The sequence below is a fragment of the Chrysemys picta genome, chromosome 4 (genome assembly GCF_011386835.1).
Source record: "Chrysemys picta bellii isolate R12L10 chromosome 4, ASM1138683v2, whole genome shotgun sequence".
Classification (NCBI taxonomy): domain Eukaryota; kingdom Metazoa; phylum Chordata; order Testudines; family Emydidae; genus Chrysemys; species Chrysemys picta.
The window spans coordinates 42630966-43207681 of NC_088794.1; the positions used below are offsets into that span (position 1 = coordinate 42630966).

At 42.4% G+C, this 576716-nt stretch overlaps 5 protein-coding genes, 4 long non-coding RNA genes and 1 pseudogene across 79 annotated transcripts in view; 4 read left to right on the plus strand and 6 right to left on the minus strand.

Annotated features, from left to right (window-relative positions):
• Positions 1-25439: 25439 nt before the first annotated feature.
• Positions 25440-80405, minus strand: LOC135983004 (uncharacterized). Its single transcript, XR_010600502.1, has 2 exons — positions 79645-80405; positions 25440-26046 (listed from the first exon to the last, which is right to left on the minus strand). It is a non-coding gene; the product is annotated as an uncharacterized LOC135983004 (long non-coding RNA).
• Positions 79540-378727, plus strand: PLEKHA7 (pleckstrin homology domain containing A7). Of its 31 annotated transcripts, XM_065592110.1 has the most exons (33): positions 79596-79696; positions 79783-79859; positions 80028-80085; positions 183062-183111; positions 184237-184320; positions 194411-194577; positions 249229-249312; positions 268461-268572; positions 274121-274225; positions 276045-276117; positions 278978-279078; positions 290757-290935; positions 299072-299563; positions 308906-309428; positions 318152-318238; positions 320720-320773; positions 321202-321225; positions 326984-327064; positions 329125-329193; positions 329372-329452; positions 330966-331115; positions 332977-333078; positions 344695-344803; positions 345729-345967; positions 348811-348999; positions 349135-349252; positions 350085-350164; positions 350891-351091; positions 354324-354476; positions 359141-359274; positions 361171-361313; positions 365083-365191; positions 366942-378727. In XM_065592110.1, the coding sequence occupies exons 6-32, from the start codon at positions 194507-194509 to the stop codon at positions 365178-365180; spliced, it is 3852 nt and encodes a 1283-aa protein (XP_065448182.1). In that variant the 5' UTR covers positions 79596-79696; positions 79783-79859; positions 80028-80085; positions 183062-183111; positions 184237-184320; positions 194411-194506; the 3' UTR covers positions 365181-365191; positions 366942-378727. The 31 variants fall into 31 exon arrangements, with proteins under 31 accessions (XP_042714746.2, XP_005308758.2, XP_005308762.2 ...); XM_065592115.1 differs by lacking the exons at positions 184237-184320; positions 194411-194577; XM_065592112.1 differs by lacking the exons at positions 79596-79696; positions 79783-79859; positions 80028-80085 and adding an exon at positions 178292-178386.
• LOC135982730 (uncharacterized) lies at positions 167240-169122 on the plus strand. The gene is made up of 2 exons (XR_010600277.1): positions 167240-168680; positions 168821-169122. It is a non-coding gene; the product is annotated as an uncharacterized LOC135982730 (long non-coding RNA).
• C4H11orf58 (chromosome 4 C11orf58 homolog) lies at positions 377997-388216 on the minus strand. Of its 2 annotated transcripts, none has more exons than XM_005308714.4 (5): positions 387614-388216; positions 386460-386543; positions 384600-384660; positions 382322-382431; positions 377997-380055 (listed from the first exon to the last, which is right to left on the minus strand). In XM_005308714.4, the coding sequence occupies exons 1-5, from the start codon at positions 387671-387673 to the stop codon at positions 379843-379845; spliced, it is 528 nt and encodes a 175-aa protein (XP_005308771.1). In that variant the 5' UTR covers positions 387674-388216; the 3' UTR covers positions 377997-379842. The 2 variants fall into 2 exon arrangements, with proteins under 2 accessions (XP_005308771.1, XP_005308772.1); XM_005308715.4 differs by having other exon boundaries at positions 386460-386540; positions 387614-388214.
• LOC135983005 (uncharacterized) lies at positions 385141-385965 on the minus strand. Its single transcript, XR_010600503.1, has 2 exons — positions 385711-385965; positions 385141-385331 (listed from the first exon to the last, which is right to left on the minus strand). It is a non-coding gene; the product is annotated as an uncharacterized LOC135983005 (long non-coding RNA).
• Positions 388217-399301: 11085 nt separating the features above from the next.
• Positions 399302-471200, minus strand: LOC112061273 (adenylate cyclase type 10-like). Its single transcript, XM_065594061.1, is given in 28 exon segments — positions 399302-399490; positions 404089-404364; positions 406115-406310; positions 407296-407471; positions 412144-412280; positions 414901-414981; positions 416837-417293; positions 418078-418174; positions 418612-418786; positions 430212-430337; positions 432011-432147; positions 434218-434413; positions 434416-434500; positions 436334-436420; positions 437205-437347; positions 439057-439112; positions 442882-443012; positions 443014-443072; positions 443264-443340; positions 445318-445439; positions 445798-445989; positions 446688-446776; positions 447825-447921; positions 449563-449768; positions 453724-453867; positions 459889-459927; positions 461534-461638; positions 463925-471200. Coding segments are annotated over 28 exon segments (4215 nt in total). The 5' UTR covers positions 464265-471200.
• Positions 467007-470301, plus strand: LOC135983255 (epidermal growth factor receptor kinase substrate 8-like protein 3). Its single transcript, XM_065594062.1, has 4 exons — positions 467007-467036; positions 468234-468330; positions 469738-469857; positions 470212-470301. The coding sequence occupies exons 2-4, from the start codon at positions 468259-468261 to the stop codon at positions 470299-470301; spliced, it is 282 nt and encodes a 93-aa protein (XP_065450134.1). The 5' UTR covers positions 467007-467036; positions 468234-468258.
• A 67-nt stretch (positions 471201-471267) lies between the features above and the next one.
• On the minus strand, positions 471268-483847 carry LOC135983372 (glutathione S-transferase Mu 1-like; annotated as a pseudogene).
• A 20095-nt stretch (positions 483848-503942) lies between these two features.
• Positions 503943-539361, minus strand: LOC101932719 (uncharacterized). Its single transcript, XR_002888359.3, has 3 exons — positions 539254-539361; positions 508514-508595; positions 503943-506634 (listed from the first exon to the last, which is right to left on the minus strand). It is a non-coding gene; the product is annotated as an uncharacterized LOC101932719 (long non-coding RNA).
• SOX6 (SRY-box transcription factor 6) overlaps positions 533984-576716 on the plus strand; it is a 456705-nt gene continuing 413972 nt past the window's right edge. For 5 of the 40 annotated variants that reach the window (XM_065594763.1, XM_065594780.1, XM_065594788.1 and 2 more), the window contains exons 1-2: positions 533984-534121; positions 534610-534789. Coding sequence is in view for 16 of the 40 variants with exons in the window: in XM_065594783.1 (XP_065450855.1) it covers positions 562429-562465 (37 nt within the window). In the remaining 24 variants the exon portion in view is untranslated. The other 35 variants (XM_065594764.1, XM_065594798.1, XM_065594769.1 and 32 more) reach the window with 16 other exon arrangements.

The window sequence follows — 576716 nt, forward strand, 5'->3', positions numbered from 1 at the left end:
TTGTTCTACGTTTGTACAGTGTGCCTAGCACAGTGGGGACCGGGTCTGTGATTGGGCAGGAGCAGCTGGCCGGTGGTCGGCCCTGGGGCTGGAGCAGCACGCCCCCCTCCAGCAGCATTCCCACTGTTAGTCCCCCCCACACGCCTCCGGGTATTTTTAGTAAAAGTTAGGGGCAGGTCATGGGCTTACATGAATTTTTGTTTATTGCCTGTGACCTGTCCATGACTTTTACTAAAAAAAATACGTGTGACAGAATCTTAACCACCATTGAGAAAGGAGGGGTGTCCCCATTACATAGCAGCTGTAGTGCATTGGCCTGGGAGTGCTCTCCTCTTCTGTCACACACAGGGATTGTCTTCACTGCAGAGTTAACCTAGCTCCCATTCATACAAAAACCTCTCACCAAGTATGGGGGTGCTTTACATCTTGTAAAGCTGACTTGTCTGGAGTTATAGGCTAAAACCCATTTTCAACTGGGATGGTAACCTGCCAACTTTGCAGTGAAGACACAGACTAATCCACTTGGGGACTTCATAATCCAACACCTTCCCACAATTTCCATGATATAGCCAGAAACAGTTTCTCTCACAATTCACTTGGAAAGAATCATAGAACGGTGCAACCTAGTGCAGTGCAAAGCACCATGGGATAGAACCCCAGAAGTCCTACTGACACACCAGGGTAAGAGCAGCACCCATGTGGATACTGATCCCTTAATGTGGCTATGGGGAAAGGATTGTTCCTTTCCTCTAAAGCATCAAGCATCCACCTCTGCTGAGCATGTAACAGTCATCCTGGAGCAATAGTGTGCAGTGAAGTCATTAAGCAATGCTTACCCTGATTTATCATGCTGTAAAAGCTGAGTCTCTGAACATAATTTCACATGTTAGTACCACCTCTGCCCACTTTTGAGACATCACTTTGCAGCTGCTGACAGTTTTACTTGGAATGGTAAGTCCTACATCCCTAGGAATAAATCCATATGTACTCGATATGCATGCATAATTCCTACAATCATTAAGAGAGAGCTAGAGAAAAGGTGTGGGTATGGGAGATAATATAAAGAGGGGAGAGATTAGCAACACCACAAACCCCTGCCCTGCATAAAGGGCTGGAAGGAAAGGAAGCCTCGGGTTAGTTAATGTTTGCAGGGTACTCTAAAGATTTAAAGTGCTGTTTGAATGCTAAGTATATATTATTATCCTGAAGTATTCTGCGGTATGTGACTGTTTATTTTATGATGCCTCCCCTGTGAAATATAAATAATGGGGAACCATTCCTCAGATTGTGAGAACCACCTTTAATATTTGCAAAATTTTATAACTGTCCAGAGCTCCATTTTCAAGGCCTTCTATGAAAAATAGATGACTTTTCCTCAGGTAATTTATTTCAAGTAAGGAAACACAAACAAAGATTATCTCAGTGATAAATCATTGCTGCCTCTAGACTGCTGAAAATATTAAGTGAAAAACAAAACACCACCTCTCAGCACATCTATGACTGTAACAAGCGGACAGGGCAGGAGTAGATTAATGGTGTTTAGAAATGTAAGGCTGCAAGTTATGCTGTTCTGCTTTCTCTGGAAAAAATACAGAACTTGAAGAATGTGTTCTCAGTCAACATTTTGCTACCTTTTCGAAGACTTCAAATCACTGTATGTAAATTAATCCGAAATAACAAAATGTGTGTATAAAATCGATCTTCCTGATTCTCTGGGGAGAGGAAAAGAGGTATCTAGTCTTGTTCTTCCTGGCTAATAAACTGGAGAATAAATATGCCCATCCGCAGATCTTTTTGAGCATTATCAGAGCTGTGAATGTCCCTGCACTCAAAACAGATCTGTGTTTTGGCTCCTCCCATCATTAGTACTTTCAGACTGGAGGGTATCTGATCAGTCAGTTTCTTCACTGTTAATGCCACCCTTACAGCAAGCAGTGTAGTTAAAAAACATTGCACGCGTTTCCTGGAGTTCAAGGGCCTCCTGCTCTCACTCCTATTGAAGTAAATAGAAAAATTCCCACTAAATTCACTGAAAGCAGGATTGGGCTCCCAAGTTTTCAGGGTTGCTGGTGGGTTTGGTTTGGGCCAATGCAGCTGTGCATTCATGCAGCTGTTTTGTTTCCTTTTCAATGCTGGAATCAATCGAGTGAAAAATTTGCTCTGTTGCTGGGCAGTTCCTTGCAATAACTCTGCATAATCTGCATGATAATACATTGCCTTACCCTAGTAACCTGCAGTCACTGCATGCCTTGGCAACAAGAAATAGTTCAACAATATTCACTGTACAAATGGGATGTCTGCAAACTGTGCTCATTGCCCTTTTATTCTTCTGGAGGATTTTTTTAAATTCTTTTGAGTTTGATGGGCTAAGGCTTTTTTTCCTCCCTCTCCATTGTGTGACAACTTTCTCCTCCGATGCAAGTTGGAAGGCTATAACACTGTAATGAACAGTGTGGTGACTAGTGCAACCTCTTCCCTTTCACGGGCAGCATTTATTAAAAACATTAACCAGCATAGGTCAAGTATCTGGAATTACATAAATATAAAAGGTTAATGCTAATGGCAATGCAAAACACATACCCGAGGCAACTGTAAATGGTCTCACTGGCATAGAATTATTGGGAGATTGCTGAGTAGTACTAACTAATTTAGCTTTTAGGACAAAAGGAAGTGAAGCATGCCTTGTTACATCTACCTGTCAGCCTGAGATATAGTGCGGCAACTAATTACTGCTAGCTTTGCTTCGAGCAAGTGTAGTACCTATATTAAAATACATTGCCTGGGTTTTCTAGCAAGGGCCTTTGGGCTGGTTTTATGAGCTAATATTTTATTCTCTTTGATGCTGCTTACTTAGGACCCTTGTCTGGGTCAGAATTTTCATTCTTCAGAGCCCAGAAGGGAGTTTGAGCAGGGCTGTTGGGGACTAGTCTCTCTTATGGTTCCTGCAAGTTCTTTGTGATGGAGATTAGTAATTTGCATAGATCCCTTAACCCCATGTTACTTTGGAGTAGGTAGTGGGCAACTCCTATCTTGTGCTGGAGAAACTGTCACCGAATCAGCTGTGGTGGGAAGTACGATAGCCATAAAAAAAAAAAGTTCAGGTTAACTGAACAGTCAAGTTGAGCCAAATTCCAAAGAACCAGTTCCAATGTGGATGATATTGGCAGTTTGGGATTTGGATAAGCATTTACAAATTTTGGGAAAAGGGGTGGAAAAGCATGAAGACTTTATGTAAGTGGGTCTGTTAAAGATGGCCAGTTGGGATATATCCAGCGTTTGGGCAGGTAAAATTCAGATAAGAGAAACCCTGACTTTCCCCTCTCCCCCACAATGAAAAATGTAATGCTCTATCCAAAACAAAATTCCACCCCCATCCTTGCTAACCTCTATGAAACAGCATAAACAAATTAGGACTGAATATTTATTATTAACCATTTATAAACTGCAGCTATAATAATACTTAGGAGTAGTATAGGGCATTTCATTCATAGAGCTCAAAACACTTTGCAAAAGAAACTAAGTATGGTTATCTCCAATTTACAGATTGTAGGAGGGAGGCAAATGAGGCACAGAGACCTGCATAAGCAGAGCCAGGAATATCCAGCGCTGCTTTTTTAAGCTCTCTCATACTGATTTTATATCATTGCATTTTACAGTATATCATTTATATCCTCTCATTTAATAGGAATGACTCCTGATTTTTACAGGTGTAAGTGAGAGTAGAATCAGACTTCAGGTCTCCTGGCTTTCAGGCCAGTACCCCAAACCCTGCCTCCTTAGCACTACGTCTATATTACATTATTGGCTAACAACAATACTTCTGTAGTGTCAACCAAGGATCTTAAAAGGCTTTACAAGCATTAACTAATAAAGCTTCCTGGCGTGCCTGTGAGATAGGTAGAGGGGATTTAAATGTTACTCTAGCCATGACTGTAATGCAGCCACTTGTGGTTTGGAATGCAGCAGCTGTTAACACCGTGCTCAGGAGTAAATATTTGCTGGATCTAGTCCTTTGTGCTCAGAGTACTACCTTTGAATTTTTCATCCTTACCCTTGCAGTGTTTTCTCTCTCTCTCTCTCTCTCTTTTTTTTTTCTTTGCATATAAAATATACAGTCTTTTCCCCTTGCTTCATTTGGCTGGATGCTAAGGGTACACAAATGTTAGCCCTATACCAAAGCAGACAGTATGTCAGTTAGCAAGATACACTCAATTGTGTACAGGTCCCTCCAACCTTTCCCGTTCCATGTGCAACACAGAGCAGGGAGCCATCATGGCAATGCCAATGGCTTGTCACGTGTGCACTGTCTGGTGTCCCAAGCTGCCCAACCCCTTGGCGTTGAGCAGGGGGGAGGGATATGTGACAGACCCAGACCAGTGGGGTACAGGAGTCTGGTAGAGGGCAAATATACTGATCACTGGATGAGTAGTTTTCTGTTCCCTGAGTGACCAGAGCAGGGGCTGTACTAGAGTAATCAGGAACCTGCTAGAACCAGTTAAGGCAGGCAGGCTAATTAGGACACCTGGAGCCAATTAAGAACTTCTCCATTTAAGAAGAAGCTTCTAGAATCAATTAAGGCAGGCTAATCAGGGCACCTGGGTTTTAAAAGGAGCTCACTTCAGTTTGTGGTGGGAGTGTGAGGAGCTGGGAGCAAGAGGTGCAAGGAGCTGAGAGGGTGTGCTGCTGGAGGACTGAGGAGCACAAGCGTTATCGGACATCAGGCGGAAGGTCCTGTGGTGAGAATAAGGAAGGTGTTTGGAGGAGGCCATGGGGAAGTAGCCCAGGGAGTTGTAGCTGTCATGCAGCTGTTACAGGAGGCACTATAGACAGTTGCAGTCCACAGGGCCCTGGGCTGGAACCTGGAGTAGAGGGCGGGCCTGGGTTTCCCCCCCCCCAAACCTCCCAACTGACCTGGACTGTGGGCTCTTCCAGAGGGGAAGGTCGCTGGGCTGTTCCCCCAACCCACATGGTGAATGTCTAAGGCAAGAAAATCTACCAATAAGCACAGGACCCACCAAGATAGAGGAGGAAATTTGTCACAATAGGTTCCTGTTACCCTCCACCCCCATCCTGATTTTTCACACTTGCTGTCTGGTCACCCTAACAGTTAATAAAAGGCAAATAAACTATAAATACAAAATGCAAAAGGGTAATAAGATATGTCTGTTCAAATTAGTCTGTTAAATGTAGCACAGAACTACTTTTTAATTTTACAACCAGAGGAGTAGCAGGGCAGTTATCTGGAAGCACTAAGGGCCTCTTACTAAAAAGAAGTTAGTCCTAAACTCTGTCATCATCATAGGAAAATTTTATTTATTTAATTTTTGCATCTGTGTGAACATTGTGATATGCTTCCCATAAATTAATCCTATTACCTTTTTTTAGTAAATGGATTATTTTGCCTCTGAGATATTAGCCCAGTTTTACAAAAAATAAAATTCTGTAGCATGGGTTCTGTGTGAGTCTCATTGCTTCCAATGCTAGAAAAACCTCATAACTGTTTCCCCTTGGCCCAGTACCTATGCGGGTAACTCCCACTGATGTTCCTAGGAGCATTGTCTGTATCAGGCCTGCAAGGTCAGATCCTTAATAGATTTTAATTCCCTGCTGAGGGAGTTTTTTTGTTAAAACTGTTTTTGGGTAGGCAGGGTGGCTACCTAAAGGTAGATCACTGCACTGGGATTTAGGAGACTTGGGTTTAGTTCCTAGCTTTGTCATTGACTTGCTGACTGACCTTAGGCAAGTCACTTCACTTCCTTGTCTGTTTCCCCCCCCCCCCCTTGTAAAATGGGGATAATGATATTGATCTTTGTAAACCACTGTGAAATCTACAGATGAAAAGTGCTATGTAAGAGCTAGGTGCTGCTATTATTCAGTTTAGTAGATGAAAGCATTAAATAATCCTTTAGTGATGTTTATGTGTAGGGGGAAAATGTATGAAGTTGGATAACACAACAACACACCCACAAATGAGAGTAGCAGGCATGAGATGCTTTCCTTATTCCCCTGTGTGGGTTACCCATGTTGCAGGTCACACTATGGGCAACAGCAGCCACTGTTTCCCACTCCCCCTCCTGTACTTGTGGGCTTGCAGTGGCAAGGAGTGGACAGAGCCACAGCCCCCCCTCCAAAACACAGCATCACTACAGTGCTGTGGAGAGGCGAATTGGTGTACTAGGAATAGGGCAGGCACAAGTAACTTCCTCCATAGAGTAACCAGGAAGCAGGGATCAAACTGAGTCACAATTCCTGGGGCCTTTCAGCTACCCACTGCCCCTTACTCAGGATAAACTGCCAGGTGCCTATCTAATCCACTAATCTCATCCTTACATATACTGCTATGAGGGAAGTTACAAATCAGGCCACTTAAAACAGAGAAGTTGGGAGCCTTGGATGTGCTGTATTTCTGAGTCACTTCAGTTGTTAATGTTGTAACCTCTTGACTGATACAATATCCTTTGAAATGCTTAAATTATAAATACTACACAATAGAACCCCAAGTTATCAGCCTTATATGGATAGTTCCTCTGAGAACCTATGCAGAGCCTGTGGTTGCTTCAGGAATCTTTAGGAATGCTCAGCTTATCTGCCTTCCATTTCTAGAAAACAGCAATTGCATCACCAACTGCAGCTGTATGATAAGTTTCTAAGGGTCACAAGCTTGTACAAAAGATTCTGTTTCAGACAGAAGAGATTTGGTTGCCCTTCAGCCTGTTTCTGATCTAATCCACAGATCAGCTTAATAGGGCTGATTATGACGTGAGAAGCATTCATCCCTTGCAGCAGCCTGGGGCACTTTAATGAACCAATGATATCATTTGAGCAACACAATCACGTCCTACTGCAGTGTTGCTTTCGACTTAAGGAGCAATTAGATTTTTTTCTTATCCCCCACCAAAACTGCAGCCATTTCTTGTCTGCAAGTGACTGTAATCAGAAATCAGAGGGGTAGCCGTGTTAGTCTGAATCTGTAAAAAGCAACAGAGGGTCCTGTGGCACCTTTGAGACTAACAGAAGTATTGGGAGCATAAGCTTTCGTGGGTAAGAACATCACTTCTTGCATCTGAAGAAGTGAGGTTCTTACCCACGAAAGCTTATGCTCCCAATACTTCTGTTAGTCTCAAAGGTGCCACAGGACCCTCTGTTGCTGTAATCAGAAATGTCAGACCACAGATATTGAGACTATATAAAATGTAATAAAAGAGATGTGAGTCCAGAGTGACACATAATCCTACAATATACAGAAGTGGAGTGCTGTTTATGTAGACAGGAGTTTGACTTGAGTGGCAAGTTTCTCTTTTTGGGAAAACAAAAACATAAGTTTCATTCTCTGGAACTACATTCAGTTGCTCTGTTTACTCATGTTGTTTAGTCTTTATCAGAGTTGTATGAAGGGATTGTGACATTCCCCTTTGGTGTTGTCTGGACCGGTGATCTGCTAGGCCACTCCACTCCTTGACTCTGGGAACAAGCCTTATCCTGCTGTGCTGTGAGAACCCCCACTCCTCGGCTGTTCACGCACAGCCTCTGGCATGTAAGCTGCTCCCAGCTACTTGCTAGCGAATGACACTAGCCAATATCTCCGGTCCCAGAAACAACCCTATGAATCTCTGTCTTGCAGTGTCCAGTTATGCCCACTGGACGCTGCAAGCTTATAAATTTGTCAGTTTAACAAAGAAATTGATATGTACCAGGCTTGGTTTCCAGAGACTCCCCTTGGGAGAACAAGCGCACTGCTTCAGGTACAATAAACAAACAGGTTTACTAACTATAAAGATAGATTTAAGTGATTTTTAAGTCAAGGCATAACAAGTCAGATTTGGTTAAATGAAATAAAAGCAAAATGCACTCTAAGCTGCTCTTAACACTTTCAATATCCTTACAAACTTATAGATGCTTCTCACCCCAGGCTGGCTCTTCAGTCAGGCTCTCCCCTTTGATCAGTGGCTTGATGGTAGTGTCTGCAGATATAGGTGGAAGAGAGAGAGCATGGCAAAATGTCTCCCTTTTATCATGTCCTTTCTTTCCTCTTGGCTTTGCCCCCCCTTCTCTCTTTCAGTCCCAAACTGCCCAAAGGAAGGGGGTGACTCCCTCGAGGGTCTAACAGATTCTTTTGTTGCTGCCTAATTCAGTGTCCATTGTTCCTGTGAGGCTGGGCTGGGTTGTCCCATCCATGCCCTGACGAGGTGTGAACTGCCTCTCTGTTCTTGGCTTGCTTTAAGCCATGAGGAGACATTTTCAGCCTCATAACTATATACACATGAAATTATAAACTTACTGTAACAATTACTATAACATGTACATACCACTTTTAATTTGAGGTACTCAGATTGCTTTCCCATGGCCCTGATTCAGCAAAGCACTTAAGCATATGCTTAAAATTAAGCATATGAGCTAGTCCCATTGAAGACAACTCTTTGCACTAAAGTCAGACCCAAAAGGTAGCTACATAATTTTATCCCAGTTTTACACATGGTAAAACAGAGGCACAGGGAGATTGTGACTTGCCTGAGATTGCACGGTGAGCCAGTCTCATTCTTCCTAGACCTTTGCTTTAACCACTATCCATGGTGCTTGCAGAGTCTGACAGTGCAGACCCCTAATGCCAAGAGGCTTCACAGCAGAAACCCTGCTTTAGATTAGCATAGTCTTTATTAAGGTGCAGAGAGTACAACAGTCCAGTTGATGTTTTTCATGGGACTCATGGATCCTAAGGCTATTCCTGTCTGCCACTTCTGTTGTATCTGTTGTAGGGCAGCCCCTAGCCTTTATGGGGCTCTATGCAAAGTTACAAATGCAAGGCCCCACCCAAGACTGCTCCCTCATTATCTATAGCTGGGTTCCTCAACCACAGCTACCTCCTGCCTGTCTGCACCCCCATCTTCAGTCAGCTTCACCTGTTTGAGTTTCTATGGGTATGTCTACACTATGGGATTACTCCGAATTTACAGAATTCAATTTTTGGCAACCGATTGTATAAAGTCGAGTGTATGCGGCCACACTAAGCACATTAATTCGGTGGTGCGCATCCATGTACCAAGGCTAGCGTTGACGTCCGGAACGTTGCACTCTGGGTAGCTATCCCATAGTTCCCACAGCCTCCCCACCCATTGGAATTCTGGGTTGAGATCCCAATGCCTGATGGGGCCAAAAACATTGTCGTGGGTGGTTCTGGGTACATCCTCCCCCTCCCTCCGGGAAAGCAACTGCAGACAACTGTTTTGTGCCTTTTTCCTGGGTGAACTGTGCAGATGCCATCCCACGGCAAGCATGGAGCTCGCTCAGCTCAAGACAGCAGTCATGAACATTGTAAACACCTCATGCATTATTGTGCAGTTTATGCTGAACCAGAACCTGCAAAACCAGGCGAGGAGGAGGTGGTGACTGCAGCGCGGTGACGAGAGTGATGAGGACATGGACACAGAATTCTCTCAAACCGCGGGTCCCAGCGCTTTGGAGATCATGTTGTTAATGGGGCAGGTTCTAGCCGTGGAACGCCAATTCTGGGTCTGGGAAACAAGCACAGAGTGGTGAGACTGCATAGTGTTGCACATGTGGGATGAGTCCCAGTGGCTACGAAACTTTCGCATGCGTAAGGGCACTTCCATGGAACTTTGTGACTTGCTTTCCCTTTCCCTGAAGCGCCAGAATACCAAGATGAGAGCAGCCCTCACAGTTGAGAAGCGAGTGGCAATAGTCCTCTGGAAGCTTGCAATGCCAGACAGCTACCGGTCAGTCGGGAATCAATTTGGAGTGGGCAAATCTACTGTGGGGGATGCTGTGATGCAAGTAGCCAAAGCAATCACTGAGCTGCTGCTACCAAAGGTAGTGACTCTGGGAAATGTGCAGGTCATAGTGGATGGCTTTGCTGCAATGGGATTCCCTAACTGTGGTGGGACGATAGATGGAACCCATATCCCTATCTTGGCACCGGAGCACCAGCGTAGCCAGTACATAAACTGCAAGGGGTATTTTTCAATGGTGCTGCAAGCACTGGTGGATCACAAGGGACGTTTCACCAACATCAACGTGGGATGGCCGGGAAGGGTTCATGATGCTCACGTCTTCAGGAACACTACTCTGTTTAAATGGCTGCAGCAAGGGATTTACTTCCCAGACTAGAAAATAACCGTTGGGGATGTTGAGATGCCTATAGTTATCCTTGGGGACCCAGCCTACCCCTTAATGCCATGGCTCATGAAGCCATACAAAGACAGCCTGGACAGTAGTCAGGAGCTGCTCAACTACAGACTGAGTGTAGAATGGTGGTAGAATGTACCTTTGGACGTTTAAAGGGTCGCTGGTGCATGTTACTGACTCACTCAGACCTCAGCCAAACCAATATTCCCCTTGTTATTGTGCTTGCTGTGTGCTCCACAGTCTCTGTGAAAGTAAGGCGGAGATGTTTATGGTGGGGTGGGAGGTTGAAGCAAATCGCCTGGCCGCTGATTACGCGCAGTCAGACACCAGGGCGATTAGATGAGCACACCAGGAAATGCTGCACATCAGAGAAGCTTTGAAAACCAGTTTCATGATTGGCCAGGCTATGGTGTGAAAGTTCTGTGTTTCTCCTTGATGAAAACCCGCCCCCTTGATTGATTCATTCCCTGTAAGCAAACCACCCTCCTCACTTCGATTATCATTTGCTTTCAAAGGAAATAAAGTCACTATCGTTTATAAACATAGGGAGAGAACTGACAGGGTAGCCCGGGTGGGGTTTGGGAGGAGGATAGGAGGGAAGGAAAAGGCCACTTCAAAAGTTCAAAATAATGACAGCCTTTTGCTTGGGCTGTCCACTGGGGTGGAGTGGGAGGGTGAACGGAGCCTCACCCCACCCCTCCTGTGTTCTTGGGCATCTGGGTGAGGAGGCTATGGAACGTGGTGAGGGGGGAGGGTGGTTATACAGGGGCTGCAGCAGCACTCTGTGATCCTGCTGCCGTGCCTGAAGCTCCACCAGACGCTGGAGCATGTCTGTTTGATCACGCAGCAGCCCCAGCGTTGCAGCCTGCCACCTCTCATCTTGAGTGTCCCTCATGGCCTCACGTTCACTGGCATCTTTGATACCGTGTCCTTCCACTCATTCAGATGAGCTCTTTCATTGCAGCTCGATTGCATGATTTATGAGAACATGTCATCTTGCGTGCGTTTTTTTTTTTTTTTTTTTTTTGCTGCCTTTGGGACAGAGGAGGGAGGCATGAAAAATTTGCAGCTGTAGGAGGGAGGAAAAAAGGGAGAGAAGTATTTAAAAAGATACATTTTACAGAACAATGCTTATATTCTTTCACGGTGAACAACACTATTCACATTACATAGTATATGTGGTTTCGGTACAAGGTCGAATTTTGCATCCTATATTGAGTGCCTGCGGCTTTGGTGTTTGGTGTTAGATCACAGACGCAGGGCTGGGCAACAGAATTCGGCTTGCATGCAGCCATGGTAAGCCATTGTCTTTCGGCTTCTGCAACCTTCATAAAAGCAGCGCCCTCCTTTCCCATACCAAGCAAAGCCCATTAAGTGCTGCGGTTTTCCTGTTAACGTGCAGTAGCAGAAACAAAACTAAACCCCACTACCTCCCATCCAATTCTGTGGGATGATCGCTTTACCCTTCCCCCCCCACTCCCTATTAGCCAAACACGAAAAGCTCAGCGCCAATGCCTGCCCCGCTTGGCTAACTGAAGGGAAGGATTTCTTTTCAGCCACAGGCAAACGGCCCAGTAGGATTGGCCACCTCTGTGCCCTTCACTAAATTCCCATATTTCAACCAGGTTACCATGAACGATATCACTCTCCTGAGGTGATACACAGCGAGATAAAGAACAGATGTTGCTTGAATGCCAGCAAACACTGGGATCATATGCTGCCAGGCTTTGTCATGCAATGATACCAGATTACTTGCTACTAGCATGGCGTGGTCAAGTGTCCTACCACGGAGGACAGAATAAGGCTGCGCTGCCCAGAAACCTTCTGCAAAGGCTTTTGGAGTACCTCTAGGAGAGCTTCATGGAGATGTCCCTGGAGGATTTCTGCTCCGTCCCCAGACACGTTAACAGACCTTTCCAGTAGCTGTACTGGCCGCGAATGCATCCCAAGTCCTCAGGGCAAATTAATCATTACAAAACGCTTGCTTTTAAACCAGGTTTTATATTTACAAAGGTACACTCACCAGAGATCCCTTCCATGGCCTCATTATCTGGGATACCGCCTTGGGAGGGTACTTCAGTCAGGCTGAGAAAAAGATCGGAGAACAAAGTGCTGTGTGCTCTCCGCAAGCTCGTCGTCCTCCTCATCTTCCCCGTCCGCAGAATCCTCAGGCATGGCTGAGATTACCCCCTCCTTGGAATCCACGGTCAGAGGTGGGGTAGTGGTGGCAGCCCCACCTAGAATTGCATGCAGCTCAACATAGAAGCGGCATGTCTGTGGCTCTGACCCGGAGCGACCGTTTGCTTCCTTTGTTTTTTGATAGGCTTGTCTGAGCTCCTTAACTTTCACACGGCACTGATATGAGTCCCTATTGTGGCCTCTCTCCATCATCCCCTTGGAGATTTTTTTCAAATGTTTTGGCATTTTGTCTTTTGGAATGTAGTTCTGCTAGCACGGAATCCTCTCCCCATATAGCGGTCAGATCCAGTATCTCCCGTACGGTCCATGCTGGTGCTCTTTTTCGATTCTCGGACTGCATAGTTACCTGTGCTGATGAGCTCTCGGTGGTCACCTGTGCTCTCCATGCTGGGCAAAAAGGAAATTAAATTCAAAAGTTCGCGGGGCTTTTCCTGTCTACCTGGCCAATGCATCCGAGTTCAGATTGCTGTCCAGGGTGGTCACAATGGTGCACTGTGGGATAGCTCCTGGAGGCCAATACTGTTGAATTTCGTCCACACTAACCCTAATTCGAACCAGCAATGTCAATTTCGGCGCTACTCCCCTCGTCAGCGAGGAGTACAGAAATCGATTTTAAGAGCCCTTTATGTCGAAGTAAATGGCTTCGTTGTGTGGACGGGTGCAGGGTTAATTGGATTTAACGCTGCTAAATTTGACCTAAATTCATAGTGTAGACCAAGCATAAGAGCTCTTGAGGCACACTGTATGGGCTGAGTAGCCAAGCAGTGGACCTGCTCCACAGCTTTCCAAGTGGGGATGGCAGTCAAGGCATGAGATGTACAGGAAATGGCCATGGTTGCAGATAGGTAATCAGAGGACACTCTCTTTCTGGCAGGCCATGTGTGTATTGAAGGCAAAACGGTATATACCTGCAGCTCCCATAGCCCTTCAATAAGATCAGTGGGTGCTCATCTCCTATGAAAAGCAGGCAATCGGATATTACCTTTGTGTTACTCAAAGGCTGAGCATAACACAATGCTATCATTCCACAGATTTCCTGAGACAGCATGATCTCACAGTATTTAATGTTCACAGGAGCCATACTGTAGCCTCATGACAAGTCACAGACCCCATTTATCATGTAGAGTTCAGAGGTTCTGTCTCAGTGGTCAGGAAACAGTATTTCCCTTTTAATCCTTCTCTCTCATGGACTAAATTATTAACACTCTAGGGGGAAAAAGTTATTTAAGGGGGTTGGGAGCAAAGCTACTTTCATGAGTGATATCTTTATTATGAGCTAGTTATTTTATCACGGCCAGATACTACAGCCTGTCACAGGGTGGCTGGCTCTTTAAGGGGATTCAGGCCCAGCCTCACCTGTGATGGACCAGCTACCTCCTAGCTGAGACCAGCTACAGATCATGTGATTATAAAAGCCAGCAGGTGTCTCAGTCGAATGTAGAGAGTTGGTAGGGAGGTTTTTATGTAAGGCCCTGAAGTAGTGCATGATGGAGGTATGTACTCAGTAGACTGGAAACCTATAGCATGTAGAAGACCCTGGATTAGGAGGAAGGGATGATTGTTTTGATGTATTGTACTGGTTTTATGGGGGAAGAAAATAAAGCTGAAGCCCTGAAAAAAGAGACTGAATAAGACTTTGGGTACAGTATCACTCCTTCCTAGGCTGAAGAGACAGATTAGTAGCATAGACCAGGCATAGAACACATCAGGAAGGGAAAATATAAAGGTGCTCCTTCCGCCCCCCCCCCCATCCAAAAAAACAACAAGCAAACAAAAAACACACACACAATGTAGTTATTCCTGCATTTTAGTAATCTGGCATCAGTTTCCAGTACATGAAAGGCAAACAGAAATATTTAAGAATCTGAAAGGAAGGGTCAACAGCCATGGATTGGATAACTCAATATGTATTAATGAGCCCTGCTTGTAGTTACATTTATATAGTGCTTTGGGATCCTTCAGGGTGAAAGGAGCTATATGCTTGCTTTGCCTTCTCCTTGTCCTCCTGTAAGCAAGGTTGGTGATGCAGACACATAGAGCACGTGTGATTGGGAAAGGTGCTATATAAAGGTAAGATGCTCTTATTTATTAATGTCAGTGATTAATCATATTCCTAATTCTCTAGCTGGCTTCTCCACATCAGGTTTTCTTGTCCTCTAATACAACCCAGATGCTAAATGAGGCAAAAGTAGTTATTGTGACGTTTGTATCCTCACTATTGGATTTGAAGAAATAACAGAATAATTAGTGTTCAGAGATGGGAAAGACCTATTAGCTGATCCAGTGCAAGGTAACATTCTTGAAGAGTCCCTGTGCCTGACCATCAAGGAATGTGTCTGAGTGCTATAGATATTGGGTGCCACACTGGCCTCAGCTATCCTTGTTGCAAGCTGAGCTGGACCTTTAAGGAGAGTGGAATACTGAGTTTCTGCCCTTATGGTATTTGGGAAGGATCACGTGGCCAAGAGCCAGGCCTGCTGGGACACTTAAGAGCTCTGTTTGGGAGATCAGAATTGAGGTAAGACTTAAGAGATTCTCCTCTTTCCTCTGCTAGTGGCCAAGGATGTGGCTAGTAGCTTAGCCTGAGGAGAGGGTAACAGAACCCTGAAGTGGGGACTGGGATCCAGCCCTGTTCAAAGGGGTGAAGGTTGGGGAGCCTTGAGAGGGGTATGAAGGATAATCCAGCCCTGGGTTAAGAGTGGATGTAAAGAGCTGTGCAAAGGAAGCAATTTGCAGCACAACAGCAACAAATGTTTTACTGGTCCCACAAAACTCAAGAACTGTTGTGTATATATATTCTTAACTATTTACATATATACAAACAGAGCACTCTCATAATGCCTGGAAACTGACATTGTGGTTTGAACCCCGATAGAAGGGGAGAAGAAATCCCTTTGCACAGAGTGGTAAAGGACTGTGAAGCCCTGCCCTGGGGAAGGGCTGGAGGACATCTGTTAGAGCTGAACTGTAAGTTGTATATTTTATCTGACAGCATGCTGTGTATGTGACTGTTAGAAAGAGAAAACTGAGGCAGGTTGAAGCACCCATACAGAGGGTATGGTAACCATAGGAGGATTCTCAGAGTGGGCTGTGGAGGTGGGAGTCCCCCAGTGGTGCTGGAACTAGAGGTGCTGGGAATACTGCTGCACCCTCTGGCTTGAAGTAGTAATAACAAACACCGAATACATGTTTTCCATCATGTAAACCCATGGATTCCCCAGCAGATGTAGAGCTGATATACTGGCTTCTATACTCTCTCCTCCTGGGGCAGGAATGGGAAGAGCTAGAACACAAGGCACTCTGGCTAATCTGAGCTAGCAGATGGCCCTTTAGGGACCATTGTCAGCTGGCATAGGTTAGAGTAGCCAAATTCTGTTAATTGGATCCAGGGCAGGGTAGAGTGCTCCCTGATGGCCATTCCTCTCTGTTGCACCAAGTGGAGCTCAGGAATGGGAGAGAATATGAACTACTGCCTTTAAATGGCCACAGCAGGAATGATTTCAACGTTTGCCACATTTTTACTGATAGGAACAAAAAGCTGTTTATGGAAAACTCGCAGCCCTCCAGGACTAGAATGTATGTCACACGAAAGCAATGTCTTGTCCAAACTGGCCTTTATTTCCCATCACAATACACAATATCTTGCCCACGTAACTTCCAGGAGGGAATAGCATGAGGAGATAGTTCTTCATTCAGTAGTTCCAGCGGGCAATCTCTTACATGAGATTCATAACCAGTAGTAAACAACACAAATGGTTACCTCAGTGCTAGTACCAGTGCATCCATACCTGCTAATAGTAACGGTTAATAAATTTGCACCCAAAGAAACCTTCACTTCAGTGTTGCCAGTCCCAGTGTTCAAAAATCATACGTCAAGCCCCCAATGGCTTATTGAAAATAAGATATTGGGGTTCTTATTTACCTTTTGGATTTTGAACCTTTGGAGTGCACTCTGGTCATGTTTCCAATCTTTTTTTCTGCAAACATGAGGGCTAGAAATGTACTTGCATTAAAAAATAAAATTTGAACTGCTTATGTAGTTACCTGAGACCAGGAGCAGTGGCTTTTTGAAACACACCAAGTATCATCTGACTTGCAGTAACATCATGAGAACTGACAACACTGAGTTCAGAGTCAAAGCCAAAAGCAGGCCTGTAGCTATGAAGTTTATCAGAGTAGCAGCCGTGTTAGTCTGTATCCGCAAAAAAGAACAGGAGTACTTGTGGCACCTTAGAGACTAACAAATTTATTAGAGCATAAGCTTTCGTGGACTACAGCCCACTTCTTCGGATATATGCATCCGAAGAAGTGGGCTGTAGTCCACGAAAGCTTATGCTCTAATAAATTTGTTAGTCTCTAAGGTGCCACAAGTACTCCTGTTCTTCTTTTTATGAAGTTTATGTAATTGCTCTAATCAGTATTCTAGAGCATCTGCTTTACTGGCAGTATTGATGCTTGAATGAATCTTATTGCCAACCTTTGTAACCTAACACTGAAAGAGATGCTTGGGGTTTTGCGACTGCCTGGAGTAAATCAGTGTAAAAGTTTCAGTCTGGAGTTCAATGTGTGATATGAATGGTCAGCTCTGTATGAGTGTAAGTGTTGTCATCCTAAATGAGCCTTTCACTTTACTAATTTCTTCCCTACACAGGTTTCAGAGGGGTAGCCGTGTTAGTCTGTATCAGCAAAAACAACGAGGAGTCCTTGTGGCACCTTAGAGACTAACAAATTTATTTGGGCATAAGCTTTCATGGGCTAGAACCCTGCATCTGATAAAGTGGGTTCTAGCCCATGAAAGCTTATGCCCAAATAAATTTTAGTCTCTAAGGTGCCACAAGGACTCCTCATTGTCTCCCCTACACAGTAATTGACTTTAACTGGATACTCTGATTTATCAGGGTTTCTGATAATGGTGGTATAGCAACATGACCAAAAAGGAAAAGAGATTTTTGTGTGTGTAAAGGGGGTAGGGAGAGAGAGAGAGATAATATGATACCACATGTATATATGGGTGTTATCAATTTCCAATGCTATTGTGCAGACAGGGACACTGGAATCAGAAAGGAGATGGCTGGTTAAAATCTTAGTTTCTTAATGGCACCATAAAGCCAGCTCACTAGGGCTTGATACAAAGCTCATTGAAGTTAATGGAAAGTTTCCCATTGACTTCAATGGACTTTTGCATCAGGCCTTAATGACTTAACTCTGGAGGCCTTACCCAGATAAATCTCCCATAGATTTCAATTAGGGGTAGGGAGCAGTTGCCTGAGTGGGGACTACAGAATCTAGTCACAAATAACTAGTGGAGTGTCCAGACTCTTCCAGCAGGAGGAACAGATCCCTCCAGCCTTTGCAAAATAATTGATGAAAACTTTCTGGTAAATTTTGCTGACTGATTTCATTGTTGTTGAAGTCTCAACTGAACCTCAGAAGTCATCTCTACATGCTAAATGCTTTCATTATCTTTTACCTTCTTAGGGCCATAGTTTCCAAAGAAATCTCTACATCTGTACTATCCAGCTGTGACTCTGCACAAGCAAATGACATCTTCATGAACAGTGTCACTTTAACTTCCCAAAATGAGTGCACATGCTGTTTCCATGTAGAATCCTGTATATTTGGGTACCCAAACTCCTCCTCTCCCCAAAAATGTTGGGTGCACAAATAAAGGCATAAAAAAGTAGAAGCCCTTCTGGCCCTTACTGTTTAGTTTGACCTTGGGCCGGTCTATTCTTCATTACTGCCACTGTTACTATTGCTATTATTCTTGTTTAATGAAATAATCCAAATCTCATTTGATTCACAGAGCACTGGATACAACACACTTTATTAAGGCATTTCTGAGTTCTGCATGTCAACTCAGCTGTCTGCAGTTCTATCTTCTATGAAGGAAAGAGACCCGCTAATGCATTTTACAGTTGACTGTTTCTCAGAAGCATTAGCTTTTGTCAGTGTGTATATTTGAACAGCAGATTTTTTTGTTAAAGTAATAAATTTATTGTACATTTTGGTTAGAGGTGTTAACTGAGTATATTTAATAGTGATTCTCAGAAGGAGAAAACTACAGCAGTTTCTCTTCTGCCAAAAAGGTCACCTTTCTTGTGAAAGCAGTAACACAACAACTGTGGGGCTACTTTTCTTGACTAATGGCAGGATGCCAGAGATCCATTGAAGAGAACTCCACTCTCAGAGGTTCATCATTCCTTTAAGTATTTTACAGTGACGCTGGAGAGCCTTGCCGCTGTCTTCTGCTTGCACTTCCTCTTTCAAATCTTCATTGCACCTTGATGCTGCGCACCCTTTCCTTAGACGTTAATGTTTACACATTATCACTAATACCATGTTGAAGTTTTCCATATTCTGTCTTTTGTTTGGAACTAGTCAAGAGCTGCTTAGTTATTAATGTATATGATGGTGTGGTGGTGATTGAAACAATGAAAAATGGCACAGACAATTTAAATGGAAACTGTCCCTCAGTTCTTAAACAGGTACTTAGAGTTGTGCTGTTTGTGCCAGCGTTTTCTCTATTTACCTTGGATTTTGTCAGTGTAATATGCAGGGCTCCATGTGCCCTGCAATTTTGAAGCCACAAAGTTTACCAGACTATTTGCCCTTTGCTGAAAAATCGTGATCCAAGGACTAAGCTACCATTTAAAAAAAAAAAAACCAACCTAGCCCTCATGCTTGTAGAGAAAACATGGCATTTGCTACTCTACACATATATATTTTATCACTTGAGTCTTCAGACAGAGTGAAACCATAGTTCTGGGAGGTGTGAATTGCCCAGGATTGCTAACTCTGGAAGTGTAAAATATTGACATTTAAATGGTCACCCTTAATTTTGCATTAACTAGATGTTTCTGATACATCATCAAAGTTCTTATCCTGCTTTCCCAAACTGCCTTCCTTGCCTCTCCACTGGCATCTTAAAGACTAACAGATTTATTTGGTCATAAGCTTTCGTGGGCAAAAAACTGTTAATCTTTAAGGCCTGGTCTACACTGGAGGGGGGGAAATCAATCTAAGTTACGCAAGTTGACGTACTTAGATCAACTTACCGTGGTGTCTTCACTGCGGTAGGTCGACTGCTGAAGCTCCCCGTCGACTCCGCCTATGCTTCTCGCTCTGGTGGAGTACCGGAGTCGACGGGAGAGCACTCGGTGGTCGATTTATTGCGTCTTCACTAGATGCAATAAATCAACCTCCGCTGGATTGATCGCTCTGCAGGTAAGTGTAGACATGCCCTAAGGTGCCACCGGCCTCCTCGTTGTTTTTGTGGATACAGACTAACACTGCTATGTTATGCTATACAAAGCACATGAGATTAGCTAACAAAATATTTAAATTATACATTAATTTTTATAATATAAATATAAAATCCTACTCCTACAGCTACCCCTCTGATACTTGATACCCCAACTGTCTTTCACCAGCAGCCAGGCTTCCCCGACACAATCTTCAATGCGGTGTAAAATAAATTGAATTAAGTTCCATAGCCCCTTTCAGGACTGGGGCCATTGTTTGTATAAAGTAACTGCAATCCACTAGTCTAGTTGTAAGCAGTTTCCTCTGGGGACCCGCTCTTGTAAAGGAGAATTACATCAGTGATTATTGGCATCTGTATGGAAAGAAGGAATAATCCCTTCTCACTTAAAGATTTGGTATAATGATTCAAGTTTCCTTTCTTAATTCACTTCTTCCTTCAACTATATTAGGATGCAGGATAATTAAATGCTTCAGCTTCCTGTAATAAAAAGTCACTTTTTCAGAATTGCCCAGGTGTGATTTTTTTTTTTTTTTTTTAAATAGCTGAGGCTCATTAATGGTCCTGTGTATATTTTTAGAGTTTGGCATCAATCAGGAAAGGTCATTAGATCGTTATGTAAGTAACTGAATCAGCAAAATGGTATCTTAACTTTGATATCTTTTCAAAGTGATAAAGTTAAAGTGATTCAAAGACATTCATTTGCCTTGGATCTAAGTTAAATTTGTCCCTTTAGAGAGACACAATACAAAGCGCTAAGGCTATGTCTACACTACAAACTCTGATTGATGCAAGTTATGTTGGCATGCGGACGCTTACATTTACATATCGCCAAATACAGGTCACACGATTCTCCTGTATTTGCTGTTCCACAGGAAGTACCACAACAACTGGAGATGTGAGGATTTCTTCTAGGACAGGTTCTTATGGGACATAGTGAAAAAACAATTCAAGGTTATTGGTGACATTCACAGAGCAGCTGCAAATAGTGGATCACTGCTTCTGGGCCAGAGAAAAAAGCACTGGCTAGTAGGATTGCATCGTAATGCAGGTTTGGGATGACAAGCAGTGGCTGCAGAACTTTTGGATGCAAAATGAGAGCTGCATTGACAAGTCTACAGGGCCATTAATCATCTCCTGATATGCAGGTCTGTGACTCCTGGCAATGTGCAAGACACAATGGTGGATCACAAGAACACTTCATCTATATCAGTGTGGGTTGGTTAAGGAAGGTGCATGATGACTGCATCTTTAAGAACACAGGCCTGTTCAGAAAGCTGCATGTAGGGACATTTTCCCCCAACTGGTGATAATGAAATGCCAACAGTGATTCGGGGGGGCCCACACTACTCTTTGCTCCTGAGCTCATAAAGCCGTACATTGGCCATCTTGACAGCACCAAGAAAAGATTCAGCTACTGGCTCAATAGGTGCAGACTGCCTGTTTTGAATGTGCTTTTCGTAGACCAAAGGAAACAGTATTTATTGGCAGTATTTATTCACTAGATTGGATCTCAGTCAGAAACACATCCCAATGGTGTTAGCTGCCTGTTGCATCCTGCATAATATCTGTAAAGTAAAGGGGGGAAAAGCTGCTGTCAGGATGGAGGTGGTGTGGCAGCTGACTTTAAACAGCCAGACACAAGGGCTATTGTAAGAGCCCAATGTGGACCTATATAGTTGATGGTGGCTTTGAAAGAGCACTTAAAGGATTAGCCGTAGTAGTGGCTTCGGAGTGCCTTGGCACAGCACTGCTCTCCAGCCGCAACCATGGTGAGTATGGCCTGCTCAGGGGTGGGATGGTTTTTTTTCTGTTGCATGAAGCTACAAAATTTTGGTCCCTATTCCATTGATATGAGCATAGGGCAATGGCATGGAATATTGACACTATTTTCCAAAGGTGGTTACGATTTTAGCTGATATCTCACTTCTGAGGATCACAAAGGCACAGAGAACACAGCTGCTATTGGCATTCTGAAGCTGTCCAGGCCCATATGCCATTAGCTTGTTTACTGCAATGGTACTAGCCAAACTATTGCAGGGTGGGGTGGGAAAGTGTTCTATTGGGGAGGAAGCAATCCCTAGAAACCTTCAGGAGAGGATTGCAGAGTACCTCTGTGAAAGTTTTATCAAGATCTCAGGAGGATAAATGGGACATGCCTAGGCACATAAAGTGTCCTGCATGGCCCCTCCTCCTGCTTAACCCTACAGGGGAATAAAAAAACGGATGCCAACTCTACCTCTGTTGTATTGCTTTTGTCTTAAATTGGGGATGGGATTATAAAGTCTCCAGGATTATAAATTAGCTTTCATGAACGCTGAACTCACTTTAAAAACCTGGAGAGATGAAGTACTGTGTGGATTGTCATTTATGTTCCGTACAAATAAACATCAGAGGTGGAAATGAGATGGATGACCTGTTTGGAAATTCTTCCTCTCTGTGGGGAAGCCCTAAAAATTCTTCTTGATGAACCAATAATCTCCTCAACCACCTCATTCAAACCAGACCTGTTGCAGCACTGTTGCTGCAGCAGAGAGACTGTACAGCTTTCTCTGGAGCTGGTCAATGCTGTTCTCAACATGAGTGGAGTGAACAATCCAATACATTGTGATGGGCCTCTTTCAGTCCTGTTCCTATACTGCCCCAGGCCCTACCGGTATAGGCTATGACCTGTAGATATGCTGGTGTAGTCCCCATAGTGTAGAGACAGTTCTCTGAAAGAAAAAAAGAATTTCTGTAATGATTCAACACCTCCCTTTCACTCACTCACTAATCTCTGGCAAGTAAATAGCCACTTTGTTTTAATACATAAACAAAATATTGCATTGAAGTGTGGGCCTAGCTGAGCTTCAGGAAGATAGAAAATTTGGCTCTAAACTTATGCTGGTATAAACTGGCACAGCTCCATTGACTTCTATTTGACCTTGAAATTGGTGATGTATTCTTGTCCCTTGTTTCTGTGCTGCCAAAGTGTCTCAAAATATTTAGTATGCTGCACTACATGAATGGCATGAGACTGTATCTCCGCTTCTGCACAAAAAGTTACATTATACATAACTGGCAGCTTTGACTCCTTCTGTGCGGGTGCAAATGAGGTTTGCCCTGTTAATGAATACTGTGAATTGTGTACAATTGCATACATTCCATTCACAACAGTTTGAAAAAACTCACCTATTTGTGGTTTTTAAATCTAAAGAAAACAGACCAATCTGTGGGATGTCCTCTGGGTAAATACCACCTATGCTTTTCCACTAGAAACTTACCACAACAGCTTTTTTACAGAAAGCAGGGCCAGATTTTTAAAAGATATATTTAGGTGCCTAGGGGGATTTTCAAAAGCTCCTATGTGCCTAACTCCTATTGAAATCACTGGGAGTTACTTAGGTGCTTCTGAAAATACCACAAGATGCCTAAATATCTTTAAAAATCTGTCCTTGGTTTCCTCAGCTTTTTCAGTTTGAACACTATTTTAGTGATAGGACATAAATGTCCTAAATTTCCAAGCTGAGGAGAAAATGTTACCAGTTGTTTGAACAAGGACAGAAATGAAAGCAACTTTTTAAATCACACTGATGACGATTGCCAAACTTAGGCCCTGATTCAGCAAGGTACTTGAGCATGCATGTAGCTTTAAGCATGGTAGTAACCCCATTGAAATCAGTGGGGCTACTCCTGAGCTTAACTGACAAATGTGTGTGAGGGTATGTCTACACTACGAAATTAGGTCGAATTTATAGAAGTCGATTTTTAGGAAGTGATTTTTATACAGTTGATTGTGTGTGTCCCCACTAAGCGCATTAAGTTGGCGGAGTGCATCCACAGTACCGTGGCTAGCGTTGACTTTCGGAGTGTTGCACTGTGGGTAGCTATCCCACAGTTCCCGCAGTCTCTGCTGCCCACTGGAATTCTGGGTTGAGCTCCCAATGCCTGATGGGGCAAAAACATTGTTGGGGGTGGTTTTGGGTACATGTCGTCAGTCGCCCCTCCCGCCATGAAAGCTACGGCAGACAATCGTTTCATGCCTTTTTTCTGTGCAGATGCCATACGATGGCAAGCGTGCAGCCCGCTCAGCTCAGCTCACCGACACCGCCGCTGTTGTGTCCTGGATGCTGCTGTCAGCAGACAGTGCAGTAGGACTGCTAACTGTCGTCATACACCGCTTCCACTGCGCTTCTGCTCTGCTGCTCTTGTCTCAATAGCGAATTTCTCCATGTTGTCTGTCATGTGCTCCTGGATACGTGTGTTCTTCCTCGGGGTAATGTGTGTGGTGCTAACCGTTGTCTTCCACCACTTCCGCTGAAACTCTGCTCTCCTGGTGCCATGAATCTACCTCACAGGTCCTCTTGTCTTTCTGTATAAATATCTGTTCTCGTGGCATCCATCATCATCCACAGCTTCCGCTGCAACTCTGCTCTCCTGCAGACGCCATACCACGGCAAGCATGGAGCCCGCTCAGCTCACCGCTGCTGTCGTGAGCATTGTAAACATCTTGTGCGTTATCCTGCAGTATATGCAGAACCCGCAAAAGCAGGCGAGGAGGCGACAACGGCGCGATCACGATAGTGATGAGGACATGGACACAGACTTTTCTCAAAGCACAGGCCCTGGCAATTTGGACATCATGGTGATAATGGGGCAAGTTCCTGCAGTGGAACGCCGATTCTGGGGCCGGGAAGCAAGCACAGACAGGTGGGACCGCTTAGTGTTGCAGGTATGGGATGATTCTCAGTGGCTGCGAAACTTCCGCATGCGTAAGGGCACTTTCATGGAACTTTGTGACTTGCTTTCCCCTGCCCTGAAGCACAAGAATACCAAGATGAGAGCAGCCCTCACAGTTGAGAAGTGAGTGGCGATAGCCTTCTGGAAGCTTGCAACACTAGATAGCTACCAATCAGTTGGGAATCAATTTGGAGTGGGTAAATCTACTGTGGGAGCTGCTGTGATCCAAGTAGCCAATGCAATCACTGAGCTGCTGCTACCAAAGGTAGTGACTCTGGGAAATGTGCAGGTCACAGTGGATGGCTTTGCTGCAATGGGGTTCCCTAACTGTGGTGGGGCGATAGATGGAACGCATATTGCTATCTTGGGACCAGACTACCTTGGCAGCTAGTACGTAAACCGCAAGGGGTACTTTTCAATGGTGCTGCAAGCACTAGTGGATCACAACGGACGTTTCACCAACATCAACGTGGGATGGCTGGGAAAGGTGCATGACGCTCGCATCTTCAGGAACTCTGGTCTGTTTGAACACCTGCAGGAAGGAACTTACTTCCCAGACCAGAAAATTACTGTTGGGGATGTTGAAATGCCAATAGTTATCCTTGGAGATCCAGCCTACCCTTTGCTCCCATGGCTCATGAACCCATACACAGGCAGCCTGGACAGTAGTAAGGAGCAGTTCAACTATAGGCTGAGCAAGTGCAGAATAGTGGTAGAATGTGCATTGGACGTTTAAAAGCTCGCTGGTGCAGTTTACTGACTAGGTGAGACCTCAGCAAAACCAATATTCCCATTGTTATTGCTGCTTGCTGTGTGCTCCACAATATCTGTGAGAGTAAGGGGGAGACATTTATGGCGGGGTGGGAGGTTAAGGCAAATCATATAGCGGCCGATTACACGCAGCCAGACACCAGAGCGATTAGAAGAGCACAGCTGGGTGCCCTGAGCATCAGAGAAGCTTTGAAAACCAGTTTCATGACTGGCCAGGCTATGATGTGACCATTCTCTTTGTTTCTCCTTGATGCAAACCCACCCCCTTGGTTGACTCTAGTTCCCTGTAAGCCAACCGACCTCTCCCCTTCAATCAGCGCTTTCAGAGGCAATAAAGTCATTATTGTTTCAAAATCATGCATTCTTTATTAATTCATCACACAAATAAGGAGAAAACTTGCAAGGTAGCCTGGGAGGGGGTGGGTGAGGAGGGAAGCACTGGGTGAGGTGCTAGATGAAGAGAGGAGGGAAGGACAAGGCCACACTACAGTTCAAAACTTATTGAATGCCAGCCTTCTGTTGCTTGGGCAATCCTCTGGGGTGGAGTGGCTGGGTGCCCGTAGCCTCCCCTCCTCCCCCGCGTTCTTGGGCATCTGGGTGAGGAAGATATGGAACTTGGGGAGGAGGGCAGGCAGTTATACAGGGCTGCAGCAGCGGTCTGTGCTCCTGCTGCCTTTCCTGAAGCTCCACCAGATGCCGGTTTTCTTCCCCATTAGCCTCAGCATTGCATCCTACTTCCTCTCAGTGTGCTCCTCCCTCCTCTCATCGCATTCATTTAACGCTTTCCTGGACTCTGACATTGTTTGCCTCCACGCATTCTGCATAGCTCTTTCCGTGCGGGAGGACTGCATGAACTCTGAGAACATGTCATCACGAGTGCGGTTTTTTTCACCTTCTAATCTGCGCTAGCCTCTGGGATGGAGATGATAGGGGGAGCGTAGAAACATTTGCAGCTGCAGGAGGAAAAAAAGAGAGAGTAAGATACATTTTAGAGAACAAAGGGAAGATTATTTCACACTGAATCAAGCAATTCAGATTACATAGCACATGTGCATTTGGTACAAGGTCGCATTTTGCCTCTTGTATTGAGTGCCTGCCAGTTTGGTGTGAGACATCACACACGCTCGGCTGCGCAACAGAATTCATCTTGCAGGCAGTCATGGTAAGGCAAAAGGTTTCGGCTTCTTCCACCTTCATAATATGTGGGAACGGTTTCAAACAGCAGCGCCCTCCTTTCCCATCCCAAGCAAAGCTCGTTGGGTTGGCCATTTAAAAGGAGGGGGCTGCGGTTTTAGGGTGAATGTGCAGCACAATCCAACCCCCCCCCCCAATTCTCTGGGATGATCGCTTCACACCCCCACCCCCACCCTGTGGCTAGTATCAGGGAAGATCCCTGTCAGCCAAACATGAACAGCTTAGCATGAACGGGCATCCCCTCACTGCATGGCTAACAGCGAGGATGATTTCTTTTCAGCCAAAGGCAAACAGCCCAGCAGGAACGGGCACCTCTGAATGCCCCCTTAAACAAATTTCCCGTATTTCAACCAGGTGACTATGAATGATATCACTCTCCTGAGGCTAACACAGAGAGATAAAGAATGGATGTTGCTTGAATGCCACCAAAGCCTGGGCCCATTCGCTGCAATGTTTTGTTCTGCAATGATTCCAGACTACCTGCTACTGGCTTGGCATGGTAAAGTGTCCTACCGTGGAGGACGAAATAAGGAAGCCCTCCCCAGAAACCTTCTGCAAAGACTTTTAGAGAACCTTCAGGAGAGCTTCATGGAGATGTCCCTGGAGGATTTCCGCTCCATCCCCAGACACATTAACAGACTTTTCCAGTAGCTATACTGGCTGCGAATGCATCCCAAGTCTTCCAGGCAAATTAATAATTAAACACGCTTGCTTTTAAACCCTGTATTATATTTACAAAGGTACACTCACCAGAGGTGCCTTCTCTGGCTTCATGGTCCGGGAGCCCGCCTTGGGACCATGGGAGGGTATTGGCTCCAGGGTGATAAACAGTTCCTGGCTGCCAGGGAGAAGATATTCTCCGCTTGCCTGCTGTGAGCTATACTCAACCACCTCCTCCTCCTCATCTTCCTCATCCACAAAATCCTCATCCCTGTTGTGTGAGATTCCCCTCTTGCAGGTGTCCACAGACAGTGGTGGGGTAGTGGTAGGGGCCCTCCCTAGAATTGCATGCAGCTCATCATAGAAGTGGCATGTATGGGGCTCTGACCTGGAGCGACCGTTTGCATCCTTTGTTTTTTGGTAGGCTTGCCTCAGCTCCTTAACTTTCACGTGGCACTACTGTGTGTCCCTGTTGTAGCCTCTGTCCATCATGCCCTTGGAGATTTTGGCAAATAGATTGGCATTTCGTCTTTTGGAATGGAGTTCTGCCTGCACGGATTCTTCTCCCCATACAGCAATCAGATCCAGTACCAGATCCGTTCAGTTCATGCTGGAGCTCTTTTACGATTCTGGGACTCCATGGTCACCTGTGCTGATGAGCTCTGCATGGTCACCTGTGCTGATCAGCTCGCCAGGCTGGCCAAACAGGAAATGAAATTCAAAAGTTTCCAGGGCTTTTCCTGTCTACCTGGCCAGTGCATCTGAGTTGAGAGTGCTGTCCAGAGCGGTCACAATGGAGCACTCTGGGATAGCTCCCGCAGGCCAATACCATCAAATTCCATCCACACTACCCCAAATTCAACCCAGCGAGGTCGATTTTAGCACTAAACCCCTCGGCGGGGAGGAGTACAGAAATCGATTTTTAGGAGCCCTTTAAGTAGACAAAACAGGCTTGGTCACGTGGACGGGTGCAGGGTTAAATTGACCTAACGCTGCTAAATTCGATCTAAATTCGTAGTGTAGACCAGGGCTAAGTAATTTGCTGAATCGAAGTCATGGCTTGTTACCATGAGAGAGTGAGCGTGTGTGTATATTTGTATCATTGCTTAGCCACTGAGACCAACCTTCCATATTCTACATATAGAGGCTGGAGGAGAAAAATGAGAAAGTGACTGAATTACAAGTGACTGAAATACAAGTGAAACTCTGATTCAAAATATCAAATGACTTGGAGCTCAACAGCTTAAGGGATAACAGCAATAGTCTTTCATTTCTGGCCAGGGCTGGCTCCAGGCATCAGCAGAGCAAGCTGGTGCTTGGGGCGGCAGATTGTTCGAGGCGGCATTCTGCCCAATCCTAGGGCGGCATGGCCGCTTTTTGTTTGTTGTCCTTGTTCTGCTCCGGCCGCCCTGTAGGGGGCGGCGGTGCGGAGAACCAGAGCGCCCTGCAGGGCAGTCCTCTTCCTTCCCTTCCCGCCGACCACAGCGGAGCACTCGCGGCAGGAGGCGGTGCAGCGGGAGGGGCCACGAGGCAGCGCCCCTGCTGTAGCCTTGGCCACCCCCTTCTCTCTCCCGCCTGTTCCCTTCCCCCTCCCCCCTCCCAGCCAGTCCCCCTGCACCCACGCTCCAGGTTTTTTTTTTTTTTTTCACTTGGGGCAGCCAAAAAGCCAGAGCCGGCCCTGTTTCTGGCACTGTGGTTGAATTTCCTGAAGGCATAAGTATTTGAAAATGAACAGACTGACTCTTAACTCTGCTCTGATAAAGTTGTCTCAAGAATTGGCTGGAAAAGATAATTCTGATTGCTGCTAGTAGTAGTGTTTTTTCCTGGAAAGCTTGGCATGAACACTGTAGTAAGAAAGATCAGCTGAATACTTCGCACCTGAGAAGTTAAGCCTAGTGATCTCTCTTGTTGCTTTTGCTCTTTATCTTATTTATGCCACACTTCAGCAGCCATATTTATTGGCAGGTGTTTGTTTTGTATTTCCCTCACCAATCAGGCTGTTTTATATCCTAGCATTGTGGTGCTTAGTGCAAAGCAGATCAATATTTCACTTTAAGTTTCTGCCACAAGAGAGCAGTGTTGATGTTATAAGCTGAGGCAGTGTGCCTTTCATAATCTTTTTTTCTTCCATCAAAACATGTTTGAACATTGCAAGTGAAATTCTGATTTAGTATAACAAATGTTCTGAGAGCTCAGCAGATTAGAGGTTAAACATAATCAATGATCTTTAATTTCTGATGCTGTTTCAGTCTCTTGGAGGCATAATGGAAATGAGTTTGGGGTTGTCTTTTTATTTTTTAATAGCTTATAAAATTCATGGTGTTTCACCCTCACACACAGCATCTACAATTTTTTGTTTTATATAGGCCAAATTCTGCTCTCACTGATACAACTTTGTTGAAGTTAATGGAATTTCATGGGTGTAAATGAGAGCATAATTTGAGAGGGGTGTGTTGTGATGTGACAAGATTTTCAAAGATGCTGAGCTTCACTGGGAGTTACGAATGCTCAGCTTTGAAAACCAGGCAAGTGCTGCTCATTTACATGAACAGGGTCAAATCTTGATTGTCTTGATTTGCAACATTATCACTGAAGAGCATCAGCAGTAGATCAAGTTAATGGGAGTTTTGCATGAATAAGCATGCAGAATTTGCACAAGTACATTGCATTAGTAAAGATGGCTTGTGTGTGTGTTTTGTTGGCAAGCTATTGGTGAGGATCACAAATACTGAACCAGTACAGATATTCATACAGCATTTGTATCTTGGGGATAGAAATTCAGTTCTCACAGATCAATTAGAACTGTGTAGGAAAAACACCCCCCTCCTCCCCCTCTAACCCCCCTCCCCACTTCCTCAACACTCTCCCACCAAGTTGGAAATCACAGATGTGGTATTACTTGAAAAGAGCATCCATTTAGTCTCTAAACTTTCAATATTTTCCACAAAAATGCTTAATGTGACTTCTTTACTGGTGTAAAAGCTATGGGTTTTGCTCTGATGTAATGAAGCTGATTTGTTCCCCAGTGGAATTTTGCCACTCAATACAATTAATGATGGTTACATTTGGGTCCTGATCAAATTTACCAATTCTCACAAATTCATGAAAATCTGTGTTCACAGGCAAAAGTTGATAATTCATTATTGCAAGAGTGAACAGAATGACTTATCAATAAAAGCAAATTATTCAATAAATTTATACTTGCTTATAAAACAGATATCGGACATGGTCCTTGCCTTGAAAGTGTAGGCAATGATTTTAAAGTTGCTGAGCACACACACTTCCCAATAACTTCACTTCGAATTATGAATGTTCAGCATCTATGTGAATCAAGACTAAATGAGACACACCCAAGCCAAGTCACAGGACAACAATTTCAGTGAGTGTGGATGAGGGGAAGATCAGAAGGATTACCTGAAGAGAAGGTGGGTTTGAAGGGGAGCTGTGAGAGATTGCTTGGCAGATAAAGTAGGGTTACCATACGTCCGGATTTTCCCGGACATGTCCGGCTTTTTGGGCCTCAAATCCCCGTCTGGGGAAATCCCAAAAAGCTGGACATGTCTGGGAAAATAGGGAGGGAGAGGTCGGGGGGCTTGGGTCCGGACTGGAGCCGCTGGGGCCGGCGGTGCTCGGCCAGGGCCGGTGCCGGGCCCGGAGCTGCTCGGTCAGAACCAGGGCCCGAGCCAAGCTGGGCCCAAGCCGCTGGGACTGGCGGTGCTCGGCCAGAGCCGCTCGGCTGGAACCGGAACCGTGGCCGGCAGTGGCCGGGCCGCTGGGGCCAGTGGTGCTCGGCCAGGGCCAGTGCTGGGCCAGAGCCGCCAGTGCTTGGCCGGTGGTGCTCGGCTGGTGCCGAGCCGGTACCGCCAGCCGGAACCGGGGCCTGAGCCGAGCTGGGCTGGAGCCGCAGGGGCCAGGGCGGGCCGGAGCCGCTCGGCCGGAACCAGGGCCGGCGCCCCAGGGCCCGAGCCGAGCCGGGCGGGAGACGCCGGGGCCAGAGCCTCTTGGCCGGGGGGGCCGGACTGGGCCACACCTCCTCGCGCCCCGCCACTGCCCCAGCCCCAGCCCCAGCCCCAGCCCCAGCCCCAGCCCCAGCCCCAGCTTCAGCTTACCTGCTGCCTCCCTGTTTCAGGCTTCCCGCGAACATTGGATTCACGGGAAGCAGGGGAGGGGGAGGAGCAAGGAGGCGGAGCGTTCGGGGGGGGAGTTGGGGCGGGGACTTTGGGGAAGGGGTGGGGGCGGGGCAGGGAAGGGAAGGGGTGGAGCTGGGGTGGGGTGGGGCCGGGGCCCCGTGGAGTGTCCTCCTTTTTTTTAAATTAAAATATGGTAACCCTAGATAAAGGTAAAGAGAATGTTCCAAGCATGACAGCAGCATTTTAGGTATGAAATCAAGAATGGAAAGAATTATGGGACAAATTTTCTGCGCTACTGAAGTCGGTGGAGTTATACCAACAGAGAATTTGCCTTAGTGGGGGCAGATCAACAGGCGCACTGGGAAGGGAACAGGGAGGGAGGGTCTATGGAAGGTGGAAAGGAGTAAACTACAGTGGAGAAGGGAGGTTAGGAAAGTGGGGGTGGGGGAGTCAACATTCTGCAAGGTCTTGTAAGTGAGGATGAGGATCCTGAATAAGGAGTAGTCTGAACTGGATTTGGATGTCTAACTAAAAATAGCTTTCTTCTCTTATTTAAATATGCATAATATCTACAAAGCATTCAACTTTCTATGTGCTGTTATGATTGGAATGACTTGCATCCTAAATTAAGAACTATTCGTATCTTCTGGATTTTCCTGTACAGTTTCCTGTACAGTTTTACTCTGTACCAGAGTATAAACTTTTTTTTTAAATCTGATAAGTAAGGATAGCATGATACACTTGTGCAAACCTGAAATGCCTATATTTAATCTCTAGTGGCTGTGTTTTGTCTTGAAGTTTAATTCTCAGTTTGAATAAATGTTGTACAAGGAAGATGTACAGGGATTTTATGCAAGGAAGAGGTATAGGGACTGTTAAACCACATTTTTAGAAGAGATTATTCTGTTTGTTCTAATATACCTATGAGCTTCCCCAAGGGTATATTGAACACAATTTCATATGCCAAAGTATTTAGTTTCTACATATGGAAATTACATGAGTGATGCAATGGCAGGAACTGTACCTTTCAACTATACCTCAAAATATAGATTGCTTTGAAATTAAGTCAGATTACATTGCTGATTATAGCTATAAGCAATAACCATATATTAAATTTAAATCTTAGGCCTATATCCAACATGTAGTAATGTGAGACTGATGGATTTGCTAGAGACTTGCAATCTTGTTTCCATTCCATTAATACTCAGGACAGGGAGAAATATTACATTGGTTTGACACATTAATGCAGAAACTAGTGCTCTGAATAAAATCTTATTTAGTATAGTGTTCTAACCATGACAACAGCAACCCCTATAGAATGCAGGTAGAAATAATGAACTTACAGCCACAGCTATCTGTGTAATGTTTGGATTTCACAGAATGCTTTTGGTTAAATTCAAGCTTAATTCTAAATGTCTTTTTTTTTTTTTTAATGCCCATTATAAAACATGGTCATGAACATTTCACATATTCTGTAAAGTCAGATTTAATTTTCTGGCTTTGAAAGACTTGTATGAGGCTATTAAACCTATTGGCACAACGTCTGAATAAAACATATGTTTTTAGATTAGTTGTTAGGCTGCTCACCCACTAATAAATCAAGCTGAGTTCTTGATTTATCCTGAAGTTTTGTCATAGGAGAACATCTTGTAGTTTTTGTGCACTAGCATATGAAATGTTGTTTAACTTAAGGTAATCAGTTCTTTCCCTTCCATCAGCTAACAAAAATTGGTATTGTCTGTGTGAAGTATGAGGTTACAGGACATTGGTTCTTTTTGTATTTGGCAATAGATGCAGAGTTCCTGATGGAATTTTTGTTTAAGAATAGAACTATCCAGTATTCCACACTCTTTACATCTTCCCTTCCTCTCCCGCCCCTCCAAACAGTAGAGATAGCAAAAGTCCAATTATCAAACATGGTAGCCTTAATAGGATTATAAATCCTGACTTGGTATAAAAAATTGTATTGATGGACTGATTTGGGGATCCAAATGCAACTCCGGGCAGTCTGACCCCACAGTGTGGAGTGAACAGTGCCAAGAGTTGATTTCATGCCTAGTATGTCCACCATTATAATTACTCCTGGGGGAATTCTGCGCCACTGTACAATGCAGAATTTTGCAGAAATTAACATGCACTCAGAATTTCCTTTCCCCCATAGAAATGGGCTGCAGTGCTCCTAGTCGCCACTGGACCCAGCAGAGCCCAGCTCACACATAAAAGACACTGCTAGGGAGAGGGAGCTAGAGGGTTTCTGGCAGCTGCAATTCCCAACATGTCCTGAGGGCAGGGGGTATTTTTGTGTGTGTCTGTATTGTTACAGGCATACTTGCTGACAAGTATTTTGAAATAAATGTACATAATCACTTTCAATTATTTTGGTGAGTTATTTTGACAAATAAAATTTGCAGAATTTTAAAATATTGTGTGCAGAACTTTTAATTTTTTGGTGCAGAATGCCCCCAGGAGTAATTTATATCTTTGAGAAGAGAGTGTTCTAACCAAAGCCCAGGCTACATGGCTAAGATTCCATTCACGAGGTGGGGTGGCACTGTTTGTCTCCGCTCTTTTGGCAGTGCTTGCTCTTTCAGACTACAGGCTTGTTGCCACCTCTGAGAATTTAGAATTTAGTTTTTAGGGTGTTGCAGAGACTTTGGGGGAAGAATAATGTAAGTAAAAATCAATTTTGTAGATAGTGATACACTCAGAATCAGCCATTTTATTTCTCCTACTATGTAACTGTGGTTTACTACTCCTTTTTAAAAATTCAAATACAAATTTTATTTTAAAATGTTTTCAAATGCGCTTACTATTTCCCTCCCAGCACATTTGAGATAGTGAAGGAGGAACTGGACCTAATCTTCCCTCCCTAATAAGCAGTGCAATCTAAACATAATGCTGAATTAGTCTGTCCAAAAGCAAGCTGATGGCATAGTGATGGAAAACCTCCCTGGGGCAAGACTTCAGATATTTATCCAAATTCTGGCATTGTCCTATGCCCTCCCAGACACACACTCTGACCCTCCCTTCACACCAATGTTCTTCCCCCACAAATCTGGACTCCTCAAGTTGTCCTACTGTGGCAAGGGCTACACTCCATGGTGAACAATTCACCTCTGGAGGCATTTGGCTCTAATTTCTCAGTTTTTGGGGGGCACAATATCAGCTAAATCCAAGGTGCTAGTATCTGCTGTGAATAGGTCACCCTAATTTTTTGGCAGTGAGATCCAGAAACTTTCAACCAGTCCCAATACTTCCTGTTTTATTAAAATTTCAGATAAACTTTAGAAAACATGTCAAGTAAAATAAAAAAGCAATTGAATTTCTTAAAACCGTTCTAAACAATCCTGTACCAGTGTCATGGTTGTTCTAATACCTAGGAGTGTTCTTTACTCGATTCCTTACTATACTCATGTTAATTCAGACATGAAATACACTTGTTTGCAGTGGTGTTGTATCTGTGTTGGTCCCAGGACATTAGAAAGACAAGGTAATATCTCTTATTAGACTAACTTCTGTTGGTGAAAGAGACAAGCTTTTGAGCTTCAGGTCAGACCTGAAGAAGAGCTCTATGTAAGCTCATAAGCTTCCCTCTTGCATCAACAAAAGTTGGTCCAATAAAATGTTACCTCACCCATCTTATGAAATATGCTTGGCTTTCTGAAAAACCTGTGCCATTCTCTTCTTGCACTAGATGACCCCATATGCAGCCCTTTAATTAAGCTGAGTAATTCTGTATCATAGAATCATAGACGTTAAGGTCAGAAGGGACCATTATGATCATCTAGTCTGACCTCCTGCACAACGCAGGCCACAGAATCTCACCCACCCGCTCCTGTATCAAACCTATGTCTGAACCATTGAAGTCCTCAAATCATGGTTTAAAGACTTCAAGGTGCAGAGAATCTTCCAGCAAGTCACCCGGGCCCCACGCTGCAGAGGAAGGCGAAAAACCCCAAGGGACTCTGCCAATCTGCCCTAGAGGAAAATTCCTTCCAGACCCCAAATATGGTGATCAGCTAAACCCTGAGCATGTGGGTAAGACTCATCAGCCAGACACCCAGGAAAGAATTCGCTGTAGTAACTCAGATCCCACCCCATCTAACATCCCATCACAGGCCATTGGGCATATGACTATTAGCAGTAAAAACACCAACTAATTGCCAAAATTAGGCTATCCCATTATGCCATCCCCTCCATAAACTTATCAAACTTAGTCTTGAAGCCAGATATGTCTTTTGCCCCCACTGCTCCCCTTAGAAGGCTGTTCCAGAACTTCAGTCCTCTGATGGTGAGAAACCTTCATCTAATTTCAAGTATAAACTTCCTGATGGCCAGTTTATATCCATTTGTTCTTGTGTCCACATTGGTACTGAACTTAAATAATTCCTCTCCCTCCCTGGTATTTATCCCTCTGATATATTTATAAAGAGCAATTATATCTTCCCTCCGCCTTCTTTTGGTTAGGCTAAATAAGCCGAGCTCCCTGAGTCTCCTTTCATAAGACAGGTTTTCCATTCCTCGGATCATCCTAGTAGCCCTTCTCTGTACCTGTTCCAGTTTGAATTCATCTTTCTTAAACATGGGAGACCAGAACTGCACACAGTATTCCAGATGAGGTCTCATCAGTGCCTTGTATAACGGTACTAACACCTCCTTATCTCTACTGGAAATACCTTGCCTGATGCATCCGAAGACCGCATTAGCTTTTTTCGTGGCCATATCACATTGGCGGCTCATAGTCATCCTGTGATCAACGAATACTCCGAGGTCCTTCTCCTCCTCTGTTACTTCCAACTGATGCATCCCCAGTTTAAATAATAATTCTTGTTATTAATCCCTAAATGCATGACCTTGCACTTTTCACTATTAAATTTCATCCTATTACTATTACTCCAGTTTACAAGGTCATCCAGTCTTCCTGTATGATATCCTTCTCTGTATTGGCAATACCTTCCAGCTTTGTGTCATCCGCAAACTTTATTAGCACATTCCCACTTTTTGTGCCAAGGTCAGTAATAAAAAGATTAAATAAGATTGGTCAAGAATAGGTGACCAATCTTTTTTCATGTGAGAGAGAGACACTCTGGAACAGAAATTAATAATTCCTCTACTTGCTGCTCTTGTCATTTTTATCCTTCAGGATGCAAGGTATGGGATTCAAAGGGAGGGAATGCAGAATTTTGAATTTTATGATTTACCTCTATAGTATTTTTAGATTTCTTCTAAGTAGCCCTAGTCAAAAAACTAGTGGTCACCAGAAATACCAATGCAGCAAATCTGTTTGCTCTGCTGGAGGATAGTCATCCTGGAAATGGAACTCAGTGCAAGTCCATTTACAGTAGAGGTGGGCCTGAGCTGTAAAGTTTTTATCCAGATCAGAACTCTTCCTAAGTTTTGAGGGTGTTTTGGGCCTCTAGGTATTACCATAATAATAATTAATTATAGATAAGGCTGAATCAAAGCCACCCGCTCCCTTCATGCTTGCACCGCCATGCTGCAAGCCTGGGAGGGAGAAGGAATGCTGCGTGGTTGGGGAAGAGGCGGGGCCAGGGCGGGGATTTGGGGAGGGAGCCAATGGGGGAAGGAGGGGGCAGAGCCGGGGGGGCCGCGAGCGCCAGAGCGGTGGGCAAAATTTCTTTTTTGTCCAGTGTCCCGACCAAACGTTGGTCAGTATGCGGGACAAAGAAGCAAATATCGGGACAGTCCCGATAAAATCGGGACGTCTGGTCACCCTAAGCTGCCCTCACTTCAGTCCTTGTGTCAGCCATGCTGCTGACATAGGAATGAAATCCCTCCTAAGCCCTCCCTTTGGAAGCAGTGAATGGGGACAGGAAATGATTAGTCAGGATCTGAGTGAGGAAGTAAAAAGGTTGAATGTCTCACCCAGATGTCCTTTTTCCTGCCACTTTGGGCAGAGATTAAACCCAACCTCAGGCAACTAGTTTCTTAAGAGAGTGATTTTTTTTTGAAGTCTCATTATTGTTGAATGTTTTACTGATTTTAATAATGTCTTTTTCATTGTTGCCTTAGTCTTCATCACCTCTTTGTCACTGAGAACGGTTTGCCAGGATTGTAGAAACAGGAGCATAGAGCACTAGTAATGTGAATTACACTTGCCCATCTAGGACAAAACTTAGAAATGTTAGACACAGAGATGCTTGATCCATGATCTGTAACAGACACATGACAGTTACTTTAAGAGGTCACCTCAGACTGTCCGGCTGCATTATTGGTAAGGGTGAATTCTTCTGTCTTTTACCAATGTAAATTTAGGGTAAATCCATTGAAATGGAGTAGAATTTGGCCTAGAATATCTGTTTAGTTTAGTGTCTCAAGTGGCAGATTGTATAAAAAGAACACTGTGTATTGTACCTGCAAGGTAACAGACTTAAATAATTTGAGCTCTGTATAGAAGAGCTTTAAAAAAGACTATTCATTTATCATGTTGTTGTTTATAACTTTTCCAGGAGCTAGTGTCAGGAATGTCAGGAAATACAGTGAATTCATATCATGTACACCAGCAGGTAAACTGACTTAATTTCAATAAATTGGCCTGGATAAGTAGGAACAGTAGGCAACCTTAGAACTGATTAACATGGAAGGTAAGTATCTACCTCAGAAGGTGACTGATACCCAAAATAAATTCACAGTAGTTCCATTAAATAGGCAGTGAGATCTTGGAGATGCCTTCTAGGATATTCACATGTAGGTTTACCCTACTTACAATTTAATATCCCTATAGTTTTGTACAAACACCCCTTCCTCTTCCTATGATTTAATTCTGAAATTATACGATCTCTTTAATCTACAGTAAAAATGACAGCAATGTCTTCTAAATCAGACAACTCTGCACCCTTACTCCTTTCCCTGGCAGTCTTCAGGGGAGAGGCCACAGCTCGCCCTGCCCTCTTCTGCTGTATAAGTACAGTAAGATGCAGTAGTATTCCAAGGCTCATTAATGTCCCTTTCAAATATCATGCTGCTGGATCTCATAAGGTATAGGATATCATTGTAAAGGCTGTCAGTGCAACCCTGTCCTCCTTAACCTAAGCTTGTAATAACTCATATGTTTCAGTGCTTGGCTTCTCCTATAGAGAATTACTAATTGTGCTGAACAGTGCTCATGTGAACAGAATACATTTCTAAAGGGATTACACTGAAATCACCCAACTTCTTCCCCTTGAGACCTAAGCAAGATTTAAAATGAGGTATCTGGAAATGGAAATAATTTAATTTATTTACGGCATATTGTATTATGCACAGGAAACAAACAAACAAGGTTGAACTCCCTGGGCATCCTCCTCCTCATGTCCAACAACTATCTGCACCTCACACACATCATGCCCTAGTTTTCTATGGATGTCCCAGTTTTACATTTCCAGCCTGTTATAGCTGAAACCAGTCCTATGTCCCAGTTTCAATAAAGTAATTCTTTGCACTTATATAGTATCTTTCAGCTGAGGTACTTACAGCATGTTACAAATGATAATAAAGCCTCTCTATGCCACTAGAAGATGGAAGTAAGGGTCAGTTCACTTGCTTCTGCACTGAAATGTAGCAGCTGTTTAATTACAGACGGTGATGTTTATGGTCAGGAAGGGTAGAATACTACACAGAGGGGACAATGTGGGAGGAATGTACGTGAGCAGAATGTAACTATTTGAGTTGGAATTTAGCCAGGTACCGAGAAATCTCTAATCAGCACAAGTGAACAGGACTTTGTCTCTACATCTTATCTGAAAGACAACACCTCTAGCAGTACAGTGTCGCCCCGCAAACATCAGGCTGGGCCACTGATCAAAAACTGACTTAGAGAGGAAAGTACCACCTACAAAATCAACTTCCTGCAGCACCTATTTGTTCCTTGGAGGTCTCTTTTCAAAGTACTGACCCAGTACAACCATCACCACTTCCCTCTCGAAGTGCAAGGTGTATTCCTTTGACCTTGCCTTCTCTAACAAACAGCAACCTGTCTGTGTGTGTGTATGATATAAAACCAAAAACTTCACTACACACACTTCTCCCCCTGGGCAAGGATGAGAGAACACAAACAAGCTAGATGTGAGGCAGGTTGCTTAATGCACTATTGGAAGACAGTCAGGTACTATGATGAAGAGCATGGTATAAGAACCTACATAGAATATGTTAGAGTTGACTGGTTCACAATTCAAGGTGGTTTGATTACAGGTAATCAGTGACTTCCCAGCGCTCTGCCATCCTTGTGGTATTGAGTTGAACTGGAAGCCTAGCTACAAAGGCTCCTCCCCAGTTAACTGTTGTGCAGTTTATTGTGCCACTGTGATGCTCAGTACCTCGGGGGAACACCCAGCACCCCAATGTTCATCCTTGTAAAACAATTGTATGGTATCCAATGCAAAGTTTATGTTGGGTGTCTTAGGAAGGTTCATGATGCACTGAGCATGGTTGTTATAGTGATGTTATAGTTATATTATAGGTTATAATTTCATGTATATAGTTATGAGGCTGAAAAATGTATCCTCATGGCTTAAAGCAGCCCATGCAGAAACTCTCCAAGAACAGAGCGGCAGTTCACACCTCATCAGGTCAGGTATGGGACAAACCAAGCCCAGCCTCACAGGAACAAAGGACGCTGGCCTAGGCAGCAACAAAAGAATCTGTTAGAGCATGGCTACACTTGCAGATGTAGAACGCTATGAGTTAAACCCGCCTTCGTAGAGCGCAGTAGGGAAAGCGCTGCAGTCTGTCTACACTGACAGCTTCAAGTGCACTGGCATGGCCACATTTGCGGCACTTGTAGCGGCATTGGGAGCAGTGCATTATGGGCAGCTATCCCAGCATGCAAGTGACTGCAACGTGCTTTTCAAATGGGGGGTGGGGTGGAGTGTGACAGGGAGTGTGTTGTGTGTATGTGGGGGGAGAGAGAGTGGGTTTTTGGGGTGCTGAGTGTGTCAGCATGCTGTCTTGTAAATTCAGACCCCTCGTTTCCCTCCCGCCTCTCTCTCATTCACTCAAAGCAAACAGTAAATGTTTGCTTTTTCTCAGAGATGATAAGCAGCCGGCTTCTCTGAAATGGAGCTTTGAAAGGGCATTTCCACATTCCTGCAGCTGATTTCACAATGACAAGAGTGGCCACTTGACTTAAGGGGATTATGGGATGTTTCTGGAGGCTGATCACAGCACAATAACGCAACACCTTGTTCACACTGGCGCCGCGGCTCTCCAGCAGGGGCACAGCAAACATTATTCCACTCACTGAGGTGGAGAACCAGCAGCACTGTAGCTGTGGAGTCAGAGCGTTCTACGTGCCTTGCCGGGGAGTGAGCTAGGGTGCCCAAGGCTGCTTTATTGTGCTGTAACTCGCAAGTGTAGCCAAGGCCTCTCGAGGGAGTCTCTTCCCTTCCTTTGGTCAGTTTGGAACTGTGATGAGGTAATGCTTACCTGACTCTGAAGTGGGGATGGCAAAACCAAGAGGGAAGAAAGGACATGATAAAAGGGAGAGAGATTTGCCACCTACATCTACAGACATCACACCAAGCAACTGAAGCGCTGATCAAAAGGGAGAGCCTGGCTGAAGAGCAACTAGCCAGCCTGTGGTGATAAGCATCTAAGTTTATAAGGGCATTGAAAGTGTTAAGATCAGCTCAGAATGCGTTTTGCTTTTATTTCATTTGACCAAATCTGACTTAGATTTTTAAGTGATTATAAGTCAAAACATATCTTTATAGTTAATATCTGTTTGTTTGTTATACCTGAAGCAGTGCGTTTGGTTTGAAGTGTGGCATAGACTCCCCTTGGGATAACAGGCCTGGTACATATCAATTTCTTTGTTAAATTGATGAACTCATATACACTTGCAGTGTCCAGCGGGCATAACTGGACACTGCAAGACAGAGGTTCCTAGGGTTGTGTCTGGGACCGGAGGTGTTGGCTAGTGTCATTCAGTTGCACAATCTAAGGAGCAGCTTATATGCCAGAGGCTGTGCGTGAACAGCCCAGGATTGGGGGTTCTCACAGCAGTGCAGGGTAAGGCTGGCTCCCAAAGTCAAGGATTGGAGTGACCTAGCAGATCAACGGTCCTGATAACATCAGAGGGGAACGTCACACCCACCAATATCTAAATCTCACATGAAATAATGTGCTGCAAGATTGAATGCTCACACCTCCATTGCTCTACAGCAGGGGTAGTCAGTAGACAGACCACAGGCCAATTCTGCCAGATGCTTTTGAATGGATTGCAAAATCTTTTTATATACTACTTACTGGTATTATTATTTTTTATTATTTTCTCTGGATTCTGGACATTGATTATATCTGGACCTTGACAAAAAATAATTGACTACTCCTGCTGTACAGCATGCAACAGTTCAAAGGGTAAGTTCAAACTGTAGTCACCTCTGGGTAGCAAGCTCATGTTTAAAGTTAAGCAGCAGAGCACAATAGGAAATGGAAGATAGGGACGTTACCTGTCAATTTTCCTACCCAACTTCTATCCTCTCTCAAACCCTGCTAGGAACAAATTCACCTAACCCATCAGTTTGTGCTGTAGTTGAAAAATCCACCTACCTAATGTCAGTGATAAATATCCCCAACTCCAAAGCTGTCAAAATCCACTTGCATCCCCTACCTCCTCTGACAATATTAGGTGACGGCCCCTTCTTTTCTCTTTTGTGCTCACTTCCACAGACTTTATGTATTGAAGATTTTTTTTTTGACAGTGTTTCAATAACAATCTTTCCCCCTCCCCTCCCTTATGAGTGAAATCCTGAAAGCATCCCCAAGTTCTCCCCATGCTCCTGGTCAGAGAGGTTTTGTTGGAAAGAACAGTGCAATAGACTCCTAGGAGGTTAGGGTCCCACTGCACTGCCATCTCTACTGTTGAGGAATTGTCTTGGCTGTCCTGACCACATAACTCAGTTTAGTCTTGATTATATAAACAGGACCAAATGGTTTATGACCACATTACCAAACTGTTGCAGCTCTGGGACTATATTCACCCACGATGGAGCAGGGATGGGTAAATGGCCCCTGATACCCTAGCTGGGATTCACTCTTAGGGTGATGTCACTGACTGCCCTCCTTTGGTTGGGGGAGGGATAGCTCAGTGGTTTGAGCATTGGCCTGCTATACCCAGGGTTGTGAGTTTAATCCTTGAGGGGGCCATTTAGGGATCTGAGGCAAAATCAGTACTTGGTCCTGCTAGTGAAGGCAGGGGGCTGGACTTGATGATCTTTCAAGGTCCCTTCCATTCTAGGAGATAGGATATCTCCATTAATTTATTTTAAAGCTGGGATGATTTAGTTGGGGATTGGTCCTGCTTTGAGCAGGGGGTTGGACTAGATGACCTCCTGAGGTCCCTTCCAACCCTGATATTCTATGATTCTATTGGGAAGTGGGCAGCTTGAAGTTGTGTCCTGCCCTGGCCATGCTCTCCCCTAGCCAGCACAAGGTATTTTTGGTCTGTGCTTGTGTGACGAAGTGGGAATTTTGGTAATATTTTTATGATTCCTATCTGTGCCTCAGTTTTCACTGCTGTTACAGACAATAATGAGCATAAAAGGTTGAAAAGCTGCTCTTGGGGCAAAGCAGGGGACATGAGGTGGTGTGTCACATAACTATCTGTTCTTAAAGGACTGGCTGAAGTCAACCCATATGAATGGAGGAACTGGAAAGACAATGGGAACCCCAATGGCCAGAACGTTCACAATTAGCAACCAGTAGCCAAGAGGAAGGAGATTTTTTCCCCACCTCTTGGCAGGAAAGCAGGGCAAAATCCCCAGCTGGAGAACAAAGGACAATGGTGTCATGTGGCTGGATTAAGCACTGGCCTTTGGAGAAAGGGACAGAGACAGTGAGAGAAGGCCAAGAGGGCTTCAACAGCAGCATGGCTCAAGGGAGCCCTGGATTGGCATTGGTCAGGCTAAACACTATCTTAATCTTTGCCTGCCTTTGTTAACATAAGGACTTTCCGAGTCTATATGCCAGGTGACTAATAAATTGTTGCATCATTTTGAAAAGACTGCCAGGTGTCTCTGCAAATACTCATCGAGAGCATTGTCCTGAAGGCATACAGTACAAGCCTCCCGCAGGGCTCTAGCTTGGCTGGACTAGCTGCAAAGATCCGCGGAGAGCGAGACAGGAATCGCTAATGCCTGAAGGCCCAGTTTCGGAGTCTTGGAGGCTATGAGTGGGCCGCTATGGAATTGTGTGAGTGCTTGGGGCTACGCACACTAAAGGGGTCACTCTCAAGGGACTGGTTATAGGCTGAGGCATAGACCAGAACCGTGGATTTGTGACAGCTTGGTCACTAAGTCTTTCTTTGTGGCAGAGCAGTGGCTCTGACCACTTACCACGACAACTTCCCTTGGTAGACTTTATGCTTCTGGGGACTGCTGCCAGAGTCTATGCCATGTGGAGTAAATCTGAATCCTGGTCTACAACAGGTTTTGATAATGGAGTTAGAACCTGGTTTGATGCCATCTACATAGGTAAGACCAAACAATGCTATAAAATAATATGATCCCTAACGTGGTAGACTTGTCTAAGATGATGGATCCTTTAGAACAGTTTGGCCAGTACAGTTCATGAGTGTGGGGGAATCTTCTGCCATGATATTCCAGGAACTGCGAAAGGGTGAGGGTGTTTGTGGGAAATCAGTTGAGAGAGATCAGTGCATGGGAGTGGGGTTGAAATAAGGACAAGGTGATAAGAATGAGCATCCTTGGTAGTCTGAGTTGATAAATATGTTTGAGCCTCCTTATTTCATACTGTATTTGGAATTAAAATATTAGATCAAAGTCTAATAGAATAAAAAATTAAGACACCTCCACCCCACCCCCAGCAAAAATGGCATTGATGTTTAGGTAAAAAGTCCCTAAAAATGGTGCTAAAATTTCCTTCATATTTCTACTGTGTCTGCTAGTCAATGTATTATTTTAGCTGTGGGATTTCTCCACTTGTTAGTTGATTTTATAAGCTTCATAAAAAAGCTACTGTTCTGTCTTTACTTGGCAGAGTGTTCCAGCTGAACCAAAGTCCTTTACAAATTAATCCAAGATTTTTTTTTGCCTTGTTATCCTTAGTAATAATGCCATTTTCCTCATAATTCATGCATGACCTTCTTTACAAAATTCTTTGGGGGTAAAAAACCAAAACACTTGTCATAAACGTATCTATGACTCAGTGCTATTCAACATGACACAGTTCCATTTCTTATTTTCTTTATTCATTGGTGAGACAGGATTATGCTTAATCCTTTCAACAGCCTCATGTTTGTGATGTGCTAGCGTCTTTTCTTTGTTTTGTTCATTATTACAGAGGCTATTAGAAAGATATGTATAAGACATTTCAAATTGTTGAGCTGGCATATGTTTATTCTAAGTGGCTTTTGATTCCAAGGGGAATGCCAAAGGGATTTTAACTGGTTCTTTGTTGTTTGCCTTGCAAGTTAATTTTGTTTGGTGGTGATTTGGCAGAGATATAGAAAATATTTATGTCAATTAAACTGTTTTATTAGATTAAAAATGTCACCAGATGCAAATCAAAATGTTTGGAAAAGCAACTTTATTAATGCACGAACATGATAAATAATCAACACTGTGACCACTCTTTAATCTAAATTTCTTTCCTGCCCACACAAAAATAGTGTTATTCCACTCCAGAGATACTGGCAAATGGTAGGTAGCCAGACTACAGCTATAGAAAGTTGCAATCAAACTTTTTATTACTTGAAATTTGAAAGACTGCTCTACAGAAATGGTTCACTTGGGTGCAGAATGCTACAGGGGAGGCTGTTTTCCCTTTCAAATTAGGCAGCAGAAATTTTGCTAATTCCATGACAGCTGTTCATGGACAGCAAAAAAGAACCAGAGATGATAAACACTATAATACTTCTCCCTAATTTGTAGAATGTCTCAAGTCTCTGGTCACAAGTTTTTAGGGTATGTAAACAGTTTTAATTGTATGTGGTGATGTGTGTTTGATTGTGGGTTTTGTGTTTTTTTTTTTTTTTAATTACTCAATTCCTCCCCCCCCCCCTTTAAGTTTATAAACATACTATTATAGTTTTCCAGCACAGGGCTATACAATATTTGGCTATCTGCCAGACTCCACTTCATACTGAGGCTATGTCTACACTACAAGTGCTGCAGCTTCATCGCGATAGCACTATAGTGTAGACATTTGCTACAGCAACAGAAGGGGTTTTTCCATCACTGTAGTAAATCCACCCCCTCAAGAGGTGGTAGCTAAGTTGACGAAAGAATTCTTCCATTGATCTAGTGGTGTCTGTAGCAGGGTTTAGGTCACTTCACACCCCTGAGTCATATAGGTTGACCTAAGTTTTAGGTGTAGGCCAGGCCTGACACTGGATTAATGCTCTGCCTTCTAGAAAACACTTCATATAGCTCCTTGGGCAGAGGAGACACTTTGGGCCTAATTCTTAGATACTCTCTTCCTGTATTTGGAGCTTGATCCGTAACCCATTGAGGTCAATGGAAATATTCCTACTGACTTTGGGTTTGGGGATAAACTTCAGGAAGGGGTAGTGAAGCAAGAGTGGCTTTAAAGTAGTGTGGTCTACTGGATATGGCACTAGCCTGGGACACAGGAGACGTGAGCTTATTTCTACCTCCATCACTGATATGCTGTGTGACCTTGGGTAACTTACTTCACCTGTATGTCTCTTTTTCTTCTCCTACCCTTTATCTTGTCTATTTAAATGGTAAGCTCTTCTGAACAGGAACTTTCTCTTACTACGTATTTGTACCTAGCACCATGGGTCCCTGATCTGGTTGGAGTCGCTAGCCACTACTGTAACACAAATAAGAACTCACTCAGTCTCCTGCTGCCAGAAACTTTTTCTGTGTTGTCATGGACTAGCCTGCTGATAGCAACATGTATTTGCCCACCTTGCAGAATGTTAAGCCTTATTATTTATTTGTATTAGCTAGCACCTAGTAAGAGCCTACTCATAGATCAGGATCCCATTGTACTGTACAAACACAGAACAAAAAGATGGTCCCTGCCCAAGGAGCTTACAAACGAAGTATAAGACAAGAGACAACAGATGGATATAGACAGAGAGGGGATTACGGAGAAACAATGAGACAGTATTGGTCAGCATGCTAGGCAGTGGTCTCTGCACACCAGTGGAGACCTTTATTTTATTTTATTATTTTTTTTTTTTAAATACGTCATGGCAAAGGAGAACTTTGAGGAGGGATTTTAAGGTGGATAATGAGGTAGCATTGTGGATTTTATGGGGAGTGTCTCCCAGTATGAAGCAGAGCATAGAATAAATCATGAAAATGCTTGTTTAAATAAGTGGTCAATGGAGGCTGGCATCATGTGCCATTTGGAGATGAGCATCAACAGCTTGATAGTAAATGAGAGATGATAGGTAGTATTGGAATTGACCATGAAGGAGCTTGAAAGTGACTATAAGCAGATTATGTTTGATGTGATAGAGAAATGAGAGCGGGGGGGGGGAGGGGGGGATGGAGTGACATGGTCAAAGTGATGGGCTAGAAAACTAATCTTTGCAGCAGCATTCTGAATAGTTGTGAGCACAGCTAGATTGCAATTGTAAAGGCCAGAGAGGATGATGATGCAGTAATTGAGATAGAAGATAATGAGAGTTTGGATGGGAGTTTTAGTTGTGTGGATTGATAAGAAAGGCAGTATCTTTTTGATCCTTTATGTCCTCGGAGAAGGAGACCTGACACATACAGTGGCTCCTCCATACCATAGTCAGACAATACCTCTTCGTTTCACACAGTAACTAAATCATAAAAGTGATATGGAGGGGTTCGGGTAAGCTAGGGGTGAGAAGGTAATGTGTATCTGCTGTTCTTTCTGAGGGTCCACTCCATTCTGTGCACCATTTCTTCTTTTTATTGGGGGGAACATCTAGCACTTGTGTATACTTGCACCTTGTCTATAAACAAAAATTGAACCAATTAAACTATATTGGTTTAGAAAATGATTTAGCTAAATTGGTGAAACTTTCTTGGTATAAATGTTCTTAAACCCATTGAGGGAGTTGCACTGATTTATACAAATCAGGTTCTAAACCAATTTTCTTAAAGTGATACAATGTTTTTGTGTAGACAAGGCCTTAGTAAACGTTTAAGAGGTAAATTCCCTTAAGCTTAAGGTTTCTAGTAAATTTTTGCTCGAGCTTTGAGGACCCTCTTTAGGCATCCGATTTTTGCTGGTTCCTTAAGTAGCTTGTGAAAATTTCAATGTGCATTGGAGGTGGGGGGGAAGGGAGAGAGCAGAGCATAAAAACAATTGAGACTGATGACCAGTACTGAATGATGATAGCTCTCTCTGGGAAACATTCACAGCTATGAACAGAGCAAAACAGAGTCTCAATTGTTTTTATGCTCTGCTCTCTCCCTTCCCCCCCACCTCCAAAGGAGGCTTTACAAATTGTTAGGTAAAATACATTTTTATAATTTTGATTAAATTATTAATACATTTAAAAGTAACATTCACTGTTCGCTTAAAATTCCTCTGCTATCCCATAGTTTCAGATGGAGTTGCATTCCTTGTCCTACTCTATCATGAAAGCTCCTTCCTCTTTGATTAAGTACCCTCTCTGTGCCCTCAGGGTCATAATTGTACCACAAACCTCATTAGATAAGATTACACTATTGCCACTTAATATTGTGCCAAAATATATTTCAGTGGTCGTTTAGAACTTCCAATCAGCTTGCATGTTAAATTGTAAAGGACACTTATAAGAAATACTGCACACAGAATCATGGCTTGCATGGATACCACAGGACCCTCTCAAGCACAATAGGTGCCAGGTGACAGAGCCTGAAACAGAAAGAGTTCTTCTCTCCATTTCCCTGCATCCTGTGTCGTATTTTACACCCATGAATAGTGGGTGTAAAATTATGCCATTCTGAGTGTTACTTCCTTCTCCACCCGGCTAAGTGCTGCTTGAGCCCAGTGCCCAGAGCAGCTACTGCAACTGGTCCTAGGATATGTCTACACTACAAAATTAGGTCGATTTTATAGAAGTTGATTTTTAGAAATCGATTTTACAGTCGATTGTGTATGTCCCCACTAAGCGCATTAAGTCGGCGGAGTTACCATGGCTAGCATCAACTCTCAGAGCCGTGCGCTGTGGGAAGCGATCCCACAGTCCCCACAGTCTCTGCTGCCCATTGGAATTATGGTTTAAGCTCCCAATGCCTGATGGGGCAAAAACATTGTCGTGGGTGGTTTTGGGTACATGTCGTTACTCTCCCCTCCCTCCCTCCCTTCCTCCCTCCATGAAAGCAACTGCAAGCAATCATTTTGCGCCTTTTTGCCTGGGTTACCCGTGCAGACGGCATAGCACCACAAACATGGAGCCCGCTCAGTTCACCGCTGCTGTTGCGAGCATTGTAAACACCTCGTGCATTATACTGCAGAATGTGCAGGACCTGGCTAAGAGACGGCAGCACGAGGACGAATGTGATGAGGACATGGACACAGACATTCCTGAAAGCATGGGCTGTGGCAATTGGGACATCATGGCAGCAATGGGGCTGGTTGATACAGTGGAACACTGATTCTGGGCCTGGCAAACAAGCACAGACTGGTGGGACCGCATAGTGTTGCAGGTATGGGATGATTCCCAGTGGCTGCGAAACTTTCGCATGTGTAAGGCCACTTTCCTAGAACTCTGTGAGTTACTTTCCCCCGCCCTGAAGCACAGGAATACCAAGATGAGAGCTGCCCTGACTGTTGAGAAGCGAGTGGCAATAGCCCTGTGGAAGCTTGCAACGCCTGACTGCTACTGGTCAGTCGGGAATCAATTTGGAGTGGGCAAATCTACTGTGAGGACTGCTGTGATTCAAGTAGCCAATGCAATCACTGACGTTCTGCTATCAAGGGTAGTGACTCTGGGAAATGTGCAGGTCATAGTGGATGGCTTTGCTGCAATGGGGTTCCCTTACTGTGGTGGGGCGATAGACGGAACGCATATCCCTATCTTGGCACCGGACCACCTTGCCAACTAGTACGTAAACCGCAAGGGGTACTTTTCAATGGTGCTGCAAGCACTGGTGGATCATAAGGGACGTTTCACCAACATCAACGTGAGATGGCCGGGAAAGATGCATGACACTTGCATCTTTAGGAACTCTGGGCTGTTTGAGCAGCTGCAAGAAGGGACTTACTTCCCAGACCAGAAAATTACTATTGGGGATGTTGAAATGCCAATAGTTATCCTTGGAGACCCGGCCTATCCCTTGCTCCCATGGCTCATGAAGCCATACACAGGCAGCCTGGACAGTAGTAAGGAGCAGTTCAACTATAGGCTGAGCAAGTGCAGAATGGTGGTAGAATGTGCCTTTGAGCATTTAAAAGCTCGCTGGCGCTGTTTGCTGACTAGGTTAGACCTCAGCGCAACCAATATTCCCATTGTTATTACTGCTTGCAGTGTGCCCCATAATATCTGTGAGAGTAAGGGGAAGACGTTTATGGCGGGGTGGGAGGTTGAGGCAAATCGCTTGGCTGCCAGTTTTGAACTGCCAGACATCAGGTAGATTAGAAGAGCACAGGTTGCCACGCAGTGCTTCAGAGAGGCTTTGAAAACCAGTTTAATGACTGGCCAGGCTACGGTGTGACAGTTGTGTGTGTTTCTCCTTGATGCAAACCCACCCCCTTTGTTGATTTTAACTCCCTGTAAGCCAACCACCCTCCCCACTTCGATCACAGCTGGCAAAGGAAATAAAGTCACTATTGTTTTGAAACCATGCATGCTTTCTTTATTAATTAAAAAAAAAAAAGGGGGAGATAACTGATAAGGTATCCCGGATAGGGTAGGGTGAGGTGCGGGAGGAGGGAAGGACAAGGCCACGTTGCTTATTGTAGCCACACTACAAATCAAAACCATTTGAATGACAGCCTTCTGTTGCTTGGGCCATCCTCTGGAGTGCAGTGGCTGGGTGCCCGGAGCCTCTTTCCTCTCCCCCGCACCCCTCCATGTTCTTGGGTGTCTGGGTGAGGAGGATATGGAACTTGGGGAGGAGGGTAGGCAGTTGTACAGTGGACGCAGTGGCGGTCTGTGCTCTTGTTGGCTTTCTTGCAGCTCCACCAGACACCTGAGCATGCCCGTTTGCTCCCCCATTAGCCTCAGCATTGCATCCTGCCTCTTCTCATCACACTCACTTAATGCTTTCCTGGACTCTGCCACTGAATGCCTCCATGCATTCCGCTGTGCCCTATCAGTGCGGGAGTACTGCATGAGCTCGGAAAACATGTCATCACGAGTGTGATTTTTTTCGCCTTCTAATCTGCAATAATCTCAGGGACGGAGATGATAGGGGGAGCATAGAAACATTTGCACCTGCGGAGGGATAAAAAGGGAGAGTAAAATTTAAGATGATACATTTCTGAGAACAAAAGGGAGACTTTCACAGTGAATCAAGCAATTCACAGCAGACAGTACACGTGCTTTAGGTACAAGGTTGCATTTTGCCTTTTATACTGAGTGCCCGCTGGTATGGTGACACATCACACATGGCTGGGCAACAGAATTCGGTTTCCAGGCAGCCATGGTAAGCCAAAGGGTACCTAGGTTTGGCTTCTAATGCCTTGATAACATGTGGGAATGTTTTCAAATAGCAGCGCACTCCTTTCCCATAGCAAGCAATGCTGGTTGGGTTTGCCATTTAAAAGGAGGGGCTGCAGTTTTCGGATGGATATGCAGCACACATCTCCCCCCACCCCTCCGCGTGGCTATTTGGGATGATCCCTTCCCCCTGCTGCGTGGCTATTCAAAGGGATGATCCCTTTTATCCAAGTGCAAACAGCCCAGCACAAACAGGGTCCTTTTTCTGTTCACTTACAAAAATCCCCCTATTTCAACCAGGTGACCATGAATGATAGCACTTTGCTGAGGCTCACACAAAAAGATATAGATAGAATGTGGCTTGAATACGACCAAAACCCAGGACCATTCGCTGCCATGCTTTGTGCTGCAGTGATTCCAGACTACTTGCTACTGGCTTGGCATGGTAAAGTGCCCTACCGTGGAGGACGAAATAAGGAAGCCCTCCCCAGAAACCTTCTGCAAAGGCTTTCAGAGTACCTCTAGGAGAGCTTCATGGAGATGTCCCTGGAGGATTCCTGCTCCAGCCCCAGACACATTAACAGACTTTTCCAGTAGCTGAACTGGCCGCCAGGGCCGGCTTTAGGAAGCGCGGGGCCCAATTCGAACATTTTCGGTGGGGCCCAGGCACGGATGACTAACAAAAAAAACAACCTTTCATTTCTTCCATGTATTATTTACTTTCCAAAACTATATAAATAATAAAATTATATATTATGTACATTGCGTCATATATGCTGTTAATTGGTTATTAATGAGTTCCGTTTCACATGTGTGGGTCCCTGCCAGTCCCTGGGGGTGTGCTAGGGTGACCAGATGTCCCGATTTTATAGGGACAGTCCTGATTTTTGGGTCTTTTTCTTATCTAGGATCCTATTAACCCCCACTCCCCATCTCGATTTTTCACGCTTGCTGTCTGGTCACCCTAGTGGTGTGCACATGTGTGGGTCCCAGCTGCTCCCTGCCCCCCTCATTGAAGCAGCTGTGCAGGGTTACTGCCCTGGGAACTGCAGGGCACCAGTGGACGTGGGGCTGGCTGGAGGCAGGGCAGGGGTTGACTGGAGGTAGGGTCTGGCTGCAGGCAGGGCAAGGGGTGTGGGGCTGGCTGGAGACAGGGGTGTGTGGGGCGGGCTGGCTGGCTTCAGGCAGGGCTGCAGGGGGGTGCAGCAGGGGTTGGCAGGGCTGGAGACAGAGGAGTGTGGGACTGGCTGGCTTCAGGCAGGGGGGTGCGGCAGGGGTTGACTGGAGACAGGGCAGGGGGTGCGGAACTGGCTACAGGCAGGGCAGGGGGTGCAGGGCTGGTGCGGGCAGGGCAGGGGGTGCAGGGATGGCTGGCTTTGGGCAGGGCCGCAGGGGGGTGCAGCAGGGGTTGACTGGAGACAGGGCAGAGGGTGCGGCAGGGGCTGGCTGTGGGCAGGGGGTGCGGGGCTGGAGGTAGGGTGGGGGTGCAGCAGGGGCTGGCTGCGGGCAGGGGGTGCAGGGCTGGCTGGAGACAGGGGCTGGCTGCGGGCAGGGCAGGGGTTGTGGGGCCGGTGCGGGCAGCGGGTGCAGCAGAGGCAGCTGGAGCCCCAGCCCTTTAAATAGCCCCTGAGTCCCCCACTATCCCAGGACTCTGGGGGCTATTTAAAGAGCCCGGGGCTCCCCTGCTTCTACCGCCCCGGCCCTTTAAATAGCCGCTGGAGCCCTGGGGAAGCGTCGGGGCTCCGGTGGCTATTTAAAGGGCCGGGGCGGTAGAGGCAGCGGGAGCCCTGGACTTTTTAAATATCCCCCAGAGCCCTGCAATCCTACCCCAGGGCTCCAGCAGTGGGGCTCTGGTGGCAATTTAAAGGGCCTACGCCCTTTAAATTGCCCCCTGGGGAAGCCGGGCCACCCCAGTATGGTGCACCAGCTCTTGCCGGTACACCGTACTGGGGCTTGGGCACGGGGCCCTCTTAGGCACAGGGCCTGATTCAGGGGAATTGGTTGAATTGGCCTAAAGCCGGCCCTGCTGGCCGCGAATGCATCCCAAGTCTTCAGGGCAAATCAAACATTAAACACTATTGCTTTTAAAGCCTGTACTGTAGTTACAAATGTGCACTCACCAGAGCAGCCTTCTCCGCCTTCAGGGTCGGGGATCCCGCTTTGGGAGGGTATTGGCTCCAGGGTGATGAAAAGGTCCTGGCTGCCGGGGAGAACAGATTCACCGCTTGCCTGCTGCGCATTCTCCTCTTCCTCCTGCTCCTCTTCCTTATCCACAAAATCCTCCTCCATGTTGCGTGAGACTCCCCCCTTGCCGGTGTCCACGGATAGTAGTGGGGTAGTGGTAGGGTCCCCCCCAGAATGCCATGCAGCTGATCATAGAGCGACATGTATGGGGCTCTGACCCAGAGCGACCGTTTGGCTCCTTTGTGTTTTGGTAGGCTTGCTCCCACACAGCACTGCTGTGTGTCCCTGTTGTAGCCTCTGTTCATCATGCCCTGTGCAATTTTGGCATATATATTAGCATTTCTTCTTTTTGATTGGAGTTCTGCCTGCACAGATTCTTCTCCCCATACAGCATTCAGATCCAGTGTCTCCCATTCGCTCCATGCTGGAGCTCGTTTCCGATTCTGGGGGGACTGCATGGTCACCTGTGCTGCTGAGCTCGCCATGCTGACCAAACAGGAAATGAAATTCAAAAGTTCCTGGGGCTTTTCCTGTGTACCTGGCTAGTGCATTGGAGTTCAAAGTGCTGTCCAGAGTGGTCACACTGGAGCACTCTGGGATAGCTCCCGGAGGCCAATAACGTCGATTTGCGTCCGCACTACCCCAAATTCGACCCAGCAAGGTTGATTTTAGCATTACTTCCCTCGCCGGGGAGGAGTACAGAAGTCGATTTAAGAGCCCTTTAGGTCGACAGAACGGGGTTGCTTGTGTAGACGCATTCATTATAAAATGGACCTAACGTGGCTAAATTCGACCTAACCCTGTAGTGTAGACCAGGGCCTAGAGTTGGTAGGGAAAGCAGAGGACAGGGATGGAGAGACATCGTCTGCTGCTGCCCCTCCAGGCAACTGGGGCCTTTTATAGGCTGCCCCTGGAGGAAGCTGCAAGGTGAAATGTGGATGCTGTTTGGATTTAGTGTCCTAGAGTGGTCTCCTGGCTGTAGTGGGGAAGAAAAGAGTGGTTGGCGGGCCCACTCTCTTTCCTTCCTGCTACCTTCCTCGGTACAGGGGCCTTCTGTATATATATTTACATCCACCATTTTGTCGTGTTTTATTTATTTATTTATTTATTTTGAAGTTCAGTATCCTACATTTTGTCTCTTAAGTTTGCAGGTAAGTAATAAATCATCCTACAATAGTACAAGGATGGCCAAGATGACCTAATAGGTCTATTCCATCTCTGTCCATAATTTAATGAATAAACCTAGCAACACATTGTACTAAGTGGCTAATCATAACAAATTGCTTTGGCATTCACTAGAATATACCATTAACCATGATAAAATATTTTGGAATCAATATAGTGTAAATAAACTTGCCAATTCGTAAGACAATGAAAATAAATTTGGGGCCCAATCCTGTTACCATTAGGATTTCAGCAGGAAAAAAATTGGGCCCCAATCCCACAAACACTTATGCATGTGCTTTCACCTTAACTTTACTACTGTGAATAATTTCATTGTAAGTAGTTCTGCTCATGACAGCAACTTAAGCACGTGTATAAGGATCAGGGCATTACTTTGAAGGTTCTGATAGGTAATTCAAAAGATCTAATCATCCTCTACATAGTACAAATGAGACAAAACATAGTACATACCTCAGTGAGACATCTTGGTTCAGGCAATACTGAGCATATAGGCACTGACTCTGTGGGTGTTCTGGGGCTGGAGCACCCCCGGGGGAAAAATGGTGGGTGCTGAGAATCCACCGGCAGCCCCCCTATCAGCCCCCTTTTTCCCCCAGCACCTCCCCCCTGCTAGCGGGCCCTGCACATCAGCACCTCTCCCTCCCTCCCGGTGCCTCCCGCGATCAGCTGTTTCGCGGCATGCAGGAGGCTCTGGGGGAAGTGGGGGAGGAGCGAGGATGTGGCGTGCTTGGGGGAGGGAAGAGGCGGGGTGGGGACTTGGGGAAGAGGTGGAGTGGGGGCGGGGTCTGGGGCAGAGCCAGGGTTGAGAACCCCCTGCACATTAGAAAGTCGGCACCTGTGCTACAGCAGGGGGCACAAGAACTGGGTTTTATTTTTGGTTGACACTGACCACTTGTGTAACTTTGGGCAAGTCACTTTATTTCTGTGCCAGTTTCTCCATCTGTAAGTGAGGCCAGTAATACTAGTCCACCTTTTTAAAGTGCTTTGAGATCTATGGTTGTAAAGTGCTAAGTATTATTTCTATGAGTACAAGTTAGATCCAGAAGTATTCCAAAGTCTTTCACACCAGATCATCCCTGTTCACAGAAGAATCTTAATTGCCATTTGTATCCATCTATCTAGGTTATCATATTGGTGTTCTTCACTGTAATATGTGAGCACTTTCCAAATATTTAAAAAGACATATTTATCTCTCTCCCTTTCCAGTGGGTAGAAAAAACACTAAATTAGAGTTAAGGTTATTATTAACTGCTGTCCAGAAAGTACTTATTGCAGGAAAATTAGTACAGCTCACCGTGTGTGTGTATGTGTGTGTGTGTATATGTATATATATGTGTGTGTGTGTGTGTGAATGAAAACATATATGAATGAATGATTTTGTGGAAACAAGTTATACTTACTTTAAAATGTACTTACTACATTATATAGGATAAATATTCAGAGGAAATTCTAAATAATTGCAACTGGGCTAGCTTGGAAGCAGTGCAACTGAGAACAGAAATTGGCTCTATTCTAGAGTAGTTAATTTATCCTGTGTATTTTGGAAACTGGTCATCTGGAAGCACACATTTATTTTAGTACGATGTAATTAATTAATTAATTACAATCAGTGAGACTCCCTATTGCACCTATTTTCCCCTCAAAGAAAGAGAATTGCTTTGGAACAACTTGGAAAATGAGCAATGAAAGATGTATCAAATTGTACCTTTTTAAAATCTATCTTTCTAAGGATCTAAAAACCTTTGCAAATAGGGCCAGCAAGCAAATGTTTAATCTTTGCAAATGCAAAAGCCTGTGGCTCCAGACAAAAGATCATTAGACATAACCTTCTTGCAAAGTTGTAATGTAAGATTAAATGTGATTAATAGGATACATTTAATTAACTGAATGCCTCTTTCTGACAGACAATGGCCTCTGTAAACATTATCTTCATAAACAGTACTGTCAATGATGTTGATATAATCTTGAGTCCCAACCATCTTTCTCATGCAACTCATTTTTTTCCCTCTCAGAGGAATACAACCTATACACTTATCTTTGTTAATTAGGCTGCATTATAGCCAATATATTTATCAAGCCTTCCTAATGAGGAAAAATAGTATTTAGATTTAAAGTTGGCAGTCTACAAAAATTTTTAAAAAATCACAGATTAACCATTTAAATCCTTAAATGGTTCTCTCCACATCATGTAGCCATGATGTACAGAAAGCTTTATCCTTCATCTAAACATTGTCATGGATACACTAAGGGACAGCTGCACTGAGGGGAGGGATGCTAAAATGGGGCTCAGCCAAAGCTATGCCTCCCACTGGACCTAGAACTGTGCCAGTGAGTTCCCAATACACTCTGGGGGCTCTAGGATCCATGGCTGCAGAAAGGAGCCAGCCAGAGACAACAGCTGGAAGGGGCAGATCCTGGCAAAGCAGGGACATTTGGACCTCTTCACATTCAGAGAACTTTCTACAGTTCTGACTGGACTTTCTCTGCTCTGTGCTAATTGGCTGTTTGCTTCAATGGTCCTCCTCCCTCTTTCTCACAGTCTCTTCACCACAGCTTCACTCCATGCCTGCCCCTCTAACCCTCTGCTCCCCTGCCCTGTGCCCCTCACCCATTTTACTTTCAGCTTAGCACAATGGGGCCCTACTCTTTGTTGGCTCTTAGGCACTGCCATAATAAACATGTTAAAATAATAATTATAAAATGTCAGTTCTCCCTAACGCCCCAATGTACAATAGAAGCCAAATACGGATGAAAGTCATAACACAGGCAGTATCATCCTGAATTAAATGTGGGAAGGATTAGCTAATAGACTGAAAAGTACATAACTTTTAAAGCCCTGGCTTTCCCCCTTTCTCTCACTTCTAATTAATTATGCATGGCAAGAACACAAACTGCCAAATCTTGCCCCAAGGAGCTATTGAGGCTGGTAAACCACTTCATCAATCCTGAATGCCTACAACTTGCAATGGAACTGAGTGCCAAGCATCGTGAAGAGCTATCATCCTACTTCACTGAAAATACCATGCACGTTTGGGTAGCCTTCTCAAATAGCATGGATCCACTCCATCTATAACCACAAACCAACAGCTCACCTGCATTCCCAGAGTTCAATATGTTCACTCATAAAGAAGTAATGGACACCCTAAAGGAGTCTCAACCCAAGACTTGTGAATCCAAACCATGCCCTTCCTGGCTTGTGAAAGAGCCATGAACAACTGGTTTCACTCTTGATTAAGCTAGCTAAAACATCATTCAGAAAAGAATTCTTCCCTTCTTCCTTCCAACACTCAATAATCCGACCAATGCTGAATATACCTGGATACCTCTGTTCTAACCAACTACCAGCCAGTGTCAAACTTCCCATTCCTGAGCAAGCTCACAGATAAACTAGCCAAAGGCAAGCTACAAGTATTGGCAGAAGCACCCTAAAAGTGGGGGTGCCACAGGCACCCAATTATGGCCCTGTTCTGCACTGCCTCTCCCACCCAATCCCTCGCTCGCTCCTCTCCACCCCCTCCCCCTGTCGCTCACCCTTACGGCTGGTAAAAAGTGGGAAGGATAGCCCTCCCATTTTTGAAAGTGGGTGGTCCTGGCCAAGAATTCATATCCATGGTGTAGTTTCTTCTGGTTGAAGGCCCACACCTACAATTGGTCAATTCAGTTTGCAGTTTAGGAGTACTCTTGGATTCCTCAATGCATAAGTTCTCACATAGAAAGCATTACTCGGTAATATTGCTATCATCTCCAGTTGGCTAGGAGACTCTATCCCATCCTGGTGGACGATGACCTGGCCTCAGTTATTCACATCTTTGTCACTTCTCAGCTGGACTACAGCAATGTTATATACGTGGGCAAAAAGCCTGCAGCCTTTAGGTCTTGTCTACATGGTGAGTAATGCAGTATGATTTCTAAAGCACACTAATGTGTTGAACATTAATTGATCCATGTAGATCCTGCTGGTGCACTTTAAGATAATTTTGTTTGAAACAGTACTAAGTCAAACAGCACTGGGGAACCTTTAGTGCACACCAGCAGGATCTACATGGACAAATTAATGAACAATATGTTAGTGTGTTTTAGAAATCACATCTCCATAGAGCCCACCATGTAGACAAGGAAACTCCAACTAATACAGAATCCAGCAGCACTTTTCCTCAGCAACGGAGGCTACTGCACGCACCTTAAACCTGTCCTCCGCTCTCTATGCTGGCTTTCCATAGAATTTCCAATCAAGGTTAAGATCTTGGTCCTTATCTTCAAGACATTCCATGGCCTGGACCCAGGGTATATAAAAGGCCACATAAAGCTCTGGGATGAAGATTATGGTTGACAACTCAATGGTACAGCTTGTTTGTGCAGGACACAGAACTTTCTCCATGGCCAGTACAAGACTGTAGAATGAACTCCCCGAGGAAGTAAGTACCATCACAAACCTTGCCACCTTCCTCTCCAAGTGCAAGGCATGTTTCTTTGAGCTTGCCTTCTCTCACATAAATACATAGGCAATGTAAGAACCCATGGGATCTGCAGGTTTTAAGGCAGGTGCCGCTTCCTTGTCACTATCAGGGGCCCAGGCAGGGTTGCCACCAAGCAGAACTGAGAGGCTAAATCCTGCAGGAAGTCCTGCCCTAAGAGGCATGAGGAACAGCAATCTGTGATTCCTTGATTGGCTGCCACTCCGCATATAAACCAAGAAGTCATTTCTGGGGGTTGTCTGAGCAATGCTGCAATTCACCTTGATCCCAGACTCCTGGCTCTTGACCTAGGTTTGACTTCCAACCCTGATCCTGGTTTACTGTCTCTGACTTAACCATTGCTGACACTGGGGAAAGACCCTGGCCTGGCCCCAATTCTTGCCTCACTCTCTCAATTTGGTAATGGACTGTGATTTTGCAGTTGTGATCTGGCCTGGCCCCAGACTGATCTGACCTTTGGTCCCGATACTGAGCAGCTCACTCCGTGCCCATAACCTGACCCTGACAGCAACATGTATATTAAGAAACAAAACGAAACAAAAACCCACATAACAAAACAACCCTACCAAAACAAAACACTCCACAGCATGTGATTCTTCCAGTGGGGAAAGGATGAGAGCAGCACCACCATGTGACATACATTAGTCATGTTGCTCAATGCACTACTTGAAGGCACTCATACTTTGGTGATGAACAGAGGATAAGACCATGAATAGAATAAATATGGGGTTCTCAAACTTTTGGGTCCCAAAGTGGGTCGCAACCCTGTTTTAATGGGGTCGCCAAGGCTGGTGTTAGATTTGCTGGGGGCCGGGACCGAAGCCCAAGCCCCACTGCCCAGAGCCAAAGCTCAATGGTTTCAGCTCTGGGTGGCAGGGCTCAGGTTACAGGCCCCCCTCCTGGCGTTGAAGCCCTTGGGTTTTGGCCCCCCCCACCCAGGGCGGTGGGGCTTGGACTTTGGCTCCCCTACGCTGGGGTGGCAGGTCTCAGGTGGGCTCAGGCTTTGGTCCCCGCACCTGGAGTTAAGTAGTCATTTTTGTTGTCAAAAGGGAGTTGCGGTGCAATGAAGTTTGAGAACTTCTGGAATAGATGTTCAGGATCGGTCACATAACCACACGAACAGCACAGTGAAATAATCAGGAAAAATGTAGAATTTCAGTTTAGACATAAGGTGACATTTTTAATTTCTTGAATACATTTTTCAGCTAGTTTTAAAATACTATGGCACATTTAATGATGAGAGTAGTAAGGGAAATGTGAAAAGAGAATCATGTCATTATAGAAGTTAGAGATGGAAAATACATATTAGATCATCCTGTCGCTCTCCATGAAGGTACCTTAGCTAACATCCTGGAAGGAAGAGTGATTCCACTTGATGAATTATACTATCTCATTATTATACCCACATTGGTGAAATTGGCCTGGAGGAGTTCTCCATAGCTCTCTTCCTCAGTGTTCTCTTGATGGTGCTAAAAGTACTAGAGCACTGACATGCCCTCTAAAATGAGTTAGCAGGTATTTGGACCACTCCAGCAAGACAACAGTATCATTTCAGAAAGGGATGGAAGGATGCTTCCAAGAAAAAGAAGGGAATGTGAGGGGAAGCAGGATAACAAAAGGAGTAATAGCCATATAATTCATTTAAGAAGAACATAAGAATGGCCAAAGTGGGTCAGACCAATAGTCCATCTAGCCCAGCAAACTGTCTTCCAACAGTGGCTGCTACCAGAAGCTTCAGACGGAATGAACAGCACAGTGCAATTACCATGTAATACATCCCATAATCCAGTCCCAGTATCTGGCAGTCAGAGCAGAGTATGGGGTTGCATTCCTGACTATTTTGGCTAACAGCCCTTAAGTTCACGGAGGATAGGTCAATTATCTAATTCTTTTCTTAACTCAGTTATAGTTTTGGCCCTCACAACATCCCCTGACAATGAGTTCCACAGGTTGACTATACATTGTTATTTAACCTTGCTTATTCACCTTTTGAAATGCATCAGGATAGAGAGGAATATACTCTGTTTAATTTAAACTCTAGGAAAGGAGAAAACAACAAAGGAAAGGAGAAAACAACAAAAGAAACAAAGTAAACTACAAGTCTTTCTATCACTCCCAACATTTTTTCCTAACATCCAACCTAAACCTTCCCTGCTGCAATTTAAGCCCATTGCTTCTTGTCCTATCCTCAGAGGTTAAGAAAAACAATTTTCCTTCCTCCTCCTTGTAACAACCTTTCACATACTTGAAAACTATGATGTCCCCTCTGTCTTCTCTTTTCCAGACTAAACAAACTCAATTTTTTTCAATCTTCCCTCATAGGTCATGTTTTCTCGACATTTGTTGCTCTTCTCTGGACTTTCTCCAATTTGTCCACATTCTTCCTGAAATGTGGCACCCAGAACTGGACATAATACTCCAGTTGAGGCCTAATCAGCGCGGAGTAGAGCGGAAGAATTACTTCTCGTGTCTTGCTTATAACAATCCTGCTAATACAGCCCAGAACTATGTTCGCTTTTTTTGCAACCACGTTACACTGTTGACTCATATTTAGCTTGTGGTCCACTATGACCCTCAGATCCCTTTCTGCAATACTTCTTCCTAGGCAGTCATTTCCAATTTTGTATGTGTGCAACTGATTCTTCCTTCCTAAATGGAGTACTTTGCATTTGTCCTTATTGAATTTCATCCTATTTACTTCAGACCATTTCTCCAGTTTGTCCAGATTATTTTGAATTTTAATCCTATCCTATAAAGCACTTGCAACCCCTCCCAGCTTGGTATCATCTGCAAACTTTAGAAGTGTACTCTCTATGCCATTATCTAAATCATTGATGAAGATATTGAACACACACACATATTGATCCATAGTGCTCCTTCATTATATGTGTCTTCTTGGTGTTTTCTTTTCCCCCCTGTTGTAAAGCTATGCTCCACTGCAGACTATTACAGTCTTACTTTTAGAAAGGACTGTCTTTATTCTTAAATCCTGACAGAAGGTGGAAACCAAGAGAATGGACACTTCAGGGAATTTGTGGTAGAATATAAAGATTTTTACTCCTAAATATCTAGACTGAATGTGATCCAGCTACTTAGGGCTAGTCCACACTGGCAACGCTAAAGCGCTGCTGTGGTAGCTATGACCCTCAGATCCCTTTCTAAAAGCTAAAGCGCTGCTGTGGTAGCGCTTTAACGTGGCTTGTGTGGTCGTGGCAGAGCGCTGGGAGAGAGCTCTTCCAGCTCTCTAAAAAACCCATCTCTGTGAGGAGCGCTGGTGCACTGTCTACACTGGCGCTTTACAGAGCTGCAACTTGCTGCGCTCAAACCTTAGTTACTGAAGGTTTTTTATTGGATGTTAATCACCTTAAGTGAAGTAAATTTGATGGTCTCAATCCACATTAAAAAATTATCACCAGAATTGGAACCCTTTTTGGCAGTCTTACACTGAGGCCAAAGTATGAATGAGTATGAAGAATGAATTACACACGCACCCCTATAATCTAGTCTAGGGTGACCCGATTTTGACGGAACAGTCCCGATCTTAGGGGACTTGTCCCACGTCCCGACCTTACATTGGTCGGGACGCACTTTGTCCCGAAATCCGGGGGACCGCGGCAAGCCAGCGCCACTGGCGCCACTCACTTGTTCTTCCGGGGCCTCTGGGGCAGCGCTGCACAGCTGAGCTCCCAGCTGGCATCCGAGAATGCAGCAGCGGCCCGAGGCGCACACACAGGTGAGGCAGACAGTGAGGAATTCTCCACAGCTTGGCTGCATACTGGGGGGGCGTGGCTTGTAGACACCGGCAGTGGGCAGAGAGACTGAGTCCCCCCTGTTCCCCCTCGACGTGACCCGACCCGCCAGTGATGCGACCCCCCTAGGCTAGGAGCCAGAGGGGACCTGCCTGCTGGATGCTTCCTGGGAGCTGCTCCAGGTAAGCACTGCTGGGCTCACCTGGTCCCCTGGCAGGTCCCTCTGGGGAGGGGCTCCCCTCAGACCCACTGCCCTCAGCCCCCACCCTGACCCTGTTCCCTCAGCCTCCCCCGCAGTCCCTCCCGTGCCCCCATCATCTCACCCGACCCACTGCCCTCAGCCCCCACCCTGACCCTGTTCTCTCAGCCTCCCCTGCAGTGTCCCCCTTGTGCCCCCCACCCTCAATCCACTGCCCTCAGTCCCTGCCCTACCCCAAATCTCTTCTTCAGCCTCTCCCGTCATCCCACCCCCTCAACTTCCCCCCATTCCAGTCCTGCTCCCCTCTGTCTCATCCCCTCCAGACCCTGTCCCTCTCCCCAACCCCCTGACCCTCCCCAGCCCCATTGTCTCCCCTGCCCCGCCCCACTCTACACAGCTCTCTACCCTGTCCCATTCATGCTCCCCTCAGCCCCTACCCTGCTCCCCACATCCCAGTCCTGTCCCCCTCAGTTCCTCCACCCTGCTTCCTCTGGTCCATCCCCACACACACCCCGACTTCCTCGACCTCTCTCCCCACAGTCCCACTGCCTGGACTCACCCCCGTCCCACTCAGGACATGCAGGAAAAAGAAGCAATGGGCTTAAATTCTAGCAAGGGAGATTTAGCTTAGACATTAGGAAAAACTTCCTAACTGTAAAGATAGTTAAGCACTGGACAAATTACTTAGAGAGGTTATGGAATAGCAGTCATTGGAGTTTTTTAAGAGGTTAGACAAACCTGTCAAGGATGTTCTAGTGTTGTTATTACTCAGTCCTGCCTCAGTGCAGGGTTTGACTATATGACCTGTTGATGTCCCTTCCAGTCCTACATTTCTGTGATTCACACTGAATTGCCTTGTGCCACTGTCTAGTAGTAGTGTCACACAGTTCTCTGACATGCAGGTTTATAAAATTGTAGTTAATATACAGTTTAGAGCATAGCAGTTTTAAAGCTCTGCATGTTCAGAACAACTGAGCTGAAAATTGTGATCTATAGTATTCAAAACTATTAAGATGTGGGCTGAAATAAAATCAGCATGAATTGCTCAACAATATCAATGGAATCAGCATTGCGCTGCTATATATTGTAAAACATTACAGTGAAATCTTGCAAGTATTACATAGCACACTGCCTTGCCCAAGTGGTAACTAAGCATAACATCTTCCTGTTTCAACATTCTTAACTTGTATCCCATAACTCCTAAAAGTTGTTTTTTTCCAAACACTGAATACTGCTAAGTTATGAGTTTTAACAGGTTTTTTTTCTTTTAAACCACAACACTGAATGTTATTCTAAAATTGTTTTCCAAATATTCTTAAACTCCCAGTTTATCCCCCGCTGATGTTCATTGTGAAAAGTTTTGCAGGTCTAATAATAATATTTGGCACTTTTGTAATTCACTGTCCAACATGTGTTTTGTGCCCTCCTCTGGTGGATTTTTAGAGGATAACTGTATAGCTACCAGCTAAAGGAGTTATATCTTGAACTCAAGTAGTAGAAGCTCATGCTTTTAAGTCTGGATGGCTCGGGTTCAATCTTTGGTGACTAGCTATGATGGAGGTTGCTACACTTATAATCCCTTTAATCAGAGGTTCTGAATATGCTTTGTTGTAGGCAGAGCTAGCCTATAGTTAAGCAACCGAAAATTTAGAATGGGAAGTGTTGAAATGTTGGGAAGCCTTATAATTTTGCCAGTCTGGAACGAACATCCCATCTGAGGGATGGGGGCGGGGAGAGAGGAGAGCGAGACAGGACTAGGAAACTGGGACAAGGAATCCAGAGCGGTAGTGGGGGGCAGTTGAAATCAGATGAGGAGCTGGGGTGTGTTAGACAGCAATAGGATAGACCTAGACTGGAGGGGACGGGGAAGAAGGGTCTTTGACTACTAGAGACCACTCCATTCAGGAGCCTGGAATAGACCCAGGATTCCTGAGTTTCACAGTTCCTCTTCTGTCAGCAGATATCTGTGAAACCCAGTGGCAAAAAAAGTGTCTCATCCCCCTATAGAGCTGATCTATCACATATAGGATGACAACCTACTGCCTCTGCCATCACTTCCTCCATTAGCTCAAGTGGCAGAAGTCTGTGCAGTGGATCTAAAGGTTCATCGGCAGGGTTGGAGCCATGCGAGTTTCACGATGATTCCACATGCCAGAATTTCTGGGGCAGTTCAGTTTTGATTTTTACAAAAAAACCTGGGGAAATGCATACAGAAATAGGGTGACCAGATGCCTAAATAGGGGAATCTCAAGCAGGAGTAGAGAGGTTATTTTATCTCTGTATTTGGCACTGGTGCAACCACTGCTGGAATACTGTGTCCAGTTCTGGTGTGCACAATTTAAGAAGGATATTAATAAATTGGAGAGTGTTCAGAGAAGAGTCACAAGACTGATTAAAGGATTATAAAACATGCCTTATAGTGATCGACTCAAGGACCTCAATCAATTTAGCTTAACAAAAAGAAGGTTAAGAAGTGACTTGGTTATAGACTGTAAGTATCTACATGGGGAACAAATAGTTAATAATGGGCACTTCAGTCTAGCAGAGAAAGGTAGAGCATGAGCCAATGGTTGGAAGTTGCAGCTAGACAAATTCAGACTGGATATAAGGCATACCTTTTCAATGGTGAGAGTAATTAACGATTAACAATATACTAAGGGTTATGGTGTTTTTCTAAAAGCTTTTTCTAAAAGCTATCCTCTAGGAATTATTTTGGGAAAGTTCTATGTCTGTGCTATACAGGCGGTGAGACCAGGTGATCACCGGATCCCTTCTGGCTTTATAATCGCAGAACTAGGTACATCAATTCACATGCAAAATTCTCATTGAATTCAATAGGTGTCCTTGCCCTGTGGCTTGTGGTGCGGGCTGCAGCAGGGGCCGTACAACCCCTCTCACAGCTTCCTAGGGCCCCCTCTCATGGCTCTGTGCACCTGTGTCTGTCATTGTTGTCCTCTCCCCCTCCTTCCCCCCGCTCACCCAATGTGTCCTGATATTTCACTCTTGTGATCTGGTCACCCTAATCTGGTCCCACATTGGTGGAGCAATCTGTGGGAGCCTGTACTGCCACGATCCATGGAGTAACTGTTCAGTATTTAGTGCCCAAAAGAACTGTACAGTCATTTTGCTTGAGAAACAAATAATGTAAAAGACATCTGCTGGACTATGATGATGTGGGAGTAATTATTGCCAAGTCTCTGAAGCACAATTAGAATTAGTTTTATTACATTTTTCACTTTATAATTAACATTGTAACTGAAAGAATCAAGATGTAAATCTGAATTAAAAGGAATTTTAAGAGATACTGAGAAATATAATACTTTACAAAGCCGTCTGTGGAAAGACTATACAATGCGGACTCAAAAAGACAAGTTTACCCTGGTACTATACAATACATTGCTTTGCTTTTGTTCTCTTCTGTATTCAGTCTGGTTAATTGTTAAAATTGGATTTCAGAGAACTGTGTAATTAAGAAGTAGTAATGAATGTATCATCAACCTAGATGATTATTACATTCATTAGATATCTCAGTTATAAAAATAGTTTACAACAAAACATTCTGGAGTCTTGTGAGAGTCTTAACTATTACGGAAAGCACCAATAAAGGGATATCAAAGGAGGGATGGAGATAATCTGAACAGGGTACAGCAATCTTCCAGTTTATCTGAAAAACACTGATATACCCTGTTAAACTATAAAGATCCCCAATATTATCACTCCTTAATTGCATAGTAACTTCATATGTAGATTTAAAAAATGCAAATTTGTATCACATGGATTCTGAATGGTGTGAACTGTGACGCTTCAGATATAACCAAAAGGTTATTATCCATCAGAGGCTAGAGTAGAAAATAAAAGAGCTCTGAAAGAGAAAGTAGTACTATTTTAATTGAAGGAAAATACTTAATTTTTATTTTAACTCACATAAAACAATACCAAATTTCATAGAGATCTTAGTTTTTTTGTACTGGCCCTAGTTATTAAGGTGTCAGCACTGTTGATCTGTTTCAAATGCCTGTATTTTAAAAGCAGGAATGAAAAGGTTTGACATATGTATAAGTGCATTAAATTATAGAACACTGTTTTGCACCCTGATGACCTATTCAATTATAAAGTAAGCTGAGACACAGAATCTATTTTTGACCTATTATATGAAAGGCCACCTACACAGACTCAAGAGGAGTGGAGAACCTATTAGAATGTTTCTCTCCACCCCTTCTGTAATAGTCTGATTCAATAGTCCAGTCATCGCCAACAATTTCAAGAGCTCTTCTATGCAATTTCAGAAAATATTCTTTTCCCCTTTTTTTTAAAGCATACCCACATTATTTAGCACTCTGGACAGAAATGGCCATCCAAGTTACTACCTAACATATCATTGGTATTTAATAGAATAATGGCATTTTATCTCTGTGGCTAGTGGCCAAGCAATAGAGCTATTTAGCCAAAATGAGTCTTGATGTAAGAAATGAACCTCACTGAAGTTAATGGAATTGCATCAATTTATATTAGGGCTGAATGTGGCCCCTGTGACGTTGCACTCTATATGATTTTATGAAAATATGCTAATGGGTGAATTTAATATAATATAACTGGAATATGCTTCATGCAAAAGGTCTCTTGTAAGGTATCATTACAAACCTTATAATCTACAGAGTGTGGTCATCATATATGTATAAATGTATCAGTCTTGTATCTGAAACTAGAAATATGAAATATAATTCTGAGGTCCGATTGTAATTATGCAAAGTGTGGGCCATTAATGGTGGTTTGGAATCTTGATGGCTCCCATCAGCTGGGACAATTGACTGTAGATGGCTCTGTTTACTTGTAAGTCTTTGTGTATACGTGTGTGCTGGCAAGTGGGTAATAAAGTCTTACAGTGACACATGATCATGTCCCCTGAACTGGAATCCATCTTTAACCTGGTGCTTTTCCATTTAGAAGAATGGGTGGGAACCCAGAGAGGGGCAAAGGATTCCTGCCTTGTGCAAAAGATGTATAAGGGGGTGGAACAGTCATGAGAAATCCCCTAGCTACCATAAGCTTTCGTAGGCTAAAACCCACTTCATCAGATGCATGCAATGGAAAATACAGTAGGAAGATATATACACAGAGAACAAGAAAAAAATGGGTGTTGCCATACCAACTATAAGGAGAGTGATCAATTAAGGTGGGCTATTAGCTGCAGGAGAAAAAAAACTTTTGTAGTGATAATCAGGATCGCCCATTTCCAACAGTTGACAAGAAGGTGTGAGTAACAGTAGGGAAAAAAATAGCATGGATGTAGAAGCTCTTTACACCAACATTCCACATGAGGATGGAATACAAGCTGTCAAGAACAGTATCCCTGATGAGGCCACAGCACACCTAGTGGCTGAGCTTTGTGACTTTGTCCTCACCCACAACCATTTCAGATTTGGGGACAACTTACACCTCAAGTCAGTGGCACTACTATGGGTACCCACATGGCCCCACAGTATGCCAACATTTTTATGGCTGACTTAGAACAACGCTTCCTCAGTTCTCATCCCCTAGTACCCCTCCTCTACTTGCGCTACATTGATGACATCTTCATCATATGGACCCACCTGGATTTCAACAATTTCCACCCCACCAGCAACCTCAGCCTGGACCAGTCCACACAAGAGATCCACTTCCTGGACATTACAGTGCAAATAACTGATGGTCACATAAACACCACCCTATACCGGAAACCTACTGACCGCTATTCTTACCTACATGCCTCCAGCTTCCATCCAGGACACATCACACAATCCATTGTCTACAACCAAGCCCTAAGATACAACCGAATTTGCTCCAATCCCTCAGAAAGAGACAAACACCTACAAGAACTTTATCAAGCATTCTTAAAACTACACTACCCACCTGGGGAAGCGAGGAACCAGATTTACAGAGCGAGAGGGGTACCCAGAAATCACCTACTAGACAGGCCCAACAAGGAAAATAACAGAACACAACTGGCCATCACGTACAGCCCCCAACTAAAACCGCTCCAGCACATTATAATGTAATTATCAATTATAATCAATAATTATCAATGATCTACAACCTATCCTGGAAAAGGATCCCTCACTCTCACAGACCTTGGGAGGCAGACCAGTCCTCGCTTAGAGACAGCCCCCCAACCTGAAGCAAATACTCACCAGCAAGTACACAACACACCACAGAAACACAATCCCTGTAGCAAACCTCGTTGCCTACTCTGTCCCCATATCTACTCTAGTGAGACCATCAGAGGAGCCAACCACATCAGCCACACCAACAGAGGCTCATTCACCTGCACTTCTACTAATGTTATATATGCCATCATGTGCCAGCAATGCCCCTCTGCCATGTACATTGGCCAAACCAGACAGACCCCATATACGCCCCCGCCCCCTGACCACCACCCCGAACACCCCTGCCCTCTATCCAACCCTCCCGCTCCCTACCCCCTTACCGCGCTGCCTGGAGCACCGGTGGCTGGCAGCACTACAGCCGTGCCGCCCGGCTGGAGCCAACCATGTCACCGCGCAGCACAGAGCACCGGGTCAGGCCCCAGCTCTGCAGCTGCGCTGCCCCAGGAGCTCGTAGCCTGCTGCCAAGAGCATTGCGCCGGCGGCGGGGCGAGCTGAGGCGGCGGGGGAGGGGGAACAGCCTGGGAGAGGCTGGGGGCTAGCCTCCCGGGGCAGGAGCTCAGGGGCCGGATATGGCCTGTGGTCCGTAGTTTGCCCACCTTTGCCCTACGTAAAAGAATAAATGGACACAAATCGGACATCAGGAATGGTAACATACAAAAGCCAGTAGGAGAACAACTTCAATCTTCCTGGACATTCTATAACAGATTTAAAAGTAGCTATACTTGAACAAAAAAACTTTAGAAACAGACTTCAAAGAGAAACAGCAGAGCTAAAATTCATTTGCAAATTTAACACCATTAATTTGGGCTTGAATAGAGACTGGGAGCGGCTGGCTCATTACAAAAGCAGCTTTGTCTCTCCTGGAATTGACACCTCCTCATCTATTATTGGGAGTGGACTACATCCACCCTGATCGAATTGGTCCTGTCAACACTGGTTCTCCACTTGTGAGGTAACTCCCTTCTCTTCATGTGTCATTATATAATGCCTGCATCTGTAATTTTCACTCCATGCAGAAGTGGTTTATTTTACCCATGAAAGTTTATGCCCAAATAAATCTGTTAGTCTTTAAGATGCCACCGGACTTGTTGTTGTTTTTGTGGATACAGACTAACACAGCTACCCTGATAGGTGAGGGTAGGTAGAAAGGATATTGATGGATGACATGGTGTCCTACTCCCTGGCCTTGTAATAGAGGGGTTATACGGCAAGCAGAAGAGAGGGAGAAGGGCAGAACAATGATGATTTTATAGTGGGGTATAGTAGTGGGGGAGATGGAAGTGAGGTGCATTGAATTGGAGAGGCACAGAAGGGGATGCAGGAAAAGGCAGAGTCTTCTCTATGCATAAAACTTAAAATGCTCAACATATTCTAGATTTAAAACTTTAAGTCTCTTAGGTTTAAATCTATATAAAAGCCTCTCAACACCCTTTCTGCTCCCCATATCTCTCTCAAAGATAATTTCCCTCAAACGCACATCACTTGTGGACTTGCAAAGTCTGCAGGAGGGCAGCCCTGCTTTGGAGAGCCTCATAAGTTCTGTTACAGCAGGGCTCTGCTCCTATAGTCTATATTCTTCAAGCTGATTTAAAGGTTAGTGTTCATTTCAAACAAACATATTCACAAACATCATTCTATTGAAAGTGTTAAGGGTGAAGTATGTTTCATTGCAGTTCAGCTAAAAATTTCCCTGACCAAAAAAACCCACACGAAAAACCTCACCACCACTCTCTTTACAAAAATCCAAACATTATAAAGTCTGAAAAATTAACAGTTAAAGGCTTTCTCCTGCTATACAATTGTTCAGCTCTATCCCCACATACACTTTAGCACAGACCCAGTCTTAATTGTGCTACCTTGTTTTATTTTGTAATGAAAATATTGTATGGATGTATACTGTTGCCTTTACATAAAGTTTATTAAATATGTAAATACAGATTTTGAAAGAAAAGTAGTCTTAGGATACTTTGGTATGTAATAGTTGCATAAATTCAGTGTGATGTGTAGTGAAGTAGAAAATAATTTTATTAACAGAATTGGAATGCTTAATCAATTTTTAGCTGTGGAATATGTTTGTGGTGTCACAATTGTATCTAAATAGACTATTTTCACTATATATATTATATTGTATAGCAACGAATACACCTAGGGTTTTTTTGTAGTCCATAATGTTAGAAAATTGGAACTGAATTACTTTACTAGGAAATCAACTAGAAATTCATTTTGATTTATGAATATAGTTTTGCAGATTTTAGAGAACAAAGTTAAAGTTGTGTGGGCAGTACAAGTGATAGTGAATGATGAAGAACAATATGGCAGTGGGGAACTTCCTGCATATCTTAAAAGTTAATTTCCAAATTTTAATATCCAATTTTTTTAAACGTGGAGGAGTTTTGTAAAGAAGGTATAATTATATAGATAACATTAGCTGAACTCCATTAAAAGATATGTTCGACATTAACACTTTCTAATCCTTTTTGTTGTGAATAATTTTTTTTTTTTAAATCTAAAAGAGTATTTAGCATTTTTCTTGACTCTAAGGAGACTTCACTGTTCTGGAAGGAGGAGTTTGAATTTGATTTGCACCACAAGCATTGCTTTCTCTGTGGCATTTTCCCATCTGCCTCTCTCAGTTGTTACAATCTCTCTGTTGACCTGAGTGTGAACTGTCAATCAGATCACACTGGGTGTTGATTTGGTGAGCATGAATAATAGCCTTAAGCAGTATTTGCTGTGCCCAGTGTCTTCCTCAGTGCCTTCCAGGAATTGTAGAAAGCAATTAAACGTATTCATATTCTTTCCAGCATCCAGAAAAATGAATAATTCTTTCTTCAGACGTTTGGATTCCCCTACGTATAAACTGATCTGGTTTACTTTATGAGCTATTGTCATAACTATAAAGGGAAGGGTATAACAGCTGTCCTGTGTACAGTACTATAAAATCCCTCCTGGCCAGAGACTCCAAAATCCTTTTCCCTGTAAAGGGTTAAGAAGCTCAGGTAACCTGGCTGGCATCTGACCCAAAGGACCAATAAGGGACAAGATACTTTCAAATCTTGGTGGGGGGAAGGTTTTTGTTTGTGCTCTTTGTTTGGGAGTCGTTCGCTCTTGGGACTGAGAGGGACCAGACATCAATCCAGGTTCTTCCCATCTTTCTAAACAAGTCTCTCATATTTCAAACTTGTAAGTAAAAAGCCAGGCAAGGCGTCTTAGTTTTACTTTGTTTTCTCAACTTGTAAATGTACCTTTTACTAAAGTGTTTATCTTTGTTTGCTATGCTTTGAACCTGAGGCTAGAGGGAGGTCCTCTGAGCTCTTTAAGTTTGATTACCCTGTAAAGTTATTTTTATACTGATTTTACAGAGATGATTTTTACCTTTTTTCTTTAATTAAAAGCCTTCTTTTTAAGAACCTGATTGATTTTTCCTTGTTTTTAGATCCAAGGGGGTTGGATCTGTATTCACCAGGAGTTGGTGAAAGGAAGGAGGGGAATGGTTAATTTCTCCTTATTTTAAGATCCAAGGGGTTTGGATCTGTATTCAAGGTCTCTCAAGGCTACCCAGGGAAGGGAATTAGCTTTGGGATGGTGGCAGCGGACCAGACCTAAGCTGGTAGATAAGCTTAGAAGTTTTCATGCAGGCCCCCACATTTGTACCCTAAAGTTCAAAGTGGGGAAGCAGCCTTGACATGGTGGCAGCAGTGGGATTAATTTTAAACCCAAAAGCCAGTAAGATTTTTTTTCTCCTTCTAGCTGCTTGGAAAGCAGAGCTGAAGGTAGATGCATATCTTATCTCTCCTTGCCTGAAGGCAGAGGTGTTAAGTTTTTTTAACAAGAGCCTTTGTTAAGAGAAAGGTTCAATTAATGAGCAAACGACTGGTAAAAGGAATTTACAAGCTGAATTTTTTTTTTCTTTTTACATCCTCGGGAGTAGCTAGTTAGAAAGTCTCTGTTAACTCAGCAGCAGCCAGAGCTGAGTACATCCCAGTTTCAGTCAACTGCAGAGGGGTGTGACCCAGCACAAGAAAACAGGAAAATGACTACCAAAGAAGTAGCTAACAAAATAGAACTGGCCAAACTAGAAGCAGAAGAAAATGAAAGAAAACATCAGAGACTGCTTCAATTAAAAAAACTCGAGACAGAGCAGAGAGAAAGAGAAGAGAAAGCCAAAGAAGAGGCCCACAAGAAAGAGATGGAGCTGGAAAAAGCCAAAGAGGAGGCGAGAGAAAAAGAAAGGAAGCATGAACTGGAAGTAGCAAGGGATAGGCTGGATGCAACAGCCACTCCTAACAACTCCTCTCCAGGTACCACTTCCCATCCCAAAAAATTCCCCACCTACAAGGCAGGTGATGATACTGAGGCCTTCTTAGAAAATTTTGAAAGGGCCTGCCTTGGATACAGTATCCCTATAGACCAGTACATGGTAGAGCTGAGGCCGCAGCTCAGTGGACTCTTAGCAGAGGTGGCGGCTGAAATGCCTAAGGAGCACATGAACAGTTATGAACTTTTTAAAAACAAGGCCAGACTCAGAATGGGGCTAACACCCGAGCATGCCCGTCGGCGGTTCAGAGCCCTAAGGTGGAAACCAGACGTGTCATCTACCCGGCATGCCTACCACATTGACAAAAATTGTGATGCCTGGGTATCAGGAGCAAATGTTAAATCTCTGGAAGATCTGGTTTCCCTATAAAAATGGAGCAGTTTTTAGAGGGTGTTCCTGAGGAAATAGAAAGGTACATCCTAGATAGGAAGCCCAAAACTGTAACTGAGGCGGGGGAGATTGGAGCCAAATGGGTGGAGGTGACAGAAAAGAAAAAAACTAGTAGCAGTTGGAGCGAATACCAGAAGGGACAAGCCGAAACAAAACCTTACCACCGGGGACAACCCAAGGCCCCACCCACATCCCAAGGAAAACCCCAGACGCCTTCTCACCCCACCACACCAGTCTCCACCAACCAACATCGCCCCGGTGATACCTTAGCAGGGCGATGTTTTAAATGTAATGAACTGGGACATATAAAGGCTCACTGCCCCAAGAACCCCAACCGATTACAGTTCATTACACCACAATCACACCAAAGATCCCCAGACCCAGATGCCTCTCTCATACCCTTGGAGCGAAGGGAAACCTTGAGAGTGGGCGGAAAGAAGGTTATCGCTTGGAGGGACACTGGGGCACAAGTGTCAACTATCCACCAATCCCTAGTGGACCCCAAACTCATCAACCGGAGGCTCCAGTGACAATTCAACCCTTCGTGTGACAGTCTGTAACCTTGCCTACAGCCAAGTTGCATGTCCAGTACAAGGGCTGGTCAGGAATGTGGACTTTTGCAGTCTATGACAATTATCCCATCCCCATGCTGCTGGGGGAAGACTTGGCCAACCATGTGAAGCTAGCCAAGAGGGTGGGAATAGTCACCCACAGCCAGGCTAAGCAAGCTTGCACCCCCATCCCTGTTCCTGAGCCGTCCACCAGGGCCCCGTCTGTGTTACCAGACACCCAACAAAGGTGGTGGAATCGGATCCCCTGCCAACGACTGCAACAGCCGTAGTGGATCCAATCCCAGAGACCCAGCCAAAGCCAGTCCCAGAACCGGAACTGGCAATGCAACCAGCACCAGAACCATTGCCAGCACTGAGTCCAGCGCTTGCAAACCTGTCTACAACTCCAATGCCAGAGGGCACCAGCGAGCATGAACTGGCGGAAGCAGCAGATAACCCTACCCAAGAGGCTCAGCCAGAGCCTGAAATACCACATAGTGCACCAGCGGTCAGCGGTTCACAGTCAATGGAAACAGCCCCAGCACCTGCATTGCTTCCAGAGGGGCCAAGCCCCAGTCCACAGTCCAAGGAGGAACTGATGTCTCCAGCATCAAGGGAACAGTTCCTGGCCGAGCAGGAAGCAGATGACAGCCTTCAGAAAGCTTGGGCGGCAGCATGGAGCACCCCACCGCCTCTCAGCTCTTCTAACCGATCCCGGTTTGTTGTAGAACAAGGACTTTTATACAAGGAAACTCTTTCTGGTGGGCACCAGGAAGACTGGCATCCTCAAAGACAGTTGGTAGTTCCCACTAAGTATCGGGTAAAGCTCTTGAGCTTAGCCCATGATCATCCCAGTGGCCATTCTGGGGTGAACAGAACCAAAGACCGGTTGGGGAAGTCCTTCCACTGGGAGGGAATGGGCAAGGACGTTGCTAATTATGTCCGGTCTTGTGAGGTGTGCCAACGAGTGGGAAAGCCCCAAGACCAGGTTAAAGCCCCTCTCCAGCCACTACCCATAATTGAGGTCCCATTTCAGCGAGTAGCTGTGGATATTCTGGGTCCTTTCCCAAAGAAGACACCCAGAGGAAAGCAGTACGTACTGACTTTCATGGATTTTGCTACCCGATGGCCGGAAGCAGTACCCTTAAGCAACACCAGGGCTAAAAGTGTGTGCCAGGCATTAACAGACATTTTTGTCAAGGTAGGGTGGCCCTCCGACATCCTTACAGATTCGGGAACTAATTTCTTGTCAGGGACCATAAAAAAACTGTGGGAAGCTCATGGGGTGAATCACTTGGTTGCCACCCCTTACCACCATGAAACCAATGGCCTGGTGGAGAGGTTTAATGGAACTTTGGGGGCCATGATACGTAAATTTGTAAGTGAACACTCCAGTGATTGGGACCTAGTGTTGCAGCAGTTGCTTTTCGCCTAAAGGGCTGTACCACATCCCAGTTTAGGGTTTTCACTCACAGTATGCCTGTTTTAAATACACAATAAAATTAAATGACTGTATGTTAAAGGTACAAAATGGCCTGTAAGAGAGAATATGCTCATGTTCAACCCTTATTTGGCATTACTGTTGATTGATTTATTATTAGCTGGTACTGAGTAACATTGTGGTGATTCCTTCAAATACTTTTTGATATATTATTTTATGCAACAGCAACATCAAAGTTAGAAATGGGTGACCAAACACTTCAGCAGAGTGAAATGTCAGAACAAACAGTTGTCTCTTTCCTTCTTTCTTGTAGTTGTCTCATCTAATTTTTTTACAGCTGTTGATAACTTTTTGCCACACTTATGTCTATTCCCACTGACTCCTGTGGTCCAATTGATAGAGCACCGTACTATGAGTCAGATATGGGTTTTATTTCCAGCTATGTCATTTACTGTGACATTGGACAAGCCATCCTTGCTGTATTTCACTTTTACTATCTGTAAAATGGGGCTAATTCTTATTCACCTTTTTAAATTACTTTGAATCCAAAGCTATCAAAGGGTTATACAAGTGCTACATATTACCGTTTGTGATACTGAGCCAGAAAGGGTTAAGAAAAAAAATCACCATTTATTTCCAGGAATTAAATCTCCCAATCTCACTTTTTTTGGAGCAATACCTTCAAAAAAGGATCTTGGAAAAAGAATTTACTTAATTTCCTCAATGACTTTTTCATATTTCTATCAGTCCTTAGCCTAACAGTAGCACAGTCTTTTCACATGAGGAGTCAGTGTCGGATTTCTGACTACTTGTAATGCTTGGGAATTTTCCCTTACTGAACTGAACTTTTTTTTTTTTTTTTTTTTGCATGGCCTTGGGGGAAGATGAGCAGGTTGCACCATCTAGAATTGGGTATACGTGATTTTGTACACATAGCATTTGTTAGGGGGGGCGTATCTCGGGAGGCTTTTGTTCAAATGATCCCAAATTTAGACCACTAACCCTGCTCTGCACCCCCATGAGGCACACAAAATTTCAAGACCAGCTGAGTCAGCACGTGGATTTTCAAGTACTTAGAAGGGTTGTCTTTTAATCAGTAAGTGACTTAACATTAACTACTGTTATTCTGCTGCAATACAATATTCTGCTTTTAAGTATTGTATATAAGGTCTGTAATAAATGAGTGCCAATGCAGCACTTTCTAATAATGCGAAAAAGTCATATATAAGGTATATGAACCTTTATGTTAAAATACAGATTATGCAACTGCAGACTAGACTCTTGATAAACAGTTCATTTAAGTCAATGGGAATCTCCACTGACACCAAAGGTCTTTCAATCAGGCCCTTGTAACTCAAAGGGAAACGTTTGCCTTCAAGTTAAGAAACTTCCTTATTTTATTATTTAACATATATGAAAACTAAGCTGTATATTTGTATGGTTTTATTAAGAAAGCCTGTTGCTGGTTAAAGGACAATAATTAAAAATATTGATATGAAACCAGCTGAGATTAAAGTATGTAAATGCATGTAACCGAAGTTAAGGTATATCAATTGAATCATGTAGAAGTCTTTCATCACCACCTGATGTTAAAGAGCAGTAGTAATTCAACATGTCAATATCAGTAAGAGAATTTAATATCTCTGTGGGATAAGAATGGGACTTTAATGTGCAGATTAAAGAGCTCAAATCAATAATGAGAAGTAATTATCTCTGGTAGGGAGAGAAGTATGCAACATCTTTTTCAAAAGTTTATAGTTGCTTACACAGTAAGCATCAGAAGCAGGTTTTAATGTTGAACAATGCTAGAATAGGTTCCTTTTGAATTATTTAAAATATTTTCCATTACGTTACTGAAGACAAGTCACAAGATCATTCCAAGTAGTGGTTTACACAATGAAGGGTTATTGTTAAACTCAGTTAGTGGTCATTATGAGTACAGAAGTCCACGCAATCATGCGGGTCTAGAGGCAATGCTATGGGAGGGAGCTATAGGCTAATTTAGTCCATGCAATTAATGGGTGTAAAAGGACTTGCCCTGGGAACTACAGTATATTAAGCTTGAGCCTTGTTTTATCTGCTTTTTACAGCTATATGCACATTGTTGACACTAAACAAGCAAATAGTTATAAAGGCAATAATAACAAATGCAGAGGACGGAGCTTATCGCAGTGCGAAGTATCTGCAAGAATATACTCCTTTCTGAGCACCACATCACTAGAAAGATATTGACACTGGTGGTAATTCAAAGAAAAGTAACAAAAATGTTCAGGAGTTTGTAATGCTGACTTAAGAGGAAAGGTTAGGAAAAGTTTGGTTTATTGATGATCTAGGAGTAGCGGTGCATAAGATTCTACCAATACTTGGAAAGTGTTAGCAGTGAGGGAGAGGAATTATATGATAGGTTTCAGAGTAGCAGGCGTGTTAGTCTGTATCCGCAAAAAAAAAAACACAGGAGTACTTGTGGCACCTTAGAGAATAATGCTCTAATAAATTTGTTTTATTGGACCACAAGTACTCCTGTTTTTTTTTTTTTTGCGAATTATATGATGTGGTACATGAAGACGTAACTAGGAAGAATGGGATAAAAGAAAAAAAATAATCTGTATAATTAATCTGTATAATCCTGCATGAGCAAAATGAATAGGAGTTTTTCACTTTCAGGATCTGTGAATCAAAGCATAGGAAAGACATTCACCCCTTAAGCTCTCAACAATTCATTAAAAATCCATCCTATGTTTTTCCTGTGTTTAGTAGAAACTAGCTTACTTTCCAATATCTTTCCCAATTTAAAAGTTCTTAAGGCCTGATTCTCCCTGGCTTTTATCTTTTGTGTAGTTATTTGCACCTCTGCAAAATCAGGATGCAAAAACTCTACCAAGGTAGAATGGTAGGGGTGTGTTTTACATCCACTTTGCACTGGTATATGTAGCTGTGCAAGGCAGTGGGGAATCAGAGTAGAAAAACAGGTTTCAATGAATGTCAAATTCATCTCAGCTCTACATCTTTCAGTAGAGGACTTAGTTTGCTGTATATAGGTCCTTGGAACCTAAATATCAAATGAGACCTTGGAAACAGAGGGCCTTTGTGTACTGTGTATACATTCAAGATCCCACAGTATTTTAGTAAAAGAAGGACTTTAGCTAAAATTTCCCGTTCCTCAATGCTGTGTAGGGTATGTACATTTTAACCGTAAAGCAACTGCATTTCAGCAGCACTGCATATAGGAGGTACTGTGCAATAAAAAGTGCCATGTAAATTTATTGCAAAATTCTGCTTCATTAACGATCTGGTGTTTCCATTCCCTTGGCTGAACAACCACAACCTACCCTCTCCCTACTTTTTCAGTATAGCCACAGGTTGCTGGCAAGATAGCAATTAATCTCCATCATCCTCTTGTCCTCTACATCAAAGGCTTAGACTGACTAATGTCTCAGCCTGGGAAACAAGTGGAGGAAGGAATAATAACTTTTTATATTCAGTCCCCACACTGAGACATTCCATCTGCCCTGGACTTGCTAGTTTCCTCGCAGAGCGTTCTCCATAGGAAAAACAACAACAAAAACCACCAGGCAAACAATTTTTTGCTAGGAAGTGAGCGACTTTATGAATTAGGAGAAAACAGAGAATCATAGGTGCTGAAACAAGGGGTACTGCTGCACCTCCTTTCTTGAAGGGGTTTCCATCATATACAGGGTTTACAGTTTGGTTCAATGGCTCTCAGCACCCCTGCAGAGAACGGAGGCTTGGGTCAGACTAACGGGGGGACCAGACACATGGCTGTATACCGTATATGTAGGCGAGATGGAGTTCGAGGGGCAGAGGAGGGCAGGAATGGGGGAACAAACAGCAATCGCTGATCAGCAGGAGTTACTCCGCTGCAGTCAGTGGAGTTGCACCAGCTAAGGTAAGAGGAGAATTCAGCCTGTTGTGCTCTGTTTGTGTGGGGGCATTTCAGGCGCGTTGTAATTTGGGGGGAGCGTATGTGGAACAGGCACCGTGAGCCCAGCTCTGTGCGGGGAAGGGCTGAGCAGTGGGACGCCCGCACTGTAACCAGTGAGCTGAGAGAGGACCGGAGCGGGTCTGTCTCGTTCCCTCTGCAGCCAGTTTCCCAGGGACAGGGATTCTCTCGCGGCTGTACAGCCAGGGACCCGCCACCCCTGCCCCGCTCCCTTCTCCTCCTCCTCTCCCAAGGGAGCGGGCAGAGTTCTGCCTGCGCCTTTACCAGCCGGTGGCGGTGGCGCTGCTGAGCAGAGCCGGGCACTGGGCGCCGGCCGCCCGCCCGCGCTCACCCTGGCACCCCCTCCCCGGCCGGCCGGCTGGCTGTGCGCACGGCGAACATGGCGGCGGAGGCGGTGGGGCGGGACGCTCTACCTGAGCACTGGTCCTATGGCGTCTGCAGGGACGGCCGGGTGTTCTTCATCGAGTAAGGCGCGGGGAGGCGGGTGTGTGGGGGTCCGCCCGGGGCTGCCCGTCACTAACAGGTGCATGTTTTCCGCTTCTCCCGCCTAGTGACCTGACCCGCTCTACTACTTGGCTGCATCCTCGCACCGAGGAGCCCGTCAACTCCGGCCACATGATCCGCTCAGGTGGGTGCCCGCCCGGGGGTGGGGGTGTGTCGCGTGGCGGGGGAGGAGCGGGTAATGACCGTGATGTGGCGGGGGTCTCGCGCCCTCCCCAGCCTCCCCCGGACAGGGCGGCACCTTCAGGGCACCAAGTTCTCACTCACTCCCCCTCCCTTTGTTCTGCCTCCCCAGATCTGCCCCGCGGCTGGGAGGAGGGGTTCTCCGAGGAGGGAGCCAGCTACTTCATTGAGTGAGTACCCGGCCCCCGCCGGCCGGCGGGGCGTCCCGCGTTGGTCGGAGGGAGGGAGCCGCTTGTTTTACGGCTCGCAGGGGGGATGGTCGGTTTCTGCGTGTGTGAAATGGTTCCCGCAGCCTGCGCTTGGCTCCTGTTTAATGATTAGCGCCAGGGAAAGCGAAAATAAAGGCGGCGGGGAGCTGGCCGCTTGGAAAGCGGGGAAGGACCCGGACGGGAGATGGAAATCCAGGGTCTCTGGCTTTGTCCTGGGCCGGCTCTTGCCTTCCCCCGTCTCCTTGGAGCGTTCTCTGTTTATTTTTTCCTCACTGAGAAGCAACAAGTTGCACCGGGGGGACGTCTACTCTTGGCGGTGTTTACATTGCAGGTTGGGGCAGCTGGGGCTCTCCCTGGCTGCGCCGGAGTAGCGAGCGGCGGCTGAAACTTGGCGGAGTGTTTTGCTCACGCTGAATGGAACGTGTTGGGAGCCGCACCGCAGCAACCAAGTGTGTTTTAAAAACAATGCTGCGTGAATGAATGAGCGCTGCGGCGGCTTTTCTTAAATCCGAGTGGATTTTATTCATTGGTTTAAAAAAAAAACGGAGGTGTATTCTCAGGATGTTTCTGCGAGGAGGCTTTAAATGATAAATGACAGTACAGTAGGATGGGAGGTAATTGAGAAGTGTAACTTTATTCAAAAGAAGAACAGGAGGACTTGTGGCTACTCTGAAATTTATTCAAAAGCAAATTAACAGGAGCTGGAGGACACCCATGCTATCCTAAAGAGGGGGTGTGATCACAATTAGGGTATTTGGAAAGCTGCAGAAAATGTGGGTTAAATTGTGGAAGTGTCGGTTTTTGGGTTTTGATGCTCCTACAGTATAAATAAACTCTTGTTGCTTTACACTAGTGGTAATTATATAGATACGTATTGCAAAAGGGAGAAAGTGGCCTGATGTTTGGGCGTATATTGAACTACTGGGATAACTTTGTCTATATTTCCATGTACGTTATGCCAGACTCCTTGCCACCCTGAATCAAATGATGAAGGTGCTATAATGAATCTATATTTAATACCTTCTGGAGGGTTTGCATTGCTTTTCGTTCTGCCCCGTAACCCTATTAATTCCTCCACGTTTTTAATCTACTTTTTAAAATTTCTGTTTGGGAGGGAACATGTTAAAATGAACAATAAACTAGAACAGTTGTGGCAGTGCAATAAAATGGAGGATCATTATATCCTAAAAGAAACAAACCCTCTGCCCCTTTATACCTGAAGGAAAGATACTTGCCTAGGGGAAATGTCAATTCTGCAAAACTTGATCCTCTTTCAAAGCTGTGGTGCAGCATTACCAGTCACTTCCTGCAAATATTCAGGATGTAGGATGATTTAAAAATAAATGATCAAATTCCCATATGTTGGCCTACACAGGTGAAATAGTTCAGGGATGTTCCAAAGTTAAGAAGATCCCATGGATACTATACACTGAGTATTAGAGCATGCAGCAGAAGTGAAATACTGAGAGATTAACAACCCAAGGACACAATATGCCTTCAAACTCCTGGGAGGTAAATGAAGATCTCAACCCATAAATGGAGTCATTTGGAAACTTCTGAGGTTGTGTGCCTGAGGACAGGTGGAGTGGCTTCTGTCTCCTGTCATATAATAGCTTGTTTTTTTTAAAGATATGTTTCTGGGCTCTTGTTTCAGTTGAATAGCTTGTAATGGGAGTTGTCTACTGAAAAAGTTTGCCTCTTGGGCTAGGAAATTTCAAGAAGATGGCTGTCATTTTGCATATCCTATGGCTTTCATGGATGATGTAGTGTTTTTGGGGTGTTCCCAGAAAACCAGTTGTCATTTTACTTGTGCAGCATATGACCTTTGAGATCATGTACTTGGATTTGATATTTTCGAGATGCCTTAGTCATTTTGCATCCTACAAAATGTTTTGGATAATTGAGTACTTTGTGTGTTGGCATTCCTTGAAAAACTTCTGCTACATAGGAATTTATTTTCTGTCCTTCTATGTGTGTAATGATATATGGTGCCTAATAAGCTTCAGAGAGATTTGTAGGAGCGGGTACCATTCTGAATCTGCTATGGATGGTTTAGGGGGAGAGAAGTAATCAGTGTTTGTAGCTTGTCATTCCATGAAGAGAGGTTTTTTTCACTTTGCCTGTGCAGACTGCCATGGGACCTAGAAAGTTGTAAAACTTACTTTGGGTTTCTATTCCAGGAAACTTCTCCCAAACTTCACGGTGTATTCATATTCCTTTTTTAGTTTATTTTAGTATAATATGTTTTACTTTTATCCTTTGCTCTCCTTCATACACATTATTTCTCTCCTTGTAGTTTAGTTTCCCATGCTGACTTTCTTGAATACTTGATTGCTAATTTTAAGTGTTGATTTTATAAAGGAACACATTTAAAACTTTCCCAAGTCCCTTTATTAGTGACTCATCTCTGAAAGTTTGATTTATTCTGGATGTTGTTAATTTCCATTGTCACTTGAAATAATTTAGGAGAAGAATATATACTTTACACTTTATATTTGCGTATTAACATACATGATGATTAGATGCACCTCACAACCATTCAAACACTTTTAAGTTAATCCACTGCATTATACATTAGATGCCATACAACCTGGTGGTAACTAGTAATACCTGAATGTGTACCAGAAAATATCTCATTGTAAAATTAATTCAAGATTAAAAAGGAAACATGATCATGGTAGTAAGAAGGCAATATTTTGATTCAAAAGTAAGGAAGAATTTATTACTGTTTAACTCTGTTTATGGTCTGTTTACCATGAAAAAAATGCACTGACTCTAAAGGCTTCACTCGGTGATGGTGACTTTTAAAAAGGACTCCAATTTGCTTCTTCCTTATTTAGAAGCTTTGACAATTCTGCATTGTATTACAGAGGTGTAACTGATGTATTTTTTCCCCCCCAAAAGGCAAGTCTGTTTCAAGATGTGGCAATTCTATAATTACCTGCTTCCTACTATTACTTTTAAGACAGGATCATCTGGTTTTAGAATTGTCATTTTTTTCTTGTGTAATCAACTAAAATTATTATATTAAGTGGAAATAAACACTAGCAAATGATAGAATAGATTTTTTTTCTTGAAAAGTGAATTCTTTATGCAATATTTATTTTGACTCTTGAAATTAGAATATCAGCTGAACACTCCAGTTTTTTTGTTGGACAATTATTGAAATATGTGGAAACACTTTAATTTTTGTTGTCTTTCTACTGTACTGTCGTTTAAATGAACACATCTTAATTAACAGTCACACTAAGTAGTTTTTCAATTATTTCTCATTTTAAATGTAAAGGATCTTTTCTTCTAGTACCTGTTTTAAAACATTTTATTTGATACCATCTTTCAAGCCTTGTTAACCTAGTTCCTTAAAATGTCAATCTATTCAAGTTTCAAGGAATACAAATATTGTTAACATTAAACAGGCTCCTTTTAAAGAAGAAAAAACACCCCAAAGTAAGCAACCAAACTCTCCAGCCTATTTTTAGCATTTATATAAACTAAGTAGCAATAATAATGTGTCTAACCTAATGTGAAGCAAAATTGGTTTTACTTTCTAGGGTAAAGCCTTTCTTGAGTTCAATTTTTGATTAATGAAGGAAGAAATCTATATCTGTAAGCCTGACTAACATTTTTCATCTCATGGGATCATTGAATGCTGATTTGTGACATAAAAATTAATCAAACCAGTTAAGGAGATGCCTTTCCAAAATGCTGAAAAGACTTGATATGTTGTTAGAGTATGGCCCACCTACATCAATATCAGATAAAGGAAACACATTGATTCTTTTAAATTCTGCCTGATTAAAATGTATTAAACACACAAGCTTTGTGGAGAACAGTTGAAACATAATTATTTAACCTGTTGAATTTGATTTTGTTTGAAGACTGAACACACAGAGAATACAGTGATTACGGTCACAGAGCAGCGTGCTACGTTTAGAGAAGCATTGATTGAGAAGTGATACTAGAATTTGTGTTTTCTGCCTGGGAGTATCATGGTAGGTGGACCTGTGAGAGCAGAGTACAGCGTAAATTGGCATTATTTTCTATTCTCTAATGATTGGTTGTAGCCTCAGGGACAGTTGCTTTCCATCTAGTCATTATAGGATGAGCACAGCATTGATGAATGAGTGCAGCTGTAGTAGAAGTGAATGAAAGCCCTATTAGACTTGTTCCAGACTGGTTTCAGAAACTTGAGTTACGGGCATGTGCAGGTGAATTGGCTTGGTACACTCCCTGCTTGGGGTAAAGATAAGGTGAATGCAGGGAAAATACTGAAACAGTTGATCAAAGTAGATACACACATACTTAAGCCTTAACATGTGTTCATTAGGTTAGTGCCTCCACTAAACATCCAAAGGACTTTAAAGCTGAACAAGAACTGGAAGTTCTGTAAATTCTGTTCTTATGTTGCCTTTTTATAGTTTATTAAAAGAACTGAGAGGTATATCTATGTAAAATGCTTTGACCTCCAAAATAATCTGTTCAGATAATTGTAACCGGGCTTTATCTGCCCGTGGTAATATAGAAATATGTATTTAACATACCAGAAGAAATTGTGTACTACACTATTAAGATCTTCGACAGGTGTAGTGAATAGAACTGTCTCTAATGGCACCAGTATGTTCAAATGGCAGCTTTGGTATTGAGAAAACTAAGCAATTATAACTGGAAATCAGCACTTAAAATAACTCAAGATATTTCATCATTGATTTGTTTTTAAGCAATGTCTTTGATCTATGGCTTATGTACCAACTCTGACTCTTCTTCAGGGAAGATTGATCAGAACAGAGGTGTGTTTGTGTTCAGCTAAAGAGTCATTGTTTATAACAACTATGGTATTATTCTTTAATGAGTATTCAGTGTTTTCCTGTGTGCTGAAAATATGCATAGCACATCTTTCAAGTGTTTTAGAAACACATGGCTCTTACTAAATATTACACACACAAAATTAGTTTAGTTTAAAAAAACATTGTTAGGGTTGCAAAGATAAGCACTCAAAAGTGAGGAAATGCTAGAATTCTGGTTGCCTGTGCAGCCTAAATTCAACCTCCATATGCTTATGCCTTTATTTACATGATGACATACTATTTTATTTTTTTCCCCACAGGTCCCCTGATATATTTAGTGCTCAATTAATGAGCAGCTATTCAACATTTTATTCTCTCCTCCTTGTTTAGTGTGCGGCTGTAGGTCTTAGTACCACCCTGTGAGGAGATGGGAGAGTGTGTGGTGGTGGGGGCACTAGGGATATGTATTGATAAACTGTCAGATCTGTGGGCTGTCACAGAGGACTTGTTGAATCTGATGGTTGTCCAAGATGCTCTCCATTCAGGCTAACTGAGGGAACAATTAAATGTCCCTTTGTTTAGTGAGAGCTGAAACAATAGAAGTTACCACGCAATCACAGGGACATGAGTTGTCCTTCTTCATTTCATAGGTTCTTTATTTTAAGAAAGAAAATTGTATTTAATTAAAATAAAAATAATTTAAAAGTTGGATTTTTAATTATTTATTATTATTTATTGTGACTTCTAGAAATCAGACTCATTGTCAGGCACCCAGAAAATAAGGAACTGACAGTTAATGACTACCTGTGTCAAAAGTTGTGATTTAAGTGACAGGGCTAGCATCACATAGAAACTTGGTGGCAAAGGCAGGGAGAGATTCTGCTTCCCCATTGCAGCATTCATTTGCCTTAACCAAAATCATCCTTTCTCTTCCTTCCTGCAATTTCCTGTCTTATTTACTACACACCTTCCAGCTTCTGCAACAAATGAAGTGACAGCCTCCTTCACACACAACCCTGATTCATCCCCAGAGCTGGTCTATCCTGTGGAAAAAATAGTCTGTGGTCATGTAATCAGACTGTATCATAATGTGTATGCACAAGGGGGATGAATTATTAAGGTTACACGGGCCACTTTAATCTGAGGATTTCCTAGGTTTTGAGCATTTGACTTTGCAACCTTAATGTTGTTTTTGTGTGTGTGTGTGTAAAATACATGTATAGAGTATAGCATTAGGTTGTAAGCTCCCAGGGTAAGAGACCTGTTTTCCTATTTTGCTGTAAAGTACACCTCTACCCCGATATAACGCTGTCCTCGGGAGCCAAAAAATCTTACTGCGTTATAGGTGAAACCACGTTCTATCGAACTTGCTTTGATCCACCGGAGAGCGCAGCTTTACCGCGTTATATCAGAATTCGTCTTATATCAGGTCATGTTATATTGGGGTAGAGGTGTACTTTTATTGGGGAGATGTGTATTCATGGGAGCTTTTTATTAGTTTCAGATATTCTGATCTAAAAGCCTCTCTAAAATGTGAAGATTTTAAAAATGCAGTTCTTAAATCATTTTTTATTTGTAAAACAAAGTCCATCCATAATCTTTCTGTCTGTCATGTAATTCTTTGTTAGAATTTTTTCTTGTGATCATTAAAGAGAACTAGAATCTTGGCTACAAACACTGATGTTAAATCCCCAGACCACATGATTCACAAATTATGTCTCTCTGTAAGCAAAAGGGTGAGTACTACTGTGTGTTTTAGAAATGCTAATCTTAATTACACTTCATTTTGAAATACAAAGTTTACATGTCTCATAATATGCTTCCTAACTAGGGTTGCCGGGTGTCCTGCTGGAGTAGTCCGGTTTTTAAATATTACAAAGTTGGCAACCCTATACACTGTTCTAATTATAATGGCTGCAGTTTTTTAAGGGTGACCCAAACTCATAAAAGGGAGAAGAATTTTTAGGTTGAGACTGGTGCTCTGTTTCAGGTATCTCCTTGTACTGTAGGTGTTAGTGCAGTTATCAAGTTCTGCTGCCTATAGGAATAAATGCTATGATTTTTGTCTGGAGAAAAATTGTTTAAATGAGGCTATTTCTTCCATATGATGAATAATGGAGTACAATAAAACCAATTAAAATAATAGACTTTCTTCAGGTTTTAAGGTTTGAATGCTAGTGAATGTGTATGTACTGTAATAGTTTGCTTGGAAATAAAATAATCTGAAGTTTTGTGGGGAAAAGAATCTAAATCTTGTTTTTGAATTTAGCTTTTTCTCTGAGCAGAGAACAAATAGGCTACATCATCTTGATCCTTAGGACTTTAAAAAATTTTTATCTGAAATTAAATACATAGTCATTTATAGTAATACATAAATTTACATAATGCAGTTTTGTTTACATAATTTTACTGCTGTGTAGTTTGAGATGTGGTGAATATATATTATTGATCTTTCACAGTGAAGCATAATGTGTTTCAGATTGCATAGTGTTAAATGTGATATTACATTCCTTGAGTGGTTCTTTACACGAATGCAGTAGAACAGTGCTAAAACGATACACACTTAATATAGCCAATGAAATACATCAATTTCTAGTGAGGCATTCTAGTGTAAAGTATTATAACACTCTCCTTTGGAACATAAAATGTTCTATGGTAAAGTAAAGCAATATATTCTTCTTAACTCAAATTTTTTATTGGTTTTCTCCCCTTATTATTTTATAGAATATGCTTCTGTGTTTATAATATTTTTGCCTGCAGCTATGCAATTCTCTTAACTTAGCTGTAGTTCTGAGAGAATTGAGTGGCTAGCTAATTAAGAAAAAAATTCTTGAGACCTACAATATACGGTACAACAATAAGGATTTTTTGTTGTTCCTTTCAGAGTCAGATGATTTGATGCTTTTTTTTTTTTTTTTTGTGATGTGGTATTAGTTTAAAATATTGTATACGGAATATCTGTAGTATTTTCTCTCAAAGTTATTGTTTGGTTAGAGCCGTTTAGAAAAGTGGTGGAAAAATTTTAATTAAAAGCTTGCCAAATTTAAAAAAAAATTCAGTAAGCTGTATTAGCTAGTATGCAATCTGTTTTACTGGTAAAACCACACTTCCTGTCTCTTGGAGGCCAAAATATTTGCGATGTGATTTTTATTATGATGCAGCAAGTAGTATCCACAATGTATTGGTTGCTATACAAAAACAAAAGGTATAGTTCCTACCTTCAATAATAGAAGAGTCATGGCTTTTAATACAGCCTGTTGCTTTAATATCGCTTTTTGTTGTTGTCAGACTGCTTTTTTTCCTACGTTGTTATGACTGACAGTTTTACAAGACTGCCCTGGGATATTGCATTCAGAAGCAGAACTTACATTTTCTACTCTAAAGTTTTATCATTTAAAAAAGAAAAAAACTTTTGATTCCCTAGAAGTATCTGGCTAGTCTCCCAACTCTTCTCTTTTTGATTGTCTGCCATATATAAGGACATTTTATGTACTGTAATACTTAGCAAAACCATCACTCTAACTTGTTTAGACAGATGCAAAAACTAGTTACTACGACAGAATATGGTAGGGATGAGCTTTTCTGCCTTTTACATCTAATTCCTCCTTCCCCCATTGCTTATATTAGTTTTATCTTTAATTTTAAAGCCTTATAAAATGAATTACAAATACATCCATGAGATAAATGCACTTGAATAGTACAGAATTTTCTGATTTATGTGTGGTTTATTTAAATTGATCTGGTCAAGGAGATTTCTATTATGTTATTTATGGTAACTCCCAGAGGCCCAGTGCTGTGTAAACAGGTGAGCACTCTGTGTTTTGCCTCCTTGGCTAAAGTGGTAATTTTGAGTAACTCTGCCTAAATTATTCAAATCTGACTAAGAGCAAAGTGAGCTGCTAATTTTTTACTATTTTTTAAAATATGGTAGAACTATAAAACTACACAACGGAGTTATTGGCTTTTGCAAACCCACAGATTTGTTTCAAAATGGAATATGTTGTACGCATTGTGAAATTGACATTTGCCTCTCAAGTGTTCTGCCAATGTTTGTGGTATCAGGTGACAATTGTAACAGTAATAGGCAACACACAAATTCAGACAAATGTAATTTTTTTAAGTTGGTGTCCTGTTAAGCTGCTTTTTTTGTAGTTAAGTATGTACTATGCAGATTTAACCTCTGAACACCTGAGTTCAAAGGGAAAAAGGGGTTGGTCTTATCCAAATGCCTATACTAATAAATCCTATTGCACCTAATTTCCCAGAATGGTCAGTCATGTTTGAGAGTTGGGCTATATCATGAGAGATGCTTCATGAATTTCCTTTTGGCTGATTAGTAAAGCAACATTTTTTTCATACTTGCCTGTAGATGAAGTGCCATAATACTAGCTGTTTGGATGGGGAAATGGGATTGACAAAGGTCAGAAGAAAACAGTTACTGCAGAATGAAAGGACATTTTGGTCAGAGCCATGTTCAGATGCCTGGAAAGCTACATCAACAATAAATACCTAGCTACAAAATTACTCTTAATAATGTGATTAGAGAGTGACTTTCTTAAACATTTACTAACAGTCATTTGCTGTGTACTGATGATTTTCCAGACCTGTTTGCAGCACCGATTATTAAGTCTGGTGTCCGGTTACCTGGATCATTAAGAAGAAAAGAAAAGTTAATGGTTTAAATCAGCAAATGATATCCAATAAATGAACAAATGTTCCTGGCTCACTTTGTATCTATCCATTCCCATGTCTCTTTAGGTAGGGATTTTTTTTAGACTCAATGGGCACTGTTTCAGTTGCTTCCTAATATGAAGATTTGCTGCTTATTTTAGGATCCAAGGTAATGATCTTGTTAAATAGGGCAGTAAAATGTCTTTACTTTCTTTCTCACAGAGAACATTTTGTGTCTAGCAGAGATATGCCAGTGGTTTTCAAACTGCGGGTCACGACCCAGTACTGGGTCATGGCGGCTCTGGTCAGCACCGCCGTCTGGGCCGTTAAAAGTCCCATCGGTGGTGCTGCCCTGCTAAGGCAGGCTAATCCCTACCTGTTCTGACACCGTGCTGTGCCCCGGAAGTGGCCAGTAGCAGGTTCAGCTCCTAGGCTACACAGGGCTCCGTGTGATGCCCGAGTACTGGGGAGCTGGGGGGTGGGGGATGCCTGTGGGTGAGAGGCGCACAAACGGTTCCGAGCAGCTACACTTAGGAGTTGGACCTGCTGCTGGCCGCTTCCGGGGTGCAGCGCGGTCCACGGTGCCAGGACAGGCCCGAAGCCTGCCTTAGCACCCCCACTGTGCCACTGACTGGTAAGCCCCCATGCCTCAATCCCCTACCCCAGTCCTGAGCCCCCCCCAAAACCAGAGCCCCCTGTTACACCCCAGACCCCTCATTCCTGGTCCCACCCTGCACCCCAACCCTCTGCCCCACCCTTGAGCCCCTCCGACACCCCAAACCCCTCATCCCCAGCTCCGTTGGGTCGCGGGCATCAACAATTTTCTTCAACTGGGCCACCAGAAAAAAAGTTTGAAAACCACTACCTTATGCTATTTGTGTACCTGAAGTTTGGTTAAACCTTGGGCATATAAAGATCTGTGTTCCATAAATATTTTGTTCGTACTTTGTCTTGGCACTTTGACTGCTGCTTTTGCCCAAATATACTTGCTAGTCAGTTTATTTTCAGATATCTACAGAACTCAGTCTGATCTAATCTACCTTTTTCAGTACTGTATATATTGACTGTCTGTATTTTAAAATGGTGGCTATTTTAAAAAAATATAATTATATATTAAAAAATATAAAATAGTGGCTTTGAATAGGCTATCATGTTGCCAATAACAAATAAAGTCAAACCAACCTAATTTCATACTTTGACAGGGTTACTGGCCTACCGGATGGGGGGGGGAAGCAGTAGACATGATGTCTTGATTTTAGTAAGGCTTTTGAAACAGTCCCACATGACAGTCTCATAAGCACACTAGGGAAAAGTGGTCTAGATGATTTTACTATAAGGTGGGTGCATAACTGGTTGAAAAGTGGTACTCAAAGAGTAGTTATTACCAGTTTGTCAAACTGGGATGGCATGTCTAGTGGTGTCCCACAGGGGTCAGTCCTCGATCTGGTAATATTCAATATTTTCATTAACAACTCGGAGTGGAAAGTACGCCTATAAAACTTGCAGATAGCAGCAAGATGGGGGGGGGGGGGGGTTGCAGACACTTTGGGAGGTCAAGATTAGAATGGAAAAGGACTGCTGAGAATTTTTCTGAAATCAACTATATGAAATCCAGTTTAAAAAAGTGCAAAGTACTCTGCTTAGGAAGGAAGAATCAGATGCAGAACTACAAAATGAGGAATAGCTGGCTAGGTGGTGGTACTGTTGAGAAGGATCTGAGAGTTGTTATAATGGATCACAAATTGAATTTGAGCCAGCAATGTGATGCAGTGGTGAAAAAAGCTAATATCATTCTTGGGTATGTTAACAGGAATGTTGTATGTTGGACACGAGGTAATTGTTCCGCTTTGCTTTGCACTGGGGAGGCCTTAGCTTGAATAATGTGTCCAATTCTGGGTCCAACACTTTAGGAAAGATGTGGACAAATTGAAGAGAATCCAGAGAAGAGTAACAGAAATGATAAAAGGTTTAGAAAACCTGACCTGTGAGGAAAGGCTAAACAAACTGGGTATGTTTTTAGTCTTGAGAAAAGTAGATGGGGGGCGGCCTGGTAACAGTCTTCAAGTATAAGGGCTGGTATAAAAGGGTCTCTGATCAATTTTTTTCCTTATGTACTGAAGGTGGGACAAGAAGTAATGGGCTTAATCTGCACAAGGGGGACTTAAATTAGATATTAGCAAAAACTTTCTAACTGTAAGGGTAGTTCGGCTATGGAATCCCTGTCATTGGAGGTTTTTAAGAACAGGTTGGAGAAATACCTGTCAGGGATGGTCTACTTGGTCCTGCCCTAGGGCAGGGGACTGGACTTGATGACTTTTCAAGGTCCCTTCTAGCCCTCCATTATATGATTCTGTGTTATTCTCCCAAACAGCTATGGGTAAAATGTAATTTGGGAATTATTGATTAATCCAACTAATTGTTAAATTGCTGACTGCAAATTAGCATCAAACAGATTATACTGTTGCTTGATGTGTAGTTCTATAGTAAATAAACTGCAGAAGTTGAACTAGACACTTTGACATACTAGTGTAACAGTGGATAAATATTAAGTTCTTCAATTGAAGAGTCATGGTGGTAGATCCCTAATTTCATTTTGTTTAATACTGATGTAATCTGTTAGAGAATGTCCTTTTCCGGGGGGTGGGGGAGAAGTAGAGTATGTATGTAAAATAAATAAGTTTTTATACTTTTTAAAAATGGCCACCTTTTTAAAATCACAGTTTCCAACTGAACTGCACTTGTTGGCTATGCAGAAAATGTTGCATCCCTATACTCCTTGAATAGGATATAGAGCTGGTTGTAAAGAAATATTTAAACAGTTGAAAGTGGAGGAGGGGGAGCTACAACTATTGAAGTACTTGGCAGTGTCCTTTAACCCAGGATTAAAGAAACTTACTTTCTATAACTAGTGTCAGCATGTTCCAATCTACCAGCTTTTCTTCAGCATGTGGTTCATGGACTTGAACAGTTATCTACAGGATCCATAGGATTCCATGCACCTTAATGCCCATTTCGGTGACAAGCGTTCTTGAATTCTGCAAAGGAACGTTTTCTATAGCAAAGTTCCTTTATTTTGTCAGAAAAAATATTTATAGTTTGGAAAATATTTTATCACTAGAACCAAAAAGATATAAGATTCAATATCAGTTCTTATAAATTTATTGTACTTAAAATAAATCCAGACACTAAGTTTTGGAGGAACCCAAACAACCTTAACTCTGTTTTGTAGTGATGCCATGAAATAAGTATAAAATTATGCTCAATAGCGTTTGTAGTCCTAGATTAGGTTAAACTGAATTTTAAATATCTATTTTTCTGTTACACCCAGCTTCACTCCCACACTGCGCAGAACAATGCAGTTAAAGCAAGTACTGGCTAGTTTCTCCCAGCTCCTAACCTCCATTTTCTCCTGTATGTGTGCATGCATTAGTTGTCGGAGAAAAACACAGTTCTCACTCTTTTTTGGTTGGGTACAGCAAAGTTTCTCCTTCTCTCTTGCCCCCCAAATCTCCTGCACAGTGCTCCATGAATTTCCATCTGCAGCTCTTTCTGAGTAGATCTGGTGCAACAGGTGGCGTTTGAAAAAAAAAAAAAAACTTTTAGATTAATGGTAATATTTTCTGTTGAAAAATGGAAGCTTCTTCTACAGAGTTCCAAAAACTACTATCTTTCAGAAGGGCTGCCATCTCTTTTTATCAATGGAAGTAAGACCAGATGAGGCTGCCCTTAGAAAAATGTTGTCTTTCAAAAGACCTGACATCTCTCCTTGTTCCTAGTGGGAGCAAAGCCAGCCTGCTCTTGGGGAAAATAGTAACCTCATGTACCATAGATAACCACCATCTTCCGTGAGAACAGTGTGGCTTTTCTTCAGAAAGAGAACAATTATGTACAAGTCTGAGATAACACAACCAGATCAGTAGTTTTGTCATGTGACCCAGTGAATTGCTGCTGAAGTATCTTTTTAGGTGGTTCTATGGTCCCTGTAACTAGAGTGTCTGAGTACTGGTGGGTGGCTACTTTACAAATATCTTTTCTAATTGAAATATTCAGGCTTTGGAATTTAATGAATTTTTTAAAAATTTCCTATTCTGTGGTTGTGGAAGTAATTCTATTGTTATTGAATTGCAGAGAACAAAGACTCTTGAACAGATCAGAATATGAGAAAAATAACATATAGATGGTAATTTTAATGGAAATTATGGTGCCTCTTCACCCAGAAGAACCTTACTGACATAGAAAAATATTTTGCATATGTTAAGTATTTGGTGTCGTTTCTATTTACAGTTACAAAGTTTTGAACACATCATGAAGTACTTATGGCCTGCAGGGTGACTCTCAAGCTACTTTCCACAGATAAATTAACTAGTTACTATGTGCACGTTAAAATCTTATTCACAAATCTACCACAGATGCACGTGTAAAGGCAGGTTCTAATCTCAGACATAAAAAACATTGTAGTGTATCTTCATGGTATTACTATAAAAATAATGTGCATCTGAGAAAAAAATGGCTATTAAATTGGACCATGGCTGTAGCTTTCAGATGTTGATTGGGTCTCCTCATTTTACCTAAACCCAATGTAAGTTAACTTCTCACTTATGGTGTATGTGTTATATATTGCATTATAATGGTAATTCACACAACATACAAGCGTTTCAGTAATGGGTAATGGAAAATGTTGGAATATCTGTGGCCAGTGGACTATGAGAGCCATGAAAGGATGGTGGTAGAAGTACTGTCAGAGGGGGAACTAGTTTACATTTTACTGGCTTCAGGCAGCATCTATTCGTTTGGGGCTGTGACTTTCAAAAAGGATGATTGCAGTCAATCAGACCCTCCAAATAGATTGTGTAAACTAACTTTATCCAGAGCAAAGTTTGAGTGGTGATCAAAAATGGCAGAGCAGTGGGAGGGAAAGGTAAGAACATGTAGGACAGGGATAGTCAATTATTTTTTGTCAAGGTCCAGATTTCTTCATCAAGATATAATCAAGGCCCAGACTCCAGAGAAAATAATATAAAAAATAACAATAACCCTAACAATAAGTAAATAAAAAGATTTCAGTCTCCATTCAAAAGCATCCGGCAGTCTGGATTTGGCCTGTGGTCCATCTGTTGACTTCCCCTGAAGTAGGATGATCTTGAAGGCACAGATAGAAAGCAAATGAGGGGATTGTTTTAAGAAATGGTGGATGTGGTCATATTCTCATTTATAGCATTTTGCTGCATTTTGAACAGACAGAAGTTTGAATGTGAGTAGGACTGAAGTGGCAGTTACAATATCCGTAGAATAGGTCACAATATAATACGTTGCAGGAGAGTCGGGCCTCTTTTAGGGAATCCTAAGATATTGTTCCCAGGGAATTAAAAAAAGTGTGTGTGTGGGGGGGAAGCAAACCTATATGTTATTTTCTGCAATCATTTCACTTGCTATTAGTGATATTTACAAAGATACTGAGGTTGATGGCTGTTCTGATATTGCTAAGTGGGATGAAAGTAGAGAGAGGAACAAAAAGAGCTAGGGATTTTTATAGAGGAGTGAACTCCCCCAGAGTAAAAAATGGTGGTTTAAAGAAAGAAGAGAGCCATAGACCCTGGGACCATTATGATTGTCTAGTCTGACTTCCTGCAAAACGCAGGCCACAGAATGTCACCTACCTGTAACAAACCCCTAACCTATGTCTGAGTTATTGAAGTCCTCAAATTGTGGTTTAAAGACCTCAGGGTGCAGAGAATCCTCCAGCAAGTGACCCATGCCCCACGCTGCAGAGGAAGGCAAGAAACCTCCAGGGCCTCTGCCAATCTGCCATGGAGGAAAATTCATTCCCGACCCCAACTATGGTGATCAGCTAAACCCTGAGCACCTGGGCAAGACTCACCAGCCAGCACCCTGGAAAAAATTCTCTGTAGTAACTCAGATCCCACCCCATCTAACATCCCATCACAGGCCATTGGGCATATTTACTGCTAATAATCAAAGAGCCTAATTTTGGCAATTAATAGATATCCCATCATACCATCCCCTCCATAAACTTATCAAGCTTAGTCTTGAAGCCAGATATGTCTTTTGCCCCCACTACTCCCCTTGGAAGGCTGTTCCAGAACTTCACTCCTTTAATGGTTAGAAACCTTTGTCTTAATTTCAAGTCTAAACTTCCTAATGTCCAGTTTATATCCATTTGTTCTTGTGTCCACATTGTACAGAGCTTAAAAAATTCCTCTCCCTCCCTGATATTTATCCCTCTGATATATTTATAAAGAGCCATCATATCTCCCCCCAGCCTTCTTTTGGTTAGGCTAAACAAGCCAAGCTCTTTGAGTCTCCTTTCATAAGACAGGTTTTCCATTCCTCGGATCATCCTAGTAGCCCTTCTCTGTACCTGTTCCAGTTTGAATTCATCCTTCTTAAACGTGGGAGACCAGAACTGCACACAATATTCCAGATGAGGTCTCACCAGTGCCTTGTATAACGGTACTAACACCTCCTTATCTTTACTGGAAATACCTTGCCTGATGCATCCCAAGACCGCATTAGCTTTTTTCGTGGCCATATCACATTGGCGGCTCATAGTCATCCTGTGATCAACCAATATTCCGAAGTCCTTCTCCTCCTCTGTTACTTCCAACTGATGCGTCCCCAGTTTAAACAATAATGCTTGTTATTAATCCCTAAATGCATGACCTTGCACTTTTCACTATTAAATTTCATCCTGTTACTATTACTCCAGTTTACAAGGTCATCCAGATCTTCCTGTATGATATCCCGGTCCTTCTCTGTATTGGCAATACCTCTCAGCTTTGTGTCATCTGCAAACTTTATTAGCACATTCCCACTTTTTGTGCCAAGGTCAGTAATAAAAAGATTAAATAAGATTAGTCCCAAAACCGGTCCCTGAGTATCTAGTATCCTCCCTCCAGCCTGACAGTTCACCTTTCAGTATGACCTGTTGTAGTCTCCCCTTCAACCAGTTCCTTATCCACCTTTCAATTTTCATATTGGTCCCCATCTTTTCCAATGTAGCTAATAATTCCCCATGTGGAACCATATCAAATGCCTTACTGAAATTGAGGTAAATTGGATCCACTGCATTTCCTTTGTCTAAAAAATCTGTTACCTTCTCAAAGGAGGAGATCAGGTTGGTTTGGCACAATGTACCTTTTGTAAAACCATGTTGTATTTTGTCCCAATTACCATTGACCTCAATGTCCTTAACTATTTTCTCTTCAAATTTTTTTCCGAGACCGAACATACTACAGATGTCAGACTAATAGGCCTATAGTTACTCGGATCACTTTTTTCCCCTTTCTTAAAAATAGGAACTATGTTAGCAATTCTCCAGTCATATGGTACAACCCCTGAGTTTACAGATTAATTAAAAAATTTTGTCTAATGGGCTTGCAATTTCATGTACCAGTTCCTTTAATATTCTTGGATGAAGATTATCTGGGCCCCCCGATTTAGTCCCATTAAGGTGTTCGAGTTTGGCTTCTACCTTGGATGTGGTAATATCTACCTCCATATCCTCATTCCCAATTGTCATCCTACCATTATCCCTAAGCTCCTCATTAAAGACTGAGGCAAAGTATTTATTCAGATAGTGGGCCATGCCTAGATTATCCTTAATCTCAGTGTTTAGCGGTCCCACTTCTTCTTTCTTTGTTTTCTTCTTATTTATATGGCTATAAGAACCTTTTACTATTGGTTTTAATTCTCTTTGCAAGGTCCAACTCTACATGGCTTTTGGCCTTTCTCACTTTATCCCTACATGTTCTGACCTCAATAAGGTAGCTTTCCTTGCTGATCACTCCCATATTCCACTCCTTGTAGGCTTTTTGCTTTTTCTTAATCACTTCTCTGAGATGTTTGCTAATCCAGCTTGGTCTACAACTACTGCCTATGATTCCCCCCCCCCTTTCTTGGGATGCAAGCTTCTGATAGTTTCTGCAACTTTGACTTGAAGTAATTCCAGGCCTCCTCTTGCCTTTAGATCCACGAGTTCTTCAGTCCAATTCACTTCCCTAACTAATTTCCTTAATTCTTTAAAGTTAGCCCTTTTGAAATCAAAAACCCTAGTCCCAGATCTAATTTTGTTTATCCTTCCATCTAGTTTGAACTGAATTAGCTCATGATCACTCGAACCAAGGTTGTCCCCTACAACCATTTCTTCTATGAGGTCCTCACTACTCACCAAAACCAAATCTAAAATGTAATCCCCTCTTGTTGGTTCTTCAACTACTTGGGGAAGGAATCAATCAGCTATTGCGTCCAGGAAAATCTGAGCCCTATTATTATTACTAGCACTTGTCCTCCAGTCTATATCTGGGAAGTTAAAGTCTCCCATGATCACACAATTCCCATTAGTGTTTACTTCATTAAAAACATTAAAGAGGTCTCTATCCATATCCAAATCAGATTCCGGTGGTCTGTAGCACACCCCAAGCACTATCCCAGGGGAGGCTCCAGTAGCTTTCTTTCCCAATGTGATTTTTGCCCAGACAGACTCTCTTATCCATTCCATCCCTTCTTATTTCTTTACAGTCTACCTCATCATTGATATACAATGCTACTCCACCACCTTTGCCTTTATTTCTGTCTTTCCTAAACAACACATACACTTAGGTACCTGTACTTCCAGTAATGACTACTATTCCACCATGTTTCTGTTATCCCTATAATATCTGGTTTCACTTTCTGCACCAGTAGCTCTAATTCCTCCATTTTGTTACCTAGGCTCCTCGCATTAGTGTACAAACATCTTAATTTTTGCCGTTTGGCTTCACTGACATTCTTTACCTGATTAGGCCCAGACATTCTACCACCAGTATCACCTATTAGACTGGTATCTACACTACCCTTCCTCCTTATGTCCATTCTCCTACCCACGGCTGTATCCTTTCTTAGTTAGTTTTCTTCCCTCTCAATGTTAAAATGCGGCGTGGAGATTACCTGTACATCTCCCAACCATCTCCCCCAAATTCCTAGTTTAAAGCTCTCTTAATCAGTTGTGCCAGCCTCCATCCTAGAAGTCTATTTCCCTCCTTACTCAGGTGAAGTCCATCCCGAGAGAACAGTCCTCTGGCCATGAATGCTTCCCAGTGGCCATACATCCCAAAGCCCTCCTTATAGCACCACTGCCTGAGCCATCTGTTGATCGTCGTAATCTTGTCACACCTTTGTTGCCCTTCTCTAGGAACAGGCAGAATCTCACTGAAGATCATCTGAGCCTCGATTTCCTTAAGCATCTTCCCCAGCCTGGCATAGTCTCCCTTGATACGTTCCAGCGAGAATCTAGCTGTATCATTTGTTCCCACATGAAGGGCAATCAGTGGATTCTTTCCCACTCCCGTTAGGATCCTCTTCAGCCTCAGGTCCACATCCCATATCTTATCACCCAGCAGACAGCACACCCTTCTGTTCTCCGGATCAGCTCTGTTTACAGGCCTGTCTATTCTTCTCAGTAAGGAAACCCCAATCACGTAGACCTGCCTTTTCCTGGTGATGGTGCGATTCTCCAGTCTATCCCTTGTTCCCTCTGGCTGCAAGTCCTCTCGATTCCTATTGTCCCTTGCAATCCTCTGCAACCCATCCGATATCCTCCTGAGCTTCATATTTGGTGGTGTTTATTTCCATTGACTCTTCCCTTCTTCCTATAGGACTAGCTGCTCTTCTCTTCTTCCTTGCCCTCTCACCTTCAGCGACCACCTGCTGTGCCCCTTTTTCATTTTCCAACTCCGCAAACCTGTTCCTGAGCTCTATTTCTCCTTCACTAGCCCATCTTTTCCTCTGCCTGGTTCTCTTAGTCACATGCTTCCACTGTCCACTTTCCTCACCCAGCAGTCTCCCCTCAGCGTTCTTTGGGCCTGCTTCCATCTTCAAATCTGAGCTTTTCCCTTCAGCTTCCTCATGTCTTTGCTCCATCATCTGCTCGAACCGCCTTCTAAACTCAACCACAGTTTCCACCTGCGTCTCCAATCCTCGGATCTTTTCGTCCATCAGCTCTATCAGGCGGCACTTCATGCAGATGAAACTCTTTTCAGGTACCCCCTCCAGGATCATCTACATGCTGCAGCTTCCACATCCAGTCATCTTATTGTGTCTTCCACTGCTGCCTCTATATCTGTCATAGCCTTCCCACCTAAAACCTGAAACACAAACCAAACCAAACCACCACCACCACTCATAGCAAAACAAACCCCCAACAGGTACCAGAATACTGGCAGGGCACCCCACCCACTCCCTTCACTAGCCTGTCTATTCCTCCACCTAGCTTTCTTAGGCTAGGTCTACACTAGGGGTGGGGGGCGATTTAAGATACACAAATTCAGCTATGCGAATAGCGTAGCTGAATTCGGCGTATCCTATTCGACTTACCCCGCTGTGAGGACGGTGGCAAATTGACCGCCGCGGCTCCCCCGTCGACGGCGCTTAATCCTCCTGACGAGGTGGGAGTAAGCGTGTCGATTCGGGGATCGATTTATCCATCTAGATGAGATGCGATAAATCGATCCCCGAGAGATCGATTTCTACCCACCGATGTGGGCGGGTAGTGTAGACTGGCCCTTAGTCTTCCCCGCAAACTCCCACTGAAACTCCCCTGTTTACAGCTCTATTTGCTGGCTCCTGTGCTGCTGCAGCTGCCTACAATGTTAAGCTCTATCAAGAAGGATAGGAGTATGAGAGAAGCATAGCTAGCAATGTGGAAGATGTTTCTGGGTACACCGAGAGTGCTATTTCAGTGCAATGGAAGCAGGTAGTAACAGATCAAATGTACTGTAGCTGAGGGGGCGTGCACATTGGCTCAAATGTCTTGCTCAGAAATGGTAAGATAGATGTGAGGGACTAGCTGAGTGTTGTGGATTTAAGTGGTATGATGGTTGTGGAGAGAGTAATAATGAGAGTATTAGGCTGTTGATGCATAGTGGTGAAAATTTTTGCTAACAGAGGGAGGCATAATGACTGACACCTTTTGTGGTCCAGGGTTTGAGATAGCTGCAGAGTGGTTAAGTCAAATGTGATGAAGGTGTAGATGTTGGAGATATGCCTGTTAAATTTATCAGATGGAAATAGACTATTGTGTTTCTTGTTAGCTATCATGCAGATTATTCCAATGTTTTTTGCGTGTTTTATTTCTGAGAATGTGAAAAAGTAAGCATTACACGTTCGAAGTGTGATATGAAGAACGTCAGTCAAATGAATAACTTACTGCAGACCCAAATCAAATAATGCATGGTTCATATGATACCATAATTTGAAGTTTTTCCTAATTTTAAAGACTGCTCTGGAGGTCCTTTTCTCTCATGTCTTGCTCTTCTATGCACTTTTTTTATAAATCGTGTTAATAACAACCAGCTAGTTATTTCCAAGCACTGTATCTGTCCAATTTATTAGATTTCTGTTAAATCTTATTGAACTGAGGATTCTGATTGCACTTTAAAGCTGTAATTACCAATGAGTTTCTGCATTTCATAAGACAGATGCAATATAAAACAGCATCTTATGTGTTCATAGTCTTAATCAAGGTCCTGTATAATGTGTGTTAGGCCTGACCTAAATGCTATGGCAAGACTTCTAAATGCTGCAGCACTGTTGTATGGTAGCTTGGAAGATCAGAGATATCTTCAAGTAAATTAAGAAATTGAGACTTGAATTGCATTAATTTTTGTATTTTATTCAGTCAGTACAGCAGCCTCTGAGCCAGTTAACTTGATATTCAATTTATGTTAACCTTCAGTTTTCAGTGTGCTACAGATATTTGTACTGACAATGCTTAACTGCACTGTAAGAATTTTCAGGGGGAAGACTGGGGTTTTGGCACCTGGGAATCAATTTGAGATTGTGGGTTAATTGTATTAGCTGGATGTGTCTGCTAGAACAATGAAACCATTAGAATTTAAATGGACATTTAGAGTTTCTGAGTTAACATCCTGTTGAGATGAATGGGACAACTCACACTTAAAGCTATTGTTTCAGAGTATTGGATATTTAAAAGGTACAGCACTACTCCAGTTTTCTCTTTTCATGTTTCTTTGCAAACATAAGGGCTAGAAACCTCATTTCTCTTAATGCATCTGACGAAGTGGGTATTCACCCACGAAAGCTTATTCTCCAATACTTTTGTTAGTCTATAAGGTGCCACAGGACACTTTGTTGCATTTCTCTTAATGAAAGTTTAGGCCTGTTTACATATACAAGTGTAACCATTATGCCAATTTAGTTAAAGCAGTGCAACTTGTTTGTAGCCAAGACCGTAGAGTCTAATGCACCTTAGAATTCTGTGCCAAATTCTTTTGGGTGCAGAATTCTTGAGATCCTGATAATGTGTACAACATTTTGTATTTAAAATGCTGTACAAACATTAATTAAGCTCCACAAATGTCTTTGATTTCCAATTAACTCAAGGTAGTCAGTGTTTCTAAAGCATCATCTGGATTAGGGTTACCATACGTCCGGATTTTCCCGGACATGTCCGGCTTTTGGGGGCTCAAATCCCCGTCTGGGGGGAAATCCCCAAAAGCCGGGCATGTCCGGGAAAATCGGGAGGGCTCGGTGGTGCTCGGCCGGGGCTGGCGGTGCGGGGCCGGAGGCATGGTGCCGGGCGGGAACCAGGGGCGCAGTGCCGGGCCAGGGTCACAGTGCCGGGCCGGCGCGCCGGGCCGGACGGGGAGCCGGGCCGGACGGGAGCCGGGCCGGACGGGGAGCCGGGCCGGACGGGCCCGCGGGGAGCCGGGGAGCCGGTCAGCCGGGGGGTGCGCCGGGCCGCCGGGGGCCGGCAGTGCTGGGCGGGCCGGGGGTGGTCGGCGGGGAGCACCCCAGGGCCCGAGCCGATCCAGGCTGGAAACGCCGGGGGGCCAGCCTGGGCCGCGCCTCCTCCCCCCCCCACACCCTCCTTACCTGCTTCAGGCTTCCCGCGAATCAAATATTCGCGGGAAGCAGGGGAGGGGGCGGAGACTTTGGGGAGGGGGCGGGGTTGGGCGGGGGTGTGGGCGGGGCTGGGGGCGGGGCCGGGGGCCGTGGAGTGTCCTCCATTTGGAGGCACAAAATATGGTAACCCTAATCTGGATACTCCCCAAACATTTTGTTCCAGAATAAAAAAATATTTGTGGTTTACTTTAGGGTGATCTTTGGTGCAAACAATGAACATTTTGTAACCTGGAACAAACATTTGGGTAGTATCCAGACTACTATATACAAATGTGTTAATGTGTTCTTAAAAACACAACAAACCAAAAAATTAATATAAACAAGCTTTGTAAGGGAGAGAAGTAGTATTATCTCCATCTGAAAGGTAATATCAGTGGGAACAGCTACGTGTTCACATAAATAAAAAGAGGGATAGCTCAGTGGTTTGATCATTGGCCTGCTAAACCCAGGGTTGTGAGTTCAATCCTTGAGGGGGCCACTTAGGGATCTGGGGCAAAATCAGTACTTGGTCCTGCTAGTGAAGGCAGGGGGCTGGACTCGATGACCTTTCAAGGCCCTTTCCAGTTCTAGGAGATGGGATATCTCCATTAATTTTATTTATTTATTTATTTGAATTGATGAAAGTGTCTCTGACTTATAACTGAAACAACTCTGTTGATCGGAGATAAATCTGTTTAGTTGAAGTGGGGAGATGGTTTTGATTTAACTAAATTGGTGCAAGAAGATATTCCACTAAGGGCAAAGGAGCTAACAGACCTTTAGACCACACACCTCTGTGAACGTCCACAGGACTACTCCTTTTAATGAAGATCTTGTTGGGATCTTGTCCAAGGAACCCTTCCTTCAGCCTAGGCTAATAATGGACAATGATGATTTGGTCTGGGAGATCCATGGCTACAATGAAGAAGAGAAGGAACATGAGATGGAGGAGGATAATACTGACCCATCCCAGTTATGTTAGAGACAAGAGGTTGCAGCCTCTGGAGAGGAGTAGACCTTCTATTGTTCTATTGTTGATTTTTATTGCAATATATAAATCATTATGTGGTTTGTTTTTTCATGCTTGTTTCAGAGGCTTTGGAGACCTTTAATCCAGGTGTGGCTGACTGCTGCCATTAGCATTTGTAAATGAGTGTACATAGCTACAGACTAAGACAGAGGTGTCTGTTTTATGGGTATTTACCACTTGCCCTATTATACTTTTTTTTAGAACTGATTAGAGTTAGGAGCATCATGAATGAATATTCTGTCACTTCTCACTTAAGGTTTGGTAAATAGCCTTAGTTGATACTCAGTAAGGAAATGTCTATGTAAAATAGATAGGCTTAAGTTTCATGGCCAGATTTTCAACCCTGAATATATGGGTTGATAATGGAAATAGACACAAGTTTAAATAGGTTAATCACAGACTTGTCACGATAGTTATTTGGCATGAAATACGGTACTACAGGGGAGAAATGCACTGTAAACCTTTCTACCTTTGTAAGCTTATGTCTGCATTTTAAAAAGTTAGAAGATTAAATTAACAAAGGGGGAACCATTTAGTTTATAGGCTCATCAGTGATCTTGGGAAACCTTAAGGACCTTGTGTAGATGTTTTTCATTAAATGCTGTTTATCCCAATAACTCCACTGGCATGTTTTCAGAGGTGCAGGGAGCCTACAGCTCCTTTTGTCTTCAAAGTGAGATGCACCTGCTCAGCATCTTGGAAAATCAGGCCACATGTCCATTATAGATAAGTATTTCCAAAGAAAAAGATTATGATTACAGAAAAACATTATTTTTTAGACTATAATGTGCTGCTCAGGTATGAAAAGAGAGAAATTACCTGTCTGCCTATATAAATACTTGCTTGGAGGAGGGCAAACTATCCCACCTCAGTGAGATTACTGTTTAGTCTATGTATACATTAGTAATTCTAGTTTCCATTTTGTGTACACACCCACAATGCTTTCTCAGGGCATTCAGAACTGTAAAGTATCAGAGGGGTAGCCGTGTTAGTCTGGATCTGTAAAAGCAGCCAAGAGTCCCGTGGCACCTTATAAACTAACAGACATATTGGAGTATGAGCTTTCGTGGGTGAATACCCACTTCGTCGGATCATCTGACGAAGTGGATATACATCCATGAAAGCTCATGCTCCAATACGTCTGTTAGCCTATAAGGTGCCACAGGATTCAGAACTGTAAGTTTCCCTGTTATTCCTCTGCCTTATCAAAAGAGGGATTTGTTGGTGCTATACTGTGTGGTAGCTCCCTGCCACCCCAATCTGTTAGGCAGCCAAATAAACTCCTTAACAGTCTTCCAGTCCTAACTTTGCCTTGCAGGTTAAGCCTTGGTGTACTTTTGAATTTTCCAGAAGCGTCTTCCTGCAGCATCTAGCTCCTGTCACTGGATGACTGCAGAAATATCAAGTCCGCTGCCTCCATAGAGACAGAATACACACCTGCCTGTTGGCTTAGCTGTGTATTCTGTGACATACCAGGGTACAATCCAGCTGTGTCACCCCTGTAATTTGGGGTGCCCTTTATAATCCTTTTTGCTGTAGCCTCCAGCCCGGACTGCTTGCAAACAGCCTCTGGCATGCAAGTCACTCCCAGCTATGTCTGTGTGTGTGCGCTGCAGCCAGCCAACCAGCCACACATTGGCTCTTACCAGCCTTGGTTATGTTGCAGGGTGACCCCCTACACACCCCCAGGCCCTGGATTTTCCTCCAGAAATGCATGTCCTGTACTGCCCAGCCTCATCTAGGCGGTACAAATGTATTGAATCCGTTATTCCTTGAAGGGAATAATATGCACACAACTTGTTACCCTAAATGGTGTTACCCAAACACTTTAGCTTGAATACATTGGATTAGGTAAAACAATAAAACAAAACAAGTTTATTAACTACAAAGAGAGAGATTTTAAGTTAGTACAAGAAATGAGGCATAAAATCAGAAATAGTCACAGGAAAAAATAACGATTAAATAATTACTGGTGCCTAATAACAAACTATATTAGCTTCAAAGCAAAGTTTTCTCACCACATGCTTTCAGCAGTCTTACTGACCAAATTCTTTAGGTCAGGACCCCTCCCCGAGAGTACAGTGGTTGCTTCCATTGTATTTTCAGGTACAGTGAATATGATGGGCAAGGGGAGAGAGAGGTGTCCCATGGGGGTGTTTGTCCCTCCTTTTCATAGTTTCAGTCCCCCACTTGAAAAACATTTCCATCTGAGACCCAGGAGATAGAGAGTCTATGGAAGGATATTCCCTGATGGTTTTTTCATTTGTTTGAACTTCTTTTGTCTTCCCTTCCTGCTTTATGACTCTGTTTACTGCTTCAATGCAAATTAAGGCAAGCACACATTCCTTTGTTTAGGACAGACCTATTTGCCAACTTCTGTTTGGGAAGGCTGAGGGGTTTACAACATGTGTTAATAACCGCATACAGGGGAATCTTATAACTTGACATACAGTGTTGCCACACATTTTATCAGGACAATACTGACCAGTAAATTGAGTTTTTAAACGATACCTCACAAAGCATACCTTGTACAAACATTTATTGTCGTGGTGTGTAAGGTGTGAACTTGGGTATATTCTGTCACAGATGCATACCTCACTTTAATAAAACAGCAATGAGATGAATTTATAATAAAACAAAAATAAGTTTATTAATAAAGAACAGAGATTTAAGTGATACTAAGTAAAGATAGTAGAAACAGGAAATGGTAGAAATAAAAAAAAAAAGTATAACATGCTTCAAAAACACTGCATGTAACTTAGGCAGGCTCCAAACAAAGCTTTATTTAAAGCAGTTTTCTCACATACAGCTACTTCTCAGCATCCCTGACCCACATTGTTGGGGATCCATTGTTAATGGATGCAAAGAGTGCTGTCCTCCTTGTTCCCTCAGTGATGAATAACCAGAATGTATTTTTGCTTCTCCTTCTATTACCCAAAGTTTGTCTTTATCACCAGAGCCTGGATGAACCCCTGGGGCTAAGACTCCAGTATCTTCCCATGCTGAGTTCACATCCTCATGTTAATTTGTTTCTCCTGTTCACCTCTGATGCAAATGAACTGCTTCTGCCATCACCATGCTCAATTTATATTAGAGACAGGGAGATAACTGTCCTCCCTCTTGTCTGGAAGAAAACCTGTTTCTCCCTTTGTTTGGTTACAGACTTTAAAGCATAGTGTCAGTAACCACATTTCCTAATATAGTGTTAATACATAAATTTCACAATATTAATGACTGATGTGTTACCAGCTTTCATTTGATCTTTCACAACATTCTTTATAGATAAATATTATGACGGCAGTGTGTTAGGTGTAGTGAGTTTGTCAGGCCTGATGAGTTACTAACAGAGCAGTGAACCAGCAGTGGTTCATAGTGTCCATTTTTCAGTATTGGTGGTGCTTGGAATGGTTGAAACAGTACTATAGGTAGCGCAGGGCATTTTTACCAGTGTCACAAAAATGTATGAGACACAATAGTAAGCCACCACTCCACCCACTCCCGCAAAAAATTCCCCCCAAAAAACAAACAAAAACCCAGACCCCGCCTCCCCTGGTGTCTTGTCTGTGCTAGCACTTACTATTGCTACCCTATGATCCTAGGAACTGTGTAAGCCGAAAGGATTTAGGAGCACAAGTGCCATTGACTTTTAGATTCGTCAGGAGTCTTTGAAAATCTCGTGCCCCTCCCCTCCCCCCCCCCAAAAAAAGTCTGGAAATGGACATATGGACAACTGCAGTTTAATACATATACATTAGAAAGTACATACAAAATTAATCTTTAATTGAACATTCTGTTTTTCAAATATTATACTTTTCTACACACACTTCTTGTGAACTTAGACCTAGCATTATTGTAGCAGAATGAGCTGGGCCCTTTAAAGGTTTGTCTTTGCTTCAGAGCTAACTTGAGTGTGGATAACTTCTCTGCAGATGTGCCACTATAGCTTGGTGGCTCAGACAGTACAGTGATGGAAGGGTTTTTTCTGTTGCTGTAGTTAATCTCCTGAGAGGCGCTAGTGGTGTCTACACTGGGGCTTAGGTCACCTTAACCACATCTCACAGGGGTATGAATTTTTCACACCACTGAATGATGTAGCTAGGTTGACCAATGTTCTAGATGTAGACCAGGCCTTAGTCCAACATGATGAGAATAGCCACACTGCAATACACTTGCTACTGTACTACAGTGCAATGCTATGTGATGCTAAGACTTCTGGGGGTACATCCTTCATTTCTTAGTGCTGAAGTAAACTGAGACACACTCTAAATTCTTTTGCAGTGAATTGAGGGAGAACTTATCTATCCTTTCTGAGGATGAGAGCCAAAGTGGCGTTTGTCTGAGTGAAATGACTGAGTTCTGTGCAGTTACTGCTTGTGAATATGGAGTTTGAATGCCGAACCCGCCTGCATGAATTGATAAGTGACTAGTGAAGACTAGTACTAGGAGTGGATGCTGACACCCTGGGTTGGTACTGAGGGTGTGACCCTGTAAGCACAGACATAATGGTGTACAGCAGAACCTCGGAATTATAAACACCAGAGATATGAACTGACCAGTCAACCACACACCTCATTTGGAACTGGAAGTACATAATTAGGTAGTAGCAGAGACCCCACACTCCCCCACCCCCCGCCAAAAAAAAAGGCAAATAGAGTACAGTCCTGTGTTAAATGTAAACTACTTTTTAAAAAACAGGGAAAGCAGCATTTTTCTTCTGCATAGTAAAGTTTCAAAGTCAATGTTCGGTTGTAAATTTTTTAAAGAACAGCCATAACGTTTTGTTCAGAGTTACTGACAACCTCTATTCCCAAGATGTTCGTAACTTGGAGCTACATACAGTAGAACCTTGCTCAGTGATCTGAGAATTATAGTTCCTGTTGGGGGTCATGTGATGGTCACATGACCAGGCACAGTATTATAAGGGAAGCCTATGGCTCAATACAGGGAGACTCATGGGAGCGCAAAATGGCTGAGTGAGTTGCTTCACAGTAGCTCTCCAGGGACAACAGATTTGAGAATGAGCTCCTAGTCACCAACTTCATGAATAATCTGTGTTTCTGCCAAGTTATTTGAACTGGCATCAGTTGCATGAAAATGCACTCAAGAATGATCAGTTAATGAATGCGCTCATAGTGGTTTAGCATTGTAGGTGCAAAGCTTCCCCCTCTAATGAAGGCACAGATATTTGGTGCCTAAAAATGAATGCAATCGTTCAGACCTGACCTCTTCTCAGAGGCTTTGTATTACTGCAATACTTACAAATGAACTGCTGCATTGTTAGTCTTTTGCAGATTAATGCTTAAATAGTGGCATATTTGCTAAAACCTAAGTAAAGCAACATTCTGCCTTCAAAATAGATGAAATGTAAAAATGCCATAGCCAAAGACCTTTGACACAGTGTTACTGGAAAGATTTGTGGCGTGCTTGTGTTATACCAATAAAAACTAGCAGGATCTTATTAAGAGGGATAAGGCAAAGATGCCACATTTATTGTAAATATACTGATAAAGCAAAAGATAAAAGTAAACAACGTTGTTTGACTACTTATTTCTTATACACACACACATACATACATATCTATATATATCTATAGATATATAGATATATATAGATATATATATAGAGAGATTCATTCACACAATCATTCAAGTTCTGTATAGGTGTTATAGTTACCAGCCTAGAAGTTGCTCATGCCAAGTTACTGGCCAGGTATCTTGGTCATGAGGATGGAGCCGAGTCTGTGTCAGGTGCACCTGATGCTCCTGGAGGCTGGCAGCAGAACCAGAGACTCAAAGTCATCAGTCTTTAGAGTCCATTCTTATAGGAATTAATTCCTATGTTAGTCTATGGGAACTGTTTCATCCTGCTGTTGCTGACTCAATCAGCAGATGGCACATTCCTGTCCAAAGTGGCACATTCGTGGTGGCTCCACACTGTCCAAAGTTTGTGTTTCTCATCCTTCCAGGTGATGGGGTGGATCCCAGTTTACCCTCAGGGGGTTGTCTGGTGGTCCTACTTGACACATTCTTCGGCCGATGGATACTCCCTTTCTAGGCTGTCACCTCCCTAACCATTTATGTACATCAAGCATTCATTAACATACATTCCATATCTTAACCATATTTTAATTTACTATCTCCACCACTTTCGGGGTGTGTGCTAATTCATTTGAGACTCCTGGCCCTTTAATCACAGAGGGTGGGGGTCTGTCCTAGGAGCCGTTGAATGAAGTGAAAGTCACTTAACAGCTTATAGTGTTTGTTTACATTGTATCAATTACTTCAAGAACAAAGTCAATTAACTTGTTTGTAAGTTTTACATAGTAATAAAGTATCTTTCACAGGATAGATATAATCAATGGTTTCTACAGATAGTAGCTTACAAGTTTTAACAGAAGACCCAAGAGATTTTTGTACTTGGTGAAACTGTTGGATTTTAAAGTGTGGGGGACAAATTATGAGGGGGTCATTGTCACTTGGGGGAATCACTGTTAGTACCTTCTTTTATATCCCTACACTTGATGTAGAAAAGTAAAACAGTTGAAAGTGTAAAATTTAATAGTTCTTCTGGAAACTGACTTCTTGATATTCTTCTGACACCATTGTCCCTTCTCTGCTGAGTGTTAGCATATATTGGGAGGTCAGCGGATAGGTGGTTGCTTGCAGATTGATTTCTTGTTGGAGGAGATTTCAGCGATGTGAAGTCTTCAGTCTGGGTATTTTCTTAGTGTAACTTATTTTATTTATGCTATATACACAAGGCCTTGAACGGAGGAGGTCAAACAGTGCGCAGGAAATCCCTTGGTAGGGTGACCAGATGTCCCGATTTTATAGGGACAGTCCCGATTTCTGGGTCTCTCTCTTATATAGGTTCCTATTACCCCCTACCCCCTGTCCTGATTTTTCACACTTGCTGTCTGGTCACCCTATCCCTTGGCCAAAACACCAGTGCCCAGTCCCCACGAAGCAACTCTCCCCAAGAACTGATTGTAGTTAGAGAGATTAAGGCTGAAAGCAAACTCTCCTGCTGCTTGCAAGTTACCCAAAAGGAAACCACATCACAAAATTAATAATGGAGCATTTTTTCAAAGCCTGAACAATACACCTCTACTCCGATATAACGCTGTCCTCGAGAGCCAAAAAATCTTACCGTGTTATAGGTGAAACTGCGTTATATCGAACTTGTTTTGATCTGCTGGCGCACGGAGCCCCGCCCCCTGGAGTGCTGCTTTACCACGTTATATCTGAATTCGTGTTATATCGGGTCGCGTTATATCGGGGTAGAGGTGTATTTGCTTCCTAAGAAAAATAACTTGTAAAACTGTGTGCCATTTAGTGTCTCCCCCATAATAATATTTTGTTTAGAGTTCTGTTATGAATAGGAAAATAAATGAGTGTGCTATTAAATATTTCACTTTGGATAATTGAGAAGTTTTCACCGTTGAAAGTGGAGTGAACTATTTAAATTAATGGAGATATCCTATCTCCTAGAACTGGAAGGGACCTTGAAAGGTCATCGAGTCCAGCCCCTTGCCTTCACTAGTAGGACCAAGTACTGATTTTGCCCCAGCTGCTGAAGCGGCCCCCTCAAGGATTGAACTCACAACCCTGGGTTCAGCAGGCCAATGCTCAAACCACTGAGCTCTCCCTCCCCCCCAAAGTAATATTTATATACTGAAAACTACAAAAATATAGCTAATGTGCATAAATATTCAGTTATGCAATTTTACTTTAATGATTGTCTACTTTTTATTTTTTGGCTGACATATTGGACTGTTTAGACATTTTCTAAATTACATAAAATTATAACAGTATTCTGAAACAATTGAAATTATTTCTGTTGAATTCAAAATTTTGTTTAAATGTTTATCAGATACAAACTTTTTCATTACATAGGACTCCATCTTGTCAGTACTGACAACGAAGAATAAAGTCACATGCAGTGACAAAATAAGATTGTAGATCAGCTTTATTTTTTAGGTCCAGTAATATTGTAAAACTTTGTTGTAATTAACACTTTGAAAGGCTATGATTAAAACTATGAGTGCAAAATAGGCTATTATTTTATTCGAATGGCTCTTAATAGACTTTAATAAAAATAGAGGAAATATCTCTGGAACTGCTAGATTAATGCTAGATTAATATATATATACACTAAAATTTTGATTAGATTTTACGTTTCTTATATGGTATGTAGTTAATATTGTAGATAATGATTGTGACAATGTCTATGAAGAACAGAAATCCAGTTATAAATCCTGTTGTGAGCCTGATTAGTCTTTAGAGGCTTTCTGATCACTTTGAATGTTTATAATTTTTCTTCTTTTTTATTTAAAGAATAGATTATACTATGGGGACTGCTGCTTTTTTATGCTGGGATTATCAGTAGTTTTGAGAGAGGAACTGTGACTGAAATATATTTAAATTAAGTGCTCATCGATACTTTTGAGTGTGTTCTTAAGGTGGTGGGATAAATTAATATAAACATACCTGTAAATGTTAAAACTAAGAATTTGGAAACTTGAAGTGATTACATATTCTATTTGTAGCACTGTTCTGCTGGATGAAGTCAATCTTTTAATATAGTCTTCTCCACATTGTACTTTTTTTTATACAAATAGTTTTATTGCTGTAATTGTAAAGCTCTGCATTAATTGCTGCAAAATTATACTAATTTTAAAACAAAATTGTTTTATTAAAAACAAACAGCAGCAATCTGGCACTTGTTCATTACGTAATTAACAATTTAGCAAAATGTCTTTAGCTTCATTCTCTCAATTTTCCTGTTTTTGTACTAGGAAGAGTGGGCTCCTATAGTCTTCTCTCTAATAATTCACTTATGAGTTTTCTTGATGTCACCCTAGTTTAATGTTTTGAAATATATACTTAAATGTCTTTCTAGTTTATGAACTGAGGTGGTACTAAATTTGTACCTTAAATTAATAGTTTTCTCTAAGTTACAGAAATAAACAATTGTGCTACTGTAATCTGGATTCCACAACGTCATCTCTGCATGTTCTCTCCTAGGATGTCCTAAGCCTATTGAATGTTGCATGCAGAGAGCCAGTGTGGCACTAATGATTTTCTTACATAGTTAAGTAATCTGAATGCTTGTTTTTAATAATGCTGTTCAGTCAGATTTGGCATGGTTCATTGTGGAATACATTCTTTCTGCTGTTGGTGTATTGAGAAGCAAATTTCTGTTTTTTATTGTGCTGTCTCTTTCAGAATAATGCCCTTTTGTACCATGATCTACCAGTTTTTATGATCTGTTCGCTGTTTATTATCTTGACAGCTCTGTTTTTTAAAAAAAGTCTAGGCAACAATCTATTTAATTGATTATGAAAAATGTTCAAAAATACACAACTGTAATGAATATATTTTCAAAGAAGAAATGACAGATGAATGGATGCTGAAAAGAGGATTTTCTGAACAAATTCTCTAGATGGATACTTTCAGCATACTTTCCTTAATACATTTGCTATTTCACTTTAAGGCTGTTGCTGAATTCACAAACCTTATTGCAGTAGATCTGTTAAAATACATCTGCTGTTATATAATTCAGCTATAATTTGCTTTTCTCATTCACTGGTAAGAACAGCTTTTCATTCATTAGGAAGGACTTTTTATCTCTAGGTAGCACTTTAAAGTGCAATGAGGAACTACTCCCACGTTTACTCAAGACTGTCTTTAAAAGAATAGATTGTTGCCTAGACTTTTTTTAAAAAACAGAGCTGTCAAGATAATAAACAGCGAACAGATCATAAAAACTGGTAGATCATGGTACAAAAGGGCATTATTCTGAAAGAGACCTTGACTTTTAACTCGGGTTAGCAGCTTGAATTAAAGCCTATAGGAGACCATGGGCAGAACTTGAGCTGCTAACCCAAGTTTAAAACCAAGATGTCTTCACTGCTGTTTTAATCTGTTAGTTAACTTGGGTTAGATAACCCAAGTGAAGAATACACATTTTTTTTAAGTAAAGTTATACTTAGAGTTAAAAAGTTGAGGAAAACTGCCAGACCTCCGAATTCAGTTTTTTACAAGGAAACGGTTTCACAAAGAAAACAAATGTGCAGGCAAAGTATTTGTAGTCCATGGTTGACTTTTTCAGGTCAGATTGGTGAAGATATGTTCATATAAAAATTATTAACACAGTTGGCATTTATTAAGCCTAAATTTTGGAAGCCATGATAGAAACTCAGTTTGGACTGTGCCATGGAGACAGAATTACTCTCACCATAAACGTTCCTCTTGGTCAGTGCTGAGTAACATTTGCAGGTCAGTATAAAGATGCTTGCACTTTTGTTGCTTATATTGTACATGTATGTGGGTAAATACAGAACTTAAGTCTCTTACTGCCAATCCAGCACCTTATACATGTTAAGACCTGAAATTGTTTAAAATATTTTTTTAGGAAAGCTGAAAAGCCATTCCATCTCTGTGTTTTAAAAAAAAAAATCACAAATGAGGGGGCTGCATGTTGATGAATCGTTTGTTTCAAAATATAACAATAGACCCTATATCAGCAAAAGAAATTATGGGGACTTCATACTTTACACAAATCCTTGGAAATTACAAAGAGATAAGTCTGGGCATTGCTAAATCTAAAACTCCTCAACAAGTACACCAGACAAACCTTGTTCAGTATGAAGACTTTATCGGCTCTTTTGACCATATCATGGGATCTGATTATATTAGTAGATGGTCTATCAGTAGACATGGAATATATGTCACTAGACATCAGACTTGTGGAATCGATATACCAAATATGACCTGTTCTCAATTTGTCAAATGTATACAGAGATACTGTTAGTAATAATTCACCTCAATCAAGGCATATCTAGACAATAGAAAAGCAAATTCTACAAAAGTTTTATAAAGAAACTCCTATCTTGCGTTGACTCTTTTTTTAAACTTTTATAAGCCCTTGGATATCACAGTGACAGTCATTATTCTTATTCATTATTCTAGTTATTCTTACTGCAGAAGAGTCTACCTTCATTCAAGCGAAAAGCTGCTGAATGCTACGTTCAGGTGGTACTTGTAAAATTGTGATGTATTAAATGACTTTTCCATAAAAAGGTGGGGTGGGGACAAATTTTAAACTTTTTATATATAATGTATTGTATCCTATCAAGTAACATTATTTATGGCTTCGACTAACATGACTCACAGTGTCAGTTCTTTATATAATAAATCTTTTTCCATTGTTGTTTCTGTCTCGTAATTTAGACCATAACTTCTCCTTGGAAAGGCATTTACTTCACCAAAGTGATAACTCTATGTATGGATTGGAATATGTCTATGTCTTGTTAAACCTTATCACGTGGCCAAGTGACTCTTCCTATGCAACAGTGTGAGACCTTGCTGTAACCTTTTGTATTTTATAAAAGGGTAGGAGGTTCATGAGTGGTTGGGTACAAGAGATCTCAGTACATGACTTTCCCAAACCTTTCATTTGTTCTTATATTATACACATGATTCTCTTGAAATAACTAGGAGCTGGAAGAGCCTTCTGGACATTGCACTGCATATGAACACTCCATATGCTGAGATTTCCATATCTGTTGCTGTGGCAGGAAACATAGTAACTTTAAAAAACAAACACCAAAGCACAGCAAGAGTTAACTAGACCAGATGTGCGCTCGTGGAGTTGTTTGATCATTTTACAGCCAATGAGGATGGTATTTATCCATGGCCTATTATAGGAAAAGCTAACCTTGGCAATGACACGCGTGTCCACAGTTGCAGTGGTTTGACAGTAAGTCACATTTATTTGCGGAGAAGTGTATGTACATTTCTGTTCGGAGTATAGAATGGTTGCCTCAGAGAATACAGCAGTGTATTTTATTTTTGTGAGACCTTCTACATGTGGTGATCTGGGTGGGAAAAAGTTTCATTTTAACATTACAACTGTCCTTTTTAGAGGAGACAGTGCTTAATTTTGTATAAATATTGTCTGAGCAATAGTTCTTGGAAATACACTTGGATTTCCCTTATACTCCGTTTCTAATTTTTGCATCTCAGAGAGTTAGTAGATTGTTAAATATTTGTATTTATTTTGAACTATCTGATTTGTTTGTCAGGTATCTCATCTACATTTCTAATTTAGAAATTAAAAAGATAGTAAGGTAGTATAGCCAATAAAATCTGACTTTGATAGTGATCCCAAGAATATGTTAATTTTTTTCTCCTCTACCTCTTTAAATCCTCTTTAAACTTGGCACAAAACCATGACAGTTACTCCTGGGAGAATTCTGTGCCACTGCGCAGAATTCATGTACCCCCACAGATTTTTGTTTTCCCAGCAGAAAATAGATTCTACTGGGGATGCACAGCAATTACACTTTTGCCCACCAGGGGCTGCTGTGGTGCCAGAAGAGAGGGCAGCTGGCTCAGGGCTGGAACAGCCAGACATGGAGAGGGCGTGAACAGTGGCTGCCTTCCTCACAGCACATTGCCCATGGGGCCAAGTGAGGAGGCACAAGATATGGTGAGGACAAGACAGAGGAGGACACATGGGGTTGCTGGGGGGGGGGGGTCCAGATAGACCGGGATTCAAAAGGGCTAGTGGGGGGGGGGAATACACTGGGGTGGGGCACAGGAGCTAGTGGAGTGACAGCATTGAGCCAGGGGCTGAGTGGGGTGGGAGTGGGGGTACAAGGACACATAGGGACATGGGTAAATGTGTCTAACTGACTGGGAGAGGCTACGGGTCAGCCAGGGTTTGCATGTGGGAGGCTCCCCAACTTCCTAAGAATCCTCTGCCCAAAAAACTTTCATATTCCTCCCACCCACACCCAACAACCCTTCAGGTTCACTCGCCAGCTCCTTCCCAGCAATCACTTCCCTCTCCCTCAGCTCCTCCATTACCCCTGACTCCCCCCAAGTCTTTGCATTGCATCTGAGGGGTGCGGGAAATACATTTAAATACAGTTGAAACACATTTTTACTCAAAGTGCTGTTTTAATATGCCTAGTAAGGAATCTATTTGTCAAGAAACATTTTTTGTTGTCTGTATTGTTACAGACATACTTGCTGAAAGGTATTTTGAAATAAATTACCAAAATAATTGAAATTAGCACGATTATATTCCGTTATTTTGACAAAATTTGCAGAATTTTAAAATATTGTGTGCAGAATTTTTAATTTTTTGGTGTAGAATTCCCCCAAGAGTAGACTGCTAGCCGAAGAAACAAGTGCAAACACAGTATGATAGATGGTTCCATTGCACTGACAAGGTTATTCTTTCTCTGACAGTCACATTTGTGGGTTTTTTTTAAAATGGGTGATGAGTTGTTTGGTGTAAAATAAATGTATCAAAATATTATTTATCTTGTCCGTCTGCCTTGACAGCATTAATAAAAATGAAGTTTATTTAGTCATTAATATATTGATTTTTATAGTGCCCATGGCTTTGTGAGTTGGGCACTTCTATACAAAGTTAAAGAACCTTGTTTTATGAAATTTGTTTTTGCTTTCAAACAAAAAATAAAATGGAAGATACCGTATATCTCTTGAAATTTATTAGACTGCTGTAAACACCAAGGGAACCAAATATTAAAAGTGAAGAGTCATACTCTGAGCAAATTCATAACGGAAGAATGCTTGCTGTTGATTGGTCTTGGAGACCACCACAAAAACTGACACCAAGAACATGCGGCTAGACCCCACTGTTGGTAAGACTGTAAGGCAGTTTCTCTGATAGCAAGGTCCCAGAATAGTCAAGACATTTTACAGAAGGTCTTTCTTAATTTTTGAGGGTTTGAGTTTTGCTGAGAGTTATGGGGAAGAGTCATATAAACGTCCTTCTCCCCGTTGTCTTTGTTGGGGGCTGTGCAGATTAAACTTTTGGTTTGGAAATTCAAGAATAAACAGTATCCTCTTATGTAAATCAGTGAAATAGTTAGTGTTTGCCTTATCTTACCTTCTACAACCTTACTGTAATCTGTTGTCTCACAACTTCGTACATTGGCATGTTAGTTTCTGGTAATTTACTAGTGCTGAGTTTGCGTGGGCATAAACTTCCAATTTTGGATCACGTGAGAACAATTAAGTATTACTATATGTGCCTTGTAGTGTCCATTCAAGCAACTGGGTTGTAATCAACTGAAAAAGTAGTAGACATACTGTATTAGGCAACAATCCAGAAGAAATGCAGGAATGTGTAAACAGAGCTCTGATTTGTTTTTGGAGAAAATTATTGTGGATTAATTGTCACAAGGTGGTAGTAGTACAAAAGAGGAGGAGAACCCTGTGAAAAAGGTAAAGTTAGCAGATGTGTAAGAACAATACTAGTTATGACTTTGCGAGTAGAGGGGAAGATAAACTACTCCAAGATAAAACAGAAAAGGTGTAAAATACTGCTTTCTGAGAATATTAGCTTTGGGAGTGCAATAGACGTGTACACCTCTAATGATGAAGCATTCCCTTATTCTAATAGAGGAAGCAATATTGTCAATACCAGTAAACCTCAGTGTCACCCCTGTAATTGAGACATTAAGCTTTAAAGTATGCCTCCTATTTGTGTCGCTGGAATTTTAAAGGGTCCAAAGTCCTCATGACTTCTGGGTGTTTGCCGGAATGTATACATTTTGTCAGTTCTTTGTTTCATGAATTCTGCCAACCAGCTAATAGAGTAGGTATGATGAAATTTATGTAATATTAAAAAAGTGGAGGCTTGTGGGGGGAAGATAAGAGGAACCTTCCCAAGAAGCAAGCTTGTACTGGCAGGCCAAAAACGTATATGGAGATTTTAGAAGGTAAAATGGTTAGTGTTAGTTATTCTTGCCAAATAATTAAAACTTTTATCCTGATCTTCACCTTTCACACCCTGCCTCACCAGTTCCCAGAAGTCACTTCTTCTCTACTTTGTTAAACCCACAATGTCTGTCTGTCTAGCTATTTGTAAGCCTTTGACTGCCGCCATGCTGTTAGCCCAGGGTACTGACAGTGAAGAGAGCACTACTCAAATAAGTGAATTCAACTGCACTTTCTTCTTTTTTTTAAGGCCTAGGGAGAGGGAAATATAGAATGCCAAATAATGGCCCACTCAGCTTAGTGTTTGACTAAAAGCAGCTCTTTGCTTGAACAAACTCTGTTATTTAAAGGAATATTGTCAAAACAAGTTGTCTGAGCTACCAACCCCACCTTACATTACTACACTTCCTGTATAAAAATATTTTTAAAACATCACGTTATATTGTTTCCTTACTTTTTGCGTTCATCTTGGATGTTGAAACTAGTTATGCTTCTCTTTCTTCAGCTGTGCTTTATGGTTCTCCTGCACTAGGACAATGCTTCAGTGTTTGGGTTGTAAATACTATAGTGATGTTCAATTAAAAAAATTAAATACTTTTCAATGAATTTGAGTCATATAAATGTTTCTCTTTTGCCGTGTTAAATCCACATTTGGGGCCCACAAATGGGAATGAGTTTATTATAAGTGAAGGAGTTAAATTTAAAACAAATTCTGATGGGTTTTATAGTTTTACTTTCTGTACATTTTTGATGCTGTATTTGTCTACATGTTTTCACTGCGGTTTAAGTAGCTGTCTTGAGTACAATAGTGAATTTGTATAATCTTGAGATTGATTTATTCATTCAGACCTTTAAATACGTTTTAGGACTAAGTCTATTTTTATAATCTGTTCTCTTCCTCCCCCCCCCCCGCCCCCATGGACTTGCTTGGACTTCCTATGTAAGGAATGCCTTCGAGGCAAAGCTCCTGGAGTCCTTTGTCCAAAAAATTACATAGGATTGGGTTTATGGGGATGGGAGTATAAAAGAGGTAACAGGAAAAACTGAGGCTTACAGACATGCCTCCTCTTCTGGACTGGGCACCTGGAGGCAACCATGGGACCACACTGCAGTAGGGAAACTTGAGATCCCATATTCATTGCCCATCATTTCAAGACATGAGGGAGGAGGAGGGACTCTCCCTTTAGAGTCAGTTAGTGATGCCCTAATCTGCAAGAAAGGGCTATTACTGAGCAAAAAACCAAAACTGGCTCTTCCTCTGTGTTGAGCAAGCTACTTTCTAATCCAAAAAGAGAACAGGAATCATGCTTGGATTTTTCATTCTACATTTCACAACCTGGAATGCCCCAAATATAAACAAGTTATCCCCATTGTAACAAGCCATTTGTTTTTCATCTCACCACAACATATGAATGTTAACGATCTTAGACATTTGCAACTGTGTAGGATTCAAAAAGTTTTTGCTGTGTCTGGTGTACCTAACCTTTTATTAGAAGGTGATAATATTTTAGGAGGTTTTTTAAAACCATATTAAACTTTAACACAAAGGATTAGTGAAAATATTGCTTTTTAAAATATTAAAGTAAAACAGATAATGCAAGATGATTAACTTCTTCACATATGTGATTTGATTTTGAAAGCAATCATTTTAAGTTTGTCAATCTCTTACCCTGAATTAAATTCTTTTTCCAAACACTCCTGGTGATAGTCCCAGGAATTCTCTTAGATCAGTGGCAATCCATAATAAACAAATTTATCTGTGGAAATAAGGAACCTGAGGTTACTCAATTTACTTTACAAAGGCCATGGTAAACGGAGGATTGGCTTTTACCAATTGTTAAGAACTATTATGAAGCTAGTCAGTTCAGAAATCTGGTGTACTGGATAACACCAAACACTAATAAGCACTGGGGAGAGATGGAATAAGATCATTATTGTGCAGTCAAACTCCACATGATCCCCTGGATAAAGAAATCCAATAGGCCAAAATCAACATATAATCACCCTTTTTTAAAAGCAACAATAGAAACTTAGGATAATTTATTTAAAAAGCTAAGCTCATACCCATCACCTCTAGTGCCTGCAGTAGATAATATAGAATTTAACCCAATAAAACCCTGGAAAGTTTTGACATTTGGGAATTTATAGATATATCAACATTTCGCCAACTGTTCAGAGACAGTACATTTAGCTCACTTGATGAAATAACTTGCAAAAGACATCTAAACTCCACAATATCAATACCTTCAATAGAGACATTTTTCAACCCACAGCACAAAAAGGCAAACCTAACAGAAAATTGACGGAATTTGAAAAAATACTCTCTACAACCATGAAAACACAAAGGCTTACTCTCCATTCAATACAGAGTAATCTCTAACCATTACTGAGAGGAAATAACTGCATTCGTGGAAAGTTGATGCAGGCATAGACTCCAAAACTGAGAAATCGGAGACCATATGACACAATGGTCTCCACACCTAAATAAACACATTAATAAAAGAAAAGTATATTAGAATTCTTTATCCATGGTACCTGTCTCCCCATAAAATTCAACAATTTGATGGCACAGGGACAGGCAAATGTGTGAGAGAATGCAAAACAATGAACAGATTTCTCCATATGTGGTGGAGGTGCCCATAATTAAGAAATTTTGGAAAGCCATTGGAGACTCCATAAGAGACATAACGTGCCATCTGTCAGATAAACCCTTAGTATTTTTATTAAATTGTCCAGAAAACTCTGTGGCTTTTTAAAGTCAAAGAATTGATTACTTGTCTCCAACTTGCTTCTAGAATTACTATAGTAAGTTGATGGAAATGGAGTGACTCCCTTATATCTATTGATGAATATGGAAAAGTGTGGGAAATTCTCATACTAGAAAAATAAACTCATCAAGTTAGAGGTTTACAGGGGAGAAGGAAGAACGATAACTACTTAGAACAATAACTAATAGAATATTTTGGAGTTGGCTGGAAAAGGGTCATCACGCACCACCAAACCTGATGGTTTGAGTATTTTTTTTTTTTTTTTTTAATACTAAAGAAGGGAGAAACCCCTTCTGCAAAGGTCAAAGTTAAACTAAAAAATAAGATATTAAAATAAGGAAAATAGATAGGAGTAAGGAGGACAAAAGCTTAATTTTGTGTTGAGTTTTGATAGGACAACTAACAAACAGGTTTTGCATCTAAAAGAAAGAAAAACATAAGTTTGGACCTAAACATCAGGTAATTAAAGTCTTTAACTGACACCAACTGAAAATATGATATCTTCCATTGTTGTATGCAGTGTTGTTGTAGCCCTGTCAGTCCAAGGATACTAGAAAGACAGTGTGGGTGAGCTAATATTGTTTATTGGACCAATGTCTGTTGGTGAGAGAGAGAAGCTTTCCAGCTACTCAGAACTACAGCTAAATACAACTTCAAACAGATAGTTTAGCATAAGGAAGAGCTCTGAGTAGCTTGAAAGCTAAACGTCATCAATATCATAAAGTTAAAGTGACAGGTAGCAGGTCTTATCAGTACAGATTTAGGGATTTCCACAGGCTGACATATAATTGTGTATATATTAGGCTTGTCTCTATTTAAATGGTAAAATAAATGTTCTGTTATAAAAGAATGGAACTATTAATATATATATATATATTTTTTAAAACTGTATTTAAAAATGGTGGAAAAACCCAAAAGGGAATCTAAAAGAAAAGACAGGAAGAAGGCAAATGAGGAGTGATGTGTAACTATTTGATGAACAAACCATATTTCCTCCTACCCTGCCCTTATTTTCTGCTTACCCTGGGTTTCCTTCTATAAGTCAGGACAGATAGAACTATTTAATAAACAAAAAAACAAAACAAAACAAAAACAAAAAAACCGTTGCCCAGAGCTAACAGCGCTTCATGGATTTTTTTTTTTTTTTTGGTGGAACTTAATACTTTCTTTAACACTTCTGACTCCCATTACCCACTTTGAAAACATTCAGGGTCTTATTGGGAATCATGAGCATTCACTGTACTTTTACAGGATTTCAATAATATATCAAGTCATCTCAATTTTCTAAAGTATATTTAAAAGTACAGTGAGGTGGTGTCTTTTTGCAGTTCATATTTTTCTCACCAATGGTAGAAGGGTGAGTTTTTCATACATATGTTACAAATTCACTAGTTTGTTTTTTCTAGTGTTTCAGTGCTGTTGCCTTAAACGCTAATTATACACACCGCTTATGGTAACTATGTAAAGTATAGGCACCATTTACAATAAATGAGAAAACAAGGATTCTGTTAATGGCCACACTGTAAGACATTACTAAATGTAAATTAAGAATATTAACTTGGCAGATTCAGAATTAGTTTTATCACGTCAAACCACATTTTCATTGAGAAGTCCCACTTTGTGCAGGATTTCATGACTAAAAATATTAATCTGAACTGTTTACTTTTTTTTAATCTTAGTGCAATTTCATAGTGAAAACACTTTGTGAAATAAGATTGTTGTCTATTACAAATGAACAACATAGCAAAATAAACATGCCTGTGAGGTGTAGAGAGAATTCAAGAAAAAATATGTAGAAATGTTTTGGGAATAGTTAATAAGAGTTCTGTTTGCTAACAAATCATTAAACCATAACAATATCTAATTGTATGATGTTAACTTGATAATAAAGTTGTAATTGTAATTGAATAACACCTTTTATTCCCTGTGTAATGTAGTCCAGGGAAATGGTTTAAGGACACCGCTGGTGGTTTTGGACGCTTTAAGATACAGACATTGTCTGTAGCAGGGTATCTCAACTCCTGGGTTGCAGTCCAAAATTGGGTTATCTGAATGTGCCAAAGGGTCTCATGGGAGGCTTGGGGTACCTGTTGGGATGGGGTGCAGGAGGGGGGTTTGCAGATCCTTCCTTGTACTTGCCACTGCAATGGCAGCTCCAGTCCCATGGGGCTGGTGAGGTTCAGCTCCCCACTCCGGGTGTTGAAACCTGGTGCATGGGGTAGCAGTCCTGCTCAGTTTTGGCCTACCATCCCCTCTGTTATGGTGACAGGACCATCTGGGCTAAATGTGAGTGAGAGGCACTGTCACCCCAGACCTCAACGAGTGGGGAGCCAAAGGAGCCACCGCTATAGTATTTGTGATATACTTATTTCCTTAATGTGTATATTAGACGTAGTGGGTAAGAAATATTTAGTAAGCTGTGTTTTTTTTCTTTTTTAAACACACTAAAGCTGTTTACTGGGTCATTTACAAATGGATCCTGAGACCAAAAAGGTTGTGAACTACTGGTCTGTAGTGCTATTGGTATAGCTGTGAATGTACCAGTTTTCCAGTTTAAGAATGCTTTAGTATTACAGTTTCAGAGTAGCAGCTGTTAGTCTGTATCTGCAAAAAGAACAGGAGTACTTGTGGCACCTTAGAGACTAACAAATTTATTTGAGCATAAGCTTTTGTGGCAGTGTAATGCAAGCTTTTTAAAAATCAGTTCAGGTACATCTGACATATATGGACCTGAGCTTTCTGTAATGTACTGTCATCTGAGTCAGTCTTGGGAAATATTTAAGATTTTCTGCAGCGCTTGCTTTGAAAGAAAGTCAGCCGCCTGACAGAATGTGAGCATTTAGAATCCATTGGACACAGAACTGTGGCAATGATGGCTGACCTCAAGGGTGTAGCTGAGTTATTTTATTTTTTCGGAATGTGGGGGAGTGGTCCCCATCAGAGAAGTGATTGTAAATACCGTATTACTCAGTAAGGCCACAGTCCTGCACCTGCCAAACACTCCTGCCCCACCCTCTGCCCTGAGGCCCCGCCCCTGCTCGTTCCATGCCCCCTCCCTCTATCACTCGCTCCCCCCCACCCTCACTCACTTTCACCTGGCTGGGGCAGGGGGTTGGGGTGTGGGAGGGGGTGAGGGCTTCAGCTTGGGGCTCTGGGATGGGTCAGGGGTGAAGGGCTTGGGATGCAGGCGATGGCTCCAGGCTGGGGTGCGGGGAGGGGTGTATGGGCTCTGGACTGGGGGTGTGGGCTCTGGGTGGGGCCAGGAATGAGGGATTCATAGAGCGGGAGAGGGCTCCGGGCTGGGGGTTGTGGTGTGGGAGGGGTGAGGGCTCCAGCTGGGGGTGCGGGCTCTGGGGTGGGGGCTAGGGATGAGGGATTTGGGGTGCAGGAAGGGGCTCCGGGCTGGGGCAAGGGGTTGGTGTGTGTGTGGGTGCAGGCTCTGGGAGGGAGATTGGGTACGGGAGGGGACTCCAGGCTGGGGCAGGAGGTTGAGGTGTGGAAGGGGGTTTGGGGTGCGGCATCCCAGCAGCGCTTACCATGGCTCCCAGGAAACGGCCGCCAGGTCCCTGTGGCCCCTAGGCACATGGGTGGTCAGGGAGGCTCTGCATGCTGCCCCCGCGCCCGCAAGTGCTGCCCCCACAGCTCCAGTTGGTTGCAGTTCCTGGCCAATGGGAGCTGCAGAGCTGGCACTCAGGGCGGAGGCAGTGCACGGAGCCTCCCTGGCCGTCCATGCGCCTAGGGGCTGCAGGAACCTGGCGGCCGCTTCCGGGAGCCGTGCGGAGCTAGGGCAAGCAGGGAGCCTGCCTTTAGCCCCCGGCCCCCTCTGCGCTGCTGACCAGACTTTTAATGTCAAAAATCGGATGCCTGGCAACCCTACTCTGTACAGGAAGAGCCTTGTCCCACACAGATCCTCATTAGTTAAATGGGGCTTCATATGGGCATAAAGATGTGCTTGATCAGATCTGATGCAAGGATTGGAGCTCATAACTAAAATTTAGAATTAAATTCAAAGGTACATTAAGAAGTTATGTCAAATTTGGTCAAAATAAATGTGTGTGTGTGTTTTTTTTTTAACAACAAAAAACAAGCTTTTATAAAACTTAACAGAAATGTGTTCATGAAAGTGTTCCTAAACTAATCAATACTCCCTTGCAGTCTTTGCAACCCAAATGCTATAGCATTTCCTAATGCATAAAAATCTGAAAGTAAAGTGGCCTATTGTACTTTAATTTTTCAAGCCGAGAAAAATGCAAATTGTTAGTAACAAAGATAGACAAGGAATTTTAAAAAAATCTTATTTAATTATACTAAGTTGTTACTAGTAATATACAATAGGTATGAATATTTTAAAACAATATTTATTTTTAATCTGATAACTTCTCTCAGGTATTGATTGTATTTTTTTGCAGTGTGCATTGACTGCTGACTTTAATTTATTCATAGAAATAATTAGTAATCCAGATATGATGGTGATAATCTCTATTACCAGACTTTAAAATATACACTTTATTTCTCTTTGCCTGGCTCCTTTTAAAGGTGAACTACAAACGTATGTTCATCTGATGAAGTGGGTATTAACCCACGAAAACTTATGCTCCAATACGTCTGTTAGGCTATAAGGTGCTACAGGACTATTTGTCGCTTTTTAAAGTAAATGGAGTTATATAAACGGATTATGCTGAATGCTGTTTGCCACTAATCAAGCTGTGGGATGCACTGGGTATAGTGTATTTTAACTAATATAGTAAAATTTCTGTTCTGTAAAGTCCTCTTGATGCATTCTGGTTCACTGAAGATATTGCAGAATGATGAGTACTAAGATATCACAGTTGCCGTGGATTGCATTAGATTGTTGTTTGTGGGATACTTGCAGTGAATCGGGAAGTGTCAAGAGTATTTTAGAGGATAAGAGAGATATAGCTTTCTTTAGCTGCTTTATTCCTTCACAAGGACATTATGAAAGTATATATTCAAAGTTCCTCTGTGAAGTTTCCTATTTGGTAAGAATTGTGACCCATCCTTCCTGAAGAGGCACCTATTGATCTGTCATGAACTGATGGGTTTTCTTCCCTACTCCTATGCACCTCTTGTTTCTTTTCTTGTGTTTTAGGTAGTTGCTAGCTCCCTATGTCCTAATGCTTAGATAACAGTCCTACAGCCCAGTCTCCACCAGGAAGGTAGAGGTTCCTTTTGGGCTGCTCTATCTAGGAGTTTTTGGCTTTATTGCTTCTTTCTTTTCAGCCTTTGTGCTGCTCAAATTTATGCTCCAGCAGCCCCTGGCACCTTAGGAATTATGGGCAGCTAAGAATAGCTGGAGTGCATTGGCATTCTGGGCCCATCCTAGCATACTCCCTAATCCAGGAGCTGGCATAGAGCTGTTCCAAAGTTGAAGATAGGTAGAGATGCTTTGCCTTTAAGTCCCCTTTATGCCATTGGAGAATCAGACTCAAAATACCTACAAAGATCCTTAGTGAGGAGTGCAGTTGAACATTGGTGCCTGAATTTGGTTTGATATGTTCTCCCCATTGAGCTAATAGGGAGAAGTATCTGTGGGATAGAAAGGGGTGTTGAGCACCAAGTAACTTTATGCAAAAAAAGACTGTGTAAAGTTTGTTGTCTAGAGAAACAAGAAATGGTAGGTCAAATCTTTATTCTCTCAATGCTAATTGAGGGATGTGACCCTCACTAATTTAGTCACATTGGGGTTATCTCATCAGGATATAGGTATGACAGCAATTAAAGACTAGCAAAATACTCACAATAAACTGTTTTTTTTATTATTATTGAAGAAAGGAAAATAAAAACAAAACAGAATACAAACAATGGTTACTTAAATTGAAATTTTTTCTGTGAAGATCTTTCAACAGAGATTATACCTTAAGAGTGTGTCTGCTTTGGTGGGGACACTCACTTTTCTCCATAAAATGAGACTAAATTATATTTTCCCCAAAATCAGTAGAGAGTCCTGTCTCAGTATATCTCAGTTATAAATAGATGAAGGAATTTCATTTACCAGTTGGTGAATCCTGTTTGACATATCATGGGTAATTTAAACAGTTTATAAATAACAAAGCTAGGTGGTCTTAATTCCTATGAAACTAAAGAAAGTATTTAACTCAGTTACTTAAAAGAAGCCATTCCAGGAGAGGGGTCTTGAGAAAGCAACCACAAGCTGCCCCTTTATTGTTCCAGAGGGGCCATGGGAGAGGAGATGCCCTTCTCCTCCCCTGGATGGGCAATCTGAATGACTTCCTCTCATTCTCCTCCTCCTGCAAGTTCTCCACAAGATTCGCAGAGACTGCGCTATGGTGATGCTGATAGCCACATTCTGGCCTCATCGGTATTGGTTCATAAACCACCTCTGCCTCTTCACTGCCTCTGAGCCCACCCAGATCTCAAGCAAGACCAGGGACAGCACCGACATCCCAATGCAGGTACTCTCCACCTCACAGCTTGGATTTTGGCTGGGATTTGGGGATAACTAGGTCATACTCCACCCCGGTTTGACACATCCTTACTGAAAGAAGAAGGACCTCCACTAGGGCCTGCTATCAGGCCAAGTAGAAGGGCTTCACCTCATGGGTGCGCCAGCCTCAACACCTGCTGCAATCGGTCTCCATACCCGTCATCCTGGATTACCTGCTCGAGCTCAAAGCCTCAAGCCTCGCGCTCTGCTCCATCTGGGTCCTCTTGGCAGCGCTCAATGCCTTTCTTCCCCCAATAGATGGTGTTTTTGCACCTTACCACTGTCCACTTTCTGAAAGGTCTGCTTAATATCTTCCCACCGGTGCGAAAACCTCTGCCTCCATGGGACCTGAACCTTGTTCTCTCTGCGCTCACTGTTATCTGCCTATATTTAGGGCACCCTGTCTATACCCTGCCAAGGACTCAAGGCGTGACCCAGTCAGTTTAGGCACCTCACCCTTTTCCTATTGAGGGCTCGGGGTGTAAGGCACCTATCCTTACCCATGGGGCTCAGGAAGAAACTTGGTCAATTTAAGTATCCCCCCCCTTTCCCACGGGGCTCAGGACTCTTCGGGTCTATGGAACCTTTTCCCAGTGCAAGAGCCTTACACAGCTGTGTTCTAAACATCTATTTATTAGCAACACACACAGAATACATCTTTTATGTTCACCATTCCCAATTTACAGACATATTTCACCCGATGGACAGTCAGGATCCACTCTCTGGGGATTCCTGGTGATGCCTCTGCACGTCACAGTCATGCAGAGTGGTCAGAGTTCCAGCAGCTTGATGTTGAATGAAGTCTGGAAATGGTTCCCAAAGAACATTGTTTTTCATTTACATTATATATGTAAAACTAGATACCTTCTTCAAATTTGCTAAACCTATCACATTATCCACACCCCTAAATAACAAAAATAACAAAATAACAAAAATTTTAACCAGTTACACACTGGCACCTATGTGTTCTCCTTCCTGCCCAGGTTTTTTACATTTTATCCTTCATGCCCGAATTGTAACTTAATTGTGACCTTCTCTGTTCATAAGAATGGCCATACTGGGTCAGACCAAAAGTCCATCTAGACCAGTATCCTGTCTTCCGACAGTGACCAATGCCAAGTGCCCCAGAGGGAATGAACAAAATAGGTAATCATCAAGTGGTCCATCCCCCCCGTCGCCCATTCCCAGCTTCTGGCAAACAGAGGCTAGGGACACCCTGGCTAATAGCCATTGATGGACCTATCCTCCATGAACGTATCTAGTTCCTTTTTGAACCCTGTTATAGTCTTGGCGTTCACAATGTCCTCTGGCAAGGAGTTCCACAGGTTGACTGTGCATTGTGTGAAAAAATACTTCCTTTTGTTTGTTTTTAAACCTGCTGCCTATTAATTTCATTTGGTGAACCCTAGTTCTTGTGTTTTGAGAAGGAGTAAATTCACTTCCTTATTTACTTTCTCTACGGCAGTCATGATTTTATAGACCTCTATCATATCCCCCCTTAGTTGTGTCTTTTCCAAGCTGAAAAGTCCCAGTCTTATTAATCTCTCCTCATATGGCAGCCGTTCCATACCCCTAATCATTTTTGTTGCCCTTTTCTGAACCTTTTCCAATTCTAATATATCTTTTTTGAGATGGGGTAACCACATCTGCATGCATTATTCAAAATGTGGGCATACCATGGATTTATATAGAGGCATTATGGTATTTTCTGTTATCTTATCTATCCCTTTCTTAATGATGCCCAACATTCTTTTCACTTTTTTGACAGTCATTGCACATTGAATGGATGTTTTCAGAGAACTACCTACAATGATTCCAAGATCTCTTTCTTGAGTGGTAACAGTTAATTTAGACCCCATTATTTTATATGTATAGTTGGGATTATGTTTTCCAAAGTGCAGTACTTTGCATTTATCAACACTGAATTTCATCTGACATTTTGTTGCCCAGTCACCCAGTTTTGAGAGATTCTTTTGTAACTCTTCGCAGTCTGCCTGGGACTTAACTATCTTGAGTAGTTTTGTATCATCTGCAAATGTTGACACCTTATTGTTTACCCCTTTTTCCAGATCATTTATGAATATGTTGAATAGGACTAGTCCCACTACAGACTCCTGGGGGACACAACTATTTACCTCTCTCCATTCTGAAAACTGATTATTCCAACCCTTTGTTTCCTATCTTTTAACCAGTTACCAGTCCATGAGAGGACCTTCCCTCTTATCCCATGACCACTTACTTTGCTTAAGCGCCTTTGGTGATGGACCTTGTGAAAGGCTTGTTGACCCCCTCAAAGAATTCTAATAGATTGGTGAGGCATGATTTCCCTTTACAAAAAACATGTTGACTCTTCCCCAACAAATTATGTTCATCTATGTATCTGACAATTTTGTTCTTTACTATAGTTTCAACCAGTTTGCCTGGTAACTGAAGTCAGGCAAATTACCGGCCTGTAATTGCTGGGATCACCTCTGGAGCCCTTTTTAAAAATTGGCAGCACATTAGCTTTCTTCCAGTCATTTGGTACAGAGGCTGATTTAAATTATAGGTTACAAAATACAGTTAGTAATTCTGTAATTTCACATTTGAGGGGTCCTTCAGAACTCTTGGGTGACTACCATCTGGTCCTGGTGACTTATTACTGTTTAGTGTATCAATTTGTTCCCAAACCACCTCTAATGACACCTCAATCTGGGACAGTTCCTCAGATTTGTCACCTAAAACGAATGGCTCAGGTTTGGGAATCTCTCTCTCATCATCAGCTGTGAAGACCGATGCAAAGAATTCATTTAGTTTCTCCGCAGTGGTCTTATCATGCTTGAGTGCTCCTTTAGCATCTCGGTCGTCCAGTTGCCCCACTTATTTTTTTAGCAGGCTTATGGCTTCTGATATACTTAAAATATTTTTTGCTATTACTTTTTGAGTCTTTGGCTAGCTTTTCTTCAAATTCTTTTTTGGCCTTCCTAATTATATTTTTACATTTCATTTTCCAGAGTTTATGCTCCCTTTTATTTTCTTCACTAGGATTTAACTTCCACTTTTTAAAGGATGCCTTTTTGCATCTCTCTGCTTCTTTTACTTTGTTATTTAGCCACGGTGGCACTTTTTTGGTTCTCTTACTATGTTTTTTAATTTGGGGTATACATTTAAGTTGAGCCTGTATTATGGTGTCTTTAAAAAGTTTCCATGCAGCTTGCAGGGATTTCAATTTTGGTGCTGTACCTTTTAATTTCTGTTTAACCTCATTTTTGTGTAGTTCCCGTTTCTGAAATTAAATGCTACAATGTTGGGTTGCTGTGGTGGTTTCTCCACCACAGGGATGTTAAATTTAATTATATTATTATCACTATTACGAAGTGGTCCAGCTATATTCACCTCTTTGACCAGATCCTGTGCTCCTTTTAGGATTAAATCAAGAATTGCCTCTCCTCTTGTGGGTTTATACAGATAGTCAGCATAAAAACACTGGTCAGAGCTTATCTTACCATTTGTTGAGTCTTTCTGTATCCTCCCTAATTTCCCAGCGCCTTTATAACCTTGGTGGTTATAACTCTCGTTAGGGACATTCCTGAGGTGGGAATGCTTTATCAGCAGCAGAACATTTGTTTTTCTTCCAATTTTAGTGGTGAAATTGAGTTTTACCCAAGGCTGACTTAATATGGGGGGTGAGGGAGAGGTAGATCAGGTCTCAGGCCTATACTCACAAAACTGCCCTTCAAGCCACTTGCTCGGTCTCCCAACTCTCCATGAAAGTATTCTTCTTGGTGGCCATTGCCTTAGCATGATGAGTCAGCAAACTGGCGGCCATGATGACTGACACCGTTTACATGGTCTTCCACAAAGGTAGTGTCCTTGCACCTGCATCTGAAATTCCTATCAAAGGCGGTGTCAGAATTCCACCTGAATCAGTGCATTCACCTCCTGGTCTTCTATCCCAAACCCCACTCCTCCCATATAAACAGGGTGCTCCATTTCCTCAACGTCTGCCTGTACTCGCCTTCTACCTCCTAATCACGCATGCTTTTTGGATTTCTCTGAGACTCTTTATCGCCACTGCTGATAAATACAAAGGACAAGCCCTTTCCTCACAGTGGATCTCTGGATACATCTGTGAATGTTACACCCGTGCTGACGTATCTCACCCTGCTGGTGTCATGGGACTCTACGTGAGCGCTCCTGGCAACATCTGCCTGCCGGTAACACGCAGACGTACCATGGTAGGTCATCTGTTATGCTGCTACATGGTGCTCCATTCATATCTTCACGGCTCACTACGCCATTGCACCGGTTGCAGCAGCAAATGCTGCCATAGGCCATGCTTTACTCTACACAGGTCTCCCTCTCATGTCCTCGCACCCACCTCCACACTGATCACTGATCACTACCTACACCCATGTTTGGAATCCATATAGGGACCATCGCTCAAAGAAGATGAGGTTACTTACCTGTAACTAGAGCTTCTTTGAGATGTGTGATCCCTATTTGGATTCCAATACCCACCTTCTATCCCCTATATCTATATCTATCTATCTATAAAAATTCAACTAGCAGTCTGGATTAGAATTATATATAATTATATAAAAAATCAGGCAGCTATCAAAAGGGCATAGCTTCTTTGCTGATTGAATGCCAGTTAGATTGTGGACCAGGGACCTCCTTGTGCTAGTCACTGTTCCAACACAAATCCTTAAGTTGGTCAGGCTGGATGCTCTGTCTGTGTCCATCATTGGTGATCTTACCACACTACTGAGGCTTTTGGTGACCATTTGATTGCTGGCCTTGTAGCTGCATTCCTTGATAAATGTGCTTTGTAACTCTTTGGTTTTTCATCCTAAAATGTCCATATCAAGAAAGCTGCCAAAACCAAACCAATGCTCATGGAGGTAATTTTTGGGCTCAGCTATGAATATCCTCATTGCTGATCTTTCCTGCCACCTAATATGAAGTAACTGACAAAGATGACAAGCACTGAAAATGTCAGTCCATCACTGTTGAGACTTTCTAAGCACCCAGGTTTCATTGTCGTACCATAAAGTTGGTATAATCGGGGTTCTATAAATCTACAGCTTCTTGTCAAGCTTGATGTCATGACATCTCCACAGAGGAAGTTGAAAGGCCCAGAACACGGCAGTGGCTGTTGCTATATGAGCATCTTCATCTGTTGAACATCCTCTAGCATGATCTGTGATGGTTCCCAGGTATGTAATAGTTGCCTCCCTGCTCAATATCATGTCCAGACAGGTTAATAGTGAGCTGGAGGCTGCTTGTAGTCATAGGCAGGGACTTAGTTTTATCTAGTTTAATAACCAGACCAATGAACTTTGCTTTTTGCCCAAACACGTCAGCCATCTGCTATAGCAATTCACCAAACTGAGACAGCAAGGCAATATCATTAGTTTAGTTTATTTGAGGTTTAGAAGCAAAATGATACTCAGCTCAATGCCATTTGAAGGTGCCTTGTAGCGGGGCGGCCTGGCTCCCAGGCGCCCCAGGAAGGGACGAGCCAGAACAGCCGCCAGAGTGGGCGGAGCCACCGTGTCCTGTCCCCGCCCCCCGGAAGTCAAGGGGCGGGACAGGAAGTATAAAGTATACAGTGGATTGCACGCTTGTTTACTAGACAGTTTGACCAAGTGGGCAAAGGCATCTAATCTAATTTTTCTCATGTATACATGAGGTCATCCAAGCCCTTGTGCTATGTTATGCAGTGGAGGCGATGGGGTTGCAGGAGCTTAGATTGTTTATGTAGCTGTGACCAGACTCATCTTCTTGGAGAACTCCTGTTCTTTCAGGGTCAGCCCTACAAAGGTGGAAGCAGGAGTTAAGGACTCTTTTTGTAGCTGAACCAATGCAATTTCCTTTAAAAGGGCAGGATTGAATAGTCAAATGTGAGTGTATTCCTATGCCACTCTTGGGCAATAGCACAGTATAATAATAGGAGGATCTGCCATTATGCAGATCATCCTGTCTGTCCACCTTTATAGAGCTAGGAGGCTAATTCAGCTATTAGTCTGGAGAAGCTCTGCAGCATTGGGGGAAGAGAAGGATTCTTTACCCTCTTCCCTCTCCAGAGTTCCCAGTGCCCATGGAAGTGACTAGCGTGGGGGTAGGATTTTGCTGTAACTGAGAAGATGTGTGGCTTGTAGTATATCTAGGATTTGGTTTTACTAAGGTTTTAATAATCTATTTGTACATTTTACATGATTCAGTCTGTTACAATATCTATTTTCAGCAAAATATTTCAGCGTGGAGTTTCAATTTATCCTCAAATGCATGCAGTGATATAGGGTAATGTTTAACCAGAAGTTCGTTTCTTTGTTGCTTTCTAGTGATCCTCCTCTTCATACTTGCTAGTATAAAGTAGATTAGAAATGGTGTAGAGGGACATGAGCCTAAAGGCCAGGCATGGAAGTTTAAATTAAACTAAAGACTTTTCCCACATAAGCAAATAGTTGCTCAAATTCATTACCTGAGTTCCATCAGGCTTTTAAATACTGGCGTGGTAAATACTGGTGTACTGTTGTAGTCCTATCTGTAACCCTTTTGTAGTATAACAAACTGAGAAATTCATAATCCTTTCATGTTACAAAATTGTAATTCATAGCTTTTCAACACACAAAATAAGTTTAAAAGGCATCATTATCTCCTTCTCCCCTACTCCCACTCCCTTGAGGCAGAAACCTTACTTGTAGCATTTCATTAGCTCCAGATTATAAATGTTCCTCTTCATCATTCTGAACCCAGCTAAAGATCAACATCAAGTGGACACTTCCATTACTGAGCCAAAACTTGAATATCTATTATGGGTGGAGCTGGTAGCACTGCCAGTTAAGTTTGTTTGAAACTTCCCATTATAAGTTTGGTTTCAGTTGCTTACAATGTTTAGCACATTTTAACTATGTAGGCCGACATATTGTATTCTGGAGGCCTGCCTTAAACTGATTTTATTTTTATTTTTGGTGTAATAGTGGGGGAACTTCAGCTAAAACAGTTCAGTCATTTTTGACAGAGAGATTTGGAAAAATACATTGTTTTGCTCTTGTTAAAATAAATTCTTATGACCTTTTCTTTGAAGTGTGGACTTTGCTTTGTAGCCTGGACATGAAATTTGGCAGACAGGACGACTTTTTTGTTGTGAATAAGCTTTCTGTCATCCCCACAAAAATCCACCCAAAATTGACCAAGTTGAGTTTTTGAAAAATCACAGTTGTACGTGCGCAGCAGAGATTTTGTTGTTTTTTAGGAGCTGAAATCTCTGACGATTCTGCCTTCATGGCTTGAGCCACTCAGACCTCCTACCTATGACAGGGCTGTGCCTGTGCCATCCCCACAGAGCAACTGAGCATGCTCCATCCCTTTATAGCTCCTTCATGTTACTGGACGGCAGATGCACTATCCTCACAGACTAAACGTATTCTGGACCAGGCCTACAGTGGCAAAGCCGAACTTCTCCTGCAAAAGCTGTGCTCCCAGCTACTCTGGGCTGGGCAGTCTTGAGAGCAGGGAGCCTCTGTCTGATGTGTTCTCAGTGACCCCTTCTCCCCGCTGATTCTTAGGCAATATGGAGGAGGAAGCTGTCTGATTTGAATACAGAAGGGACAAATGCTGGACTAAGAGAGCAGGTTGAAAGCAGTATATTTGGGACTACGAATCAGAGACTGGGAGTGGAAGAAGAAACTGGGACTGGACTGGCTGGGCAAGGAAACTGGGACTGAGAGGCCGGGCAGCGAGGTGGAGAGGGCAAGATGGACTAGTTGGTCGAGGAAACTGGGAGCCAGTGAAGGAATATTGTGCACATGTATGGGGGTGTATGTGACTAGGATTTATTGGGCAAGCAAACTTTAATTGGGATAAAAAGCCTGAGTGGAGACTAGGAGTAGGGAGTCAGGGAGAATGGGACTGGTGGAAGAAACATGATGGACATGTTGGAGGGGATGGGGCATAAAGGGTCAAGCTTGGAGGATATGGGTGGAAGAACTGTGCCCACTGTGCACTCTCTCCTCCAGAACCTAGAATGGAAGCCAAAATTCCTGAGTTCCACCGTTCTTCTGCTGTTGTCATATGTCTGTGAAACCCACTGGCGAAGTGTTTCATATTCCTGTCTAGTGGTAGTCCACATAGAGGATAACAACCTATTACTGTATCATTTGCTCTGTTAGCTCAAGTGGCAGATGTCAGTGTGGTGGATCTAAAGGTTCCAACCCTGCTGATGAGCAATGTAGGTGTCAATATGATGCCACACAATGGAATTTCTGTTTTTTTCAGTTTGCTTTTTAAAAACCCGGAAAATTAATGTCACAAAATAACATGAGAGGAACATTATTAAGGTTGCAGAGTCTCTCTAATATGTCACATGTTTTTCACAGTACCCTTAAAAAGTAGCCTGTTTAAGTTTCTTAAAGTTTGGGGAGTGTGTTAATGTCCTGTTAGAACATTGTTTTATATTTTTAGTGTGAAAATACCTGTTTTACTTTTTGTTACAAGTTTCCTTCTAAATTTCTGTAGTGTTGTCTGACTTAAACTTGTTCCTTTTGTGCTGACAATATAGTGCAGTGCGTTAGTGTCATCAGTGGAGGATTGAGCTGTGCATACCAACAGTATGACAACAACTTGTTTCTCATTTTTGAGTCTGTAGGCAGTGTATTTATGTTTACACAATGGTAGCACTGTTGAAATGCCACTACATTGGTATAGAAGTATGCATTTTAATTATTTTTTTCTTCAACATGATCTGGGTCTCCTCTTTGTTTTTTAAAAAGTGATGAAGTTTTTTTATTTTAAAGTAGGTGTCCTGTTTTGATAAATTACACTAATAATTAAAACTAAGTTATTTCTATAGACTTGTCAGTTGTGATCAACTGGGCAAAATAAAGAAGTGGTCTGCATGAGACTTTTTGTTCCTGACCTGATAGTATTAAGAAGATGTAGTAATGGATATGAAACAGAAACATAATTTGATTATATTTGATATGCATTTATACAGTTTTTAAATAATTTTTATGATGTGATTTTAACAAAACTAGAGGATCAAATATTGCAGTCCTTGCTCACTTGCCTGAAGGCTGTGAAACTGGTCCCATAGTGTTTTACATTAGTAGTTTAAGATGGCATTTCTGTTTTAAAAGTACTTGTATTCAGCTGCATATGACTGTTTGATAAAACTGCCTGTTGAACTATAACTTCTGCTTGGTTATAGTCCAGAAGTAAGTTTACTTTAGAATAGTCTGATAGCTCAGATGTCCAAACTGATATTTGTTTGTATGCATATGTTTAATATATTAATATATATTTATGAATATATACTATGCATTCAGTACAAGGATTTTATTTTTATTAAGTCTTCTGGAGGGTTTTTAGTGAGATGGTTTATTACTAAAAAGCTAAAACTTTTTTGAATTGTTAATATTTTTGCACATGGTTAACTCAAACTTCACATGTATTACATACATTTTGTCTTGTTAGAAGAAACTCTTTTGAATAAAAGATTTTGGAGGTTTGACAGTAGTATGTTGTGGGTAGAAAGGTGTAATTTTAAACTGTTGGGTGCCAACTAATTTTATTTTAAGAGTTATTAAAATATTGAGTCCAGAGAAACAAGAAATGGTAGGCCAGCTCTTACTGATTTTTTTTTCTTTTATTGCCATATCAGGGATGGAACTCCTGCTATTTTAGTCACAGGCATTCTTTTACGTATCTTAGCAGACGACATGTTTAAAACCAAGCAAAATAATCACAATTATTGACCATGGCTATTTTATTATTAAAGAAAAGAAAACACATTAAGTGAACCAACATGAATGGCAACACAACTGAGAAACTGTTGTTCCTTCCTTTATAATCTTCTGTATATCTCTCTATGAAGAGCTTTTGGACATCTTTGAGAGTGGTTCACATCTGGTGGCATTCTTTGTTGGCCAAGTTAAGACTAAAGTATATTGTTTTCCAAAATTATTGTGAATCTTATTAGATAACTAAACTGTTACAGTTGGGCAACAGAATTTAAGGGAAGGTGAGACTGGTCTGGTTATGATGAATAACCAGCCAGTCTATAATTAGGCAAAGTAATCTTAACTGAATCCTATGAAATCTAAGAAAATATTTAAATCATTTATTTAGAATAAACCATTTAAAGACTTGTCTCGGGAAAGGTCAATTAAAAGTATTAAGAAACTTAGATACAGTTAAATTCCACTCTTTTTCTGTATACCAATGTTTAATCTCTGTCTCCTCACCAGGAATTACATGGTCTAACCATTTGGTGATTAACAAGAGAAATGGTTAGTATAGGGTTGCCAACATTCTAATTTCTGAAAACCGGACACTACAGCAGGAGAGCCGGAACCTCCCCCTTCCCTACCTCTTCCCTCAAAGTCCCACCCCTGCTCCGCCTCTTCTCCTGATGCCCTGCCCCTGTCACTTGTTGCTTCCTCCCCTCCCCCTTGCTCAATCCTGTGCACCTCCCCCTCCCCACCAGCTGGGCTCGCTCTGGTCCGGGGCTAGGATGGGAACCTGCCTGCCCACGAGATGCAAGTAGTAGCAGGGGCTGGTGTGGGTTGATAACTCATGAGGCTCCTCCTTTTGGTCAGCAATTTCATTGTTCTATTGGAACATAGTTGCTGAGGGAGGTCAGAGCTGTAGCGGGAGAAGTGATCTCTCAGGTTTCTAAGGTCAATCCTATGGAGAACTTCAAATATTAGGACAGCAACCCTGAACAAGAATGCATATTTAAGTGGGGAGCCAGTGAGCAAGTGGAGCCATTAGGGCAACACATTCACTGCAATTTATATTGCTGAGTTTGTACTTCTACATTTTGTACTAAACTGGAGCTTTTTATGGTTTAAAGGCTTCGTTCTTAGGTATGAAAAGCAGTTTTTGAGCACAGCAAAGATAGTGGTATGTGTAGGGTTACCATATTTCAGCAAGCAAAAAAGAGGACGGGAGGAGCCCCGCCCTAGCCCCGCCCCTGCCCCTCCCACTTCCCGCCCCCCTCAGAACCCCCAACCCTCCCCCCCCGTTCCTTGTCCCCTGACTGCCCCCTCCTGGGACCCCTGCCCCTAACTGCCCTCCAGAACCCCACCCCCTACCTAAGACTCCCTGTTCCTTGTCCCCTAACTGCCCCCTCCTAAGACCCCCCCCAACTGCCCCCCAGGACCCTACCCCCTACCTGTACCCTGACTGCCCAAAACTTTCTCCACTCCCCCCAAAAAGCCCCCCCCCGAACTCCCGACCCCCCCCGTCTCTTGACTGCCCCCTCCAGAACCTCCCTGCCCCTTCTCCTGCCCCCTGGCCCCCTTACCCTGCTGCTCAGAACATGGTGTTGGGCTCTGTGCGAGCCGGACACATGGCTGCGCTCCCCAGCGCAACCCACAACCCGGTCCCTGCCCCTGCACAGTGCTGCTGGAGCGGGGCGCTGGGCTGCAGGGGAGGAGGAGCTGCCGGCTCAGAATGCAGGGAGGGAGGGGTGGGGAGGAGGAGCTCTCTACAGCTCTACAGCTGCTCCGGAGTCCAGCCTGGCAAGCTGCAGGGGGAAGGGCTCTGTCTGCCAGAACCCCATGCGAGCGGCTGACTTTCCTGCAGCCCTCCCAGCCGCGCCTTGCTCTGCCGGGGGGGGGGGGGGGGGAGGGAGGGAATTCCCAGACATTTTGAGTGATTTACAAATTCCCCCCCGGACGCTATTTTTAGCACAAAAAGGAGGACATGTCCTGGTAAATCCGGACGAATGGTAACCCTAGGTATGTGCATTATAGAACTTGATTTGTTTTTTAAAAACAATGTAAATTCTCTCCCTGTCCCTCAACCCCATATTCAGTTGATGATAAACATATCCTAGAAGCAAATCAGAGGAAGAAAGTGTTACATTAGGCTGATGCCACTGGCAGTTTTCCTTAATTGTTTGTTTTAATGGGAAGAGAAACTGTTTAGTTACAGAATGCTGATGAAAATTGATTTCATTGTTTTCTGGCTCTGTAGTAGCACATGTGCTGGTAACAAAAACACACAAGCATCCTTCTACCTCTTTTAAATTAATATACTTTTACAATTGATTGTGTATCACCACAGACATTCACCTTTGCTGTATTTTCATCAACACAGGACTATAGAGTAGTCTTATATTAAATTATATTAGAGGCAAGTGGATGTGAATATCTATATTTTAAAATGCTCTAATACAGCTATCAATTGCAAGAGTGCAAATAACTTAACGTGCACAAAAAGTTGCTGAGAGACATCTCTGGTGGAAATCCCATGACTGGACAGTTCCTCCATTACAGATTTGTTGTGTAGTTCTTCAGTTCTTGTACCATCTTCTTAACTAAACAAAACTACCTCTGCAGTTTAACTGAATCCCATCTGCCTTTTCACCACCCTTGAGTCACTCCTCTTTCTGCTTCCTCTTCTCACTCTGCACAGGTTCTTGCTGATTTCTTGCAAGAGAAAACTGACAAAATATGTCATGACCTTCCCCTTCTACAACTGTCTCCTCCGCACAGATGCAGAATTCTGTTCTCCTCTAATCCCTCCGCTTTTATCAATCCCTTATTCTTCTCCTTATCTTCTTGCTCACCTCTGGCTCTCCCCCTTGCAATGCAAACGTGAAACAAAGAGGACCTAGGAAATTACAGATCAGTCAGCCTAACTTTGATACCTGGAAAGATACTGGAACAAATTATTAAACAGTCAGTTTGTAAGCTATAAGATAATAGGGTGATAAGGGTGTCAAGAACAAATCACGCCAAACCAACCTACCTTCCCTCTTTGACAGGGTTACTTGCCTAGTGGGTAGTGGAAAGGCTAGACATGATATATCTTGACTTTAATATGGCTTTTGAATGTCCCTCATGACATTCTCACAAGCAAACTAGGGAATGTGGTCTAAATGAAATTGCTACACAGCTGTTTGAAAAACTGTACTCAGAATAATTATCAATGGTTGTTTATCAAACTGTGGGGTACTGGGTCCGGTACTGTTCAATATTTTCATTAAAGACTTAGTGGAATGGAGAGTATGCTTATAAAATTTGCAGATGATACCTGTGACAGGGCAATTTCCTGCAATATACTGGACAGACCTTATTGAATTAAGTTTATGATCATAGGAGTTCATTGTATTGAAAATGCAAATATGTGTGCATTATCGTGGGATTGTATGTAACATCTCTGAGGGGTGTGGGAGTGGTGGTGGAAGAGACATGACTAATTCCAAGAATTATTTGAAACCATGTGCCAGATGAGTGAACTTTTTAAGTTAAGTGGATTTTCCAGGAAATCCCTGGAAATTCCCTTCTGGAAATGCAAGAACTCAGCTTTTTGAAGTTTAACCCTTAGGAGGGGACATTTGTCTGCTCATCACCAGTTACAGGAGGTCAAGATCAGAGCATAAAAGAGCAATTCTCAGATTCCTGAGTGTGCTTGTTCTGAGCTAACAGCTATTATGAACTTGTGACCACAGAAAAACCCACTGATGGAGTATGAAGGACTGACTCCTCTGAGAGCCCTTACTGGTGTTGGGGGTGATCTCTGGTAAACATTAGCGCATGTAGGTTCTTTAATTATTTTATTTTTTTCTCTGTAATATTTTCACCTTAAAAATAAATGTGCTTGCTTAGAAAAAGCTTTGTGGTAGCTATTTTCCAACTTTTTGCTATCTCCAGTACGGAAGAGTTCGTTTTTTTTCCCTCTTGGTCAGCCACACATGAATTTATTTATTTAAAAAGTTTAATAGCTACTGCTTATAACTTAGCTTGTGGCTGGAACGTGCTTCCTCAACGTCTTTAAAGCATCTGAGAGCAAGACAAACAAATCTTGCAGATACAGAAATTAGTTGTTAATAAATTTGTTAGTCTCTAAGGTGCCACAAGTACTCCTCGTTCTTCTTGCTGAGCCAGGTTGTTAACCACTCAACCCGGCTGCCTACTTACTGGCCCTACAGTTTGTGTGGACCACAACCCCGAGAGATGGGCCCAGTGAAAGAACGAGGATGGTGTCAATTGGTCAACTTCAGCTCCAAAAAGAACTGGGGTCCCCCAAATGTGCCACTTGCCTCTTGGTGGACAGCCAACAACCACAGGCTCAAGTTGCACAATTGAACACTGAGAACCAACTGTTGCAGGAGTGGATGAGCAAGCTCTGCACTGAAAATACAACGCTGTGGGCACAACCCCTGGTATCAGCCCTGAAAAGAGTCTCTCAATACCCCTGCTGGAATGATTTGATGGTAATCATCAAAGGTTTCTGGGTTTCATGAATCAGTGTTGCCTCCAGTTCTTACTCAGTTTCCAGTCCTACGCTTTTGACCAGGCCAAAGTAGGCATGATAGCTAGTTGACTGTCTGGGGAAGTGTTAAATTGGGCCTCCCCTTTGTTGGAGGGCAATATTCTGGTATTGTTAAAAAAGACATTTTCTTCAGTTGATGTTGTCAGTTTATTGATGACCCTTATTGTGTCCACTTGGCAAATGCTGCTTTAAGGAAGCTTCGGCAGGGACATTTCTACTGGCTTATCACAGACGCTGAATGGAATGTGGCAGCACAACACCACCAATTTTGATGGGGCCTGTGGGAGAAAATTAAAGATGAATTGTCGTGGGCCTCAAGTCAAAAGATGCCCCCAAGCTTCAGACCTCCACTCTGATCAGCATCCCAAGAAGGTCTTGTAACTGCAAGTATCGATACAATTGTGTGTATCGGAGAGGCTTGATGAATGCCAATACAGCAGGTCCTGATCGGGGGCAGATAATTTTATAGACATTGCAGTGGCCCATGCCCTGCAAATCCCCCTACCGCTTAGGGCCATGACCTGATGTCAAGACTGACAGCTTACCCCTACCCTTGGGACCTGTATGATTTTAAAAAAGTGCATTTCCTGCTTTCCCACATAATGTCATTCTTCTTTCATTCATTGAAGCAGTAGATATCAATGCTATGGGAATGAACAATTTTTAAAAAATAAAGTTGCTAACCTAAAAGTTTGGTGCAGTAGCAGGGGCCAAGTGTTTGATCCTTCCAGGAAGTTTATAGTTATTTTCATGGCAGCATGTTTATTGCTTCCCCTACCCCCCTAAATCTTAGGTAATCTATAGTCCAAGAAGAAAACTCAATCACAATTACGACATAATTGGCATCACAGAGATGTGGTGGGATAATTCACATGACTGGAATAATGGTATAGAAGAGTACAGCTTGTTCAGGAAGGAGAGGCAGAGAGAAAAGTGTTGGAGGTGTTGTCTTGTATATTAAAGATGTATACACTTGTGCTGAGGTTGAGACAGATGTGGGGGGCAGACCTGTTGAAAGATTCTGGGTAAGGATAAAAGGGGTAAAAGAAAGTGTGATGGTAGGGGTCTACTATAGACCACCATACCAGGAAGAAGAGGTGGATGAGGCTTTTTTTAAATAACCAAAAAAAAAAAAAATCATCCAAAGCACAGGACTTGGTGGTGATGGGGGACTTCAACCACCAGACACTTTGTGAGAAAGTAACCTGTGCCCTGCTGTATTATCACAAGTTCTTGGACTGTGTTAAGAGACAAGTTTTTATTACAGAAGGTGGAGAAATTGACTAGAGAGAGGGGCTGCTCTTGATTTGAATCTGACAAATAGGGAGGAACTGTTTGAAAATCTGAAAATGGAAGGCAGCTTGGGTGAAAGTGATCATGAAATGAAAGAGTTCATGATTTCAAGGAATGGTAGGCAGGAAAACAGCAGAATGAAGAAAATGAACTTCAAGAAGGGAGATTTTTAGCAAACTCAGAGAATTGGTAGGCAGGAGCCTGTGGGAAGTAAGTCTAAGGGAAAAAAAGGTTCAGGAGAGTTGGTGGTTTTGTAAAGAGACATTGAGAGCCCAAGAGCAAACTATCCCAATGCATAGGAAAGATAGGAAGTATCATGAGACCACCTTCCCTTAACTAGGAGATCTAGGAGACCCTGAAGCTCAAAAAAAAAAAAATTCATACAAAAAGTGGAAAATAGGTTAAACTACGAAGGATGACTATATATGAAAAGAAAAGCATGTGGACAGAAAATTAGACAGGCCAAGGCACAAAATGAGATTAAACTAGCTAGGGATATAAAGGGTAACACGAAAACATTTTACAAATATATTAAGGCAGAGGAAGACCAAGGACAGAATAGGACCGTTATTCAGTGAGGCAGGAAAGACCATAACAAAAACCACAGCAATGGCCAAAGTGTTAAATGCCTTTTTTTGTTTGTTTTCATCAGAAAGTTTAGTAATGATCAGATGACTAACATTGTGAACATCAGTGTAAATGCAGTAGGATCTGAGGCTAAAATAGGGAAAGTACAAATTGAGAATTATTAAGGGCAGGTCTACACTACAAATTTACAGTGGTGCAACTGCACCGCTGTAGTGCTGATGAAGATGCTTTAAGCTGAAAGGAGAGAGCTCTCCTGTTGTCTTAATAACTCCACCTCTGTGAGAGGTGATAGCTATATTGGCAGGAGAAGCGCTTAGGTCAGCATAACTGTCACTCAGGAGTCTGGATTATTCACCCCCCTCCCCCTCCGAGAGACATAGCTATACCGAAGTAATTTCATAGTGTAGACCAGGGTCAAGAAAAAATAGATGTCTTTAAGTCAGTAGGACCTGATGAAATACATCCTAAAATACTTAAGGAAGTGGCTGGAGTGATCTCTAAGCCATTAGCAATTAACTTTGAGAACTCATGGAGGCCAGGAGCCATCCCAGAGGATGGGAAAAGGGCAAATATAGTACCTATCTATAAAAAGGGGAATAAGGAGAACCCAGGGAGTTATAGACCAGCCAGCTTAACTTCTGTAATGGAAAGATAATGGAGCAAATAATCAATCAATATTGTATCAAGTTGGGTCCTGCAGGGATCTGACCTGGGTCTGGACGGTCCTAGTCAGTATTTTCATCAATGAGTTAGATAATGGCATAGGGAAATACAACCTAGATGGCGTTACTATGAAGTGGGTGCATAACTGGTTGGGAAATCGTTCCCCACAAAAAATTTATTAGTGGTTCACAGTCAAGCTGGAAGGGCATATTGAGTGGGGTCCTGCAGGAATCAGTTCTGCGTCCAGTTCTGTTCAATATCTTCATTAATGATTTAGATAATGGCAGAGAGAGTACACTTATAAAGTTTGTGGATGATACCAAGCTGGGAGGGGTTGCAAGTGCTTTGGAAGAGAGGATTAAAATTCAAAATGATCTGGACAAACTGGAGAAATGGTCTGAAGTAAATAGGATGAAATTCAATAAGGACAAATGCAGAGTACTCCAGTTAGGAAGGCACAATCAGTTGCACACATACAGAATGGGAAATGACTGCCTCAGAAGGAGTACTGCAGAAAGGGATATTCAGGAAAGATGTGGACAAATTGGAGAAAGTCCACAGAAGAGCAACAAAAATGTTTAAAGGTCTAGAAAACATGACCTATGAGAGAAGATTGGAAAAACTGGGTTTGTTTAGTCTGGAGAAGAGAAGATGGAGAGGGGACTTGATAACAAATTTCAAGTACTAAAAGGTTGTTACAAGTAGGAGGGAGAAAAATTGTTCTTGTTAACCTCTGTGGATAGGACAAGAAGCAATGGGCTTAAATTGCAGCAAAGGGTTGTTTAGGTTGGACATTAGGAAAAACTTCCAGATTGGTTAAGCACTGATACAAATTAGCTAGGGAAGTTGTGGCATCTCTGTCATTGGAGGTTTTTAGCCTAGATCAGCGGTTCTTAAACTATGGAGAGGACCTCCTAAGGGAGGTGCGGGAATGTGTCAAGGGAGACATTAGCTATGTGCTTTTTTGTTTTTTGAAGAGCTCTGGCTGTCAGCCCTGGATGGCTGGGGCTTGTGCAGAAGGGCCATGCACATCTGGGAGGCAGGGATAAAGGGGACAGCTGGAGCCCCACCACCTGGGCTCAGACTTTTCTTCCCTCCCATTCCCTCACCTGGAGGCAGCCTGGGCTCAGGCTTGCCTTCCCCTGCCCAATCTCTCACCTGGAGGTGGCGGGGCTCCGTCTCTCAACCTCGAGGTGGCAGCTAGGGTGACCAGACAGCAAGTGTGAAAAATCGGGACGGGGGTGTGGGGTAATAGGAGCTTATATAAGAAAAAATCGGGACTGTCCCTATAAAATCAGGACATCTGGTCACCTTAGTGGCAGTGGCAGCACAGAAGTAAGGGTGGCAATGGGACTCGAAGTCTGCTGTGAAAAGTGATATTGACGAATATCACTTTTCACATTGCCACCTTTACTTCTGTGCTGCTGCCTTCAGAGCTGGGTGCCCAGCCAACAGCTGCTGCTCTCTGCTCTGCCTTCAGTGCTCAGTGGTTATATATGTACTTGGGGGATGCAGGGGGCATAAACAACTACAGACCCAGACGAAGGGGGGGGGCGGATCAAATAAGTTTGAGAACCACTGTTCGAGATAATACTTAGTCCTGCCTCAGTGCAGAGGACTGGACTAGATGACCTATCAAGGTCCCTTCCGTCCTACCTTTCTATGATTCCTTATGTATTATTATTATTATTATTATTATTATGTATTATTCATTGTGGGTGCCAAATTAAGCATTTTACTTAGTAAGCCAAGTACGATCTATAGAACTCAGTTTCTATTTCATCTATTGAATCGACTGTCCTGTTTTTTGATGGTTTTAATCAATTTTTAGCTAGAGATGGGTCTAAACTGGAACCTCAGATCTTCTTCCTGCTCCCCACACCACTTGGTCCCTGAATATTTGAAGATTGAGACTCAAAGCCTATAAATAAAACCCTTGCTATATTTTCATCCCTGGCAAGATTTAAAAAAAAAAAAAAGAATTTTACAGGTCTTGTTCGTACAAAACCCAAGAGCAGACAATCTTCTCAGGCTTCTGCCATTTTGAGCCCCAAATCTTGAGTATTAGTGCAGCTATATTTGCCTCATTTTGCTTGTAACCCTTATTTTAGGCAAAGTTTAATCAGGATCCAACTCTGATTTGGAAAAAAAAAAAGTATATTGTTTAATAGTTGTAGCATTTATGATCTAAAGCTGTGTTACCCTCTAAATTTTAGATGGTAGAAAAATGTCTTGAGAGATTGTGGTCAAGAGAATCATGAACCATAAATTTAAAATTTGACTTAACTACTCCCTAACCCTCTGTTTGCTATCCCAGATGATCAAGACACTGCACGTACAGTAACTCCTCATTTGAGGTCGTCCCGCTAAACGTTGTTTCAATGTTACGTCCCTGCTCAATTAGGGAACGTGCTCATTTAAAGTTGTGCAATGCTCCCTTATAATGTCGTTTGGCTGTAAGATTCTGTGGAAGAGCAGTGACTTTACAAGGGAGCATTGCACAAGTTCCGCTTCTCTGCCTCCTCCCACTCCCTCCCAGCGCTTCCCCCCACTTAGGACTTTCTGAGAGGGAGGGAGAGGAACAGGGAAGCACCGTGTCTCCACTGCTCCCCCTCCCTCCCAGAAAGTCTTTGTTTTGTGGCAGGGAAGTGCTGGGAGGGAGGGGGAGTAGTGGGAAAGCGCCACAGGGAGGGGGCGGGGAGGGATGTGGCGTGCTCCGGAGAGGAGGTGGAGTGGGGGTGGGAAGAGGTGGGCCTGGAGCGAGGACAGGAAGAGGCAGGTCTGGAGCATTCCCGTCAAAGTCCAAGCCTGTTCTTCTCCGGGGAAGCTGCCGCTGCTGCTGCAAAGGTGCTTCCTAGCGTCCTTGCCTGCAGCGGGCTGTGCCTGTGTGGGGTAAGCCAGGGGCACTTCCCAACCACAGTACAGTACTGTACAGTATATAATGCCTTTTGTCTGTCCCCAAAAAATGTCCTTGGAACCTAACCCTCCGCATTTACATTAAATCTTATGGGAAAATTGGATTAGTTTAACATTGTTTCACTTAAAGTTGCATCTTTCAGGAACATAACTACAACGTTAAGTGTTACTGTACTTATGTCAGATATGTCCTTATGTTTATAGCAACTTTGCAAAATTGTTTAAAAAAAAAATCCAAATTCTTTTACCAGTTCAAGTGTAAAGTCTTCTCACCAATCTTTTCTCTAGTGATGGTAGGTGGTTTTGGTGTGATGTTGAGTACAGAGTTCTAGTCCATGTTTTGTATCCCTTTAGAGGAGACAGTAATGTCTGTACGTAAGCATACATGGATTACTAACAAAACATTGTAATATAGGTTTATAAATTAAAAAAACTCTGAGAAATCAAATGTAAAGTGAGCTTTTTATGAGGTAGTCGTATGGCCCCCAATACCATATTATCTGAGCTCCTTACAGTCTTCAATGAATTTATCCTCAGGACAGCCCAGTGAGGTAGGGAAATGGGAGCTCTGTGTTGTTTTTGCTTTTTCAGTTTTATATTCTCCTATCCCACAGTTGACTTTTCTTCTCAAGCACCTTCTAAATGATGGAGCATTGTTCTGGTGTGTGGGGAGATACTTTTGTGTTTGAAAGTCTATGCGCTTTAAAAATTCAGGCACAAAATATTTTATTCCTTTTTGTAAACAAAAAATATAAAAGCAGCCATTCAAATGTACTGCTCTAGTGGGAGGATGTGACTTGTACAGGGACATCACATACATTCCATTCCATTTCATGTGATGTAACTGGTGACATTTAACTCAAGGTTTTCACTGTTTTACTTAACATTCATTTTATAGACCAGCTTAGCTCAAAGATGTATATAGTGAAAATCTTTCCCGAGAGATGGCAAATATATTTTATTAAATTGTGGAAAAGAGATGTCATGGTACAGAATGGGTTTCTGCTATAACTGCATGCTATCCAGATGTTTCAGACCTAAACCTAATTACAAGAGAAATACTTCTGAATGTGGCAGAAAGCAGAAGGATTACCTGACTAATCTCAGTTCCCGGTGAGCGGTTTTAAATGATCAAATTGAATACTTTGCTCTGTCTGTTGGTTCTTTTTTCATGCATTGAACAATGCTAAACCACTATTCAGCACTGTCTGTTGCTATTATCATTTCGTAGGTTCAAGTTTAGGAGAAGAGCCTGTTTGTTATATTTTTTTAAAGTTTACTGATTTCATAAACACTTTTTACTGTTTAGTCAATTTTATTAAAGAAGTAAGTTTGTCTGCTACCTACTTTCAGATCCTAGATTTGATGTTGCCCAGTGATATTACTTAATGAAACCAATTGAGAGTGTAAGAACAGACCAGATTTTTCTGTGGATAGTTGAACTAGCTGAAATATTTGTTTGAGAGGCTTTAATAATTTTTTAATGATAAGTGGTGAGTAATTCTGCTGTTGAAAACTTTCAGTACAGATAACTAAGAACACTAAAAGTTTTTTGATCCACACTTCAAATATGTAGAGTGGACTGATGGTTGTTTGTGGTGGTAATATAGCTGCCAGAGTTCTATTAACCACAGATTTCCTCTAGGAACAATGAAGTAAAACAATGAAGTGTGAATAGTCTTCACTGAGGAGAATTCACTAGTAAATATACTGTGTGGTCACAGTGAGAGGTGACAGAAAATGTAGACTCCATGCTAGCCATGGGTTGGATGTAGTAAAATAGGAAAGAATACTAATTCTTCTGTGAAGAATGTGGCTTTTAAATTTATTACACATCAGGCAGTTGTCCTTAGAGACTGTTGCTTATACTCCAAAACACTGCACACTAGAGGTACCAGATCATAATTACTCTTTCATCTTCATGATCACAAATCATGTCATACATATCTTCTGTTGGAAATTTTGCCTTAAACATACAAGTGAAATGGAAGATTGGAATGAATTCTAATCGTTCTGGAAAATGATTATTTAAAAAAAAATGGGTTTTTTTTGGACAAACAGGTTTAGCCAAAATGAAATTTCAAAAACCATCTACAGGCATAGCACAAAAATGAAACTTTTTTCTAACTGCATTTTAAAGAATAAGTCTTATGATGCATAGTACTCAGCATGTTCATAAAATAGTATTCTGAATGCATGAAAAGTCCAAAGATATCTGTGCTCAATTTGACTGGAGAAGATAATGACATTGAAAGAAACACTTTATTGTTAAAATAAAAAAAAAAAAAGTCCTTGCCTATTTTACTGAAACATTTTAGATTATTAAAACTAGAAATTGTAAAAATCCTTTTCCTCTATTCAGAGTTTACTTCTTGTACTTTTCTGTTTGGATAGTTAAAATAGACTGTTTATTTCTACTTTTGTTTCCTCATTTATGGTTCATGATCTCTCTCCCAATTGGAGAAGTGGGTCTGTGTTCCTGATGGATAACAAAATGGAACAAACAAAAGGACTAGAAATGCTCAGTCTGTGAGGAGAAGCTTTTGTGAACTGTAGAAGGGAAGCCTTCCCACTACTAAGTCCTGTCATAACTGTTTCCCGCCCACAGTCCCTCTGTCTGTGAGTCTGGGGCTACATCTACACTACGGGGGGGGGTCGATTTAAGATACGCAAATTCAGCTACGCGAATAGCGTAGCTGAATTCGACGTATCGCAGCCGACTTACCCCGCTGTTGGGACGGCGGCAAAATCGACCTCTGCGGCTTCCCGTCGACGGCGCTTACTCCCACCTCCGCTGGTGGAGTAAGAGCGTCGATTCGGGGATCGATTGTCGCGTCCCGTCGATTCCCCGAGAGGTCGATTTCTACCCGCCAATTCTGGCGGGTAGTGTAGACCTAGCCTGGATGGTAGTTGAAACTTCCACATCTCTTTACACCAGCCAACATGGCTCTGGACACCCCTCTGTAAAAGTGGGTCAGTCCTCTTCAGTGACTGAATCAAGGATCCCCCTCCCCCCCCAACCATACCTTGGCCAGGAAGAAGTTTGAGTTCCCCACCCAGTACTGGATTTGCTATGGTGCTGGGCCCACAGTCCAAAGGGCCCATGGCCCGCTCTTCCCCCATCCCCCGCTCTCTCCTGCGGGGGCAGAAGATTGATGCTGCCGGCTCCTGGGGCTCCTGCTGCAGCAGGTCAGGCTCTGCTGGCAACCAAGCTCCTCCCCTGCCTCTTCCCCCAGCGTGCTGCGTTCCGCCCCTCCCCCTCTCCCTCCTTCTTGCTGCTGCCGATCAGCTGTTTGCCAGCAGGAGGGAGGGGGAAGAGCGGAGCCGCAGTGCGCTTGCCACTCAGGGTGGAGGAGGAAGAGAAGGGGTGGGGTGGGGCCTTGGCGAAGAGGGTGGAATCGGGGCATATCCCCTCCAGGCCCCTGCTGTGAGCCCCCCCCAACCCCAGCCCACTCCCCCAGTCCTCTGCCCTGACCCCTGCACCCCCACACACATACCCAGCCCCCCCCCACACCATGCCCTGACTCCTGCACTCCCCCTCATCCCCACCCCCATCGTGAGCACCAAACGGGAGCTCCTGCACACACACTCCATTCCCACCTGCACCCCTCGCACCAAACAGGAGCTGCCCCAGGTAACCGTGCCACACCCCAACCTCCTGCCCCAACCCTGAGGCCCCTCCCTCACCGTAACTTCTGGCCAGACCTGGCACCCCAATGGTATTTTACATTTTTTTTTATAATGCGCTCTTATCCAAAGCACTTTACAATAGTTAGCTAATGGTACAAACAATATTTGGAAAGATCATTAAGTAGTCCATCGAGACCCTCTGTCATTTTCAGGTGGTCTGTGGAAAAATAAGTTAGACTACAAGAACAATCAGAAACAACAAGGAGTCTGGTGGCACCTTAAAGACTAACAGATTTATTTGGGCATAAGCTTTCGTGGGTAAAAACCTCACTTCTTCAGATGCATAGAGTGAAAGTTACAGATGCAGGCATTATATACTGACACATGGAGAGCAGGGAGTTACTTCGCAAGTGGAGAACCAGTGTTGACAGGGCCAATTCAATCAGGGTGGATGTAGTCCACTCCCAATAATAGATGAGGAGGTGTCAATTCCAGGAGAGGAAAAGCTGCTTCTGTAATGAGCCAGCCACTCCCAGTCCCTATTCAAGCCCAGATTAATGGTGTTAAATTTGCAAATGAATTTTGGTTCTGCTGTTTTTCTTTGAAGTCTGTTTCTGAAGTTTTTTTGTTCAATGATAGTGACTTTTAAATCTGTAATAGAATGACCAGGGAGATTGAAGTGTTCACTTACTGGCTTATGTATGTTACCATTCCTGATGTCCGATTTGTGTCCATTTATTCTTTTGCGGAGGGACTGTCCGGTTTGGCCAATGTACATGGCAGAGGGGCATTGCTGGCACATGATGGCATATATAACATTAGTGGATGTGCAGGTGAATGAGCCCTTGATGGTGTAGCTGATGTGGTTGGGTCTTCTGATGGTGTCGCCAGAGTAGATATGGGGACAGAGTAGGCAACGAGGTTTGCTATAGGGATTGGTTCCTGGGTTGGTGTTTCTGTGGTGTGGTGTGTAGTTGCTGGTGAGTATTTGCTTCAGGTTGGGGGATTGTCTGTAAGCGAGGACTGGCCTGCCTCCCAAGGTCTGTGAGAGTGAGGGATCATTTTCCAGGATAGGTCGTAGATCGTGGATAAAGGTACCTTACTTTATTTTCATTTACTTCCTATTACTTATAGGAGGAGGGTGAAGAAAAAAAGAATGAAAAACGGGGACGGGAGAGAGATAAGAGAGAACGTTCTTTTTCTTGGCTGGGTCCCAAGGAGGGGCCCCAAAAATGAAGCTGAGCACAGGACTGGGGGACCCCACTAATTATAAATCCACCACTGGCTGTCATGTCACCTCTGTCGACTGATCCCAACAGTCTCTAACCTACCTGGGCAGTACAGCAAACATGGTCCTGCCCACTAGCTCCTCTCCATTCCCTGGCCCACCCACCACTTGCTTCCTCCTCTCCCCCCCGCTTAAGGTGTAGCACTCTCACTGGCAGCCCTGTTGCCAGGTATCCAGACTGGTATTTAGACTGGAAACTCCAGTAGAAAATGGGACCTGAGTGTCCGGTTAGCAGTGCTGACTGGAAACTAAAAGTCCGGTTATAGGAGTAACCACATTAGCCTCCACTTCTCCCACTCCCAACACCCACCCCAGAGGGCTGGAAGAGAACTTGTACTGCTGCTGCAGGAGGAGGGGCAGCTCAGTACAGAGAGAGACTAAGAGAAGGGGCTAGAACCAGGTTGGTACCCGCTCTATGTTGGCAGGGGTAGGGATCCTGTTTACCCCCTCCCCAGCCCTGCTGCGCTTGCAGTTTACCCCTGGCCCCTCGCTTGCTCCAGGGACCAACCCTAGCTCCTTCCCCACTGTGCTTTTGCCCCCAGCCAGTTTTACAATAATTCCCCAGGGGGCCCCACAAAAAGTTAATCCGGCTCTGCCCCCACCTCAAATTCTGCAGTGGGTAAGTCTCTTGGCAAGGAATCTGGCATACTTTCTTGTTCCCCTTCTTTACAAGAGTAGGATCTGGGCTCTTGTATGGATGAACCTCCACATTTAGAGAGGTAATTGGATAACAAATTTTCCATAGCTGATCAATTTTGCATTCAACTCGTAATGGACTAGAACAATGCCATGAAGTTGGTGTTTTGAACACTTTTGGAGAATATGAATGTTCATAAAAACTGTTTCCCTTGTGAATTTAAAACCATATTTGTGGTATGCTTGGACCAGTTTTTGCCTGACAGTGTTCTCTTCAGCCCTTCTTCTCTAATGCATGAAGAATAGTTAATGGCAAAGATTTTTTTGGGCCCCATCTTAACAGCTGTGCAAGATGAGGGCAAATTATGTAAGTTTCTCTGGTGGACCACAAAGTGTGTTACCATTCTAACTGAATTAAAATATAGTTAAGTTACAGAACATTATTAGCATCAAGGTAGATCTAGTGAGAGAGATATCTTGTGGTTTCACAGGAAGTCTCTGTCTGTGCTCAGAAAAGAGTAGAGGAGCCTGTAAAGGAAGTGGTAGTTGAATGAATTTAAGGCCTGAAATATTCAATGTTTTTGGTGCATATCTGTGAGTGAGATTTAGAAATATCCTTTCTAAGTAAAAATTCAAATTTTTAGGGAAATTGTGTTTCTTCAACCAAACCACTGCTATAGGGTATGCTATTGGTGTTATTACCAACAACACTCACAAGTACAGGCTCAAGCCAAATTACAGCAATTCTGGCACCTATCAACGTATCTGGCTCTGACTTCTCTCTCCAAGTACTTTGCTGTGCCTAATTTGTCTGGCTAGTTAATTTCACTTCTGTGTAAGGGTGTGACAGACCCAGACCAGTGGGGTACAGGAGTCTGGTAGAGGGCAAATATACTGGTCACTGGATGAGTAGTTTTCTGTTCCCTGAGTGACCAGAGCAGGGGCTGCACTAGAAATAATCAGGAACCTGCTAGAACCAGTTAAGGCAGGCAGGCTAATTAGGACACCTGGAGCCAATTAAGAAGAAGCTTCTAGAATCAATTAAGGCAGGCTAATCAGGGCACCTGGGTTTTAAAAGGAGCTCACTTCAGTTTGTGATGGGAGTGTGAGGAGCTGGGAGCAAGAGGCGCAAGGAGCTGAGAATGAGAGGGTGTGCTGCTGGAGGACTGAGGAGCAAAAGCGTTATCAGACACCAGGAGGAAGGTCCTGTGGTGAGAATAAGGAAGGTGTTTGGAGGAGGCCATGGGGAAGTAGCCCAGGGAGTTGTAGCTGTCATGCAGCTGTTACAGGAGGCACTATAGACAGCTGCAGTCCACAGGGCCCTGGGCTGGAACCCAGAGTAGAGGGCGGGCCCGAGTGCCCCTTAAACCTCCCAATTGACCTGGACTGTGGGTTCTTCCAGAGGGGAAGGTCTCTGGGCTGTTCCCCAACCCATATGGTGAATCTCTGAGGCAAGAAAATCCGCCAGTAAGCGCAGACCCACCAAGTTAGAGGAGGAACTTTGTCACAAAGGGCTATATCTGTGATCTAGTCAGGAAAACACCTGAGATCCCTCCCCTGAAATGGTGTTTGAAGTATGAAGGGACATATGAATCTTTAGCACATCTGGCACGTAAATACCTTGCTACGCCAGCTACAACAGTGCCATGAGAACACGTTCTCACTTTCAGGTGACAATGTAAACAAGAAGCGGGCAGCATTATCTCCTGCAAATATAAACAAACTTGTTTGTCTGAGCAATTGGCTGACCAAGAAGTAGGACTGAGTGGACTTGCAGGCTCTACAATTTTACATTATTTTATTTTTGAATGCAGTTTTTTAAACATAATTCTACATTCGTAATAAACAGATTCCACTACAGTACTTGTATTATGTGAATTGCAAAATACTATTTCTTTTGTATTTTTACAGTGCAAATACTTGTAATCAAAAATAAATGTAAAGTGATCACTGTACACTTTGTATTCTGTGCTGTAATTGAAATCAATATATTTGAAAATGTAGAAAACATCTAAAAATATTTAAGTAAATGGTATTCTATTATTGTTTAACAATGCGATTAATCACGATTAATTTTTTTTATTGCTTGACAGCCCTAAAAAGAAGTAATTTTTATGTTGTGTCTTTTAAATGTAATGAGCTGACCCTTGGCCGTGGATGTGACATGCTTTGCAAAAGTCTCATTATAATGTAACAGTCTTACTTGTCTTAAGTCAATTTCCTAATATATTAACGTTATCAGTATATCAGGGTTCAAGTTAGATTAAATTCTATCAGCGGTTCTCAAACTGTGGGTTGGGATCCCAAAGTGGGTCGAGACCCCATTTTAATGGGGTCGCCAGGGCTGGCTTAGGCTTTCTAGAGTCTGGGGCCAAACCCCAAGCCCCACCACCCAGGGCTGAAACCAAGGCCGGAGCTGAAGCTTCAGCCCTGGGCGGCAGGGCTATGGTTACAGGCCCCCTGCCTGGAGCTGAAGCCCTTGGGCTTCGGCTTTGACCCCCTCCGGGGCAGTGAGGCTTGGGTTTTCAACTGAAGCAGTGGTACTCTGGTAGGCTCAGTCTATGGTCCTTCTGACGCCTCCCCTCAGCCTCCCAGGATTATGTAGTAATTTTTGTTTACCGAAGGTGGTTGTAGAGCAGATTTCAGAACCCCCTGTTCTAATCAATAAAAGTAGTTTGCTGCTTTGCTAAATTCCAGTAGAATCAATAAAGTGTTTATACCTTATTTATCTACTGAGCTTATTGATTTAGAAGTATAGTAGTTATCAATATAAAAGATATATTATTAAAATGATTAAAATGACTCGTTTTAAATCTTTTGTATTTCAGAAGTAGCACAATGCAGTGTTTTTATAGAAATTTTATGAGACATTCCAGTATTTTCAGCATTGTTACTTACCATCAAACCATAATATAAACTAATTTTGAAAAGTTTCTTTTTCTCTGAGGTATTTGTATGCCTTGCCAGGTAGTGTTGAATTTACAAATGATGTAATCCATAAAGCTATTGAGTGCATAGCGGGCAGGGGATCAAAGCAAGTGAATTTTCCTAACTAAACAGGTAGACATTTAGAAATGTTAAAGTTTTCTGAAGAAGAGCTCTATGTGGCTTGAAAGCTTGTTTCTCTCACCAACAGAATTTGGTCCTATAAAAAAAATACTATCTCACCCACCTTGTCTCTCTAACATTTCCATAGCAGTTCACAAATGTTTATTGGAGTAATGCCTCTGCCCACTCCCTTTAGAGTGGTGGCTGTCATAAGGCGAAGTAGTGGAACATTTTAAAGTGATGTTAATAGCTTAAAGGCAACGTCAATAATGTGAAGAGTTGGAGCACGATATAAATTCTAGCAGAAGAAGATATGGTAAGATGACAAAAACCTCAAGGTTAAAAAAGGTTTAGAAAAAGTTACAGCTTACAAAAATGTACTTATCAAAGATACATGAATAAAGTTAATACATTGTGAGGAGTCTTAAAGACTAACAGATTTATTTGAGCATAAGCTTTAAGGTGCCACCGGACTCCTCGATTTTTTTTTTTTTTGTGGCTACCTCTCTGATACCTGTTAATAAATTGTGTTAACGTGATTTGTTTTGTTTTACAGACTGCTTTTCTTTGAGGAATCCTTCAATATAATTAAATAGAAATTATAGAGGTTAACTGACAATTGTATGTTAATGAATGATCTAGTGTTAATTCATATGGTATTTTCTTCTGGTTTATAGCCTGTAACGATACCCTGTTATCTAAAAAAATTTTGTAATTGTTTTTAATTCTGTAATTATACTGTACTTCATGGAATAACTTTCAGATAAGTTAGTATTCTGTGTCTAGTCATAGATATACATTACAATTATAAACCTCAATGTCCTGGTAGTTCTACTTTGTGTCTTATTATCCAGAAACTATCGGTGAATTTACAAAAGACAATCTGGTTAGATGCGATATTTTAGAAATTAGGCAGGATTCTGCTGAACTGCAAGCTAAAGAGGAGCATTGAAATTAGTTGCAGCTCATTCCTATGAAAAGTTGGCATGATTGGAATTTCAAAACCTTTCCAGTATTTGCTTTGTGGCACAGTGTGTTTGTAATAAACAAGAGGATTATGCAGTATTTCCCCCTTAGGTGAGTTTCTTGCAGTTTTCCAATGAGAACAGAAGAATTAACCAGGAGAAGATTTTCCATAGTGTTTCTTAATATTCTACAAATCTAGTAGGCCAGTGTTATACTTGGAGAACTTTAATCAGTGTGGCTGATCTGTGACAGTGGATGGCCTCCAAACAATATTAGGGAGGATGGAGTGACTGGGTATAGTTCTTTTATATTTCCTATTTCTACAGAAATGGCCATCCTAGTGGTAGAATAGGCCTCTCAGTTGGCTGCCAAATCATCTATTACAGACTGCAGCAATGTAAGAGAAATACGGGTATTCTAGAGCAGTGGTTCTCAAAGCCGGTCCACTGCTTGTTCAGGGGAAGCTCCTGGCGGGCTGGGCTGGTTTGTTTACCTGCCGCATCCGCAGGTTCAGCCGAACTGGCCGTGGTTCGCTGCTCCAGGCCAATGGGGGCTGCGGGAAGCGGCGTGGGCTGAGGGATGTGCTGTCCGCCCTTCCCACAGCCCCCATTGGCCTGGAGCGGCGAACCGCAGCCAGTGGGAAATGCGATCAGCCAAACCTGTGGACGTGGCAGGTAAACAAACTGGCCCGGCCCTCCAGGGGCTTTCCCTGAACAAGCGGCGGACCAGCTTTGAGAACCACTGTTCTAGAGAATGCAGAACACCAAATCTTCAGTGTATAGAAGAGGTGATTGAAAATCAGGATTTTTTTTTTAGCTCATATTACTTAGCCTTTTCTAACACAATTCCATCCAAACATACTTGAAAAAAAGTGTCTATTTCTTAACAAAATCTCCCACTCAACAATAAAGAAGTCAAATGGACATATAGAGGTAAATAGGATCATAACAGTGTTGTTACATCATGCCAAGACCAAATCCACTACATTCTCAATATGCAGTTGGACAGACAGTTGGTTAATCCCACAGCCAAGCAGTTCTGATGGTCAGTTTCAGCTAATGTTAAGCAAAGTAGCTTTATCTTGCCAATCCTTTGTGCACCATTTCTGTGGCTGTACAAATAACTCTGTGTCCCTAATGACTTGTAAATTTCATCAAATGGGCTTTCTGATTTCCTAATGTATTTTCCTACTTAAGAATACCCATTTTATCCTTATGACAGTTGCCCATTTCCCCTATATGTGTAATGGACTGAAGCCATCATGTATTGTCTGCTGTTGAATCCATACATAAATATGGCTTGCTGTAGAATTTTTAATTTAGCAACTCTTTTTATACCAGATGGATAATATGATATATTTCAGCAGTCAAATAGGTTTTCAGATGTTGGCTTCTTATCCCAAGAAAACCTTGTAATCTTTGGTTTCAGGGTAGCAGCCATGTTAGTCTGTATTCTCAAAAAGAACAGGAGTACTTGTGGCACCTTAAAGACTAACAAATTTATTTGAGCATAAGTTTTCATGGGCTACAGCCCACTTCTTTGGATGCATGCAGTGGAAAATACAGTAGAAAGATATATACACAGAGAACATGAAACAATGGGTGTTACTATAAGGAGAGTAATCAGTTAAGGTGAGCTATTATCAGCAGGACAACGCTTCCTCAGCTCTCGTCCCCTAATGCCCCTACTCTACTTGCGCTACATTGATGACATCTTCATCATCTGGACCCATGGAAAAGAAGCCCTTGAGGAATTCCATCATGATTTCAACAATTTCCACCCCACCATCAACCTCAGCCTGGACCAGTCCACACAAGAGATCCACTTCCTGGACACTACAGTACTAATAAGCAATGGCCACATAAACACCACCCTATACTGGAAACCTACTGACTGCTACACTTACCTACATGCCTCCAGCTTTCATCCAGACCACGCCACTCGATCCATTGTCTAGAGCCAAGCTCTATGATACAGTCGCATTTGCTCCAACCCCTGAGACAGAGACAAACACCTACAAGATCTCTATCAAGCGTTCTTACAACTACAATACCCACCTGCTGAAGTGAAGAAACAGATTGACAGAGCCAGAAGAGTACCCAGAAGTCACCTACTACAGGACAGGCCCAACAAAGAAAGTAACAGAACGCCACTAGCTGTCACCTTCAGCCCCCAACTAAAACCTCTCCAGCGCATCATCAAGGATCTACAACCTATCCTGACGGACAATCCATCACTCTCACAGATCTTGGGAGATAGGCCAGTCCTTGCTTACAGACAGCCCCCAAACCTGAAGCAAATACTCACCAGCAACCACAGAACAAAAACAGTAACCCAGGCACCTATCCTTGCAACAAAGCCCATTGCCAGCTCTGCCCACATATCTATTCAGGGGACACCATCATAGGACCTAATCACATCAGTCACACTATCAGAGGCTTGTTCACCTGCACATTTACCAATGTGATATATGCCATCCTGTGCCAGCAATGCCCCTCTGCCATGTACATTGGCCAAACTGGACAGTCGCTACGTAAAAGAATAAATGGACACAAATCAGACGTCAAGAATTATAACATTAAAAAACCAGTTGGAGAACAACTCAGTCTCCCTGGCAACTCGATTACAGACCTAAAAGGCGAAATATTACAACAAAAAAACTTCAAAACCTGACTCCAACGAGAGACTGCTGAATTGGAATTAATTTGCAAATTGGACACAATTAAATTTAGGCTTGAATAAAGACTGGGAGTGGATGGGCCATTACACAAAGTAAAACTATTTCCCCATGCTTATTCCCACCCGCCCCGCCCCTTACAGTTCCTCACATCTTCTTGTCAATTGCTGGAAATGGGCCATTTTCATTACCCTACAAGCAGTTTTTTCTCTCCTGCTGATAATTGCTCACATTAACTGATCACTCTCCTTATAGTGTGTATGGTAACACCCATTGTTTCATGTTCATGTGTATATGTATTTTCCACTACATGCATCTGATGAAGTGGGCTGTAGCCCACGAAAACTCAAATAAATTTGTTAGTCTCTAAGGTGCCACAAGTACTCCTGTTCTTGTAAGCTTTGAAACACTTTGTGAAACTTCTTGTCTTCTCCTCAGTATTGTACAACTACTTTGTTGTATCTTTTGTTTCATTACCTGATCGTTTTATATACCAATAATATTTGTGATGTTCATAGCCATGTTCGTTCATTTGGATTTGTAAATAGCCCCAGTGGGGACCATATCCTCCTATTATTTGGATAGAATTACTGCAGAGGACAACCTGAAGGGAACCTTAACTCTGAAACTGAAATATAGGGATAGCCATGTAGAGAAAAGGGAAATGGGAAAAAAGTCTAGCATAAAGAATTTGGGTTTGAAAGACAGAACTAGCAAGGCTATGGTCACTTAACACTTTGAGACAAATTGTGACAGCAATAACAATCAATGGAGATAAATTCTACGTATTTCTTTCAACTCTGCATTTTCTAAAGTTGTCGCATGAAAGATTAGGAGAAAGGAAATGAATATTTCTGGCATGTTGGTGAATTTCTAGAATCTTAATGACAGGTAAAGCAACCAACGTAGTGTGGATTGTAGAATAATTGGAAGCGTTCTGTTTTATTTTTTAGATGCCTTTGCTGATGTGACTATTTCCAGTGGATTAACTCTTAATAGCTAATGTAAAGTCAGACAGTGGTTCAGGTACATTATTTTCTCTGCCATGTTTACTAAGGGAATGACTATCAATATTTTTGATTGTAAACTCCTCAAGGCATGGACAGTTGTTCTTTCTTTTCTTTAGAGCTAAGCAAACTATCTTAGTTCACAAAATATTGGATACCAGAATGTGGTTCCTAACTGTTTTTTACCATTGACCTCTTGGTTTATATATTCCTTTGTTTATTTTCTTGGAAATACCCAGAAAAGTCATTGCTACATTTACTTATGACTATGCTTTTTCTACCCTTCTGTCAGTTTATACCCTTAGTAAACACTTCTTGTTCTTGGCTTTTTATTAGCTGCTTAAATGTCATCTTGAATATTGAACAGGTTACAAGTGCACCTTGGAATTAATTTTTCTGTTCAGATATTATCTGTTTGGGATCTGTTGGTAAAATATATGGCACTGTAGGAGACGACAGTGTATGAGAGTGGCCTTGTCTCATTCCATGTTGTGTGAGTAAATAGTTAGGGTTTTTTAGAAAATATATCCATCCATTTTCCAGGAGTACTTTGTGGCATTGCGCCTTCTTAAATTGTCAGTTTAAGTGCAGGACCAAGTGGAATCCATATAGAATGGGTAAGTTGTTTTCTTTCATTACTGTTAAGAGATAAATGCTAGTCCCTCTAATGTTCTGTTGCTGTGTGATACAACAGATGTATGCTGCTGGAAAGAATTCAGTAAAGGAAGCAGAGGTGTCTACAGAAATTAGGAAACGAGACAGTCTTTAAAATCCATTTATCAAAGTGTTTGCGATGCACATTTCATAGCAGATGAAATATTTATAAATACTTAGCAAAGAGTAAATTCTCCCATCATGTCAGAAATCTTTAAATATCTGTACAAGAAAGTTCACTGTGATGTTTTATATTGCATGATCATTGCTCAAGGAATTTGTCTACTATTCTTAAATGGAGACTAAACTTGTCCGATCAATCTTACCAATTGAACTTAAAAATTGCATATCTGAAGTCAACTTTTCAAATGCATTATCACTTCTGGTACAGCTTTCTGATTTTGGGGTTTGTATCACCTACAGAAGGTGATTGTTTCTACTGATGCAAATCATTTGCATGTGGAGGCAAATATGAAGTAGTGAATATTTTAAATTGTGTGTGCAGTGTAGTGTTATATTTGGGTAGCGTGTTTTGGATTTTTTAAAATGTGTTGGAGAAAGCAAGGTTGAAGAAATGTGCCTTGCATTTGGAGCAGAAGGAAGTGACATTTATGATAGTCTTTCGTTTTTATGGAAGTTTGTTCCATCGTCTTAGACTGACCCCTGGCATAGCTCAGTCTCTGGCACAGATGAATTTTTACCCTTATGATAGAAAATTTGATTGTGATGAGTGGAGTTGCTGACAGCAGTCTTTGTCCTGGTGTGTTGGGTGATATTTTAGATATGCTGGGCCCAGGCCACTGAGCACCTTGAAGATAAGGACCAAGATCTTGAATATGACTTGATATTCTGTGGGAAGCTGGTGTAGAGTGCGGATGACCAATTTGATATGCCTGTAGTAGCCTGCATTGCTGAGAAGCTGTGTTGCTGTATTCGGTATTGGAGTTTCTGAAGAGGTTGAAGGCTTATCTGCATGTATTGCTTTGCTGCAGTCCAGACAGGTGGTTACAAAGGCATGTGTAACTGAGGCCAGGTCATAGTCTGTCAAGATGGCACAGTCTTCTAGCCAGCTGGAGATGGTAAAAAGTGTTCCTTGTGGACACTGGTATTTGAGAGCTTACTGTCAGTGAGGACTCCAGGAACACTCCTAACCTATAGACCTGAGTGTGTACCTTCAACCAAAAGAGTCTGCACCATACCTGCAAACTTTTCAAAATACTTTCCTCTGCTCACAAGAATAACCTCTGTATTGCTTGGATTCAAGTTCAGGCAGCTGTTCTTCATCATGAGCTGATTTTGTCCAAGCACTGGGCTATCTTGATAGTGTTTGTAAGGTCATATGTACAGGAAGTGTCAGCTGCATGTTTCTGGCACTTGAGTATGTGTGGTCTGACCAGTTCCAGTTAGTGGCTACATGTCAGTGTTGAATATGATCAGTGAGAGAATTGATCCTTGTGGGACTCCAAAAGTTAGGCATGGATCTAGTGGTGGAGATTCTGTTAACTATCCCTCCAGGAAGGACTCAAACCATTTTAGCGCATTCCCATGTACCCCTCTTCCCCTCCTTAAGTCTCTCAAGTGGAACACCACCATCTCATGGTTGACAGTGTTGAATGGTGCAGAGAGGCCCAGGAGGATGCGAATGGATATTTGCTGATTTTCCATTAGCAGTAGGGACCATCAGTGCCACTAAAGCTGTTTTCCATCTCATGTCCTGGCCTGAATCCTGACTATGGCAAATCTAGGATATTAGATTACTCTTAGTTAAATTATCTATAAGTGCTTTAAAATGTCATTTCCATTCATTAAATCATCCCTGGTTTGATCAAAGAAGGTGTCTAGTCTGAATTCCCCTACTGTGGGAGAAGACTGAATATTCTAGCAGGTTTTAGGAAAACGTTCAGATAATTAAGACAGAGCAGATTACCTATTTGATTTTAAAAGATTTTTGCCCTATCACATGTTTAGATGCAAACAGTCCATGGAAAGGCAAGTCAACCACTCACCAGTCTCTGAATCCTCAGTCAGCTTTCTTTGACTTTTCCACATCCTCAAATTCATTTTCTTTATCTGATTCTCTTTGAAATCTCACTCATTTCAGTGGCTTTTATTTTCTTTCCCTGATTTGGTCAGAATCATTTCTTGGTTTTCTGCATAACCTTGATTTAAAAATAAAATTAAAATCAGGACACGATATTTTTTCAAATGTGTTCAACATTTAAAGGGCCGAACCTGAGACTTGAAGTTAATCTAATACAACTACTTCTGCCACACAACCTTTAAGTACAGTGCATTTACATTAATTCAAGTTAGTCCAGAGTATCCGGGAAATAGGCAGAGTAAGCCCAATACAAAAGAAAATATCTAGACTTTACCAAGTAGAATTGCAAATAAGTTTATTAAGAAATACATATTAGTATTCCCAATGGACATATGCAAAGACATTTAGAAAATTGTCTGTTGAATACCCTTTTGAGTTTCTATTAAGTGAAATGTTCTACTGTTGTATACTGTCCATGAGCTCAGAAATTTTGAAAGGTACAATGAATGATAATACCATAAATAAAAGTTCACCTTTATGTCAAGAACACCAGAATTAATTGCTAGAGTACAGTTTAACAAAAGCTAATATGAATGTTTTAACTTCTTGGTCATGATTTTGGGAATAAAATCCTGTAGTTTGATCTTGCCAGAAAGATGTGACTCCAAAGTCTGGCCATGTTTAATATTGTATGATGTGTCCCTTGATTCAGTTGTCTTGAAATCCCTGGCATTTGGTCTTCTAGCTTTATTCTTTTTTCAGAGTAGCTGATTACAGGCTGCAGAAAACATGTTCCCTTATTAATCTAAAGCATTATGGTGATGAAGGTCTTTATAATTCCATATAATAATAATTTAGAATTGTGCTAAAATCTATTATGGCTTTATCTGAAATGCTACAAAGATAATTCTAATAAAGAGACATGCTGTTCTTAAAGTGGAATTCTGTGGGCAAGAACTGAACATAGTTAATGAAGTATAACTAGCTAGAGGCTTACAAATCTGCGGATACCCACTTTTTATATCCGCAGACCATGTTTGCGATTGGATGTGGATACAAATTTTGTATCTGCACAGGGATCTATAAATAGCAGTAGACAACAATTCTTCAGAGGAAAGACTTTTCAGTAGTTGTTCCATTATAGTGTAGTCTTGATTTAGGGATTGAAAAGACTGAAGTATCACAATGCTAAGCACTGCTTCTTCATTGGATTAATATATAACTTCTAATATGAAATTCACATGAATTTTTACTGAGATGAATTAAATGACTGCTCTTTGGATGTGTTTTAGTACACCTCTGAATGCCAAGTGGTATAGAAAGTTTTGTTGCATTGTTAGGTTTGGATTTAAGGTGAGAGATAATTCTCATTTGGGAGATTAATGTGTCATTTTTATAAATTCTAAATTTAAGAAATTGTAAAGTGTTACTATTTAAAGCACTCAACATCTAAAAGCTAATTTTTTTCCTGATGTGCTTAAGCCTAACTTAAAAAAAACCCCTAATTTTGTATATCCACCCCGTGCCATGATGCCCATAAACGTTCAACCAGGTAATAATATCTTGAGGGTCAGATGAGGCTACCTGGCACTTCAATTACTCTTGCTAAAGAGCTAGTGATTGCCAAGAAGACTGAGGAGCTAATTTCTTCAAAACTCACTGAAAGGGAGTGAAAATTATTCATAATGCAACACTAGTGGATTTAGTAATCTCAGAAGCTTGTAGAGTAATCCCCTTTGTAAAACCATGATACTTTTCATACAAACTCAACATTATCAAGAGTCATTAGGAGAGTAGAGCAAAGCTAAAACTTGCTTTATATGATCCACAGGATTGCTTTTAGTGAGTAAATGCCTATTTAAATAATAATAATAAAAGGTAGACAAGCATATTCTTGCAATTTATAATTGTAAACATGGTTCATAATAGATTAATTACTTTCTAGTGCAGTAGGATCAAAGACTGTATTTAGGTTTGCCTGATTCTAGAGATTACATGTTGTCTGGATTTTTAAAGGAGGTGTGCACTGCCATGGCCACTGTCACATTAAGTGGAAGAGGAAGATCTCTTGAACTGAGAAGGGTAGTCTATTAGAATTAATTGATGTAGTAGCTGGTGTTTTGTATGTAGTTTGTATGTTTTTAAGGGCAGTTACCTTCCTGGAAAACTACAGCTAAAATAATTCTAAGCAATCTTCTGAGTGTAGATGAATGTTTAGCGTAATTGTTTAACTACTATATGGATATCTATATTAGAACATCACCTAGTCCCATCAGCAAGATCTGGGATAACGCCCATTTCCATTATCATGTACTAGGAAAGAATTCTTAAGAGAATCCGATCCAGCGACCTTGCTTTCTGGCTAGTAGGTGTCAGATACATTTGATACTTCCTTTCCCACACCTTTCCATTTCTGGCTGCTGGAAAGAAAAAAAAGCGTTCTCACTTTGCTCTCCCATATACCCCAGCCAAGATCCTAACTGCAGTGGTGTTGATGAGGGAGCTATTTGCTATTCTCACTCCCTCAGCTCCTGGTTGCTGCCATGGGAGGCTACATTTTTCTGATCTGCTGCTTCCATGGCCTGTTCTTTTGCATTGTCTTCCCATGTGAACAGCTTCATTGTGTCTACTTCTGGTGGTAAGGAGAGGCAGATTGAAATTGACATGCCTGTTGTCTGTTTCATGCTTTACTGCTAGGCTTCTGAAAAGAAGCTGAGAAGTGAATCCATATTTTGTTAATTTCACTCTGCTGCTGTTTTTGAAAGCTATCAGTAGCAAGACATGCACTGGAGATGTGTGCAGAGTAAGGATCACAACACTGCATTGGATTCATTTGGAAGGTTACCTTTACACCCATAAGGATTAGAAATGCTTTTCAAATGAAAGGTTAAATGAAGCAGAAGTTGATATTTGGGCCTGACCCCCTTATCAGGGAAAGTTTCCTATTTACCTAGGCAAGTAGATTTTTCAAATTTTGATTTGAGTTTCAAGTTCGCCATCTATCACATCAACATAATGGTTATCTCACAAGAACACGTGAAGCTAAATACATTAAATATTGTAACATGCTCAGATACTACGATAAACGATACATAAATACCTTCATCTTTCTTTAGAATTTCCAGCAGTACTCATGTTTATACTTGTTATTTTAGACCTATTCTTACTTAACTTAGTCCTTAGGTTCAAAGATCAAAAAGATTTGACATTCACAAAAAGGAGAAATGTGCTTAAGATGAATGAAGGCTTCAGATTCAAGAAATGCCAACATTATATTCCTTTGTAATTTTACTGAAAAGCAATATAGCAAATTATCTTCATGTAAGAAAACAAACCTGACACTATCAGATTGTTTCCCAAGGTCAAAACTGGATAAGTAAATTACAACATAGTGTGTGGAATCTTAGCCATTCAACTCCTGTTAACATTAAAATTTGAAAGTTATGATGTCAGACATTGGAATTTATTAGATTTCCCTAATCCTGGCTGGAGATTGTCAAGTGCTGTTTTTTAAAGCATGTAGCTGCCTGGAGAATGCATGCTTCAGTGTATTTCACTGGTTCATCTCTGGTGGTTTTTAAAAACTATTTTCACAATCTGTCCCTTCCTGGAGAAAAGGGATTTTTCCTTTAAAAAAACATATGCTTGGATTTGGTTCCTTCCCAATAGGGAATATGGGGGGAAAGGCAGGAAATAGACCCCCAGATTTTCTGATTACCTCTTACCAGGTGGTGCTGAGCCAATATTATTTTGTCTTGTGAAAGTGCCTCAGACCTCTGATGTTAGATGCTGGTGTAAATCCATCGGTTTGTTATCAATTATTTCACTGTCAGGTGTTCTGCACTTCACCAGGTTACTGTTAAGAGTGATGTTTAGATAACACCTGAAAACCTATTCCTAGCCCTAATTTCTGTTTTTTTTTTTTTTTTTTTTTTTTTTTTTTACAACAACATAGAAGATAGAGGTCTAATAAACTGTTTGAGGGTCTTGACTACTATTCACTGAATACATGGTAAATGAATTGTTTCCGATATGATTGTTAAAGCCCTTGTCAGGTTTTTTTTTTTTTTAACAAAGGAAATGAGTTACAAGTTGAGATGAGTTAAAATCAAGCCAAAGAGCAGCTCACTAATAAAAAGCTTGTACTTTCATTCTTGGTAGGCACACAGATTAGATTAGAGTTCAACAGTGGGTCTTTTGTTGCATAATCATGTTTGTAATTAAGACAGTGGAATGTAATAATGCTTTTACTGAGCTAAATTCAGTTTTACTGAATTGATTTGTTACTGATTTTGATGTAAATTGTGTTCACGTTATCTCCCATAACCATGTCAGATCTTGTTTTTGGAATTTGATTCAGCACTGCTTGCTGTCATTTTCATAAACGTAAAATAATTCTGTTGTGTTTTGTTGGAGGAGGGGAGAAATTGATACAGACAAACACATCATTGAGCAATCTTGTATCTTTTTAAAAATTAAAATTTATTTTCTTTAGGTAATCTGGCTCAAGAATTATGACACTTCAAATTCTTTTACATTCATGTTTATTAGTAAAGACAGCTCTTTCTACATATATTGCAAATGCAAATTGATTAGTCTAGTGACATATTTGAGACTAGAATCTGTTAATGGGCTTCAGTATGCTGTGCCTTAGGTCGTTAGGTCTTAAATGTTTGATACTCTAGCATTCTACAGAGGAATCCATTACCAGTACCTCTTAACTTTCTCCAAATGCAGCCCTCCTCAGTTTATGGAATTAAACTTCACCTTTTAAGGTGACAGAGTCAAAAGTTGCAGTTAATTGCAGTGGGTTTTGGCAAGTGTCCCTTTGTTGTGGGTTTTGTAAATGGGGGGGGGGGCATTTTGTTTTTGGTTGAAGCTGAATTTTCAAGCTCTCCTCTTGGATGGCTTGGGGTTGGGATGTGGGGATTTCCCCCTTTCCTTTATTACCTATTTTTTTAACAGGAATATTTTGCTTCTAACAACTATTTTAACTTTTAGACTTCAATCATGTGCTCTACCAGCTAAATATAAAATCTTTTAAAAATATTTGATGCTTTCAAGGTGAAAAGATCCTACCTTACTTAACCAAGTACCCGGCTGTAAGTGCTTGACATTTACAAGTTAACCTCATGCTGGTCTATGAATTTGTTGCCATGAAAATTTGGCTATATAATTAAAATGCTTTTAGAATAATTTTGTTTCCAGTATCATGGTTTCTACTGTATATGTGGGTTTTTAGATCACATCCTTTCCCCAGAGTTAAACTACCAGCTTATTTAAAGGAACAGAGAGATTGTAATTCAAATGTAGGGTAATAAATAATACCACTGTCCCCTGGGGAAATTTTGAATTTAAGACCAGTAATTCTTCTGTTTAACGTGAAGGATTTACTATTTTCTCAATTTATATTTTCTGTTTACTACTGAAGGATATGGGGATACCCTTTGAGCCTTCATCCTTTGGTTGAAAAAAACCCACCAGCTGTGGAAATTAGGTGAAGTTGCATCTGAAGAAGTGAGGTTCTTACCCACGAAAGCTTATGCTCCCAGTACTTCTGTTAGTCTCAAAGGTGCCACAGGACCCTCTGTTGCTTTTTACAGATTCAGACTAACACGGCTACCCCTCTGATACTAGGTGAAGTTGTGACTCCGATTTGTCAATCAGAGCTGGTGTATTTAATTATCCTGCAGAAGATTATGAAGAAGAAAAAATGGAAGGATTTACAGCAAGAGTCTATGGGTAGAAGCCATAACTAATAAAGGGGATAAGTTTTGCTTTAAACTATTTTGTCTTCATTTGATTTGTTATATGCTGATTATCTGTACTGGGAACATACAGCCTAGAACTTGAGACACTGGTAGTTCTTGTTTCTGCTTTAGCCTGGTAAACATAACCACTCCCTCCCTACCCATCCATAAATAAATAAATAAATAAAATAACTAATAAATATATCTATGCCTATCTTGGGATTTACCTTGCACTTATGTATCAATGTAACCTGATTTTGTATTACAGAATGGACCTCAGCTGCCCTTCTTACCATAATATAGATAGAATGTCACGGCATACCAAGTATAATATACAAAGATGTACTAGATATGCACATTTTTCTGGTATACCTGGTCTAGTTCAGTGTTGACCAGTTACATATTTGTCTCAGTATTCCTCCTGGCTCTTAGTTTATACAGAATAGACAAATCTAATTTTCCTTCTTTTATTCTCTGCGTGTGTTCTCCAATTTCTTATCCACTTCCAGAAATGGGATAAGTGGCAACATACCTTCAGCCTGAAGGATTTGTAGGATTCCTTCATTTAACCACTGTGGTGCCTGAATTGAGGAATAGCAAGAATTGGCCTGCTGTCTTAGGGATTGTCCATAAGAGTAAATTGCACCGGTATAACCTGAACCAGCTTTTAAACCAATATAATTAAAAAAGGCTGCACAGCCACTCCTGTTTTGGTTTAGCTTAAACTTATTCCTAATCAATGTAACCTAAACTGAAATAAGCCACTTGTAAAGCTAAATAAGCTTGTCCACACAGCTTTTTGCACTATTTTAAATTCACACCTTAAGTTATGCTGATGACGTTTTTTTTCTAGACAGTAATTTAGTGCTGTGGATCAGTAAGACAAAATGCAGCACCTTTAGTGTCCTCCTACCACAGCTGTATTAGGGGTTTTAAAGTTGTTTTTATTTCTAAGAAGTCTATTTGAGCTTCTTCCATCTTCGAAGTGATGGTATTGTACTCTTTATAATGCCCAACCATTTTTAAATTTGAGGGAAAATAATTTATCTGAATTTCCTAGAACTTCGATGAAAGTCTCAATTTGCCAGTTCATGCAGATAGATGTTTACCTTGCTTTTATAAACAAAACCTTTTTCTTGAAAAATCAATTACACTGTGAGTAAGGTGCCTCCACAAACTGAGACAAAATGGCAAAATGTTCTGCAGTCTGACGCTGCCCTTGTCTGAGTAAATTCATTTCATATATTGGTCTATGCAGTACTTTGCAGTAGTGTTATTGAGTGAATAAAAAGCTAGTAGATAAATACATAGGTGATACTATGAGAAAAAGATGGTTTACAACTAATTTAAATAATTTCAAGAGCAGTTCTGATCTCGCTGTTGTGCTTGAACAAGGGGGTGGGTATGTTGCCACTAAAACACAATTCAGGATGGTTTATGCTGCCATCATGAGGAGATCTATTAAATATGATTTAACTTCCTCTGTACAAAGGTGTTTATTCTATCACTTAAAAACAATTCAGTATCATGTAGGTGAAAAGGCAGGTGCTACCATATTTAAAATTTCTCAAACAAATTTGCGGAGTTAATAGCATACTGTGAATTAAATTCACTGCAAGAAGGAATGATTTTGGAATCTTCCAAGCCCTGGCACTTGGAAAATGTAAGTTGAAGGGTAAAAGAGAATACTTGTGTTCATGGCTCTGTGCTGCTGATGCTTTCCTCTCTGTAAAGAGAAACAGCCCAGCTTGCAATAAGCTTTTTTGTGGGGTTTCTAAGAAAAGACGCATAAGAATACCTGTGCATTTTTCCAATTAATAAACAAACAAACTGTGGCACTCAAGTCAGAGAACAAAAATTCTTCCAAAATAACCAACCCACTTAGAGTTTGGATGTAGCATTTGTTTGTATTTTAAAGTATTTTACTTAATGCTTGGGAACTTCAGTAATGGTTGGCAATGGGCAATTAAAAATGGGGAACATAACTACACCTCTACCCCGATATAACGCTGTCCTCGGGAGCCAAAAAATCTTACCGCGTTATAGGTGAAACAGTGTTCTATCGAACTTGCTTTGATCCGCCGGAGCGTGCAGCCCCCCCCCAGAGCGCTGCTTTACCGCATTATATCCGAATTCGTGTTATATCAGGTCACGTTATATCGGGGTAGAGATGTACATTATTGTAATGATTTTGGCATATTTCATCAGAGTATACTAAAATTTTGGGACAAAAATTTGAAAACTACACTAAATATGGGTTTCAGAGTAGCAGCCGTGTTAGTCTGTATCCGCAAAAAGAAGAACAGGAGTACTTGTGGCACCTTAGTCTCTAAGGTGCCACAAGTACTCCTGTTCTTCTTTTTACTAAATATGGGGGTACACAGCAATGGTCTCTGATGTTTGACTAGCATTCTGTTTATACAGTCGCAGTGCACAACAATACCCCTGGTTGTGTATTTCACAGGTTAATTATTTGTTATGTAATGTGTTATATTTTTTTTTGTTCCTTTGAGTGTCCTTTTCCCCTTTGTATTGTAGGTCAGGAATGCGAGAACTGTTTTCTCTACCTTCTTCCCTCCTCTATACTGTTCACATACATCTGTTTTCCCTTTTAAAATTAAATAATCCTAGAATGCTGTACAGTAACAACCCAAAATCTGTTTATATGGAACCCCACTCTCTCTTAACAAAATAAAACAAACATACAAAAAACCCCAAGCCCCTAGCCAGCCAACCAGACTAATTTCTACATTTGGTTGCTGTTTGGGAATCTCTCTTGTTTCTACATCCTTTTTAGATGAGGTGACCAAATCTGAAAACAAATAATTGAAATTTGAACAAATCAACAAATGTAGCATATTTGTGGCCAGTTTCTTTAAAAAAACACAGCCAATGCAATTCTCGTGTTTTTAACATTTAATTTTCATTCACTTTCAAACTTGCAAAGGGCTATTATTAAAAGTTACATCAGTTTCTTTGCTGATTATATCTTTTTTGATTATATGGGAGAACAGAATATCCTGTTCCTTCTCCTTTGTGTTTGGCTGCTGACACTGATTTTTACAGAAAATCATGTAATATATTAGTAAGCTTTTTAATTGTGAAAGTTTTGTTTCAGGCCTTGGCTACACTCGGGACTTCAGTGCCGTGGCAGCGCTGTGAAGCGTGAGTGTAGTCGCGCCGCCAGCGCTGCGAGAGAGCTCTCGCAGCGCTGTATGTACTCCATCTCTCCGAGGGGAATAGCTTGCATCACTGCGAGCAAGCATGCAGCGCTGCAGGCTCTGATTACACTGGCGCTTTACAGCGCTGTACTCGCTGGGCTCAGGGGGGTGTTTTTTCACACCCCTTAGCGAGCAAGTTGCAGCGCTGTACACTGCCAGTGTAGCCAAGGCTTCAATCTCAGTTTCAAGGTTTTATGTTTCTGACCTCTCAGATTTTCAGCATAAATGATAAGAAAACCTATTTGAGAGAGCTACAGGGAACCCAGATAGTAGATATACCCAGAGCTACTTCTGGAAGATATGCCAGTGATTTGGCCACATGTAATTAGTATGCTTTGTTAGCTACTGCATGTTTGTGCTAGACATACTTTTTAAAATAACGAAACTTGTTTTATTTAATTTGTCTAACTATACATACTTTTATATCCCATATCATCAATTGCTGCAGAAGATGATATTGCTGTCTGAGATTAGAGTTGATCCTAATCTAGTCTACTCATCTGTAAGAATGGGGAATTAATTGCTTTGCACTGATTGGCTTGTACTTCTTCTTTTTTTCCCCCCCTCTATAACTGACATGTAATACCAAAAGCATGACCTAGATTTTGTGTTTTGGTGATGGCTTTTAGGGGAGGGGAAGTTGCCTTTCACTCTGCAAGCCCTACTCGATTGGAGAATTAAGTAATGAGTTACTGAAGTTATGCGGATTCAGACTACATATATTCCAAGCACTTGCTTCCCTTAATGATGGCATTGAGTCTAAACAATTATAAATGTTTGGTTTTGTTGGTTTTTGTCATGTTTAGTGAAGTTGATGCTTCCATATTAATTTGTGTTACAAAGTTTAACATTACTTTTTTATCTGAGGGTTTGCTCTGATTTCTTGTTTGGGGAAGATGTGCTTTAGCAGATTAAAAAAAAAAAATTAGTTAGCTAATAGGAGTTAAGGCTTTTGACCAGTCTAGATCTTGCACATTTTATATAAGAAAACTGGTCTGTGATCTATTGGGTAAACATGTATGTACCATAAACTAATTTAGCTCCCTGTTTAATTTTCCTTTCTCACACAAAACTACTTTGGATTTTTGTGTGAAACACTAGTGCTGAATAAGGCCCCCCATAAATATTAAATGTATAGTAAATTTCTTTGGGTAAAATGCACTTCAATACAGAGGACTCAGCCAAAGCTTAGAAGTTGCTTGAAAGGTTTATATGGCATTTTACATGGTGGCAAGGATTTTGCATGGCATCTGCAAAATTTATATATGTATGTGTATATGTATGCTTTTTAATTTTCTATATAGAAGCTACGTTGGAAGTGCGCAAATGCAAAATATCAAAGGCAGTGAAAACCTACCTTTTCTTTTCCTTAAAGTATACTTTAAACTAAGCTTTCTTTTAAAAAATGGATGGCTGTCAAGCGATTAAAAAAATTAATCACAATTAATTACGCAATTAAAAAAACTAATTGTGATTAATTGCGCTGTTAAACAATAATATAATACGATTTCTTTAATTTTTTTTATGTTTTGTACATTTCCAAATATATTGATTTCAATTACAACACAGAGTACAGTGCTCACTTTATATTTATTTTTTATTACAAATATTTGTGCTGTAAAAAACAAAAGAAATAGTATTTTTCAATTCACATCATACAAGTACTGTAATGCACTCTTTATCATGAAAATTGAACATATAAATGTAGAATTATGTACAAAAAATAACTGCACTTAAAAACAAAACAATGTAAAACTTTATAGTCTACAAGTCCACTCAGTCTTACTTCTTGTTCAGCCAGTCACTCAGACAAACCAGTTTGTTTACGTTTGCATGGCACTGTTTTAGCCGACGTCGCAAGATATTTACGTGCCAGCTGCCCTCAAGATTCAAATGTCCCTTCATCTTCAACCACCATTCCAGAGGACATGTGTCTATGCTGATGACTGGTTCTGTTCAATAACGATCCAAAGCAATGTGGACCAACGCATGTTCATTTTCATCATCTAAGTCAGATGCCACCATCTGGTTTGGGCTCTGTAGTTTCCTCATCGGAGTGTTGCTCTTTTAAGACTTCTGAAAGCATGCTCCACACCTCGTCCCTCTCAGGTTTTGGAAGGCGCTTCAGATTCTTAAAGCTTGGTTTGAGTGCAGTAGCTATCTTTAGAAATCTCACATTGGTACCTTCTTTGCATTTTGTTAAATCTGCCGTGAAAGTGTTCTTAAAAAGAACATGTGCTGGGTCATTATCCGAGATTGCTGTAACATGAAATATATGGCAGAATGCAGGTAAAACAGAGCAGGAGACGTACTATTCTCCCCCCAAGGACGTCAGTCAAAATTTAATTAATGTATTATTTTTTAACGAGCGTCATCAGCATGGAAGCATGTTTTCTGGAATGGTGGCCGAAGCATGAAGGGTCTTATGAACGTTTAGCATATCTGGCACGTAAATACCTTGCAATGCTGGCTACAAAAGTGCCATGTGAATGCCTGTTCTCACTTTCAGGTGACATTGTAAACAAGAAACCAGCAGCATTATCTCCGGTAAATGTTAACAAATTTGTTTGTCTTAGCGATTGGCTGAACAAAAAGCAGGACTGAGTGGACTTGGAGGCGCTAAAGTTTTACGTTGTTTTGTTTTTGAATGCAGTTATGTAACAAAAATGTACATTTTACGATAAAGAGATTGCCTTACGGTACCTTTATGAGGTGAATTGAAAAATACTATTTATTTTATCATATTTACAGTGAAAATATTTGTAATAAAAATAATATAAAGTGAGCACTGTACACTTTGTATTCTGTGTTGTAATTGAAATCAATATATTTGAAAATGTAGAAAAACATCCAAAAATATTTAATAAATTTCTATTTGTATTCTGTTGTTCAACAGTGTGATTAAAACTGATTGATTTTTTTAATCGTGATTCATTTTTTTGACTTAATGGCATGGGTTAACTGCAGTTAGTCAACAGACCTACTTTTTATTGGAAAAAAGAGAGGACTTCTCAGCTGAGTGATTGTTTCGGTAAGTTTAATGCTAGAGTAAATTTTTACTTGTGTTAGAATCCCCTAAAGACAATAGTTTATAATGAAAACTTCAACTCATTCTAACTATCACAGTAGGAACAACTGCTATAAAACCAAATGAAATTACCACTTGTACTTTTCTCAATATTCTGAGGTTACAGAGAATGTTAACTAATCTTCAGTCTATTGTATAATCTTCAAAATAACAGGCTTTAATGTTCTTGGAAATGAGAAAAATGCATTTGGAATTTCAGTATATGTGAGAAGACAGTGCTTTGCTCTCTATTTAGGTTATATTGCTGAAGCTGAAAATATTAGTCTATTCTCAGTTTTAACACTTATGTTCTACATTTGCAGTATAAGCCTAAGACTTGTATTTTTTTCCATTTTAGAGCATCACCTAGTTTTGTGGGTTGCATATTGTGCACTCAAATGCTATGGTTATGATTCCCTACATTCTTTTGTGTGAAATATTATACGTCAATGCATTGGTTTCTGTTTGAATTTCTGATAAAGTTAATATAACCAAACAAACTGTTTCCTTTCAAATAGGCCTTGATTGTCTGGTAATTTTCTTTGAAGTATAATACAAGAGCTGTGTAGGTTTTGCATTATCTAAGTCTGAGCTTGGTTTATGAATCTCTGGCACAGCTTTTCTCTTAAGAAAAAAATAAGGATCCCAAGGACACTTCTAATGAGGGATCCAGCATTTTGTGTAATTATAATTTTCAGGCAATATTGTAGGCTGCTTCTCAACCCTTTCCCCTTTGAAAGCATGATTAAAAAATACAATAAAAAATAAGGGTAGTTACTTGATAATGAGAACATCCAGAATTATGGTAGTAAGGATTTTTAAAGATTGGGAAATAAATGAAACGCAGGAGTTTTAGAAGGGATATAAACTTTTTCACCAGGACATACACCAACCTCTAACTAAGGAAGTTAAGAAGAAATTTTCCCAGTAGACCTGTTCAATATTTTCCCACGTCATGGTTTCTTATACTTCCTTCTGCAGTATCTGGTACTGGCTACTGTTGCAGAGAGCCTGCTGGACTAGATGGACCTTTGGTCTGATCAAGTAGGCCAAATCCTAAATTTCTAAAATACTAGATGTCAGGGATGGAAGCATAGGGTTAAGAGTAGCAGAGAAATGAAAGAGATTGATAGAATGGAGATCACAAAATTGATGGGGTGGCAGAGAGGAAGAGAATGAGAGATGAATAGTGGTAATAAGGGGGAGGGATAGCTCAGTGGTTTGAGCATTGGCCTGCTAAACCCAGGGTTGTGAGTTCAATCCCTGAGGGGGCCATTTAGGGATCTGGGGGCAAAAATCTGTCTGGGAATTGGTCCTGTTTTGAGCAGGGGGTTGGACTAGATGACCTCCAGAGGTCCCGTCTAACCCTGATATTTTATGATTCTATGAATAAAGGGAATTCAGAGAGACTGGAAAGAAAAGTGGCCCGTACAGTGTCCAACATAGTATGTGGAGGAGGCAGTCTACGTCAAATAGGTATATTAATGAAAAGAAGCAATACCTAGCAGAATCACTTGGGTGGTTGTGGGGAAGTTTCTTGGATGTCTATTAAGTTACTATTTCTATGGCTCCATCTTTATCCAATACCAGCTACAGAAACTAATAAGTATGAAATTGTATCTTCTGTAGGTTCAAGAGCTTCATCACTTCTTCCCTCTCCAGAGCGTCCCAAACATTACCTGTGTGAAATTGACAGGATTCTTGGTAGTTTTACCACAGCCCATAATGTGTTTGTAGTTTTGGGAGAGTTTATGGCCTTATGGACACTTTGTTTTACTTTTTATAATATTAGTATATACATCCAGAGCACTGGGTTCATTAAATACAAATGTAAATAAAATACTTGATGTTTTCAGGGTTTAGAAACCGTGCATAATGTTTCCTGTGACTTTCAGTATTTCATTTTATGTAGAAGTATATTGATCAGAAATGCACATCTGAAGTGGTGCAACTTCTTTCTGACCTAGCTGTAAAGCTTGTTTTTATCTGTCTAGTTGTTTCCTAATCTGAATATGTCCTTAGGAAAAATAACTTGACATGTTTTTTGATGGACCATCATACCATTATGATGTCAAAGCAGAAAATAAGTTATGATGATATGATTCCAACTCAAAATACAAAATGCTAGAGGAATGTGGAGCCCGCAGTTGATGAGGTTTTACCTTGTGAGCTCCTTCAACTAGATGTCATGTCATTTAAAAAATATTTGTTGTACAGTGTGGCCCGTTGCTTCTCATTACAGTAAGAACATTCTATATGCTGGTAGGTTTTGATGATAACACTTAGTATTTATATAGGGCTTTATATTTTCAAAGCACATTACTAACCTAAATTCTTACAACTCCCCCATCAGGTAATTTAGGAATTACAGAATCATTTATAAGCATGTGTGTGTATATATAGATACTTTATAAGTATGAGAAATTAATTTTTTCGTGTTCTCACTGAGTGAGCAGAAAAAGCAAGAAAAATGTTTGCCAGGATTTCCAGGTCAACTAGTGCAAGATGGCATTTGTTTAGTCATCGTCTATTGCATTTACTTTCATTAAGTTGAATATACTTTACATAAAATTAAAATACCTGACTTAAAAAAATTATAACATTCTTTGACTCTTGAGAAATGTATCAGGAAACTTTTAGAAACGTAAGAGCTTGGCACTACATTTTTTTTCATACAAGCAGATATCTCATTGCCTGTGTGAGGAGCTGGATGCATTTGAAACATGATTTGAAATAAGATATGTCAAGTTGATATGAAATTGGTTTACCATTTTACATATGCAAAGTTAATGCCATTAATTTCAATAAGATTGGGAATGTAGACAAGATTCAAGGGGGGAAAACAGTAGTGTGAAATGTGGATGCTTTTTTCCAGTGATAGTGGGATGAGGTATTAGAAATTCAGAGAAATCAGCAGTTCTGTCTTAACCTAGAAGTAGACTTGAATCCTTATCCCAAAACTGAAAATTTTTGAGCGGTTTAAAAAAAAAAAAAAAGAGAGAGAAATTAAGCTTTGTCCTTTTAATGACTGTGCTTCCCTGCCAAATACTTATTAGTGTGTGCTTGTGATTTACTGACTGTGTGAGTGGTTAATGACTGACTGAAGCTGATGGTTGCAGTAGTTGCTTCTAAACAGCAGATACTGTTACAAGTAAACAATTATAGGTATGTATTTTGTCACCACATCATTATTCGTCTTGTCTTTGGACAGCTGGAAGTTGTTGGCTGAGACACACTATCAAATTTGGTGTATTCTGTATTTTAGTAGATTTCTGAGAAACCTGCTATTCAAAACTACAAGAAAAATGGTATACTACCCTGTATTAATACTCTGCCAATTCTTTTAATTGAGTTACTAGGACTCTTACTTATACCTTTAAAAGTAAGCTGTTTATTTAATGTTATGTTTTTATAAGTCTGTTTTGTTATGAGAATATCTGTTTGGAAAATTTGTTTTCTTATCTTGAGCAATTAGAACAGCTCACGAAGGATATTTTTGGCATGTACTGTTAACGCTGTTGGCTTCTTACAGCAGTTATATTCCAAGCTTGTTAAAGTTTTTAGAGAAGGGTAGGCTTGGGATTTGTCACTGTGGAGTTTGCTGTGAGGTTGATTGTTGTCCTTTTAGAATTAATATTTTTGCTATTTCCTTTTGTGAAAGTGTGTAAATATTAAATTAGATATTGTTTTGTTAAAGTAATTGGGGAAGGGAGACAGAAGAAATTCAAATGCCTTATGGAATAATTGGATTCATCCAGTGATCTGAAACTCAGGTACAAAGCTCAATGAAGTTATAAATGCTGCCAGGGAATTAGTTTAGTTATTTCTTATAATTTATCAAACATAGTATTCTCCATATTTGTGCATGTGTCCTTTCCTTTCTACTATTGACTTTTTTCAGAACATCTTATACAGCTTACTTTTTTTAATTCACATGAGATGACATGAAATTTTTCAGTTGTTGTAAGTATGAATCATTGTGTCCTTATGCTTGAGAGGATGCTTCTGAATATTTAGGTCATTTTATTTATTTATTTATTTATTTATTAAAAAGACAATATATTATTCCAGAGTAGAGAAATTTCCCACATCATTGAAACATTTTTTCTTACAGTTGTACTTCAGGAAGATTATAACTTTTTAGTTTCCAGGAATAGCTCTGGGTTTTGCCGCACCAGACTTTTTACATTCTAAAAAAATGTTTAGTAGTATGTCTATAGTAAAATATGTGTGACAAAACACATGTTTTATGTTGCCAATCATTTATTAATTACAAGATTGATTTGTAGTCCATTTGAAGGGTCTTATAAAACACAAACTATTTTAGTATAATAGAATGTTAAAGGATACCAAAGCATTACTTGGGCAATTAATTGGTGTATAGTTTTCTCTCAGATCAAAGAAATATGACAAAGAATACACCAGAAATAATTATCAGTTCAGTTCTTAAAGCAGCACAGAATACAATGGTTAAACAATAGTAAAGGCTTTTCAGGATGGGGCCTGAAATTTTTGATATTTTGGTGAATTAGATAGATTTAACTCAATTTCCATTTGTGTGCAAAACCATTGTTTTCTCATGTTCAGTTTTATCTATTAAATTAGAATGTTTGATTATGTCATTTAAAGTTCTAAGAATATGAACATGGAACAAATGTAAGCATCATAAATGCAGCCACATGCCTGTTTAATTAAGCAAAAGAAAAATTTCCTCAGAAAAAGTGAGATGAGGAGCTCTTAGTCAAAACTATATATGCCGTTCTATAGTCTTGAAAGCAAAAGAAAAGAGAGAGAGGAGAAAAAAACCCCAAACAAACAAAAAAGACTCCTGACAGGCCAAGTCCATCCTTGGGGTAAATGTTATTGACTTCAATGGATTTACACTGTGGATGAGTTTGGTCCATTACTTTTAATGTTCAAATTATAATAGGTTCAGATTACTGTAAACAAAGACATACACACAACTTTAAATATAGAAGTTCTTAAAATACTTTGTCTTTCTAGGGATTAATTTATTAACTTTCCTTTTATCTGAGATTTATTTTCTTCATCCTCAAAATGACCTTCAGCCTGTTCTTATATGCCTGAGCCAAACAGTGGCAATACTAAAAATATTTTATCAAGAATATTTCAGATTGTTTGTAGAAGGGATGTTAATTGAATGTCAGCCAGCTCTGTTTAGAAAGTCTTAATAAGGAAAGATTATTTTGAAAGCACTCTCATTATCACTGCATTGACTGAGTTTATTTGTAAGCCTTATCTTTTCCATTACTCCAGTTCTAAGAGGTTTCCTAATACAACATTTAAAATGTTAAAATTTAAAAGCAGAATGAGTGAATTTTGTTCTTAAAACTGTAAACCTCTTCCATAACAATCCGGATATACTATACATTACTGCACAATTTAAAATAAATTGTATATGAGATCATGTTATAACTGTCTTCAACATCTACAAGTCTGATGATGTAGCTCTTATCAGGGTCCTTAACACAAAACACTGGCTTCTAAAAGTAATAAGATATTATGTAAGAATAATGGTCTCTTGAGAAGATTGCCCTTCAGGTTTTCTTGGAGGTCAAAAATAGACTTCAATCTTCCCAAATTACAGCCATATCATGTACATATTATGTATAATGAAATGCATTTAGAGGGGCAGGAATGTATGTACAGTAAACAAAGTACAGTTTGGAAACTTAATGTTGTCTTAGGTTGTGTTGAAATATTAAAGGCAGTATTAGTTAATGTTGCAGTGTGTGAAAGCAAAGACATAGGTACTTTCTGGTAATTCAGATATCGGTAACCTTAATCTAGAATAATCAATATGTATATCTGTCCAGTATAAATAGTCCTTATATAGGATAAAGCAGATCAGTCCAATTTCAAGCTGTGCTTGTTTGTATTTGCAAGGGTGTTGGGTGTTATGCTTCCCAAACTCAAAGAATAAAACATGTTTTTTTAGTTGAGATAATTTATTTCAGATTTGAAAAAATGAATAAATGAAAATATTTTAATGAAGAGAAACAACAGTGACATGATGCCATATTTTTACAGTGCCTCCACAATGGGACTCCTGTTCTGGGGCCCACCAAAATATATTGAATAAAAATTGTATGACGTTTATGATTCTTTTGCCTGTATTCATTCTGGGCCTGTCCAAATTCTGCTGAAATCTGTAGTCCTAACTTTTCAAATTTGGGCACATTTTTAGCAACCAAATCCTGCTTTCTGAATGCTGAAATGGGCACTTACATGCCTAAAATAAGTATTGGGGGTTCTTGAATGCTAAAAATGCAGATTTGGATGTCTGAAGGTACTGGCATTTGAAAGCTGCAATTGTAAATATGTAAATTATTATCAAACAAGTTGAAACCAGTATGGCAGGTTTTCTTTGAACTCCCAAATGTAAGGTATTACTGAAACTGCATCTCCGCAAGAAGTATAAGACTGTTAATTCAGCTCTTGTTGAACCTCCTTCCATACTTGGAGACTCTTACACGTATATGTGACATTCCCCAGGGAACAATCTGGACTGTTGAACATACTGCTCTTAATTCTCTATGCTGGTGTGCCTTTTACACTGCTTTGTTGTCAGAACATCCATTCCTGGCCTGCTCACACAGCCTTTAGCATGCAGATTCACTCCCAGCTAAATACATGAGCACTCTGACCAGTCACTTATGAATTACAAACAGGGCGACAAATGAAGTTCCCCCCACACTTCAATCCAAACTCGCTGGTTAAGATAAAACAATAAGATAAGTTTATTAACTACAGAGAGACAGATTTTAAACGATTACAAGTGGTGATACATTAAAGTCAAGATTGGTTACAGAAGAAAATCAAAGGGTAAAACGCAAGCTAATACCTAACTTAACAAGCTAAGCAAAAGGTTTTGTCTCACCATACACTGTGGTAAATTTCAGAGGCTGGATCTCCTTTCAGCCTGGGACCCCTCCCCTTTAGTACAGTTTTTTGAGAGGAGTTGATGTCATGGTGGAGGGATAGTTCAGGGGTTTGAGCATTGGCCTGCTAAACCCAGGGTTGTGACTTCAATCCTTGAGGGGGCCATTTAGGGAACTGGGGTTTAAAAAAAACAAACTGTATGGGGATTTGTCCTCCTTTGAGCGGGGGGTTGGACTAGATGATCTCCTGAGGTCCCTTCCAATTCTATGAGCAAAGAAGAGAGAGGTACAGTGGAGGCCACTTTCTCTCATATTTATACCATTTTTGCCTCTTTGAGGGTTACCCCCAGACAGGGTGCAGGCAACAAGTAGTCTCTTGTGGATGTGAGGGTTGAACCGTCCCTATGATGAAATGTAAATTTATTGTTTATAGCTTCCCATTGCTGGAGAGTGGCTGCTTAAGCCTGTGATAGCTCTTTAACATCTGGCTGGAGTGCCAGTGAGTCTTTGTCTGTGAAAAACTTGTTTGGGTCTGCTTTACTTAATCTTGGAGCATGTTATAACAATGCTATACAGTAGCATCTTGTAACTTTACAATCAATACTGATATACATTTTACCAGGGCAATAATGTTCAGCAGATTGACATTTCAGATGATACCTCACAAGGCACACTTTGTACAAAATTTATCATATTCTTGTAAAAGAGGTGACCATAATAGTATATACCATCACAATGAATAATCCTTTTAACTACCTGCATGTAAGAGAATGGAATCCTATAACAAAACCCCCAGAACTTTGTATGGATAAGTAACTGAACTGAGAGAAATCAGAGCTGCAATCTTATTGTCCTCCCATCCACCTCTCTACCCATTGTACTATAGTTCATTCATGTCTTCTCCCTTTTCTTCCCTCCCATACCCTCTCTTCATTTAGAGGCTGTTGTTTCTCCTTTGCTGTTGACCTCACACTGTTTTTGCTTTCAGGTAAGCATAATGTCAAGTTGTTAGAGTCATAGCTTGCTCTGCCATTAACTTGTGATGTGACCTGTCAAGTTACTTAAGGTATGTCAGTAAAGATTCGGCTTCTTTGGTGCCGTCAATGGTCTAAGCTCCTCCATAGACCAGGTATAGGTGTATTAACATTGTGTCATCAAATCCTGTTCACAGCCTGACATTCACCTCTCTGACTCAAGTTGCCATTTGTAAAATGAGGACAATACAATATTTGTTTACTTGTTTGTAAGCCTTTTTAAGATCCTCAGCTGAAATTTGCTGTAAATGTGTGTGTATTTGTGATACTTTCTCAGGGTGCCCAAATCATCAGTTACCATGTAACCCCCATGCTTCAGTGAGAAAAAGATTTGCTGATGCTAACCTGGGAGACAACTCCCTGTCACCCCAGGCTGTTAGCTACCCCAGACAAACTTCTCAGAACTCTGCCAGCCCTTACTTTTCCTTGTAGGTTAACACTCAGTGTACTCCAGTTCCTGAACGTCTCAGGAGCATCCCCCTGTAATATCCATCCTTCGGCACTGGACACTGAGAGAAATTACCAAGTTCACTGTCTACAAAGAGACACTGTACACACTAGCCTGTTTGGTCCAGCTGATTCAGTTAATACAACACTGAGATAAACATATCCATGCTTTTATTATAAATTTATTAATAAAGAACAGTGATTTAAGGGATACGGAGTAGAGATAGTGGAAACTGAACTGGTTACAAATAAAACAAAAGTATAACATGCTTCTAAGAGACTAAGCATAACTTTAGCAGGCTAGACTCCTTCTACGCAAACAGTTTCTCACTCGCAGTCCTTTTGCAAGCTTGCTGATTTTCAGTCAAATTAGGATCCAGAGTTTTCATTAATCACTCCCCTCTGCCAAGAGTGTTCCTCAGCAAAATTGGATAATGAAATGTCGTTTGTTTCTCCTTATAGTTTCCAAAGTTTATTGTCTTTGCTTCCAAAGTCAGGATGAACCCCTGGGTTTCAGACTCCGCTGTATTCCCATGCTGATTTCACATCCCCAACCTGTTTTTTCCTGTTGACTTGTATACAAATACAGCTCCTGTTGTATCTGGCTTCACAATTCTCAATTTACATTATAGAGCGGGAGATAACTGCTTTCCCTCCTGTATGGAAGAAAACCTGGCTCTCTTTTGTTTGGTTACAGGCTTTAAAGCATAAGACCAGTAAGTGTCAACAATTCCTTTTATAGTGTTAATACGTACATTTTGCAGTGATATTAATGATCAGTGTGTTACCAGCTTTCATATGATACCTTAAAAGACACACTTCAGAGATGAATACTATGACAGTGATGTGTTAGGTGTAGTGAGTTTCTCAGGCCTGGTAGGAGTTGTTGACATAGAGTAATGAACCACCAATGGGCCTGTGTGTCTCGATATTGCATGATTCGTCATTTTTCCACTTGAGTGAGCAGATAAAGATTGCAAGGAAAATAGGTTTACCTATGTTTAGCAATGGCAAAAATGTTTTTGTCCTTACCATTTGCCTATGTGCTTTTCATCCCGCTAATGGTACAGAAGAACATCATCTAAGAGATCTGCAATGAAGCAGTCACAGCAGGGATTTAAAGCTCTTAGGACTGATTATGCAAACCTTTACGCATGTAAAGACCACCTACATAGGTAATGGTTTTCAGGATTGGATCATTGAATGCCTTTGTTTGAGATACTCTACGACTGGAACTGATAATACCATGCCTGCCAATTGTGAAAGTGAACTTTCTTTATATAGGTTTTATGATAAAGGCAATCACTTTCACAGATAGGATCCACTTAGTAAAACTATATACTTTTTTATTCCCAAGATTGGGATGGGTTTCAAATAAAACAGATTTTATAAAGTCAAGAGCGTTTGATTTGTAACTACATCAGATACTATGCCTTTTAAAGAAGATTATTTTTCTCAAGTAGAGAATCAGTTTAGCAGGAATATGGAAATTGCCATTGCCATTCTGGATCAGTCACTTAATTCATCTAGTCCAGTATCCCGTCTCCAACAGTAACTAGCATGAGATGTCTCTGAGGAAGGGACAAGTGAGCACCACAATAGGCAGATGTGGAATAATCTGCTTCTCGAGTGAGTCTTCTCCTAACTCCTACTTGTCATAGATCTTGGGTCCTGAAGCATGAAAATTTATATCCCATGAAGCTTCTTTTTGGTTTTTAATATTTTCTGTGATAGCTTCTGGATATTCTTGATGTCCACACAAATGTCCAATTCCTCTTTGAATCTTGATGAGTTCTGGGCTTCAAATATTGAGATGGGGTACCACTGAACCCTCTGACTCACCAGCCTGGGCTCCCTCTCACACTGTGCTGCTGTGACAAGCTGTAGATCGCTCCCGGTCTTACACTCCCACCAGCATTCACATAGGCAGGGACACACGCAGCTGCAGTTACATGCAGGCACCGACCAGCCACTGCATGAACCAACAATAGAGAAGCTACAGCCAAGATAACCCCCCAGCTTCCGAGGCACGCACCCCCCTACTGGAATAGAAACCCAAAATTATACTGTCTTGTACTGCACAGGGATCTGTACAATGTAAGCTCATAAATAATTCACCTCTCCCTCAATGTGGAGGAATATGCAACAAGCATGTCGTTAACCAAGCTGAGATTTTCCCCATACATGGCAGTCAAAGGCACGCTGGTTTAGATAAAGCAAAAAAACAAGTTTATTAACTACCAAAAGATAGATTTTAAGTGATTATAAGTGATAGCAAACCGATCAAAACAGATTACCTAGTAAATAAACAAAACCGCAAACTAAGCCTAAAATACTAGAAAGATTGGATATGAATGTGCAATTTCTCACCCTGGCTGCTGATACAAGCAGTCCACTAGGTTTCAATACACAGGCTAGAAATCCTTTCAGCCTGGGACCAGCACTTCCCCCAGTTCAGTGCTCATTCCTTAGGTATTTCCAGGAGTTTTCTTGTGTGGGGAGTGATGCCCCTAGATGATGTCACACCCCACCTTATATAGCTTTAACATATGGTGGGAATCCTTTGTTCCAAAAACAATTCCCACCCAATTTGTGGAAAAATACAGGTATCAAAATGGGGTTAAGTGTCATGTGATGTGGTCACAGGCCCTTGCTGAGTCATAGCAACCATTACTTACAAGCTGTCTAGAGCGTTCGCAGGAAGGCTCACCAGGTGGGGGATACGCTTCTCCTAAGGCCTATTGTTTTTCCTAATGCCCCATTACCCTGAATAGGCCCTTCACAACCAGCTGTCTAGACTGGAAACATTTGGTCTTGTGGATATCACCCAGGAATAATCACATTTGAAATACTGATACATAGTCAGCATTCATAACTTCAGATACAAAAATGCTACATGCACACAAATAGGATAATCATATTCAACAAATCATATCTTTTCCAATGACACCTCAAATGACCCATCTTAAAAAAAAAAGCACCATAATTATGTCATAATCATATCATAATCATACTCCCAGGATGAATATGGGCTGTAGTGTCACAAATATGTCCTCTGACAAATGAGTTTCACAGTCTAATTATGCATTGTGTGAGAAAGTATTTCCTTTGATCAGTTTTGAATTTGCTACCTTTCAGTTTCATTCAATGTCCCTGTAGTCTTGTATTTTTGAGACAGGAGAATAGAAGTTCACAAACAATCTTCTCAATGCCTTTCATTATTCTGTATACTTTAGTAATGTCTCCTCTCTAAAGTACACAATCTTGATCTTTTCAATCTCTGTTCACAAGGGTTTTTCCATCCTCCTACTCATTCTTGTCGCTGGTCTCTTGACCCTCTTCTAATTCTGCAAAATCCTTTTTGAGATGGGGATGACCAATACTGAACACAGTATTTCAGATGAGGGCAAACTCCTGATTTATATAATGCTGTTATAATTTCTTTATTATTCTCCATTCCATTCTTTATCCATTTTAACATTTAATCTACTCTCTTTGACAGCAGCTTCACATTGAGCCTATGTCTTCATTGAGCTGTCTTAAATGATGACCATATCCTCTTCTTGGGCTGACAGTTAATTTAGAGCCTAGTAAGGTAGTACAAATTTTTCCCTCTTATGTACATTGTTACTCTATTTTAAACTGTTTTTTCAGTTAGTTTGTTAAGAACATTACTGGTCTGTAATTCCTGAGATCATCCTTAAAGGCTTTTTAAAATATAGGTGTACAAGATTTGCTACCCTCCAGTCATCTCCAGTAGCCCTTTTTAAAGAGTGTATGCATATTTTTTCTAGCAGTTCATGCTTAAGGTAGTTTAGAACTATTGTATACTATCTGAACCTGATGACTTATTTTGTTTATTTAACCTTAATTTGTTTCAAGCACTGTAGTTTTCTTATTTGGTAGTTTGAGTGGAGCATTTTATAGTCCATCAAACAGTATCAGTGTTTTGTTAAGTTTATCTTGATTGGCACTGGCTATCAGTTTAAAACACAGAAGTAAAATATACATGTGATCAGGCTCGGAATGAAACTTTTATTTGTCAAGTATATATGGATCCAGGAAGTAGATTTGTACATAACAATAAGCTTGCATGAGAAAAAGTATGCCTGGTTGGTTGATCCATTTTTTCGGTTTGCAGATATGCTTGTGTGTGGTGTCAATATCTACCCTCACCCCTATTTAAAAAACTTCCATAATATTAAACTGGTATGTTATAATGGAGGGATCCCACTTTTAAAAATACATTCCAGTTTCAAGTCTGTGGGCTGCTTATAAACTCTCTTCCCAGTCTTAACTATTGCTTAAAGTTGTCCAGTCCTTTAAGTATCAGGTTCATTCAAATTTAAAAACGTGGAAGAAGCAATACAGTTCTTACTGTGAGCTGCAGGGTCAATTAAATTTCTGGTTTGTCTTTTTATAGTAATTAAGAGTGGGAGGCCACTGGAAAAAAATCAAGTATCCTCAGACCCACACCCACAAAATATTTTAGCTGCTTGTCCTTCACAAACACACCTTTAATCGGAGGGTTTCAAAGATGTAATTACAAAAACTGTTTTAACATTACACCTTTGCTGTGAGCAACTATTATCCTCATACACATGGTGAACTGGACACAGAAGAGCTAAATGATGGATTATTGGATTTGCTCAAACATGTTGGAGCCCAAACCCATCTAATAAGCATTCCAAGAAGAAAAGACTTTTTTTGCTCTGAGGTAACTACACCAATGTTTCAAACTTAGGGAAAGCTTCACTAGCACGTCTCTTTTTACACCAGTGCAGTGTGTCTATGCTAAGAGTTTGCATCAGTGTATTTGAAGTGGCTGGCTGCAGCAGTGCAAAACTTGCCAGTTAAATTAAGCCAGGGATTCTCAAACTGGGAGTCAGAACCCCTCAGGGGGTCACGAGGTTATTACATGGGGGGTCGCAAGCTATCAGCCTCCACTCCAAACCCCACTTTGCATCCAGCATTTATAATGGCATTAAATATATAAAAAATGTTTTTAATTTATAAAGGGGTGTCGCACTCAGAGGCTTGCTATTTGAAAGGGGTCACCAGTACAAAAGTTTGAGAACCACTGAAGTAAGCCCTATGTAAGGGATAAAGGGCAGGGATTTCCCTACACCCCATAGGGGTGTGTGTGTGTGTACACTTCCCCTCTTCTCTTCTTTGGATTTCACCCTGCCTTCCTCCCCCCCCCCCCCTTCCCCCTGTGGTCAACTAGTTACATGCAGTATTGCCAATGTAGTTGGGTTGGAAATTTGAATTGAAATTGAAACATTAATACACACTTTTAAAAGCATATATGGTATATGATAAAATACATGTACCTCAAAAAGCATAATAGATTGGAAAAGTATGAAGAAAGACTAGCTTCCTCACACAGCTGTTGTTTTTTATGACCATGTCAGCGCATTCGTTCTGGTGATGTTGGCCAACCTTATAATTTCAAATAATGATTCGTAAGCAAGGTCTGAATGAGCTCTCTCCTGACAGCTAGTGATGAGCTGAGGGTGAGGGGAAAGGCTTCAGGACCAGACTGTATTTACATGAACACATCCACTCTGGCTAGGTATCCAGCAAACAGAGATGTGTTGCCCAAGTGATCAGTTTTTGCTGGTGTTGGATTATAAATCACTTTAGTATTGAGTGCAGGGGTAATTAAATGTTGTTGTTGTATGCGTAAAGGGGGCAGCAGAACTGTGCTTAGCCTTTTCTGATTGAGGGGATCACCCTCAGTGCTTAATTTGTGCCATGGCTGAGCCCTGGCATCTCTAGGCTTGGCAGTTCATAGCCCCTGGACCTCTGGGCTTGCCACTTCAGTGATTAATGTAAAAAACTTGCTTGAGGCCCTGCACCTCTTTCAATACAAATTATTGTATTGTGCACTGGTCACCCTCACCTGAATTGACCTCTGAAACCTGCTAGCAAGTAGCAGCCGTGTTAGTCTGTATCCGTAAAAAGAACAGGAGAACTTGTGGCACCTTAGAGACTAACAAATTTATTAGAGCATAAGCTTTCGTGGACTACAGCCCACATCCGAAGAATGCATCTGAAGAAGTGGGCTGTAGTCCACGAAAGCTTATGCTCTAATAAATTTGTTAGTCTCTAAGGTGCCACAAGTTCTCCTGTTCTTCTTGCTAAGCAGGAGATTTGGATGCCAGATCCCAGTGGAGGGGGGGCAGGAGGGAGACAGGTGTTTTGCTTGGTGGTGTGGGCTCTGCCTAAGTGTCACAGGCACTATTTGACTTGCCCCTCTCCCCTGTTTAAATATAGAGCTGATTAGGCTCCATAGAGAGTCTTTTGTTTTTTTTAAGTGACCAGTAGAGCTGAAATCACTGATAATCAGGTCTAAGTGCTTAGTCCAGCTGTGGGGACAGTGTTTCTGTGTATGAGACTGCCTAGCCTGCACTAGCAGTGAGGTTCCCCCACTGAGAGCTGAAATCATGAGAGCTGGGTAGAACTTCAAGAGACAGACTCGCAGAGGTCACAGTGGCAGGTGGCAGCAGAAGTTGCAGGGCCATCGGCAATGCAGCGGTGGAGTGAACGGTCACGACGAATAACAGCGGACAGAGTGAGCAGCTGGAGCGAGCGCGAGCAGCTGAAAGAACAAGCGGGGTGCCTTCTCCCTCCCCCCCATTCCCCAGGGTTGGAGGTGAACTCACACGAAAGCACCTCTGAACTCTGGGTCTCCACTGACCAAGGACAACTACTATAAGTGCGGTGCAGTGGAGGGAGATGGAAGGGGCACATTAAAAGAATATTTGTTTGAACTATATTTTACTGCTTCAGAATGCTAGATTTGTGACTGGGAAACTTGTATAAATATATGTTTCCTAGTAGGCCAAGATTTTTAAAATGCATTATTTGTAAAGGTCATTATCTCACATGGTCACTATCTTGAGAGGTTATCTTAGGGAATTTCTGTGCTAAATTTTTTTTATTATATTATAATTAAATTTTACATAAGAACGGCCATACTGAGTCAGACCAATGGTCCATCTAGCCCAGTATTCTGTCTTCCAACAATGGCCAATACCACGTGCTTCAAAGGGAATGAACAGAACAGGCAATCATTGAGTGATCCATTTCCTGGCGTTCACTCCCAGCTTCTGGCGAACAGAAGCTAGGGACACTGTAAGCATGGTGTTACATTCCTGCCCATCCTGGCTAATAGCCATTGATGGACCAATTCTCCATGAAGTTATCTAGTTCTGTTTTGAACCCTGTTACAGTTTTGGCCTTCACAACATCCCCTGGAAAAAGTTCTGAAGGTTGACTGTGTGTTGTGTGAAGAAATACTTCCTTTTGTTTTAAACCAGCTGCCTATTAATTTCTATTGTATTATGTGACGGAGTTAACCATACTTTCACTTTCTCCACAGCAGTCAAAATTTTATATACCTCTACAGTATCAGATCCTCTCTTAGTCGTCTCTTTTCCAAACTGAAAAGTCCAAGTCTTTTTAATCTCTCCTCATATGGAAGCTGTTCCGTATCCCTAATCATTTCAGTTGCTCTTCTCTGTACCTTTTCCAATTCCAATATATCTTTTTTGAGATGAGGTGACCAGAACTGCACGCAGTATTCAAGATGTGGGAGGATCATGAATTTATATAGTAAAAGTGGAGAAGCTTGGTTCGCTAGGTCGATAAGCAAAGCCAGTGCTGACAACCTACATGAAAAGGCTTTAGAACACCAAGCCTCTGGACTGCAGGGACATGTATAAAGCCTTAGAAGCCAATCACTGTAAAAGCCAATTTTAGAAGTACTTACTGAGGCTTTTGAGAATGCTCTAACACAAACACAGTTTACAAGTGAACAAACTTGGCTTTTGCATCATACTTTCTATTTAAGCAAGAGATACCACACATTACAAACTGGAGGCCAATGTTAAGTCCATTGTCACTTGTTAATCCTGAAGTTGGACACCGGTTCCAAACAAGACTGACAAATGCTCACTATCTTTCTGCAAGAAACTCAGCTGACAGGTTAGAAGCATGTGGTATAACATCGAAAGACTCAGCAGTTGAAAAAGTGAAGAACTCTCTCACCACATTCAAAAAATATACATACACAGCTGATGAATGTACTGATGCAAGTAGTAATCAAGTATTAAGTCATTGTGGTTATCTTCATGTCAGTGGTAGGCCAATAGATTCATTTCTAGATGTTCAGGTTATAGAAGACACATTGGCCGCATCTGTGAAAACCCACATCTTCGAAGAGTTAAATGCTTGTAAATTGAACCCCAAACAGATGGCTGCTTGTGCATTTGATGGAGTTGCAAACTTCTCTGGAAGACATAGTAGAATACAAGTTTTGCTCAGAGAAAAGCAATCTCTTCTATACACACTGTAGAGACCATCTATTCCAACTAGCACTAGTATGAGCTGCAGAATCTTTAAAAAACATTTTAAAAGCCATCAATTTAATGTCTTTTTTTATACTCTTTTGTTTTGTTTTGTTCCAGCAAGAATCCAAAAGGACTTGGGAAAAATAGAAGATCAAATTAGTCCAACCTGGGAAAACCTGTGGCTTTCTCGTGAGCGGTCCTTGGCTGTTGTCTTAAAATTACTGCAGCAGTTATTACTGGCTTTGGAAAGCATCTAATGAGATGGGACAGATCTAAGTAGTGAGGCTGGTGAACTATTTTTGCTACTAATTTCAGAGCAGACTATCCCCATTCTCTCTCTTGTAAGTGTACTGATGAAGCCACTTGGGTTATTAAACAATGCCATCCAGGCTTCTGCTACAACACTAGTAGATCTTTGTCCAGCAATAGAAGCTACACTTGGATTGATTGAAAACATACTGGAAGAAGCAAAGACTTCTGTCCAGAGGCTGACTAGTGAAGGCTTTTATATTCAATCCATATGTGAAGAGGACAAGAAGTGTTTGTTAATCCAGCTGAAAAATTACACAGACTTGATTCTTATAAATCTACAACCGCAACTTCTGGATTCTACTCAATGTCTGTCCAGCTTTTACAGATGCCTTTTGTCACGGAGTTTGGGGAGAGACAAGGCCCTGCACCCCTGGCTTCCTGCGATTTACCATGACTCTCAGCTAGCCAGTAAAACAGAAGGTTTATTTAGACGACAGGAACACAGTTCAAGACAGGTCTTGCAGGAACAGACAACAGGACCCCCTCACTCAAGTCCATCTTGGGGGGCCAGGAGAGGCCAGGAGGTCTGTTTAGCCTCCCCTCCATTTTCCCAGCCAGCCCCAAACTGAAACTCTCCAGCCCCTCCTTTCCCTTTGTCACTTTCCCGGGCCAGGAGGTCACCTGATCTCTTTGTTCTCCAACACCTTCAGTTGGCACCTTTGTAGAGGAGGGGCCCAGGCGATTAGTTGCCAGGAGACAGAGGATCAGCCATTCTCTGTGCAGATCATATCACAGGGGGCCTTTTGGGCTCTGCAACAATCACACACCCTGATCCTCCAACCTAGATACCTGAGAAATGCATAGGGGAAACTGAGACACCCACACAGTATTCAGAGAAAACATTAAGAACATTCCCACTCTGTCACATCTGTCTTATAAAACACCAACTGTTGGGTGGAATGAGGCACTACCAGCAATGGGGCTGCCGTGTGATCAGGACAGAATAGAGAATTTGAACACAGAGTGGAATGTCATACAATGAACAAATGAAGGTTTGACTTCACCTTCTTCATCATCACTAGTGGTTTGATCCAATCTTTGACCAGAAATTTAAAGTAAACAAAGTTGATTCCTTTTTTTATTTCCAAGATGAGAAACAAAAAGAAATCAGAAATAGTAAATCATAATTTAGATGTTTTAAATTCTCCTTTCAGTATTTTTGCTAGCATATGTAAGGAAATTTGTTTATTTTTAACCTCAATGTCCTTTAAAAATTATATAGTACTAAAATTAAAACCCACATCAATCCTCCATTTTGGCTTATTGGAAGGACATGTACAAATTCTTCACTGTAAAACTAATAAATATTATGTACGGTTTAAACATGTTCAACATAAGCATTATGGTACTAGAATGTAGAGGCTTTAGTAACACTGAGTTGCTCAAATTTTTTTCCTGCTTTTTATTCAGTTTTTCTCCCTTCTTCTTTAAGAGGAGAACACACACACACACACACACACACACACACCAAAATGACTTTATTTATATGCTCACTTGCCTAAAGAATTTTGTCAGTATGTTTTTCAAAAACAAAAAACACAATACCTTTTAGCTGAGTTGCCAGAATAGTGGGATATGGTTTCTTTTTAGCACAGAGGGATTCTGTCATACTACTATAATGCGCTGTGATGTTGATTTGAGATGGTTGATAAAATAACTATATAAATTGTAGGGTTTTGTTGAAACGATTCTTTCTGAGAATTTTGTAATAGAGATTCAAGGTCCTATCACAGATCTTATATGCATTTCCAAGGGAGTTCTTGTCATGGGACTAAAATCATGTTTCCCCTGCAGTCTTGATCTTCTTTAGCTGATAGGAGGGATTTGCAGCATTGGCAATAAGTTCTGCTGGTTGCTGGCTGACTGCCAAACCACGGCTGCTGTTTCAGACAGCAGGTCTTTCTCTTTTTTCTCTTCAGCCTTACATGTGCTGTCTTTACAAGAAGGATGCACTGCAGGATTTTATTTCTGATTAGAAATGAGAGAGACTCTTTTCTTTTTAAGGAGATGATTACATTTGTAATTTTGTGTCATGTGATGTCATGAGGGTGTTGGCTTTTAGGAATTTCAGGAAGAAGTAGTCTGATATGCAGTCAGAATTTTAAGACCTTTGAATATGCACTTGGTTTCTCTTCAGTTATCTTCTGAACAAGTCTACAGATATGGATGTTTGTACTTAATTCCTTGGTAAGGAATATGGAAACACTTTAAGTGGATACAATACGTGAAGGCAATGTGTAGTCAGTCTCTATTTTCAAACTCTGTTCCTAAACCAGGATATCCTTTCTACCAGGTGTCAGACAGGTATGTATGTGTTTTCAGTTTTCATTCTGTTAATGTTCTTACGTAAAACTGTACAATAGTGCCTGTCTTGCTAGTAGCAATTTTAATGGTTGGTTGGGTGACTGAAAATGTGTTAAATTAGAGAAATAAGGAAATCAAATTTGCATGTGCTTTGTATGTGCCTGATCTATATGATTGAGTTTTCAAAATCTGTTTTCATTTTAAGCAAGAAGTTTATTTTAATGATCAGGATTTTATCTGAGGTCTTATGATTACACTAAATGTTTTGAAATCAGTGCTTCGTGAACAAATGAAATTGTAGCCATAGAAATTTTTTTCTTAAATGCTTCATGTATTTGGATCATTTATTGGAAAGATACATTTCGGTATTGCTGAGAATTGGAATGTCATGCACACATTTCTAGTAAACATTGTTTGATCACATGAAACAATTTCTTAGTGAATCACTCTTATGCTAAATAATGAGTTCATTCATGTTTGTAGTTGTGCTTTATAAAATGAGACAGTTTACAAAACATGCATATGTAAAAAGGTGATGAATGCTGATTTTCAGATGATTTCTTATCATGCACACTGTTTAGTGTTTACTTTTGTCATACATCTGATCAGTTTGACCTTTTTCACAGTAAGTCCCAAAATAACTTTTGTCAGACATACAGTAAGATTCAACGACTGTGAAAGAATTGAAAAGTCATTATATTGTTATTGCTAGTACTGAAGGCTGCAGTATACCACAGAACAATTGGAGTAAATGTGTTGCATTCTCAACCTTTGATAGTTAAAATACTTCCGGTTTCTGGCACACCTTTCTAAAGGAATGTGAAGTCTTTGTTCATTGTGTCTGTTTGAAGTCTCTGACTCTTTATGGTTCAAGAGTGACACAGAGTGAAAATTTGAGTTCAGCCAGGAGTTTGTGCTATTACACATCTTTTTGTAATGTATTTGAAGAATGACGTAGGAGAATAAGTTAATAATTAATGCGTGCATATGCAGAGAATGCACCTTGCAAATAGTATTTATAAAATGTTCATGCAAACAGTGGTTTCTCTTAGAGTGTCATAAGGAATAATGTTAGATCGCATACACAAGCAGAAAACTACTTAATGGGTGAATCTGCATATTACCTAGGAAGCAGAAACTTGAAGACTTAGAGTTGGTCTACACTACAGCTCACATCAAGCTAATTATGTCAGCATATGTACTACAGCCTTGCTCCTGCCAATATAAGTTCCCTACTAAACCACTAGAGGAATAGGGCTTATGTTGGTGTAGTTAGGACGACGTAGTGTCAGTGTAGACACTGTGGGTTACTTACATCCACTGTTGGCTGTAATTCTTGTCAATTTGATGGCTCCAGAGACGGGGGGGACTTCAGCTAGCGCCCGACTGCCCTTGGACTCCTTGCTCCCAACCAGGCAGCTGCCCAGGCTCCCCGCTCCCAAGTCAGGCTGTGTCCCGCCGGGCTCCTGGTTCCCGGCTCCGAGCCAGGCTGTGTCCCGCCGGGCTCCTGGTTCCCGGCTCCGAGCCAGGCTGTGTCCCGCCGGGCTCCTGGTTCCCGGCTCCGAGCCAGGCTGTGTCCCGCCGGGCTCCTGGTTCCCGGCTCCGAGCCAGGCTGTGTCCCGCCGGGCTCCTGGTTCCCGGCTCCGAGCCAGGCTGTGTCCCGCCGGGCTCCTGGTTCCCGGCTCCGAGCCAGGCTGTGTCCCGCCGGGCTCCTGGTTCCCGGCTCCGAGCCAGGCTGTGTCCCGCCGGGCTCCTGGTTCCCGGCTCCGAGCCAGGCTGTGTCCCGCCGGGCTCCTGGTTCCCGGCTCCGAGCCAGGCTGTGTCCCGCCGGGCTCCTGGTTCCCGGCTCCGAGCCAGGCTGTGTCCCGCCGGGCTCCTGGTTCCCGGCTCCGAGCCAGGCTGTGTCCCGCCGGGCTCCTGGTTCCCGGCTCCGAGCCAGGCTGTGTCCCGCCGGGCTCCTGGTTCCCGGCTCCGAGCCAGGCTGTGTCCCGCCGGGCTCCTGGTTCCCGGCTCCGAGCCAGGCTGTGTCCCGCCGGGCTCCTGGTTCCCGGCTCCGAGCCAGGCTGTGTCCCGCCGGGCTCCTGGTTCCCGGCTCCGAGCCAGGCTGTGTCCCGCCGGGCTCCTGGTTCCCGGCTCCGAGCCAGGCTGCGCCCGCCGGGCTCCTGGTTCCCGGCTCCGAGCCAGGCTGCGCCCGCCGGGCTCCTGGTTCCCGGCTCCGAGCCAGGCTGCGCCCGCCGGGCTCCTGGCTCCCGGCTCCGAGCCAGGCTGCGCCCGCCGGGCTCCTGGCTCCCTGCAGGTAGCCAAGAGCCCGGGCAGCTGCCATGCTCCTGGTGGGGAGCAGGGAGCTGAGAGTCCAGGGGTGGGGACAGCCGAGCTCCCGGCAGGAAGTTGCGGGCAGCCGGGCTCACAGCAAGGAGCTGTATGCAGAGCTGAAAGCCCCAGCTCTCAGCCCCTCAACTGCTCCTCCTAAGTTGGTGGAAGTGCTCCAGGTAAGGTTGTGTAGCACCGATAGAAGAAGGGCAGTGTGGACATGAACCACCTTAGTAATTACTACAGTGGCTGTAAGTTGACTTAACATAGGTCAACTTAAGTTTGTAATGTAGACATGCCCATAAGCACTACATGATACATATAAGCAGTTCCAGTGTGCTGCATTTTTTGCCCCTCTTGATGCCTCAGCAGAAAATCACATAGCACTTCCAATCTTCACAGCTAAAGGTGCCAGTAGGATTTATCACTAGAACCACTGCTAGCATCTAAGGCCAGCATTGGTGGCTGCTGGTGGGCTTTCAACATCCACACTGCTATTTTTAGCACTCCTAGTTTGAGCCCCACTAACACGAGTCTGTCTTCCTGGGCTGGGAGGCTTGTTCCTACCTGGAGTGAAGGCAAACCCTTGGTTCCTGTGCCTGACTTCAGAGGAAGCTGAGTTCTGATCAGATTAGTGCCATCCTTTCTTTTCAGTTCTTTCCTCCTCATGCCACATACGTGGAAAAGTTAGAAATTAAAAAAAGGTAGCAATTCAGCAGGCAACGACTGCTCCTTAGATCAAAGTGACCTGATCTTTTATCTCTTTCTGCTGTTTAGAATTGCTGACTCTCACTACTCCCATAATGAGCTGTGGGGAGGGGGAGAGGTGTGCATAGGTGCAGACTCCGTGGGTGCTCCAGGGCTGAAGCATCCAAGGAAAAAAAATTGCCAGTGCTTAGCCACTGGCAGCCAAACTCTCCTCCTTCCCCCACTCCTGCCCACCTGAGGCCCCCGCCAATCAACTCCTCCCCCTACCTCCCAGCATCTCCTGCATGTCGCGGAACAGCACTTGGGAGAGAGGGCGGGAAGAGGCGGGATGGGAAAAGGTGGGGTGGGGCCTTGAGGGGAAGGGGTGGAGTGGGGGTAGGCCCAGGGGTGGAGTGGGGGCTTGGGGAAAGGGTGGAATGGGGCAGGGGTGGAGTGGGGCAGGAAGAGGCAGGGTGGGGGGTTGAGGGAAGGGATGGAGTTTGGGTAGGGTTACCATTCGTCCGGATTTACCCGGACATGTCCTCCTTTTTGTGCTAAAAATAGCATCCAGGGGGAATTTGTAAAGCACTCAAAATGTCCGGGATTTCCCCCCTTCCCCCGGCAGAGCAGAGCGAGCGGCTGGGAGGGCTGCAGGAAAGTCCCGGGCTGGACTCTGGAGCAGCTGTAGAGGAGCCGGATCCGCCCTGCATTCTGAGCCGGCAACTCTCCCCTGCAGCCCGGTCCGGCAGCACTGTGCAGGGCCAGGGACCGGGTTTTGTTGTGCTGGGGAGCGCAGCCACGTGTCCGGCTCGGCTCGCACAGAGCCCAACACCCTGTTCTGAGCAGCAGGGTAAGGGGGCCAGGGGGCAGGAGAAGGGGCAGGGAGGTTCTGGAGGGGGCAGTCAAGAAACGGGGGGGGCTTTTTGGGGGGAGTGGAGAAAGTTTTGGGCAGTCAGGGTACAGGTAGGGGGTAGGGTCCTGGGGGGCAGTTGGGGGGGGTCTTAGGAGGGGGCAGTTAGGGGACAAGGAACAGGGAGTCTTAGGTAGGGGGTGGGGTTCTGGAGGGCAGTTAGGAGCTGGGGTCCCAGGAGGGGGCAGTCAGGGGACAAGGAGCGGGGGGTGGGGGGCTGGGAGTTCTGGGGGGGGCTGTCAGGGGGCAGGAGTGGGGAGAGGGATTGGAGCAGTCAGGGGACAGGGAGCAGAGGGGTTTAGATGGGTTGGGAGTTCTGGGGGGGCTGTCAGGGGGTGGGGAGTGGTTGGATGGGGCGTGGGAGTCCCAGGGGTCTGTCTGGGGGTGGGGGTGTGGATAAGGGTTGGGGCAGTCAGGGGACAAGAGGCAGGGAGGCTTAGATAGGGAGTGGAGTCCTGGGGGGCAGTTAGGGGCAGGGGTCCCAGGAGGGGGCAGTCAGGGAACAAGGAACGGGGGGAGGGTTGGGGGTTCTGGGGGGGGCGGGAAGTGGGAGGGGCAGGGGCGGGGCTAGGGCGGGGCTCCTCCCGTCCTCTTTTTTGCTTGCTGAAATATGGTAAACCTAAGTTTGGGGAAGGCCTGGGGCTGAGTGGGGTTTAAACACCCCCAGGAAAAATTAGAAGCCAGCGCTTGTTGGGGTGTGTATGTGAAATTGACATTAAGGAACTCCCAGAATTCACGTGTGGTGGGAGAGAGTAGACTAAATCTTTGTCGACACTGGAACTTCATCAGCAAAACTTTTGTCATTCAGGGGTGTTTAAAAAAAACAACCCCAAATCTAACCCTATCCTGCCAACAGAGCCGCTGCCGCTCGTGGGGGGTGGAAGCTTTTTGTCGGCAGGAGAGCTTTCTCCTGCACACAAACAGCAGCTATGCTGCGTGCCTTTTAGCGGCACGGCTGTAGTGGCATAGCAGTATCACTAAAAACGAGGTAGTGTAGACAAAGCCTAGGTCCCTGGACTTCCTGTTCCCCTTCGTGTAACTTTGATTTTTTTCTCCCCTCATAACTTTACTTCAAATGCTGAGGAAATATTTTAAAATGGGAAACCCTTGTTTGTAAGCTAGTTATGTAATCTGAAAATCACTACAGTACATAACTGAAACCATTTAGAGAGATTATTTAAATATTTATTTTGCATGTGGCTGAATAAGAATAAATTCATTTAGTTTCACAATTCATTAAATCTTAACTTGCAACTGAGTCTTTATTGTAACACTGACAAGGAGATGTGCGTCTTACAAAATACCCAGCCTTTGAAAATCTTTAATGATTAGGGCTGTCAAGTTGATTATCACTTTTTTGTGTTACCTTGTTTAGTCCATCCCCACTGTCAAATCTCCTGTTTTAAGCTAGTGAGTTTAATATAGTTTAGTCTTGCTTGTATAGGTGGGACCAAATTATGTTCTGTTCTGTACAGGTTCTTATGCCACCCTCGTATCTGACCACCTTCCAGTAGCACAATAAACACGATTGATATTTATCATGTGTGGTTCAGTCTCTCTCAAATTTAAAGTATGCAAACATTTCCCGGGTTCACCAAGTCTGCCTTATTCCAAGTTGTAACCAAGCCTATGTAGGCCTCCATACGGATCAGACTCCTGCCTACTGTGACAACTGGCTGGTTGCCAAATTCACAGGAAAGTGGCATTGCCCATCTCAGGACTTGTTTGGGGCCAGGAGCACCAACCAACACTTCCATTAAATTTTTTTTGTCAATGGAGGAGAAGATGGGCCGCAGAATAGGTGACAAAGCTGTAATTCTGTGAATTCAAGACAAAACAGTTGTACCATGTGCCTGCACAGTTGCTTCAATATTCAGAGGTGCAGGCCATATCCAGTCATAATACAATGTGCAACAAACAACCCTTTACATACAGAGTGACAGAATGATAACCACATGGAACCAATAACCTCAAATGGAGAAGAGGGAGGGATTGACAGCAGCAGTAGAAGATTAAAAAAAAAAAGTTCACTTCTGCTGTTCATTTGAAGGTGCCTCCCTCACCGGTGGTCAGCCGTCCAATATAAGCACTTGAAATAAGCTCTGGGAATTAATCAGTAAGAATGTCCTTTACAGACAGGTGTGGCTGAGCAAGGGGTTTAACTTTGCCCTCTTAGTCCCACTCCACATTCTGGACTAGCCATGAATGGCCAACTTTCTTATATGGAATTAAGCAAATATTGTGTTTCATGGTATAACCTGACAAGATTGGGATGGATTTAAATGTGTGAAATGTAGTGAATTCAGCCAAATGGCAGTTGACAGCTACCCAAGAGGTGATAGGAAGGGGGAAAAGATTAATAAAAATATTTGTTGCTTTTATAACATTGAAAAATCTGCTTCACTAATTGTAGTTCATGACTTTTCAGGAATGGTGTGTTTGTGTATCTTTAGTTTCATTTTCATGGCATTATTTACAATCAGTCACATGGCTTGTCTGGCAACCAAAAATGTATCTCTAAGAGAAAAAGAGAGAAAATATCCCACTCGCAGAAGCAACAAAGTAATGTATAATGCAGTTGTGTAGTTTTGCTTGCAGGGAATAAACGTTAAACACATGCTGCTCTCTGTGAACACAAAATAATGGGAAAAGCTATTAAAGATGCAGCATGTTGCAGGAGTACTATACATAAAGTTTGTTCTGATAGCTCAAGCATATAATCAGAGTGATTGAGAGATGATATTTAATGTGTGGGCTAATGTGACGGTTCCTGTGGCAATTACAGCAATTGTTTACCTGGAAAAGTAGTGTTAAGTAAGAATTTATTTTTAACTGTCTTCAGTGTGATCAATCTTGTCATTTTAAAAAAAGAGGTTGAACATGTTTTTGTACATTAATATTTTCATTTATTTTATCTCCCCCCCCCCCCCCATCCCTCCCTATCTGTTGTGTGTCAGCTGGAAACAAGCAGAGCCAGCCCCATTTGAGCTGGCAGCAATTTGAACTGAGGTTGACCAGCGGTCTATAGACAAAACTTTGAAACCACTTCCCTAGTTTACGCTACACCTATGTTTAAACAAAGAGCAGTTATGAAACTTTGCTCGTGCATAAGTATTTTATCCAGTTTAACCTGTGCTGCATTGTATTAGATGTGAAGTAATGCCTTCCTTGGCTCTGAGTTTAGCTTTCTGTGTTGCTCAATCATATTACCTTCTGGGTCCCTAACTTCTCTTTCCAGAATTCAAAGCATGGCTTAAGTTAAAACTGACTATAAGGGTGTTTTCATGATTAATGAAGTTGCAGATTGCAGCAATTCATTATAAATCATTCTGTCAGAAAGAAGGAACTCTGCCAGAAAAATGAGCTTTATAATGGGGTTCTCTATTCATGAACTGTTCTTAAAGAAGAAAACAAAATAAATTACATATATTGCAAATGGAAAATTTAGACTTTTTTTCCTACTTGAATTTTGTGATAGCTGACACATTTTAGGTTCTTCTTTTATGTGCAGAACTTAGGTAACTTCTCTTCTAAAGACCTTGATCTTGGCTGCCAAAGAAGCTTAGTTGAGATAAGTGGTACAGTATTTGGCTTTTTTAAGAACCATTTGCCAAAACATTATTTCAAAGGAATGTTAAACCATCCAAAGTATAAGAACTTTATACTTGTGATGCTGAGTTGCTTGTACTCATTTTGCATGATACGGAGAATTTTATTAGATAAAGGTAACTTTCCTTATTATGTATTTCTGAATCATTTTGCATTATTTCTGTTATTTAGTGGAATTATTAAAATAACTATTTTTTGTGAGTTTTGTACCAAAGTTCTTCAAGGGTGCTCAAAGAACTGTACACACACAGAATATTTCCTGGAAGTTAAAGTGACTCAGGAAATAGAACCTGAGTCAACAGCATGGCCAACCCAGAGCAGTACTTTTAGGATACTTAAAGGATAAATCTTGAGTTCTTCTTTGAATGTGTGTGTCTGTGGGTGCTCCACAATAGGATGCATGTGTGCCTATGTGCTCTCGACTGGAGAATGCAAAGCAGTAGCTGTGGGCCTGTGACTGCACAGAGCAGCGCCATGTCCCTCCAAATGAGGGAATATAGGAAAGAGTGAGCCTGCTGCCTCTCAGTTCCTTCTCAACAGCCTGCAGTTTGAGGCTGAGAGATTGCGTGTCCATTGATTCTACAACTACCCACCTTTCTTAGTATATCATTTATTCTTAAAATTTGCTTACTTATTTTAGTTTTATATAGATGTGTTTAGTAGGGGGGGTTACTCCACTGCCCTTTTTGTCTCCTCCTTTGATTAACAACTCCTTTAGGGTATGCCAAAGGTTTAAGCCCTACCAGACCTGCCACAGATCTTCTCCCCATAGTAATGAGCATTTGTGCTTCCATCGATAGGCGCCAACTCCCATGGGGAAAAATTAGTGGGTGCTCTGCATCCACTGGCAGCCAAGCTCCCCACCCCACCTCGCCTCCACCTCCTCCCCTGAACGTACCGTGTCCCCGCTCCTCCGCCTACCTCCCAGTGCTTGCCGTCGCCAAACAGCTGTAGCAAGCTCTGGAGGGGAGGAGCGGGAACGTGGCGGGCTCAGGGGAAGAGGCAGGGCCGGGGCTGGGATTTGGAGAAGGGGTTGGAATGGGGGTGGGAGAGAGAGGGGCAGAGGTGGAGTTGGGGCAGGGCAGAGTACCCACCAGGGCCAGTAGAAGTTGACACCTATGCTTTCACCCACCTCCCATCTGAATGTAAGATTTGTATGGACTTTAAAGGCAGGTCTTAGAAAGATGTAGAGGTCAGACTGAAGATCCTTCCAATTCACTAGCCCCAGTGGGGTTATTTCCCCCTTCTGTTCATTGGCCCCAGAGTTCTTTGGAAGAAGCTTCTATTCCAACTATTTCCTAGCTCCAAAGAGGGGTGGAGAGTTGAGATGGCTCTTTGACCTGAGAAACCTGAAATATACTTTGCAAGCTCTTCAGGATGGTGATGCTAGTCAGTATAATCCACTCCTAGATCCAAGAGACTGGTTCATCATCTTTGACTTCCTGGACACTTACTTTCATGTAGCTATCCAACCATCCTACAAACATTTCCTATGCTTCAGGTTAGGCTCAGACTTCTACCAGTACCAAGTCCTTCCCTTTGGACTCTCCACAGTCCTTAGGGTTTTTACAAAGCTTCTCTCAGCAGTGGTGGTCCATGTATGTCAGTGGAGCATAGCAGTATTCCCTTCCTTTGATGTTAACTCCTCAGAGGTCAATCAGCTCTAGAGGTCCAGTTGACAACCTCCAGGGCTCTAGATCTTTACAGTCTTTGGGTCTTCATTACATCACATCATTAGAAAGAAGTCTATATTGACCCCAGTCCAAAGAATAGACTTCACAGGAGCCACTCTAGACCCCCTTACTGTTCTGTTCAGTCTAATCTTGACAATACAACACAGCCTGCAAGGACCTGGCTACAACTCCCGAGTCATGTGTTGGCCTCTACGTTATTCACATCTCATGCGAGACTGCACCTCAGGTGCCTTGAGAGATGGATGAGGTCTGTTTACACCCCGAACAGACAGTCTCTCCAAACGTGTGTCAGTACTTCAGAAAGTTCTGGATTTTCTCAGTTGGTGGAAGGATCCACTGGCACTCTGCAAGAGAAGCCCTTTCTCATATCCCCCACCCTCAAAGATCATTACAACAGGTGCTCCTTCTTTGGGATGGGGGGCCCGCACCTCCAAAGGACTACAGCCAAGGATAGGTGGTCCACACAAGAGGTCACACTCCAGATCAACATTCTGGAGCTGAGAATAGTTTGTTACATTTGCCAATTTGTATGAAATGATTTGCAACTTGTTTTTAAGGACTATGTACATTAAAAAGTCAAATTTAAATAAAAATATTCATACTAAACTTTGGAAATGGGGACATGCACTAAAATAGCAGAGAAGTATTTTGCTTTGGATGTTGCACAGTCAACTTAACCTTACCATGGCAAAACCTGAATTCCTGATCTTTCTTCTCATACTCTGCTACTTCATTTATCTGTTTACTGTTGACAAAACCATTGTCCTCTCTGTGAGACCAGAAGTCTGGGGGATAATCTTTGGTACCTCCCTCTTGCTGCACGCATCTGGGCGGTATCAAAACTTCTGTCTCTTCCTTTCTATCTTTTTCTTTTGGTCCAGACAGCCAACTCTCCTGTTTGGACCCTCATCATGTCTTTGATTATCACACTCTTTGTTTTATCCTCCTTAACATCTACTTTGTCCCCCCTCCAATCTCTACAAAATGCAGGTTGTTAGGTAATCTTCCTTGGTTGTTGCTCTGATCACATCACCCTCTTCTTTGAATCCTTCCAGTGGCTCCTTTGTTTCACTGCATTAAGTTCAAGTTTTTTTCCTCACCTTTAAGGCACTTCATAAGTTTATTCCTCCTTACTTGTTCATTCTGTTTTTTTGCTGTGTTCACCTCTGCAAATGTTGCAGTGGTGAGAGTGATTGAGAAATTCTCACTTCTTTTATCCGCTGTCTAAAATTGTCTCTGTGTGGAACTGCAGGATAAGTCCCAAGAGTACAAGTGGTAAATAATACAGTGTAGTACTGTTTAGTATTGTTACCAGCAAATATTTGAGTATATTATGCCCAGAAGTTTGTAATGATTCACCTTATTGGCTTTGTTCTCAAGAATTATTAATTTTTGTGTTCAGTGTATTTTGACGTAAGTTGACATTTTGAAATAGGACGTATATTTTTTTTTCTTCTCTATTCTCTCTATTCCTCAGTACTATAGAAGGATGGTTTGTGGGAAAAGAAAAGTCATAAAGTAGAATGTAGTCCTTAGCTCCAAATTCTTTAGCACAATTTGTGCTTTTTTCTTCCAGCCATGTGACATGAGTTCCAGATGGTGTATCAGAGATGCAGAAATATCATTTATAAAAAAATCTTTGTTGTACAACTATCCAAGGTAATAAAATGAAGTAAACACTCAGAATAGGGCCTTGCGTCAATCAACTTGTTGAACATGTAAATCTCAGATCCTAATTCTTAATTGTTGAAATTAAGATAAGCAGTGCCTATCAATACTTGCGAAGAGTCTTTTTAAATTTTATTTTATTCAGCCAGTAGCAAAATATTTCTCTCCTATGGTTTTATTGCTGCTGTCTGCCAAGCCTGCCCTCTTTCAGTGCTGGAAACATTAGAGAAGCCTGCAGTGGATTTGCTAATGTAAATTTTCCTTTTGCTGTTCCACGTGCCACTTGATTGCATTTTCTTGTGCCCTCTCTATATATTATTTTCTGTCCACTCCACCACTGAAGGCTCATGATTTGCTACATTTCAAATTCCAGAACCTCGCAAGGGACAAGCCCCCTGCGTTTCCAGGACATCTTATATTTAAAACTGAGTTGACTAAATATCATGGTTTTCCAGGCTTTCAAATCTAGCTTTTCCCCTCAGCCGCCACCCGTTATACTGTTCAGTATTTGTACTTTCCTACATTTGGACAATGAAAATAGATTTGTCACTTGTACTTTCTGGCGTTTATGCACTAACACAATGCTGCAATGTTTGGGTTAGAAACACTGATGGGGTATGTACATTTAAAACAAAATGTCCTTTTTTGAGCAACAACTTTACATTCCATCTTAAGATGCAGCTGTGGAGTACTTTGAACTGATGGAACATGGTAGTATCAGTGCCTGTTGGAGTGTTGTTGTACCCTGCCTCTCCCCTCATGGGGGCTATAAAAAAAGGGGGGGGGGCTGCATGGCTGCATTTAGTTCTTCCAGGAACCTCAGCAGGTCTTTGGACCTGGATTCCTTAGAACAGATTGTGCCAGTGCTGCTGCCTTTTTAGTTTAGTTAGGGTTTAGTTCGTTCTTTTTTCTTTTATTTTCCTTTATTGTTTTTGACTAAGGATCGTGGTGCATGGGTCTTTGGTTTTGATATGTTGCAGTCAAAGACAAAAAAGCTGGGGTTCAAGAGGTGTACCCTTCTTGCCCTGGCGTTTTTCCTGCTGTGGATGCATGTGTGTAGTGTTCGGCTTGTTTGGGGGAAGGTCATTTGCCTTATCTTTGCTTCATATGCAGCACGTTAACCCCCAGGGTCAGAGATGAGCGTCTGAATTTACCTCCAAGCTATGCTATTGAAGTGGTTAAACCTTCCTGCTCTGAAATGTACAGACCCATAAGTGCTGGGAGATGAGCCTCAGATCCAACCACTGGCTGGGTTAATAAAACTCACAAAGTCTTGGCACAGGTGTTGGCCTTCTTGACTGGTGCAAAAGTTAAGGTGCTGGTGTCACAGCTCCAGCTGATCACACCTGCCATGAGGGGGATCAGCCACTTAAGTTCTGAATGGAGTCCAGACACTGCCACTGTCTTAGGGCCCTCTGGGTGCAGATCTTCTATCTGGTAGCCCCCCCCCCCTTGAAAGTTGCGACTATGTGGTCCCCTGCCAGGCCTCTATTACTAGTACTGACCTCTCAGACTCCATCCACAGCTTGGACACACCTGAAATAGTTTCAGGTAACTGCACCTGTATTTCTCCCCCGAGGTCCACTCCAGGAGTGCCCAGTCAGCTCTCTGGGTAGAGATCCTAGTCCAGGGGTCTCAAACATGTGGCCCGTGGGCCGTATGCTGCCTGCAGAGCTCTTCCCTGCGGCCTGCCAAGCTCCCCGTGATCCTCCCCCCCCCCCCCCCGAGTTATTTTATGTGGCAGCTAAGCTCCCTGCTCACTGCTCCCTAATATTTGGGGCCGGGTCTCTCCCCCGGCCCCGCCTGCCACCCCCACACATCTCCCCTAGCCTCACTTGCTGCCCCCTCACCGCCCCGGAGCCTGCAGCTCACACTGACTCCACTCCACTCTGCCGGCTTCCGGCATCACCTGCTGCCGCAGGGTCCTAGTGCCCCCCTCCTCTATGGCCAGGGCAGGCTGCCCTTTCTCTGCCCTTCTGTCCTAGTCCTGAGCCTCTCCAATGCCCCAAACCCCTCATCCACAGCCCTCACCCCTGCATCCCCCTGCCCCAGCCCGGAGCCTGCACCCAGCACCCAAACTCCATCACAGAGCCTGCACCCCAGATCCCCGCCCCCATCCAAACTTCCTCCCAGAGACTTAGGCAGGTGGGGGTGGAGTTTGGGGGGGCAGGTTCTGGGCACCACCAAAATTTCTACAAACCTGCCACCCCTGGAAGAGGCAGAGCAGGGGTGGAGTGGTGGTGCAGCCCAGTGCAGTGGGTGGGCTTTAACAGAAGTAAATCTAACTAAGTGCATGTTTTGTCCTTTGAGTGAGGTGCATTACTGTTAGTGGCGCTTAGCACTTTCCAGGAGGGAGGAGCAGGGAGTGGAGTGGGGGCGGGGCTGGGGGCAGCGAGGGCGGGGGGGGTCAGTGATGCGGCCCTTGGGCCAATGCACTAGTCCTCATGTGGCCCTCGTGGTCATTTGAGTTTGAGACCCCTGCCCTAGTCCCACTCCCTTAGGATGGGGTGGTTTTACAGATGCATAGCTCCTGTCTCACATTGTTCTATCTTCAGCAACTCAGTCTGCCTAATGACCAGCGCCTGTGCATAATATTCTCTCTGAGGACTATGAACAGTGCATTGCTAGCAGTTACAAGTTACCACACAGCTCTTTCTAAGCAAGAGGATTGATTCCTAAGGGTATGTCTACACTACAAAATTAGGTCGATTTTTATAGACGTCTATTTTTAGGAATTGATTTTATACAGTCTACTGTGTATGTCCCCACTAAGCGCATTAAGTCAGCGGAATGCGTCCTCACTATTGTGGCTAGCATCGACTCCTGGAGCGTTGCATTGTGGGTAGCTATTCTACAGTTCCCGCAGTCTCCACTGCCCATTGGAATTATGGGTTAAGCTCCCAGTGCCTGACGGGGCAAAAACATTGTCGTGGGTGGTTTTGGATACATGTCGTCATTCTCCCCACCCTCTGTGAAAGCAACTGCAGACAATCATTTTGTGCCTTTTTGCCTGGGTTACCCGTGCAGATGCCATAGCACAGCAAGCATGGAGCCCACTCAGCTCACCGCTGCTGTTGCGAGCATCGTAAACACCTCGCAAATTATAGTACAGTATGTGCAGAACCTGGCTAAGAGACAGCACAAGGACGATTGTGATGAGGACATGGTCACAGGCATTCCAGAAAGCACGGGCTGTGGCAATTGGGACATCATGGTGGCAGTGGGGCTGGTTGATACAGTGGAACGCTGATTCTGGGCCCGGCAAACAAGCACAGACTGGTGGGACCGCATAGTGTTGCAGGTATGGGATGATTCCCAGTGGCTGCGAAACTTTCCCCCATCCTGAAGCGCAGGAATACCAAGATGAGAGCTGCCTTGACTGTTGAGAAGCGAGTGGCAATAGCCCTGTGGAAGCTTGCAATGCCTGACTGCTACCGGTCAGTCAGGAATCAATTTGGAGTGGGCAAATCTACTGTGGGGACTGCTGTGATTCAAGTAGCCAATGCAATCACTGATGTTCTGCTATCAAGGGTAGTGACTCTGGGAAATGTGCAGGTCATAGTGGATGGCTTTGCTGCAATGGGGTTCCCTAACTGTGGTGGGGCGATAGACAGAACCCATATCCCTATCTTGGCACCGGACCACCTTGCCAATCAATACGTAAACCACAAGGGGTACTTCTCAATGGTGCTGCAAGCACTGGTGGATCACAAGAGACGTTTCACCGACATCAAAGTGGGATGGCTGGGAAAGGTGCATGATGCTCGCATCTTTAGGAACTCCGCGCTGTTTGAGCAGCTGCAAGAAGGGACTTACTTCCCAGACCAGAAAATTACTGTTGGGGATGTTGAAATGACAATAGTTATCCTTGGAGACCCAGCCTACCCCTTGCTCCCATGGCTCATGAAGCTGTACAGGCAGCCTGGACAGTAGTAAGGAGCAGTTCAACTATAGGCTGAGCAAGTGCAGAATGGTGGTAGAATGTGCCTTTGGACATTTAAAAGCTTGCTGGCGCTGTTTGCTGACTAGGTTAGACCTCAGCGCAACCAATATTCCCATTGTTATTGCTGCTTGCTGTGTGCTCCATAATATCTGTGAGAGTAAGGGGGAGACGTTTATGGTGGGGTGGGAGGTTGAGGCAAATTGCCTGGCTGCCAATTTTGAACAGCCAGACACTAGGCTGATTAGAAGAGCACAGGTTGCCGCGCTGCACATCAGAGAGGCTTTGAAAACCAGTTTAATGACTGGCCAGGCTACGGTGTGATAGTCGTGTGTGTTTCTCCTTGATGCAAACCCACCCCCTTTGTTGATTTTAACTCCCTGTAAGCCAACCACCCTCCCGCCTTCGATCACAGCTGGCAAAGGAAATAAAGTCACTATTGTTTTGAAACCATGCATTCTTTCTTTATTAATTAAAAAAAAAGGGGAGATAACTGATAAGGTATCCCAGGTGGGGTAGGGTGGGGTGGGGGAGGAGGGAAGGAGAAGGCCACATTGCTTATTGTAGCCACACTACAAATCAAAACTGTTTGAATGACAGCCTTCTGTTGCTTGGGCCATCCTCTGGAGTGCAGTGGCTGGGTGTCCGGAGCCTCCCACCCTGCATTCTTGGGCATCTGGGTGAGGAGGATATGGAACTTTGGGTGGAGGGCAGGCGGTTGTACAGCGGTGGTCTGCGCTCTTGTTGGCTTTCCTGCAGCTCCACCAGACGCCTGAGCATGTCCGTTTGCTCCCCTATTAACCTCAGCATTGCATCCAGCCTCTGCTCATCGCACTCACTTAATGCATCCCCAGACACGTTAACAGACTTTTCCAGTAGCTGTACTGGCCGCAAAATGCATCCCAAGTCTTCAGAACAAATCAAACATTAAACACTATTGCTTTTAAACCCTGTACTGTAGTTATAAATGTGCACTCACCAGAGGGGCCTTCTCTGCCTTCGGGGTCGGGGATCCCGCCTTAGGAGGGCATTGGCTCCAGGGTGATGAAAAGGTCCTGGCTGCCGGGAAGAACGGATTCACTGCTTGCCTGCTGTGCATTCTCCTCCTCTTCCTCATCCACAAAATCCTCCTCTGCATTGCGTGAGACTCCCCCCTTGCAGGTGTCCACGGACAGTGGTGGGGTAGTGGTAGGGTCCCCCCGTAGAATGCCATGCAGCTGATCATAGAAGCGATATGTATGGGGCTCTGACCCAGAGCAGCCATTTGCCTCCTTTGTCTTTTGGTAGGCTTGCCTGAGCTCCTTGACTTTCATGCGGCACTGCTATGTGTCCCTGGTGTAGCCTCTGTCCATCATGCCCTATGCGATTTTGGCATATATATTAGCCTTTCTTATTTTTTATCAGAGTTCAGCCTGCACAGATTCTTCTGCCCATACAGCATTCAGATCCAGCGTCTCCCATTCGTTCCATGCTGGAGCTCGTTTGCGATTCTGGGGGGACTGCATGGTCACCTGTGCTGCTGAGCTCGCCACGCTGACCAAACAGGAAATGAAATTCAAAAGTTTTGGGGGCTTTTCCTGTGTACCTGCCTAGTGCATCGGAGTTGAAACCGCTGTCCAGAGCGGTCACATTGGAGCACTCTGGGATAGCTCCCGGAGGCCAATAATGTCGATTTGCGTCTGCACTACCCCAAATTTGACCCAGCAAGGTCGATTTTATTGCTAGTCTCCTCGCCGGGGAGGAGTACAGAAGTCAATTTTAAGAGTCCTTTTGGTCGATGGAACGTGGTTGCTTGTGTATAATATTCATTATAAATTTGACCTAACGCAGCTAAATTCGACCTAACCCTGTAGTGTAGACCAGGGCTAAGATAAAAGTGTTAAAGAGAAAACATAAAAAGTTTCTATACACATGCTAAAAGCTTACCAGAGCTCACTCATCAGTCTTATGAGGCCCCAATAGGCCAAAGTCTTTCCAACACTTCAGCAAGTGTTGTCCCCTCTCCCCCAGCCCATGTCAGAAGGCCCTGTCCATTTGCTGGTTCTGAGAGAAGGCCCTGAGGCAGTTTAAACCCAGCCTTTTTATGCCAAAAGCTTGTTCTTTGTCTCTAGGTCTCTGAAAATCCCAGTTTGAACCAGCGTCTGTAAGTCTCCCCACGGGGTGGGGATTCACCTTAATATAACCCACCATAGTTTTTATTTCCTGCCAGAGTTGTGATTACTCTTCCTTTTGGAGTTGCATACAATTCATGTCCCATAGTGATACATAAACTTAATATGATATGGTCCCCATAGATACTGCATGGGATTGCAATATCTGTACAACACCCTGTTCCATAACTCCACTCAGAGGTTTGAGCCTTCTGGTTGCCTTTTTCAATGGACACCTGGTACGGTGTAGCACATTACACATATAGACTTTGCGAGAATTATATGTGTTATTGCACATTCTTTAATAGCACAAGACACACACAATTTATACAAAAATAATATACCATATATGCATCCCCCAGCCTCTGTTTCCTCATCACTGCAGAGCATTCTTTGGGCTAGGACAGGGTTGTCTTGGGCCACCCAGGGCCTTTCTGTTGCAGTGCATGGCTTGGGTTTTGAAACTTGGAGCCTTCTTCCCTTAGTACTTCTAGTCTGACTTTTATTAGTCTGTCCTCTTTCCCTCTCCTGCCCAAACTTCTGTGAATCTCAGCTGACTCACGCTTGGGCTGTGGGGCTAAAAATAGCAGTGTAGACGTTCAGGCTCAGGCTAGAGCAATGGTACACCAACTTTTCCAGTCACTTCACAACTATTAATGGAATCTGTCTGCACCCCTCCTCCCCCCATTTCTTCTCCCCTCCCCTCCCCAAATTACAGCACAGTCAAGCCTTCCTCAGCAGCAGAGCTTGGGCTGAAGGCGGAGCTAGGAGCAGATCTGGAGATGGGGGAGGAGGTGAAGCAAGTGGCAGAGCTGGTCTGGGGAAGAGAGGGAATGGGGTGGAGCTGGGCTGGGGGTGGAGTGGAGTTGGAGGTAGATCTGGCCTGGAGATGGAGCAGGACTGGGGGCTGAATGGGATTGGGGGTGGAGTGGGGCTGGCAGTGTGGTGCTCCAACCCCAGAGGGGCTGGCCCACGCACCCCCAACATGTTCCTCCGTGCCCCACAGTCTGGGGACCACAGGTCTAGAACCTGAGCTCTGAAACCAACCCCTTTCATGGGGTTTCAGAGCCTAGGCTCCAGCTTGAGCCTGAGCATCTACACTGCAATTTAGTAGCCCCGCAGCTTGAGCCTGGGCCAGCTACGGCCATGTTGTGGATCTTTGATTGCAGTGTAGACATATCCTTCAAGTGCTGATAGTCCTTAATGATTGAATATTGCTTCTGGTCTGGGAGGAACATGCTTAAAGGCTTGTCAGCAATGACGGATATACAGAAACAGGCGTTCGTGATACAGCAATTTTCACAGCAACAACTGCATAATTTCATAATAACCAGAAATCATAAATAGTATATAGGTTCCCCAAATATTCATAACTGGTCACTATGAATTTGCAAAAATCAGATCCAACTGAAACATAAATGCATAACCTCACAGGTGTCGGCCTCTGTTGAAAGAGCCAGCCCTCGAGAACATACCCCTAAGGATCCAATATTTCTGATTCTGTGCACTGAAATGCAAAAGTATACTTACAAAACTTGCAAGTCAGAGACAGAGCACAGGGTAATACTGCATGCCAATGCTGTTCTAAGGATCTGTACTCTGCCCTAGTTCCATGGTGGGGGGCAGGGGTCTGACTTCCCCATGGCGGGGCAGACACATCTTTCCCCCTGCCGGGACAAGACCCTCTGCCCTGGGATGGAGGGTCCTGGAACCCTTACGTGTCTTTCTCTGCATCCTGATGACTGCTGCTGGAATGGGGAGTAACCTTTTCACTCCTAGAATGGAGCTACAAGAGGCTCCACATAGCCCATGCGCCAGGTTAAATCCCTGGAACTGGGAGATGCAGGTCAATCAATAACCCTCACCACCAGCTAGCTAATGGGTGCCAGAAATTCTGGGATGGAGGGAGTAGCTACCTGGTGTCCCTCATCAACTATCTCCCACGCTGCTAGAGCTGTCGCCCCTTGCCACAGGCCTGTTTAACTTCCCTCACATATTGAGGTGGGTGTGTGGAATGTGTTATTACATATGTACATCTAAAGATGAGGCCTCTACAGCATTGGCAAGCAAGACACTATATACCAAATATAGACACATGTTTATGCTTCATTGACCTTCCTAGGTCGTGTTCCAATCCCACATATGGTGGACTCAAACTTGCAATGTCAAGAGTTACTTTCAACTCATCAGATCTCAGTCACAGTCACCTCTTCTGTTTACAGTCTGGGTTGGGATGCTCATTACAAGAATTTGACAATTCAGAATCACTGAACTTTCTGGGAGAAAAACCTCCACATCAGCATTCTAGAATTAAGAGTAGTAAGTTGGATTCTCAAAAATCCTTTTACCCACAACTACATGACAGAGTGGTTCTGTCGTTATTAACAATAATTCAGGGAATCTGATATAAACAAGCACAAGAGAGCACATTCCAACCAGCTGTGCAAAGGGTCCATAGATCTTAATGAGTGGTGCATAATACACCTCTACCCCGATATAACACGAATTCGGATATAACGTGGTAAAGCAGTGCTCCGGGGGGGCGGGGCTGCGCACTCTGGTGGATCAAAGCAAGTTCGATATAACACGGTTTCACCTATAATGCGGTAAGATTTTTTGGCTCCCGGGGATAGCGTTATATCGAGGTAGAGGTGTACAGCAAATTTATCCTATAATTCTCTAAGGAGGATATATAGTGGCAGATTAGCTGAGATTTACACATGAGTATGAGTGGTCACTCAAGAACCTGGTAGTAAATGATGTCTGTGGGGATACCTGTGGGGGTATCTGGAGGGAGATGGATCTATTTGCAACAAAATATAATTCCAAATGTCAGAGATTTTGTTCTAGTAAAGGAGCAGGCAACCAGTCCATCTCGGATATGTTTCTTCTAGATTGAGAGAATATGTCTCCTCTACATGTCTCCCCAATTCCTCTAATTTAGAAAATTCTCAGGTAAGTCAAACAAGGTAAAGCAAGGGTTGTTCTGATTGTCCCATTCTCAGTGAGATCAGTGGTTCTCTGATCTACTGCAACTGTCAGAAGGGGTTTATCTGTCCTTCCTTGCGATTCCAGACCTACTGACCATTGGAGAGATTGGATTTGTCATCTGGACTCTCTCTCTCTCTCTCTCTCTCCACATGACAGTACGGGCCATAGGACTTTGGAGATGTAGAACTGTCTTGTTTGGAAAAGGTACTGGACATTCTGTTGAACTCCATCTGTGCTATGATCATATGTGGAAAAGTGTCTCTCTGTGGGTAACCAATAATAACACAAATCAAGCTTTTGCTTTCTTTTCAACTCATATGGGAATGCTTAATTTTAAATATCAGGATTCTTCATGTCATCTTTAAAAGCATATCTGACTCCTACCTTGGCTCATCACCACTTAGTTGAGCAAAAAACTGTATTAAGCCATGGTATAGTAAAAAGATTCTTGAAGGGTTTAGTTAACCCACACCTATATGGGACCTCAATCCTAGTTCTTAGTCCGTAATCTTCCCTTTGAACCCATGAGAGAATGTTTCCTGTTTTTTCTCTCAGTTAAGATAGTTGTCATTGTAGCTATTACATTTGCCGGAAGAGTGAGTAAGCTGTAGGCTCTTATGCTCACTCCCCTTTTACAGTCTTTCACAAAAAATATAATGGTCCTTTGTCCCCACCCAAAATGGCTCCCCTCTCTGTAATGAAGAATAATATAAACACACCTGTTCTTCTTTCAGAAGAGCTTGGAGGACATTCAGCTAGAGTGAAGGCTATTTCTATGGCCTTGCTTAGACATGTTCACATAATAGAAATCTGTAGAGCTGCCTCTTGCAGCTCAACTCATACTTCCACAAAATATTATTCTTATTCCTTGGATTTGGCATCTAGATCAGATGCACAATGTGGTAAAGCAGTATTCATCTCTATTTAACTAGGCTTCCTCATCCCACCATCCGTAAGGAGGAGCTTTGATTGCCAGAATCCCAAGAGTTGGAGTATGCAGAGGCTATTCAAAGAAGAGATGAAGATTACTCATGTTCAGGATGACCTTTGTATATTCAAACCTTTGTATACTCAAACTTTCTCCTTTTCCTCAGAGTCCTAATTTCAATTCTTCCCACCACTTGCAGTGTGGTGGGAAAAACTGAGTTGGATTATTTTATTTTATTTTTTGCTACTTGTAATCATATTTGGAGGATGGTAATATTAATTTAGCTGTTGTCTGTGAGACACTGTACAGGACAAAGATCAAAGGTAGTCATTAGTCCCTGCTCCAAAGAACATACTGTTTAACTACCAAGTCAAAATTCATATATTGGCAGTGATACTCAGAAAATATCTGAATAGTGAATCTGTCACTCAGCATATGGGAAATCACATAGGGAAATTAGCATTCAAACTGTTCTTTTATTGATATGTATGACACTCTGGGGTGCAATCCAGACCAGTGAGGGATTGTGTCACCCCTGCTCTGCAACCTGGCTTGCCTCACAATGCTCTACTGCTGTAGATCTCAATCTGGGCTCCTCACAAACAGCCTGCAGATTACACCCTTCGTGTCTATTTATAGCCACACAGCAACTTGGTCCAGCAACTCTGACCCAGCAGCCTGTTAGCAAACACCAGCTGCAATCTGGCTTCCAGCAGCCTTGGTTACTATTTGGAGGGTGACCCCAACACACTTCCAGTCCTGAATTTTTCCCCCAAATGTGTGTTCTGCACTGTCCAGCCCTCTTCCTGACAGTCCAGACATATTAGGTCTGTTGCCCTTCTAAGGGCATCAATATACAACAGTTTGCTACCCTAAATGAAGTTATCCAAATAACTCACAACAGTGCATTAATTTAATTAAATAATGAAACAAGTCCATTTTACTACAAAGAGAGGTTTTAAGTGGGTACAAGTATAAGGCATTAAAAGTCAGAAATGGTTACAAGAGAAATACAGACAAAATGCTCTCTAGGGCTAAATTTAACAAATTAGACTGGGTTCATGATAAAGTCCCTTACCATGTTTCCAATAACATTGCTGACCAGATTCTGAGGCCAGGATCTGCTCCAAAAGTCCAATGGCTGTTTCTTTTGTTGTCTGAGGTGAAAAGGAGAGAGATGGATAGGGAAAGAGAACTTGGGGTGCTTTTTCTCTTCACATCTATAGTTCAGTCATCCTTTGAAATGCATTTTCCTGAGGGTTGCCGCTAAGTAAAGTTCATTCCTGCTGTGAGGACAGAGACTGAGTCTGTTCGGGGGAAAAAAGTTCTGTTCTGCTGTTTGCTAAGAGGGAGATGTGTTTGTTTCAGCCCCACCTCCTTGCCAAGGAATGGCCACTTGATAAGTGATTGCTCATCAGCTTTGATGACTCCTGGCTGGAGACATCAGCTTGTCCTTTGAGAAACAGGTTTATCCACTCCCCAGACTTGTCTGGTAAACACACTTCAGCCTTGATTTCAGCTTATGTTGAAAACTTTACATCTAAGTTTGCCACATGCATTTCACCAGGACATTATTGACAAGCAAATTATTAGTTTTCAAATGATAGCTTACAAGGCATATTTTGTACAAAGATTATTACAATAGTATTTAGGATGTGATTACAGGGGTGAATTCAGTCCGGTATTGCAGTGCCTTTCTATTAATTCCTTGAAGATCTTTTTGGATGCTGGTGAGATTAATTACACTTTAGTCCTGAATGCATTGACCAAAAAGATTATTTGAGAAGTAGGCAAATATATAGGAGATGTTTGAATACACCGTTGAAGCAAAAATCTCTGCAGTACAAAGGGGCAAAGAACTTGAGCATTCAATATTAGAAATACTAAGAATGGGAAATGCTTTGGATATTTGTTCCAGTCTCCTACTTTTTATTGTAAAGTAGTGGTTTTGTGCTTTTTTTGTCACAGAATATTAATTTTAAGTAAAATTTGCATCATTTTAAAGATTGTAATTTGACATTTTTCTGTGGCTCTGTTGCCTTTTTAATGTAACATGCTGAATATCATGAGTTCTGAGAATTTTTTCTTACAAGCTCATTCCTGTATTTCAGATAAGTGATTTCAGAAGTTAACTCCAATGCCCTCAAACTATGGAATAGACAGTAAAATTAGACTAATATTACTGTATTATCTGGAAGTTGTTTCTGAAGCACTTACCAAATATTAAAATCCTGTAGACTTAATTCAGGCACATTTTTTCTATTACTGCGCAGCTAATGTTTTCAATGTTATATAATCACAGAACTTGAAAAGTGAGTGATACATGCTCTTTTCAAGTTCCAATCTTTTTAAAGATTGGTGAGTAAAACTAGCATAATTTGTACTGGCTCATTTTTTTTAACTTAATATTCTCTGACAAAGTGCTATAGTTAATACTCCATTCCGTCACTGCAGAACCTAATGAGTAAATTTTGTTTAAAATGTGAAGTATCATAAAAATCATTTAACTATAAATGTAATCAGATATTTCTAATCAATTAGATCTGTTTCCTAGTACAGAAAAGAGAGAAGAAAGTCAAAGGCTGCAGTAATGGAATCATTCTTGCTACCACCTCTGTGATCTAAAGAGAGAGTGAGTGTGGTTTTACAGATATATAATATATATATATATATATATATAGGCATTTTAATAGTTGAATTCTGCACAATGATAGCTAGCAAAATGGCTTTCTGGAACTGTTGAGTTACATTTGACATGTCTGTGGATAGTGTGATTTAAGCTAATAATCAGGTTACAGTCAGTGTGCAGGTTTATAATGGCCTTTCATTTAAGTATGGTACGACTTCCATGAATAGCTCATTTCATGTTGTATAAAGCTGTAATTAATTTCCAGTAGAATTGAGGACACCTGCAGCTACTTTTCAACCCACTGTCGTATTTTAAAATTTTATAGGAATAAATTCTAGTGAGAAGGGGAAAATGCATATGAAAGAAGCATCAACATAATTTTACTGTAAGGTTTTGCTTGGAAAAAGAATTCTGAAATAGTTGCAATATGTGGCTCATGTGTCTTAAATTCTAACTACTTTTTGATGCAGCACAAAATCATCATGGTTTCTTAATTTTCTGCTGTTAAAATAAAATCCAGTGTTTTCCCACAGAACAAGTATGTAATAGTAATGCAAGCTTCCCTATAGTTGGGGCTTCTATTTTGGGGTTTATTTTTTTGCAATTTTTCAATTTTATATAGCTGTCCAAAAATCAGGAGTTTTGGGGGCTTCCTGTTTGTGTATACTGTAATGAGTAACGTATATTATATATATTACTCTTTACAGCAATATATACTGTGTACTGTAATGAGTAATCTCTTTGTAATTTTCCAAAATGAGCTTTAATGTAGTAATGTTTCAAATAGTACTATATTAAAGCACACTTGGTAACTTTTAGTGCACATCAGTAAGGTCTACAACACAGATCATTTAATGTGCAATATGATAATATGCTCTAGGAAATCACATCACCGTGGTCTTCCTTACTGTTCCATATAGACAAGTCCTTAGATACAAGTAACCATTTCCATTGTTATTCTGTGGTTTATTGGATAAACACCAATTTTCTTTTTTTTAAATCATGGTGTTTTATAGATGTTTATCGGTTAAAACCTAAAATCAGAAACTCGATACCTATATTGCTTTGCTAATAATCCTTAACTCTGTCTTGGAGGGACCAACTATAGGGGAAGAAGGAAGTTGAAGGGTTGCCATGCAATTACAGAAATTAATCACGATTAATTGCAAGATTAAAAAAATTAATCACGATTAATCGCGATTTTAATTGCAATGTTATCACACTCTTCGCTTATTGAAGGGGTAAGATTTTTTTATCTCAAACTCAGTATTCTGGACATGGGAGGGGTGCAGAAGAAGGGTGAATTCTTGATGCTGCTTGGGTTGGGTTTCTGAGCTTGCAAGGCTCGCCTCCTGTTCGAAGAGGAACAGAGTTTCATCTTAGAAATCTGCACTCAGTATACAGGGAAGATAGGGGGGAGCAAGCAATGACTTGTGCAGAAGGAGGGTCTGGGAGGACGGGGTGACGATGGGGGAAAGGACAAGCAATGACTTGTTCAGGAGGAGGGTGAGGGAGGTGTCTTGCTGCTGCTTCTGAAAGGGTGGTTTCTGTGTGCTCTCCTCAGCTGAGCGAGCCCTTGTTTGTAAGGGAGGATGGATTTTACTGTAGGGACTTGGCATGTGGAAGGGGAGGAGAGGCTGGTGCAGAGAGCCTGGGCTCGCCAGGCTCCTGTTCTCTATGGGGTACCCCTGGAGTGAGGGGCCAGCCAGGGGCAATGGGACACGGCTGGGGGTGTGGGGGTCGGTCCCTGGAGCAAGGAGCCAGCCGGGGGAAATGGGGTATGGTTGGTCCCTGGAGCAATGGGCCAGAAGGGGGCAGTGGGACACAGCGGGGTCAGGATCCCTACCTCTCTGCCGAAGCCTGGATGGAAGCCATTTCCTCTTTTCTCCTCTCCTCTTCCCACCCTCTGGAGGTGATTGGGTTACTGTGCCTGACTGGACACTGTCAGGTCCCTCCACAGCCAATGACTCTCTCCCCACTGAGAGGTATGCGATTAACACCATTAAAAATTAATACATTAATTTTGTTTTCAGTTAATTGCAAGCATTAGCTGCGATTGACAGCCCTACCTGATATCACTTTTAATTTTTGTGATGTGGAAACCATCATTAGTAACTGCGCTGATAACGATAACATTTCAGGTAGGCCTGTAAATCATTATATGCCAGTCACTTTCCATCTTTACAAACCTGAGTTGGATTCAAACTAATGATTGAGAATAATTCCATTATTAGTCCACAAAATCATCTAATCCCTTTGTAAATTTTAATGTAATCAGTATCAGTGATAAAACTCCTAGATCTTTTGACTACTAACTTCTATAATATAATTGCCCTTGTGATATGGAAATAAATGACAGTTATGGCCATAGATTTTATTTGCTTAGGTGTTTTTAAATAATTAAATTTTGAATGTTCATGAAAAAGAAATTTTGTTTGTTCTAACTTTGAATATTCTCTTTGAAGAACTTGCTACAGTGTATGAATGCATTTGTCATTGTCAGGTGGTGCAATTTTGATGGAAATGAGCATTCAACATTACTTGGTCACTGATATAGATCGGAGAGGAATAAGTGCAGAAGGAGAGCTTTGATATCCCACCAGTTATTGCCCTGGAATGGTGCATAAAATTTAACTCAGCACAAATCCTCAACAGAGGAAGACTATTTCGATATTCAGAAAAATGTGCAAAAGTTGTCTAGAAATTATCCCCATCACTTCAACTATTCCTTAATGTAAGTTGATCTGCATTAGTGAGCCTCAAAAAAACAAAACAAAACAAAACAAAAAAACGATGGTTTCACAGTATAAAGAATTTCAGAAGACCAGGAATCTAGTCTCTAGAACCACAGAAATGAAATGCAGGAGGGGGGAGAACTTAAGTTATTATATGCATTTTGCTACTCGGTCAGGATTATTCCCTACCTAGTATGGTTTTTTCCCAGTTCTCTATCCCTTTTTTTTTAATGAGTCAAAAATATAATTTGAGCACTTCCCATGGGAGACGTACACAGTTGTGTTGTTTTATGATACATCCCTCCTGGATAATTGATAAAGGCCTACATTTTCAAAAGTGACTAATGATTCTGGGTGCCTAACTTCTGACACCATAAAAGGACCTGTTTTTCAGAGGGCAGGTGCTTAACACATCTGAAAATCAGATGCCTGAAGGTGTCAGAAATTGCACACACAAATATCATTAGTCTCTCTTGGTCTAACAGCTATTCCTGCAGCACTCCTGGAGTCTCCCAAGCCTACTTCTTTTTCATGCATACACCTTGCCTCCTTCAACTCTGTAGTGTTTCCCGTGGATTCCGTTTTAATCTGCCCTGGCATTGCTTTTATTTCGGTTCACGTTTTATGGATTAAAGGACAGCAGGATGACCGAAGTGCTATACACCATCATATACACACAAAAAGATTACATCTCTAGTTTATAACTAAGGCTATGTCTATGCTACGCAGCTTTTAGCAACCCGGCTGTGCCGCTACAGCTGCACCGCTAAAAGGCGCGCAGTGTAGCTGCTGTTTGTCGGCAGAAGAGGGCTCTCCTGTTGACAAAAAAAATTCCACCCCCAATGAGCAGCAGCAGATTTGTCATCAGAAGAGTGCTCCTGCCAACAAAGCGCTGTTCACACCGGCGCTTTTCGTCCGTAAAACTTTTGTCGTTTGAGAGGGGTGTGTGTGTGTGTTTAACACCCTTTAACAACAAAAGTTTTGCCAATGAAGTTCCAGTGTACACAAAGCCTAAGTGGTAGTTTTTGTGTGTCTTGTCTTGTGAGAATATCTGGAAATGTGTTAAAATGCAATTCTACTCTCAATATATGTCCGTAACTAGAGAATACTGTTGTTTTAATTATTCTAACAGCATCTTTTCATATATATCCATATAATTATATAGTTCATCTGGTGATGTTGACAGTATCCTGTGGTATAATCAAGCATCAGGTCCATAATATATTTTAAAGGATTTAAGTTGAAGACTCTAGTTATAAAAAAAAAAAATTTAAAATAAAATAGCCGTGTTAAATTTAAGATGCTTTAACACTTCTACAGTGTTCTAGTATTTTCATAGGGCATGCCTCCTTATTTATTTGTACTTTGTCAAAATCTAAGCAGAACTGGTCATTCTGTAAACATGATACAAATAATCCTGCAGGTCAGATCTCTGATGCTTGTTTGCAGATTCTGGCATCTTCTGTTCTTACGCATTTCTTAGTGGAACCTTGGGGGACAGATTACTTGTTTAAAATAAAAACATTATAATGGATCCTCCCCCCAATTTATGACATAACTTAATGTATTACTGCCTGAAAAGCTATAATGTATGAAGGCATCAGCTGAAAATAGTGGCAAAATGTGAAATGATCAAACTGCATCCATTTGCCAGCCAGTTAAAGCAAATCATTCTGATGTGGTTAGATTAAATAGCTACTGTCATTCATGTATAGTATTCTCCGTAAGGGAAAACTACACCGAGACGTCTTCCTGTCATCCCTTTGTATGCTTTTATGAGGGAACTGAAAACATTTTGCAATCTGAGGGCCAGAATCTGCATACTTTCACTCAACAGTAGTTCGGTTAAAGTCATTGGAGTGCTCACATGAATAAGGATTATCCTTAAGATTTTGCAGAAACCAGCATTTACGATTTGGACAATGGATGAATTAATTCAACTTTTAAAAATATATATACAATATGTTTAAAATATTTAAAAGCAGGGTTTCTTTATTTGTCTCTTTCTCCCCCTGCACTCTCTCATATCTGACTCGTTGTTAGGGGCAAAGGGAACAGTAATAAAATAGTCCTCAGCTTTGTCTGTTTCTTTTGTAATTAAATGTTCTGTGATTATATTTATTTAGATAAGTGAGTCCCTGACTAACATTTTAGGTTTCAACATGAGAAGCAGACTTCTGAAACTTACTTTGTATTGATGTCAGAAGAATTTTAACGGCCATCTTAAAATTCAGTTTCACAAAAATGTTTGGTAAACAGGCACTGTTGAATGTTAATTTATGAAGAGCTGCAAAGAACATAACACTAGGGGAGGAAAGAGTGGTAATGTGTACAGGGCAAGGTTATTCTTGAAATCTTAAATTAGTATTTGCTGCCTTTTCATTCTGGGTAACATTTTGGTAAATGTTTTTATTCAAATTGTCAGCAGAATGAATGGCAGTAATTAAAATCCCCATTGTCTTTTTTACTCAAGGAAAGCTTTTTGTTGTTGTTGTCATGGTGACACTTGAGTGATAGCTTGAAAGTGAGTAATTGCTAGTGAGAGCTTGATTATAAACATTTAAAATGTTTCAGAAAGATTTGCAGGACAAAATTGCAGATTTCCTTAATGGGCTTTTAAAAATCTTTTTGTATAAAGGAAAACTATCTTGATGGTGGTTTTGGTGCAGCAATTTTTTTGAATAAGTGTGTCTGAAATATCATTGCTAATTGCTTCATCTTCAAAAATACAGCACATGGTCTCATGAAGACCAAATGGATAATTAGGAACTGCTAGTTGATAAAACCATTAAAAATTGTCAGCTCCCTTCAAATATAGTATCTTAAATGGATTTGATTTTCTTTTAACAGCCTTTCCTTTTACAGTTAAGTACAATTCCTTGTTTTATGAAATGCAATGTTATGCCTTTTGTACTTGACTTTTGCATTGCATTTATAGCACCATGAATACCAGAACATGTTTTTTGAAATTCGAGATTTTACTGTATCATTTATGGGAAGCTTTTCTTGTGGATACAAATGTTTGATGAATTCAGTTGGAAGATTTTATTGCAAAAAGCTGTCTTAGAGTTACATTTAATTTCTAGAGCCTAAAGATTTTGAACTTCACTGTTGATACACTTCTGAATACCATGGGTGCATGAATTTAGCAATGAAGTTTTATACTCTTGCCTTTACAACTTTACCAGTGTTTTTAACTTACATTTTATGGAGTTTCCTAGGCTTATTTTTTTAAAAAAGATGGGTGGTGGTATTCGGTGGTGTGCAACTCTAGTGAGGCCCATATGCATTATTATCAGGGTTTGAATCCAGGACCTTCAAATTCATATTACAGGTATCCATCAGTTCACCTAAAGAAGAAACTCACTTAGCTGACAGCATTAGTAGGATTTTATCCTCTCTGAAACACCCACAAGATAAGAATTTAACCATTTATTAGACAGCAGAGAAAATGCTGGGAATCAGGGTTTCTGGGATCTACTGCTGGGTTTTGGGGAGAGATAGGAGAGTGGTCTTGGTTAGAGTATGGGACTAAGATTTATAACTCTTGGGTGCTATTAATATTTATGTAGTGCTTACTTATGTGTGGGTCTCAGTTTGTTATGAAAGAGTAGTCCTTGTGACATTGCACCCCATGTGTTTTATGAAAATATGCTTATGAATGTGAATATAATGTAACTGGAATATGCTTTATGCAAAAGGTCTCTTGTAAGGTATCATTACAAAGCTTATAATCTACTGAGTGTGTTCATCCTATTTGTATGCATGTATCATCCTTGTATCTGAAGCTAGAAATATGAAGTATAACTCTGAGGTTCTAGTATAACTATGCAAAGTATGGGCCATTAATGGTGGCTTAGAATCTTGATGGCTCCCATTGACTAGAACAATTGGTTGTGAATGGGTTTATTTACCTGCAAGTCTTCCTGTGTACATGTGGGTCAGCCCGTGGGTAATGAAGAATGAGGTCTCACAGGACATGTGACCATGTCACATGATACTGGAATCCATCTTAAATCTGGTACTTTTCCATTAGAAGAAGGAGTGGGGACCCAGAGACATAAAATATTCACGCCTTGTACCAAAGCTATAAAAGGGGGTGAAACAGAAGAAAGGGGGCTGCCAGTCATGAGAACACCTCCGCTTTCCACCTAAGATGTCTAACTAACAAGGACTGTACCAGGGGAAAGAATTGGCCCCAGACTAGGAAGGAGTCTAGTCTGTGAAAGAAGCTTATTGGAACATCTCTGAGGGTGAGATTTTACCTGTAAACAGTTTCTTAATGTATTAGGCTTAGCCTTGCGTGTTTTTGCTTTATTTTGATTGGTGACTTACTTTGTTCTGTCTGTTATTACTTGAAACTACTTTTTATACTTAATAAAATTACTTTTGTTTATTAATTAACCCAGAGTAAGTGATTAATACCTGGGGAGCAAACAGCTGTGCATATCTCTCTATCAGTGTTCTAGAGGGCGGACAATTTATGAGTTTACCCTGTATAAGCTTTATACAGAGTAAAACTGATTTATTTGGGGTTTGGATCTCATTGGGAGCTGTGTGTCTGGGTGCTGGAGATAGGTGACCTGCTGAGCAGTTTTTGGTTAAAGTCTGCAGCTTCAGGGACGTGGACAGACCTGGGTCTGTGTTGCAGCAGGCTAGTGTGTCTGGCTCAACAAGGCAGGGTTCTGGAGTCCCAAGCTGGCAGGGAAAACGGGCTCAGAGGTACTTCCCCATCAGGTCAGGTGACAGTCCGAATGGGGTCTCTATGACCGAACCCATCACAGTCCTATTCCTGGCATGAAAGCAATCACATACTTTTGGCATACTTGTTCTGAAAGGCATTGGGTGTAGTGGGTGATTTTTGGTTCCATCACAAACCTGTGTTCTGTTTCCAAGTCGGCCAGAAGTGACCTTCAAGAGGTAGTTATAGAACAACTGGTTTTGTGAACATAAAAGCCAGACATAAATTTCCTTACATTGTCTTCTCCAAAATACTTGTCTGCCCCTTAAAATAGGGATATAAGTCCTTGACCAATAAGTATTGTGGAGTACAAAAAATTATTAAAACCAATCTTTGGAAGCGGTAAAACTGGAACTCATGGTGCCCTGGCTTCTAGCGCAATGGAATTTCCATAGGCCAAAGGGTATTTTGATGGGGAAAGGCAAAAGCAGGCAGGGGATGGTCTCTTTCGATCATATAGCAATGCAGAAAGGTGGGGCCTGGCTACATACACAGTGTAACTGGAACATTCCAAAAAATGTGGAATAAGTTGTATTGAGTATGTGTGATGGCATTTTTCCACAATTTCTAATTTGGCCAAAAAGGACTGACTTTCTTGAAGACAGTAACAAGTCTGGGATTTTATTACTAAAATTTTGTCTCTACATAATTAAGATTTTTGGAGTTTCTTAAATGCTTTCAAATAATTTAGAGTTGACTCCACTCATATAAACACATGTTAGAAGAATTAGGTGCTACTGAAGTATATTCCTAGAACACCAGAAATAAGAGCTGTTGAGGTGATTTAACGTGATTTACCTTCTGTTTGTTTGTTTGACTGGTCATAAACTAGAGAATGGACAAGAGCAAACAGAAGGGCCAGTTATCAAAGATTCCATCACCCATAAAAACAAAGTTACTAGGAAACTGGTTGAGTGAAGTACGAGGAGGGGAGAACATGCTAATGCAGCTGTTCTAGAACTCCAAAAGAGAATTCAAATGCTGCAGTTGCATAGCAAGTGCTTGATAGTTTTTCACTATCAAAGATTTGGAGAAAAAGGGGGAAAATATTAAGGAAGCTTATAGGACCAGTGCAATTTGAACATTAAGCCATTTGCTAGGGGGCAGCAGAATATCTGTCCCATCTGCTTTTAGGCATTTGAAATGTTTTTCAGTGGTACAGGGGAGCCTTGGGCTTAAGAGAATGTAAGGCTGAGAGGAGGCTCAGATGCTTGATAACAGAATAAAACCATATATATTGATTCTGAGGTTTTAAGTTAAACAACACTTTTATTTTTAATTTTGTTGTGGCGGTTGTAAGCTCCATAGTCTAAGTGGAGTTGGAATTTCCATGTATTTAGTTCATTTTATTTATTTTCAGTGAGGCTCAAATAAGTTTTAGCGGCAAATTTGAACCACTTCTATCATTAATTTTGAGGACAGTTTTGAAAAAAATTTACTCTGTTTAAAGTGTTTTTAAATGTCTCCCTTTCTAAACTGCTCCTTTTTGGATCATTTTAGCTCAGACAATACTTTTATATCAGATTTATAATTATAACTGTAACTCTGTTACAGAAGTTATGCTAAAACCTCTGATAATACTAATGTATTTATATTCATCATAACGTTAGTTTTTTTGGTATTGGAGGAGATGGAGATCTCAATGTCTGTGAGTATATGGGTGTTGGAGAAAAATTGCCTTCAGGTGCTGGGGTTATCTGCAACTCCTTTAGCAGGGAAGCTTTAGTGGAAGCTGCAGGGAGCAGAGAAAGCCAGGTGAGGAAGCTGAAGAGCAGCTCTTCTGTACAGGAGTAGAAAGAATGGGGAAATCTAAGTGCTTACATGCCTATTCTAGCCAATGGACCTGCTAATGCTCATGCATGGGAGAATCTTGCACTTGTGAATTAGAAAGGATTTGTTGCAGTAGCATTCACCTACTGCAGAAGCTTAGCAGGTCCCCAGCTTCTAACACACCAACCAGTCCAGTCTTTCAGGTGGTAGGCCCTAAGTATTGTCTGGTTCCTGGGTTGTGAAATTGGTTTTGCTGCAATAGAGCCTAGGCTCCTTGCAAACCCTTTATTCTCACCCAATACCATAAATCCTCACCCATGCCAATCAACTTCCTCTGCTGCCATTGTCACATCCCCCTTATGTCCTCCTGTATTCAACATTCCTCATTGTCCCTGCCTCTCACATGCCTGCTAAACACTACTCTTGTCATTTTTACTTAAAACGAAATTACCTCTTGATGGGAAAACTGAATTGTGAAAAGCCACCAACAGCCTTAACTCTGGTCCTGTTTCACAGAGTTCTGTCCTCCATTGCAATTTGAAACCTTAACTTTTAGTTCCTATTACACATATTCATTTAGTTTCTAGACTAGGGGTAGGCAACCTATGGCACGCGTGCCAAAGGCAGCACACGAGCTGATTTTCAGTGGCACTCACACTGCCCGGGTGCTGGCCACCAGTCCGGGGGCTCTGCATTTTAATTTAATTTTAAATGAAGCTTCTTAAACATTTTTAAAACCTTATTTACTTTACATACAACAATAGTTTAGTTATATATTATAGACTTATAGAAAGAGACCTTCTAAAAACGTTAAAATGTATTACTGGCACGCAAAACCTTAAATGAGAGTGAATAAATTAAGACTCGGCACATCACTTCTGAAAGGCTGCCGACCCCTGTTCTAGACAGTGTCTTCATTATGTGTATGTTAATATTTTTTATAGGTATGAATTACAGGATGGCATTGTGGTCCACTAGTCTGCTGTGTGATGTTGGGCAAGTGACTTGCTCCTCCCTGTGACTCAGTTTTCCACCTCTGTAAAATATAGATAATGAGACTGACCTGTTTTATAAAGTGCACTGAGATCTATGGATGAGATATAAATTTATAAAATAAATAATATGTTTAATTTTTAAAAAATCTACTGTAAAACTCAGGAGACTTATCATCCTTTTTTTTTTTAGAAGAAGCCTTACAAACAGTTTGTAGGTTTAAAAAAAGAGAGCTAAAGGAAGAAAATGTGTGTACTTTCTAATAATGCTAATATGGTACTTGAAAGTACATATGCCTTTCTGTATATTTTTCTCCAATATTTTGTTGTGATTAATTATAATGACTAAATGTAAAAGAGAAGTGAAAAGGTGCAAAACCTTATAGCCAGTTCAGAATCTAGGTCATAAGAGGCAGTTTCTCTTCAGGCTTTGCAACAGTTAATATGAGCAAACTATGAACCTCTCTACAGTAATGCTCCAGTCAGGACTTGAGTATTTGCCTTTCCCCGAACTGTGTTTTGAAAGAGAAGTGGGTGTATAAATTTATGATGATGATTATCTCCTTCACCCCCCAAATCCCTTCTTTTTTTCTGAGGCATCTGGAGTCAAACAAGATTTTTTTTAAATAAACATAGCATTGGTTGCTTTCATTTCACACTAAATGATTGATTTGTTTTAATATTTCACAATTTAGCATTCATTATGCTTCCCAATGTATTTCAAAAGTTTTGGATCTTCTTTGAAATACTGCCTAAGACAAATAACGTTGTAGGGTTCTGGTATCCTGATCCTGCAAGGTGCTGAGGTTCAACTACTTCTGAGAGAGGTGAGTGCTTCTCAGGATCAAACCTAAATTGAAGATATTTTAGCACATTTTGTTTCACTTACCCTGTAAATGCCTTCCCGTCATGTCTTGGTTTAATGACCATGAACTGTGATCATTTTCCCCTGCTCTTTTTTCTAACTGAAATGCACAGACCCTTCCAGGAGTTCTACAATACAATCGACATTAACAGGAATGTATACAGATGATCTATGCAAACATTTTACAGACCAGTGTACTGCAGTGTATCTTTGACTGGTCCCATGTGGCTTCAGTGAGAGAATTATGTAAAAATATGCCAGACATATTGACCCAAATATGTCTGGCATAGTATAAAATAATTCAGACTGTTAGTTTTACTGTTTTCAGTCTAAACATGTCTAGATGAAAGAGAAAACTGAATGTACTTTCCCAACATATAGAAGATATAGATGGAAGTAATCTGGCTCTAGAACAATGTGACACTATATTTGGCTTATTGCCCATGATTGTGATACAACTCATTGTGTACAATAGTTTTGTAAAAAGACTTTATCACTTTTATTGACACTTTAGATTTTCAGACAGTTATGCAGTAGTTTCAAGCGTCATCAAAGAACCAGGCAGGTCAAACCCACAAGGATCTAGACAGACACATTAAATTGCACTAATGAAGTAGTATATGAAACTGGCCCTTAAAGGTAAATCCTGATGTATATAATAGCCTTATATCTATTGGTCGGTATTAATGAACTAATGAAAGGGAAATCTAAATTAACATTTTTCTCTTCAGCAGGTCAAAAGGTATTTCTAGAACAACTGGTTTTGTGAACATGCTATTTTTGTATATAAGGCACCTGGCTTTTTGATGTAGATTCATTTGCTCCCAAAAGTACCTTACGTTATACCTTGGGGTATATTTTTTCTTCTATACATCCCTACACAGTTTCCTTTAACAATAGCAGGAATTCTCTGTTTTTAAGTTGAGACTGTATCCTTTAGAGCATGAAACTTTTTTCTGTAGGGTAAAGTAGATCGGTTAAATTCAGATGTATTATTTTAATTTTCATTTCTTCTAATAATCTTCCAGAGAGACTAGTAAGCAACAGAAATGCTCCCTTATCTTGTAGCTGAGGATGTTGCCTTTTCAGCAGTCAGTTGTGCTCTGTAGCCTGGGAGCAAGAGAGAGTCTCCTGGTAGAACACTACTGTTAGGTCACCGACCTGGTTTGAAGAACCTGGATTTTTATTGTGCTAGATTCTTGACTTACATCAAATAACAGCTGACAGCAGACTCTTATTTCTATTTTCAAACCTTCACATAAAAGCCAGACATAAATTTCATAATCCTGTACTGACTTGTTTCTGTTGTTTTTAATGAGAAATGAGAAAATTAATCTTTTGGCTCTGAGTCAGGAATGTATCATTATTCAGGACAGCACTTAAAAATAAACTAACAGTTAAACATGTGTTTATATGCTGTACCAAATAGGGATGGACTTAAGCATGTGTGTAAATGTTTTTCTGAATCCAGGGCCTTTGTATCTGAGACTAGTGAAATGAAAAATCTTATTAATAGAATTCCTAAATTCTTTGCCCTTACGTGACTGTTCTTTTTTAATTTTTAAAAATATAATTTTATTTATTTTTTACAATAATGTTTATCACAATGTGTGTGAACTGAAAGCATAGTCTTGAAGTATATATTTACAAAAAACTATCCGTATATTCCGATGAAAGCAATGATAAAAATAGGGAATAAAGTGATCTGATTGTCTAAAAAGAATGCATAGCTGTGACGATAAAAATCATCATAGCTCAGAATATGAAGCTCATCCTTTTAATAAGCACAATGTGGAAGATTTTTTTAATAGTATTTGATTATAAAATTTAAAAACTGTAATAAAATTCCAAATGCTTTCATGCATGAATTACGGTGTACATATTGGCAAAGTGTTTCTTATGGCATGTGTCTTACAAACATGCTCAATATGAATTAGTACGCACACCATAATAACCTTGTCACATCATGTTGTTTAAATGTCAAATGCACCATTCCAGAAGCTAGTAACAACAAATGTTCTCCATTCTGTGGATAATAAAGCAGACATGATTATGAGGAACAGGAAAAAATTGATGCTGAGGTCTTCATTTTACCCTTCTTAGTATTTCCTTCACCACATCTCAACGATGATGTCCATTCATATATATGTCCCTCGTTCTTGCTTTATATAACATCAAATTGCTTTTTGCTTTTCCTTTTCATTATACCAAGTTAAAGAAAGGGGCATTGTGCCAAAATTAGTACTTTACATAATGCAGTTAATTTGATTTAACATGCCAATTTATTTAACACAATGAAAAGCTTATTTATTATTCCTGACCTTCTGTAATCCCTTTAATCTCGTATTAAAACCACATTTTCACTTTGCATCTAACCCCTAAGGGCACATTCTGCTTGGCTTTCTCATTTGCATAGTCCCATTGGCTTCCACAGGATGACTTGTGTGAAAGAGGGAAGCAGAATGTGACCCTTCATTTTTATGTTTCTGTTGATTTTTAGTGTAAAATGGTCTTAGAAATTATTTTTGTTTTCTTGAATTCAGACAGCAAGATCTACATTTCCACTAGAAATGGCCAGAATACTTTTTAAAAGAACATTTACTTTAATCTAGAATAAAATGTATCTTCCACTGGAAGCCATATGATCATCCTAACTTTCAGTTTTTTGCTAGCATTTGCATCTTCAGCTTAAATCCAATTTCTGGTGAGTGAAGCCTTGGAAAGCGATGTAGCCTAGTTTTAATTAAATATACAGCTACATTTGGGGCTGCAATTAATAGAACAAATACTTCCCCCTCCCCCTTCCTAAATAACCATTTTTCTCTGGAGTGGATTTAGCCTAACCAAGGTTAATTTCAAAAGCAGACCCTGGCAGCTCTAGCTGAAAATTGTGGTTGCAGAAGACGAAGATGTTAGCACAACCAAAGCTTTTTAATTTATTTTTAAATTAATTAAAATTAACAAGAACAATTAAGGGGGGAAATGCTATTTCTAATGCCCCACCCTTCTTGAACAAAGTCTCAGTAACTTCCCTGGATCATTAAGTTCTGATCTGTATGTCAGATCAGCCTAACTTGGAGCCTTTATCGGTTGACATTGTTCCCTTCATTTCTAGATTATTTTATAAAAATACATTCAGTCATTCAGACTTCTATTGATAATAGTTGGCTAATTATTTCCAAATTAAGCCCACTTGAATGTCATTCTCTCATTTGCCAGTAATATAATTTCCATACCAAGAACTTATTGGCTCAACTCTTACAGGGCTTACACAGGCAAAACTCCCATTCAAGTCAATGGTAAGGACTGTAGGATGAGGCCAGAGTAAGGCATGCAGGATCAGGTCACTTAAGGATGCCAAAGTAGCAGGATCTACCTCTGTTTCTTTTGTTAGGAATAGACTCTCCCTTCCCATGCAAGCTGTTCATATCAAAATAATGAAAAAAGTGAACATCATTATTGCGTTTGAGTGATGTTTGTATATGAACACTATTTAAAGTACAACTTAAAGTAGTAAATAATGATATGTAATTTCTGAAATGCTAGGTAAAACATAGTGTCTGTATTACCCAACATAATGAGAATATATTGTCTTGTTTTCTGCCAGATTGTCTTGTTAAGGAAAATGTCGTATTTCTGAGTTCTCTCATATGAAATATTCTGCATTAGAATGTACAGTTGTGTCTTCATGCATCACACTTTGTGACAAATGACTATTGGCACCTGTTATCTTTCTGAATTGCACTTGCCATCTCTTTTAACACTGCTCGTCTCATGATTTAATTTAGATTTTAGAATAAAATGGTATTGAAGAAATTGTAATAGAATGACAGTGTCTGGGACAACAGCCGAGAGAAACAAGGTTCCCCTGAGTCATCCTGTTGTCAGGTGGTTGAACCCTAGATGCAGGTGCAGTATAATTATTGCTGAGTCAAGCAAGCAACTGGATTCAGTTAGCACCAACCAGCTATAAAGTAAGTTTACCTAGGATTTCGGTCAAAAAGTCTGCTAGGAGAAAGCCTAGCAATAGCCAAGCTTGGAGGGGAAGTTTTAGCTGAAGATTGTTACTGTTTAAGTTAATAAATCCAAATCCCATGAAGGGATAAATTTGAACTTCATAGACTGCTTTCATTCTGTTCACAGCAGGGTGCTTACACTGATAAATTCATATTATGCTTATATAGGGTCATGTCATCTTGTACAAGCACCTTGGGTTGGGAGGGGTATCTAGAAACGTGATCTCCTGAATAAGTTTGTCAGACAGCAACATGTCTCACTTAGGCAGATACACACTTTTTTCTAAACTGCTCTCAATTCTAACTACTTCCTTATTTTTAAAGATAATACCCTTTAGGGAGTCTAACTGGATGATCAGAATTTTTCCTTCTGGCCTTGAAATTGAAGAATATTTGTTATTTAATTGTATTGCACTAGCACAGAGACCCCAAATTTTGCTAGGCACTGTTACAAACATAAAGTAAGAGACAGTCTCTACCTTGAAGAGCTTACAATCTAAATACATAACACACATTGTGGGACTTGTACAAATGGAAAACTGAGGCTCAAAGAAATTAAGTGATTTGGCAAGGTCACATAGGAAGTCTGTAGTAGGGCTGAAAACTGAACCCAGATCTCCTGAGTCCCAGTCCAGTACCTGAGGCACAAGATTATCTTTCTTCTGTGTTTATATAGCACCTGCTCTCAGCTATGTGCTTTGCAGGAAAGTATAAAGAAAAGCTTGCTTCATCAAAGATACGTCAATACAGCAGTTGGAGGTGTGATTATAGCTTGGGTACGCATACCTTTGCTAGCTTTCATCTAGTGTGCGCTTCTAAAAATAGCAGTGACAATGTGGTGGCATGGATGCTGGCATGGGTTGTACAAGTTCTCCGAGAACGGAGTTCATACTCATGTTGCTAACCAATGCTGGGATCCAGGCTGCTATGCCATCGCTATTATTTTTAGCAGTGCTAGCTTGATTAAAGATAGCTCAGGTATGCTATCTTATCTCCGATTGCAGTTTGCAATACCCAAACAAATTACACATTAAGCCCCTCATCCTTTATGCTCTTCCATATGGGTGGAATCCTGTGTCTGTGTGGTGCCACATTGAAGTCAGTGGCACTCTGCATGGGTTCAGGGGTTTGCATATATAGAACAGGTCCTGATCCTGCAAGCAAAGTGAATTGAGAATAATTGAAATTTATCATTTAATGAAATGGTAATTAAGTTAAAAATGATGGCAGAGAAATTCTGCTTAAAAATCAACTCATTTAATCAGTGGTGAATTCTGCTAAAAAAATCAACACATTTGGGCTTTATAATATTAACTGCGCTTGTTACAAGTGTGGATCATTTTTTAACATCAGTTTAACTGATCTATTTACTACTTTACATTATACGATTAAATGTAAGTTGTCAGCAAAATTATTTTTTATAAGAATCAGATAAATGTGACCAGCGGGTTTTCACAGTGATAATGACCTTGATATGTGCCTATAGCTGGCTAATTGAAGTTAAAATGGGATTGTAGCTGAAATTAAATTAGCATCCACATAGAAGAGAAGCCTCAGTGAGGCTTCACAATACTTGAGATGTTAAGAAAGGATATACAGCGTTTGGCCAGTTAGTACCCAGCCACTTTAATATGAAACCCATCCAGAAATCTTGGTACAGTATCTTGTAACTGGATTGGATCCCAGAGGAAAGTGGATATCAAAGTCACAGCCCAACAGCAATTTTGTGTGTGTAGTGATTACTAAGAGCCTAGGCTTCCATCAGAGATGCAAAATTCAAGCAGAGGGAATGACAGACCAAGTGAGTGACTGCATTAATCATTGTACTGCTTGTAACAGCTTGGGAAAATAGCAAGGATGCTTGAAGGAGAAATTAGTTGCATGCTTTACAGGTTATCTGCTGTTCACTTAATAGAATCTATACAACTAACTGAAGTGTATTTATTCAAATTAAATGTAGTAAAGACTCAGTGGCATATTCTACCCTGAAGATGGGACATTAGTAGAAATTATGTCTAGTTCCAGCTGCTGAAAGTTCAAAGGCATGAATTCTTGAGGAAATCTGTATAGTTTTTTTTGGTGTTGCTTAGAGATGGTTTGAAACTATATGTAATGTTCAGTATAAGGTAATCCTAATTTAGTCATCTTGTTTAAAAGCATTGATATGCCAAGCTCTAATTTAAGGGCACATTTCTTTGATGCTCTGTGCTGCTTAGTCCTACACTGGGCTGCGTAAGGGGTTGTAAATAGAACAACTGCAGGAGGATACCTGTGCAGCCCTGGAAGTTTTATCCACACTGGCCCCATGTTGGCTAGTATGGAGTGCTGTTATGCAGGACTGTTGTGAAACTGCCTACAGGATAAATAATATGCAGATAATATCCCAGCAATGCTGCTCAAGTGGCATAGGAGGAATGCAGCTGATACTTCAACAGAATAGTGGGGCACAGAGTCCCTTATAGTTCGGAGTTTCTCTAACCCAGAGATGGGGATGCTTGATTTCACCTCCCCAGTCAGCTCTCACTTGGAGGTTGTCTACGTAGAGAGTTAGTGCACAGCAAGCCAGGGTGTGAATCTTCAGCGCACTAGCTTGCTGTGCACTAATTGATGGTGTGGACCCTGTTACTATGCACTAGAAATTGCAGAGTGCTCTTTGCTCTTCTCCCATTTCAGAAGTTAAAATAGACTACCGAACTTCTAGTGCACGGTAGCAGGGTCCCCTGGCCAGTTAATGCACGACAGGTCAGTGCGCTGTAGATTCACACTCTGGCTTGCTGCACACTAAGTCACCATCTAGACAAACTCTTCATCTTCATAGGGTCCAGTTACTGGCCTTCTGAGAAGGAAGTGGCCATTTCTCCCTTCTAAGAGGTGACAAAAATAGTTGTGCTTTCCATGTATTCTGGGTGGAATTTGCCTTCTAGTTGTCCTCCTGTGACAGTGTGGCTTCACATCAGGCTCAATTCAGAATTGTCCTTTGAACACTCCCACTAGAAGTATGTATATGTGCATGTTTGTTTATGTGGAGGAAGAAATTCTCACCCCCCTCACACAAAGCCAGAAATCATAAACTATCAGGGTTGGAAGGGACCTCAGGAGGTCATCTAGTCCAACCCCCTGCTCAAAGCAGGACCAATCCCCAGACAGATTTTTGCCCTAAATGGCCCCCTCAAGGATTGAACTCACAACCCTGGGTTTAGCAGGCCAATTCTCAAGCCACTGAGCTATCCCTCCCCCGGGAAAGGGAGTTGTAGGGATGGGATTTTCTACCTATGCCCACAGGCAAGTTGAAAGGCTAGAAGGTGCTTCTTTGCAGACTCCTGGGGGATTTTTGAGCCATTGTATAAAAGTGTGGGCAGTCCCTGCATGTCCCCTTGTGGCCCAGGGTGGCTTTGGAGGTATGCCCCACCTTTATTTCCCTTGAATGGGCAGCAGTAGCTAAGTTTTAAGAGCCCAGGTAAGGAGAAGCCAATACAAATTAACAAAAATAGTATGTCCCGTTTTTAATAAGGCTTCAGGACAGGAGCAATTACACAAACAGTTCATAAGATTCTCCCTCTGGAGTCTAGTTCAGAGCTCCCAGGCTTCAGGTACATAACATCAGCTCTGTGAGTCTAATTTAGGCGGGTCTCCTGGAGCCTAAGAGAAACTACCACACACTGCAGTCTGCATGGCTTCTGCTCTCCTCTCTCGCTAGCTTCCTCTTCTATTTATATAGTCCAGCCCTAAGGTGGGGCAAGGCCTCCTTGATTATATCCCAGGCTGTATCAGCTGTAGGCTCCAGTTTATCCCTTAAAGGGGTCGTATGCTCCTTCACACACCTAGATGGGTGTAATCATCTTGCCAATAGGCATCTACATTGGTCTTCCTCAAACTGTCTTTGAACCAGCCAGTTTGACACCAGATTAGTATCCTTTCAGTGACACACAGGGAATGTGGACACCCCTTATGTGACTGCTCTGGCTATGCCATGATCTTCTTTGGAACCTTAACCTTGAACCTTGTACCAGCTCTCTGCACTCAGGTGAATTTCACTTGGTGTGTGTGCTGTATATGTATTGTATCAAGAGATAGCACTTGAGAACACACAAGGACTACAGAAGAGATTATTTAATAACTTAGATTTATCTTTTATCGGGTCTGTCCATACCCCTAGAAATTAAAAGGCATAAACAAACATGAACATAATGTAAACTATTGATGAATTATTGATCCTATCATGAAGAGATTGTTCTGAAGCTATGTAATCATGGTAATTTTTTTGAGAAAAGGTGGTTGTTTCGATCAGCTCCAAATGAGCTTATTTGGTGAAAAAATCCATCTGTTAATATGTCACTAAATATGGATTCCTGAGTTGAGTAAAAGAATGAATTCTTCATAATCATCTCCAATAAATGAAATAGTGTACTCCACTTGAACTACTCTCTCACATCTTGTAGAATGAAACAAGGAAAGGTTATATTGTTTAGATTTGTTGCTCAGTATATTGTAGTACTTTCATGAGATTCATGTTCTAATTTTTTAAAATAGGTTATTTTCTCTATTTGTATAAATGAGCTATGGTAATTTTTATATTTGATCATGTTTTAGTTTGTATAAGAAAATGTTAGAGAAAATACTTCAAGTTAATTCTGTTGCAGTGTTTGTGTGACGTGTTCGGAAAGGTCTGAGGAAACCTGAATTTTTCTCTCTGGATGACCTGAGGCTCTGTAGAATTTCTCCACTTTTATACAACTAGATTGTTAAACTTTAACCTACAAGGATAATTTCCCCCTCTAAGATATTCACTGTACTAGTTTTGATTAAGGTCATTGGCAATTTATGTAACCATAAGGATAACTTTTTAGTTTGAATATTAAATGTAGTATTAAAGACGACCTGTCTGGATTCCAAGGATCATAATTTAACTAGCCAGAATTTGGTGTAATCTAGACCAAAAAGTGATTGTGTGGTTGTCTTGTGTTTCTAATTGATGAAATAACTGCATATCCACTTCAGTATTAGGATGTAAATCAGACTCTCTCTATGTGCACTGTTGAGATACATCTGGATAACCATAAGGGGGGCATTTGGGTAAATGACATACCTTTTAGTAATGTTTATCAGCTTCATATTTTAGATTGGCCCCATGGACATTATGATGCATTGTTTAAAAATCACAAAAAGCTTTCTATCAAGTAGGGATTAAAATGAATATATTATTTGATGATTTTAGATTCACCAATGTTTGACACAATACAAAAAAACCTTTGAAACATCACTGCTTGAAGGAACAGAAGGGTGATTGAAAAGAAATTTTGCTTCCCTTTTTTGGCTCCCTTCATGTTTTTATATGGTCCTATTATAGGTGGTTTTAATTGTAACAAAATAAAATTAACATTGAATTTTTATGGAAGTGCACATATTTGCAACAATGTTGTATAAACAGATTTTAGCTGACATGGAGCTTTTGTGTAATCTAAAAATATGGATAAATAATTATATGAATACTTTGCTAAGTCACATGCAGTAAGTTACTGTATAGCTATATTGGGTTATTACTTTCCTGTATGAATGCATTAGCTTAACACAATAGGGAGCTGTTGGAAAAACAAGGAAAAAGTCAAGACAAAGGCTCCCAGATAAGAGCATCCTGGCACAAACTTGAAAGACAATATGAAAAGCTGTTAAATTAAAGTCTTATTTTGTCAGTGCTGGGAGTTTAGAGTTGAAAGGGACACTAGGTGGTTAAAAGGACTCTATAGAGAGAAAGAGGGAGTATGAAGGTGCAGTTCCTAGTGGCACAAACTGAGATGAAAGAGAGACAGGTCCTGGAAGAGGGTCTGAATGCAAATGGAGGCTTTCCTCAGCTTCCAGGGAATGGTAAATGCTAGGAAAAGACAGGCAATTGTACAGACTATTTTGAGATCTGTTTCTGCGGTTCTAAATAAAATACTTTGCTTTAAGAAGACTTTCTGGTGGACACCACTGTCATGGCTCCTAGAGGGAAGAGAATTGTGGATACTTGAACTGAAGTCAGGCCTGCTCAGATAATCATGGTTAGCACCTGGGTGGTGATCTGCTAAGTTCAGCCCTAAAAGTCCTCGACACTACACAGCCCAAGATCTTATCTGAAAGTGGGAGAACCGTATGATTCCACATTGAGAGGTGATGACACAAATCCTGAAACAGCCCTGCATTCTGAGTCCCACAAACCCAAGTCAGCTGGCACGGGACAGCCACGTGTGCCTAGCTGCTGTGTAGACACTTTCTCCCACTTTCGGCTGGCACTGACTAGCCACGGGTGCCTTGTAGATGTGTAGACATACTCTTAAAGACCAGGAGGGGTCAGAGGTGCAGTTATCCCAGTAATTGTGACTCATATATTAAAGTAATTTTGGTACATCTTGGGTATTTCTTCATTGTAGGTTCTGGTACTGTCTGGAAGATGAAAACAAATAGTCTAGGAGTACTTGTGGCACCTTAGAGACTAACAAATTTATTTGAGCATAAGTTTTCGTGGGCTACAGCCCACTTCTTCGGATGCATAGAATGGAACATATATTGAGGAGATATATATACACACATACAGAGAGTATGAAAAGGTGGGAGTTGTCTTATTGTCTCAATTGGCCTCTCAGAGTTGGTAAGACAACTCCCACCTTTTCATGCTCTCTGTATGTGTGTATATATATCTCCTCAATATATGTTCCATTCTATGCATCCGAAGAAGTGGGCTGTAGCCCACGAAAGCTTATGCTCAAATAAATTTGTTAGTCTCTAAGGTGCCACAAGTACTCCTGTTCTTTTTGCGGATACAAACTAACACGGCTGCTACTCTGAAACAAATAGTCTGTATAGTTCAAAACTGTGAAGTTTTGGTTTTAATGGACAACTATTTGTAACAATTTTGCATAGACTTACCACTCCCATAGAGAGATGTACCCTAGTACTAGTATCATTCTCACAGACAAAAGCTTGATATGTATCTATCAAAATGACACAATCTATTTTATACTTTTGTATATTTTTATATGAAACTTTTAAATCAGTTTTTCTAAATACAGTAGAACCTCACCTCCGGAATGGAGGTTGTTTGTAACTCGGAAAAAAAAAATGTTATGGTGGTTCTTTCAAAAGTTTTTACAACTGAACATTGACTTAATACAGCTTTGAAACTTTACTATGCAGAAGAAAAATCCCAATTTTTATCATCTTAATTTAAATGAAACAAGCACCGAAACAGTTTCCTTACCTTGTCAAATCTTTTTTTAATCTTTTCCTTTATTTTTTTTAGTAATTTACATTTAACATAGTACTGTATTTGCTCCCCCCATCTCTGCTGCTGCCTGATTGTGTATTTCCGGTTCCAAATGAACTGGTCAGTTCGTAACTCTGGTGTTCGTAACAGTCAGCTCCCTTTCAGAATAAATGTAAAAAGCAGCTGAGCTCCTTTATGGAATAAATAGCTGAAACAATAGGGGCCTTTGCCCAAAACAAACCCACGTGCAAGGCTAGAGTAGTAGTTGAATCGAGTCCAAGGAGTTTCCTAAGGGGCTAATAAAATGCAGGGGCAGGGGAGTGGCTGGATTTTGGAACTTTGTCTCTGTGGGTGTGAGACTGAAATACCTGAGAAAAAGTAGAGAGTCAAGGAGACAGCAGAACACATACTGGGAGTGTGACCCTGGGGAAAAAGCCGAGAGAGAAGGCTTTTTGGGAAGAGTGCTGATTGTGAGAGGAGAAACTGTCTCCTGTTTGATTCATCCTGCGTTCAGGTAAACAGGACTTTGTACATTCTTAATAAATAAACAAGGCTGCATCAAAGAAATATGTGACCTCAATTTCTCCTCCTAATGGAAACAACCCGCTAGACCAGGGGTGGCCAACCTGTGGCTCCGGATCCACATGCGGCTCCTTACCTAGGCACTGATTCCGGGGTTGGAGCTATAGATGTTAACTTTCTCACTGCTCAACCCCCTGCTCTGCCCCAAGCCCTGCCCCCACTCCACCCCTTCTCCCAAGGCCCCTGTCCCTTCCCCTGAGTCTTGCATGCCCTCGCTCCTCCCCTCCTTCCCCCCATAGCCTCCTGCTAATGTGAAACAGCTGGTTGCAATAGGAGGGAGGACTAGGCACTGATTGGTGGGGGCTGCCGGCAGGCTGGAGGCGCTGGGGGCTGAGGAGCAGATGGGGGGCATATTACACATATTACTGTGGCTCTTTGGCAATGTACATTGGTAAATTCTGGCTCCTTTTCAGGTTGTCCACCCCTGTGCTAGATCTGGAATTGTGCCGCCCCAAGCACGTGCTTGGTTTGCTGTGACTAGAGCCTATCCTGATTGGAAGGGACTTCGGGAGATCATCTACTCCAACCCCCTGCTCAAAGCAGGACCAACCCCCAACTAAATCATCCCAGCCAGGGCTTTGTCAAGCTGGGCCTTAAAAACCTCTAAGGATGGAGATTCCACCCCCTCCCTAGGTAACCCATTCCAGTGCTTCACCATCCTCCTAGTGAAAAAGTCTTTCCTAATATCCAACCTAAACCTCCCCCACTGCAACTTGAGACCATTACTCCTTGTTCTGTCATCTGGTACCACTGAGAACAGTCTAGATCCATCCTCTTTGGAATCCCCTTTCAGGTAGTTGAAAGCAGCTATCAAATCCCCCCTCATTCTTCTCTTCTGCAGACTAAACAATCCCAATTCCCTCAGTCTCTCCTCGTAAGTCATGTGCTCCAGCCCCCTAATCATTTTTGTTGCCCTCCGCTGGAGTCTTTCCAATTTTTCCACATCCTCCTTGTACTGTGGGGCCCGAAACTGGACACCGCTCTCCAGGTGAGGCCTCACCAATGTCGAATAGAGGGGAATGATCACGTCCCTCGATCTGCTGGCAATGCCCCTATTTATACAGCCCAAAATGCCGTTAGCCTTCTTGGCAACAAGGGCACACTGTTGACTCATATCCAGTTTCTCGTTCACTGTAACCCCTAGGTCCTTTTCTGCAGAACTGCTGCCTAGCCATTCGGTCCCTAGTCTGTAGCAGTGCATGGGGTTCTTCTGTGCTAAGTGCAGGACTCTACATTTGTCCTTGTTGAACCTCATCAGATTTTTTTTTTGGCCCAATCCTGTAATTTGTCTAGGTCCCTCTGTATCATATCCCTACCCTCCAGCACATCTACCACTCCTCCCAGTTTAGTGTCATCTGCAAACGTGGTGAGGGTGCAGTCCACGCCATCCTCCAGATCATGGATGAAGATATTGAACAAAACCAGCCCCAGAACCGACCCTTGGGGCACTCCGCTTGAAACCGGTTGCCAACTAGACATGGAGCCATTGATCACTACCCATTGAGCCCGACGATCTAGCCAGCTTTCTATCCACCTTATAGTCCATTCATCCAGCCCATACTACTTTAACTTGCCAGCAAGAATACTCTGTGCTTTCAATTTGTTTTTGATCCCAGGTATGTCACCCTTCTACTCCGTCTGCCTACTCTGTTCTTGTGAGCCTGCAGGATAGCAAAGTTGATATAAATCCTGCTTGTGAAGAAAATATTTTGATTTGAAAAAGGCTTCAGAAGCAGAAGTTTCATTAGCTCAGGAACGCTTCAAAAGCTCAAAGCTGGGTTTTTTTCTGCTTTCCAACTGATATAAAGAACGTGACAATTCTGTATCTGAATGTATTGAGAAATTATTACAAAAACTTAGATAGGAAACAAATAATGAAAGAGTTCTCCTCTTTTTGTACTTCTTTATTTATAATGATATTTTTAGTTGTTTTTCTCAAATAATAAAATTAGGAAATACATATTAGTAAGATGTATTTATGTGCAAATAAAACTATTTACCTGTGATTTATCAGTGCCTGAGGTAACTTAATTATTTCCATTTTACAGATGGGAAAATAGAGGTGCACTGAAGCAAAGTGACATGCTTGAGATCACACAGATGAGTGCAGCCAAATCACTCAACCATCAGTACTGTGCGCTAATGACTGGATCACATTGCATGTTGAATTTACTTCTGTGAAGTATAAATTGGAAATGCCTTCTCCTTATGATGCTGAAATTTATGGTCAACATAAAAAAAAATCATCCAGGAGAAAATATTTGAGGTTTTGTAAACTAATACTGAAGGAGAATATGCTAATTAAACTTTTTCAAAGCTGTTCTATTCAGTTTTCATAGTTGTCATATTAAATTGTTTCAGCTTTCTACTTTATGGCTTACAAATGAGATAGTTGAATGCTGGAGGGTTTGTATTCATTCCTGTTCTCAGAACCTTATTAGTAGATTGTGAGATTTATCGTTATTTAGGCTTCATATAAACTGATGATAGTTTCAATCCCTACTGATGAATTTTTAAAGTACAGTATTATATAAGCACATAACTTTTTATTTTAGCCTATTAATCTTCTAAACTACAACTTCCAGAAGATTTAGGTTTTATAAAATTTTTCTTCAATTTTTGAAGTAATTTTGCACTAAATTATTTGCAGATTGTGTAATTGACTATTTTGTGGCAAATCTTTTCATTATTTTTATGAATTTTGTGCTGTATTGGTTGGTCATGATTGATCTCTTAAATTGTGCTTGGTATTGGATTTGGTTATTTGATTTGTTGAGACTAAACCATGTGGTCATGAGAGTGAGCAGAAGCCATTGTGGCTTATCTTCCTGTGTGAGAAAGAAGGGGGCTGTGTTTTGTGTGTTGTGAGCCAGACGGAGGAAAAAATGGATAAATGGTTGGCAGCAACAAGTTGCCCCCTACTTGATTTATGCTTTTTGTTATGGTGAAGCTAGTTTACTGAATAGGTTTTTGCGTTACACAACATGAATAGGTAAAAAATACTTTAATTTCACCCAGCCTAAGTCTTTTCATAAGGGGTATTTCAAAGGTGCACAGTCTCTGGTATCAAAATATTATATTGATGTTCACTCTCATACAAGGTGCCAACACTATTCCTTCAGTTTTATATTGAGGGGAATACACATGGTTGTAGTGATTAATTAAGACAATATCTTGTGTGTGACAGCCACACTAATAGAATCTTTCTTAATCTACTTACCCACCTGGTTTTGTTGCTTGTTGGAGTGAGTTAGAGCCAGTGTATCTGTACATTTATAAGTGGGATCCTTGCGATGGCACAGAATAAATGTATGATGCTCTTTTAATTTGTAAATCACAGGAAATCAGTAACCTTTCAAGAGCTTTCAAAAATGGCATGATTAACTTGTTGCAGAATGGTGTACAAGAGTGGTATATTTTCAAAAGCTGGGAGGGAGGTTCTTTAGTATTTGAGAATAAAGTTCAAAACCAGCCTCAGACGGTTGCTGTTGTTTTTTTTAAATGTTTTTGTCTTAACTGGTTTTTAGATATGATACGACTTAGAAAGTTTGTGCATTTCTTAAATTGTCCAAGAATAAAAGTAGCAGGAGGGTTTCACTTCTATTGCATTTTTACTGTTGTCTTTGAATTCCAGTCAGAACAGGCTCTTTTACTTGCAACATGCTTGAAAAATAGTACAGTAGCAAGTAGCAGAGGGGAATTTAGCAATCAGGTTGGAGAAGAATTAAATCACATGGAGAAAGATGGAGGGAGCAGCAGAGCCTGATGGCATTTTGCTGTCATGTATAGCTTGTTCTGACTTGCAGTCCTTGTATTCTATGGACCTGATGAGGCAAAAATAGCTACATTTATACCTTTTAGGCCCACAGAAACCACTATTTTTCTTGGCTACATGCTGTTGACCATGGTATGATGTCTGTTCTTGTATTCAGACCCTATTTTTAGAGTAGTTTTGTAAAAAGTGTCACTTTGTCTTATTTGCCAGTGTAAAATGAATGTCTTAAACGTAGGTAATACAGTTCTTGAAATAGTTCAAATAGGTTGTGAAGAAACTTTGAAACTCAAAATGTCTATTGTAAGAGGAGAAAAGACTGTTATACCTCCTTTCCCTCTATGGTAGTCTATTGCAAAATCATACTTCCCAAAACTCAACTAGTGTTGGTAATATATTTTACAAGAATGAGTCAGTCAGGCTGGGACAGAAGTTCATATTTGTATACACTCTCTACAGCTAAAATGCCCAAACAATACACATTTTAAAGTGTTGTTACACACTCACTCACTCACTCACACTATATGAAGTAGGTTCCAACCTTAGGGTTATTTTGGCTGTCATCCTCCTTGGTGCTGAGAGAGAATAAATCTGGTCTCAAGGTTAACTTAGATTTCTGAATGGTTCTGGATTAGTTCTAGTACATAGTTTTTCACTTCTAGGTCAAATCTACCCTGGATTTATAATGACTGAAAGTGAGTATGTGAAGGCTGTTTTATTTGGGATTGTGAAATGTGTTGGTGGGTTCAGTACAGTTCCTAGTGACAAAGTGATGACATCACAAAATCTGCCATCACAATTGGCATCTTTGTTGGCAGCCTTAGCAGAAGTGTCAAAGATTGAATAGGCATGAAGACCCGACCTAGAAAGAATACTTAAAGCATTTGAGGAGAGTGTTGAAACTGCTTGGACCATATGAAGAAAATAGAATTTGGCCGCTGCTGCTGTGTTTGTTCAAATTTTAAAAATACATCTATAGATACCCACTCAGTACTTTGCGTGCATATCCCATAAATCACAAATTACGACATAATGAGACAAAAGATGACTAAAAAAATATCCCCTTCAGCCCACACTTTCCTGAACAGCTTTAACAAAGCTGTAGGTTTCTCCCCTTATTGTACCCCTGGAAAATGTCAGTTGTGATGTTCATCTTTACAGACCTAGCAGTAGCATGGCATGCTAAAAAAAAAGGCAGAGACTTTACAATATGAACAGCTTCTTCTCCTGACTCACTCTTTGTCTAACTAGGAACCAAACCTTGAGAGCAGTTAGGGTAAGAATTGAGAACAGACTAAAAAAGAACACGAGTACTTGTGGCACCTTAGAGACTAACAAATTTATTTGAGCATAAGCTTTCGTGGGCTATAGCCCACTTCATCGGATGCATAGAATGGAACACACAGAAAGAAGATATTTATACATACAGAGAACATGAAAAGGTGGAAGTAGCCATGTCAACTGTAAGAGGCCAGTCAATTGAGATGAGCTATCATCAGCCGGAGAAAAAAAACTTTTGAAGTGATAATCGAGATGACTCATAGAAGGTGTGAGGATAACTTTCACTATGGGTACCCGCATGGTCCCACAGTATGCCAACATTTTTATGGCTGACTTAGAACAACGCTTCCTTAGCTCTCATCCCCTAACGCCCCTACTATACTTGCGCTACATTGATGACATCTTCATCATCTGGACCCACGGAAAAGAAGCCCTCGAGGAATTCCACCATGATTTTAACAATTTCCATCCCACCATCAACCTCAGTCTAGACCAATCCACACAAGCGGTCCATTTCCTAGACACTACTCTGCTAATAAGCCATAAACACCACTCTATACCGGAAACCTACTGACCGCTGTACTTACCTACATGCCTCCAGCTTCCATCCAGGACACACCACACGATCCATTGTCTATAGCCAAGCTCTAAGATGCAACCGCATTTGTGCCAATCTCTCAGACAGAGATAAACACCTACAAGATCTCTATCAAGCATTCTTAAAACTACAGTACCCACCTGCTGAAGTGAAAAAACAGATTGACAGAGCCAAAAGAGGACAGGCCCAACAAAGAAAATAACAGAACGCCACTAGCCGTCACCTTCAGCCCCCAACTAAAACCTCTCTAGTGCATCGTCAAAGATCTACAACCTATCCTGAAAGATGATCCCTCACTCTCACAGATCTTGGGAGACAGGCCAGTCCTCGCTTACAGACAGCCTCCCAACCTGAAGCAAATACTCACCAGCAACTGCACAACATAAACACTAACCCAGGAACCTATCCTTGCAACAAAGCCCGATGCCAACTCTGTCCACATATCTATTCAAGTGACACCATCATAGGACCTAATCACATCAGCCACGCCATCAGGGGCTCGTTCACCTGCATATCTACCAACGTGATATATGCCATCATGTGCCAGCAATGCCCCTCTGCCATATACATTGGCCAAACCGGACAATCTCTACACAAAAGAATAAATGGACACAAATCTGACATCAGGAATCATAACATTCAAAAACCAGTGGGAGAACACTTCAACCTCTCTAACCACTCAGTGACAGACTTGAAGGTGGCAATTTTGCAACAAAAAAACTTCAAAAACAGACTCCAATGAGAGACTACTGAACTTGAATTAATATGCAAATTAGATACAATTAACTTAGGTTTAAACAGAGACTGGGAATGGTTGGGTCATTACTCTAATTGAATCTATTTCCCCATGATAAGTTCTCCTCACACCTTCTATGGGTCATCTCGATTATCACTTCAAAAGTTTTTTTTCTCCAGCTGATAATAGCTCATCTCAATTGATTGGCCTCTTACAGTTGGCATGACTACTTCCACCTTTTCATGTTCTCTGTATGTATAAATATCTTCTTTCTGTGTGTTCCATTCTATGCATCCGATGAAGTTGGCTGTAGCCCACGAAAGCTTATGCTCAAATAAATTTGTTAGTCTCTAAGGTGCCACAAGTACCCCTGTTCTTTTTGCAGATACAGACTAACCCAGCTGCTACTCTGAAACCTGAGAACAGACTGTCACTCTTGAATACTCACTAGTTCAGGTTTCTCCTGTTGTTCTTGTGTTTATATTTCAACATTATAAATGTTTTGTTGTTTTATTTTCAAGCTGTCACTTTGTATGGAAGGCCTGCTGCTGTCTTTATGGAAATTAGGAAGCTTTTTTGTTGTGCAGATTTGATAGATACCTTCTAGCTTGCATAAATTCCATTTCTATCTATTTTGGGGGCATCCTGGGATACCAGACAACTGGGTGCCTCAAACCCTAGAATACCAGATGACTAGGTATCATGGGAGAAGAAAATCAAATTCCTTTTTTTTTTTTAAAGGAAAGTTGCAAAGACATCTAGTATGCATTTTTGGCTCATACAGATATTAATCATTTAATAGATTTACATTTTCATATTTTTGCATTACTGAATTTGATTTCTATATAAAATTATTTTATATTAATGCTTTATGTTTGGTTGGATTTATGTGGCATTTTGAATGCTGTGCAGTTAAATACCATTAAATAAAAATATGAAAAATTCAAAGTTTAAGTAACTGTCATTTGGTTTATATCTATTAAAAATTAGATTAACAGATTTTACAAATGAATTTCTTTGGAACACTGAGGCTATCTAAAGACATTGCAGCTGACCCTTACTGTTCCTTTGAAACAATAACATTGAAAAATTGTTTTCAGTTTTTCTTGATGACTTAACATATTTTTTGTGCTGTAGACTTGAACTCTGCATAAGGCTTCAGAAAATGTTTGCTAGGTATAAAACTTTATTAGAGCATGTACATTGCATGACATAATCCAAACTGAGATGGTGACTGAAATTAGATAATTTTTTCTACGCCAATTTGCCTAATATTCTTGTGGTAAGCAAACTTTAAAATACGAATTTCCATTACATTACAACAACAATAAAAAGCTTATGGCAAATTGTGCTGCACCTCTCACAAGAGTTTCACTAAATGAACTTATTAAAAATTCAAAAGTCCCTAGTAGGTTTCTAAATTATTGAATCTATGGCCATATCATATTCTGAGAGCTTCACAGAATTTAGTAAATCAGATTATGCCCTTTCTATGTTAGTGTTAAATAATTTGGTACTATTAAAATGTAAGTTGTCATAAACAATTGCTCTCTTTTGCTGAACATTGCAATCTGAGCGCTTCAAAATATGAGCTTGGTTAGCATTTAGTGCAGTGGGCCACTTGCAGATCCACAAGCCTGTGAGAGAGTAATTGAAAACATTTGTCCTAAAATACATGACAGAAATATGATTCATCTTTGCGTAGCAACAATAAACTATCAGTAGAAATAAATAATTCTGTTTAAAAAAAAAAAACTAATTTTCTACTAAGCGTAGCACTTAAATCACATTTTTTTTCTCCTTTCAGCCATAACCAGCAGACCACGACATTTAGACATCCTGTGACAGGACATATTTCTCCAGAAAACATTGAATTTATTTTACAAGAAGAGTAAGTAGTTTTTGACGCATTCTGTGACCTTTAAAAGTAACTTCTTACATACTGTATTATCATAATTACTTGAACATTTCTCATTATAAAGAAGTGATATTACACAGATACAGAGGATGCACTTAAAAACATTGTTTTTCTTCCAGTGTTGGTCCCTGTGTGTTTTCCATAGGTGGGTATGCATGCGTGCCATGCGTCCGAGTCCTGAGATTCTTAGTAAGCAGTGTCTGTGGACCCCCACCCACACAATTGCCCTCCTGGTTCTCTGGACCAAGGGCCTAAGATGCAGTGCAGGCTGACGCCTCTCTAATTCCTTCTGACTGCCACATGTCATGAGTCAGAATCTTCTATGTTGGCAGATTTCTCTAGCTTCTTTCTTATCAGCTTGTAAATATATATTGTGAATAGCTTTAATATTTAGCATAGTTAAAGTTTTAGTATAGCATAGATAGCTTAATTTATCCCCTTTCAGGGAGTCCCTCTTTGCGGCCTGGGACCATGCCTAGAATCCTGGGGTTCAAGAATTGTTATTTTGCCCTCACTCCTCTCCATGGGGGACAAACAGTAATGCTGCCTCTACTGTCTGGGTGAAATACATATCTCGGCACAGTGCAGTATATGCCTCTCATTTCCCCTGTGATGCTCATGAGCTTCAGTTGAGGAAACACCTTATGGAGGAGGCTATGAGACCTCACTCTGGTCTAGGCCAAGGAAGATCCCCTTTTTTACATCATCCTCAACTGATAAGGAGCACCCCTCCAAGTATGAGTTTTGGAGCGGAGCCTGGAGCTTCTGAGTCCAAGGAATCATCATCCAGGGCTTCACCCAAGAGTAAGGAGAGATCCTATCCAGGTCTGCTCCTAAAAGAAGAGACCCCTCTCCAACTCCATCCAGGTTAAGAGAGCCTTTGTGCATGGATCGTAAGGGTTCAGGACTGCTTAAGATTCCTGGGCAGGATGATAAAGCACATAAGAGTCAAAATCAATGAATCCTTTCTCCTAAACATAAAGACCAACACCCACCAGCTAAATCTAAGAGTGGTAGACATGACTCTTTGGCAGTACTGGCCTGCCCTTCTAAGGACTGACTGTCTACCCTCAACATTTTGGGACATATTGGAATCATCTGTCCCAACGGCCAGAATGCACCAAACACCAGGCCATGCAGACACTTATGTCTTGCAAGAGAATATCTTCCTCCTTTATCCTCACTCTCCTCTCCTTTCGGGCCTGGTTCTCCTGAGACACATTGCTACATGGAAACTACTTTGACAACATGGGAACCCTTAGGTAGGAATGTTCATCCTCTGGCACCGATGGCCACATTGGTATAACGAGAGCAAGTCTCCTACTGGGATGAGTGATACACTCCAGCTAATCCATAATCCCCTTGCAGAGAGATGAGTCCTGACGTAATCAAGGAGATCCAGACACCCTTCTCCCAGATACGACTATCTTAGGGACTGTTAGTACCTGATGCCATGGAGTTCCCCTCAACCAGTCCACTCTTTGTACTGGCTATACTGGGGCCTGTGGGATCCATATGACAGACATCCCAGATCTGTCCACAAGTCTTACTGCACTGTTCCACACACAATCTGTCAGATTGATCAGAGTATGAAGATGAGAAAATCGATCTAGATCTACAGGCACCGATGAGGATCTAATCTTTTTCTCCAAACTAAGTGATCACCGTCTCCCCTGGACAACCATAGGCATAGAGCTCCTGCAAAGGATAGCAAAATGACCTCCAGATCCCACTGGAAGAAGTCCAAGATACCCAGCATCGGGTTCTTGACATCCTGCAGCTAATGAGTCCCAGCAAAATGGCTCTCCCAGTATATGAGGGCATCATGGAACCAGACAAGGTGGTCTGTCATACCCCACTGTCCTGCGCCCCCACATCTTAAAGAAAGGTGCTATTTTATCCTGGCCAAAGGAGCTGAGTTTCTTTTCATTCATCCAGAGCCCAACTTGCTGGAGGTGCAGGTAGTCACAGACGGAGCAAGATTACAACACCCTAAAGCAACCCCATCTGACATGGGCTTGGAGAGGCTGTACCTTTCAGAAAGAAAGATATTCTCCTCTACAAGCTTGCATTTCTTACTGTTGAGGTTTGTTAGTGAAATATGATTTTAATAACTACTCCAGACTGACAGACTTTAAGGACAAACTTCCCCTAGAGGACAGAGCCTAATTTCAAACCTTAATTGAGGAAGGCAGACTAGTGGCAAAAAACCCCCTACAAGCTTCAGTGAATGCAATGGACATGGCATCAAGAGGGCTAGCCATTTGTATAGTTATGAGGTGAGTCTTGGCTTCACTCTTCAGGGTTCCTGAGGGAGATGCAGAGCGAGATTCAGTGAGTAAACTATCAGAGGGGTAGCCATGTTAGTCTGAATCTGTAAAAAGCAACAGAGGTTCCTGTGGCACCTTTAAGATTAACAGAAGTATTGGAGCATAAGCTTCCGTGGGTGAATGCCCACTTCATCAGACGCATCTGATGAAGTGGGCATTCACCCACGAAAGCTTATGCTCCAATTCTTCAGTGAGTGAACTGAGTCCCTACAATCGTTGAAAGACTCTAGATCAGCTCTCTACTGCCTGGGAATTTACACCGCAGCCCTAAAGAGAAAACACCAGAGGCAGAAGTATATGTCAGGACTGTCCCCTTCACAACCATTCTGCTGCCAGCTGAGCCTCCACTCAAGTGACGGAGAGTTCAAAGACCTCCATTTTCAGTCCCCTTTGCTGCTATGACCTCCACCCATTCCCATCCATCCACTAAGGGTTACGTTTGGCACCTTGGTCGAGAACCACCTGCCTTTATTGATGCCAATGACTTTTAGCACATCACCCCCATCTTTGGGGGCCATCTCTCACTTTTCACCCACAATTGGAACTCAATCACAACAGACAAGTGGGTTCTAAAAATCATCCACCGTGATTTTTCCATCAAATTCCTCTCCCTCTTCTCCTCCCCCACCCCCACCCCAGTCTCCTTTCCCAGCCCTTCTCCAGGGACCACTCTCAGGAGGAGATTCTTTGCCAGGAGGCATATTTTTTTTCCCTTCAGTGAAGTACAATAGAACACCTTAGTATCAAGGGCGACGGTTATATTCTCCATACTTCTTAGTCCCAAAAAAGACAGCAAGTGGAGACCCATTCTGGACCTTTGACACTCAACATCTTTATTTGAAAGTCAAAATTCAAGATGTTTACACTAGCATCAAAGAATTCCCTCCCTACAGGAGGAAATATGGTTTGCAGCTCTTGACATAAAGGATGCCTGTTTTCATGTGGATATTCATTTATCCCTTGGAAAATGTCTCTGGTTTCTGGTAGGTCAGGAACACTGCCAGTTCAGAGTCTTTCCCTTTAGACTAGCAATAGTGCAATGGGTATTCACGAAGGTATTCTCAATGGTGCAGCCTAAATGAGACATCATGTCTACGTAGTCTTCTCATATTTGAATGACTGTCTCCTAACAAGTCATTCCAACCACAAAATCAGGTTGGCAATTTTGTTCCTGCTCCATCTTCTAGTGGTGATGGGTGTATGCATAATCAAAGAAAAGTCCTTTTTGACCCCCCGCCATCCCGCCGCCCCAAGGAATGCTTTATTGGCATGACAGTGAACTCAATTTTAGCAAGAGCTTTCCTCTCAGCAGAAAGATTCCAATTAATGAGCAGATCATTTGCAATCCAAAAACTATAGTCAAAGGATGTCATTCCCTACTAGGCCACAGGACCTCATGTACTTTTGTGACACCATTCACTGGACTTCTTCTACGCTGCCTACAGGCCTGGCTCTGGTCTGTCTACTCATTAGACAAAAACCACTTGAACTCCAGAGCGACTCCAGAACTCCATAGCCTCTCACTTGGTGATCAAACCCAGAATGAGTACAAGTGAAAGTCCTCTAGATCCCTCCTACCCCTGATGCCACCATCATAACAGATGCATCCCTTCTGGGATGGGGTGCTCACCTGAACAACCACACTATACAAGAAAACTTGGACCCCATAGAAGGCCAGGCTGCATATCAACCTGCTGTAACTGCCTGACCTTTAGGGCCTTTCTCTTGCTCATACATTCACACAAATAATGTTGGACAATATCACCATGGTCCTTTTTATCTAAACAAGCAGTGTGGAGCAAGATCCTTTTCCCTTGGCCTGGAAATGATTAGATTCCTAAAGGGCCTAGTCAGGACCTTCCTTCCAGTGGTCAAGCCTACACCTCAATGGGACCTCAATCTCATCCTGTCAGTATTTACCAGACCACCCTTTGAATCTTTGGCCATGTGCTGTATGCCCCACCTTTCCATGAAGGTTGCATTTTTAGTTGCTATTACTTCAAGTACCCTTATTACTAGAAGGGTGAGTGAGATGGGAACACTTATGGCTGACGCACCATACATCGATTTTTATAAGGGGAAGGTCTTTCTTTGTCTTAATCCTAAATGCCTCCCTAGCATAATTTTGGAATTCCAAGTCAATCAGCCTGTCCACTTACTGGTTTTCTTCCTAAAACCCCGTGCTTCTATAGACAACAAAAGATTTCATTCTCTGGATGTCAGACGCGCCCTGGCATTCTACCTGCAAAGGACCAAACCAATCAGAAAATCATCATGATTATTTGTCACTATAGCAGAAAGGTCACAAGGACAAGCAATATCTTCTCTGAAAATCTCTAAATGGATTTCCGGTTGTATTGTTGTTTGCTTTCAATTAGTGTGTGTCCCTCCCCTGGAAGGAGTAAGGGCCCACTCCACAAGAGCACAAGCTGTCTCCACAGCATCTCTCCAGGAGATATGGACATATGCAGAGCAGCTACATGGAGCTCTATTCACACATTCACAAAGCTTTATGCGCTAGATTAGGCCTCTGCTGCAGATGCAGCTATAGGGATTGCAGTTCTTCAGGCTTTACTGACTGCATCCTCACATCCCCCTCTGGTCTCAGTACTGCTTGTTAGTCACCCACATGTGGAATACACATGGCGACCAGCGTCAAATAAGAAATGGAGGTTATGTACCTGTAGCTAGAAGTTGTTTGAGATGTGTGGTTTCCGCTGTATTCCACTACCCACCCTCCTTCCCCTCTCCTTTGGATCTTTTTTGAGTTGCGATAAAAAAAGGAACTGTAGAGGCATCGGCCCATGCTGCCTCGTATGCCCTTGGTCTGTAGTATGAGGAGGACAATTGTGGATATGCAGGCGAACAAACACTGTTTACTAAGAATCTCTGGATTCAAGTGCATGGTGTGCAGGTGTGCCCATGTGCGGAATACAGATAGGGACCACCATCTTAAAGAACTTGCAGTTACAGGTGAATAACTTCCATTTTTTAGAGACAGAAAAAATTAAATGATATCCTCCCAAGTTTACTACTGCTAGAACCAGTACTATGCCTCTAGAATTGGAATTAACTTTCTTGAGTGTGCTGAATCTACCTTAGAAGGTAAAGCAAATGCCAAATATACAGTACCAGCCTTAAAGGAATATGGTATAATAGTATAGTGAGAACTACAATAGGTGAAGTTACTAAACCGTTTCCATTCTTATCTTCTATCTTCAGATACTCCTGACTTTTTGGAATATTGGGCTAATATTTTTTCATGCTTGACCTCTGCTTGAAAATGAATTCTTAAGGAAATTTGAGCAAAATTTGTATTTTTTTTTATATCAGCAGGACCGAAAAATGTTTTTCATTGAAAAAATTTAGCTGCATAATTTTTAGACACAGCAACAGGAAAATTGGCTTAAGTTTGAAACTTCATTTTGAAACCCTGATGAGATTTAGAAAACAGGCTGAGTCTAAAGGAAATCAGTTTGGTACTATTAAGTTAGTTCATGTTTAATATCAGCAAGTCCTTAAATCAGTTCAAACTGGTTCAAAGTTAGGTCAGTTCTGTCTCCTAGACTGAGATGACCTTAATAGTTAGTTCTGAAAATGGAGAGTCATTACCAGATTCCTTCTGCTTAACTTGTGTCTTCCTATTCTCAAGCAAAATACCTAGCCCCTTTGCTGTTCTCCTAAATTGTGGTTTTTGGAATGTTCTTTGCAGTTTCTGATCTAAGGCCTTATACAAGCTTAAATCAATCTAAAGCCTTAGATTGCCTTCAGATACTTTTGGTTATCTTACATTGTTGCAACCTGTTTGATAGTCTTAAAACTTTTGCATTATGGTAGCATGGCCAGTGTGCCATTGTACTGGGTGTTGTACAAACATATGACGTTCAGAGCTTGACATCTAAGTATAAGACAGTATACCACAATTAGATAAAACAGATGGAGGGAAGCACAAGCACAATACTGGGCAGGATCAAAAATCAAAAATGGGAGTCACAGCAAGCTAACTGCCTAACCGTTGACAAGGTTTTTTGTAAGCATCATGACAGAGAAGTTTTAAGGAGGGATTCAAAGGAGCATATTGAGATAGCATAATGAGGAAGCATGGGCGGGAACATGAAGGTGCTTATGGGAAGACTTTTTTAAATGAGCAATCAAGATTGGCATAATTTGCAGAATAGAGGTGGTAGTGACTTCTCTATATACTTTATTAGAAATCACAGGAAGAGTGGAAATGTGACACTTATCACCCCTGTATTCACACGTTATACACTATTGTAATAATCTGTGTATAAAATATGCCTTGAGGTATCATTTGAAAAAGAACAACTCATTGACCATTAATATACTTATTAAGAGCTATGGATATATGATAGAATTATGACTAAAGTGTGTTTAAACCAGGCATGCAACGCTGGTTGGAAAAACAGGCCTGCATCAGATAAAGGAATGTGTTTTACCCACATAGGAGTTACTGCCGAAGTACTTTGAAAGACAATGAGAACATATTTACATATTGCATAAATAGACTAGGGCTGTCAAGCGATTAAAAATATTAATTGCAATTAATCGCACTGTTAAAGAATAATGGAATACCGTTTATTTAAATATTTTTAGATGTTTTCTACATTTTCAAATATATTGAATACAAAGTGTACAATGTTCAATTTATATTATATTTGATTACAAATATTTGCACAGTAAAAACCAAAAGAAATAGTATTTATCAATTCACCTAATAGGAATAATGTAGTGCAATCTCTTTATTATGAAAGATGAACTTACAAATGTAGAATTATGTACAAAAGAACTGCATTCAAAAATAAAACGGTGTAAAACTTTTGAGCCTACAAGTCCACTCAGTCCTACTTCTTGGTCAGCCAATCGCTCAGACAAACAAGTTTGTTTATATTTGCAGGAGATGATGCTGCCCGCTTCTTGTTTACAGTGTCACCTGAAAGGGACAACGGGTGATTGCATGGCACTGTTTTTGCTGGCATTGCAAGATATTTATGTGCCAGATGCGCTAAAGATTCATATGTCCCTTCATGCTTCAACCACCCTTCCAGAGGACATGCGTCCATGCCGATAATGGGTTCTGCTCAATAATGATCCAAAGCAATGCAGAATGACACGTATTTATTTTCATTATCTGAGTCAGATGCTACTCCATAGAATTCCTCTCCTTCCCTCCATACAAACTTCCTACCATTTGGGGACCCCTCTCACCAATTGATTCTTCAACAGGAGGCAAACTCTCTGCTACATCAGAGAGCAATAGAGAGCATCCCCTCCCCCCGCCCCCCCCCCAGTACCAAGGGAGAGAGTTCTATTCCCCTTAATTCCTAATCTCCAGAAAGGGCGGGGAATGGAGACCCATTCTGGATCTTTGGCAGCTCAACATCTGCATCAGAAAGCTGAAATTCAGGATGCTTACACTGGCATCTATAATCCCCTCCTTTCAGGAGGTAGTGTGATACGTAATTCTCTACATGAAAGACACATATTGTCATGTGGACATTAACACAGGAAGTTCCTGCTCTCTAGGGTTGGCCTGGGTTGGCATTATCAATTCTATGTCCTTCTCTTTGGGCTTGCGATGGTGTTCAACATGTTCACAAATGTGTTCTTAGCAGTGGTGGCCCAGATCAGGTATGGGAACACCATAAACCCCTGGCATCTGGACAACTGACTCCTTGTAGGACAGTCTCGCCAAGAAGTTTTATCAGTGATACAGTCCCTTCGATGCCTTCTCACCATGGTAGGGGTCTGAATAAACAAAGACAAGTCCATTTTTGTCACCCACACAGACAGTCCATTTTATAGGGACGTGGCTCGATTCCACCTCTGCACAAGCTTTTAGGGTGACCATATCACCACACTAAAATATTGGGACACATCTTCTTCTAGATTTAAATTAAAATATTTATCTGAAATGGAATATCAGCATTTTGATGGAATTTCAGCTAAATACCTATTTGAATTAGAATTTCAGTACAGCTCTAGTGTGAACTGTTCTGCTCCGAGTGTAGCTGGGAAAAAAGATTCCGTAGAAGTGACTCTTGCTGTATAAATACTTGTTTTTCACAGTATTCCCAGTCCAATCCCAGGAATCAAACTCTGAAATTACATTTTCTGTATGGAGTTCATCTCTGAAACTGAGCATTGTGCTATTGAAGTTGGACCTTTTAAAAATATGAACTTTGTCCTAAATATATCTAAGTACTACCTAAGACAAAAGTACAAGCAACCTAAAAGTTCTTACTTTACTTCACCTCGAAGATCCTTTTTATATATTTGCATAGTAAGTATGGCTAAAATTCATGAAAACACTCCTTTTAAATGCATGAATTTAAAATCAGGACTTTATATTATGTAAAGCAGACTAGATCCAAAAAAAAAGTTTTAAAACTGCTTTTATGGTGAAGCAGTGCTAAGAGCAAATATTCATAATTGTTTAAATATTTCACTTTATATTGCACTGATTTTCAAAAAGTTATTTTTACATGCATACTAATAAGAAGCAGGTGTTTTAACAGCTGCATGTTTGAAACTGAATCTGTTGTGAACTACTGATATTTGTGTTGGATGTTTTTAAAAGTTTCTATCTGAAACTAGAAATATAAAATGTAACTCTGAGGGCCTATTGTAATTGTGTAAAGTGTGGACCATTAATGATGGTTTGGAATCTTGATGACTCCCATTGTCTGCAGATGGCTGTATTTACCTGTGAGTCTTCCTGTATATGTGTGTGCTGGCAAGTGAGTAATGAAGTCTTGCAGTGACATGTGATCATGTCACCTGAACTGGAATCCATCTTTAACCTGGTGCTTTTCCAGTGAGGGGGGGTGGAAACCCAGAGAGACAAAGAGTTCCCGCCTTATGCAAAAGATATATAAAGGGGGGGAAGAGAACAGAGAAAGGAGAAGCCATCATAAAGAATCCCCTAGCTACCACCTGAGCTGCAACAAGAGCTGTACCAGGGGAAAGAATTGTGCCCAGGCCTGGAAGGTGTCCAGTCTGAGATACAGATAATTTCCTCACCCTCAGAGATGTTTCAGTAAGTTTTTCTCAGACTGGAAATTTTATATTTTATATTTCTAGTTTCAGATACAAGAGTGGTACATTTATACAAATCAGATGATCACACTCAGTAGATTATAAGCTTTGTAATGATACCTTACAAGAGACCTTTTGCATGAGGCATATCCCAGTTACTTACATTCACTTATTACCGTATTTTCTCTAAAACTATCTCAGTTATATTATATTGACTTATTATCAAGTTTTTATAAAACCATATAGACTGCACAACGTCACAGTATGGACTACTTCAATACAAAATACAAGCACGTTTTTTGTGTTTTAATTAATCAAGCCTGAGTTTTATCGTGCCTGTTTGCTTGTATTCTGTGTAACTGCAGTTGATCAAGCCAGTACACCACCCCTTGAGAGATAGCCTTGTGCTTGTTTCATCCATTGTATTTGGTTACTATGGCAGCAAAAAATGGTGAATAAAACCCCCACCAAAATACCTGGGATATAGAAACATAAACTTAGGCTATTTAGTTTTCTGCCTAAAAGAGTAGAAGGTTTAATTAAATTAAAAGGTAGACAGATTAATTTGAAGCTGTTTTGATTCAGTAACAGAAGGTTGTTTGTGGCTTTTATTTATACAGGTTTTTTTCTGTGGGTTAAGTATTGTATCTCTTTTAGGAAAACTGAATTAGCCATCTCATAGACATTAAACATTCCGGTTGCTGGTGAAAATGCTGCAGTATTGGATTTTGTTGTTTTGTAAAAACAAGTGAGGTTTGCCAAGAAATTCTTTGTAATCAATTAAATGTGCTCTCCATATAGATAGGAATGCAGTCTAGGTATGATGGGGAATGGCATAGTGAGTCAGGAGCTACTGTACCAAACGGCCTGCTTTCACGGGCTTTATATTGATTCACACAGGTCCAGAATGCCAACTGCAGCAAATGGCAGTTTTCCAAAAATGTGTGCCAAGTAAGGTGTAATCATTTGGATTAGCTAACCTTCCCCTGAGTATGTGCCTGTGTGTGTGCTTGTATGATGGGAGAGAAAGAGAACTGAAAAAATAAGTTGAATAACATGCCACTGTTACGGCAGCGCAGCTGTTGTTGAATAATAGATATCATTAAACTCCGGTATAGGTGCGTTTGAACTGATGATGTTGAATATGGATTATGGGTTTTCTTTACTTATTTGTAAAAGTAACTTTGTTTTTAACTCTTGTCAATGTTAATATGCTTGAGTGTTCCAGACAGTAAAATGGGATTGTCTCTACATATTTCCTTTTTATTTAAAATAGTAACTGGCTAAGGATGTCCTCTTCGTTAATTGACAATTAAGAGACTTGCATTTGAGTGTTGTGTGTGGAATTGGGTTATGTTCTGGATTGATTTCGTTTTGATGAGCATGTAAATTCATCCTTGAAATGCCAGGTAGAAACTGATATGATTAATCCTTTATTTTCGGTTGTTCTCATTAGCCCTTATATAGTTGCAGGTAGTTTGGATCAACACACGGGTGGCTCACAAGCCATTATTTTAGCTGGAGAGTTATACATTTGTTTAATATTAATCAACTGGCTATTTTTCAGAAAAGTTTCCAACAGGGACATGGAAAAATAAGTCTTAATTATTTTAAAGGAATTATTACACTGACACAGGTACAGATTAAATATACCCTTTCTCTTTTATTCTCTCATGTTGTATTGGATTGACACCCTATCCTGCTATTTTTTAATAACTACCTAGGATGTCTTAACAGGTGTCTTACTAATCTATTAGAATTCTTTGAAGAGGTCAACAAACATGTGGACAAGGGGGATCCAGTGGACATAGTGTACTTAGATTTCCAGAAAGCCTTGGACAAGGTCCCTCACCAAAGGCTCTTATGTAAATTAAGCTGCCATGGGATAAAAGGGAAGGTCCTTTCATGGATTGAGAACTGGTTAAAAGACAGGGAACAAAGGGTAGGAATTAATGGTAAATTCTCAGAATGGAGAGGGGTAACTAGTGGTGTTCCCCAAGGGTCAGTCCTCGGACCGATCCTATTCAACTTATTCGTAAATGATCTGGAGAAAGGGGTAAACAGTTAGGTGGCAAAGTTTGCAGATGTCACTAAACTGCTAAAGATAGTTAAGACCAAAGCAGACTGTAAAGAACTTCAAAAAGATCTCACAAAACTAAGTGATTGGGCAACAAAATGACAAATGAAATTTAATGTGGATAAATGTAAAGTAATGCACATTGGAAAAAATAATCCCAACTATACATACAATATGATGGGGGCTAATTTAGCTACAACAAGTCAGGAAAAAGATCTTGGAGTCATCGTGGATAGTTCTCTGAAAATGTCCACGCAGTGTGCAGAGGTGGTCAAAAAAGCAAATGTTAGGAATCATTAAAAAGGAGATAGAGAATAAGACTGAGAATATATTATTGTCCTTATATAAATCAATGGTACGCCCTCATCTCGAATACTGCATACAGGTGTGGTCTCCTCATCTCAAAAAAGATATACTGGCACTAGAAAAGGTTCAGAAAAGGGCAACTAAAATGATTAAGGGTTTGGAACGGGTCCCATATGAGGAGAGGTTAAAGAGGCTAGGACTCTTCAGCTTGGAAAAGAGGAGACTAAGGGGGGATATGATAGAGGTATATAAAATCATGAGTGATGTGGAGAAAGTGGATAAGGAAAAGTTATTTACTTATTCCCATAATACAAGAACTAGGGGTCATCAAATGAAATTAATAGGCAGCAGGTTTAAAACAAATAAAAGGAAGTTCTTCTTCACGCAGCGCACAGTCAACTTGTGGAACTCATTACCTGAGGAGGTTGTGAAGGCTAGGACTATAACAGAGTTTAAAAGAGAACTGGATAAATTCATGGTGGTTAAGTCCATTAATGGCTATTAGCCAGGACGGGTAAGGAATGGTGTCCCTAGCCTCTGTCTGTCAGAGGGTGGAGATGGATGGCAGGAGAGAGATCACTTGATCGTTGCCTGTTAGTGGTCAATGCCAGGTGCCCCAGAGGGAGTGAACCTGTCGGTAGACAGGATACTGGGCTAGATGGACCTTTGGTCTGACCCGGTACGGCCTCTCTTATGTTCTTAACAGGTTTATGAATCATTGCCATGTTACCATTGGAAATAAAATGTTAATCATTCCAACACTGAGCTTTTCATTTTGTTTAGAGAGAGATTATGTGGTAATATAAACATCAAATGTCTCAATTTAGCAAGGTGTTACCGTATTGCACAGTAAGCCTCTTTATACAATGCAGGAAGTGTAGTTTCCGGTAATTTGATTAAATTGAGTGAAACTACTGACTCGACTCAGATTTATCAAATCAAGCATGTCTATCAAATGTCAGTATTAAAAGAAAGTTTGACAGGTGTGCAGTGGTTTTTTTGGGTCAGGCAAATGTACTTCGAGCTAAATCTTCAAAAGGACTTAGGTGCCTAAGTCCAACATTTTGGTACCACTGGGATCCTCTGACCCCCCACTCAGCTTCTGCCTAATTTTGTAGACACCTACATTTCTGCTATTTAATGTTCTCATGGCATGTAAGTTTCTCACTGCTGTCTAATCCTAGGCACCTAGAAGCCTATCTCCCACCTAAATCCCATTAGCGTCCTTAGATGAGGCATTGCAGGACCTGATCTGGTAGGCTTTCTCCAAAGCACATCTAAACTCACAAGTAGGTGATGGTAGGGGTGCCTGCCTTAAACTTTTAGCTCAGTGAATGTGGGGAGACCCCAGTTCAATTCCACATTTTGTCTGATGTGGAGAAGAGTCTCCCACTTCTCAGGAAAGTAGCCTAACTACTGAGCCATGGGATATATATGGACTATGTGTAAGGGTATCTCAGTCTCTCTTGTTGGAGTTGTTCCACTGTGGTTAGCCTAGTGGTTAAAGCACTCACCTGAGAATTGGGAGACCTAAGTTCAAATCATTTCTGAAGATTAGGCAGACGGGGGGAATTGAACCTGCATCTCCCACTTCAACGGTTTGTGCTCTAAGCTGAGCTAAAAGTTTATAAGGGAAGAGAAGGCAAAAAAAAAACCAGCTTAGACTTTTTCTTGGGAGTTCACAGTACAGTCAGGGAACTGCAGCCTGAAAGCAAACCCATCAGAAAGGAGAAAGATGCATGTCTGCACCCAAGACAGTCGATGGCTGGGGTGCTGGAGCCAAGAATGGGGACCCTTGCTGGCCCATAGAGTGGGACCACAGGTACAATTACTCTGTATTGTGACACATAATGCCTAATCTAAAGGTATTGTTACCATGGGAGAATGGTCCAGTTAGTTTTGATTTTTAAATAAGTTAGATAGTGTGTGTGTGTGTGTGTGTGTGTGTGTGTGTGTGTGTGTGTGTGTGTGTGTGTGTGTGTGTGAGAGAGAGAGAGAGAGAGAGAGAGAGAGAGAGATCATGCACAGCTGGCCAACCATTATGGGCGGCGGGTATCATAGGCTAGGGAAGGCTGTGCCTTCCCAAACAGCCAGGCGTGGTCCTACCCACACTCCGCCCCCAGGCCTCTTCCTGCTTCCTGCTCTGGCCCACTCTTCCCAGATCCCCTGTGCAGTGGCTCGGGCTGGTGCTGGGGACCGCTCTCCCAGCGCTCTGGGGCTGCGGGGTGTGTCTGGCTGGGGCCGCTCTGCCTGCCCTCCTGGCACTCCAGCACTGGGGCTGCACTGCCTTGCCTGACGGTGCTCTGGGGCTGAGCTGCACTGCCTGGCCACCCGGCACTCTGGGGCAAGGTATCGGCCGGAAGGGATGGAGCTGGGGGCTAGCCTCTCCCAGCCAGCAGTCCACATGCTGCCCATGCCAACCATATGTATTCCATGGCTTTCCCAGTCTTTAAAACTTCCTAATTTGTGATTTGGGTTAAATTTTGGATTTTAATGCCCCAAACTGTCATAAAAAAACAAGAGATTAATTTCTTCAAGGCCCAGCCAATTTCCTGAGAGATGCCCACTCTCTTTGTAAATCTTGTATTTTATTTTTAGTGGCCATCTTGGTGCTCTTAAATCTAGTGCTTTAAATTATTTTGGATGAACATGTGATGAAATGCAGGATACCTTAACATCTTTACTGGAAATAGGCTGGAATCTCCTGCTAGGTACAAGGACTAGAAAAATAAGAGTGAGGGGTATGGAGAAGGACATGTTCAAATTAAGCCTTAAAAAAAGAATCAGAGGTACAAAAAGGTCAACTGAGGTCTGCAATCTCCACGTCCTGTAAAATGTACCTTAGAAAGAGGAGAATAGGGAATCTAATGAGAAGCAGAAAGTATAGGTTAATGGTTCACATGAGGGTAAGGCAAAATTGTATATATAGAACATCTCAAAACTCCCTGCTAAAACTGGACACTAAAGCTGACAAAATACTGAAAAAAGGGTATCTGCAAGGCAAGCAGAACAGACTGGGAGATCAAGCTGTCAGGCATACAAGACAGGCAGAGGTTGTAAAGGCTGCATGAAGCTTAAAGAGATTATTTTAAGGGCTCTAAAATCCTCTTCTTCCCAAACCTGACCCTACTTACAAAGGCTAGAAGTAAAGGCTTGATGTCAGGCATTTGAAACAGAGGGAATCAATGTTGCACTGTTATTTCCTCCAAGCTTAATTTAAATTACATGTTCAAAAATAGTCTCTCTCTTTTGGGACGTCAAATCAACCGAGAAACTGTTGGACAGGTAATCATTCAGGATGGAATAACTGGTGTAATTTAGGAAGAGCTGATGGTGGCTGACCTCTTGTCTTGAATGAACACCTTGTGGCAGACTGCTCTGATGGCAAACTGTTTTCCTCTAATTGTTTGCTGTTTTGTATGAGTGATAATGCTCAAAATGCTACTGTTCCCTGTTGTACTTAGTATTGGACTGAATATCTCTGGCAGCAATGTTTAGGGTGGGTAATTTGCCAAAGTTTTTATGTAAATTTTAATGCATGCATTTTAAGATTAGAGTGGGAGAAATTCATAATTGTCATTAACCTGTTTGCACTGTTAATCATTTTTGTTGTAACTGTGGGTGTGTTTACAAAGCAACTAGACACCCGTGGCTTGCCTGTGCCAGCTGACTTGGGCTTTGGCTGTGGGTCTGTTTCATTTCTGTGTAGACTTCCGGGCTTGGTCTGGAGCCTTCCTCTGTGACCCTGCAAGGTGGGAGGGTCCCAGAGCTCAGGCCACAGCCCAAGTCCAGAAGTCTACACAACAATGAAACAGCCCCACAGCCCAAGCCCTGCAAGCCCAAGTCGATTGGCATGGACATCTAGTTGCTGTGTAGACATACCCTTAATTGCCACTTGTCTAACAAGTTACCTTCATTATAGTTGAGCAAACTGCATTGTATTTTAATGTTTCAGACAGTACCACGTGGGCTCTTTAAATCCTTGGAACAAGAATGGTCTTGTGTTTAAATCACAGTTCTGAGAGCCAGAGCTGGGAATTGAAGCTGGCTGCAAAAGGGGAATCCCTCTGTGAACATGTTCATGTTTTTGGGAAAAGTATTGCCCTGTAGAGGGACAAATGTCAAAAATATGAAATTTTTCATAGAAAGGGCTTTAAAAAAGGGGGGAGGAGGGGAGAGAAGGAAAGATTTTTTTCAGCTTCTTAGTGCCCTTAGGGAAGGCTCTTGTCAGTTTAACTTGTGAAACTGTCAATAGTCTTCCAGCCTGCCTGCCAGAGAGGCAGAGTGCTCTGTGCCTCAGGTTCCTCATCTTGAAATAGAGAGAATTCTTATTTCATCAGTGGCGGCGTTGGTGCTCTGAGGTGAAATTAATTAATGCTTCTATAGTGTATGAGATCCTCTTTGGTTTGAAGGGGCTATGTAAGTGTAAAATATACAACAGTATTAGGAATATTGTTATTACGGCTGCCACCACTACTACCACCGGATATCTTCCTCACCCGGTATGCTTTTACCAATACCAATGTGCTAAGAACACCTCTACCCTGATATAACGCGACCTGATATAACACTAATTCGGATTTAACGTGGTAAAGCAGCGCTCCAGGGGGGCGGGGCTGTGCACTCTGGCGGATCAAAGCAAGTTCGATATAACGCGGTTTCACCTATAACACGGTAAGATTTTTTGGCTCCCGAGGACAGCGTTATATTGCGGTAGAGGTGTATAGACCGACAAAAAGTTAGCTCTTTGTTTAAAATATTTTTCGCCTGTATATTACTAAATAAATGCAGAAGATTGTATGTTCTGGTAGTTTTGTGAATAGTTGAGGTCTGCTGCTTGAGAATTTATCGCATATCGTCTGTTACTACATTAAAAAAAATCTTGGTGTTTTTTTTTAAAGTATATTTCATTTAACTTTACTATGTTAACAAACAAGTTCTGTCTTGATCCTGGAACAAGATAATTGACTTCTTGCATCAATACAATTATTTTTTTACTGTTGGCAATCCTCTTGTCCTCCAGTGACCTAGTCTTACTAATCCCACCTTCCTTCAAACCAAATAATAATTCTTTATTGCTTCCTGCTTGATGTCACCTCTCTCCCTCTTTCCATCTGAACAATCAACTCTCCTGTGCCATAAACAACAGGCCTAGCAAAAAAGTTGTGGACTTTAATTAGCGTACCAGACCTAGCAAAAAAGTTTAAATGACACTGACATATCAATCTCTTCTTTTCCCACTCACCTACATCTGTATAACTAATATACTACAGGGCATAAATATGTAAAAAGCACAAAACCATTTAAACAAAATTGGTACAGTCCCAGAAACTCAACTGAGGAAAATTGATGTATAACTAGAACAGAATGAGTTTAAAACAAATCTGTAAGATCATAAGAGTAGTTAATAAAATTTTCCATGTTTTTATTTGATGATAACCAGTTAGCAAAAAAATCCTAATTTTTTAAAATATTCCATATGACAATTTAAAACTGAAAACACTTTCTTCTGAAGACTTGTTTAAATCTGTTCAGAATACCAGTTAAGCAGAATTCTGAAATTTTCCAACATAGAAAACTAAGCAGAAATGTTAAGATTGTCCCTTTTGTGTTTTTTCAGGTCACTTTACAAGAGAAAATTACAATATGGCATAACTTTCTCCTCTTTTGTTCTACAGAAAGATTAGGGCAACTGAGAGAGACAAAGGAATGTAGAAATGTTTAATGCTTCTCTTCATTTAAGAGAAACCTTTGACTAAGGTTAAAAGTGCCTAAGTCACTTTTGAAAATGAGGGTTAAGCTTTACCTCTCTGTGCATCACTTTCCTATCGCTGTTCCTTTACCTATTTAGATTGTAAACTCCTCAGAGCAGGGGCTGTCTTGTGTTTGTACAGTGCCTTGTGCAGTGTACAAGATCAAAGGGGCTTTGATCTTGCTTGTGGTCTCTAGCCGCTACCATAATACAAAAAATAATAATATTTTTTCTTCATTGCAAAATTATTACATAATATGATCCTGGCCACTGTTGATTTTACAGGCTTACTCCATCCAAGGGCTGGAGTAGCTGTAACATAGACCTTAAAGGTGTAACCTTAGTGCATACATTAATATGAATATTCTCTTGCTTGCACCAGCTAGAAGAGATGTTCTATATTATCTCTGGCTGCTTAGCCTCATGTTCATGCTTTCATCAGGTTAAATGCTTGTTATCAAAGTTGGTATTTTGGCTAGATCACAGGTACCAAGTTAAGATGAATTTAAACGGGAAAGACGATGTTGCATTTAGCTGATTAGTGGCAATAGAGTACAACCGCAGCTTAGTTAAATGGATGACACAACAAGCTTGGCATTTTCCTGAAAAAGAAATGCACCCAGCCAAAAGTGTATTGGGAATGCTGTTGGAATAAAAGAATGTGTGAAGATTTTTTTCATGTCACAAGCAAAGGCAGACATATTTGTGCATTTGAAATATCTTACTTTTTTTTACTGAAGGTAAAGCTATGAAAATAGATCATTTGGCTTCTACACACAGAGTAAACCATTGGACCAAATCGAATAGAAGTAGTTGAGTGTGCTCGTCTTGCCTTGGTATATGGCTGCTGTGCAGAGTAAGAAGTGTACATTTCTTATGAGGAATAGGTTTGGTGATAAATATCTGTAAGGAGTTCCTCTTCTAGGGTGTTGGCTTTTTGTTTTGTCCTTAAGGGACATGTCCATTTCATTCAATGATACATTATAAATATTAGCCATCTTCTCTCTCTGGGTAATGCGGAGGATCTGACCCTTAATTGTATTAATCAGATTGGATGATTCTGTGTGGGCACAGGGCTCTGCCCTTGTGAAACAACTTGCAGCGTCGGGGCCTATGAAAGCATAACACTTAGACTTTCAGCTTCTGAATGAAATACAGGCTGTATGACAATCAAGTCTGAAACAATGTTTTTCTGAGAAAATTCCACAGAATTTTAATATGCACCCTTTGAGGATAACTTTTAATTTTCCAGACTAAAATAATATATTTATCAAATATTTTGTTGATATTTTTCCTTCAACTTATCTGTTACTATCTGTGGTTAATATATGGTTAATGGTTAGCTAATGATTATCTATGTATATTTCAACTCCTTTTTACAGACATTAGAAAAATGTTACAATGTGTGGAATAGTGTATCATACTACTGTTACTTTTTTGTTACCAATAAAGAATTATGAACCACTAAATACCATTGGCAATATCTTCTTAGAAAAGACCTAGTACCAAAATGATGGGTGTTCCAATTGATCCTTTAAGTGTGTGTATAAAAAAAAAAAAGCAAAAGCTGATTGTTTTATACTTTTTCTTTCTTTTCTAGGCAGAATTCACACATGTCCAAGCAACAAGTAAACCAAAGACCCTCAAGCATGGTCAGTGAAACATCCACTGCAGTAACTACATCCACTGTAGATACAAAACCTGGCTCCAAGGTAAGACAAAAGTCGTATCATTTGGTCTGGTGGTAAAACCCTGGATCCCTTGAAGTCAAGGGGAACTTTGTTACTGAATTCAGTGAAGTCAGGATTTCACCCTGGAAGTCTAATAATGGTTTTCCAGGGAATGACGATATTAAAATATCTTCCACCCATGCAAAATTGGGAAAAAAACAAGAATAACTAAATAAGCTTTGGACAGCTCAGAAGCCCCCAAGTAGATGACAATTTTAGGTGAGTATTTGAAAATTATTGATGAGATGAAATGCAGAGTTTGAGAGGTTCCTAAGGAGTGGAAGTATGTGTAAGTAATACTGGTATTCCCACAGGTCATATGATTGTCCAAAGCACTTCAAAATCACCTGCAAAACAGTGGAAATTTTAACTTGGTCTTCCACTTAATTTCCCTTTAGTTCTCATCACTTCCTCTTCCTTTATCTTAGGCACTTCTCCACTTTAGCCTCTTGTATCATTAGTGCTTGCACCGCTACTATATTTGGAACATTTAGATTACAAAAATAATAGAAAAAATCAACAAGCAGAACTGGTACAGAATATGGCAAAAATGGTCATCTTTCTGAGGGCACAAAATATACCTGTGCTTTACTTTAGTAAACCCAAACTTACTTTAGTTGCATCTCCAAGACTACAGTAAATTAAAAAATAGAAGATGAGGGGAAGGGGGATGTGGGGTTCCATGCAGAGCAGATAAAGCACACGACCACTGTGGTTGCAGGCTGAATCCGAATTCTGTTTATTGCAAGCTTTCTTTTATAGTTTTTCTCTACATTACATAACACAATTAGGCTATAATAACACATCTACGGATTGGACAAGAAGGAGAATCATGTGTTTATCACATGTATAGCCCCACACCGATTGGTTCAACCGTTCCTTACATAAGGCCATGATTTGTTTACCTCATCTTATATAATACTAGACCACCAGGGGGCCTTACATAAGGCCATGATCATTTTATATAATCCTAGACCACCAGGGGGTCTTACATAAGCCCATGATCATTTTATATAATCCTAGACCACCAGGGGGTCTTACATAAGCCCATGATTTGTTTACCTGGCAAGTGTCCCATCGTGACCCTTACCTCCTCATGGAACTTTTCATTAGGTTGGTGTAGGGATGATACATCCCCACACCTCCCCCCTTTTTCTTAAATAAGGAACTTTTTAAGAAACGTAATATTACGTAAATGCCCACGAAAACCATTGGGATGTAAATAAGGATAGCCAATAAGACATGTTCTAAAGGGATTCGATGGGGTGGCCATGGACAAGCAAAAAGGGCTTCTTGGCCAGTCTGGTTCGCCCAGGTGATCCAAACATTTTGTCGTGGGTTAACAAAAGGTACAGAGTTTGGACATACAAAGACCCCTGCTCCTATAATAAGGAGTCTGAACAAATAGAAGCACAGCATTATCAGGTGTCTAGGTTGTAGCAAACAACAAGTGCAAGTACGGTGCCGCGGGGTCGTCGTCCGGCTTCTGCGTGGCGGCGTCGGGCTCTTTAGCAATTTGTGTCTTGAGCCACGGCCGGAGGGATCTTATCCGGTGGTTTTTTCCTATATGTCCTTTCAAAGTTAGATAAGCCTGGCTCCGCCATTCTTTTTAACCTATTCTGCAACTGCTCACCCTGCCCCGGGAACTCCGCCCGGAACTCTGGGGTACAAACATTATTGGTGACAGGAAAGCCGGGCTGTTTCAGGGCTCGCAATGTGTGGGACTGCGGGGGATGGCTCTCACCGGCCAAATGGGACAACTGATTCAGCATGTCCTGTAGCTGAAGGCCCTGTTTGTACATTCCCGCGTTTCTGCCCCCATTTCAACAAACGGGACAACGCGTCAGAGGGAAGCTTCTCTCCCCGCTTTTTAGCGATGCGTAATAAAAAATTATGCACCGTCTCCTCCTCTGCAGACAAAGCAGAGCCCATTTTATTAAATGCAGCCGCTCACCTGTGAGCTCACGAACGTCTCTCTCGGACGACCAGGAGCCGGTATCCTCCGGTACCTCCTGCCGCGGCTGCCACCTCCGCCTTTTCTCACCGAACGCTTCAGTCGGCTGTGAGCTCACGAACGTCTCTCTCGGACGACCAGGAGCCGGTATCCTCCGGTACCTCCTGCCGCGGCTGCCACCTCCGCCTTTTCTCACCGAACGCTTCAGTCGGCTGTGAGCTCACGAACGTCTCTCTCGGACGACCAGGAGCCGGTATCCTCCGGTACCTCCTGCCGCGGCTGCCACCTCCACCTTTTCTCACCGAACGCTTCAGTCGGCTGCCTCGATGCCCAAGCCGAATCACGTCGGGGTCACCATTTGTGGGGTTCCATGCGGAGCAGATAAAGCACACGACCACTGTGGTTGCAGGCTGAATCCGAATCCTGTTTATTACAAGCTTTCTTTTATAGTTTTTTCTCAACATTACATAACACAATTAGGCTATAATAACACATCTACGGATTGGACAAGAAGGAGAATCATGTGTTTATCACATGTATAGCCCCACACCGATTGGTTCAACCGTTCCTTACATAAGGCCATGATTTGTTTACCTCATCTTATATAATACTAGACCACCAGGGGGCCTTACATAAGGCCATGATCATTTTATATAATCCTAGACCACCAGGGGGTCTTACATAAGCCCATGATCATTTTATATAATCCTAGACCACCAGGGGGTCTTACATAAGCCCATGATTTGTTTACCTGGCAAGTGTCCCATCGTGACCCTTACCTCCTCATGGAACTTTTCATTAGGTTGGTGTAGGGATGATACATCCCCACAGGGGGAAATGACTATAAGGAAGCAAAAATAATAGGAGAGCTAGCTAAGAAATATAAATGAAGCCTTAAATTTGTCTGTGGCCTTTTCACTTCTCAAACCTTCTTCATTGGGAAGGTGTAAAATCTGTTAAGTATCCAAGTCAGTGATACTCATACCTCAGTGGTTTAGGACCAAAATTAGCTATCAACATTACCCAAAAGAGCCACAATATTGTTAATTCATTGTTTCAGTTACACATTAAAGAGACACTTGTGGCTCACAAATCTGTGTCTGAGTATCGCTGATCTAAGTAAAAGAAGAAAGGGTTTCGCCAAATTGTAAAGAATGTTTACTGAGTTAACCTCTTTGTTATTGTGGCATCAGCTGAAAACTTGAGTTCTGTTGTATTATTTTTCTTGGCTGATTACTGGAGAGAAGTAAGTCATTTAATGAAAAACTCAAAAACACATTTTAGATCCAGAGTATAATAATGCAATTACAGGTTACTAGACCAATGCACATGTTGTTATATGGCAGTCATTAGTATTATTAAAGCCAAACGTGTTAACAATAAAAGTATACTAATAGATGGATTTTTCATCTTAAAATAGTAAGCTTAAATGTCCACTTGAGGTACATGGTAAATTCTTTCAGTCACAGTTGTGAATACTTACATGTTTATATTTATTTTATTAACTTCCTTATGACGATTTTTTTAAATGCCAATTAATTTTTAAAATTTTGGTTTTGTTGATTATGGTAGAGACAATTAGTGACACTGCCAAAATTGACAGACTTAACAGTTTACCTAATGTAAGTAACTTTGGTGTGTAGAACTCTGTTGTAAGGTAGGAAGGAGACTTTTCTCACCCCCTTCTCCAATTTGCCAGTAACTGATGTCCAACATCACCTTACAACATCCTTCAGTCTTTCTCTTTACCCCATGAGGAACTCTACTACAGTTCTGTCCGCATCCTATAGATGAGATGAGCCAGTGTGCTCTTGGCAGCCTACCACATGCAGCATTTCTCCCAATGCAGCAGCATGGGCTCTGGTACAGAGCTGGGCGAACTGGTTGGGTGGAATCTCTTCTGCTTCTCGTCCTCCTCCAGTAAGATTTACTGAGGTCCTCTTTACTCTAAGTCATTTTTACCTCACCTTTGCTTTGCCCCAGAGAGATTCTTACTTATCATCGGGAACTTCTCCCTTGTGGAACCTTTTGCTTCCAATAATCTACTTGTTTTCAGGAGGAGGGGGGACAACATGACATCCAAGGTCTTAACGGATCCACTCTTACTCAGAGCTAGACTTAATTATTCCATGCATCCCTAGCAGTTCAATCACTCCTGCTCCTCCACAGACTCAGAAGTGGACATTTTTGGCTCTCTCTCAAACAAACAAAGATTGTCTTCCCCCTTCCCAAGGATCACTTGGGCAGTACTGAGCAGCAGTGAGAATCTCTGGACAAACATTAGGGCATTCCAAATTCATGTAAAGATAAGACACTAAGTATCATATTATACTGTCAGAAGAACATAAGAATGGCTATACTGGATCAGAGCAATGGTCCATCTAGCCCAGTATCCTGTCTTCCAATGGTGACCGGTGCCAGGTGCTTCAGAGGGAATGAACAGAACAAGGCAATTATTGAGTGATCCATTCCCTGTCATCCAGCCCCAGCTTCTGGCAATCAGAGGTTTAGGGACACCCAGAGCATGGGGTTACATCCCTAACCACCTTGGCTAATAGACGTTGATGGACCAGTCCTCCGTGAACTTATCTACTTTTTTGAACCCAGTTATATTTTTGGCCTTCACGTCCTCTGGCAATTTAATTCTTCAGGTTGACTCTGTTGTGTTGTATGAAGAAGTATTTCCTTATGTTTGCAGGGAACATACAACATAACCTGTCAAACATAACTTGCTGTCTACTAATTTCATTGGGTGACCCCTGTTTCATGTGTTATGAAGGGGTAAATAACAGTTCCTTATTCACTTTCTCCACACCATTCATGATATTATAAACCTCTATCATATCCCCCCTTAGTTGTCTCTTTTCTATGCTGAACAGTTTCAGTCTTTTTTAATCTCTCCTCACATGGAAGTTGTTCCATACCCCTAATAGTTTTGTTGCCCTTCTGTACTTTTTCCAATTCAAATGTATCGTGTTTTTTTTTAGATGGGGTGATCAGAACTGCACAGTGTTCAAGGCACAAGGCGTACCATGGATTTATGGCATTATGATATTTTCTGTTTTATCTATCCCTTTCTTAATGGTTCCTAACATTGTTAGCATTATTGACTGCCACTGCACATTGAGCAGATGTTTTCAGAAAACTGTCCACAATGACTCCCAAGATCTTTCTCGAGTAACAGCTAATTTAGACCCCACTGCTTTGCATATATCATTGGGATTATGTTTTCCAATGTGCATTACTTTGCATTTATCAACACTGAATTTCATCTGCCACTTTGTTGCCCAGTCGCCCAGTTTTTAAGTTGGAAAAGTTGGACACCAACACTGTTATGATTCAGATGAAATTGGAACAGCATTTGGTACTGATACGTTGATGATAATGGGAAGCTGACTTTCCTCAACTACTTACTTAATTAAATACTATTGCCAATACATATGTGCCTTTGAAGAGTGCTAGAACTATTTCATTACTGTGTAAAAAAATATGAAACGATGCCTCTGTTATTTGTAGTCTGACTGATGTGACTCTAGTACAGTATGTTTAGTACTATTGTAATGTGCTTCTTTTCAGGTTTTAAAATCTGGCAATAAAGTTCACAGCTTTGGAAAGAGGGACCAGTCTATCAAGAGGAACCCTAATGTTCCTGTTGTGGTGAGAGGCTGGCTACACAAACAGGTGTGTGAGAGATTATATATTTCTCTCTTTGTATTGCGGAATGTACAACAGAATATATCAGATAGCTATGAAAGCTTTTTAGAAAACAGTAAAAGAATTGAAGGGCCTGAATTTCAATGTTGTGGAACACCTGAAGCTCCCATTGACTTCAGTAGAGAGTTCACTTGCTCAGCACCGCTAAAAGTCAGGCATTTAAGTTTTCAATAGAGGTTTGATTTGAACATGGAAAAAATGAGAGAAACGTTATAGTATGGTTTAAATGTGGAAGCCACAACTTTATTTTAAACTGCTACCTAATTCTGGTAACCACTGCACACTACCTGGCAGGGTTATTCCAGTGTGGCTCTCAACTGGCACCGATGACCCTACTATGTCTAAATCTGAGTGTGATTATAAAGGCCTGCCAGTGGATTCTGACTCCTTCCCATCCTCCACTGTAGAGGTAGGAGGGATAAGATAAAAGGAGCCACAAGCTGAGCGAGACAGAGGCCAGCCCTCTCATCATGTATTACCATACCAGGACTATTGCCTGAGCAGCCCACTCTAGGTTACAGGGACTTTAGTCAGATCCTTTTTAACCCACCAATCATGCTGGAATCTGCCAGCATTGCAGCAGTTGTAACCTAAATGCCCCAGAACAAGACCTCCTGGATGTCATAGTAAGTGAAAAAAATCCACACAGCAGTTGGCCAGTTTTGCCATATGAACAAATTCCTTTCCATATCCTACACTGCTGATCAGCCTAGCCCCCACCATCACTGGCGATCTATCAGTTAGATTAAAAGGCAGCGAGGATGGGAGCCCTTGATGGCTAACCTCTCTAGGTAATAAACTGTATCAACTCACATTCCACTACCAGCAAAGGGGAGCTAGTGTCCTGGCCCTGGTAGCACCCCAGTGGCAGCTGCAGTGGGTGAGGCAGGCCCCAATAGTCCAGATCATAAAGGCCTTTTCCTTTTGTTCCAGTATGGAACTGACAGTTTTGTTCTTTTTAACTTATAAAATCTTATCTTAAATCAACAATCCACACATGGTTAAGAGGTGTCAATTCATCCTAAAATGTATTGACAATGTTCAAAACCCCTTTCTTTCCTAAAACATGAATTATTTCATACAAAAAAAATTAAATTGTAATTGCTTTTCAAATCTCTGTGCTATAGCTGATAATACATATTCTGTTTAAAATCTCAACTGCTTAAGGCCTCATAGGCTATAGTGTATTCTAAATAGATTTTTTAAGTTACCTTGAAGGTTAGTGACAAAGTCTTCTAGGAAGTGTGTCTTAGCCTTTTTGTATTTTCTATGAATTTTGTCTCTTGATTTATTTACAGTTTTTTATGCTTTTCTGTGCTGTTCCACTAAGTTTTCCCTGTTCACTCTGCTTATATGCTGATACTCATCTCTGTCAAGAAGCAGTCCTTGGAATGAGTATCACTTCCTGATACACAACTAATTATCCTAATTACCTGATAGATCTGTGAGGAAAATATATGGTAGCTACCCATACTGTGTAATCCATGTACCCTTCAGATTTTAGATTAGTTAGAGAATAAAAATAATTTTTTTGAAAATTGTCCTGGATAGCATAGGGAAGCTTTGTCCTGTAACTAGATATTAGCCTTGATGATTCTATCATTGCATAATGTTTCTTCAAGCACAAGTAAAATATTTATTTTTGTAATTATTAATATTGTATTTTGGGACATCTCTGGTAATCTGTTAATTAGTAGAGCACTGTAGGAATTAGATAATAAAACAGACACTATATGAGCTTTTATTTGAACTGAAAGAAATTGTATTAAATTCCTTGCTTTTGCAGGATAGCTCTGGAATGAGATTATGGAAAAGACGATGGTTTGTGCTGTCTGATTATTGTTTGTTTTACTACAAAGGTGAGTAGACAATGTAGTGGTTTTGAGAGTTTTCATGAAACTGAGGCCATTGTGAAAAATGTTCTAATTTGCTCTTCAGAACGTCTCTTTAGAGCTAAAAAAAACCTGTTAAACTTTTTCGCCACTGTTTACCCTTCAAACAATTTTTTAACATTAAATTGTGACTCAAACCCTCATTAGAAAGTAACATTACTGTTTGCTTGCTTGCTTATATTGTATTGGTTTGTCACACTTATTGGAATAAAGTTATGGTTAAAATATGGGTAGTCCAGAGATGTTTGTTTCGAGCAGTGATATAGACGATGGATGATGTTGCTCTGTATTTTTATAGCGTTTTACATGTTCAAAGCACATTTCCAACATTAATAAACATGTAGGAAAGTAAGTATTTGTACAGCTGGAAAAAGAATGAGATTGTGACTTGCCAAAAGCCAGACAATCAGTGGCAAAGTCTGGATTAGAACCCATGATACCTGACTCTTGCTCCAGTCTTTAACCACTAAGTTTTTTGTATGATCTTTGGTAAGTCACACAACTTCTCTATGCCTTAGTTTGTTCCTGAATCGAATGGGGATAGTACTTCCCTAATTCACATGGATGTTGAGATTAAGTACATTGTTTGTAAAGTGCTTTGAAATATTTGGAAGGTTTTATAGAAGTGCAAACTATTATTTATTCATATTTATGGCTATTGTTCCTCTATGTAGTGCCAGTAATAATGAATGTTCATTAACTATAGTAATTATTTGGTTAGATGTAAGACTCACTGAGTGAAATTGTTTTAGATTATCATAATGGTCTATTCTGGCCTTAAAACAAACAAACAAACAAAAAAAAACTAAGAATGTTTACTATATATTGATCTGAGAACATTGCACACATGAGTGAGTAAAAAGACAGGAAGGAAGAAGAAACAGGGTGGCCAGTCCCCATGCATGGGGCCTTACTAGGAATGGATCCAGAGGGGAGTCTAAGTGGAGACAGTGCTACCTATCAGTAGGCTAGGGTTACCATATTTCAGCAAGCAAAAAAGAGGACGGGAGGAGCCCCGCCCTAGCCCCGCCCCTGCCCCTCCCACTTCCCGCCCCCCCAGAACTGACTGCCCCCTCCTGGGACCCCTGCCCCTAACTGCCCCCCAGGACTCCACTCCCTATCTAAGCCTCCCTGCCTCTTGTCCCCTGACTGCCCCAACCCTTATCCACACCCCCACCCCCAGACAGACCCCTGGGACTCCCACGCCCCATCCAACCACTCCCCACCCCCTGACAGCCCCCCCCCAGAACTCCCAACCCATCTAAACCCCTCTGCTCCCTGTCCCCTGACTGCTCCGATCCCTCTCCGCACTCCTGCCCCCTGACAGCCCCCCCCAGAACTCGCAACCCATCTAAACCCCTCTGCTCCCTGTCCCCTGACTGCTCCGATCCCTCTCCCCACTCCTGCCTCCTGACAGCTCCCCCCCAGAACTCTCAGCCCCCCACCCCACTCCTTGTCCCCTGACTGCCCCCACCTGGGACCCCTGCTCCTAACTGCCCTCCAGAACCCCACCCCCTACCTAAGACTCCCTGTTCCTTGTCCCCTAACTGCCCCCTCCTAAGACCCCCCCAACTGCCCCCCAGGACCCTACCCCCTACCTGTACCCTGACTGCCCAAAACTTTCTCCACTCCCCCCAAAAAGCCCCCCCCCGTTTCTTGACTGCCACCTCCAGAACCTTCCTGCCCCCTGGCCCCCTTACCCTGCTGCTCAGAACAGGGTGTTGGGCTCTGTGCGAGCCGGACACGTGGCTGAGCTCCCCAGCACAACAAAACCCGGTCCCTGGCCCTGCACAACAAAACCCGGTCCCTGGCCCGGACCGGGCTGCAGGGGAGAGCTGCCCTTGTATCAGCACAAAGTGCTCTCGCTCCCGTTTTGCATACTCTGCATGGCAGAAACCGCTCCCAGTTGCAAAAGGGGAGGGCTGCACTTTGTGCTGATACACTTGCTCAGAATGCAGGGCGGATCCGGCTCCTCTACAGCTGCTCCGGAGTCCAGCCCGGGACTTCCCTGCAGCCCTCCCAGCCGCTCGGTCTGCTCTGCCGGGGGAGGGGGGAAATCCCGGACATTGTGAGTGCTTTACAAATTCCCCCCGGACGCTATTTTTAGTACAAAAAGGAGGACATGTCCGGGTAAATCCGGACGAATGGTAACCCTACAGTAGGCCCTTGTTGCCTCAATAGATTTTAAAGGAAAGCTGAACAAGGACTGTCTCTCTGCTTTGTCCCTCTTTAATTCATTGTCACCTTGGTGGCCTTCTTTTCCACTTTCCCATGTTTCTGCCCTTTGATCACTAAAGGAACATCAGCAGGAGCTTTGTTCTGGAATTTTATTCTTCTGACTAAATAAAAATAAGGGGAAAAGTTTGATTGGCTGGAAGAATTCTGGTAGCATTACTTCATATAATAAGCACTTGTTTTCTCCACTTGTTGGTACTGTTATTGGTATATGTTAGGGCAGCGGTTCTCAACCTTTCCCAACTACTTTACTCCTTTCAAGAGTCTGCAGCCCAAGCTCCACCACCCAGTGCTCAAGCCCGAGCCCACCACCCGGGGCTGAAGCATATAATTTAGCTTCGCGGGGCCCTGGGCAATTTCCTTGCTTGCCACCTCCTAACGCCAGCCCTGCACTTTTGACCCTCCTGGGGGGTCATGTGCCCCAGGTTGAGAAACACTGATCTAGATGAGTTGATGTATGCTGTGGAAGACCTCTGCGTATCCCCAGGGTTATGCGTATACCTGGTTGAGAACCACTATGTTAGGGAATATGTTTGTTTACACCTGTTGAAGAAGTGCCCTGAATCATTTTGATTTTTCTTTCATTCAATAGACAGCAGAGAAGAAACTGTTTTGGGTAGCATACCATTGCCTAGTTATGTAATATCTCCCGTTGGACCTGAAGATCGCATAAACCGCAAGTATTCCTTTAAGGTACAATTAATAAATTACAAAGCTTATGATTTATGTTCAGCAAATAAATACACTAGATATTTTAAAATTGTTTAGAGGAAATGGCAATATCTCCATTTTTAAATAATTTTAAAAATGAATGTTTTATTTTTACATCATATCTACTTCATACATACTTACAATGTTACATATTTCTTTCTTGGGTCTAATAGTTTTATCATAGTTCATTTTTCTGCTATGCTATAAGTTTCCCTGTTGCTTTAGTATGTGCCTGTGGTTAATGATCTTCTGTCTATAAAATATCAGAAAATAAAACTGACAAACCTTATCGATAGTCTTATAAATAGAGAGAAATATTGACTTTCCCCCCATAGAATGCTTTGCTTCACAGTGGATGGGGATGACTTATTTTTTTGCAATAAAACCACCACCAAGTGTTGACAAGGAGAGGAAATGACAGTGCCATGACTTTAGTTGCTTTGTTATATAATGCATTGTGGCAATTAAATTTCTCATTTATTTTCTCCGCAAAAAAAGGATAATTAATATGGCCTCTATAATAGTTCAAAAGAATTAATTTCCTCCTTTTATCTCTTAACTCATGTTGTAATTTCCTCATCTTAGGGAAGAAGAACAGCCACCTTTATCTACTAAATAGAGTCTTGAAGCTATAGTTGTTTAAGGTTCTACTTAGAACAACATTTTAATTTTGCCTTCCATGTAGTTTAAGTACATCTATTGTGTTGATAAGTAGTGGTCTTTGTTAAAATTCTATGTTGAATGATTTATGGTTTGCTCTAGCTATTTATTGCTCTTTGAAATTACAACAAAAGAAAATAAACCTATTCTTGGTAATGGAAAAGCCTGCTTCCAGCTCACTACATGTCTGAGCACATGCATTAAGGCAAATTATAGAGGCTTCAATGCAGGTTATATTTTTAAAATATACAGATATTTGGAACAGAACATGACACATTGAATCCATCAAAGTAAATTACAAGCATTAATCATGCACAGTTTCATCAAGTGGTATGCAAATGATGTTCTAGAAAGAAACTTTTTCCCATCTGTTTTGCCTTATGAGAATTACAGAAAGACTTAGCTTTTTAAATCTGCCCACCCAGAGCCTTTTCTTTCATCTTGATTTGTGGGTTTTAGCAATTCAGATTGCCTGTTGCTGATCTCAGGTTTATTTTCTGTGGAAAATGGAATGAAATTGATTTGTTTGTTTAAATGAATGTTTCTTCTTCAAGTAGTGTCCCTACGGGTGTTCCACTTCAGTTACACATGTGCCTTTGATTGGCGATTTTCAGTAGTGCCTGTTAGAAGCTCATGTGCCCTTTACCAAGGATACATAGAGCTGCAAAGGCAAACCGTCCTCAGTTCCTTCTCAACCACCCCACAAGTTGAGACAGAGTATCTAAAATGCCCACTTCAGCTTTGCCTCGACCTCTTAGTTTAGCTTATTTAGTTCTTTTGATAATTGTACTACTTTAGTTATAACTTGGGGGTTTCTGTTTAATTCCCCACTGTTCTGAAAGGTTTGCTTTTGGGGGCATCATCAGCTTGGCATGTTGGTGTCCCTGAGATTCAAGCACTGCCTTATCTGCTGGGAAGCGGTCCTGGTCAGCAACAGACATTCTATGTATCCATTGTTTGGGAAACACCCACATCCCAGCTAAATTCAGTTCAGTTCAGCTTTTAAAGGCAGATCTCGTAAAAAGTGGGATATTAAACGTTGGCTCCTTGTGTTGGAGTGCTCCCTCCTCCGATCTGCCTCAGATACAGGCTCAGATCCTCCTTTCCCCCCCCCCCCCCCCAAGACATCAGCCTCAGAGTGATCACCATGCTCCGTTGACCTTAGTACCTAGGTCTTTGCAGGATAAGAGCACAGCAGAGATTCTAAACACTGCTGCATCTAGGAAGTCTGTAACATCATCAAACTTTTCTTTACCACCTCTAATACCTAAACAGGTGACCCAGACTGCAACATTGATACCTCTACACAGCTAGACATGTACAGCTAGACAGATACTACCACCAACACCTTCAGTATCGACATTGGTTACTGTGGAGCCCTGTCTAATCCAGATGCAGATTCACGCACAAGAAGTTCAGATTCTACAAGGACTTGTAGTGTCTGATGAGCCAGAGACTCCACTATGAATGGGTATCTAACAGAAGCCAGTATTGAGATTTGCCTTACCTTTTTCTGGTACCCTCTGGTTCTCTGATACCATTCCATCAAGCAGACAATGATCTGCTCCTCCTCTATACTATACTGCGGACTCTTCTTTAGATTCCTGTAGCAATGTGGGACTCACCCCTGTGGCGCCTCCTGCTGGTTGTCACTGGGAATTAGCTCGTCCAGCCTCCAGAGCGCCCTCTGCAGGCTGGTGTCCCGCTGCCGCTTGGCCCCCGTGTCCCTCCTGGACCCGGTGCCCCCTTGTCTTTGGGGTGCTGCCCCTGGCAGTACACCCCTCAGTCTTGGGGTCTCCCCTCCCCGGGGAACTCCCACCCCCTATCCCCACCTCACCTCAGTCGTAGGCTACTGCCTGTCACCAACTCGCCCCTGCACCCTGGGGCAGACTGCAGTGTCAGCCACTCATAATAGGCAAGGTTGGGTCTGGACCTGCTGCCTCTCTCTGCAACCCAGTGCCTTTATGGGGCCTTGGACAAGGCCCTGCAGCCTGGGGAGTTACCAGCCTGGAGCTCCTCACCCCCTCTGGCCTTTCCCCAGCCGTGCTTCACGCTAGGCACCCTGAGCTTCCCAGCAGCAAGGCCCTTCTCTCTCTGAAGACAGAGAGAGACTGTGTGTGCTTCTGGCCCACTGCCCTCTTATAAGGGTCAGCTGGGCCCTTATTAAGCCAGCTTCGGCCTGATTGGGGCGTGGCACCCAGCTGAGGTTGCTTTCCCCAATCAGCCCTGCTTTTCCTTCCCTGCCACAGCCCTCTCCCTGGGCTGTTTTAAGCCTTTTAAGGCAGGAGTGGGTGACCACCCTGCTACAATTCCCATATCGCTGTACAGGGATCTCCTACTTACCACCATAGAGACATCTTTCCAGGCACCTTATCTGAGAAAAAGCCCAAAGGGCAAGAGAATCTCATGCTCCTTCTCCTGCGTATTAGCAGCATTGGATGCATCCCCCTCTACCTTATGGTCCTCCTCAGTGGCCATATTGGGTCCCATGGGCAGCCTTCCATCAGCAATATTGAGGGGTCCTAGCTACTCCTGTGGGGAATATTGTGAAAGGCAATTCATCTCTCCCTCTTAAACAACCACAACTTCGTGAGGAGCTTTTTGAAGTGCAAGAGACTAGAGTGGACAAGGATGTAACACCACAAACTCGTATCTCTTCATCTTCTCCAGACATAGCTGTCCACTTTCTTATGCCAAAGATTTTAAACAGTTTTAGGAGCTAACTAAATGGATTGCTGCCTTGCTTCAGATCCCATTGAACAAGGACCAAGAGTCACAACATAAGCTCTTGGATATACTTCACATGACAACTTCTGACTGAGTAGCTATGCAAGTAATTGAGATTCTACTGGATCCTGTCAAAATGATCTGGTAGACTTGAGCAAGCCGATTAAAAGTACTATGTTTCTCCAAAGAATTCTGAGTTTTTATTTTCACATTCTTCTCCTAATTCTTTGGTTGTGTGGAAGCTGTTAATGAGCGTGGTAAACAGCACCACACTGAGTCTATGCCATACAATCACATCAGAAGCATCTTGACCTCTTTGGGCTTAAAAACTACTCTTCCTCGACACTGCAGTTTAGAATAGCAAATTATTAGGCTCTGATGTGTGATCAGACCAATTACAGCAAATTAAACACTTTTATTGATCATCTGCCCCCAGATCATCAAGAACAATTTCAGGCCATCAGAACTGAGGGTTAGTTCTTAATGAGGACCACACTGCAAACCTCCCTGGATGCAGCCAGCAGTGCATCTTGTTCTATCTCTACTACTGTTGTCATGCATTAAGCATCTTGGCTGCAGCTATTAGCATGTCTTAGGGAGGTCTAAATATCATAGAAGACCTTCCTTTTCACACTGAGACTTTTCAGTGAGTCCACCAAAGAATTTTGCACACCTTAAAGGACTCAAGGGCCACTCTCTATAAACTCCTACAAATGAGTAGTAGATCACAAAGGGGACGGAGATCCATCTGGTCCAATTCTTCATCTTTTATAGACCCTAAGAAAAGACAGATATCAGAAGAAGAGACCACCTGCTGCAACCACTACCACCACCCAACCCTTATTATCATCAAAATGTCAATTTGATTATCTGACTGAAGGTCAAGAACCTATCTTGGGAATCTTCAGCAACGCCACACCTACCCATCTTCCTCCCTTTGGTGATCATCTCTCCCATTTTTGACCTGCATGGAAGCAAATTATACAAATTACAGATTATAACATTGGGTAACTCCATCCATTTCTCCTCCATCTTGCCATCCCACCTTTCTTTCCTGGTCCCTCCTCAGGGATTCTTGTCACAAACATTTGCTGAGATAGGATGTCCCTTCTATATGTAGGCGCCATAGAACCAGTTCCAGTAAAGAAGGGGGTATGGTGACCAAATCCAGTGCACTTTCTAGAAACATTCAGTGTATTTTTGCAAATTTGTAAAAATAAATAAATATGGAGAGCTGAGACCCTGTCTACACTACAGGTTACTTCAGTGTAACCCCTGAGTGACGTAAGTTACACCGATCTAAGAGCAGGTGTAGACAGCACTATGTCGGCAGGAGAGCTTCCCCCACCAACATACATAGCTACCACCTCTCGCGGAGGCAGGAGTTATTAAACCGATGGGAGAGCTCTCTCCCATCAACTTAGTGCGTTTCCACCACAAGCACTACAGCGGCACAGCTGCAAGTACTGTAGTGTAGATGTAGCTTCAGACACCATGTAACAGGAAAAATTTACAAAGGAACCTTTGTAAAAGAATCTTCACTCCAACATTTAACAGGTATGACTCAGTAAGCCTTTTCTTCTTAGATTCTTTTCCCTAGGAAGAAGCAAATATTGGAAAAAGAGATAAAATGGAGGTCCAAGCTTTTACATCTTATCATGGAAAAATAAGAAACAATTGCAAAGAGAATATCTTCTTTAGGATAGTTGTGCTGGCTAAAACATACCTTTTTAGTGAAAAATTACTGCTTGGAAACATTCTCATTTTTATAATAAAGTTATAAGATTGTAAACTAATGTAAAACTATCACAAAAGAAAAAAAGAATGTAGATGGGTTTCAAGAGCCAGACATCATCTCCAGGATGCAAGTTCTGGTGTTGATATTGACACTTACATCTGTCAACCTTGTGCTTTTACCTAGGGTGGATCAACAAATGTGTATCACTCCTCACTAGTTCTGCAGTTTGCCATGTTTATGGTTATGGTTAAATAACAATTTCAGAAGCAATTAAGTTACTTCTGTCAAAATTCCTTCTCAAATGATTTAGAGTATCCTAACTGGGCTTCAGTTCGTCTCTGACAATCTGACAATTATATAGTCATAGACTCAGCCATGCAGGAAGAAAGCGAAGAGGGAAAGTATGTGGTTTAATGAGTGACTTAACATATCTGGGAATACCCAGCAATAAATCGTACAGTTCAGGTCATTGTTCTTGCCTTAATTGTTTACACTTATCTGGAATCCAACTTGGTCCCAGTCCATTGCTGGGACACCACCACTCTCTCCTCAAATGAGGGTTAAGGAGGGCTGGAAAAGAGGGGGCGGGTTGTTTTCCCACTGTACTAGACATTAGGAGCCCCAACTCCCCTTTTTCCAGCTTTCTTAGGGAATGCCATCCCTTAAATCCCCTTCCAATTCCTATTTATCAGGGAACCATATCCCCTCTGTAATGAGTACCTGCACTGGACACCTGCCACCTACTAAGTTTGCCACATCTTGACCTGTCCTCCTTATGTACTTTGCCCTGACTTGCTGTGAGGAAAGCAAAAAAAAAAAACATGCCTCAGCCAATCTGGTGGTGAAGCAAAAATTCCTTCCAAGGAACTAGTACAATGTCTACAGCAGATGATGATAAAGCTCAGTCCTATTCTGATCTCATGAGTGAGAAGTTGCGTGCAACTGATTGGTGATTGATGAGAGTTCCTTCCCAAATGTACAGAGTATAAATACTTCCCCCTCCTCTGGTGCACATGGTAGTCAGTGCTGCCACATTGTCCATCCACTTCCTATCCCCTCAACCCCTTGGCTCTGCTAAAGTAAGTCCATCGCCTTTCCTCCTCCCTTGTAACCCAATTGCAGTGGGAACCTTAAAAGGAACTCTATCCCCTTTTTCTTGCTGGATGGAGAAAGACCCACCACATTCAGTTGTGGTGAGGACATTTGGTTAAAATCACAATAAGCTATTATATTAAGACTTTCAGTAATGATCTCTTCACCAAACTAAGGGGGAAAATATCTCCTGATGTCATGTAGGATTTTATTGCAAAGCTGATGTTATGCTATTACTGGAGAACTCATAAAATAAATCATGCACACATAGACTGCCATGTATTATTTGTAAAAGATTATTTGTTGGGCTAGAATTGACTCTACTTAAGCTTTTCTCTGATGTTTGAATGCAGGTTTAAAGCCAGGACCTGTGGCTTTCTTAACTCAGAACAAAGTATGTAGCAGGGGCAAGAATAGATTTCCTATAGTAGTGATAACGTGAGACTGTCTCAAATTCCACACCTACAGCATCACGTGTCAGCTTGTAGAATTTCAAGAGCACTTCCTTACCAGAATTCCATCACTCACTAGCCATTACATTTATCTAATCTGTTCAGTACCCTTAAATACACAGAGCATGGGTGAACATTATATGTCATAACTAAATGCTGCTAGAAATAGAAAACACAACAAGATTAATCCCAAAATAAAGATAGGACTTTTTTCACACTGAAGTCCTGAACAAGTGGAAAATGTATCCTGTCATATTTTAAACGTGGTCTGTCTTCTATTTAGATTAGTGCAAAATTCCAATTACAGTATAAGTATGAGTTTAGTTATTGGTCAGCTTCCATTTTAAACATTTATTTTCTGACAGATGTATTTAGTTTGTTGAGCTGGTCTTAGTATTAAACAGTTTAAAACACGGACTATTGTCAAGTCATTAAAATCTTACTAAAAGCTGGAGAGTTCTCCCTGAGAAAAGATTACTTTTGATTGTTCTTGTGTGTGAAAAGTATTTTCATAGGGAATGTTTTTTAAGTTTATCCAACTATAATACTAAAAAAATAGTTTAGGAATATTCCTCCATTATACTAGATTGAGAAAGTGGGGGAGCCTTCCATCATTTGTTTGGCAAAGGAACAATTCTTTGTAAGCATGTATACAAGCATAAGTTCTGATCCTGCAGAATCATGTCCATGATTTGTTGCTTTAAGTCCAATATGGTGAAGATGAATAAGATGGAGTAGTAATAAAACTTCAGTGAGAGATCACAAATTACATCAGCCCTACCAAGAACCTCTACTTTTAAATTGATACTATCATGTATAACTTCTATGACGGGGAGGATTCATCTCTTGAAGAAACGAGAGAGATCCCAATTTTTGTAAAATAGAGGCCATTGCAACACTGTTTCTGGGTATTTTAATGTCCTTTATTAGCAGAAATCAGGATTTACTATGTGGAGCTGCTCTTCATTGCTGAGACCTGTTGGGATCTGGGCTGCCACCTTCGTCAGTTGCTCATAGTGTCTCGCTGCTTCCTGAAGTTGGTGCTGACATACTTCACTCTTTATATATAAATCCATTAGCCAGATTTAAGGCACATGTGCTACCAGGGAGCCTTCCCTTCAAGCTCTCTGGTATCTTATGTACCTTAAACCTATCTAATGGATTTATTACCATGATGTAAACTGAAGAAATACTGCGCTCTGTATACCTGAAAGGGACTGTTTCAGGCTTTAGAATGGAGGAAGAGGAGGGGGAAAAAGTGGTCCCAGCTTCTAGATTTCCTGAAGAGTTGTTATATCTAATTCCTCTTCCCTCTCCACATAATGTTGATAATTTTTACAGGAAACTGATTCACTGTCTAGCTGAGGGATGAGATATTCCTTTAATTTTGGCTCATAAGTGTTCCATAAATTTGACACTTTTCAACCTAAGAGTAAGAGGAATTATTCTGCTGTATTTTCATAAGTCATTGTGATGCCTGACTTTCAGAGGAATGTGTAAAAAGTTGCTAACTTTCTCTGTGTAATTGTGACTTTCTCTTAGTTTAGTATTTCTATCTATGAACTTAATGGTTCTAGACATTTAACATTAGTTATTACTTACTTTAATCAGTGTAGTTTTGTGTTAAAATATAGTCCTTGAAAACCTGAATCCTTTTACTATTTTAACTTCAACTTTTTTTGTCCTTGTCTTGTCCTTATTGGTATGCTCTTGGGGTTTGCTCTCCATTTCTCGTTCTGGGCCTTATGGGAGAGAGCCTGCCTTTTCCTCTGTCTGTCCAGAATAAGGCATCCGAATGCATGAATAGGTACCAATATTATTTTCCCCCCCGTTGTGTATATATATATGTGTTATATTTCAGGCTTATTTAGTATGCCGTAGATATCCTTAATAACAATTGTTTAAAATAAAAAATAAGACTGTCAAAACTCTTCTGTGTCTGTTAGCAGTGACAGTCATCAGACACTAGCATAAGATTGTGGTTTTCTTTCTTGCTTGTTTGACGTGCTACTAATAGATATCTGGAATACGTTTGACTGTTATTCTGACCAATTTTACATTCTCTTAACTCTTTTGAGAGTCATGGTTTGTTGATAATAGCATGACACCTTTATTCCTCATTCTCTGAGGCTATACATGTAATTTCTTCAGTCTTTGAAGGGAGAAAGTGCCATATACATATTGCTTGCTACTTATACAGTTTGTTAGGCAAATAGTATCCTGCACTCTCTTCCAGTTGCATGGTGAACATGGCTACCTTGAGAGAGAACGTAATAGAATTCTATGAGAGAAAAGACACACCACATTAATCAGGATATACAGGTGAATGAAGACAGAGTTCAATTTAAGCAGCAGGCTTCAGCTTTATTAACTTAACCCTCGGGAGCATGTCTCATCTCCTGTGACTCTCATGCACCAGGCATTTAAGTGTGTTCAGTCCAAGGTTGCATGGCTCCCACTCTAAAACCTCATAACTTGGAGTAGACCCTCTTCAGCCTATCCTTAGGACTCAGCTCACTTCTGAATCCTCCCATCCTCCCCACTCCAAGGAGGGCAGGAGGTTATCAAAGAGGGTCCTCAATCTGCAAAGCCTTCAGCTCTCCCCTTCTCCCATAGTCACAAGGTCCACCAGTGAAATTCCAGGTCTCTTACTTCTGGGAGTTGGCTCTTTTGGCCTTTATCCACACTGGACAGTGGCAGCAAGTTGCAATGAACTAAACATTCCTACAAATTACTAATATTAATTTCTAAGTCCTACTTCTTTTTAACAAAACTATACTTCCATTTTACTGTGAGGAAGGTGAAATAACCCAACAGGCCTCTGCCAGACTGGCACAATGGGAAAAATTTGTTCTTAATCCCAAAACAGGTGAGTGGTCAGATTCTGTGCATCCAAGACCACAGCTACTATACTACAATTATAAGGAGGGAGGATAGGCAGCTGAGGTGCCCCCAAAAACCTCAGTAGAGGTTTAAATTAATGGTGAAGTTAGGGGGATGTGAGAGGCCAGTCAGCTTCCCTCTTTACACCACCCTCTCTCCCATCCTCCCCTCCCCTTGGCTGGCCAATAAGACATGGAAGGCCTTGAAATCCCAGGCATGTGCTGTCCCCCTTCTTTCTAAGCTGTCCTGTTTAATACACTGCTGGTCTGATCAGCCTTCCTGCCTAGTGAGATGGGAGGTGGCAGCCAAAAGACTTGCACTAGAACAAAATATATAGAGCTGTCTTAAAGGAAATAAGAGGGCTCCCTTGTAGCGGTCATGTAGGTGAGTGAAAGACCATGTTCAAATGTTTGCAGCCCTTCTGGGAAAAAAGGAAGGGAGGGAGCAAGTTGTCTACAAAACACGGAGTGCTGAAATAGTGGGAAAACCCCCTTATTCTAGAATAAGTTTGCACATGATTGAAGTGAGAGTCTGATGTTAACACTAACTCAGCAATTTTAGAGTATATAACAGATCATGTAGCTTCACACAAGATCAAACATATTGTGTTCTGTCAAAATTGTTTGTATTTCTAAAGCCAAGTATGATGGTAGGGTATTTTTCAGTGTAGAATAACAAGTGGGAAAAGACTCCATCAAAACAGAAGTCCAGCTGTAAGAGTTATATGTGGAATGTAGCTTATAAAATAAAAGGCATGTTTGTTTTATACATATGTATATGTGAATGAAAAATTCACTTGGTTAAAAAATGCTTTTGTGTAGTTAGTATTTGTGTGTGTTGATACTAGCTGTAGTTTGTCCAAAAACTGTGAACAGTTAAATTACTCATGTGCTCAGAATATTGATTTCATGAACCTACAAGGTAAATGGAGTTTTATAGTCAGTTCCAGTGCTTGGTAATGCAACAAAAAAGAGGGAGATTCATTGATTCTGTCATTAAATAAATATAACCAAATAAAACCAAAGTTTCTCAAGCTAAAATAGAGGATTTTTGAAGTACTAACTAGTAGAGAGAACTTGAAAATTGCTGACCTCACTTACGATTCTGTGAATGGCTGTCAGTTGCTGTTAATTCTGTTAACAGTAGCAGATGAGTTCTGATTGTCTACTTTTGAAGTGCATTTATAATGTAACACGCAGGAAATATTGTAGCTTGTTTCAGGAAGGAGCATCTGATGAGACTTAGTAATTTAGGTACCATGTCTTTTTATGGAACTGTGGGTAAGATCTGATTAAACATAACTAGACTAGAATAATGAAAACACACATTTGATATAAAATTATGTACATAAGAACAATAGAAATGTCAGAGTGTTAAAGTTTAATACTTAGCTGTTAGCAGCTTGATGTATCTAAATATCTCAAATAGTTTTGATTTTGAGATGGCACATGGAAGCTTTTTGTATGCAATAACATTTGAAATACAATACCATGTGCTTTAATAATTCAATAAATGTTGCTAACTTTATTATCAAGTGTAGTGTTTTTGTAGCTAATTTAGTGTTTTTTGTTTAAGTATATTGTTTAACCTAAAGGTCTTAACATGCAATACAATTATTCCTAAAATGCCAGTTTAAAAAACATGTATGGTAAGATTTGTATTGTGTTTCTTCTAAACAGATTGCTTCATGATATGATCTAGGAAAATTGGCTCACTTAAGCAATTCTTGCTAAAAGATCCATTAGTTTGTTTTGTATTGTGTTCACCGCAAATAAAATACATCAAGTAAGATAGGAATAAAATGAAAAGCTCCAATTATTAGTATGAAAAACAGAACAAAATGCTGCAAATTTTTTTAATGATATGAAAAAGAGGGAAAGGAACTACACAGCATCAACTGATCTAAAATAAAATTGCAAAGTGACATTAAAACTCAACATTTGTCACACTGCAGTGGTTATATTAGTGTGATATCTTCTATTTTTTATACAGGAGGATACTGTGAGAACTCTTAACTTTTTTTTTACGGTAACCACTCAAGTTATAATAAATTTTTAGGCTCGGAATGATAGTTTTGTCTAATTTGTCTTTGCTTTTTGCTTTTCCAGGCTGTCCACACAGGGATGAGGGCATACATTTATAATAAGAGTTCTGTTATTGGCTGTCAGGGAGAGCATTCAGGAATGCGCACATACTACTTCAGTGCAGATACCCTAGAGGATATGAATGACTGGATCCGTGCCATGAATCAAGCTACTCTGATGCAAACACGTTCATCACTGAAAAGGCAAGTTGAATATGTTACTAACTTGCAGCTAAAAACTTATTTCAAAAATCAAGAGTAGTGAGTTAAAATATATTTTTAGAAGCAAGAGAATACTTTTTTCATTTTTAACTTTTTAAATCAGTGAATAAGATACAATTCATTCTGATTTTAAAGAAATTTGTGGATTTTTTGTATAGCCGTCCTACATTAGTATACTTAGATGCTAATGAATCAACAAGCTAGGGAGCACAAAGTAAAGTTCAAAATTGTTTTGACAGCATCAGTGGTGCTGGTACACAAAAAAAGTACTAGGGCTTGTCCACATGACTTAGTATACAGCAAGCCAGGGTGTGAATGAAATTACAGCTCACTAGTCTGTTGCGCACTAAGTCACTCTGTGGACCCTCCTACTGGATTCTAAAAGATCCATAGAGTGCAGTATGTCACAGCACACTATGGAACTTTTAGTACACAGTAGCAGGGTCCACACAGTGACTTAGTGTGCAACAGGCTAGTGTGCTATAGATTTATTCACACCCTGGCTTGCTGCGCACTAAGTCTCTGTGTGGACAATGAAATGAAGCAAGTTTAAAAAGAAAAAAATAGGGCAAAAAAAAAAAACTTTTGGAGAGAAGTGGAATGGGGATACTGTTTTCAAATTTCTAAGAGGGATATTCTAAAGAGTAGAGAGTAAAAACCAAACTATAAGAAAAGGACAAATATACTTATCAACTTTAATTTTCCCATGTTTTTCAGTTATGGAATAAAAGTGTGTAGATACATCTTGGAAACTAGTATTAGTTAACATCTTGACTTACTGTATTTTCTAACACTGCGTTTTGTAACATTTTGGGGGCGGGATATGCTCTATGTTATATAACTAGCACAGTGGAGTCCTGGTCTGTGATTGGAGCTCCTAGGCACTACTTTTTTCTAAAGCTAATTTCTGAAATGCTGAAATTCTGAAGTCCAGGAAAAAGCAATCATGGAGCAGTAAATTTCAAAAGAGGCTGGGATGAGGAGCTAGCAGTTGAAAATGCTCTCAGAGACCAGAAAAATACTGTTTTGGCTCAGACAGGACATAAATAGACAAAAAGTAAGAGAGACTTCATTTTTAAGACCACCCCCTATGATGATGGATCAGAAGAGACTATGAACTCTACAATAGTAATCAATTTTTAAGATTATCTCACACCTTAAATAATATTTATTTTCTTTTTTGTGATGTTAGTATAATGCCATCTTAAAGGAATTTCCCTCAATGTTCACACCAAGGATATATAATATTTACCACCCTTTTATTCTTTTTTTTCTGTAATTTTTAAATTAAATACCTCTTTGGAGGGCTCTGACTGATATGTGGATATGCAACGTGAAGAGGTTGTTTAGTTATATATGTTTATTTCAGGTAAAAGATAATAAAGAAAAAACTTATTAACTGTTGAGTTGCTGATATGACACAAAGGGGGGGCCATAGTTAAAGATGAATTGTTCTTACAGCTGGTCGCCAAACAGGACAAACCGAGAGGCAAGAGCAGTTTGTCCTTGAGAGGCAAACTTTGAAAACCCATCACAGAAATAAAAAATTGATAGTCTGAATGTAATAGCAAAATGCAGTCGGCAACAAAATACTGTTAATGTTGGCTCAGTATATGACGCGTAGGTCATTGTTACAGCTTATTCAAACGTTAATTGATTTTAATCAACTTTCACTCCCTTCTTTTGTTTCATGTATACTCATTACATATTACATAAAATTAGTGGGACCTGAGAACACTCAGCCTTGATCTATCTCATCCTTGCTACCAGAGTGCAGCTTTGCTGAGTCTGGAGGGAACAGGGACACCTCCTGCCTTCACATTCTTTCCCCTACACTCCCTGCCATTGGACAGTGGAGCGTTGCGGGGTGGGCTGATTGGCTCTTACCTGCTGGGATAGGTAGAACGGGGTAGTTTCTCTTTCCCTTTACTGCTGGTAGTAGCCAGTTTGAGTTCTTTTGCTTTCTGCTGATGACTCATCAGTTTGACTGTGTTCGAGACCTGCCGTTACCCACCCATATCTAACGAGCTTGATCTCTTTTGATGGGGGGCTAGGTTGATGGCCATACTTTGTTTGGAGTCTGAAAGGGATTTTTCCCATATGGCAAAACTGGCAAACTGCTGAGTGGATTTTTTCACCTTCCCCCCAGCATCTAGGTCGTCGAGTTTGCGGGCTTTCAGTTTCATTGTTGCAACTTTAGCAGGTTCCAGTGCAGTTGGTTGGTTAAAAAGGGTTTGATGTGAGGTTCCTGTAACACAATGGGATGCTTGTGCATAGCCCATAGCACAACATTGTTCAGTGAGGGGGTATGTCTCCATGTCTGTTCAGTGTGTGACTCCCTTCATTTTATTTCTCCTACCTCCTACATAGAGGAAGGGATCTCAAAGGATCCAGCCAGGATCTTTTTTAAACATATTATGATGTATGTGTCTCATTGTTTTACAGCATGAGGGAAGGTGTGGTACACAATGGCAGGCAGAGGGCAATTCTCAGACTGGGAGAGACGGACTTGTATAAAGGAGTGCGATGCCTGGATTTGCTTCTCCAGCAAACCCTGACCTGCCTGTCTCCCAGGAACCACAAATCTTGCCTTCTCTTTGGCACATCACCCTCATTTTCTTGACACCACCTCCTGCCCCAAGTGGCCTAGGTAAAGTTCTAGGACTATAGAATTAGGGTCTTGGATACACACAGAAGTTGCAGTGTCTTAACTAAAATCAGTTTTTAAATTGATTTAGCTAAATTGGTGCAGCCCGCTATTGACCACTCGTTAACTTGATTATATCTATGTAAATCATGTGTAAACAGATTTGCATTTCCACATAAAGGTTTGCACTACTTTAGCTAAATGGATTTAAAAACTGATTTTGTTGAACCACTGCATCTTTTGTGTGGAAACAAATAATCCTAGATTTAGCTAGTTGACAGAAATTCACATTCAGATTCACATTTGAATTTTTCAAAGAGGGATCTCAAAACTCTACTTAAAGTGGTAATCAAAATTAGTGAAGAGTTAATGACAAGTTCAGATACAGATGTAAATGCATAGAAATGCAGGTGGCAACTATTTTTTTCTGAAAGATTTTGGCCCACTTCACTAGTAAGCATCCTACACAATTTCAGAAACATTTGTGCCAGTCTTTTAAGTTTTATAAAGTGTAGAACAAAGGAACATGTAATAGACAGGAGATATCCTCTAGTCTGCTGAAGACTTCCCTATCTAACCTGGGATCGGTGGGTGAGGGGAGGACTAAATCAAACAATAACTGTTTGTCTTCAGCTGCTTCCAGTTTTTCCCTGTTCTTACAATTGACTTAGTACTACTTTTCTACATTTTGACTTTGGCAATGTATTCCTTTTCTTACACCTATTCTGAAAAGAGAACTCTTTTTATACTGAGGGCTTATCCTGTTTTTAACCCTTAGGCGCTGAAAATTAAAATTTCACAATGCAGTTTCCCAGAAGTACTGCGCCTAGTGCTTGCTTTTGGCAAAACTCTCAAACAATAAACAACGGATAACCTTCAAATTCCAGAACCCTTGTGTTTTCTAGTTAATTATTGTCAGAAGCAGTTTTAACAATGTCCATACCTGTATCCTGTAATGAGATTACTTTTCTTTTTCTAGGTATAAATAAAAGACCTACCAGTAACTAATCTTTTTGCTCTGGAATCTAGCTCCAAAACTGTGATTTTGGTTTTGGCTGCATGCTGATGCCCATTATGTACTGTATATACTCGTTCATAAGCTGAATAATTTTGGTAAAAAAGTGACGCATCGAAGAGTGGGGATAAACAGGTCTACACCAAAATTTGATGATTTTAAACTCTATTGAATCATTGAATTGAATATCTAATACATTGTCATTTTGTTTACCTGGAGCGTCTGCAGGCATGGAGCCCCTCAGCTCTCTATGGCCGCAGTTCACCGTTCTCAGCCACTTCCCGCAGCTCCCATTGGCTGGGAACGGCAAACCGCGGGCACTGGGAGCTGAGGGGCTCTATGCCTGTGAACTCTCCAGGTAAACAAAACGTTCTGACCCGCCAGCGGCTTACCCTGATGGGCTGGGAGCCAAAGTTTGCCAACCCCTGAAATATAGGGTCGGCTTATGAAAGGGTCATACAGTTTTTGCTATTTTTACCTAACCATCTTGGGGGGGGGGGGTCTAATAAACGGGCTAATGAACAAGTATATACAGTATGTTCTTTATAAGTTATGGCTAGGAACAATTGAAAGGAAAAATATCAGGGAGGCCTGTAAATTTTACATACTGATTCCATTTTTTCACCCATATTTAACATTGAATTGTGAAGGAATAAAACAGAAAGCGAAGGTAGAATAACATTTGTTTGAAGGAATTAATATTCAAAAGATGTGTACTTACGTAATTGTCTGAAAAGCAATTTGGAAAAATAAGAAAAGGAGCATCTTTATTTGAACCTGTGACGGGATGTACCAGGCCCAGAGGCTCTTTGCTGGAGGCCTCATGGTCTAGGCACACCCATCCCAGGAAAGGAGCAGTGGAGCTAAGTCCTCCGAGCAGCCTAGAGACACTGCTCAGGAAGCAGCCAATCAGAGAGGCTTCAGGGAGCAGCTAATTGGAGCCCGGAATGGCCATATAAAAAGGAGCTGCAGTGCCAGAGACAGGCAGTTCCTGGCTGGAGCCAGAGGAAGGAAATTGGTGCTCCTGGCTGGCCAAAGGGAACTGCAGCACCATGGACAGCTCAGTACTGGCAGGGTCCAGGGGAGTGAGAAAGAGCTCCAGGCTGGCTGCTGGGCCTGAGCACAGAAGAGCCTTGTGCTAAGGGTGAAGCATCGATGAAGGCTGGGGCTGAGGGGAAGTGTCCCAAGGAATTGAAGGTAGTTTTGTTAAAGGGACATAGCGGCATGAGAATCCCTGGGCTGGGGCCTGGAGTACTGGGTAGGCCTGAGTCTCCTCCCTACCCCATAGGTCACTGGGGAAGTGGCCTACAATCGGACAGCGATAAATCCCCGGAAGGAGAACTGAACAGTTAAGCAGCCCAGCTGGCGAGTGTTTACACAGAGAGTTTTAGCCCCCAGCCCCGCGAACCCGAATCAGGTGACTCGGGCCAGCCGCGGCTGTGCTGCTGGTCTTTTATCCCTGTGTAACCATGCACTATAAATCTAAACAAAAATTGGTGGGGAAAATCCCAAGAAAGTTAGTAGCATGTAAATTATGACCATGCACAAGACTGAAAATGTGACTGAGAGTTAGTAGTAACTGCTGAAGATGAAAATGCAGACATTTTTATCAGAAAGGTACTCATATCCTTAACTCCAGTTGCTTTAGATGGTGCTCTTTCAGTTAGCAATGATTATTTAATATTGTTTGTATTGGATGGGGTAGAATCTTTCATCATTCATTCCTGTTTTCAGCTTACTTAGACTATGGTTGGAGAGCTGTGTATTTATTTAAACTGTCAGTCTTTATTCTTGAAACACATGGGGCTGGTCTTTGGGGGTGAAGACAGCAGTGTGAGGAGAAAGATAGGGACTTCAAGTGGGAAGAAGAGGAGAGGTGGGAGCTTGGAGAAGGGTGGCAGTATCGAGATTTATTTGATAGGGGTAGGAGTTTGTAGGACAGAATTAATTTATTCATAAGTGGGACAGATTTATTTATAGGTGCAAAATTGATTTATTTATAGGGAGTAAAGATGAGCCAGTGGAAACTTAGTATGGTTTTAGTCCTCAGGCAATTAGACATAAGGGCATTTTTCAGGCTCTCTTCTTCCTCATCCTATAATGATGGGGAGAGCTGTACTTTGTGAATAGTGGAGACACCAGCACCCAGGCTCTGTCCAGACATTTGGAGCTGCTTGCTTGCCTGCTTTCCTTGTTTTGACATGGATACAGGAAAAGTGGGGGTATTTTGTGTGTGAGGGGGGAGTGATTCAGGGTCCCTTCCTCTTTAGGATGTCTTTACTAAGAAAAATGTGTGCTCTTAACACGAGCTAGCTAACTCAAACAATTCTAGTGAAGACAAAGCAGTTTGTAGTTTTTGCCCAAGTTGACTGGGTGTAGGCTCTCCCAAAGTCTCTTGAACCTGTTAACTTGTGTGAACACTACACACTGATTTGTCTTCACTAGGATTTTACCTTGAGTTAAAAAAAAAACATTTTCCCCCCCTAGAGAATACAAAGCCTAGGTATTTTACCATCTTGTTTCTTCCTCTGCTTCAGTAGTTGTGCCTGGATGATTGCCCTTTAAGCTATTTCAGGACTCTGAAGTGATCATGCTGCCTATTTCCTGTCTTTACCTCTGGACCTTCCGTCCTTCTCTGTTCTTTCCTGTATACCTGCCCTTGCAATTTGAATCATATAATTACATGGGAGGGTGGCTCAATTGAATTGATCCTCCTGGACCTCCGAATACACTTGAACCAAGCCCTGCAAACTGGCTGCCATGGTGAGGCCACTCAAAAAAAAAATTATTATTTTTTGAGAATTGTCTCTTTAAAAAATAGAGATGGGTGAAAAAAATTGATATTCAAAAATTTTCAACGAAAAAAGGGACAAACATTATGCAAAAAATGTGTCCTTATTTTTGACTAGCTCTCTACGTGTTTAGAATCTTGGCAGCTAAGGGCTTGTGCAGAACTACAGAATTGCCCAGTTCTTGAATGGAATTTGTTCACACAATGGCACTTAAGCAGTGTAGACTCTGTCTGGCCCTTAAATGGAAAGTGAAAATATAGCTTTAGTCTCTTGAAGATGGGAATGTCACGGTGACACTGGATAGTCTGGTTTAGGACCTCTGTGTCCCAAAATCTTGTAATTGATATAGCATTTAAAAAACAGGTTAATATCTGTGCACTGCCAGTTTAAAAATATATCAGCCAAAGTCTGACAGATTTAATAAACAGAGACTCCAAGAAAAGGCTTCACAGCTAGCAGGGGTGGCTCTATGTATTTTGCCGCCCCAAGAATGGCAGTCAGGCGGCGCGCCTGCAGGAGGTCCGCTGGTCCCGCGGCTTCGGTGGCATGCCTGCAGGAGGTCTGCTGGTCCCACAGCTTCGGCGTACCCACTGTCGAATTGCCGCCAAAGCCACGGGACCGGCGGACCACCCGCAGGCATGCCGCCGAAGGCTCCCTGACAGCTGCCGCCACAGCGACCGGCAGGCCGCCCCCCGCAGCTTGCCGCCCCAGGCACGCACTTGGTGCTCTGGTGCCTGGAGCCGCCCCGGACAGCTAGGCTATGTACTTTGAAGCTTTACAGATGCTGATACCAAAAACTGACTATCAGGTCATATGGTTTCAGAGAAGATGTAGTGCTACTTAGAGATCAGTGACATCTTAATAAACTGCCAAAAAGGATTAAATGAGGAAAGTTACAGATGAAGTGGGCTAGCTATAAAAATTATATAAACCAACAATAGTACCTAACACTTCCAATTATCAAATAATCTCAAAAGATATTCTGCTTTGGGTTTTGGCAAAGTTTAGAAAAAAGGAAAATACCTAAAATAAAGTACTTAAAATAACATATTTAACAATTTTATCTGTGATAGTCTTGTTAAAATTTAGCCACCAAACTGACTAAGGGTTAGAATGATTTCTCTTGCTTCTGATTGGACTTCATCTCTCTCTGGATATTGCTATATCATCCTTATCAGAAATGCCTTATTCTTGGAGCTTATAAAAATACTTCTAAGAGAATTTTTTCCCCTTTGAAATGGAGACGCTTATACCACATGGCAGGTGTTTTCCTCTCCTGGGAATTTGTTTTTAAGTCTACAACTTCTTCCCTCCCAACCCCTGTAACACACAATTTTACATTTACAGAAGTTGAACACTATGCTGTGCTATTGGTATTTTCAGTTTATTTTTCAATAATTAAGTATAACTGTTTCTAGCAAAGTGCAGCTGAAAATAAGTTTCTTTGGTGCTTCCTTAGTAATGGTTTGTATAAATGGGGGAACAAAGGATTCTCACCCAGTCCTATCTGCAGTCACACACCCCTGGTGCATCAGGTTATCACCAGCTGTAGAGGCTATTTTTGTGGGCTTCCCTTTCTTAAAATCTTAGCAAATCTACACTGACTTTTCTTTTAAGATTTCACACTAAAGTGGTGTTCACATAAGCACATATTTTCATTGCAGAGAAACAGAAAAAGCGGATCAGCAAGCTGTTCCCCAAGCTAACCATGTGGATTCCTGCAAAGAGCGTGCAAAGGTGGTGGATACTGCTGATATAAAAGAAAGTTATCAAAAAGCAACTGAAACCTTTGGATACGATAGGCATGAAGAGATAAGAAAAGAAAGAGAAGATGAGGAACATTATGTCTTCAGAAAAGAAATTCTGGAAGCTAAGAGGGGAAAATCTAAGCATCCATTAACATCAGGAGAAGTTGATCAGTTTCCAGATTTAACAAGTGCATCTCGGCCCCAAGTAGCTCAGCCTCAGCCAGTTGAGAAGAATGGGACGTTTCCTAGTTCATTAAACATGAGTGTTGGCCCAGTGGAGCAGAATGGTACCAGTTTGTATAAAAGAGGGTTTGTTCCCAGAGCAAATCCAGATAAACAGATGCAAAGGAAAAACAACATGACTCAAGTGGAGCACTGGGTAAAAGTCCAAAAAGGAGACACAAAAAGGTTAGTAATAAGCCAGTCTTTAAATAGTTAATTGTGGTGTTCTCAAAATAAAGGAAAACAAATGTCAGATAACTTGTTTTATACCAAGCAGAATGCTACCATATTAAGATAGTATGCAGTGACTACTATTAATTTTCTCATCCATCCAGTGCAGAATAACACTTTTAAAATATGTACTTTGAATTTTGGAAAAGTCAGTATGATACTGATGAAAACATTTCCTTAAATGTGTTCACATTTTGATTGTCAACTGAAAATATGAGCTATTGGTATATGTTTATATTCTCTTTGAACATATTGGATGTTTTCTTAAAAAATTTGACCTGAATTTATTCAAAATTTAAGAGCCAATATGAAAAGACTAACTCTTAAAGTCCTCTTTTATTCATGGACAAAATAGATTACAAGTTTAACCCGTTTTCCACTTAAAAACAAGAGAGAGAGAAATTTTAATCTTTTCCCCTTGTTTGTTTTCCCCCACAATTCTTGTATATGGGTCATGTTGGTATGTAACACATACATGAAATGCAGTGTAACTGGATTCTTCAGTATTTTGGATGCACAATATGTCTAATGAAGCAGCACTAAAATGTCACTGTGGCATACAAGATGCATCTTGTTCCTTTTTAGTCTGAAAATTACATGAAAGCCAGGGTGTATAGGCAGATGGAATGCTTAATGTTTGTATTATCTGTAACTTACCAATGTTTTCATCTGTTTATTTTTCTTCAAGGTGGGTGTGCACATATGTATTTCTCTGGTCTCTCTCTTTCTGGAAAGTGATGGTCTGATAAGTAATAGGTATCTGCTTTTACTGATCCTGCAAGTTACTCCTTGTGGAGTCCCAGTAAAGTTAGTTGGGGGCTATACGCTCACACAAGTCCTCCCACATGGAGTTAACTTTTTAGGATCAGAGCCTTGTATTTAAAGGAAACTTATGAAATTGAGATGAAGTGGTAATGAATAGGAGAAAATCGAATGTGTGACCTATGGGTGGGGAGGACTCAAATTGTGATGGATATAAATGGGGGAACAAATTTAAATTAAAAAAAATTAAATACATATTAAAATTGTTCATATTTCTCTGCTGGAGTTCCAGTAAGAGACTTCAATTAATTAATTAATAATGCAAACTCTGTGAAATTCCAGTTTTCTGCTCCTCTCATTTCCTCCTCTGTCCACTCCCCTCCCCTCAAAAGAAACCAAAAAACAAAATAACCCTATCATCAGAAGCCTGTATGCTGCCTTAATCTAGTATTTTCAATAATTTTTAATTCTTTTATCATTCTGTTTTATTTGCCTATTTATTTGTTTGGGTGGATACTGTTAAAGGTAGGGGAAATTATGTCTTTAGTATTTTTTTCTAAACATGCACTGTTGCTAATATATGCTATATAAATACAATGTACTATCTTCTTTTGGTGTTCTATACTAGCCACACAAACATACAAAAAATTAAAAACATTATAATTATGATTAAAAATTAACAGAACAGTTTAAAATCTATCAGTGTTATAGGAAAGCCACTGAAAACATTCCCTTCCCTCCTCCTTCTCCCCCCTCCTCCCCCCCCCCCCCAAAAAAAAAGAAATTGTGGGTAATGGTCAGACTTGATTAGTACCTAACTAGGAGGCATTAGGAAAATTAACAGATTTGAGTTAATATTATGCAAATTTCCCAGCCTGGTGATAGGGACATTGCAATTACAGGTGCCATCTTTTGAATGAGACATAAAACGACTGGGCGTATTGTTACCATAAAGCTTTCTATGAAACTTTTGCTAGTGGGATGTGATGACGAGTGTTATAGAAATTTAAGGTAGTAATATTAACTTTGAGAGATGGCCAGTGTAATTCACTTTTTATTTTCATTTGTTGGATTTGACCATGAACAGCCCACTTAGTTTTATGGTGCTTCACAGTTCATGGATTATGCTGTCATTCCGTAAATTATAATAATAAGTCTGCAGGATATGATTTGCAGAATGCACTAGTTTGGGGCAATAAATCTGATGACTATTTCTTAAATGTATATACCCATCATTTTAAAAAATAATATTTATAAACGTTTTAAAAACCTCATAATTGCTGATGCATGAAATACATATGAAGTTGCTTCCTGGCTCAACTCAACTCAAACCAAGACCCTGATCCTGCAATGTGATGCATGCTAGTGAACTTCATGTGTCTACACAGAGACCTATTTATATCACTGAGACTCTGTGTGGGCTCTAGGGGTCCATTTGCATAATTATTGTAGGCTCAGGATCAACACTTTAATATCTGGAAGGTGGCATAAGACCTTTTTAAAAAGATACTTTTCCTCCCATTTCATATAGTACCCATAGCTGGTTCTGTGGCATTGATAAGCTTTGGCTCTCAGTAACACACCCTTGTAAAGTAAGACATCCAAAAAGATTATGCAGGTTGAAAATGACTGAGGTAGAAAGTTTTAAAAGATGTTCCCAGGAGGTTGGAATTACTTAAAAGAAAAATCACTAAGTGAGGGGCGCCCACATCCTGTAGTCATTCAGAGGTGATGCTCCAGCCTTCAGTCTGAAGACTTCAATGCACAGGCAGACATGGTGAATACAGAACGTTAGAAGAATCTGGTCTTTGGGTTTTTTTTTTTTTTTTTTTAATTCTTTTATGAGTCAAACCCAAGCTAAACCTGTTCAGTACTTTCCTATTAAACACGCTCATGCTGAGCAATATCCTCCCCTTTCAAATATAGCAAGAAATAATTCCTGTTGCAGAGAACTTTTCCTATTCTTGGCTCTTTTCAGTAAGAGCCATACTTTTCTTGTTCAAGAGCTTCTATGCGTTTCCACTTGTGAGATTTCGCTCCCCTGGTATCAAGCTGTAGAACTGCCTTAAACAACTGTCTCTGTTGAGGGGATTTCATATGCATTCTCACACAAGGGTGAGGGTCATCACCCTACTTTATATAAGGGTGTTCACACCCCCACCTGCCTCACTTTTTTTTGCTGCCGCTTTAGAAAGTGAACAGAATTTGCTTTGTGTCCTTACTATTAGACCTTCCCTTAGTCTAGCTTAAAACTTTATTCTAAACTGTTCATTTAGAATAGTATAAGATAGCTAAGAGTGAATAGCCCTTCACCTGTACTGGGAGCCTTCAACACCTTATCGAGAATAAACCTTGGGCCATGTAAAGGCTTTGTGAGGTGTGCATCTTGCTTGGCAGTCATACCAGAGATGTCCTGTGCCTTCTGTGTCTTGGAGAGACCCACTCGGTAACCCAATATACGATTTGCTACACCTATACTCGGGCTCATCTGGCTTCTCAGTGTTATAGCCTGATACTTCAGCAGGCCTGCTGAGGAAACTGAGACCAGTCTCTGTGCCAAGGTCCTCTTACACAGGACCCAAGACACACATTTACTGCTCCATTATCAGGGCTGCCTTCTACTACTGTCTCAAGACTGGGATCTTCTTGGCCCTGTACTGACACGGAATCCTTCATCCAGCACAACCAAAGCATCCATTTTAGGCCTCATTAGCCCTGATGCTGACACCTCAGTGCCTACTCCTCACCTGGCACCATTGCTCAGTATAAACTCCAGACCTGACCTCTGGCACTAACGCTTCTGCCTTGGTACCTCAAGCACAGTCAAATGTGCTTTCAGGAAGGAGACTAGGAAGTACATCTCCCCCCATGAGTCATAAACTGAAGAAAAAGAGGAAGCATCATCTCAATCCTCTTCTGCAATCTGAGACCCATGGGCGCTTTGAAGACTCAGACAGTGGTGTGGTCACCTCTTCTCAATGCTCCTCCAGAACCAGTCATCTTGGCACCAAATAACTTGGACTCCTCACTGTTTCAGATTCTAATAACACTTTCAATTTCTCTGCATCTGACTGTGTGTGGGGTCCGAGGTCAAGGCTATTAACCATCCAACTGAATCCTTTTCTGCAACCTGACTCTGTGCCATCTTTCAGTCCCAGTACAGACCTGCCTCAGAGCACCTTTGAAGATGAACTTGCAGGTCCCCTGATTAGATCTCAGGAAACCAGACCTCATCCCTTATCTCAAATCCAGATATCATAGAAGGATATCATGCAGGTCCCTGTTCAGTTGCTAATGTGGCCCTACATACAGGACTTTATGAAGGCCTTTTTTGGAAACTGCAAGACGAACTCTGATGCTGACCTAGGAATTGGCACTGATTCTCTTTCTGGAACAGTGCTTTCACTTGGCATCAGTGCCCTCACTAGGTACTAATGCATCCTGATATCACCACTGCATCCATCTTATCCTCAGGTGGATCTGCTGTATTGGAATAATGGGATGAGATTCCTTCAGAGGATCTGTATGGGTCCATTGTGGAGGAACATGCAGGTGGCACCTCACCAGACAATCAAATGGAGTTCTCTCTGTTTCCTTTTATGATGAACAGAAACAGTTTAGGAGCTATTTGGGAGAATGGCAGAGACTCTTCAGTTACCAGCAGGTGTCATGGCCCCTGAGATATCTGATCCCTTGTTTGACATATTACAGATATAGACCAGGAAGAAGCTGTCTCCACCTCCTAGCTCCAGCATTTTCAACACAGCCAAAAATATCTGTCTCCTTTTTCATTCCTGCATGTGTCCAAACAAGCAGACAGGATATATCCTGTGCCAGATGAAGGATATCCGTTCCTGCTACAACATTTGCCAGCTAGCTCCGTGGCAGTGTCTGCAGCATGGGAGACAGTGTGAGGTAACAGAGTAAGCTTTATATATTTGGCATAAGTGTCTTCTGATCTGGCTCATTGGCCTTTTGGGTGGCCAATTATAAGGCCATAATGTCCCATTACGTTTATATCTTGTAGGATGCCGTGAGGGACTCCTTACCAAAGGAACAGAAAAAAATGGCTAAGACTTTAGTCACTAAGGGTTGTAGGCTTGCTACGCACTCTGAGAGCAGAGTGTCATTCTGCTTCCAGAGACAAACTTTCTTGTAATGCCAAGGAATGCAATCCCAGAGGCATTATTAGCTACTTCCAAAACAGGCTGCTGGCGAACTACCTCAATGGTATAGGGGCAGGATTCCTCATCATACCTCTTCATGGTCCTCAGCATCAGCCTCCAAGCAGCAATTCTGATGGTGTGGTTGACAGCCACACACCAATATGTACCACATCTCCAATTCTTTCTCCCTCCTTTTGGGCCTCATCTCTCTTCTACATCATCTGGTGCATGATTTCTTCCAGTCACAGGTAATAGACACTATCCAATTCTGCACCAGGCCACCTCACCATCCTCCAGCTCCTGCTTCCCTCTTCACTGATTCATCTTTCGGAAGAATCCTGTGGGAAGAAGGCTATTCCCTTCTCAACAAGGGAGTCATAGAGGAGATTCCATGGGTACACCATGGGAAAGGATTTTATTACCAGTATTTCCTGATCTCCAAGAAGAGTGACAGTTTGAGACCCAATTTAGACCTCAGAAACGTCAACAGGTTCAGGATGTGCACGGCTTTATTGCAGGGTGTTGGTATGCAGCTCTTGACTTAAAGGACAACTATTTTCATGTGATGATCATATCACAAACCTGAGGTTCTGTGAGGGGACAAGATGCTACCGTTTTATAGTCTGTCCTTTCTGCTTGTCCACAGGCCTTTAAGACTTTCAGATGTGTCCAGGTGGTTGCTGTATACATCAGACACAAAGGAATATTCATCTGCCCATACCTAGACAACTGGCTTCAAAGGGTCAGCTCACAACAAGACCTCTTCTCGGTCTTGTGCAACTTTTCCAGTCTTTGGAATTAATTATCTGGGAGAAATCATTGGTTCAGCTTGCACAGAGTAGCACTTTCATTGGAACAGTCCTGAACTGTACTCGGGCCAGAGCCTTTCTTTCATAAAAGAGACTTCTCAAAATTTGAGATATCCTGACAACTCTCAGAGCACACCTGGTAAAGACCACAATTTTTCTTAAGGCTACTAGGCTTGATGGTCTCATCATCCTACACATTTGAACATTAGATCCTTGCAAAGCTGGGTAGCAGGTAACTATGCATTAAATGTTCACAGCCTTCAGAAAAAACTGACCATTCCACCTCAAGTGCTTCAGTAGTTTTATTGGTGGGAAAATGGGGGCAATGTCCTTCTGAGGGTACCCTTTGCTTCCCTCTCCTCTAACGTCACAGTGACCACCAGTGCCAACACTACAGCCATGTACAGATAACAACACAGCCATGTACTACATGTCTAAGCAAGGGGGGAGGGAGTACATTCCCAACCTTTATCTGTGGAGGCAAGAAAACAGGCTGTGGTACATCCAAAACCAATTCCACCCTATTTTTCTACAGCTTGAGGGAGAAAGAATGTGGAGGCAGACTCACTCAGCAGGAGGGCTCAGAATCAATACAAGTGGTACTTGAAACCAGTGGTGGCCAGAGACTATTTCACTATTGGGACCACTCAATGATGGGTCTCTTCATGTCTGAACAAAACACCAAATGCCACTAGTATTCAACAGAGCACACCGGGACAAAAACTCTCCCTGGTGGATTTCTGCTGAACTGGATTCAACACATTGTATACACCTTCCCTTCCTTCACGTTCCTCTGATAACCTGAGTCCTATAGAAAATCAGGTTGCACAAAGCAAACAATGTATTAGTAGCCCCAATGTAACCTTACTAGCACTGGTATCCCCAAATCTTTTGCTGCTTGTCAGAAAACTATCATACCTGCTGCTCTTTCTCCAGACCTCCTGTCTCAAAAGCCAGGAAGGAATTCTGCATCTCAACCCAGAAATGCTCCACTGTGCAGTATTGGAGGATAACCTTCTGACTAATGAGGACTATTTCTGTTCTCAGAGAATTCAGGCCATCCTTAGTGTAATACAGGGAAGGCTACACTCAGAAATTCTATAAACTGAAAAGGAAATGGTTTACTATCTGTGCCACTAGTAAAGTACTTGCTCCATCTCAAGCTGGGGTCTCTGCACTCCTAGAGTAGCTTCTACACCTTAAGTCTCAGGGCTTAGCTATAGCCTCGCTGAAAGTCGATATGGCAGCAATATCTGCTCATCACAATTATGTTCTGAACAAACCTATCTTCGGTCACTCAACAATCTCCAGGTTCCTTAAAGGCATGGTAAATGTGTTTCCCCTCAGTAAAGAGCTCCCATTTAAGGCACCCTAAATCTTGTCGAAATTAAGCTGACTGGTCGTCTTTGAACTTCTTGCACAAATCTCTCTCAAGCATCTATTGATCAAATAGCCTTCCTAATAATAGTAATGTCTGCTAGGAGAGTGAGTGATCTTAGTGCTTTAATAGCTAGCCACTTCATCTAATAGGGTGGTCTACAAGGAGAAAGTCACCATGAGGCCTCATCCCAGCTCCATACCTAAGGTGGTCTCAGATTTCCACTTCTCTTACTGCATTTCCCTCCCTGTGTTCTTCCCTAGACTTCACTCCCACCCACGGGAATCTCCTCTCCTAGACGTGAAGACAGTGCTCTTTTTTTTACCTGGAAAAGACCAAGCCCTTTAAAAAATCTAATTGGTTATTTGAAGCATATGGGCGAGATGCCAGTGAGAATCCATTATCTTACACACTCACACTGGATTGGAGGTATATAGAATAGTGTTACATCTTGACTAGGAAACCAGTAACATCCTAGTTTAAAACCCCACTCCTTAGAGCCTCCCTCTGCAGCAGCAGTAGCACAGCTTAGATATGTTTCCTTCATGAAGATACTCAAAGCAGCAACTTGCAGTTCAGTGTACACTTTCACCAAACACCTCATTTTGCACTTAGCATCGTGGTCCAGTATCCGGTCTAGAAGAGTGGTGCCATGCTACAGTATGTATTTAGCTAATCTCTCTTCACCCACGTTCTACTTGATGGAGCACTGCCCACTAGAATCCCATAAATGGAAGTGCAGAAGCCCTCAAAGAAGAAAAAGCGGTTACTTGGTCTTTTAGAGTCATCTCTGTGCATTCACACTACCCACCTTCTCCTCTACCTCGGAGTTCTAAATAACATCAGGACTGTACAGTTTGGGAGTAGAAATTGAGTTGGGGTGGGGCGTGCACTTCCTTATATAGAGTAGGGTAATGACATTATTCTCACATGAGATTTCTCAAGAGCCTCCCAACTTGAGTCACAATTTTTCAAGGCAATTCCACAGCCTCTGGGCACCAAATCCCATGAGTGGGAATACACAGAGGCAACTCTTGAAGAACAAGAGTTACTGGTAAGTAATCACTTGCTCTCTTTTTGTTCCTCATATCCATCTTGTATGCTAAGAAAATATAATCTTTTCCTTCCATCCCACACTTTCCTTTACATTGTCTTCCATGAGGTCTGGCAGAGAGAGCAATGTTGCTGACTGGAGATGTTGAAGCAAATGACCCTCAGATACTAAAAGGACAAAATAATGATGGCTAAGTGCAGAATTGGATAATAGACAAGTGGGATCATTCTCGTATTTCAGGCTGTGAAAAGACTTCATGAAGTCAACTAGGTCAAAGTTGGAAGCCAACAGATTTTGCGTGAAAGCTGCTGGCCAAATGTGGAGCTAATTTCTGCAATTTAATTTCTGCATGTTGTACTGAACCCAGGAAGTGCCATTTTTTTGTAGCAGGACTATAAATGAATTTCCTTGTAAATTCCTATGTGCTGCTTAAGATAGCAAGGACCAGTAGCATTATATCATGTAAAAGAGTAATTCATAAGGACTAGAACATTCCAAACAAATGTTCATATATCAAAGAATTTAAGAAATGGTTTATCTCTTTTATGTATAATGAAGCAAAATCTACATAACCGTTGCTTATTCTGTCTGGTGAGGTTTCTTCCTCCTCTCTGATTTTTAAGGTAATGTAATTTTTAAAATTAATTAATATATCACATTTGTACAGCAAACTACACCATCTAGTGGTGAACAATGTACCTTTTAACTAAACGTAAAAATTACTTACTTATAGTATTTGCTGTTTATAAACACAACTATGACTCAGTTCTTTGCATACTTGACTTCTAGTGTTTCTAAACATAGAGGTAATGTAACTTATTCCCTTAAAGCTAGCTCTGCTGTGATAGGTCCAGGCTGATCATTGATCAAAGAATTGTGGCTTTCAGATATTTCTCAAAGTAAAATGACTTACCAGATTACTGCAATCTTAATATGTGAATAGTGCAGGTTTTTTATATAAAAATACCGGGGCAATAGTAGCTTCATTTTGTACACATTAAGTGAATTTTAATCAGAATCTTGTATAATTCCTAAGGTAACATTAATTAGAAGAGATAATTTATGTTTTTACTTTAGCCAATCCTATTGATAAATGTACATTTAAATCTATATCTCTTCTTCTCACAGTCTTGCTCCTGATCAGATTCTAACTCGTCAAGGTCCCAGTCAGTCTTCGTCTTTTCCTGAAAATTATCATACCTTGCCAAAGAATACCAGGCAGCCTTCAGGGAGCTCTCCTCCACCAAATCGCAACTTGCCAAGTGACTACAAATATGCCCAGGACCGTGTTAGTCACTTGAAAATGTCCCATGAGGAGAGGAAAGCTAATAAGGATGGTACTGTATGGCAGCTATACGAGTGGCAACAGAGACAGCAGTTTAAACATGGCAGTCCAACTGCTCCAGTTTATGCAGGTTCTCCGGACTTTACTGACCGTGGTAAAGCAAAAAGTTCACTAGATGTTCCACGATCAATTTCTGTTCCTCCATCTCCTTCCGATATTCCTCCACCAGGACCTCCAAAAATCTTTCCACCAAGGAGACCGCACACTCCTGCAGAAAGGGTTACTGTTAAACCGTCTGATGGGAGACAGAGTATAGACATACCTTTTGCTGGATCTCCAAGGAGGATACGAAATCATGCTGTAAAGGTGTGTATAGAGTATAACAGTAATCATACATAGGTTTGCATATTAATCCATCTAATTAATATAGGCATTTGCACTGCAATCCCTACTGTGGTATCGAAGTGACACACAAGTTCTAAAAGTAAACCCGGTAACACACAATTTTTTTTTCCAAACCTACGTCTTCAGTTGTCACAGGTTTATTTTTGTTGTGGAAAGAATAAATGGGTAGCTCAGAAAGAAAGAGCCCATTAATTTGAAATGTTCTGATTTTATAGTTTCAATGGAGTGCCTTATTAATATTTTAAAATTTTGTAAATATATGTTAATGTATGCAATATTTAGCTATGCATAAGTAGGATATATGTATCTGTTACATAAATATATGTATAGGATGTTCATGCACAATATTAATGGAGAAGTTTAATATTAAGTTAAAGAACAATTCTTTTATACCTTCTCCAAACACATTTCAATGGGTTTTCTCACTGTTGTTAAACAGATAGGGGGTTTTTTTGTTGTTTTTTTTGTTTTTTAATTTTTGATGAAGCAAGTTGTGGATAATTTCTCTTCTTCAAGGTTAACATGTTTTGCAGAAAAGCTCTTTCAGGTAAGCCACTGTATCTAAAGTAGTGCATAGTTATTTTTCAAGTGATTGTCCACATAGATTCCAGTCTGGGTGTGCATTGCCCCATGTGCGCAACACTGGATTCTGTTAGCTCCAATGGAGATGGTTGGCTATGCCTGTGCCATAGATGTCCCCTGCCCCCTCACCCAAAGGCATAAAGATTAGAGCAGGCTGAATTGTTCCTCAATTTCTTCCTAATGCCAATGGCAGCAAGACAGAACTCTTGTGTAGTGTCTGCCTTCTTCTCTGCACACTATGCAAGCATATTTAATAGTCTTTGTACTTAGTAGTTAATACATATAGTTATTACCTGCAGGCTTTTATATATATATATATATATAGAGAGAGAGAGAGAGAGAGAGAGAGAGAGAGAACACGAACCTAGATACATTCCAGTTTAGGCTAGAACTCCTCCCTTTTGTCCACCTCACGGGAGTGCTAGTGACACTGCAGGAGCTAGATCTCCTGGTTTCAAAACCTGCCCTCATGTGACGCTTCAGTGGTGCTTAATAACTGGCACTCCTGTTTGCTATTCTGCTTAGGACATGAACATATCTCCAAGCTATGCTCCATATGTGTCATCTTCTTGAAGCAAATTCAGAAAGCTAAAGAAGCCTGCCTGAAGTTGTTTCCCTTGAGAGCTTGAACACCAGGAGGAAAGGCAGAGCTAAACCCATGTTCCTCTGGTTCGTCCCTTTCCATTAGTGTTGAGGGAGCTGAGTTTCTGCCTTCCCATTTGCCACCATTCTGGTGTTGACTTCCTCTGACAGGGCAGAAAGTACAGGTCACCTTTTCTAGTGCCTAGAGAGTAAAGACATGGATATCAGACTTCTGACTTGCCTTGGCCTCAGCCCCATAAGGGCCAAAAGCTCTGTGCCAGCACCATGTATGAAAAGAGCACCATGTGTACCCACTAAATCTGTGGACTGTATTTCTCTCAATGCCAACCCTTTGGCATGAACTTGGCACCTGCCATCTCCATACCAGTCAAATCAGAAATGTGTTCCTGAGTACTAGCACTTCAGAACTTGCTATCTGGGTACCCAGAGCATATATGGTACTGCATGGTTTAATTGTGGGCCTAGTACTGGACTCGTCTCTGAGTGAGGCTGACAGTGGCAATATCTAAGACACCAGAACCAGTCTCTTTCCCTCAAAAACAAGGTACTCTGGATAGAACCGCCTCCCTTGGAAGCTGTGTGCTTCTTTTCCCCATTCCTATCTAGACAGAGCAGGGAGTCCTCTCCCACTCACCTGCCTGATTGGCTGAACAGAGCCAGCAAGGCCTGTTTATAAGCTCAGCAGCAGCAACAAACTCAACACGTATATCCTCAGTTGTGATTACTGCTGTGCCAGGCTTGTTCCCTGCCACACTCAAATCCATTCCACCCTGCTTCCCTGCTTGCTCCTGACTCCAGCTGTGACTCTTGGCTTGATTTCTGGTTACTGACTCCGGCTTTCATCCTTTACTCTGGTTCCTGACTCCTGCTCCAGCTTCTAGGCTTGACTGTCCACACGCTGGTCACAACAGTCTGAGTAGCCTGAAAGTCCCTGGCTTAGCTACTAGGATGGACCCCTCTAAAGCCAACATCTTATTCGTGGAGCTAGTGAATGCTTTGCAGAATCTACAGACCCAGATCAGTGCCCTGCAGTGAATGCCACCCAGCAAGCACAAGCTGTGCCACCTGTGACCCAGACCTACTGAGAGCCAAAAATAACGTTGTCCAGCAAGTTCAGTGGTGACTGGGGGAAGCTCTGTGGGTTTCTAAATCAGTGCCATCTTTGCCTTCTACGGTACCTGCAGACATGTCCTACTGACAAGACCAAGGTGAGGCTTATCAGCTTGCTGACTGAGGAGGTGTTGGCCTGGATGTTGGTGATTTTTGGCAACCCGAACCACACAAACACGGCAGTGGTTGCACTCCAGACACTAAGGCAAGGATGCTGGTGGGCAGATAATTATGTTGCTGACTTCTGGTGCAGACACAGAATGGAAATTTTTGGCATGGTCTCAATGACGACATTAAGGCTAAGCTGGCTTGAATAGAGTCTCCAGCTGGCCTGAACACTTTTATCAATCTATATATTAAAATTAACAACTGTCTATCTGAGTGCTGCCAAGAAAGGAGGGTGACGCTTTGAGCCATGCTGGTTTTGATGGCATGAACCAGTCAATATCCTGCATCCATGCTTCAGCCTGAACCCATGTAGGTCGACATGGACTAGACCCGCCTCTCTGAAGGGGAAAAGTCTCTGCTGAGTGGGGGAGGGGTGTGTCTGTCTGTATTCCGGACAATCTTGGCATTTCGATTGTTCTGCCCAGACCTGTACCTTGATTGGGAAATGCCCCAGTCCCAGTGAGGGGTCTGGGCTGGGTTGGTTCTTCTCCTCTTCATTTTAGCATCCAATGGGGCTCTTTTGGTCAAAAGACTGATGACAACTAGCACCACTGTGCCAAAGTGGGAACAAGGCAAATCCACTATAAAGTCCAGAGACACAGTGGACCGGGCCTGGGACTGTGGGCTATTGCTGGAGGAGACCAAGTGGCCTCACATGTGGGTTCTTAGTTCAGGAGTATTATTTTCTCATCTCAAAGAATGGCATCCCATTTTGGACCTTCGATGTCTCAACAAATTCATCCACGGTTTCAAGTTCAGGATGGTGAGGCTCTAATGAGGGAATTGTGGATGTTGGTCAAGACTGGTTCATGGCTGTCAACCCATCAGATTCCCATTTCTACATATCCATTCAGCCAGACCACAGGACATACCTCCGAATCAGGAGCATCTCACTGTCAGTAGAGCCTTGCGCAGATACAAAATTTGTATCCGCATCCAATCCACAATCCATAAACACGGTCCAAGGATTTTCAACAAATGCTTGGTAGTCATGCAAACTCATCTTAGGAGACCATGAATTCAGGTCTGCCCCTACCATGACAACTGGCTGATCTGAAAATCATCACCCCAACAAGTGATCCAACTCAATTCAAATAACCTTAAAGATCCTTGCCACTCTGGGTCTCAAATTCAACAGAGAGAGATCCACGCTTACTCCAACTCAAAACATAGACTTTATAGGGGATGGTGTCAAATTCCAGGCAAGTATCAGAAGGGTAGCCGTGTTAGTCTGAATCTGTAAAAAGTACTTTTTACAAATTCCAGGCAGTGGTGGATTAACACACAAGGCCATGGGGCCGAAGCCCAGCGACCCTGGCCAATTTGGGGGGCCCTGGCCAATTTAGGGGCCTCTGAAAAAATGGGTGCCCCAAGCCCTTGTAGAAGCTGCAGGGCTGAAGGAGTGCCAGAAGCACTCTAGAAGTGCGGGGCCATCGGCACTCAAACCATGGCCCTGCCTGCTGCTCTGCTCCTTCCCCAGGAGACCCTGCCCCATACTGCCTCTTCCCCCGAGGCCCCATCTCCGCTTGTTCCTCTCTGCCTCTTCCCCCTCCGTTGCTAATCCTTAAGGCAGGCTAAAAGTGGGAGGGCATAGCCCCTCAAGAAGCTCCCCTCCAAATAAATGTAATTGAGTTCAGAGCCATAATTATACCTACTACTCCCTGGGTCCACAATCCAAGTACTGATATTATGTCAAGAGTCAAGGAGGAGCCAGGTCATCTCTACTCTGTCAGGGAGCCATTTGGTTCTGGACTTGTGCATTCAGAATCAAATCACAATAGTGGCTAAGCACCTTCAGAACACGTTGGCAGATCAACTTAGCAGACAGTTCTCAGACAATTGCAAATGGTCTATCAAAGATTCAATCCTGCAGAGTCTTTCCAGAATTTCTGGATTTCTAGAAATAGACCTGTTTGCCACAAACCATAACAAGAAGTGTCAGATACTATGTTTCAAAGGGAATCCCAGCCCAGACTCCTTGATGGATGCCATTCTCACTCAATGGCACTTGGACTGATGTACACCTTTCTGCCAGTCCTCCTGATAGTGAAGGTTCTGATGAAACTGAGGCAAGATACAGAACTGATAGCCAAAGCATCAGTGAGTTCTGGTATTTGGATCTGTGAACCTCTCAACATAGCCCCCCAATCACCTTACCTGACCTACCCAACATAGTCTAGCAACACAGCGGTCAGATCCTGTACCTAGAGCCAGCTTTGTTATATCTGACAGCCTGGATGCTAGCTGAATGACGTCCACTGAAAGAAGCTGTTTAGCTGAAATTCAAAATGTTCTGATCCAAAGCAGGAAAGACTCAACTAGACTGACTTAAAAAGGAAGTGGAAGAGGCTTTCTATATAAGCATCTCAGCTGCAGCTGAGCTGTCTCCTTCAACAAGACCCGTTTCAGCAATATTGGAGTATTTACTAGCCCTGAAACAATCTGCTCTGTAAGAGTGCATCTAGAAGCAATATCTGCACATCACTCACCTAAGCAGGGCCATGCTATAGAGTGGCTAGATTTCTTAATGGCTTTACTCATGTCTTTACTCCAGTTAGGGAGCCCCCTTCCCTCTTGGGACTTCAGTATAGTACGAACATGATTGATGAATCCCTTTGATCCCTTAGCAACCTGTTCCATGTATCACCTACCAGTGAAGACTGCCTTTTTAGTAGCCATTGCATCAGCTTGAAGGGTAGTAAAAATTCAGTCCCTCATGACTGGGTCCCTCTTATACAGTGTTTCATAAGGACAGGGTTACTGTCAGGCTTCATCTCAAATTCCTGCCCAAAGTAATTTCAGAGTTCCGTGTGAACCTGTTTATTAATCTCCCAGTTTTCTTCCCCAAGCCTCACTCATCCTTGGGAGAAGCTAAATTTCATACACTTGATGTACTAAGGGCATACGGGTCAGACTATATCCTCTCAGAGATTATACATTTGGAGATCTACTTAGATAAGGACATGTTACAAATTAGCCAGATTAGATCCACCTAACCACATTAGAGCCTATTCCACTAGAGTTCAGGCAGCATCTGCTGCATATTTGTAGAAAGTTCTTATTTCCAAAATCTGTAGAGCAGTTACTTGGAGCTCTATCCACACCTTGACAAGACACTATTTTTTGACAGAATCTTCTAATTTGATGCCTGCTTTGATAGGACTGTCCTACTATCATTGTTTAAACAGGGGTCCTCCCAAGTACCCACCTCCAAGCAAATATGCTTGTTAGCCACCAAGAGTGGAATCCATGTGGACAATCACTCAAAGAGAGTAGTTCCTTACCTTACAGTAACTGTGGTTCTTCAAGATGTAGTGTTCACATGGACTCTCCAACCTGCCCATCTTCCATGCAACCATGGAGTTCTTCTGCTCTTGGCTTCTGTACTGGTGAAGGAACTGAAGAACAGTTAGGCCAGCTCTGCCAATATGCCCTCAGGTGGGTGGGCATGAGGACATCTAAGTCATTATTATGGCTCCAATAGACACTTATGGCCAAAAGTAACTCATGTTGAATGCATGGAGCACATGCACACCAAGAGTGGAATCCATGTAGACAATGCATCTTGAAGAAGCATAGTTACTGTAAGGTAAGTAACTGCTCTTTTCTTGTGTCAGCTGCTTCTTTACAGATGTCATCTTGGGGGGATGGGAGAGATACCTTTTTAATTACACAATGTATATAATGCATATTATTTTCCCAAGTCTCCTCAAGCAGTCTAAAGTCTGGTATAAAAGATCTGGTATATTACATTGCTGGCAAATTGAATAGACTTAGCATATCATAAAAGTAACACCATAGAGCAGTGGTTCTCAAACTTTTGAACTGGTGTCCCCTTCCACATAGCAAGCCTCTGAGTGCGACCGCCCCCCCTTATAAATTAAAAAAACATTTTTATATATTTAACACCATTATAAATGCTGGAGGTGAAGCGGGGTTTGGGGTGGAAGCTGACAGTTCGCGACCCCCCATGTAATAACCTCACGACCCCCTGAGGGGTCCCGACCCCCAGTTTGAGAACCCCTGCCATAGAGGAATGGTAAACCCAGTCTTTGTAAAGCTCACAAATAGGGGTTGCATGAAGTCTGCAAGGTTTAGTTCCGTAGGGTTGGCAGCAGGCTATCCCTGCAGTTTTCTTGAGAATTCAGATTTTTCCAACCTAAAATGAAAAAACCCCACAAAACCCCAGACCCTTATGTCTCTTCCTTCCCCCCCAATCCACCTTCCTCTCCCCGCTCTGCCCCCCACACTTTTATAGTTTTATTGTAGAGGCCTGGTGGCCTGTTTCTCTTTTGGCTCCTTTCTTGAAGACGAGTCACCCTCTTGATCTTTGAGTGGGAGGAGATATTTTCCCAACACTGATCACTGTCTTCCATAATCCAAAAGAATTTTCTAGTGAGACAGAATGCAGTCCACCCTGTCCTATGTTAATTAGCTTGCCCCCACTGTCACCTGATAATTCTTGGAAAGAAAATGAACATAGATTTTCTAACAACTGTTCTACAATCCCATGCAACAGATTATGGTTAGTCTCTCCACCTCAGCTCAGTGTCAGTGCTGGACTGTAGCATAAATAGGTTTTCTCTCCCAGTGCAGTATGAGCAGAGGGAACGTAAAGGAGAGCATAGAAGATCCTTTAGCAGTAACACTGGAACAAAGTGGGAGCACATTACTTATCCTTCAGATGTCAAATGTTAGGAGTGGGAAGGGAAGATGACTTGCAAACCCACACCCATTTCAGATTCAGTAACGTGCTGATATTCGGCAAAGAAGATTACTTCATGTTGTTTTGGGATTTGTTGCTTATGTGTACTCAGCACAGTTCCACTCACGGCTTCACATCTTTTCCACTGGTTCAGCTTATCATAGATCTTTCATCACTGTTATTGTATATATGGTTTGGGGTCTAGTTTTATAATGCCATACTTCACATATATAAATGGGAGACAACATTACCTGCTGATTAAACAACACTAGTGAAATATAGCACTGGAAAATGACATGTTCTTAAAGTTCCTGTTATAGCTCACCTACCATTGTTTTTCTAATTACATTGGCTGTACTGCTGTTGAAGGTATACCGTTGTAAAAGAACATGCAATATCATTCTTCCCTTACTCCATCAAAATGTTAGAGTTGCTCCCTGACACCGCAGCTTCTTGCTTTTCATTTTTGTTTTCTTTAGGTATTTATATTTGTGTGACAAAAAAATTAATTATTTTCATGCCATATTAATTTCTATCAAGCTGTGAACCATAAAATTGTTTTCACTTTCTATACAATTTGTAGAAGAAAATAGTTAGTTCTTATTTAATATTTTTTGATTTATAACACCCCTATATATATCCATGGTACTCCCTCACCTAGAATACTGTGTTTTAATTTTAGTTACCCTGTCTCTTAAAAATAAGATAGCAATATTTGAGGGTGTTCCGGGCAGACAATGAGAATCATTTGAGGCATGGAAAGTCTTTGTATGAAGAGAGACTGAAAGGACTAGGATTAAGACAGGAACATGAAAGATGTACACAAAATAATGAGTAGTATAGAGAGGGTAAGTCAGGAACTGCTCTTTACCCTTTTTTGTGTTACAAGAACAAAGGAACATTCAGTGAAATTGAAATGTGGCAAATTCAGAACTGATAAAAGGTGATTTATGTGTCTTACCAAACACCAAATTGGTGTGTGGCACTCGCTGCTACAAGATTCACTGAGCCAGGAGCTTAGTGGAATTCAGAAAAGGATTAGACATCTATATGGCTCAAAAAGGACATCCATAGTAATGTAAGGGAAAACTGTGCTTCTTCAGAGCATAAACCAACCACTAACTAACAGGTTTAGGAAGAAACTTCCTGTATGGGCATCTTAGTCCATAATTGTTGACCACAACATTGCTTGCACCTTCCGCTGAAGCATCTGGTACTGGCCAATGCGAGAGACATGTACTGAATTAGTCCCTGGTCTGATCCAGTATGGCAGTTCCCAAATTCCTATGTTTGTTTATTTATAGGCTTTCCTATGATGCGTATTGTAATATCTTCATTCCTCACAAGCATTAATGAATTTACCCCAAATTAGAGCCTACCTAAAATCAAACAGGAAGTCTGGCAGAGCCAAGAATATAAGCCAAATCTCCTGAATCCCAGTCAAGTACCTAAACCATAAGACCATACTTCCCACTTGAGGTAGTCTTCATAATTTTGATTATGGCTCTTCTTACAGAATTCAGCACACTTTGATAGACGCTCCATGCCTACTATGGGATATATGACCCATACTGTAAGTGCACCCAGTTTACATGGCAAGTCGGTAAGTTGAAATGCTAGAATTCTTTTTCTCTTCCCTGCCACCAAATTATTGTAGCAAGGTTTTCAAGTCCTGCTATTTTCTTAGTCATATTGTTTTTTCATGTTGTTTGAAAACCAGCTAACTCTTCTTAAACTTGAACTACGTAAGCTTAAGCGTGGACCATGTCCAGCTCTCATTAAAGTCAATGGGAATTTTGCTGTTGACTCCAGTGGGGGCAGGAGTAGGCCATGTGTAGAACTTCTTTAGTTTTGTTACTATACTACAGTTTTCTAGTAAACCCTTTTCTTTTATTGCGTTTATTTGACCAAATGCAGAATTAATTAAATAGTTGCTTAATCAGGTCAAGTAAATGCTGTCTGGGCACTGAGGTAAAGAATGTAATTACAGTGACGCTCCCTGAAGACTGCTAATATCCTCTTTACAATGTGTCTAAATACCTGCAGCCTGAAGAGCTAACATTGCTTCTCATTCGATTAAGGAGACATCAGGCTAAGTTGGCTAGTATACGAAATTACACAATCGCCCAATTACTACAGCATTTGCCAACTAATTCCATCTATCAGGTCAGCTGCTGATTGGCTCATCTGTGCTGTATGATAATTTGTGATTCTGCAAATGCTCCATTAGTGACGTGCTTGAGTCTGTGCTTCCTTGCCCATTCTTTGGTATTCTCAATCCTTGAATCATTTGTGTTTTTTCTTTGTTGTTGTACATGCTGTAAATTATAAGTATTTTAAGCTACTGGGTGCTGTTGCTTATGGTTTCAAAGCTTTAAATATCACTTCGCTTTGATATTATTTCTGAAAATGCTGCCTCTTAAAATCTTTTCAGAAAAGAGAATTAAGTATACTTTATTCATTCTGACTGAAGCAAAACAATGTCTTTGCACTGCTTTCATAATGGGAGTGGCTCACTTCACCACATGCTGCATTAACTCCAAAGTGAGATATATCAACCAGCTAGAACACTCATAGTAGCTTGTAACTGCATAATTTCTGCAGGTAAAGATTAGCTCATAAAAGTCAAATTGTCCTTTTGCGTAATTGGTAAATAACACTAGCCATCATAGTCCATAACAACACAACGGATAGCATTTATGTAAGAAGTTTTAAAATTGGAGATGGGGCAGAAATGCAGTTGTTATTAATCTCTTTATCAAGGTACTAGATTTGTAACATTCTCCAAAGGGGAGCCATCTAGTAACCTGGGCACATTTATGACCATGAAGCAAAATGTGGGGGCTCTCTTTTAAAGCTTTCAGCAATTTTTGTTTTGACCAAATTTAAGGAACTTTTCACTATTTTTTCTTTAAAACACTTATTTCCCATTTCCTTCACCTGCCAAACAGCTGCAGTGAAATAGTTTATATACTGTAGAGTATTCAGGCAATCAAGTAAGCTAATTGGTCAAACATAACTTTCTCTATTACAAAGAATATTGAACATACCAGAGCAATCTTACATTTCTTTGCAAGGATTAATTTAAGTGTGGTATATGGATTCGCTAGCACAGAGTTTTTTCAGATAACTATTTTCATTGTATCAAAACACTGAAGTCTCAAAACTTGAAACCAGAATAGTTGTGTTTTCCTCTGTTTATGCCAATAAGTCCAGAATTCAAAATAATTCCAAAAAATGTTCTGGATATTTTGCCCAGTTAACAAAGATTGTTTGCAACAGTTATGTCTTGCTTTGTTGTTTGTTGAAAATATTTCTGTTGAAAGAAGAGAAATCATTTTCTGTTGTGACTCTGGTGTGCACATTTTTGGGGGTAACTTAAGTAAAGGTAATACTATCTTTGTATAATTATAAGACCATACAGACAGCAGCTACTAACTAGACAGTGTTTCAAAAAGAAAAAAAAGTATTCATTTGAACATGATCAGATGAAAAGCCAGAATGGTTCTCTAACTATATGATAATTTTTATTTAATATTATCCATGAAGCGACTGTTCCATCTCTCCCAAACTGAGGGATGCATACAGTATTTTAAAATGTGTATGAAATTTGACCAGAAGTGTTTTGATGACTTGTTATTAAAGAAATATTTTACATTTCATATCTAAGACCAATCTTAAATAAGGCAAATTTTTCTGTCAATAAGGCATGTAATACAGGATGCTAACACCTTTTTCAATAAAATATCCTACTCTGAGTATACTAGCCATAAAAGTGTTGTTCATGCCTTCGAAAATAATTTAAGCCATAAGTATGTTTTTGTCACCCTGTACATTATGGAAGGGGGGGGGGGGAATCTGTTCTCCATCATACTTTGCCTATTTCATATTCAGCCATAAACAGCAATGTGACAATCAGGCCAATGTGCTTATTTTGTGCCACTTGTGTACCCGCTTTGTCCTTTACTTTTTATTTCTTACATATAGCTTAATACAAGTTTTCCAGTATTTGCAAATTACTTTTAAAGTAGTGGAATACCGTACATTGCATTGTTGTTCATTCTTTTTATATATTTAACTGAAGGCTGATGACACCTACATCCAGCTGAAGAAAGACTTGGAATATCTGGATCTAAAGGTAGGACATATTTATAGGAATCATATTTCCAGTATTGATCATCCCATCAGTCCTCTGTATATCTTCTCCCTACTTGCATTACTCACAATCTTGTGTATCCAGACTTTAGAATGCTGAATTTTCTTTTGGTGTAACTGGAAAATCTCTAAAATTGAGAGAGTCTTACTTCACTGACTATAGGCTGAAAATGTAAACTCAGTAAATTTGTTGCAAGTTTATTTTGTTTTAGTTTAATCTGAAAACAGTGCAAGAATAATTTATTTTATCTTTTGTAAATTTAAAGAAACCAGAGTAAAATCTGATTCAGAATATTAATGTCTGTTACAGCATTATGGTAATGCTGTTATGTTTAAGACTGAGTATTCTAAGTTAACAGAATACAGAATTTCAGTGTTTATTCATTCCTATTTTTCCTTTATTTCTATTAGAAGCTGTCTCCTTTTATGATAACAGTAAGAATATTATTATTTCTAAACATATTTATAATGTAGTAGTGTTGTGATAAATTAGTTGAATATATTGCAATCTTCCTCTCACCTCCATATTATTATCTGTGGGTTTTCCTTGCCATACTTGCATTTCTGAAGATCCTAAATAATTCCTTTCTTCAAACCACTCATCCTATGAAATTTAGCATCGTGGCCCCACAGCTCACAACCAAAGATTAGGTGGAACTCCTTTCAGAATGAATTAAACTTTTCCCTAAATTATTCTGCATGGTTCACTTAAGAGTAATGCAATATTTTCCTAACCACTTTATGCCATTATTGAGCTATTAAATAGCCAGAAACTTCCTATAATTAGCCTACTGGACAATAGGGTAGGTTTGAAAAATAAGCCCATATTGCTCTCATGTTCCTACAGCTTGCATTCACAACCTTGACAATGTCACTGAGTTTTTCAGTGCTGTTAAATTCTTATAAATTTGGTGTATTTTGTTTCAATTTTATAGTATATATTTTTGATACACTCACTCCTTTTTATTTAAACAAATTTTCCAAGTTCAGTCTATCAAAATATGACTTTGTGATTATTCTTTAGCAATAGGATCAAATTCATGTGACATTGTTTAAAGTTCAAGTTTTTCACAGCCAGTGAAATTCTGTATTAACATCTGTATCAAGCAATAGTGGCATCCAGTGGTGAGCCAAGTGGTTAATTGACATTTCTTCCCAAAGAGAGATCTCAAATTCTTATTTATATCAGGTCGCCAATATCATGTTGCATGAATTCAAGATGTTAAACAATGTTATTATCCTGAAGCTCAAACTCTCTGTCTCAGTTAAAATAGCTATCCTCCATGGTAAGCAGATTGAAAACAAAACTAGATTAATAAACTTTAGGTTTTGAAAAATCCATGAAAAGAAAACTAATAATTTTGCTCAGCACAACAGCCTGCTAGCTCTCATAGTGTGAAACTCTTCTTCTCATGCATAAATCATTATTGAAGGGACTGAGCAAGATTTTCTCTGCAATTGCATCTCCCAACTGGGAACCACCCTAGTGCTGGGCACAGGAACTGAGAGTAGAAAGACTCTGCTGTGCTCTCAGCGCCCGCAGTTGGTGTCCAAGCAGTGTGGAAGAGGAGAAGGAATCATAGAATTGTAGGACTGGAAGAGACCTCAAGAGGTCATCTAGTCCAGTCCCCTGCACTCATGGCAGGACAAGTATTATCTAAACCGGGGGTTCGGCAACGTTTGGCACGTGGCTCGCTAGGGTAAGCACCCTGGCGGGCCGGGCCAGTTTATTTACCTGCTGATGCGGCAGGTTCGGCCGATCGCAGCCCACATTCGCTGCGGTTCGCCGTCCCAGGCCAATGGGGGCGCGAGAAGCGGCGCGGGCGAGGGATGTGCTGGCCGCAGCTTCCCGCCACCCCCATTGGCCTGGGAGGGTGAACCACAGTGAGTGGGGGCCGCGATCGGCCGAACCTGCCGCGTCAGCAAGTAAATAAACTGGCCTGGCCCGCCAGGGTGCTTACCCTGGCGAGCTGCGTGCCAAACGTTGCCGACCCCTGATCTAAACCATCCATGACAGGTGTTTGTCTAACCTGCTCTTAAAAATCTCCAGTGAATGAGATTTCACAACCTCCCTAGGCAATTTATTCCAGTGCTTAACCACCCTGACAGGAAGTTTTTCCTAATGTCAAATCTAAACCATCCTTGCTGCAATTTAAGCCATTGCTTCTTGTCCTATCCTCAGAGGTTAACGAGAACAATTTTTCTCCCTCCTTCTTGTAGCCACCTTTTATGTACTTGAAAACTGTTATCATGTCCCCTCTCAGTCTTCTCTTCCCCAGAATAAACAAACCCAGTTTTTTCCATCTTCCCTCATAGGTCATATTTTCTAGACCTTTAATCATTTTTGTTGCTCTTCTCTGGACTTTCTCCAGTTTGTCCACATCTTTTCTGAAATGTGGCGCCCAGAACTGGACACAGTACTCCAGTTGAGGCCTAATCAGCATGGAGTAGAACGGAAGAATTACTTCCCATGTCTTGCTAACAACATCCCTGTTAATACATCCCAGAATGATGTTTGCTTTTTTTGCAACAATGTTACTCTGTTGACTCATATTTATCTTGTGTTCCACTATGACCCCCAGATCCCTTTCTGCAGTATTCCTTCCTAGGCAGTCATTTCCCATTTTGTATGTGTGCAACTGATTGCTCCTTCCTAAATGGAGTATTTTGCATTTGTCCTTATTGAAATTCATTCTGTTTACTTCGGGCCATTTTTCCAGTTTGTCCAGATCATTTTGAATTTTAATCCTGGCCTCCAAAGCACTTGCAACCTTCCCCCCATCTTAGTACCATACACAAACTTTATAAGTGTACTCTCTATGCCATTATCTAAATCACTGATGAAGATATTGAACAGAACCAGACCCAGAACTGATCTCTGCAGGACCCCATTTGATATACCCTTCCAGCTTGAATGTGAACCACTGATAACTAATCTCTGGGAACAGTTTTCCAACCAGTTATGCATCCACCCAATAGTAGCTCCATCTAGGTTGTATTTCCCTAGTTTGTCATGTGAGACAGTATCAGAAACCTTAATAAAGTAAAGATATACCACATCTACCACTCCCCCCCATCCAGTCACAGAAACAGTGAATTTGAATAAAGTCTGTGAAATGCTGATAGGCGCTGCGACCTAGCGCATGGGATCATGACACCACGCAGGTTTGGCATGTCCACCCCTCCAAACCTGAGTGGTGTTGTGACCCCATGTGCTAGGTCACAATGCCGATCGACTTTGGCCATCTGTCTCCATCTATGGAGGTGTTGTGACCACGTGGGCCAGGTCGCAATGCCAAGAGCGGGGGACCTGGGCCTAGCCCCATGGGACAGGAGCCATGAGCGTAAGAGGTGAACTTGTTCTCCCACAACCACCCATGGGCTCCCCACTGTCCTGCTTTCCAGACATAATTGTTTTTTTGCACCTGTGCCATGAAATATATTAAAAATTTGTGTGACAAAATTGTAGCCCTAATTATGACTCAGTTTTTAATTACATGATCACATACAGTTTTTTTCCATAGGATCCCTGCCTCATTCAATGCACAGTAAGGAAGGTGCTCACTGAATGAGCAACTATTTGATATTTTGTTTTATCCTCATTGTTTAATGTGTGGCCCCATGCCTTAGGCCTGATGTACACTTAGAAGACTAGCTTGATTTAACTGCATCAGTCAAGGGTGTGAAAAATCCACACCCCTGAGCAGCGTAGTTAAAGTAAAGCAAGTCACCACATAGACAGCACTAGATCAACAGAAGAATTCTTCCATTGACCTAGTTACCACCTCTCGGAGAGGTGGATTATCTGTGCTGACAGGAGAATCCCTCCCGTTGATGTAGGTAGTGTCACACTGAAACACATAGCACTGCCAAATGGTGCAGCTATGCTGCTGTAGCATTGAAAGTGTAGACAAGCCCTTATTTACTGAAAACTAGTCAAATCCTTACACAGTAAGGAAAGACATTTCATGTGTAAGCTTATAATAAAGCATGCTACAGGCAGTGGAGAATTGAGAAATGCTAAAAGGAAGTAGTTTGTTTTCTGCTTAATAACTATCTGTCTGTAGAGTGGGTGGGTAAATCTGATCTCATAATACCATAGTAACTTGTTGATTTTTTTAAATTCAAACATACATTCCAGATTAGGAAATGCAGAATGTGAATGAGGAAGGCCTAATGAAGTGTAGAAGAGTGTATTCCATTAAGCATTTGCACTAGAACAATTAAAGAAAATCTGGGGTCCTCTGTGAAGCCATTCAGTGGTTCATCATAGAAATGTAGGACTGGAAGGGACCTTGGCAAGTCATCAAGTCCAGCTCCCTGCATTGTGGCAGAATCAAGTAAACCCAGATCTTCATTGACAGGTGTTTGTCCAACTTGTTTTTAAAAATCCAATGATGGGGATTCCACAATGTACCTTGGAAGCTTATTCCAGAGCCTAACTACCATTATAGTTAGAAAGTTTTTCCTAATATCTAACCTAAATCTCCCTTGCTGCTGATTTAAGCCCAGTACTTTTGTCCTACCTTCAGTGGAGATGGAGAACAGTTGATAACCATTCTCTTTATAAACAGCCCTTAATATATTTGAAGACTGTTATCAGGTTTCTCCCCCTTTCCCCCCCGAAACTTCTTTTCCCAAGACTAAACATGCCCAGTTTTTTTAACCTTTCCTCATAGATTAGTTTTTTAAACCTTTTATCATTTTGTTGCTTTTGGACTCTACAATATGTCCAGATATTTCTTAAAGTGTGGTGCCCACATTTGGACATAGTATTCCATCTGAGGCCTCAGCAGTGCCAGTAGAGCGGGACAGTTACCTCCCGTGTCTTAGTTACGATATTCCTGTTAATGCACCCTAGAATGGTGGTAGCCCTTTTTTTCAGCTGCATCACATTGTTGACTCAAAGTCAATTTGTAATCCACTATAACTCTCAGATCCTTTTCAGCAGTACTGCTGCCTAGCCAGTTATTCCCCATTTTGTAGTTGTGCATTTGATTTTTCCTTCCTGAGAATAGTACTTGGCAATTGTCTTTATTGAATTTCATCTTGTTGAATTCAGGCCAATTCTCCAATGTGTCATGATTGTTTTGAATTCTAATCCTGTCCTCCAAAGTGCTTGAAATTTTTCTGAGCTTGGTGTAAGCTCCAGATTTTATAAGCATACTCTCCACTCCATCATCCAAATCATTAATGAAAATATTGAATAGTCCCAGGCCCTGGAATGACTCCTGAGGGACCTCCTAGATATGCCTTCCCTGTTTGACAGGGACCACTGATAACTACTGGGCTTTCAACCAGTTGAGCATCCATCTTATAGTTGTGCACCCACCTAGACCACATTTCCCTAGTTTGCTTATGCAAATGTGTGGGACATGTCAAAAGCCTTACTAAAATCAAGCTATAACTTTGTAACCTTTTCTGTAGCATCTGCTCCAAACTTATGTCATAACAACTGGAGTTCAGTTCCTCTGAGGTAAAGAGGAGAGAGAAATAAGGTGGAATGTGTGTGTTCATAAAGAGAATTAAGGAATAGTGGATAGCGGTTTTTTTGTTAATGGAGGAGTGCAGGATCTGTGATGTGCCATAGCCAAAACATTGATCAAAAATAGATAGCCTGATTCTGAGGGTGCTCGTGTTATCACCTCTAAGCAGTCTGCAGAAAGCAGATTGTACTGTACTGCTAATTTCCTGACACTGGATCATGACCAGAAAATATCACACTATACTTGGTGGGGCCCTTGGAAACTACAGGTTTGGCAACACTGTAAGGCACTGAGTTACACTGTGTTTGCATATGTTGCAAAAGTAAAATTAAAAAAATAATTAGTTTCATGGTTGAACTAGCAGTCTTTCCAAATCATAACTAATGTTATATCAGAGGAGAAGCAGTGAGTTATAATTTCCAGGTTGTTTTTTTAAATTTTGGTGATCAGTGTGGAAAAAGAAAGTGCTCTACACATATCAATATTCTTCATCTCTAAGTCAAGGGGTAACAATCAGGAATGAGGCAGCTACAGTACTTGCTGGTTGCCTTCCCCTGGAGAATAGTTGCAGAAAGAGAGAGGAGATCAACTTTACAGATATTTTATCTAACTTCTGGAATCTCTATTTCTGTTTTTCGTGGGATTCTGAGTTGTAATATCTTTTTTTCCCCAGTAACAAACTATTGCTAAACTTTTGTTTGAAACAGATAAAAAATAATGGACCTCTGATCAACATGGTTTACAAAGTGCTAAAGAACTCAGCACAAGGGTTACTGTCCGGTATAAATGTAAGACTGCTTGTATCTGAAATGTGACCATCCCATCGCTTTTTTTTCAAACAGCAATCAATGTATATACCCTAGCTTCCACAGGTGTATCATGATCAATAGAAGAGCTTCCTGCAAAATGTTTTTTTAGGCTGTACGCAAAATTATGGCTGACCTCACTGTGCTTGGTTTCGTATTACCATATGTTGAAAATGAATGGCTGTGTTAAGTAGTGACTCCTTTATGTAATTCCTAAAGCGTGAAAGCATGCTAAACCTTATTTTATGTTCTCATTTTCACTGCTTTGAAATTAAGGTAACTTTTGCACTTGTGATTATATAATCCATTTCAAAATATAACAAATTATTCATCATTGCAGACTATGAGAAAAGTTCACCTATCCACTAGCTTGCAGATTATTAAAGCAGCAAATTTTGTACTTGGATACACATCTGTTTATGTTTAAATATACTAAATATTTTCCTACACTTGAAAATGTGACTGAATATTTACTATCAATAATGCTAAATGACTTGCATTAATAAATTTAAAAGGAAAATCATTCCTATTAAAATATTGTACTATTTGGCAATTTATGTTGAAAATATAAAAATAATTAAGACTGGTTTCTTCTAAGGGAGAGTAAACCTTGTATTTGATGATGGGGAAATAAACGTCTGGCTTTTATTTCATGAAATTCACATGATAAATATATGCATTCTTTGAAAATGGAGAGGTGAGATGTATAGGCATGAATAATATAAAAATGGTAAATGTACTTATATCTTAACACTAGAATAATATTTGAAAATCCTACTTGGTGACCGGCTAACTTCATCTAAAATAAAATGTTGAGGGATAGTTGAGTGTCTGTCCACTTTAAATTGTGGGTAGTCCCTAAGGATTATCTTCTTTCCTTCTAGAAGTTGGATTTGGAGCCAGAGATTACTGGAATGAGAGAGGGTGAAACTAGAAAGAAGTACATCCAAAATGAAGTGCATTTAAATATCAATTTCGCTCCTGCCCCAGACTAATATCCCTCTTTGCGTTCCCATAACATTCATTGTGGACTGAGGTAGAGTGAGCCCTTTGTAGATATGCAGGAACTACTAAGACACGTTTTTAGTCAGTTGGGCCTCTATCCTGCAAATGCTTATGCACGTTTTTAACTGTAAGACCATGAATAGTCCTATTTACTCCAATGAAGATTACTCATACATCAAAGTTTTGTAGGATGGGGCCTTACTTTTAAACTAAGGACAAATGGGATCGATGTTTCCTTTGATTATAAATCTGACACAGTTGCACTAGTCATTTGTCATTGGTGCTGCTCCACCCCCGTCTTCTGACCTGCAGAAACCGCACAGTGTCCTCCAGGTGTGCTCTCAGTGAAACTTTATTTCAAGGCCCTTTCACCAATATCACTACAGCCCCCCATGCTCCCACCTATTTACAGTGTTTGCCAAGCTTTAGGCACTCTCAGCAGGACTTGAGGGGAACAGAGGTCTCCCTAGTCTGAGCCTCTGTGTATTTAACCCCAGCTAGCCCTGTTCCTCTCTTCTCTCTCTCTCTCCTCTTTTCTTGCACTTCATTCCTGTGCCTTCTTTAAGCCCTGGGGTGATTGGCCAGTTGAGTTCATTAACCACAATCAGCTTCTCCTGGAGCACTAATTAGCCTATAAGTGATCAGAGTGCAGGCTCACCTACTCACTATCTGCACACTATCACATCATTAAACAGCCTAATTTAACTAATTGGTAATCCTTTGGAATTAGATATTGATGTACCATTGTCATATTTCAAAGATTTGATATGACAAGCTTTTTGTAATAATTCTAGAGTCGTACATTTTCTTTTCGTGAAGAAAATAGTATTGATCTGTTACTTTTACACAAGTTCTACAATTTATCTAAAAAATTTTATATTTCAAAAGATAAGCCCTTTAACATTTATTTTTAGTGTCAGTAAATCATATAATGTGTTGGCTAGAGCATATAACAAAACGTTTTCTTTATCACTGAAGCATAATTATACTTCACTTTGCCACCAGTCTAATATATCTTTAAACCCTATTCTTTTTAGGTGACAGGGCGTGATATACTAAAAGAACGAAGTACAAAACCTGTCAAGATTGCAGAAAGTGATATTGATGTAAGTATCAAACATCAATTCAAAACCCTGTCAAATATAGTTACTTTAGCATTTAGCTGTTTCTGTTACACTGTAATTGTTCTCATTCTGATCCAAATGCAAACGAAAATCGTGCTACAAAAGAAGGGTTTCTTTCTTTTTTTAAATCTAACTTAAATATATATGGTTTTATTGGTAGGTCAAGCTAAGCGTTTTCTGTGAACAGGACGGGATTCTACAGGACTTGGAAGACAAAATAAGATCCCTTAAGGAAAATAAAGTAATACAATTCAAATTTTTATATGTTAATAATAATAATAAATTCTCTTGGACAAACCTTAAAGTTTCTTATTCAGGCTTTTGGGATTCCAAACCAAGCATTAGATTATTGTAATGTACCAATATTGTAATAATTCACTTTGGACAATATATACACCTCTTTTATTAAAGAATGAAAATGGTATGTTTTGAATATTACAGATGAGTAATGTATTTGGAAAATATACTTTTTAAAAAGTTTCAATAATGCATATTTTAAAACTACTCACATTTATTTTTATGTGACCTCCATTACAAATTTTGCTGAATGCACATTTTCAGAATAGTTTTGTTTTTCTTTTTAAGTTGACAATGGTATGGGGCTGGGTCAAGGAAAGGGCTCAATCTATATCATTATTTTAACACAGTTATAAGATTAAAAAAACAGTCTCACCAGAGAGGCAACTGTGTTATCACAGTTAGCAATGTTTTAAAACTTGTGCTAACAAGAACCATATTTAAATAGCATTGTAGGTGGTATGATTGCATTAGCATAATGCAAAAGGCTATAAAAAAGGGGGGGGCAGATCCTGAGTTATTTCAATATAGCTAAGCCAATTTACAACAGCTGAGGTTCTAGCTCCAAAAGTCTCAACCAAACTTGCAGTAACTTCTTTGACCTGTTTGCTGCTAAGACGGGTTCTCAAACTTTTGTATTGGTGACCCCCTTTCACATAGCAAGCCTTTGAGTGCCACCCCCCTAATAAATTAAAAACACTTTTTTATATATTTAACACCATTATAAATGCTGGAGGCAAAGCGGGGTTTGGGGTGGAGGCTGACAGCTCGTGACCCCCCAGTTAATAACTTTGCAACCCCCTGAGGGCTCCCGACCCCCAGTTTGAGAACCCCTGTGCTAAGACCTTCTTGTTCCTCCCCCCAACCTTCTTTCTTCCTTCTGTTTATATCCCGTTTAGAATTCACACAGTAAATGTTAACAAAAGGACCTTTTCTTCCCTTCTCTTCCTTTCATTGTGTGTGTGTGTGTGTGTGTGTGTGTGTGTGTGTGTGTGTGTATAAAACTAACATTTTACTAGCTTTGAGCCCTACCTGTATACTCTGGGGGCTGCTGAAATTAAATGTGCTCATTAAAATGAATGTCTGAATATAGTAGGTAAATTTAGAGGCAGTTTAGAAAAAAATGCTTTCTACTGTTTGCACAGAAATTAAACATGAAAAATTTCACCCCCATTGGTTAATGTTTTTGAAAGGTACAAACACTAAAATGGATTTATAATGGCAATTGTGTTGCAACTTAGTGGTTGCTACTGACTATTGCTACTGTGATGGCCCAAGGCTTCACACCTTCCAATAATCAGTTTCCTTCTTTGTCCTCTCAGTAAAAGGAAAATCTGTGATCCTAGTGATTTAGAGGAAAGACTTGAGAGGTAGAGAAGATTTTTCATATTCTCAGTAGTAAATCAGTACAGACCCATACAAATGTAAGTCTATTTTATTTTCCTTTCTTTCTTTAGGACCAGTTGGAATCTGTTTTGGAGGTTTTGCATAGACAGATGGAACTGTACAAAGACCAACCACAGCATGCAGAAAAAATTTCTTCCCAGCAGAGACTTTTGCAAGAGGACCTCATTCATATTCGGGCTGAAATATCCAAGGCATCCACTGTATGTGTTCAGTGCTTCCAAAGAAATGCTAAGCTAAGCGCTAGACTAAAATGAATTACTTTTCAGACATAGGGTTAAATCCTACAAACCAATTTAGATAATGTACAGAATATGAAAACAAATCATGCAGATCTGTCTTTTTAATGGCAGTCTTAATTGCAAACCTTTGTTCCAGTTTCCACTGGTATCCTGGTATAAACTAGATTAGTGGTTTTCAAACTCTTTCTGGGGACCTAATTGAAGAAAATTGTTGATGCCTGCAACCCAACGGAGCTGGTGATGAGGGGCTCAGGGCTGGGGCAGGGGGTTGAGGTGTGGGGGTGAGGGCTGTGGGCCGGGGCCAGGAATGAGGGGTTCAGGGTGTGGGAGGAGGCTCTGGGCTGGGGCAGGGGGTTGGGGTGTAGGAGGGGGTCAGGGCTCTGGGGTGGGACCGGGGATGAGGGGTTTGGGGTGCAGGAAGGGGTTCCAGGTTTGGGGGGGGCTCAGGGCTGGGGCAGGGGATTGGGGTGTGGGGTTGGAGCTTGGATTTATGAGTTTTTTCCTGTCCTGGCACCGCGGACTGCACTGTACCCTGAAAGCAGCCAGCAACAGGTCTGGCTCCTAGGTGGTGGTGCGCAAGTGGCTTCGCTCTACTCTCACCCTCAGGCACCGCATCCCCTTCCTCCCTCCCCCCCCAGTTCCCATTGCCTGGTTCCTGGCCAATGGGAGTGCGGAGCTGGTGCTCGGGGCGGAGTCACTTCTGGGGTGCAGGGCGGTGTCGAAACAGGTAGGCACTATCCTGCCTTAGCTGGGCAGCACCACTGACGGGACTTCTAACGTTCCGGTCAGCGGTGCTGACCAGAGCAACCCAGTGCCTGACGTGTTGCAACCCAGTACTGGGTTGCAACCTGAAGTTTGAAAAATGCTGAACTAGATTCCCTGGAACTTTTCTAGGTGGAAAAAGGAATTGGGTCTTACCCTGGAGTATTAGCCAGAATTTTCTCTCTCTCAATTACCACAACCTAATAAGAATAAACTTTAATAAAGGCACCACATCAAATTAATGTTATGTTTCATTAATAGGCCACACAAGAAAGGAAATTTTAAACCCACCTAGCACTCTGTACTCAGCCACATAATCCCTAACTCCTACAGTACATGAGGATAGTTTTTAGAAAACTGCCTCTAAAATTGTACTCACAAGTCTTGTGTGTATCAGTCAGGTAAATTAAAATGTCTACATCATATACATGCACGTATGCAGTGATTTGTGTCCGCAGACAATGCACTGTTTTACGGGCTGTGTTGAAAATTTACATAGAGGTGCGTAAAATCAAATCATCTTCCACTATTTTGAGTCAGAAAGCAGAATGTACAGCTGCAGATGTTAGCCATAATGTAAATGACTTAAGGATTCTCTGGTGGCCCCGACTCAGGGGTGAATTTGTACCAACATTTTAGAACTCTCTTAAAATAGTATGTTCAGTTTTACACATTACAGAAGTAAAGTGAACAGGGTATTGAAATTAAGCTGTCTTCCTTCAAGAATTCATTTCAGTGCCTAGATTCCTTTGAACTCCTGCTTTGTCCTTAAATAACTAATAGAGCATTCTGTGTTTGCAGATTATAAAAAAAATTCTAACTAAAGATCCTGCAAGGTGTGGAGCACTCGGGCCACAACCCAGTAAAGCATTTAAGCTCATGCTTCATTTTGAGCTCATATCATTACATTCTGTTCAGAACACATCATTTTTCTTTTTTCAATCGAACAACCTAATCCTTAAAGTTAAGAACATGCTTATTTGTTTAACCGGCTGAAAGTGCTGTGCACCTTTTATTGCTTATTGTAGGGTTGCATTGAAAATTTTCTCTTTGCCAACAGGAAATGGAAAATGCTTGGAATGAATATCTGAAATTGGAAAAGGATGTGAACCAGCTGAAGAAAGCCTTACAGGAACAGATGAACAGATCATTTTTTCCTCAGGTGAGTCTGTTTTCAGGTACTAAATTACTGTTGTTGAGATCTTGCCTGAACTCTAAAATGATTAACTCCTGGGAGGAAGTATCTCAAATGTGTGGGGAATACTGGAGGGTTCCCTGCCTGCTGTTCCTGCTGGACGTATCCAAAGTCAGCAAACTATACTTCAAGGTACCTAGCTAGCTTGAATGAAACATGTATTTAAGAATCTCATATTAGCTTTATTATTAAATACAGAAACAATCATTTGCTTTTGTCCTTTTGTTTTTAAATTAATTTTGATACAGGAAATTTAAACATGCCGTATAAATATAGTCCTGAGCAGGGAGACATCCTTGAAAGAAGGGTCTAATAGAGAAGCACTAGACATAGGTTGACATTTGTAACAGGAAAACAATTAGAAATTCTGCAGAAGTATCTTCTTGGAGAATTAACCGTTGGTTAAAACCTAGAGTATGAGATTCTGCTAACAGTGATATTGGAGAGTAAAGAGAACTAAACAGAAAAATTCTATTTCCTAAAATGTCAACATCTATAATTTAGAAGTGTGTGTGGAGGGGGGGGGGGAGGGCGGAAATTAGAAGCATTACCTGGCAAAGGATATGGGGAAATCCACTGGCAGGACATTAGTACTAATGCAAACTCTTTGAGAACATACATGGGGGCGGGGGGGGGCGGGGGGGGGGGCGGGCAACCATTAAAAAGTCACCATTTACTAACACCATAGTGTGGTATTTAAAATATTGGAAGTAGCTCCAATCATACTGTTCATGCATGGCTATCCTAATGAATGTCCCATGATTCAGGTATTGTATTTACAGTTGCAGATGTTTGAAACTTCTTCTAACATTGTTAGAATAACAATGTTATTCCTGAACTTAGGATAAACATCTAGGAAGATACTCATTTTCTATATGTTTAATTCCTAAATGCTGCCGACTCCTGGCATTCTTAACCCTAAAGTATCTACTAATGCCTGTTTGTATCCTACATTCTTTTGGCTCGTAAAGTGGAAAAATGGTGGTAACATAGCAATGAGATGTCTAGGTTTATTTCCAGTGCTGCAAATGTTTTTCATAACGTTATGTCTGTGCAAATTTGTCAGTATTTTATTAGATACTGTCATTTTTGACATTAATAACTTTTTAATTTATAAGTCTGTGCAGGACTTTCTAGTTTTCCATTTATTTGATCTGTCTTTGTTGATTCATCTGTCCATTTTTAAGGTCATCAGTCACTGATGTGCTATTTTCCTTACTTGTTCTCTGTCATGTTGGGATATTAGTGGATGGTTATCTCTGCAGCTCCCTTGTAAATTGAAACAACTGTTTAGAACTTATCGGTGTTTGAAAGATATCTGGATTTTAAACCAATTATTTAATTATGAATCATGCAGAGAAGCGCTATTTTCATCTGTCATCTTATTTGCAAAAACAACAACAATGTGATTATTCATTCAAATCCCTGGCTATTTATCTGGATATTTCCTACCAAAAGAAAACAGCAGTTATATTTTAAAATTCTTATCTGATTACACTGTTCTTCTGACCCATTATCAATTAGTGCATTTGTTTTGATCATTATCAACTAAACCTCTTCTATCAAGTTATGGGTTTGAGAAGGTTTTTATATTGTATCATCTGTCTTAAATTCCATTCCCTTGCTTCTAAAGAAGTCATCTCTCAAACTTGATGCCTGGGCAGCTTTGCGTGCCCAGAATATTATTAAACTGAAGCCAACTGTAAAACATACCATACCAAAGAAACTTCATTAACTTAGAGTTAAAGTTGCCCAAATTCATGGCCTGTCAACTCAAAAAACAAAAAAACAAAAAACACCACACCAAGGAAATTAATTCTGGTCATATGTCCATACAGAATACACTTCACCAAAGGTAGTTGGTTCTACACGCTCCCTGTGCCCTCCTTCCATATCCTAATCCTGTTCCCAATAGTTGGAAAGGACGGGGAGAATTCCATCCAAATTGTTTGAGTTGCTAGTAGTTTGACTATGAAGGCAGCATTTTCCCCGGGGGAGCCTCCACTGACTCACCAGAGGGACCCTTGATCTGATACCTTAGCATGAATCCTGACTTGGAAGATTAAGATGCCCTGTGAGGCAGGGAGGACATGGATAGAGAGTGGCATTGACATTAACATGGGAAGTGGGTGAAGCAGGGTTTCCTAGTGGCTAGTTCAGTTGTCTAACCTAATTCCCAAGCTGGTTTCCTGATCCCTCCCATTGCGTGTTTTTTTCTTTATCTTTTACTAACATGAAGTTCTTCCTGCCTTAACTCGAGCTCTTTCAGTCTCAGCTCCCTGTCATATTCCAGTCGCATCCGCTCCCAGGACGGGGAGCTCCCCTGGGACGATCCCCTGTTGGCCGCTGGGGTCAGGGTGCCCTCGGTATTCACTGGGCTTCTTCCAACCCCTCCCCGAGGCATAGGTAGGCAGGGTCTCAGGATGTCCTCGGCAGCAGTCTGACCCCTCCGAGCCATGTCAGGCCCCGGGGCCCACGCTGCATCCGCCGGGCGGCTTCTCTCTGGGACAGGGCTCGGTTCATCCAAGCGATGACTCTCCTCCAGCTGGGCAATTAGCTGTTCTTCGGTGAACCTCCCAATGCGCAGCCCCCTCTGCCTGCACAGCTCCACCAGGTCGCTCTTAAGGCGTTCAGCATACATCCTCCTGCTGGCCACTCGCCGGCCTGTGCTCTCCGCTTTCCACCGTTCCAGGGAGACTCCTAGTGTGCCAGCCCTTCTTCAGGTCACCACCTCTCTGCCAGGGTCGAGCTGAAGACTCCTCCGCCCCGTGACCACTCGCTGCGATCCCCCGGGGGACCCTGTTACTGCAACAGTCCTTCTCTCTGGTCACACTCTCCCAGGGGTTAATCGCCCCCGAACTGTCTCTCTCTGACTCTTCAGCCCACCTGGTCCCCGTCGATCGCCCTTCGTTTTACTGCTTCCCAGTCACTTACTGCAGGAAGCGCCGTCCATGGGGTGCAGTAGATCCCACCACTGTCACCGGTTGTCATGGAGTGTGAGGGGACACAAGGCCCTGCCCCCCCGGCTTCCTACGATTCACCATGACTTTCAGCCAGCCAGTAAAGCAGAAGGTTTATTTAGTCGACAGGAACACAGTCCAAGACTGGTCTTGCAGGCACAGACAACAGGATCCCCCCTCAGTTAGGTCCATCTTGGGGTCCCAAGGCACCCCAGTCTCCTTGGGAGGTCAGAGCCCCGTCTGCCTTCCAGCCATATCACCAGCCAGCACCCAAAACTCTCTCTTCAGCGACCCCTCCCACAGCCTTTTGTTCAGTTTCCCGGGCAAAGATGTCACCTGACCTCTAACCCCTTCCTGGGTTCTCATGTTACATGCTCAGGTATTCTCCGTTGGTCAGTCTCCCATCCCCCAATGCAGACTATCCTAGCCACACTCCCCTGTCAGCATTCAAAGACCACAGTAAGAACAGTCCCAGTTTGTCACACTGTGTTCTTCGCATTGTACAGCTCTTCAAGATATTCTTTCCATTGTTTATTCTTTGCTTGTTCGTCCTCAATTATTTGTCTGCACTTGTTATTCACCACCAACATCTCCATTTCATATGTCCCTTTCAGTTCTCTTATCTTGTGATACAACCAGTGTTCCCTCTAATTTTCCCACACATGTGCGGAATGAATTTTGTTATGCGCACCAATATGGAGGTGACACATCACCTTCGTATTGGTGCACATAACAAAATTTATGTGGTGGGGGGGTGAGTGGTTTGGAGTGGGGGGAGGCTCAGAGCTGGGGCAGAGGGTTGGGGTGCAGGGGTGTGAGGACTTCAGCTGGGGGTGTGGGCTCTGGGGTGGAGCAAAGAGTTGGGGTGTGGAGGGATGAGAGCTCCGGCAGGGGGTATGGGCTCTGGGGTGGGGCTGGGGATGAGGGGTTTTGGGTGCAGGAGGGTGCTCCAGGGCTATGGCAGGGAGAGAGGACTCCCCCCAGCTCTCTCTCCCCGCAGCAGCTCCAGGGCTGGGGCCGTGGGATAAGCACCCCTCCCCTGGCCGCAGCAGGTGCGGGCTGGGGCTGGGTTGGGGTCGGGGGAGGGGAGACCAGCCCGGCCACTGGTGCCTCTACCTTAGCAATGATCTTTCATCGCACATCGAGACCCAATCACAAAGCCTTCTCTCCAGGGCCAGGGCATGTGGGCCAGCACAGACTACAAGTCCCAGCACACATTACATCCTGGAATGGGAAGGTCGGACCAGCAGGAGGTGCCTGATAGTCAGTGCTCCTTCACAGCTCTAAACCAATCAGAGCCCTCTCCACCATGAGGCGCGAGAATACAAACCAAACAGTGCCTGAGTTGATGTGAGGATTTGGATCAATTAGCACCTGTCCCGGCCGTGGCAGGTCTGGGACAGGGCTAGGTTCCGGCTGCCCCTCCTCTGGCCACGGCAAATCCGGGCCGGGGCTGGGTTCAGGATGCCCCTCACCCGGCCGCAGCAGGTCCAGGGTTGAGTTGGGGCCAGGGGAAGGGCACCCCGGTCCCAGCTGGGCGGGTTCCCTGAGCACCTGCGCGGCACTAAATAGGCTGCTGCGCATCCACACAGCTTACAGGGAATTTAGAATACAACCCTATATCACATTCTCATTGTGTATTCTTCTGCTTCTTTACATTGTTTGCTTATCGAGTTGTTTCTGTGTCTCTCTGCTTTCTGTTTTATCTCTCTGGTCAGCCTGTAGCTTTTAGACTTGTCCTCATATTTTATTCTCCTTCAGCTTCCTATGCTTGTCGCTCAACAGCAGCACTTCATCTATTATCCACCTTGGTTTCTTCATTTTGGCCTTGTAGCCCAACACTTGTAATCCTATTTTTTACACTGTTCCATATCTCTTCAACTCATTTCTCATGTCTCATTTCTTCATTCAGCAGAGACAGAATGTTTTCCTCACAGCTTCTGTGCATTCTTTCCTAATATCTGGTGTGACTGAATGCACCCCTCTATTTACTCCCTACACACTATTGTAATAATCCTTGTACAAAATGTGCCTTGTTGAAGTATCATTTGAAAACTAATAATTAACTGGTCAATAATATTCTGGTGAAATGTATGTAGCAACATTATATGTAAAATTATGAACATAAGCTGAAGTTATGACTGAAATATGGTTACCAGACAAGTCTGGGGAGTGGATAAACTTGCAAAGGACAAGCTGATGCCTCTAGCGAGTTGTCAAAGCTGTCAAGTGGCCATTCTTTGGCAAAGAAGTGGGACAGAAACCGATCAATCTATATTTTAGCAACCAACAACATGGAATCTCTTTCACCACAAGACTCCATGACTCCAACCTCACAGCAGCAATGAACTATATCTAGCGGTAACCCTCTGCAAAACGCATTTCAAAGGGTGACTGGACTATAAACGTGAAGTACAAAAATACCCCCAAGGTCTCTCTCCCTATCTATCTCTCTTTCAACTAAGAAGACAAAAGAAGTAGCCATTTGACTTTGAGAAAGATCCTGACCTGAAATTTAGTCAGCCCTGTTGCTGGGAGCATGTGGTAACAATTTTATCTTGAACCAAGTCAAGTTTCTTAAGTTTTAGCACTAGAAAGTGTTTTTATCTTTGTCTCTTGTAACCATTTCTGACTTTAGTACCTTGTACTTGTACTCACTTAAAATCTATTCTATGTAGTTAAAGTCTATGAGTCTAAGTTAATTTAAGGCCAGAAGGGATCATTGTGATCATCTAGTCTGACCTCCTGTACATTGCGGGCTGGAGAACCTCACACACATCCTCCTGTAATAGACCCATAAAGTCTAGCTGAGTTGCTGAAGTTCAGAACTCATGATTTAAAAATTTCAAGTTACAGAGAATCCACTATTTACTCTAGCTTAAACCAGCAAGTGACCCATGCCACAGGCTGTAGAGGAAGGCAAAAAAAAACCACACCCCAGGGTCTCTGCCAATCTGACCTGGGGAGAAATTCCTTCTGGACCTCAAATATGGCGATCAGTTGGACACTGAGCATGTCAGCAAGACTCACCAATCAGACATCTAGGAAAGAATTCTTTATAGTAACTCAGAGCCCTCCCAATCTAGTGCTCCATCATTTTTGCTATTAACAGTCGCAGCTGGGCCATATGCCACTATAGGCAGTGTCATCATACCCTTCCCTCCATAAACTTATCAATCTCATTCTTGAAACAAGTTAGGTATTTTGCCCCACTGCTCCCCTTGGAAGGCTGTTCCAGAATTTTACTCCCCTGATGGTTAGAAACCTTTCTCTAATTTCAAGCCTAAATTTGTGGATGACCAGTTTATATCCATTTGTTTTTGTGTCAAAAATGGCACTTAAATAATCCTTTCCCTCCCTGGTAATTATCCCTCTTATGTATTTATAGAGAGCCATCATATCTCCCCTCAGCCTTCTTTTGGTTAAGCTAAGCAAGCCAAGCTCCTTGAGTTCCTTTCATAAGGTAGGCTTTCCATTCCTCTGATCATCCTAATAGCCCTTCTCTGCACCTGTTCCAGTTGGAATTGATCTTTCCTAAACTTGGGAGATTGGGATTGCACACAGTATTCCAGATGAGGTCTCACCAGTGCCTTGTATAATGACAATAATACTTCCCTATGTCTACTGGAAATACCTCACCTGATGCATCCTAGGATTGCATTAGCCTTTTCCACAGCCTCATCACATTGGCAGCTTGTAGTTATCCTGTGATCAACCAGTACACCCAGGTCTTCCTTTTCCTCTCACTTCCAATTGATACATCACCAGTTTATAGCAAAAATTCTTGTTGATAGTCCCTAAGTGCATGACCTTGCACTATTATATTTCTTTTACTACTATTTCTTTTACTTCAGTTTTCAAGGTCCTCCAGATCTTCTTGTATGATATTCCAATCCAATCCTGTTTTCACATTAAAATCTCCCATCACCAATAACAAGTCTTGTCCTGAAACTTTTTATATAGTTTCCTGTAGATTGTTATAAAATGTGTCAATTTCTTCCTTGGGTGCTGCTAAGGTTGCTTCATATACTTGTACTATCATAACTGCAACAGATTTGATTATGTATTTCACCTTCAGAATACAAGAAGATATTGAGTTAAATGAAATCAGAGCCTGGCTTGCCTTTAGTTTTAGCATCAACACAGCTCTGTCCTAGTGTCCATCATCTTCTCTTCCCGATGTCAATATCTGATGTTCATCAAAGTAGACCAGGCCAGACTAACCTGTCTGGTCTATCTTTCTTGGACAAGATAACTGAATTTTGTAGGCAAGGGAAGAGTGGTAGATATAATATATCTGGATTTTAGTAAAGCATTTGATATGGTCCCCCATGGAAAATTAGTATTTAAGATGGAGAAGATGAGGATTAGTACAATAATTGTAAGGTGTGTAAGGAACTGGCTACAGAGGAGACAGTGAGTTGTACTGAAAGAAGAACTATTGGGCTGGAGGAAGGTTACTAGTGGAGTTCCTCACGGATTGGTCTTGGGACCAATCTTATTTAATATTTTCATTAATTACCTTGGCGCACAAAGTACAAATGTGCTAATGAAATTTGCTGATGACACAAAATTGGGGGGCATTGTCAGAACAGAGGAAAATTGGAATATTATACAGGAAGAATTGGATTGAGGACCGTAGTAATAGAAATGGGATGAAATTTAATACTTCAAAATGCAAGGTCATGCACTTAGGGATTAACTACAAGAATTTCTCCTATAAGCTGAGAGCTCCTTAGTTGGAAATGACAGAAGATAAGAAAGACGTCGGTGTATAAGGCTATGTCTACACTGTGCTACTGCAGCCGCACCATTGTAAGGTGCTCTGTGTAGCTGCTTTTTATCGCTGGGAGAGCGCTCTCCCAGCAACAAAATAAAACCATCTCCAACAAGGGGCGGTAACTTCGTGCCCAAAGCACAGCTCCTGACGACAAAGCGTTGTCCACACAAGTGCTTTTCGTCATTAAAACTTTTGTTATTCAGAGGTGGGGTGTGTTTTTTCACACCCCTGAGTGACAAAAGTTTTAACGACGAAAGTGCCAGTGTAGACATAGCCTTAGTCGATTGCAGTACAACTACGGGAAACTAATGTAATGTGGCTGTGCAAAAGGCAAAAATGATCCCAAGGTGTGTCAGGCGAGAGATTTCCAATGGAGATAGGGAAGTATTAATGCCACTGTACAAAGCAGTGGTAAGACCTCATCTGGAATTCTATGTACGATTCTGGACACCCATGTTGAAGAAAGATGGACTCAAACTGAAACAGGCGCAGAGAAGGGCTACTAGGATGATCAGGACAATGGAGAGCCTATGGAGACTAAAAAAGCTTGGCTTGTTTAGCCTAGCAAAATGAAGGCTGAGAGGGGATGTGATTGCTCTCTAGAAATACTTCTGGGGGGAGGGTAAACAAGAGCTATTTCAACTAATGGACAATGTTGAGACAAGAACACATGGGTATAAATTGGGCAGGAATAAATTTAGACTGGAAATTAGAAGGATTCTACCCATCAGAGGAGTGAGTTTCTGGAACATATTTCCGATAGGAGTAGTGGGGGCAAACAACCTAATGAGTTTAAGATGGAATTTGATAATTATATGATGGGATTGCCTGTGATAGCAAGGGACTGGACTCTGTGACCCAAGGGATTCCATCCAGTCCTATGTTCCTAGGTGTGTTTTGGAGGCCAGGGAATTAGCAGGGAGCTTACCTGCAAACATCGGCATCTCCAACTTGGGACATCTTAGCCTCTGCAGCTTAAGTCCCATTCTGAGAAGACCAGTAACCTCTGGCAACCACTGGAGTATTCATCAAAGGAAGAAACTGCCTCCATAGTAAAACTGCTAGCTCTGTTCCTCAGGCACTTTTGGTTACAAGCCTTTTCCAAGGATTGGATGGGAATAGAGATTTGTTTAGACTTTAAGTTGATAGTCTATCCGATTCTGGTTTTTGTCATATTGGCAGGGCAGTGTCGGAAAGCTTAGCTTACGTTATTACCACCTGTGCACTCGCGCTGCGTGTGTGGAGGTGGGTGAGTGGGTGCCTAGGGGCCTGACTTTCAGAAAGTGCTGATGTCCAAATAACGGGCCTTTATGTTGTTTCAAATTGAAGAACCCAAAATCAAAAGTGATTCTGAAAATCATCTTCTCTCTGTATGGAGGAATTTAGGCTCCAGAGCAGTTCATCTACCATCTTGCATACTTTTATTTTATTTTTAAAAAGTGGTCCTTATGGAACATTATCAAATGTTAATAAAGGCATAGATTTCAAGGTGCTAGAGGCAACAGTCGATACTGAACACTAGCGTAAAATGTTCATTCATCAAAAGGTTAAGAACTCAAGGCTTCAGGCAGCCTGTTCAAGCAAAATCTTTATTTTAGAGCGGTGATTGATGACATTTTGCCTGAGGGGAGGGACCTGGGCAAGCTGGAATGAACTCAGATGTGGGTTTTTTTTGTGAGTTTTAGCTTTTCACTTCAGTGTTTATCCTGTAGTTTTATCACTCAAAATTATGCTTCTGTGCTGGAAAATTTAAGGAAATGATTTATTTCTTCCAGCCAACTTTTCTTGCCTTGCACATAAAGTACATCATCTTTGTAAACATTAATCTGTGACTGCTCATACTTTAAAATATATTAAACTGTTTAACTTTCTAGATCTACTCTGTTTGCGTCAAGATTTAAGTAATGGGAAAAAATCATAGAATCGTAGGACTGGAAGGGACCTTGAGAGGTCATCTAGTCCAGTCCCCTGCACTCAAGGCAGAACTATTATCTAGAAATAATATTGAAAATTCTTCCTTATTCTGTATACTACTTCAGCACTTATGGAAGGTGCATTTTTTGAGTTGGTTCAAAGTTTTTCTGACTGGTTACCTTTTTACGTGTTCACTGTAAATCCATCATTCAATATCCTGCAGTGTGATTCTTCTCAGGAAGCTGAAGTGGAACAAGTATGATTGTCTAGTTTGTATCTTGATAATCTTTCAATAAATGTTCCATCTGTACTGTGAGTCTACTACTAGCAAATAACATTCTCCATTGTTTAAACGTCTGGCTCCTTGGCACTCTATTTTCTGATACATAGCCTGACTGAATATACTTTCCAGGTCCAAGAAAGCAAAGGTGAAGCAATTTATCTCCCTTCTGGTTCACTAAGTGTACAGGAAAAATTGCAAATTTAGTTCCACTTCTTAACTTTTTTGTTCAGTGATGGAGATGTTAAAGATACTACATCCAGGGCATTGCCAGCTCTCTTACAAAGCTGTGAATTGTCAGGTCAGTTTCCCCAACCAAAAACAGACAGAAGAGGAGATAGGAAATGAGAGGAAAACAGATGGTCCTATTATGGTCTAGTGGTAGGTTAGTGGTGGTTGCTGTCTACAAAAGTTAAGTTCAGAAGTTCAGCCAGGTTTCAGCATGCAACAGGCCATACTAGTGTGGCTTTGGTTAAATGAGTTTCAGGCCTTTCCCCATAGGCTATAATACATTATAGTAGTGTTTCCCTAACTCTAGAAAGTTGAGCCTGTCTTCAGGAAGATGGAACCAACCACACTCCCTTTTAATGGTGCCATGTGTTGTTAATTTGCATGTCCTTCCCCTACGCTTTTACAAACAATGGATAACAAACCAGCATGACCTACACAGTGCAGGGGCTGGGAGATGTGCTGCTGTGGGTGGTATTGGCCATCCTTCTCTTCTGGGGTCTGGCAGGCTTGTCTGTCGGGGAGAGACAGGAAGCGGATGACTGTAACAACTGTCCTGCTGTGAAGCTTCAAGCCACACATGTAAAGGAAGGTGTGAGTGACTGCTTCCAACTCCCCTCATCCCAGCTGTCAGTTATGACAAAATCAGTGGTCACTCAGAGCAGATTGAATAAAACTTCATAATACAAGTGAAATATTCAACAGTGGTGGCATTTAAAGTATTATAAATAGTACCCATTCAAATGAATGGGGCAATTCATACCTCAGAGCTGTTTCAGATTCTCTGTAAACCCAGGCCCATTTACATGGTTTGGTTTTTACTTGTTTTACATGCTGAAGCTAGAGACTATTTTTTTATTTTAAATTAAAGCTGGGACTCTAGAGAACAATTCAGAGGTATGTCTGTGCTCCTCTCGCCTCCCCAACCCTCCCCAAACTTTGGGAAACACATTGCATTACTTATGGCTCCACCTATAGGTAGGGCAACAGCAGCAAGAGGTCTTAATCTTTGCTCTTACTTCAGAGAATTATTTAACCTACTTCCAGACTCCTAGGCATGCATGCAAACTTTAGAAAACTGGATATATTTTGATGTCCTAGTCAGGGATAGGCACCACGATCATAAGGAATCCAATCTCTGTTTGAACGTATATGTAAAACTACTTAATTGATCTCTTGTCTGGATAGTACTCTGTTCCCACCAGCATAGTCATGCAAAAGACTCTTGTAATTCTGAACTGGCTGAATTAAGATGCTAACATTTGTGTTATGCCCAGTTTTTTCCTATAATCTTTCCAAGCCATGTAGCCTGTGTTCAAGTGTCACTAAAATGTTTGGTTCAAACTAGCTATAATAAATGAAACTGACAAAATCTTGGGATTGAACTGATTTTTAAAATCTTTCCTCTTACTAAACATTAGGAGAAAACACAAATGCAAAAAGATTTATGGAGAATTGAAGATGTCACAGCTGGCCTAAGTGCAAATAAAGCAAACTACAAAGTCATAGTAGATTCTATAAAAAATCCAGGTAAGAGAAACTGAGTAAAGATGTTAAACTGTATCTAAATTCATCTGAATCTCTTGGGTCTGTGGAATTGGGCTAGAAGTCTTGAGGTCATCATTTATTATAGAATTTCCAGTACTTGCTGCTGCTGGTTGTGTTGGGAGTCCCCTTATCCCAGTAAGATCGTCCTTTCTCACAGATATTTTTGTACTTACTGATGGAACCAAGAAATGCCAAGGCATAAGAAAACAAACAAGGGGATAAATTAGCCAAACCTGAAAAATTGTTTTAATCCTCATAACTCTCACTCTCACCGTTGCTATCCTGCCCACCACCTGACAGCTCCTCCCACCTGCAGTCTGTCTGCCTTTTCCACTTGGTCCTGCCCCCTCCCCTACCTGCACTTCACACTGTTTTCCATTGTGGGGAATGGTTGGCGGACAGAACAAACAGCCTTCTGTTGTAGGAAAAGGTGAAGTGAGAAGGTGTATATGGGCTGCATGCTCGTCCGCTTTGTTGGACTTCACAGAAAAGAGCCAGTAGGTTGGGGAAATGAAAATCAGTTGGATGCCTTATGTAGATTCAGTTTGTAGCATATGCATAAGAGTATATTTATTAACTTTACCATTTACCTATAAACAGAGTGTTAATTTGTTTTGAGATCATAGAGCTGTGTATTTAATTTATTTTTAAAATACAACTATAGACACCTATCTATGTCCAGGTGTCTGGAAGTTTTATGGCATAGCCATAACATCATAGGATTTTACATCTTAAAAATATAGTCTATAGTCAGAATAATGAGGGAAGTTGAAGGTTTTTCAAAAGCCAGCGCATAGATACATACTGCTTATTATTTTGTGTGATGTTCTTGTGGGAAAAGTGTGTGCTCATGATGTAGATATAACATCCATACAACTTTTAACTTATTTACCTGTTTCTGCCATAGAAAGAAAAACAGTGCCTTCATTTTCTCAGCCTATAGTGCCTTCATTATCAACTTCTCTCACAACTATGGAGAGCAAACTTTCTACTCAGCGAACTCCTCCATCCAGTCCTGTTAAGTCCTCTTTGGAGGTTAGGCTGTTTCCACAGCCTTATACTCAGCCTAGAACACAGTCTCAATCACAACAGCTGAAAAAAGTTGAGCATCCTCTTCAGTCACCAGTGAAGCTAAAGTCAAAAATTGTAAGTATTGCTACCATGAATTGAGTGTAAATCTATCTACTGCTCTCACCACCATTGTATCTGAGGAGCTAATGCTGTATGTGAAAACATTTTATAAATAATCCCTTCCTCACCAATGTGAAGCCCAGGCCACATTACAGAATTTAGCCTGGTAAGGAGAAACTTTGGCTCGGGTTCTAAAATTGTCCTGAATTTGTTCACAGTTTAGGGTTTGACACTGAGCATATTGCACCTGGCTTTGTGTTTTCATTAAACAAGGTTCACGTGTAGTTCTAATTGTGAAAATAGAAGGCATTCACCAGCAAATATTGCACAAAATAGAGGAATTTCCGAGATGTGCGGAGTTCGATGTCTTCAAGTTAGCAGGATCTGATGAAATTCACACTAGGGCACTTAAGTAATGAGCTGAAGCAATCTCGGAACCATTAGGAATTATTTTGAGAACTCATGGAGGAAAGGTGAGGTCCCAGAGGACTGGGGAAGGGCTAACATAATATCTATTTTTAAAAAGGGGATCAAAGAGGACCAGTCAGCCTAACTTGGATATCCGGCAAGATACTAGAACAAATTATTAAACAATCAATTTGTAAGCACCCAGAAGATAATTGGGTTATAAATAATAGCCAACATGGATTTGTCAAGAATAAATCATCCTAAAGCAACCTAATTTCCTCCTTTGACAGGGTTACTGGCCTAGTGGATTGAGGGAAGCTATAGATGTAATATATCTAGATTTTAGTAAGGCTTTTATACTGTCCCGGCTGACATTCTCATAAGCAAACTAGGGAAATGTGGTGTACATGAAATTACTTTAAAGTGGGTGCACAACTGGTTGAAAGGCCATACTAAGAGAGTAGTTATCAATGGTTCACTGTCAAACTGGTGGGATGTATCTAGTGGGACGTGTACCTCACTGGATTCCTGGGTCCAGTATTATTCTACGTTTTCATTAATGACTTGAATGATGAAGTGGAGAGTATGCTTATAAAATTTGCAGATGAGACCAACCTGCAGGGAGGGGTTGCTCGTGCTCTGGAGGACAGGATTAGAATTCAAAAGGACCTTTACAAATTGGAGAATTGGTCTGAAATCTACATTCTAATCTAAATTCAGTAAAGACAAGTGCAAAATACTTCACTTAAGAAAGAAAAATTAAATCTCAATTACAAAATGGGGGATAACTGGCTAGGCACTAATACTGCTGAAAGGGATCGGGGGTTATAATGGATCATAAATTGAATATGAGTCAACAATGTGATGCAGTTGCAAAAAAGGCTAATATCATTTTGGGGTGTATTAACAGGAGTATCGTATGTAAGATGGGGAAGTAATTTTCCTACTCTACTTGGCCCTGGTGAGGCCTCAGCTGAAGTACTGTGTTCTGGGCACCACAATTGAAGCAAGTTGTGAACCAATTGAGGAGAGTCCAGAGGAGAGCCACAAAAATAATAAAAGGTTTAGAAACCTGACCTATGAGGAAAGGTTTAAAAACACTGGCCCTTTTAGTCTTAAGAAAAAAGAAGATTGAGGGGGGACTTGATAACAGTCTTCAAATATGTTAAGGGTTGTTATAAAGAGAATGGTGTTCAGTTGTTCCCCATGTCCACTGAAGGAAGGACAAGCAGTAATGTGCTTAATTTACAGCAAGGGAGATTTAGGTTAGATATTAGGAAAAACTTTCTAACTCTAAGGATAGTTAAGCACTGAAGTCGGTGTCAAGGGAGGTTGTGGAATTCCCATAGTTGAAGGTTTTTAAGAACAGGCTAGACCAGTGGTTTTCAAAGTTGGGGTCGCAACCCAGTACTGGGTTGTGGAATGCGAGGCACTGGGTCGCCTTGCTCAGCACCCAGGGACCCTGGCGGCCGGCCAGTAAAAACTAGTAGTCCCTACCCAGAAGTGGCCAGCAGCAGATCCGGCTCGTAGGCAGGAGGGCCATGGGGCTCCTCATGCTGCCCCCACCCCTAGCACTGGCTCCACCGGCCAGTGGGAGCTGGGGGAGGGGGGGCAGTGCCTGTGGGCGAGAGCCGCGCCAAGCCGCTTGTGCGCCTCCACCTAGGATCTGGACCTGCTGGACGCTTCCAGGGTGCAGCACAGTCCGTGGTGCCAGGACAGGCAGGAAGCCTGCCTCTCCTCCCCGGCTGTGCCGCTGACCAGGAGCCACCAGAGGTAAACCCGCGCCCCAACCCCGTTCCCCAAACCCAGAGCCCCTTCCTGCACCCCAACACCTTCATCCCTGGCCTCACCCCAGAGCCTGCACCCCCAACCCAAAGCCCTGACCCGCTCCCGCACCTCAACCCCAGCCCAGAGCCCTCTCCCATACTCTGAACCCCTCATTCCCAGCCCCACCCCACCGCCCTCACCCCCGCACTCCAACCCTCTACCTCAGGCCTGAGCCCCCTCCCATACCCCAAACTCCTCATCCCCAGCTCCATTGGGTCACAGGCATCAACAATTTTCTTCAACTGGGTCCTCAGAAAAAAAGTTTGAAAACCACTGGGCTAGACAAACACCTGTAAGGGATAGTCTAAGTTTACTTGGTCCTGCCTCATTGCAGGGTGTTGGACTAGATGACCTCTTAAGGTTCCTTGCAGCCCTGTATTTCTATGACTCTATAAAGGAACTGAGCGATAGTGCTTGAAGAAGAAGTTGAGTAGATAACATGTAAAATCATATGCATTAGTTGGTGGGATGAGGAGACATGCTTCACCATTTTATTATATATTAAGACAGCCTTCTTCAGTAGTTAAAATAACCTTTTAAAGTTCCAAGAATATAGGAAAAAGTGTGTTTTAAACTTCATAGCATATTATTTGCTGAGTCTCAGTTTATTTACCTTTTACCAGGAAAATGAAGCACCACCCAGACCTCCTCTCCCTCAGGTCTACAATCCTGATGATCACCCACCAGCTGTTCCACCTCTTCCAAGGGAAGCCAATGTCATCAGGCACACATCAGTGCGAGGCCTGAAACGTCAGTCAGATGAAAGAAAGAGAGATCGAGAACTGGGGCAATATGTGAATGGAGATTATAGGGTGAGCAGTATGCTTATGGAATGCTTATGGAATGACAGATACATGGAAACCTGGAAACACAAAGACTCTAAGAAAACTATTTTAATTTGTCTGATCTGTGGTCTCACTTGAGCAAATGAATATTTTTCTATGTAGGGAGAACTTCGTTCATACATGAGTGAACCTGAATTAGCTACAATAGGTGGTGACCTCAGCCAAACTTCACTTGGTTTCATAGGTTCTGACAGTGGATACCAGACATTACCTACCAGAGGTAAGCCAGAGAATTGATAAAAGGCCATTTTAAAAAAATACTTGGTGTCTGACATATTATGTATGGTGTGTGTGTATTTGTTACAGATTAGGGGTGCTGTTTGAGTCATTATCTTAAAGTTATCAAAATATTGCTTGATATCATTGTTTAGCTAATTTTGCCAGAGAAATAATCAGCCTCTACAAAACATTTTCACATTTTTTGTTAGAAAGTGGGAGTGTACCATAACGGGATAAATTAGTTTGTCAGAACGGCTCTTAAATTATTGCCTGACCCAAAATATTTCTTATGTTCAAAATGGCTTAAATTGTAGAGGTTTTTTTTAAGTGAATTTATTCCACCAGTTTGGCAGCCCTAGAGAATGAAGACATCACAGATACAGCATAAGCAGAGTTAGTACAATTTTCCCTATGCCACCTCCAAAGTGTACCTCAGTCCTAGAACCACCATAGAGGAAAGAGTGGGGGCAATTCAGTTTTTAATCCCCATTCAGTTCTTGACCCTCTGCTCTGATTGTAAGTACCATTTGGGTCAGGTTTGCTGGTAGTTTAGTTACATTAACACTTGTTACAGGACTGAGGCTACAAACTTCTCATTTTACATGAGCTTCCAAACTGTCTTCAGATGGTACTGAATTATGGTCGCTATGAACCACAGAATGAATTTGATTGGTGACCTAGATGTGAAAGCCCTGTATCCCATTACTGCCCTACCTGGCTGAAAATTTTGAGAAGCGAACTGTAACAAAAATATATAATAGAAAATGTAAAATGGTTTTTTGAAACACCCACCTGCTATCTGTCTCTCGAGCATTGTTTTGCTTCTTTGTAAGGATTATCTGGATCAACTTCCAGACTGCACCAGACATCCACCAGTTCATCATATGCAACATTTCAAAGAGATCGCTCCAAGGTAACTTTAAATAAATATTTTGGTGACAGGTGTCTGGATCTCTGTAAACAATATGCTGAGTGCAGATGTATTTTGCATAACAGGAGCGGTTTCTGATAGCACCCACGAGATGGAAAACTGCTTAACATTTTTTTTACACCTGTCATATTAAGGCCTCTTACCAGTCACATTGCTAAACTGACTGGGCATCCCTAGAGACAGAAGTAACACCATAAATGAAAAAATTAGGGAGTACGGGCTCAGATGATTTGGTCATGTAAACAGACACAACAGTTCTGTGAGTAAGAGAGTCCAGCAGATCAAGACTGAAGGAAAAAGATAAAGAAACTGACCCAAGAAGAAGTGGTGGGATGTTATAAAAGAAGATATGCAAGCATGTGGTGTATAGAGGATATGGCATTGAACAGAGTACTTTAGAGGGAGAACCCTCGTAGAGCGGACCCCATTTGATAGGATTAATACAAGGAAGAAGAGACAGAGTCAGAACGACTCACTGAAGTTGCTGCAGATTCACAAAGGAAGGCCTTGGACCTAGTTAATTATATAGTGTGTTTATTATCTTAGTAGAAATTGCAGAGTTGAAAATATGCAAAATAGTGTAAAAAGCAATAGGATAAAATCAGCTCATTTACACTGAGAAATAGAGGAAGAGTAAACTTTTTTAGTATACTACTTATAAAGTATTAATTACAACATATGTTTTGTATTCTGTGTCACTTTTAACAGGAGAGACCAAAGAGTGCCTTGGAACGCTTATACTCTGGAGACCACCAAAGATGCAAGATGAGTGCTGAGGAACAACTAGAAAGAATGAAGCGACATCAGAAGGCATTAGTTCGTGAACGCAAGAAAACTCTTAGCCAAGGAGAAAGACAGTCTATTTCATCTCGGTCTTTCATCCGGCCCGTTTCTGCAGACATAGGCTCAGTATGTTAGACATGCCTTAAAAGGACTTAACTAAAAATATGATCTGTAGTTTTTCTAGGAAGCACTTTTACCTGAGTGCATGATACTTCTACTCTAAATATATCATAGTGTAATACCAGTTTCAAGACTCTGAATAACAAATTATCAGTTTTTGATAACAAATAGTTGCAGTCTATGTAGCTGGTTGTGCAGGTAAGTTGGTGAGAGAACAACGTGGCAAGAAGAGAATAGCATACATTGAAATGACTTCAGAGACAGGAAGTGTTTTCATTGATTGGAACTGTATTTAGAAAGCATAATGAAGTTTGTACACCTTTCAGATTGCTTATGACAGAATGGGCCTTTTAGAATGTTCTTATATAGCGTGTTTAAAATAAATCTTTATAACTAGTTTAAGAGCTATATATGGTTATAGGAAACCAAGATTTTTTCCATGAGGTATTGACAAAATATAAATAAACTGATAATCAGTTTTAAAATCTAATCCTATTTAATGGAAGTTTATGCAACAGTTACTGTGATTTCTTTATTATAAATTATTCTTTAAAGCTCAAATGTGAAATATTTTAATGAGGTTCAAAGTTCAGTTGCTGAAGAAAGGATTTTTTAGTTTTTGTTTCTGAGAATAAATGCTGTACTGAACAGAAGTTTTTAATTGTACATTTTGGACACTAACCAAAGCAATTCTAATTGGTGAAGTTATCTGATCATGTCGTGGTATCAAACGAAGGATGTACTGTAAATGTCACAGCCACTGTAATGCTAGCCTTCCTTTTCTAAAATTTATTTTTCTTTGGGTCACTAGAGCCTTAGAATGATCACCTTATTTACCTAATTCATTGCACAAGATCTCTTGCTTTTAGAATTGTCACTCATAATACCTAATTCCTTCTTTTGCTTAAAAAAGTTTCTAATTATTTCAAAATAATTTCTAACTAGACTACTCAATTTTTACCAGGCTTAATTGCATTTTAGTAGCTGTGTGTCAATTATTAGCACTTCTAAATCCCTTGATATTACTCAATTTTTTATTCCCATTTTTTAAGAATCCCTCAAACACTAATTTACAACCCAATTATCCTTGTTTACTTCATCAAATAAATATGGGTACATTTCTTGGAGACATTCGTCCATTCTGGCCTGCATTTTGCAATCTCAAATTTGCAGAAAGATAATGTATAACATTTGGGAAATGTAAAATTTTGATATCACTGCCATTTTCATGTTTTAGTTAGCAAAACTAAACCTGAACTTTTAATGTACAACTCTAACATATATGCACTCTTCTAATTTAAACATTTCATAACACTCCTTTAATAATTTTAATGAATATTTTATGTACAAATTTGTGTGCCATCTTGTTTCTTGCTATAAGGAATTAAAATGATCTCCTTTAGCTATTGATTTGTTTCATAGAGATCTCTTCCTGTATCTAGAGGGCTCCAACACACAAAAGCATGTTTGATAGCACATTTGCTTGTTTGCAACCTTACAATTATTTAGTGGCCAAGATGGTAAACAGTTAAATATGTAATTAGTTTAATTGCTGCACAGTATGTAACATTCTATTTTAAACATACATTGTATGTGTAACTCTAATTTGAATATAACGCACTGATTTTTTTAAAAAATTCATCACCTCTCAAGTGTAGTATGACATTTGAAATATTGAACATAGTACATGGATTTATTTGTTATATAAAATGCCTTTTTAATGTCTCAACATCAAAGCCAATAAACATATTTCTACATAATAATGGTTTGATGTTTTTCTTACCAATATAACAATATCTTGAAATTAATATTGTGTGAATATAAAATATATTATGGCAATCAGGCCTGGTTGAATATGAGTAGAAGATTGCATCTTGAGCACTGTGTGTGTAAGAAAACATATTTCCCCTTTGAATCCTAAAAAGAGATTTCTTAATTTTTTACATTTTTTATAATTAAATAACATTTTGAATATATATAAAAACTACATATTTTTGAGTGATTATTGAGAGCTTGTGCATGAATAGGTTTAAATCAGATTTTTTTTTATATGTATAACCTAGTGGACTAAAAGTGGCTGTAAGCTTTAATCAAAGCCAGTCAAGAGTTACTGGAGAGAGATTTAAGAAAAGTAGATGTGTGAAACATATAGCAACATATTCTGCTTTCTACATTATCAAATACTGGAGGAGTGCTTTTCTTGTTCAGAATATTTGTGGATTGAGGGAGTATGATATTTTCAGTTTTCAGCTTTATGAGATAAAATTCCAGGGCTCCACTAATATGAATACGACATTGCCACCATGTTAGGCATTTGTGGCATTTGATGAGAACATAACTACATCCGTAACGTCGTTTAGGCATATAAGTTTGTATTAAGTTTTATATGTGTATGCCTAGCTGAGGAGGGGCATTCTGTCATAATTTCAACTTTGAACCCCCAAAACATGCTGCTTAATTCAAATCTGCCATGATTCTATGATAGCTAAAAGTTTGCCTTGTAAAGGCAATTATTCTTTTAGTATGCTTTTATTGTGAGATTTTTATAATGATAACCAATAGATTGTAAATTTTGGTTGCTCTTATAAGGAGAATGAAACAATCTTTTTATTGAAGTTTTATGATTAAGATGGCTTTGAGGATATTTTAAATATATCCAGGTCCAGTGGAATTTAATATTAGCATTATAATTTCAGTTAATTTATGTATCTGTGGAGTATTAGTAGTAATAATTACTGCTCACTTCTGAAGAAAGCTGCATAAGATCTAGTGTAATTTTCAGTCTGCTGTGTAAATGTCCACCCTTCAAAGCCATCTTATTTTGTAAGATATGTATTTAGAATGTTTATTGCTCCGTATTCTATCATTCTCTAAGCTCATAGAAACCAAAACAGTCTGCCTATGGTCCCCTTAATGTGTGTGCATGGAGCACTTCTTATTAATGGGACTTGTGCACAGTCATAACAAGATTACTTATTAGAGCCTAATACTGATCAACAGTTTTTTACAGCATGCAAAAAATAAAGTAAAATCTTATAGCATAGCTAAAAATCAAAAGTAATACTAATAAGACTAACAAACACTTTTTTGCATGACAGTCGTGTTTTTTGTGTGTCCGTTATTTAAGTGTATAACTTCATGGACTCTTTCAGCAACCTAATATTAGAGGCTATGGCCATAAAGATTTCTAGATCTATTTGTTGGTATACACCATTAATTGTTTTGTATCTGTTACCAGTGGAAACGAGAACAAGAATTTGATTTGCAGTTACTTGAGAGAGCAATACGTGGAGAAGAGAAAAATGAAAATGACAGGTTAAAAATTCAGCCTGTACCAGTGACAGAGATGGATCTGGAACCTCAAGATTATAACTTAGATATCAGCAGAGAGGTAATGCTAGTGGCATACAGTATGTCCAAAATTCTTTGGTCTTTCAGGTTTTCTAAGTTTTAGGTAATTCTTCTTCTCTCAAATTCTTGTGTTTCAAGAACACAAAGTTCCAGTTTAATAGAGAGTTTTATAAACAATAAAGAACTACTCTGGTGGCCTTGTGCTGAAAGTGGCTCACTTTCGGAGAACAGGATCATATGAGTGTTTGACCTTATTAGAAAGAAAATGTTAAGTGTTCACTCTGTGCTGTAGAAAATATTTACAAAAGTTTTAGAAGAGAAAAAGCAAACAAATTATGTATTGCATATGCAGATTTCAGATTATATTTGAAAGGGTTAGGCACTAAAGGCTAATTTAAAATAGGAAGTAGGGAAAGCAATAGAAGAAAAAGCTAGCTCAAGGAAGCTATCCCGCTGTGACTCATGGTTAATGTGAACTGACACAACACAATTCAGCAGATGAGTGAATGTCTCTTTTTATACTGGTCAGGAAAGATAAATCTTGTCTTTACTATAGGCTATCTGAAAAGTATAAATCAGTGATATCAGTGCTGGATTTTGTCAGCAGCTTTCATAACTCAGTACAGCATTTGTTTAAAATGCTATAGAGCCACCTGGTGGCTCAGAGGCAGTATAACATAGTGTTGTGTGAAAAGGGAAATGAAAGAATCTGAAAGTATTTCATAGAATCATAGAATATCGGGGTTGGAAGGGACCTCAAGAGGTCATCTAGTCCAACCCCCTGCTCAAAGCAGGACCAATTCCCAGCCAGGGCTTTGTCAAGCCAGGCCTTAAAAAACTCCTTTGTAATAGAATGCAGTCTTGTTGTAGCTGTGTCGGTCCCAGGATTTTAGAGAGACAAAGGGCACGTCTATACTTACCTCCGGGTCCAGCGGTAAGCAATCGATCTTCTGGGATCGATTTATCGCGTCTTGTCTAGACACGATAAATCGATCCCGGAAGTGCTCGCCGTCGACGCCGGTACTCCTGCTTGGCGAGAGGAGTACGCGGAGTCGACGAGGGAGCCTGCCTGCCACGTGTGGACCCGCTGTAAGTTCAAACTAAGATAGTTCGACTTCAGTTACGTGAATAACGTAGCTGAAGTTGCGTATCTTAGTTCGAAGTGGGGGGTTAGTGTGGACCAGCCCAAAGTGGGTGAGGAAATATCTTTTATTGGACCAACTTCTGTTGGTAAGAGAGAGAAGCTCTTGAGTTTACACAGAACTCTTCTTTGGGTCTGGGAAACTGATTCAGTGTCACAGCTAAATAATAGTGGAACAGATTGTTAAGCATAAGTAGTTAACACATATTTCAAGGGACCATTCAAGGTGAAATGGCCCATTAATACTCCTCCAGTCATAGGGAGGAAAGGAAGGGATGGGGGAGCAGCTGTAATAAGCCATAAATCCAGTTTCTGTATTCAGTCTATGATTTTTAGTGTCTAGCAAAGTTATGAATTTAATCTCCCAGGCTCGACTTTTGAAAGTGTTGTGCAGGTTTCTTTTGAGGATGAGGATTGATAGGTCAGAGATAGAATGATCGCTTTGTGAAAAGTGTTCACCCACAAGTGATGTGGTGTTTTTGTCTTTTATCATTTTCCTGTGTGCATTCATTCAAGATCATAGTGATTGTCTGTTTTCACCCACATAGTTGCTATTGAGGCATTTAGTGTACGGAATGAGTTGAAAAGTCAGTAGAGATCCTTAACAATGTCTTGAATTACAGTCCATTGCCTGTGGAATCAGGAAGTTGTTATACCTTGATACCTTCATATTGGAGTCTTTGCTGATAGAGTTCAGTTGATGATGGATCAGTACTTTTGATGAATCTTTGTATGTGTGCAATGAGGAGCACTCCACTCCTGTGGATTTTGGGAGTCGGGGAAGTGATGCCCTATTCTTACAAAGCTGCTCAGCTCTACCCTGGCCTATTGGAATCCTTTGCAATACTTAAGTTGAACAGGAATAGAGCTTTACTCCTGTAGACCCTGCAAGGTGCACTACAGTACAGCTCCCCTCATGCACGTATTTGGAAATTTGCAGGACTAAGGGCATGTCTACACTATAAAATTAAGTCAACCTCACTTACGTTGGCACACAGACACCGCAGTAATTACATCGGTTGTACGTCTTAACACTTTGCTCCTTGTGTCAGTGGTGTGTGTCCTCACCAGGAGCGCTTGCACCAATTGAACTGTCAGTGTGGGGCTTTGTGGGATGACTTCTGAAAGCGAGCAACAGTCGATGTAAGCAACATAGTGTCTACGCTGACACTGCGTCGACCTAACCACATCGACATTGACTCTACACCTCTTGTGGAGGTGGAGTTAAGTCAGTGTAGCGGGTGAGTTGTGTTGGTGAGAATGAAATTTTAGTGTAGACACTTAAAGTTAGATCGACATAAGCTGCCTTGTGCCGACCTAACTCTGTAGTGTAGACCAGAGCTTAGTGTGAACTAGAATACCAACGGTGGATGGAAAGCTGCAGAGCTGGAGACTCATCTCTGTTGACAGTGGCAACAGCTGTGCCCTGTTTGGTCAGACCTTTTCTCTAGGAATGATATTTCCCTTTAATTAATTATATGCATATCTGATCAGTTTTGTGGTAGATACATAGTCTATGTATCTATGATACAACAGTTATCATTTTTTTTAAAATGCAGGACCCAGTCTAGAAGTCTGAAGGAGTAGCTAATTCTCCATGCCCATTAGATTCATGCCCCTTCTGATGAAATTCCTGCTAAAGGTGCCAGTTGTAAAGGTGGGGGGTCCTCCACTCTAAGCCACCTTTCTGGCTTCCCCTGCCTTCTGGGGCTGGCTCCTGGTACAAGTTAGAGCAGCCCAAAACTGCTCTGGTCCCCTACGGGGCTATTATGCTGGCAAGATTTCTGGAGTGCATTGGGTCCTAGCCTCATCCTCTGGCCCCTGGAGTGCTCCCTGTGCTGAGAGGGATATCATAAGAGGCTATCATAGAGCCATCTGTGTTGGCATTTTGCCAATTGAATCCCCCATGCCATGGGACTCCCTAGCTGTCCCTTTAGGGCAAATCTATGGTCACTTTGCATAGTAAAGTGGCACAAATTTAATTCAGCAGAGATGAGGATCTGGATTAAGGGCTTCTTTTTCTTGTCACCTCACCAGACCATGTCCATGTCACCCTGGCCTCAAGCTCCCCCACACTCTTTAAGAAAACACACAGTTCTGTCTCTTTGGCCAACTGACCTGCTGCTCACACTTTCTAGACTTTTGCTTGATTGTTTTACACTATACACTGTCTGGCCAGTCTGCTTGAGTCAGTGCAAAGTGACCAGATGAGCTGATCTAGCCTCAGCAGAGATACTTTGCAGGATACCTGCTGAACTCAGAATTAAGTTGCCTTAAAAAGTAAGGAAGTCTGATGGAAAAAGGGAAGTCTCAGGAGGCAGACCTCTATGGCTGATTGAGGTTGGAGGAATAGAACTTTGGGGGTACTCCGTAAGAATATGACAAAAGGAAGGTTAGAGTCTGATATTTTGGTTCTAAAGTTATTTGAGTTCTGAATAATATGATTTCTGTATTATGTTATTTGGGTTTGTGGTCGCTTCTAGTGTACACTTATACCAATAGCTAGGGGTGCCCACTCGGTGAAAAATCAGGTAATTTCTCATAGGCCACTGAATTGGGTTGGATTTTAATGCAGTGACCTAAAGGTGAAAGGCTTGGGATCTCTTTACTGAAAACTCTGAATCATTCAGTCCTCCAGATAGGTTTCAACTGCAGATCCAAAGAAGAGAAAGAGGTCCACTCTTTTCTTCACCTTTCCTTTACTCTTACATTATTCATTTGTGTTCTTCACGAGCACTTTACGTTTAATCAGTGTTGGCTACCAAAGTGCCCTTGTAAATTTGCTGCTCACTGGCTGGTTCAATATCATATTAATGTGTCTCATTCAGCTCTGAATTCTTCAAGCAGGAAATCCGTCCAAGTTAAAATTGCTAGATGTATTGCCAGCTGTTTTGCAACTCCCTAATTAGAAGTTTTAATCTGCATTATTATATTTGCATAATATGTGTAGTATTAATCACACAGTGTGTATGTCTGTGTCACATGGCCTCTGTGGCAATTTTTGGGACTCCCGGGGTTTCAAATGATCATTTAAAAAAAAAAAAAAAACCCTCCAAGCATTTCCTCCTTTGCTATTCATAAGGAAAGGTCGCGAGTGCCCCAGACCCTGTAAAATACAAGCATTCAAACTTTAGGCTATATTTGCTTTGTAGCAAAGGCCCCAAGAGGATCTCAGCTTTGGCCTCCTCTCTCAACTTTATACAGCAACCTTAAGCAAGACAATTCCACTCTGGGCTCTGCTGCCTGACAGAATGAGCTGCAGAAAGAACCTGTATTAACCCTGACTCCTCCCACAATCTCCTCCACCAGTCACAGCTCCACACCAATGACTTACCTCCCAAAAGGAGAGAAAAAATCAGAAGGGAAAAAATTCTTAAAGTGCATTAGTTCAAGTTCAAAGGGAATCAGGGAAATACACAGGGCTGTGAAGACCCATATCATATTCCAGTCAATGTGCACATGCAATTCCCATTTGGGTTAATATGTCTAGTGGAGAATAGCTATACCTTTGAGTTTTTGAAGTCCTAGGTATCAGAAGTTACGTTCTCTCTCTTTTTCCATAGTTGTCAAAACCTGAAAAGGTGGCAATTCCAGAACGCTATGTTGACCTGGACCCTGAAGAACCTCTCAGTTCAGAAGAATTAGCCGCAAGACACCGTAATACAGAAAAGATAAAGAATATTCTTACCAGGTCTAGGTCAGATTATTTTTATAATCCCTCCTTTCTTTTTAATCTCAAACAACTCTATACCCCAGACTGTTTCAGATTCAGTGCTGATTATTAAACCAAGGTACAATGTATTACGTAACTTTTATGAAAAATGTACAGATGTAATATACATGATAAATACACTTAATACTCAGAGAGGGATATGTATATCCAAACAATATAGGAGGAGGGATTATCTATAAAATTCCAGGCATGTCACTGTGTGCGTCACTCTGAAGCTTTAAAATATCTGTACAAGAAGTCAGAAGTGATGGAATCAGATACAAGCATGCTTGAAAGCTGTTTTTGTTCAGAATGTCATCAGAATCATCACTGGGTTTTGTGGTCTGTTACTGTCCAATTTTTAAATTCTCAGCCACTTTGACTTTACGAATTACACTTGTGCGGTGCTCAGCTACGGTAAGGCATGTATCTATATCATGCCAAGAGGTTCTCAGACTTTAGCAACCTGAGGACCCTCATTTTTATTTGAAAATTTTTGGGGACACCCAACCCCCTCTCCCTCCGCTCAGCCCTTGCCCTGCCCCTTCTCCAAGGCCCCGCCCCCACTCACTCTATCCACCCTCCCTCCATGTCCCCCACTCTCACTCACTTTCACCCCAGGCTGGGGTATGGGGTTAGGGTGCAGAAGGGGGTGTGGGCTCTGGGAGCGAGTTTGGGTGCAGGAGGGGGTGAGAGGGGTGTGAGCTCTGGGAGGGAGTTTGGGTGTGGGGTGCAGACTCTGGGCTGGGGCACAGGGTTGAGGTGCAGGAGTGGGTTTTGGGGGGAAGTTCTGGGAGAGAGGGAGTTTGGGTGCACATCCCTCTGGCAGCTGCTCCTAGGAGGGGGGGCCAGGGTGCCTCCACACATTCCTAATTCACCACCCACACAAATCCACACAACTCTCCCAGCAGAACACAACCCCCACACAACATAGTCCGCACACAGAATAACCCTGAACTTCACTCTGTAGCCTAGAATATCCACTGAGTCAGTGTGAAAGTGTGAAAACAGCTATAAGCATGGTTGAGACCTATTTTTGTTCAGAATATCACCAGGTTCAATCATCACTGGGATTTGTAGTCTGTTTCTATTCAGTTGTTCAATTCTTAGCCATTTTCATCTTTTATATAAATGTGACTTTATCAATTACAGCTGTAACATGGACTGCAGCTACTAGTGTCCTAATAATGACTTTTACTTGTATGTCTGAGTGTTTAAAAGCATTAGTGAATCCTGACAAAATGTCTTTTAGGTAGGTATGGTAGGTAAACTGAGGCATGGAGAGGTGGTGATTTGCCCAAAGGCAGAAAGGCCATGTCAGAGCTGGGGTTAGAACACTTTTTTTTTATCCACTATGCTACACCTTTTAGACACAGATTTTCAAAGAACTTGCTGACTACTTAGAGCTGGTATAGACTTCCTCATATTGACACAGTTGAAACTTTCGGCATAAAGAGTTATATCATCAGCTCAGGTGCCTGCCATGTCGTTTAGAATCTGTTTGAAGAGACGGCACCTGTAGGCCACTAGGTTGTGCCTCTTTCTCTTAGCGCTAACAAGTATCCTCACTAACTTCAAAGAAGAGTCATTAATTTTTCATATTGCTTTCATGTAAACAAACCTGTTTTCAACAAAGGGCTTTAAGATACATTTGAAGCTGTGCATGAGTCATTGCAGAAGATATAATGACTACGTTATTTGTTTGTGGTATATACTGTAGTCACTGCATTGTCAGTGTATCTAAATCACTGGTTTGTAAAGCATTTTACAAAAGTCTGGAGTATGATATCTGGGGTATGAAACTAAGCTTTGTTCTGTGCTGCACCATGGATTTTCTGTATGTTTGTAAATGTTAATGATGTTTTTTCACTTTCCCACTAGTATGCACAACCTACAGCCTACTGTTGCTCAGGACGAACACAACTCAGTTGATTTAGATTCACAGCTGCAGGAGCAGGAACGCATCATTACCATATCATACGCTTTGGCTTCTGAAGCCTCTCAGCGGAGCAAGGAGGTAGCAGGTAATGCTCCGTTATTTCCAAAATAATGGCAGTGACAAATGTGTTCTTATTCTTATTGCTACCTACTTTTAAGAGTCTATATGGTTGTCTGCTGAACTGCACTGTATACAGATGTTGCCACTATGATACAATTCTATTGACAGCCTTATTTAAAATTAGGAATCGAACAGCAGATATCAAATTCTACAGATACCGAACTAGACTAGAGAGGCTTGATGATTGGCTATGAAAATTTGGCCTGGTGTAAAAAGAAAGGGAAATATCTCTCTGGTTATGATTATGAAGCTGAAAGCCTGCTATTGTTATAGGTGGCACTGATACATCTAGCCCATCGTATTTGAGATTTTAATCCCGTGACCTCGAAACTGTGACATAGTCATTACTGAGTAGCCTAAATTACAATACTTTGCCTTTTGAAGTGACAGAATAGTTTTCTACACTTATTTAAAACATTACTGTGAATGTAAAAAATGCAGAGAGAAATTGGTTTAAGGGAAACAGAGCACTGACATTTGTTTGGGATTTTGATCGATACTGTCACTGCTGAACCTTGCCAAATAACACGGTATTTGAAACTTTCAAGTAACCCATCAGATGCTTGTTAGACATCTTTGTATATTGCTAAAGAAAAGTAAATAAATCAATTGAGCTGCGGCTAAAGAAGAAAAACACCAAGCCAGAGGAGCTTCTTTTTTTAAAGAGAAATTAAAGGGGTTTAGTGCCTGGGATAACAGAAAATCACCTGCAACTTTAACTATAATCACTACTATACCCTTTAAATGCTGAAGATCATTGCAAAATTGGCTCACTGTATGTTCCTGTCTCATGAACAAGTTTAGTGACCAGAACAGACCAACCAGGCAAGGATCCTCTTTGCCAGGTGATGACAATGGATTCTTTATAGTGTGTGTCATTGTTGAAAATGGGAACTGCACTCTTGCTTTCATTACGTTTGAAATATTGGTTAACTTAGAAAATGTCAGCAGAGCTGTATCAAATAGGACAGTGAACATGTTAATAGTTGTTGTTCCAAGTATTTGAATATTCATTTGTAATTGGCACTGCCAACTCTTCCAGTGGAGAATTGGAATATTGGAAATGATTTCAACCCTGATGGGGGAAAAAACACGTTTCTCATCTGAAATTGTCAGTATGAATGGCACTCCCACCCAAGCACTGGACACCACTGCATTTAAGATAGATGATTTCAATAACTGGACATATAATGTTCATCCATAGAAACACACACCGTTTCCTTTTATTGAACGTGGCTATGTATTCAAAGACACAGTGGCAGCAAACCTTGAGGGGAGGCCGATATTTTTTTTTAGGGGGGAAATGATATTTTGGGGGTTATGTGTTTTGACTCTTTGGAGAGATTTTGTGTGTGGTTTAAGAGGAAGCTATACTTTACATCGTCTTTGCTTCAGGAAAGATGTCTAGATAGCAAGCAAAAAAAATCCTTGGGAGAATAGGATGATTCATTGAGGAGGAAAGCCAGCACCTGGATGCATGGCAATAAAAGGGCCATTCAGTTAAAACAAACAAACAAAACACTAAAAAGTGAACACAAAGACCTAAAGTCTCCATTTCCATGAAAGGGGAAAATTGCTCATAGGTTAGAAAGGATGTAGGAACCAAGACACATTCTCCCCCCATCTGAGAAGAATGAGTGCTTGTGTGGAAGGGGCATTATGCACTAAAACATAAGATCGCTGGAGATCAAATGCCTAGCCCACAAAAATAGATGTTACATTTTTATTATTACAGTTTAACTTCTTTTATATCAAACTGAAAAAGTAGGGCTTACGTGTGTGCCAACAAAATTGTTAGAAATTCAGGAAAACAAAATTCCCACAAACATTTATTGTATATATTCCCTAGAAAATCTTAAATGCTGCCTGAAAAACTTATTTCAACGATCAGTAGTCTTTCCTTTTTTTGTCTTTATCTCTTTTCTCTGTTTTCTTTCTTTCACCATCTAAGGGCCCAATCCTGTAAGGAGAGCCACATAAGTTGATCCCTGCATCCACATGATGGGGACCAAAACGTTCCTCTTCTATAACAGATTGCTGTGGGTTCACCTTTCAGTAACCCTTAATCCAGAGTTTATGTTAATGAATTAAAAAAAATAGCAAGAGTTGGTGAAAGTAATGACAGTATATTCTTTCAGAATGAACATGATTTAGGTGTTTGATTCTTCAGGAATTGATGATGTTTGATCAGACAAGACCACTTAAAAAGAGCACCACAGGATTTTTATTACTTCTTTGCACAGTTGGATACCTGTTCATGTTTGTTCTATTTTCTAGGTCTAAATTTAAGGGTGGGGTTTTCAAAACTCTCAGTGCTGGCCTAATCTTGCTCCCGGGATGTCAATGGTAAAATCCCCATGGGAATGCAGTTAGGCCCATTCTGAACACTTTTGAAAATCCTACCCTAAATACCTAGATTTAGTATAAAGACTGCCTTGTATAATTTTACTGTAAGGTTTGTTTCTGAAATTTTTCCAAGTTATGCTTTTTGTGATGCATCTAGCATACTCTAGGATAGTGGTTCCCAAACTTGTTCCGCCGCTTGTGCAGGGAAAGCCCCTGGCGGGCCGGGTCGGTTTGTGTACCTGCCGCGTCCGCAGGTTTGGCCAATCGCGGCTCCCAGTGGCCGTGGTTCGCTGCTCCGGGCCAATGGGAGCTGCTGGAAGCAGAGGCCAGTACATCACTCGGCCCACACCGCTTCCAGCAGCACCCATTGGCCCGGAGCAGCGAACCGCGGCCACCGGGAGCCGCGATTGGCCGAACCTGCGGATGCAGCAGGTAAACAAACCAGCCCAGCCTGCCAGGGTCTTTCCCTGCACAAGCGGCGGAACAAGTTTGGGAACCAGTGCTCTAGGATGCTTTAAAATAATAAATGGTAATATAAAATGTGAGCTGCTGATACCCACACAAGCCACAACCTTCAACGGCAAGATTTCCGCACTGCTGAAAATGAATCTCTCGCCAATCTATAAATCATGGGATGAAATCTGAGAGATCAAGTATGAAAAAGCCACTTCTCAAATAGCCATTTGAACTGACCTGCACCCTTTTGCCTCAAAAATTGTAAAGGCAGAGCTTAGCATAGAAATCAGTTGAGTCTTTAATATTATGCCAACAATTCAGGATTTTGTGTCCTCTTTATAACACTATTTCTGTGCATTGTATATAGAAAAAGCCTTATAATTTAGTAGTAAGCATACATTATACTCGGAGGATACCTCAAGCTGAGGCCTTAAAAGATATTTGACTTCTCATATAATTTATTACTTAAGCTATAAACTATATTTATTTTGTTGTAAAGTATTTTTTCACCTTCCTATTTGCTGTACATCTTCTTACTTTCTGCCCATTTATACCAGTGTAACTTCAATCAAATTATGAAACTGGACTAACAAGTACAGTATCAGTGCTATCCTGGGATTTCAGATTTTGTGTACAGAGTTTAACTGGTGTAAATCAGTGTTTTTTGCCATGTTGTTCCACTGAGCTTCATATTAATATAGGTTTTCCTTATTTTGTTTCTGCTTTTAATGTGTGACTGAACGACACAGAAACAGTGGAGATGTTGTTAAATAGTGTTTTCCATGTAACTAAAATAATTTTAACACCCCATTGCATTACTAATCTGGTGCAGTGTTTCCTTTTTATGTAGTAGTTAGATAGTTAAGGTGGCTCTGTTACAATATGTATTTTTAATTATACTACCTAATTCCTGTGTGTGTGATCCCTTCTAGCTCACCAGTTGACCTACCCATCTAAAGCACCCTCACCTTCTGTACCACAGCCACCTCACTCCCCCTTAAGCAATGGATTTCACTACACATTTGTCTAAACACCTTAAAAGTAAGAACTAACTGCTCTTGGCATGTCTAATTTGTCCTTACATCTTTGCTTTAACTTTGTCAAAAACTAACACTTTTTACTACAATAATGTAAAATTTATCCAAATTAATGCATGCATGCAGTTTTCAGTGATCAGAAGACTCTGTTCTCAGACAGTAAATATTTCTACTTATGAACTAATCACGAGCTAGCAAAAGCCATTAAGGTGATTGCTGTGGGTTAAAAATAAGTAAAGGCTGTTTTGATCATCTTAGTGTGGCAAAAGAAAAACTAAAATGTCAATGCTATTGGCAAATTTGGGGCCACATTTTCAGCAACAATTTCCAGTATTGAAAATGTGCGCATGTGTCTTCACCTGCAAAGTGGCACACACTTCTGTTGAGCACCGTACCTGCAAAAACGGGAATCCTTGTACACAGGCAGTTTTGGGTCTGCATGCAATTTTGTGGGGACAAACAGGTGCATTTTTGCAGAAACTAAAATTAAAGTTTAGTTTGAGACAAGCTGGCCTTGTGTAATTAACCTTCCAGTAGTTTGTTCGACTGATGCCATGCATTCAATGTTTTTCCATTAAATTATTATACTAATGGAATGATAATGTTTTCCCCTCATTTAGGTTAGTTCTTAGCTGCAAGTATCGTGGGCACCATTTTAAAAAGGACATTTATTGCACCACCATTAAAAACGAACATATACTGGCCATTTCAATGGTATTTTGCATTATTCCCTATACTTAAAATGGGAAATACTTACCAATAGTTAAATATATCATAATACTGACAGTATCCCAATTTGGCACCCACTGTACCTCCAGAATTTACTATTCATTCATTCTTGTCTTTCTGCTTTCAGATGGTCTGGTTTTCTCTCATACGATTGTATAAAAATACATGAAATAAGTTTAGTAGTAAGTGTGACTGAACATCTTTAAAAGAGTTAGTCTCTGGCTACCATGGTTTCGTTTTTGGAGTACTTTTAAGATCAGCACTTCTCAGAGTTAAGAAATCTCCATATTTAGATAAGCTCTAGAAAGGCCCAATACTGCACACACATCAGTTTATGTCAATAGGAGTTCTGTTTAGAATGGCTGCAGAATTGGACCTTAAGGTCGTAAAAGGTGACTTGCCTTCAGCAAGGCATATCACAAATGATAGACTGACAGCTGTAAAGTTGTTCTGACATCACTCAGAGCAGCAGGGGAACGTGATGGAAGTGGACTAATGTCTGCCTTGTTCACTTTCTGATTTGGAGGGCCTGATTCCACCACCCTTGCTCAAATTGAATGGCACCTGACTCTTCTAGTAGTCCCATTTAAGTCAAAGCGGATTACACATGGAGTGAGGTGTTTTTCCACGAGTAAGAGTATCAGAATCTGGCCTTGAACTTTTGAAAAGGGTGCAAAAAATAAAAGCACTGTCCCCAGATACCAACAGGGAACTTGTACTAGGGAATTACTCCAAAAACTCACATCCAAAGTTCACATTCTCTTTAAGGGACAGAGTTAAGGAAAGAATCTAGTAATTTTAGCCATTACATTAGGGACACAATGATTCTTCTAGATCAGTGGACATCTTCCAGAATTTCAATGGCATCAAGTAATAATTGGTCATACAATTTTAAATATCTATTAATTATCCATCCTATCCTACTGAGGGCTGCAATACAAAAACATGTTTTTCTGAAAATGTGTACTGGTTGGCATCAGCATACACTACCATATTTGACTGCATTTTGTTTTAATTCATACCAGCCAAAGCAGTAACTGAACATTGACATAAGATACAACCCAACAACCATCTGATGCCAGAGCGTGGAAGAAAGAATGTCTTCATTACACCAGCTTCTCTGAAGATACTCATCAGCTGATCATATAATTTTTCAAAAACAAATTCAGAGAATAATAGAGGGATTTTCTATGAAAAACAAATAAATTCAAATCATTTTAGTTTGGCATTGTTTTAGTTCAGACTTTTTATATAAATAAATGGCACTTTTAAAATACTCTGTAAAATACTGATATATTTTTAGAAACAGAATATATTTTAGATGTTTTTAATCAAGGGCTGAGTTCATTTTTTAAAAAAAGCTGCTTACACAGACTTTACAAAATATTATTGCTTCACCCTCAAGTTCAGATACATATCGTAAAGCCTCTTGACAAAATGTAAATCAAATAATCTTGGAAGCACATCATGGCATTTGGGTAAAGCTAACTTAAGTGAGAAGCTTACTGAGAATTTTCTTCTTTTTTTGGCAAAATTGATCACTCTCATGTGCCCTTTAAATAAGAAATAGCAAAGGACTCAGCTTGCATTTCTAAATGTTAGTAACTGTCATGTTCACACAATGAACAAAATTATGGCACTCAGCTGCTAACTCCTGTACATTTTTTAATTCCATGTAGTTAATCTTCAAATATCAGTACCCAGTATGTTAGCATTGACAATAGCACTGTCCCCATCAGTAACAAGAAGCTACAAAAATATTTTTTTCTTACATTAAGAGGACTGGGAAGTAAAAGAAATTTTAATTCTAATGTGTGAAGTAAGCAATAAAATGTTAATAGAATGTGTGATTTTACTAGTAAATATATATATATATATAATTGTTGTAATTAAAAAGCAATATGTGATGGTACTGCATTATCCTGGAAACAACAGAAATAATGTAACGTGGCACTTGCTAATTTTGTATGTAAATTTTACTGGTGCTTAATTTTGCCAAAACTTTCAAGTCGGATGTTTTGCTTGGGTATAGGGTGAAGAGTTGGCCAGTTACATATGAAGAAAATGAGTTTAAATGAATTGCTGTTGCTTCTTTACTTGAAAAAAGTATGTGTACACTTTCAGTGTAAGGCATGCAAAAATCGCACAATACTGTGTAATTTTTAGTTGAGTCCAGTGCTAAGAGAGGAATGATTCATGAATACTTTGCAGTGTTTTGCGAGACTTTTAACTTCTGTTTCTTTGCTGCATTCAGATAATGGGTTTAAAAAAAACTACATGGCTTCATATTTGTTTAAAATGCATAAAATAAAAATTGATATTGTATTTTTACGATACTCAGAAGCTATTCTTAAGAAATATATTTAGAAAATGCAGTCTATTTTTAACTAACTCAATACTGCCAGTGTCAGCTTCATAATATTTTGCCAAAATAAAATTTTTATTTTTGCCTTTATAAAAAATGTTTGAAAAGAAATTAAACAAATATTTTGCAAGAAAATGTTAATTTAAATAAAATGTAACAGTTTGGGGGAAATGGTGTATGTACAGATTAAAATATTAACATAACACTTCTGCTTTTGTCTTGTCAGCTGTTCTGTTGATCATTTTCAACATTGTTTTTAAAATCCCCGTTAATTACATTTTGCTCTCCCTGGTTCTGACCCAAAGCCCATTGCTGTCCATGGGAGTTTTTCCATTTACTTATATAGGATTTGAATCAGGCCTCCTGGGTACCAAGTGCTGAACTTAGGACGGCTCTTAAATACATACTTAAGTCCATCTCTATTCAGGAAAGCACTTAAGTACAGGCTTTCCTGAACTGGGTCCTAAATGTTGATCTTTCCTAGTTTACAGTTTTCTCAACTGCCAAATTCTTGACACTTGATATAGTATGAAATTAAAGTAGCTAGAATAATTTACATATTCTGTGTGCAAAAACTGCCACTCCGTATCTCTAATCCTGTAAACATGCAGTTGCTTGTGCAATGTATAGACACATGTTAACCAATAAAATGTCTGGAAACCAACTGGAATTTAAGACTTCTGTAATAGCAGGTGAGAGTCAATTGGTACTATGACAGTGCCGTCAAATTACATGGGTTTGATACAGACTACTGGAGGTTTTTAGTTCTTGACTTTCTTAAACTTGAACTACTTAATACAATGGAATGTAGGGAACAAACAGTCAATAACTTTTAAAAAAGAAAATCTAGATATTTCTGTGGTTCAGTATTGACATTGTGAACTTCAGAGAGTTTAAGTGAATATTTGACTTCAAATTGTGAAGAGGAAACGCAAAGCTGATATGCTTATGAAACCCTTGTCCCATTTGTGGGGACATGCAAGGCCTGAAAAGTAAAGGAACCCTCAGCCATAGGGATTTGTGATGTGTCATGGTTCTGTAAAAAAATGTTGTTGATGCAGAAGGGGGGGAGTGTGTGGGCTATGCTGTGGGGAGGGGGTGCAGCCAGTGGGTTCATGAACTACTTCAACCCACTGACCAAAAATTCCACTTGTCTGTTGTCTTTTGGGAGGGGGGAGAGAAGCACAGCTGGTTGTCATAGTAGTTGTGTAGCTGCTCTACAGGTTGTGATGAGGCTATTCATATTCTCCTCCCCTCCCATGTACATCATTCACACACAACCTGCTTACTTGAGCTTCATATGAGATGCAAGAATTTCACCCTTAACACACATACCATTAATGTTTTGAATAATAAACTGATCTTCTTGAAAACTCTTGGTCTTAGACAAATCAAGCAATTTATATGTCCATAATTAACCCCATATTTTGGAAAAAATATCCCCAAGTATGACACCTTTTTTCAAAGCCCTTATTTAAATATAGATATGGTAATGAGTTATCTGGTGACCACTCTGTGTGGTGGTTTTCTTTTTTCAATTTCATTTTGCATTTATTCACCAAAACAGTCTTATCTATGTACTTATACAACACCCATCACTAGCATCAAAGCTAGAAAATTATGATGTATTCACAGTGGTATCTTTTAATCAGACAACGTTCAATTTCAAGTCCTAAAATAGTTGGAATAAAAATAGGGGTTTTTTTTCATTTTGATTAACTAAAAATATTAGACAAATAGTATCTGTTTTTCTTTTGGAGGAACTAATTTGTAATTGATCTGTGTATTTTTTACACCAAGCAAAAATTCAGTGTTTTTTAATCTAAAGACCTCTTACGTTTCTTCCTTTCACCCGTGTGTGTTATTAGTTTGTTACATTACAAAGTGGTTGCACTGATGACAGGTTACAAATTCACAACACCCTCAGCCTTGTAATCCTCAGACCTGTCAAAAGTCTCCCTTTTTTTAATTGAATGGACACTCCTTTTGTTTATTTTCCTACCCATTGCTCTAGTTTTGCATTTGTGTGGCAGGCTGCTAGGGAGTTTTGGTGATGACATTGCCCACACTGGGTTAACTATAGCTCTTCGAGGGAATGGAGAGCAATAGTGGTGATAAACACTAAAACTAATTTAATCCAGGACAGCCAGAAACACCCACAAGGAGTAAGCTGTATTGGAGAGATTTTTTTCACCAGTCATATTAGTTTAGTGGATTTTATTCTAGAAAATCTGGTTTGCGTGCAGAATATTGTTATACATGGCTCTGCCACCTGCAAGTTCATAAACATATTACCAAACCTTTATTGTTTAAAAAAATGACAAACCCTGAGTAAAGTTGATTTAAATAGCTGAAATCTGCTCAAGGATTGCTGTTTTGAATCTATATACAATATAATGCTTATGGCATCTTTTAGGTATTGCTTACAGCTTTATTTTCAACTCATGCTATTTACTTAGTTGATTTCTAAGTCTCAAAAATGAAAACAAAAACAAACAAAACAAAAACCAAACGTATGAGGTAAGTTCTGAGGCTTCACTTCTCTGATTTATGTCTGTCTTTGGGTATTTTAAAGCATATGCTTGTGTAGTAGATGTGTGGATTGCGTAGTTATAAAAAGAAAGAGACATGCACAAGAAAGACATGAAAAATTGCTATATTTTTCCACACCTGGTAAACATTCCCATTGGTTAGTTGGCTGTATTCAAAAGGCTAAGACTTTTATTGCTATGCTAGCAAAAGCAACCTTTCTTCATAGTGGAACAGTACAAAGGAAAAGCACAAAATGTACACACATCACAGTGACTGGAATTCTGTTTGAACAACTGTATTGATTGGGTCTGACCCCTTTACACTTTTTTTTCTATTATTTGAAAAGGTGCATCTAAGTGTAGCTGAATTGAACCAACTGAGATGAACTTTCCATGAAAACTTCTTGAGATACTGCTTTTAGTTCAAAGCTTTGGAATTTTAAAGGGCATTTTTAATATAAGCCTGTTGAGGTATTCTGTGCCACAACCATACTTTGAATATTAAACTACAGGTAAACCTAAGGAGAAAAACATAAAATTGTGAAGCCTACCATAAATTATTGGTAACATTGGACTCTAGGTATAAAACAAATTAAAAATACAAAACTGTACCATGTAGAATCCTAAGAATTAAAAAATGTGTTATACTATTATTCATGTAAAGAACCATGAATGTACTTGGTGCTTTACAGACCTATAGAAGGACAAACAACAAAACAACAACATCGGACGACAATTTCAGCTAAGGTGTAAAAGCACTATTGGTGAGAACGTTACAAAGAATTCTTGGAAAATGTGAGCTTGAAAGATGGAGTGGGCTGGGGGTGGGAGGTTCTAGATGCCCTAAGAATGGAAGGCTTTTTCAAGAGGTTGTGGGTATCAAAGGGGAAGTTTACTGAGTATGGGAGATGAGTGGAGCAGTAAAATAAGAGGATTTGGAGGAAATAAGAGCAGAGATCAAGTTGCAAGCAAGATTGAATAGGATCCTGAAGGTAAGGATGAGGAATGTGAATTGTGTGGTGAAACAGGATGCTAGTAAAAGGATTCAAGGAGAGGGAAGAAAGATGGCTGTAGTAGTTGGACTTCAGTTAGCCTGGAGAGGGAAAGGTGAGAAAAGAGAGGCCTGGTAGGAGAAAGATAGTGATAAAGTTGAGATGACCAAGGTGTGAAAACAGTTTTTATGGGAGTGGGATATGGAGACAAAGGGAGGGGCAAGGTGGTGATAATGTGGAAATTTGAGGGACTTAGCAAGAATTGGAAGCAGAGGGGAAGGAGAGAGAAGTCAATGATGTCACCCAAGTGATGAGCTGGGAATTAGGGGAAGGTGGTGGGATGTAGGTGGTATCACGAAAGAAGATGGGGGAGATGGATTAGTGGGGAAAATAATTTGTTTTGAAACTCTGGAGTTTCACAGGACAGAGGCGTATTTGAGAGTCAGAAATGAGACACAGAGGAGGGATGGAAGGTTTGGGGATCCAACGAGGAATTTGGAGTTAATTTCACAGAAGGGGTAACTGAAGCCATGGTAGCAGATGAGATTACCTTAAAAAGCACAGCTGTAATAAAGAGGAAGACTAAGAACCAAACTCTGAGGGACAGAAACAGAAAAATGAAGAGGAGCCTCCAATGAAGTCACTGAAGGACCAGCCAGCAAGGTAGGAGAACCCAGCAGAATACAATAGTTGTAGAAAATTAGTGTTTCCCGTATTAAATGAGTTACAAGCTTAAATGATCCAGTACTCGGGAATTTGCAGAGGTGTGTTGAGAATTAGGATAATATATTTTCAAATCTGGACATTACTAATGAGGGGCGAGAGTCCACAAAATCACACTTGGATTAATGCAAATATTTTAATACATCTAAACACTGACCTGTCATTATGTATTGGCATTATTAATAAGAGGCCCCAATCAAGGAGATATACATATATAATATACATATGTATAGGACCTAGCACCGTTAACTACAAATTACATAAATATACACACACACAATAATGCCTATATTTTGCTGTGTGAACAGGGGTTTGGGGTTTTGTTGATTTTTTTGTTTTGTTTTTTTCCCCATGTCTGTCTATCTTTAGAGCTGTGGCACAAATTTAAAAAAAAACACAAGTCTTCCAAAGCTTAGTGACGGGTCATATAAGATTAGACCTAATGAAATAAAGAAGTTGAATGTTCTTAACTGTGTTCTAATGAAAAGCATTTTTAGTTACCATTAGAGCTTTACTACTATGAAAACTAAATGAAAAGAAAGAGAATAATGTGGGATGATAAAGGAAACTGCTGCCTGGTTCTGAGTGATTATTTTGCCTGTATGGATTCCCTTTCTGATTGTTCAACTCTGCTAAATAGACAGATGGGTCAACTGCTTTTGATTTCCTCCCATACTATATATTGCCTTTTGTCTCCGATTTGTAATTTGTGGATGGATTTCTTGCATTTTTCTCTTTGCCCAGTTAACAAGACTTACAACAGTGGCAGTATGTATTCTGTTAACCTTCCTACATCTTTGTGTTATAAGAAAGAATCAAAAAGTGCTGCAAAATAGCTCCAGGAAACTAGCCATCAGGTAGGGCGTGGACTGCTTCTTCAGGTCTGAGGTGTCTCTGAAACTCGAGGACTCCATAAGGGAGGAGAGCTTCCTACAGTTATAGTTTTACCGGACCAGGTACCCAGCCTGAAGCCTGTAAATAAGCAATATCCAAGGAGCTCAGTAAAGAGTAAATTGCAAACCAAATGCCTGTTTTTATTTTTCTTATTTGGGATAGCAGTAGGTGCTTCAGCTCTTGAACACACTAAATAAAATCCAGCACGTCACTTATGCAATGATTGCTTCTTTAGTTATGCTTATCACTTGAAAATACATGAACTATTGCATTTTAAAGAGAAGTTGTTACTATTTATAGTTATAATAAACAAGACCCATAACACTATAGTTTTGTAGCTTTCATGAATAGTAGATCTCAGCCTTGTCCATATAAGTAACATAATGGTTTGAATCCCACATTTGTGTGAAAACTTAGAATAAATAGGATGAAAAGGAGCTATTCAGGTTGTGGACCCCTCTCCATTTCTGCATCGTATTATAGCCCCAAAACATTCTATGCTTTATTTAACCTAGTTTGAGTTGTTTCTGATGTGTGGGTAGCTTGCAACCTACCTCTGATATGGAAAGAGCTGAAAACCACCTGATTACAAGACAGTTTTCTGGTGTGACATTATACTGGGAATGGCTAAAAGGAGTCAGTCTGCTAGTCAAGATTAGTAAATGGGAAAACCTCAAAACACAGGGAGGTTCCATTCAGATCAGTCCTGGAACATTTGACTTTTGATACATAACTTATTTGAGGTCTTTTCTCTCCTTTTCCATCTATGTCCCACTGAGCGTGGAGACACCTTAAATGCCATCTTCAGAGTTGGATGGATTATATAGCAGGAACTGCTGGCCTTTAACATAGTCTCATACTGTACTTTTAACTCTCCCCTGGGAATATAAGCATCAGGAATAGTGCTCCAGAGGAACACACTCTTTGGGTAATATTTCTCAAAGATTCAGGGAAAAAAATGTAGTTGGTGTCACTTTTAAAACCCAGATAGCACTCTGTTCTGTCCCTTGACACCATGTCCCTTTCACTTTCCCCTGACAGCTCACAAGAAACCGATGCAAATAACGATACCAGGCTTTGATTATGAGAAAGTGCACTGCCACTTATTCTCTTTGTCTCCTGCAGTTTATAGAGGCAGCTTCAGTGCATAATTTAATCTCTGTTCTGGGGACTGTAGTAAATCCACAGAGATTTCCACCAAGCGTCAGCGCTGACACTGGAACAACATGTGCGCATCCTCTTTGATGTGAATTCCCCAACCACAGCTGTAGAAGGACTTTTAGCTTTGAAGCTGTCCTAAAAATTGTACTTTCAGGAATAAAGTTGCCAGGCTCCTCTTCAAGAAAAGGGGGAGTGTAAACTGCAAAGCAGTTGTGTAAAGCCAGAGAGCACCTTATATATCATAGTACTTGGCCCTCGAATTCCTTCACATCTGAAGGGTAGGAGAAAAAGGGATCCCTTTTTATTGGAAGCATTTTTTCTTGACCATCTTCTCATAAGGGGATTTTGGAGTAGCGGGTAGTAGTGATGTTGCTTTCTCACAAGGTGCTCCCCATCGTACAAAGAAGTGAGGGGGATGGGTCATTCCAATGCTCTGCCTGTTCAAAAGGGTACCCCATCTCCTCAAGACGGTGTGCTAATGCTACCTACATACTGACAGTGATGAGAATTGCAAAAGTGTGCACTAAGCCATTATATAGACTGTATGCTTGTTCATTTGCTTTCTCTTCAAATACAGCCTTTTTTGACTTCATCAAGTTATAGCAGAAGACTGAGATCCAGATTTCTCTGTCTCCTGTTTTGGGCTTTCAAAATATACTGGCTTTGGGCTACCCTCATCATGAAGGTTGAATTTAAATGTTTGATTAGTAATAACTTAGGAGTTTAAGGCACTTATCCTTGACACAACTGAGACCTAAATTAGAAGTGCTAGTGATTTATTTAATTCCATTTTCCTGAAGGACATCAGTCTCCATGTTACTATTTGTATATAAATATCAGTGAGGCTGTTCTGTAAAACGTAGGACTACCTGCGACCACATTTTTACTGTTGCTCCTATCTCCAGTAATAATGGGGATGCATGTACAGCCAGGGGGAGAGAACTTGGTTCTTGAGGCACTAGTTGTGCCTATCTTTGAATGTAAATGCAATTCTGATGTAGAAACTATTTCACAATGTAGGGCTGACATAGTAGCAGAAACCAACACTACAGAAAGGTTGTATCCTTATGTATAAAGTTAATTTATTTACCTATCACTATTATACTAATATCTAAAACTAATAGAGTATCTTTCATAACAAAGCGCCTCTGGGGTGGTTCTCAGCTGCTCTTTTACAGTGCACAGTAACACTGCACAACAGCCTAGGACCTTCAAGTGTGCAAGGACCTGAACACACTTTCCCTGATCCAGCAATACTACTAAGCATGTGCTAAGTCTCATGTAAGTCAATGGTGAAGTCTAATACCACTCCTGGGAACTTTTTCCATAGCAATGCAGAGGGGAAAGGGTCACCTACAGAATTAAGCAAGCTCCATCCTGTAGCATACTGATTTTTCCATTAAAGACTCTTCTGTGTGTATTAGAGATCAGGTTACCATTAACTGTAATATATAATTTACACCAGGCTGGGGATGTATAATGATGTGGGGCTGCAATCAATATTTTGGGGGCAAATTCTATTATATGGTACAAAGGGAGTGGTGCAAATTAGAGTAGCCCTTGGGCTGCTATAACCTGGGCTATGGCAGAGAATCAGGGAGCACTAACGGGTAGCTTGTTCTCAGCTTCTCCTTCCCCTGGACTGGGTAGTGGGTCCCAAGGAGATGTCAGTCCAGTCGCTATCCTGATCTTCCTGGAGCTCCCACAGCCTGGCAGGGAAGAATGCAATGAAGTACCTAGAACTACTCCCTTATCTGACATACTGCTCAGATGTTGTTGTACCAGCCGAGGAGCTCCAGGCAGATTTTAGCACCTGAGAGATTACATGGGTGCTGAAGGATAAACCAGGGTTGCTAACAGAAAGATCTAGTAAGTGTCTTGCTGTGCTACAATACTACCTGAGCAGTCATGAAATGAAGATTATGAAAGAAACCTGAGCCTAAATCCTGGGACAGAAGCCAGAGGGGCTCAGGGCAGGTGTATAGTCTGCTAGCATGCAACTAGTTGCAGGATCAGGATCTAAAACTTTTAATCCTGTTTTTTGTTCATGTGTATAAAACATCCAGATTGGCTAGGTGTGCCAGTAACATTTTTGCTCTTTCTTTAGCTCTCTCAAACCTGTGTTTAAAAGAACCTGACTGTGGACATAAGTGCTGCTAAACATTCTAGCTGGGAGGAAATTGACGTCAGGCCTTCAGGAAGGTTGAATTAGGAGAGATGTACCAGACTGAGAAGTTGATGCTAGAGCTATGGCCTGTTGAACACTCCACAACACAGAGGTGCTGCATGGATGTTGGTTCCATTCAGAGTATGGGTGAAGACCATGAGACTGTTGACAGTTATGTGCTGGATGGGATTTCTCATTGCAGAAGCTGAAGTTCAGATTTTTTTGGTCAACAAGAATCTCATCTTCTGTAGGAAAGCCAGCTCAATAAAATCCTAAGTGAGAAAACCTGCCACAATATTAACAGTAGCAGACCAGCAGTAGTTTTGGTAGATGTTTCCTTTTGGGACAATATCCTAATAGTTTTCCTCTTAGTGACACAGAGAAGTGAAACTCTTTCAAATTTCACATGTATTTTCCTTACTAGGCAAACCAAAGGCATGAACTAATGACAAATATATTAAAAGCAAAATGGTTCCTACCATAATCTTCTCTGTGTAGATATATCTGCAAAGGTGATTTAGCTAAAGCAAACTAAGGCCACTTTGCTGTGAATAAGAGCATCCCCATGGCGTTTAAATGCACTTTGTAGTTAATGTACTCAACTGTACATGTCTTAATCCTGGAAGTTGCATATAAACAGGCCCTCCTCAATGGTGAAATAACATAATATACACATTTCACCTTAACAATAGGCTTATATAATGACCTCTTCCCAATTTTTATTTATGCATTAGAGATAGTGGGAGTCATTGAAAAGATGGTCAGTGATTTAACATTATGTAAAATGGCAGTTGATGAATTCCTGGTGCTTTTATGAATATTGGCATCTTATAGCCACCATTTTAACCACTAAAAATAGAACAAAATAAGGTAGTTGGTAAATACTGTGTGTGTGTGTCTATATACACACACACTTTACATGGATGATTGTTGTACCTAATAATTGAACAATCTATGCACATTCTTTTACATGCAAATAAAATGAAGGGGTTACTTCCTTGCATATTGCAGAAACGTACATAAATATAAAAAGGATCAAATTAATAACATATGGGGGGACAAATCCATAAGCACTTAAATTCAAAAGTTCAGACACTTTGCCCTTTCCCGTGTCAAATATCACTACTCCTTTACTTAATGTGAAATATGGTATGGTTATTTTTTAAAATGAAACAGGCTCAATTTCATGTTCCAAAACTAGGTTAAAAAGTAAATGCAGATTCTGATTAAAGTCACTTTGTGTCACATTTAGTGTACAATCACACGTATCTGGTTTAATACTGCTTGTTTTTTCCATAAAGTAACATTTGTTCAAAGTCTTTCAGTGTAGCTAAGGCTGAAGTACTAATTTTCAATTATCTTACAATCACTGTACATATTTCAGCTCATACAAATTAGCAAACAGTATGGAAATAATCACTGCAACAGATTATCAGTAAATTAGAAACATAGCTTTACCAGATACCACTTTTTTCTGTAAGTTTCATCAAGAGCCTCGGGTAAGCTTTTTCTTTCAGACGTGGGTGCAGACAAAGTCCTGCTCTCCCAGAAAGAAATGCATTCAGAATGTGTGCAATGTGGCATTCCTTTTGTGATCCTCAGATTAATTCTGATCAATTTTCAAACAGATGCCATTACAATAGCTGAGAAAATGCATACAATATGGAAGTTTGATCTTTAGTACACCAAAAATATATAAATTTGCAGAAGATATGGGCTTTAGTCCTTACTATGTCTTAGAACTTCTGTTTCTTTCTTTATGCACAGACTAGAGGATTTGGTGCAAGGAAAGTAAGAGGTGGCATGCCTTTCACTCGTAATTGTGACTAACTCTCTTCACTTCAGTTTGATTGGTGGCACTCAAGTCAGGGGGGACTGCATACCACAACTTTGCCTGCATCCCCCTCTTTAAAAAAAAAAAAGTAACTAAATTGAGGCACCTGTCATTTTCCATAGCAAACTATCTTTTCCTTTCACACGAGCTCATTTCCTGGTTCGGTTCTTTATCTCCTGCAAATCTCACCTCTGTAGAGAGAAATTATTAAAACTAGTATGTTAATACAAGAACAACCTCCCTCCCCCAATGCTGCTTTTTCGTAGCTCTCATGCACACTGCAACTCAAGCAGTTTAAGGATCAAAGTCCTTCATTTCAAAAGGTATATCTACACCCAGGAACATCAAACTAGTTGCAGAATGTATCCCTCTTGTCCTATAGCTGTTAAAAACAGGCCTAGAGAAGTAACTAAAAGTACATCTATAGAGGGATGAAAAACCCGTGGCATGGCCGTGACTGGCCCAAGTCAGCTAATCTGGGCTCAGGCTGTAGGGTATCACTGTGTAGACATGTGCACTCAGACTGGAGCCCAAGCTGTCAAACCCTCCTCCCTCACAGGCTATCAGTGCTTAGGCTCCAGCCCAAGTCAGCTCACCTTGGCCACCAAAAGTTTTTTTCCAAGCTCTGTGTAGATGTACCCTAAAGGCCCTCTTCTGCATCCTGGTATGATGTAGGAGCCCCCTACACTGATGGAGTGCTACAGACAGCAGTAGAACTCTGCCACAGAAACTCATTACAGAATCAGGACCTAAATGAATAAACCTGTTCTCTGGCAATTATGTCAGACTGTACTGCTGGTATTACCAAACAGAACCAATAGTTGAAGCTGTATTACACCACAGAATACTGTCATCATTGCTACTGTATCATAATTAATACAGCAACAGGCAACTCCAATGAAACCTTATTTCTCAAACAAACACCCAAGACAAAAGGACACTAATCAAAGAAAGTAGTGTCAGAGGTTTGACAACTACAATGGAAGGAGAGTGGGTTCAGAGAATATTGTAAAAGGAGGTTGGGAATTACATTTATTTTCATCCAATGCATCTGTTTATACTTTACCCCCCAAAAAATTACACTCATGCCCATAAAAATGTCATCCATGGCATCTGAAAGCAAGCACTATTTTTTTCTTTCATCTAAAAGGGCTTTTTTAAAATCATAATACAAAAATCTGTGCTGTAAGCAGTCCTCCACTTTGCACTAACAAAAAGGCTTACTGTACTTTAAATACAAAGACTTATTAGACCCGAAGTTATGAGCCACTGGATTTAACAAACATCATTTTATAATTGCTTTTCACATCTTTCTTGCTTTCTGGATCATCAGCTTCACTGTCTTTTTCAGCAGATTGCAGTTCTTCTGCAGATTCCTCTTGCTCCGACTCAGAGTCACTTTCAGAGTCCTCTGGACTTTCAGGTTCAGGAGAGTATCTGTTCACATCATCTTGTCCTTCAGCCTCCTCCAGCTAGAATAAAATTCAGATTACAAAAGGAAGCTAAATCATTCCCCCAAGCAACCTCGCATTTTGCCATTTAACAAACAACTTCAATGACTTTTCACTAGTTGCTACATTGTTCCTTTTGTGTTAGTGGCTGAAGATGGGACATGAGATTAAACAACAGAGGTACCAGATAAAACCCATCTCTATCTTTAATAGAGAGGATTAGTCTGTCAGATACTGGAATGACTGATTGATTGTCAATTTCCTTAATGACATCTGAATTACAATGGTAAATGGTACTAAAGTTCTAGGATCCCTTGACATTACTAATGCAGTAACTGGACCATCTCCATTTTGTTTGCTAACATTTAAACAGCAAAGGAAGTAAATTTTTAAACAATAATGCTTTATGCTGGGAAGGATTTTTTAAGCAGGAATATGTGTGCACACAATATGCAGCTACTTTGTGGTTGACCACTAGCCTCATATTACTCATCATGAAGGAACCAACAAAGAGAACTTGGAAACATTATCAAATGCAATTGAGCATGCAAAGTTTTTACTGCTTCGTTACTTCTTTAGCTTTGGTAGGAGTTCAGAGAGTCATGCTTGGTGCAAGAGAATTGTTGCCATACTGTAGCCAACTTTAACATGAACCACATTATTTTTATGTGAGGGTCATCAGGGACTTGTGTGCAAGACTGCAATGCTTTGTAAACCTGACACTATTTGGCAAATACAGCACTTAGAACCACGGAAGAAATTCTCAATGCGCAATCTGATAATGATCAGAGGGGTAGCCGTGTTAGTCTGGATCTGTAAAAAGCAACAACGAGTCCTGTGGCACCTTACAGACTAACAGACGTATTGGAGCATATGCTTTCGTGGGTGAATACCCACTTCGTCAGATGCACATGGTGGAAATTTCCAGAGGCAGGTATAAATATGCAGGCCAGAATCAATCTGGAGATAATTTATTTAACTGACCTCATTATCTCCAGACTGATTCTGGCCTGCATATTTATACCTGCCTCTGGAAATTCCCACCACATGCGTCTGACGAAGTGGGTATTCACCCACGAAAGCTTATGCTCCAATACACTGTTAGTCTATAAGGTGCCCCAGGACTCTTTGTTGCTTAAATCTGATAATGATGGGCCAATACAGGTATAGCTTCTATTTACACAAAAATGCCTTTCTAAGGGAAAAAGTGCATGTGTGTTTGGAATAGTAAGAGTTTGCTAGTGTGGCACAGGTTCTTTAACTCAAGTCTAGCAATCTCAGAAAGTTTTCTACAATTATCAGTATTAGCTCTGACCAAGAGTAAACATTCACTGATCTTTCAACCTCATGCTCAAATATCTTGTTTCGAGGCGTCAAAGAGGTACGATAGTTTCATAATTTTATTTTGTCTTCCTTCACTTTTCTGTGTCTCCTCCAGACAGTGGGGGCCCTATCCTTTCCTCCCTTGAGACTGCCTCATAACTATGACTGAGGAGAGATAGGATCATTTGAAGATTTCATCCGTGTCCAATAGTCATTTCCTACCTCTTCCAGATTTCCTTCTCCCCACCCCTCCTCACGCATTAGGACTACACAACATAATTATAACTGGAGCACGCAATCATAGCACCTAAGGCTCCGACTGCACCGCTTTGAGCTAAAGCAGTTTAATCTGGGTCAGTACATGAAGAGGAAGCATCCCCCAACCTTTCCTAGGGACTCTCAGGAAATGGGGCTAGCAATTGGGAGGGCACTCCTCCGAGTTAGCACTGAATAGATACCCCTAGCTTGTCTTAAGGCATTATGCTACTCTCACGTGGGTGCTGGTTTTTGGAAGATGTAAAAAGCCTTAACTATTGTAGTCATTCCACAGCAGGTGTGAGTCCAATAATTATTTTGGTTCGTGTTCTGTCTATTTAAATTCCCCTGGCGGTCAACTGAATAAAATATTCTTCACTTCCTATGCTAAATTGTTGGGTAGAGCTGCTATGTACTGTCAAGTCACCTGCTATGTTACATCTCTGAGGAACTTAACATGATCTAGCTGTACATACTGTAGAGTATGAATGTTTTCAGGTGTTCAAGAATTCTCACTGGTACCTCTGTGTCCAAGCACAGGAAGCTCTTGGCTCCTGTAGATTTGTACTTGGTAAACTTATAGGGGCACTCTGGGATAGAGTAAGTTTGACATGTTGTAAAAAAAAAATGGCCATGGGATGTTTGTCATTCATTCTCTTTGCCCACTGGAGCAAGCCTGTCTGCGTCAATAGAGTAAGTAAACTACTACCTCACTGAAACCAAGTCCACAGTGTCGTCGATTTCTTCCAGACATAGTGCTGTCCATGCTTTGCTGGAACTGAGACTCTAGGTCTTCATTCATTTTCTTGTCTTCTTCCCCTGCATGTCCAGTGTACTTGGTTATGGTTCAGTCAAATTAACAAAAACATCTGATTACACAAAATTACCAGATCTTTAGGATTTAGCACTGTATGAAAATATTTAATGCAATTTATTGGGTTGACTATATACGGCACAGTGAATACACCATCACCCTTGTAAAGTTATCTTTACCTGGAGCAATTAATTGTTCAACTCAACAGGCAAGTAAAATACTCTTGTATTGTAGTAAAGGTGGAATGAGATTATCAAGTTTGCCACAGGCTCAATATTGTACCAGGGGTAGTACTATAAACAGGGTTTACTAGAATGTAATATTACCTTGTAAAATCAACCACGTGTCTGCACTAAAACAGTTCATTTTTAACATTACCCCATCCTGCCACTATTGCCATTTTTCATAGCAAGATGAAAATGTTATATTAGAGCAGGAGCTCTATATATATATATATATATATATATATATATATATATATAAGACATTCATTTGTGCAGCAAGCAGTCTCTACATTGGCAAATCAAGGCACTGCAAACCAATGGTTAAAATGAAGTAGCGCACACATACACAGCAGTAAGTCAGAAGTTCACTACTGGACTTAACTTGCTACATTTTAGATGAACTACCTGTGTCTTGGGCCACTTCATCTCACACATTTGAATTCTTAACAGCATAAAACAGAAGCTACTTAGCTTTCTTTTCACCAGCCATGGGAAGCAATTTGAAAATTAGCTCTTTCTTATGTCCATTAAATAGAAGCCTATGTGAAAGCAATCCTGCTGCTTATTTTAATAAGTTATTACGTCTATCCAGGTACAGGCTACATTATGAAAAATGCAGAAGAACCCTTGGCCTAGTTTACTGCGAGAGAGAACTAGGGACTCCTAGTTCTACTCCCATCTGCCACTGACTTCCTCCCTTGTAAAATGAGAGAGAATTACTTATCCTTGCTGTGAGAATTAGTATTTGTACGGTACTTTGAAGGTAACTATATACGTTTTTATTATTAAAGGAGGAAAAGACTGCCAACTGTGGGAAACAGGAGGAGAGGAGAAAAGGAAGATTACTTTACATACGAACAGAGGAAGGTGGTTGCTTTGGGCTTTTAGCAAGGAGCAGGCCTCTTGTCAAAACCTAATCACAACTTCCTGCTAGTGATCAATAATAGTACTTAACTCTTTCAGATATCCATCTATTTTTGTACAGTACTTTACAAAGGAGATAAGTATCATCAGTCACTTGCTCAAGGTCACCCAACAAGCCAGTGACAGAACCAGCTATAGAATTCAAGTTTCTCACATCCCAGTCCAGTGCTTTATCCACTAGACCACATGGCCTAGATCAGCTAAGAAGTTGTTACTACCAAGGCAAATTGGAGAAAAGAAAATGTAGAGGAGTCTGGCAGTTCCTATTCTATACAGCTAAGAGAGGTTTTACCAAAGCTCTTATTCCAAACTTTGTCCAATTTCAAACTTGATAAAGTCAGAGATATCTTGGCTTCTGATAATTAATCAGAGTCTGACTATGGGAAAAAACAGACTTGCAGAGTCACCTACTGATTAGAAATAAGTCAGTTTTGTATATCTTAGGTCCATGGCAATTCATCTCAAAGTTTGCTCAGTTTACAAGAAAAAAATCTTGCTTTGACTATCAGGACTACATAACCAACAGGGACTCTGAAAAGTCAAGCCCAATTCTGATTTATGCACAACATCCTCCATCAAAGGTCATCAGCTGGTAGTGTAACTGGTGATGATGCGTGAAGCATAATACACTGCACCCCCTCAGTCTGCAGCTACAGTCACTGTCTAACAGCAATAAGATTGTTTTGCTTCTATGTCAAGAAAAGGAGACAACATATGTGGACCCCAGTTTTGCAAAGCATTTCAGCATGTGCTTAAATTTAAGCACATGCAGAAATGCTTTGCTGAATCTGGGCAGGAGGAAGTAGACATGTGCAGCAAAACTAGGCCTTTTTCAGTCACTATATTGACTAGTAAAAGAGGATGAGATTATGCCAGTTCCCAGAATCTGACTTGTTTTCTTCAGCTTTAGTCACAAAATTGAAAGCCCCCACTGCAACGGTAGTGAAGGTACAAAGACTCAGCTCTGCCTCTCTAGATCAATGTTAGTTTACAGATTTCTAATTTGTATCAGCTATTAAACTGACCTGTTCTGAAATGAGAAGTTGATCTGTGGTCTCCGATAACAAGGCGGCCAGTGTGTTCTTTCTAAAAGAAAATGCAATTTATTGTGAACTCTGACAGCTCTACCTACATACTAGAATTCTTGGATACACACACCCTACTGCGCACTATCAACAAGCTTTTTTTCAGGGGGGAGAGAACATGTATTAATGAGCTCTTTCACCAGCCAATGACTATCTGTTGACAAAGCTAGCTTCATTTTTACCTTCCACTGATCATATTGGAGGAAACCCTAGGTACCCTCCCAACCCCCAAATCTGTTCCTTTCCTTTTCACTTGCCAGTGTCACTCCAAAGGGATGATTACAACCCCGCTGAAGTTGCAGCAGGATGAGGGAAAATAGGTCACCTGAGCCCAATATTATAATGCACAATAAAGTTTCAAGTTACAACCCAGGTTTTGCCAATTACAGTAATAACTCAACCTTTCTTTGATTCCCCTAGAAATGACTTAGCAGCTCAGAGTCCTCCCCTACACAACTTTATTTTCTGATTGTTTATTTACTTTTTGCTTTTCCTTCTCATTCCCTTACTGGACAGAAGACCACCTGCTGGGCTGAACTGATAGTTCCATAGGGCTGTATGTTCTTTTCCAACGAAACACCCACACAGGATAAGCAAAGATGTGGCCAATGTGCCTTAACCCACAGCCCTGAACGCGAGAGCCAGCACCATCTTCAGTTTCATTAGGAGCCTCTGTGGAAGCACAATCTGCACTTTATGTAAGTCCTTAGGTTAATCCAGGGTCATGCTACCATCCCTAAGAGCACTTAAGTTACTCTGTTAGGGGCAGAGAATAATGACTCCACCAGGTTAGGGAAATACAACATTAGAGAAAAATAATTAGTTTTTTTAAGGGAAGGCAAATTTTAATTTTTGCCTCCAATTTAACTAAAAGCCACCCCATCTAGTTATTGACACCTGTATAAAAGAAAAAAATTGCAACATTAAAAACTGTATTTTAGGCACATATGAAAACATTCAGGCTCCAATACTGGTCTCTCGTGAGATGTGTGTGTGTGTGTATGTATCACTGGGTACCGTCTACATTAATCGCATGAAAAACAAAACTTACAATACACAATGTCCACACATGTAAGTGGATTTAGATTTTGTCCTGCATAAGTAATTAAATTCCAAGCCATCTGATTGTGTTTGCTACTGAGTTACTCCAGTCTGGTTGCTGTTATATTTAGCCTTTGTATCTCATTCATCTGAAGCAAACTTTCACTTGTCTGGAGCCAACAAATTTGGGGGTTTTTTTGGTGAGTAAAACATTAGGCTGTTGATTATTCTCATAAGGGTGAGTAAGAAAGTGTTCCTGACTATTTTGCAGGCTGATCTAAAGATATAAGAATCTGGAAAAACAATGAATTAGAATCAGTAATTGCCAGAGGTGTAGTTGGAGCCCTTTTTTACTGCAAAGCAATGCTACCCAGGCTAACTGTGGAGCAACAGGCCAATATGCTGACATTACATTTTACAGACACTACATAGCAAGTGCTTTGGGGCCTTGAAATAACTGTAGATTATAACTACAACTGTTAAATGCAGAAATCCTGCCAGAACTAAAGTTATGTACAAAGGGATGCACAGATGAATGTAAGAATAATGTTTTAAAGAAAACTTTTACCTTCAAGCAAGCACTATCTTATCAATAACACTAACGCATCTTCACTTCCAAAAAGAACAGAAAACACTATGCAATCACTTTCAATGTGATCAGTGATTTGTTCTGTCATTTTAAAAATCTTTTCCTAATAGCAACTACCCTTTATTTACACGGAATGTTTGGATTTAAATAGCTAATTAACAAAATCTCACCTTTCCTGCTCCCATAAGCCTCAAGAACTTTTGCTTTCTTTCTTCATTACCTAAGTCTACTGCCTCCCAGCTGCTCGATCCCTGCTGGAAGATAGAAAGTAATAAATTATTTAAAAAAAAACAAATAGATCAGTTTCATTTAAAAGCATGTTTATATTAAATAAGATATTCCAAGTTATACATAATTTGAGCATTTTTTCTATGCACTATGATGCAACATTTACAATCATGCAATTTCAATACATGACTAGGGCCCCCCCTGGACCTGATCATAACTCACTCATTCAATAATGTCAACTTTGAGAAGTGTTTTAAGGACATGGGTTTTTTTTTTTAAATAAATAGGCTCTAGTGGAGAGGGAGCAGGAAGGACTTTTAATAAACTAAACAGACTTAGATGCAGCCTCAACGGTGGTCAACAGGCACTATAAAAAAATGATCTTGCAACATCAACAAGCCATTGAATACATTTTTAAAATGAAAGAATGGATTCTGACTTCTGGAGCCATTTGCAGAGAGATAACATATCTAGCAAGAATAAACCCATGAAGAACTTGCATAGGGAGGAAGACAGAAAACTGAGCTCCAGCAAATGAAAAATAATCGTACAGTTAACTAACCCACCACCTTTGAATTTGATCAAGGTTCAGGCCTATCAACTTATCAAACAAAATCTTGAAAACGAACAGAGATTTGGGCCTCTTCAGGAGGCATAACAAGCACTGAATGGTACCAAGCCCAGACCAGCGGCTTGCAGGCTGGGCTAGCAGTGGCAACGACCACGTCCATTATACAGCGAGCACGGGGCATTAATGCAGCAAACAGCGCTCCCAGCACGGAGGCACATCCCCTTTGAACCGACTACTCCCCCCGGCTGCTTAGGGAGGGCGGCCTTCACAGCAGGGGCGAGTCCGTTCAAGCGGGACACACGACGGCTCAGCCCAGTGAAAAGCCTCGGGTCCCTCCCCGCCACCAGGCAGCGTTAGAGCCTCGAGAGGGGGACGGGGCCTGGGTCATTTCACTGACCTACAACAAGCCGATCAGCGCCTGCCAGGCGAGAACAGCCACCCCCGCCCTCACCCCGGGGCAAGGGGATAATCTCCCGTCCCCGCGTCGCCCCCGGCCTCCCATGGCCCGGCCCCCGCGCGACTCACATCGGGGGAGGCCGCTCGCTTCATGCCGTGGCGGGGCTGCGTCTCCCTGGCCGAACTCATCTTCCCTCAGGCTGCGGGATCGGCGCTCAGGCCGCGGCCCTTACGTCTTCCTTCGCGGCCTGGCTGGCGGCAACACGGCGGCAGCCCCCGCGAGCAGGTCAATATCCCGGCAGGCGCCAGGCACGCTGGGAGTTGTAGTTCTTCTCTGGTGACTCGCACTGGTGGAGGGCGGGAGAGACTTCACGTCCCAGAATCCTCTGCGACGGGAGAGGGGCCGGTACCGGCCCATGATTGGTCAAGGCGCGAAGTGTCCCGGTCCCCGCGAGTGGTGACGGTAGCGGCGGAGTAGCCAGCGCCTGCTTAATAGCAACACGCCGAGGTTGTGAGGAGCGGGTTCGAGTCCCCGGCCCGCTGGCGTAACAAACTCGCCATTTACTCTTTACTAAACCTTCGCCTCCCCCCAGCGGGTAGGTACGGCCGCTCGTGGGGCTGCCTGGCCGCGCCCGCTCTTTCTATGGAAAAGTGCTCGACAGGTGCTTGACGCAGAGTCTGAGGCCGGGTGTTCAAAGGGATCACAGCTCCCCCTGCTGTGGGCACCGCCCCTCTGCGCCGCCCGCCCTGGCGAACCCGGGGAGCCGCTGCCTCCCCTCCCGCTCCGCAGCTGGTGTGATGAGAGGCCCCGGTGATTCCGTGTGCTGTGACTCCCGCCCCAGACTGAGTGCAAGCCTAAAGTCTCCCATCTTGGGCCCAAAGCAGCTAGCCCTTTTCACAACGCCGGCCAGCTTTTCCTAGGCTAGGGTGACCAGACAGCAAGCGTGAAAAATCAGGACGGGGGTGGGGGGTAAGCCTGCGGGGGTGATGGAGTGGTGGGGAAGGGGTATGGGATGGGGAAGCAGGAGCCCAGCATGCGGATCCCCTTGTCAGCAGCTGGGGCTCCCCTAAAAAGAACAGGAGTACTTGTGGCACCTTAGAGACTAACAAATTTATTAGAGCATAAGCTTTCGTGGGCTACAGCCCACTTCTTCGGATGCATATAGAGTGAAACATATATTGAGGAGATATATACACACACATACCTGTGTATGTGGGGCTCCCCTGTTAAGCAGGCCCATTAAACCCTCACCTTGACAAGCCCCACCTCCCCTTCATCTGTACCACCCCGATGAGCCCGCTCAGACACCTCTCCACTGAGCCCCAACCACCTACACCTGGACCTCCACCCAAATAAACCCACCTCCCCTGCACCCAGACACCCCCGTCCCCTATTGAGCTCCAACCACTTTCACTTGGTTCTCCCTACAGACTCCCATTGCCCCTGCACGTGGAATCTCCCTGTGCATCCAGATCCCGCACTGAGCTGCCTGCACCCAGACTTCCCCACACAGAACCCTCTTACCCCCATCTGGATCCCCCCACACTAAGTCCCTCTGCACTTGGATCCTGCTGCCAGGATGAGCCTCCCTGCCCACATCTGGTGTGCCTGGCGCAAAAGGGGCAGGACCCCAGGGTCTTTCTGTGGCAGACATGGCCCTTGTGCTGTGTCAGGGTCAGGTTCAGCCTCACTGCCAAGTCCCTGTCCCAGGGGGGCGGGGGAGGCTGCAGGGTATTCTCCCACCTCCATGCAGCCAGTGGCCTGTGCTCCCCACTGCCATGGTGGAGCTTCCACATTTATTTATTGTTAAAAAAAAAAGTGCAGAATTTTAAAATATTATGCACAGAATTTGATGCAGAATTCCCTCAGGAATATGGGGCACAGTACAGCTATAATGGTGGGACTGTGAAGGGGGTGCTGGACAGTAGGGCATCTGTGGGTGGGGGAGCTGGGCAGGGGGTGTGGTGTGCAGGGTGCTGTGCAGTTGTGGTGGGAGGTCAGCGGGAGGGGTCTCTGGGAAGGGGGTGCTGGGCAGCGGGTCTGGGGGCATGGGGCATTGGGCATAGGGATCTGTGTGGGAGGTCTCTGAGTGAGGGGGTGCTGGGCATAAGGGCAGAGCACTGGGCAGGGGGGCAGTGTGGAAGGGGCTTCTAGCAGTTTTGGGTTTGTAAACAGTGCCCTTGTGCTGGACTGAGTGGGGCCACTCCTGCTGCGCTGCACCTCATTGCCCCCAACCATCCCCTCTGCGGATCGCCCCCATCACATGCCTATTTCCCCAATGGAGCCCACAAATATGTTTGGCACCAGGCCCACAAAAAGTTAATCCAGCCCTGCCCTTTTCTGTAAGGTGAAGATCCTAAAGCCATATTTAGGCTGACATTCCCAAATGTGTAACCACCTACTCCACTTCCAGAATGTGCATATTCTGGTGTGGTCCCATAGCACATGTGTAAGCAGGGTGGCCTCTACAAACAACATTACCCCGGGGCTGGCATTTTCCAGACATTGTTAAATAAACATGTAGAAGATCAAAGATATATATAGATCAGTGGTTTTCACCTTTTCCATACAGGACCTGCTCATTTAGCAATATGGGAAGGGCAAGATGGTCCCTGATACCTGGTCACATGCCCCAGGCTGAGAACCCTGATATAGATAATATGTAGTCTCTGAAAGTTAATTCAAGAAAGTATCAAGAGGACTCCATAATTTTCTCAAACTTCTATGGTATTCTCATCAGCAAATACTGAAATGGGTTTTGACCCCAGTACAATGTATATCGCCACTGTCCCCCATCCCCCGCAAGAGAAATTGGCTCCCACTGGAATTCTCAGCTCAGAGGGGATGGAAGGTGGCCTCTTGGGTGTTATTTCAAGGGCATTTTTTGTTTGCTGAATAGCGGAGTAATACTAATCCTGCACAGAGCGAATAAGGCAGAAACCATAATGGCAGAATTAGCTGCTAAAGTGAATAACTACTGGGTATTTCTCAGCATGAAATACATTTATATTCCATACATAGAATAACCGGAGGATGGGACTGCTGTACTATCAAAATCCCTGTGTCAGTTCAGCATACAATAACACAGTGGTTCTCAAACAGGGGCCAGGAGGGCCGTTGGCCGGTTTCAGGGGGTCCACTAAGCATGGCCAGTGTTAGACTTGCTAGGGCCCAGGGCAGAAAGCTAAAGCCTTGCTGCACAGGACTGCAGCATGGGGCCCCGAGCTCCACCACCCGAGGCTGAAGGCGAAGCCTGAGCAACTGAGCTTCACGGTGCCCCCTGTGGCGTGGGGCCCTGGGCAATTGCCCTGCTTGTTACCCCTTAACGCCAAACCTGGCTTTTATATGCAGTTTTTGTGGCACAGGTGGTCGGTGGAGTTTTTATAGCATTTTGGGGGGCCTCAGAGAAAGGTTGAGAACCTCTGCACTAACATAAAATAAATATTGACTATTGACACATGACACAGAAACCCCTGCCCATACACAGTTCTTTGACCACTTTTGGTGGGAATATTTTTGACTATTTTGTAGCTAGTTTGGGACACTTTTTAAGACCACATTTTAAACCATTTTGAAGCTTTTTTTAAAAAAAACTTAGTTTGTATCACTTTGGGCATTTGGGGGACAGTTTTGATCATTTCTGTGCATTTTTTGTCCTCTTTTGGGGAATTTGAGAACATTTTAAAACATTTTTGAGGGGAAGTTTTCACAGCTTTTTGGCAGTTTGGGGGAAAGTTTTATTTTTCTCACCAGTTTTTTGGTACATTTAGTCTCTAAAAATTGAAAAACTCTGGCACCACAAATCCTCAGTTGAAGTCAAGGGGCTCATTCAGGTGCATGAAGTTAAATGTTTTCAGGGTGAGGGCCAAAGAAAGGAGGGAGAGAAAGTGGATTTTTTTGCAGTTGTGGTGACTGACGTGCAGGGTTATTATTACTCTGGTTATTTACCTTTGAGCATCATTGCTTGGTAACGTCTGCACTTACTGAAACTCCTCGGGAGTTAGAGGATGCAGTGTTGGAGAGTTTGTATATCACCTGTGTCTGAACAGAATTGAATTCCTCACTTAAAAATATTTTCTCCCTCCCAGTGTGCAGACACAGATTTCTATGAGACTCCAGATTTTCAGAACTTTGATAAACATTTTTTTTCTTCTGTTTTTCAATGCTTTCATAGGGTTTTGGAACTTCAAATTTCAATGACAATTTTCCCACCAATTCTATTTCTCAGTACACCACAAACAAGAAGTTTTGAATGCATGCCTTCGGCTTCTCATCTTCCATGTCTGTTTCCTTTCAAAAGTTAAGATGGAGGCAGCAGCCTAGCTGAAGCGAAGCTGAAGGCCACGTGGATTAGCACCCTCATACACAGGATCTCTCTTATCGAAAGGCATCACGCAACAGACTTCATGCCTTTTAATAAAATATAGAAACTAGTCATGAACAGCACCAGCTGAGGATGCCTAAAATATCTGTGGTGGGTGTGACATTATTGACATAAACTGTGACCATATAGATCATTGTTGCAACCAAGGTCCTATAGTTAAACCAAATCTTGTACAAAGGAGGTCAAGTAAGGTGTCTATGAAAAGGTTATGATTTGCTGGTTATGATTATGCTATCTGGATGCATGTATCATAAAGGACATAAATCCACACCGTGTAGAGGTCAAGCATAGGAGTTTATTACATACAGCGCTGGCGGAGTGTCACTTGGCTTATTAGGCTCAGAGACACTGTTAATAAATTGATTACAATAGAATAGATTTTTTATGGGTGGGGGAAAGTGACCGGGTAGGCAGTTCCACACCCCAGGATAGGTTTTGCAGCAAGACAAGATAGCACATTAGCCAATGGTTAAAAGGTTACATAATGTCTCCGCTCATGGTTTTAAGTTAGCAAATTAACATTTAATTAATACTTTGATAAAAGGTTATTAGTATAAAATATATATATATATTGAATTTTGATTTGGGGTTCATAGGAATGGAGCAATTTTTTTAATTGTCTAACAGGTACATTCCTAGGGGTTAAAGCAAAGAAACAGTGAAAAAATATGATAATACAGATTGTCTCCTTTATGTCTTAAGGCAGGGCATTGGTCCCTGGGAAAGGAGGTGGAAGGATGCCATATTTTATACTGACATGTGCCAATTTTTATAAACTCAAGGTTGGATCTGTGGGAAGACTGTTTTCCCTTTAGGAGAAGCACAATAGGAACAGGGATTTTTTGTTTAATTTGAAACATTGGATGAAACATAATTATTTAGTTATTGTTTTAACATTTGGCATTTTTACTGATTAAGCATATTTTAGCAAAGGCAATGTTATTTTGTTTATTTTGCTTTTTTTAGCTAATTACTATTTGCTAGGCCTTTGGTCTCCAGACCAAACTCTGGACTTTGGGTCTGAAAAAGACCTGGCACAATCCATATACCAGGTTGTTATATAAAATGCACATGGATTTTAACCCTTCATATCATTTTTTGTATTTAAAGTTATAAGTATTGGCTCTATACTGTCTGTATTTCAAACTTGTGCTATGCTTCTGGGTGACACTCCAGACAATTTGGCATCAGCACTGCCTAGCCTGCTTGATGGCCCATTAAGGACCATCAGCTATACAACTGACCCATTGAGAGAAGGCAGATACACCTTATGACTCAGCAAGGCATACAGGGACATGCCTACGGAGAGAACTTAAGGCTTCCAAGCCATGTGCTGGGCAGCTTGTGTTTGAAACAAAGGAAGCACAGGCTGTCTGGCAAGAGACTATAAAATAGGGTTACCATATTTCCACAATCAAAAAAGAGGACACTGGGGGGGGGGGGGGAGAGAGCCCCGCTCTAGCCCTGCCCCTGCTCTGCCCCATCCACTCCCTCCCACTTCCCACCCCCTGACTGCCCCCCTCAGAACCCCCAACCTCCCCGCTCCTTGTCCCCTGAGTGCCCCTCCTGGGACCCCTGCCACTAACTGCCCCCTAGGATTCCACCCCCTATTTATGTACAGGCGTGACTACCTGCCCTTTCCTGGTTACTATACGCGGCCAGTCCGCATCCACATCCAGTAGTTAAAATAAATAAATAAATAAACTAATGATTTAAATTGGAAGCCTCCCTGCTTCTTGTCCCCTGACTGCCTCCTCCTGAGAACCCCCCACCCTAACTGCTCCCCTAGGACCCTACCTGTCCCCTGACTGCCCCGACCCTTATCCACACCCCCACCCCATATTCACACCCCCGCTCCCAAACAGACCCCCAGGACTCCCATGCCCTATCCAACTGCTCCCCGCCCCCTGACAGGACCCCCAGAACTCCCGACCCATCCAACCCCCTCTGCTCCCTGCCTGCCTTGACCCCTCTCCACACCCTTGCCCCCCTGACAGCCCCCCCAGAACCCCCGACCCATCTAACCCCCCCTGCTCCCTGTCCCTGACTGTCCAAAACCCTCTCCACACCCCTGCCCCCCTGACAGCCCCCCCCGAACTCCTGACCCATCCAACCTTCCCCCCGCTCTCTGTCCCCTGACTGCCCCCCTTCTCCAACTCCCCAGTCCCCTTACTGTGCCGCTCGGCTTAGAGCAAGGTGTCTGGCTCCGCCCCACCCCGCCCGAGCGGCATGCTGAGGCTGTGGAAGGGGGGGAGGGGCTCTGGCCGCCGCTGCCAGCCCCGCCGCCGCGTTCCCTCACAGGCGCACAGACCCGCCCCCAGCGCTGCCGGGCGGCGTGCTAAGGCTGCAGGGGATGGGGGGAGCTGGGAAGGGGCTTTGGCTACTGAGGCCCCAATGCGAGCGGCGCTCGGCCGCCCTATCAGCCGCTTTTCGCTCTTTAAATAGCCGACCGGGGGGGAAATCCCAGACATTTTTAGATTTTTAGAAATCCCCCCCCGGACAGCTATTTAAAGAGCGAAAAGCCGGACATGTCCGGGGAAATCCGGACGTATGGTAGCCCTACTATAAAAGGCAGCTGCATCTTCTCCATTTTGTCTTCAATCCTGCTTCTTACCTCTGGAGGAACTTCGCTACAAACTGAAGCTCTGCACAAAGGACTGAATGACACATCCAAGCTGTGGATGTATTCCAGAGACTTAACTTAAGCCAGCCGTTTATTCCATCACTGCTACAAGCTTGAACCAAGAACTTTGCCATTGCTGTATGTAATTGATTCTGTTTAACCAATTTTAGCTCTCATCTATATTTCTTTCTTTTTATGAATAAACCTTTAGATTTTAGATTCTAAAGGATTGGCAACAGCATGATTTGTGGTTAAAATCTAATTGGTATATTGACATGGGTCTGGGGCTTGGTCTTTTGGGATTGGGAGAACCTTTTTTCTTTTACTGAGGTATTGGTTTTCATAACCATTTGTCCCCATAAGGAGTGGTGCTGGTGGTGACACTGGGAAACTGGAGTGTCTGAGGGAATTGCTTGATGACTTCTGGTTAGCCAGTGGACTGAAACTGAAGTCCTCTCTGTTTGGCTGGTTTGGTGTACCTTAATAGTGAAGGAACCTCAGCCTTGGGCTGTGACTGCCCCGCTCTAAGCAATTTGTCCTGAATTGATACTCTCAGTAGTGTCCCGCCATAGGCTGCATTGTTACAGTGGGTGGAGCGTTGTAGTGACTTTGTTGAAGAAAGTGCATTTTAGTCGTGAATGTTTAAAAAAAATTAAATTAGACTTTCTGTGACGTTGTGCAGTCTATATGGCTTTATAAAAACATGATAATAAGTGAATATAATGTAACTGGAATAGTTTTATAAAAACATGATAATAAGTGAATATAATGTAATTGGAATATGCTTCATGCAAAAGGTCTCTTGTAAGGTATCATTTCAAAGCTTATAATCTACTGTGTGTGATCATCCTATTTGTATAAATGTACCATGTACCACTCTTGTGTCTAAAACTAGAAATATAAAATATAACTCTGAGGGCCTATTGTAATTGTGCAAAGTGTGGGCCATTAATGGTGGTTTGGAATCTTGATGACTCCCATTAACCAGGACCATTGTCTGCAGATGGCTGTGTTTTACCTGTAAGTCTTTCTGTATATGTGTGTGCTGACAAGTGGGTAATGAAGTCTTGCAGTGACATGTGATCATGTCACCTGAACTGGATTCCATCTTTAACATGGTGCTTTTCCAGTGGGGGGGAGGGAACCCAGAGGGACAAAGGGTTCCCACCTATGCAAAAGATATATAAAGGGGTGGAAGAGAACAAGGAGAGAGAAGAGCCATCATGAAAAATCCAATAGGTACCACCTAAGCTGGAACAAGAGCTGTATCAGGGGAAAGAATTGTGCCCAGGCCTGGAAGGTGTCCAGTCTGAGGAAAAAACTTACTGAAGCATCTCTAAGGGTGAGATTATCTGTATTTAGTTTGATTAGACATAGATTTGCGCATTTTATTTTATTTTGCTTGGTGACTTACTTTTTTCTGTCTGTTACTACTTGGAACCACTTAAATCCTACTGTCTGTATTTAATAAAATCACTTTTTACTTATTAATTAACTCAGAGTATGTATTAATACCTGGGGGAGCAAACAGCTGTGCATATCTCTCTATCAGTGTTATAGAGGGCGAACAATTTATGAGTTTACCCTGCATAAGCTTTATGCAGGGTAAAATGGATTTATTTGGGTTTAGACCCCATTGGGAGTTAGGCATCTGAGTGCTAAAGACAAGCACACTTCTGTGAGCTGTTTTCAGGTAAACCTGCAGCTTTGGGGCAAGTAATTCAGACCCTGGGTTTGTGTTGGAGCAGACGGGAGTGTCTGGCTCAGCAAGACAGGGTGCTGGAGTCCTGAGCTGGCAGGGAAAACAGGGATAGAAGTAGTCTTGGCACATCGGTTGGCAGCTCTCAGGGGGAGTTCTGTAATCCAACCCATCACACTTTCCTTTTTGGGAATAGCACTAGATTCTGTTCCAGGTTATAAAGGAATATATACTATAATGAAGAGATACTGCAGAGTTTAATTAACAGTGAGGAAAAATGGTCTAAGCAAGCCACGGTGAGACATTAGAACTTACATTTACCAAAGGAAGAGATGAGCAAATACAGAGGGCTTTGCAGAGAGCAGGTGTTGTTATGTGTACCGTAGAAATATCATAAATGCTTACAAATTTAGAGATGGACATAGGAGACGGAAGTGTTGAGAGTCTCTGGGTTAGGCTTAAAGGGGCAAAAAACAAGGGAGATGTCACGCTAGGAGTCTACTACAGGCCACCTAACCAGGTGGAAGAGGTGGATGAGGCTTTTTTCAAGCAACTAACAAAATCATCCAAAGCCCAAGATTTGGTGGTGATGGGGGACTTCAACTATCCGGATATATGTTGGGAAAATAACACAGCGGGGCACAGACTATCCAACAAATTCTTGGACTGCATTGGAGACAACTTTTTATTTCAGAAGGTTGAAAAAGCTACTAGGGGGGAAGCTGTTCTAGACTTGATTTTAATAAATAGGGAGGAACTCGTTGAGAATGTGAAAGTAGAAGGCAGCCTGGGTGAAAGTGATCATGAAATCATAGAGTTTGCAATTCTAACGAAGGGTAGAAGGGAGAACAGCAAAATAGAGACAATGGATTTCAGGAAGGCAGATTTTGGGAAGCTCAGAGAGCTGATAGGTAAGGTCCCATGGGAATCAAGACTGAGGGGAAAAACAACTGAGGAGAGTTGGCAGTTTTTCAAAGGGACACTATTAAGGGCCCAAAAGCAAGCTATTCCGCTGGTTAGGAAAGATAGAAAATGTGGCAAAAGACCACCTTGGCTTAACCACGAGATCTTGCACGATCTAAAAAATAAAAAGGAGTCATATAAAAAATGGAAACTAGGACAGATTACAAAGGATGAATATAGGCAAACAACACAGGAATGCAGGGGCAAGATTAGAAAGGCAAAGGCACAAAATGAGCTCAAACTAGCTACGGGAATAAAAGGAAACAAGAAGACTTTTTATCAATACATTAGAAGCAAGAGGAAGACCAAAGACAGGGTAGGCCCACTGCTTAGTGAAGAGGGAGAAACAGTAACAGGAAACTTGGAAATGGCAAAGATGCTTAATGACTTCTTTGTTTCGGTCTTCACCGAGAAGTCTGAAGCAATGCCTAACATAGTGAATGCTAATGGGAAGGGGGTAGGTTTAGCGGATAAAATAAAAAAAGAACAAGTTAAAAATCACTTAGAAAAGTTAGATGCCTGCAAGTCACCCGGGCCTGATGAAATGCATCCTAGAATACTCAAGGAGCTAATAGAGGAGGTATCTGAGCCTCTAGCTATTATCTTTGGAAAGTCATGGGAGACGGGAGAGATTCCAGAAGACTGGAAAAGGGCAAATATAGTGCCCATCTATAAAAAGGGAAATAAAAACAACCCAGGTAACTACAGACCAGTTAGTTTAACTTCTGTGCCAGGGAAGATAATGGAGCAAGTAATTAAGGAAATCATGTGCAAACACTTGGAAGGTGGTAAGGTGATAGGGAACAGCCAGCATGGATTTGTGAAGAACAAATCATGTCAAACCAATCTGATAGCTTTCTTTGATAGGATAACGAGCCTTGTGGATAAGGGTGAAGCAGTGGATGTGGTATACCTAGACTTTAGTAAGGCATTTGATACGGTCTCGCATGATATTCTTATCGATAAACTAGGCAAATACAAATTAGATGGGGCTACTATAAGGTGGGTGCATAACTGGCTAGATAACCGTACTCAGAGAGTTGTTATTAATGGTTCCCAATCCTGCTGGAAAGGCGTAACGAGTGGGGTTCCGCAGGGGTCTGTTTTGGGACCGGCTCTGTTCAATATCTTCATCAACGACTTAGATATTGGCATAGAAAGTACGCTTATTAAGTTTGCGGATGATACCAAACTGGGAGGGATTGCAACTACTTTGGAGGACAGGGTCATAATTCAAAATGATCTGGACAAATTGGAGAAATGGTCTGAGTTAAACAGGATGAAGTTTAACAAAGACAAATGCAAAGTGCTCCACTTAGGAAGGAAAAATCAATTTCACACATACAGAATGGGAAAAGACTGTCTAGGAAGGAGTACGGCAGAAAGGGATCTAGGGGTTATAGTGGACCACAAGCTAAATATGAGTCAACAGTGTGATGCTGTTGCAAAAAAAGCAAACATGATTCTGGGATGCATTAACAGGTGTGTTGTGAGCAAGACACGAGAAGTCATTCTTCCGCTCTACTCTGCTCTGGTTAGGCCTCAGCTGGAGTATTGTGTCCAGTTCTGGGCGCCGCATTTTAAAAAAGATGTGGAGAAATTGGAAAGGGTCCAAAGAAGAGCAACAAGAATGATTAAAGGTCTTGAGAACATGACCTATGAAGGAAGGCTGAAAGAACTGGGTTTGTTTAGTTTGGAGAAGAGAAGACTGAGAGGGGACATGATAGCAGTTTTCAGGTATCTAAAAGGGTGTCATAAGGAGGAGGGAGAGAACTTGTTCACCTTAGCCTCTAAGGATAGAACCAGAAACAATGGGTTTAAACTGCAGCAAGGGAGGTCTAGGTTGGACATTAGGAAAAAGTTCCTAACTGTCAGGGTGGTTAAACACTGGAACAAATTGCCTAGGGAGGTTGTGGAATCTCCTTCTCTGGAGATATTTAAGAGTAGGTTAGATAAATGTCTATCAGGGATGGTCTAGACAGTATTTGGTCCTGCCATGCGGGCAGGGGACTGGACTCGATGACCTCTCGAGGTCCCTTCCAGTCCTATAATCTATGAATCTATGAATCTATGAATCTATGAAAATTTGGGCAGTGCCGGCTAGAAAGGCTTACAAAGTGCTCCAGTTGGGCAGAACTACATGCAGCTCAGACATCAGGGATCTCAGGTTCTGGGAAAGGATTGTTAATATCCAATGCTGGCACCCGCAGCAAGTACTTGGTTTTATGGATCTCTGGAAAGTCTTTCTCTGTCATTCCTATTTCCCACTTGGGAAAATCTGGTGTGGCCTTCAGCCATAAGTCTTCCATGGGGCCTTTTGCAGTGAACCACCACTCCTAGGGAAAACAAAAGGGAAACGAGATGCCAGAATGAGACTGGATCTTCAGAAACAGCATTTCCAAGATGGTCAGGAAGGGGAGAAGTCTGACAAGAGCCCCCTATTCTTGCTATCGATCGCTATCTATCCCACACTGCCCCACCAGCAAGCCAGGGAACAAACGGATTACGAAAGTTGCAATTTGACCCTTGGTTCCCAGCTGGCTTTGGGGAAGGAAGTAATCTGCATCACGCCTAAACCAGGCACAGATCTCTTCCCCTTCCATGCTGGCTCAGCACTGCTGGCTGGTGTGTTGGATTCCCTGCTCCTATGTAGGAAGGGAAGTAGGACCCCATTGAAACTACTCAGCTCCCCATGTTGTGACCCACGATACAGATAGCCCACAGAGGGATGTTGAGGCCCCTTAAGCCCCCTTACTTACGCCCTTTTAGGGTGTAAGGTGAATGGTTTTCATTTGATGATTTACTCCTGCTTCATGCTACAGAAGCGCTATACTGGAAGTGTAAATATTGTAGTGACTTATCTTCCTACAAAAGACTTTATTGCAATAAAGCAGGCCAGCTGCCTTTACAATGATGACACCAGAACAGAACCATCAAACCACAGAACTGTCCTCCAAGATGATAAAAATGCATCTTGCTAGGGGAATTGTTCTCTCAGTTTGCCACCGGGGTGGAATTTCACAGGCTAGGCTGGCAGAGCCTATGGTTGGAAAGGCCGATTCCAAACTCAAGTCTTCCACATTTTGTATGGCAGAGTACTGTAAACAAGGAGCCGGAGAAGGATCTTACGCAGATGGTTAGAACTCTACCTGTGTCCATTTGGGTCTGGAAAAAGTTCTCAGACATCCATATTTCAAATCCCCTCTCTTCCTGGGGCATGTCCTTCTGATGAAAGTAGGTAGCCATGGTTTATATGCCATCCTAGCTGTAGATTTTCCATACTTTTTTTCCCCCTTCTCCTCCAACTGTGATTGGACCAAGCATATTTCTGGCCAATGTCTTTTTAAAAGGCCAATAGCAGGTGCTTCCTGGCCCCAAAGCTGTCAGCCTGTCTATTAGTATTATTATTTTTTATTTGTATTGCCTCATTGTGCTCGGTGCTGGACAAACAGAACAAAAAACCATCCCTGCCCCAAGGAGCTATCAATCTAAGACAAGAGTCAACAGGTGGATGCAGACAGATGGGGAGCACAAGAAAACAGTGAGACAATATTGGTCAACATGGTCGACTGTGGTCTCAAAGCACTTGGCATCATGGCAAAGGAGAGTTTTAACTCCAGTGCCCACACTGGCCTTTGTTGTCTTGGTCCAAAACAGAACTGTGCAGCCGGGCCATGGTAGAAGGTCCTGTTAAGACAAACCAAGTAGTTTTGAGTTTGTGTCCATAGTAAGCCATCACACCTTTCTTAGCCTAATACTGTACTGTCAAGGGATGAGACAAATGTAGCCATTTTGCTTAACTTCTAAATTCCAAACTATACACCCCAGCCATTTGCTCCAATCAGCTCCCTGGGCAGGAGAAGAAAATAGGCTCTGTCAAGAAACGCAAGAGCTACATTAGAGCACTGGCTTTGAGATATTTTCTGACATTACCTCACAAGAGTGGGCTAAAATTAGGTCAGAAACTAACACGGTCAATGGTAAAATTCTTCCAGTAAGAATGCTTGTCACTGTTATATGTCCATTGTTCCTGTGGTTGCCTTCACTTGTTCCATGTCCCGTCTATATGAGGAGTGTACCATGAAAGCACATATTACTTTGCATTGATTTTCATGCATTGCAGGCATGCTACCATCTGGCAGTGTGTTCCAATTATACCAGCTCTTTGCAGGTGCTTCAGGGCACATGGCCCAGCAGATACGTTGTCATGTAGGTGTCTTGGCCAGACTGCACTAGATCTTTAGTAATGCTCCTGTTTTTAAGTCTTTCTGCATTGCTGCTTGTGGGCCTTTTACATTTTTCTCTGCTTGTCTGACATCTGACAACAGCCAGCTGCTGTTCATCAGGGACTGGGCGTTTCTGTCCTTACTGGGAACAGTAGGCCAGGCAACCAGAAGGTGTGGGGTCAAGAAAGGGAAATTGGGGTGAGGACTGGGTGTGCTGGGACCTACTGACCATGCAATGGAGGTGTAGGAAGGAAGGAGGGAAAGAGGGGAAGGGTGGCTTGTGCAGGGCTCTTACAAACACACACTCAGGAGAACCTGGGAATGCATTTCCTTCCCAATCCAAATCAGACCCCATTGGTACATTTTCACAACTAAAAAGTAGCTTACCAGATCTGAATGGCATTTCTCCTGCTCTCCAGGTTGAACCTGCAGCTGTCTCAGGAAGCACTTCATCAGATTCCTCTTCCCCCTGGCATTCAGAGGCCTTTTCCTCTATTGCTCTCATAATGCAGTCTCCAGTACAGGGAATGTCCATCTCTGCCAGATGCTGGGAAATGCCATCATACTATACACCTTCCCTGATTGCTGTGATCATATGGTACCACAGGCTCTGGCCCTGTCTGTAAGGCAGTGAGCAAGCTGATGTCGGTGCTGGCCAGCTGGCAGCCTGGTCGGATGATCCAATGAGGCATTGTAGAGATCAGATCACAAATCAATCACCAGAAGAAGCCTGCCACTGTGGAAGCACTGTGCAGCTAGGGGCCACCCATGTGTGCTGCATTGTTTGTACAAGTAGGTGGGTCCTGGCCAGGCTGACTCCTGGACAGTGGAATGCAGACAAATGTCCAGACAGGCCACCTCTGCAGTATGGGATTGCACTGGGAGGTCCATTTGCACTCTTTGGGCTAACACAACATTGCCCTCTGCTCACCATGACACTGAAAATGACTGAGGCTCGATCAAGGTGGACCTCAAAAAGCACAGGTGGGTCAGCACAGTCAATAGCATAATAGAAACCCAAGTGTGTGTGTAGATGTGGAGCATGTTACGGCCATGCTAGGGAGAACATGCTATGTTAACCATGACAAGTTTGACCAAGCCATGATGGGCAGGCAGGTGTAGACAGACGCATGGACAACATGAAAAGGAGATTTAATTTTGCAAATATAAAGTTTGCACTAGAGAGAAAACCACTGGCCCCTAAAAATGCTGCTCCTATAGATCTTCCATCAAAATGTACTCCAAAGCACAAGTTCCAGGAGGCACAGAGCAGGAAGCAATGTTATTTTGGAATGGTTGGTCGTGTACTAGAAATGGTCCCAAACCTGTTAAATGTTTTGAATGGGATTTTATGCTTCTTAAACCATAGCCCTGAGAACCGTCCAGTGACGTCAAGATAAGTGCTGTTCACACAATACTGAGTGAGACACTTGGGTTGAAATCTCAGGCTGCATCTCACTCCCCAGCTTGGCAGATGTGGGCTTGTCTACACTTACCGGGGGATCGATGCACGGCGATCGATGCATCAGTGGTCAATTTCGCAGGTCAACACCTGCTAAATCGACCACAGATTGCTTTCCCGTTGACTCCTATACGCCACCAGATCAAGTAAGGGGAGTCGATGGGAGAGCATCTCCTGTCAACATTGCGTAGTATGGACTTTGTGGTAAATAGATCTAAGCTACATCGACTTGAGTTACGCTATTCACGTAACTTAAATTGCGTAACTTAGATCGACTTTTCCCTGTAGCGTAGACAAGGAGTACTGCAGAGTAACCCTGGCAAGAGCTGGGAGCCTATTTGTTGGGTTTTGTAAATAGTCACCACTGCAGGGTAAGCAGTAGCACAGTTAACGGAGTCCTTGAGAGATTCTGTTCCATTCTGTTGGAGGAGAGTTCTGATGATGTGGGTGGGTGTGGACGTACACAACAGGGTGAAGGATCAGGTGCTGCGCATGCTCCTCCCCAAGCCTTGTCCCCAAATGTCATGTCAGCCCCAGGCTGTCTGAGAATATACCACAAATGTTAGTGGAAGTTAGGTGGGCTTGGGGTGTATGTCACAGTGGTGCGGCAGTTCCCCGCCCCTGTCAGGAAGGAGTTAAAGAGCTCCTCCAGCACAACCAGCCTCAAGCCAGTGCAGCTGTAAGCCTTGTCCAGCCTAGGTATGGGGCGGGGGGGCTTAAAAAGGAGGATCCCAGCTCAGTTTGGGGCAGCACTCTGAAGGAGCAGGACTGCAGTGCAGCGGTCCCTGACTCCCAGAAGCAAGGGTTGCTGACTGGGGAAACAGCTAGAGAGCCTTGCCCACCCAGGCCCTTGCAGAAAGGAGAAGGGCTGATACTTTTGCCCTTTTTTGCTCTCTTTTTCTTTGACTTCCCAAACTGTTTGTTTGGGCTACTTTAATTCCCCCTACCCCTGGGCAAGGGGGAAGAGGCTATGAACAGCACTGGACTCTGCCACAGGAACAGGTCCCATCCTTTTCCCCAGGGGGTGCTAGGGGGTATAGCCTACTGCAGGTACCCACCAGTTCCATCCAGGATTTCAATCATTTGCCTTCACAACACCCCCCCGCCCTTGACTTTATCTATATTGCAGCCATTGACCTGCAGCCAGCTCCACTTTCTTCTAGGGAATCCTAAATCCCTTCCCAGAGACCAGCTCATCTGGTGCTCAAAGGAAAGAGCATTCAGATTACCAGCTCTCAGGATTTACATTGCTGATCTCCAGCCAGGATTTCTCCAGGAGGTTTCCATATATGTCACAGAGTTGGAATGCTTGGGATAGGTAGAGTTGGCTCTGTTCTTCATTGCCCAACACCAGGAGGATATAGGTGGTAAACCCCAGGGTAACAGATAGGGCTTGTGGAGCATCGAGAGAGAACCTGGTCCAAGTCCTAACAAGAGAACAATTGAGATTCATGTCAGGATGACATCCCAGAGCTTTGAGATCCCTTTGCAGGAATACAGTATGCCTGAGGAGAAGAGCCAGCTAGATAGAAACAGGAAACCTGCAGAGAGATAGAAAGTAGCAGGGGTGAGATAAAAACCAGGAAGATTCAGCCTGTATGAACTCGTCTTGATCATGCACTTAGGCAGCACTCACTAACTTGGCTTTGCAATAGTCTCTTATCCGACCTACAGGACAATTCCTCTTTGGGAATTGTGCCCTCTGTGTGGCTGATTTCTCGTCTACCTCCTGTCCAGAGGCCACTCTGAGAGGATCCTAAAGATATGTTTCTTGCAAAGTGAGTGGGATGGGGACGAGGGGACATCTGTCACAGCCTTAATAGCATCTTTTTCTGCATCCTCACAATGTCCGAATAATCTGTCATGGTTCTCTCACCCCACAAATGTGCATCAATTACTGGCCCTGGAAACATATCATTGAAGGGCTATGATAATAAAATACTGCTGTTTGATCAAGGGTTGCCCCCACTTTCTGAATCCTTCCACTAGCTTCCTGCCTCTTATTGCATCAAATTCAAGTTTCTCTGTCTCCCCTACAAACTCTATAATGTAGAAATAAACCTAGCTGCACAATGCAAAAATGTCAATGCCGTCTCCCCTCCTCCCTTGCACAGCTGGACACATACAAATATAGAACATCACTTTTGACCAGTTTGCATGTTGCATGCCAAAAATAGAAGTGTCTATGTATGCTTTGGGGGCACTTCATTTTGTCTGGGGATTTCCCCTCCTCTCCATTGTAGTGTATTATGGGGGAAAAAGAGTTTTTGCAATTTTTGCCATCAATTTTTGGATGAATCAACTGGAAAGAAGCCAAATTATGATCAACCTTCCCCTGCACTTGTAATAGGCTTTGCATTGGTTACTGCTCATGCTGAGCTGTAGTGCAGCACTGAAGGGATTTCAAAACCAAACCACCACCTGAACAGCCATTAAAACAATTACAGGGGCCCAAACAGGGAACTAGGCAATTCCAGGGAGGAGACCAAGGCTAGTAGAGCTGAGTAGATACACAGGGCTGGAGTGTTGCAGGTGTCAGGACCCTGGTATTGAATCCAAGTCCATTGGGTCCCTAAAAGGTATCCCCAGTGTCCGCGCCACGGCAGCATGCTGAACCACTACCCATGACTGACAGCCTTGGTGCTAAAGACCTACAGCCCCACAACAGCTTGGCCCCTGATTGGCTGGACTGACAGCATTCTCTCTAGGCACCTGGACTATATAAAGACCCCAACAGGAAGAGGAAGCTGTCTGAGCAGCAGGCCATTACTGCCTGGACCACCTTGCTGCCCTGCTGTTTTGCCTGACCTTGCCTTGCTGCTGTACTGTCTCACCTGACTCTGCCTTGCCTGACTGCACCTACCTATCTTGCCAACCCAAACCCTTCAATTGTATCTCCTGACTACAGACCCCCCTGCGAGAACTCTAACCATTGCCCCAGACTGCCTGTAATACCAATTGTCCTCCCAGTTACCAGACCACCCACACACCACTAGACGACGACTCTGACTCCCCTAGTCTGCCCATCCTGACCTATCATAATGCCCAGTGTCTGAAAGAGAGGTGTGCAGGGAAACTTGATAGATGGCTGCTCCCAGTGGGCCTGATTCAAAGCCCATTGAAACCCGTGGAAAGACTCCCATTGACATCATGGGCTTTGGATCAGGCCCTCCATGTCTAGCAGCCATCAGGAGATATCCAGCCTCCATTTGCAGATGTATTGCATTTTACAGTCTTTCCACATAATGTGGACATCTCCTTCTCCCTCTCACCTTTAGCGTCTTAGTACGAGTCTCCCGGACCAATTCAGGCTTTTCCTCAATGTGTTTCCGTAGCATAAGGATCTCACACTCCAAGAATCTACAGAATCCACTGGTAGCACAGAATGAGGCGCTAGTTCTCCTCAGCAACCTTCTGGCCTTTTCAAAAGGCTCCTTGAAGTTGCCCCACTGCTGAAGTCTTGCAAACCTAGAGATCCACATAAGATTTGCTGTAGGGGATTGGACTATTGGACCAGCCAGTGGCACCGATCTATATATGCAGGGCCGGCTCCAGACACCAGGCAACCAAGCACATGCTTGGGGCGGTACCTGATAAGGGGCAGCGGGGGGAGCACGGTGCAGCATTCCGTGGGGGGGGGGCGCTCCGGCGGCGCGGCGCTCGGCGGGGGGTGGCGTGGGGTGCAGCGCTGGGGGGGGGGGTGTTCCGGTGGCGATCGGCTGGGGGGACGGGCTCCGGCGGCGCGGCGCTCGGCGGCGGGGCGGCGCTGGGGGGGGGGGGTGGCGCGGCGCTCGGCGGGGGCTCGGGGGAGGCGGCACTTTTTTTTGCTGCTTGGGGCAGCAAAAAAGTTAGAGCCGGCCCTGTATATATGGAAAACTCACGCTGCATCTAGCTACCTGCACAGTGCTATACAGTGGGCAGAGGAATTCTTCCTAATGCATGCAGCAAAGCATGAGATATGATTACCACCAACTTAGATTGTACTTTGGGGGCAGTGACTGTCTTGTTATTCTGTGTTCGTACAGCGCCGAGCACAGCAGGTTACTGGTTCATGACTAGGACTCCTAGGCACAATGATGTTGATTATAATAATTTAATGCAAAATAAAGATGTTTTTACTAGACCTAAAATTATCCATCCGAGGTATGTGCCATGATCACAAAAACTTTCCAGCCACCTCCCCAGCTAAGGTGGCCTTAAGGCTCATCAATACCCCATTCAGTCCTCTAGTAGAACTGGCCCAGTTCTGCCACCCTTACTCATATTGAGAAGTACCTGATCAGCCAAGTAGTCACACTGATTTCAACAGGACTCATGGACTAAGGAGCTATTCAATGTGAGTACGGATGGCAGAATCCGCCCCAAAGTTTCTGAATTCCGACCCACCATATGGCAAAATAAAGATTAAACCAGTAACACAGCAAAGCAATTTTGAGGAGACTTTGTATATTACCAAATGGCCAGGGATGAATACAGCCCCAACATGATGCTGTTCTGAGACGTAAGGATGCAGTTTTTTTCATAGCGTTGTATGAATTCCAGGCATTCTTTAAATGACTTAAATGAAAATCCTGTAAAAGAAATTTGCATTAGAGAAGCTGTTTCCCCTTCTGGTGGGGGTGTATTTCCCTATTCTAAAACTACCATAAGTACAAAGATAGTCAAGAGGGATCTTGGAAGTAGCTGAATCACCTGGCATAAAAAATCCTCAGATCTCAATGAAAGTCTAAAAGAAATGTTGCAAGATTTGAGTGTTAACTGAGCTCCTTGGGGCTGTCACAGGCTTTGTATCAGTGGTCTCTAGTGCAAGGGGAGAAACCCCATACTGGGCAGAAAAAATGAAAGCATCATCACCCAAGCATGCAGTCCATTTTAAACTGCCCATGTTTCTGTAACACCGACTGTCTCCAGTTGTCAGCAGCTGGGATCGAATCTGAGACCTCTGGAGCTTAGTGCATGAGCCTCTACTGCATGAGCTAAAAGCTAACTGCCTGTTAGCTAAGGTTGTAGAGCAGACTTATACTCTCGCTCTAAGCGGTCTCGGTGCCACTAGATGGGACAGAATACCACACTCAGCAGCATAGGCGTGCACATGGGGTGTGCCGGGTGTGCCCAGGCACACCCTAATGCAGGGGTGGGCAAATGGCCCCCCTCTCCCAGCGCGGCAAGCCGCAGGGTCTGCGCTCCCGGGCCCCCTCCCCTGGAGCCATGCCGCTGGGCACACAGCGCTTTGGGGGCTGGGGCTGTGCACTCCTGCGGGGCAGTGTTTGGCTCCGCGGGGAGGCTAGGAGCCTCATCTCATGGTAAGGGGTCTGGGGCCAGGGGGGTTGGATAAGGGGTGGGGGCAGTCAGGGAACAGGGTGGGTTGGATAGGGGGTGGGATGCTGGGGGGGTGGCTAGGGGTTGGGGGAGGTCTCTGGAGGGGGCAGTCAGGGAGCAGGGGGGGTTGGATGGGGCATGGGAGTCCCGGGGTCTGTCAGGGGGCGGATAGGGGTCAGGGCAGTCAGGGGACAGGGAGTAAGGAGGGTCCTGGGGGGCAGTTAGGGTGGGGGGGTCTATGGAGGGGGTGGTCAGGGGACAAGCAGCTGTGGGGGATTGGATGAGTCGGGAGTTCTGGGGGAGGGCTGTCAGGAGGCAGGGGTGTGGAGAGGGGTTGGGGGAGGCAGGGAGCAGGGTGGTTGCATGGGTCGGGATTTCTGGGGGTCCTGTCTGGGGGCGGGGAGCGGTTGGATAGGCATGGGAGTCCTGGGGGGTCTGTCTGGGGGCGGGGGTGTGGATAAGGGTCGGGGCAGTCAGGGGACAGGTAGGGGGTGAGGTCCTGGGGGGCAGTTAGGGGCAGGGGTCCCAGGATGGGGTAGTCAGGGGACAAGGAGCGGGGGGGGGGTTGGAGGTTCTGAGGGGGGAAGTCAGGGGGCGGGAAGTAGGAGGGAGTGGATGGGGGCAGGGTGGGGGTGGGGCTAGGACGGGGCTCACTGGGTGCACACCCTAATGAAATGGGCTGTGCATGCCTATGCTCAGGAGGTGTGTGAGTTACATTTGTTCTCCACAATGGATGCAATGCAGGGATGGGCAAAGCAATTCCTATGTTGTGGAGCAGCAGCAGTCCTTCCATAAGGAAGGTTGCCACTTGGGTCCCATTATCCATCCCTCTCTTTCTAAAAGGTGTTTTTGAAAGAGGACCTCCTTAAATTATAGAGCAAAAAGAGAGTTTCAAATTCTTCCAACTTTTTTGCCACTTTTGTAGGGGAAAAAAACAGATAACCACAACCAAAAACCCAAAGAGAATTGGCTTCAGCAGATCACTGCCTTTGAGCATGATTGTGAGAGTAACCTACAATACGTTATTAAACATGTTTAACAGATACTCTAAGGCCTGGTCTACACTACGGGTTTAGGTCGACTTTAGCAGCGTTAAACCGAATTAAGCCTGGACACGTCCACACAACGAAGCCCTTTCTTTCGACTTAAAGGGCCCTTTAAACCGGTTTCTTTACACCACCTCCGACGAGGGGATTAGCGATAAAACCGGCCTTTGCGGGTCGGAATTGGGGTAGTGTGGACGGAATTCGATGTTATTGGCCTCCGGGAGCTATCCCACAGTGCTTCATTGTGACTGCTCTGGACAGCGCTCTCAACTCAGATGCACTGACCAGTAGACAGGAAAAGACCCGTGAAGGTTTGAATTTCATTTCCTGTTTGCCCAGCGTGGAGAGCACAGGTGACCCCGCAGAGCTCATCAGCACAGGTAACCGTGATGGAGTCCTCCCAGGATCGCAAAAGAGCTCCAGCATGGACCGAACGGGAGGTACGAGATCTGCTCGCCATATGGGGAGATGAAGCAGTGATAGCTGAACTCCGTAGCAGTAAAAGAAATGGAAAAGTATTAGAAAAGATCTCCAAGGCCATGAAGGACCGAGGCCATAACAGGGACGCACAGCAGTGCCGCGTGAAAATTAAGGAGCTACGGCAAGCTTACCACAAAGCCAGAGAAGCAAACGGAAGGTCCGGGGCAGAGCCGCAAACTTGCCGCTACTACGCGGAGCTGCATGCGATCCTAGGGGGTGCAGCCACCACTACCCCAACCGTGTGCTATGACTCTCTCACTGGAGAAACACACAGGGAAGACGGTTCGGGGAACGAGGAAGATGACGATGGAGGTACTGTAGGTAGCTCACAGCAGCAAGGAAGCGGAGAAACCGGTTTCCCCAACAGCCAGGATATGTTTGTGACCCTGGACCTGGAACCAGTAACCCCCGAACTCACCCAAGACCCTCAGGGCACACAGGAGACCTCTGGTGAGTGTAACTTTGTAAATATTTGTAAACATTACAAAAAAAAAGCAAGCAAGTCTGTTAACGTGTATGGGGATGGAGCGGAAATCCTCCAGGGACATCTCCAGAAAGCTCTCCTAGTTGAAATGGGGTGATTTTATTAAGGGGGACATACTACCTCTACGGCCCTGAGGATGTCACATGGGCCGCAGCTCTGTGCGGATTGGGCCACAAGCAGCCCGCGGGCCGCAGGTTGAGAACTACTGGGTGGGTTTTTTGCCCAGACCTGTTAGTCCATAATGCACTTCATCAAACTGTTAAAGGTTCTTTTCAGTGCAGCATTTTAGGTTTTGGCTACACTAGCACTTTTGTTGGCAAAACTTTTGTTGGTCGGGGTGTGTGTGAAAAACCACACCCCGACTGACATAAGTTTCACCATCAAAAGCGTCGGTGTGGACAGGGCTATGTTGGTGGGACAGCATCTCCTGCCGACATAGCTACCGCTGCTTGTTGTGGGTGGTTTAATTATGCAGATGGAAGAGCTCTCTCCCCCCAGCATAGAGCGGCTACATGGGAGACCTTACAGCAGTGCAGCTGCAGCAGTACAGATATGCTGCTGTAAGGTCCCTAGTGTAGACATAGCCTTAGTTAGTCAGAGGGAAGGGGGAGAAATTCAGTTCCCTCTAGTCACCTATTTTTGTTTGTTGCTTTCTTTTAAACAGTATTTTTCACTCCTGAATTTTTCAGGCTAATATATGATGCTGAGGAGGCAAATTTTGCTCTCCGTTACAAAGATGCAACCCCCATTGAAATCAGTTAGGATTACCATATTTTGTGCCTCCAAATGGAGGACACTCCACGGGGCCCCGGCCCCGCCCCCAGCCCCGCCCACACCGCCCACGCCCCCCCGCCCCAACTCCGCCCCCTCCCCAAAGTCTCCGCCCCCTCCCCTGCTTCCCGCGAACATTTAATTCGCGGGAAGCCTGAAGCAGGTAAGGGGGAGTGTGGGGGGAGGAGGCGCGGCCCAGGCTGGCCCCCCGGCGGCTCCAGCCTGGGTCGGCTTGGGCCCTGGGGTGCCGGCCCCGGCCGACCACCCCCGGCCCACCCAGCACTGCCGGCCCCCGGCGGCCCAGCACACCCCCCGGTGGCCCAGCGCACCCCCCGGCTCCCGGCCCCGCGACCCCGGACCGGCCCGCGGGCCCGGCCCCCCGGCCCCACAACCCCAGACCGGCTCCTGGCCCCGCGGGCCTGGCCCCCCGGCCCCGCGACCCCAGACCGGCTCCCAGCCCCGCGGCCCCGCGGCCCAGCGCACCCCCCTGCTACCCCGGACCGGCTCCCGGCCCCGCGGCCCCGTGGCCCAGTGCACCCCCCTGCTACCTCGGACCGCCCCACGGCCCAGCGCACCCCCCGGCGGCCTGGACCGGCTCCCGGCCCCGCGGCCCAGCGCACCCCCCGCTACCCCGGACCGGCTCCCGGCCCCGCGGCCCAGCGCACCCCCCGGCGGCCCGGATTGGCTCCCGGCCCCGCGGCCCAGCGCACCCCCCGCTACCCCAGACCGGCTCCCGGCCCCGCGGCCCAGCGCACCCCCCGCTACCCCGGACCGGCTCCCGGCCCCGCGGCCCAGCGCACCCCCCGGCGGCCCGGACCGGCTCCCGGCCCCGTGGCCCCGCGGCCCAACGCACCCCCCCGCGACCCCGGCCCGGCTCCCGGCCCCCCGCCCGGCCCGGCACCATGCCCCCGGCCCCGCGACCCCGGCCCGGCCCCGCACCGGCCCCGGCCAAAGGGGCCCCGGCCGAGCCCTCCCTCCCTCCCGATTTTCCCGGACATGCCCGGCTTTTGGGGATTTCCCCCCGGACGGGGATTTGAGCCCCCAAAAGCCGGACATGTCCGGGAAAATCCGGACGTATGGTAACCCTAAATCAGTGGAAGTCCTATATCTAATAAAGCTGTGATTTGAGCTAGACAAGCACAGTTCTGTTTGGGTTAGAAGCTGTTATAGTCAAGCATGAATTTGGTCTTTAATTTCTCACTGCTGCACTGACTGAGTCTAAAAAAGAACCCATGGCTCGTTTGTTACATTCCAGGAAGATAAGCTTGAATTTACCTTTCTCAATGTCTTGTGGAAGTAATAACTCTAACTTCTTGGAGAAAGTAGAGGTAGTGATGTCTGAAATTCAGAGAACAAGGGAGAAGGCATATCTAAGAGTGCTTGCTGCACACATCCTTTGTTCAAGACAAATGGTTCTCATACATGCTGCCTACATAGAGAAGAATCTTTACTGGCATTGGGGATCATGAAAATTTCAGGAGATGGTTGCCTGGACACAGAGATCCTAGTCAAGGGTGCACCTGCTCAACATGAAAAAGAATCAAAGAATAAAGTTCCTCTGAAAAGCAACCTTAGAGTCATCACCTGCCTTTGCTTATTGGAAAGAGAGTGTGATGAACTTTCATCGTGACCCCACCTGCAGTCTGCAGCTGAGAAAGAGAGTGCTGCCTCTATGAAAGTGGCTACCATCCCAATAGACTTGCCATTGGACATTAGCCATTTTCTGTTGTACTCTTTTGTACATGACGACTTGAACGCTCCCTTCATTTCTTTCTGCAAAAGGACCACAACCAGCATAGTATGACTGTCTTTTGTATGACATATTAAACTCAGGTACTGACCATTCATGGTCATGAAAGATTTCATAGCACTTTTCTCAAAAGTTAGAGGTGGCAACCGTGATGTCCTGACCTAATTTCTTTGTGGAAATGTACATTTGGCTTCATAAACACTTTTCGGAGTGTCATTTGAAATGGTTATTCCTTCCCTCCTACTCCTTAAAACACCCTGTTGGGTAATGCTGCTGACACAGAGTAGTTGTAGTACTACACCCCAGAGATGGCTGCATTTCTTGGTGGGTGAGAAATCCATGTTTAAATAAACTGTAAAACATGACGCCATTGAAAGACACTGTATAAATACTGTAGGAAGTTTTACTGTATTTTCAGTGCCCTGTTTGGCCCTATTTTATTACCACAATAAGCGTAATGCTCCTACTCCATTTGTTACATTCTTAGATCTGGTGCGATGAACAGCTCAGTGGTGTAGGGGAAATATATAGAGAGAGGTTTAATTATTATCACAAAACACCACCACACACGGTACCTTTAATCCACCTAACTCCTCTTTTCATTAAGAACTAAATGTCCAGTTCTTTCGCAGAATCTGTGCAAAGCTGTACATTCTCATAAATTAACATACTAGGTCAAATTCACTTCAGTCCAACTCCACTGAAGTAGGCTTACTCTTCTCTTAAATTATTTGCAATAGGTTTGGTACATATTGCACATATTTTCCTACTCGTACTGTGAACAGCAGCATTCTTTAGAGAGAGCCAATGTTTCAACATTCAGACTGCCTGAACTGAAGCAGGCTGAAAGGAATGACCCAAACTGGAACTTGATCAGAACACCTGGGCTTGGATCCTTCTTCTTGCCTCACTTGCTGTAGGATCTTACAGAGCTCAAGTTTACATTTCATCTGAACAATGGGAAGTCTCCAGCCGGGCAGCAATCCCTAGCACCATGGTAGGGCACTGGTTCAGTACTGACTCAGGGGACTAGGCCTCAAAGGTATTTAGGCACTGAGCTTCCATTGAAATCAATGGGAGTTAAATGCCTAAATACCTTTGAGGGGCTGGGCCATAGTCAATTGCTCCCTGCAGGACCGGCTCCAGGCACCAGCCGAGTAAGCTCGTGCTTGGGGCGGCAGATTGTACGAGGCGGCAATCCGCCCAATCCTAGGGCGGCACGGCCGCTTTTTGTTGTTGTTGTTGTTCCGCTCCGGCCGCCCCCTCCCCGCTGGGGCACATCTGCAGTGCTGGGAGTCCCCCTGCACCCTGGCTTTGGCCACGCCACAGGTTTTTTTTTTGTTTTTTTTTTGCTTTGCCGTTTTTTGCTGCCCCGTTTGTTTTCTTTTGTTTGTTTGTTTGTTGTTGTTTTTTGCTTGGGGCAGCAAAAAAGCCTGTGAGGGGGCAAGGGAAAGAACCCCAATTAGTCATACTCCAAACTTGGGAGTGATTAACTAATTGCCTCCTGGCCAGAGGAAGCAGAGCAAGACATTTTAAGTAGACTGAGGGTGCTCAGGTGGGGACAGACTACAGTGGACACCGGTTTCTGATGGAGCAAAGCCCTAGCAGCAGGTTTAACAGACAGGAAGCACCAGAGGAAGAACTCTACAGGAGTGGGTTAGGCCTCTGCAGGAGAAGTCCTGAGGCAGGGCCAGCAAGGGAACTACAGTGGACCCTGAGGCTGCAGAAGAGGTATTAGTTTGAAGATTTGATTGGACTTTCATTTGGACTTCTTCATGTTATCCCTGAAAGGGGTTTAAATTTCCATGTGCCTTGGTCAGATGGCCATGCCACAGCGTACCCAGAAGGGGCGAAGAGGAAGCCTGAGAAAGGCCATTGAAGGGCAGGGAGTGAGCCCAGTAGGTGAGGCCAGAGACAAGGACCCTGTGCAAGGAAGCATGAGGGGTGCCCACTAGGTGAGTATGTGCTACTAGTACTACACTGCCCCTGAATCCTTCTCCACTCTCCATACCAATACTTTACCTGCCTCTTTCATTTTCTTTTTTGTGCTCTGTCTCATACCTTCACCCATACTATTTCACTCAATCTCTCTCAGCCACTTCCTTTTTCACCCCTCTTTCTCTCCGCAGCTCCCTGGGTTTGAGTGTGGTGGTCTTGCCTCATTCCCTCCGGGTTACTGTGAGTTCTGTATCTGATGGGACGTTTTACCTTCACTTGTCCTCTGGACACTTTCAGGGGAGCATGTGCTGGTTAGGGAAGCCTCGGCTGTCACAGCTTTTCTCTCCATCCCTGCCAAATCGGAGAGAGAAACACATATTAATAAAGAGCTGTAGAACAACTTCTCATCACTATCCTCATAGCAGTGGCCAGCGGAAGCTAGTGGGCCATTGTGCTAGGTGCTATACTGACACCGACTACAAAGATGTTCCCTCTCCAAAAGCACTTAAAATCTAAACATTTAAAAGACAAAACTCTAAAGGTTAAGTTCTTACTGGCCGTGAAAAATGCATCACGGGCCGTGAAATCCCTTCTTCTCCATGAAATCTGGTCTTCTGTATAGTATAGGGTAAAAGTACACCAATTTTACAGGGGAGATCAACGTTTCTCAAACTAGAGGTCCCAACCCAAAAGAGGATTGTGTGGGGGAGGTCACAGTATTGCCACCCTTACTTCTGCCCTGCCTTCAGAGCTGAGTGGTCGAAGAGCAGCAGCTGCTGGCCAGGTACCCAGCTCTGAAGGCATCACCCCATCAGCAGCAGCGCAGAAGTAAGGGTGGCAATACCAACCCCGCCCCCCCCACAATAACCTTGTGACCCCTCCACTCCCCCTTTTGGGTCAGGACACTTGCAGTTACAACACCATGAAATTTCAGATTTAAATATCTGAAATCATGAAATTTATGATTTTTAAAATCCCATGACCATGAAATTGACCAAAATGAGACCGTGAATTTGGTAGGGCCCTACCTGTGGAGGTTACACAGCCAGTGCCCATTGTGCGCTGTGGAACAACTATTATTTGCATTGCCATAGTGTCCAGGAGACCCAGCCACAGATCAGGACTCCCCTGTGCTAGGGGCTGTGCACAGAACAAAAGGTCCCTGCCTCAAAGAGCTTGCAGTGGACCAAATTCTGCAGCAGAACTCCCAAATTCCTTGGAAAATTCTATGGCTACTGAAACAGTCCACAGGGTCCTGATTGAGATGAATGGGACAGATCACACCTCTCTCAGCCATTTTTCCTCAAAGCCATTGTTTCAGGCTCTCTGCAGACTCAGGTAGGTGACACTGCATCTGTTTCCATTTTCTCCATCATCATAAAGCCTATAAACATATCTGTTCCAACAGGAAAATTCAGATTATGAAGAACAGTTCTGGGGCAAGGACTCAGTTCCCCAGCAAACCCCGCAGCCATGGGATTGTGGAATACCCTAGACCCTGTGTCTAGCTGTAGCAGAATTTGGGCCAGCCCAGGTTCCGCCTTCACATATTACCAGCCCAGCTAACATAGCCTCCTTCCCTGCACACAGTCCTTCCACTCCACACCTCTGCCTGCTTCTCACTACTCCTTCACAGCCCCATGCTGCCCCCACCACAGTCCTTGACTTTCCCCTACCCTTCAGCTCCTGACACCAGACCTAAAGGATGAGCAGAAATGTGAGGGGGCATGGAAAGGTTACAGCATATGTGGGGGTTGAGGGGTAGAGAGTGGGGATATAGGAAAAAATAAGGGGATTGGGAGAGCCTGGAAAGGGGGCCAGGATGCCTCTCCAGATAGATTTCCCCTAGGGTGGGAGAGGATACAAAGCAAACAGGGCTACTGGAAGTGAAGGAGAAGAGAGCAAGGGACTTGGCAAAGGTGTCTGGTGCATCCAACCAGCTGAGAGCAGAAGATGCCCAGAGGTACACTTAGTCACACCCACTAGGCCCCATGGCTCAGAGAACGTGGAAGCGCAATACACTCCCATGCAGTATTGGGACGCAGAGCTGTGTTGAGGACTGTGCAGTCAGTGCATTGCCTGCATAGCCCTAGTCTCTGCAGCAGCGAGCAAAGGCCTCCCTGTAAGATTCTGCCCCCTCCCGACAGCATGGTCCCTTGGGGAGCCCAGTCTGGGGAGTGCTGTGGAAACAAGGGCTTCCATTTACCTTCAAATGAAGGACCCTGAAGTCTTTTCAGGGTTGTGTAAATGATCAGTGAGACTGCTTTGCTGAATGGGTATTCCTTGTGCTGCTCAGAAATGTTTTCCTGAGACTCGATGCTCTCCAGCATCATTTCCACGGTGTGGCGGTGAAATGAAATGAAGTCCCCTTCTCCGCAGCATCTGCATTTGTGAGCCTGCCCTTCTAGATAGCTCACACACTTGAGATGTAAGGCTTTCTTCTGGCTCTTCAGCCAGCACTCGTAGGCCGCTTCCTGCAGCATTGGCATGCAAAACGCCATGACGCCGCATTGTATCACCAGCTGCTCTTGCTTGATTCGGTTATAAACAGAAGAGCGGATATCTGAAAGATAACGTGGATTTATCCATCCCCTCTCAGCAAGGCCAGCATTTGAGCACACAAGGCTCTGTTTCTGCTGCAGCCACTGATGCAACTGTCCACACTAAAGGTGTAACATGGCCCTGGGGGGTGGGTCATTGGTGGTCGGGATCAAACCTAGGACCACCAGATCTGAAAGCATGAGACATTACTGCCTGAGCTAAAAAATTCAGTCCTTAGCCATGGATGTAGCAGGCTACTCAACCACCAGATTTGGGCCAGAGTTCCACACTGTATGAATTATCACCACTTGGCTATACACCAGCGGACTACAAAATAACCTCATCCACTTTAATTCACGCCTGTTGCTATTGTTGGTGCCAGACTTGCACCGAAATAACAAAAGATGTGTGGTGATTTCTGTGCCAATCTGTGTGTAGACAAGCTCTTAGACACTGTAGGGAAAGTTTGGTGGAATCTAGGTGAGGTAGAAGGAGAATAGAACAAAATAAAAAATTCAGGTAAGATATATTAGCTCATACCAGCCGTTTTGACCTCTGTTCGTCCTCACAGTATGTTAGGGGTTTTTGAATGACTATATTTTAGTGCTTTAATGTATATGCTGCCACATCATGGTTATTATTGTTTGTATTAAAGTAATTCAACAGAGATCTCAACTGAAATGAGGGTTACATTATCCTGGGACTGCATAAATGCAGTAATAAAAGAATAAATGTAATAAAAGAAAATCCCTGCCCCAATGAGTTTATAATCTACATATGAGTCAGAAAAGTGGGGGACGGGAAACTGAAACACAGAGAGATGAAGTGACTTGCAGGTCAGTGGCAGAGCCAGAAGTAGAGCTTAGGTTTCCTGTATGTGTCAGGCCAGTTTCCTATCCTCTGGACCCAACTGTCTCTCTCTAGATACCGCAGGAGTGACTTGAATTCATTTACAATAGCATTCCTAATGCTGCAACAGCTGAGCTTTTTGTACAGAATTTTCCTTTATTTTTTTAAAGAAAAAAGGCATTGATGATTACCCTGAAACAGATGCTTCTCAGGAGTTTATTTCAAAGTGTGATGCGAGATTCCATTGTGTAGGCTGTGACTGTCAATAGATACATTTAAGATGTAAGAAAGTACTAAAAACTACAGGCAAAAAAAATCTAATGATCTGTACAGTTCCTTCCTACTAGAGACAGCCCCTGCACTTTATGCATGTTAACAAGAAGGATTCACAGAGCACTCTGGAAAGATCACAAAGAACACAGACAAGGAGCAGTGGGATTTCAGCACACTCTGATGCCCCCAGTCTCTGGCCAGCTCCACGTACCTGAGTCTTGTCCAATTGGTCTCACCGTCCCGGGGCAAACAAGTAACTCTGTGGAGGGCATATCCTGTGATTGTGCTTTCTGGGAGTCCTTTCTTTTATTAAATCACTTGAAGATGTGGGAATCCACCAGGGCTGCAAGCGTCTGATTCATCTTCCTCTTGGTCCATTCGGGAAGGATGTGGAGCAGCAGCTCAGTCATGAAAGTCAGCCCGATGATAGCCGCACATTTCACTACCAGCTGCTCCGAAGAGCTCATGTTGTCTAACTCAGCCAGTGCGATGCCTACCGAAAACAAGTCATTCAGTAAATCATCACTTCTCCATGCTGGGTGCTCCTGAGAGACCAAGACAGTAAGATTACAGTGGTTAGCTTTAGCGTTGGGAGTGAGAGGAGGATGGATGTCCTGTCTGGATCCTGTCCTTTTTACCCTACAAATGAACTGACCTGAGGAAGCTAACACGTCAATTATCTCTTCTGAAAGCTGCCTTCACCAGCAACTACTGATAATGGGCAGTCACAGGGAATTCACAGCCGGGGTAGAGACCGTCGAATCGTGGAAGTCAACGAATGGCTACGCAGGTTGTGTCGGAGAGAAGGCTTTGGATTCTTCGACCATGGGATGGTGTTCCAAGAAGGAGTCCTAGGCAGAGACGGGCTCCACCTAACGAAGAGAGGGAAGAGCATCTTCGCCAGCAGGCTGGCTAACCTAGTGAGGAGGGCTTTAAACTAGGTTCACCGGGGGAAGGAGACCAAAGCCCTGAGGTAAGTGGGGAAATGGGATCCTGGGAGGAAGCACAAGCAGGAGAGCGCAAGAGGGGAGGACTCCTGTCTCATGCTGAGAAAGAGGGACGATCGATGAGTTATCTTAAGTGCCTATACACAAATGCAAGAAGCCTGGGAAACAAGCAGGGAGAACTGGAAGTCCTGGCACAGTCAGGGAACTATGATGTGATTGGAATAACAGAGACTTGGTGGGATAACTCACATGACTGGAGTACTGTCATGGATGGATATAAACTGTTCAGGAAGGACAGGCAGGGCAGAAAAGGTGGGGGAGTTGCGTTGTATGTAAGAGAGGAGTATGACTGCTCAGAGCTCCAGTATGAAACTGCAGAAAAACCTGAGTGTCTCTGGATAAAGTTGAGAAGTGTGAGCAACAAGGGTGATGTCGTGGTTGGAGTCTGCTATAGACCACCAGACCAGGGGGATGAGGTGGACGACGCTTTCTTCTGGCAACTAGCAGAAGTTGCTAGATCGCAGGCCCTGGTTCTCATGGGAGACTTTAATCACCCTGATATCTGCTGGGAGAGCAATACAGCGGTGCACAGACAATCCAGGAAATTTTTGGAAAGTGTAGGGGACAATTTCCTGGTGCAAGTGCTGGAGGAACCAACTAGGGGCAGAGCTTTTCTTGACCTGCTACTCACAAACAGGGAAGAATTAGTAGGGGAAGCAAAAGTGGATGGGAACCTGGGAGGCAGTGACCATGAGATAGTCGAGTTCAGGATCCTGACACAAGGAAGAAAGGAGAGCAGCAGAATACGGACCCTGGACTTCAGAAAAGCAGACTTTGACTCCCTCAGGGAACAGATGGGCAGGATCCCCTAGGAGAATAACATGAAGGGCAAAGGGGTCCAGGAGAGAGGGCTGTATTTTAAAGAATCCTTATTGAGGTTGCAGGAACAAACCATCCCGATGTGTAGAAAGAATAGTAAATATGGCAGGCGACCAGCTTGGCTAAACAGTGAAATCCTTGCTGATCTTAAACGCAAAAAAGAAGCTTACAAGAAGTGGAAGATTGGACAAATGACCAGGGAGGAGTATAAAAATATTGCTCAGGCATGCAGGAGTGAAATCAGGAAGGCCAAATCACACTTGGAGTTGCAGTTAGCAAGAGATGTTAAGAGTAACAAGAGGGGTTTCTACAGGTATGTTAGCAATAAGAAGAAAATCAAGGAAAGTGTGGGCCCCTTACTGAATGAGGGAGGCAACCTAGTGACAGAGGATGTGGAAAAAGCTAATGTACTCAATGATTTTTTTGCCTCTGTCTTCACGCACAAGGTCAGCTCCCAGAGTGCTGCACTGGGCAGTACAGCATGGGGAGAAGGTGACCAGCCCTCTGTGGAGAAAGAAGTGGTTCGGGACTATTTAGAAAAACTGGACGTGCACAAGTCCATGGGGCCGGATGCGCTGCATCCGAGGGTGCTAAAGGAGTTGGCGGGTGAGATTGCAGAGCCATTAGCCATTATTTTTGAAAACTCATGGCGATCGGGGGAGGTCCCAGATGACTGGAAAAAGGCTAATGTAGTGCCCATCTTTAAAAAAGGGAAGAAGGAGGATCCGGGGAACTACAGGCCAGTCAGCCTCACCTCAGTCCCTGGAAAAATCATGGAGCAGGTCCTCAAGGAATCAATTATGAAACATTTAGAGGAGAAGAAAGTGATCCGGAACAGTCAGCATGGATTCACGAAGGGGAAGTCGTGCCTGACTAACCTAATTCCCTTCTATGATGAGATAACTGGCTCTGTGGATGAGGGGAAAGCAGTGGATGTGTTATTCCTTGACTTTAGCAAAGCTTTTGATACGGTCTCCCACAGTATTCTTGCCGCCAAGTTAAAGAAGTATGGGCTGGATGAATGGACTGTAAGGTGGATAGAAAGCTGGCTAGATCGTCGGGCTCAACGGGTAGTGATCAATGGCTCCATGTCTAGTTGGCAGCCGGTTTCAAGCGGAGTGCCCCAAGGGTCGGTCCTGGGGCCGGTTTTGTTTAATATCTTTATTAATGATCTGGAGGATGGTGTGGACTGCACTCTCAGCAAGTTTGCAGATGACACTAAACTAGGAGGCGTAGTAGATACACTAGAGGGTAGGGATCGGATACAGAGGGACCTAGACAAATTAGAGGATTGGGCCGAAAAAAACCTGATGAGGTTCAACAAGGACAAGTGCAGAGTCCTGCACTTAGGACGGAAGAATCCCATGCACTGCTATAGACTAGGGACCGAATGGCTAGGTAGCAGTTCTGCAGAAAAGGACCTAGGGGTCACAGTGGACGAGAAGCTGGATATGAGTCAACAGTGTGCTCTTGTTGCCAAGAAGGCTAACGGCATTTTGGGCTGTATAAGTAGGGGCATTGCCAGCAGATCGAGGAACGTGATCGTTCCCCTTTATTCGACATTGGTGAGGCCTCATCTGGAATACTGTGTCCAGTTTTGGGCCCCACACTACAAGAAGGATGTGGAAAAATTGGAAAGAGTCCAGCGGAGGGCAACAAAAATGATTAGGGGTCTGGAGCACATGACTTACGAGGAGAGGCTGAGGGAACTGGGATTGTTTAGTCTCCAGAAGAGAAGAATGAGGGGGGATTTGATAGCAGCCTTCAACTACCTGAAGGGGGGTTCCAAAGAGGATGGAGCTCGGCTGTTCTCAGTGGTGGCAGATGACAGAACAAGGAGCAATGGTCTCAAGTTGCAGTGGGGGAGGTCCAGGTTGGATATCAGGAAAAACTATTTCACTAGGAGGGTGGTGAAACACTGGAATGCGTTACCTAGGGAGGTGGTGGAGTCTCCTTCCTTGGAGGTTTTTAAGGCCCGGCTTGACAAAGCCCTGGCTGGGATGATTTAGCTGGGAATTGGTCCTGCTTTGAGCAGGGGTTTGGACTAGATGACCTCTTGAGGTCCCTTCCAACTCTGATATTCTATGATTCTATGATTCTATGAATTCACACACTGGATTTTTGTACTGACCATGAGTTGATCCAGGAGCCACCATAACTGCTCAGTACCTTGATTTGACTGTAGAATTTATTAGGAGGGCTGTGTTTATATTAATTCTTAATAGTTTGTCATTTAAATGAGACTTAAAGCGGCTTCCCAGAACAGCATCAGAACTCTGCTGCACCGAGCTACAGTGCCAACTACTGGACTCGAGGCCTGGCATGACTCCAAGAGCAGACCAGCGTATTCAGGGATTATATTGGGGCAAAAAGAGGGGAGAACCTTTTACAGTACAAACGCCAGAAGAATGCCTGTTAAGCAGACTGTAGTGAGACTGAGTGGCCACCCTCAAAGCTGGAGAGAAAGGGACCACTACACTTCCCCTAGTGGGCAGAGCTAAATCTGCCACTCCCCCCTCACCAGAAGTCCTGGGGCGGGACAGAAAGTATAAAAGGAGAACCCCAGAGCTCAGTTGGGGCTGGAACACTGGAGGGAGCAGCAGATGTATTTTAAAGAATCCTTATTGAGGTTGCAGGAAAAAAAATCCCGATGTGTAGAAAGAATAGTAAATACGGCAGGAGACCAGCTTGGCTTAACAGTGAAATCCTTGCTGATCTTAAATGCAAAAAAGAAGCATACAGGTAGTGGAAGATTGGACAAATGACCAGGGAGAAGTATAAAAATATTGGCATGCAGGAGTGAAATCAGGAAGGCCAAATCACACTTGGAGTTGCAGCTAGCAAGAGATGTTAAGAGTAATAAGAAGGGTTTCTTCAGGTATGTTAGCAACAAGAAGAAAGTCAAGGAAAGTGTGGGCCCCTTACTGAATGAGGGAGGCAACCTAGTGACAGAGGATGTGGAAAAAGCTAATGTACTCAATGCTTTTTTTGCCTCTGTCTTCACGAACAAGGTCAGCTCCCAGACTGCTGCACTGGGCAGCACAGTATGGGGAGGAGGTAACCAGCCTCAGGGGAGAAAGAAGTGGTTTGGTTCAGGACTATTTAGAAAAACTGGATGAGCACAAGTCCACAGGGCCGGATGCACTGCATCCAAGGGTGCTAAAGGAGTTGGCGGATGTGATTGCAGAGCCATTGGCCATAATCTTTAAAAATCCATGGTGATCGGAGGAGGTCCCAGATGACTGGAAAAAAAGGCTAATGTAGTGCCCATCTTTAAAAAAGGGAAGAAGGAGGATCCGGGAAACTACAGGCCAGTCAGCCTCACCTCAGTCCCTGGAAAAATCATGGAGCAGGTCCTCAAGGAATCAATTCTGAAGCTCTTAGAGGAGAGGAAAGTGATCAGGAACAATCAGCATGGATTCACCAGGGGCAAGTCATGCCTCAGTAACCTAATTGCCTTCTATGAGGAGATAACTGGATATGTGGTTGAGGGGAAAGCAGTGGATGTGTTATTCCTTGACTTTAGCAAAGCTTTTGATATGGTCTCCCACAGTATTCTTGCCGGCAAGTTAAAGAAGTATGGGCTAGATGAAAGGACTATAAGGTGGATAGAAAGCTGGCTAGATCATCGGGTTCAACGGGTAGTGATCAATGGCTCCATGTCTAGTTGGCAGCTGGTTTCAAGCAGAGTGACCCAAGGTTGGTCCTGGGGCCGGTTTTGTTCAATATCTTCATTAATGATCTGGAGGATGGCGTAGACTGCACTCTCAGCAAGTTTGCAGATGACACTAAACTGGGAGGAGTGGTAGATACGCTGGAGGATAGGGATAGGATATAAGAGGGACCTAGACAAATTAGAGGATTGGGCCAAAAGAATCCTGATGTGGTTCAACAAGGACAAGTGCAGAGTCCTGCACTTAGGATGGAAGAATCCCATTCACTGTTTCAGACTATGGACCGAATGGCTAGGAAGCAGTTCTGCAGAAAAGGACCTAGGGGTTACAGTGGACGAGAAGCTGGATATGAGTCAACAGTGTGCCCTTGTTGCCAAGAAGGCTAACGGCATTTTGGGCTGTATAAGTAGGGGCATTGCCAGCAGATCGAGGGACGTGATCATTCCTCTCTATTCGACATTGGTGAGGCCTCATCTGGAGTACTGTGTCCAGTTTTGGGCCCCACACTACAAGAAGGATGTGAAAAAATTGGAAAGAGTCCAGCGGAAGGCATCAAAAATTATTAGGGGGCTGGAGCACATGACTTATGAGGAGAGGCTGAGGGAACTGGGATTGTTTAGTCTGCAGAAGAGAAGAATGAGGGGGGATTTGATAGCTGCTTTCAACTACCAACCTGAAAGGGGGTTCCAAAGAGGATGGATCTAGACTGTTCTCAGTGGTATCAGATGAGAGAACAAGGAGTAATGGTCTCAAGTTGCAGTGGGGGAGGTTTAGGTTGGATATTAGGAAAAACTTTTTCACTACGAGGGTGGTGAAGCACTGAAATGGGTTACCTAGGGAAGTGGTGGAATCTCCTTCCTTAGAAGTCTTTAAGGTCAGGCTTGACAAAGCCCTGGCTGGGATGATTTAGTTGGAAATTGGTCCTGCTTTGAGCAGGGGGTTGGATGACCTACTGAGGTCCCTTCCAACCCTGATATTCTATGATTCTATTTCTCTTCTAGGGAGCTGGAATCTCAACATGATCCCAGACTAGCAGGGCCGTCCTTAGGCATAGGAGGCTACTTAGGGCACCTGAAAATTTAGGGCACCACTGGGTCTTAGTGTCCCCCTCCTGCCTCTTCCTATCCCTGTTCTGACCCTTCCTGCAGGCTCCCATAGCTGGCTGCTGCAGCCTGGTGACTCTTACTCCGGAAGGGATCTAGTAACTTAAAAGTGAAAAAGTCTTCCACCCTACCAGACCTATTAGCACAACACTGAAACTGTTAAAGAGCCATTCAAGTGGTAATGAACCCATTTAACAGGCATTTGGCAACCCCTACGTATATATTGTCAGTTTCTGAATTTGCTGACAAAACCAGTTGTGCATTACTATAATATTTACTCAGAACATGTTAGTCTACAGGACCTTAGTTTAAAATTTGCTTTAAAAATATTTCATTAGTGAGTTGGTGAAGATTCATAGATTCTAGGACCTGAAGGGACCTCGAGAGGTCATTGAGTCCAGTCCCCTGCCCTCATGGCAGGACAAAATACTGTCTAGACCATCCCTGATAGACATTTATCTAATCTACTCTTAAATATCTCCAGAGATGGAGATTCCACAACCTCCCTAGGCAATTTATTCCAGTGTTTAACCACCTTGACAGTTAGGAACTTTTTCCTAATGTCCAACCTAAATCTCCCTTGCTGCAGTTTAAGCCCATTGCTTCTTGTTTTATCCTTAGAGGCTAAGGCGAACAAGTTTTCTCCCTCTTCCTTATGACACCCTTTTAGATACCTGAAAACTGCTATCATGTCCCTTCTCAGTCTTCTCTTTTCCAAACTAAACAAACCCAATTTTTTCAGCCTTCCTTCATAGGTCATGTTCTCAAGACCTTTAAGCATTCTTGTTGCTCTTCTCTGGACCCTCTCCAATTTCTCCACATTTTTCTTGAAATGCGATGCCCAGAACTGGACACAATACTCCAGCTGAGGCCTAACCAGAGCAGAGTAGAGCGGAAGAATGACTTCTCGTGTCTTGCTCACAACACACCTGTTAATACATCCCAGAATCATGTTTGCTTTTTTTGCAACAGCATCACACTGTTGACTCATATTTAGCTTGTGGTCCACTATAACCCCTAGATCCCTTTCTGCCGTACTCCTTCCTAGACAGTCTCTTTCCATTCTGTATGTGTGAAACTGATTTTTCCTTCCTAAGTGGAGCACTTTACATTTATCTTTGTTAAACTTCATCCTGTTTACCTCAGACCATTTCTCCAATTTGTACAGATCATTTTGAATTATGACCCTGTCCTCCAAAGCACTTTGTTACCTCAAGGGGAAGAAGGTAACGCTTCAAAGGAAATACTAGAGAGATGGTAGAGGGAAGATATAACAGGGAAAGCCCCTTTTCTCAGAAGCTGCAGACTCGGCTCCCTTCCGTGTCTGTCACCGGTGGATTTAGCTACCCATAAAATATAATAAAATAAAGAAAAGACAAGATAATATGGTGCAAATAAAGGTAAGTGTATTAGGGATAAAAGGTACAGAGAAACTAGGGAAAATGGGGGGGGGGAAATACAAGAATAACACAGTGAAACAGCAAAACCATAAATGAGTAAAATAGTGGATCAGTGACTGACTCTGAGAGCTTGGAGCTCAGGCCCATAAACCCTCCCGTGGGATTTTACAAAACAATAAACAATACCCCAACACGGAAACCTTTCTCCTATTGCTCTGATGCAGCAGATGTCACGTACAGGCATGATGCCCAGGACCTACAACTCTTGGACTGATTTAGAGTCCTTGAGGAGGAACACTGGGGAGTCCAGACGACTGATGGTTCTCGTCGCTGGCGAGGAGACCCTCTGGGATGATGGACACCAGGAGATGCAGGATATAGGAATGATGATGACAGGACTCCTCTTCCTCAAACACACTACGGGATAGATGTTGTTCTTCGATCTCAGCTCTGGAGCTCTGCGAAGACCCGACCGTGTACGAACTGTCGCTGGAATGGACAGCCCCGCGCAGGCGCTGAACAAGACCTTATAAAGCCTTTTTGGCGGGAAGAGTTCTGAGGGGATGGAACGCTTCTGAGGTGATGGAACACTGAGGGTTGGACTTGGCGGGAAAAACCGGTTCTGACTGGTTTAAGCTAGAGTCTGTGTAGCAAAATAAGTCCCCTCTCAAAGATGGAGTTCAAAGTTAGAGTTCATGTACTCCATTTTGAATTTCAGTTTTAAAGTCAGTGATTCACTTCAGTATTTTAAAAACATCTTATTGATAGCTAAGTGAAACAGTATATTCCATCTACCAACTTGCAATCCCTCCCATCTGCAAACTTAATAAGCGTACTTTCTATGCCAATATCTAAGTCGTTAATGAAGATATTGAACAGAGCAAGTCCCAAAACAGACCCCTGCGGAACCCCACTTGTTATGCCTTTCCAGCAGGATTGGGAACCATTAATAACAACTCTCTGAGTACGGTTATCCAGCCAGTTATGCACCCACCTTATAGTAGCCTCATCTAAATTGTATTTGCCTAGTTTATCGATAAGAATATCATGCAAGACCATATCAAATGCCTTACTAAAGTCTAGGTATACCACATCCACAGCTTCTCCCTTATCCACAAGACTCGTTATCCTATCAAAGAAAGTTATCAGATTGGTTTGACACGATTTGTTCTTTACAAATCCATGCAGGCTATTCCCTATCACCTTACCACCTTCCAAGTGTTTGCAGATGATTTCCTTAAGATTATAAAATCACATCTCTAAAAAATCCTGGCATAGATTTTTAGATACACAATCATCTTCAGCCTTAAATGCTTGGATCTTCAGACATAGTTTTTTAAATAAATCCTTCAAAAGACCACCCTTATCTAAAATACACATTTTAGTTTTAATTACTATAGTAAAAAAACTTGCTTCCAAAATCTTCCTGTCCATCCCTTTCTCCCTTCATATGCCCCCCCTCATTTAAGAGAGCCCTTAAAGGGACAACACCCCTTTCCTTCCAGATAGCTGGACAAAGAGTTTCCCTTTCTTTACTTCTGACTATATGATGAACTAGTTTTAAGAGAACCCTTCAGCAAAATCAGTACTTAGTAAGATATAACATCCTTTGTTATGCCTAAAATCTTTGGAAACATATATTTTAAAGTTGGTGAAATTTCATAAGCATGTCTATTGTTATGGAGATCACACAAAGTAAATTAGTGTTCCCTTTTTCTAAAAGCAATGAACATTGTTATGAACACACTAAACCTCTGTGACTGATTAATTTAAAATAATATTTTTGTTAAATATGAGTGAGTTAAATATGTAGTAATCTGGAATGATTACTTTATGAAGGCTTAAGAGTACATTTAAAATATAAAATCAGCTTAGAAATACTGATTAAGAAAATGTAAAACAGAGAAGAGTTGCATCATGTATTCCATACTTAATGTTGTATTCAGCAAGACTGCTGACTCGCCCTTACTACAAAGTTTTTGCAAATAAATCTCTGACAAACTTCAGGGCATATCAAAAAACCTGTGACTGACATTTTTTTATTTCCAAGTTTAGTGCTTTTAATTAGGTACCTTCTGCATGTCCAGTCTTCACCATCTGGCATGCAGTGGAAAACATGCCCCATTTTCTTTAGAAAGAAATTGCATAAGAGTGTTTTTTTCAAATATCATTTGCTTCATTAGGGTTCAGGGATTTGGCTAGAAGGGGGTGAGCACGATGGGGGAGGGAAGAGAGGAGGGAGACAATAGGGAGAGGGTAGGGCCTGGGTGGAGTGGGGCAGGGCCTGGGGCGGAGCAGGAGTGGAGTATGGGCGAGGCCACAGGCAGAAGAGGTGGGCTGGGGAGCTAGCCTCCCCAGGGGGCAGCTTCACCCACTGCCCATGACAGGAAGTAAGAGCGGGTTGGCTCCTGCACACCCAGTGCGCACTGCAGTCTCCTTAGGCAGGGGCTGTATTCACAGAGCCGAATGTGCCAGCACCACGCATTCTGTGTGAGGGAGAGGGTAAGGGGGTCTCTGCAGAGAACTGTGACTCTCCACCACCGTGAGGCAGGCCGGGGGGGCCGGTATCTTTTGCTGCCTCGTCCCTAACCTCCCCCACATACGGGCTGCCATCGGGCATAGGGGCACCAGTTTAATAATACTGCATAGGGCCCCTTAAATCCTAAGGACGGCCCTGCAGACTAGGCCCTGAGTGGAGCTGCGCCCTGCGGTCGGAGGAGACAGATGAGAATCCCCAAGGATTGTCTGACACCAGGGCCAAGTTTAAGGCCAATTCCCCAGGATCGGGCCCCACGGATAAGAGGGCCCCGCACCCGCGCCTAAGAGGGCCCCGCGCTTTAGGCTCACACGGTGGTGGTCCGCTCCAGCGGTATTTCGACGGCGGGGGGTCCTTCAGTGCCGCAGAAGATGTGGAGCAGACCCCTCCGCCACTGAAGACCCGGACCGCGGAATCAGGCCCCGCAGGTCCTAAAGCTGGCCCTTACTGCCACCGTTAGGGCCCTGGGCTGGGACCCAGTGGAGTAGGGTGGGCCCAGGTCTCCCTATCCACTGCTGCCAACCCCACCCCTGGTAGGGTGACCAGACAGCAAGTGTAAAAAACCGGGACAGGGCGTGGGGGGTAGTAGGAGCCTATATAAGAAAAAGCCTCAAAAATCGGGACTGTCCCTATAAAATTGGGACATCTGGTCATCCTAACTCCTGGGGTGGCAGTCTACCCACCTTAGCAGTGGCGGCTCCAGACAGCAGCGCACCAAGCATGTGCCTGGGGTGGCAAACCACAGGGGGTGCCCTGCCGGTCCCTGCGAGGGCGGCAGTCAGGCTGCCTTCGGCGGCTTGCCTGTGAGAGGGCCGCCGGGCCCATGGATTCGGCGACAATTCGGCGGCAGGTATGCCAAAGCTGCGGGACCGGCGGACCTCCCGCAGGCAAGCCGCCGAAGGCAGCCTGCCTGCCGTGCTTGGGGCAGCAAAAAAGCTAGAGCCGCCCCTGCACCTTAGGCCGGATGGTCTGCGCTTGCCTGCTTTTGCTCTGCCCCAGCCAGGAGGTTGTGGGCCATAGACTGTTAATTGCTGTCTGCTCCAGTCAGGAGGTTGTGGGCCATAGACTGCCTGTGCTCTACCCTCCCCCTCTCCCGGGCCAGAACTTCCCCATAGACTATTGATTGCTACCTGCCTGTAGTGAGGCCGGGTGGCCTCCATCCCCACTTGAGAGTGAGGAACCACTACACATACTTCTTGCCTAATTGGAAGGTCTGGCCTATTCTGCAGAGCTCAGACTCGTGCTTCTCCGCTTTGCTCCAAAGTTCAGACCTGCGCTGTCTGCCGCATTCAAGCTTCCAGGCCCTCTTTAACTGCTGCCCTTAAGGAACAGAAACATTGTGTCCCCACTGGCGGGAGATATCAGGATCAGACCCTCACCTTTTAAGGTAGGGGGCAGCATAATATTTTGCAACGTAACATTCTGGCGAATGGTGCAAATGTACAATTCATTGTCTGAGCTGGAAAGCGATTCCGTTTTGGAGGGGATGACCTTGATGGCATTGGCTGCACGGAGAGAAAGAGGAGAAAAAACAATTACAAGAACTCACATTTTAATTTGTTTGCTTTTTAAATCTATCCAAAGCAAAACAATACTTGACAAGATCTAATGGGAACAGCCATTATAACCATTTGGGTGTGAGAATAAACTCTATCACCCAGAATGCAAAACAGGTTCCATTGCATTTCTACTTAATCACAACATTCCGAGGCTGGCTCTTCTGGGGGCCAAATCTTTGGTGTCGCCTAGATTTCCCAGACTAAATCAGATCAATGGCCTATTTTAGGAGGAAACCGTAACTCTTCTTCCCTTATGGAAATTTGGCACTAATATATGGGGAAGTACTAGCCTAATCCCAGGAAGTAAATGGCTGGTTTATGGCCTGCAGGAGCTGGGCTGCTCTTTTTCTCTTCCCGCTTATTTATTTAGGAAGTTTTAAAAGGCTTACAGAATCATTGCCATGGAATTATTATCATTTTGTTTTTGATATTTACAACAGCTTTTATTTAAAGAAACATTATACAATATAATCATCAAATCTCTCTGTTTAACAGGGTGTTACCTTTGCACTATGCAAGACGTTTTGTTTCTGGTGATTGTATTATTCTGATTACCCATTTATCAAGCCAGGCATGTCCATCAAATGTTAATAATCAAAAACATGGACAGATGTGCTGGGTTTGTTTTTGTTTTCAGGCAAATGTATTTTGTCTGAATATTGAACAACATATCTAAGAATCTATCCGCTACATTTCTCATATCTTAGCTAGTATAACTGCAAGTGATACCATTCCCATAAATATCAAAATCTTTTGGTTGGAAGATATTTGTCACCATAATATCTTGTAGCAATTAGTCCACAGATTAACTGTGTGATGAGTAGGAAAGTGTTTCCTTTAATGTTTTAAATATGTTGCTTTTTCATTTCACTGGGTGGCAGCATATTCTATTACCTCTTAGAGGGGTAGCACATAGAGGAAACCTGTTAAGGTTGCTAACAAATTGCATTATAACCTTTTTTCAGTGACTTATAACTTTGTTAGGCATTAAGCTTTGGGACTGAAATTTTCCATGCTTGGTCTCTGCCTCAGATTTGGTTTTTTGAACAGTTAAGACTGAAAATGGTTCAGCAGTTTTGTCAATGTTAAAAAAATGCGTATTTTCCACCTGCCCTCTTTTTGAGCAGCTTTAGTGTCCCAAAGATTTGGAGCAGGAATAGAAATTTCTCAGGGATAAATAGCATCCAAGAGTTCTAACTCAGTCCCATGCTTTAATCACTCAACCTCACTCCCCTCCCAGAGACAGGAATGGAACCCTGCAACCCAGCATTCTACTGCTGAATGTACACCACTTACCCTCTCTGCTGCCTCCCCTGGCCCCAGTCTTGCCTCCTTTCCTAGCCTGTTCAGCTACTCTTTCCATTCCCCTCAGCACATCTCCTCTTTGCCCCTTGCACCCTCCTTCCTTCCCTGAATTCCAGCAGCCAGTGCCAGGCCGACAAACATTCCCAGAAAGATGAGAACTGCCTGGGAGGGTGAGTCACTATACACTATACAGTGGGCTGTGGCATTTAAGAACATAAGAACCTGTCTTGCAACAGTGGCCAATGCCAGGTGCTTCAGAGGGAATGAACAGACCAGGTTACCAAGTGATGATGAGTTAATGACAAGTAGCTTACTGAAAAGGCCTTCCCACTCATCATCTACTTCTTCCTCCTCCTCCCAAAGATGGAAGATGAGCATGTTCTTTAAATGGAGGTTCCGCAGCAACTCCTCGCAGTAAAATGGTATTCCATGGCTTCTCTGTATCAAGAACCTAAAGAGAGACAAAAATATCCCCCAAGTCCGCTAATTACCTGATGTTTCATCGATTCACAGATTCTAAGGCCAGAAGAAACCACTGTGATCAGCTAGTCTCACCGCCAGTATAATACAGCCCATAGAATTTCCCTGAAATAATTCCTGTTGAAACTAGAGCATATCTTTTAGAAAACACATCCAGTGTTTTCGTACCATGCTTAGCTTTAGTATCTTAGCAAATATGGAAACAGTACTGGCATGGCCATCTGCATTACAGTAGTAAAATGGAAAAACCAAGAAGGATAACATTTTAAAAGGCACTGTGCAGATTTTTTTTTTAGTTGATTGCTTTTAGCTGAAAGCAGGTATCAAATAAAGTTTAATGAATTTTTAGCCTTGCAATTTGGATGGGTGAAAGGGCAACCTGGAGATAGACGTTCGCTAAGTCTGTTTATAAAACTGGAGATGGAAGCCTAGTACAGACTGGGTTTTACCTAAGCAAAAAGGGAACTGCTGATACAATGCTGAGGACTCTCAGTAGGTCACAAATGGATATAGAAATAGGCATAAAGAGTCTAGAACTGGAAGGAGTTGCCCAAATTTGAGGTACTGGCAGCTGTGTTCAGCTGGCTGGAATAATGAAGATAGATGGGTGGGTAAGTCACCACCTGCCCCCTGTGGGACATGTTGAGAAGAGGTGTAGGAGCCACTGGCACTTGATGGCTGGGGGGGTTACTCCAGAAAGCTTACGCTTTACTTTGATGATTTTACCTTTGTTTGTGGGCTCTGGGAATTACTCTGAGGACATCCAGGCTTCACCCAGACTTTGGGCCCCATCACTGGACCAACTGGATCCCAGACTGCCTAGGGGATGGGAGACTGAAGATTTCTGTTGGTTTCTTCTCCCTCACCTGTCCCCGCTGCCTGATTCTATGCTTCTCCTCAGCTTCCATCCAACCAACTCTGAGGCTGACTGAACCACATTGCACCATCATGACAGGCTGAGACACCCTCTCAAGCTCTGCAAGCCAGACATGCCACCACTGAACCTGTCTGGAGCTGCCCTGCCTGCATTGATTCCTGGGACAACCCCAGACAGAAAACTGCATTTCCCCAACCTTTGCTGCCTCACCTTCTCTCCCCCTCCTGTGCCAACCCCTTTGCCTAAAGAGCTGGAATAATCTCTGACCATGTTGACCTGAAACCCAGCAGCAAACCTAGCCCTTCTTTCCTTTCCCCAAAGGGGTAGGCCCTTTAATATCAGCAAAGAATTCTGACCACCTTCCCTCTAAAGGACTCTGATAAACACTCCAGTCAGACTAGTTCCAACGCAGAGCCACTTCCCTGTCAGAGCTCAAACAGCTCAGACTGTATTTTCCCTCTTTGTGTTGAGTGAGTAGTGGAAGGAATTTTGACAGGGCAGTTGCTGTACTAAGGTGCACTCACACCTGACTGCTGAATGGTGGGGCAGGAAACAAAGGTCAAGTTAACATCTTAGCCTTCTGCGCTCACCACTCTTCACCACAACAGAGGGGATGGATGGTACCACCTTAGCTCTCTGCCTAGGAGCAAACTGATCAAGAGATCCCCCAAGCAACTGCCCTGGGATGTATTTGCAAACCAGAACATTAGAAGGCAGTGACAAGCCAAGAGCTATATGTTAATAACAATAATATCTGGACTTTCTATAGTGCTTTTCATCAGTGTTTTTTCAGAGGCAGTATAATCAGCTTCATTATACAGATGGGGAAACTGAGGGACAGAGAAACAACGTGATCTGCCCAAGGTCACCCAGTAAGACAGTGATAGAGCCAGGAATAAACCTCAGTCCCAATCCAGTGCTCTATCCACTAGGCTACAGTGAATCTTTTCCAAGCCCTAGATGGAACAGCATAAAGTTAGGACCAACCATGTTTTACTAGGTGCTAGGCTATTGGGCTGTTTTGACCCTGCTTTCATGGACCCTACAGAGTCAGTCACTTGACCATGAGCCATTTGGTTCCTCCTTTATGGACCTGCTCCCCTCTGTTTTGCGGAGAAAGGTTGGTTTGCAGCTAAGAGCACAGATCAGGTGCCTATCACTTACATTTCTAGTTCCCGGGAGATGCTGACCACCCCAAGGTCCTGGCAGGCTTTTTGCAGGATCACAGAGGGTTTTAGCTCCCGCAGCTGAACATAGGTGGTCTTTGTGCTGTTAATGATGTTTGCAGCAGAGACACAAGGCGGCCGTGCTTGGCGGCCGGGAGGAGATAGAGACATGACCATAAACACTGGGAGCTGGAGAGCAAGTTGTCCAGAAATTCCCATGATGCAGGATCAATGAAGTGGGCTTCATCAATGACAAAAATGAGAATGTTTTTCTCCACTACCTGAAAAAGAGCAAAAAATCACCTGAATAAGGTGTTGCTTCAGTTACGTATATCTTGCCTTCAGGCCAGGGCCAGGGGTGTCATACCCCCACCCCCGTGACTGCTACTCCAACCTATGGGGTGGAAGAGCAGCTGCAGCTCCTTTGTGTTGGTTAGATAGGATATGGGGATCTGCACAGTAGCGTAGCTAGGGAGGTGCAGGGGAAGCAGCCGCTTCCCCTCAGCACATTTTTCAAAAGTGGCGCCTGCCGGGCTGGCGCTGGGCTCCTGCAGGCAAGGGGGGGCAGCATGGCCAGAGGAGCCATTGGGGGGGTGGGCGCGGCCGGAGGAGCGAAGGGGCTGGCTCCTCGGCCATTGCGCCCCATGCTCAGCGTGGCCCCAACATCGCTGCAGCCACCCCCTGCGGCGGCTCAGGGCTCAGCGGCCGAGCGCTCCCCGCCCCTGGATGCGGCAGCAGCAGCATCTCCTAGCAGCGGCTCGCAGCCCATTATACAGTGCAAAGAGAGGCAGGGATGGGAGAGGGGATGAGAAGCCCCAACACATCTAATGTCCCAAGCGCCTCCCAGAAGCGATCGGGGGACAAATAGCAGGAAGCAGCAACAGGCTTCTTCTCCGGGTCCAGTGCTGGGCTGCCAAGCACACCCGCCCGGGCCAAGGGAAGCAGGAAGCTGCCGGAGAGAGGTGGGGATCTGCCTGCCTGCCAGCTGCTGCCCACCCCACTGCTCCACTCCCCCACAGCCCCCGGGAGAAGCGAGCAGCGCCCGGCACCCCTTCCCCGCACCCGCAGCCTCCAGCCCGGCCTCAGGACAGGGGGGCAGCCCGCACCGCCTGGAGTTTCCCGCGAGCCTCTTCCCTCCCCCTCCCATGGTGGCCGCCCAGCGCGGTGTCATGTTTTCCTCTGAGTCCGAGGTCGCTCGGCAAGTCCTGCCTGGGAGCACGTGAAACTTTCTCGCCTCTTCTCCCCCCCTTCTCCGACCGCACCCTAAAAACTTACTCGGGCAGGCCAGGCAGTGCCATGCCCAGCCCCCTCCCCCCGGACTGAGCCCCTCAGAGGGGGGGCGCAGCATGGCCGCAGCGTGGCCGGAGGAGCCAAGGCGGGGGAGACGCGGTACGGCTGGAGGAGCCAGCTAAGGGGGGGGCATGGAGCGGCTGGAGGAGGAGCCAAGTGGGCGTGACCAGAGGAGGAGCCAAGCGGGGGGCGCCTTTTTTATGTTTGCTCCCCCTGCACTTAGAACCTGGCTATGCCACTGGGTCTGCATACACATGGATCCATGGCCCCGCCCATGGCCTGACCCCCCGACCACCTCTAACGTGACCTTCTGTGCTGACTAGGGAGGAGACAAGGTCCAGAGCTTTCCTCCCAGACAGCTTATTCCACTTCATTCATGCACGTGTAAGAGGGCTGTGTCCCTGCACACCGTGGGCAATGTCACCCAAGATGATTACACTCTTTTGGAAAGGGGGGTTATTTATGTTTTTCCACTCTGGGGGTATAGTCCCTGCATTTTGGGAGGAGATCCAAGTTTTGGGACAAAGCATGAGCCAGTTTCATGGAGAATCCGTCCCATAATCTGAATCTGAGAAGGGCCAGAAAGTGCACTCGGTGGTACAGAAAGACATAGTTCCTGCCCTCTAACTTTAGACATCACACAGTGAGTGCAGGTAACAGGAATTAGGATTGAGGAGGGATATAGAGGATAAGGACATAAGGAAAATGACCCGAGTACACTGTATTCCCAGCCTGCTAACCAGCTGCTCATTAGCAGAATCTGCAAGTCCAGTGCAGTCTGGGGAATCATTTCTCTCCGTTTCACAATAAAGAGAGTGGTTCACCTTCTGAAGTATTTTCACAAGAAATAGTTCCATCTCCTCGGTCCTTGTTTCATGATCCATTTTGGAAACCTCAGCAGAGGTGGGAAACTAGTCAGAAAAAATGAGAACAGTAAGCAGAAGAGGCAGCGTTCCTGTTCATGATATACACATTCATGGGAAAAGCCCTGATTGAAATGTCCAGCCTAGTGAGACACACATGTTCATCTCAGTGTCTATCCTTTCCATACAGGGTTTGCATCATCTAGGGCATGTGTACATGAATATACCAAGGCCTCTGCTTCTAGATCCTCCGTCTAAGTCCAGCTGAACAATTAAACTACCATCTGACAGCTCTTTGGTGACCTATGTGAAATAAACTGTTGGTCTTAGTCCTGCTCTTGGTAGGACGGTGCCTACAGTAGAGGAACTATGGGTGAAATCCTGGCCCCACTGAAGTCAATGGGCATTGACTTCCCTTGTGATTCCGTTGACTCTGGTTGACTGACAGTGGACAGGCTAAAAACTGGAGAGGCTGTGATAGCTGAACTGCCCTCTCACCCAGAGAGATGGTACTTTCAGAGCAGAAGTGGGAAGTTGTGTGTGTACAGCAGGCTCACTCCGCCATTATGGGAATTCTGTGGATAAGGAGAAGGGTTTCGTTCTCCAGGGCTGCCGAGCCTGCACATTTCACCCAGCTTCCATTTTTGAAGCCTCACCCTCCATGACACCTTTTTCCCCTTAGGCCTCTTTCGAAATTTGATGTTTTCATGCTGTGCAGTGACAGGCAGCAAAAGCAAGTCCAGACAAGACGCGATAAATCGAACCCAGAAGTTCGATTGCCTGCCGCCGAACCAGCGCGGTAAGTATAGACAAGCCCTTACTTGTGGCCAGCCTCCTGGCCTAAGTAGGCAATTTCAGCAAGTAACTGGCTCTTTCCATAGCCCATAAGGCCTTCATACATTATGACGCGGCCTTCTGTAGACCCCACAAATCCTTTCAATAAAGTGTCATAGATTTCAAGCTCTTTTTCCCGACCTAAGAAACATGGAGTGACTTTAAGAAAGCAAAGACCAATGCACGTCCCTTTCCCTCTTTGCTTAGCAGTGGCAGCATGTCTCCACCCATATCGGAAATGCATACATAAGTCACTGGTTCATTTCTACCTCTGCTGCAATCCTTATCTATCCCTTTCTCCCCACTCATTTTGATAATTGCAGCTCCCCTTTCTAGCATATTCCCAAACCCGACTGTCCAGATTCCAGCACACCGCTGCTACCCTCCCCACCACACACACAAAGAAGTGTGACCACATTATTCCTATCGTCACACAACCACTTGTTCATTCCAATACCGGGTGTCACTTTTCAGATTTGTATCCAGTCTCCTTTACAGACCCTGAGCTACATTCACTGGAGCTGGCACAGGGAAGTATAATTTACATCTCTCCTTACCAGCCTGCCAACCAGGAGATTCATCAGCTCCTACAGGGCAACAGGATTAAAATTTAGAGATGAGGTGGGGCTCACCTGGTATTTATCTCATAGAAATGGAAGGGACCTTGAAGGTCATCAAGTCCAGTCCCCTGCCTTCACTAGCAGGACAAAGTACTGTCCCTGACAAGTAGGTTTTTGGGGTTTTTTTTGGTTGTTTTTTCTGCAGATCCCTAAGTGGCCCCCTCAAGGATTGAGCTCACAACCCTGGGTTTAGCAGGCCAATGCTCAAACCACTGAGCTATCCCTCCCCCCAGTGGAAGCATTGGGGTGCTGGAATCTAGCATTTTGTTTCAACCCCATTTGTCAGTAAAGTGAAAAGATGCTAATCAAAGACACAAAGGGAGTGAATATGAGGGGTAAGAACATGCATATATTCCTTCGAGCAGGGCCGGCTCCAGGCACCAGCTTGTCAAGCAGGTGCTTGGGGCGGCCACTCCGGAGAGGGACAGCACGTCCAGGTATTCGGCGGCAATTTGGCGGAGGGTCCCTCACTCCGCCTGGGAGCGAAGGACCTCCTGCCGAATTGCCGCCGCAGATCGCGATCGCGGCTTTTTTTTATTTATTTTTTTTTTTGGCTTCTTGGGGCGGCCAAAACCCTGGAGCCGGCCCTGCCTTCAAGACAAGGTGGTGAGTATGAGGAATTATCTTTATTGGATCAACTTTGGCTAGTGGAAGAGACAAGCTTTCAAGTCTCACAGAGCTACTCTTCAGGTCTGGGGAAGGTAACCAGAGTGTCACAGCTACACACAGATGGTTAAGCATAAGGAGATCACACATGTTGCCTGAGACCACTTAAAATGAAGTGGGCAGTTAACACCTCTGCTGGAAAGTTTGTTTCTTCCACCAACAGGAACTAGTCCAATAAAAGCTATTCTCTCACCCACCTTGTCTCTCTCCTATTCTGGGAACAATACGGCTACAACAACACTGCAAACATGTATTCCATACTCTTGTCTGACCATGGATAGATCCTGCGGTCCATAGCACCATATAAGACCTGCAGGATCAGGCACCACAATGTCAGTGTAAAGGCCCTGTATCTTTAAGAGCATCCCGAGCACATCTCAGAGCTTTACATTTCTGAATGATCCCAATGGTCAGTCACTTAATATCCTCAAGTAGTGGGTCCCCCTCAGACATTTCCCCCCACATCCGTCTCTTCCTTGGGCATCCTCTTCCCAGCAGCAACAACTGCTCCACAGGCTCCACAGGACAAACCAACTGGAGTTCCGAAGAGCTCTGTCCACCTACCCAGTAAGTGGTAATACTCAGACCTCTCCTTAGTGATATATGCTTGGCCAATCATTCTGCAAGGAGGAAGAGAAAGGAAAGCTGCAGTTAAAGAGCGAAAATACTCCTGGTCAGACTGAGTGGGGGCGCAGCTGGGCTGCCCACTCTCTCTGAATCCAAGCACTGCTTCCAAGAAAGGTTTCATTATTCTTAGCCTCCTGCACCCAGAAGCTCAAGTTGAGATGGAGTGAAGTAGTGTCATGGGGTTTCCCTTCAGAAGAGCGCTAAAGGAATATCAATAATTAAGGAGTCTAATGCACCTGGTGTAATGGGAGGGTGTATTAATATCCATCGGTGAGAACTGGAGAGCTAAGAAGGAAATGAGGCACAGCAGTCTATGATTTCTCTAGTAAAGAACAATGCAATGCAATGCCTATTAGCCTGGCTTCCTGAAGCTGCTCAAGGATCTGAAGGTAACAAACAATTCTGTATTGCAAATGGGTGAGAGATGAGAGACAAGTAGGAATAGACAGATTCAATCAAGCTTGCAGAGGAAAAGATAAGGAAAGCAAAAAAAGCAGAATGAGTTAATACTAGGCAAAGGCTGTAAGGGGAATAAGAGCGTGACGGGTTGGATCACAGAAACCCCCTTGGGAGCTGCCACCCGATGTGCAAAGACTACCCCTGCTTCTGTTTTCCCTGCCAGCTCAGGACTCCAGCACCCTGTCTTGCTGAGCCAGACACTCCTGTCTGGCTCCAGACACAGATCCAGGGTCTGAATCACCTGTCCCAAAGCTGCAAGTTTACCTGAAAACAGCTCACAGTAGTGGGCTTGTCTTTAGCACTCAGATGCCCAACTCCCAATGGGGTCTAAACCCAGATAAATCCGTTTTACCCTGCATAAAGCTTATGCAGGGCAAACTCATAAATTGTTCGCCCTCTATAACACTGATAGAGAAGTATGCACAGTTGTTTGCTCCCCCAGGTATTAATACATACTCTGAGTAAATTACTAAATAAAAAGTGATTTTATTAAATACAGGCAGTAGGATTTAAGTGGTTCAAAGTAGTAACAGACAGAACAAAGTAAGTCACCAAGCAAAATAAAATAAAATGCGCAAATCTATGCCTAATCAAACTAAATACAGATAATCTCACCCTCAGAGATGCTTCAGTAAGTTTTTCTCAGACTGGACATCTTCCAGGCCTGGACACAATTCTTTCCCCTGGTACAGCTCTTGTTGCAGCTCAGGTGGTAGCTAGGGGATTCTTCATGATGGCTCCTCTCCCTCTCTGTTCTCTTCCCCCCTTTATATATCTTTTGCATAAGGCGGGAACCCTTTGTCCCTCTGGGTTTCCACCCCCCCTCACTGGAAAAGCACCAGGTTAAAGATGGATTCCAGTTCAGGTGACATGATCACATGTCACTGCAAGACTTCATTACTCACTTGCCAGCACACACATATACAGGAAGACTCACAGGTAAATACAGCCATCTGCAGACAATGGGAGTCATCAAGATTCCAAACCATCATTAATGGTCCACACTTTACACAATTACAATAGGCCCTCAGAGTTACATTTTATATTTCTAGTTTTAGATACAAGAGTGGTACATTTATACAAATCAGATGATCATACTCAGTAGATTATAAGCTTTGTAATGATACCTTACAAGAGACCTTTTGCATGAGGCATATCCCAGTTACGTTACATTCACTTATTACCGTATTTTCTCTAAAACTATCTCAGTTACATTATATTGACTTATTATCAAGTTTTTATAAAACCATATAGACTGCACAACGTCACAAAGAGTTTCTATAAACATGTCATGGGAAAAAGAAAGTAAAGCCATTAATAAGTAAGAAGGTGAATGAAATCGATGATTACTCTCAGCTCCTGCGCTGCTTTTTAAAATCTCTCTTTAGCAAGCTATACATTAACAATGGCCCAACTCCTGCAAATTGCTCCCCACATACAGACTCCCATTGACTTTAATGGGGCTCCCTCCACATAGAAGAACTTGTAGGAATGGAGCCTTGGATTTGGACAATGAGAGCAAGGCAGATATTGTATAAACAGTTGTTGATGAAAGGAGGTATCAGGATATATGAAAAAACAGAACACATGCAAACTTGGTCTCTGAACTCAATACTAGCTAGCTACACCACAATTGCTATGAATTTGGGGGGCGGGAATTGTACTGCACCTTTAAATTTCTGACAGCACAGCTGATGCGGCATGTTCCAAAGAAGGGACCCAAACTGCTCCCTCATGGAGACTTTACTTTTGTTCTTTCTTAGTTTGTTGTGCCCCTTAATCTGAACTGAAAGTCATTTGGACTGAGTCTAGAGGGCTGTCTAGGTGTATGGAGAAACATTGAATGCTTTTACATTTCCATGGTGTAGTTCCCAGTCTCCTAGTAGCTGGAGCTGATGTGGAAGTGGGAGAGAGATGCAAATGAGACACTATAGTTACCCATTCTCTCAAACATGAGGATTGATTAAAGATATGCCAGTTGAAGGTATTTTTACACTGAGCTATTTGCTGTCCAAGCAGCTGTTTGTCTCCTTGACTAAGTTGCCTTGAGTTGATCTTGTATGGGGAAGTACAGGACTTTGGAGATGAAATTCCCTAGGCCAGCTGTGAGATGATGCTCTGGATTCAGGCAAGGTTGATGCACATTGTGGCTTTGAACAGACAGGACAGCACACATCCCCTTTGTGCTGATCAAAGGAAATTTGCCCTTTCATCACCCCTCCCCCTCCACCGTTGTAAAATGGGGGTGTGACTCTTGGAGCCCCTCAGTGCCAACTAGCAGAGGGCCCCCCTACTGTAACTCACATCAGGTCTGACACACTCATTGTCCCAACACACTGTTGTCATGATATATATCTCAAAGGTGTCATGAAAGATATCGTATGTAAACTGGTGCCATACTGGTCCCAAAAATCATTGTGTGATCTATGTACAGGTTGGGTACAAAGAGTTATAGATGTGTGCTGGAAATATATTCATGAAAAGTGTTTGAGAAGTAGAGCATAAAATCCAGCCTGCCCTAGGCAAAGGCATGTGTATTTACCTGTCTGACCAGCTGGGCTACCAGCAGAGGACAATGGAAGTATATTTACATATAAGGAAAACAAAGACATCAAGCTAAACAAACGGGGGAGAAGACTCTGGACTTTGAGTAATAAAAGGGGAACAAAAAGACCTTTTAGTTCTCTATCACTGCAGGGAGAGTAGAGTACAGCACCTTTTGAGCCTAGGAAAGCTGGATTCTCTTGGCCTGAAAGGCAAGAGCTGCTGGAAACATGATGTAAGTGAGAAACTACTTAGGCAAAGATTGCAACTTGCTAAGATTCAATTTTCGTCATTAGAAAGTGTGTTTTGTTTTGTTTTGTTTGTGGCCTTGCCTGTCTCTTTTCCCCTTGCTTAGCATCACTTAAACCCAAGGGCTTTGTGAATAACCTTTGTCTTATTTTATTACAAAACCATCTCAGTGCTGTGTATTAAAGTGAAGTGTGAGGCTTCAGCTAACCTAACAGGCTGGTGTGTGCTCTGTCTCTTTGGAGGCAGTGAGCGTAAAGTGAGAGGGACTGGATGCTGCAGGGAGGCGTTTCTGGGGAACTTGGCAGCTGGGACTCACTGATTGTTACCGGCAAGCCAACATTTAGACTGGCAGAGTCTTGAGGAGTTTGCTGGCAAGGCAGACAGACTGGTGTGTCAGGGACCTGCCACACAGCTTAGCAGCACCAAAGCTCTTGCTCTTGCTAAGGCAGAGTGGTAACAGTGGCTCACAGTTCTGAGTGTTCTGCGCATGACGTCATGGGGGTCACTTACGGTTTCTCACTGATGCCAAAATAATGATAGACCACGCCGGGATTCACAACTCCTTTCATCTCAGTCCGGGGGAGCTCTTCAAAGAAGTAATGAGGCAGCCTGGAGTTGGCATAGGTCAGTGCATCACAGGACAACTAACCCCGGATAATACATCATCATCTGGGCAGCGAGATTCACCTTCTGGCCAATGGCTGTGTGGTGGAGAGAGCAAGAAAATGGGCACTGAAAAGTTAACTGAGCTCCCGCTCATCGCCTGTGAACAGTTCCATATGTATCCATGCATACATACCCATCCACCAGCAAAAATACGCAGCCTACACACACACTCTGTGGGTACCCAGGGGATACCAAACATGCATAGGACCAGAGAAACAGACTGTACCTGTGTATTCGTGCCTTGCATGATGGCCAACTACTCTGTAGAACACTGGCCCGCTGGTAACCCCGATGGAAACTAGCCTAGCAAGCAATGAGAGCAACATGGAGTCAGCAATCCCAAATGTCCAGTCCCTCTTGCCACATCTGCTCATGCACCCTCTCCCCACCCCCACTTCTGTAGTGCTAATTTGTATTGACTATCCCCACATCAGCCAGCTAGGTCTCCCAACAGCCTGTGTGCAGCTCTGTGTGTGCGCGAAAGGGATGGAGAAGAGGGCAAGGAGCTTCCCTCACGCACGTCCCCATGTAATGACAGTTCTTGTGCTTCCCGGAGTGCAGAATGCCATGAGCTGGCATTGCTGTTGGAACTAGCCTCCCCAGAGAGATGGGCCACAGCCCCACCTGCTCTCCACCCCAGCTAGCAGAGCTGACTCAAGGCCAAAGGGAGCCCATGTCCATCCTTTGCAAGTGTGCCACAGAGGCTGCATTCCTAAGGCAACTCCACAGGCACAATGTCTCTTTGACCTCCCCATGGGTGGTGAGTCCCTGTTCTCCCTGTAATGCAAAGCCACAACTGAACCTCATTTCCTGGTGTGGAACTGGAGGTGAAGCCCTGGCTGAAAGTTCAGGGAAGTATTCACATTTTCTGAACACATTCATCTGCCCACAGTAGAAATCCTGCATGCTTAAAATGCTTCCATGGGTGGGGGAGTGGTGAGATGGGTGTATAGTTTCAGCCCTCCCACCTTGCATCATCCAGCTGTCCAGTCTGTTATACCACACCCACTGCTATGGTATGCGTATGCCTCCCATATTTATAATGGGTGCACACAGCAAAAAACTGCTTAACTGTAATTGTCCCTGGACACTGATCTCGCAGGGTACTCACACCTGGAATTTAATTCTCTCACGTGTGACTGGTTGAATTTCCCTGTCTCTTCATGGTTTGCATGCCCCTTAAAAGGAGTGGCTACTGGGCAAAGCACAAGACACACACACCCCTTACTGGCTATCACGCACTATTCCCGGCTGAATATAAATGCTGCCCTCTGAGTGTGCCAGTCTGAATTCTCCTTGCTGGAGAGTCAGGAGCTGGAGGAACGTCCCAGCAGAAAAAGGGAGTCAGGTTACACAAAAACTTAACAAGGTTAGTGCCAGTGGTGTAAAAAGGGAGTGGAGTTTGGATTGGTTTTGACATTTATAGACACAAAAGGGGACAAAGGCTCTGGTCCCACAAACATGCAGGAGTTTTATTTGAAGCCTCAGTGAAGTCAGCAGTGCCTGCGTGCCAAGCCACAGGCCTCAAAAATTCAGCAACCGGACCAGAGCATGCTGGAAGATAGCAGAGGGTGAAGGGCTCTCTCCAAGCACTGCTGGAGTCCTGCTGGCTGACAGGCCTCGGGGTTCCCTTCAGCAGGGAGCTCCTCCACCGACTGCAGTCAAGAAGGACTTGATGGGTCCTTCAGAGGCCAGTGGGATGGGGGGTGACAGTCAATAGGGGTTTGGCTTATGCTCTTTGTCCTGTTACCAATGCTCTCAAGGGGAAAAATGCCTTTAGAGATCAAAGAATTTGCCATTCTCACACAAATGGAGCTGAGAATCCTGCACAGCTGGCGTCGTTAGTCTTTTACTCTCTCTTTTCTGCAGGGACTGGACTTGTGGATTGGAGTTTCTTGGGCTGTTGTGGGATAGGTCAGTGAAGGTGGTTGGCTTTGCATTTTGCTCTGAATGATGCTGAGGTTCACGGTCATCCTGAGCAGGTTCCAGATTCATGGCCAGTCACCACAAAAGCTCCATCAGCTGCACCGACCAGTATCACCTCTGAGGCTGAGGTTCTACTGCTCCAGTGGCACATAGCTGTCTTAGGAGGTCTGGGTCATGTAGAGTGAGGGGGAGCCCAGGTAAACTGGGCTAATCCCAAATTTTGTCTCCCAGCTGTCATGTCACTGCCTCCTGCCCACTAGGGGGGCCCTCCTGTTGGGACGAGGGAGTTTCGATGACAAACAAGCCCATTAGCACTCCTGTAGGCAACATGGAGAACTGCACCTTCCTGCTTACTTTATTTTCATGAGCATCTCAGAACAGAAGTTGAAGATTTTAAATGCGCTGTCCAAGGCATGGGCGCTCTCGTCAGCCTGCTTATCCCCAGGGAGCCCGAACACACACAGGAATGTGCAGCCCTGCCAGGGAGGGGAAAGAAAACACCAGAGGGGTGAGGGTTTTTTCCAAAGAGCAAATCAGTATCAGTGTCTGTGGCAAACAGTTCCAGTGTGCTCCAGCTCTCCCACCCACCCTGTTAGAGTAATGCTGTCATACAGTACCCCCAAAATGCTCTGGGAAATCCCACCACCGCCTCAGACTCAGTCTCTTCAGCAGCAAGCTTTTTATCATTCCTCCAGATCCCTGCCCCCCTCCTCCCTTCTCTATCCCTAATGACAATGCCACTGTCCCTCCTGCCTCCTACTAGTCCCGTAGTCTCAGGGGAATGTTTGCCAGCTCCAGCTGCCCAACTGGAATGGCCTTGAAGCTCTGACCCACTTTGTCAAACATAAAGACTTTGTTGATTTTGCCGCTGAAGACGTGGATGATGTTTGAGATCTTCACATTGGCATCGTGGATGGCCTTGCACAGATGCAAGGTATTGGCACTTTTGTCAAACTGCAGGTTCACAAAGACAATTGTGACCGGCCGAAGCTCAGATAAATATTCTAGAGGTTGGTTGTCGTCAATCTGAAAGAGAAGAGCCAGATGTACTCAACAGTCCGTACTCCTGGTGAGCGGGAAGCATTCACTACTTCATATACCCCTCCTCCAGCTGGACTGACTCTGCTCTCAGATACAGGTGCTAACTCCACGAGGGCAAAGATGTTTGATCAGCTATTGCCATAGGAAGGAGGGGGCCCCCATCAATGGGAAGCACTCTCCAGTCTCAGGACGATGATCCTTTCAGCACAGGACTGGGAAATGAGGCTAGGCACCAAGGGGATAAAGGGGGAGATAACTGAGCAGAGCCTGTCAATGTGACTTTGCTACAACCCAGGTTTTCCCATAAACTTTAAAATTTTAAACAGAACAAAGGAAAAACTTTTTCATACACCTTACAATTAGCCTGTGGAACACATTGCTTGCGGTCAAGAACTCGGCAGATTTCAAAAAATTATGACAACATCCAGTGTTATAATAGTAAGGATTTTTTAAAATAAAACCCAATAGTTTTGGAAGGGATCTAAACCCTCATGCCTCAGGTCATAAACCAAGGGAGGGGGAAGGAAAAAACTTTCCATGTGAACAAGTTGATCCACAACTACCCACTGCAGGGTTTCTTGTATTTTCCTCTGTAGCATCAGGAGAACCTCAGAAAAATTCTAGCTGTGTAAAGCACAGACCGTCAGGCCAAAAAATAAAATTCTGTGAAGTTACTGCAGTACCTTCTCCAGAATGTTTCTCATCACATACTTCCGGAGGGACTTCTCCAGCTCATCATTAGGAGACAATGTGGAGGTTTCTCTGAGGATACCTAGGGGAGGAAATTCAATGCTTTCAATAGCAGAAGGAAGACTTGTGGTTAAACCGTAGGGTTTTATTCCTGGCTTTGCTCAAGGGCAGACTTTTACCAGTAGGGACTGGACAGTGCCTGGATGGGGTTGGAGATTCTTGTCTAACCTATTTCACGTACAATCTTGAAAATGCAAATCACAGTTCCATAGGCACCGAGTTTCTAATCTGCTGGGGGGGGGGGTTCCCCCCGGCTCCCTGCAGGCCCCGCCCCCACTCCACCCTTTCTCCCAAGGCCCCAGCTCTGCCCTGCTTCTTCCCACCCCCGCTCCGCCCCACCCCGCCTCTTCCCTGCCCCTTCCCACCCCTTCTCTGCCCAGTTCCATCCCTCCCACAAGCACACTGCACCCTTTCTCCTCCTCCCTCTCCCCCAGTGCCTCCTGACACAGCGAAACAGCTGATCCGTGATAGGAACTGGGAGGGAGGAGGAGGCGCTGATCGGTGGGGCCCACCGGTGGGCAGAAGGGACTGGGGGGAGGGGGAGGTTCTGGTAGGGGGGCTGCCAGTGGGTGCTCAGCACCCACCATTTTTTTCCCGTGGGTGCTCCAGCCCCAGAGCACCCACGGAGTCGGTGCCTATGCACAGTTGGGATTTTCTATTAGAAAATTCCTTGTGTGCTTATATCAGCACCACTGAAAGCTTGCTCACCCAGAAAGACTGTAGGCACTGAGCAGGGTTCCCTATAGTGTCTCTTCTTGCCAGCCAGGGGTCTCCATAGAGCTGACACAGAAAGTAGGGAGAGGGTCTCTTCTCCTCCACAGTCAGCGTAGCCCTTGCTGGTGTCCAGACAGGTTGAAGCCAGCAGGGGGGAGAAGGAGTTGAAATGCAGCTGGCTGCCTTGGGATTTTGGTGGCAGGGAATGGAGGAGGACACAGGAACTCAAAGGGGTACAGGGCAGGGGCCCCCATGTGCAGTCCATTCACCCTCTCACATTTACACTGACGGAAAACAAAGGAATCTCAGCCTGCCGTCTCCCTGGGGTCAACACAGTAGAAGGAAGAGGCACTCACTGTTACTTTCACCCGTGGGGTAGTGCTGTAGGTATTCAGTACATTTCCAGAAGAACTCGTCGAACTCAATCTCAGAGATGTTCTTTATGTATCTAGCCTAAAGGCACACAGAATTAAAGGCGTCTGTCAGCTTCCACAAGCCTAGTGCAGAATTATTCAATAAAATGCACTCCCATCCTTCACTGTCACCTCCATCATCAACCTCCCTGTCAACTGGATGGAGGACACAGCAGTAATCAGAAAAGATTTTTTGGCTGGAGCAAAACAAGTGACGACGATCCCAACGAATGCAACAAAAAGATTCTGCAGCCTCCAAAGCTGCGGTGAAAAGCCTTCCAATTCCACAATCTTTCTCCTGCTGGGTATCTGTGCAAGCCCCCAATCCTGCAAATGCTTACATACGTGCTTAACTTTAAGCACCTGATTGGCCCCACTGATTTCAATGGGTTTACTCAGATGCAGGTGCAGAACTGAAGCCCAGCTTCTTCTCATGAAACCTGTCACTGAACTATCTCAGTGCCTCCAGAAAGATACTAACTAAAAACACAATAGGCCCACAGTCTGATTCTCCTCCCCATTCTCACAGCTGCTCTCCAAGAACCGATGCAAGGTGTAAGAGTGGGGTGCTCAAAATAACTGGTGGGCTGCAGGTAGCAATGCTCCCACTTCCACTCCCTGGCAGGTTGGTCGTATTTTCAGAGTTCAAAGCGGGGACACCAGGATTGGCGAGGGGGATGGATCAGGGAATTGGGTGTTATCCTGTCAGGATGAGTACTTGGGGCCTTTTACAGGAAAAGGCAGGGCAAGTGAGAAGAGTATTTAACCTTCTGTGACCCCTTTCTTGTTCTCTCCTAGCCCTAATATCTCCCATTCCAATCTAGCTGTACCCTACCACACCCCGACCACCCCCTCCACAGTCACTGATTCACCCACACCCTCAACCGACTCCATCAACCTTCCCACCCAACTCTTCCCTCAGCTCCCCACCTGCTGAGAAACACGCCCGACAAACATACCCTTTCCCCCAGGCTGAGATCCTCCCTCTTCCTAACAGACCTCCACAGCTCAGGCCCACACCCTCAGCTCTGAGCCCCGGCCACCAGACAGCCCCAGGCTCAGAATGCCCCCACACATCCCTCCAGGTCTAGCAAATCCATCCCCAGGCTCCAAAATCTTCCCCCTCCTACCTGACACCCATCACCACCAATCTCAGATGCCCCACAGGTCGGAACCCTGCCCCCTGCTCAGAAAGCTCTGGTATTCGCTGCTCTGCACCTCCTCCCTCTGCCACTTGCATCCCTTCTCTTGCAGAGACTCTTGCAGGGGCTGGAGGCTGCAGGGAGCATGTGTAAAGAGCCCCATACTCTGGCTCTGTGGCTCTGTCCCCTGCACTACAACAGCTACACTACCCAGTTCTGAGATCACTGGTGGGGCTTACCCCCCTTATTCCCTAACGACCAGCCACTCCTGGCAAGAGGAAGCCAAAGTTAAGTCCACATTCTACTATGCCTTCTTACTTCATCACCACTTTCAACTTTCGCATCACCATCCCTCTCGGCCCCCTCTGCCCAGCTGGTCCATTGGATACAGGCCCAATAACAGATATACACACAAGCATACGTGTGAGGTTGTATCCAGCAGAAGACAATGGTGCACATAAACACACCCCAACCTAGATAACAAAGCAATACACACACCACTGGTTATGAACAATTGTTGCACACTCCACATTGCCCACCTTAACAGATCTTTGATCTTTAATTGTTTCTATTTCTATCATGTTCCTGTTACAGAGTTCCCAGCAGTTCGGCGATAGAATAACCTCGCTTGCTTTTGCTAGGTTTTGGGCCAACCGAACTTCATCCACTGCTCAGCCAATTACCAGAAAATATTGGTGCTTATTGTCTCCAACAACAACTTTGGAGATGTGACCTGCAGATAGCCCTGACAAGAGAAACAAGATTGTTATGGAGGGCATTTTTACTTTACCATTTGTAATATATGTATCTCAATTATCTTAGAAGCGGATTTTGGAGGCTAACCTATTTTTTGGGGGGTGGGAGGTTTGGATCAGTTCTTGACAATATGTGATATTTATTCCAGGAATCTGAGGATTTCTAGAACAACACTCTCCAATGAATTAAACAGCATGTCAGTTAATAAATAATAATAATGCACACATAATTATAAGGGTCACACGGTAGCATCTGTTATAAGGTTACAAATCAGTTTCCATTATAACAATCTGTTTATATCTGAAGAAGAAAGTGGTGTGCTGTAATCTTGGACTCCCATTCAGACAATATCTGGATCTATGAGATTTGTAACAAGCTGTGTTACTCTCTGTGACGTTGCAGTCTATATGGTTTTATAAAAATATGTTAATGAGTGAATATAATGTAATTGGAATATGCTTCATGCAAAAGGTCTCTTGTAAGGTATCATTACAAAGCTTATAATCTACTGAGTGTGATCATCCTATTTGTATAAATGTACCACTCTTGTATCTGAAACTAGAAATATGAAATATAACTCTGAGGGTTTATTGTAATTATGTAAAGTGTGGGCCATTAATGGTGGTTTGGAATCTTGATGACTCCCATTAACCAGGACAATTGTCTGCAGATGGCTGTGTTTTACCTGTAAGTCTTCCTGTATACGTGTGTGCTGGCAAGTGGGCAATGAAGTCTTGCAGTGACATTTGATCATGTCACCTGAACTGGAATCCATCTTTAACCTGGTGTCTTTCCATTGAGAAGGAGGGGGTGGGAACCCAGAGAGGGACAAAGGATTCCCGCCGTATGCAAAAGATATATAAAAGGGTGGAACAGAACAAAGTGGAGGAGCCATCATGAAGAATCCCCTAGCTACCACCTGAGCTGAAACAAGAGCTGTACCAGGGGAAAGAATTGTGCCCTGGCCTGGAAAGTGTCCAGTCTGAGGAAAAAACTTACTGAAGCATCTCTAAGGGTGAGATTATCTGTATTCAGTTTGATTAGACATAGATTTGCACATTTTATTTTATTTTGCTTGGTGACTTTGTTCTGTCTGTTACTACTTGGAGCCACTTAAATCCTACTTTTTGTATTTAATAAAATCACTTTTACTTATTAATTAACTCAGAGTATGTATTAATACCTGGGGGAGGAAACGACTGTGCATATCTCTCTATCAGTGTTATAGAGGGCGAACAATTTATGAGTTTACCCTGCTTAAGCTTTATACAGGGTAAAACAGATTTATTTGGGTTTAGACCCCATTGGGAGTTGGGCATCTGAGTGTTAAAGACAGGAACACTTCTGTTAGCTGCCTTCAGGTAAACCTGCAGCTTTGGGGCAAGTAATTCAGATCCTGGGTCTTTGTTGGAGCAGACGGGAGTGTCTGGCTCAGCAAGACAGGGTGCTGGGATCCCGAGTTGGCAGGGAAAGCAGGGGTAGAGGTAGTCTTGGCACATCGGGTGGCAGCTCCCAAGGGGGTTTCTGTGATCCAACCCGTCACACTCTCGAATTGGGCTTGTCAGCCATAGGTGGATTCATCAGGCACTGACTAGACCTCTTATGCGTACACCATGATCCAGTGGATCAACAATTGCCTATTATTATACCTGATCATAAGTTTCCACAAAGTTCACCTCTTTGCCAATGAGTAATTTATTTCAAATATGGAGCAGAATGTTTACACTCTTCTCATTTAAAATAATTGTTCCCATGCTTTTTTCTTCACAGACAGATAACTCAAAAACAACTGGAGCTTGGTACTTGGCATGTAGCAAGTGTCCACTGAGGCATACATTCATGAACAAGTTTGAGAAACATTGTCTGGATAGCAATAAAGTGATATGCAATTCAATAATCCCTTCTGAACCTGCTCAGTGCAGCATCTACTAAGACTTTGAGTTGAACTCAGTAAAAAGCACTGTCTCATTTGGGACGTCACTGTACATTCTGTCTGTGTGGTCTAACCAGGGGGCCAGCAAGCAGAAGGATTTTGCTCTCAGTCTGCTGCTGCTGGGAGCTTGTAAATGTCTGCTTGAAAACACACACAGAAAAAACATCCAGATGTAATCTAAAACCCCCCAGCTTAATATAAGGAAATGGCAAAAGAGCAAGTTCCTGAAGATCCCAAACTTAGGTGGCTTTACATTCCTTTGCCAAACAGAAAGGAACAGAGGTACTGTGAAGGCACTTCCCACAACCCTAATGGCTAGCAACTTCCTGTTGCTTTCCATGGATGCGAAATATTCAGAAGTAGAGCTGGTAAATAAAGGGGGTACTCTTTCCACTGACAATTTCAATTCAAACAAAAAAGAAATAATTTTCATCTAAATTTTCCATTAAAAATTTTGATTTTCAGCAGAAATTCAAATGCTGAAATACTTTGGCTGAAAACAAAACAAAAAAATGGATTTGGAAATACTGCCACTTTATTTATGGGAGTTGTAGTTCTGATGCCTCAAGCTCCCATTATTCTCTATAGGTTGGGCTCTCTAGTTCGACTACTAGTATCAGAGGGGTAGCCGTGTTAGTCTGGATCTGTAAAAAGCGACAGAGAGTCCTGTGGCACCTTTAAGACTAATAGATGTGTTGGAGCATAAGCTTTCGTGGGTGAATGCCCATTTCGTCAGACGCAAGATCTGACGAAGTGGGTATTCACCCACAAAAGCTTATGGTCCAATACATCTGTTAGTCTTAAAGGTGCCACAGGACTCTCTGTTAGTTTGACTTCATCACCCATGATGCTTCTTTATGTCCTCTCTTAGTGAGGGGAAGTGGTTAATAATCGGAGGAGTCTTTGTTCATTGTGTACAATGGGAGATGTAGTCCAGCTAGGGAGGACATTAGATGACCAAAATACAATTCCCATGAGGCACTGTGGCAGGATTTCTAAATCAAAATATTTCAGTTTTCAGCTGTTTGGGGTTTTTTTGATGGAAAATTGAAATTTTCCATGGAAAACAGACACTCTTCATAACAAAAATTGCTTAGTAGAAAACCCAATTTTCCGTTGAAAAACAGTTTTGATGGAATTTTGTCCATGAGTCCTAGTCAGAAGCTATTCAGAGACAGTCATAGCTCTGTAAAAATAAACTAGGTACAGTCAGCACCAATGAAAGGTGCCAGACTGGCACCAATAAATTGTAGTTGTTTATTCACATAATAGATACAGAATGGCCAGCTCTAGGACCAACTGCCCCAAACTGCCTCCCTAAGGTACTTCAGTAGTTTGATCCCCAAGGCCCATTCAGTCCTTGGCTTCTCCGATGAGACTGTTGTTTCTGAATGTAAGGATGGTTTACGTGTCACAGATATATGTCTGCTATGAACTAAAATGAGACCTGCAATGCATTTCACATGAGCCAGCAAGCAATCAGATAGGAATGAGTCTTGGTCACAACTTCCACAGGCTCAATTTGAACCAGCAATTTAGAGATGAAATGCTCTTTACTCCAGTCCCCAAAAGACTCTCCTCTCTGACCAGAAATACATTTTCCCTACCACAGAAGCGGCTTTTCCCAAGCAGCTGCCGAAAAGGATGCAACTGATCAGATCACTGAGCAATTAACATCTTTTACAGACTCCTGGCACACTAGAAATTGAACGAGATTTGGGCAGGGTGTTTCTCAGCGGCCTATCTTGGGAGCAAGGGAAGTGGGGGCTCATGTGACTGTCCACTCAGGAAGCAGAATTGCTTACTGGTTAGGGCAAGGAACTGGCAGTGAGGAGTCCTGAATGCTCATCCCATCTCCACCACCAACTCACTGTGTGACCCGGGGCAAGATATTTCATCTCCATTTGCCTCTGCTTCCCCCCGCTGCTTCCTATTCACTTTTGTAAAGTGCTTTGGGAATGTGCTCTCTAGTGACTGCAAAGTATTGTTATTCCACTAGTAGCCATAGTACCGATCTTCACTCGGAGCTTCAGACCCACTTCAGTTTCACGAACCCCATACTCTTTCTGGATCCTCAGGCTACATTTCAGCGCCAGTGTAATGATATCGCTCAGCTGGCTTCGTTGCACTTTCCACAGTGCTAGCAGTGCATCCCCTGGGGAAGGCAGAGTGACAGAGACTTATGGGATACATGCTCTTCTTGTTCTAAAGTGCTGACAAAGCCACTTGGCTTTTCAGCAAGCCACAGCAGATCTACCTGTACCTGCCCAGCACTCTGACCCACAGAGAGATTGCTCACTAACCACCCCAAACTCCTTAGCACCTCCTGGCTGTGAACAGACCAACCCCTCTATGCTTCTAGCAGCTATCGGTTGTGACTACCTCTTCCCACTCAGGGTATGTCTACACTACGAAATTAGGTCGAATTTATAGAAGCCAGTTTTATAGAAATTGGTTGTATACAGCTGATTGTGTGTGTCCCCACATAAAATGCTCTAAGTGCATTAAGTCGGCGGACCGCGTCCACAGTACCGACGCTAGCGTCGACTTCCAGAGTGTTGCACTATGGGTAGCTATCCCACAGTTCCCGCAGTCTCCGCCGCCCATTGGAATTCTGGGTTGAGATCCCAATGCCTGAATGATGCAAAACAGTTTCGCAGGGGGTTCTGGGTACATGTCGTCAGGCCCCTCCCCCTCCGTCAGAGCAACAGCAGACAATCGATTCGCACCTTTTTACCTGGGTTACCTGTGCAGACAACATACCATGCCAAGCATGGAGCCCGCTCAGCTCAGCTCAGCTCACCGCCACCATATGTTCTCTGGGTGCCGGCAGACATGGTACTGCATTGCTACACAGCAGCAGCTAATTGCCTTTTGGCAGTAGACGGTGCAGTATGACTGGTAGCCTTCATCGGCGATCTGGGTGCTAGCAGATGTGGGGCTGGCAGACGTGGGGCTGCATTGCTACACAGCAGCAGCCCCTTGCCTTTTGGCAGTAGATGGTGTATTACGACTGGTATCCGTCGTCGTCATACTGCAGTTTGATCAGATGATGGCTGAAACTCCGAATGTCCCCCAGTCATATTCTGCTGCCCTCCCAATGATGATGGCGGCTATCAGTCGTAGTATGTTATTTTCTGCCAAGCGCCCAGTATTTTCTGCCAAGCACCCAGAAGATGCCGAGGGCTATCAGTCATGCTGCACCATCGGCTGCCAGCTTAAGATGTAAAAAATAGATTTGTTCTGTATTCATTTGCTTCCACCTACCCCCGTGAAATCAACGGCCTGCTAAACCCAGGGTTTTGAGTTCAATCTTTGGGGGGGGCCATTCTGTGTGATAGTTGTTTGTGTTTCTCCCTGATGCACAGCCACCTTTGTTGATTTTAATTCCCTGTACCTGTACGCCATGTCGTCACTCGCCCCTCCCTCCCTCCCTCCTTCCCTCCTTCCCTCCCTCCGTCAGACAATAGTTTCACGCCTTTTTTTAGACCAGACGCCATGGAGCCCGCTCAGATCACCACAGCAATTATGAGCACTATGAACACCACGCGCATTGTCCTGGAGTATATGCAGAGTCAGGACATGCCAAAGCAAAACCAGAACCAGCCGATGAGGCGATTGCAGCATGGCGACGAGAGTGATGAGGAAATTGACATGGACATAGACCTCTCACAAACTACAGACCCCAGCAATGTGCAAATCATGGTGTTACTGGGGCAGGTTCATGCCGTGGAACGCCGATTTTGGGCCTAGGAAACAAGCACAGACTGGTGGGACCGCATCGTGTTGCAGGTGTGGGATGATTCCCAGTGGCTGCGAAACTTTCGCATGTGTAAGGGCACTTTCATGGAACTTTGAGACTTGCTTTCCCCTGCCCTGAAGCGCCAGAATACCAGGATGAGACCAGCCCTCACAGTTGAGAAGCGAGTGGCGATAGCCCTGTGGAAGCTTGCAACGCCAGACAGCTACCGGTCAGTCGGGAATCAATTTGGAGTGGGCAAATCTACTGTGGGGGCTGCTGTGATCCAAGTAGCCAACACAATCAGGGACCTGCTGATATCAAGGGTAATGACTCTGGGAAACATGCAGGTCATAGTGGATGGCTTTGCTGCAATGGGATTCCCAAACTGTGGTGGGGCGATAGACGGAACCCATATCCCTATCTTGGCACAGGAGCACCAAGCCACCGAGTACCTAAACTGCAAGGGGTACTTTTCAATGCGGCTGCAAGCCCTGGTGGATCACAAGGGATGTTTCACCAACATCAACGTGGGATGGCCGGGAAAGGTACATGATGCTCGCATCTTCAGGCACGCTGGTCTGTTTCGAAAGCTGGAGGAAGGGACTTTCTTCCCAGACCAGAAAATAACCATTGGGGATGTTGAAATGCCTATCGTGATCCTTGGGGACCCAGCCTACCCCTTAATGCCATGGCTCATGAAGCCGTACACAGGCAGCCTGGACAGTAGTCAGGACCTGTTCAACTATAGGCTGAGCAAGTGGCAAATGGTGGTGGAATGTGCATTTGGATGTTTAAAAGCGCGCTGGCACAGCTTACTGACTCGCTCAGACCTCAGTGAAAAGAATATTCCCATTGTTATTGCTGCTTGCTGTGCGCTCCACAATATCTGTGAGCGTAAGGGGGAGACATTTATGGCGGGGTGGGAGGTTGAGGCAAATCACCTGGCCGCTGATTACGCGCAACCAGACACCAGGGCGGTTAGAAGAGCACAGCAGGGTGCGGTGCGCATCAGAGAAGCTTTGAAAACGAGTTTTGTGACTGGCCAGGCTACGGTGTGAAACTTCTGTTTGTTTCTCCTTGATGAACCCTCCGCCTCCCCACCCGGTTCACTCTACTTCCCTGTAAACCAACCACCCCACCCTCCCCTCCCCCCTTCGAGCACCGCTTGCAGAGGCAATAAAGTCATTGTTACTTCACATTCATGCATTCTTTATTAATTCATCACACAACTAGGGGGATAATTGCCAAGGTAGCCCGGGATGGGTGGGGGAGGAGGGAAGGAAAAGGACACAGTGCAGTTTAAAACTTTAACTCTTATTGAAGGCCAGCCTTCTGATGCTCGGGCAATCATCTGGGGTGGAGTGACTGGGTGATCGGAGGCCCCCCCACTGTGTTCTTGGGCGTCTGGGTGAGGAGGCTATGGAACTTGGGGAGGAGGACTGTTGGTTACACAGGGGCTGTAGCGGCAGTCTCTGCTCCTGCTGCCTTTCCTGCAGCTCAACCATACTCTGGAGCATATCAGTTTGATGCTCCAGCAGCCGGAGCATTGACTCTTGCCTTCTGTCTGCAAGCTGACGCCACCTATCATCTTCAGCCCGCCACTTGCTCTGTTCATCCCGCGATTCAGCCTGCCACCTCTCCTCTCGTTCATATTGTGCTTTTCTGTAGTCTGACATTGACTGCCTCCACGCATTCTGCTGTGCTCTGGCAGCATGGGAGGACATCTGGAGCTCCGAGAACATATCATCCCGAGTCCGCCGTTTTCTCCTTCTAATCTTCGCTAGCCTCTGTGAAGGAGAAACATTTGCAGCTGGTGGAGGAGAAGGGAGAGTTGGTTAAAAAAGACACATTTTAGAGAACAATGGTACACTCTTTCACATTAAATTTTGCTGTTCACATTACACAGCACATGTGCTTTCGTTACAAGGTCGCATTTTTCCTCTTATAGTGAGGGCCTGCCGGTTTGGTGTGAGAGATCACTCACACAGTGCCAGGCAACAGATTTCGGCTTGCAGGCAGCCATGGTAAGCCACAGTCTTTTGGCTTTTTTAACCTTCTTAACATGTGGGAATGGTTTCAAACTGTAGCGCCCTCATTTCCCATACCAAGCACCCCTTGGGTTGGCCATTTAAAATGGGTTTGCAATGTAAAAGGAGGGGCTGCGGTTTCCGGGTTAACATACAGCACAAACCCAACTACCCCACCCACACACCCGATTCTCTGGGATGATCACTTCACCCCTCCCCCCTACCGCGTGGCTGACAGCGGGGAACATTTCTGTTCAGCCGAGCAGGAACGGGCACCTCTGAATGTCCCCTTAATAAAATCACCCCATTTCAACCAGGTGACCGTGAATGATATCACTCTCCTTAGGATAAGAAAGAGAGATAAGGAATGGATGTTGTCTGCATGCCAGCAAACACCGGGACCATACGCTGCCATGCTTTGTTATGCAATGATTCCAGACTACGTGCTACTGGCCTGGCGTGGTAAAGTGTCCTACCATGGCGGACGGGATAAGGCAGCCCTCCCCAGAAACCTTTTGCAAAGGCTTTGGAAGTGGAGTACATGAAGGAGAGCTTTCTGGAGATGTCCCTGGAGGATTTCCGCTCCATCCCCATACACGTTAATAGACTTTTCCAGTAGCTGTACTGGCCGCGATTGCCAGGGCAAATTAATCATTAATCCTTAAACACGCTTGCTTTTAAACCATGTGTAATATTTACAAAGGTACATCCACCAGAGGTCCCCTATGTGCCCTCAGGGTCTGGGAGCACGCCTTGGGTGAGTTCGGGGGTTACTGGTTCCAGGTCTAGGGTGATAAACATATCCTGGCTGTTGGGGAAACCGGTTTCTCCGCTTCCTTGCTGCTGTGAACTATCTATATTATCTTCATCCTCATCTTCCTCGTACCCCGAACCCGCTTCCCTGTTGCGTGTTTCTCCATTGATGGAGTCATAGCACATGGTTGGGGTAGTGGTGGCTGCACCCCGTAGCATGGCATGCAGCTCCGCATAGAAGCTCTGTCCCGGACCTTCTGTTTGCCTCTCTGGCTTTGTGGTAGGCTCGCCTTAGCTTCTTAATTTTCACGCGGGACTGCTGTGCGTCCCTGTTATGGCCTCTGTCCTTCATGGCCTTTGAGACCTTTTCTAATATTTTGCCATTTCGTTTACTGCTAAGGAGTTCAGCTAGCACTGATTCATCTCCCCATATGGTGAGCAGATCCCGTACCTCCCGTTCAGTCCATGATGGAGCTCTTTTGCGATCCTGGGACTCCATCATGGTTACCTGTGCTGATGAGCTCTGCGTGGTCACCTGTGCTCTCCTCGCTGGGCAAACAGGAAATGAAATTCAAAAGTTCACGGGGCTTTTCCTGTCTATCTGGTCAATGCATCTGAGTTGAGAGTGCTGTCCAGAGCGGTCACAATGAAGCACTGTAGGATAGCTCCCGGAGGCCAATAACGTCGAATTCCGTCCACACTACCCCAATTCCGACCCGCAAAGGCCGATTTTAGCGCTAATCCCCTCGTTGGAGGTGTAGTAAAGAAACCGGTTTAAAGGGTCCTTTAAGTCGAAAAAAAGGGCTTCGTCGTGTGAATGTGTCCAGGCTTAATTCGAATTAACGCTGCTAAATTCGACCTAAACTCGTAGTGTAGACCAGGCCTCAGTAATGCCCTGCAGCTGCTTTTTACAAGTAAACCTTCCTTCCCGGTGATCCCTTATAGCCACTGACTGCAAGTGTCCTTTCCCTGTCAGTGACCCCTTGCAGTGGCTTGCTGCATGTTCCCCTCCCCTCTCCTACACACACAAACCTGTGTCCACTGGCTAAGGTACATCTAAGGCTTTGCACCTCCTATCGCCCTTGGGCAACTGCTAGCACAGTCATTCAGGCCGAGATCCCCAAAGGTATTTAGTATCAGGGGGGTAGTCTGTTAGTCTGTATCCACAAAAACAACAAGGAGTCCGGTGGCACCTTAAAGACTAACAGATTTATTTGGGCATAAGATTTCGTGGGTAAAAAACACACATCTTTAGATGCATGGAGTGAAGAAGTATATCCATGCATCTGAAGAAGTGGGGGGTTTTACCCATGAAAGCTTATGCACAAATAAAGGTATTTAGGTGCCTAACTTCCATCTGAGCTCAGTTCTAAAGGAAGCACCAGCCAGGATTTCTCAATCAGACACAGAGGAAGGGGAATTGGGGTTGTTTCTAACTGAAAGATATAGTGTAAATTCTTGCTTCTTCCAAATCATAGATCATCCCTGTGGGAATAGGAGCCAGAGGGACGGGTACAATCGAACAAGAAAAGGGAGTTGGCTAGTTTGAATGCCGCCACTGTCCAGAGCCTCACAAGTCAAATGACAATGGGAGAGTAGGCCGCTCTACCCCACCCCAGTGCTTTCTCCTTAGATATCACAAGCTAATAAATACCTGCAAAGTTCAAGATATCGCCTCCATAAATCAGCACCTCTGCAGCAAGAGAAAAGGCGAGAGAAGTTACACACAGCTCTTGCCAAAGAAAATCATGGAACAAATTGCTCTGTCGATCGGGGGAGGGGCACGTGTGTGTGTGTGTGTGTGTGTGTGTGTGTTTGTGCATGCACACATTGAGGGGGCATATTTTGCAGAGTAGGTATGACTGAGTGAGCAAGATGGTGTATGCTTGAGCATGTCATCACAACAAAGCTCCCAGCTGCTGAAGGCTCAGAGCAAAAATCAGGGAGTTAAACTCCATCTCAAAAGCCACCATAAGGAGGCAGAGCACAGTGTTTCTATGGCAACTAGAAATATCCCTTCTCAGACTGACCTCTTCTCCCAACCCTTCAAATCCCCTACTGCTCAGTTCTCAAAATGTCGCATCCAACAGGGAGGACCCCAGGGACAACCTGAGAAGCACTGCTCCATGGGAAGTTTTGAAGCAAGTTCTCAAAAGCAATGTGACAGCAGGAGATAAGGAAGGATGATCCAGTGGTTAGGGAGCTAAGCCAGAGACTCTGGCGACCTGGATTTGGTTCCCTGCTCCATCACAGACTACAGGTGTGACATTGGGCAAATCACCTGGCCTCTCCATGCCTGGGTTCCTTATCCATAACATGAATAATAGCACTCCCCTACCTCACTTCCTCACAGGGGTGTTGGAGGCCATATAAAAGCCTAAGATAGACAAGGAAGGGCCACATTGTGCTCTGAGGGTGTTGGGATGCTTTCTAGATCCTGAGAGGGAATTGGTAACTTTTGTCAGAGCTCAGATCCCCAAATCATTAATGTGCTGATGTCACAGGGTCACCCTACTCTTTGGCCACATAAACAACAAGACGTTGCTCTTCCAGTGAAATGGGGTGGAGATGAGTGTTCCCTCTAATTTTTCCCACCCATGTGCGGAATGAATTTTGTTATGTGCACCAATATGGAGGTGATATGTGACTCATAAAAAAATTCATGTGGTGAGGGTGGGGCCGGGGCCGAGAGGTTAGGAGTGTGGTCAGGGCTGGGGCAGAGGGCTGGGGAGCAGGGGGTGAGGGCGCCAGCTGGGAGTGCGGGCTCTGGGGTGGATCCGGGATGAAAGGTTTGGAGTGTGGGAGGGGCCTACAACGGGAAGAGAGGACTCCCCTCAGCTCTTTCTCCCCGCATCAGCACCTGGGCTGCGGGGGAGAGGCGCCTCTCCTCGCCGCAGCAGCTTTGGGGATGGGGCCGCAGGATAAGCGCCCATCCCCCGGCTGTGGCGGATTCCCTGAGCACCTGCATGGCACTGAGAAGGCTGCCATGTGGCTGTGCAGCTTACAGGGAACTTAGGTGGAGGCATACACCAGGGTAGAGCCAAAGGAACAATGGACTCTTCAAAGCAGGACACGCTGTGCCAGTGAGGAGCAGCAAAGACTGGTTCCCAAAGCAGCTCCATCCAGCCCTCCTAATCTTGGGAGATTTTCAAGGCTCCCTAAGTGACAGAGAAGATCCCAACCTCCAAGAAGGGCCCAGGCTGCTTAACAGAACACCTTTCTGATGGGCATTTCTTCAGTTCCCCAGACCTGAGCCAAGGAAGTGCTCTCAGCGAGGGATCATGCTGCTTGTTACTTACCTTCCACAATATCCCCTACATAATGATTGAGGGTCTGCGTTAGCTGCTCAGCGCCACAATCCAGACTGGTGTCCATGCTAAACTTCTCCGTCAGTGCAGTAAAACCTGTAACACAAACAGCAGTCAGGCAGCCACTGGAGGAGGCAAGAAATGGCAGATGATCTCAGCGACTGCAGTCAGACATGCTTTGTGTTACCTAAAATGTGCTGGATACATAAGAAAAAAAGTTTAACAAAACTTATTTTCCATTTAAAACTGATTTATTAAGCAAAGGAAGTATTATCTGTAGTTAGTGAATTCAACTGGAGTTTCTAGGTCACCACGTCCTTCAAGATTTTAGAACAAGTCGATCGCATCCTCTTTCACCTTGTTTTTGTTTGCAATTGGAAGAGGAAAACAAGCATTCCCTCTTTTTCAACTTCCAACTGGCTTCTTAATTTTGAATGAACTAGTCTTTGAACTGAACTAGCTGAATAAACAGAATATTTTCTTTATTTCATTCTGCATTGCACAAGAGGCTACTGCTGCCAAAAACTGGTTTAGCACATCAGTTAACTCTGGTTCCAGGTGCTTAGCCAGTGACTTCCACCAGCTCATTTGAAATGAAATTTGACTTTCATTAAAACTTGGCAACAAATGTGTACCGCTATGTATTATTTTTGTATGTAATTTAAATGATTTTAATAGGCTATAAGTTTAGGCCTTAACATAAGTTGCTAATTTCAAGTTTAATTTTAAATCGGGTTGTTTTTTTCTTAAAATAAATCTATATTTAAATAAAAATAATCCTATTTAAATTAAAAAAATCCTTTTATATTTTGTAATTAATTTTTATCCACCCTGCATGCAACAGTCCCTGATTTTCAAGTCCCTAGTTTTTTCAGTTCACTTTGTTCCTATGTTGGAACTGTCCCTGCTTTCTAGTTCTGATCCTTCCCCCACTCCATTTGACCCTGTTTGCCATGAGATCATGCTGACTCTTCTGAGAGAGGTGGCAGAGATCCAGGGGAACATGCTAAAAAGCATTAAGTCCTTTCTAGGTAGTGATGGGAAATTGCTTGTCTCCCATCAGACCTTTCACTTGCAGAGTGCCACAAGGATCAATTCTCTCTCCAGTCCTATTCAATACCTACAAACTGGTCAGACAACAGGGACACAAGTGCCAGCAATATGCAGATGACACACAGCTCTGCTTCTCCTTCCGCATATACATATGACTATACCTCTACCACTAAGATGGCCCAGTGCTTGGAGGAGATCAGTTCATGAATGGAGAATACCTGATTAAAGCAGAACCTGAGCAAGACAGAGGAGATGCCAGTGGGTAGAGGCGTTTGCAATCACAGTGCAGTCTCCTTTGGTTGAAGGTATACATCCATCGTTGGTCAATTCAATCTGTAGTTTAGGAATGTTCGCTGATGATACAATCTCACACAGTAGCATCCTCAAGTAACTTTCTCTATAACATCCAGTTGTCTAGGAGAGACTCATCCTAGAGAATGATGACCTGGTCTCTGTTATATATGCTTTCCTCACCTCCCAGCTGGGCTACAGAAATGCAAAATACCTGGGCATAAAGCCTTCACGCCTCAGAAAACTGAGAATGTGGCAGCACATCTCCACAGCAACACAAATTATCACAACCACATCAAACCTATCTTCCCACATAATACAAAGTCAAGTTCAAGGTCCCAGTCCTTATCTTCCAGGTACTCTTTGGCCTGGTCCCATCATATCTAAAAAATTGCATAAAGTTCCAGGATGGGGACGGCAGTTGACAACTCTGCCCTGAGCAGCTGCTGCACCATCCTCTGCTACTCCTGTCCCAAACTCTTTTGAGCCTAAAGACGCCAATTCTACAAAATGGTCAACGTAATAAAGACGAAAGTCCCTAAGCCATTTCAGCTGTGACTTCAGCTAGATTTGGGCCCAAGTCTCCCATTACCGCAGACAATATCTCTTTTAAACCTTCCGTGTACTAAGGGGTGGGCTTTTCAGAAAGGCCTAATAAGGGAGTTAGGACTTGTCTACACGGTGAGTTACTGCACAATAAGCCAGGGTGTGACTCTACAGCATACCAGCTTGCCACCCAGTCACTCATCGTATGGACACTGCTAAATCATGGATATAGCTTAGCATGCTGCTGATTGAGAGCACAGTACATCAAGCCACACTCTGGAACTTTTCACTCTGGTGTAGCATTGTCCACACACCGAGTTAGTGCGTGGCAAGCTGGCAACCTATTGATTCACACCCTGGCTTGCTACACAGTAATTTGCCATGTAGACAAGCCTTTAGGCACATAAATCCCATTGATTTTAAATGGAAGTTGGGCACCTAACTTCCTTGGGCCCTTCTGAAAATCCCACCCTTAATAACCTCTCTACCCACCTGAAATGTCTGCAAAAAGCAATACTCCATCAAAACTCTCAATGAAAGGCACCTCCTGGGAGAAATCACCATATACGATGAGATCGGGGACATGAGCTGCTACTTTCCCAATTGTAGTGCTGTCACTTGGCTTTCTTTGCTCCATTTTGGCAATGAATGTAATCTGCTGCCCAGGGTCCTGCAACACTGATGGATAATTCAATATATGATCCTCCCATTCAGGGAAGGAGGTGACTCCCACTAGCCTGCCATAACCGTGATCACTCTTGTGATGATCAGACAGCAGCCCCATCAAGGACAGGTCACAATTCACTGACGGAAGGGTCTCAGCCAGTAACATTCTCTGTATATCACAGTCTACGTAGCTACAGTTGCTAGGTGAGACAAGCTTCCTTCATTAATGTATTTTAAACCCATTTACACAGAAATGGTGTGATGGGGTATAGAAACCCCACACGAGTCTGGGCTGTTGTGACTCTTGGATCTACAAGAGGCTCTTCTCTTGTAAACTCAAATGTAAAAAGTACATAAAAGTTCTTAAGATGTTATAATAACCATGAAAAATAGGTCAAGTTGTTTACGACCCTGGATGTTGCAACAAGTCCAAAAGAACCAGACAAAGAAGTTGGATTAGTTTAAACTAAAAAGGTCATGTTGACATAATCCAAGAACTGTTGAAATTATGATTGATAAAAACACAAGATGTGGAACCAGAAGTTAATTGTCCAAAACTGGTGTGATGGATATGAGGCCTAACTGGTGAGAGGGATGAACTATGACTCCCACTTTTCCTCTTTTTGGGTTCCTTAAAAAGAAACAGTGAAAAAAAAGACACAATCAGTTCCATTCAGATCAATTCAGTTCAGCTCTCCCTCTCATCTCTCATCTCACCACCTTGCATACCAGCTCATCCACCGATCTGCCAGCACTGCAACTCATCCCAGCTCACCTTGACTCATCGAAAGGACTTTCTTCCTGAGAGGAAGGCCGGCTGGCCTTAATCTTGTTCGAGGTACTTTGTTTTCACCTGTGAGTGCTGAAAGTCATCACATGATCATGACATCCAATCCTCAGCCCATCAGTGGGGATATCCGATTGCCAGTACTGCAGAGGCATGTGTAAGAGCCTGTATTGTTTTCCCTTCCCCTGTTGTGTTATTTTCTAGCCCCCCCTTTCTATCTCTCATTCTCTTGACTGTTTATCAAATTCTGAAGTCAGCTATGGTGTATTTATCCAAGCCTGATTGTCTAAGAAGAAAAGATCCAATCAGATGAGGTCCCTGACCAAATCGTAAACCAGGATACAAGCAGCAGGTGTCATGGTTGACTTGCCAACCAAAAGCACCCACTCATAACTAACCAGCAGCCCAGTGTTTCAAAACCATCAACAAAATCCATATTTCACCCATCTTTTCTATCCTCTCTCTTCTCTACCTTGTGTCTGTTAGTTAAGAACAGGATAAGTAAATGCACTCTACACATCAAAACTGAGAGTAAAATTAACCCTTTCCATCAAAGAACAGTTGTTCTGAAAATATGAGTCTGCTATTTTGTCTCCAAAAGGAGAAGGGCTTTCAAGGTTTTGCCTAAGTTTGTTTTGCATAATCATTCAACCTCAGTTTGACTATAAATGGCTGTTTTGATTTCTTGTTCTTTCTTGTTTTTAATCAATAAACTTTTAATTTAAATAATGCTTTTGGGTGTTTGCTAAGTTACTGAGTAAAATCAAGCCCTCTGTTTAAAATAACCCCAAGCCTATCTATCCCTGTTTGAAGTTGGACAGTGAAAGAGTTTATAAACACCTTTAACTCTTTGGGCTTTTGAGATCAATATCCATACAACAAGGCCCAGTCCATCCCACCCTGTAACACCTCAACCAAGTGTCAAGCTTCAAGGGAGGAGGGAGAACCCAACTCAGTTGTTTCCTGGCTGGAAAAGAGAGCAAGTCTGAGGCTTTCATGGTGTGAGAGATTGGTTGGGGCCAGAAACTGGGGAAGATAGCTACCTACCAAGGCCTGCCTAGGGGAAGGGAAGGTTTTATGCTGCTTTGTGTTTATTTTGGACTTTGGGCACCCCGATAAGGTGGAACTGTTACATGACCTAGCTGAAGAGCTAAATCCCTTCAATCCAGAAGATGTTTGAGACTTGGTGGAGCAGTGGAGGACCAGGAGGGAAACAGAGGCAGAGCCATGGCCACACAGTGCCATGCCATGAGGGGGTATATCAGGAGGACATGTCGCCACAGATGGTTAATGCCATGAGACTCTGATGGTCTTTCCTTTCAAACTCTGGGCTTGCTATGCTTCCCCACTCAATAGTTGAGTAGAAATAAGGAGGCTATATTACCTCTGTATTTGGTACTGGTGTTACCGCCAGTTCTAGTGTCCACAAGTCAAGAAGGATGTTGAGAAATTGGAGAGGATACATTGTTCAGAGAAGAGTCATGAGATCAGAAAGGGATAGCTCAGTGGTTTGAGCATTGACCTGCTCAACTGAGGGTTGGGAATTCAATCCTTGAGGGGGCCATTTAGGGATTTAGTTGGGGATTGGGCCTGCTTTGAGCAGGGGGTTAGACTAGATGACCTCCTGAGGCACCTTCCAACCCTGATATTCTATGATTTATGGATTGGAAAACATGCCTTCCAGTGAGAGGCACAAGGAGCTCAATCAGTTTAGTTTAGCTTTCTCTTTGTTAAGGGGAGACTTGATCACAATCTCTAAGTACATACGTGGAGAACAGAAATTTGATAATGGGCTCGTCAGTCTAACAGAGAGAGGTGTAACAAGATCCAAGGGCTAGAAGCTCAACCTAGTCAAATTTAGACTGGAAAAAAGGTGCAAATTTTGAACAGTGAGGGTAATTAATCACTGGAACAGCTTACCAAGGGTTGTGGTGGATTCTTCATCACTGGCAATTTTAAAATCAAGATTGGTGGGTTTCTTAGAACTATGTTTTAGTCCAAACAGGAATTAATTCAGGGGAGTTCTCTAGCCTGTGTAATACAGGAGGTCAGATTAAATTGTCACAATGATCCCTCCTATCCTTATAGTAGTCATGTTTATCGTCTCTCCATGCAGCAGCCCCTGGGAAGCCAGAACCACGCTGCGTCCAGGTACGTGCTCCTGTCCCTAGGCTGGCCCGGCTTCCTATTGAGGTTTTGAGAAATGTCCCAATACACTGCATCCAGGAAGGCCCCTTGGACTTCAGTGTGAATTAATGAACACAGGCAGCACAGGGCCCCTGGCTATGAGGGGCAAATAACTCCTACTTAGAACTTGCTGGGATCACCTCTTGAGACCGCAAGTGCGCACACACACACCTTGCTCAACACAGTCCTCTTCCCCAAATCCTACATACGCTACACACACACTCCCACAGCAGTTGCTACACACACAAGGTTCTTTCTGTCCTACCAGCAGAAGAATCTGTCACAGCTGACTGGTCTTAGCCTGCCAGCAGAGCCGTGCTTCCATCCTGGGATGTCACTGAGCCTGTGGGTGGGTGCCAGGGCAGCTCATTACAAAGGGGCCCTGTTGTCAGCTGCAGTGATGCCAGGGAGGAAAACCCAAGGTGGGGGCTTTGTCCACCCTTGGGTTCAGCAGTTCACGCTGTGTCAGAAATGGGGGAAGCATCGCTGGAACAAAAGAGGGTCTGTGTGAGACAGGAAGGTCAAACCCACTGGAGACAACAAATGAGTAGCTCATTTAGCTCCCTTGTCGAGTATCTTAATTGCTCGCTGCATTATTGCCTCTGAAAGTGGGTCACCCTGTCCTGGCCCCCCACCCCATGGTCGGAGAGCTCTCTCCATGCCATCCTGCCACTCCTGACTGCTGTCTATGCCATCTCTGTGGGCAAAGCCCACAGCTCCTCCCAAGCCCCTGCTGTTCACCTTTGGGTCACCTGGCCCCAGCCAGCTGCTCTTTCACCTTGAGTGTGTCAGGGTAGCCGAGTGGCTCTGTTCTCCCAACAGTAACAGACTATGGGCCTGACCCTGCAAGGCGCTGAGCACTTCTGGGGGGTGGGTGGGGACAGCACCCGTAACTCCCATGGGGGGAGTGACGAGAGCTGAGGGTGCTCAGCACCCTTCAGGATCAGGTCCTCTAGCTGTGTCTAGACAAAAATCCTGTGGGTCTAGACCTGCTCTTGGTGATTTGAGTAGTACTGAAATCAAAAGTTACATGCCATGCAGAGCTTTGTGAGAAAGATCAGGATGGGGTTCTCTTTTTGGAAGAAGCAGCTGGATCTCTTAGCTGGCTCCCTAGGGATCTAGGCCTGAGATGGTCACAGTCCATACATGGTCTCTTTCCAGAGCTCCTTCTAGTCCCCCTCAGCGCATGCAAGCCATGTATGAATTCCAGGCCAGGAACAACAAGGATCTGACTGTCGTGAAAGGGGAACTGCTGGAGGTAAGGCAGGAACTGTCCTATGAAGCCAGAGAATTGTTCAGTCTCTACTAGGTGGTCTCGGCGCCAGAACTTAGATACCTTTGGGAGGAAACTGGGTCTTCATTCTCTCTAAAGCACAGAGCATTCCTCTAGGACTACTTACAGATATAGAGAGAGGGCGGCTACCAGGGACTGGTGGATCAAAGTGAACGGAGATTGGAAAACAGGCAGAGAGGGCTTACAGCACCAAGGCACAGAATGACCTTTGATTGCTGACTATGGCTAAATGCCACCAGCCCAGAGGCTGCACAATGGCACGGCTGGGGAACAAGGACTAAATATCATGTACAGGATCGGCCTGTGGGGGGTTGCTGCTACCGATAGTACTGTGCCCAGTACTGGGTTTTCAGACATCTACTAAAATTAAGCCCGCTAATAATGCCCATACTATAACGATGTATGCTCCGGTCTCATGAGAGTGGAAGTTGGATGTCCCGGATTTTGGGGAGGTGGGCGGGGGATAGGAAGGAAATGTCACCTCCTCCCTGGGCACGTCTGGCTAGATGCAATTTTGGGAGAGGCTGTTTGTTTTCATCTGGAAACAGCACACTGGACTTGATGGCCCAGTAGCGTGACACATTACAGCAGGAACTAGACACTGTGCACAATTCTCTGGGCTGGACTATGAAGGAGGTCAAACGATGGGGAGAAGGGGCCTTTCTGGCCCTCAGATTGATGGATCTATATCTCACACTGTGTCATGGGTGGTGGGACAGTAGCACTGCATTACACAGCAGGCACCTGGAGTTGTCTCCCCAGGAACCGAGTCCAATCAGTCCAGAATCTGGTGTGATATTTATTTAGTTTGATCCTCAGCTGGTGTCAGCCAGGAATCACTGGGTGACCCTTTCTGGCCTGTGCCCTGCAGGAGATCAGAATGGTCCTGTCTGGCCTTAGTCTCTAGGGGTACGTCCAGACTACCCGCCAGCTCGGCGGGTAGTGATCGATCTATCAGGGATCGATATATAGCATCTCGTCTAGACGCGATATATCGATCCCCGAACGTGCTCCTATCGATTCCGGAACTCCACCAGGGCGAGTGGCAGTAGCGGAGTCGACGGGGGAGCCACGGCCGTTGATCCCGCGCCGTGAGGATGGGAGGTAAGTCGAAATAAGATACATCGACTTCAGCTACGCTATTCCCGTAGCTGAAGTTGCGTATCTTACATCAACCCCTCCCCCTACTGTAGACCAGGCCTAGGCCTCTAATTGCCAATAGATGCCCTAGACAGTCCCCATGCCATGCTGGGAGTCTGGCATTGCCATGAGGGTGACCCCCTGCTCTGGTAGCCGGGGTGACGGCTTTCACTCATTCACCACCTGGGCTCCTGGGGGCTGATTTGAATTACGCTGTGTCCCTTGACTCAGATTCTAGACCAGAGGAAGAAGTGGTGGCTTGCTAGAAACAGCGCCGGCGAGAGGGGCTATATCCTGAATAACATCGTGGGGCCAGTGGATCAGGAGCCTGTGGAGAACAGCATGAACCAAGTAGGTCCCCCCATTCCACTCCAAGCTGCAGCAACCCACTGACCTGGCTGGGCCTCCCCCCCGCGTGCTGGGGCGCTGTCCCCACATCCTGGGGTTGGGATTATGGGAACTAGCTTGCTAGCGGTTCAGCGCATGCTGGCTGTAGAATAGGGGTTTCCTGATCTCATCCCCTGCACTGTGCTAAAGGCTCCCGATCTCCCATCCAGCAGACACCAGCTCTGAGAGCTTGTCACCTGCAGGCAGTGGCTTGCGGGGTGGCTGGGAGGGGGAAGTGTTCGCTTGTCTGTTGGGGGGACGTGATTATCTCTCATTTGCTGTGAGACTCCTCAGTCCCCTCCTCTCTTTTGGATCTAGGCGCCAAGCAGCTCCCCTGGTCTCCAGCAGCACTCCACGCCGGTGGAGGTGATGGCCTGGCTGCGGGACATGGGCTTCTCCAAGATGTAGGTCGTCTCAGTCGCTAACCCTGGAAACCAGCCTCTCTCTCTCTCTCTCTCTCTCTCTCTCTCTGAGAAAGGCCCCTCCCTGCCATCACCCCACTGGTCTCCCTGAGTCACATCAGGCCCAATCCTGAAGCCCTGGGGGCTGATCCTGTGCCCGCTGACTTCAGTGGCACAGAATTGGCCAAGTCACCGTTGGGCAGTTTGGGGTTAGGCCCAGAGCTGTGTGGGACCGTGGTGTCAGGGACACTTTGATACCTGGGGGGGGAGGGAAGAACAACCCCCCCTCCCAACCCCAGGGAAGAAAGCAGGATCCTTATGCCCTAGAAAGGGCAGGTGGCCACTCCCAGGCATGAAACTGACTAGTGCCTCTTGCTCTAGTTAGTGCTTCCCTAAGTACTGGTACCAGCTCTCCCCATCTTGGATAGTACATTCCAGCAAATGCCCCCTCCCCCACCACCATCCATCTGCACCTCCCCTGGCGCAGATCTGCCTGTGTCCAGCTCCAGCTGCTGCTAGAACAGAGACCGCACCCGCCAGGCCAGTCTCCCCTGCTGATGGTCCGACCGGGGAGCTTTGCCATTTCCTCAGTCCATTGTTTTTCTTTGCAGTCCCGCCCTATACCAGGTAGCTGATCTCAGGGGGTTACTCCTTGCCCTGTGCACCTAGCTACCCTCCCTCACCATCTGTCTGTCTCCCTGCAGCACGGTGAAGTGCCTTGGCATGCTCAATGGCAACCAGCTGCTGGGGATGAGCCAGGAGGAGATGAAAACGGTCTGCCCAGAAGAGGGGAGACGTGTCTTCTTCAAGCTCTCTGCTGTTAAATGGTTCCTGGGAGTGAGTCTACGACAGGCTTAGTAGATACACATAGCCAGCATCCCAGGGCCCTGCCTGGACCCTCACTGAACAGACTCCGCAGGGGTCTCTACAGCACTGGAAGAGGGGACTTCCCATAGAGGGGGCTGGTGTCTAGGTGCGGCAGAGAGATGAGCATGGGGGGGCCTGGCTGAGGTATTCATATCTGACTTATGGGAAGGGCACAGTCTTCAAAGGTTGGGGGCTTTGGGGTTCCTTTTGAGACCCTTCAGCCCAGATCCACAAAGGTACTTATCGCCTGAGGACCAGTGTTAGGCACCCCTGCACTACAAAACCCTGCCTGGCAGCTATTGAACCCCATAGGCACCTAAGCTCACTCCAAGCCTAAATGTTTTCTGTAAAAGTTCCCTAGGCCCTTACGTTTCTGCCTCTGAGCACACCCACGGTGTCTCTCTCTAAGCTCTGGCCTAGCTCCTGTCTGCACCCCGGTGCCATCTGCAAACCCAGGGAAGGCAGGTGGAGGAGCACTAGCATAGGGGACTGTGAGGATAAATCCACTAAGAGTGGGGTGCTTAGATCCTCTGCTGCTAGGGGCCAGAGAAGGACCAGAGCTCGTTGCCTGAAAACTGCTGAAGATCAATAGCATAGAATTGAACCAACATTTTCAAACAAAATTTGTCAAAAAAAAGGGGAGAGGGCTTTCAAACCCCCGAATAAGTTTCCATTTAGAAAATTTATTTGGATAAAATAGGAAAAAACGGAGCAGCTTTTTCAGTTGATTGGATTCCCCCCCATTTCATTGGTAAAAGGCAATTGGTGGTGGGAGGAAAAAAACAAGTCGGGGGTGGGGCAAAGGAAGTGTCCAAAAATGTGCAGGGGAGAAGGGCACATCTATGAAGGGTTTCCTCTGAAAACTGGAGAGTGGCACTAACCAGCCTTTGCTTCCCACTGTGCTAGCTGTGCTGGGTACAGTCACCCTGCAAGGAGTGCTAGCCTGGCCCCTGGGCCCAGCGCTAGGACCAAGGTCTGGAACCTCAGCGCTCTGCACTTCTCTTCCTGTTGCAGATTGGCCCTCACGCTTAGCTGTCTCCTTTCTACACCATCTCCAGTCTGGCAGAAGCATCCGAGGGACAGCAGGTCTCCTAGCATCAGCCCTACTGCTCTTCTAGGATTCTTCTCAGTCTCTTCCCCTGCCTCTTGGTCCCAGTGCAGACATCCCCTATAGCCATGTGTCACCCAACTGTCATGGACTGTTTTTGTTCAGTTTGTACAGCACCTAGCACAAGGGGGGGTCCTGGTCCGTGACAGGCTGTTCGGTTCTCCTGCACTACAAATAATGCTAATTTATTCTTAAAGATACGTATGCTCCAGCTAAACATGGACTTCAGCACTCTGATCAAAGGCAGATAAGTTTAGCTCCCCAAGAGGCTTTGTCCAACTCTCCCAGTTGTACAGCACCAGTTCTGGGGTTACATGTATTGTTAAACTCAAAGATACACCCCCCTAGAATGCTTGGCTTTCTTTCCCTACTATTATGTCTTTGCAGAGCTGGGTAAGTCTTATTGCATCTAAAAGAAAATCTTTCTGCTTAAGGAGAAGCCTCCAGGACTAAGATCTCCCAAAATGGTTGTATAGTTTTCCACAGGTTTTTCTAGCCAGGTGCATTTTAAGACTACATACCATTAAACAAACTTCACCTAATAATGGCTAAAGAAAGTTCTTGATTCAATCACTTTATTTGTAGAGGCAACTGCTCTTTCCTAGCCCCTTTTAGGAGCTGACTTTGGAAGAGTATTAGGAATAGGGGACAGCCTCTTCCCCCCTCCTCCAGAGGGGCTAGGAGCTCTTCCCCTGATACCAGGGATGGGAAAATGGTTTTAATGAAGTAGAGATTAAGATGAAGAAAGGTGTGTGGGGGTGTGTGTGTCAAGTTGTTTGGCACCCCCCAAGCTGAACATTTCAGTTTGCGGGAAATTCCCAGCCTAGTGGCAGACACTGAGCTAGGCCACTAAAGAACTGGGTTATGAACTGCACAGGACCAGAAGTCCTCCCAGCACTCAAGCCTTGGGTAGCTTACACACTACCTTGCATGCGAAGCACTCTGTATTGGATGAGTGTCACCTCCCTCCCCATTGGCTGTGTGTATAGTAGGCAGAAGACCCAGTCAGTGACTGGTGGACAGCAGCATCTTTAAAAAGGGCATTTGTCTTTGCAACCTTAATCCATGCAGCTACTTAGAGCCTTAGTGCAAAACAAGGCCATGCCCAATGCACTAACACTGGTTGCTTGTTAAGCCAGCTGCATGATTCTAGAGAATTAGGCTGAAGCCATGTAAACAGGCCACGTGATGGTTCCTAGACAGGGTAGAGAAATTTAAAAAAAAAAAAAACAGTTTGTTTAAAATCAGCTTTTTTTGATAAAATGCTTTTTGGGGAAAAACCAATCAAGATAGTTTTAATTAAGATACATTATAGCTCAAATATCTCATCATGGAATAGGGATTATAAATTCTAATTCTTCAGTATGAGAATATATTCATGTAATGTTTAAGAAAAGTTTTGTAAATGAGTTCCAATAGTTCATGGATTAGGGACCCAGTTTTATGGGGTTCCAGGGGCTTCTGTATAGAAAGATTAACCTAAATGATTTATCTACCCCCCTGGGACTCAGTGCTCAGTCTAGAAAATACCATCAAAGATGCTAAGTTTTGCACTTCTCAAACTGAGAATGTGTGTTTCCAGAGGTAACATGCTTTTAACAGCAAAAATGTTTTTAAATAGAAAGAGGTGAGAAATAACAGACCTCAACCCTATTGTCCCTCTGCAAATTTGCATTCACAGTCAATCCCTTACCTTTCTCTAAAAGTGCAAAGTTTCAAAAAGTTAAATGAATAGAAGATTGTTGGGGGTGGAATAGATCTGGACAAGGAGAAGAAGTCTGGAGATAAATGTGAAGCGAGGGACATGCTTTTTTGTTAAAATATTATGTTTGCTGTTGAAGAAAAAAATCCAGAATACTTAATGTTGTTTTAGTTAAATAAAACAATTTAAATGTCTGTCAGGTGATCTTCTCTTCCTAATACAGGATGGCAAGAAAATCCTCCAAATATTATGATTAACCTGTTGAATTGGAGATATTTATGAAGTCATTGGGAGGTGAACTATCTGCTTCAGTTACCTTTGGTAAATGAAATAACCAATGTTTCATTTGCTTATATAGCTGTAAAACTCAACTGAAAAGTTTTCAAAATAAATCAGTTTAAAAATGTATAGTGTGTACTTTCTAAAAATGAAACCTACATCTATCTCTGAGTTGGGAAGAATATGTATTAAGGTTATACCAGCCAACAAGAACGCACTTTTATGTAGAAATCCATGATTAAATTGAGTCTTCCTGACTAGTGATTTAAATCAAATCCACCCTGTTCCTAGACCAGTCCATCAACATCCAGGCTAGCCATAGCTTCTCTTCTTCCAGAATACTAAAGCAGATCAAGATCACTGGGCCCCTGGCAACCTGTTTACTGATGTAGCATTAAGTCTTTCACCAACAGCTGGACTTCCCTCAAACCCCTAGTTTACTAAAGCTACCTAGTTTAAATAGCATTAAGTATCTCCAGAGGAATTGGTGGGGCACAGGAAACCTCCCCTGCGAGTTCAGATGATACTGGTCCTTGAGTTGCCAGGGCCATGGCAACCCAGCCTGGAGCATCACTCCCCCACAGGCCAGGGTCATCAGGGTAGGGCACCCAAGGAAAGTACCTGTAATTGGTTGCCAGGAGACAGAGCTTTTAAGCACCAACGAGGATGGAATGGGAAACAGGCCAGAGCCTCTTCCCTTGAAGAGGATCTACAGTAACAGCAGCCCTCTAAATCCACTATGCAACACTGACCAGCACCAACTGAGTCTCAGGCTGATGCTGTTAGTTTGGTTCACCCTAGCCACCAAGGGAGGTACATCAACAGCATGAGTCTACATGACCAGGGGTGGGGGGGGGTGGGGGGAGTTCCACCTGCGCCACTCCACTGACAACTGCAGAGGCACAAAGCCAAAGCAGGATTTGGTCTTGATGCCCTGTAGGAGATGTGATGTGGTGCTGGGTACTTGGCTATTCCCAGCTTGGTTAACTGAACAGACAGCACTGGAGAGGCTGGTTTCCTCAGGGAGGCTACGGCAACTCAGCAAGAGGGAGCCATTGTGCAATTACTAAACATTTATTGGCTGGTCATTTCAGAGTAGGGTCACTACACACGTTTAGTGATTGTTCCACAGAGCAATTCACTGAAGCCGCTACTTAACATATTCAACTGTCCACCCCCTCACAACATCCGATCTGAGGGAGTCCGTACACAAACAGCAAGCGGGGGCTCTGGATTATTCTTCTCCAGCCCCTCCCTTCCACACAGATATACTTCTTCTGGTTGCTCCATTTGGCCATCCTGTTGACGGGAGTCTTCATGCAGCAGCTAGAACTCAAGTAGGCTGCGACCTTCTCCAGGGCCTGGGGGGGGAGGGGGGAAGAAAGGAGAGAGCAGAGGAAGAGCCCTGAGCAGAGGGGAGACAGTCTGCTTCCCAAACCACCTCACAACACAGCCTCAACCCCCTGAAACATTAACATGAAGCCTCTTCTGGGCCACACCAAAGGGGGTCCCCCACATCCCCCGGTCAGGAATCTGATCAGTGTTATGTCTAGCAAGTCCCTGAGGAACCAGTTATACCTGCTGGCACAGTGGGATGTTTTCTGCCCTACTTCCTTTGTGCTGCTCAAGGAGTGGCCACACCCTCAACTAGCTAGGGTTTCCCCCAGCACTGAATAGTGGTGATCCCCTGAGTGCAAAGTTGGCTCCTGTACCTCCTCCCTACAGTCCCCAGGGCAGGAGTGGCCAGAGCACATCCTCAGTTGTAATATAATCCTTTAGGGACTGTTGCCTCCTGCCACAGGTTAGAGCAGCCCCATTGCTGCTCTCTGCTCTGGCCCTGGCCCAGGCCAAAGTTAGGAATCCATAACCAGCTCCCGGATACTACCTTGTACCTTGGCAGACTGGAGACTGGCCCATTGCCCCAATCCACATACAAGGACCCTCTCTTGCTTCACTGAAGCTATTGCAGGAGTCAGGCTGGGATAATATAGAAAACTACTAATGGCAAGTATGGCTTTTGCTTCCTTTCTGTCCCAACATCTACTTCCACCTGGAACCAGTGCCTGCCACTTCAGCCATTTCCACAGCAGCTCATGGCCAACAACATACAGAGCAAGGACAAAGTAGAACAGGAGCAAGTGTGCTTTGGTAATCCCAAGAGACATTGCTTAGGAGGGCTCACAGGATAGGAGTGTCCCATCCCAGCTTGCCAGTGCCACCTGAAGAGTGTCTGCCAAGATCATCAAGCAAGCGGGGCACCAAGATGTGGCTACCTCTCCATTAGAGAAAGAGGTAGCCAGTACCTCAGAGGCCAGTAGAGAGCCCATCAGATACATGGCCAAGGAGAGAGACAACTCTCTTAGAGGAAGGCCTCAGTCAGGGCTGAAGCAAATCTACAGGGCACTGGGAGGGGGAAAACCTGTGTGGTTACAGAGCAAAGAGGACTTCACTCCCTCCAGAGTTGTCTGCCCTACTGGTGCCAGAGGGGGGCAGTCTGACATCTCCATTACCACCAGAAGCACTAACAAGTACTTGTTAGCAATAGCTCTGGCAGCTGTTGTATCTGTTAGCAAATGAAATTCTTTGCCTGTTGCTCAGTTCTCTGCAAAGGAGTTAATGTTTGCAGCAGGGCTGTCCTTGGATAACCAGAGCAGTGCATTACAGGAGTCAGGGCAAACCTCACCTCAAAGCGGTCAAGAAAATCCTTCAGGTTTTGGAACTAATCCAGGCACTTGGGCTCAAACATGCGGTTCTGGTCCAGGATGTCGTACATGACAAAGTCAACAAAAGTGATCTGGAGAGAGAAGTGACACAGGACAGTAGAGTCTGTTCCCATGCCCCTCCCCCAATCACACCCCACCATGTACCTTCTCCCCAGCAAACCACTTCCTCTTCCCCAGGAACTGAGAGAACAGCTTCAGCTTCCCAGGCAACTGCTCCAAGTAGCCAGGCTTCAGTTTCTCCTGCAGAGAGGAAGAGGGAAAGTTTTCAGAGACAGCTGTGGATTAGACCAAGGCAACCCTGTGCCCACCCAATGTACAGTAAATTCTTGTAGTGGGAAGGGCACCTGGAGTTTGCCATTGTCATAATAGGAATCTAAGGGTGAGCAGTATCATGTTTCAGGGCAGGTCACCTGTGAGGGCCAGGAAGGAATTCCCCCGGTACAGCATTATGCAAGTGACTCAGACCATTATTCCCCTGCCCCTGAAGGATTAAGTATTGGGCCAGAAGCAGAATACCAGCTAAATGGACCCAATCTAGTATGGAAAATGCTGTGTGTGCCAATAGCATAGTATTGGAGTGGGATTTGTCCTGAAATCAACAAGGTCTTGTTGCAGCCCCCAGGACAGCATGGATGAACTCACAAAGTCAGGATTGTAGCAGATCATTACAAGGCTCATACAGAAATCCATGGCCTGGTTCTCCAGCATGTCCACTCACAGCATCTCCTCCTCCGTCTCGCCACCTGGGAGACACAACAAATGTCAGAGTGCTCACCGGCAGCTACCCAGCCAAATCCCAGCCCCTTGATCATTAGTGAGGCCCAGACCTCCCCCCACCGATACTCACACAACTTGTGCTTGCGCGCGATGTACCAGAGGATGGCATTGCTCTGTGAGCTTGTTCTTGCCATTGATGAGGTAGGGCAGCTGGAAGGGCAGTCAGAGGCAAGGTTAGTAAGCAAGCTCTTCCTACTTCTCTGGCTCCCACACTCCCCCCTCCCTGCTACTTCTGCACAAGAACCCCACTGATACCCCAGCATTGGTCCCCACCCAGACTCCATCTTAATCAGTGAAACTCCCAAACCCACCACACCCCAAGGAAGGACCTGCCTGCCCACCCACCCAGAGTAACTCTGCATACGTTTGGGAAATCCAGTCCCAGCTTCTCCTTAATCCACTGGCTTTTGTCATAGTGCGGAGCTGGAAGGAGAACAGAGAGGGTAGATCCCAGGCCAATGCTAACACATCCACCTAATTCCTCCCCCTAGCATCTTGGGGCAGCATGGCACACACTTGTGGTGCAGATTCTCTGTGGTGCTGACCAACATCAGCTCACTGAAGGTGGAGAACATACCAGGGGCTCAGCACTCTTGAAAATCAGGTCCTAAGTCAAAGAGGGCCTGAGCCGGAATCCTTCCAGGCCAGCTCTCTCCCAGTCATCAAGTAGCCATGTCTACACAAGAAGGCTGCTTTGGTTTAAATTAAGGTGAAATTTCTAACCTGGTGAAGGTTAAACTGGTGCAAAAAGCTGTGTGGCTCCCCTTTACTCTGGTTTTAAGTCATGCTAAAATGAAATACACCTAACTATAAGCCTGGTCTGAACTGAAATAAAAGAGGTCTACACAGCCCTTCACACCAGTATAGCTAAGCCAGTTTAAAAAAATGCACCCTAAGTTAAAACAGGTGCAGCTTTCTTTAGAACAGGTGCACAGTTTCAGGACCTGTTGTAATTTGAGTCAGCTGCCAATTAACAGGGTGGACTCAGGTTAAGTTATTGACAGAGTTGTAAATAATAAACTCAAAGTCCACTGTCAGCCAATTCAACTTGCAGTGTGTCCAAAAACTCTGGCCTGGATAACACCAGAGAGCTGTAACCAGTGTGGAACTACACCTGCTGGGAATACAGGTTAAAAGAGCCTACACCAGGTAAGAGGAAATAAGCCTTCTTGGTTTCTAGAGGGCAGTGTTGAGTACAAAACCTCTCAGCGTACTGGGACTTTATTTGGCCAATAAGAGCAGTGATCCATGCACACTTACTGCCCCTCAGATGAGATGGGGCAGTCCCATCAGCTCACCACAACCCTCTGCAACATGTTAGGGCACAATGCGGGGTGTTCTCAATCTAGTTGGTCTTCCTCTGCAGTTTCAGGTTGGCAGAATGTGGTGATAAGAGTTAGAATTTGGCCAGGGCATGAGAACACTAACGGTGTTTTCACACCAAGAGAAAGTGTCCTTACCACAAGTTAAAATCATAATGACCACAGACATGGCAGTTGTAGTTTTAACTCAATCTGTTGACCAAAGACTAGAGGGGAGTCTGGTGTTTAAGTCTACCTGCTACCTTACATGAGAACTACAACTGCCTTAACCAGGAAGTTAAGGCAACTAGAATTAGCCAGCCCAGGCAAACACATTTTGCAGGGTGACATACCCTAAATTACTACTGGTGCTCAGCAGAGCACTCAGGGGTAATGACCCAGCTTCACTGTTCACCTTGGAGGTCAGCAGTACCAAGTTCTGTCCCACCCCTGAAGAGTGAACCAACCCAATGTCACTTCCCCTGATTCTACATGATCCCAACCTAAGATTGTATTGCTGCATGCAACAGATGCTAAGCAGTAGCATGGACTACAGCTGACAGATGCTATTAGACCTACATGCAATGAGGATGTCAGAACATATACACTGTGACAAAGTTCCTCCTCTATCTTGGTGGGTCCTGCACTTATTGGCAGATTTTCTTGCCTCAGAGATTCACCATGTGGGTTGGGGAACAGCCCAGAGACCTTCCCCTCTGGTAGAACCCACAGTCCAAGTCAATTGGGAGGTTTGGGGGGAACCCAGTCCCACCCACTGCTCTGGGTTCCAGCCCAGGGCCCTGTAGACTGCAGCTGTCTTGAGTGCCTCCTGGAACAGCTGCACAACAGCTACAATTCCCTGGGCTATTTCCCCATAGCCTCCTCCCAACACCTTCTTTATCCTCACCATAGGACATTCTTCTTGATGTCTGTTAATGCTTATACTCCTCAATCCTCCAGCAGCACATCCTCTCACTCCTTACACCCACACCACAAACTGACGTGAGCTCCTTTTTAAACCCAGGTGCCCTGATTAGCCCACCTTAATTGATTCTAGCAGCTTCTTGATTGGCTGCAGGTGTTCTAATCAGTCTGTCTGCTTTAATTGTTTCCAGAAAGTTCCTGATTATTCTGGAACCTTCCCTGTTACCTTACCCAGGGAAAAGAGACCTACTTAATCTGGGGCGAATATATCTGCCTTCTATCACTCTCCTGTAGCCATCTGGCCTGACCCTGTCACAACACCTAACTGCTTGGTGCAGGATAAAATGGGGGGCTTCTCCATGGTAGCAATAGCCTAAGCCACTGGTAAAAGTGTTTAGATGCTGAACTGCCTCACAAGAGCAGCAAAGGTATTTGGGGAGGTCATCTGGAGCAATTCCCTTTATGCTGAAAGCACTCAAGCACCAAGAGAATCCAGAGCACATGCCAGGGATGGAGGATTAAAAACCCAAGCTAACGAGCATGCAACTTTCTGGTGAGTTTGTTATGGGAAAATGTTCCTCACAACAGGTAGTTTTCTAGCTGTCTTTAAAGACAGACTATTAGCACACTCACTAAATTAGATTCTAGAGAATCCAGTGCAGTGGGATTTGCTGAGAGCTAGGAGCACGTGTTTGAGCAGACTGGTAAGACAGGACACAGTCCTGAAATGAATGAATGAAGAGTTAACTCTAAATTTCCTAGTGGCTAGGTCTAACAGCCAGACATTGGCAGATTAGCAGCCCTAGGCTGGCTCAGGCCTCATTGGTATGTTGGTTAATCCAGCTCTGACTACATAGTTTGTCAGATACCAGTCCAACAGCCAAGGACTGTGGGATCCCTTCCCTACTTCCTTAATGTAAACATTACCCCATCAAACACCAGGTCAGCATGCAGCAGCAGATGACCGTCTAGAATGCATGGCACTCCACTGAAGGAGATTCATGCTAAGAATTTCTTGTAGGGACCAGGAAGCCCTTTGCTCCCTGGAGACTCAGACTGCACAGAGCTGTGACTAGTCCAAGTCAGCCAGGCAAGAGGCCCTCACAGCCACCAGCAGGCTCACTAGAGCCTTTCGCCTGGCAAGGGAAAGGGGTGTCTCCGCAGAGCTGGGAGCAGAGCTCCTACACAAACAAGCCGTTCCTGGCCCCTCAGAACGCTTTCCACTCAATGAGCCGGGGAGGGCTAGCTTTGCTCCCTGCCTGCACCACTCACCTTCCCCACAGCTGTACATCTTGTCCTCGTACACGGTGCCCGTGTATTCCAGCAGCAGTCGGATGGAGTGGGCAAGCTGTAGGGAGAAGACCAGGGCAACGTGAGAGCCTGCAAGTATTAGCGTTAGAGCAGGGGAATTCCAACCTTGGGCTACAGGAGTCAAGTTAGCCATCAGCTTTACCCAGAAGAGGCACAAGGGTGTGAACTCATCATTTCATTTACTATAGTACTATATATTCATATTTAAACAGTATGGCAGGAAATATCTACAGCTTATATTATTCTCACAGCAAAATGACAGTGCAAGTATTAATTCAGCAACTACAATTGGTTAGCATAAGCATAGCATAAGCATCCTGATTGGTTAATAATTAAATCAGTATTTTAATTATGTGCTGCAAGAGCCACAGGAGACACGATAAAGAGTCACTGGCAGCCTGCAAGCCGGAGTGAGAGTCTTCCTGGTCTAATGTAATTCTTCAGCCTCAAGGGAGTTCACTGAACAGACTTCATCGTCCCTCCTCCCCCACGCCCACCCCAAAAGCAGTCTGGAAATTCAACCCCAAGAGATTCCTTTGACGAAGGTCGTGGTTTGTCTTTCAGGAGCCGGGTCACTGTGCTTGCAGCAATGAAAGGGAGCAGTGACTTCTCCTCTTTCACCCGTCAGTCCCCTCCCTGGTGACAGTCACTACAGCACTCGTCCTCAAGTGCTTAGACATCTTAGCCCATACAAAAGGCAGGTCAGTCTCCTTTGCCCCACCCCTTCCATCACACACATCATCTTTGCAGGTAGGGAAACTGAGGCACAGATTAAGCTCTAGTTTCTAAAGAATGGTTTCTAACTTTGGGTGCCCAATGGGTATCACCTGAAGACCAGGCCCCAGCCAAATCAAGTACTCAAACAATGGAAATAACCCTGCATGAGGCCAACAGTCCTGCCTGCGGACATATAGTCTGTGAGAGGAGCTGGATTAGAACTCACCACCACCAGAGCAGCACCCTGCCCCCAGAGGCAGGCAACTCCAGACTCACGTCAGCTCCCCACCAAGGCAGGCTCGAACAAGTGCAGGCAGAGCAGTTTGGTGCCCAGTGCCAGCCAAACCTCAAAACCTACCACCCCCAGCTGCACCTAGGGCTTGCAAGTGTAACCGTTTTGCAATCCAGCCCTTCCCACATGGATACCATGCAAGGCACGAGGGCTACAGTGCGCAGCACCATGTGCATGGGAGCAGGCGATGGCATGCTCAGGTGTAAGGCCGTTTCTGCTTTCCAGTGGCTTGGGACAGTTTGGGACCATCCCTGTTCTGCGTTTTCCCCTTGGAGTGGGAAGGGAAATAGATAATGGAGCGAGATTCCCCCCCACCTCCAATCTTGAGTCGGGGCTTTGGCCCTCTACTTCCCATGGCAACACGAGGAGCCAGTGGGGTGCGCGGGGCCAAATCGCTCGCTGCTGCCAGCATCAGGCTCCCCACTACCCCCCCAGGCTGCCCTGGACCCTATGTCCCCCTGAAGCATGGGGGCCTCCCCAAAGCACGGTAAGCCCAAACATTGGTGGAGCCAGGCCCACGTTCCTAAATATTGATGGAGCACGGGCACCATGGGCCCATGTAACTCCCCACCTATTAACACAGGCCACTTCCCCAACGTCTGTCCCATAGCCCCGGAGCCGCCTACAGATCCCTAGAGACCCCCGGGCCAAAGCACAGGGGCACCCTTATTTGGTTTTTCTGGGTGCTTTTCTATGGAGACTCTTGCAACAGCAGAGGGCTCTGTTGAAAACAATGCAGGAAAGCAGCAGGGGCCACATGCTCCTTTTGCTGCAAGGAGGGGCAGGTGGGCTGTATGGCATAATTAACAAGCAGGTTCCATCAATAGGGCCCAACCAAATTCATGGCCCATTTTGATCAATTTCACAGCCCTAGGATTTTTTAATGATTTCAACTATTTAAATCTGAAGTGTCAGCATGCTGTAATTGTAGGGGTCCTGACCCAACAAGGAGTTGTGTGTGTGTGTGTGTGTGTGTGTGGAAGTTAGAAGGTTATTGTGTGTGTGTGGGGGGGGGGGGGGGGAGTTGTGGTACTTCTTCAGAGCCAGTCAGCAGCACAGAAGTAAGGCTGGCACAGTATGGTCTTGCCACCCTTACTTCTGCACTGCTGCTGGCGGGGAGCTGCCTTCAAAGCTGGTTGCCTGGCCATCAGCCACCACTTGCCAGCTGCCCACCTCTGAAGGCAGCACAGAAGTAAGGGTGGCAGTATCACAAACCCCTAAAGTTACCTTGTGACCCCCTGCAGCCCCCTTTTGAGTCAGGGCCCCCCATTTGAGGAACGCCGGTGTCCCCCGTGAAATCAGTAGAGGTTAAAAGCACAGACAAGACCCGATTTCACAGTCAACGACACATTCTTCATGGCCATGAATTTGGTAGGGTCCCACCCACCCAGCATCCGCAGCCTCCAGAGACGTGACCCCACTCCACTAGAGAGTCAGGCCCAGGGGGAAATGAAAATAGCAGCCCCCCCCTGCGCCCGGCGCTGCAGCTCGGACTCACCCCGCGGATGTCCCAGTACCCGAGAACCACCGGCATAGTGCGCTGCGCTGCTTTTCCTGCTGCTTTACGCGACTGCTCCAGTGGCTACGTCTGTCGGGGAGTCGGGACTGGAGCGCAGCGGCTGCTTTATAACCTGCCCGGCAAGGGGCGCGGCTGCCGAGCACAGCCCAATGGGGAGGGGGGTGTTAAAGGGGCTGCGCCGCCCAAACCCGTAGACACGCCCCCAGGGGTGTTTTATTTGAACAGGCGATTGCGGGGGAAGCAGGTTGTGGCTGCTCGGCTCTAGGCGAGGCCCCGATCCCCGCGCCACAGACTCCCAGTGGGGGGCAAACCCGCGGTGCTGCGGGGCAGAGGTTTGCACGGCAGACGCTGCAGCGCAGGGCACATGCACTCCTGAGAAGCGACCAAAAGCGCAGCCCAGCCCGGTTGTGGGGTGTTGGCGCTGCGGGGGGGAAGGTGCCCGGGTAAAGCGGTTTCTCGTGCGAGGTGCTATTCACACGGGCCGGGCCCCGGATTCGTTCTAGCCCGGGTTTTGTTTTCAACCGGGCAGTGCCTCTTTAAATGAAGCACCGCCCAGCAGACTCTGGGGTGGAGCCTGTGCAGAGAGGGGGACAAGGGACCCGCTGGAAAATGGCTAGAACCGCTCACAGGAGATATTGGTCTAAGCCAGGCCTGCACAACTCGTAAAGCGGTGAGGACCATATTACTCCAAAGAAAATAGCTGAGGGCCGAAACCCCCTGGCCGTGCTGAAACAGGCCCCCTTCCCCCCCCCCCCCCCAGTGCCACCCAGCCCCGCCAAACCCCGTCCCCCCCAACCCTCCCCAGCCCTGACCCCTAGCTCTGAGCCCAGCCCCTCTGAGCCAGACACCCCCCCGACCCCATCCCCCCCGCAGCCCTGACCCCTAGCTCTGAGCCCAGGCCCCGTGAGCTGAGCAGCCCCCGACCCCATCCCCCAGCAGCCCTGACCCCCAGCTCCGAGTCCAGCCCCTCTGAGCCGGACATCCCCCTGACCGTCAGCCCCTCTGAGCCTGACACCCCCTGACCCCAGCCCTGACCCCTAGCTCCGAGCCCAGCCCCTCTGAGCTAAGCGCCCCCCGACCCCATCCCCCAGCAGCCCTGACCCCCCAGCTCCGAGCCCAGCCCCTCTGAGCCAGACACCCCCCTGACCTCATCCCCCCCGCAGCCCTGACCTCAGCTCTGAGCCCAGCCCCTCTGAGCTGGACATCCCCCTGACCCCAGCCCCTATGAGCTGCGGCTCGAGCCCAGGCCGGGTGCCTCTCCCCTCGCTCGGACTTACCGGCTCTGCCTCGTGCCCAGCGCTTCCCGAATCAGCAGCCCCGGAAGTGACGCTGGACGCCAGGCAGGAGGAACGGGAGACGGGGACGCGCATGTGTGTGTGTGTGTGTGTGAGGGGGGGGGCGACCTCACAGCCCTGCGCGCCGCGCTCTGACCGCCCTGACAGTCAGAAGCACGGCTGCCGGGTTCGCCCCCTGCCCAGGGGTGGGGGAGGTTGGGCCCCTCTGCCCCGGTAAGGGGCAAACCTGGCAGCGGCGCTTCTGACTGTCAGGGCAGTCAGAACGCGGCACGCGGGGCTGTGAGGTTGGGCCTCCCGGGCAGGGGGTGAACCCGAAAATCGCCCCCCACCGCTTGCCCACGGGCCACACAGTTGGCCCACGCGGGCCGCATGCAGCTCGCGGGCCGCGTGTTATGCAGGCCTGACCTAGGACCTTAGGGAAACATTTACCTAAAGTAAGTGAGTGCATTTGTCACTGGTGTGCCTTCATTTTCTCCTTTCTTTCTTTCTTTCTTTCTTTCTTTCTTTCTTTCTTTCTTTCTTTCTTTCTTTCTTTCTTTCTATTTCACTTGGGGTGCCACTATTTTGCTAAGTATCATACATAGAGAGTAACAGTCATGCTTGTAAGCTGTTTGCGGTGGGGACTATATTTTTGTTCTGTATTTGTACAGTGCCTTGCACAATGATGTCCAGCTTCAGAATTAGGGTTTGTATGCACCACAGTAATACAAATAGTAAATAACAATGCTTGTGGATCTATCTCCCTCATACATACACACACATATTTTCTCAGCTTGCTAAGAGCGCATATACCAATCATTGTTGCAGGGACTGAGCAGCATTTTCCCAAGAATTACTCCTCTCAGGTGCACTGTGGTGACATATGAAACAGACTGGCAGTCTTTTTTTCTGCCTCCCCTCTGACTGCTCCCTGTCCTTGGCCCTTTCTGGCTTGCAGTCTGTTTCTCACTCAAACCAAGTATCCATCTTTCTCCTCCAGGCTCTCCTACTCACACTCCAGTAACCTATCCCTCGGTCCTACTTCCCTATTATAACAACTCCTCAAGGTTCACTCCATTAACTCCCTCAGATTCCCTCCCACCCAGCATCCATATCTTCTCCCCCATCTCCTGGTTCCATCAGTTATTGCTGCATTGCATTTGGAGCCCCAAAGTCTTCTAATTACCACTCCTAAAGAGTACAGGGAATAAGAGCCCGACTTCCCTCGCACTTGTTGCTACTGTTCAGAAGCCATAGGAGGTAAATTAGTGACATGTCATTCATGGAGGTGAAAATACCTTAAGTCACCTGTGACGTTCCAGCCACCACACTTAAAACTCACTTAAAATCGCTACCAGTATCTCAAAGCAATCAGCTGTGCACAGATCCTGCTCGACTACACCACTGTGATGGGTTGGATCACAGAAACCCCCTTGGGAGCTGCCACCAGATGTGCAAAGACTACCTCTGCTCCTGTTTTCCCTGTCAGCTCAAAACTCCAGCACCCTGTCTTGCTGAGCCGGACATTCCACTCTGGCTCCAGACACAGACCCAGGGTCTGAATCACTTGTCCCAAAGCTGCAAGTTTACCTGAAAACAGCTTACAGAAGTGTGCTTGTCTTTAGCACTCAGATGCCCAACTCCCAATGGGGTCTAAACCCAAATAAATCCGTTTTACCCTGTATAAAGCTTATGCAGGGCAAACTCATAAATTGTTCACCCTCTATAACACCGATAGAGAGAGATGCACAGCTGTTTGCTCCCCCCGGTATTAATACATACTCTGAGTAAATTACTAAATAGAAAGTGGTTTTATTAAATACAGACAGTAGGATTTAAGTGGTTCCAAGTAGTAACAGAAAGAACAAAGTAAGTCACCAAGTAAAATAAAATAAAATGTGCAAATCTATGTCTAAATCAAACTAAATACAGATAATCTCACCCTTAGAGATGCTTCAGTAAGTTTGTCTCAGACTGGACACCTTCCAGGCCTGGGCACAATTCTTTCCCCTGGTACAGCTCTTGTTGCAGCTCAGGTGATAGCTAGGGGATTCTTCATGATGGCTCCTCTCCCCACTTGTTCTCTTCCACCCCTGTCATAACTATAAAGGGAAGGGTAACAGCTGTCCTGTGTACAGTACTATAAAATCCCTCCTGGCCAGAGACTCCAAAATCCTTTTCCCTGTAAAGAGTTAAGAAGCTCAGGTAACCTGGCTGGCATCTGACCCAAAGGACCAATAAGGGGACAAGATACTTTCAAATCTTGGTGAGGGGAAGGCTTTTGTTTGTGCTCTTTGTTTGGGAAGTTGTTCGTTCTTGGGACTGAGAGGGACCAGATGTCAATCCAGGTTCTCCAAATCTTTCTGAACAAGTCTCTCATATTTCAAACTTGTAAATAAACAGCCAGGCAAGGCGTGTTAGTTTATCTTTGTTTTCTCAACTTGTAAATGTACCTTTTACTAGAGTGTTTATCTCTGTTTGCTGTACGTTGAACCTAAGGCTAGAGGGGGGTCCTCTGAGCTCTTTAAGTTTGATTACCCTGTAAAGTTATTTTTCCATCCTGATTTTACAGAGAGGATTTTTACCTTTTTCTTTAATTAAAAGCCTTCTTTTTAAGAACCTGATTGATTTTTCCTTGTTTTAAGATCCAAGGGGGTTGGATCTTGATCCACCAGGGAATTGGTGAAGGTCTCTCAAAGCTACCCAGGGAAGGAAATTAGCTTTGGGATGGTGGCAGCGGACCAGACCTAAGCTGGTAGTTAAGCTTAGAAGTTTTCACGCAGGCCCCCACATTTGTACCCTAAAGTTCAAAGTGGGGAAGCAGCCTTGACATGGTGGCAGAGCAGTGGGATCATTTTAAACCAAAAGCCAGTAAGATTTTTTTTTTTCTCCTTTCTAGCTGCTTGGAAAGCAGAGCTGAAGGTAGATGCATATCTTCTCTCTCCTTGCCTGAAGACAGAGGTGTTAAGTTTTTTTTTTTAACAAGGGTCTTTGTTAAAGAGAAGGGTTCAATCAATGAGCAAACAGCTGGTAAAAGGAATTTACAAGCTGAATTGTTTTTTTTTCTTTCTACTCGGGGATAGCTAGTTAGAAAGTCTCTGTTACCTCAGCAGCAGCCTGAGCTGAGTGCATCCCAGTTTCAGTCAACTGCAGAGGGGTGTGGCCCAGCACAAGAAAACAGGAAAATGACTACCAAAGAAGTAGCTAACAAAATAGAACTGGCCAGACTAGAAGCAGAAGAAAATGAGAAAAAACATCAGAGACTGCTTCAATTAAAAAAACTCGAGAAAGAAGCTGATGAGAGATCTATGGAGCAGAGAGAAAAAGAGATGGAGCATGAACTGGAATTAGCACGGGCTAGGCCGGATACAACAGCCAATCCTAACAACCCCTCTCCAGGTACCACTTCCCATCCCAGAAAATTCCGCACTTACAAGGCAGGCGATGATACTGAGGCCTTCTTAGAAAAATTTGAAAGGGCCTGCCTTGGATACAGCATCACTACAGACCAGTACATGGTAGAGCTGAGACCGCAGCTCAGTGGACCCTTAGCAGAGGTGGCGGTTGAAATGCCTAAGGAAAACATGAACAGTTATGAACTTTTTAAAAACAAGGCCAGAATCAGAATGGGGCTAACACCTGAGCATGCCCGTCAGCGGTTCAGCGCCCTAAGGTGGAAACCCGATGTGTCATTTACCCGACATACCTACCACATTGGGAAAAATTGGGATGCCTGGATATCAGGAGCAAATGTTAAATCTACGGAAAAGTTGCCCTTCCTAATGCAAATGGAGCAGTTTTTAGAGGGTGTTCCTGAGGAAATAGAAAGGTACATCCTAGATGGGAAGCCCAAAACTGTAACCGAGGCGGGGGAGATTGGAGCCAAATGGGTGGAGGTGGCAGAAAAGAAAAAAACTAGTAGCAGTTGGAGCGAATATCAGAAGGGGCAACCCGAAACCAAACCTTACCACCGGGAACAACCCAAGGCCCCACCCACATCCCAAGGGAAACCCCAGACGCCTTCTCACCCCACCACACCAGTCTCGACCAACCAACATCGCCCCGGTGATACCTTAGCAGGGCGATGTTTTAAATGTAATGAACTGGGACATATAAAGGCTCACTGCCCCAAGAACCCCAACTGATTACAGTTCATTACACCCCAATCACACCAAAGATCCCCAGACCCAGATGCCTCTCTCATACCTTCGGAGCGAAGGGAAACCTTGAGAGTGGGTGGAAAGAAGGTTATCGCTTGGAAGGACACTGGGGCACAAGTGTCAACTATCCACCAATCCCTAGTGGACCCCAAACTCATCAACCCGGAGGCTCCAGTGACAATTCAACCCTTCGTGTCACAGTCTGTAACCTTGCCTACAGCCAAGTTGCATGTCCAGTACAAGGGCTGGTCAGGAATGTGGACTTTTGCAGTCTATGATAATTATCCCATCCCCATGCTGCTGGGGGAAGACTTGGCCAACCATGTGAAGCTAGCCAAGAGGGTGGGAATAGTCACCCGCAGCCAGGCTAAGCAAGCTTGCACCCCCATTCCTGTTCCTGAGCCGTCCACCAGTGCCCCGTCTGTGTTACCAAACAAAGGTGGTGGAACCGGATCCCCTGCCAACGACTGCAACAGACGTAGTGGATCCAATCCCAGAGACCCAGCCAAAGCCAGTCCCAGAACCGGAACTGGCAACGCGACCAGCAACAGAACCATTGCCAGCACTGAGTCCAGTGCTTGCAAACCCGTCTACCACTCCAACGCCAGAGGGCATCAACGAGCCTGAACTGGCGGAAGCAGCAGATAACCCTACCCAAGAGGCTCAGCCAGAGCCTGAAATACCACATAGTGCACCAGCAGACAGCGGTTCACAGTCAATGGAAACAGCCCCAGCACCTGCATCGCTTCCAGAGGGACCAAGCCCCAGTCCACAGTCCAAGGAGGAACTGATGTCTCCAGCATCAAGGGAACAGTTCCCGGCCGAGCAGGAAGCAGATGACAGCCTTCAGAAAGCTTGGGCGGCGGCGCGGAGCACCGCACCGCCTCTCAGCTCTTCTAACCGATCCCGGTTTGTTATAGAACAAGGACTTTTATACAAGGAGACTCTTTCTGGTGGGCACCAGGAAGACTGGCATCCTCAAAGACAGTTGGTAGTTCCCACTAAGTATCGGGTGAAGCTCTTGAGCTTAGCCCATGATCATCCCAGTGGCCATTCTGGGGTGAACAGAACCAAACACCGGTTGGGGAAGTCTTTCCACTGGGAGGGAATGGGCAAGGACGTTGCTAATTATGTCCGGTCTTGTGAGGTGTGCCAACGAGTGGGAAAGCCCCAAGACCAGGTTAAAGCCCCTCTCCAGCCACTACCCATAATTGAAGTCCCATTTCAGCGAGTAGCTGTAGATATTCTGGGTCCTTTCCCAAAAAAGACCCCCAGAGGAAAGCAGTACATACTGACTTTCATGGATTTTGCTACCCGATGGCCGGAAGCAGTACCCTTAAGCAACACCAGGGCTAAAAGTGTGTGCCAGGCATTAGCAGACATTTTTGCCAGGGTAGGTTGGCCCTCCGACATCCTTACAGATTCGGGAACTAATTTCCTGGCAGGGACCATGAAAAACCTGTGGGAAGCTCATGGGATGAATCACTTGGTTGCTACCCCTTATCACCATCAAACCAATGGCCTGGTGGAGAGGTTTAATGGAACTTTAGGGGCCATGATACGTAAATTCGTAAATGAACACTCCAATGATTGGGACCTAGTGTTGCAGCAGTTGCTTTTCGCCTACAGGGCTGTACCACATCCCAGTTTAGGGTTTTCACCATTTGAACTTGTGTATGGCCGCGAGGTTAAGGGGCCATTACAGTCGGTGAAGCAGCAATGGGAGGGGTTTACACCTTCTCCAGGAACTAACATTCTAGACTTTGTAAGCAACCTACAAAGCACCCTCCGACACTCTTTAGCCCTTGCTAAAGAAAACCTAAAGAATGCTCAGGAAGAGCAAAAGGCCTGGTATGATAAACATTCTAGAGAATGGTCCTTCAAAGTAGGAGACCAAGTCATGGTCTTAAAGGCGCTCCAGGCCCATAAAATGGAGGCGTCGTGGGAAGGACCATTCACGGTCCAGGAGTGCCTAGGAGCTGTTAACTATCTCATAGCCTCCCCTATCTCCAACATAAAGCCTAAGGTATACCATGTTAATTCTCTTAAGCCCTTTTATTCCAGAGAATTAAACGTTTGCCAGTTTACAGCCCAGGAAACAGATGACGCGGAGTGGCCTGAAGGTGTCTACTATGAAGGAAAAAGGGATGGTGGCGTGGGAGAGGTGAACCTCTCCGTGACACTTGGACATCTGTAGCGACAGCAGATCAAGGAGCTGTGCACAAGCTTTGCACCAATTTTCTCAGCCACTCCAGGACGGACCGAACGGGCATACCACTCCATTGACACAGGTAATGCTCACCCAATTAGAACCCCACCCTACCGGGAGTCACCTCATGCCCAAACTGCTATACAAAGGGAGATCCAGGACATGCTACAGATGGGTGTAATCTGCCCCTCTAATAGTGCATGGGCATCTCCAGTGGTTCTAGTTCCCAAACCAGATGGGGAAATATACTTTTGCGTGGACTACCGTAAGCTAAATGCTGTAACTCGTCCTGACAACTATCCAATGCCACGCACAGATGAGCTATTGGAGAAATTGGGACATGCCCAATTCATCTTTACTTTAGACTTAACCAAAGGGTACTGGCAAGTACCACTAGATGAACCCGCTAAGGAAAGGTCAGCCTTCGTCACCCAGGCAGGGGTGTATGAATTCAATGTACTCCCTTTCGGGTTGCGAAATGCACCCGCCACCTTCCAAAGACTTGTAGATGGTCTCCTAGCGGGATTGGGAGAATCTGCAGTTGCCTACCTCGATGATGTGGCCATTTTTTCTGATTCATGGACAGAACATCTGGAGCACCTGGAAAAAGTCTTCGAGCGCATCCAGCAGGCAGGACTAACTGTTAAAGCTAAAAAGTGTCAAATAGGCCAAAACAGAGTGACTTACCTGGGGCACCAGGTGGGTCAAGGAACTATAAGTCCCCTATAGGCCAAAGTGGATGCTATCCAAAAGTGGCCAGTTCCAAAGTCAAAGAAACAGGTCCAATCCTTCTTAGGCCAGATATTATAGGTGATTTGTACCACACTACAGCCAAATTGCCGCCCCGCTGACAGACCTAACCAGAAAGAAACAGCCAAATGCAGTTCAGTGGACTGATGAGCGTCAAAAGGCCTTTCACCAGCTTAAGGCGTCACTCATGTCTGACCCTGTGCTAAGGGCCACAGACTTTGACAAACCGTTCCTAGTAACCACAGGTGCGTCCGAGCGGGGCGTAGGAGCAGTTTTAATGCAGGAAGGACCGGATCAATAATTCCATCCTGTCGTGTTTCTCAGCAAGAAACTGTCTGAGAGGGAAAGCCACTGGTCAATCAGTGAAAAGGAATGCTACGCCATTGTGTATGCGCTGGAAAAGCTACGCCCATATGTTTGGGGACGGCGTTTCCAACTACAAACATGCTGCGCTACAGTGGCTTCATACTGCCAAGGGGAATAACAAAAAACTTCTTCGGTGGAGTTTAGCTCTCCAAGATTTTGATTTTGAAATACAACACATTTCAGGGGCTTCTAACAAAGTGGCTGATGCACTCTCCCGGGAAACTTTCCCAGAATCAACCGGTTAAAAATTGTTCTTGGAATGTGGAACATATTGTTAGTTTTTATATAATCAGTAGTATGTCTAAAGGTGCATGTGTCTTATTAACTCTGTCTTCTCCTAGAGCTCCAGGAAGAAATCACAGCCAGTGTGGAACCGGCTGTTCCCCACTATCTGTGATTTGGGGGGGCATGTCATAACTATAAAGGGAAGGGTAACACTCTCCTGTGTACAGTACTATAAAATCCCTCCTGGCCAGAGACTCCAAAATCCTTTTCCCTGTAAAGGGTTAAGAAGCTCAGGTAACCTGGCTGGCATCTGACCAAAGGACCAATAAGGGGACAAGATACTTTCAAATCTTGGTGGGGGGGAAGGCTTTTGTTTGTGCTCTTTGTTTGGGAAGTTGTTCGCTCTTGGGACTGAGAGAGACCAGACATCAATCCAGGTTCTCCAAATCTTTCTGAACAAGTCTCTCCTATTTCAAACTTGTAAGTAAATAGCCAGGCAAGGCGTGTTAGTTTTCCTTTGTTTTCTCAACTTGTAAATGTACCTTTTACTAGAGTGTTTATCTCTGTTTGCTGTACGTTGAACCTAAGGCTAGAGGGGGGTCCTCTGAGCTCTTTAAGTTTGATTACCCTGTAAAGTTATTTTTCCATCCTGATTTTACAGAGAGGATTTTTACCTTTTTCTTTAATTAAAAGCCTTCTTTTTAAGAACCTGATTGATTTTTCCTTGTTTTTAGATCCAAGGGGGTTGGATCTTGATCCACCAGGAGTTGGTGGGAGGAAGGAGGGGGGATGGTTAATTTCTCCTTGTTTTAAGATCCAAGAGGTTTGGATCTGTATTCACCAGGGAATTGGTGAAGGTCTCTCAAGGCTACCCAGGGAAGGAAATTAGTTTTGGGATGGTGGCAGCGGACCAGGCCTAAGCTGATAGTTAAGCTTAGTTTTCATGCAGGCCCCCACATTTGTACCCTAAAGTTCAAAGTGGGGAAGCAGCCTTGACAACCCCTTTATATATCTTTTGCATAAGGCGGGAACCCTTTGTCCCTCTGGGTTTCCACCCCCCCCCCTCACTGGAAAAGCACCAGGTTAAAGATGGATTCCAGTTCAGGTGAAATGATCACATGTCACTGTAAGACTTCATTACTCACTTGCCAGCACACACATATACAGGAAGACTCACAGGTAAATACAGCCATCTGCAGACAATGGGAGTCATCAAGATTCCAAACCCTCCTTAATGGCCCACACTTTACATAATTACAATAGGCCCTCAGAGTTAAGTTTTATATTTCTAGTTTTAGATACAAGAGTGGTACATTTCTACAAATAGGATGATCACACTCAGTAGATTATGAGCTTTGTAATGATACCTTACAAGAGACCTTTTGCATGAAGCATGTCCCAGTTACATTATATTCACTTATATTTTTATAAAACCATATAGACTGCACAACGTCACATCACCATGACTGGATGGTATTCATCTAAGTAGTTCTCCCCATTTAGTTTCTCTTTTTCCTGGAAGCAGAGGTTCCTCTTTTCTGGGATTGTCTTAATCTAGAGGGACTGTCTTGATAAATTTTAATGAAACTGAAATTTTACCTCCGACACAGTAGATCTCTAGACAGGTAAATGCACAGCCATCTCTGTGGCTCCTACCCTCCTACATTAATACTAACAGTAATCCTCCACTGTGATTTTTTTTCATGTTACTAGAAAATTGCACCAGTTTAACTAAAGGAAAGATTTAAAACTGATTCAGTTAAACTGATGCAAATGAATGTGTTGACACTTTTATTTCAGTTTTTAAGCCATGTTTATCTTGGTTTAGCTTCATTACTTAAGGAATCCGTTTTTACTAAACCAAAATAAGCCACTCTTAAACTGAAAGTGCTCACAGAGTTTGCATTGGTTTAACTACATTTATGTAAAAACATATTAAAGTTAAACAAGGAAAATTTCTTGGTGAATACAAAGAAGCAAATTTTCAAAAATGCCTAAGTGACTGAGGAGCCTAAATCCCATTTTCCAAAGTGACTTAGACATATTTAGAAGTCTAAATCCCATGGACAGTCACATTGGAAAATGGGATATAAACTTCTCAGTCACCTGTGTAAAATTTTCAAAATTGCCTAAGCCTGTGCTTCAGATTCCACTCTGCTCCCCCAATTCCCTCCCAGAAGTGAAGCAGAATCAAAGAAAAGCAGGAGTGGCTGATAGATGAGCATTCTGCAGTGTAGACAGAGTAGAAGGTTCAGCAGATCTAGTGTTTTGTAGTACATTGGATAGAACAGCATCCAGGTAGACCTGGATAGAGATACGAGGTCAGAGTTAAAGTTGTTTGTAGAAACTTAATTCCGAATGTCATGGCTTTCAAATTTTTGCTTTTTGTTTTATAATACAATGTTAGGATGACGTTCTTTTGAATTAACTTGCAATCTTAATGGAGATTTTTTTTTTATTGTCTGGGAATGTAAAATAATCTCTTTTGTAAATGGTCCACTAACTCTAATCATATTTTAATATAATTAAAATTTTTACCTTTTTAATCACATTATCCCACAGTAGAATAGTGATACTGTAATAATAAAACCACACTAGCTTTAACTTTCCAAAAGTTTTGTAGAGTTATAGCTGCACCTTGACTCCTGTAAATGTTAATGGAATTTCCAGTGCCTTGAAAATGTAGTAGAATTGTATCTTTTTCACTTTTTATATTGAACATTTACAACAGTCAGTTTGTGTTGGTTAGCCTGAGGACTTGTTTCCTTATAAAAAAAACTTCTTACCAAAAAGATCATGTTGTCTCATGTGATTCCAAAAAAACCCATAGCTGTGATTGTTTATCTCGACAACAGTAGCATCATTAAGGAATGGAATTGCAAAATGTTGCAATTTATTGTTTTTTTTTTAAGAAAAGTACAAAGAAATGAGAAATATTGTTGTACTCTAAAATTAACCCAAAGCTCAGATTAACTTTCTTTTAAATTGTGGCTTGCTGTGATATGCAGTGCAGGTTTTTTGTAAAATAGTAAGATCCACGTGGCTTTTTGTATTGTTAGTTGTATAGGAACAATGATGTCCTGGTACTATTTTAATAATGGGCTCTCACAAATGACCTGCAATAAACCCAGTCTAAGGTGTGTGTACTTGCAGGAAGGCTGAGGAAAGGGATTTCTAAATTAAAGAGCCACAAGTCATCAGGACTTGTATTCATCCAAGGCAGGGGTGGTCAACCTGTGGCTCCGGAGCCACATGCAGCTCTTCAGAAGTTAATATGCGGCTCCTTGTGTAGGCACCGACTGGCAGGGGCAGCTCTATGTTTTTTGCCATCCCAAGCACGGCAGTCAGGCGGCCTTCGGCAGCCTGCTTGCAGGCGGTCCGCGGATTTGGCAACGTTTCTGCGGGTGATCTGCTGATCCCGTGGCTTCGGCGTACCTGCCGCCGAATTGCAACTGAAATCGCGGGACCAGCGGACCTCTCGCAGGCATGCTGCCGAAGGCCGCCTGACTGCCACCCTCACAGTGACCAGCAGGCTGCCCCCCGCGGCTTGCCGCCTCAGGCACATGCTTGCTGCACTGGTGCCTGGAGCCGCCCTGCCGACTGGAGCTACAGGTGCCAACTTTCCAATGTGTTGGGGGGTGCTCACTGCTTAACCCCTGGCTCTGCCACAGGCTCTGCCCCCACTCCACCCCTTCCCGCCCTCTCCCCTGAGCCTGCCGTGCCCTCGTTCCTCCCCCCACAACCTCCTGCACACCGCAAAACAGCTGACTGGGAGGTGCGGGAGGGAGGGCTACCCGTGGGCAGGAGGCGCTGTGGGTAGGGAGCTGATGAGGGGCTGCTGACATATTACTGTGGCTCTTTGGCAGTGTACATTGGTAAATTCTGGCTCCTTCTCAGGCTCAGGTTGGCCATCCCTGATCCAAGGCTTCTGGAGTAACATAAGAATTAAGTGATTGATCCTCTAACAAAAATATGGACTTTTTCATTAAAATCAGTTAGGAGTGAAGGATGGCAAATTTTTTACCTCTCTTTGTAGAGGTGTTTTAAGTAATTCTGGTACACCTCTACCCCGATATAATGCGACCCGATATAACACGAATTCAGATATAACGCAGTAAAGCAGCGCTTTGGGGGGGTGGGGCTGTGCACTCCAGTGGATCAAAGCAAGTTCAATATAACGCAGTTTCACCTATAATGCGGTAAGATTTTTCAGCTCCCGAGGACAGCGTTATATCGAGGTAGAGGTGTATAGGCTTTTACCAGTGAGTCTTATGTCTACACCAGGAAAGCTGGTAAATTATAATTAAAAGCAGAATTATGAAACTCCTGTTAGATGCATAAGATAGGGACAAAAGACCATTTCTGTGTAAAGAAAAATTATGCTTCTCCAATCTGTTAGAATTCTTTGAGTGGGTAAACAAAATAGGGGATAAAAATGGTCTGGATGACATTTATTTGGACTTTCCAAAAGCCTTTCACAAGGTTGTTATGAGGCTGTTATGGAAACTGAGTAGTCCTGAAGTGATGAGTAGAAGTTCAGTCATGGCATGGGGGTAAAAACTGTTCACAAGTCAAAAAAACAGAGTAAGAATAGATGGTTGGCTTTCAGCAGAGCCAAAGGTTAATGGTGGGGTGCTGTCAAGTTACGTATTGGAACTGATGTTTAATGTATTTATTGATTATCTTGAAAAACAGATGAACAGTGAGGTGGCAAAATTATTTGATAACTTTTCCCTCAGCCCTCTGTCCGAGTCTTTATATAGTGAGTTCTGCCCTCAGTGTGGGGAGCGTGCCTTCTTTTCTAGTTGGAAAGAGCCCAGTGCATTGTGAGAACTACTGGAAATAAATTACACATAATAATGACCTCAGTGAGGATTGTCTGTCTCTGCCAAGTTTTGAGTTTCAGACTTCAATTATATTTGTTATAGCTCTAGCCTCTGTCTTGAAAGAAGCAGGACTACAGCTTTATTTTAGCTGAATTGAAAAATGTCTAAATAGATTTTTCTCAAACTTTTGGCAGATAAAAGCATAGCAAATTTCAGTTCTAAAGGTGTATGTTTTGAAAAGTTGTAAGTACACCTCTACCCCGATAGAACGCTGTCCTCAGGAGCCAAAAATCTTACTGCGTTATAGGTGAAACCGTGTTCTATCGAACTTGCTTTGATCCGTCTGAGTGCACTGCCCCGCCCCCCCGGAGTGCTGCTTTACCGCGTTCTATCCGAATTCGTGTTCTATCGGGTCGCGTTATATCAGGGTAGAGGTGTATGTGAAAGCAGGGGACTATAATGGAAACTCTTCTGCAAGGTCTCCCTTGCTTTGAAGAGCCTTGTATAGTATCTACATTTTTTGGTAGCTGACGATGTAGAAATGGCATGAGAGAGAGGAATGGGATTGGGACTCAGGATCTCCTGAATTATACTCCTGGCTGCACCACTGACTCATTATGTGGCCTTGGGTGAGTTATTTCACCTTTCTGCTTTAGCTGTAAAATTGGGATGATATATCTCTTTGCATCAAGGCAGTGTTGAGGATTTATTGCACGGCACTGTGCACATTGAAAGCACTATGGAAATGCTAAATACAAAGTGTAGTGTAACTGGACTGGATCAATTGTTAATATGCTAACAGATTAGCCCATAATTCAGAGCATTTAGGAGCAACCAAAGTGGTTTAGGATTTTTATTGTAACTAAAAACATTCTGATCCTCAAAGTAGCTATCCCTCTGGGAAATGGGAATGTTAGCAGAACCTCTCTATAAGAAAGCTTAGCAGTATAGCTGGTCAATATTTTTAATTTGAAACATATTTATAGAGTAAAATAGCTATTTTTTAAAAAAAGGAAATTTTAGCAGAAAATCTTTCTTTTGAAAATTTTCTCTTTTTTTTTTTTTTCCTTGAATAATTTCCGGTGTAGTCTTTTTTTTTTTCCCTTGAACAATTTTGAAAAACCAAAACTCTTGAAATTTTCAGATTTGTTTTAGCTGAAAATATTCTTTTCTGACAAGCTCAATTTAGCAGGGATCACGTCAGACAACCTATAGATATTAACACAAAGGAGAGTGGAAAATATACAATATATGAGTGGAAATGTGAGGAAGATCATTTTTAATTGAAATCTAACTTGCACAGGATATCTGTTCAGTATCTCAGGCTATATATTTTAGTATCATGATGCCAACCAAAAATTCAGGTCTAGTCTCTTTCTGGATTTTTTTTTTCCAGAGGAGAAGGAGAGGAAAAGGTAAGAGCAGTCAAAAAGACAACTATAAAGGGAAAGAGCTGAGAAAGGAGCATCAGTTGAGGAAGGCAGTTATAGCTGTTAACATTTAAAAAGCCCTTTCAAGGACTAAGGAAATAAAAGGTAGAAATGCCCTCCTCTTGAAATGGCTTTTATACTTCTGAACCTGTTTTAAAAGCTTTTCTTAGAACACTTCCCCTCTAAAAACAAAATTGTTTTTATTGTAAACAAGACAGGAAGCACATCAATATAAAGAGTGCTGTCTTCATTACCTTTATTTCTGGACTAGCAGAACATCTTTTTATTTACAGTGCAAAGGAAAGAGGAATTGTTGCCCTAGTTTAAAGCCTGAAGGAAACAAAGACCTGAGAAGTGGTTATATCCTTGAACCTAGTAAGCTACTGGCTTGCTGAAGAATAGGTACATGTTAGACTTTGTCTTTATTACTAAAAAGATGTTTTTTACATCATGACAGCTAACTCTGGACAGCTAGCTAAATGTAAAATCCTAATGGAGACAAGGCATGGGTAGTTTTTACTTCCATGTAGCTAGTGGAGGTCAGCCCTATGCCTCCTAGTTGGATTTACCTCGACTAGATACCTGGAGGTAAAAACTACAGAGCTTTGTCTCCACTGGAATTTTACATTAAGTTGGATTGAGTGGGACACTTAATTCATTGCTGCCCACGAGCTACGAATCTTCTGCCTCTGCCATAATATTATACTTTTGGTAAAAAACCTTTTTTTTGCAGTGAAGACATGGCCCTATACTTCTGCTTCTCTGGTTTCTATTCCTTCCATGTACTTGTATGCAGCCAAGAGCACCAATAAACTTCTGCCAAATTCAATTATTTTGGTGTGAATCTAAGCAATGCCATGGAAGCATCAATATTATCAACATATATTCGTATTCATGTAGAGAAGAAACCTCAGTAGTCCTTCTGTTTTCATCAGCTTGTAGTCAAATTGAGGAAAATCCATGTGATGTGAGGAACAAAATACATATATAGGCAGGGCTGCTTTTACACCTTATGTGCTCCTAGGCACAGCATCTTCAATGCCCCCCTGCCTCTCCATATGGCCCTGTCTGGAGCCCCCCTCCTGCATCTCCCTGTGAGCCTGCCTGGAGCCTCTCCCCTGCATCCCCATGTGGCCCTGTGACCCACCCACCCCAGCAACCTGTGTGGCCCGCTCTGCCTCCTCCAAGAAGGCTACTGTGACTTTTCACTTGAGGAAAAAATGCACCCACCACCTGCCTGCTAGCTGTTTGTGCCACCGCCCGCCAGACGAGTCAGCCTCAGCTAGCTCAGGCTATTCTGGCATCACTGCAGCCTGAGGTGGGCAAAAGCTGAAACTGCAGCACATTTGCTGCAGAAAAAAGAATTCTGTCTCCCTTGGACAAGAATTCCGCGCATACGGCAAACATCACCTAAGGAGAGGGACACGACGTGAGACAAGTGGTGTGTGGAGCTTCTTGGCAGAGTGCGGGACAGCTAAGGAGGCTCCCTCCCTCCCTCCTGAGAACTTCTGAGCCGTGCAGCTAGCAGCAGCAGGGCAGCAAAATAGCCCAAAATACCGCAACTCACAACTGCTAAAAAAAAACAACCTGGCAACTGACAGCTAAAATACCCCAGTTGGGCTAGAAAATTGCATACTTGACATGTGCCTCCTGTGCCTAATTGGAAATCCGGCCCTGTATATAGGCAGAATCCTGTATTGCTTAGAGGAAAATTGGAAACCTAATGGAAATCTGTTTCCATATGTGTTTTCCTAACAACGTGATGGAAGACCACTGCTGAATAATTTGTAAGTGGATGGACAAAGCACTCCTGTAGGGAAAAATCCTGCACTGGCACATAACCTAAGAAGTTTTTCCCCCCCCTTTTCTGATTTCGGTATTTCTGTGAAATTGAAATCATTGGAAGTGGCAAGTACCTGTCTGAGGCTAAAATTTGCCTATTAGAATTTTTATTCCTGTCCAAAAACATTTTACCTAAAAGCCTTGAGCCTGCATTATGATCAGTCTTTACATGACTGCATACTATTTTTTCTACATGAACCCTGCCTCATTCAATGTACATGATGGATGCATCGGGGGATGAGGGGGTCAGAATTAAGGCTTCACAAGCTACCTTATATCCACTATCTCCTAATTTTCAAATGCTTGACTTTGCAACCTAAATAATATTTTTTGACTTAGTTTTGTTGTATGTAGTTGAGGAGACTGAGGGAAATGTGTAGTAGTTGTTATAAATATTATATGCCTCTCAGGTTATCTGTTTGATGTTAACCTGCCTGAATGTCAGGAGTTAAATCAAAGGAGTCTGTAAAGGAGAAAAACCACAGGAAACAAAACAATGGCAAAGATAATCTGGCTTCTTGAAGAAACTATCAAATTGAGGAATACCTGCTGTCTGTCTCCATCCAGTCTAAAATGGTTTACTCTTCCTACAAATAACTTTGTTTCAATCATGTCTAGATGTGTTTGGGAAAAATTTGCCAAGTTTAAGTTCCAAGTTAGAATTTCAGTTTACATTTAGTTTTAACTAAAACTCTTCTTAAGAACGTTAGTTCTTTGAGTGTCTGAAGAAGCTCTTATTTTGTTTTTTGATTTTTTTATAGAGAAACTCCTATTCAATTTCTTAATTGTTACATTTTTTTCTTTTCTGCAGTGAAACATATCTGCTGCTTCAGAACACATAGCCAAAACCTCTAACTTGGGTTAAAGCAACTGGTAGATCCATTTATAGGACTAGTAACAGAGGAAGGTACCAGAACCTTAGGATATGGATTAAGGAATTCTGAAAGACAAAAGACAAAGCCTAAAACCAACTGGTTGCTAGACTTGGAGATGCATAAGCCATCATGAAGGCTTGAAGAAGTAGAGGAGGAGCTCTAGGATCCACATCTTAAGGAACCAGCACTGTTAAATATGTTAGTATGTTGCCATAATTATCTAATTTTCCCTACTTTCCCCTACACCTAGGAAGTCTACTTGGAGAACAGAACATGAGGCTGATAATCATTGTAGCCAGATGATATATATTTTTGTGTTTTCTTATTTTTTAAAAAAGATTACCGTATATATTCGTTCATAAGCTGAATATTTTTGGTAAAAAAGTGACGCATCAAAGAGCGGGGGTCGGCTTATAAACGGGTCTACATCAAAATTTGATGACTTTAAACTCTATGGAATTGAATATCTAATTCATTGTCGTTTTGTTTACCTGAAGCGTCTGCAGGCATGGAGCCCCTCAGCTCCCTGTGCCCGTGGTTTGCTGTTCCCAGCCAATGGGAGCTGCGGGAAGTGGCGTGCTCTTTCCCATTGGCTGGGATCGGTGAACAGCGGCCACAGGGAGCTGAGAGGCTCCATGCCTGCAAACATTGCAACTAAACAAAACGTCCCAACCTGCCAGCAGCTTACCCTGACGGGCCGGTAGCCAAAGTTTTCCAACCCCTGAAATATAGGGTCGGCTTATGAAAGGGTCATACAGTTTTTGCTATTTTTAACCTATCCATTTTGGGTCGTCGGCTTATAAACGAACCGGCTAATGAACGATTATATACGGTATGTCTCTTCTTGGCAATGCTGGTTTGGCCATTTTGTTGCTATAACATCTTCACTCTAAAGTTAGAGAAGTAAAGTTCATTCATTTCTCCTGTTCATGTACTAGGATTATGAAGTAGTAGCAGTATAGCAAATGCAGGCTATGGGGATTTGAGTGACTGTGTAATGAATATTCTAAAATAACAGAAAATTCAATACCGCTTACTTGCCAAGATCTGTTTCTTTGCAGTGGACCCTTTAAAAATCATGCAGTGACATTTGCAGACTATACACATACAGTATTAAATAAACCATACAAGTTCTTGATGACAATGCCTACAAGCAACCCTACGTTAGTATATACCAACTTTGACATTTTAGTCAACAGTCGTCACTGAGATCTCAGCTCAAGCATATGCAGGCACAATGCTTAGCCATTCATATTAGCTTTGAGAATAGGTGTTTCTAGGCACAGTATCAGTCATGGTATTTTCAATTTGCTGAGTCAAGATGTTTTTAATACAGTTTGACATGGTGATGGACATAGAAGAGCAGCATTGTTTAAAAACATAAAAAAATGTTAGGAAGAGGAAATGGCCATCCAGCCCAGCATGCCTATCCCTTCTTGTTGTTTATTTTAATGTTTACTCCTCAGCTTTTTTTAACCATAGCCATTGATTCCCTTCTTCTCCATAAACAAATGCAGGTGTCTCCTGAACTCCTTAATGCCCTTTATTTAACTGGATTTCCTACTATCTTATTCCATATGTTTATTGTATGAAATAATTTGGCCTGAGTTCACGTGCTTTATGACTTGCTTCCTAATTTTTAGGAATGGCCCCTAGTTCTTTTTCTTTCTTATATGCTGATGATGAGAGGAGGAATTCCAAGGCTGACCTGTTTATGGCAGGTCTGACAATGTAACAGTGTTCTGGTATCCCCTCTAGAATATATTTAACGGTTAGGATAGTGATGGTAATTTACAGGAACCACGTGTGTAGGGGTAAATGAAATATTATACTGATTTTTCTGCTAGCCCACGAGAGTGTATTCTTGATTAAAATATTCTAGATGGCTAGATGTTTGCTCTACCTGGTGCCTCTTTTCTAGTTAAAATCATGTTTTTCTTGTAAAGCACTTTTTAAGATCCTAAGTGAGAAGACAAGTATCAGGGGGTAGCCGTGTTAGTCTGTATCTACAAAAACAACAAGGAGTCTGGTGGCACCTTAAAGACTAACAGATTTATTTGGGCATAAGCTTTCGTGGGTAAAAACCTCACTTCTTCGGATGCATCCGAAGGTTAGAGGTTTTTACCCACGGAAGCTTATGCCAAATAAATCTGTTAGTCTTTAAGGTGCCACCAGACTCCTTGTTGTTTAAGTGAGAAGACATAACTTCATTTATTAGGAATCTTTACTGAAAATTGATACTTTTGCTTTGAAAAAAATGTAGGTTTGGCAATAATAATTTTAAGGACTTTATGATCCATAAATAGCATAGTGAACATGTGCAGTGTATTGTTTGCATTCATTTAAGCAGGATACACCTTAATATATGCTTCTAAATGTATCCAGGTGTGGCAATATCAAAGCTGGTACTTACATGCATTTGATTTTACTATTATTCTAGTAAATACAAATGGTTGTGTTTGAGTTTATAATGTGGGAAGAGCGGCAGGTGAGCTTTCTAAATATTAAGATGAAAACCAATTCAGAGGGCATTGCGTAATTTGAATCTTCTACTTGGGTAGTAAATTCATCTAATTGCTGATGCATCAACTGCATTCTGGGATGAATAAATTACAGGAGTCCTAGTAAATTTCAATTAAAGAGAAAGTGAATTATTTCTTTGAAGCAGATAGCTTTTCTGGAGTAAGTGTGTCTGATTTTGTCTAGTTTTAAAAGCTAAACAGTTTTGGTCTTGGATACTATTTGGCAGTGAACCATATGAACATAGTTGTTCAGGTTTGTTGGGTTTCTGTGATGGCAATATCTTCTAAGATCTTGGCGTGATTCCTACTTCTGTTTTTGTATATCTATAACAAGAAAGATTACTAGCCTGTGGCCAAAATACCATGGATTCTGGTCTTGTCAAATCTTATAAACTAAGCAGAGTTGGGCCTGGTCAATACTTGAATGGGAGGCCTCAAAGGTAAAAGAGTCCATAAACATTTTTGTTGGTTTTTGCACTTGCATTTTAATCTCGTTTTCTCCGGGACTGCACTTCTCCTCTTACCTTTTTATTTATATTTTTTATCTTATTTTTCTCACTATTTAAAACAAAATTGAGGCAGGGATTTTAATTGAATATAATATGACAATTGTCAATGAAGGTTATAGAAAAAGTGCATAATATCATATTTTGTTACTATTAAATAGTATTATCCAGTGTTGTGATCATATGAAAAGCAGGGTAATTCCCACATACAGAGTTGTGCAACCATTAACTACATTCCCTAATTTATGTACAGTAGAACCTCAGAGTTACGAACTGATTGGTCAGCCACACACCTCATTTGGAACCAGAAATACTTAGGGTTGCCTATTTTCTAATCGCACAAACCTTAACATCCTTGTCCCGTCGCTTGCCCCACCCCTTCTCAGAGGCCCCCCTACTCACTCCATCCCCCCTCCCTCCATCACTCGCTTTCTCTGGGCTGGGGCAGGGGTTGGGGTACGGAGGGCTCTGGCTGGGGTGCAGGCTCCAGAGTGGGGCCAGAAAAAAGGGGTTCAGGGTGTGGGCTCTGGGCAGGGGGTTGGGGTGTGGGAGGGGGTGAGGGCTCTGGCTGGGGGTATGGACTCTGGGGTGGGTCTGTGGATGAGAGGTTTGGGGTGCAAGTGAGGGCTCTGAGCTGGGACCGAGGGGTTCAGAGTGCAGGAGGGGGCTTAGGGCTGGGGCAGGGGGTTGGGGTGTGGGAGGTAGTTTGGGGTGCAAACTTTGGGAGGGAGTTTGGGTGTGGGAGGGGGCTCAGGGCTGGGCAGGGAGTTGGGGTGCAGGAGGGGGTGCGGGCTGCGGGAGGGAGTTTGGGTGCAGGAGAGGGCTCAGGGCTGGGGTTGTGGTGTGGGAGGGTGCGGGCTCCAGCTGTGTGGCACTTACCTTGCGCAGCTCCCAGAAATGGCCAGCATGTCCTAGGCTCAGGGTGGCTCTGTGCGCTGCCCCTGCCTGCAGGCACCACCCCCGCAGATCCGATTGGCGGGGTCAATGGAAGCTGTGGAGCCAGCGCTGGGGGCAGGGCATGAGGGCAGAATGCGGAGACCCCCTGGCCGTCCCTGCGCCTAGGAGCTGGACATGCCAGCTGCTTCCAGGAGCCGCACAGAGCCAGGGCAGGCAGGGAACCTGCCTCAGTCCTGCTGTGCCACCAACTGGACTTTCGGCCTATTAAAATCTCCTGGATTGCTTTTAATAGTCACTGGGAGATTGAGGCCGATTCCGGAGGGTTGGCAACCCAGTGTAGCAGAGACAAAAGCAAATACAGTACAGTACTGTGTTAAAAGTAAACTACTAAAAAATAAAGGGAAAGTTTAAAAAAAAAAAGATTTGACAAGATAAGGAAACTGTGCTTGTTTCATTTAAATTAAGATGGTTAAAAGCAGTATTTTTGTTCTGCATAGTAAAGCTTCAAAGCTGTATTAAGTCAACGTTCAGTTGTAAACTTTTGAAAGAACCACCCATAATGCTTTGTCTAGAGTTATTAACATTTCTGAGTTATGAACAACCTCCATTTCGAGGTGTTCATAACTCTGAGGTTCTACTGTATTGAAATTCTCCAACTGAATGTTTGTTTAAAGCAACTTTTACATATAATATATAAAATTGTTCAATTTAAATGTTTGAACACTTCAAAAATATCTAAAGAACAATCTGGTGGCTCAGTGTATTTTGACAGTAGAATAAAAACACCTCCTTTGTCTTGCTAGCCAAGACCATGAGAGATTACAGAAGTCTTTGCTCTTGCTTCTCTTCTGTTACTTTGGTTGCCTTTTTTAAGAACACTGGAACTTTTCATAGGCCAATCTGGGACGATGAATCCACTCATGGTCCCTTGCAGCTTCCTGAAAAGATACTTGAATATGACTGAAAAGATAAGCTGATGGAAGGATGTAATGTTATGAAAATTTGGCATTTTGTGATTTGAGCTTCACTGCAGGTCACTCTTAAGCTAACAGATATTATACAGAAGACAAGCATTTGTTGATGATGCCTACAATTGTCAGTAGATGACATCCCTTCATAACGAAGCATGCAAACTTAACTTAGCATGGGTCACGACTAAGATGATCTTCTTACCCAGAAATTCAGCAAATGACATTTCTTCTGTATTAGTCTAAACCTATATTTGGTTGTTCAAAAACTGTTCAAAACTGGCATCCCACCCTGTGAGAAAGCATAATGCTACTCTGACAGATGGGGCGAGAACCAATGTATGCATCAAGGGGTTAGATTTCTCTCCGGTATTGTTGAAATACCAGTACAGGCAAAGCTTCTGTATCTGCGGCTCACATGTTTCTTGGCAACGACCAAAGTTCCTGCTAAATATTTTGGCACAGTACTCACGGAAGCTCAGTGAATTTTCATGGCTTCCATGAGGTTTCCACACTATGGGAGCCCATATATAATTTCTGCTAACCATGGCCCTATGAATATCAACAGAAGAGGGAATATATTTTGCAAATTGTTCTTTCTTAATAATAGATTTAAAAACTCTTAAAATGCAATCATAGCTTTCATGGACTATGACTCTTTTTATTAGTTAATGGTTGGTTTATCCTGGTCTGAGAGCAATAGAAAGCGTGGTTTGGCAATCAACCCAAACTGCCTATGTCACAGTTTAAAACTTCATTCTGTTTGTTTCTCATATTTTAATACTTTTTATTTAAAATAAATTCTGGATTCCACTCACCCTTCAGTACTTCATCAAGAAATTAGGTTGCTGTGTGATCCTATGTATGAATTAGTGGACTAATATTAACTCAAGGGCATTCCTTTCTTTTGCTGAAGGTAATTCTGCATGGTTTATTTCAGTTTATTTACTTTTTTCCTGCAGAATTACTGTAAAAGTTTTCTATTTCATCCATTACAGCACAGTGTTTTTCACTTTTGAATAACTGCATCAACATGAATCCTTTATAAGGACCTTAAAAACAAACTTTGCCAAGTCCCAGAATACAGAAGCTAATTCACATCCCAATACTCAGCTGCCTCATGAATAAAGGAGAGTCTGTGCCTGACACTTTGAAGCTGTAGCTGTTAAACCATACAGAATATTTACCTCAATAAATCATTATAAGAAACTAAGGTACAATTATACCCACAGAGAAATAGAATTCAAAACACTGATTTATGTGGTTCAGTGCCTGTTCCCTTTTCCATCATGTTTTGAATTTTATGCATGTTTGTCATCTTTGGCTGTTTCCATGTATCTTTAAACTAATGGGTCCTGCTTTTTTAACATTCCTCATTAGGTTTGTTATTTTACTTTGACATACTGACGTGATTTGCACAGTGTACAAAGTTTTGCATTTAAAATTATCTCATTTCTTATGGTATAAACCAAAAATAGAAAATGAGACTAATTTGTTTAGGCTAATAAAGAGCCCACTCTGCTTAATTTGTGACCATTCAGGGTGAAATTCCATATTAGTTAAGGCTTTTATTTGGCTCCTAGTTGCGGGATCTGGGGAAAGAGTACAACAATCAAGGAACAGGAACACACCACTGTCCCTTTAAGAAAGTGGCCACTATTCTAGAGTGTTAAAGAGACAGAAGCAATATAAAATGTCATTTGACTGGTGTTGGAATTCCCTCCTCCCCCTGAATGGGGAAAATAAAGCTAAAAGAAAGAAACAAAACAAAATAAAAACCCATGGCCATATGAAGGAATGGCACTGAAACCGATAAATGTGAAATGGCAGCAGGAAGGTAAATACATACGGCAAGAGGAGTCTGAAATCAGCCGCAGAATCTATGAGGCCACCCACGCCTTGAAGAGGATGAATGGATATGTAGTGCTGTGCTGCAGGGCAAGAGGGTGGAGAGTGATTTAATAACTAGTAAATGTTCCTTAATAAACTTTAAAAAAAAAAAAGTTTTAAATAGAAATATATTTAGAGTCTCTCTTTTTCTCTTGACTCTCTGAACTATTTATTTATTTATTTTGACTTGTATTAGTAGCACCTAGAAGCCCCAAACAGGTTTGGTGCCCCTTCGTGTTAGGTGTTGTACAAACACATAGTAAGTGTATCCAAAAACTATGCTTTTACCTTTCTGCTAATGTTTAGCCCTAACATTCAAATGGATTTATGGAAGGGAGATGTATCATAGTAGCACCCACTAATACTGCAGTGGTTTAAGTTGTGGTAGCACTTTGATTATCATCCCTTATTACTGCAATTGGAGCCGGTTTAAATCCACATTTAAATTACTTTTGAACTGAATCTTAGTATGGAAGCTTTTAGCTCATGGATGAGATTTTTTTCACTAAATACAAATAAATTTAATTACATTTTGAAATAGATACATTTGTAAATTACACTTTTGGTCATTTCACACTTTTTTCATGTGAGATTTAGCAAATCATCAAGTTAATATCTGTACCAAATTTTCAAAAGGCCCTCAATCTGACCTCCGACCATGTGCACAAAAAACAGTGCACAGAATTATTTGCTTGCAGTTTTGCATGCACTATAATTTGTGTGAGCAGATCAAATTTGCACTTACCACCTGCATATGAATGTGTTTACCCATATAAATCCTCTTGTTGCATTTAAATTATTATTTGTATGAGGAAAAAATAATACAGAGAATTCCACGTGCAAACAGTTGGAAGCCACATTTAGGAACTTGTGGCCTGTTAAGTCCCATTGCTCAGTGTTCTGGGAACCTATATCACATTACTTTACAATCTGATTAGTATTTAAAATGTTTCTGTGCCATTGTCTACATATAATGATTTTTTGTGTGCTTAGACCAAGGTGGTAGGGTCCTTAGAAATAGGTATGTTAGATAAGATTTAATAATCCATAAATATTGCCAAATAACATTGTATTGCCACCTGTTGTGTTCATGTAATGAAAAAATTCATGTACTATCACACAAAGGGGCATGGTTTAAAGATGTGGAAGCAGAAACTCATGACGAGTTAGCCCCAGAAAAGTGAGAGATACTTAAGTTCATTATCAAGTTTTATTTTTCATGGACTCTATATAGATCTGCTGAACTCTGTAAAATAAGACTCATAGAATACATAAATATTTGTTTTTCTACTGTGCTTAGCACAATGCAGCCCAGATGCATGACTGGCACTTTAGGCACCATTGTAATACAATTAATGTGTAATAATGTCAACAAAATTTAGATATTTTCAGAAAGTAAAATTTCAGACAATTTTATTGTCCAACATTAAATTATTATATTTCAACACAAGTTTTATTTATACTGTACAGTGGTTTTAGCAAAGCATAATTATACTCTATAAAATATTGAAATTTTAATTGTATTTTAAAACAAAATTAAAGGAGGCTTTTAAAATGTTTAAAATGTCAAGTGTTTACCCCAAGTCAATGGGCTCAGAGGGCTGGTATGGGGATTCAGAGCCTTTCAGTTTTTCTAGGCCTCAAGTTCTAATACAACCCAGCCCTCAGTTAACCAAAGCTGTTATCTTCTGCCGGCAGTTTGGTGGACAGTGAAAAGAATTTGGTCATCTCAGTCCAATTTGAGTTACAGAAAAATTTACTACCAGAAATGGCATTCTTGTTGACAGAAATGCCAAGCATTGACTGTCAAGAAAACACAACTACATTTTCATCCATTGAGGTGGTCCCTTGAGGGGTGAGGAAGCTGCTGCCTGTGTGATACTTGTTTCGTGGATAGATGGGAAACTTGAGTCTCCCAGGCTGTCAAATCTGGAACCTTTCAGCAGCTCTAAAATATTAAGAGTCACACATTAAGCTTTTTAAATTAGTCAAATCCTTTTAACATGGAACATATCTAAGCCCAGTTCTACATACAGTTTTTAGTTTTATACTACAACCCAGTATATAGTAAATATTTTGGTTAAGATGTGAGCTTCTACCAAAAGAGTTATACAGGTACCACCCAATTGTGAATGCAGTTATACTGGTATAAAGGTGCCATATACCAACATAGCTTGTTCTCCTTCCCCAGAAGGAGCAGAAATAGCTCTACCAGTATAAAGAACATCTAAAGAACTGCATTTGCACTTGGGGGTTTGTGTTTTGTTGGTTTTTTTTTTAATGCTTTAACTTTATTGATGTAATTAAAGTGGTATCACTTTTGCATGTAGACAAGTCTTAAGCATAGCTTGAACAAAGAAAGAGAAAACAGCTGTTTTATATAAGCAAGAAGGCTTATGGCTGCAGACTTGCTGTCATACAATCTGGGAGAGCTTTTTTTTATTTTTATTTTTTTTAAGGGTTACCAGTTGTCTTCGGGGACTAAAATTATGCACCTCCCATTTAAATCAACAGAAGTTTTGGCTGAGTAAGGAGGACAAGATTAGCCCCAATGGAGTTGTATGGATGTCAGTGATTGCCAAATTTAGTTCCTTGAACCTATTTGATGGAGCCATCAAACATCATTTGCGGTAGCCAACTTGAATAGGTAGTGATGGTGGAGGAATGCAGTCGTCCTAGAGATGGTACTGTATTGGTGATATCGAGATTCATTAACAAGGAACATTGGATTTTAGTACAATCATTGTAGCAATTCATCATCTTTTAGCATTCAGCTTTCATTCATTGAAAGTTTAAATTGTTATTGGGATCAAAGCGTTTTAATTTGACCATTGATTATTCAGTAGAATCCAATGATTATGGATATTGGTGTATGAATGAATAGAGCAGGGGTCGGCAACATTTGGCACGCGGCTCGCCAGGGTAAGCACCCTGGCGGGGCGGGCCAGTTTATTTACTTGCTGACAAGGCAGGTTCGGCCGATCGCGGCCTCCACTGGCCGTGGTTCGCCGTCCCGGGCCAGTGGGGGCTGCGGGAAGCGGCGCGGGCGAGGGATGTGCTGGCTGCGGCTTCCCGCCGCCCCCATTGGCCCGGGACGGCGAACCGCGGCCAGAAGGGGCCGCGATCGGCCAAACCTGTCGTGTCAGCAGGTAAATAAACTGGCCCGGCCCGCCAGGGTGCTTACCCTGGCGAGCCGTGTGCCAAACATTGCTGACCCCTGGTCTATGCTACATTTTGTACGCATGTTAGGTTTATTTCTTAGAAACAAAATTGTCTCAGTTTTGGTGTCTTTGATAAGATTCAGTGTGGCTAAACAGCAGTGGAGTTTAGGATGGTCTAGTGGTAAAGACAGAGGCTGAGGAATGAAGATATCAGGGTATTGCTTGCAACTCTGCTACAGATATCGTTTGTGACCTTAGGTTTCCCTCTATGTAAAATGGGGATAATACTTACAATATGTCACAGGATACACAAGGCTTATTTCATTATTATTTCTGTGGTGTCCACACACTACAATGATTTTAAATGCATTTGTGATGTTGCTGTAGGGTGTTGGGTTCCGAGCAACATTTGTAAAAGTGAAGAACTATCCCAAAAGGAGTGGTCTTGGGAAAATAAGCGATACCGTCTTTCAACAACCCAAATTTGTTGTGATTGAAAACACTGTTGTTGAAAGCACCTTAAACAATGAAGTTTCAGGTGTAGCGCCATCTGGACACTTAAAACTATTTGGGCAATCTCATTCTACTGTGAGGAGTGCCATAAAAATGCTGAGCATTTCAGTAGAGTGACTGTTTTGACTTGGGTATTTTGTGAGATGTCTAATACATCTTTGAAAACTTGGAAAAATTGATATCAGTTAGATAAATCACTGTAATATACAGCAGGGCTTGGATGGTGGGGTGGGAGGGGGAGTAGGGCAAGTTGTCTCACAGAGGCAGGAGGAGGGCAAGGAACATAGGTCCAGGAAACAAGTCACTTGATTATATGTCACTTGCTCATGCATTCAAGCTAGTGGTTGTGGGCACGACGTTCCCTGTTCCTGATGTTTCTGTCTAAGAGGCTTATTTTCCCACTTCATGGTGTCTCCTTCTGAAACACAGTCAAGAACTCCTCTTGGTGTCCGCTTCTTCCTTCTCAGATTGCTGATTGTGGGCCTGGATTCTGTTATCTAGAAACCCTTTGACAAAATACTGCTTAGTGATACATCAGTACTTCCTCAACAACTTCACTGGAGGACTCCACTGCAGAGGGAAGGAGGGGATGAAGGGAAAGTTTAAAAACCTAGTTAGAATGAATATAGCTGTTCCATATTTGCCATATACTGAACTGATATGCATGATGATGGAAGATAAGTTGTAAGTTACCATTATTTAACTTGCCCTTGGGTTTTCCTTTTTTGTTTTATGGATGTTTAGAATGCTTGCAATGTTTGCTTGTTTTTTTTAATGTGCAGTTTGGGTAAACATTGAATTTAAATTCCTTTTGCAAATTTGAGAGAGGCTTTTTTTCAGTGTGAAATTTTACACAGATTCTTGCCATGTTTACTCCAGGATAACTAGAACCTTCCCATTATTCATATAAAATGATGGGGTCTAAATTAGCTGTTACCACTCAAAAAAGAGATCTTGGAGTCATTGTGCATAGTTCTCTGAAAACATCCACTCAATGTGCAGCGGCAGTCAAAAAAGTGAACAGAACGCTAAGAATGATTAAGAAAGGAATAGATAATAAGACAGAAAATATCATATTGCCTCTATATAAATCTATGATACCCCCGCATCTTGAATACTGCACCCCATCTCAAAAAAGATATATTGGAATTGGGAAAGGTTCAGAAAAGGACAACAAAAATGATTAGGGGTATGGCACAGCTTCCATATGAGGAGAGATTAATAAGACTAGAGCTTTTCATCTTGGAAAACAGATGACAAAAGGGGGATATGATGGAGGTCTATAAAATCATGACTGATGTGGAGAAAGTAAATAAGGAAGTATTATTTACTCCTCACTGACACAAGAACTAGGGGTCATCAAATGAAATTAATAGACAGCAATAGGTTTAAAACAAACAAAAGGAAATATTTTTCATACATCGCACAGTCAACCTGTGGAACTCCTTGCCAGAGGATGTTGTGATGGTCAAAATTATAACAGGGTTCAAAAAAGACCTAGATAAGTTTGTGGAGGATAGGTCCATCAATGGCTATTAGCCAGGATGGGCCGGGTGATGTCCCTAGCCTCTGTTTGCCAGAAGCTGGGAATGGGCTCAAGGGATGGATCACTTGATGATTACGCGTTCTGTTCGTTCCCTTTAAAGCATTAGGCACTGGCTATTGTCAGAAGACAGGATACTGGGCTAGATGAACCTTTGGTCTGACCCAGTTTGGTCGTTCTTATGTTCTGCCAGCCTCTAGCATATTTCACTTGTGAACTTTCTCCATCATGTTCATTTATGAGCTTATGTGAGGCTGTTCAGATAAATGAGTTTGAACTGCTTAAAGTAATTGTCCTGAGTGAAGCCTTTGTGCAATGAAAAATCTCCAGTGGACAAATGGAGGGGTGGGGGAGAAATACTCTTTTGTGTACTTTAGTAATAAAACTAGAATAGTGGGTGGCTGAGAAATTTCCTTCCAGAATTGATCACAGAAGAGCCGACTGAGATTCAATCTAAAATAAAATCTTATCTGAAATTGAAAATTTTTCTGATCTCATCTTCAAGGAGGAGAACTTCAGCACACTGCTTAGTTTTGTGGTGGCCACAGTGGTCCAGGCATAATGTTGAGGTTAGCCGAATAAATTGCTTAGATTTTTTTCATCAGCTTTATTAATGCATATTTCTTTTATTTTAATCTGCTGTTGCAACCTGGTAATTCCAGGTCTAAACAGGGATTAGTTATGCTGTCATAACGGCAGTAATGGTAGCACCCAGGTGCGTATTCCAAGCAGAGGCAGGATATTGATCAAAGACAGCAGATATGGGCTTTGTTTAAAGGCTGGGACAAGCATTTTGTGGCCTTGCAGTTGATTTTGATTCCCATCCTTCCATGAGCATTTTGACCTTCACTGGGAACCCAGCAATTTCCATCCTCACTAGTGGTCAGTTCTGTTTTTACAATCACATAAATGGCAGACTCTGTCTTGGAGGTAGGAATTATGATTAGAGAAACAATAGAGGATATTTAGGACCTTTGTGTGTTTCTGCATTAAAATCTGATCCTGAGGGGCTGAGTCCCAACCAAGTTCCAACACAGCATCTGGACCACAGCTTCTCTCTCTCTCTTTTTGGGGAGGGAGGGGGAGAAGGGACTGGGGGAGGACTAACAGCTTTCTTTTGCTAAATGCATATTGGAGAGTCTTTGCAGGACCAAATCTTCATCCACCAATGGTAGAATGAATCAGGCTGCATTTGAAGATTGCCCTTGAAGTCTTGTGAAAATAGAAATAATAGAAGTGTGAGTAGGAGAATGATTTGATTGTTACAATTAACCCCTTTCATTAGAATGTTACTAATATTTGTGTCGCCCACCCACCTACCCAGGAAAAAAATTCCCCAGAATTAAATTATATAGATAGATCTATAAAGTCACATATATAATTCACATAGAAAATTATTCATAATTAATAATTCACATACATAAATCTCCACATACATATATATATTTTTAAGGAGAGAGAAATTATTCCTAGGCAGTCTATGCTCATTACCTCTAGGGGAAATGTTCATACAGGGTTTTCCTACAGAAATGTACACAGTCATAGGTCTTATTATGGATACATTTTTAAAAGCTTCTGCAGCAGTAGATCTGTAACTTAATCAAAGGGTATAAACTAACCATTCCCACCCCCCACACACACTTTTTTTTTGGTATGTTTAAATAGACAAGTTACCCCCACAGAACTCTTACCATTTAAACATTTATGAGTAAATATACTGCTTATAACACTGAGGAACTAACAGCACTAACATGATATAGGCACAGTATAGATAGGTAGTATGCAGGCTTCCTCACATAGCTCTACTGACATCCATAAGTGTCACTCCATGCAACACATTTTCTTTTGCATAAAATTCATGTAAAGTTCCCATTTATTTCATTGTGAATTTTGAGTGAGTTAGTACTGCTCACCCAGAGTCTGGAGAAAGGCAAACAAAACTACACATATAACTTTGAATGAAGGGAATTAGGAAGAAGGTCTGGTCTTGTGGATAAAACACTGCATTTAGACTTGAAAGCAGGGTTCATTTCCTGTCTCTGTCATAGACTTCCTGTGTGACCTTGGCCCAGTTACTTAATCTTTCTGTGTCCCAATTTTATGTTGTATCCCTTTCTTCCACCTTCTGTCTGTCTTGTCTGTGTAGATTGGGGTCGGCAACCTTTCAGAAGTGGTGTGCCGAATCTTCATTTATTCACTGTCATTTAAGGTTTCACATGCCAGTAATACATTTTAACATGTTTAGAAGGTCTCTTTCTAGAAGTCTATAATATAGAACTAAACTATTGTTGTATGTAAAGTAAATAAGGTTTTAAAAATGTTTAAGAAGCTTCATTTAAAATTAAATTAAAATGCAGAGCCCCTCCCCCCCCCCGAACTGGTGGCCAGGACCCGAGCAGTGTGAGTGCCACTGAAAATCAGCTTGCGTGCTGCCTTCGGCACCCGTGCCATAGGTTGCCTACCCCTGGTGTAGATCATAAGTTCTTCATGACAGAGTCTGTCTCTTACTATGTGTTTGTGTTGTGCTTAGCACAATGGGGTCCTGCTGTTGGGTGTGGTCCCTAGGCACTATTATAATATAAATAATAATAAGGAATGAGATTATTGTTTAAGACACTTACACGGAATGTGAATGTTAAACTACTGGGCAATGGAATCAGGGCTAAAATTGCCTTCTAGAATCTTAATCAAGCTGTTATATGTGCAAAGGTTATTTTTTGTCCTGGCTTTGTATCACCAGTCAGGTACTTGTTGTATTTGGATAGAGAGATAATTCATTGCACTTTATTTTTATGCAACTGTCACTTTTATACTAATATTACATGAGTAATTGGATTTAAAAGATCAAATTTTTGTCAATTAAAAACAGGATTTTTTTTTACAAGATCAATGTAATTGATCGCTGTGCTTCACTCCAAGAAAAGAGGAGCTCAGTAACATATTGAAGTAAATTAAAATTTAGTCCACAAAAATTTTAAAGGTGCATATTGCATAATGTTGTTTTTATAATCTAGCTTAATGAAGTCTGTGTGTGTGGTGGTTGGACATTTTGAAGCAAGAGAAGTCATTGATTGTAGAATTGTTTATTTGATTCATGGACCAACTAATAGTTTCTAGTTGATCAACTTCAGGCCTGGAGAACTACTTGAAATTGTTTGTTCGTAAATGCTACTTTAATAAAGTCCAGAGCCCACTGTAACTGAGTATACCTATAATTTTAATATACAGTGAGTGGAGGAGGAATGGCACCATAATCCATTTCCATTATGATGTGTGACTTAACCACATAGGGGAATGGGAAAACTTTGTGTTTTAAAAATGACTGTAATAACGTATGACACTTGAAGACAATATGTAATTGTGTATAATTTGTTAACTAAGAATACATAATGCTTGCACATTTGAACTTCTAAAGGAGCAGGAAATATGTCTGCGATGAATTTGAAAGTGATTTCCATAGGTGTACGGTGACAGATGTTTAAGTCTAGTATTTTGGGGTGTGCCTTGAAAATGAATCTGCAGTGGAATATATTTTGAAGCAGGCTTATTACAGCTACTCTGCAGGCAGCCCAATTTCTTTTGTAGCATTACTACCACTTGACTTGTACTTCTTGATGACTCTTTCATGAAGTAGAATTCTGATTTTGGCTTTTCCTACCAGTACAAGCTTTGGTGTTTGTTGTCTCTATTGGGGCAGAGTTAAGGTAGTGGTAGTGATCTGAGTGTGACTTTGACTTATTGTGGAAGAGAAACCTTCATTTTGAATTTCCTAGGTTTCTAATTTTTGTCTTGACTATTCTCCTAAGGTAACCTACTCTCACAACATTGATATGTACCCGCAACCTTAATTTCACCTCAACTTTGTTATAAGAATTGCTGTGTAAAAACAAAACAAACAGCCCTCCATCCCCCAAAGTTCCACTGGAGAAGAGCCCTGTTCCTTTAGAAGTTCACAAGAAGGGTGTCCCAATCCACCAGCTTTTCAAATATCAGAGGGTTGGGGGGAAATTATACACCCTAGCTCTGCTGCCCATGAAGTGTCCTGCCAACCACTATCCAGTGGAGATGAATTCTTATGCTGCAAACATCCTAAGATCCATGCAAAATGAGTCCACCTCCTAGGAACCAGAAAATGAGGTCTTTCCTTATGCATAATTTGGGATATGCATCCAAATGCAGCTCCCCTCCTATAACTGTCTAATGCCCTTAGAACTGGGGTCTCCAAAGACCCTTGGTGAAGGCCGGGAACATAACTGATAGGGACTTGGAGGTCTGCAGAACTATGGGGAGAATCATCACTCCCCTCTACTGTTTTCCAGCAGGGGTCCCATGGAGTAAAGACACACACCTCACCTCATCCTTCTCCCTGAGGAGATAGTCCAGGGAATGAGGACTCCTCCCTCCATCTCCCTGTGAGCCTTAAAAGGGTCTTTAGCACCTTGACAGCCTCCAACCCCAGTGAGCCTTTAGAGGGTCATGGCCCAGCTGCTTTCCCCTCTGAGCCACAGAAGGTTCTTCAGAATTATCCCAAATCAAGATAATACCAAGGGCCCTTTGTGAAGGATGTCAGGCTGATATGAAGTAATTTATCAATATAGTATGTGACCAGGTTATTAGGGCAGGTACTGTATGAGTATACTGGGTTTATTGGAATGTTTAGTGTATACATATGTTAGTTTAGGTTAATAGCAGGGCTGTTAGGAAGCAAGCAAGAAAGCAACACAATGGATCTAGATAAGCAACCTCCCAATGTTGGGGGGTCATTTAGGAAACAATGCCTGAGCTATTAGGTGCAAAGATGCTACTTCCAGGCTCCAGCTAGAGTAACACAGCTGTTTTGCCAGGGCTGGGAATAAACAGATCAAAAGGACTGTAACAGTTAAAAACTCGTCCTCTGCCCAGAGTGGGAAGGCAGATGTCAGCGAGCAGTTTGCAGAAAACAGACTAACATAGACAGATTCCTGCTTGGGGGTCTGAAGCAGTTAGGCCTTCCTAAGCATCTGGGGGATGGTGAGCTTGAAGAAGAGAGATGTACTTGTCGCCCTTTTCATTGGTTCTGGAACTAGAGGTGCTGGGGGTGCTGCCGCACCCCCCTGGCTTGAAGTAGATTCCATCATATACAGGGTTTACAGTTTGGTTTAGTGGCTCTGAGCACCCTCACTATAAAAATTGTTCCAGCACCCCTGGCCCTTTTATTGTTTTAAAATTCCATTTCTCTTATGCTTTGGTGTATTCCAACTGTTAAGATTGTACAATACTTTGCCTGAGAAGGCTCTCAGATCACCTGTATTGACCACTGGCTACAGTCTCTTGAAGGGAAGACTTGCAGGTGCTAAACCTTGTTGGGCCTGCTGATAAGCACAGTTGAATCACAGGGTGCTGTAACCTGGGGCCTGGTCTAAGAGTAGGAGAATTGCAGGATTCCATCCTGACTGAGGTGAAGGCATGGGGCCTAGCCACCTGAAGCTATGCACTGAGAGAGACCAGAAAGGGGTCAAAGGTGCAGCTAGCTCTGTAACCATGACTCTTTAGCTAAGGTCTCCTCCTCTTCCCCAACTTTCTTCAGCAGGCTTTTCAGAGACCACCACTTCCAGCTTTAATAGGCTCCTAACCTCACCACACACCCAGCACCACCTGTGGATTCATCTGCCATTCCTTGCCCTGTGAGCTAAAATAGGATTATGAGGGGCATGGCGATTTAAATCTTGCTGGGTGTTCTCCCCTCTTGCAAGACCTAAGGAGGTCTATGAAAAGAGGAGGAATGCCCCTCTAAGCTCCACCCCACAAGAAAGGTACCGGAGAAACATCATAGCGAGGGGGCATTCCTTCACATATTGCCTACCTGGGTGTATGCAGGAGATCTCGAGAGGGAACAACCCATCTCCCCCAGCACTGCCAGGCTACCTCCTGCTGTTCTCTGGTCTGTTCTGTGGCATTCCCCATGAACTAAACATTAGGAAAATTACTATGGCACATCTGACCAGGTGATCTATGTTTAACTCACAGGGAATGCCACAGAATTGGCCAGAGCATAGCAGGAGGGCTACTGGGGGAGCCAATATATTTGGCAACTAGATTTAATCAATTAAACTTTATTTTGTAATCTCAGCTAGGGCAGTCCAGTAAACTAAGTATCAGAGGGGTAGCCGTGTTAGTCTGAATCTGTAAAAAGCAACAGAGGGTCCTGTGGCACCTTTGAGACTAACAGAAGTACTGGGAGCATAAGCTATCGTGGGTAAGAACCTCACTTCTTCAGATGCAATAATGGAAATCTCCAGAGGCAGGTATATATCAGTGTGGAGATAACGAGGTTAGTTCAATCAGGGAGGGTGAGGTGCTCTGCTAGCAGTTGAGGTGTGAACACCAAGGGAGGAGAAACTGTTTCTGTAGTTGGATAGCCATTCACAGTCTTTGTTTAATCCTGATCTGATGGTGTCAAATTTGCAAATGAACTGGAGCTCAGCAGTTTCTCTTTGGAGTCTGGTCCTGAAGTTTTTTTGCTGTAAGATGGCTACCTTTACATCTGCTATTGTGTGGCCAGGGAGGTTGAAGTGTTCTCCTACAGGTTTTTGTATATTGCCATTCCTGATATCTGACTTGTGTCCATTTATCCTCTTGCGCAGTGACTGTCCAGTTTGGCCAATGTACATAGCAGAGGGGCATTGCTGGCATATGATGGCATATATAACATTGGTGGACGTGCAGGTGAATGAGCCGGTGATGTTGTAGCTGATCTGGTTAGGTCCAGTGATGGTGTTGCTGGTGTAGATATGTGGGCAGAGTTGGCATGGGTTGGTTCCTGAGTTAGAGTTGTTATGGTGCGGTGCGTGGTTGCTGGTGAGAATATGCTTAAGGTTGGCAGGTTGTCTGTGGGCGAGGACTGGCCTGCCTCCCAAGGTCTGTGAAAGTGAGGGATCATTGTCCAGGATGGGTTGTAGATCACTGATGATGCGTTGGAGAGGTTTAAGCTGAGGACTGTAGGTGATGGCCAGTGGAGTTCTGTTGGTTTCTCTTCTGGGCCTGTCTTGTAGCAGGAGGCTTCTGGGTACACGTCTGGCTCTGTTGATTTGTTTCTTTATTTCCTTGTGTGGGTATCGTAGTTTTGAGAATGCTTGGTGAAGATCTTGTAGGTGTTGGTCTCTGTCTGAGGGGTTGGAGCAGATGCGATTGTACTTCAGTGCTTGGCTGTAGACGATGGATCGTGTGGTGTGACCGGGGTGGAAGCTGAAGGCATGAAGGTAGGCGTAGCGGTCGGTGGGTTTTCGGTATAGGGTGGTGTTAATGTGGCCATCGCTTATTTGTACGGTGGTGTCCAGGAAGTGGACCTCCCGTGTAGATTGGTCCAGGCTGAGGTTGATGGTGGGGTGGAAGCTGTTGAAAGCATGGTGGAATTCTTCCAGGGTCTCCTTCCCATGGGTCCAGATGATGAAGATGTCATCAATATAGCGTAAGTAGAGACGGGGCATGAGTGGACGAGAGCTGAGGAAGCGTTGTTCCAGGTCAGCCATAAAAATGTTGGCATATTGTGGGGCCATGCAGGTGTCCATAGCGGTGCCACTGGTCTGGAGGTATATGTTGTCACCAAATTTGAAATAATTGTGCGTGAGGATAAAGTCACAGAGCTCAGCAATAAGTTGTGCTGTGTCCTCATCAGGGATACTGTTCCTGACAGCTTGTATTCCATCTGTATGTGGGATGTTTGTGTAGAGAGCCTCTACATCCATGGTGGCTAGGATGGTGTTTTCTGGGAGGTCACCAATGCATTGTAGTTTTCTCAGGAAATCTGTGGTGTCACGGAGATAGCTGGGAGTGCTGGTGGCGTAGGGTCTGAGTAGGGAGTCCACATATCCAGACAGTCCTTCAGTGAGAGTGCCAATGCCCGAGATGATGGGGCGTCCAGGATTTCCAGGTTTGTGGATCTTAGGTAGTAGATAGAATAACCCCGGTCGGGGCTCTAAGGGTATGTTGATTTGTTCCTGTGTTAGTGTAGGGAGTGTCCTGAGTAGATGGTGCAGTTTCTTAGTGTATTCCTCAGTGGGATCTGAGGAAAGCGGCCTGTAGAATTTGGTATTGGAGAGTTGTCTGGCGGCCTCCTTCTGGTAGTCAGACCTGTTCATGATGACAACAGCACCTCCTTTATCAGCCTCTTTGATGATAATGTCAGGGTGGTTTCTGAGGCTGTGGATGGCATTGCGTTCTGCACGACTTAGGTTATGAGGCAAGCGATGTTGGTTTTCCACAATTTCTGCCTGTGCACGTCGGCGGAAGCATTCTATGTATAGGTCCAGACTGTCATTTCGACCCTCAGGAGGAGTCCATGTGGAGTTCTTCTTCCTCTGTTGTTGGTGGGAGGGTATCTGTGTATCAGTGCGCTGTTCAGTGTTATCATGAAAGTATTCTTTGAGTCGGAGGCGGCGAAAGTAGGCTTCCAGATCACCACAGAACTGTATCATGTTCGTGGGGGTGCTGGGGCAAAAGGAGAGTCCCCGAGATAGGACAGACTCTTCTGCTGGGTTGAGTGTGTAGCTGGATAAATTGACGATATTGCTGGGTGAGTTAGGGGTACCCCTGTTGTGGCCCCATGTGGCAGGTAGGATTTTAGCTTACGGTCCTTTTTCCTTTGTAGAGAGGTGAAGTGTGTAATGTAGATCTCCTGTCTTATTTTAGTAAAGTCCATTTGTGTGGAGGGTTGGTTATTTATGAAAGTCTCCAGGTTGGAGAGCTCTTTCTTGATGTTTTTCTGTTTGCTGTATAGGATGCTGATCAGGTGGTTCCTCAGTTTCTTTGATAATGTATGGCATAATCTCTCACTGTGGTCTGTGCAGTATGTAGATAGCAATGGATTTTTCACCTTCAGTCCATTTGGTATGATGTCCATCCGTTTGCATTTGGAAAGGAAGATGATATCTGTCTGTATTTGTGCAAGTTTCTTCATGAGGTTGATAGATTTCCATTCCATACGGCTAAATGCAGTGCCTTGCATGGTGTCAAGTATCAGAGGGGTAGCCGTGTTAGTCTGAATCTGTAAAAAGCAACAGAGGGTCCTGTGGCACCTTTGAGACTAACAGAAGTACTGGGAGCATAAGCTATCAGGAATATCAGGAATGGCAATATACAAAAACCTGTAGGAGAACACTTCAACCTCCCTGGCCACACAATAGCAGATGTAAAGGTAGCCATCTTACAGCAAAAAAACTTCAGGACCAGACTCCAAAGAGAAACTGCTGAGCTCCAGTTCATTTACAAATTTGACACCATCAGATCAGGATTAAACAAAGACTGAATGGCTATCCAACTACAGAAACAGTTTCTCCTCCCTTGGTGTTCACACCTCAACTGCTAGCAGAGCACCTCACCCTCCCTGATTGAACTAACCTCGTTATCTCCACACTGATATATACCTGCCTCTGGAGATTTCCATTACTTGCATCTGAAGAAGTGAGGTTCTTACCCACGAAAGCTTATGCTCCCAGTACTTCTGTTAGTCTCAAAGGTGCCACAGGACCCAGTAAACTAAGTTTCTTTTGGCTACAAATTGCCAAAATTTACAAGAACTTTTAAACTTTGAAAACTTTTGTTTCCAGGGTCATAATCTAGGAACCATGTGGCTCTGAAGCAAGTATCCAAACCACCTACATAAAGCCTCATTTTGCTCTTGACCTCTTTGCTGTCTCAACTTCAAGCCCCCACCAACCACTGTAGACTCTGTGACCCCTGATCCCTGCTTTTGGCCACTTTAGTGTTATTCCTTTATACTCATTGGTGCTGCAACCCATTGCTCTCATTTAGCTGCAAATAGTTTCCTCTTTCATGTGCTAAAATATTAGTATTATCCTGTAGCACTCCTTGTCTTGACCTTTGGAAATGTTTTCCCATGTTATGTCATTGATTGTTCTACAGTGTTTTCAAAGGAGGTGCAAAGAGGTCGGGGGGGAGCCAAGGGAAGAGTGGAAATTGTCAGTTGGATTGGTGTTGCTAAGAAACATTTCCAACATTTTCAAATAAACACAATCTTTTTAGTTGAAATACCTCAGCTAAAGAGCTTCAGTTAGAAGTGGGATCTCTTTACCGCTGGTCTGCGCTCCAGATCAACATTTCCTAAACAACGCCTTTTATCTGTCCCAGTATAAAGGTCAGATTTGTCATCTATATTGCAGAAGCATATAAGTGTGCGTATGTACATGTGTGTATATATGAATGAGAGGGAGAGGTTAGGTAAACAATAGAGTTGTGAGAAATTGTTCTTTTAAAATTATTTACCATATATACTTGTTTGTAAGCTGAATATTTTTGGTAAAAAAGTGACGCATCAAAGAGCGGGGCTCGGCTTATAAACGGGTCTACACCCGTTTAAACTCTATGGAATCGTTGAATTGAATATCTAATACACTGTTTTGTTTACCTGGAGCGTCTGCAGGCATGGAGCCCGTCGGCTCCCTGTGGCTGCGGTTCTCTGTTGCCAGCCAATGGGAGCTGCGGGAAGGGGCGCCACTTCCCGCAGCTCCCCTTGGCTGGGAACGGCAAACCGCGGACACTGGGAGATGAGGGGCTCCATGCCTGTGAATGCTCCAGGTAAACAAAATGTCCAGGCCCAGAAGCGGCTTACCCTAATGGGCCAGGAGCCAAAGTTTGCCAATCCCTGAAATATAAGGTATACAGTGCCCCAAAGTGCGCATGTTTCTTTACATATCACATAAAGAGATGGAGACAGATCCTCAGCTGGTGTAAATTGATGGAGGTCTGACAATTTACAACAGCTGAGGATCTGCTTCATACTCCCTCTTCTGAAGAGTTTACACACTAATTTTAGAAGTAAGGCAGAGTGAGAGCAACAAACAGTGAAAGACAGGAGGTGAGACTGAACAAGAGTTACAGTAGTAACCCAAGTGTGAGTTTACTCAGGGCTGGTCTTCATACCTGCTCGGATCAGCGGTAGAAAATTGATCTCTCGGGGATCGATTTATTGTGTCTCGTCGGGACGCGATAATCGATCCCCGAATTGACGCGCGTACTCCACCAGCCCAGGTAGGAGTAAGTGCCCTCGACGGGAGAGCCACGGCGGTCGATTTGCCACCATCCTCACAGCGGGGTAAGTCGGTTCAGATCGCTGAATTTGCGTATCTGAAATCGTTCCCCCCCAAAGTGTAGACATAGCCTCAGTAATGAAGAGTGCACATTTTCATCTCCATAATGAAGAAAATTATAGGACCATCACCTTGATTTTCCTATTAACAAACCTCAGTTGTTTCATCTGCTTTCCTGATTCTACCATTCTTACTCAGGCAAAACTCCTATTTATTTTAAAGGAGTTTTGCCTGCATAGGGAGTATAGGATCAAAAGAAAAATTCAAAAAGCCCAAAAGAAAATTTCAATAAACATGTGAGAAACATATAATTGCTGAGTTTTTTACATACAATAAAGCAATGCCAGAAATGTAATTGTTTTGGTAATATGCTGGGTCCTCCACACAGAACTGCTTACTTTGTCCATTACGTTTGTGGAAACCCTCATTAAGTTTTTGGAGTGGAGTTTGCAAATAATAACAGGAAGCCCTAGTTTGCTATCAGTACTAGCACAGCCCAGGTTTTCTTCTGTAATTCCATATTCCAGAATCCTTTGACAGTATTCAAGGATCCCCTCTTCTTTATATGCCAGAGCACCACATCTGTAGTATGCAATAATTAGCTGGGATATTTTTTAAAAGCTGTTTGCCTATGGTCAGAGTAGGTGTTTACACTCAAGTTAAATAATTGTGATAATTTCACATTTTAAAAGTATATTAAATAATATACTTTGTACGTTCTCACTGAAAATCACAAATTCCACATTCCCCAATATTATATATTCAATAAACCTCTAACATGGCAGTTTTCTCTGCAACCATAAGAACTACTCATCTTTCTGATCGGAAGATAACCGGGGGAAAAAGCAATGTTGAGTCAAGAATACTTTCTTTTTGTTCATAGTACTGTGCTTTTTAGTTCTAACAACCACTGCTATGCACTGTTTTGCTCTTGAATGTGAACATCTCCTATTTTAATTTATTTTTTAACTAGGCTGTCCACTTTGGGCATAAATTCCTATTGCATATATGAGATAGCTAATTGAAAAGGCATGTAAAATATGAATATACAGAACTGAAACCTCACAGTCAGACATTTCAGATCATAGCCTAAAACACTTGCAGCTCTATGTTATTAAAATATCATATTGAAATAACAGCAAAGTAGCAAATGAGACTGGGGCAAAATCCTGCCCCCTTCTGTGGAGCTATGGAGGGTTCTGCTGGTAGCCAAACTGGTGCTATTCTGCTGCTCATGGGACAGGGGCCAGGATTTTGGGAGCTAGACAGGGGTCTACACATCTCTTTTGGCATGCAACCGAGCTCTGTGGGGGCGTGCTGTGTTCCAATGCAGTAGGTTTTTGGATTGGAGTGAGCCGGTGAGCTGCAATGTGTTGATTATTTCCCCACATGGTGTTTGGGCACAGTACTAGTGCAGGCTGCTGCAGCCTGAGAGATTGGTTTCCTTCCCTTGCCCCTATTTCCTGTGCCAATCATACCTATTGGAGGGGGATTTGCCCCATGGCATTTTGCAAATAGGTACAAAATATTGCTCAATAACTTCTTGCTATTATATACATAAATAATTCCGTTTGGGAGAATATGGGCCTATATTAAGTAAATTATTGCTTCCTTGGGCCCCAATCCTGCAAACATTTACACACATGCTCACCTTTACTCATGAGTAGTCCAAGTATGTATGTTTGCAGGACTGGGGCCTTAATTTACTCTGTATATTGTTACACACTAAACTACAGTAGCAGCATAAATTTTATTCTAGGAAAGCTACCCTATGTGTAGGGATGTAGAGTAGTTCAAGAGTCCATTGAGAAAAATAAATCTGGTCAGGTAATATGAACTGAATATTTCCATAATTTACTGGAATACATTCATTCACAACTGGATAAATAAAAGAAACAATATGGGCATTAACTGAAATTAGAATTTATTCAGTGTCTTAGATAAAAATCAAATTACTCAGGCTCTGGTAGCACATAGGTGATAGATGAAGGTCTTTTTATGATTATGATTAAATCTTAGGAATTATTTTTAGAAAATAGAAATGTAAAACCTTTTTTTTACAAATGTGTTTAAATATCACTAGTCAATGAATTTTTTTTAATGTTCAATTTACTATACCTATAAATGTTCTGGTCCTACCTGTACCAGAAAACATTTATAATATATAAATATTTATAATATTTCTGTAATTCCTTCTAGCTGAAGGTTTCAAAGAGCTTCACAAACCTTGGGCCTGATCCTGCAAACACTTAAGCATGTGAGTAACTTGACACATATAAATAGTCCCATTAATTTAGGCCCTGGTCCTGTAAAGACCTACACATCTGCTTAATGTTTTGCAGTGAGAAGTCCCCTTAAAGTCAGTGGGACTCCTTAGACTGTGTAAATGTAAGCATGTGCACAAGTCTTTGCAAGATTGGGACCCTTAATGCAAGTCCTTTTTATGCATAAGGATTGCTTGATCACGATGTAAGGAATCTAATTAAGTATCCTGACATCCCTACAAGATCGGTAAAATAGGATAATCTCCATTTTATGGATAGGACTGAGAACCCAGAATGTGTAGGTCTGACTTTTCAGACATATTTTTGCATGCACCCAATTTAAGTACACAGATCACAATAAATGTGCCTAAGCTGGGGTCGAAAAACATTTGAAAATTTTGAAAAGTTACTTAGTCAAAATCACTTTCTTTGTCTGTAGCAGAACCAGGAGTAGAATCCACATCTGCAGACTCTCAACCCTAGGCAAGGCTTTCTCTCAAATTCATGTTAAATAATTTGCCATTTTTCAAAATGACACTGGGTAAATAAGACTGTTGCCATTTTATAGTATTTTATGATATTCACTAGATTATCATACACAGTGAAGGTGTAGATTTGAATGTGGACCTCTTTTGTGTAGACAGCTAGCACCTGGGTTACAGAGACAAACAGTTTCACACCAAAAAGGAAAACTTGGAACTGTAGATTGTTTAATGCACAGATCTTGTGCTGTAGTTGCAGTGTTGAGAAGTCCTTGTTGTTATGAATGTGCATTATGAGTATATTGTACACAGTCCTGGTATGCAAATGTGTAGCATTCAGAGAAGTGAAATAATTCTGTGTTATTATTATCTTTGTAAATTACATCTTAAGAGTTTTTTGAGGACTTTATGACGGCAGTTTTCTATAGTCACACACAGCACAAAGTGTTTCTTTCATTATTAACAATAACTGAGCCAATGAAAATGCTTTTAAATATACACCAGGCAAGCAGTTATCCAGCTCTTCCTTCTTACCATCCACAAACCATCTTTTAGCATCTTATAAACCAGCATATAAAATAGCTTTGTAAACATCTGCTTTTCATTGTTAATTGTCAGGGAAAACTAGAGATTTAAATGCTTCTTTTGTAGCACTCCTTAATCCTATCAAGAAGAATAGCTCTAGATGTTTCTTCTTTCTCTACTGCAGATAGCTACTTCAGTCTCTCTCTTTTTTTAATAACAGTGTTAGTTTTCATTTACTTGAAGATGACTTATTTCAAGCCTCAAATAATTTCAGAGGTCTTGGATATAAAAAGCTGTATGGCAACTCATTAAATATATCAAAATTCTTATATATTTCCTGATCACCATTAAAATATGTTAGTGAGAAAAATATATTGGATTTCTCATTTAAGTGCTGCTCAGTATTTTCCTCCATAGCCTCACTATTGAATTGGATACTTTTATGAAACATGTAATAAGAGAAATCAGAGTAAATGTTGTTGCTCCATAACATAGCAAAAGACAGATACATCAAGAGCTAAATCTTCTTACATCACCATAGTGTGATTATTATTTTTAAAGAACACTGTCTTTATTTTGGTAAACTTTTCTGTTCTAATAATCAAGTCAGTAATGCCAATTGAGTGTGTCTGGCAATGATTTACTTAAGGTAGCATTCATAACACACAGTAGCTGCATTATAGAGGAAAAATAAATCTATTCATGTTACATTTCCTACCTTGAAAAAAATATTAAATTGCAGATCCAGAGCCATAACACAATGTTAAACTCCCCCCCCCCCCTTATACATACAGAAAGAGTATTCATGGTTTAAAAATTATTGTTTAATACTTCACATTCCCTAAACTGGAATTGATCGTACAGTTTTTAAATATGACCAGATCTGGTTCTCTGATCACTGATAATTTTTCAGTAAGTAAATGTTCTCTCAGCTTTCTTTGAAATAAAATTCTACTCAATTGCATACTGAGTTGTAATTTTAACAATAAGTTGTATCTTGCATTGGTTTTTTTTTTTTGAGCAAGTAATAATTTGAAATGTGCTGTTTCCTATTTATATTTCTTATTCCTTGCTCTTCAGTCTACTTTTGGAACTTGTTTTATAGAACTGATGTAGACATAGACCTTATCATCACTGCATGGAAAATTAATTTAAATGACATATTGTTGCAGTTTCTATGACAACCATATCATGATGCTGATGCTCTCAAACATTTATAAAGTACAATTTCAAGTATGTTAATACCAGTGAACAGGGTTGACATTTATTTACTTAATGCTCAATTTAAAACTATACTTTCTCTACTTTGTCAAAAGGCAAATTACAAGAGAATATACTTTAGCAGTTTTGCAACTGAATTCTTATTTTTATGTAAACATTTTTTGTTTTAACTCTGCTACATATTATAGTCAAAAACATTATTCCATCAAAACAAGAACAAACTATATACCAGCTATTAAAAAAAATTGCAATGTAATATTCCAAAACAACTGTCACAATTTACTACATACAACATTGCTCTATTTTGGTGTAAATAAAGCACATTTAGTCTTATCTGTGCAGTCATAGGTCCCAGTCCTGCAAATACTTATGCATGTGAGTAGCTTTGCTTCACTGGGGGAAGGCTCATGTAGGTTAAGTTACTTGTATAAATGTCTGCAGAATCTGGCCCATAATGACAGAATAATAAACAAGCCTTTAAAAAGACGTCTACATTAAGTCCTTTATTCTATTATTTAAATGTTAAGAGGTTGACTTTTTCTAAATTGCATGATTTTTGCATATTAAATACACATCTTCGGTATGGTCATGTGGTTGTATTAATCTGGAGCCTTTTTGGATGTCACTTGAGTAGAAAAGGATTGACTATGCACTCTGTTATTCAAGCAATATTCACAGTGAAGTCAGTGGATGTTTTACTTGAATCAGAAGTGTAGTACCAATTTAAGATAGCTTGTTTCAAGTTAGTTTATAGCTATAGGTTGTAAAGATTTACACAGGTTTTGCTGTCATAACACAATTTTATGGATTCTAACTTACACTGGTAATAAACAAAGTGTGCTTTCTATTACTAATGCATATTACTTGTGCATGTGACTTGCCAATCATTGACATAGATAAGAAATAAAACACTATGAGCCAAATCCTGCAGTGCTTACTCTCAGCAAAAGTCCTAAAGCAGTCAATATGAGGTTGAATTGAGTAAGGACTGCAGGATCAGGCCCTGACTTGGTACTAGCCAATAAGAAAAGTTATCAATAATTGAATGTTAAAATAGATTGAAATTGTGTCACATTTCAGTTAAAATTATCCAATACTTTCGAAGAAGTGGGCTGTAGTCCACGAAAGCTTATGCTCTAATAAATTTGTTAGTCTCTAAGGTGCCACAAGTACTCCTGTTCTTTTTGCGGATACAGACTAACACGGCTGCTACTCTGAAACAATACTTTCAGCAGTTTCTACCTAATGTTTCTGGTTTAGAAAACAATTTACAAAATTTAGCCACTTATCAATAGACAGACCCAATTTTATTTATCTCAACAAGTTCCAGCAACAGACTGTGGTAAAAAAAAATAATAATAATGTTCTTAGAAGTGAAGAAGGAAAGGAAACAGCCTTGCAATATTCATTTATAAATCTCATGCAAAACTCATCTGCTTAGTAAAACTTAATGTCTTGTTTCTGCCCCCCACTTCATGATCTTTTTTGTATATCTATTCAACTACTTCAATATTTCTAACCCTGCTAATAAAAAATACCCTTCCTAAGTACACAGAGCCTGAACCATCAGTTCTTAACTCAGGCTAAACTTCCACTGAAATAATTAACAATGACATGGGCCTAACAGGATCAGGCCCATACTGTAGCAAATCCACAAGTGCATCTTGAAATCAATGTAATATGCAAGTGCAAAGTGTTGTTATGAATAGTATGGGATACAGAACCATTGTCCTATACCTGACAATCACTTTTCCTCCTATCATTTGGCATACATATGGGACTTAGTGGCAGTGCCTGTATTTACAATGTGGGCATGCCCTCAGTTCAAAGATAGCTGTGTGTATTTGTTCTCTCATTTGAGCTTCTTTCTCTCTTTATATAACCAATTGTTCATGCTTTTGTGATTATATCAGTCTCTTTAAAACATGTTTTGTTTTCTTTTGATCCATGAAACAAACAAATGCCAATGGGGTAAAGTATAAGTGTATCTTACAGACAGCATATAAGTGCTCTACTATGTGCTTCATATTGCATCCTAATGTGCAATGTTAGATTAGGACATTGCCACTAAGAAATAAGGAACTCTGTGGACTGATAAACACTTGGGATTTTCATAGTGGATCAGTATAGCCCTATTTAACAAAGGCTTTTTAGTAATTGGGGGTTTGGGGGAAAAATATTCAGCAACAGTCATATTTACACCAGTGATCTACACTTAGCTCACTGGGCTATAATACGAAATATGGGGACAGTGGGTTACTCAGTACCTGCTAAAGGGTGCTTTAATCCTGTCTTCCCTCCCAACCCTTTCAGTGTTTGTGTGTGTTTAAATGAGGTAGTATTTCTTTTTGCCTTTCTTTATTTATTAAATAATATAATTTTAACAAAGTCAACATAAGTACCACAGAACTATCTTTAAAGGTGGGAATATCATATAGTAGAACAGGCCACACAGGTGTGTGCTGCAGGAGCATATGACAAAATATGGTTGAAATGATGGTTGTGAGTCTCTAACACATGGCCTTTAAAGTCTACTGGAATATAAACGTTAAATATTTTATCTCAAGGTACATTTTTGTATCTGTTAAGGTATTTTACGCATTGTTTCAGAGAGGTATACAAATGGAAGTTACAAATTAGTTTTTACCAAGAAGGGCTCAGACAAATCTAGTAGCCGAACTACTCAGAGTTGGGAGTATACAGCTTCTTTTTAGCTAATATTTTTGCTTCTTCGGCAATCACATTAGTTAGTCCCTCTGTTTCTGTACCTGCTATGTCTAAGGAATTCATTGGTAGTGTTGATTCTAGTCACTCTAATTAAATGAAGTTTGAATTCTTCTTTCAGTTAGCCCTGAGTTTCTTACCACCCTTCTCAAGCTTCATTTGCAAGAGACACTATTGCATTAGTCCAGTCTGCAATTAAAAGTTTGATGACTGTACATTTGCCAGGGAAGTTACTGATCTTCCAGTTGAGAGTGACTCGATACCATGAATGCTTTGCTGTGGTTTAGAAAGGACATCAGTCCCCAAAAGGAGACCACCAGCTATAATAGGTCTCAGCTTCTAAAAGTCACCGTGTATTTTTTTTCTTCATCTCGATGTAAACTTAGTGAAAGCAGGGCTGGCAGTTTACACTACGCCATAACGTATTTCCATAGCTTCCAGGTAGAACAAGGACTATTCCATGACGTTGTTTTGTTGTGATAACTTTCTTATGTCTGGCCAGTTGAAAATAGGCAAACCCAGTGTGGTAATTATTGCCCTCGACCTAAGCCAAGCCTCGACCCTAGGAGCTGTTTATAGGTCACAGCAACGTGTTTCCATAATTCCTCTTTCATTCAAACCATTTAGCAAAGATTATAAACCAAACTCAGACCCGCCTCCAAATCGAGAGACAAACTGAAAAGCAAAACACTCCAGGGAAACCTGGGCAGTGCACTTGCCCTGGGTTTGCCCAGAGTCTGGGGATCTGGTGGGGAAGTCAGTCAGAGATGCTCTGAGGCACGTGCTCTGAGGATGTGAAGGGAAACTTCCTTGAGTGAGTGGCGCTGTATAACTCCCCTTCCCTCCCCGTCCCCCCGTCCCACAGGTTACTTTGTAAAGATGGTTAAAGAGATGTTCTGCCTATCAGGCGCTGGTTTCTGCGATGGAAACCACCGTTGATGTGGTCCACAGTACAAAAGGTGCAGAAGCGAAGCAGGATTTGGGAGCAGATGGTTGGGAAGCGAAGTCGTGGATGCGTTTCAGTACTTCTGTCCCCACTTCACCTCCTCAATTTATATAAATCTCTTTGCATATGTTTTCCCGAGCCCATCAATGTGGCTGAAAGTGAGGGAAGATCCTGCTTGATCCTCCCCTTATCCCAAATTCATTAGCAGAGCCGTTAGAAATGGGGTTGCCAAAACGAGATTCTTCGATGACTTTCCCGATGCTACTGACGGTGTTTGTTTTGCTTTGCAAAGTGCTAATCCGAAAGCTCCTTGGCAGGCTTTTCCTTGGCTGCCTTATTTGCGCTGACCTCAGGGTGGCGTTTTAAGCACATAAACAAAGCCCAGGCAAGCAGAGAGACTGGCAAATGTGGTTACCTTTATCGGAATAACAGTTCCATTAATGTTTTGGATAAATCAAACCTGCCTATTTAAAAAGGTATAAAGTATAAAACCTGCAAGTCTTCCGTATAAATGGAAAGGATTTTAATTCAGCCGACTCTGGGCACTTCTGAAAGTTCAGAACTAGGTGCGAGGTCCGTTTATCAATCTTAATCTCACCTGTTTTTACAGGAGTAGTTTATAAAGAACGTGTCAAGCAACGGATCAAGATTTTTAAACTCTAGCTAGATGTTAGCAGTAATGATGAGGGGGGGACATCCCTAAATTGCTATCCTGTTTACACCGGAACGTATCTCTGGACCTGAATTGCATGGAGAGAATAAACACAATATAGTCATCTTACCTCCGAGACGAAAGGGCAACTTTAGAGGAGGAATAGGGGAACAAATGTAGCTATCCTCCATCCCATCCTAGGTCGGTCTGTCGCAGGGCTTACCAGCACTGCCTTCTTCTGACTAACTTGCATCACATCTCGAGCGTGTTTTCCCTCCCTCCCTGTCAGACATTCCCTAAACTCAGCCCAGGACAAATCCAGAAGTCAGTCACAGCGTTTCTAGTCAATCGCTGTTGGTGCAAATCCCTTACAGCTTCTTTTAGCCCGAGCGTGGAACACATTGCCGATCAGAATGACTTTTTGTAAGCCTTTCTTTGAGCTCTAGAAGCAGGTAAGGCTGCCAGTCACTGTAAATGATCCATGTTGCATTTGTGGCGCGCAGCAGCAGCCGGTGAAAATGGGAGTGTGATCCGCTGTTCACCAGGGGGGAATGGACCTGGAGGGGATCCACTGCAGCACTTTACTCCATTGCATTGTATTCTCACTGATCACGCTCTCTGCTTTTGTGACCCTCACTCCAAGCATTTTCAAACCCATCCGGAATAAGTTCAGATCTCCTCCCCCCTTAGTTTACATTGGAGATGTCAAAGGATTAAGTAAATGCAACTTTATTTGACCGTGGAGTTTACAGACCCTGAGATCCCTCCGCTCTTTGGCCTGATTTTAATTCCATAGCGGTAATTACCCTTCGTTTCTTTAAGTGCAATAGATTTATTGCCTTAGAGACTATGCACAGTTTGATTGAATTATTCATTTTTTTTTCTTTGGTGTAGACTGCATCTGGGGACTCTGATGTGACGTGTAGATTTTTTTTTTCAGGAACAAAGGGAATGTGGAAATGAAAGAGAGAGGGAGAGAGAGGCTGGCAGATGTGATGAGATGCGGTGAAGGTGTATCCAGCTTGGCACTCCCACTCCTCTCCTCTCCTCTCATTGCAGCCCTGGGTGACTCTCAGGCTAACACAAACAGCTTTTCTTCCGCAGCCTGCCCTCTGTCACTGTAAGTACAACAGCCTTCTCTTATCAGCATGCAAATTCCAGCCACTCACTACCTTAGCCTAGTGTTTGCACTTTAGATTTACAGAGGAGACCTTTAAAATGAACTTTCCGAGACAGGAAGGGGTTTCATGTCAAACTTGCTTTTATTTTCTTTGTAAAAGTTTATGTGGTTTGCCGGTTTTGGGGGGTTGTTGTTACTGCGGCTTCTTTGCTTCTCTGTCAGGATGATGCACAGTTTCAAATGAAATTAAAATGTTCCTTTGATTTGCTTCCGCCAAAAGGACAATACATTGTTAGCAAATGACGCCTTAAGGAATTCAGAGTTTTGTTTTCAATTGGGTCCTTGCTAAAATGTAATCGGTCCCCCCCCCCCTGTTTTTTTTAAGAATATCACCCAAGGGTGCTGTTATTGGGGAACTCAAATCATCTGATGGATTTGCCTATAGAGAAACATGTAGTAATTTTGGTATCAGTTTAAAAAAACTTTTCTCCCTGTCGCATAAGTTTTTAACTCCTTTTCCTTTACCTCTTTCTGACACTTAAAGTTTGAACACTTTGAATCCTTTTTTTTTTTTTACAACCTATAAACAGTCGTCCTTGTCGGAGTGTGTCACCAGTGAATTTATAAGCATGCCTACTAATTGTCCGGCATTAATAAGAGGGCTTTTATTGCTTGGTGAATGCCTTCTAATATAGAATTGCTTACCCTTTGTATACAAACTTTAGACTATACCAAGAATTCTATAAGTCCTAGGTTTGCTCATCTTCTCTAGGAGGTGGCACAACAGCACTGAGACACAGGTTGCTTTGCATGTTGGACACTGTTTTCCATGCCTGTATTAGATGAGTGGCACAGCACAAAATGCAGTGACAGCTGTGAACAGGTAAGTGCTCCAACGTAGCTGAGTGCCTCTAATTCCTTCACTGTAGAAGCGAGAAAGGAACCTCAGCACGAAATGTTCAGCATCCCTCTTCAACATCTGGCTGCGCTGCTGTGGCTAGCCTTTAGCAGTGAGAGGCAACCAGAGTAATTTAACGAGCGGTAAACTTGTGTTAATACTAAAAATAAAGAATGTTTTCTCTCTTCCACTGCATATCTAAACAGCATATGATCACTTATTCAGCATTCAGAGAGATAAATACAAAATTGTTATCCGCAGAGCACAACCCTCCCATATTTACATACAATGCACAATGAGACTTTTTTAATGCGGTCCATCTTTTACCTCTGTGTATATTTACACCTGTAGCTTAATTTAAAGGAAGCAACAAGGTTTATTGCCCAAGTTATTTATTTGAACGCAACCCATCTGTGCCGTGCATTTCTGCCCCGACTTCATTTCATTCTTTGCACGATAGTTTCGGTGGTGAAGAGATGCTCTTCAGATTAAGAGCTAGTTGGGCTTTGAAACTTCCTAAATTCTTCTGGCTTTTTAATTGTTTGATGTTCATTAGCACCTAGGACTTGATAGTTTCAGTTGTTCGAAAGAGATGATATAACTGCTAATGTTTAAAAAAGAGGAAAAACTTTCAGCAGCAAATTGATGGGACAGTAGATACGCATCAGAATCTTTTCTTTGTATATTGACTAGATCTTTTTTCTTACAAATCTCAATTTCTTGTGCCAATAGGTTACAAATTATGCAAAAAGTGAAGGTGTCTTCATTTGTGAAATATTTCAATGTATCACTATAAAGTCATTACTGTCAAATCCCGGGCATTATAATTAGTTTAAAAAAATCTCTATAGTACCTAGAAAGGAGAGTTATTTCCTGTTTCTAAATCTGTGCACAAGGCAATAAAGGCAGGTGAATGGTTTGAAGTTGCTGAAACCAGGTGAATGTACAGTCACTTAAATACCTTATAAACTACAGTCCCTCTGCCTGACTGTAGATTTTAGCACTTTTATTTAAATGGAAAGAATACATGAGACTTAATGTAGCCAGTCACTTTATCCTCAAATTAGCTATTATGAGAGTCTCTGAATAAATTAAAAGTTCTGTTTGGAGGTGATCTGCTTACAAAATGATAGGCTGATTCCCTTTATTTTGTGGAATTGCCCAAAATATTTTTTAAATGCTTGTTATTCCTACAGGTTCTTACTTTAAACTAATTTCTCCAGGACTTGACTAGAAGGGCAATAGCATAAAACACTTTGAATAGCAAGGAAGATGATGCAACATTTATATCTCTTAATAGAGTTTTAAGTTGTAAAACTTGTAAAGAAAAGAAAATAGAACCAGGTCTAATCAATCCTATGTCATCACGCTAATGCTGATTTTCAGCATGTTCCTGGAGAGCAAGGTTTATTTGCAGTAGATGATTGTACTTCTGTTTCTAACCGACTCCGCAAATTTGGGTTTGGGTGTGAGAGAGAGCATGGAAATTCAGCCTTTCTGCTCGTCTTTCTGGCCTCTAGAACCTATGAAGCCATTTAAAATTAAAAAGTTTCTCTGTTACTAACAGTTCCAGGCGCCTTCTGGAAAATGGGAAAAGGGTTGCCAAAAATATAAAGAAGAATCAACAACTTTTTCCCCTCTCTCTCCCTCTTTCCAGGAGGCTGTTTTCCGCACTCCCAGACTTACAATAGTTTAGCTAAGGTGTGGATCATATCAACAGGGAGAGACGCTAGTTTTACAATTTGGTTTGCCCACCTGATCCTCGGGCCCCCGACAGTTTGTAAAGCCTCTTTCACGTTTGCCTTTTGGAATTTAAAAGTAAACCATTTAGACCTTCTTTCTGATTGTTGCAGCACTCCAAGCCACTGGTTGATTTACTCCTGGTCCACTTACAGTTGTATCTTCATCCCCCCAGATTTGCTTTTTCATTAACACTTATGAGGAAGCGCTAGTTCCTAAATCACTGTTCACTTCCTGTCTGTTGCCTTTTTGTAGCTGTACATTTTTTGCCGCAGATAAAGCTCTCGTCATCACAAGCAGAACCAGAACTTCAACCTGAATCTGTTGTTCTGTATCAGATATTTCCTCCCAGATCGTGCCTCTCCTTTTGTTTTAATTATGTGCATCTTCTTTATCTTTCAGTTGAATGCATCACTCTATACTTTGCACTCCCCCTTTTTCCTTCTCTCTCTTCCCTTCCCTCCCCCCCCAGCCGTGGGTTTGTCTAGCCTGTATCTGGATTCCCATCTCTAGTGTAATTTATACATTTCATCTGGATTTACCCAGATTTAGCTTTGGGAGAGGGCTCCTACCCACTTGCCAACTGGCAATAAGAGTTTTTGTTTTTTGCTGCTTTTACTTGTATTTGATGTCCATCCCTTGCCCTCCAGATTTTTCTCCTTGTCTTCTTGAACACGGGTCCTTTCTGACTTTTGTATGCGCCCTAAACACATCCTTTAAAGTACTTGGGGGAGAGGGTGTCAGTGTGTAACACGATTCTTTTCTCCTTTAGTTTATTCTCTTCTTACTCAATTCTCCCAGGACTCTCCACATCCCCCTCCTGCTTTTCCGGCCCCCCCGTAACTTTGTTACCTTTTCTCACCACTCAGAGCAATCAGTGGTCATTAGGCGAGAGAGGTTTAAGGTTTCATTTGTCTAATAGCAATGTGAGTGGTGATAGCTTCTCGGGGATGCGGCTGGCAGCCTGGGGTGATTTCACTTTCTGTTTTGTGCTCACTTTCTCTTCGGTTGTTGCGTTTCGCTCGCTCGCTCGCTCTCACTGTGTTGTCTCATCTTGCCTCTGCTGTCTGGGAGGGGGAGCCCTGCCTCCTCTTGCCTTCCTCAGATCAATGCCCTGGCCACTCACTTTCTGATGTTGCACGACGGGAAATGCTTTGAATACTTACGACATGGCCGCTCACATTGATTGCCAAGATTGACAGCAGTAACCATCGCCTTCACTTGTTTCAGGAGGAAAAAAATTAATAATAATGAACCTGATTGTAACCAAATCTCCAGGCAACCCATCAGCAAACTTCTAACGATCCGGATCCTGCACAGCCATGGCCCGGAGAAACATCAGCAGACTTTAGTGCATTTATTTTTATTTTATTTGCTGAATTACTCCCCGTTTATTTCTCTCCTTCCTACACCCCCTTGCCCCTTTTTTAATGAAAATTACTGAAGCGCGTAAAAAAAAAAGGGGGGGGCGACTCTCCCAATGCTTTGTGCCACACCGGATTCCGAGGAGGTAACCAGGGGGAAAAAAGCCCTATTGTGTTGTATACCTGTTGTTTACTATGGTGTGTAGTGCAGCCTTGCTTGGTGGTGGTGGTGGTGGTGTTGTTTTAATGGGGTTTCGCTGGATTTATGTCGCTTTGCAGGAGAGAATCAGGGTTCCCCTGCGCTGTCTTTAATGGGTTGTTAGTTGCGATTGTCTAAAGCAGCAGCGTCCGGAGGTAGATGTGTTGGTTAGCTTTTAACATTCTGAATTAACCCCCTCCCCCTGCGCGATTATTTACTTTTATACCACGAGGGTTTTATTTTATTTTAGGAAAAGTACTTACAGTCTCCTCCGTGTGTGAGGTTTCCAAGGCTGTGAAATCTTTCAGGGACCTTAAGGACTCCACTTCCTTGAAATCACAACACTTTCTCATCCTCCCCGAGAGTTGAATCTATTTTAAAATGTAGTGACAGATCAGCGTTGTATTTTAAGATCACCCACGGCAGAGAACACATGGTGCTAGGGAGATAGTTTCTTACGTACAGTAACACCAGAGAGAGAAAGAAACCCTAAATAAATCTTTCAGAGCAGAAAGCTGCTGTCATTACTCCGTAGTGGTCGCGTGGGTTTGTCCTCCGTGGATAGACCCAAAGAAACAGAATGGAAGAGGATGCAAGGACTTTTTATAGCGATTTTAAATTCTCCGTTAAGTTTGAGGTGGGTAATTGCATTGAAGTTTGCCACAAATGTGCTATTCGTGGAGCATATTATACAAAGATATTGGACCAGTGGGGGTAGTAATATTGCGTTTGGCCACAGAGGGGCACTATCCCGAGGATTTGCAGTTCCTGTGGTGGCGTCTTATCTCTCCAGGCAGAAGGCTTGGATAAAGTTATACTGAAAACTTTAAAATTGATATCACACCCTAATTTGTGATACACAAGGAGGGGGGGGGGGGAGACCATCATCAGAGAGCTCTGTTTACACCATGAGAAAGGGAGAGCTGTGCTGCATTGTGGGCTTGCCCACAACATTCAATTTGGGATTTCTTGCTGCCTTAGCTCTCGCCGGAGGTCATGCAAATCGACCTTAAAAGAATGCATAAGCCATAAATTAAAATAAACCCTTAGCCAGGGGCTGATCCATAAGTAGACAATACCTAACCTGGACAAAACGGCTTCCTTTGCGAGCTGAAAAAAAGAATAGCACCTAAGCTAAATGCAACGTAAGTTTTCAGGAAGTATTTCCCTTATTTTTGTTTTTAATTAATCGCAATGCAACTACATATAGTAGCAGTTTATAGACAATGCTGTAAGAATCTGAGTGAGAGGCACGGTATGTTTGTGGAGAGCGTGTGCTTTCTCGAGTTTTCACTCTTTCGGAGCTGTTGGTGTGTTTGATTATGGAGAAGCCGCCTCTTTATGTAATCAGGTTTGATGTTTTATCCTAAATAATGATTTTAGGTTTATGAAAACTCTGAGTTCGCTACAAATGCATGTAATAGACACACACACTGTATCTGTGTATAATCATCTCGTGAGTGTGTTTATTTTTCTTGCGTTTTTGGCAATTGTTCCATTCATGATTCTGAAAAGAATGATCAGTAAGAACTAATAATTCTTCTACTTCTTGAGTTCTAATCTTTAAAGTAGGAGGTACTGGGCATGCTGGTGGTTATTCTTGTGTATATGTCTGTATGTGTGCATCCGTGTGTGACACGGTCTGTGTTTGTGTGTGATCACACACGTTATATGATCAGATACATACACATGTACATTAATAATTTAGCTGTCAGTGAATTACTCTTCCGACGAGATCTTGCCAGCTCAGTTTCCTACTTCTGTTTAACAGCATTGAACAGTTAACCCGCTAGGGCTGCGTGCTTTTAGGAGAGCAGGGCCTTGAGGTGAATCAGAGACACTGATCATATCGATTTGATTGCTGCCTTTGCTTTGGACAGGACCGTTTCACAGGGTTTTGTTTAAGGACGGGAAAGAGTGAAAGTGGCAACGTGAAAAGACAATTAGTGTTGTGTCTGAGTGTGTCAGGGGTATTTTACAAGAGAAAGTCAGCGTGTTGGGAGCCTGGGGAGGAGAGATTAGCTCTGTCCTAGGGGTGTTTCCCAAAAACACAGACAGTGAAACTTTCAGAGATAAAGAAGCATGTTTTTCGCCTGTTGTATGCAGATAAGGTATATGTCTGGGTTCATTTAAATAGCCCTCCGCACATGGTCGGCAACTTTTAAAAGAATTTTTATTTTATATTTATTTTGACATTTTTAATATTTCCATCTTTAAAACTGATCCAAAGGATGCGCAGCCCTCAACACAGGGTTTCAACAGAAAATAAACGAATTTCTCCTTTTGCATATTCGTGTAAGGGGGTAATTCTGAAGCCTGCTTTGAGACTTTAACTTGACTTGACTTGTTTTATTGACATGCTTGTGCCCAACTCACTTAATTAAGCAATTATGCTATAAAGTAAATAATGAAATGGATGAGATGTATGACTATAGGCTGCCATTATATACAAATACTGAATAGAAAAGACGCCCGCCTTTTTTACTTTTCCACAAGCCCACTGCGTATCACGAGCTATTTTCCACGACTTTATTGCAGGTTCCTCCTGGCATGAGATTTCTTGTGTTCAATAGTCACGATGTTATATACACACCGTATGCACATTATAAATAGTGACCATCCCTAGCATTTCATTCTAGTAAAATAAAAATAATCTATTTATAGTGAATACATTGAAAAGAAAATAATTAGGTCACTTGGATTATGCAGCAGTTTGAAGTAGCACAACACCTGGCAGGAACTACTTAGCATTTTCTTTAAACTCTGTACTATCCATAACTTTGTTTCTTATAATACATTCTTGTGTTAAGTGAGAAAGGCTGTTTGTAAAACAATCCCCTGGCTAGTCCCACTGTTGGGTGAAGTTGATCCTGTAATGGCATTTTGTTTTGAACAGTTGCTGTAGTTGAAGTTCCCTCATAAGGTAAGGTGGCACTGGGTCTGAAAGGAGGTCCAAATGCCACATTTATAATTAGACTGCCAATTCAGCACATTGTATCCATTGCTATACAGGGATATACTGCTGTGTCTGGTCTCTCAATAGCCTGTATTCAGAATTAGCCAATTCAACTGCTTAAACTTCGGAGTCAAATTTAGAATAGGCAATGAGAGAAGGAAAGAAAGAAAACAATAATGCTTTCTCTTTTTCTCAGCTAGCTATTAAAAGCCAAAGAATGTACGGAAACCAAACCATGCACTGTACTTGGAATCAATACATCAAACGTAGTTTGGCCAGAGTCTGCACGTTTTTTTATTAAAGTGCACTTGAGGGAGGCGGAGGGGGGTAGGTGACACAAATTACCCCCCCCGCACCCTTGCAAATCACTCAGAATGGGATGTTAATCCAGTCAGTGCAGTTTAGAAGGTAATTTCCCTAGCAATTGGTTGATTTTTTTTTGCAGAGGGAGAATACGTATTAAACTAAGGAGCTGTCAGTGCAGCTTGCCCTGGGTTTAGAGAGCGAGAGAAGTATTGCTGATTTCAGGTCTGACCAGAGATGCTTGGACAAACCTTGGCAGGTACTTTCCCAAATGTTAAGGTCCTTACATGCAGAAGAAGTAACTTTCCTTGTCATTGTGAGGCAGTTGCCTGCCTTAACTCCATTGCACGCATCCCTCCAGGCAGGGTATGTATAGAGGCCACAAAGATGCTGGGAGGGAGGATGCATCTTTCTGCTCTGTAGGGCTGAGGTTGGCACTCTTAGACGCAGGGAGGGTTGGCAATGTGCATCTCCCGGACCTTACACAAGCAGTGACCGGCTAATTGCTGGGCCACCCACTGAGGCTGCAGACAGAGACTCCCCGGCCAGCTGAAGCCAGCAGGTTCTGCAGGAGGCAAGACGCTGGTTGGTTTGGAGAAGTTCACCCCCCTCCCCCCCGCTCTCCATGTCCCGGCAATCACGTTGGGGAGCCACCCAGGCGATTGGGGATGGGAACAGACAGGGGCCAATGCCCCCGGATTGCAGCTCCGGGTGTTGCGGAAGCCCCTTTGAATCTCACGCGGCGATTCAACCCAAGGGATTTGGCGGTTTCCTCAACAGCCCCAAATTTCCCCGCAAAAGGCCGTGAGCCAGCGCGATAGAGGGCTGGGGCAGCGGCTGCAGCAGCAATCAGCAGCTCAGGGAAGTGGCGGCCAGAGCGAGCGAAGAGCAGCTCTGCCAGCAGCCCCCCAGCAGGAGAGGGACACACGCTAGGTCTGAGCTCATGAAGGCTCCGAGCCCGGCGCCTCCCCGGACACCTCGCCCTGGGCACTTGCTGCTGGCGTGCCTCGTGCGTTTGTGCCTGGATTTACAGTGCCTGGCTCCTTCTCTGCTTGTCACACTTTTTGTTGCGCCCCAACCTCCGCTCCTAAAGCTTTAACTCATTCAGGAGTGAACACGAGGGGCCCTTTGCCGAAGCACATTCGCTCTTCCTTTCTCTTCCCACTTCTCATCCTTGCAGCTGCACTGAGAATGTCAGAACTGTTTGTGAGACTTTGCTGGAGACCTCTCGAGAGCTTGTCTGGTTTCCTTTCTGTTGGCTTGCAGGGTGAAAACCAGTGTAATGCGTAGGGAGTGAGAGTAGGATAGATATCGTCATATATGCGCATGCACATGTGTGTGTTGCTGATTCTGTGTTGTATTTTTGTAGCTCTTCTGTGCTTCCTTATTACACCAAAGAATAATTTAAAAATACATACACCTTTATGAAAGCAAGGGGAGAGGAGAAGAGCAGAGCGTACCAGTTCCCCAGGCCAGGCCAGTAGTATCTGACTTGTACAAACAATTAGCCAGTGCCAAAAGTTAGTTGCCTTTATCAGTTTGGTTTTTGTCAATAAATATTGCTCCACTCCCCCTTTATTAGTTGTTGTGGGGGAGGGGGGGAGAGAAGGGGGCGTTTTTAATATGTGGCCAATAGTTGCTCAATTCAGGCCAAACTTTCTATTGAATAATAATAATAAAAAAAATCACTGGAGGTGTTTTCCAGCAGGTCCTCCCTCCTGTTATGAGTTGAAATGTCTGCATCTCTTTAAAGGCCTTGCAGTACCCTTCAGAGTGATGAAGACCAGGACTTTGAACGATGATAGCAAAACCAAATATTTTCTTCTCAGTGGGCACAGAAAGTTTCTTCAGTCATGACCTTATATCTATTAAACACCTTAATTACCTTGGGAGATATCACTTTTTTAGGAAGAATATCCATTAATCTTTTACAGTTGGTTTGATTCTTCCCTAGAAAAGTATGTGGATCAAATGTGAAGGGCTACTGACATTTTTAAATATTTTTCATAAACAAATAATTATGGAAGAGAAGTAGCAATATAGCTTTCTCTATAGTATGTATTGTGGGGTGATGTATATTTCTCTCTCAGTAGTGTGACTTAAAAGATTACTGGGTGTACTTGGCAAAGGATACCTTTAACAACTTACACTTTAAATGTTATGTAAATAAAAAAGTAGTTTATTTTTGTGTGCATATATAAACTATTTCCGTCTCTGTAATTGTACAAGGGTGTATTTTGTAAGGTTTCTGTCGATAATATAAATCATAAAAACAGAGTTTTGAGTAACTTGTAAATTATGCCAGAGCCCCAAGATTAAAATACAACCTAATAATATGTACAGTAGTTTGGGTGTATCTTGTTACTGAAGTGGCAACAACAAACTCAGACACTAATGTAAAGTTTTTTAATCCTTTAGTAAGTTGATATATTGTCTTTCTCACTGTATTTTTATTTGTTTGAGCTTACATACATTTTTCTGTATTTTTTTTCCAGGTAGAATATCATATGTGCTATGTTTGGGGACATATTTTTGCGGTATAACACATGAAATTCCTTTTACTATATATAACACATATTAGGTTGCTTATATAACAAAAATCTGTAACTATTTATTGATGTATCATTATGGCTCATGACATCACACTAAAATCCAAGACTGTAAAAAGCTGTGATTAATAAGGCTCTATCTGACACAAGTGTGATGTCTGTATGCGTATGTTTGTGTATATATGTAACCATATGCAGAGGAGGGTGATCGTGAAGATGTGTTGACTAGAAAACAACTGATTTTTACCATGATAAAACTGGATAATGGCATGTTTTCAAAGCATGTCCATGATACCAATACATTATTCTTTTAATACCTTATTCTATAGCAACAGCAAATATTTGTGACATCACAATGAGAGATTTCATGCCAGTTTTTAGTTTACGATCTTTTAGAAAGTCTTCACTTATTTGGCACTGATGAAACTGCTACACATAACCATGGTATATTCAAGTATTCAGTGAAGTTTTAAATAATTCTCTTTCAATTAGTACAACAGGAACTTGAAAAATGGATTTTCTCTTAAAGGAACAAGAATCATTACATGAAGGTTTCTTCCCTCCCTTTTAAAAACTTCATATCGGTTTTATGTTTTTTGTTTAGTCTCGCTACATAAAATTAAAAAAAACAAACACCACTCCTGCCCTCCCTCTTGCCAAGTTTGAAAATGTTGTTTGGAAATGATTAGACAGTAGAAGTATTTTTATCACATTTCTCTTGAGGTTTGCAAATTTGATTGGGTAATATAAAATGGGGTACATTACTGAAGTTGGTTAATCAGAGTCATTCATTTATAACACAGAATACATATATATCAATTGATGTTTTTGAAGTCAAGCGAAACATTCCATCAAGTTAATGTGTTTAAGAGTATCATATCAGGCACAGACAGGTACTAGAAATGATAAAAAGCAGATAACCTGCAACAAAATGATTTACAGATGGGTCATTATCTACTACAGTGAGGTTACAAAGATCATATTCTTTATAAAAACAGAATGTAGTTTCTATAGAGTTAGCAGAATTATTTAAACAAATCTGAATAGTGAATGTTTTCTGAAGGACTGGTAGAATTTGTTGAAGACAGCATGTATTACATTTCTAACCCTCTTGTAGTCTGCATATTATTTTAATATGTGGAAACATACTGGCATGTGTTTTAAATACTTTTTATGCTGTGAATCCCTAAAATAAGTTTGCTGATAAAATGCTTTTTTATATTCTGTATAAATTAGATATTTAAACTTTAAAGTTTTCATACTCCACACAAAGGTTCTTAAGACTAAATTATCTGCTCTTCAGTGAGAATGTAGCACATTTATTTTACCTGCTTTAAGTGATATGGGAAAGCATTTTAATTGTTGTAGTGCAGTTAGAAAACCTGTGTTTTAAAAATAAGCATGGAGAATTTTACGTTATCTACACATTTAAAAAACAAACTGTGGGAAGGTATTTTTTTATTTTTTTTATTTTTGTATTTTGTAGGATTGCTAGGTTTAAGAACCTGCTCAGTGTGGTGGCTGAGGGTATAAATTATCACAACTGATGCATCTCTTCTATAGATTGGTAGACAGGACCCTAGTTAAATGTTTGCTATTCACTTCTTCAACAACATAGAGAGGTGTGCACTCCCATTATTTCTCCAGTCTACTATGGTAGACTGACATAAGGCAATATGAAACCATAAAACCTCGAAGTTGCAGTATTGATTTGATTCTTAACTGCAAATCCTTCATATCATTGCTCAAAATATCTAACTTTACACCAATATTAGCCATTCTTTTTATAGTGACACCATGCTTAGTAAAAAACTTCTAAGCACTGAGGTCAGGTGTTGAGATTGGATTCTAGTTTATTTTTTATGAATCAGATAAAGATTTCTGTGCATGAGACCGTATGTGAAGATGAGAGAACAAGAACATTTCCATATCAAAGGCAATATATCTGAGGCTGCATAGTAATTAAAATGCAGTGGTTTGGACTCTGTGCAGTAGCACTTAAGCAGAACGTTGTTGGTACCTTGTGCAGCATGCAGGCGGTTGCCACTTGCATACTTCTAGAAATATACTTATAATTTTGTACAAACATTTATGCCAGTCCACACTTTTCTGTGGATAATTTGTATTTCATCCAAACCATTCAAAGTAGAAGATATTTTTTGAGCAACCCCTTCATTATGGCTTTTGTGCATCAACTATTTTTATTCTGCTTGTTTGTATTTCCTCTTACCAGAATGATGGCTTGTTTATATTCAGATTTTTTTTTCTGTTTTTCTAAGACCCCTTCTGTATATCACTCAGATTTTAATGAAAATATCTTTTTAGATTAATTGAATACAGCATGATTTATACATGCTGCATTTTAGAATAAATTCACTGTATGCATTGGAACAGACTATTTTTAATGATACAATACGCATAAAAAAATTCTGACTAATTCTTACATGATACTAAGAGAATGAGGAAATTAATTCTAAGGCCCTGTCCACATAGAGAAATTGACCAGCATAGATACTGGGAGATAAACTATTCTGTATTAGCTATTCCAGAATAGCTCCACATGTGGTGACTTTATTCTGGATAATTAGTCTGTTCACAAAGCAGAATAATTACAAAAGATTACTTTTATTCCAGAACAGAGTATCTGCAAGGAGAACTATTCTAGAATAGCTATTCTGGAGTAGTTTATTCTATAGTAGCTGTGCCATGTTGACAAGGCCTAAGAATACTTTCATCTCAGAATGCACCTCAAGTGTCCTCATCACCCCAGCCATCTATGCTAGGGATTCCTATTATTTGTTACATCCATTTAGTAACCAAAATTATTAATTAGAAGCCATCAGGAAACTTTATATTTAAACATATTTTTGTATCTTGTGAAAGTGTTCTGTTAATCTTATTATAAGTCTCACTTTGGCCATTTCTTTTCCACTTTTAGACTGTGATTGGTTTAGGAGTATGACACTTGAGTATAATAGACCACATGACCAGGGTTTTACAGCATATTGTGTATGCATTTGACATCAGTATTATTGTGGACGAGCTATTAAACTGAAGTCCTGACCATTTGTGGTTAGCAAAGAGCCCAAGGCATTGTTTTGCAAGAGTAGGGTTATTAATCTCAGTGTCATGGCCAAATTCCAATCTAGATAGGATGTAGTTACCCATCTAAATTTCCCCCTGCAGTTTCATCAACTGGCTGAGTTAATCCTCACTTCTTCTCAAAAATACAGTTGTGTAGTGTCACTGGTGCAGAAAATTTGTGTTTTATCCAACTAGTGCTGCAGTCTAGCAGTTGGTGACATTATTACTAGAGCTATATAATCTGTAAAGCATTTTGGGAACCTTCTCAAGGAAAGGTTTTAATATATATATGTTGTAAGTGATTTATTATTTTATTGTTAAGATGAACAGTTAAAAAGATTATATTTATTCAGTATTTTAGTTCTTGAGCTAGTTTTGGAAGAAAATGTTTAGCAAGATAGGGACAGATCCTCAGCATAGCTCTATTGCAGTGGTTCTCAAACTTTTGTACTAGTGACCCCTTTCACACAGCAAGTCTCTGAGTGTGACCCCCCCTTATAAATTAAAAGCACTTTTAAAAATATTTAGCACTATCATAAATGCTGGAGGTGAAGCGGAGGTTGGGGGCATGGAGGCTGACAGCTCACGACCCTCCACGTAATAACCTCGTGATCCCCTGAGGATCCCGCTGCCCTATTGACTTCAGTGGAACGATGCCATTTTACATCAGCTGAAGATATGGCCCATAGGAGCTGATCTAGCTCCCACTGGAGTCAATGGAAAGATTTGAAGGGGACTTCAAAAGGAACTACTCTCACTGAAGTCAATGGCAAAACTTACATTGATTTCAGTGGATCAGGGACAGGCCCTTATGTGTGACGCTATCTTTTGCTCTTTGGACGAAATTCACTGCCCACACTTTTGCCCTGTAAAGACTAAGTAACAGGAAGACTGGAATTTATCTCTTTCAAGACACCTCTTGGGCTCTCTTTCAAGAGCTGCTCTTCCAGTGGATCAGATGGAGTAGGAGCTGCTGCTGCTTCCTCACCCATTATGTGTGGTTTCTGGGCCACTGAATCCATGTAATAATCCTGGAGACTGGCTGTGCATACTCCCTTCCTCACCCACATCATATGTGGAGTGCAGGCTCCTTGCCTGCAGATCCTTGTATATAGTCCCTCTGCTGAGGGCTTTATGCTGGCCCTCACAATTTCACTTAGTCCTCAGCACAAGTATATGGGTTGTGCACAAGCACAGTTGTCATTTATGTGCAGTGATGTATAGTTCAGGATATTTTCGTTGTGGTTTAGAATAGAGTAGTGCCTCGGACTGAGATTTCTATGTTCAACTCTGATTTATTTAAGTACTTTCTTAAATGTAATACTAAAATATCCTCCTGACTTGCCCAAAATTTCAAAAGGCAAATGTCTAAAAAGGCTTTCATGTTCCCAGACACCATTTGATACTTTAAATACAATTACCTTTTTGTCTGTAAAATGTAGACTTTACTAGTTTTGATATGTGCATTCAGTTCTAAAATGGGATTTTCTGTCCCAGTTGCACACTTAACTACAATTTGTATTTTGTATGTGTGTGTGTGTGTGTGTGTGTGGTGTGGACGGACAGACATTCATTGAACAGGATTGTTAAAACATACTGTGGATAATGTGTCCACTCTGAAATGTATATCATCAAGGTTCTACTCTTTAATATTTTTTCCCTGCTGGAGGGTGAGAAAAGAGGCAAAAAGGAAAACACCAAATGAATCTCCCTCCACCACCTTCTTCCCCCACTAAAAAAAGCATCAGAGAGAGAGAGAGAGAGAGATGTGGGGAGAAGGGTATAAGAGACGGGAGAGACCCTGTTGCATCTTTTTTCTGGTTTGATGGTATAAATAGTTACAGTAGATGCAGCTTTAACTATGGAGTCACTTGTGCATGTCCTAATTATGGTGGTGCCTTGTTGCCCTGTGCAGGATCAGGTCTGCATTGGGGGAGGTGCAGTACAGGCATAGAGGTAGACACAGTAACTTGTACCTGGGGCCGGTGCAAGGAAGTTTCGCGCCCTAGGCGAAACTTCCACCTTGCGCCCCCCCCAGTCCTGCGGCAGCTCCCCGCACCCCCTCTGCCCTGAGGCGCTCCCCCCCCCGCGGCAGCTCCCCCCTCTGCCCTGAGGCGCCCTCCCCCACAGCAGCTTCCCCCCCCCGGGAGCCATGCGGAGGCTCCCCACCCCAGCTCACCTCTGCTCTGCCTCCTCCCCGAGCATGTCGCTCCAGCTCTAAGGCCTTGGCTACACTTACCAGCTAGTTCGACGGCTGGAAATCGAAGTTCTGGGTTCGACTTATCACGTCTAGTCTGGACGCGATAAGTCGAACCCGGAAGTGCTTGCCGTCGACTGCGGTACTCCAGCTCGGCGAGAGGAGTACCGCGGAGTCGACGGGGGAGCCTGCCTGCCGAGTGTGGACCAAGGTAAGTTCGAACTAAGGTACTTCGACTTCAGCTACGTTATTCACGTAGCTGAAGTTGCGTACCTTAGTTCGAATTAGGGGGGTAGTGTAGACCAAGCCTAATTCTCCTCCCCTCCCAGGCTTGTGGCGCCAAACAGCTGATTGGCGCTGCAAGCCTGGGAGGCGGGAGAAGTGGAGCGGCGACTGCACGCTCGGGGAGGGGGCGTAGGAACTCTGTAAAAAAAATAAAAATTCGGGGCACCGCTTTTTGGCGCCCTAGGCAACCGCCTAGTTTGCCTTAATGGTAGCACCGACCCTGCTTGTAACAGGTTTCAGTGGTAGCCGTGTTAGTCTGTTTCAGCAAAAAACAACAACAATGAGGAGTCCTTGTGGTACCTTAGAGACTAACAAATTTATTTGGGCATAAGCTTTCATGGGCTAGAACCCACTTCCTGGTATCCTGCTGTTAATTGATTTATCTTGTTAGACTGACTTAAGACTTGGTAAAGCAACCCACATCCTTTCATGTATTATACCTGTATCTTTTACTTCATACATCTGATGAAGTGGGTTCTAGCCTACGAAAGCTTATCTCCAAATAAATTTGTTAGTCTCTAAGGTGCCACAAGGACTCCTCGTTTTTTTTTTTAATACAGTAACTTGTAGTATTCCTTCTTTTGGTTAGTGATTAGAACCTTTTTATTTAAAACAAGTTAGATATGATCAGCCTTTTCATCTTGACTTGGTGGGATAGAAGATGATTAAAGGGGAGGTGTATATGTGCTAGAAGATGTGGAGGCCATGAGGACTATGTTTGGAGAAGTGTAGGGATATGGGAAAACCTATAGGAGAGAAAAGGAAGACCAAGGAGGAAAGGACTTGCCAGTTAATATTTTATTTACTGGGGTAAGATCACACATAACTTGTTCTTGGTTCTGCTGCGCAATAGTCGAAGAGAGCATTTGTTGTGGTGTCAGTAATGTTGCTTGTGTTTAGATTACTTTTAGAGCGTCCCAACATACAAATTTGCCAGCATGCCTTCTTGAAAAGGGAGTGTCCCAAATTTAAGACTCTTCTTCCACATTTTTTTTCCTTAAAACCTCTTTACCCCCTGCTCAGGCCACTTTCCACTAGCCCATTCTTCTTCCTTCCTCACTTCTCAAGCGTGAGAGACAGGCGCTGATCACTGCCATGTTTCTTGTGCTGTTTAGCACCAGAATACTTTCTTGATCAGTGCTCAACAAATTGCACTGGCCAAGTATGTTGGACAGAGCTTGTGGGTTCTGATGACTGCAATGAGTGAGGGAGTGGAGTAGGCTGGTTGGTTCAAGGTGGGCAGCATTCTCTTGCAGCCAGCAGAATTGGGGCTGGTGAGAACTGGTTAAAAGACAGGGCTGGCTCAGGAGGAGTGGGAAGAGAAACAAAATCGAAAACTTCCTCCAGTAAATCTCTTTCAAGTCTCTGGGCAGCTTTGCTAGGTTGGTGTTTTTACATCTTCTCTAAAAGTAGTCCCTCCAGAAACAAAGTAAAAGAAAAGTAGCAGAACTTTGTCCAAGCTCTGTGTGTTGTAATAGAAAATAGAGTTAAAGTTTTCTTATTGATTATGTGAGATCTTGAGTCTGATCCAACTTAATACAAAACAAGGTTCTCTTCTGTTCCTTGCTGGCCCCATTTAAACTTTGTAAATTAATACAACAGATCACAGTGCTAAGAGCTCTGTATGCACCGGAAGGAAGCAAAGCTGATTGGGAAGTGTCAGGTGAGCGATCAGTCACAGGGATTCCCTAAGCTTCAAGGAGGAAGAAAGGAGCTATCACTGGCCTCACTCAAGTCTTGCTTTTCTGGGCTTGGAGAGCAGACTCCCATTGACTTCTCTACCCTGTGGCTTATAGAATCATTGGACGTGAAGCAAGCCACAGATTCCCTGACTATCTTGTAGAATTGCTGCCACTGGGAGAAGAGACGTGAGTTTACCTATTATCACGCCTGCTGGCTTCCTGGTGCATTCAGGCTGTTTCTGGAAAGAGAGTGAGTGACAGGCAAGTGGCTCTCTTTAGCCCCCACTATTCCTCATTCCCTTGTGCTCTTTGTAAGGTTGGGTGGAGATGCGGCATTGGCATAGCAGAGGCAACTTCTCTGTTTCTCTGCACTGTCCTATCAATATACAGACTACCTTTAGGTGAGAGAGCGTATAATAATAATAATAAGGGATTCAGGCATGTAAATGTGGTTCTAGTTTCAGCTCTCCAGCAGACTTCTTTGGTGACCTAGCATTAGTCACTTAATCTCTCTGTGTCTCAGTTTTGCTATCTGTAAAATGGGAAATAAAGCTACTTCCCTATTTGAGCAAGGATGGTGCTAGGTGTTCAGATATGTCCTGTAGTAAAAAGGAGTCAAAATAAGGAGAAAAGGTGGGTGGGGAGAGCAGTGTTTCCTCCTCCCCATTGCAAAGGTTGGGTAAGCAGTTCTCTTCCATAGTTTCCTTTCCTCCTTGGTCAGTGAAAGCTCTCCCTCTTGTTTCAATCTACTTTACCCACTGATAATAAACAATGTTGATTCAATCCTTGACCTATATTTAGACTGTGACAAAGGTGCTAATTAATGCTCTTTATTATGTTGGGTTTTTATGCATGGGGGTGTGTGTCCATGATCAAGTGGATTGAAAACACCATTTCATATAGGTCAACTGTCCTGTAGTATTGAGACTGAATAATTGGGCCAAATTAACAACCATTACCTAGAAGCAAAAGTTTCTATATCTTCTGAGTTTATCCAGTCCCTCCGTGGAAGAGAGAAATAGGTAGGAGAGAGAAGGTAAATTGCGATGGCAGCCAAAAGAATAATTTATGGCCATAGTACCCAATTTATGAAGGCTGGCCATAAGCTGAATTTGAGGTTCTGTGATTTTCATTGCATAACATGATGAAAAGCAGAATTAGAAGGAAATCTTCCTGGAGAGGATAAAGGTGAGTGTGATCATTGATGGCAATGTAATGTTCAAGATAAACGGTTGTTGAACCCACTCCTGGTAGGCTTTGTGACAAAACAGACACAAAATGATTGGGACAACAAATAACAAAGTGAGGGACAAAGCCCACCCTAATCTTATGTGGTTTCTTCTTTGCCTTGAGGGAAGATTTCCTTTCAATTTCAGTATTTCAAAGTGTGGAATGATAAGATAAAGAGGGTGAATGCTTGCTTCCCCCCATGCTGCCTAACTGTGGCTCCCACCATGACATTTCCTGTCCTCAATATATTGTATCTCTAGTATTAATAGTAAGTGGATGCAAATCAGTATGGCATCCCGTAGACTGTTTTCAACTGACCAGGCTAAACAGCAGATATGGAATTTATCTCCATGCGACTGTGACCTCCTCACACAAGTGGTATTCCCACATGTAGGTAATGAAGCACCCCTACTGAGTGTAGCTAAAGTCCAAATCCTCAGTAGAGTTATTACATATAACATATATTAAAGCTGTTCCTTGATTTTTTAAAATCATCACTGTTGTAGCTGGAACAACAGCTGCCGCTGGTCTCTGCTGATATCACACTGTGCTGAATTGGTCCTTCTTGAAAGTGTGTGGGAGAAGAAAAGGGATGAAAAAACAAAGAGAGAGGAAAAGGAGTGGAAAGGACATGAAAGGACAAAGATAGAGAGGAGAGACAAGGAGAGTGCATTTATTTGAATTATATGATTAGTGATACTGTTAGGGCTTTTGGACATGTGTGTGTATGTCTGTAGTCTTTTCACATGATTATTTGTATAGCTTAACTTTAATAAAATATTTAAATAATTTATCTTAATACTGTGTGTAGTGTCAATCCAACCAGTAAATCAAAACAGTACACAGTAAGTTAAAGGAGGCCCAGTTTATGCCTGCTATCCTTGAGGTTGAGTTCCAAATTCCTTCTCAGTTACATGTAATTTGCTCATAACAAATTCTTTGAGGGTGAAATTATCCATGTTTGGTTTCATACAAAAGGTGAGCTTTTTTAGAAAGATTGATTATCAAATCTGTTCAGTCATTTTTGACATCTGTCAATCCATTTTGTGTGTGTGTGTATAAACATTGTATTGTGTGTATGTACGTGTGTGTGTGTGTGTGTGAACATGTGCGTACACACACACACAAAATGTATAATTAGGGTGAACATCTTAAATAAAAGTTTGGTGTTTTATCCCTCATTTTAGAAATGGATTAATAGTAAGATATGTTAAGTCTTCAAATTCTAAAATATCATTTTAAATTAGTAGTCCCCTCAGACTGTTGCACACAAATGTGTGTTTACTCAAACAACTTTGAAGTTTGTATGAAAGACTATGCAAGATAAAGTTGTGGGGTTTTGAGTCCTTACCTTATGAATGGTAGGGGAATAGCTTGCAGGTCTTGTAGGCAGGGCAGGTTTGATCTGGCAGGGAGCAATACAGAACTGAAAAGGGAGCTTTATGGGTTGGCAGGCAGAAGATTATTCGCTAGGTAGAAGGAACTCAGTTTCTGGGGTAGGGAAGTGTGCACTAGATTGAGAGAAGAGGAGAGAAAAAGGAATATTGGAGGACAGAGTGGGAGGGAGTCAGAGAAAGAATGTGTCAGAATGATGGTAATGGATGAGATGCATCCAGTTATAGAGGCGAGTGTACGAATGGTGTTTCAATGATAACTCAGGAGAGGCAAGAACTCTTCTTCTTCTACTTTACCCATCCTCCCTTCCCCTCCAAAAATCAGTTCAGAGGACAAGACCCTGAATTCATCCATTCCGCCAACCACAACCAAACAGGAATATTATACTAGCCGACTTGGATTAATGACTGCAAGGCTGTACAGCAGTGGTTGCCAAGGCTATATGGTCCCAAGACAACTGCCTCCCAGGAAGCTGTGTGACTGTGCTTTGGGGATGGGATTTTTTGGGCTTCCACAGCAGGCTGCTCTTTTTTTGGCCTGCTACAAAGCCATTACCTTCAGCCTTCCAGTGTGTGTATTGATATTGTTGGCTGGATTGAACCCAGTGTGCTGCATCTGTTAAACAACAGAGTTGCCAGTGCTTGTAGATACACAGGAGAGTTGAAAATAGGGGTTCAGTCTATAATTAGTACAAAATGGGGGCTTATCCTGAAAGGCACTGAGCTACTGCAACTCCTATGGGAAAAGTTACAGTTCCTCCACACATCTAAGGGTAAGGCCCACAGTTAGAAGAAGAACAGGAGTACTTGTGGCACCTTAGAGACTAACAAATTTATTAGAGCATAAGCTTTCGTGGACTACAGCCCACTTCTTCGGATGCATATAGAATGGAACCATTCTATATGCATCCGAAGAAGTGGGCTGTAGTCCACGAAACCTTATGCTCTAATAAATTTGTTAGTCTCTAAGGTGCCACAAGTACTCCTGTTCTTCTTTTTGCGGATACAGACTAACACGGCTGTTGCCCACAGTTAGTAGGATCATCCTATTGCTGTGGTTTCTTGAGTAGAGCTGAATAACTTTGTACTGTATATGTCAACCTTTCACTGGAGAAAAAAAGAAAAAGGTTTAACCGGTGTTTCTGACTGTAGTGATTTCTGTTGTGAAAGCTGCTCGATTATCTTAGTTTCAGCCATCTACTGCAGTGGTTTTCAACCTTTGATCCACAGACCCCTGGGAGTCTGCAGACGTCTAAGATTTCCATACCCCCATTCAAAATTTTTTAGGGGTCCACAAATGAAAAAGTGTTGCAAACCACTGATCTAATGATTGTGGTTTCAATCTGTGGCTGGTTCATCATATTTGTTAACTGATTTCTGTGTCTCAGTTTCGTGCAATTGTTTAAATGAGGCAGAACAGCCATTAAATTAAATATCCATTTCAGACATTGGTCATGTGATCAGACATAAAGGTGTGTTTTCTTTCTTGACATTTGATTTCTATGTGTAAATCCATACTTGACTAACCTGCCAATGTCTTGCTAAGCGTTGTTTTTTTAATGTTCATATCTGATAAAATCCACACTCCTGCCTCATGCTTAAAAAAGCCTAAAACGTGTGAGAACAAGATAGGCATTTTGTATACAAGTTCTTTGTAATGAATAAGGCCTTAGGCCCAGACAAATTCATTCAGAAAAGATACATAATTTTACCATTTGTACTCTTTGCCTGATGTCAGAAATTAATTTTGTACTTTTACATGGCAAGTCTCATTTTACTTGTCTTAAGTCACCCTGTATGGTGAAAAGCATATTTCCCACAAGTCAAATTCTGGCATTGGTCTGTTTGTGGGTGAATACCAGAAAAGCTGTGGCAGAGAAGGAACTGTGAGGCACTAGAGTACATCCTCTCCAAAATCTATGAAGCTCACATACCAGGGGTTCCCTAACGCTGAAGCCTCAGAAGGGACATTATATGATCAAATATATGAGAAATAGATTTTTTTTATTTGTCAGAGTCTTCATATGAAAATAAATTGCAATGACTGTATTAGCAATAATTCCAATAAAAGTGGTTCTTACAATTAAACTAAAGAGTAAATTTTCAGTGCTGTGTGTCTGCAGTCTGCAGAAGTTGCAGAAATTACTTCTAAATGGACAAAGTTTGAAATCACATGCCACATATTCAAGGACAAAAGCAAAATATATTGTGCATGAACTGGGAAAGGGCATATCTAGCTTCCAGTTCCATCTTTATGAATGCCAATAGCTTCTTTTCCCCCCCCGGTAACGTGATTGAGAAAGCTTGGAATCACGCTGTATTCTAGTGTGTTGAAATGCAGATGAAGATGCTGCAGAGTGAGACAGAGAGTATTTGGTCTGGTGGAATTTTTGTCCGTTTGTCCTGTGGAAGAGGTAGCTTTTGGGAACAGCCTTTGATGCCCTAATACAAAACAAAAATTCAACAGAATGTAGTCTGAACTCTCCAGTGTACACCACACATTTGAAGAACTATCCTTGAAATTCTATTTTTAAATATTGGCTACTATGCTTTGGATGACTTCAGGAATAGACTTTGTCGGCCAGGGAAGAGCAGTAAAGCTGCCAATCGTGGTCATGAGATTTATAGGGCTGAAAAGAGTGCATTTGGAAGCTTCTTTATTTATCATCTAACAGTCCAAACAGAACATTACAATGGATCTAAAGATTGGCTGCTCCACATTCCCCCACTTGTGGTTGTGCAAGAGAGTTATCTAGACTCTCACTTTCTGCATGGCTGCATGTCAGGGCTTTGAAATGAAGATAGGGAGTTATTGACTATGGCGAGTGGAACAAATCATTTGCATGAACTCTCTACTTCTGGTTGTCAGTATTTAAGACTTAATCCTTAAAGGTACTGAGCACTCTGACCCCGATCCCGAAAAGTACTCGAGCACATGCTGAGCATTAAGCACATGAATAGTCCCAGTAGGACTCTGTCCAATGGGGCTACTCACGTGCTTAAAGTTCAGCACATATTTAAATGTTGTGCAGGATTGGGATCTTGCAGGACTATCCCTTATTGCTTCCAGAGATTTTTTTGGGGGGAAGGAGTCTTATGGGTTTCCTCAATGAGATGACCTGTTTAATGGTCAGCCTGTCACATGGTCAGGATTAGCAACCTTCTTGGACTTGTTCTGTCTAGAAGGCTATGGATAGCATCTTGTGGGTATGGCTCATATGTAATTACTGATGCTCAGTAAATATGTTCTTAATAATCAACTGCTGTTTAATGTGAAATGGCTAAAATGTTAGATCAAGATGAAGTGCTTTGGGCAGGATTCTAATCTTCAATTTGTTTTGAACTTTGATATTTATCTCAAAATCTGCTAATGCGCTAACACAGTCTTCTTAGCATATGCGTAATATACCTCAGGTGGCATGTGACCAGATTTCATCACCAAATTTGGTCCACTGGTTGGATCATTAGCTTCCCTGGGCTAGGCACTGATGGAGAGTGCGCCGTGAACGCTGATCCATGCTGCCCCCCCGTAACACAATAAGAGAGATCAATAACACTTAAAAGAGTAGCTGTTTACTTATTATTCCTTTTACTTCCAGTTTTTCTTTGCCTTCTACCAGCTATTTTGTTGTCATTCTAAAACAATAGTCTGTGCAACACTTCTAACTGATGGCAAGCAGCAGGCTTTCTCTCTGTACAGCCACAGCGTTCAGTTCATTATTTTGATAGGGTTGCTCCGTGGTACAGAATCACTACACTTGAATATTTGTTATCCTCTCCAAATGTTCTCTTTTTCAAGGAGGAAACTAATTCAGAATTATTTCCTTCTTCATCTGACCTGATCTGTTACATAATGTAATCTTGCTGCTGCTTTTAGTTTTGTTATATTGAATCACAGAAATTAGAGAAAAGAAATAATCTAATCTCTTCCTCTGGCATTGTAAAATTATTCAGAAAAATTTCTATAAAGATTATTGGGAACACTCTTGCAATGATGTATGTAATTTGCCCATCATAATCTCTAGATGTCTGATCAATCGATTTTAAGCATCCCTCACAAATTCCAGAAAAACTCCAACCACCTCTGCCAAAAGCTGAAGTGAATAGGTAAATTTTGGATTGTGTCCTGAAGGTGAATAAATTTTGGCTTTGTCAGACCACTGGGGAAAGAGAATTTCATTGTCTCTGTAAGAACTCCCTGCCTGCAGCCCCAGAGAATTCAAATCTAGGGACTGTTAACTAGCGTGGTCTAGCTGAACTCTGACTCTCTCATTATGCACCATTCCAACAGAAGTATCTAAGGCATCCCGGGTTCAACAGCATGTAGGTCTTACGAGTGTAGTTAGAATGGCAGTGTGATCTAGCAGAGAGGACACTGGACTGGAAGTCAGAAAACCTAATTTCTAATATTGGCTCTGACAGACCTGTTGTGTGATCTTGGACACATCACTTCAGTCTCTCCTCCTGCCTTTTGTCTGTCAATTTAGATCCTAAATTCTTAGGGGTAGGGACTGTCTCTTACTGTGTGTTTGCACAATGGGGTTTCAATTGGGTCCCATAAGCACTGTAATTCAAATAAATAATAATAATTGTTGTAAATGTTTCCTTAAATGTGTGCGAGTAGATTTTTTTTATACTGTTTGTGGTGGTGCATCCTGTGAATGCAAGAGTAGAATCTCACTTGTAGTTCAGTGTCTGCAAGGGACTATATTTCAACTACTGTATTACAAATTATTTCTTGTCAACTACAGTTGAAGATTCAATGATTCATTGAGAGAGTAGAGAGAAGCACCAATATTTGACATACATTTATCATCTCATGACTACCAAAATTAGGTGGCCTCAAGATTGCCTTTGAGAAATTTGTGTACTGAAAGTGCTCACTATTTTGTGTTTACTTTCAAAACCTCTTAAAAGCTCTGACACTGACTCCTTTTATCTAAATACTTGGGTTGAATTTACTATTAATGACAAGGGATTTTTTTTTATACTTTCACTATTATTCTAGATATTTATTAAGCCTGACAAGTTGTAGGATTAAGCTTTACAAATGAAAGGGTAATATATCCAATGTTTACAAGTAAGACAGAAGCCAGGTTTTATAAAATTTAAAAAATATTTCTATTGCCGGTGTATACAATAGACCAGTCAGCTTTCCAAAAAGAATAAATCCAGCAGTGGAGTTGATTTGTTTGGGAGTTGGTACTCTCGTTCATAATAATTTGTTGGGACCAAGAGCAATGTTACATGGGAGACTTAAAAGCATTTTGAAAAGAGGTCAAATAATAGAGCTCATTCTTGAAGCTAGAGAAATATAGGGTCCAATCCTATGAGGAGCTGGGGGCCTCCTACAAAGTGCTGAGAATCCTTCACTCTTATTGAAGTTGGAACCTCGCAGGAGACACTCAGCACCGATTGGGATTGAACCCATATAAAATCACAGTGCCTGATCTTGTAGATGCTTACTATCTATTGTGCATTGTGCTTCCTCAGTAGTAAGCACATTGCTTGGAAGTGAGCATCACACATGTTAGCAAGCTGGTGAAACACTGATGGGTTTTGACATGCACCAGGACTTAATTTGATGCACAAAACAGTAATAATCCATATGATATCCTGAATCTATTTTGTTTTGTGGTGGAATAACAAGAAGTTCATGGCTACCAAAATTGCTAATTCACCAGAAGAATCTGCCACTCAGAAGTATTAGATGAAACAAGTATCTTTGATTATAAACATATTTAGTTATCTGGGAAATTCCACATAAAGATGTTTGTTTTATCATTTGCAGTGCAGAATCCTAACACATCGTAACTTTAAAATGTTTGTATTCATAGAAGTTTGAGAAAACATCTTTGATGTGTTAGTGCCACAATGCTGGGTATTTTAATTTTGTGTGTATGTGTGTTTAAGTTGTGGATAGTGTATTTAAAATGATGGGATTGGATTTGCCAGTGACTCTGGTGCACAGGTCTCCTGTAGCATTGAGGAGGTGCTGCCCTGCTCGTTCTCAATCTTGTCACTTCTGGGGAACAGCAGTGAAACTGTTTGTTCCTGACAGCAGACAGCCCCACTGCAGGGCCCTGGTTTCATGTTACATTAAGTATTAGTGCTGTTCTTTCAGGAGCTATTATGCTGTGACATCAAAGATTTTCTGACAGGGCAGTTGTAGGTTAGCACTGAAGTTGTCTGCTGAAATTTTTAAGAATGGAATTAAATATATATGATCGAATTTAATATGAGATATAGGAAACTGCATATAAAATGCAGCTAGTGGTTAAAGAAAGATGCAGGAATGATTATTTGATCTGACCTATTTGTCCCTTTTTGTCCAAAGCAATTTTTATTGCTTTTAATTTCTACAGAAACTCCAGAAATTTTGCCACGTGTTAACACTTTTGTGCAGCTGATCTTGTTCTGAAAGATATTTTGAGAAAAGGGTAAAAAAGGACTTTTATGAAATAAAACGCTTAGCCTAGTCTCTGAAATGTATGGTATAAATTAAGCTATGAACAATAATTGTAATGGCCTGACTTATTTCTTGCTGATAGCCTAATTACTTAAAAGGATCAAGATACATATTTTTTTAAAGTGGTGAGGAAGCAATTTAGATGGCTAGTAGAATCATAGTAGTGATTTAAAGGTTTACATGAGAGGCAGAACTCACAGAATGAAGATAAACTATAAATATTTGAATTGGAAGTTTATAGGCAGTGTTGTTTTTAGGAAACTCTCTGAATCCAGTTACTGTTTGACTTAAAGAGAAGATGATAGCAACTTGAAACAAACTGATTATATAGCTGCTCCGCACAAGACAAATACGTTCCTGAACATATGCGGTCTAAAATGTTCCCGTAGATTTTTATGTAGTTAAATCAGCATTGCTACAAAATTACGATTATGTTCTAATGAGGCAAATTTGGCAACAGGAAATATCAAAATTAATTTTGGAAGTGCAAGTCTGAATATTTTTGACTAAGTTGCTAAGACATTTGATCCATACGTATCAGGCAAGTGAGTCATCTATTAAAATGGAAAAAGATGTACAATAAAGAGTTTCCAACAAATAACAAATAGTAATAAGCTTAACAGTGCTGGTTCAGTCATAAATGAGATACCAGCATCAATTTGCTTCCGAGGAATAGAATACTGATTTTTGCCTTTTGAGACATAAATGAATATAATTAAATAAGGGCTTTAGGTGGCACTGAAAATAATATTTGACCCATGTGAACAGATTTCTTGTATTACTCAGCATCAGTCAATATGTGTGAAAATAAATAGTTAAAAGATATGTATTTAAAATAATTGTTCTATATATTTTATACACACATAGAGACATAAAATCTACCTAAAGAATGGCTTTCTTTCCTCAGACAGAACTTTTTTTTGGTACATCCTCAAATATGGGGCTTGATTCTGCAGCCTTACTCAATGAAGCCCATCTGTTGACTGCAGTGGTGCAGTTTACTTGATTAAAAGCTGCAGGATCAGGCTCCAAGTTTGTAGGATACTATAATGTGCTATTTATAATATGCTAATCGACTAAAATTGGTTACCCCTGCTAGTGCTGTACAGTAGCTTTGATCATACACAAATGTTTTTAGTTTATTCTTTATTTAGATTAAATTGCCTGACTTCTCCTTTGATTTTCCTGTATTGTAGAACACATTTTGCAGCAAATAAAAATCCAGTTTTATGTGGATGAACATTCAGAAATAGCCAGTTTAGGATGAAAACTAAACTCTTTCTGTTCAGATGTGTGAAGCCTTTGGAATAGTGGCACTTCCCTCAGGTAATATTTACTGACAGGTGGTAACAGTGGAATAAAAATGTATCTAAGTCACTTTAGCTTTATAATCTCAACTCACAGCACTTATATTCAGAAAGAAAAGCATGACAGTTACTGTGTGTGTGTGTGTCTCACAGAGGATGGCATTTTTTGTTTTTTGTTTTTTAAATACAGATAAAATTCCACAATTGGGCAAAATTAAAAAGAATCACTGGTAGTAATTCTCATCTATCTAAACTTCCATCTGATAGGTGGATTGAAGGCTATTTTTTAAGACCGAGAATCTGGGATCTCTAAGTCAGTCTGATTGTATGAATCATTAGTCCTAAAAGTAATCAGACTTTTAAGAGTTATAATGTTTCCATCACAAAGATTACAGCTTGTGAAATTATTATATGACTATTTTGAAGTTCCACTGCATATCTACTTAATGGAAAGGATTACTGAAAAGCCTAAACCTGCAAAATTTAGGTGCTTTTCAAATGACTTTAACAAGATGTTATGACAACTTGTTTATTTGAACTTTTTTGTACAACTTTAAGGTCTACTTAACTTTTTGATTGCGTTTTATGTAAATAACTGCAAATACATATATGAAAAATCTAGTTAACTACTGTATCAGTAAAACATTTGCTGTTGAATAGTTTTAGTAATCACAAAACTGAGATTATAGGTAGGGTTATCCTTCAATAAGATAAAGTTTAAGAAAATAAAAAGGCAATATACTCTGTGTGCAGGGAATTTAAAAGTGTCTGTTAAAGCCGTGTTTTGAGGGGAATTCTAAGAAATCTGTTTATACTTTACAGAGCTCATTTGACTATTTTGGTATTCTGCTCAGTGGTATCCTTTCATTTAGCCTGTAATCATAGAACCTAGGGGCTTTATGTTAAATTCAGGTATATAATACACACCAGTATGTCTGCAGTGTGTCCATCTTTGGATACATTTGCCTTTTTATGTTCATATTTCCAGCTTAGTTATATTTTTTTTCTTGAGGTTTAGAGTGGTTATTATACTTCAGAACAGGAAACTGTTTAGGAGAACATGTCAAAAGTTCTCTCATTATAGGAGAACCTAGAATCCTTTCAATTTCCTGCTTAGAATGCCTGGTGTTTGCTGGGTAGCTAATCTTTCAGTTTCTATTTAAATAAACAGCAGTAGAACTGACTTGATAAGTATGCCACTAAATAAACCATATTACCACTTAATTTAGGTCTAGTGCTTAACAATCTGGTTTGTTCCTTTTTTTTGTGTGTGTGACAGCATTCACATAAAGGCCAAATGTATACAGAAAGGAAACGAAAAATATGATTATCTTTGTAACACAGCAGCAAGTATGATAAGTCCATTACAAGTCTGAAGATGAAAAAAATCAAAAATATGTATATGTAGATTTTTGGCAAATGTTCAGTTCTCTGGCAGGAACACAGATTGTTGATACTATTTCATACCTAAAATATGGTTAAATAACATTATTTGTCTGTCTGTGAGCAACAAAATCCAGGAAATTCAAATCTGCAATGGGACAGTCTATCCCTAGTTTACCCAGTTGTGGGAGGAAAGTAAGAAGCACCAAGGCATAAGTTAATGACTTAGTGTCAAATTTAAGTTAGAATTTCTTGGCTTTGTCAGACACCACAGCATATAAGTATTTTGGGGTAGTCATGTCCCAGTGAGCTACCCAACCAAAAGGCCAAGGACCAGAAGAATTAGAAAAGCATTATAAACCATTCCCAGACTATGGCTATAGATATTCTAGCAACAATGCACCATCTTCCACCACGCTGCCTGCGCAGATTGCTGTGTCATGGTTCTTGGACAAACGGCAACTGTGAAAGGAGGAAGGTGTTGGTGGGAAACAGTCTGGTACAGACTGGACACCTAGAATTTCAAATCTGTGAAACATTGTGAAGTACACAAATTGGTCCACAGCTTTTGCTATCCAGTTCCAAGTCTCTGACTTGATATTTGAAGCCCTCCATGGCATTGGTCCTAGCTGTCTGCGAGATCTCTGGCTTCTGATGACAAGCATTTTCCTACAGAACAGAGAAACCGTTAACCAGTAGGGAGGAAACTCATATTCTGCAGTGATAATTGTCATATGAGGACCTAGATAGAAAAACCTCTAGTACACACTTTAAATAATCTTCCACTCAGTATGATTATTCCCATTTTGCCAATTGGGAAACTGAAGTTGGGAGGTTGAGATTTACTCAAACCCACGGACGTGGTCTGGGTCACAGCCAGGAATAGAACTCAGGAGATGTGGCTAGTTTCCAGTCCTGTGCTCAAGTTAGAGACTCTCTCTTATGTAGTATATCATAATGGAGGTAAGGAATGACTTATTAGTTGACATTCTGCATCATTACTTTAAAAATGCAGTAAGTATGCAGACACCTGCAGTTAAAATGTAATTGTACAGAGTGTATATTTTAGGCCTGTTGCTCCAGTTTGAGGTGGAGGTCTGCATTTCTGCATGGTTTTTGATGTAGCACATGCCTGTTCATAGAATATAAGAAATGTAGGTCTTGAAGGGACCTCAAGAGGTCATCGAGTCTAGACCCCCTGTGCTGAAGAACAAGTATACCTATACCATTCCTGATAGAAGTTTGTCGAACCTGATCTTAAAAACCTCCAATGATGGGGATTTCAGTAACCTATTCCAGCACTTAGCTATCCTTAGAGTTGGAAATCCACCCCCCCGCCCCCCCAATATCTAACTGACTCCCTTGCCGCAGACTAAGCTGATTACTTCTTGGCGTACCTTTAGTGGACATGCATTTGATTCATACTCTAGTGGACTGTGTGTATTGCATCTGCTATTTATTACGGTTTTACTTCTACCGCTGCTGATTGCTACTTTGGGTGTCAAGTCATAGCACAAGTCCTCTTGCAGCTGCAGCTTTGTCCTGCCACACAGAATCCCAGATTGCAGCAACATCCTCGGGTTCCAGGAATCTCTCTGGAGTTTGCTAATATTGTTCTTGGTTAACTAGCCAGGGCTCTCACCAGAGGTGTGACTCGCCTCCCGACCTTCCCCCCCCCTCCCCCCCGCTCTACCTCCAATTGCTTCCACAGCATGGGAGGCCTTGAATGCAGACCCCTTTTTGGTAGTACAGTGAAGAAAGAAGTATCAGAAATCATCAGAAACTTTTAATTTCCTGGATTTTTCTGCATTTGTTTCATCCTTGTTTCTGTTTTGCGACTCAGCTATATGTTCTCATCTTGAAAACAACATTAAGTGGAGTTACACGCACACACACTGAGAGCAGAATATCCCCCCACAGTGTTTACGGCAACACCTCTAGGTGACGGCAGGCAGTAAGCTTTCTTTTTATAGAGCTCCAGATTACAGATCATTAGCTTGATATGGTAGCTCAGTGGTGCAAAGTCATTTGAATATTTATTACCCTGCTTAAGACTTTTTCTTTTCAAGTGGGAAATAAATGTGATAAGACCCCTTTCTGTCCCCTTGCTTGATTTGCCAAAGCAGGAATACACGAAACTGACTCTAAATTGTATTTCTTTGAACCACCACACTAGAGAGCAGCAACTTGGACATATTAGGCATAAAAGTGTGTTGAACGACTGATCAAGTCTGCAAGTCTGTTTAAAAAAATATTGTGAAGTCCAGCTCAAGAAAATGAGCTGAATTTTCAAACTTTGACTTGAATATAAGTGAGCTTTATAGCTGTGTACTTGAATGGGGCACTGTTAGTTAAGTAAAGTACAAGTTCAAACGCCCTGAAAACTGAGCTTTGCCAACAGTCCATAGACTTTTAGAAATAGTAACAAACCAAACATTGTGTAAATGAAGGTTTTGGAAAGGAGACTATTACAATATGATTAGCAAGACATGAAAGGCAACAGGAGGCAACAGAGAGACTGAGGCGGGCTCCTGTATTTATTTTAAAGGTAGAATGTTGTTTGTGTGTTTTCATTTAGCTATTTTAAGATGTCTGTGTTTCACTTGCTACAATCCAAATTCCAGCTGTGAATAATAAGAATCATTATATGTAGGTGTAAATGGTATATTGACTACATTTTTCAGGCTCTAACACACCTTCCTTGTTGGCAGTGGAAAGCAATGAATGAGGCATTTTATTAAAACTGGTGCTTGTGGTTCTAATCAAAGGTCACTGGTTAGCACTCACTTTTCAGTCTCAGATTTGTCTAGATGTTTGATCAGGGGGCTGCAATGAAATTATTATGACAAAGACTTTGTACTAGGCGGTATCTGTCTGCTGAAACTTGAAAGTCTTTGCCACAGTGATGCTGACAGCATGTGAACGCTGAAAGAATGTGCAAGAAATGTTATGTCTTAAAGAAACCTTTACTAAGTATCATCTTCCTTTTGTGTTACGTTTGAAATCATTTCAGTTGCTATTAAGGTACCAGTGAAAAGGTGTTTCATTGATTAAAGGTGGCGTGTTTTTTTTTTTTCATAGTGTACTGTATGCTTTAAGACAGTCTTCCCATTACTTACTCTGCTCAGTCCCTGCTGCACACAGCACGTTCATTAACATGCAGATATGCAGCGATTGAAGTCAGGCTGCCTTTTACATTGGAGTTGTCTTGATATAATGAGCTTCTCTTTAATGTTCAAAAATTGTTGTTACTTTCTAAAAGGGGTTGTTTGTGAATTTCATTAAATTTAATTCCATCTTCAAACAATTTCAGTATTGTTCATTTTACTACAATTAAAATGCTTTCTGATATTAAAAACTATTTTTTTTCACAGATTCACTTCAGTTTTTAGGCAATGTAAGATGGGGGTTTGTTTTTAACACGGAAAGAGAAAAGCTGCTACATAACTGATGGATTCCATATTTTAATTGGTGCCCCATGTGAAAAACTAGAGAGCAAAAGTAGGTTACGGTTAGGTCTTATTGCTTTGCCTCTTGGACAAAGATAGACACCATTCTCTTAGGGATAAAGAGAAGAAGTACATTACCATGACAGCTACCCACCACTGCCTCATTTTCTTTGTTAAACTAGGCCATGTGGGGGTGAAGGAGAAAAAAAACACTGGTGAGGTAAGCCACTGTCGGGGGTTGGTGGGGATGAGACCCTTTATAGAAAAATGTAGTCTGTAGTTTACAGTATTTCTATTCTGAAAAGCTCAGGAGATCTAAGTGGATACTTGCTACAATGAGGGAAACTGCCCCAATCCAGTGCATCAGTTTCACATCTAAGCCTTCCTCCTTGTCCTGCTGTTTATTCTGATGCTGATGGCTCTTTGAGACTCTTCTTAGAAAAGAATGTGGCATGGCACCAAGGAACTGGTTCATTTGGTTTGGAGACCGTTTTAAATGAAGGTGATGCCAGATTTCTGAACAGCTATCACTAAAGGAAGAAGAGGCTGCCAGTGACCTTGACCTTTTCAGTTAATGGGGCTTCTGTAGCTCATGACCAGTTTCTACTGCTTCAGTGCTTAAAGATGCTCTAATGGCATCCTGAAGAGCTGTGTTGGCATGGTATATTATAAGAAAGGGTTCAGGAGATGATTAAAAACTGACCTAGCTCAATAAAAGAAGGGAGCAGGTCAAACAGCAAGGCAGTGGAAACAGGCCTGCATCAGATATTGGGCGTAGGGTTGTTTGTTTTTGATAAACCATGCAACTTTTGTAGCTGAGCTTCCAGGTCTACTCTGGGTGAATGATGCCTATTCACGCAACAATGGAATTGATATTTTTGGTTTGGACTTGCAGAAGAAGCTCTTTAACTTCCAAGTTTTCATGAGGAAGGCATAATTATATATGGAGCCATGTCTCTGTGGCATAACTGTGGTGATCTGGGGCCTTGCTTAGCTGTAGTGTAGAAATATAGGGAGAGGTGTTCAATCCTGTTTTGGACAACTCAAGAAGCTCCATTCTGGCTGTGGAAGTTCCTAGTTTGGAAAAGGGTCTAGCTGAATTCCTGGTATGCCTAGAGGAAAACCTGGTGTGGATGGGACATGGCTGTACTTTCTTTCTACACAACTGAAAGTAATTTGTACCTACTGTGGAATAAGATTTTATCTTTATACCAGCAAAAAAGAATCGCCTGCCTAACCACCTCATTGTGACAAGTGGGAATTATTAAAAATGGTGTAATTCTATGAGAAGTACAAAATTATTATCTGTATTATCGCTTATCTGGACTACTCACATGGACTACTCACATGCTTAAAGTTTTAAGCTTGTGCATAAGTGTTTGCAGAATTGGGGCCTGAAGCATGTAAAAACTTATTAGGATCATCTCTGCCCATGCAGGATTGTTCCCTCTAATAGACTTTTAGTGTCTTGTACAGTATAGTTTTAAATGTCCCGTGTCATGATGGGGCTTTCATCACTTCCCTTGGGAGAATATTCCATAGTAGTCTAATAGACTTCACTGTCATTAAATTTTTTCCTAATATTTAATTTAATTTTTCCCTCTCATAATTGCATCACATTATTATTTTCCCTTAAACCTGCCTAAATTATCCCTTTAGTGATAAGTCCTCAATAATAATAATAATAATAATAAGAAAAAAATACACATAACTCTTAGAAGTTATCTTTAAAAAAATACGCTACAGTTTTGATTTATTTTCTTTGCAAACTAAGACACAAATCCCACAAAGAGGAATCACATTGAATTCCTATCGAAGCTGCCTAGAATGACTTTTTTTTCTAAGTTGCTACATTTGAATGTGCCCTTTAAATACATTTGTTCAGAGTTTCCTCTAGCTATGTAGAAATATCTGATGGCAATTCCATTTCTTTAATCGGGGTGTCCCTTGTATCAAAGGTCCTACTGAAGAAGCTTGCAAATTGAAATTTTCTCCTTACATTATCCTTAATTTCTCTATTTGTTCTAAACTGCCCACCTAAATTTTAAAGCTCATATCCTCTGGGTGGAAAAACCCTCAAACGTAATTTTTGTTACCTTAGATAATATCTAGTGTCATTGCACTAGATTCTGCTACCCTTGGCCTTATCTTTTCTGGGGGAAAAAAGGTGTGTTGATACATTCTGACTGTGTTAGCTAATATTAATGTGAGTTAACAGATTAAGATAAACCCTAGGCTCCCCCCTACTCTTTACTTGTGAGAAAACAACAAAGTGCCTTGTCTTCACAAGGATTTTACCTCATGTTATTTGTCATATATTAGCTAACACGTGATAAGAACACACTTTTTTCCCTAGTAAAGATATACTCTGAGTAGTCCTATTGATATCAAATCAAACTAAGGTCAGTGAGACTTCCTGGGTGATTAAGGGTTGGAGATGGGGATCCCTAATTAGTAGTAATTTAGTTTCACTAAATATACATGCCAAAAAATGAAGAGCCTGATCCTGAAATCTTATTCTTGTGGGTGGGCCCTTACACATGTTGTGGATTCTTATGCCCATGTGGAGCCCTACTGAAGTCAAGTGGTACTCCTCTTGGGCTCCAACATCTCCCACACAGCTCCAGTTGCAAGACTGGGGCCTTAATAGATATGCGGAGCATCAATAATTGTTTCGGTATATTTGAATTTTTCTTTTTAGGGATTTCTCCTTCTGCCCTCCCCCAAATGACTTTTTATACTTTTTTGAGATCATGAATTTTTAGCTTTGGGTTGTGAATTTGAGTTTGGATTGTCATTTAGACAGTCAACGTATTGTGTTAAGGGGTTGGTTTTTAAAAAAATGTTAGGTTGAAAATATGACTTTTGTTTTTGGCTGTTTAAATGGTTGCATATGAAAATTTCATTGAAGTAAACTTGTCACTGCAAGCATATGCAGTCTCTGCTTGAAAATGACTTTATAGTTTGTTAAAATCAAATGACATTCAGTACGGATACCATGAAGAGAAAAATCAAAATAGACACCTAATTATAATTACTTTTTTTTCCTGTCATTATATCCGTACGTGCAGAACAACTGATTTGAGATTACAACAGCACACTTTTGGTAGGTACAAAGGCTTTTCCTCCCCCACTTTTTAACATATGAAGGAAGTAATAGAATTCTCATACTTACCTAAGCATGAAACTTCCTCTGTCAGTAGATACTTTACCTGAATTAATAAAATTTACAAATCACAAATAAATAGAGAGAAACTGGTGACTAATCTGACCCACATGAAATTAAAAGCAAAAAAATAAATCATGCCTCAGGTGTTTGTTATTCTAATTGTTTGTAAATAACTGCTGTATTCTCATTAGCATTCAGACCTCCATTTCCCTAATGTTAATCTTCCTACCCTCAAGGCTTTGTATCATGGTCACCCACCTTGTAACTAAGAAGGACTGGACACAATGTATTTTAGAGGTATGTAAGTGCTGCCCCTAAATTGATCAGTATTCAGAAAAGAGTTCAGTGCATTGCCTTCAAAAGTCATCCCAGACCCTGCTGTCCCAGAATCTCCACAGACCCCCACCATAAGTAATGCAAAGCAATGTCTCATGACTACAATTTTTGTGAGGGTCTCTATGGTTGAACAGAGAGAAACAGAGTTATCAAACTGGTACTAATCCTCCATAATAGGTTCAGTGCTTGAGCCAGAGACATACTTTCACTTCCTCCAGTCCCTAATTTGAGTCATTCTCAAATTCTCTGTCCTTCGCAACAAGCACAGAAAAATGAGATAGCACAGAATGATTTCTTAGGCAAAGGAAAACACTTTAAGATGAAAGGCTGTCTCTAGTAAATCCTTCATGGCTTGTTTGGATTAGTAGTCCATACTACCAGTTCCATTTGTAGATGGGAAGTCATGTGCTCTTACTAAAATAGCCATTCTACCTGCCATTCTCCAAATACACTCAAATGCAGACACACATGAAAATGCAAAACTACATCAGTCCATAAATGGTTCTGTTTTCAGAATTAAATAATGATGTCGCATATGTCCTGTTAGTCCACTTCAGTACATTCTTGAAGAGATGTTGTCTTCATCCTTAGAAGGAATAGTATACAGTGCTGAAGAAAATAAAATAGGTTTAATGTTAGACACTGATTTGCTTCAAAGCTGATCCTTCAAAAACCCAATTTGCACTGTGCTAATTCCAACAGTGTGTAAACACCAGTGTAAGTGCGTGTGGGAAATCACTGGGGGAGGCACGCAGAAAGCAGTTTATCTACGGCATGGTTTGATCAATACGGTTCTCAGGAAAAGCAAAACAAATGCAGCCCATGGTGGCCAGGGACATGGTGCTCTAACCCTGTCAGCAATAATCTGATGAAACTTGCAAACTTGAGTGCCTAAATTTTTTTCCTAAATCCATTTTTAGATCCCCTCAATAGAAATGGCCTGATTTTCAGAGGTGCTAAGCACCTACAGCTCTCATTGACTCCAATGGGAGCTGGGGTTGCTCAGCATCTCTCAAAATCAGGTTACTTTTATTTAGTTGTCTAAATATAGATTTAGGAGCTAAACTTTAGGCACTCACATTTGGAAATGTTAGCCAATCATGTTTAGAAACAGCCACTGTGGTTCTGATTCTAAAATAGCTAGGGTCTATAATTCAGTCTACACTACAATTTACAACCAAATCTAGGGATCTAGAAACACACATGGTTCCATTGCATATGGATGAAAGTGTAACTATCTAATAGAACCATGTTGCAGTCATAGTCCCAGATTTTAACTGTAGTATAGCTGAGGCCTTGATATGACCATTGAGGAAACTTTGGTTCAACTAGTTGGTTTATAATCTAAAACCTGTAGAGGAAGCTGAATTGTGAATATTATAAATCTTTCAAAAGATTTTCCATAAGTGAGCCTGACCTTTGTAAATCATATACAGCAAATTATTGGCACTAAGAATTTGCCTCCAACACTTTTAGATTTTACATTAGGCTTTGTCTGCAAAATGTTAGCTACATACCACTTATTTTTCTGTTTTGGTTTAGGCTCAATCTGCATTATGCTTCATGAGATATGGGTGGTGGTAGTCCTTTTTACCTTGTAATCTCTCTGGTTCCTTTGTAATTTGTCAACAGATACTAATTTATTCTAAAGTTTACAGTGTTAGAGACAATTTGAGGTGTTTCCTGTGGTTCCCCCCTCCCCTTTTTGGAAATTGACTCTAGCAAATATGGGGAGAGATGGAAGGGAAAAGAGCAATTTGTTGAAATGTAAGAAAAATGTGAACTACAAATTTGGTTAACTAAATTGATTAGAATAATTCCACGCAACTCTGGAGTTTTTTTGCCTAAACATAGAGAGAATAAAACACATTCTGTGTGGTCAAACCCTGCTTTCAAGAAGTTTTTCATGTCAAAAATATTTACATGCCACTACTTTTAGTTTAACACTTAGTTTTACCTAGATAAAGGTTTTGGCATACCCTGTAAACAGGAGAATACCACATAGTATAAGTGTATGTATCAGATATTACCAAAAACAATTTTCCCTGACTTAAAATGCACAAGAATTTCCTAACCTTGTCTCATCCAACATTGAAATTGACTTACCTGTGTGTGTGTGTGTGTGTGTGTGTGTGTGTGTGTGTGTGTGTGTGTGTGTGTGTTAGGGATTTATGATGACAGCATGTCAAGAGGAGAGGGGGGTGGGAGTAGGGTGACCAGACAGCAAATGTGAAAAATCGGGACGGGGTGGGAGGTAATAGGTGCCTATATAAGAAAAAGACCCCAAAATCGGGACTGTCCCTATAAAATCGGGACATCTGGTCACCCTAAGTGGGAGTGACAAGGTGTAAACTGCCACAAAGATTCAGTTTTACACTTGTCAAATCAGTAGTAGGATTTTCAATAAAACTTGCTGTGGAAGCACACCCAAAAATCCTGTCATAACCACACTAGTGGTGGCAATGAAAAGACATTTACAGTCCAAAAGTGGTGGCAATGTTGCTGAACCAGGGCATGTAGTGGAGTAAAATCCAGGGCCAGACATGGCTACCAGCATGGCAGTGGGCAAATAGATGGAACATACCCCAGGAGCAGCTTTCCACAGGTAGATGAGAGAATGATGAGTAGCTATGGTTGACTGTACATTTCCTGTGTTTCCCTTCGTGTGTTGCTTTCTGATAACAAGTTACTGCTTTCTAGAACACTCCTGGACTTTGGTTTGTTGTTCTGGACTCAATGGGAAAAGCACTGGACTTCAAACACTGATTTTTTTTAAGTACTATGTTATATTGGAAAAGAATGTTTTAGGCAAATGTAATTTTGTTTTAGCTTACCTTTCAGTTCTTTGTTTGCTAGATGGTATCTAGAAATGTTGGTCCTGAGGTCAGGCTTCAGGTTGTGAGAAAGGTAGGTCTAGGGCTGAGGTTACCACACTGTAGTAGACGTACCTTAGGGGTACACGAGACATCTCTGGGCGGTATGTGGGAGAAATTGTGAAATGGTGGATTTTTATATATTAATTATTTTATTTATTGCATTTTCATAATAGGCTACTCAGATGAAGCTTAAAAACTCTGTGGGAATTGGTTATATAAAACATGTTAGTAAATTTACTTCAAGATGTACCGATGAGAATACAGATACACAGATGTACAAAGCCTTCACCTCCAATCACTGTACAGCTCAGGTTCAGTTGTTCAGCATTGTCCAGTCTAACTGAGCTCACAACTTAGGGTTTTGTTTTTTCCAGCTGTGTACATCACACTATAATTATATCTGTATGTATAGGTTTATGGAAATATGGACTGATAGCTAAAGACAGGTAGTGTTAAGAAGAACACACAAAGTATCAGTGATGAGAAGGGTAGGGCAGCTGGTAGATCTGGAAGGGGTACTCAATAATTAAAGTTTGGGAACCCTTGGTCTAGTGGCATCATCTTGTCAGAGAAGACTAGGGAAAAGGCATGAGCCATTCCTCAGTTTATCCTTCATCTTTTGAAATCACTGGACACCATTTAAAAATAAAATTAAAATACAACTTAAACAAAAACTACATTCAGCTTAAAAATGTTGAAAATTTTATATTCCATATACATCTGGAATCTTAACTAAAAATCTGCCCAGAGTATTAAAACAAGGCCGAATGAAAAACACAAAATTGAACACTATAGAACGCTTGTAAATGTTGGCCTTCTTTAACATTAAACTGTATAGGAACTGTATTTTAAGTAGGATGATATATGCAGGGGAATTATATATGACAAAAATAAAATATTGGATTCACTAGAATAAAAATATCATATGCACACTTGAGTGGAAACCATAAAACCCTATTGTTCAAGCTAGGGCACAGTATATAGCTCACACTTAACAGGGAGCGGTTGAACTGGTTTCTCTTTCAGATTATTGTGCCAGGATTTAATATTTTCTGACTGTTTGACACCATGGCTGAATTATGCCTCTACTTTAGCTTAGCATCAGGATTTGACCAGGGTGCCTAACTGCTTCTAGGCCATCATGATTTGCTATTACACTAATGACAGGAATTACTAAATATCTTTGCCACCTTATTGACCATTTAAAGTACTTAAGATGTCTAAGTGCATGCATGCTTTTAGGAGGTTTGTCTGGATCAACATTTTAAAATACAGTTCAAAAGAACAGTGTAGAAATTTTTAAGTCAAGCCATGATTTATAGTATTATTTTTATAAGAAGCAACCACAAAAATAATCATGTTACTGGAGCCAGAAGCAGTATTTTGAAATGGTAGGATCTAATGTATGAGGTTATTGCATATGAATGGAGAGATATGCTATTGCAATGATATATTTTTATTACTTGCTTCTGTTTTTATTAAGGATGATGAAAACCTTGTGTCTGGCCCTGTGAACAAAATTAATGTGACCTTTCATGTGACCCACCTGTTGGGCTTTCACAATTGATAATAGTAACCTCATGTTAGGGTGATCTGGAGAATAACAGTGTGCCACCACCATAGAAGATAACATTTGTGTTTCTGTAGTTTGAATTTGTATATATATACGATTCAGGCATGAAATTAAAGAAAAAAATGTTATCTAACAAAATATTTTGTTAAGAAAAAAATATTATTGAACAGTATGTTCTAGACAAATGCGTTTTCAGGGGCTTGCATCTTAGCTGTACATTTGGCCAAAAAGGCTACAGATCTTCAGAATTTTTTTAGCTAATTGTATCATTTGTGTGTGTGCGTGTGTGTGTGTGTGGGGGGGGGGGAAGCGGAGAAATCCAACTGGCTATTTTTAAAGTTCCCAGAGTGTGGAAAGTTTAATAATAATAAAAAAAGTTAGGAGGTGTAGATGCATGTTTTGCCATCTTGTTTACTTGTAACATAGGAAAAAATAAATACTGGGTATAAAGTCAGTAATATTAATTTCTTTTGAGGGAAAATGTGAAAAAGCCGGAATGGTTCTAAATGAGATTATTTGTACATGTATATTTATGTCCTGATTCTCCAAACACTTAGGCAAGCCAGTAACTTTACACATGAGTGGTCCCAATGAGTAGTTCTAGGGTGTACTTGGGTAAATATGTATTTTGTCTCTCACTGGGACTACTCATGTGCATAAAGTTATGTGCATAAGTATTTGCAGGATCAGGGCCTTGATTTCAAAGGGATTTTTTGCACGTGTTTTTGGAGTTCATGCGCAGCTGCTGGATTTGATCAACAGACCAGAAAGGCTCTTTTCCTTTGGAGCCCTTACGGTTTATCTGGTCAATGGTCTGCAAGCTAAAAAGGATTTACACATTGGGTCAATGATCCATGAAATAAGAGGGATTTCCACAGTGTCTTTCAGTGAGGAGTTACGGTTCAGCCAAACAATATGCATTTTCAAAATGAACATGTGCCAAAATACATGCTTGTCAAAGTACAATGTAACTGCTCTATTGGAGAATAGTGTCTAATAATAGAGTCAGTATCCAAATGATGTATAATGCATGTAACAAAAAGCTTGCAATTTCTGCCTATGGTTTTATTTTTAAAATGTGCCACTATATAAGTTGTACACACCCATAAGAAAAACAGATTTAATATTACCCTAAATAAATCAATACAAATTCAGACCTAGTCCTTAACCAGTTAACCCAATAGGAATATCAGTAGTATCCCGTCCCTGAAATTCTCCCCCTCCCCCTTCCAAAAACCTAGGTAAATAGATGACCTGTACAGCATGCCCTGAAGATCAGCAGATTCTGGCTTTGTTACAAGAAGAGTTCAGTGTGCTTAAATGAAAATGTCCTGCCACCAACCCTATCATGGTTAAACCATGGGACTGTCAGCTTGAGTGCCTCCTGATAGCAGCTGCTAACTTAGTTATAACACGGGGAGAGCGGTGGCCTACTCAGTAGCAAGGGCCTGATCAAAAGCCCCTTTGAAGTCAATGGAAAGATG

Excerpts from the sequence above, each read along its gene's own strand:
- C4H11orf58 (XM_005308714.4), bottom strand. The coding sequence starts at position 387,673 with ATGAGTTCGGCCAGGGAGACGCAGCCCCGCCACGGCATGAAGCGAGCG. Across the intron at positions 386,544-387,613 it reads AGCGAGCGGCCTCCCCCGAT|CAGGGATCGAGCAGCTGGGA; the intron begins GTGAGTCGCGCG and ends TCTATCTTCCAG. Across the intron at positions 382,432-384,599 it reads AACTTCTCATTTCAGAACAG|GGGAAGAAGACAAGAAAATG; the intron begins GTCAGTTTAATA and ends CTGGACATGCAG.
- PLEKHA7 (XM_042858812.2), top strand. The coding sequence starts at position 79,611 with ATGGCGGCGGAGGCGGTGGGGCGGGACGCTCTACCTGAGCACTGGTCC. Across the intron at positions 274,226-276,044 it reads GAGGCTGGCTACACAAACAG|GATAGCTCTGGAATGAGATT; the intron begins GTGTGTGAGAGA and ends TTGCTTTTGCAG. Across the intron at positions 276,118-278,977 it reads TTGTTTGTTTTACTACAAAG|ACAGCAGAGAAGAAACTGTT; the intron begins GTGAGTAGACAA and ends TTCATTCAATAG.
- LOC135983255 (XM_065594062.1), top strand. The coding sequence starts at position 468,259 with ATGCAAGCCATGTATGAATTCCAGGCCAGGAACAACAAGGATCTGACT. Across the intron at positions 468,331-469,737 it reads TGAAAGGGGAACTGCTGGAG|ATTCTAGACCAGAGGAAGAA; the intron begins GTAAGGCAGGAA and ends CCCTTGACTCAG. Across the intron at positions 469,858-470,211 it reads TGGAGAACAGCATGAACCAA|GCGCCAAGCAGCTCCCCTGG; the intron begins GTAGGTCCCCCC and ends TTTTGGATCTAG.